The sequence below is a fragment of the Camelus dromedarius genome, chromosome 10 (genome assembly GCF_036321535.1).
Source record: "Camelus dromedarius isolate mCamDro1 chromosome 10, mCamDro1.pat, whole genome shotgun sequence".
In the NCBI taxonomy this organism is placed as follows: Eukaryota; Metazoa; Chordata; class Mammalia; order Artiodactyla; family Camelidae; genus Camelus; species Camelus dromedarius.
In genome coordinates, this window is record NC_087445.1 from 6,397,632 (window position 1) to 6,973,815 (window position 576,184).

General features: G+C 42.5%; 10 protein-coding genes, 3 long non-coding RNA genes, 1 other non-coding gene and 2 pseudogenes across 29 annotated transcripts; 11 read left to right on the forward strand and 5 right to left on the reverse strand.

Annotated features, from left to right (window-relative positions):
- Positions 1–22,696: 22,696 nt before the first annotated feature.
- Positions 22,697–22,770, forward strand: TRNAG-ACC (transfer RNA glycine (anticodon ACC)). The gene has a single exon. It is a non-coding gene; the product is annotated as a tRNA-Gly (tRNA).
- Positions 22,771–33,428: 10,658 nt separating this feature from the next.
- Positions 33,429–290,399, forward strand: FRMD3 (FERM domain containing 3). 3 transcript variants are annotated; one of them, XM_031447136.2, is made up of 15 exons: positions 33,429–33,903; positions 157,494–157,598; positions 175,266–175,308; positions 196,777–196,855; positions 202,001–202,098; positions 208,090–208,213; positions 223,212–223,299; positions 224,845–224,933; positions 227,936–227,999; positions 229,200–229,288; positions 237,492–237,566; positions 237,879–237,947; positions 242,046–242,170; positions 284,948–285,409; positions 290,177–290,399. In XM_031447136.2, exons 1-15 carry the CDS (start codon positions 33,757–33,759, stop codon positions 290,188–290,190), a joined length of 1,671 nt encoding a protein of 556 aa, XP_031302996.1. In that variant the 5' UTR covers positions 33,429–33,756; the 3' UTR covers positions 290,191–290,399. The 3 variants fall into 3 exon arrangements, with proteins under 3 accessions (XP_031302996.1, XP_010991800.1, XP_031303001.1); XM_010993498.3 differs by lacking the exon at positions 290,177–290,399 and having other exon boundaries at positions 284,948–288,684; XM_031447141.2 differs by lacking the exons at positions 33,429–33,903; positions 157,494–157,598; positions 175,266–175,308; ... (9 more) ...; positions 242,046–242,170; positions 290,177–290,399 and adding an exon at positions 259,842–260,338 and having other exon boundaries at positions 284,948–288,684.
- On the reverse strand, positions 177,696–178,456 carry LOC105100485 (NADH dehydrogenase [ubiquinone] flavoprotein 2, mitochondrial-like; annotated as a pseudogene).
- On the reverse strand, positions 252,950–338,637 carry LOC135322245 (uncharacterized). Of its 4 annotated transcripts, none has more exons than XR_010382581.1 (4): positions 338,356–338,637; positions 275,098–275,181; positions 268,919–269,131; positions 252,950–253,537 (listed from the first exon to the last, which is right to left on the reverse strand). It is a non-coding gene; the product is annotated as an uncharacterized LOC135322245 (long non-coding RNA). The 4 variants fall into 4 exon arrangements; XR_010382582.1 differs by lacking the exon at positions 252,950–253,537 and adding an exon at positions 254,045–254,678; XR_010382583.1 differs by lacking the exon at positions 252,950–253,537 and adding an exon at positions 266,449–266,547.
- Positions 338,638–388,064: 49,427 nt separating this feature from the next.
- On the forward strand, positions 388,065–445,101 carry RASEF (RAS and EF-hand domain containing). 2 transcript variants are annotated; one of them, XM_010975862.3, is made up of 17 exons: positions 388,065–388,740; positions 404,259–404,405; positions 407,599–407,689; positions 411,234–411,329; positions 413,893–413,970; positions 416,624–416,739; positions 418,810–418,878; positions 420,512–420,596; positions 421,446–421,534; positions 428,780–429,038; positions 429,342–429,473; positions 429,589–429,736; positions 431,032–431,113; positions 432,165–432,279; positions 436,000–436,119; positions 438,576–438,652; positions 441,722–445,101. In XM_010975862.3, the coding sequence occupies exons 1-17, from the start codon at positions 388,307–388,309 to the stop codon at positions 441,825–441,827; spliced, it is 2,244 nt and encodes a 747-aa protein (XP_010974164.2). In that variant the 5' UTR covers positions 388,065–388,306; the 3' UTR covers positions 441,828–445,101. The 2 variants fall into 2 exon arrangements, with proteins under 2 accessions (XP_010974164.2, XP_031303199.1); XM_031447339.2 differs by lacking the exon at positions 418,810–418,878.
- On the reverse strand, positions 410,484–545,283 carry LOC116151801 (uncharacterized). The gene is made up of 14 exons (XR_010382584.1): positions 543,777–545,283; positions 543,348–543,506; positions 529,992–530,077; positions 528,149–528,303; positions 518,003–519,990; positions 517,550–517,650; positions 460,758–460,871; positions 456,061–456,215; positions 434,818–436,532; positions 432,314–432,498; positions 419,535–419,692; positions 416,471–416,619; positions 412,974–413,102; positions 410,484–411,125 (listed from the first exon to the last, which is right to left on the reverse strand). It is a non-coding gene; the product is annotated as an uncharacterized LOC116151801 (long non-coding RNA).
- On the forward strand, positions 459,418–463,839 carry LOC116151802 (uncharacterized). Of its 2 annotated transcripts, none has more exons than XR_004135386.2 (4): positions 459,418–459,723; positions 460,235–460,323; positions 460,838–460,882; positions 462,051–463,839. It is a non-coding gene; the product is annotated as an uncharacterized LOC116151802 (long non-coding RNA). The 2 variants fall into 2 exon arrangements; XR_010382585.1 differs by having other exon boundaries at positions 459,418–459,614; positions 460,190–460,323.
- Positions 491,862–498,231, forward strand: SPATA31F1 (SPATA31 subfamily F member 1). Its single transcript, XM_010975867.3, is given in 8 exon segments — positions 491,862–492,164; positions 492,166–492,208; positions 492,782–492,827; positions 493,356–493,416; positions 494,397–495,557; positions 495,559–496,896; positions 496,898–497,727; positions 497,730–498,231. Coding segments are annotated over 8 exon segments (4,050 nt in total). The 5' UTR covers positions 491,862–492,066; the 3' UTR covers positions 498,203–498,231.
- On the forward strand, positions 510,471–510,860 carry LOC105085604 (small ribosomal subunit protein eS12-like; annotated as a pseudogene).
- Positions 512,689–513,844, forward strand: CCL21 (C-C motif chemokine ligand 21). 2 transcript variants are annotated; one of them, XM_031447341.2, is made up of 4 exons: positions 512,689–512,846; positions 512,946–513,066; positions 513,163–513,330; positions 513,393–513,844. In XM_031447341.2, the coding sequence occupies exons 1-4, from the start codon at positions 512,780–512,782 to the stop codon at positions 513,442–513,444; spliced, it is 408 nt and encodes a 135-aa protein (XP_031303201.1). In that variant the 5' UTR covers positions 512,689–512,779; the 3' UTR covers positions 513,445–513,844. The 2 variants fall into 2 exon arrangements, with proteins under 2 accessions (XP_031303201.1, XP_031303203.1); XM_031447343.2 differs by having other exon boundaries at positions 512,702–512,846; positions 513,412–513,844.
- Positions 528,175–529,771, forward strand: CCL19 (C-C motif chemokine ligand 19). Its single transcript, XM_031447345.2, has 4 exons — positions 528,175–528,235; positions 528,943–529,069; positions 529,303–529,396; positions 529,486–529,771. The coding sequence occupies exons 1-4, from the start codon at positions 528,175–528,177 to the stop codon at positions 529,504–529,506; spliced, it is 303 nt and encodes a 100-aa protein (XP_031303205.1). The 3' UTR covers positions 529,507–529,771.
- On the forward strand, positions 544,815–545,881 carry LOC116151800 (uncharacterized). Of its 2 annotated transcripts, none has more exons than XM_064490128.1 (4): positions 544,815–544,858; positions 545,223–545,290; positions 545,536–545,595; positions 545,719–545,881. In XM_064490128.1, exons 2-4 carry the CDS (start codon positions 545,244–545,246, stop codon positions 545,873–545,875), a joined length of 264 nt encoding a protein of 87 aa, XP_064346198.1. In that variant the 5' UTR covers positions 544,815–544,858; positions 545,223–545,243; the 3' UTR covers positions 545,876–545,881. The 2 variants fall into 2 exon arrangements, with proteins under 2 accessions (XP_064346198.1, XP_031303206.1); XM_031447346.2 differs by having other exon boundaries at positions 544,854–544,927.
- Positions 545,882–548,521: 2,640 nt separating this feature from the next.
- CCL27 (C-C motif chemokine ligand 27) lies at positions 548,522–549,389 on the forward strand. Its single transcript, XM_010975858.3, has 3 exons — positions 548,522–548,777; positions 548,920–549,052; positions 549,216–549,389. The coding sequence occupies exons 1-3, from the start codon at positions 548,708–548,710 to the stop codon at positions 549,361–549,363; spliced, it is 351 nt and encodes a 116-aa protein (XP_010974160.2). The 5' UTR covers positions 548,522–548,707; the 3' UTR covers positions 549,364–549,389.
- Positions 549,390–549,475: 86 nt separating this feature from the next.
- IL11RA (interleukin 11 receptor subunit alpha) lies at positions 549,476–558,192 on the reverse strand. Of its 3 annotated transcripts, none has more exons than XM_031447159.2 (13): positions 558,101–558,192; positions 554,981–555,080; positions 554,629–554,689; positions 553,704–553,873; positions 553,454–553,568; positions 553,274–553,306; positions 553,022–553,188; positions 552,163–552,326; positions 551,243–551,384; positions 550,807–550,926; positions 550,591–550,687; positions 550,258–550,340; positions 549,476–549,892 (listed from the first exon to the last, which is right to left on the reverse strand). In XM_031447159.2, the coding sequence occupies exons 2-13, from the start codon at positions 555,078–555,080 to the stop codon at positions 549,876–549,878; spliced, it is 1,269 nt and encodes a 422-aa protein (XP_031303019.1). In that variant the 5' UTR covers positions 558,101–558,192; the 3' UTR covers positions 549,476–549,875. The 3 variants fall into 3 exon arrangements, with proteins under 3 accessions (XP_031303019.1, XP_010974157.2, XP_064346199.1); XM_010975855.3 differs by lacking the exon at positions 558,101–558,192 and adding an exon at positions 556,284–556,360; XM_064490129.1 differs by lacking the exons at positions 554,629–554,689; positions 558,101–558,192 and having other exon boundaries at positions 554,981–555,702.
- A 1,599-nt stretch (positions 558,193–559,791) lies between these two features.
- GALT (galactose-1-phosphate uridylyltransferase) lies at positions 559,792–563,067 on the reverse strand. Of its 4 annotated transcripts, none has more exons than XM_010975854.3 (11): positions 562,934–563,067; positions 562,464–562,633; positions 562,207–562,282; positions 562,068–562,116; positions 561,813–561,942; positions 561,605–561,661; positions 561,327–561,449; positions 560,911–561,043; positions 560,713–560,796; positions 560,236–560,390; positions 559,792–559,963 (listed from the first exon to the last, which is right to left on the reverse strand). In XM_010975854.3, the coding sequence occupies exons 1-11, from the start codon at positions 563,013–563,015 to the stop codon at positions 559,883–559,885; spliced, it is 1,140 nt and encodes a 379-aa protein (XP_010974156.2). In that variant the 5' UTR covers positions 563,016–563,067; the 3' UTR covers positions 559,792–559,882. The 4 variants fall into 4 exon arrangements, with proteins under 4 accessions (XP_010974156.2, XP_031303016.1, XP_031303014.1 ...); XM_031447156.2 differs by having other exon boundaries at positions 562,852–563,067; XM_031447154.2 differs by lacking the exon at positions 561,605–561,661.
- Positions 563,068–567,730: 4,663 nt separating this feature from the next.
- SIGMAR1 (sigma non-opioid intracellular receptor 1) lies at positions 567,731–573,647 on the forward strand. 2 transcript variants are annotated; one of them, XM_031447158.2, is made up of 4 exons: positions 567,731–568,037; positions 568,188–568,388; positions 568,522–568,614; positions 573,361–573,647. In XM_031447158.2, exons 1-4 carry the CDS (start codon positions 567,887–567,889, stop codon positions 573,480–573,482), a joined length of 567 nt encoding a protein of 188 aa, XP_031303018.1. In that variant the 5' UTR covers positions 567,731–567,886; the 3' UTR covers positions 573,483–573,647. The 2 variants fall into 2 exon arrangements, with proteins under 2 accessions (XP_031303018.1, XP_031303017.1); XM_031447157.2 differs by lacking the exon at positions 573,361–573,647 and adding an exon at positions 569,372–570,443 and having other exon boundaries at positions 567,745–568,037.
- Positions 573,648–576,184: the final 2,537 nt, after the last annotated feature.

The following is a 576,184-nucleotide window of genomic DNA, read 5'->3' on the forward strand; positions in this document are numbered from 1 at the left end:
TCTCGAGGAATCTCCATACTGTTTTCCATGATGGCTGCACCAGACTACATTCCCATCAACATATAGGAGGGTTCCCTTTTCTCCACACTCTTTCTAGCATTTATTGTTTGTGGACTTTTTGTTGGCCATTCTGATTGATGTGAGGTGATGCCTCATTGTAGTTTTGATTGCATTTCTCTAATCATTAGTGATATTGAGCATTTTTTCATGTGCCTATTGGCCATGTGTATGTCTTCATTAGAGAATTGTTTAGGTCTTGTGCCCATGTTTGGATTGGGTTTTTTTTTTCTTTTTTAAGTTGTATGAACTATTTATATACTCTTGAAATTAAGCCCTTGTCAGTCTCATATTTTGCAAATATTTTCTCCCATTCCATAGGTTGTCTTTTTGTCTTTGCTTATAGTTTCCTTTGCTGTGCAAAAGCTTATACATAATTAGGTCCCATTTAAAAATTTTTGCTTTTTCTATTGCTTGGGTAGACTGCCCTAGGAGAACATTGCTAAGATTTATGTCAAATGTTTTCCCTGTGTTTTCTTGTAAGAGGTTTATAGTGTCTTGTCTTATGTTTAAGTCTTTAAACCATTTTTGAGTTTATTTTTGTGTATGGTGTGATCCCAGTTTTCCCAACACCATTTGCTGAAGAGATTGTCTTTACTTCATGGTGTGTTCTTACCTCCTTTGTCAAAGATTAATTGTCCAAAAGTTTGTGGGTTTATTTCTGGGCTCTCTATTCTGTTCCATTGATATGAATCTTAAAAATTGATGATAAAAATGATAATAGTCTCCTATTGATGGGAGGAATGGCGTTGTTCGCTATCTTTCATGAGGCAGCTCTATACGACTTGATGAAGCTGAAGTTTCAGGTTAAGTTCAACACCTCATTGGTTTATTTCCTTACACTTGACCTCTATGAATTTAGAGAACACAAATTCACAAAGATAAGTCATCAGGATGATAGCAAGTGCTGGAGGCTCTGTCAGATGGTGTTTGCTTGTTCAGAAGTGATGACAGAGCTCACTGGTGAGTGCATTCAAATGCCAGCATGTCACACATATGTTGCCGCAGAGAAGGATCCCTACTCCAGTCTGGCTTCATTCAGCCTTGGGAAGTTATTCTTCATGTTCTGTTACAAGAATTTGCATACGGTGTGAAAATATGTCCAACAACGGGCTTTGATTTTATTCTTGAACAAATGAAGAACCATTGACTGTTGGAAAAGAGCCCAACTCCACAATCAGTTGTTTGCACAGTTGTTCAGTTTTCTTAAGATATCTTTTTTTTCATATTAAAACTTGAGAAATTTTGTCCCTGAAGGAATAGGTAAGACAAGTCTCTTGAGAATTATTAAGCAGGCCAATTGAAATAAGAAAAAACTATTCTTACTTTGCATTATTTGTATTATAAAATAATCTTTGTTTTTGAAAAGTGTTATGCCTGACATAGTTCACAAACAGTAAAAGAAACCAAAAAAAATCCACTTTTGACTGCAGTTCAAATAGAATCAGTCTCTTGTCCTCAGCACAAAGTGATCTGAAAAAAAGAAGCAAAACCAAATTCTCTAATCATGCATCTTTGAAAAAAGAATGGTAGTTTTTCTGTTCCCTTGTGCTACATTTCAAAATTGATGGGGCTACCATTAAAGGATCACCCTTGGGCACACCACTTAAATAATTAGGCTTAGTTTCTTCTAAATAATGGGAGAGCATTTTTTTTTTTTGTATCTACCTCATAGTGTTGTTGAAATGAAGCTGAAAGCATTTGTAAATTGCAAAATTCGATAGAAATATTGGTGGCATATATTAGTTGATACCAATTTAGGAGGAAACTGTTCAATGTGTATTCCTGTCTTAGCTACTATAGTAAATATTACTATATTACATTGAGTAACATGCTAGTGAGGTGAAATACTCCAAGATTAATTAAACAACATCATGAAGTGTCTGTACAACTTTTAAAAAATATAATGACTATTAAGAATGTAATAGGATGTTTGTGAAAATTGTGGTTTAATATTACATTTCAAATTTCTGAAATCAGTGTAAACAAAATTGTTTGGTCACCTTTTCTTCTGAAATGACCAAACTATCAAAAAACCACTTGATAGGACTTTAGGGACCACCTATGTATGTGGATGGTATTTGGAGCAGCGCAGCTTCCTGTCAGTGGTTGGAGTCTGTCCCCACCGTGGGCATTGATGGCCAGTGATCTTAGACCTGAGTAGTGAGGCTCTTCCCAGCCTGTTGGTCTATCACATGGCGATTCCAGTGCTTCTCGTAACCCCCAGTCCATCCTCTTTCATTTAAGCAGTGTTGGATGTGTTGAGTCAGAAGTTCATATGATTAATAATCAGTTTATGGGTGGGGAAAAATTAGAGGAAATTCCAAGATTTTCCCACGGTCACAGAGCAAATGTGTTACCATCTGAATTTAACTCAGCTCTTATACTTGAGTGTGGGGTGATGGGTCAGGTGGAGCAGAGTTTTTCACTTTTTAAATTCACTGAAAACTCTATTTTATACATTCTTACTTGGTTTTGTTTCTTGATTTATCTCTGGCTTTTATCATATGACATTAAACCCAGACATTTGAACCAAACTTAAGTTCTAACCCCATACAAAACTTCAGCAAACCATGAGGGTGGGAACCTCCTGTAAGCGTGGCCTTTGGGCTAGAGTGAAAGCAACATGAGCGAGTATAAGTGAATGAACCGTGAATCATGTGAAAAGACTGCTCGGCCTCAGATGAACTAGAAAATGTTGACTCACTAACCTATATTCTTCTCCGCTTATACTATTAGCCTGCTTTAGTTACACAGCGTGTTAAATAACTTGGATCCTTAATATAAAACACTTCACTTAAAATTTTTGCTTTTTTAGTTGTGTGTAGGAGGTACATTGTCACAAGCATGTAAGAACAAGGGGGTAGATGTTGAGAAGCAGAAAGAAAGAAAAAAAAATCCTGCCTCGTAAATGTGGTTTTGATTATGTATTCAAGGAAAGCAGTTAAAATTTTTTGCTATCTTAACTTGGGGAAAAAGGAAACCTAAAAAAAAAAAAAAAAAGATCATACAAGTGAAAGGCTTCTTTGTTCAAATCCTGAATATTTATTGACATCAAACCCAGGTGATTGAATTTCTTCCTACCCTCATTGGATGGATGGAAATAAGTAAGGTTGCTGTGAATATTCTTGAACATGTCTTTTGATGGACGTAAGAGCTCATTTCTTTGGAATATACCCAGGAGGCAGTTGGATTGTTTTAACCTGCCACGTTATCGCCACCTTTTTGTTTGTTTGCTTTTTCTATCAGTTACTAAGAGAGGTTGTTAAAATCTCCAAATTTGATTGTGAATTTGTTTACCTCTCCCAGTAATCTATTAGTTTTTGCTTTATATCATTTGAAGTGGTGCTATTAACTGCATACATGTTTATAATTTTTAAAAATCTCCCTATTGAAATTAATTCTTTTATCATTATGAAAGTTCCTTCTTTATCTCTCATTTGCCATTTGGGATAGTCACTGTCCCTTTCTTCAGGAACCAGCATCAAATACCTAGTTTCCCTGATTATGTTGTGTACTCGTAAACTTTACAAATCATATCAGATAACTTACTTGTGTCAAATTTCTGTACCATTTGGGATTACATTTGTCTGCATGTATCAGAAAAGCCAAAAGTAGCAGTGGATTAAATAAGCTGGAAGTTTATTTCTCTCTCATACAAAATAAATCTGGAAGTTCGAGACTGGATGGTAGATTCACAAAGTCGTAGAGGACTCAGGCTCTTGTCTATCTCCCTAGGTTAGCACAGGCTTCCAGGCTCGTGGTCACCTTATAGTCCAAAATGGCTGCTTGGAGCTCCAGCCATCATCTCTGCATTCCATGCAGCAGAGAGAAGGGAGCAGAGTATAAACTCACTTCTGCTTACATTCTGTTGGTCAACATTTAGACACATAGCCACACTCAACTTCAAAGAATCCTGGGAACTGTAATCCTTATTTGTGGGTGTACATATAATAGTTTCTGTTACTGTGTTATATTTACTATTTCTTTAAAGACTGTGCCTGAAACTGAGGGTAGTCAGTTAGATCCATTAAACTATGGCTTGCTTAATAAGTAATGAACTGCACCCTGCCTTCACTGATCAAGCCTGCTTTAATTGTTTTTACAAAAACTTGCATGTCCTCCAAGGGTCACATAGCCTAAACAAAGTTTCCCTGAGTTGTTTTGCAGGAATTTGGTGTCAGCTGTGCCCCATTTGAGCTTGAGCTGGTTAAGACTGGTTGGGCCCTACTGACCGACCAACTGGGCATGTGCGAGTGTCCAGTCAGTGACCGTTGCCCTCAGAGGGCCCACACCTCCACCCTCAGAATGTGCTAAAGCACGTTTTCTGAACGTGCGTCCGAAGAAGCCGGCAGCTTAGTTGCGCCTGCGCAGAACGATGGTTATCTCACCTTTTTCTTATTTCCAATCACCTTTCCCCGTGCTTCCCTCGCCGCAGCTGTATCCTGGAAATACCTCGAGCCCCTCGCCTTTGGGGAAGTGGAGCTGAGATCTGTTTTCCAGTCTCCTCGCTTGGCTGCCCTGTGACTGAACCCCTTCTGTGCTGCGAACCTCCGCGTCCCAGCATCTGGCTTGCTGTGAGCTGGGCAAACCAAGCTGGTTCCGTAATGCCCCGTTTCTTGTTGGGTTCTTTTGGCCCTCAGGCCTCCCCACCTGGGCTGCTTGCCTTGCTGTGTTAAAGGAGCCACCTCACTCCTCCTGGTGGGAGAAGTTGCTAACTTGTATAGAATGAGGCTGCCCTGTGGGTTTCCTGACTGACTTCCCTTCTTCACCTGCCAGTGACTCTGCTGTCCGTGCTCCACATGAAAGGTAGGCATTTCCATGGCTTTTGCTGTGGTTCAAGTTTAAGAAACCTCAGACCTAAACACAGGGTGGATCGCAATGCTTTATTCTTGTTCTCAGGAAGCTATGAAACCTTCATTAATTTAACAATATAAGTTTTGATATAATAACACCTAATACTACATGCTGAGCATCTTACTTGTACTAATATTGCCCCATTTCACAGACGTGACAACTGATGCACAGGAAGGTTAAGTAACTTCCTGAGGTCACACAGTCAATACATGGCAGAGTCCTGAGCTTGTGTCCTGGGAGAACCACTGGCCCTCCCTTCTGTTTCCTCTTGAGAGAAATTGGAAGAGTTATGGCCCAATTCTGAAAGCAAAGTGAAACTTGCTTGAAATCTCCCAAGACACAGGTTTCAAGAAACATTAACTTTTTAGCGTCCTTCCTGGTGTTCACAGTTTCATCTCCATCAAGGTTGGAGTTAGGAGGAACAGTGAGGGGGGTACTTCAGTTATTATCTCCTCTCTCACCTTCCCTTTCAACAGCTCATCCCCCTGCCTCTAGCTCTCAGATGATCTCATCCCCACCGAGGTGTTAGCTGACGATCACAGAGGCTGTCACGCCCAAGGAGCGGGGATCTGGTGGTAGGATGTGTTTCTTCAGAAAGGAAAAGCCCTTCTTAAATCATCTCAGGTCCAACTTTCCCTCTCAACTTGCCCGTCTCTGTCCAGCTTTTTCTCTGATTAGGAAAAAAAAATGTGTATTTTCCACCATTGCATATAATAATGTTACAAGCCTCAAAGCCCCTGTGATACACGTTATGGAATACATGATCCCCTTAAGGAAAAACAGGCCCTAAGGCAGAGGTTTTGACTTGACTGCATCAGATTCCACTGGAGGGCTTGTTAAAACACAGGTTGCTGGGCCCCACCCCCAGACTTTCTGATTCAGCTGGTGTGGGTCCGAGAATCTGCCTTCCTAGCAAGCTCCCAGGTGATGCTGCTGCTGCTGGTCCAGGGGCCAGCTCTCCCTTTTGTCCCCAGCCACACAGGCTTTCCAGGGGGGCCAGGGGAGTCTCCAAGCATTGCCCAACTTTGTGGACATTCTACGTCAGCTTTGTTCCTCCCTCTGTCAGAGCGGAAGGAGGGAAAACATGCCGGGATGAGAATTTTCAAGTGTCTTTTTCAACACCCTGCTACTTGGCTTAAGTTACCGGGATCGGATGCTTACTTAGCTGGCCCCAAACTTTCCTTCCTCTTGTTTATTCGTTAATAGTACTGTGATCTGGAGAAATGAAAGCGCTGGATCTCATGTTTTACACAACAGTGTAAGGTGAGTAATGTCCTGGGATTCTGGGACGGTCTTCTAGAAGCTCAGGGACAGCAGCAAATCTTTGCTATTTTTGCTAGGTTAAAAAAAATACACAAAGAGGAATATGCTTGTTGTAAAAAATTTAAGTGCTATGTGGACTTCTGTAGAGAATAAAATGAAAGTCTCTCAAAGTTTCTTCTCTCCTGATGCCTCTGATGCTAATGGTCTAAGGTGTCTCCTTTTGGACCTGTCTGAGCACAGGTTCAGGGCTGATACCTGGCTGGTTCCCAACTATAGGGCTTTACTAGTTACTAAAATATTGGAATGCTTCTGTGAGCCTGGTAAACAGCCTCTACCTGAGCCCCCTGAGTGCCCTGCCTTCCAGGTTTCACACTGCAGGGCACATGTTTAAATTGGACTTCCTTGTTGGGTTTATTGCATTATCACTGACTTACCGTATTATTTTAGTCTCAAGTGTGCCACATAGTGATTTGATATTTTTATGCATTTCAAAATGGTCACCACAGTAAGTCTGGCTACATCTATCCTCATACGAAGTATTTACACTGTTATTGACTGTATTCTCTGTGCTGTACATTACCTCCTTGCGACTTGTTTGTTGTATAACTGGAAGTTTGTATCTCTTGATCCTTTTCTCCTATTTCACCCGTCCTCCCTCCCCTCTGGCAACCACCAGCTTGTTCCCTGTATCTATGACTTTGTTTTATTATGTTTGCTCATTTGTTTCACTTTTCAGATTCCACATACAAGTGAAATCATATGGTATCTGTTTTTCTCTGTCTGACTTATTTTACTTAGCCTAAGCCCTCAAGGTCCATCCACGGTATTGCAAATGACCGAATAATATTCTTTTGTATATATACATCACATCTTCTTTATCCATTCATCATTGCTGGACATTTAGGTTGCTTCTATATCTTGGCTGTTGTAAATAATGCTGCAGTAAACACTGGGGTGTATTTATCTTTTTGAGTTAGTGTTTTTGTTTTCTTTGGATAAATATCCAGCAGTGGAATTGCTGGATCATATGGTAGTTGTATTTTTAATTTTTTGAGGAGCCTTCATACTGTCTTCCATAGTGGCTGTGCAAATTTACATTCCTACCAACAGTGAAATTGGAGTTCTGTGTGAACTTAAGTCAAAGGAAATCTGGATGGGTGGCTGCGAGCCCACAGCATGTCCACTGGATTTGGTAACACAATTTAAATTATTCTTTGAGAAAAATAAAATGTACTTTCCCTCTGGGCAAAATATAATAGAAATGTGCCCAGTACTGTGGGAAAATTGGGGAAAAAGAAAAAAAATCTTTTGCATTTAAAAATTGCTGCTAGTATTGCTAGAAAGGACCTCTACTCCGCCCTCTGGTGGCAGGGATGGAACATAGCCGATTCCGTGTTAAGGAAACCAGGTGTGAGTGAGTAGGGTGATGTAGGGTTAAGTTTTTAACGTTGAAGTTTTCCAAAGTGAAATTTAACCAGCGTTTCTTTCCTTTTTCTTTTTGAGAAGAATAATATAAACAAAATAAAATTTTACAAGGACATGTTTGTGTGCAAGAAAAGGCAGTAAAAATAGAAAAGAATAGTTTCACTAAAATGAATTCTTAGAAGTTGAGGAGATTTGAAAGTCACAGAAGTATTTCAGGTGGAAATACTGCTGGCTCTGGAAATGATTCCCAAGTCATGGACGGTGAGGATTCTAAGTAATACCTGAAAAGGATTTCATGTTTACTGGAATAATTTCAGTTTTTAAATCACTGCTTTCTTATGAGTGAGATATATTCCACACTCAAAACTTTTGTGGACAAAATGGCTACCTCAGTTTTAATTTCTCCTACTATTAGAGATTGATTTCTGAATCTGTTTGAGAAGCCTCCTCAGTTCCTTCATTAAATGTACCTGATCTCACCTCTAGGTCACAAAAGGAACTTAAGTTTGAGAACTGACTCACTGATCCTGTAAGTTAATGTTTGGAACCTCACCAAATGCTACCAATTCCAGGGCATTGAAATTAAAATGCAGCATCTCACTGGTATTTCATCCTACTGCTTAATTCACATTAAGCTTATAATCAAGGACATATAATGTGAGTAACTTTTGTTATGCTTTTGTTTAGGTCAACAGGCTCCATTGTGGAGAGTTTTGTACCTCATCCAAGGTTGTACTTAGAGCACTCTGTCATACACAGAGTTCGGGGATTTGGGGATGTTCCGGTGGAAGGGAAAGTAACAAATTTTCCTATCCTAAAATTTTAAAATGAAAAGCAACTCTATTAAAATATCCAAACTGAAACAAATGCAAAGTTCCCCAATAAAGCAAGTTTAAGAGAAAATTAACTCCGCAATGTCACTTTAAGTGAATTCAAGATGGAAATGTTTTTAAAAATCCTTTAGGTATCTTTTTACTAAACCTGGGATGTTTCTAGTCTCAACCTTTTCTGATCTGGGTCTTATCTCAAGACTTGGTTAAGGATGGTTGCTAGAATTACTGTGGTGATCATTTCATAACACATGCAAGTGTGAAATCACTATGTCTTACCCCTGAAACTAACATAATATTGTTCACTGACTATATTTCAATAAAAGACTCGATTATGATAATTATTTTTATTTCTATAGTGGCTTTGCTGAGATACAATTCACATACCATACAATTGAAAGTATACAATTCAATGGTTTTTAGTATATTTGCAGTTGGGTGACCATCATCAAAGTCAAGTTTAGAACATTTTTATCCCCCTCCCAATGAAACCCTGTCTCCATTAGCAGGTCTCTCCATTTTCCTCCAACCCCTGCCCTCCAAGCCATACTAGGTATTACATATAAAATATTCATAAATTAAGTGGTCTTTTATAATTTTTTTCACTTAATATGGATGAATCTTGAAAGTATTGTTATCTGAATTGTATCCCCCAGGAAAAATATGCTGAGGAATATGCCCTGTCTCAGAATGTGGCCTTGTTTGGAACTAGGGTTGCAGATGTGATTGGTTCAGTTGAGAGGAGGTTATACTATAGGAGAGTGGGCCCCTAATCCAATAGGACTGGTGTCCTTAGAAGCAGACAGTCATGTGAGGGCAGAGGCCCACAGGGAGAATGCGTGTGTTGGTGAAGGCAGAGACTGGAATTATGCAGCTGCAAGTCAAGGAATCTTGGGGGCCATGGGGACCAAAGCCAATACCAACCAGAAGCTAGGAGGAGGCAAGAAAGAAATACCCACCCCTACAGTTTTCAGAGGGACCATGGCCCTGCTGACATCTTAATTTTGGACTTCTAGCTACCAGAATTATGAGACGATAAATTTATTGTTTTAAGCCAAAAAGAAAAAAAAAAGATTCATCCATGTTAAAACATGTCAGGACTTTGTTAGTTTTTATTGCCAAATAATATTCCATTGTATGAATATGCTGTATTTTATTTACCCACTAATCAGTTGATGCATATTTGAATTGTTTTTACTTTTTGTCTATTTTGAATAATGCTTCTTTGAACATTTGTATGCAAGTTTTTGTGTGGACCTGTCTATATTTCTGTTGGGTATACCTCTAAAAGTGGAATTGCTGAATCACTGGGTAACTCTAAAATTTTAAAATTAGTCTTTTGATTAATCTGTGTTTAAACATTTGGTTAACTCTGTTTAATCTGCCAAGCTGTTTCCCAAAGTGGCTGCATCGTTTTACATTCCCATTAGCGATGTGCGAGGGTTCCAATTACTTCACATCCTTGCCGACACTTGGTGTTATCTGTCTTTTGACTACAGGCATCCTGATGGTATACAGTTGTGATTTTGATTTACATTTCCCTAATGATTAATGATGTTGAACATTTTTTCATGTGCTTAATGATGTTGAACATTTTATTCATGTGCTTATTTTTTCATGTGCTTTTGTATATCTTTGGAAACCTATGCAGATTTTTGCCCTCTTTAAAACTTGGTTGTCTTTTTATTATTGAGTTATAAGCGTCCTTTATACATTCTGAATACAATTTCCCTATCAGATATATAATTTGCAAATATTTTCTCTCATTCTGTGGGTTGTCTTTTCACTTTCATGGTGGTGTCCACTGAAGCATATATCTTTAATTTTGATAATGCCTAATTTATCTATTTTTTCCATTGTTGCTTGTGCTTTTGGTGTCATATCTAAGACAGCTTTGCCTAACCCAAGATCACAAAGATTTATGCCTATGTTTTTCTCTAAGAGTTTTTATAGTTTTAGTTTTTGCATTTAGACCTGTGATCTGTTTAGAGTTTTTGTGTGTGGTATGAGGAATGGGTCCAACTTCACTTTCTTTTTTTGTATGGAGGTACCAATTGTCCCAGCACCATCTGTTGCAAAGACTGTTCTTTCCCTCATTGAATTGTATTGACATCCTTGTTGAAATCAATTGACCATAAATGTGAAAGTAAATGTATGAATTCTAATTCTATTCCATTGACCTATATGTCATCCTTTTGTGATTATTGCACTGTTGCTTTGTTGTAAGTTTTGAAATTGCAAAGTGTGAGCTTCTACCTTTTTTTTTTTAAAGATGGTTTTGACTATTCTGGGTACTTTATATTTCCATATGAATTTTAGGATAAGCTTGTCAGTTTCTGCAAAAAAGAAAAAAAAATAGCCAGTTAGGATTCTGATGGAGATTACACTAAATCTGTGTATCAATTTGAGGAATATTGCCATCTTAACAATGTTCTTCCTATTCATCGACATGGGATGGGATGTCATTCCATTCACTTAGGTTGTTAGGCTTTTTCAACAGTAACTTGTACTTCTCAATCGTACTCCTTTAAAAAAAAAATTATTTCTAAGTAGTTTGGTTTTTCAGCACTATGGTAACTGGTAATTGGAATTTTCTTGAATTTTCAGATTGTTCATTGCTAATGTATAGAAATACAATTGAATTTTGTGTATTGCCCTTGTATTCTACAACCTTGCTGAACTTGTTCATTAGTTCTAATAGCTATTTTGTGGATTCATCAGGATTTTCTGTATATAAAATAATGTCAGAATAGAAATAGTTTTATTTCCTCCTTTCCAGTCTAGGTGCCTTTTGTTTTTCTTGCCTAATTACCTTGGCTATAATCTCCTGCACAATGTTGAATAGAAGTGATAAGATTGAACATCCTTGTCTTGTTCTTGATCTTAGGGAGAGAGAATTCAGTCTTTTAACATTAAGAATGATGTTCTCTGTAGGGTTTTTTTTTTTTTTTTTTGTAGGTATCTTTTATCAGGTAGAGGAAGTTTTTTTATTCCTAGTTTGAGTTGTTTTAATCATGACAAAATGTTAGAGTTGTCAGACTTTTCTGTAAAGCTTTTTTTTTCAAGCAAAGCTTTTTTTACATCTATTGAGATTATCATGTCCTTCATTCTATTGATAAAATGTATTAACTATTAATATTAATATAGTAATTTATTTATGACTATTAAATCAGTCTTACATTCTTGGGGGTAAACCCTACTTGGTCATGGTGATTAATCCTTTTTATATATTGCTGGATTTGGTTTGCTAGTATTTTGTTCAGGATTTTTTTTACTATATTTGTAAGAGATATTGATCTGTAATTATCTTTTCTTAAAAATCTTTGTCTGGCTTTGGAACCAGGTCACAAAGAATGAGTTGGAAAGTGTTCCTTCCTCTTGTATTTTTTTTAAAGAGTTTGTGAAAGATTGGCACTTTCTTACTTGAACACTTGGAAGAATTAATGAGTGAAGCCATTTGGGTCCAGGCATTTCTTTGTGGGAAGTTTTAAATTTGCTAATTCAGGCTCTTTGTTTGTTATAGGTTTATTCAGCTTTTCTATTTCTTCTTGAGTCAGTTTTGATAATTTGTATTGTTCTAGGACTTTATTTAATCTGAATTATATAAATTTGTTGGCATACTGTTTTATGTGATTGTTGACCAAGTGTATCCCCCCTTTGTCTGGGAACCATCCACTCCCATTCTCTGTGGTTACTGTGGCAGAGTTCCTTAGCCACATTTATAAGGATGAGCCAGGCTGCCTAGATACCATTGATTGGTCCATCTGACCAACCAGGGGTTGAAAAAGAGCTATTTCCCCTTTGGTCACATAGACGAGTAACATGTAAGGTCAGAGCTCTTGGCAGTCACATTCGCCATGCCATTGCCTGAAAAACAGAAAAAACCATTCCAAGCTGACTTGAGTAAATATGGGAGGTAGAAGTTTGGTTAGCATTAAATTCCAGTTTTAGTCCATATTATTCTAATTGATTTGCACCCCTGCCAGTGATCCCTTACTGTCACGATCTTTTGTTTATTAGTCTTTTGAGAAGACATCTTTCAAATACAACTAACAGAGTCTTCAATTGTAGAGAACTCGCTCCTGAGGAGTGGGCATTATAACTGGAGGCAGGTGAGGCTACATCCTGTGTTCTCAAGAGGGTACCACAGTCAGTGGTAAGCCTCAGTCCCAGGAGTCTGGCTGAAAGTAGACAGAGAATGATGGAAAAAGGATGTAACTCACCCAGGAACATCTTTCCTGTTAGTAGCTAGTGAACTGAGCCAATTTAAGGTCAGAAAATCAGTTGTTTGGCTAAAAGATAATACCCGCATTCTCTGTTACACCTCATTTCTAAAACTAAAATTGAGGTTCTGATTAGAAGATAGAGAATCTGGCAGTTAGAAAAGAGAAGTCTTTGGAGAACCTAGGTCCCCGCAAAGCACCTTCTTCTAGGTCTTACATGGAACCAACGGATTCAGCTTCCAGGACCAAGGATAGAGCCAGAGTTACAGGGGCGGTGTAACTATCCCAATGTAATTTTAGAAGAAAGCCACCCTGCTACCCTATCCCAGATTCCAATTTTGTACGTGTGGCCCAAGACCAGGGCCCTTAAATGGATACAAAGGTGATGGGCAGATTCCTCAGTGTTTCTGCTAAGAAACAGAAGTTGTGTGGACATGACCCTGTTCCTGGAGTACCGTGTATCAGAATTAGGGGTGTAAAGGTAATAAGATTTGTGCCATGGAGTGTTGTCAAATGTAGTCCCCCAAATGGAACTTATTAATGATCCATGAAATACTCCAGTAATTTCGTGTACCTTACTGTGTCCAGCAGAAAGAGTTAAATACATATTTTGGGTCAGCGACCATCTGGAGATTTGTTTTTTTGTAGTTGTCTGATTTTTCTTGCACCATTGCGTAGGGGTTGGTTACATTTGTCATTTTTCCACCAGTTGCAAAATCAGGAAGAACCATATCTGGACCAGCTTGGAATTGTACTAAAGAAACAATACATATTGCCTAAAGATCCTGAATGAAAAACAGTGGCTCTGTGAAATCTCCTCTCAGTCCAGTAGCTGGGTGTGACTTTGCCATTGGGGAGATGATAGTTGTAGTATTAGGTAAGGTCATGTTTGGAATTTTATGTTCAGTTAAAGAGTGTAAATGTTAAATAGAAAAGGGGAACAATGTAACTAATATCTACTAGGGTGATAGCCCTGCTAATTTTGAGAATGGCTTCTCTCATTCATCCGTGTGCTTACAGTGGTGGGGCTCCCAGGAACTAGGTTTTGAAAATATAACACAGCCCTTTAGCCACTTTTGATTCGTTCAAAGGTGGCCATCTGGCCCCAACTTGGCCAATCTCTTTCTTCAACTCTTTTGCTGTTTGATCAGTTAAGTAACAGATGTCTGAACCAAGCTGGGAGTGCCAGGTTTGAGAGAGAGAGTGATTGATTGATTGATTGACTGATTGATTGATTGATTGATTGATACTTTTTCCAGTGACTAAACTGGTAATGAGTAGAGCTGTTCTAGGCCATAATATTCCACCATGTGAACTGAGGAGGAAAAGAAGGAGGAGAGGAATGAAGGCAACACTCAGAGCAGAGTAGAGATGATGCATGGAGAGACTAGATGTGTTGTGTTCAGGTCCCTGCTGCCAGCTTGCTTCCAGGGTCCTCCTGTCTACTGCCCTTGGGTTCTGTGATCCAGTCCTTAAATAAGATCTCCCTTTTTGCTTTAGTCAATCTTAGAACATTTCTACTACCTACAACTAAGAGAATATTAACTAATGCAGTCTGTTGGAGACACTAATATCCTATTTGCCACATTTATGCTTATACTTTTTATATAATGATTTCTTATGCAAACACACACATAGCAATACCACTCTTAGCCTCTAAGCTTCCCAAGTGAACTATAATTCCTCCTCCCCCTCCTCCTCTTTTTGTGTTCTTGGAGCCTAGCAGAGTGCCCAACATCAGTAGACGCTCAATTAATGTTTAATGACCTGAGCTGAACATAACTAAAAAGGAAAGTAAGCAAGAAGTTTCCCCTAAATCTTACCACTAAGTGAATCACACCATTTTACTTCTCCCTGGGCCCAGATTTGTCTACATTCTTTCATTATTTTTTATTTAAGAGTAATCCCAGAACAGACCCAGTTTTGTATTCTGCTTTTTCTTCAGTAGCAATATATTGTCAACACGTTTCCACGATGTTCACAGCCTTCAAAATTGCTATTATTATTGCTTCAATAATGGGAGAGATAAATTTAGAAGGTATTTGTACTGAATATTTCATAAGGCAGAACAGAAATTGGAAGTGCTTTCATCACAGCCAACAAGGCAAGTCTGCTCCTCCTCTGCTTTATTGTCGTCCCTCGCAGGACTGCATCCTGCTCCAGCCCAGCTCTCTCTTACTCTGCACCTGCTCCTGTACTACTGAGTGTGGCTGGAGGAAGAAAGCACAGCCACACTGGATGGGTCTTACTTTCAGTTCCTCATCACCTAACCCCAAGAGGACCCTGGATGCCGCCCAGCAGCCATCCCATGCTTTCCAGTCTATTCACAGTCCCGTACTCCTGGGTGATTATTTCATTCTTTCGTCTCCAACCTCTAGCCTTGTCTCCCCCAGCCTCTGTGGGAGCTGATGACCTGGCCCTTCCCTTCACTGAGCTATGAGAGACAATCAGAAGAGTATTTACAAGACCCCACTGCCACCTCCCCTAGCCATCTTCATTTGTCTCAGTATACTCTGCCTTTCGTCCTCTGACTATGAATGAACTGGACATGCTCCTTTTTAAGGCCAGCTCTTTCTTGGCCCTGGTTCTGTCCTCTCACCAGCTCAAAGATTCTGCTCCAGCAATCCCCTGCCATTCCTGCTACTCCCCTCTCTTGCATCACTATTACTTTCTTCTTTACTGGATTCTTTTCATTAGACTATAGATATATCATTACTTCTTTGCTTAAAACACAAGCGCACATGCATCACACATGCACACCTGAAAAACTTCTCATGACCCACTTCACTCTACCTGTTGCTCCATTTTTTTTGGAAGTATAGTTGGTTTACATTATTGTATTGGTTTCTACTGCTCCATTTCTTACCTTCCTTTTCAAGCAGAATTCCTTGAGTCTAGTGGTTCTCAGAGTGCACTTTAAGAAGCAGCAGCAGCAGCAGCACCAGCACCACCAAGGAGCTTATTAGAAATGCAGATTCTCGGGCCCCACTTCAGACCTGATGAATAACAAATTCTGGGGGTTTTAGTCAGCAGTTTTCTCTCGAACAAGTCCTCCAGATGATTGTGATGCAAGCTAAAAGCTGAGAACCACCCTTGAGCATATAGTTGCTGACTCCAATTTCTCTCTCCTCATTGCCTCTTAAGTGCATTCCAGCCAAGCTTTAGATCCCCGCGTTCCACGGAAACTGCTCTGTCAAGGTCAAGAATGACTTTCATTGGTGGGAGCTGCATTTCTCAGTGTCAGAGAGGAAAGTTACACAGAAGCAAGATGGGAAAACTAGAATGAGCCTTGTGGTACTGAAGCAGAGTCAGAGACAGCAGTATGAACTCATGTTTAGCTTAATATATGTATATTGTATATATAGGCGCAATTATGGGTAAGTGTGTGTACATGCATGGGCACACATACACGTATTCCCTGGCCTGTCTGCTGAGAGGGCCTAGAAGCCGTGAGCACACTCAAGGCCTAGACAGTGGTTTCTAATACTGTTCTGTAATAAAAGGAACTAGGGCCCTTTGAATAAATGGCTGGCTTTAGGGCAGGGGTGGGGGAAAATACAAGATGAACTAGAGCATTCTGTAAAACCGGAAGGTAACAAAGTGCTACAAACGAATGTTCCTTAGTTCAGGACACAGTGGGCCCTGGTTTTCTTTTTATCTCACTGGCTAATTGTTCTTAGCCTCTTTCGCTGATTCCTTCTCATCTCTCTGACCCCTAAATATTGATATGTCCCAAGGTTCAGCCCCAGGACTTTTTCTCTTTTCATTGACAGCTCATTCCCTGGTGATCTCATCTAGTTTTGTGACTTTAAATACTATCTACAGACCCCAAATTACTAACTTAGCTAGACTTCTCCCCTGACCCTAGACTTGTATCTACAACTGTCTACTTGAACTGTCAATTTGGATGTCAACAGGCAGTTAAAATTCAGCTTTACCAAAACCAAGCTCCCAGTACCTCCCCTACAAACCTGCCTTTCCTACAGTCTTTTCTATTTTCATGAATGGCAGTTACATCCTTTTGGTTGCTCAAGTCAAGCATTTTGGAGTCATCTTTGACTTTTTTCTTCTCTTAGCTCACATTTGGTCCACTAGGAAAATTCAGCTGTACTTTGAAAATAAATCCAGAATCCAGTCCTTCCTCCTCACCTCCATTGCTATCATCCAGATCCAAATCACCATTATTTCTCATCTAGATTACAGAAATAGATCCCTAATTGGTTTCCCTGCTTCTTCTCTTGAATTCCTCATGTTCTCAACTTATTAGCAAGTGATCCTATTAGTTTGTAAGTCAGATCGTGTCACCTTGCTGCTGAAAATCCTTTGTTGACTTCCCAGCTCTCTCAGAGTAAGGGTCACCATCCTCGCAATTACCTAGAAGTCCCTGCACGATCTGCTCAGCCCACAGTGCCTCCCAACGTGGGATCCTGTTGTTCTCCTGCTCTCTCACTCCAGTCCAGCTGCGCAGACCTTCATCCAGGCCCACGAGTGCCTCAGGATATTTGCCCTCACTGCACTTTTGGCCAGCAACACTACGTTTGTGGTGGTTTGTTTTGCAATAATAGAAAACCGATGTAGATTGAACGACACGAAATTGCTAGTCATTATCCATGGTTGACTTCCAAAATGGCAATTTCATATAGTTCTCCTAATAAATTGCAATGTCCATCCCTACCCTCAGCACTCCTGTTTCCTTTCTCTGCCTGTTTCCCTTCAAAGACTGTCTCACTATCTGTCTTACTGTTTTTTCCTGTTTATTCCTCCTTATTTCTCACTGTAAGGTGAGCAGACACTTCGACCTGTTTTGTCCATGTACTCTCAGTGTCTAGAGGAGTGCCTGGCCAATAGTAGCTGTTTAGGAAATGTTGGTCAAATGTTGCTTGAGTGAATGGAGGTTGGTGGAGGTGGTGGGATTTTTAGCACAGACCACTTTGTTAGACAAAAACTCAAGCTGAAAAATCTGTGGGAACTTGGGGAAAAGACCCCAAAACCCCAGGAGTTCTGTACCTACCTACCTACCTAATTTCAGAGTTTCCAGAAACCAGTATTCTGGAGAATTCTAGCTTCTGTGTTGAAATGTTTTCAATTCAACACAAAACAACTGAAATAAAAATTTGCATGGAAAATTCTCAAGTGATTTCGCTCTCCAGTGACCAGGTCAGAAAATCTGGCAGCCAAATTTAGAAAATTGGAAATGGAAACAGCAGCAGTCAAATGACTGCTTTCCTTACTTCTTGAATTTGAGGCTAAGTGCAGGGCAGAGGAAGGAGACGCTGCAGGCTTCTGAGGGCAGGCTGGGTGCTGGGCAGCACGTTCTCACCCGGCCCCCAGAACAGGTGGGTGCCTGCAGTTGGGCCAGGCTCTTTAGCTTGGTCTAGGGGAGAGTCTGTTTATCCAGAAAGGATCATCTGCAAGAGGAGAGAGATCTCTAATGTTACTGAAGTTTCCCTGTCCATCTATGATAAATGTGCTTTATTAAAAACATGGTATGAGTCTTTTAAAAATGGCATTAAATATCTACTTGTTGTATTCAGTGCAGTTCAGTATCTGAACACAGGTAGCTCCTAGGCCTACCTTCAAAGAGTCTCATTCATACTAGAGTGTTTGTGACTATATCCTCCCTTTTCTTAAACTTTTTTTTTGGCAAAGGTAATAGTCTATCTGGAGAACTTCAAAAAAACAAAACCGGTTTTGTAATCCAGCCCCTTACTGTACTGGCTGTTTATATTTTCTAATACTATGTCAAATGTTGTTCATATTTATATGCCTTTTAAAAATAGTTACAATTACAGTGCAGATACTGTTTAGATCTTTTTCATTTAGCGTAGTTTAAAATGTACTCGGGCATATTTCTACGTAATCCTCATAATTGTAATGTCAGTGGCTGTATAAGTTTCCCTAGAATTACACAGCCATTTCCATGTTTTTGGAGAGTTGGACTATTTAAATAATGCTTTAGAATCCCACTTAAGAGCCTCTATTTCTTTCACGGGTGGGGTACGCAGAGCTGACTCTGTGTTAGCTGAATAACTGGTGGCTTGTTTGATGTGAAGTGAGGCCATTCCCCCCCATATTTCTCTATTAGCCTGTGTATTACCTGAAATCCCCATCATTAGTGAAGGTCAGCTTAAAGCGTAAACTTCAGTTAAGTGCTTGTTAATTTTCTTTGGAGGGCTAACACAGACATCATTATCACTGTCACGTCCCTGTCGCTAACTAATGTATTAGATTATCCTGCCATTCACCAGCCAGATGTGAAAGGAATGGGACTTGGGACAGCTGGGTCTTGACACGGGGCCGTGGGCAGTATCTCTGCAGGGACTGACGTGTCTCAGGCCCAGAAGCTCTGTGGCCAAAGAGGAGGAAGAGGAGTCCTGATCTGGGGGTGGATGGCCTCACCCTGGAATCAGCTTCCTTACACTTCACCTCTGGGTAACAGCTTGGTCTAGCTCTCACTCTTCCTTGTGGTCCTGCCCTGAAACCACAGCATGTGCTTTCAGCAATCCAGAGTGACACTGAAAGCAGTAGAAGATCTCCAACCTTAAGCACTTTTGTATCTGCTTGCGATGACCTGGAACAGTGGGGTCTGGTGAATACTTGAGGGAACAGGAGCACTGCCCGTGCGATGGGCCATGGTCTCTGCCCTTTGCTTCCAATTCCAAAGTAGCATCAGTGGTCTCTGGATTGTGTCAGCAGAGTAACGGAGTAAGGAAGGCAACTGGAACAATTGTGTACATGATAAAATCCCATTATTATTATTCCCAGGAAATGGGCTCTCTGGGTGAACGAATTCCCACAGTGTTTACATGGGGAAGATTTAGTTAAATATCTCTGGCGTCAACAACCTGACTACCAGCCAACTCCAGCTGAGCAGCCAGAAATCCTTCAGTAGAACATGTCTCCAACATCTGCTGCCTCTGCTTTCTGAGGTGGTTCTTTTCTAACTCTGGCCTGCCCAGCGCCCCCAAGTTGGCCAGCCTGCTCTACCTTATGGCCTCTTGGTGTTAAAAAGCCAGTAATCAGCTCTGATGTGTCCTGGGCTCCCCCTTTGACAAGCTAAGAGGAGTTTCTTTAAGAATTGTGTGTATTTTGTGCCAGCAATCAGAGAGACCTGGTGACCGAAGGGATGACTCTTGAGCACGGAGAATGCGCATATCTCTCTCTCTAACAAGCAGTCGTGTATCTGTCCATTCAACACAGACCAGGCCACCGGGAGCTTTGGATACTGAAGGCAGACTGGAGATGTGCTTTCCCTGAAAGGCTGGGCGAAACACTCAGTTTTCTGCTGTGCTTTGGTCAGGGAAAAACCAGTCCTTGTTTTCACCTACTGCTCCCAGTTGGACTTTCACAGTAAGTTGTCAGGTTTTAGGCAGGCTGGCTGTGATGGGAGACTTCATAGTCATGCAAAAGTGCACGCAGGAGAAGGTCCTGACAGTGGTGACTTTTCCTTGGCACTTAATAGGGATTTAGAAAACTCTTCCCACCTTCCATCCCTTTCTTCCTACTTATGTGGAGTAGAGTTGGAGAGGGATATTGAGGCAGTGAGTGGAGGTAGTTCTGTACAGCAGTGGGGATTATTTCCTTATTTTAATTAGCTGAATTGCCAATGTTTTCAGTAGGTCAGTCAACGACCCTTTGATCATGGTCTCCACCGTTGATATGACCACTGTCCTTTCAGATGCTGAGGTCTGACTCAGAGACTCAGCCCTGAGACCCCCGAAGAGGTAGATAGGACTGAGACCTGAGCATTCCTTTCTCACTGGCAACAGCCTTTAAATATCGTGACTGCGAATTTTATGCTAGTTAAAAACTAAGGAAGGGCCCACGGTGTTGAAGTTCCTTCAGAGATGCACACGCTGAATTGGTGCTACAGAGTAGGAAGACCCTCAGGTGACTATTTTAAATAAAGATGTGAGAATGTGTAGAGCAAACAGGTAATTGTTTGAATATTCTTAGTCCAATAAAGTAATGCCAGTGCAAGTGCTCCAAAGACCATCATGCCCTTTGTGGTAGGATAATGTTTGAGCTGTTGACTGGTCTCCCCAGCCCCATGCTCCAGCATTTGTTTTTTTCCCTCTTTAGCAGAATGCAGAGAAGATGTTTCTTCTAGGCTTTGCATTTTGAAAGCCCATGCCCTCTGTGACCTGGAGAGGACTGGGGCATGGCTAGCGTTTTGGGAAGCCGAGGAGAGGCTCCTGTCTTGGACTAGCTCGGGTGGGTAGGGGAGCTAAGACAGCAGTCGGTCAGTGGAGCCAAAGGCAGACCGTTTCCCTGAGGGACCACCAGGACAGCCCTGTGGCTTTGCTTTGGGCCCCCAGGAGCCGGCAGGGAACCAGGTCAGCGCTTGCACCTGAGTGTACATCGTTCACCATCAGAGCCGGGGGCTGGGCTAACCCAGCTTTTCCTCTGGGTCTGTGAAACCTTTACTTCCACGGCCACCAGCCCTTTACTCAGAGGCTGTGCAGCATGATCGTCACATTGTGAGGACAGTCTCCAGACCCTGCACTCTTTCAGGATACCATAGGCCCAAGAGACGTGGTTGTGGGGTCCTAGACACCCCGCAAGTGAGGGTGGGGTAAAGGGGAAGTTCCCGCAACTCTCCCAGGAAGTGGAGGGGTTGGGGGAGGGCAGAGGAAAGACCTTGGGAAGGCCCTGAGCTGGGACTCTGTTACCACAGCCTTGTTACTCCGTAAAAGGCCCGTGTGGCTGCTAGAGGGCCTGGCTTTTAATCACAGCTCTGCTTCTAAGCCACCATGTAAACTTGGACACAGCACTGTATTTCTCTGGGTCTCAGTTTCCACACTGTATGCGTTCGTTCATTCATTCATTCATTCATTCACCCTCTCATTCAAAAAATTTTAAATTGAACAATTATTTACTTACGCTTTACCCCTCGAGTATTTAACAGACAGGTATTGAGCACGATTCATAGGCGAACCTCTGCTGGGCACCGGATACTCAAGCAGATATGGCTCCGTCCCGAGGGAGCTTGCATCTCAGAGCTCCAAAATGAGGGGGAATAAGCGATTGGTCTCTAAGTTTCTGCCAATTAGACATTCTGTAATTCTATTATTGCAAGCTTTATATTGATATCTTGTCTCTTCCCCTCTCCCACCTCTGCAAAAAAAAAAAAAAAAAAAAAGTAAAATCCTTCTTTCGGTGATTTGGTGACAAAATATTCTTGTCTGAGGGATTGGTTTCAATATTCGGAAATGGCTAAAGGTCATTTGGGGCCAAGTGTGGTGGAAAAGGCAGCTAAGTCCTAGAAAAGAACCAGGTTCCAGGTGTCCTGACAGTGGAGTCTTATGATCCTGAATTTATTTCTGGTTGGAGTCACCTTGAGCACAGCTTCGAATGCCCTGTGGTGGTCTGCCCAGGGATGTGGTTTTTGTAAAGCTTTCAAATCATTTCCCCAGAGCGCGGCCTGCTGACTCCGGAGTAAGCACCTCCCAGCTGCCTGCGGGCGGCTACTCCACCAGGAAGGTCGTGGCAGTGGCTGCCTCGTCATCGCTTCTTGTGGCTCTGCCATTGCCATGGGTCATGTTCTTTCATCTTCCTTCGGAGACTGACAACAAATTCAAGTAATAAAGGAGGACCCAGCTCAGAACCCACTCGTCGTAAATGCTGACTTCCTGCCCACTCTCATCTGTTCATGGAGACTCTTCTACCTTCTGGGTGAAGCCCATTGAATTGAAGATGCCGTTGTCATTCCGCTAGGAACTTCCTAAGCATCTAGTCACACTGTCCCTTGAGTGTCCACTTGTATATCTCACACCCTCTCCAGACCAGGAGCACTCGATTTCATCCACTTCTTCATTCCTTTATTCTCCAAATAGTTACCTGGTAGCAGGCAATGTGCTTGGCTAGGGTGATGCAGAAGATCTGAGTCCTGTTTCGTGAAGCTCATAATACTGGAGATGGATGGACATGAATACGATTAATTGTGATACAGCGTAGCATAATCCATGTGAAAAGCAAGCTTTGGAAGGTGATTCTACTGAGTAGCCAGAAAATAAGTGACGTTAAAAGGATACTGGAGCAGGAAGGGTATAGCTCAGTGGTAGAGCACATGCTTACCATGCATGGGGTCCTGGGTTCAATCTCCACTACCTCCACTTAAAATAAATAAATAAGCCTAATGACCTCTCCCCAACTTCCCCCCAAACCCTCCCCGAAAAGGATATTGGGTGGCTCACAAAATCACTAGGGAAGTGGAAGTGGAACAGAGAAGCAGACTGGGGCTAAGTTTTTAGGAGTAACACCTCAGAACTTCTCAGAGGAGGCAGTGTCTCCTAACTTCATTAGTAAGGATAAAAATAAGTAGCGGCAACAAAGATGCTCAAAATACAATGGTTTAAAGAATATGGAACTTCCTTCTCTTTCATCTAACAGTTCCCAGGGGAGTAGTCTAGGTTGGTGGTCATCCAGGGACCCAGAATATTTCCAAGTCAGTGTCCCATTATCCCTTAGGGAATTGTCATCACATGGATTATCAAAGCTGAGTGGCTTCCACATCTGAGTCTTTGCCATTAGAAGAGAGAAGAGAAAGCACATTCATAGTCTTGCTTAGATTTGAAACTGGCATCCAACACTCTGCTTATATTGTATTGGTAAGAAGTTAGTCACATGCCTATACTTGACTGCAGGGGACATATAATGTAGTGAGGTAGCCCGTGTCCAGCAATAGAACTATTAGTAGGTATGTTAGTTAGCTATCACAGCAGTAATGCTGTGTAACAAACCCCTCCTAAACGTGGTGGCTTTAAACCACCAGCATTTAGTCTCACTCTCACAAATTTGCTTGTTGGCTGCTGTTCAGTTGACCTAAGCTGGGCAGGGCAGGAAGGCTCTGATGAAGGCTACTGGTTGGCTGGGCACGGTGCCAGGCTGTGGGCGGGGTTCAGGCCCATTCCACATATGTTCATTCTGGGCAGAAAGGGCAGTGACTCTTCGGGGTGTGCTCTTCTCATGATAGAAGTGCACAGAAGGGAACAGAAATGCCTGATGCCTCTGGAGACTCAGCCCAGAAGTGCCACACTGTCACTTTCACCTATATTCCATTGGTCAAAACAAGTCACATGACCTAGCTCAACACCAGTTGCCAGGAAAATACTCTGCCTGCTCTATTGGGAGATGCTGCCACTTCATATAGTAAAGGTGTGGGTGTGTGTAATTCTAATACAGGGAGCACGTGAATAATTGAGAACAATAATTCAACCTGCATCCCATGAATTAAGGGGAGAGTATATTTTGATGGATAGCTTGAAATCTCTGAGACACCTGTTCATTGCTTGGCATTCTTAGAATTTGTATGGTACACTGGGATGAACTGGAAGGAATTTGGGGCCATCCCTATGGGACTTGGTGGAAAAATTCAGAATATACTGATATAATAAGGTAGATAAAATATAAAATATTAGGGAAGATATTAAATATTGAATAAGTATTAAACTTTTAAATAAAATATTTTCAATTTTTTATGAGAAACTTGAGTTTGCTTCTATAAACCTAATTACTTTATTGAAGTATAATTTATAGATGAAAATATATCTAAAGTATACAGTTTGATGACGTTTGACAATTTGATATATAACTGTTTTTAGATACCAAATTTTGTACTTGAAAAGGCTACTTTCAAGTCCTATGGAAATTTCTTGTGATAATAGCGATAGCTTTTAAATAACAGATTGGACCATGTGAAATTGCCAGTATTAGGCCGCTCTTGACCTGCAAAAATGGCAATTTCATATGGTTAAACCTAATACAATCAAACTTTGTCTAACAGAGTATTTCAAAATGAAGTTGAGACTTTTCTTTCAGCACACATTGATGTCAACATACTAATCTTGATAATTCACTAATAACACTGACCAAGTGGCACATGTGAACCATTTTAACTTCACCAAGGTTGGCATTTTGCTTTGAATCCGTAATATTTGTTCACAAACACACACACACATTTTACATATTGTTAAACTTAAAAAATTTGCAGCTTCCATTTTACTTCAGGTAAATAAAAGTTAGTTAAGTAAGCTATTTAAGCTACAACTATCTTTCAACAAATCTATAAGGTGAGATTCACTTATAAAAAAGCCTCATTTCAACTCACATTTTTAACAACCCTTGCTTTGAATGCCCATACACTTGAATATGAAAAACAGAGGGGTACACTGATCTCATGCTTCACTGAAAGCTGAAGCCAGATGGACTCTAGGAGCTTGTATTTTGTTAGATTTTCCCATTTTGGTTTCATCTTTCAATGTGCAATTCAGAGCTATAGACAACATTTACATATGCACGCTCTCTCTGAATAAAACAACATGTGTTACTTGAAAATCAAGATTCCAGATAAAATTCATGCTGTACAGGGCTTTTACATCCTTCTGACATTGCAGCAAAATCATGAGTGCACAAACACTTGCAGTGTTCCCATCACACTTCTTATTAATAAAAACATTTATTATGTCAAATAATTGGCATTTTGCTTCTGGGACAAATAGAGTTCCTCAAAGCATTTCTTTTGGGCCTTCTAATTAGTGCTGTTAACCACACTGATTCTGAATTAGTGTGGTTTCTCTATTATGAAATGTCAACCATGTGTCTGCTAATAGTGTCATCTGACACAGGGCTCTTTTCTATTTCCTTTACTTTTGGTGGTCTCAATTAGGTTGTGGACAATTTTCCCACAAACAGATAAATGAGCAATTCTGTATTTATCTGAGGCATTTTAGGTTTAGCTATTAATTACATGACTGTTACCAGCATTCTGATATTGTTGCCAATCTCATAAAAGAATTTTATTTCTTATTTTGAGTATTTAGACTCTTAGGAATGATTGCATCTTTTTCTTTTTAATATGTAGGAATTGGGCTAAGGTGGTGGTGTAGTTTGCATGGGGCCACTCTTTATTTGCTAACTGCAAGTATGACATCTAAGCTAAGGAAAAGAAGACTTAATCAGGGCAGACAAGTCCAAATTTGAGACATTCCTTATAAATTCCTAATTAGTGACTCAAAATCCTTTTATACTGCTGTGTTTGTCTTCTAAGTCTAATAGCTTTTAACTTTTAATTAAAAAACTTCCCATAAATATATATGTGTAAAAGCAAAATATTTAAGTTAAACTTTCAGTGGAACTAGAGACCTTTATGGCTTCAGAAAATCTTTTGGTCAATATATTTTCAGGTCATCTTCATTCTTTAAAATATCTTCAAACAAATATAAAGGGTGGATTCTGGGAAGCTGGCGGAGTAGGAAGCACCAGGAAACTGTCTACCTACCTAGGCAGTAATTGCACTGGCAGAGTCTGCATGATGTTACTATTTTGGAACTCAGAAATCTATTGAAGGTTTGCAACTTCCAGGGGAAACTTGGATAGTAGATTGTAAATTGCAGTTAATTTCAGTCAATTACAGCTCTTAGTGTGGTAACAGTTATCCATCCCCACCCCTAGCCCAATGGCAGAAACCCTGCACTCATTCCTGGAGCAGCCTGCACACAGCAGGAGCCAGGATGAAAGATAATGACTATAAACATCCAAGAAGCTCAAGTAAGATAAAGGCAGAGACATATATATATATATATATATATATATATATATATATAAATTAGTCTAAAAGCTAGTATCATTAGTTTATAACTACAAGTTTAGTTTTCTACATAATTTAAGAGACTAATACATTGAAAAAGATTATTAGTTTGTGGTTTGGGGCACACAATGTATAAAGATATAATTTAGTAACATCAACAATTAAAAGGGGTGAAGACAGAAGCTGTAAAGGAGCAATGTTTTTGTATACTGTTGAATTTAAGATGGTATAAATTCAAATTAGAGTTTTATAACTTTAGAGTGTTGAATATAATTCCCATGACAACAACAAAGAAAATAGCTATAGAATATACAAAAAAGGAAATGAGAAAGCAACTTTAAAAATCACAAAATTGTGAGAATTAAATGACATGCTCTTAAACAAGTAGAGGATCAAAGAAGAAATTACAAGGCAAATTAAAAATATTTAGAGATGAATGAAAATGAAAACATGTCAAAACTTAAGGATCACAGTGAAAGCAGTGCTAAGGGGGAAATTTACAGCTATAACTGCTTACAGTAAAAAATGAGAAAGAGCTCAAATCAACAAACTAATTTTACAAGTTGAGACTAGAAAAAAGAAGAATAAACTAAGGCCAAAGCTAGCAGAAGGAGGAAGATAACAAAGATTAGAGCAGAGATAAATGAAATGAAAAGTAGAAAAATAATAGTGTAAATCAATGAAATGGGAAGTTGATTGATTCTTTGCAAAGATCAGCAAAATTGACAAACCTTTAGCTAGGTTGACTAAGAAGAAAAGAAGAGTCAAGGTGGGAAGGTACAGCTCAAGCGGTAGAGCGCACGTTTAGCATGCATGAGGTCCTGGGTTCAACACCCAGTACCCCCTCTAAAAATAAATAAGCCTAATTATCCTTCTCCCACCAAAATAAAAATTAAAAAATAAAATATTAAACAAGGAGACTCAAGTTATGAAAATCAGAAATGAAAGTGCCAGTTCTACAAAGAAAAAGTATAGGAGAGTACTATGAACAATTGTACTCCAAAAACATTGGATAATCTGGATGAAATGGACAGGTTGGCTTAGATCTCTTTCTCTCTCTCTCTCTCACACACACACACACACATAAGAAAATACTCTAAAAATAGTAAGGAGGTTGAATCAGTTATCAAAAATCTCCTGACAAAAAGCCTGAATCTGATGGCTTCTCCGATGAATTCTACCAAGCATTTAAAGAAGGACTAATACCAGTCCTTCTCAAACTTTTCCAGAAGTTGAAGAGGAAGGAACACTTCCTAACTCATTCTACCAGCATTATCCTGATTTGTACAGTGAAAACTACAAAATATGCTAAATCAATTAAAGAAGACATAAATTAACGGAAACACATCCCATTTGTTAGCATTTTGCTTTGTTGCTTCTGGATTTGATGTTTGACTCCATAATTATAAAAAATATTTCTAATGTGATACACCACAGCAATAAAATAAAGAACAAAAATCGTATGATTGTCTCAATAGATGCAGAAAAGCTTTTGATAAAATTCTACATCCATTTATGATTAAAAAAAAAAAAAAACCTCTCCAGAAAGTGGGCATGGAGGGAACATACCCTAATGTAAAAAAGGCCGTATGTGACAAGGCCATAGTTAACATCATACTAAGTGGTGAAAAGCTGAAAGCATTCCCTCTAAGATCAGGAACAAGACAAGGATGCCCAGTCTCACCACTTTAAACAACATACTTTTGGAAGTCCTGGTCACAGCAATCAGAAAAGAAAAAGAAAGAAAAGGAACCCAAATTGGAAAAGAAGAACTAAAACAGTCACTGCAGATGACATGACACTGTACATAGAAAATCCTAAAGGTGCCACCAAAAAGCTACTAGAGCTCATCAGTGAATTTGGTCAAGTTGCAGGATACAAAATTAATATACAGAAATCTGTTGTATTTCTATACACTAATAACAAACTATCAGAAAGGGAAATTAAGGAAGCAATCCCATTTACAATTACATCATAAAGAATAAAATACCTAGGAATAAACCTACCTAAGGAGACAAAGGATCTGTGCTCCAAAAACTAGAAGATACTGATGAAAGAAATTAAAGACAACACAAGCAGATGGAGAGATATACCATGTGTGTGGATTGGAAGAATTAATATCGTTAAAGTGAACATACTACCCAAGGCGATCTGCAGATTCAGTGGAATCCCTATCAAAATACCAAAGGCATTTTTCACAGAATTAGAACAAATAATTCTAAAACTTGTATAGAAACACAGAAGACTCTGAATAGCCAAAACAATCTTGAGAAAGAAGAACAGAGATGGAGGAATCATACTCTCTGACCTCAGACTATACTAAAAGCTCCAGTAATCAAAACATTGTGATGCTGGCACAACAGACACATAGATCAATGGAACAGAATGGGGAGCCCAGAAATAAACACATGCATTAGTGGTCAACTAATCTAAGACAAAAGAGACAAGAATATACAATGAAAAAAGACAGTCTCTTCAATAAATGGTGCTGGGGAAACTGGACAGCTACCTGTGAAAGAATGAAATTAGAATATTCTCTACCATCATATACAAAAATAAACTAAATGGATTAAAGACCTAAATGTAAGACTGGAAGCCATAAAACTCCTAGATTAAAACCTAGGTGGAACACTCTTTGATATAAATTGTAGCTTTTTTTTTTTTTAAATTTCTCTCCTAAAGCAAAGGAAATAAAAGGCAAATATAAACAAATGGGACCTAATTAAACTTAGAAGCTTTTGCACAGAAAAGGAAACCACTGACAAAATGAAAAGACAACCTACTGAATGGGAGAAAATATTTGCACATGATATGATCAATAAGGGGTTAATATTCAAAATATATAAATAGCTCACACAACTGAACATCAGAAAAATAACCTGATTTTAAAAATGGACAGAAGAACTGAAAAGACATTTTTCCAAAGAGGAAATGCAGATGCCCAACAGGCACATGAAAAGATGCTTGATATCATTAATCATCAAAAAAATGCAAATTAAAACCACAATGAGATATCAGCTCACACCTGTCAGAATGGCTATCATCAAAAAGAACACAAATAACAAAAGTTGCTGAGGATATGCAGAAAAAGGAACCCTTGTACACTGTTGGTGGGAATGTAAATTGGTGCAGCCACTGTGGAAAACGGTATGTAGATTTCTCAAAAAACTGGAACTAGAACTACCATATGACCCAGTAATCTACTCCTGGATATATATCTGAAAAAAACGAAAACACTAATTCAAAAAGATAAATGCAACGCAACGTTCACAGCAGCATTTATTCACAGTTGCCAAGATATGGAAGCAACCTAAGTGTCCGTCAACAGATGAATGGATAAAGAAGATATGATATATATACAATGGAATACTACTGAGCCATAAAAATGAAATTTCATCATTTGCAACGACATGGATGGATTTGGAGGATATTATGCTAAGTGAAATAAATCAGAGAAAGACAAATACTGTATGATATCACTTATATGTGGACTATAAAAATACGACAAACTAGTGAATATAACAAAAAAGCAGATTCACAGATATAGAGGACAAACTAGTGGTTACCAGGGGAGAAGGAGAGGGGGGGGAATGGACAAGATAGGGTAGGAGATGAAGAGGTCCAACTATTATGTGTAAAATAAGCTACAAGGTTATATTGTACAACACAGGCCACTATTTTGTAATAACTCTAAATGGGGCATTACCTTCTAAAACTGAATCACTATGTTGTACACCTGAAGCTTATATACTGTTGTACATCAACTAGACCTCAATTAATAAATAGTTAAGAGGGTAGATTTTATGTTATGTGTATTTTACAACAAGAAGTTAAATGGAGGGGAAGGGTATAGCTCAAATGGTAAAGCACATGCTTAGCATACACAAGGTCCTGGGTTCAATCCCCAGTACTTCCTCTAAAAGTAAATAAATAAGTAAACCTAATTACCTCCCCCTCTAAAAAATAAATAAATAAAAGTGCAATACATTAAAAAAAAAGTTAAATAAATAACATAAAAAATTCAAAGAAGTGGAGTGCATAGTAAACAAAATGGAATAACTGAAATTTTTCACTTAAATAATAAAAATTCCGAAAATACACAAAACATAAATATTACTACCCCATATAGCACAAAATATATTAAAAATGAGCCTCCTGAAATTGTAAGAGTACATTTAATGATTAGGATTCATTATATTTCTTTTTTTTTTTTTTTTAAGAAATACAAAGAAATTCCAGCAATACCCTGAATTTGGCTAACCGAAAATTTCAGAAGCAAATAAAAAATAAAAAGCAAGAAGGAAGAATTAATAAAAGTCAGTCAGTAATTTAAGAGCAAATAATGTCAACAATGAAAAACCAAACTTATTTTTATATTAGTAGAAAAATTGTGAAAATTAATTTTACAAGAAAACTAAATATTTTATATTTATCTGAAAGGCAAAGCATCTCACGGACCAAAACCAAATTATGATGAATTATGATCATCTAACGGGCAGTCAAAGGCAAAGGCAGGTATCAATTTATTTGGATAGTAGGAAGTCACTGGAAAGTGCAAATTAAGTCAACAAATTTAGGTTTATTTACACACATACTTTTCAATTTAAATTAGCAAAACCTTGCAATTCTTTTTCTTCCTGGAGTTGACTTTGTAGTTGGTTTTCCCAGTGTGCTTGGATCTAATATAAGCATTAAGAATGAGAGTAGTCAGAGGTGGTAGGTGTGGCAGAGGGGTGGCAAGGAGATAGGCTTTCGTTTCCAAGGTAGTGCCTCAGGTGAGGTCAGAATAATCTTTAAACAAGGCAAACAAGTCTTCCATACGGGTACGGGAAAAGGCTTTGCTTCAGCTGTCAAGAGGGACTTGGAAGCTCGAATTACCCATTTATGGTCCCATTTCTATTCCCAGATTCCCACTCTTCCCTGATGATCTCTCTCTCTTTCTCATGAAATCTAGTGAGGCTGATCATTCAACTGACTTTGTAATTTGGCAACTTGTAGACAGAATTTTGAGTTTGATTTTTAGCCTTGTGGCTCAATTAAAAAATTTCTTTTAGCTCTTGTCATAGAAAGAATATAGCTTTTTAAAAGTCGTGAGCTGAGAATTTAGGACTCTGAGTGTGTCATTGCTTTTCCTCAAATGGTCCGGTTTTAAGCTCATCTCTTGAGTTCATTTTTTGAATTCCTCTTGCTCTTCATGTTATTTTTTGACCACGGCCACTTGGTGTCTCAAAGCCTTGCCTTCAGTGGGTACTCTGCTTCTGGTGACCATATACGGTATTAGCTATTTTTCCACGTATTCCAAGGGCTTCCAGAGCCCACATTATATTTGTTGAATCTCAGCCTCCCAAACCAGGCAGGTAGCCAATCTCAGATTCTCATTTCCTCAAAATGCTGTTGCTTGCAATCCCGTTTTGGGTGATCTTCGTTCTGTCCTTTGTCCTACTGTCCTTATTCTGCTTCCTTGAAATTTGAGGTAACACTTTTGGGGTATTGAGCATGACTCTTTTGGAGCTATAATAAAGAAGGAGAAGTATGTCGCCTTTAAAGAAAAGCTTGGGTTATGTTGAAAGGTGACTTTTCTTTGATCTCTAGGCTATCTTAGATCTGCTCTTTGGGGTGGGAGAGATGATTCAACCCCAGCTGCAGTTTTCGTGCTGGAGTGGGACACTCTCAGTACTGCATCTCATATGCATATGGAGCTTTACAGAGGACACACTGTCACCTGCCCTCCACTGGCCTTGTCATCCCAGCGTCTCGGCCACCTGTGAGATGGGTGGAACAAACACAGATGTGCTCGCCTTTGAAGTTGAGAAAAGAAAGGAGGAGACTTTCCCAGGATCCCCAGGGTTGGCCAGTAGTGGGGCTAAGAATCTAGTCCACATCTTCCCAGACCCTCCACACTGACCTCCCCTTCAGGCCCTGCCCTAACATTCATCAGCCCAGAACAAGGGTACACATGGAGACCCACAGACTATGATCTAAATATTTACCAGCAGTAATCAAGCTATCAACTGTTAAATAAAATACACTCCATCCTGCTATCTTGACAGTTGGGGGTTTCCAGAATCAAATGCTGAGACTGAATTTAGCAACACGGGAGGAAGCAGGAGCAGGCGGAGGGAGGAAACCGACTGCCACGCAGGCCCCAACCCCACGGGGAGTCCTGGCGCATACATGGACCATCAGAGTGTATCTGCTGTATGACATGGCTTGGCCATCTCTCCCCACCCCAACGACAGGATGAGGGACCTCTGTGCAGCTGCAGCAAGAGCTGGAAGTTGGACAATAAGTCCCTCCTCTAACAAATACTCTTAATAAGCATGCTTAGCTCAGTAAAAGGCAGCAGGACGAGAGCCCCTCCTCTTCCCGCTCCTGGACGTCCTGGCCTCCACATCCAACCTCCATCCACCTGCCTCCACGGCCGCCCTTGGGCCTGTGGGCGCATCACACAGGGCTCGAGCCACTCTGGGGAAGACAAAGGGGCAGGAGACCCCCATCTCCAACATACTGGAGGCGGAATTCCAGGGTCACCAGTACCCAGAGATCCTAAAACGGGAAGGCGCACACCTCCATTCTTGGGCAACGGGGGAGTAAAAGGAAGACCCCCAAGGTGGGGGGGGGGGATGGTGGAGGGGCAGGGTAGGAACCCTCTTGCTCAGGTCTAAGGTACTGCTACCAAAGATCATACTGAGATGTCCGGAGACAAAAATGAGAAATTGCTTAAGGAAGGTTCTGAATTTCTTAGAGAAGGAGATTGACTCCCAGTTAATATTAAATAAAGGCTTACAAAAATCCCCGTGAGCACCAGGTATTGTTACTGTTAGCCTTATTTTTGCTGTAGCCGGGCCAGGGCCTCAAGTCACTCTCGGGGTTCGCCCTTGGTCCAATAATCCTCTCCCGCGGTGGAATCCTCCCTGCGGGTGTAGGGCAGGATCGGCCACCCCCTCCCGCGGCCAGGTCCCTGGAGCCGAGCCGAGCTGGGCGCTGTCGGGCGCGTGGGGGAGCCGGGGCAGGGACGAGCGCGACCAGGAGCCAGAGCTCTAGCGGCCGGAGAGGGAGGAGGCTGCCGGGCCCAGCCTGACGCAGAGGCGGCGGCGGTGGAGCACGCCACTGGCCACCAGCGCCAGCCTTCCCTCCGCCTTCTTCTGCCGCGGCTCCTCGCGCGTGGGAGTGAGTGCGTCGCGAGCCAGCCGGGGGTCACGGGCTCCGGGCATCCTCTGCAAGCGAGCCCCGGCAGAGGGAGGCGCAGGAGCGCGCGCGAGGGGCGGAGGCAGGGAAAGGAGCGGGCGAGGCGGAGGCGAGGCAGCGGAGGGAGGGGAGCTAAGGGAGGGAGGGACCCGCCTGCCGCGCCCCGGCCGCTCGGCATGTGTGGCCGCAGGCGCCCGTCGCCGCTGCTGTTCCGGGGCTGAGCCGCGCCCGGGTGTCCAGGTCCGTGCGTGTGCGAGTGTCTGTCCGCGCGGGCGAGCGCCGCGCCGGCCTCGAGCCTCCCGCTCGCTTCCCCGGGCCGTGGTGCATGTTCGCCTCTTGCCACTGTGTGCCGAGAGGCAGGAGGACCATGAAAATGATCCACTTTCGGAGCTCCAGCATCAAATCGCTCAGCCAGGAGATGAAATGCACGATCAGGCTGCTGGACGACTCGGAGATCTCCTGCCACATCCAGGTGCTGGCGGTGCGGGGCTAGGGAGACCGGGTATGCGCTGAGCGCAGAGATGGGGGGCCTCTGCTGGTGGGCGTGCGCGGGCAGGGGCGAGGAACCCACCCGGGAGCCTGCTAGAAAGCCAGGTTTCGCTTCCTCCGCCCTCTGAAGCTGCGAGCCCAGCCCAGGGATGGGGGCACTGTCCTCCGGAGCACCAGGCGCGCTAATCTATCTGCTCCCGGGCCCCTTCCTCTAGCTTGCACCCTGAGCGCACGTCTCGCTGCGCCTAGGCTCGGGGCGCGGGGCAGCTGCCTGCTGGAGGACTCTAACCCCACTGTTCCCTACCCCGTCGAGAAATAGGAGCTCCAAGAGCCGAGAGGGGTACCTGCATGTCGCCCACTCTTCCTTCCTCCCTTCCTCCACGTGGAGAAGTCATGCACCAGCCTGGGTTCACTCATTTCTTTTTCTGGCGCCCAGGCTCCGAAGGTTCCCTGAGACCCAGGGGCCAGCTCCCGCTCCCTGCCTCCCCTCTACTGGTGGCCTTTACTTCTCAGCGTGGGGCGGCGGCGAAGTTTCCCAGGAGTGGAAGAGGCCAGGCAGCCCGGGGCTCCAGCCTTAAAAGATGGGGCGTGTTCTGCGCGGAGCTGGAGCTACCTCAAAAAGAAATCGTATGAAATCTGAGTGTTTCAGAGTTAGGAAAAGGGCTGTGAGGCCAGCAGGCAGGGAACTCTGCAGGATCTGAGTCCCGGGAAAGAGCGCCCTTTAGAAAATTGGTGGACATTTGCTCTCATCCAAAGTTGGAGAAGGCCAGAGTTGTTTGGGTGAAGGCAGCTTTGCTGGGAGCCCCATCCTCGGCTATTAAGTGCCTCTGGGCTTGCAGGAGATCTAGTGTAAGCTGTAATGGGGTGTGTGTGTGTGTGTGTGTGTGTGTGTGTGTGTGTGTGTGTACTTTCCAGTGCGTGTATATGTAGGCAGAAGGGTGCCTTAACCATTACTCATTTGGGGTGTGCAATCTGGAAAGGTCGTGTCAGGGTTCAGCACTATTAGCTTCTGACTTTTAAATCTATTTACTTATCTCTGGGATTTCCTCTTCTCACCTACCCCAAGTCTTGAAATTCCAGGACTGAGCTGTTTTTTAAAATACTGGGTACCCTACCCCGTTCTTGTGAGAGAAGAATGGGGGCAGCGTCTCCCAGCAATGAGAATCTGCCTCTGCCCTGTGTGTTAACCAAGAATGAATGAATGGTCTTTCCATTTTTTTTTTCCCATGAGAGTTTGTGACATGGTGACAGTGGCAACTAATTTGTAAGCGACAGCTGGGTAAGTTTCAAGTCAGGAGTGTGGTGCCCTATGACCTCCCAGGAAAGTAGGCTCTCACTGACTTTTCTGGAGGATCTTGAATTTCATTATGAGCTGAACACTGCTGCTAAACTTAATAATAAAAGGATTAGCAGGATAGGCAGTTTTTCTGCTGCCACAGGGTTGCACAGAAGCATTTGGCATGTACTGTCTTGTGATCCAGAGAGTAGTTTGTGCACTTTGCTTTAAGTCCTAAAATAGGTGTGCGAGAACTTTAACTCATGTTGAATGTGTAGATAAAGAAGGGGCTGGCAGCAGGGGGTGGGGCTGTTTAGTTCTCCTGAGCTCTCTTAGCTTTCTGTCTTCCCTATCCTGTCCCAATCAGAGTTGACACTACTGTTTTTTTCCCTTCTGGGGAGGAAGCCTTCCTTAGAATAGATATTCTCCAAAGGACATGCATTTGTTGTCTGGTGTTCTGGGAAACAATAAATTGTAGCCAGTCTAATAACAATTTGGAACGTTAGAGTTTGCACGGGCCAATTGATGCCAAAGAGGTTAAAATGCTATGTTCCAAAATGTTGATTTTTGGCATTGCTTTAAAAAAATCAAATCTTTTATTTGGAGTCACATCTGCCCCACATAGTGATTATCATTTAACCAATTAAAATGAATTAAAAGGTTTTATTTGGATGATTTTGGACCTTAGACCTTCCTAGAGTATTTCAAACCCGGGAATTGAAATTACACTTCTGAGTAGAAGGTCACAAAAAACTTTCCATTTGTTTAGGGTGAGAACAAAATGATTTTTTTTTAAAGATCCTTTTGGAGTCACCAGGATATGCCCTGGGGAATCCATCTGTCTTTCCTTCCTTGCTTGCCTTTTTCCTCCATGCCAGGGACTCACAAAGTTAAAGGAGTGTCACACAGACCCTCCGTCCTTCTATAACCTGTACAAAATGCGTGTTATGGATTTTTTTTTTGCAAAGTAATAGCATTAAAATATTTTTTCCAAGTTATATAATTTTGGTGGTTATTGACAAAGAAAACTTTCGAACAAACAACCTTATGGCTCAGTGTCAGAAGCCTGATAGCCAGCTCCAGTAGGCAATGCCAAGAGTCACCTGCTCTGTCTCTTCAGAGGGTCTAGCATGCTGTCCTGTCCTGTCATTTGCAAGTGAATATTTAGGTAGAATGGTAGAGAAATTCCAAATGGGTGGGGAGCCAAAGGAGAGTCTAGGGCACCAGACAGAGGCCCCGGGAAGGGGAAGAGTTGCTGAATGTTCCCTGCTGGGCTTTTCTGGCTGAGTCAACCCTTGAAGTCTGGAGACAGTAGAATGACATGGCTTAGCTCTAACTTCTTTCATTCAGTCTTGCTGCTTTAAGGAGAAGGGAGTTCTCGCCATCTTCCCCATTCTGTCCATGTTTTCAGATGCTGGCATTGCATTCACAGATTCTTTTAATGAACTTGCCATTTTTAATACTGACTTTATGGACTAAAATACAGACTTTCCACATTATTTATTTTTAGCAAATCCTGGTAAACATGGCTGATATCACTGTAATTGGCTGGGAGCTTGTATTTGTATTTGAATAGAAATCCAAGCATTGTGCTTCACACATAGTAGGCACTTAACAATTATTTATAGATGTCTATTGAATAATTTCTAGACTGTTAAATTTATGAGAGTAGGAACTTTATTTTGTGGTCCTTACTGTTCATCAAGGAGTTTTCATTACCTCGAGTAGAACCTGGCATATAGTTGTGTTCAATGAACACTTGTTGAATGAATGAATGCCACTGGCCCAATATTTAACGTAGGTCATTGCCTGTCAGCATGAGGGTAGCATGACAACACTGGATTGGGAATCAGGACATTCGTGGTTTTGTTATGTAACCAACCAGTTGTGTGACATTAAGTGAGTCATTTGACATTTGGAATCAATGTTTCTTCTTTTGTAAAGCAAGAGAGTTGCGTTAGAATGGATGGCTATAGTTTAATTATTACCTAGACCAATTACATTTGAATGAAACATTGCTGTTGACAGAGTGGTTGTATTCACGTGATCTCACGTGATTTTCATTACTATTCTGCGTTACCTCCATTGTTATTTTGTTATTAAGTGTTAAAATATTTAGAGAGATTAGGCAACTTGGGTCACCTGGCAAGTAAGTGGGTTAGAACCTATCTCATTTGACTCAAAATCCAGACCTCTTTCTTCTCTGAAGCTGCCGCTTGAGACTTGAGAGTTAGGATGCTTTAGGCTGCAAATCAGAGAGTGGCCAAGTTTAAGTGGCTTCAATAATAAGGACACTTATTATCTTACCTAATGAGAAGTCCAGAGGTAGGGCAGCTTCAGAGTTGTTCAGCAGCTCTGCATGGACCCAGGTGCTTTCCATCTTTCTACTCTGCCATCCTCAACACGTCACCCATGTCACTTATGGCCATCATGATTACAGGGTGACTGCAGTCGTTCTGAATGTTGGTCCAGCACCACCACACCCACCATATTAGAGGTGGTATTTCCTCCTGCATTTCTTTTTATCACGGAGGAACACCTTTCCTGGAGGCCCCCATCAGTCTTCCCATCAGATCTCATTGGCCAGGATTGGATCATACACCCATGCCCTAGCTACAAAGAGTCTAGGAATGTGTAAAGTTGGTATTTGCATTCTTCACTCCCTATAATGGGAGGTGGGCTTTGACATCATAGAGGCATTGGAGAGGGTGTGTGTGTGTGTGTGTGTGTGTGTGTGTGTATGTGTGTGTGTAGTGGAGGGTGGGAAAGTGCTGTTGGTTAAGGAAGCAGTAGTTTCTTTCAGAATAGGTCAAATTGAGTTACAATTATTGTTACAATAAAATGGGCAGGAAAGTTTAATAAGATGTTCGCTAAGCCCTGGCATATTTTAGGCAATCTCTGTGTGATCAAATTCTGTAACAAGAAAAGTTATAGCATAATCCTTTGTAGTTTGTGCTGTTAGATATCGGTTCCATTCCTACTGAGCTGGTAGATTCTGGGCAGCTACAAGCCATCTTGTACAGAGCAGGCATGTCTGCTGTTGTTGAAGTGGCAGTGTGACCAATTGGTTGAGAGCTTACATTCTGGAGTGCGACTTGCTTGGGTTTGAACCCTGGTTCTACCATTGATTAGCCAGGTGATTTTGAGTAAGACTCTTTACCTCTTTGGGTCTCAGTTTCCTCATCTGTAAAGTGGGGATAATAATGGCACAGACCTCATGGGCTTGTTATAACAATTAAATGTGGAATATATGCCAAGTGCTTAGTACCTGGCCCATAGGAAGAGCTGATAAAATATTGACTGTTGTCTTACTATTATGTGAAGGTATATTAAATTTAATCCTAAGTAGTGGAAAGCTTTAGCTTATAACCTAATGTCTTTAAACTCAGACTCCATCACTTCCTGACTGTGGAAGAACTTAAGCAAGTCACTGGGCCTCCCGTTTTTTATCTGCAAAATGGGCATGATAATTCCTCAGTTGCTAACTTCTTTTGGATTGTTGAGATGATGTCTGTAAAGGCATGTTGTAAATGTTAAAACATCACACAAGTGTAGAATACTTTTCTAATTAATTTAGTTGATTAAAAAAGGGACAGTAGTTTACTGCAACAGGAATTGCTCAGGTACAAACATACATATGTGCTGTGTATCAGGCCCCAAAACAATCCTGCTGGTGAAATCTGAGCAAGGTCTAGCTGACAGCCACACCCTTTCTGCTAGTAAGGGCGATCCAACACTTTTCTCTATCAAACTTATCTGGAATGCCATTCAGAGTACAGTGACAAGCAGACACAAAAGGAACAGAAGAGAGGGACAGTTTGTTAAATACTGTGGTCTAATTCTGATGTGTTTAGGCCTAGATTACACGGGCCAGCTCTTTGTATTAAGTATATTCTGACAAAAAAGTAATGTTATTTCAATGGTCTGCTAAGATCTTATCTCTTGATGTCCTCAGAGCAAAGACAGAGTGTATTGACTGTGCAGAGAGTGCAATACTGTTAGCTCCACGTCATTTGGACAGTTTATCAGCCGAGTGCTTTTAACTACATCTGACAAATTCTAGTTGAAACTGGCTTTAACATTAAGGACATTTACTGGATCATATATCCAGAAGTCCCGAGTTAAGTAAGGACCTAATTCAAGGACTATCCTGGGAGGCTTTGTCCTCAGACCTGATAGCGAATTGGTTATGGTAATTCCAGTTCTCACATTTCCATGGAACACCCTCCAGAGGAAGAGAGAAACCATTTCCGACTCAGCATTCCAAGCCAACATCCTGCAGTCATTCTGATCAGACTTCTAGGTCACGCGCCCACACTGCATGAGTGACTGTAATCAGTGGAAGGGAATGGGTGACCAGAACCTAACACTGGGTCTCGGAGTGGAATCGACTTCCTTCCAGCTGGTGGTCTGCATGGGGGAGAGGTCAATACCTGGAAATCAAGGCTCTCTTCTGCAGGAGCAAGAGGGGAAGGGGAGAGGTTGCTAGGAAGATTACCCACAGTATCCACACTAGATGCTTTGTCTGGGTCGGTGGTTCTCGAAGTGTGTTCTGGGGACTGCCAGAAGTCCCTGAGATCCTTTCAGAGGCTCTGTATACAAGGTTCAAACTAATTTCATAAAGGTACTAAGATGTTATTTGCCTCTTCTGAATAAAACAGTTTTATTGAGATATACCTCACATGCCACAAAATTCACCCACTTAGTGTACAATTTAAGATATTCACAGAACTGTGCAACCGTCACCGCATTAAATTTTGAAACATTTTCATCATGCACAGAAGAAACCTTGTGCCCTTTAGTAGCCATACTCTCGCTTCCTCCAAACCTCTCAGCCCTCGGTAACCATTCATCTACTTTGTCTCTATAGATTTGCCTATTGTGGACATTTTATAAAAATGAAATCATATAATATGTGATCTTTTCTGTCTAGCTTCTTTCACATAGCATAATGTTTTTAAGGTTCCTCCATGTTTTTCCTATTTCTATTGTATGGATAAATCATGTTTTATCAGTTCATCAGTTGATGAAAATTTAGTTCCGCCCCCCCCCCTTTTGGCTATTACAAAGGATGTTGCAGTGAACATTCCTGTAAAATTTGCAATTTCTCTTGGGTGTCTATCTGGGAGTGAAATTACTGGGTCATATAGTAATTCTATGTTTAATCTTTTGAACTGAACAATTTGCCAAACTATCTTCTCAAGCAGCTGCACCATTTTGCCTTCCCACCAGTAATGTACAACGGATTCAACTTCTCTACATCCTTGTCAACACTTGTTATTGTCTATTTGATTATAACCATCTTAGTAGGTGTGAAGCGATATCTTATTGTAGCTTTGATTTGCATTTCTTTGATGACTAATGATGTTGAACATCATTTCATGTACTTGTTGGCCGTTCGGGTATCTTTTTTGGAGAACTGTCTATTTGAATCTTTTGCCCATTTCAAAGTTGGATTGTCTTTTTATTATTGAATTCTGGGGGTTCTTTATACATTCTGGATACAAACCCCTTATTTAATATATGACTTGCAATTTTTCTTCCATTTTGTGGATGTGGGCTGTCCTTTTACTCTGATGGTGTTAAAATTTTAAAAATTTTGATGAAATCTGATTTTTTTTTCTATTGTTCCTTGTGATTTTGGTGCCACAGCTAGCTATTGTGTAATCAAAGGTCCTGAGACTTATACCTATGTTTTCTTCAGTTTTATAGTTTTAGCTCTTACATTTAGGTCTTTTATTAATTATTTTATTGATGTAATTCACATACTGTAAAATTCACCATTTTAAAGTGTAAAATTTAGTAGATTTAGTATATTCACAAGGTTGTGCAGCCATCACCACTACCTGATTCCAGAACATTTTTATCATCCTCTCAAATAAAACTGTGCCCATTAATAGCCACTCCACATCTGATCCATTTTGAGTTAATTTTCATGTATGGTGTGAGGTAAGGGTCCAACTTTATTCTTTTGCATGTGGCTATCCAGTTGTTCCAGCGTCATTCATTGAAAAAATGATTTTTCTATTTGTCACCCTTGTTGAGATGTTGTTTGCCTTTTCCACTTTCATTTTCTCACAAGTATACAGTGGAGTTTTCCAGAGACTGCATGATATGTGATATTGCAATGCACTGAATACAGAAACAGATGTGGGAATCCAGCTGTCTTCTACTGAGCCAGGCATTAAAGACATTTGCAAAATGTAAAATGGTTCTACTTTCTCACTGAATTAGTTTTTTTGCTTTGTAAAATAAAGTTATTTTTCATAAAATATGTATGTTCATGTACAATGGGTTTATTATTATTATTTTAAAATGAATCAATAATTGAATATTTTAAAAAATTATCAGCAAACACTGAGATATACAACCCAAGTAAACAAGAGTTCTGTAGATTCTCAGTTGTGTAAAGAAATTTTGAGGCAACAAGCTTAAGAATTTTCGGGTTTTGGTAACTGTCAATATACTGAATTTCATGAAAAATTTTAAAGAACCCTAAATAAAACAACATAGAACTCCCATACATCTTGAACCTCCAAGATTTCAAGTTATAAGTACTTGAAATGATGTCAATTAAATAAAAAAACACCCAAAGTGTACACGGAAAATGTGTACATGTCTATTTGGAATTCTTAGCATTAACCATATACCCGTGTACAGTGTGTGCGCGCACGCGCGTGTGCGTGCATGCATACGTGTGTATCGCAGTGTTTGAGCAAAAGAACAAGGCCAGGCTCTACTCTCAACAGCATTTCCCAATTGCACTTGGTATCCAGCTGAATCTTGATTTTTTTTTTTTCCAATTCTAAGAGTTAAATAAAGCCTTGTCTTACTTTGGGGCCCCTCTTTTGATTATGGAAAATATAGAGACAATGCATTCAGTGTTTAAAATGTAAACTGCTTGAATTGGGCCCGTCAGTCATCAAATTCTTAAGTTGTTACTTCTTTTTCTGAGGAGGCCTTTTGGGAACTCTTAAAAACATGGCAAGAATGGAAATATCAGACCTTGTTCACCGGGGAATCTACTGTGAGCCTCAGGGGCGAGAGTGCAGGCAGTGGGTACGAGCCCCCCACCTCCCCCACCTCCCCCACCTCCCCCACCTCCCCTACCTCCCCCACCCCTCCCCCCAGCTCCCGCTTGGCGTCGGGGAGGAGTCACGTTGCCCCTCCTGTGAAGTAGCTGAGAGCCAGAATTGGAGTCCAGAGGTGGGAAAAAGGGGGATTATGAGCAGGAGCCATCAGGGCAGGTTTTGCAACTGAGATTTGAACTTAATTCAGGCTAAAAAGAGGTTCAGCTCTTGGGAGGGATGTGTCAGTGCTTCTCAGTCTCTGATATTCGTGTGGATCTTCTGTGCTGCTGTTAATATGCATATTCTGACTCAGGAGGTCCTGAGGAGGGCCCCAAAATTCTGCTTTTCTCACAGGCTTCCAGAAGGTGCTGCCGGGCCGCTGATCTGTGCACCACACCTGGAATTGTAAGCTGTTTGTGGAATTTGTCTGTTTCATAATGATACTCTTAATTTCCTTGAGTGTGGGGACTTTTTGGCCCTCATCTTCCTTGATAATACCTCACCTGGCACATTTCCCTCAGTAGATGCTCAGTGAATGTTTGCGTGGATGAATGAATAAAGAAATCCATCCAGGTGTGTCTATTATGAGGGACTGAAGTGCTCATGAGACAGTGAGGCTAGGGCTGAAATGATTCCTTTGGACTCCCTTCACCAGCCAGATCAAGAGAAGGAGGGGTTTATTACTTGTAGCAAGTAAGAAGAACACTTGCTTTCCCAAAGCAGTGTCTCCCCAAGAGATTGTTTTTCAAACAAGGTTTCATATGATGGCCAATCTGGTGATCTGTGAGAGCACACGGGGGCCCAGGGTTAATGAGAGAATTCTTGTCCCTCTGGGCCACACTTCCCACTCTTCTCTCCTGCATCCTGGACTCTTGGTGGCCTTGTGGAGGAACTCTGGCAACTTCTGGGCACAAACAAATCACTGTGTATAAGTCAGCAGTGCTTGGAAGTTCCCAGAGGCATAGGGGACCCAGCTGTTTGCACTTGCAGAAGTGACCTCGAGGGACAGTGACCCCAGAGGATAGTGGCAAATGCATTTGAGGTGTAACATAAGCTCTGGAGCTGTTTGTTGTGGTGACTTTCCCTGAAGGTGCAGGAGGGAAATGAGGGGATCACTTTGCAAAAAATGAAGCTCATTCTAAAAGGAAAGAACATTTGTATAGATCAAGCAATTGTATTTTCCAAAAATGAATTAGTAAAGTTTTTTGAAATACATCAATCTTATTCAGTAAACATTAAAAAATTTCTTGTATATGCCAAGCACATAGCTGAGAACCAGAGATAAAAAAAAAATAAAATCAGACATCAAGAGACCCACCATCATTTGGAGGAAGAGAGACAAGATCGTGATTCAAGGACAGAATAACAGATGTAGGGACAGGTCTCTGTGGGTGGAGGACCAAGAGGAGACATCTGTATCAGACCCGGGCATCAGTAAGTATCTCTGGTATTGATGCAACTTGATTAATAATTAAAGGAAAAGTGGAAGTCAATTCTTTGAAAAAGGGAAAAAGGCATTCCAAACAAGGTGGGCTCTTGCTTGGTGTACAACTGTGGGCATGAAACAGCATGATTGGTTATAGAAATGAGGAAAGGGAGAATCTGGGATTAGGTGGTTGGTTTCAGCGACAGGGGTAATGGTGATGCCAATCCAGTACCGGACAGAAATTTCGGGGACCCAGTGGAAAATGAAAATATGGGGTCCCTGGTCCAAAAATTATTAAGAATTTCAAGATCACAACAGCAGACCATTAAACCAAGTGTGGGGTCCTTCTAAGCTGGATGAAGCTGGCTCTGAGAAGATAGAATAAAGGAGAAGCAGGTTAGGGGAGGAGACGATGGGTTTGGACATGTTGCTTCTGTGGTCCCTGTAGTGGAGATATCTGAGGGGAGAATTCCCGGTGGGAAATTGGAAATAAAGAATAAAAGTCATCAGTGAGGTCTGGCATGGAGACACAGATAAGGGAGTCGTTAGTAATCATGTAAGTAGTGGTAGAAACCACGTGGTATGAACGAAACCATCATGATAGGGCTTCCTTTTTTGCCTATCTTTCTGCCTGCGGCATCCTTGTAGATCAAACCAGTGGAGTTTGAGCTCTGGAGTTCTTTCCAAGAGTGCTTGATCATTTTTACTTTGTTTGGCAGCTCCCACCTCCATTTTCACTCCATTTTCTTCTGCAAATAGGGCATTCAAGTCAGTGTTCTTGGTGGAAAAGCATTTTCCCTTTCTTAATCCTCATTTCCTAGCTTGACCTAACAAATGAAAAAAGTCTTCTCTCAGCTGCAAGGCTCTGATTTACAAAACATAGGATTTTCACTCTAGAGAAGTTGTCCTTTGAGATGGTGTCATGAACATTAAATAGATAATACATTTAAAAATTCTATCAATGTGGTACAAAGTTGAAGTAAACATTATGTGAAGAGCAGTTTTGCAAGTTATGCTGCAATAATTGATCCTTTACTTCGTATTTATTTATGTCTCAGACATCTCCTATGGCAAATTTTGTTTTCTGTTTAGTTTTCAGGGTATTATTGTGGATATTAATTAAAATAAATCCAAGTGCTATAAAATTGCTCAAAGAAATAATTTAATATTAGCAACATAATGATCTGGATCTTAGATGTACAACAGAGCTTTGTCTGGATATATCTATTATTATGCTAAGACTTGAAATATGATTATTCTGTAGCAGGGAAAGCAATTAGCATATTGACAGATTAAGGTTTGGTTTATTACTTTCTCACCTCAGAAGCATAATTTGCTGCTTTAAGGCACTAGGCCTTGATGGTGAATGTTAGCCTGGAAAGGATTGACTGAATCAGGGTCTTCATACACAAACTATGAAAATTCAAACGCAATGTCATTTAATGGATTGATAACAAAATTAAGCAGTCTCAAAAAAATCAGCAGTTGACTTACGGTATAGCACAGGGAACTTATATTCAATTTCTTATAATAACGTACAGTGGAAAAGAATCTGAAAAAAAAATATACATATGTATAGCATGACTGAATCACTTTGCTGTACTCCTGAAACTAACATTGTAAATCAGCTACACTTCAATAAAAAATAAAATTAAAAAAAAAATCAATAACTAATTAGCCTTATTAATTGAAGAGAGGACAAAGGCCTAATCAATAAGTTGGCTGATAATTCTTCCTTGATGTAACTAGCTGATGTTAGTTTTTGGCTGGTCTATACACACATTACTGCCCGTTGTTCTGAAAATAACGTTAGTCCTTGTGATCTGTAAGTGTTGTCTATAGTGTTAATGGTGGTGGGAATTTGTTGGTTCTTTGTTTAGCATCATCCTTTCTCTCTGCTCATATGCCTCTTAATATCCTTGAGTAGTATGTTCATAATGTGTATTAGCTAGTTGATTAAATTGAGAACCAGGGTTGCTATGTGATTTGCCTGAAGTTGCCTACCTATAGCAAAATCAGGATAGGGTATGGTGTCTTGGGTTATAGACTTGCTCCTCCTACACTAAATACTGCCACTATTTTGTTTTTGAGTCTTCCTTGGTAGTCTAAATGATATAATTCTTTTTCACTGACAACGCTTACTAGCACAAGGGAAAAAAAATCTCACACTGACCACATTTCTGGGTAAAGATATTGTACTGATGTCTTTGAACTGTTATCTAAGGATACAGTTTTAGTTCTTCTGTACTTTCTTCTAGTCAACATGTAGGTCAATAAAATGAGCCATGTGAAAATAAAAATTGCTATTAATTTATCAGATATTTATGAATGTTTTGGCATCTAACATTACTAGAAAATTGAAAGATATCCTCCCTTTCCCTTACATGTTTGTCATGGTGCATACATTGCTTATAGTTCAAAATTTCAAAGTAACTTTCAAGAAATTAACAAAGAAAAAAAGAAGAAAGTTGACATTATAGAATTTTCTATTGATCCTCTGTGGTTATTTACCTTGTTGTTTTGAGATTGGCTCTGGAAGTCAAATTCTTAGTAATCCTGGGCCGTGGTATTTAGAAGACCGCCAGAAAAATATGAAAATAAGGTTTTGGTTTTTGTTTTGGTTTTGGTTAGGCACTAGCTACATCCTTGTCAGGCTCTCTTTGTTTTGAAGGCTTAGGTAGAAGAGTGATAATAAAATCTCTGGAGTCAGGGGTGGAAAAAAACACTTCATGCCACCTGGAGCCTTGTCAAGGATAACTTCACCTCCCGTGTTCCCAAACCTCAAGGGAGATGTATTTCTGCTGAAGTGCCATGGCGGGGGGTGGGGGTGGGGGGAAGCACCTTGAATGACACCTTTTGTCTCCACGTTTGGAGACATCGTTTCTCCACCAGGTGTAGATGGCACCTTCTTGGTTCAGTGCTGATTAAAAGGGAAAAAAGGAGGAAAAGTTGTACAGTAATTCAAGGGCAGCCGTGAAGTCTGAGTTTGCAGCGCCAGCAGCCATGTGGTAATTTGAGAATAGCAAATTAGAAGAACAAAGCAGATTTTAATCATGTGCCACAGAGAGGAAGGTGGTTTAAGTTTATCTCCAAATTGTACCTCCATTAGAGAAAGGGAGACTTTTATTGCTCTAATCTAATATTTATTGTTAAAGATTTCTTTCCCCCAGTCTTTCTTTAGTACACTCACTGGGTGGGAAATACCAGCCTTTTCCCGTCAATGTACTGAGCAGTTGTTAAATATGAAATACTTTCTTGATGTTACTGGGAATGGAGAGAGAGAAAGAGAGAGAGAGAACATGCCACTGACTTTGAGATTCAAGATCTTTACCCTTTAGGAGGAGATTTTATTCTGAAGGCAAGATTTAAGATTGAGACTGTTCCCTGCCATTCTTTCCATACACCCATCCATCTATCCACCCATCCATCATTCATCTGTCAACTCATCCACCCACCTGTCCATTCATTCATCCAACAGACAGTGACCGAGCACCTCTGCTAAGGACTGGTCTGAATATCAGAGATAAAAAGATAAGTAAGAATATGGTCCTTTCCAGTCTGGTAGAGAAGACAGACACATGAACAACTTCAAGGTGGTACTACTGCGATAGAAGAGCACTAGGACATAAGTGGAGCACGTGGAGGAGCCATGGTATGGCTTAGGGGAAGGTGTAACCCTCCTATAATCTCTTGTTAACTCTGTTCCTAAGTCACTGCTCCTTAGAAGGATATTCTTTGAAATGGACCACTGATACTTTCTCATTCCCATTTAAGTGTGAACAAAAGCATCTTTAAGAACTTTGCTCTTCTTCTTGCAAATATCTTAGCCAAAATTGTACCTTGCTATAAAATATGATTTCAAGAGAAGTCACACACACCACTTCCTTGCTTCCTACCAGATTTTCACCCTCAAAGTGTCTCGAATATGGAAATTCTGCAGCAGCCACTGGGGCTCCTAATCCAACCCGGGAAGGACAGGGAAGATTTCCTGAAGGAGATGATGTCTCAGATGAGTTTTAAAGAAAAAGTAGGCATTGTCTGGCCCCTAAATTGGGGAAGGGTGTTGAGAAGGGGTATAGTGAGGAAAAGAAGGACCTTTGGCAGAGGGTTTAGCATAGGCAAAGGCATGGTGTTTGCGAGGAATTAAAAGAAAGGCATTGATTTTCTATGTCAACAGAGAGGTCCATAACCTGCAGTGGGGTGTTGGCAATTATCTACTCAGACTGTGCAGACAATGGAGTGGACAGCTGGAGTCTAGAAAACAATATTGGCTGCTGTTTACTAGGGAATAATTAGGACAACCCCACTGAGGCATGGTCTGTATGGTTCAATAACCTGAAGAATTGTTTTGCAGGGTCAGCTTGGCTGCACTTCCAGGGCAAGAGGTAAGATGCATTGGGTGTCTGATCTCAGGCTTTGAATGCTTTAGTGAGTTTTGAAAAGTACCACCCTGAGGAGCACTGGAGTTTTCAAGATTTTAGTTAAGGTTTTAAACTTTTATATGCTGTCGGGGTGGCTGTGGTTCCATGACCTGTGTCCTTCAGGAAATTGACAGACTTTTCCAACGTGACTCATCTCTTTAACCTGTTAGGGTAGCCCTAAGCCCAGCCAGAGAGGGCCTGATGGAAGTAGTGGTGGGGGCTTCCGGAAATAACTGTTGATCAGAGGTGAGAAGAATTGAAAAAGGTCGTCTCTGAACTTTAGATCAGCACTATCTAATAGAGCCTTTGTGATGATGGAGCTGTTCTGTGTCTGTGCTGTCCAGTTTGGTAACCACTAGCCTCATGTGGCTGTTGAGCACTTAAAATGTGACAAGTGTCAATGAGGAACTGAATTGTCAATGTTATTTTAAATTTAGTTCATTACAATCTAAATTTAAATAGCTGCATGTGCCAGAGGCTATCATACTGGGCAGCACAGGGTCAGCCTCTTAATAGTGGTTAAATCTGGAAGGAGAGAGGAACTGAGAGTCAGGGTGGGGAGCAGCACAGGAAAACGTTCCTGCTTTTCTCTGCATACATTTGTATCACTTGAACTTTGGGTAAGCACGTGTTACTGTTGTAATTTTAAAAATGTAAGACATTTTGGAGAAGAAACATATGCCTTTATCCTCAGAGAGGACTTAGAAAGTTGGAAAAGATTTTAGATTTTGAGTCCAATGCCTTCATCTTTCTCAGGGAGCATCTGAAGTCCAGACAAGAGAAGGGACTCACTTAGCCTGATGAGTGACAGAGAGGACTGGGACCCAGGCATCCAGACTTCCATTTTCATAGTTCTTTCAACTTCATGATAAGGCACTGTTTATGTGAGCTTGGTTAACATTGCTGTAGTTTTCTTTTGTACCTAGAAATAAGTGACATCCTGTGATTAAAGTTCAAACTCAACTGTCCATTGCTGGTATGTAGGAAGGAAATTGATTTTGTATATTAACCTTGTATTCTGCAGCCTTTGCTATAACCACTTATTAGTGCAGGAGTGTTTTCTTCCTTCGATTCTTTCAGATTTCCTACATAAATGATCGTGCCATCTGCGACAAAGACAGTTCTATTACTTCCTTCCCAACCCGTGTACTTTTATTTCCTTTTCTTGCCTTATTGCGTTAGCAAGAACTTCTAATACAATGTTGAAAAAGAGTGGTGAGAGGGGTCATCCTTACCTTGATCTTAGTGGGAAAACTTTGAGTTTCTTACCACTGAGTATGATATGAGCTGTAGGGTTTTTTTTGTAAATATTTTTTATTAAGTTGAGAAAGTTCCCCTCTAGTTTACTGAGAGTTTTCAGCATGAATGGGTACTGGATTTGGTCAAATGCTCTTTTTGCATTTATTGGTATGATCATGTGATTTTTCATTTTTAGTTTGTTGTGATGGATTACATGAATTGACTTTTGAATGTTGATTCTGCCTTGCATACCTGGGATGAATCCCATTTGATTGAGTCATCTAGTGATTTAGACAAAGGAAATTAAAATTTGTAATTATTAATAATTAGCACCTCTCAAATCAGTTATTCTCCTCCATCATTTATTTTGGAGACAGTATCTTTTCTCTTTAATAATTACTATGGAGCAGTAGTAAAAGTTCATACAGTCCAAAAGGTTTTTCAATGAAAAATAAAAGTTTCTCTTACCCTAAATCCCAGATGTATTCCTCAGAGGTCACCACTCTCCACAGTTTTTTGTTTGTTTGTTTGTTTTTATTTTTTTATTTTTTGGTGCATCTTCCCAGAATTTTCTGTTTCCTTTCAGAGAACACTAATGATCTTCTTTTATTAGGGACTAATATCAACCCTACTGGATTGTAGTTTGTATAGGCCAAGTGACATGGAAAATCGTTTTATAGGGCTGGCTTGGCTAACACTTCTAGAACTAGAGATAAGATACATTGGGTTTTTGTCTCAGGCTCTGAATCCCCCCAGAAATTTTGGAGTCCACTTTAGGCTTCTCTCAACTCCTTTATTCTCTGTGGGGGGCTTGTAGTTGTGCTGGATGATTCAGAGTCACATCCTGGTTTTGGGGGAGTGTCCTCACTCCTTCTTCTGTCGTGTCATTTAATTTTCCTCCTTTGCAGCATGACTGGAATCAGTGAAGAACCCCTCCGTGCTCTTCCCCTCTTTCTCTGCTCACCTCGGTGTCTTGCAGACTTAAGATGTCTTCAGAGAGGACCTTTCCTCCTAAGGTCCCTGTTTAAAATTCCACTCCCTCAGTGATGTGTGGAAAATAGTCAGAGATGCTGAAAGACATTTGACACGTGAGATTCCTTCCAGGGCATAGTGACTTGCTTAGATCCCAGAGGACCCCAGACAGGCAGGGGGAAGACAAAAGGGCGACGGGCTTCAGGGTCGAGGAGAGCAGAAAGGGAAGTCCCGGATGTTTGCTCAGGTAGCATGTGAGTGTGCCTTGCAGTGAGGGTATTGGGTACATCTGGAACCATGTTAGTCCCTGTGCATATTTTTGCAAGAGGGCTTAGAAAGATTTTTCAATCACAGTTTATCAGCCAGGAAGCATTTACTAAACAGACAAAATTTTAATGGGCCATCACATACACTCTCTGACTCTTCCCTCTGAAATGACACTCCCAATCACATGGCTCCTTGTCACTTTTCTCATGGCACTTATGGCTGTTTATTAACTTGTTCAGTCCTTTTGGTGCCTGTTTGCTGTGTGTCTTCCTCACTAGACTGGCAGCTCCGTGAGGGCAGGGATGCTGCTGCATCCGGTGTCCAGAACATCCCCAGTGCTTGGGACACTGTAGGCGCTCAGTACAAATATTGGTTAGCTGAAAGAATACAGAAGGGATACACTTTACCAAATAATTATGACAGTAGCCATGGTGATCACTACTATTTGTGGACCATGTACCCACTCCTATGCTGAGCACCCTTCATCTCATTTAATCCTCAGAAGCAGCCCTATGAAGTGGGAGTTAATATCCCTATTTTATAGGTGAGGAAAATGGGCCAAGAGATAGATCCTGTCCCAGACACACAGCCAGTATGCAGTGGGCTCAGATTTGAACCTTGGTCTGTCCAAGACCACAAAGTTCAAGGAATTAAGGTGTGATCTCTAGAGATGTCAGCTGTGAGCAGCCCCTTCAGAAAGCGGCCGAACCGAAGGAGCAGGTTTCTGCCCTCCAGGTGAGTGACGGCGGGTGGCGGACCAGGCAGCAGCTCGGGAATTCATATGGAGACGCTCATACTGCCGTGCTGCGGGGTGGGTTTATCCCTGATGCGAGTTCCTGGTAGATATTTTGAGCAGTTGTGAATTATTTAGATGCTGAGGCAGAAACGCTTCCTGGCATTGAACCCTAACTGAAAATTGTGGATGAAATTAAAGCCAAGAGGTTCAGCAGTTATTTGTTTATTTTGGGCTTACTGAACGGGGAGGAAAGGACAAGCCTTCAGTCCCAAGACTTAAGTTTCGCCTTCTTTCTTGGTTCTCCTTGCTGGCTCTCCCAGTGGCCCCGCTGTGCTGTGTGAGTCTTTATTTTTATTATATCATATTTTGTGAAATACCTGAGAGCCATTTTCACTGTCCTGGATGTGCAGAGATCCATTCTCCTACCGGGAGAGCTTAAGCAGAGAGAAATAAGAGACCTAATGCGCCCCCTTGTCGTGGCAAACTCCCTCCTTCTCTGGGCCTCTCCTGGCCTCACTGCCTCACCTCCTCCTGGGCTGCTGTGCTATTCGCGGAGCACCCGAACTATTGTGAATTTATACAGCACGTTCTATGTTGGAAAACACCTCATATTCAGTTATCAGTCATTTCCTAAGTAAGTCACTAAGTAAGAAAGGAGGAGAACCCAGAAGAATCCAGGCCCACCCCCAGGCGTATCCTACCTAGTGAGTTAACCTGGTGAGGGCAAAACTTGTAGGAGGGACCAAGTGCATCTTCTTCTTTTTCTTCTTCTTTTTTTTTTTTTAATTATTTTGGTTTTTTTTGGGGGGGGGGATAGTAATTAGATTTGTTTGTTTGTTTGTTTAATGGAGGTACTGGGGATATCTTTTTTTAAAAGTTTTATTGGGATATAATACTATAATATAAAACTGTATCATAATATAATACTATAATACATAGCATACGATGCACCCATTTAAAGCATATAATCCAGTGGTTCTGAGTATATTCACAGGTTGTGCAGCCATCTCCACAGTCAACTGTAGAGCATTCCACACTCCTCGAAAGGAAGGCCAGATCACTTAGTGCTAACCTCCCCCAACCCTTGTGCTCCCCCGGCCTTAGGCAACCACTAATCTACTTTTTGTCTCTAAAGATTTGCCTATTCTGGACAATTCTTATACATGGAATCATAAGATGTGTAGTCTTTGTGACTGACATCTTTCAATTAACGTAATGTTTTCTGGGTCCATTCTTGTTGTATCAGTACTTCATTCATACTTGTATCAGGATGTGATCAGTACTTCATTTCTTTCTGTTGCTAAATAATATTGTGTATTTGTTTATCCATTCATTGGTTGATGGATTTTGAGTTGTGTCCCCTTTTTGGTTATTATGAATAATGCTGCTATTGTTAGTGAACCAAATTTGGGTCTGCTTGCCCGCGCGCAGTAAAGCCAATCTATTGGCACTGGGTTGTGGTGAAGGAAAGGGCAGTGTTTACTGCTGGGCACCAAGCAAGGAGTCCAGGCAGCTAGTGCCTAAAAGATATGACCTCCCATAAGGCTTTCAGGGAAAGGTTTTTAAAGCCAGGATGAGGGAGGGGGGTTGTGGGGTGTGTGATCAGCTCATGGACATTATTCTGATTGGTTGGTGGTGAGGTCATCGCGTGTCAACATTATCAACCTTCTGGTTCCACCCAGTCTGGAGTCTGCGTGCTTGTGGGCAGCACACAGTTAACGCCTTCCTCCTGGTGGGGCTTTCAGTGTCTGCAGAACAGCTCAAAGGCCAGGGCTCAGAATATGATCTACAGCCCTTGAGGAGGAGCTAAAGGTCCTTGACTTTGTTTAACGGCTAAACTATTAGTTTTTTGTCTTGCTTGACTCTTTTCCTTTCTTTCTGCATTTTCTCACTTCTCTGATTAAATGTCCCCTTTGGAACTCAGGGAAGCCTTGGAGACTAAAGTTTTTCTACAGACAAGAAGCAGGCCGAGGACGTGCTGTGGGGAGGTCTGTTCCCGGGAGGCCCCATAGAGTTCTGCTCGGCGATACTATGAGTGTTTGTGTACGTGTTTTTGTGTGGATATGTGGTAACTTTAAGTTTTGAGGAACTGATAGACTGTTAGCCACCGTGACTGAACTATTTTACATTCCTGCCTGCAGTGTATGAAGGTTCCAATTTCTCCACATTTTCACCGACAACCTTATTATCATCTGACTTTTTGACTATAGCCATCTAGTGGGTGTGAAGTGGAGAAATGGATTTTCACTGTGGCTTGGGTTTTGATTTCCCTGGTGGCTTCTGCCGCATCTTGAAAATAAATTTTTTTTTTACACATTAAAAAAAATTGGTGAGAACAGTTAAGTTCTACTCTCTTAGAAAATTTCAATTATATAATACAGCATTATTGACTGCAGTCACTGTTTTACATTAGATTCTCAGACCTTCTTCATCTTATAGCTGAAGGTTTGTACCCTTTTACTGACCTCTCCCTATTTTCTCCAGCCCCTGGTGACCACGTTTTGACTCTGTTTCTTTGAGTTTAACTTGTCCCCCTGATTCCACATATAAGTGACACCATGCAGTATTTGTCTTTCTCTGCCTGGCTTACTTCAGTAAGTATAATGCCTTCAAGTTTCATCCATGTTGTCACAAATGGCAGGACTTCCTTCTTTCTCATGGCTGAGTAATATTCCATTGTTATGTGTATCAGTTTATTCCTTGATGGACACTTAGGCTGTTTACGTATCTTGGCTGTTGTGAATGATGCTGCAGTGAAAACCTGGGAGTGTAGTTTATCTCTTCAATATCCTGCTTTCGTGTCCCTTAGATATATACCCAGAAGTGGGATTGTTGGATCTTATGGTAGTTGTATTTAAATTTTCTTATTGAAGTGTAGTTGATTTACAATATTGTGTTAGTTTCAAATGTATAGCAAAGTGATTCAGTTATATATATATTTTCAGATTAATTTTCATTATAAGTTATTATGAGATGTTGAATATAGTTCCCCATGCTATATACAGTAAATCCTTTTTGGGTATCTAATTTATATATAGTCATTTGTTATCTGTTAATCTCATACCCCTAATTTATCCATCCCCCTCTCCCTTTCTCCTTTGGCAACCATAAGTTTGTTTTCTGTGTCTGTGAGCCTGTTTCTGTTTTGTATTTAGATTCATTTGTATTATTCTTTAGATTTCTCATATAAGTGAGAACATATAGTATTTGTCTTTCTCTACTTGACTTACTTCACTTTGATATTTTCTAGGTCCATTCCTGTTGCTGCACATGGCATTGTTTTATTCTTTTTTATGGCTTAGTAATATTCCATTATATGTGTCTATCACATCTTAGTCCAGTCATCTGTTGATGGGCACTTAAGTTGTTCCCATGTCTTGACAACAAATTTTTAATTTAGGCAGCTGGATGTTCTGCTGGGGTTAACATTGCAACAGGCGAGGAGGATGCGAGTCTCTGGAGCCCTCCTCTCCTCAGGCAACAACCTCATGTCGCTGGGGCATCCCTCACCCTTGAGCCTTTTCTGTCTGTAGGGCTGGGGGAGGTAGGGACCATGACTGGACCACTGCCCAGGCCTGCCCTCTGTTAGCTGCCCTCAGAGTTGGCCTTCTGCTTTACAGGCCATTCTTAATTATCACATGAACTACAAGAAACATAGAGATTAAAAACAATTTGCCTTTAAAATTCAATTACAGATGTTGTCCTGTCATAACTACACCTAAGTTATGAAAGTTTCTAAGGTCACAGGTGTTTTTATGAAGACTCTATATGTCAAGCCCCAGCACAGAAGCAAGTGTGTGTTTTTTTAGCTTTTCTGTATCCTCGAGAATGCATGGGTAAGCAGAGCCAAATCCTTGGAAATTTTTGTTGTAGTTAAATTAAATTCTTTATCCTGAGAGAGTGGTAGATTCATGTGCAGTTGTAAGGAGGAATACCAAGAGATACCATTTTTGGGCTATTTAGCTGTGGGAGAAAAATGAAGCTTTACTGGGGGCCTGGAAAATGACTCTGGCAGCATGCCAAGAATTCAAACTATTTCTGCCTCCATCAAGCTCCCTGCTTTTCCCAGGATGAGGACCATGTGACCCAACAATCAAATAAACTGCTCGCCAGGAGTGGTTACTTACTGACAGCAGCTCTTCAGCCTTGTGATTTCTTTTGGCTTAAAGTGAACAGACCTAGTAACACCACCCCTTCTTCCTTCTCATCCTGCTTCTTAAGGATCAGTTGCTAATATTGGATCTTTTCCTGCCACGGCTGCTGCTGTTGCCCCTAATTTGTTGAACTTTTGAAAGAAATGAAGCCTGCCAAAGATCTCATTTTAACTTAGACCTACCCACACTGGGGAAAAAAAAATCCACTAAATGAGGCAAAGAATGTAAATGAGCTAAAGATGATAAAAATGGTCAGGGTAGTACCTATCATATTGTTTGAGTTTGATTTTTTCATTGATTTCACACATATTTATAGACTTTAACTCTGTGTTAGGAGGTGTTTGAGATGCTAGGGGTACAACTAGAGAAAAAAACACATAGAAATTTCTGCTCTCATCTCGTTTACATTCTCCTGAGGGGAGGCTGAAAAATTAAAACAGAAAACAATAAGAAGAAGTAAAATATTGGATAAAACATAGTGGGGGGGAAGTGGAGAGGGGAAGGGAGTGGGGACGAATTCCATTAAAAAAAAAAAACTTTTAATATTGTGCTGTACATTACATCCCCAGGACCTATTTATAAGTGGAAGCGTGTACCTTTTGACCCCCTTCACCCATTTTGTACCCCACCCCACCCACCCCTTGCCTCTGGCAACCACTGATCTGTTCCCTCTATCTGTGAGTTCGGTTTTTTGCTTTTTGTTTTTCAGATTCCTCACACAAGTGAAATGGTGCAGTATTTGTCATTTTCTGTCTGACTTGTTTCACTCAGCATAATGCCCTCAAGGTCCAACCACGTTGTTGCAAATGGCAGGATTTCCTTCTTTCTCATGGCTGAGTACTATTCCATTGTATATATAAACCACACCTTTAAAAAAATGTTTATACAAAGGTTGCTTTCCACTTAGAGTTATTACAGAATATTGGCTGTATTGCCCATGTTGTACAATATATCCTTGAGCCAATCTTACACCCAGTAGTTTGTACCTCCCCCTCCCCTCCCCCCATATTGCCCCTACCTTCTCCTTCTCCCCACTGGTAACCACTAGTTTGTTCTCTGTATCTGTGAATCTGCTTCTTTTTTGTTGTATTCACAAGTTTCTTGTATTTTTTGATGCCACATGTAAGTGATTATCATACAGTATTTGTCTTTCTCTGTCTGACTTAATTCACCTAGCATAAGGCTCTCCAAGTCCATTCATTTTGCTGCAAATGGCAAAATTCATTCTTTTTTATGGCTGAGTAGTATTTCATTATATATATACCGTATCTTCTTTATCCATTCATCTGCTGATGGACATTTAGGTTGCTTCCCTATCTTGGCTATTGTAAATAATGCTGCTAGGAACATTGAGGTGCATATATCTTTTCAAATTAGTGGGTTTTATTTTTCAGATATATACCCAGGAGTGGAATTGCTGGGTCATATGGTAGTTCCATTTTCAGTTTTTTGAGAAACCTCCATACTGTTTTCTTCAGTAGCTGCATCAATTTACATTCCCACCAACAGTACAGGAAGGTTCCCTTTTCTCCACATCATCACCAACATCTGTCGTTTATATTCTTTTTGACAATAGCCATTCTGACAGGTGTGAGGTAAGAAGTCATTGTGGTTCTGATTTGCCTGATGATTAGTGATGTTCAGCATCTTTTCATGTGCCTGTTGGCCATCTGCATCTTTGGAAAAATGTCTTCAGTTCTTCTGCCCATTAAAAAAAATCAGGTTGTTTGTTTTTTTGATATTGAGTTGTATGAGCTGATTATATATGTTAGATATTAACCCCTTATTAGTCATATCATTTGCAAATATTTTTTTCCAATTCAGTATGTTGTCTTTTTGTTTTGTCAGTGGTTTCCTGTAGTGCAAAAGCTTTTAAATCTAACTAGGTCCCATTTGTTTATTTTTACTTTAATTTCCTTTGCTTTAGGACACAAATCTAAAAAAAAAAAAATAATACTGCTGCAATTATGTCCAAGAGTGTTCTCTCTGTTTTCCTGTGAAAGTTTTATAGTATCCAATATTACCTTTAGGTCTTTAATCCATTCTGAGTTTATTTTTGTATATGATGTTAGAGAATGTTCTAATTTCATTCTTTTACATTCTGTTCAGTTTTCCCAGCATGACTTATTGAAGAGACTGTCTTTTCTCCACAGTATATTCTTGCCTTCTTCGTTGTAGATTAATTGACCATAAATGCATTGGTTTATTTCTGGGCTGTCTATCCTGTTCCACTGATCTGTGTGTCTGTTTTTGTGTCAGTACCATACTGTCTTGATGACTGTAGCTTTGTAGTATAGTCTGAAGTCAGGGAGCATGAGTCCTCCAGCTCTGTTCTTCTTTCTCAAGATTGTTTGGCCATTCAGGGTCTTTTGTGTTTCCATACAAATTTTCGAATTATTTGTTCTACTTCTGTGAAAAATGCCATTGGTATTTAGATAGGAATAGATTGCCTGTAGCTTGCCTTTTATGGTCATTTTAACAATACTGATACTTCCAATCCAGGAAGATGGTCTATCTTTCCATCCGTTTGTGTCATCTTCCGTTTCTTTTATCAGTGTCTTATAGTTTTCAGAGTACTGATCTTTTGCCTCCTAAGGTAGTAAACCACACTTTTTGTATCCAGTCATCTGTTGATGGGCACTCTGGTTGTTTCCATGTCTTGGCTATTGTAAATAACGCTGCAGTGAACATGGGGGTGCAGATATTTTTTCAAAGTAGTGATTTTGTTTCCTTTGAATAAACACCCTGAAGTGGTATTTCTGGATTATATGGTAGTTCTGTTTTTAATTTTTAAAGGATCTTCCATACTGTTTTCCATAGGGGATGCACCAATTTACATCACCACCCACCATGGACCAGGGTTCCCTTTCCTCCACATCCGGTGGATTCCAGTTTTAAATGAGGTCAAGGAAGAGTTCCCTGTGAAGGTGGCAACAAAGCTGGGGATGACAGACCTTTACTGTAAAGGGCTAGACTTTGCTGGCCAACTGCTCAACAACTTTTTAGTGAAAAAGCAGCCTTATACATTACATAAAGGAATGAGCATGGCTCATGTAAAGCTTCATTTACATAAGTAGGCAGAAGAGCAAGTTTGGCCTTGGACTGCAGTTTGTCAATCTCTGCACTAGAATAAAAATGTGAAGGAGGTGAGAAATCAGGCCCTGAGGATGGATATCTTTGTGGAGAGCATTCCAAGCAGAAACAACAACCAGTGCAAAGGCCCTGAGGTGGGTTTGTGGCTGGCTTGAGAGAACGATAAGAGCTGAGTGAACAAGTGGAAGAGTAGTAGAAAACACGGTGGGAGAGATGCTGGGGCCAATCCTACGGGGGTTTGTAGGCCAAGGTAAACTCAATGTGTGTTTACTAAGAATATTCAAAAGGGGAATCTTTGAACTGCTTTTTTAACAATTGAAGTATGACATGCAGAATTCTAAGGTATGCAAAATTCTAAGCATATAGCATGTCACACTTTTATAAAGTGAACCCTTTGGGGTGATAACACCCAGATCCAGAAACACAACATGACTGGCACCCTCCCCATGCCTTCTCTTGGGCACTGTTCCCCGCAGGGCCACAGCCATCCTGGCCTCTGACACCACAAGTTTGTTGTGTCCATTGTTGAACTTCATATAACTTTTCATCAGAGGCATAGGTGGTACACTCTCTGTTGCCTTCCTGTGTCTGACTCATTGGGCTAAATGTATGTTTTTGAGATTCATCCCTGTTGCTCGTGGTTATAATTCTTTAATTGTCACTAGCTTATGGAAGTCAATTATATGAAGATGATATTATTCCATTATTTTTCTACTGTAGATGGACATTTGGATTGTTTCCAGTTTGGACCATTACAAGCTGCTTTGCTGGCTTTAATATAAAATAGCAAAACTCTTAAAAATTTTCTTTTTATTGAAGTATAGTGGATTTACAATGTTGTGTTAATTTCTGTTGTACAATATAGTGATTCATTTATACATATACATATTCCTTTTATATATATATTCTTTTTCATATTCTTTTTCATTATAAGCCATTATAAGGTACTATGCTATACAGTAGATCTGTGTTTATTTATTTTATATATAGTACTTAGTATATCCAAATCTGGAACTCCCAATTTATCTCTTCCCATCCCCTTCCCCCCATAACTGTAAGTTTCTTTTCTATGTCTGTGAGTCTGTCTTTGTTTTGTAAATAAGTTCATTTGTGTCCTTTTTTTTTTTTTTTAAGATTCCACATTTAAGTGATATCATATGGTATTTTCTTTCTTTCTTTCTTTCTTTCTTTCTTTCTTTCTTTCTTTCTTTCTTTCTTTCTTTCTTTCTTTCTTTCTTTCTTTCTTTTTGGTATTTTTCTTTCTTTTTCTGGCTTGCGTCACATAGTATGATGATGTCTAGGTCCATCCATGTTGCTGCAAATGACATTATTTTTCCTTTTTATGGCTGAGTAGTATTCCATTATATATATATACCACAACTTCTTTATCCAGTCATCTGACGATGGACATTTAGGTTAAAAAAAAAAAAAACTCTCAAATACATAGGGCCAGAGAAATATTTAAGGGCTTTTGGAATTTTTGGAAAACAGTTGCAGATGTCTGAGAACAGGACTGGCCTAGAGGCTTCACAGACTGTCCAGGGATGGCGTGGGTGTTCTGCTGTAGCTCATGAGATCCGGGGTGGCCAGCACCACAGCTGTCATGGGCTTAGCTGTGCGGCCGACATTCATGGAGTTGGTGCAGTTTGCTCAAGTTGACAAGCCACCTTCCCCCGCCATGTATATGCCACACATTGTTTGGTCACTTGGGATACATCAGTGACAAAACAAAGATCCCCACCTTCATGGAGATTACATTTTAGCAGTGAGGAACAGATGATAATTAATGTAATTAATACATTTTCTCTTGTGTTCTTCACATACTTTTTTTTTTTAGTAGACTTTATTCTTTTAGAGCAGTTTCAGGTTCACAGCAGAGTTGAGCAGAAAATACAGAGAGTTTGCACGTAGCCCTCCCCCCCCAACACACATATACTCCCCTACCCTCAACATCACTCGTCAATGTGGCATATTTGGTACAATCAATGAACCAACATGGGCACATTATTAAAAGTCCATAGTTTACATTAGGATTCACTCTTGATGTACATTCTATGGGTTTTGACAAATGCATAATGACATGTAGCCACTATAGTATCATGCAGAATAATTTCACTGCCCTAAAAATCCCTTGTGCTCCATCTGTCCCTCCCTCCCTCCCCCCAAACCCCTGGAAACCACGATCGTTTTATTGTTTCTGTAGCTGAAGCCACCTTTCCCTGTGACACTCCTCCAGCAGATATCTGTTCCAGGGGGGCCTCTGGGGCTCCTACAAGCGCTTCTGCAAACGTGGTCTGTGGGATCATGGAGAACCTGCGTTCCCTAAATCTGTGAATTCAAGAAACATGAAAGTTTTTCAGCCACAACACTTTCTTCCCACATCCTTGGAACGAACGTAACAATTTAGGCAGCTCAAGGTCGACTCTGTCTAGAGAAGAGAAGATGGAGTTTGTGAATATTCTTCATAAGGTGTTCAGGCAGCACCACGAGCAGGTCACTTTCTGATGATTTTGAAGCTGACCTTTCTGAAAACGCGGGTCTTGTGCTGAACATGCAGACCAGGTGCGCTTTGCAGCTGGAGAGTCATGAGGTAGAAATCTGATCACTCTTAGGAGGACCTTGGTGGCTCTCCTGTTCCCCCGGGCTCTCTCGGGCCAGCGTTCCTGTTGCCCTTGTGCTCAGCTGGGACACCCGCCTCCCATCTAAGTCCCTTTAGCACACAACATGGCCCCGGCCAGCCATCTGGTGGCCTCAGCACTTGGCTATCTTAGAACACTCCTGGGTCACCAGCTGGGGCTGCTGCAGCCTCTGTCCTTGGGCACTTTCTGATTTGACTGGAGGGGGAGGTTCCTCCTTGTGGACTCTTTAAATTGAGGAGCCCAAGAAGGCACACAAATAGGTAAACTGAGGAAATAGGTAGGCTGGAATACGCGAGAGAAAGCAGCCTTCCAAATTAGCAGTTCTGAGTGTTCTCATCTGTTCATAGATGTAGGCTATATTTTACAGAATTTCCCAGTAGCATGGATATTTCTAGACTGTTCCATCACTGCTATGAGATTATTGTAAAATATCCCTTTCATGGTGCATTATTGTATGGAGGGTGCCCTCCTGTGTAGAAGAAATTCTCATGACAGGAAGAGACACCAGGCACAGAGAGATGTGTGGAAAATGTTTGCTCAGAGAATGAATAAGGGAAGTATGTCTTTGAAATTTCTACAGCCACTGTGACATCCCACAGTATTGGGGTCTCCTGAACCCAACATTGCTTGTTGTCTGACTCTAGCAGACCCAATCTGACCACCCAGCATCTCCTGGAGACTTCCTGTCACCACTCATTCATTCATTCCTCAAACATTTACTGTGCAAGGCACTGCGAAGAGGACCTTGGGAAGCAGCAGTGAACAAGCGAGTATGAGCTCTTGGGGCTTCTATTTCAGTGGGGAGAGGCTGACAGTAAGCAAACACTCATGCAGATAAAAACTCTGACCGATGTTGATGAATTCTCTGTAGATTAGTTAAGTTGGGTCAGGGGGATGAGAAAGCCAAGTAGAATAGGGAGGAGGCAGCATCCTTTCTAGGGTTGCTGGGACGGTCTCTCTGATAAGGTGGTGGCTGCACAGAAGCCTGAAGGAAGTGAGGGAGATACCCAGATACCCCAGTGGGTATCTGGGAGAAGAACATTCCAGGAAAACAGAAGAGCTTCAAAGGTCTTGAAGCAGAAGGGAGTGTAGCGTGTTTCAGGACCAGGAGTGGGTGGAGAAGCGAGGGGAGAGGGCCAGGAGAGAAGCCCCAAGAGGTGGAGGTGGGCCCAGCCCGAGGGCCTTCTAGGTCACCAGAGGCACCTGGAAGCCATTGGAAGCTTTTGCCCGAGGGTGGCATGGTCAGAGCCGGGGGTTTTAAGAGGATCGCTCAGTTGCTGTGCTGAGAGCAGGTCCTAGGGGAACTACTAGGTAGACGGCAGGGAGACCCTTCGGGAGGCTAGTGCGCTCTTCCAGGTGAGAGATGTCCCCTTGTGTGGTGAGGATATTTGGAATGCCAAGGCTGCCAGAGTGTCCAATGGTCCGGAACGTGGTGCTCTACTTTGTGTGAGTTTCAAGCTCAGGATATAAATGATGGCCTGGACTTGGAGAGGGAGCTTGCAAGGGCTTCCCTGGGTCCCTGAACCTACTCTTCCTCCTCTCCAGCATCTCCTGGAAGACTTCCTGACACTCACTCACTCACTCATTCATTCATTCCTCAAATATTTACTGTGCAAGGCACTGCGAGAGGATCTTGGGTTGCACTACGGGGCACAGACCCCAGCGACGTCAGCTAGCCTCTGGGTATCAGCAGCACTCAGTGCACCCCTGAAATTACACCCTGAGTGTATCCTCCTCCTCCACCCCCCACCCCATTGTCACCAGCATCAGAGCATCCTTTCCTGCATCAATTCCACAGGACCTCCTCAAGCCGTAGTCCCCCTTTCTCTTCTTGTCCAGATGAATTGGCCTTTTCTTTCCTTCTTTCTTTTCTCCCTTCCTCCCTCCCTTTTTTCTCTTTTACTTGAGATATAATTTACGTGTAGCATTGCATCAGTTCAAAGTGTACAAGGTGTCGATTTGATACATTTATACACTGCCATTTCATGACCACTGTAGCTTTAACCTCTAGCATGTCGCACCTCTACCATGTCACCTAATTATATTTCTTTTTTGTGCTAAGAACATTTACGATCTAGTCTTTCAGCAGTTTTGAAGCATATAATACTATATTGTTGACTATAACCACTCTGCTGTGTATTAGAGCTCTAGGACTTACTCATCTTCTAGTTGCAAGTTTGTACCCTAAACATCTCTCCGGTTCCTCCTTTCCACAGTCCCTGGTAACCACCACTCTACACTCTGTTTCTACAAGTTCAGCTTTTTTAGATCCCACATGTAAGTGATATCATGCAGTGTTTATCTCCCTGTGTCTGGCTTATTTCACTTAGCATAACGCCCTCAAGATTCATCCCCACTGTTGCAAATGGCAGTATTTCCTTCTTTCCTATGGCCATTGTATTTATAAACCACACCGTTATCCATTCGTTGATTGACAAACACTTGTTTCCATATCTTGGCTATTGTGAACAATACTGCAATGAACATGGGAGTGCGGATATCTTTTCAATATCCTGTTTTCATTTCCTTTGAATAAGTACCCAGAATTGTGACCACTGGATCTTATGTTAGTTCTAGTTTTAGTTTTCTGAGGAACCTCCAAACTGCTCTCCATAGTGGCTGCACCAGTTCGCATTCCCTGCAGCAGTCGTTCCCTTTCTGCCATATGCACTCTTGTCTTCTTGATGATGGCCATTCTTGCAGGTGTGAGGTGGAGCTGTGCCTTTTCTGTCCCTGATTTCAACCATGTCATCTCGGGTGCTGCTTTCCTCACACTTCTCTGCATCCAGACTCGCTTGGTCCACTTAGATGGTGGAGGCGTGGCCCTTGAGTGTTGGCCATACCCACCCTTATGTCCGGTTTACACTGCTTCGTCTTTACCATTTGGATTTTGTACTGATTATCTATTGCTGCATAACAGATGCCCACACACCAAGCGCCTTAAAAAAAACCACAAAAACACCCATTTAATTAGCTCTGTAGGCTGGAAGTGTGGTGGGCTCAGTTGGGTTCTGTGCTCAGGGAATCACAAAGCCATTGTCAGGGTTCAGCTAGGTTGGGCTTTTATCTGGAGGTTCAGGGAAAAACCTGTTTCCAAGGTCATTCAGGTTGGTAGTTGAATCCCGTTCTTTGTGGTTGCAGAACTTAAGACCCCATTTTCTTGGCTGGGAGCTGCTCTCAGCTTCTAGAGGTCACCCCCATTCCTTGCCATGTGGCCCCCCTCCATCTTCAATCCACAGGGGTACATCCTTCTCATGCTCCAACTCTGACTTCCCTTCTGCCACCAGCTGGAGAAAGCTGTCTGCTTTGGGGGCTCATGTGATTATATTTGGCCCACCTGGATAACCCAAGGTCCTCTCCCTGCTGAAGGTCAGCTGGGCCACGTGGCACAGCATAAGCATGGGAGCATGCTCTCATCGTAGTGATGGGTTCCAGAGACTAGGGCAAGACATCATTAGGGCCATTTGGGGAATTCTGCCTACCCTGTCAGATTCTTTTGCTTCCAATATCAATAGTGTTTGCAGACCTGCCTTCGCCCTCATGACTGCTGTACCTTGGCAATTACTATGCTGTGCTTTTATTTCCAGGACCCGAGTGCCTTCTTTTTTAGAGAAGTGGTTGGCATTTTGAAGCCACCCAATACCCCAGAACTCAGCACAGCGACCAGATATCATTGTTGAATGTCTCTGACTCTGAATGGCAGGGAGCCAAGGAAATGATGGCCTATTATACCATTATATGATTATTAAAGCTAGAATTATGAGGGCTGAGGTGTTCAAGGCACTCTGAAGTCTCCTGGATCATAAAGTGGGAAGTAATCTCCAAGGTCCCTGTGCCTCTGGCTTCACCTGGCACACCCAACTTCTAGGTAACGTACCAGATGAGTCTTCCCACCTCTGCTGGAACCTCCCGTGATCGGGAGCTCATTGCTTTATGGTGCAGTCTGTTCCATTCTTGGACAGGTCTGTTTATTTAAAAAACCTTCCTTCTATTGGCCCATACTGGCTTCCTTCTGACTCTCACTCAGTGTACCGATTTATGGCCAGCAGCCACACCAGATGCCTCTTTTCTCTTATAAGATATGGTTATGCAGGGGTTTAGAGGCAGACACCAAGAATCCTCTTCTCCAGCTAGACTCCAGCTTTGCCAGGCAGCCTGGCATGTTGCCTTCATTTCTGGTGCTGGGTACACCTTTAGAATGCAGACTCAGGCAAGGGCAGGGACCTTCTCTGTTGTTCTCACCAGTGCATCCCAGCTCTTAGCACAACGCCTTGTACATAGTAGGTACCAACAAATATGTACTGATGGGACGTAATCTCCTCTGGAACTTAGGTGTTTGTATGTTCTCCCTGACTGACTTTGCCCAGTCTTGTGAGCCATCCCATGTCTCTACCTAGAAACAGTTCATATTTTCTGTCTTAAATCCTTTCCAGAACAGGCCACCTATAGATAAAGAAAAGAAGTTAATGATTCAGGCACTTGGGAGAAGTTGCTTCCGTAAGTAACACGTTTTGCTGCTTAATTCAAACTGAGCCTCATTTAGAGTCGCAGCAGGGAGGAGGAGGTCACTTCATTACAGAGGAAAAAGGATCATATTAAACTTGGAACTGGTTCGCCTTCTCCTCTCTTGAGTACAAGTGCATGGAGTCACTTAATCAGATGCAACTCTCAGTGTGGGCACTTGCTGCAGGGGTGGAAATGAAGCCCTACTAACGATAAGAAATTCCTTCCCAGAGCAAACAGAAGACGTGGTCTCTTTGCTGCCTGTCACATAGCAATCGCCTCGGCACCTGGAGGCGGCAAACATGGGTATTTGCTGCAATATTCTAACATTATTTCTCAGTTTAAAATGCCTAGCTTTGTGTAATGTAATTACTAACACATTTGTGCCATTTTTCTGCAGAAAAAAATGTAGGTAATTATATCTATAAGAAATTGCAAGTTATAGCCACTAGCTTGGTAGCTCAGCTCTCTAACCAGAATGCGTTACAGTGCTCCCGTGAAAGAACATTCCACGCTTATAAAAATTTCAAGATGTAGTTCTGCTCTCTGAAAAATTAATGCGGTACCTTATATGTGAAATAAGGGGTCTTGCCTCGTCTTTACAACATTTATCTTTCCTCCTTCCGACAGTTACTGATTCCTGTGATATGTAAAGAAGTGCAGTTTCTAAGTAGAATTTTCAAGGGAAAAATCTCTAGTCAGATCACATAAGATCACTAGAAAAGCAGTTGTAGAAAACAGTTGTTTGTTGTCTTTTAATACTGTTTGATGAACATCGAAATAAACTAGAGTAGTTTGTGTTTGACAACTTTGATCTGGACATAATATATTTCACACATATTGCACAAATCAGTTAAAAGTAGAGCTCACTATTCTAGGTAAAAAATTTCAGTTTAATTCTTTTGGAAAGGGGAGGTAATTAGGTATATTATTATTTTTATTATTACTACTATTATTATGTTGTTGTTGTTGTAGTTGGAGGTTCTGGGGGTTGAACCCAGGACCTCATGCATGCTAAGCACAGACTCTACCACTGAGCTATACTCTCCCCACGCTGTTTAATTCTTTATTTGTCATCTCTCCCAATAGTGTGCCTAATAATTAATTGACCGATGATTATAAAGCTTTGAGTTGTAAGTTATAAAGTGCTAGAGAGAAGCCAACCCCTATTCTCCACTCTTCTCTCTTCCAAAACTCATATTTTGCTGTCTCTAGCTTTTTGCATGTTGTTAGAGTCCAAAGAATACATTAACTCTGCAACCTTTTTAGCTAATTGCATTGACTATTGATTGGCTCAGTCATTCAGCAAACATGCATTGGGCCTGCCTTATGTTTAAGCAGTAGGGTTAGAGCAAAGAAGAAAACTCTATGAGAGATAGAGATGACTTACCTTAAATTTCTTTTAATTTACCACCTATCTACTCTCTGTTTCCATGAGTTCTGCTTTTTTAGATTCCACATATAAGTGAGATGATAGGGTATTTGCCTTTCTCTGTCCACTTATTTCACTTAGCATCATGCCCTCAAGGTTCATCCATGTTGTTGCAAATGATGGGGTTTCCTTCTTTTTTACCAATGAATAATATTCCATTATATATTTACACACCACATGTTTATCCATTCATCTATCAATGGACACTTAGGTTGCTTCCATGTCTTGGCTATTGTGAATAGTGCTGCAATGAACATGGGGTACAGATATCTGTTCATGATACTGGTTTCATTTAGAGGAGCCTTACCTTTAATGAGGCTATAGACCAATAATTCTCAAAGTGTGGTCACACCCCAGTATTGATATTGTGCGTATGTGTGTGTGTATGTGTGTGTGTGCCCACATGCATGCAGTGTACACATGCTGATGGCTCTGGAATATGCTAGAGTGGGGAATGGACATTCAGGGGGATTTAAACAAATTAATAACATTATTTTTTAGAGCAGTTTCACATATACAGAAGAATTGCGCAGAGCATACAGAGCCCCCATCTACCCCGTCTCCCCACCCCCCACTGTCCCCTCTTGCTAACATTTTGCGTTAGTGTAGAGCATCTGTTACAACTGATGAACCAATACTGACACATTATTATTCATTAAAGTCCACCGTTAACATTAGGATCATTCTTTGTGTTGTGTAGTTTGTTGAATTTTGACAAATGCATAATGTCATACATCCACCATTATGGTATCATATAAAATAGTTTCTCTGCCCTAAAAATCCTCTGATTTCTACCTATTCAATCCTCCCTTCCTTCCTCCAGACTTTGGCAACCACTGATCTTTTTACTGTTGTTTCTGTAGTTTTGCTTTTTCCAGATTGTTGAATAGTTGAAATAAGACATTTGTAGCCTTTTTAGAATGACTTCTTTCACTTAGCAATATGCATTTAAGGTTCCTCCATGTCTTTTTATGGCTTAATAGTTTGTTGAGGAATAATAATTATCCATTGTCTGGATGTGCTCCAATTTGTTTATCTATTGAAGGATACCTTGGTTACTCCCAGGTTTTAGCAATTATGAATAAAGTTTCTATAAACATTCATGTGCAGGTTTTTATGTGAATATAAGTTGTAAACCCATTTGAGTAACTACTAAGGAGCACAATTGTTAGATCATATTGTGAGACTATGTTTAGGTTTGTAGATTCTGCCAAACTGCCTTCCAAAGTGACTAACATTTTACATTGCCACCAACGATAAATGAGAGTTCCTGTTGTTCCATCTCTTCACCAGCATTTGGTGTTGTCAGCATTTTAGATTTTAGCTAATAGGTGTGTAGTGTTATCTCATTGCAGGATATTTATTTATTTAAATTGAAGTCCAGTTGATGTACAGTATTTACAAATGTACAACATAGTGATTCATAATTTTTAAAGCTTACAGTCCACTTACAGTTATTATAAAATATTGGATATATTTCCTGTGTTGTACAGTGTATCCTTGTAGCTTATTCTATACATAGTAATTTGTACCTCTTAATTCTCTACCCCTATATTTCCCCTCCTGCCTTCTATTGCCTCACTAGTTTTTTCTCTACATCTGTGAGTCTGCTTCTTTTTTGTTATATTCACTACTTTGTTGTATTTTTTAATAGTCCACATATAAGTGACATCATACAGTATTTGTCTTTCTCTATCTGACTTCTTTCACTTAGCATAATACCCTCCAAGTCCACCCATGTTGTTGCAAATGGCAAAATTTCACTCTCTTTTTAATGACTGAGTAGTATTCCATTCTATACTGAGTATTATTCCATATTGGTATATGTATATACCACATCCTCTTTATCCAGTCATCTGCTGAAGGACACTTAGGTTGGTTCCATATCTTGGCTGTTATAAATAATGCTGCTAGGAACATCAGGGTTCATGTATCTTTTTGAATTAGTGTTTTTTGTTTTTTTGGGGATATATATCTATATATATCTATATCTATATCTATATCCAGGAGTGGAATTGTGGGGTCATATGGTAGTTCTAGTTTTAGTTTTTTGAGAAACCTCTATACTGTTTTCCATAGCGGCTGCACCAATTTACCTTCCCAGCAACAGTGCAGGAAACTTCCCTTTTCTCCACATCCTCACCAACATCTGTTGTTTGTGTTCTTTTTGATGATAGCCGTACTGACAGGCATTGAGGCGATATCTCATTGTGGTTTTGATTTGCATTTCCCTGATGATTAGCAGTGTTGAGCATCTTTCCGTGTGCCTGTTGGCCATCTGCATTTAGGATAATTTTTTTTTTAAACAAAGTAACCTAGGCATATGCACTTCACAAATGCACTTCCCAGACAGACCACTATGGAAAGTGGTGACATACTAGTGCATTCTAAGTCCTGCATGTTTCAAAAATAATTTTCTTCATCATCATTTTTACTAGCTAATTTCAGTCATATGTCAGAAATGGTGAGAGTTCTCTGAGGCCCCCTCATCCACTCCTCTGTTCATTCTGAGCTTTTTCCTGTGGCATAGCCATCACAGTTCCTTGGTTTCGTAGAACTAGTCCTGTAGGGGTTTTCATCTTATTGTCAGAGCAGTGAGTTTGCAGCTGATTTGCCTGCAGGGAAAAAACATCTTGCTGTAACATATCTTCTGGTGTCATTTTGGGCAGTACTTCACACAGAGTTTTTGTTTACATAGACAGTCCCATGGTATTTCTAGGTTCAGTTTGCTTTGGTGCCCTGATGGAAGTCAGTGTCGGTAATCACCAAGTCCACCAGCTCTGCCTGGTTCAGGATTTTTGCATCTTGATGATAAAGACGAAAGACCCAGAGAAAATGGTTAGGATATTACTGCATTAGAGGTAATATACACTCTTTGCACATCATGCCCCAACTCAAAACTCTGTTCAAGGATGATATGGCTGATTTTATAGTAAAGCCTTTCTTTATCTCCCAGGTAGTTCTCCCAAGTTTTGCTTTTCTCAGTTTTAGTCCGTTAATAATCATGATTATTAGTTGGGAGAGGGGACTGGGAGTCTTGTGTTGGAGCTGTTTTTGCTCATATGTATATATTTGTATTATATATACAATTTATTTATCTATCTATTTATTTATTTTTTGGCCAGGTATTCTTCCAATAAAACTTCCCTGAGGATGGAACTGTTCTGCACTGTCCAATTTGGGAGCCACTAGCCACATGCATCTTGAGCCTTTGAAATGCAGCAAGTGTGACTGAGGAACTACATTTTTCATTTTTAATTAATTTGAGTATAAATTGAAGTGGCCCCATGTGGCTGTGGCTGAGAGATGTCGGGAGCACAGAGACTGCTTGTTGAGTGCTAACCCTTTCCTTTGGCAAATTCGTAGAGATTTTATGGGAGGTGGATCTAAACTAAATCTGAAAAACTTTTGGCCTGTTAACTTCAACTGTAGAATTTGAGATATTTACTTAAAAATCTTTCTTGATTTGATTTTCTGTGTCAAGTCTGGCCCCAGATGGGTTTCAAGAAGTTTGTAAGTAATACCCAGGAAGTTTGAGGGACATGAAGTTTCAGTCTTTCCGTTGGCGTGCTCTGTGGGCCAGGACAAAGAACCGAACAATTCTGAGCTTGAGTTTCTCACATATAATGAGAACCATGGAGAGCACACTGTCAAGTTGTCTAGCTGTTGTGGTAGATGTGACCTGAGCCGAACCATTGAATGAATTTCCTCTGCTCTAGAGAATTCTGCTTTGGAAACTAGAGAAGTCAGGTGACTGCTCAGTGTGTTAGTCAGGATTGGCTAGGTTGTGCTGTGTCAACAACAAATTCACCCTGAAGTCTCAGGGTCTTAATACCATGAATGTCAGTTCTTGCTCCTTCAAAATCTACTGTGATTGGGTTACTGTTGAGGGCATTTGACCTGCATGCAGTCACTCTGCGATCCTGGCTGTTACCATCCTTGCTCCTTCATCATTGAAACCACCAAGATCCACACAGGAGAGAAACAGAGAGTGTGAAGGGTTGCACACCAGCTCTTAAATGCTTGGAGCCAGAAAGGACATGGTTTCTTTTGCTCACACTCCAGTGGGCAGTGTTGACCTTGGCCTTGACCATGCAAGGGGGCTGGGGGTTGTGGAGGAACCCTTGGATATATGGTAAGTAATAAATGCCTTCTCCATAACAAATCCTTTGCATTTAAACAATTCCAACCCTTTAGAATGATTTTGGAATTTTCATCTATTTCCATTAAGTCACATAGATATAACTTGGGAGGTTATGCAAAATATTTTATCTCTAGGCTTCAGTCTCAATCTGAAATTTACTTGGATACTCTTTTCCTCAGTAAATTTGACTTCTGTTTCATTTTTAACATTCGCTGTTATAATGCTAATTTGCCTTGAGATCTTTTGGGCATAAGTGTTCATAAATTAAAAAAAATTCTGATAATAATTTCATTACCCAGTTGAACAGTTTTAGTTCACGTCTTTTGGGATGCAGACTAAAATACAAATGGAGAGAATACATAATTTCCTCAAGCTTGGACTGAACTCGGGCATTACTGTGACATTTTAGAAGCACACTGTGATTTGTTTTGTTTACTTTTAGTTTTGCAAAACCCAGTGTACTACAGATCCTGGTGAAACACGTTCTTCATTTGTAATAGCCAACATTAGAGTGGCAAGCATGGAGAAATCACTTCATTTTTCCTTAATTTGCTCTTTCTTCAAGTATCATTTTTTCTGCCATCCAATGAAACTTATATCGATGTGCTTTCTGTCATTATATCCCAGATTTAACCAATCATAGGAATTTCTAGGGCATTTGCCAAAAATGCAGATTCCCTGTTTTCAGTGGATCGTAAATGGGCTCTAAGAATGTGTATTTTAATGAGTACTTTTTAAAATTTTAATTTATTTATGGAAGTATAATTGATTTACAATATTGTGTTACTTTCAAGCAGACAGCATAGCGGTTCCATTATTTTGCAGATTATATTCCATTGTAGGTTATTATAAGATATTGGATGTAATTCCCTGTGCTATACATAAATTCTTGTTGTTTACTTGTTTTATGCATAGTCATTTGTACCTGTTAATCCCATAGTCCTAACTTGTCCCTCCCCCTTCTTCTCCCCTTTGGTAATCATAAGTTTTTGTGGGTTTCTGTATCTGTGAGTCTGTTTTGGTTTTGTAAATACATTCATTTGTATTATTCTTTAGATTCCACATAGAAGTGATAACATATAGCATTTGTCTTTCTCTGTCCAACTTATTTCACTAAGCATAATATTCTCTAGATCCATCTGTGCTGCTGCAGGTGGCAATGTTTCATTCTTTTTTTATGGCTGAGAAATATACCACTATATATATATATATATACATCTTCTTAATTAGGGTTCAAATTAGAGTTTTCTTTTTTTCCAGATATGTACCCGAGTGGGATTGCTGGATCATATGGTAACTCTATTTTTAGTTTCTTAAGGAACCTCCATACTGTCCTCCATAGTGGCTGCACCGGTTTACATTATCACCAACAGTGCTTGAAGGTTCCCTTTTCTCCACACCCTCTCCAGCATTTATTATTTGTAGACTTTTTGATGATGGCCATTCTGACTGGTATGAGGTGATACCTCATTGTGGTTTTGATTTGCATTTGTCTGATAATTAGCAATTAGCAAAATTATTTCTCGACGATTCTTGGGAACTCTGCTTTATCATATTTTAAGGTAACCAAGCTGGTTTAGGATTGGGAGGTTGGATTCTTGTCAGGTTGCGAGTTGGATTCTTGTTACAAGAGTAAGGTTACAGCTAATGACAGAACACTAGCTAGTGTCCTTGACAAAGTACAGCTGAAAATTTGCATCGTATTTCATCAGCTTCCCAGACTTCAGTCATTGCTCTGCCATCTTCACAATTTTTGCGTGGTCTCATGACTTGTACGGTTATGCTGTTCAATATTTTTCTTTCCATTACATATACCAACTTATTTAAGTTGGACATTTTATGCTGTGAAATCATGATTTTACCATTAAAATTTTTTATGTGCCGCTTACAATTATTCTAAGTACTCACTGTGGAGCCTGCACCGTATTTGGGAAACATGCTATGAATTAATTCATTGTTCTAGTGTAAGAAGTTCTCTGCTTTTAAATTACCAGTTTATAAATTCGTTGGCTGAATTATGCCCTGTAAGCTTGAGATATACAAACACGCTTGTCAAAATTCAAGCATTTACATATCATTCCTAGCCATCAGTAGCCTTTTATCAAAGCAGAATATTTTTGGTTACACTAATAAATACTCAGAATGCATAATAAGTGATCATCACAACTGTCATTTGTGAATGTAATCAGTTGTTTGGCCCTGCCTTTACCTGGCTGTGTCCATCTTTATGTTTATTTATGGTGTCCACACACACGCACAAATGCTATTTTCCAATAGCCTTTTTAAAAAAGTAAATGCCAAGTCCATTCACTGTGATTTTTGTTTCAGAAAAGATGCTCACCATACATATCACTAAGTACCTGTACGTGTGTGTTCAGACATGGATCACTGTCCATGTTCTGCAGAAGGTTCTGTAAGGTAAACTTAAATGTGTGTGCTGTTGATCTTTTTGGCAATTTGAAATAATATCTAATAATTCCAACCCAACTGATAGCTTCACCTTTTCTATTTCCTTGTATTTCCCATCAGTCTAACACCCTCTCTTGACCCCACTTCCCCCTCAGTGACCACCCGTTACAGCAAAATTCCTTGGAAGGAAATTTCTCTTTTCCCATGCTTCGTTAACCCCTCCAGTCAAGCTTTCCTCCTCTCATCAAAGGCACCAGTGGCTCCCACTTTATTCAATGCAGTGGCCAGTTCTCGGATTGTGTCTTACTTGACCTGGGGGCCAATGTGGACACAGATGGCTGCGCTCTCTTCCTGGAAACTTGTTCTTGCTTGGCTCCCAGGACCTCTTCCCTCCACCTTGATTTGCTTGTGCCTCTCGGCCTCTGCTTCTCAGTACCCCCAGCTGAATCCTCCTTTACACCAGACTCAGATAAAGACAGATAAGGACAAAGATGCATGTAGAGAGATGTTTTGCAGCATAATTTATTTAAGTAGACAATAGGAAACAATAGGAGAATGGTTAAATAAATGATGACATGTCCATGTAATGGAATATTGTATAACTGGTAAAGTATTTTTTTTCAAAGAATAATTAATGATATTGGAAATATCAGTGCTCTATTAAAGTACAATACTCAGCTGTGTTTAGGATTATGCACTTTTATAAAAAATCATATACATACACACTCATAGGTATCACATATATGCATAGACAAAGGGCAAGTATAAATATATCACAATTTTGACAGATGTAAACTGTTTGACAAATTCCAGAAGAGATGTTTTGCTATTATAAAGAAGATAACTTTTGAAAAAGAAAGCAAAACGTGTAAAGATCTGAGAAAGATCTGCTTCCAGCCGTGAATTTCCAGGGAAGAGCAGGGCAAAGGGCCAGGGGAGAAACATCCCGGATTTTCCTGAGCCACGTCTTTTGACGTTACCTTTTTATTTAAACTGGCATGAAATCCAAGGAGATCATGCACATTCACGTTCTAATATTGTTAGAAGAAAAATGTGGAAAAACTTGATGTGATTTTCTGAATATCCATTGTTTTAAAATATTTTGCTCCTGGAGGAGCAGGGGGGAAGGCAGGCAGCTGTGGAAGGACCCCTGCTACACTGCGCTGCCGGAGTCCCTGGCTTTGCCTTGAGCGTGAGGTTGAACTCTTTAATTGACTCAGACTGAGTCTTAAATACTCATATGAACCTGTTCTAACATCTTTGACCAGAAAGTTATGGAATTTAGATGTTTTTAAGGAACTCAGTAGGAAAGTGGAGTTTGATGCACATTTGGGGTGAGATTTTGGGAAATAAACAAACCAACCCCTATGCCATGTGTTTACAGCCCAGTGAGATGAGATTTCTTAGTGGATGGTTTGCATGTGCTGTATTATCATCTCCTCTGCTTCTGAAGTAACCAGGACTCACGGTGTGGTTGTCATCTTTTTGTTCAGCTCTTGTAGTGTATCCATTTTAGTTCCAGTGGAAAGATGTTTCAGTCAAATCATCTTCCACTTTGGACATTTATTGTCTGAGGGCTGGACTGTACTGCAGTGACCTAGGACAATGACAGAAGAAGTCTTGACTTACACTTAGTGCATCTGAGACCTTTTTCCCCTTGGGCCCAGGGTGTGATGCATGTACTTTTTAAATTAAAAATTAAATTATGTATTTTACAAATACATACAAGAGTAGATAATAAAAGACACCATGAACAGCGGTCTAGTTGAGAAGCAGCACGCTAACAAATATGTTTAAACAGCATTAACAAATAACAGGAGGCCCACCCGTGGACAGCTGTCCTTGTCCCTTGTCTCCCCTCTCTAGCGTCACCTGCCATCCTGAATTTGGTGGCACGGGCACATGTTAATTCGCTTTGAGAAGGGTAAATTTTCCAGGCAGCTATATCCAGTTGAGTAGATGAGAGCTCAAAATACCACTTCCCGAGAGTGTAACCCGATCGCTTTCCTACCAGGGGTGGGGGTCAGGAGGCCTCCAAGGTGGTTTTCTTGGCTGACCTTCCCTTTTTCCATTGTGTGGAAGGACAAGGGTCGACTAAAGCTTTTGGAGTTGCCGATGCGGCAGAATCTTCCGATCAGTGACCCCTGACGACTCATCACAGACTGGGAGTGCTGCTGGGTGCCCTCCAGCATGTGACATCTCTCTCCGACATGGATGGGGTGGTCGCTGGAGGAGGCTCCTCAGTGCGCATCCCCCTAGGGCCCTGACAGAGTCCATTAAGAGTCCAGGAAGTCAGGAAATCCAGCAAACATCATCTTTATTGTCTCCAATCACATTTATGATCTTTTCTTGATTAGGACTCTGTTTGTTATCAGAACCCTTCCCTCTTACCCTGGTGGAGCAGTGAACGAATCACTAAGTTTCCTTTTATCTCAAGTTCGTGTACTCGGATGTTGTAGTCAAGGTAGCTAAGAGGATGCAAATTGGGTACAGTAGGACTTCTGAAAATAGTCCAAGTATTCCACTAAAAAAGGGGTTTCATGGGAGATGAAGGCTTAAATCAACTCCTTTTAAAATGGCAGAATGTCACAGAACCTCCAATATACTAATGCTTATTATGATTCTCCAAGAGTAAAATATATATGTGGTGATTATCAAAGTCATTTTTGACATGGAATTTTGAAAAATGAAGCATCTCATGAAATAATGGGCTTGGGACAGACTTGGGGATCTGCTGAAATGATTTGCTTTCCATGCATTTATTTTCACTTTGTTATGCCTGCTTTCTAAATGACTACTCCTGGCAAAAACAGCAACCCTGTGTGTGTGTGTGTGTGTGTGTATGAGAAAGAGAGAGAGAGGGAGTTGTGTTAACAAACAATCTTTCACAAATTGGTTAATCAGTCTATCAGTCTGCAAATTATAGAAAGCTCATTTAAAGGCTTTTTTTTTTTTTAAGGATTTTGGTTTTCTAGCATCCAAGTCTCCTACATTCTCCAAATCTCTTTTGTGCCAAGTAGATGAAAAGTTAATTCCATAATAGAGTGCAGAGCTGCAAAAAGAAGTTCGAAAAATGCCTGTTTGTTTTTCCACTGTAACCTTTCCCAGGAGCGGCTGCCTTTGGATGGACTCTGCTGCTAATGGCCTAGTGTCTTTGACAGATGTGCGGTTGTTTCTGTTTCTGGGGTGAGGAGACTGCAGGGAAATTCCTATAATGACTGCGAGGAAAGGCACAATTAGCAGATAAAAAGCCAGGTGATAGAAAATAAAAAGAAGTTGGGCATTAGTGCATTTTAGAGTCGGGGCGGGGGGGATTGAAGAGAAGAAAGGCAGGAAACACACATCATATTTGTTGGAACTAGGACAGAGTTTGGCTGCCCTCCTCCTGTCTTTGACATCTCAGTGACCTGGCCCATGGAGGTGCCTGACCGGGGGCGGCTGAGTGTAAGTCATGAGCCCCCTTGTTTCTCTTGGGTTGATTGGACTTGGTTGTTCCATTTATTGAGATTTTGATTAGCAAATTATCTCCCCAGGAGTATTAATTAAAAAAATTTTAATAGTATTATTATTTTAACATACTGTTATTTTTAATAGTATTATTTAGTTTTTCACTTTCTGCAGCTATTCGGGGTTGAATGGAAAATAATAATTTAAAAAGTGGTGAGTTAACGTATGGTTGTATGTAAGACTAGTTTTAAAAAATTCCATGTTGAATGACTAAATTTGCATTTCAAGGTGGTGAAGTCAGTGGAGCTGTGTGAAATTAATGTCTGAGACAAAGGGAAATGGCATCTTTGGTGGCTGTGGGCGCCAGACAGTACAGGCGGTTTCGCTGAGTTTTACGATGAGCTTTTATTAGTTTCTTATTCTAAATGCCCATCTCTCACGTGGCCCTAAATTATGGTGCTAAGTCCCCAGAGTACAGCAGTTGGAACACTTTCCTTTCTTTCCACCTCTGCACACCTAACATGGGATCCGGTGGGCTTCTGCTGTGGGTCACAGCTGGGCCACTGGAGAGGGTTGTTGAGACGGCCGGAGGCCTGAGCAGAATATCCCCCTTTCCTCCTGTCATTATGAAACACACACACACACACACACACACACACACAACCCCTACACGTCTATGGGGCTGAACTTCAGCTAAGAGGGAGATGGGAGATATCTGATGGTTTCACAGTCTATTCACTCTCTTATAGCCTTCTTAATTTCTTCCCCCATTTTCTGTGTAGTGTTTTCTTCATTATGCAGTACAGACAACGTCTAAAGTCATTTCTTGTTCCTGTTCTTTAGTCAGATGGGGGTGATGCTGATGGTCCAGTATGAGGTTTGGCGAGTGGGAAAGACAAGGTCCCTGCCCTGAACAACCTCACCATCGAGTGGGCGGCTCTGTGTGATCAGCCATAGAGGTCTTTGTGGAGAGAGTGAGTTCTGAGTGTGAAATGAAGTGGGGGGAATAATTCTGATAGCAGAAAAGTGGAAGTATTGTGACCGAGTTTTTTCAAACAGGGGCCCCCTTTTCTAAATTATAGACCTTCTACGTATGGCTTCATTGGCCATTTCTCTTCTTTTGTAATTAATCCTTTATGTCCTAATCCGTAGTTGGAAGCAGTGGAGTATTTCTTTTCACTGTTGATCAGTATCCTTGTGGGTCACAGTGGCATCCATTACTGAGTTTGCATCCAAAGATGTCTTGGTCAGGGGAGCTGTCTGAAGTTATGTTAGCTCTGGGCTAAATGCAGAGTGAGGTGTTTCACAGGGGCTCCAAACAAAAGACTTTCATTTCTAAAAAGACCCTTCCTTTTTGTGCATTGGTATGTTCCCTGCGTGGCTGAGTTGAAGGGGAGGGTATCACTGAGATGTCTGTGGATCCTCGATGCCAGTTATTTCCCTGTATGTAAATTACATAACTGTAATAGAATTCTAGCAAAAAGCCTCAGTGGTTAAGTGTGCTGCTTTCAAAATGAGGTGGAAGCAGTGTGTTCTTTGATGTAGCCAGATGTGAGACTAGGGATGGTAATAGGAAAAATTGTAAGAGTTAATAGCATGGGCTCTGCTTCCATTCTGGCTATAACTAAATATTGGTGAAAATTCAGCCTCTGCTGTTCTTGATGGGAACTTGAATCAAAATTTATTTTGACCTAGCCTTACATTGCTGTGATGGGTGGTTAACCCATGGTAAGCTTCTGGTGAAGACATTTTGGTGAAACTTTTACCATTGGTGGGGGGAGGTGCTGGATCCTTGAGTTTACCCTTTTCCCCCCAGACTTCAACTCTGTTCATGTCCCAAGGCCCCCCTGATGAGTAGTCATCCCTGTGAAGTCTCTTCATATCTCCTGACGCCCTTAATCATTCCCTCCTCTGTGCTAGTTTGTATTTGCGTCGTTGTCCCTTCCAGAGTCATCTGTGGTTAAAGCTCTCTCTCCCCTCCTCAGCTCACCAAGGGCTCTCCCAGGGCATCTGCATTGCCTCGTCTGCAGACCAGGGCTGTCACATGGGGAGGGCTCAGTGAATATTTGTTGCATTCAGTTCGTTTGTGGAGAGCCGTACCTGTACGGTGGTGTTGGAAGTTCACCAGTCCAGGGCACTGCTGGAGGTCTGTTATTGCATCCCACCTTTGTCTTCAGAAGCCTTGCAGCAGATTTCTGAGATGAGGAATAGGTAGTTCATATTAAAACTCAATTTTGTACAAGTAGAGAGAAATATACAGATAGGCTTTAACTCTCTCTTATTCCACTGAGATGGGCTTTTAGGGGCGAGGAGGGGAGGGGAGTGGTGAGGTCTTGGTTTTTAGCAACAAGAGAAAAATTAGAAGTGCTTTTAATAAAGTCTGCTTGATTCATTTTGGAAGGTGGCTTTTTAGTGACCTTTCATAATCCATTGCTAATGGCATTTTCCCCACTGCCATAAATTTTACTTCCTGGTGATGAGAACTTGGGTGACACCATTAATATTCTCTTCCTCGCACTGCTGAAAACAACATCATGTCAAATGAGACGAATGGCAGGGGTTAGACGGGAAATAATGATGTTTGCTGTGCAAGCAGTGTTGAAAGGATCCCTGCTAACCAAATGCTTAGACAAAACATGTTTCCAGTGGCTCCTGGGAGAACATTCATAATCAGTCTATGGCATCGTGTTGATTCAAGGTGTCACTGTTAATGCAAGAGTTCACTTCAAATTCAGGCGTAGTGCTGAATATTCAGGGACTTCTATCAAAGAACTTAGTGGTGTGTATGTGTGTGTGTGTTGAAATGTTAAGTAACGTTCCTTTAAACAAATGCACAGAATAAGCCCCATTATGTCACAGGTTTTAATGACACAGAAATAGATTCATGAGCCGTTGGAACCAGGTGGGTTCACCTGGAAGAATACGTAAGCTGAGAAGATGAGCCGGGGAAGGGTTTGGCACTGGAATGGCAAACGCCCTTGAACTGCCATACTTGGGAAAGTATGTCTCTCTCCTCCGCTGCACACTGGCCACCAAATGTAGCTTCCAAGGGACTTGATGGCCAAGTCCTTAGGCTGTTGTAATGTGTACAACCTAGAAGAGATGCTGAGTGGTGGTCAGTTTTGACCGTGAGTAGGCAGAGTATGTTTTTCCAGCTCCATTGGTTTCAACTTTCGAAATTGTGCCTCTGGGTGGAATTTAGTGAATGTACGATATTATTCACTGTTGATCGACAGAGATCTGTGCTTGTACAGGGACATGGCATGAGCACTCCTTTGTTGTAGGATTAGGCATTTGTATATTAACATATACATTATATTGTACATCACATTATGTATAATTTTATATCTTATACACGTTATACAGCATATACATTGATATATTAGAATCTGGTAAAAGAGATTTTTTTCCTCAATATTTTTTTGAAGGTGTTTGAGGTGTTCATTGACCTGTAAGAGAACTTGTATTCTCTTGGTTAAATTCACCTAGTTTTTATAGATAAGTAATCTGTGTGTGTGTGTGTGTGCGCGCGCGCGTGGCACATGGAACATTAGAGCCTAATGTGCCAGTGGGAGCTGGACTTCAGGTCTTCTAACAACTGGTTAACACTCCTTACACTGCTCCACACTAACTTGTCCTTTCTTTGCTCTTCCCTGTTGACGTGAGTCACATCTGGGTGGCGGGAATCCCAAAAGCAAACTTTTTTTTTTCCCTTCTTTTTTTTCTTTTTTTTTCCCAGTTTTATTATGTAGAATTATTACATTTCTTCTTCACATACACATTATATTGCATGTAAATACACATAAACAATATACCGCACATTTTTTTAGTTTCCATACATGTACTAATTATTGTTTCTAAGAACAGAGTAGATCTTTAGCTCCCAGAAGCAAATTCTTAATGATTCAAGATAGTATTTCCCATCTGTCCCTGGAATGGGGGAATCAGTGTAGGTTACACTACATCCCAAAGGGATTGACAGGAGAGCCAGCTTTAGATTCAAGACCCGACACATGTCTTGTTCGGAATTTAATGATCTGAAGCACTTAACTACTTCTAAATTATTTTTCTCGGTTTTAATGAAATTGCTTAATGTAATTAAGTGCTGTGCAGCAATAGAGAATGATGCACTGTTTACAGATCTCCCATCTCCTAAAGATCAGAAAGGAACTGGAAAATGAGTCCTGTGCCTGTTAAATTATTTATGAGTTACCCTGTGGTCTAATGAGATGGATGTTAGCGTTGACGGCAAACCAGCTGATTTTCCACGTCAGCTTACCGAAGGGCATTTTAACATCAGAAATATAAACTGTAAGCACGTGTAATTCTACACACCAGGGAGCAAACAGCATAACTCAGGTCTGTTGTCTGCGGGTGATCTTCCCCAGCCCCTACATGCAGAATTCTGATTTAGGATCATCTGTCTGGTGTCACTCGGTGAGGATTTATTAGTGAAGGCCAGACAGAGCTAGTCATCGGTGTTCATTCCTCTGTCTGAGGCCCGGGGACAGAATCACAGCTTGTCCTCCATGAAAGCGAGGGCATTGACATACGTTTGTTTAGTATCCACAGCAGTGGGCTTGACTTTGTGTTCTTTTGGGGAGGGATTATCAGACTATCTGTGTCTCTGGACTGATAGGTCAGAAGATATAGGGTTTCTCTATATTGTTTCTTTTTACAACTGCTTTGATTTTTTAAAAAATTGAAGTATAGTCAGTTTACAATATCGTGTTAATTTCTGGTGCACAGCATAATGCTTCAGTTATACTTATATATATTCCTTTTCATTATAGGCTATTACAAGGTATTGAATACAGCTCCCTGTGCTATGCATTAGGACCTTGTTATTTATTTTATATAGTAGTTAGTATGTATCTATATATCCTGAACTCCCAATTTATCCCTCCACCCCCCTTTCCCCACTGGTAACCACAAGTTTAATTTCTATGTCTGTGAGTCTGTCTCTGTTTTATAAATAAGTTCATTTGTGTCATTTTTAAAAAAAATTTAGATTTCATGTGTAAGTGATAAATGGTATTTTTCTTTCTCTTTCTGGATTACTTCACATAGTAGGACCATCTCTGGGTCCATCCATACAACTGCTTTGATTTTGCTAGGATGCAAATAGTGTTTCCCAAGCTCAAGTCGTTTCCCTTGCAGTAGATCTGAGACTTTGTGCTTGACTAACCACTGGTATTTTGTACCCCTTTGGAAATTGGCAGGTATTTGTGAAATACCCTTGTCTGCACATGACTGACTGTGTTTTCCTTTGTCATATTTCCCCATGATTAATTGAGGGGATTTTTAGGACTTGGAAGAATTCCAGTAGGTATGTTGTATTCTATATTGGCAAGGAATATTACCTAGAAATGTGTTCACATGTCTGCCCCAGACTTTCATAAGTTCCCTTCCCATAGCTAGTGTGGAAACAGAGAGGGAGCACTTGGTTTGAGTAAATGCTTCAAAGAGATTAATGAAAGATTGTGGGGAAACGTTTGTACTGATTATTAAAAAGGCCTTTAAACATATTCTCCTAAGGAATAAGCACTTATCCTTAAGCTCTGAAATTTTCATCAGAAATGTTCTCTTATAGTGAGAAGGACAGAGTAAATACTCTCTAGTGAGTCTGAAGTCCTACTATGTAGCTTTAGAATCAGAGGCTTTTTCTGAAACACATTTCTCATGGCCCAGAGGGGTGTGTGCAGGCTCAGTAGATGTGACACAAGCAAATGGGGCACAAGGGGAGAGGTCTTGGGCGAGCCTCTGGGATGCGCCCCGCCAAGGGAGGGTCCTTGGCTTTGTGCAGGAAAGAATTCAAGAGTGAGCCATAGTTGAGTGAAAGCAGATTTATTCAGAGAGATGCACACTCCATCGACAGAGGGTAGGCCGTCTCAGACGGCAAGGGAGAGTGACCATGAGATGCAAGGTTGCTAGTTTCTATGGGCTTGGTAATGTTTTACACTAACGGGTGGGAGGATAATTCCAACTATTTTGGGGAAGAGACTGGGATTCCCAGGAACTTGGCCACCACCCACTTTTTCACCCATTATGCTCAGCCTCGGAGCTGTCATGGCGCCTGTGGGAGTGTCATTTACCATGCTGATATATTACAATGAGCGTATTCATGAAGCTCAAGGTCTACTGTGAGTCGAATCTTCAATTGCTGTGTCATTCTTTAAGTGGTTGTGCCCTAACCCCCTTCCCTCCTGTCTCATGCACTTGGATTCTTTACATGCAACAAAACTGTGCATTCACATGCTATCATTTTACATGGTGCCACAGTTTACATTTGTATCAGACAAAGTTTTAGTTGCAGACATTAGAATCCACAATAGCTCATTCACACACAAAAGGATTTATTAAATGGTGTAGGTAGCTCACAGACCCTAGCAGGGTCAAAAACATTCTGGGCTGAGCTCCCAGGAATGACTCTAAAACCACACTGCAGAAGCTGGCTGCCAAAGGCGCGGCTGCCTCCGCCGTGACCAGGGGCTGCCTGCCATGCCAGGATGCCCTGCAGCAGCTCCTGGTCCAGAACCTCACCTCCTCTACCGTCTCTCAAACCTTCACAAACACAGCTCACACGGCCCTCAGTGGAGGGTGTGGGTCCAGTGTTCGTGGTTGGATTCTTTGACTCAAATTGGTCTGCCGGTGGCATCTCTGCTCCTTCCTGCCTGTGGGTTTGCATGTGCCCTTCTGCCTAACTGCGGTCGCTCTTTCTTCCTTCCTGATTGAATTTCCATCATTCTTCCTTTGGCATGTAGCCCAAGCTGTCTTACTTCCAAGAGTCCATCCTTAACAGCTTCTGGCTTCAGGAACTTACCTATTTCATAATGTCCTACGATACTTAAAAAAAAATAGAAATTGTATATATTTAAGATATAAAAATGATGTTTTGATATACGTATACATTGTAAAATGGTTACTACAGTCAAGCTAGTGAACATATCCATCACCTCACACAGTCATCATTTTTATTGTTGTGAGAACAGCTAAGATCTCTCTTAGCAAATTTGAGTATACAATCCTGTATTAATAACTAGAGACACCATGCTGTACATTCGATCTCTAGAATTTACTAGTCCTGCATAACTGAAACTTTGTACCCATTGGCCAACGTCTCCCCATTTCCCACACCGCCCTGTCCCTGGGAGCCACGGCTGTCCTCTCTGTACCAGTGATTTCGACTTTCTTAGGTACCATACATAAGGGAGATTTTTTCCTTTCTGTGTCTGGATTATTTCACTTAGCATAACGTCCTCCAGATTTATCCATATTGTTGCAAAGGACAGGATTTCTTTCTTTTTTTTAAGGCTGAATAATATATTTAAGACTGAATAATATTCTTTAGACTGAATAATATTCATTGTCTATGTGCATACATGCCACAAAGTCTTCCTCTAGTCATCTGTCTGTGGACACTTCGATTGTTTCCGTATCTTGGTTGCCGTGAGTAGTGCTGCAGTGAACACGGGAGGGCAGGTATCTCTTCCAGATCCTGATTTCAGTTCCTTCAGCCGTATACCCAGAAGTGGGATTGCTGGATCATATGGTTGTTCTATTTTTAATTGTTTGAGGAATCTTCATACTGTTTTCCACAGTGACCGCACCAATTTACATTCCCATCAACAGTGCCCCAGGGTTCCCTTTTCTCCACATCCTTGCCAACACTTGATAGCTTTTGTCTTTCTGACAATAGCCATTCTAACGGAGGATTTACTGTATTTGTCATTCATTCTCTTGTTATAATATGAAGAAAGTTTGCATGTCCTGTTTTTCTGAGTAGCTTGTAACCCCACATTTTATACCTGTTTTCATCCCCTAAACCTAGTAGAACCTACTGTAAATGACTTGTATGTATTTGTTGCTGGTGATAAAAAACTATCATCACCGGAAGCATGGGGTCTGATTTTTCGATGAACGTCCCACCCGCCCTCTCTCAGGTTTTCTAAATAGTAAATGCGTAATGGAAGCTGTTGGCCACTCTGTAAATGGATTATAGTACCCATCTGTGTCTTTAAAAAAGAAAACTCTTTGCCTGTCTTTTTGTGAGTTACTCTGTGTAACTCACAAAAAGCTTTACAGTTTTTGTTGAAATTGTCTGCTGGGGAATCCAGCAAATAAATATTCTGCTTCCAAACAGATGGGTGCTGCATTCAAAAATGCACTCGGTAGACACTCCCTGTAAATGAACACCTTCCTCATGCACAAGCCTTGTCAGTGCGCTGCGCCGTCCTGAGACAGCCAAGAGCCCTAAAGGAAGGTGGGCTGGCAGAGTGCAAGAGGCGTGCTGTCTTCACTTCTGTCTGCTTTGCTTCATGTCTGATTTGTTAGGCTTCCCTCCGTCTTTGTCCTTGAGAACTTACTTTATGGGAAAAAGAAAAAAAAAAAAGAAACTAAAACACCCAACAGGGTTTCCCAAGTGTGTTCTGCAGGCAGGATGTCGGCTCTCTGCAGAAAGGGTTCTGTGGTCAAACACCTTTGGGAAACACCATGGTGCCCCTCTGGGTGATCACGGGCCGTGTTAGCATGTAAAGAGCTCAGAGGTGCACTGCAGAAAGAGGATACTGGTTTGATTTTATTGAGCTTTCAGAGTTTCCTTTCCTTGTTAGAGCAAGGATTCTTTTCTTGATTCCTTTTTAACTTCCCAAAGAGTTGAATCAAATACCCAGGAAATTTGGGGCAAATTAAAGTTTTATACATGGAATTTATGATAAAATACACAATTTACCATTTTAACTATTTTTTATTGTGATATACACAGCATACAACTTATTATTTTAATCATGATAACGAGAATTTTTTCATCATCCCAAACTGAAACTCTGTGCCCTTTAAACAGTAACTTCCCATTCCCCTATTCCTGGCCCCTGGTATCCTCTGTTCTTTCTGTCTCCATGAATTTGACGACTCTAGGTACCTCGTATGAGTGGAATCACACAATATTTATCCTGTTGGCTTATTTCACTTAACCTAATGTCTTCAGGGTTCATTCATGTTGTAGCATGTGTCAGAATTTCCTTTTTTGAAAAGGCTGAATAATATTCCATTGTATAGAGATACTATATCTTATACATTCACCCATTGGTGGGTATTCGGATTGTTTCTACCATTAGGCTATTGTGAATAACGCTACCATAAACATGGGTGTACATAAATCTGTTCGAGTCCCTGCTTTCAGTTTTTTTGGGGTATATATTCAGAAGTGGAATGGCTGGATCATAGACGAATTTTATGTCTAATTTTTTTGTGGAACCACCAAACCGTTCTCAGCACTTGCACCATTTTACATCCCACCAACAGTGCACAAGGGTTCCAGTTTCTCCACCTTCTCACCAATACTTGCTGTTTCTGTTTTCTTCCCCTCAATCAGCCATCCCAGTGGGTGTGAAGGGGTATCTCACTGTGGTTTTGATTTGCATTTTTCCAAATGATTAATGACGGCGAGGGTCATTTTATGCTCTCAGGGTTCTTTTGAAGATCTTATGAAAGTTTTAGACTTTCTGCACAGAAAAGTACACATTTGCATAACAACCAAGGGGAGGCCATCACGGGGCCCCTGAAGCCCATGTGGGGAGCCTCAGGCCCAGATTAAAACCCTTCCTAGGGATTAATATTAGGCTTGGGGAGCTCTCTCTAAGCCATTGCTGTAAAGAGAAAGGACTGCATGGTTTTAACTTTTGTTAAGAAGTATGAGAAACTGACTGTTCTAGACTGAAATATAAGTCTTTGGACACAGGAACTTTCATTGTCCAGGATGTAGTTTTTGGGATGAGAAAGAGGAGAAAGAAGGGAAGGCAGTCCTGGGAAACTGAGTGGGGCTGTGGGGTTCAGGCAGAGAGAATCGGTCTAAACCTTAGAGCAGGGCCAGGAGTTGGTATTTTAGGAAGAACTGACGGGGGAGGTGAGAGTCTGATGGCTCTGCTCACACTGGGAGCCCAGGTCTCAGGGGAAGAGGAGGAGCGATGTGCAAACTTTTTAAAGGAAAGATCCAGATGAGGCCCAAGGCTGGGAATGTCTAAAGTGAGTGAGCGTGTGTTTGTGTGTGGGTGCAATTGGACGTCCAGGTGGGTAGCACCAAGGCGAGGGGACTGAAGATTCAATTCAAGGTCGAGAAGCTGATAATGGAGCCGTGGGTGGTGTCTGGAAGCACTAGAGCGGGGCAGAATATGTTTGCTCTGTAGACTCAGTCAGATGGTGCTGGTGTATAGACAAAACCCTTTTCTTCATCAGCAATAGAACCTTGATGTGGGAAGGTCTTGGTAACTGGCTGAGAGCAGCACAATCATCGAGGAGCTTGGCTACAAAGCCTCTGTGTTCTAGGAAGGGGAGCAGAATATGACCAGGTTCTCAAGCTGCTCATCCGCTGCCCTAGGGCTCGGCATGTCCTATGACTAGAGAGAGGCTTGGTACACAGTCTGGGGCACACCTGGTTCAGAGACTTCAGCTGTAGGAGTTGGAATTATCTAGGCAGTGGTTCTCAAGCTTGGCTGTGCGTTGGAGTCACCTGGGAAGTTTTACCCATCCTTGTAGCCCAGCCCGCTCCAGACTCACTAAATCAGAATCTCTAGGAAGCGGAGGCAGGACCCGGGTATCAGGATGTTCTAAAACCGCCCAGTAACACAGATGTGCATCCGCAGTGAGACCCTCTGATGTCCAGGCAAGCAGTCAGCTAGTGGTCTCTGAAAGAAAAGTAGTTCTCAAAGAATTTTGGTTGAAACCAGGTTGCTGAGTTCAAAATCATTTCTCAAATCTCCCTCTACTCACTCAGGGGGAGGTTTTCGTGGCTTAGTTATCTAAAGCGCCTACGCTGAGCTTTACAAATTTGATGTGCATACAGGTTACCTGTGGGTTGTGATGCGGCAGGTCTGGGGTGGAGCCTGAGAGTGTGCATTTCTAACGAGCCCACTGGGGAAGGTGAGGCTGCTGGACCACACTTGCAGGATTCTAGGCCCATAACCGCCGAGCTGATCTTCCTCATTCTTTTATCCATCACATTTCTTGAACGGTGCTTCCTACCTGCAAGACACTTGGCTAGATAGGTCCTGGGAACATGGTGGTGGACAAGAAGGAGACAGCTCTTGCCCTCAAGGATGATAAAATCTAGGAGGAAAGGCAATACACCTGTTATTTTGCAAAAAAAAAAAAAAAAAAAAAAAGACTTAAATACAATAATGATTAGGACAACAAAGGAAAAGCACAGGCTGCTGTGAAACTATGTGTTAGGGAGTCTTGATCTAGTCCATGGCATATGATTGTGATTCACGAAGGAAAGTGAACCCCAGGAGACCCGGGCTGTACTGAAGCTCACTCCGGTTGTGGGAACCCGCTGACTTCTTCCTGCAGTTCCCAAAAGCACTGGCTATATTTAGTATCTTGACCCTCTTTTCCTGCGTACTTTTTCCCATGGTGGCCTCAGCCAATCTCTTGGCTTTCCTTATCCACCCTGTCTCCACTGCCACCTCTCTTCTGGGCTCCAGGTTCAGGTTTCTAACTACTGATGAACACCTCCAATGAGGAGACACACATTAGCCCCCCAAACCCAACATATTCAGGGGACGGATTCCTTCCCTCTTCACTGCACCACCATGATGGTGTCACCACCATGTTTTTAGCCAATCAGCAAAACCTAGCATTTTCTTTTAACCAATATGGACTTCACTATTGTTGACTGAAGGGAACAGCACATATTTTTCTCATAGGATCTGAAATAGGTGTTTGTTACATTTGTTTGATTTGTATGGTAACCAAAGGTGAATAAATCACCACTCAGTGAATGCTGTTTAAATAAATGAGACTTGGGGGAGGAGGGAAAGGAATGGACATTCAGTTAGTCTATGTATTTTTACTGTGTCTTTTATGTACCTTAACTTACTTGCTTCTCCCAATATCTTTTCAAGAAGGTGTTGTTACTTTCATTGATAAGGAAATTGAGGCTCATTGTGTGTCCAGGTAGTAGATGACAGCAGCATGTGAACCTAGATTTTTCCAACTCTGAAGACTGTCATGTTCTTTTATTAGGCTTCACACTTCGTTCATACACTGTAAAGTGTTCTCTAAATTGTTATTATGGGTATATATTTGAACCAAAAGCTCTTTCAAATATTATGAATGCTTTAACAGAAATTTGTAAAATGCAAACCACTGTCTCATGAAATCAGACTTTGTTACTTGAAAATAACTGTCTAGCTTGCAGCGTGTACTCAATAAATATTTGTCCTCTTTCAAATAGTCTCTGTTTTGGTTTTCTTTGGATTTTTCTTTTTCCTTTCCATGCTCCACTCTGGACATTGTCTACAGAACCTTCATCTTCCAGAACATGAAATCTCTCTTCAGCCAGGTCTATTCTGCTGTAAATCCCTCTATAGCATTCCTAATTTCTTCTATTACATTGTATTTTTCAGTTCTAGAATTTGTATCTGATTCTTTTTTTTTTTTTATATATAGACTCTGGCTCTTTGGTGGTTTTTTATCTTGCCACCTATTTCCTTAAACATGTTCATGAGTTATTTTAAAGTCTATATCAAATGACCCCAATTTCTGGACCACCTGTGAGACTATTCCTATTGTCTGTCTGTTTCTTCCTCTTGGGCCTGTCTGTTGGCATGGCTGGTAGTTTTTAATTGAATGTTGGACATGATAAATGAAAAACCATGGAGGCTCATGATATTTTCTTCCATTGTAGGAGCAGAGCGTCTTAATTCAATCTCCCTTACCCAGGAGGTGTAGCCCTGCAGGGGTCCCAGCTGAAAACCTGGAATGTGTACCTGGGCTCCTCCACTTTGGTGGGCTCTGAACTCAGTTATATCTCCTTTTTAGTGATGAGAGCTCTCCTTAGTTTACCGTCCCTCTCATAGCTGTGTTTTGCTCTGCTTCTCTCTTCTCTGCCTGTGGAATTTACGAATCAGCAAATGCCTAAGTGGTGGTGGTGGAGACAGTTTTGGGGCAACTTCTAGCCTCCTTACTCTGAGAACTTGGCCTTTCAAGTTCAGGTTGTCTTGGTAACTGTTAGATGCCTTCAAACAAATTTTTTGTTTTTAAATTTTATCCAGGTTTTCTGTATGCATGTCTATCATTGCTGGAAGGTGACATCTAGTTGTGTTTTTTTTTTTTTTTTTTGAAGCTTTGAAATTTAAGTCGGTGCAGCTGGTTTTTGATGCCCCAGAAACAGGTACCATTCAGACGTGCAGGTGAGAGATCTCTGCTTGAGTTGCAGTCTAGTCTGCTATGTGTTCATCCCGCAAGAACCCTGGGCTTTTCTCTCATCATAACTTTTGCTTTGCATTCTAAGGAGGTAACTTGAAAATGAATTGAATATCATGTACTTTATCAGATGTAGAATGGGAGCTTTATTTAGCAGGAACAGGCTTAAATAAATGATAGAGGCAAGGGTAACTCAGGAGACTCCGATTTCTAGCTTGGTCTCCAGGCAGTAACAAAGAGCAGTAATTCTTCCTTGGAGGAAGGGAAAACCATGGGGATTTCTAGTGACCTCACCATGCTGGTATTTTTACTGTACTTTGTCTTTTTGAAGGTTGGCAGTTTTGAAGGGTATGGGAATAGGTTTTGAAGTGTTTCAATGCTATTTCTTTCTCTGTGTTTGTGTCTGTATGTTGTTAATGTGTGTGCATATACACATATGCTCAGCACCCAGCCTTGTTTTCACATCTCCTGCTTTCAAACAGGCATTGCAAGGGGGGAGGGTATAGCCCAGTACTAGAGCCCGTGCTTAGCATGCACAAGAACCTGGGATCAATCCCCAGTACCTCTTCTAAAAATAAATAAATAGATAAACATAATTACCTCCCCATACAAAAAAAAAAGAAAGAAAAAAGAAAAAAGACATTGCATGAAAAGCATAAATTCTCCCCAATCTCAACCTCTAGAAACAGGAAGAAAATTTAAACCAAGAGGTTGACAGGAGTTTATGGCTGTAAGATTTCATCACCTTGCTGTCTTACCTTACAGATACACCTGCCTCCGCTTATTTATTTTTCTTCTCCCCTCTCTGCCGGCAGTGTACCCAGGGCCCGAAGGAGGCCAAGCTGCATTCCTGGTGATAATTTTGAGGGAGGAGCTCCAGCTCTTTGGAGACTGGAAGTTGGCATGAGTGCTTTCCTTCAGAGGGGTGAATTCTCCCATTTGAGCTTACTGACTGGCATGTTCCTTCCCCCCTCCCTCCTCCTGTTTTTATTATTGTTAGTGGGATTGTAAAGAAAGTGGATGATGTGCTTCTGACCCTAAGAAACTTGGAGTGTAGTTGTGTGGAAGGTCAAAGATACAGGAAAAATTAAATATCAATAGAGATAGTTAAATAGCAACAGAAGTTAATAAAAGACGAACACTAACTGGAGAGTTCTGGCCCTGCTATAGAAATGTGATGAGAGGGAGGACTCGGCCAGGGTCACATGGAGGACTCTGCGGACTCGAGGACTGGGGGTTCCTGTGGATGCAGAGTTGACAAAGCACGAGGTGGCGGTCCCTGTCAGGGAGACTAGCGTGCAGAGAGGCTTGGGGTCGGGAAGGAGCAATGTAGGCTTAGGGCCCCAGAGAGCATCGTGTAGGAATGTGGGGAAGACATGGGTGGAGAGGCTGAAGTCCCTCTGTGGAGAGTCTCAAATGCCAGTTGCTGGGTTGGGTTTCAACATCCCACAAGCAAAGGCGGGACCTCAAATGTCTGTGAGTACAATGATGCTTGTCTTAGGAAGGCTGAGTTAACAGGCTGCAGAATGGGTTGGGAGGGGAAATACTGTAGGCATGGAGGGTAGGAGGTTGCGCTATGATCTCAGTGAGTGAGGTGAGGGTAGGTGACAGGAGAGGGGAAATGATGAGGCAGATGGAGAATGCTTTTGAAAGAACAGTGGTGAAGGATTGGCTGAGTCTAGGCTATTGACACTTTATGCAAATATACATTATGTGCCTGTGAAGCAGTAAAATGTAAACACATTAACAAAGATAACTTTATGGGAGCATTTTTGAAATAACCCTCAATCTTTCTTTCTCACCTCTGACCATCACCACGCATGGTCCACATTTCCACACTTTATTTACAAAATGGCTGCTTTCACACAAAAAGCATTTTTCCAGTAAGGAGACCCTGATTTTTCTGTTGACTTGCATTATATATTTAGAGATATGTTCTCATAAGAAAAAAAAAGGAATTCCCTAATGGATATGGTGTCGGGCCTCTACTGAGGAGGAGCTGGGATGGGCCTGGCCTCCTGACAATGGGGCTGACATTGGCGGCCCCCTGGGGGCTGGTGTGGGTTCCCCTGGCTAGTGTCCTCCTTTTTTGGTAGCATCATTCTCACTCCTGACTCCAGAATGTTTCCCCTATCATGATGGTGCCTAAGTAATTGCCAGTCAGGACATGTCATATCCCACGGGATGGCTGAGCGAGCCACTCTCTCACCTGCCTTCCTGATGGGATTTGTTCTGGATGAGCACATCCTGAACTGTGGGCCACAGAACACTCTCCTTTTGGCAGAAAAGGAATGCCTTGCAGAATTTGAGTTTGAGACATGCTGCATATTTTATGCCCCACCTTGAGTCTTCTCTGAAGAGCACAGCGTGCATTCAGATATTAAAGCCTCTGAGAAGTTGGGCAAGCGAAGAAATTGATGCAACACGGTTGAGCCCAGTGTGGTCCGGTACTTGCTTGCCCGTGGAACACTACTTGTGCATAACGCTGATTAACATCGGGGTGCTGGAATCCAAGGCTTCCAGGCGGGCTCCCTGATTACAGCAGAGTCCCTTCAGTGAATGAGCAGAGGGGTGTTTACGAGGCCCCTGCTCTGTGCTGTCCCAGTGCACGGGGATTTACAGGTGTTCTCACATCCAGACCTCGAAACAACCCTCCGAAGTGGATCTAAGGAAACTGAAGCTCTGATGGGCTGGGACACCTGTCTCAAGTTACATGGTGACAAAGTGAGAGGGTCAGAATCTGAGTCCAGATCATTCCAAGTCCAGAGTGGGACCCCTAGCTCTTTGGAGAGTTTTGGGTTCTCTCACTAACACAAGAGCTGTTTCATCACAAAGGATTCATGCTTCACCACTTAAACAAATACAAATGTCTCCCATAGACATCCTGGGTATGATCTATTTCATTTTGGTCAGAAAGGAAGTTTTGAACCAGGCGAATCTGTAATGGCTCCTTTTCAGCCCTTTCCCGTGAGAGAGGACCCGAGTACAGGTGCTCACTGACACGGCTCTTCCTTTGCACTGAGTGATGGGGACTCTCAGGAACCCGTCCATTCAGTGCTGACCGTCCTGCTTTCATCCTCTGGGAGCTGATGCCCCGCCCATCTGCCTCCGTGTCCTCGCGCTCTTCCCCGTGAGGGAAAGTTCAGGACCGGGAAGAAGAACACGTTCTGAGCATCATAGCATAAAGGCTGAACTTTGACATGAGAGAATGGAACAGTGCAGATAATTACCTGTTTTTCCAGTTGCTCGAGGGGTTGCAGGATTCTCTGATGGGCCTAGGAATCTCTGGCTTGCTCAGAATGTTTGTTTCTTTTTCCTGCTCCTTTTTGCTAGTGGTCCCTGCGTGGCCAGGAGAGCAGGCGGCCAGAGTGGCTCCCTGCACTGCTGACTGTGTTCTGAGTGTTCCTTACAGAGTGAATGCTTCTTCATTCATCTTTTCCCCTGTCTCCTTTTACCTGTCAAGAAGTGGAAGGATGGCACCCAGCTTCCCTAAAATTGGAGCTTTATAGGGTAGAGTTAGGTGTGAGCAGTTTTCCTCTAGCATTTAAGCAGGGCCATTAAATTTTTCTTTAAGCTATTTGCCTCTATTCTGTTAGTAACAATTAGTTTTAAAGACTAGCAACTAAACAGACAAGAGAAAATGTTCCAGCTTGTTCAAGACTCGACCTTTCAGTCAGTTTTATTGAAAGTGAGGGAAAAGGAGAATCACTGTAAAATGAAATTCACAGGTTATCTCCAAGCCTTCTTTGAATCATCCAGCCCTCGACTATTCATTTATTACACACTGGCAACATGCAAGGCACTATGCAAAATCTTGGACACCGAAAGTCATCGCATCAGATCCTACCAGATCAATCTGTGTGTTCTGTTCATGAATCCAGACCCTCCTGGGACATTAAAAGTTAGCACCTTCCTGGGATGAGGGATGTGCTGATAGGCTGCTGACTTGGAGAGCTGGGTTGTCTCAGGCAAGGGGGTTTAAAGCTGGGAACCCACTCTCTGATTGTTGCAGCACAGTCCCTCAAAGGAATGAGCGATTATCAGGCACCTGCTCTGGGCAGTCACCATGCAAAGTGAATTACGTATATCCTCTCACTTAAATCTCAAAACAACCCTCTTTGGTGGATCTGAGGCAACTGAGTCTCAGAAGAGCTTGGGAACTTGTCTGAAGTTATATGGGACATGGCAGGCTCAGAATGGAAGCCCAGATCAACCCTAAGTCCCCTGTGCGACCCTATCACTCCCTTTCTGATGTGATGTGCAGTGAGATGGGATGCAGAACCTTCCTTGGGCTTTTCTAGATGTGCTCTGGTGGAGGAAGAGCTGTTGGAGCTTCAGGGCAGTTGGAATCAGAGGATGTGGGTCTTAAGATCCTCTCCTTCATTTAAAAAAGACATTTTAAATTTGTTGCATCAGTTTTTCCTGGAAAATTGGAAGTGGTTATGAGCTCATAGCTGCCCTCAGCCAGATTTAATGGTTTCAGCACACTGGGCCAGCTGCACTTTACGAAGTAGAGGTGGCCGGTCCTGTCCCCAGGGGTCCTTGTCCTGGGAATCTCTGCTTTTACAAAGCTCCTGGGGATTCCAGCGTGCATCCAAGTTTGAGAACTGGTGGACCCGCCGTGACTCATTCTGGCCCTTCTAACTCATTACTGCTCATCCAGGATTCCTCCCCACCACCATCTTAGTTTTCTGAGAAGTCCCATGGGTGAGGAGGTGCTGGCCACATGAGTTTTAATTATGTATGACTGCGGAGCCTTTACCTGACAACCACTGGTTTCTAATTTCCATCTGAGCTTTGAAATCAGTCCTCTCTCTCTCCCTCAATTTAACGTTCCTTTTCTAAAAAATAAATAAATAAATAAAAAATAAAAAAAAATAAAAGATGTTCTTGCTCTTATTTAATTCTGTGCTTTCAGGGAGGTGCTTTATGCATTTTTTCTTTATCAATGACTGAGATGGGGCAATTATTAGGTTTTAAGTTTCTCCTCCACAAGGGATACCCTCATGAATAAGGTACAAGTCTTTCTCCCACTAGGCATTTCCACGCTGCCCTTGGACTCTCTAGCTTGCCTTTGTGATTCTGGTCCGAGGAAATTCAAATTCCCTATGGCAGGTAGGAAATCCTGAAGCGGCTTGACCTGTAGGTATTCCTTCTAGTGACTGCCCAAGAAACATGCTGGCTTTCTCAGAATTGGCATTACCAGGGGGGAGTGTTGATGGCCTCTCCACTGGATTGATTTTGCTGGAGTTGAGCTCTTTTCGAGTGACCCGAATAACAGCTACCCTTTAGCCGTGCACTGCTAGTTACCAGTTGTGGAGATGGCATTCCATCCCCGGCTTGCTTTGGGCAAACTGGAGTTTTAATTTTTGTCTGTGTCTCTCTCTGACACAGGGGGCTTTAACTCATTTGATGATGGATGGTCTCCAGCCAGTGCAATTCCTCATCCCTGCTGATGTCCGAAACTTGTCCCGTTTCAGATGAACCTCCTTTGAAAGCTTTCTGTGCCGTTGGACATTTGTAGAGCACATTGGGGTGGCCTGCCTGAGTTAGCTCCAGTGGGGGCTGCCTCCCAGCTCTGGGCGTTTCTGGGGCTGATGTCTTTTCTCAGGCTGGAGGCTTTGGATACTTTCATTAGTGCTGTTGGGGCTTCAGGGTGGGGCTGCAAGTCAAAGCCGCAGCGGTGATTTGGCTGCATGGCTGCTGTCACAGGCTTGACCTAAAGAGAAGCCTCCCTGTGCCTCTCCGCTCACCTCCCAGGTGCCGTGTTCCCAGGGTGCCTATTCCTCCCTGGCCCCGAAGCTGGGGTGAAGGTCAGGAGACCATGATGCACCGTTGCTCTGTTTATCCTTTTTGTTAATTTCCCAAAAGTTTCCACAGACACGTTCACTACTCCTGCTGTCAGGTGAGGGTGGGAGCCATTTACCAGACCTCAAATTCCCTGAGGAGTCAGAGACAGTAGGGATTTGCAGAGATGGTGATCGTGCTGGGAACTAGAGCCAGCAGGACTTGACTTTTCCGGGTCCTGAGTCAAAATCATTTCTCATGGTTAATTTAAAAAAAAAAAGAAAAGAAACAAACAAACTTTCTCAAACCTGCTGCTTGGGCCAACTCTGTTCATCTCACTGCACTTCTCTGTGTGGCATGTGCTTCCAGAATCATTTAGCTCTTTCTGAACTCTGCCACCTGAAATTTCTGGTTGGGTTGCTTCTCTCCGTAAAGTGAGGATTTGCTGAATGGAGTTTGAGAATGCAGCTTCAGGTGGTTATTATGATTTTTGGTGAATGATATTGCTGGAAGAGACACGTAAATAGAAATGACTGAGGTCTATTTTCTTATGGAAATAAAGTTTATAAAAGGGCTGTCTTGGGCCTCTCTTTTAACTTCTTTTTAGAAATGACTTCAAATGATTACATAACTTATGTTTCAGTTTCTTATGGAAATGATCACAAAGCTGCATTTAATCAAGTGGCCTTAGCTCTGTGTAAGGTCTTTTTCACATGACATCTAACAACATGGATTACTGACAATGAGCTCAAAGTAGATTTTTTTTTGGTCGATATCTTTATTCTCAAATTAAAAAAGTTTTTTTTTTCTAATGGTACCTGGGACTGAGATCTAAGTGTGACCTACCCATCTGATGTCTGATTGAGAAACGGGACAGCTTGCATCTTAACATTCCTTTATTAGAAGTGTATAGCAAACAAATGTGCAGGGAGGCCCAGTACTTTGGGGCCAGCAGGATTGCAGTACTTGGCTTCATAGCCTTTCTGTGCAGGGCAAGAATTTGAAACAGGAGTTTTGCCACCCTATTATGGGTTGAATTGTGTCCTCCTAAAATTCATGTGTTGAAGCCCTAAGCCCTAGTACCTCCAGATGTGACTGTATTTGGAGATAGGACCTTTAAAGAGGTCAATGAGGTAAAATGAGTCATGTGCTGGGCCCTAATCCAATGTGACTGGTGTCCTTATCAGAAACGGAGGCTAAGACACAGAAGTACGCAGGGGAAGGACCACGTGAAGACACAGGGAGGAGGTGGCCGTCTATAAGCCAAGGAGCGAAGCCTCAGAAGAAACCAATGCTGCCAACACCTTGACCTCGGACTTCCAGCCTCCAGGACCGGAGACAGTAAATGTCCGCTGGTTAGGCCCCCGGTCTGTGGCGTTGTGTTATGGCAGCCCTGCAACCCTATACACACCCCGATGGGCAGTCTTTGTTGTCAGAAGAAGAGCATCACGTGTTAGGGAGGTATTTGGTTCAAACCAAAATACAAACTCTTAAAGAAATACAATGTAGAAAGATGGAACCCATCTCTACTGGTAGTGATGACTTCATAAACAGGACCTCTGCTCCCCTCGGGGTCCCTGAGTCATTACAGAAAAGGCCACTAATGGCCAGACTGGCTAACAGGGTCTTGACAGCTCTGTTTGCCTACTTCCGTCTTGTTCCCTTTTGTTTGCCTCTATGACTGGATGCTCACAGTCCTCAGGTCACAGGTGCTGAGGAGCCTGCTTGCTGCCTGAGTCACGGCAGTTGGTGGCTGTAATGAGATGAGGGACTTCCAAGTGGTAACCCCTTCTTATAGAAAGTCCCAGAATGGTCTAAACAGACGGGCCCTTTTAGGCATTTCATGACGTATCTCAAGAGACTAATTGAGAATTTTGTTGTTGGTCGGTTTAAAGCCCATGATTAAGACCTTTTCCAATTAAAAATGAGTTGAATGCCACTCTAATTGATTAGATAGAAAACAAGCCTTAGTTTCTAGGACTTTCTTCCCATCATCTGCTGCCTTCAAAGCTGAGAGAGAGAATTTCAGTTTAGCCAAGGTAGCTGGCTGCCAGGGGCTGCTCATAGACAGGTTCCATTGTTAGGTCCTTTACTGCCGTAATGTCACCTTTATTTCTGTGACTTATGTGCAGAGTCCCCTTTTCCAAGGAGCTGAGTCACACAGAGAACTATTTTTACAGAATACTGGAAAAATGAAAAACAAATGAAGAAGTCAAGCAGAAAGGCCTGGAATTTTTCTGTACTCAGGAGGGGATTTTGTGTGGTGTCTGCATTAGAGAAGGAGGAGGAAGGGAGAGAGGGAAGATGGGGAAGAGCCTGGGACAGGCGTCAGGGTGCCCAGTTGTCATGAACTTGCTGTGCATCCGGGGTGTGTTCATTACAGCTTCCTCATCTGTCACATCTCCATCCTCTCCTATCAGCCCCGCAAGGTTGTTGGTGAGATTGAAAGGAAAGTGTGTGAAAACAAAGAAGTGCCAGTTGAGCTTTATAGATTCCTGAGGAGCCAATGATCTTGTTCTAAAGAACTTCCTTAATCTTTGATCAATTTTAACGTCCAAGTGGGAGGGGGCTTCTCAGAGAAAATGAAAACCCACAACACCGGAAAATAGTGTCCATCAGAAAGAGCTGTTCGTCATTAAATTGCCTCCTGACACAGATCAGCCCTGTGCGTTCAGGCCGCAGTGTGTCTGGGAAGTTTGAACCCACTTTCTGAGAGCCTTTTCTCCAGGAAATGCTGACCATCAAGATCCTAGACCTCTTGGGGAAGTGAGTGGATTTGACCCCAGAGTGGAGACGTTTGACAATGACCTGTAAGATCTTCTACCCTTTACCATCCAATGTGACAGAGCAAGAGCCAGAACCCAGCTGGCTCCACTTGGGAGAGAGGGCTGATTCCTGAGTCAGCAAGCAGCACTGAGGATTTAGGCTTAGATCTGGAGGCAACTGCCTGGTCCTTTGAGAATCCAGAAAATGATGGCTGGATAACACTATGGCTTCTGATCAGATTAGCTATTCCTTGCCAGCCCTGATGGAGAAGCTGTTGAATAATTTATGATGATTGCCTTCAGCAATAACAATGGGAATGGTCCAAACTGAAGTTCAAAGGGTGCTGGCTACTCCTGGCAAGTGTCGTGATGGGAGAAAATCGGATGGCCTTGGTTGCCGGTGAATAATGGTAAGTCATGCATCAGGTGTGTGCAGTTAGAGTTGGACACTTGGACAGATGTGCTGAGGATTGGAGGAGATGCTCAGGAGTCCTGAGACAAGGAAGGATACAGTGGGGCTGGAGGAGTGAAAAGAAGAGACTAAATAAGTTCTCATGGGACCAGGTGGCTAGGCAGAGGTGTCTATGCATCTGATGACATGTCTGGTAGAGAACAAAAATTCAGGTGGGAGCCTTGGCCCAGTTTCTCTTTGAGGTCAGTGGCAGGTAGGCGTTCCACCAGATGTGAAGTGTTTTGTAAATAATGTCACGCTGATTCTGGATGGGTCTTCCCTGGGGTGGGTGTTGGGGGTGGTGGGGATCAGAGCATTTTTTTTTTTCTAGGCTGGAATGAATTTCCTTGCAAAAGCAAAATGGCAAACGGGTCATTCATTCATTCATTCATTTATTAAGGGAGAAACGACCCTATTGTTTATTATTACCAACAGGGACTCATGAATTTAAGGTTAACATCTTCTTGAACAGAACAAACACTCTTGAGTGTGATGCTTGCTGGCCAGCTTCTGAGTCCCTCTTCTGGTCTAAATTGCTTTCATTTCCTTTGCTGTCAGAGAATCCTCAGGGCAGTGTGGTGTCATCTCTACACCATTTTCACATACTTGAACAGGTATAGAATATTTATGTGGACCCTTCCACTAAGCAAAAATGGGACCATGTGTTTGGATTATATGATACTGAGATAATTTTGGAGATAATACTTGTTAATAAAGCCTTAACTGCACAGGTAGTTTTTTTTTCCCTACAGAATTATATATTAACAAACATTTATGATCCCCTTTTCTGAAACATAGGTGTGCCATGATAGTTCATTGAGGTGTTGGCTGGTAAACATGTGTCTCCTTCAATCACCTACTCACCTCTTTGATCTAGTTAGAGGGGAAGCTGAAACTATTGCAAGCTGCAGCTCTTCCTTTCTTTTGTAAAAGGTGAAGCTCTAGAAAGAGATGTCTCCAAGGGTTCCTGATGGATAGAGATGAGGGAGTGGGTCTTTGAGCTTAATAAGGAAGTAAGAGGAGGGAGATTCCCCAAGTCTGGGAAGTGGTTGCCATGGGAGCAATTTTCTAAGGTGGTGGAGTAACATGGAGGGGATGGCTTCATGGGGATCCCACTGAGGATGGACCTGGGGACAGAGACCCCCAGCATTGCCAAAGAGACTCTGAAAGCCCTGGACCTGAGTTGTTGGCTGGGACACCTGAGCTCATCTGCTAAGTGGTCGTAGAAAGGCATTGGGTTCACCTCATCTAACTTGCTTATTTCACAAATGAAGACAGTGAAACTCAGAACTTTGTGATGTTTGGAGGTTCCTCAACCTCCCTAGATCTCTTGTTCATTGTCTGTAAAATGAAGGGAATTAGCTAATAAAATGCCTCGGATGATTTTTTGAAAAATTGCTGAAAAAAATTGGGAGTTGGGCTAAAATAATCTATAATCTTGACATTTTAAGTGCCTTGAAATTCCCTGAAAAGACACCACAGGGCCTTTGCATATGCTACTTCCACTCCTTAGAACTCCCACCCTTAAACCTTGCTCATCCTTTAGGACTCCGCTAGATGTTATCTTTTCTTGGAAGCTTTCCCTGAAACCTTTTGTTTCCCAAGACTGGATTAGGTCTCTTTCCTGACATCCTGGTTTACCCTATGTGTTAGTTTCTTTTTGCTGCTGTAACAAATTCCCACAAACTTAATGGCTTGAAACAGACTTCTTATTTTACAGTTCTGGAGCTCAGAAGTCTGAAATGGGTCTCACTGGGCTAAAAATCAAGGCATCAATAGGGCTGTGTTTTTTCTAGAGATTCTGGGGGATAATCTGTTTCCTTGCCTTTTCCAGCTTCTAAAGGGCTCCTGCATTCTTTGGCTTGTGGGCCCCTTACACCATCTTCAAAACCAGCAACTTAAATATTTCTCTGACTCTGAATATCTTTTCCTCCTTCCACGTCTATGGACCCTGTGATTATGTTGGGCCCACCTGGATGACCCAGGGTAAGCTCTGCATCTCAAGGTCAGCTGATTAACAACCTTACTTCCACCTGCAACCTTAATCCCCCCCTTTCCCTGTAACCTAACATATCCGTGAGTTCTGCGGATAAGGATGTGGACATCTGTGGGGGCCATTCATTACTCTGCCCACCGCACCCCCATCAGCACACTTGCCTATGGTAATTGCCTTGTACTCTGGCTGCGTCCTTCTCCAGACTCCCAGAGCTCAGAGTGTGTGTGTGTGTTTCCCGCTGCTTTCCCAGCAGTGTGTACAGACATTTCAAACTGGAAGCTTTTAGACGATATACGTGTGATCCGCGTAGTGTTATGAATAGATTTAAATTCGTTACCAACATTTAAAAATTGGAAGACTGCATTAAAGCTCCGAGTCCCACTTTTATGAAAAGCATGAAACTTGGCAGCTTTGGACACGTGGCCGAGGGACTCTTTTGGTGGCCTCTGTGGTCTTGGGGAAGGCCTGGGGCAGAAGCGAGGATGTGAGATGCTGTCGGCAGGAAATGAGCCGGAGCCTGTGTGGAACTAGACTGAAACTGGGGCTGAGGCTGAGAGTATGCGAGTCAGGGCAGCGGATGCATCTGCTTGTGGACGCCTGGAAGTGCTCCAGGCTGGAGGTTGGGTTTCGGGGGCCCGGGATGGGGAGTCAGGGAGTGAACAAGCAGATAGGCTGAACTCACTGATAGAATGTTAAAGGCCAGGGCCGAGTGGCAAGAGTTTTGAGGAGTGTGTCGGTTAATGGTGATGCAGACTCGTAAGTGATGAATAAGTGGAATCTGTAGATTCTCCGTAAGCCTCGATTTCAACCTGCCTTTCCCAGCCTCTTGGATTACATCACAACCTTTTGCTATTGCTACTTACTGAGTCAGGTCAACTGCCAGGAGTTCAACTTTTCCCTCTGTCTTGGGTGGGGGCCAGCTAATGAGCAGTGAAACAGCTTGATGGCAGGTGGCTGAAAGGTGGCTGAGTATAACAAAATGTCTGTAATAATACACACTTATTAAGGGAAGGAATAATTAATTCATAAATGGAAACTGGTGCCTGGCCAACTGACCACTTTTCTTCCTACTGTAGGTCTTCGGTTTTGTTTCTTTAGAATTTTTCCCCCTACCAAGTTCCTAGTTTCATTTAGCGTTTGTGTTTTTGCCTATGGAATTTCTGTATTTGATAAAGCTGGCCATTAAGACTGCATCTTTCCCCCCACCCTCCCAGCTTTATTGAGATACAACTAACATATAATACCATGTAAGTTTAAGATGTACAACGCAATGAATGGTTTGATACACATATATTGCATGCATGAAACATTTACCACAATAAGGTTAAGTAAGGCCTCCATCACCTCACACAATTACCCTTTTGTTGTTTTTGTTATGGAGAGAACATTAAAGCTTTACTCTCATAGTAACTTTCAAGTATACAGCACAGTATTGTTCACTATAATCGCCGTGCTGTACATCAGATCCCCCGAACCTACTCATCTTATAACCGCGTGTTTATACCCTTTACCTACATCTACTCACTACCCCCCCGCCCCGCCCCCAGCCCCTGGCAACCACCGTTCTACTTTATGTTTCCGAGTTTGATGTTTTTAGGTTCCACATATAAGTGAGATTATATAGTATTTGTCTTTGTCTGACTTATTTCACTTAGCATAATGCCCCCAAGGTCATGACTGCATCTTGATTTTGGCTGTTTTCTGCTAACTTTTCCATTTTGCTGAATTTTAAGTTAATTCGATGTAGTCTCCTTTTTTTCGTTAATTTCCTTGCTTTTCATTTCTGTAGATAGCACCCCTTTTGGAAGTCCTCAGGACCCATCATCCTACCCCAGGCTTTGTAGCCAATGTCTTGGAAGCCCATTTAGTGGAATCTGTCTCTGGCTTTATGGCAGGTGTGTGTACAAATGCAAAACAATCAGTTACCAATGCAAGGGTCTTGAGCTGAGTGAGTTCCATGTCCCACTGGTTTTAATTCTCATTGAACTTGTTGTTTCCAAATTTCAGAATGTTATTTGCTCGTTGCCCTCAGGCATGGTATGTGATAGAAGAAATGATCCTGTCAGCTGACAGATCCTGGGGTTACAGAACCCCTACTTAATGCACATAGAAATCTCTATTCTTTGGTTTCGGTGGTTGCTGACTACCCTCAGGCTGCAGCCATCAACCCGGAAGTTCATGTTAAAGTGAAGGAGAATGAAGGCCTCTGTACCTATTCACTCAGAAAAGCCACTCGTCATCCATTAGTCAGGAGCATCAGGAGTGTCCTTCAGCTGGGAGGGACCTCAGAAAAAGTCCACTTCAGTGCTTTTTGTTTAACAGAAGAGGAGTGGGAGGCCACAGGGTCAGTTGGCTTGACTGTGTTTACTCAGTGAACCAGTAGCCAAGCCCTGCCTGGTTCAGAACCCAGGTGACCTAACTCCAAGTCTGTTGTTGATCTGAAGGATGGGAGGGACACTCATGGGGTCAGTGACAGTGTATGTGACAATGGGAAGGACCACTTTCTTTTACCCTCAGTTTGTCCTCCGTCTCAGTCATGGAGCAGCTGCTGGGTGGTTCTCTCTCTATGAGTTTTTCTAAAGCTTGAACCTGTGTCAATGCTATGAATTAGTTTATTAGAAGAGATTGGGCAATATTGTAATTAGATATTTATCTTTATTGCTCATGTGAACTAAATCTATCCTTTTATCCCTTGGCTCAATGAATAGAACCACAATACATTATATTGACAAGAAGGTGGGGAAAAAAGATGCTCTCATATCTGTCTGGTGGGAGTTAAATTGTATACTCTCTATGGAGGACACTTTCGTTAACACCCATCAAAATATTATGTGTATGAATATATACTTGCATAAATGTGTGTGTGCATATATAATGCCCACTTTTTTACCCAGCAGTTCCACTTCTAGGAATGTGTTCTGGACATTCTGGAACATTCTGAAATTCCATGTACATGAGGGTATTCAGAGCAGTACCGCTTGTTTCAAAGGATTTGAAACTACCTCTCAATCTATGGGAGAGAAGCCAAATCAAACATGGTGCATCTATACAAGGGATGCGACTGTTACAAATAACGAGGTAGTCTATGCAAAAATTGAACCATTAGTTGCATTCCTCACATTAATATAATGTTCTATGGCAATTTTACCTCCATTAACAAGAAAAGAATGAGGCTGCTCCGTATACACTAATATGAAATGATCTGCAAGATATACCATTAAATGAAAACAACAAGGTGCTACCATTTGTGTTAAAAAGAGGAGAAGAACATGTACATGATTGCTTGTTTCTGTGTGGAATCTCTGGACATATGCGTAAGGAACGGTGATGGTTACTGGGTGGCTGGGGGCAAGTGCAGGAGGAGCCTTACTTTTCACTGTAAACCCTTTTGTATATTTTGTACCATTCAAAAATTCTAATTTAAAGTTTATTTTAGGAAGAGAAAAAAATGCATATGCAAATAGTTTCCAATCTGCCCTTTCAAAGTTTTTAATGATTATGGAATACACCGAACTCCTTCCACTATTCTTACTGTGAACTGTATGCTGTGTATATGAACATAAACAGTCATATATAGTATTTAAATTTATACTCATTTATATGTGAACTGGGCCGGTAACTAAAAGGAAAAAAATTTTTTCTATCTGGAAACTTGGTAAATTGTTGAAGTTTCTGGTGTAGTCAGTTACTTATCTCAACTTTATGTAAGTTTTTGAAACATCTTTTTAAAACACACTTATGCATATACAGTTTGAAAATATGTCAAGCTACATATTGTTTAGGGAGGCATGAATCTATCTTAAAAGTATAAAGAAATGCACACACATAAGGAACGTGAGTTTTGTGGGATCAATGGTGAGGGAAAATATGGGATGGAATTCAGGAGAGATGGGTGCATGGTTGTTCATTTTATTTAAAAAGTATCTTCTTGTGTATTTCAAACACTGTATAATAATTTAACACGTTAATATATGTTTCTAACTTGCTGCTGGGAAATTATAGTCAGAGCTGTGTGGAATCATAAGATGCAGAAACAGTGTGGGCATCGACGACCTTTATTTTCCTTGTTCTGTTGTATCACACCAGCACCTAGAATAGAGCTAGAGGGAAGGTCCCCCAAAATGTCTGTAAAAATGAATAGATCAGCATAAAACCCCTCTGAGCTGCTGATGTGGTGGGTATTGGTTTGCGTGATCCTCCAGGGCATCACCTTGTGTCACGGGACCCCAGGAAAGGAAGTGGACAGAACCGGTGATGCCTACCACCTCTCAGATGGGCAGGAAGAAAAGAACCTTGGGGATTTCCTCACTAGCTGAGAATAAAGATGAAATATAGGGAGGTGATTGGGTGTATAATCAAATTCAGTTGCTACCTGTCCGCTGGAGCACATTGCTTGAAAAAGACCTCTTTATGGTTTGCAGGAAGACTAGTTTTCTTTATGTGTCACACTTGGTGTCCCTCTTTATAAACGTCGTGTATCAAGATGACTAATGTGAGTGTAACTCCTGAGTTCCTCTTAGCAACATTGTGACTGTCTTGTCGTGTGTCTCTGCCCAGCCCAGGAGCCACGTCGCATGGGAGTGACTGGAATGAATGGCATTTGCTGCTGCCCACTCTCAGTGGTAGAAAAGCTTTTGCTCCTTTGGGTAGCTCATTTGGTTCACATATCTGTTTACTATTTAGAGGTAGGATGGAAAGAGTGTGGGAAAATAATAACCAATAATAAATTATTATTACTAATCATACAATAACTACAACAGATGTATTAATATAAGGGGACAGTAAATGAATAACACACTATGGCTGCTGGTTATGCCACCATAGGTAGCTAGTTAGAGCAGTGATGCTAAATGAAAGTCTAACATGAGCCACAGATACAATTTAAAATTTTCTAGTAGACATATTAAAAAATAAAAAGAAATAGATGAAATTAATTTTAATCATATATTTTCTTTAACCCAATATGCAATAGTTTAATTTTAATACATAATCAATGTTAAAAAGTATTAATGAGATTTTATGTTCTCTTTCTTTGTAGTAAGTCTTGGAAATCCGACATCTATTTTACATCTCCAGTCAGGTGCTAAATTTTCATCAGAAATACCTGATCTGGATTTAGTGTTTACAAAATTTACAGTTGGAAACGTAGATCCGCGTACCCGAGTGGTTCCATACAAACTTAAATTTTTTTTCTAGTAATTGAACCAGGCATCCATTTTAAAATGAAAAGTAATTAAAAATAAATAAAATGAGATCTCTAGTTCCTCAGTCTTACTGGCCACATTTCAAGTGTTGAGTACAGTGCAGAGCTAAAACTTACGAATTTCTACATTAGATTTTTTTCCCCTGATTCCAAGAAGTTGTCAGTGTGTTTTTGAGGGTATAATACAGGTTAGACATATTCTGACTCTTGAATAGATCATAAACTAATAAAACAGATGTATCTATTGCTCTGGGTTAAGTTAGTTTTCTGTGTGAGTCTTGCTGCTGTTTTGACAAACCTAATTCTGAGAATGCAGGTTTAAGAGCTGAGATTTAAGGTGAATAAAATTCTGGATGATAAATCTTTTACAAATATACTTAAGTTCAAGTCAAAAGGTCCAAGTAGCTCTTACTCTAAGAAGTGATATCTAACTTTCTAGTTCTTAGAGAAAAAGATAATACATTTGGAAAGAAAGAAAGAGACATCACTAAATAATCAAATTGAACCTCAAAAAATATGGAAAATATAAATTCATGGTTTAAATGAATTTCAGGAATTACTAACAGGGGAATGGGTAGTTTAGCTCCTGAACATAAATGAGTAGAGTTGAAACCGAGCAGGACTCTCCTTCCTGGAGACAGAACCCCACTGCCCCCAAACCGTGTGCCCCACCTCTTGTTTGTTAAAGGCTTTAGTCTCCTAGGCCTTCTCCACATTCCAAACAGCAAATTGAATTGGAGAAGCAAGAAAATACAGAAACAAAGAAAAACAGTCAAGCAAGACAAAATAATAATAGTTTAGCCACAAAACAAAGAGATGGACCTTTAGTCCTTCCTCAAGGACTGAAGTATATCCTGAGCCATGTCCTCAAGTTGTTCTGCAGGTACTTAAAACCCTCTCCAGGGGGAAGACGTTACCTGCATGCTGACCACCAGCGGGGAGACCCCAGGCCAGCTGGAAGCAGAAAGTTGACGACTGAGGTTCCCCAAACATCATCCTGCTGCCTCCCCATCAGCCAGTCAGAGAACTGTGCACGAGCTGATGGCACACCCTGCAACTCTCCCTCACACTGTTTTTGAAGGCTCTTCCCTGAAAGCCATCAGGGAGTCTGTGTCTTCTGCGCATGAGCTGCCTGTTCTTGTTTGGCCCCACGTTGGGCGCCTTGCGGTAAACGCTGTACTTCCCTTCACCACAACCCAGTGTCAGTAAATTGGCTTTGCTGTGCATTGGGTGAATGGACCCAAGTTTGGTTTGGTAACAGAATTTGAAATTGAGCACACCTATTTTGAGCATAGATTTTCTTACAGAAATTTGACACCTCCCACATCATGTAGGAGGATATTGAGGTAGAGATGGATAGTCTGTCCCCTCAGAGGTGCCGTTACTAGACGAGACTGTTGGAGGAAGGCCACAGTTACTGTTTCCTCTGACCATGTGGCTGCTGGAAGTTCTAAGAGCCCAGAGGAAGGGAGCCGAGGGAGCCTGTCTCCCTGCTGATTTCTTCTCTTGAATCAAGTCCCGGAACTTGGGCTTTTCATAGGAAATAGAATTAGTTCTTCCCCTCAGACTCACAAACCACCAAGAATTCACCAGGGATCCCTGAAATAGTTATTAATAATGTAGAGGCATCCTGCCAGGCAGTTTTATCTGTCAAAGTGAGGGGCAGAGCAGGGCATGGACCAAATCTGATTTGAGTGCTATTTTGTGGGATGGAGGCTGTGGACAACTCATTGTCAGGAGGGAAATGGTTGTCTCTTCTCACTGCACCCCTGCCACCTCCCACTTGACTCTCGTGCCTGGTTCAACCTTCAGCATGTCATGGTGCATCCTGTAAGAAGCTAGCCATGGGTGTTTCCGCAAGAAGTTCCCATCAGCACCCCTGCTGGGCACTCGCTCTCTGGCTCTCTGGCAGCAGCTCACACTGCACGTGGCTCTGTTTCCCCGCGGTATTTCAGAGACAATCACTGGGTAGGTAGTCATTGTTCTCTTAAAACAGAGACGCAGCGGGAGTGGTCGGTATTCTCCTGTGTGTGTGTGTATGCTTGCATTGGGGGAGTTGAATGTTTCCTTCTAGTGCTCTTAAAAGAAGTTCGGAAGCTACCTTTTCTGATAAATACATGCATATTCTGAAAAGTATGGAAGCCCAAAAGAATATAACCTCTCTTAATCCTCTACCTTGAGATGATCACTGAAGTAGCCTGTCTCCCTCCAGCGTATAAAATCAATCTTTTACAAAAAATTCACTGACTTTGTTTAAAAGAATAAGGTTTTCTTTTTTTTTTTTTTTTTGTGACAAAACCAAGCAAACCAATTGCTTATAGCCTATGGGACCCATGCTCTCGGGTTGAGGATAATTTTGCAGTGGATTGCTTCTATACATACATATTTCATGTGTGGGTGCTTATTAATTGGGCATGCATTAAAGTCTCATTTCCTCTGTGTAAAGATCACCCTCTGCTCTCCTCCAGTTTGGAACAGTGTCTTTTTTTTTTTTTCAACACTGTTTCAACTTTGAATTATCTCACCAGCTTAAGCATTCGTGTGTCCTGGTTGCTGGCTCTAGTACTTGCATTCCAGCCTGGTATTTTTCTAGAGATGCAGTCTCTTAACTATTCCATTTCTCCTACCCAGCATGATGGACAGGCAGGATGATGGGCAGGCAGCAGCCACGGCCAATCAATACCCAGCCCAGTGGCCACCGAGACCCTGGCTCTGCCAAGTCCCTGGAGTCCCAGCCCCCCTGCCTTCCCAGGGAGCTGAGGGTCTTTGTTCCAGCCTGCCACATGGGGACCCTGCTATTCCGAAGAGGAGGAGAGAGAATGCTGATGAGATGCATTGTACCCGTAACTGCCTTTTGGAAATCATGGAAAACAAATGTAAAAACTGAAAGTGACAGTTGGGCTCTCATTAGCTTAGTGGCTGTCACAATATATTCAGGAAAGAGGCAGTTGGCATGTAGCTGACTGTCTGAGGAGCTGAAACAGCACGTGTGTGAGTGCACACGAGTGCATGTGTGCGTGTGTATTTTTCAGTGTGTGCGTGCGCGTGCACCCGTGCACCTGGAGGTGGGTCAGGTTTTGCCATGTAATTACTTGCTTTAGCTTTAAAAAAAAATTGTCAGTTGGGTTGCGTCAGGCTTGGTTATTTTTCTTTATGGGTGCGTCTGTGAATATCTTTCAATTCCAGCTTAGGCTTTTTAGAGGGGCATTCACTGCGAAGAATAAACATATTATGGCTTTACTTTTTTTTTTTTAACTGATGGCATGAAATGCATACAGCAGGTGCCTGAAGTGCAGTATCTTAAACCAACAGCCTAGGTCAAGATGAGGGTATTTCCATACTCTGGAGGGTATGGGGCCCTGATTCAGTCATCTTGAGAATATATCGTTTCCACTCTCAGTGAACCACTCCTGTCCTTCCTTACCCCTGCCAGTCCAGTTCCCAATTCCTGAATCTTTCTATAAAGGTGCTGAGATGAAGCCAGTCCCTTGGTTGTAATTTCCAGCCAACCAAAGTGAGTCTAGTGCTGAGATACACCTGCCCCAGTTTTCACCTTGGACGAAGCTGAGGTTGGTAAACAGTGCCCAGCGTCTTGGAGGTCAGATGGACACAAACTGCCTGAAGCTTCCTAGAGTGGGAGCTGGAGGCCTGTGTTCTGGACTAGCTCTGTCACAGCCAGCAGGGAACCTCATGCGTTTGGGCTTGATTTCTCAAGTCCTATTCTGCGATTTGATGGCAGTATGATTCCAGTAGAAATATGGCCTTTCATGTAAAAAGAATAAACCCCAGAACCCCAGAGTTCAGCCAGGAAACGTCTGTGATCTGGGAACGAGACCAGATGTCCCTCTCCTGAAAGACATTGTACAGCTGTCCACTTGCCTCATTCTGTCTTCCCGGAGTCAGTGGCCAGGCCTCTCGGCAGGCTGGGTGGAAGTTCATAGAGCCATTCACTAGTTCCATAGGCTGTTTATTTTTGAAATTTTTAAAATATCTGTGCTAGGTTTCTAAAAACCACAAAATGTGGATAATAATATTATTTTCTCCAAGGGTTTGTTGGCTGGTGGGACCCTCGTCCTGATTTGGTAGTGCTGTCTCGCAGTTCCCCATGGTTAAATATTTTGAATATGGCCCATCGTCCCTGAGAGCATCTAGTGAGACCCCAAGCACATCCCCTCAATAAATGCAGTTATCTCCTCTGATTTCCCTGCCGCCCCCAGTGGCTCAGCAAGCCTTCCACTTGCGAACACAATCGTGTTTCATGTAAGACCCCAAAGCCTGCTTGACTACATCACCGCTGTGAGTTGAGCAAGGCCACAGACTGCAGGAGACCCAGGAGTCTCTAACGAAGGCTAGATCTGCTGTCTGGGTGTGTGTTCTGCCTTTGTTTCTTCCAGTCATTCCAGCAGAGCTGCACAAAATCCCAAGAAGAAACCATTGGTCACTGCTCACTCCACTGCTGCCAAGATAATTGAGACTATGTGGAGACTAGGTGCTTTTGAGGTTTCGATAGCGTTAAGTCATCTTAGCCAAAGCAAAGCAGAAGCTTGAAAATTGGATCTGATTTGAAGCATTTTTTTCCCCTCTGAGGTCTTAGGGAAAGGATTGGAGAGTGGCTCATGTGCCTTAATTTACCTGAGTAATTGTTTGTATTCTGAGGTTCGGTGGAGCTTTGGAGACTAAGTTGATGCTGACTTGCTGATTGCACTGGCCGCCCCCGAAAGGATGCCAGTGCACCCCCTTTTCCTCCCTCCCTCGCCTAGGCTGCCATTTGCCTGGTACCCCCCGAGGACTTAGGGCTGCTCTGCTGGGTTTGGCTCTGCCGCCAGGGAACATGGCAGCCCCGGTGGCAGGGTGGTCTTTGTGGCGTCATGGCTGTCTGTGATAGGATTTGGATGGACCACGTGATCTGCTGCTCTTTGCTTCACATGCCGGGCCTCTGCCTGCTGCTTGCTCTGATTCCTGGTTTAAGGGCAGGGGATGGAAACAGATGCCTGCAGGGCCAAGCAAGTAGCATAAATGTGAACACTGGGCCAGGACAAGACAAGAGGGCAGTGGAGGCTGCGGCAGAGATGGGCATGCCTTTCATCAGCTGAAGATGCTTATTTTAAGGTATGTGATATAATGTCTCTTAGAGGAGTGTGGTTAGGAAAACCCATAGGAAGATTAGAAAGGTGTAAGGGCTGTGGGGGGAGTAATTGGACTTTATGCATACTCAGCAACCAACTTTTAGGTGTTCAAACTAAAAAAAAAACCCAAAATAAAAAACCCCAAACTTTGATCTGTAGGTATTTAGCTTGGGGCACTAATTTGCTACTTCCATGGACTCTTAAAAGAAAAAGAAACATTTATTGAGCACCTACTATGCACTAGATAATGCACGGGCATTTTAAGAAATATTATCTCATTTAATACTGCCAGGAATCCTGTGAAGTAGATCTCTCACATCCATTTTCTCAGTGAAGAACCTTGGGCAGAGTGAGGACAAGTCATTTGTTTGGGGTTACTCAGCCACAATGTGGCGGCATTAGGATTTGACACTGTCACTTCCATCTTCCAGGCCATAGGCCCTTGCCCTGCCACAGTGTTGCTGGTTCGTGGCCTCTGTGGCCCTCTGGTCTCCTCCATCGCCACTGGGTGTCCTTTGCCCCCTAGGGGGGTCTGCTCTGGGCTGACCCTCGGACTTCCTGACGTCCAGCTCTCACCCGTGGCCTGGGTCCCTGGCGATGCCGACAGCAGATCCCTGTTTTACTCACATGGTGGGTCTCACCCTGGCCATCAAGGCGCCTTGGGCCTGTAGTTGCTGTTCATCCAGCCTGGCTTGGTCCTATTAACACAGGAAAAATGGGGCATGAGAGGATGGCTGTGTCCCAGGTCTCAGTCAAGCCCCTGGGATGTGCCCCTCCAAGTGAGGGCCTTGGCTTTGCGTAGGAGAGAATTCAAGAATGAGCCATAGTAGAGGGAAGGTAGATTTATTCAGAGAGATGCACACTCCATAGACAGAGGGTAGGCTGTCTCAGAAGGCAAGAAAAAGGTGGAGGAGGAGGGATGGAGCGGGGGTGGAGGGGGAGGGAGGGAAGGAGAACCGGAGAGGGAGCAGGGGAGAGAGAGAGAGAGAGAGAGAGAGCGCGCCCTGGGAGGCTGGGAATTGTTAGTTTTTATGGTCTTGGTAACATCATATTCTAACAAGTGGGAGGATTATTTCAACTACTTTGGGGAAAGGGCTGGGAGTTCCAGGAATTGGGCCATCACCCACTTTTTGACCCTTTATGGTCAGCCTTGAAACTGTCAGGGCACCTGTGGGCATGCCATTTAGCATGCTAATATATTTCAGTGAGTGTATATTGAAGCTCAAGGTCTACTGGAAGTAGAATCTTCCACCATCTTGGTGCTAATTGCTGTCTTTCTTTAAATGACTGTGTCCTGTCCCCTTCCCTTCTGCCTCACTGTGGTCTGATTGCTCGGTTCTTCTTGGGTTTGGATCCCTCTCTGCTTGGTTTAGGTGTTAGCTAGGCCTGGGCACGGACCTCAGCCCAATAGACCACAGCCATGACCTCAGGGCCACGAGGCCCACCCCGCAGGGCGTCCACTGGAGGGGAGGGCATCTGTTCCGCTCTCATTTCACTAGAACTGTGATCTGCTGGCTGTGAGGCGGGCTCGGGAGTGACTGTGTGTGCAGAAGGTGCAATTCGCTGTTCAAGGTTGCATTTTCCTTCCCTTTCATATATTCCCGATTATAAATAAATAGGAACGTTTGGAATCCAGAAAATTTAACACCTCTCCCTCCAGTGCCCCAGAAATGCTTTCCTGCACACGGGGCAAATGAGGAACACTTGGTGGAAAGTACAAGAAAAGGGCTCTCCTACTTGGCGGGTGTTTTCTTGGTGTGGATGTCAGCTGTGGCAGACAGAGATTTTTATTTTCCAGCAGGGGTATAGTTTCACTCAGAGATCTGTATTTCAGGGTACCTAACGGCAGGCTGCACGGAGTGGAGCCACAGGAGACCGGATCTCACGCACCGGGGCGTCCTTCTCCCGGGGAGGGGGATGTCCCTGCTTTCCGCTCCATCGACACGATATACTTATGTCCCAAGGGCTGTTTTCTGGTGGAAGAGCCCTGCATTCTTATCTTTGCCACTGAATTGTGTGCCCTCGGACAAGCTACTAACCTCTCTGAGCCACAGTTCTCGTATTTACATAAAGAGGAGAATAATGGAAATTTACAGGGTCGTTTTGAGGACTAGATGGGGTTAAGTCTATAAGGAGCATCTTTGAATGCTGAAATGCTGTGATATGCTAGTTTCTGTAAGCATCAAGCCCTTCAGACTTTCAGGCTCACCTTTGGACGTTCATTCCAAGTTGTGAAGTAGGTAAATGAGTTTTGGCCCCTTCCCACTCCCTCTGTTGTATCAAGAAGCCCCTTACTCTATGAGTTTGCCTGTCCCAGAAAAGTAATTCCCTGCCAGGCAAGTATTCCTGATCCCCAGGTATTCCTTAAATCGTTGATCAAACTCATTTATCCTTCTTCTTACATTTTCTCTTTTCCTAAATCCACACCTGTGCCGAGCTATGTATGATTAAGCAGGATCAGAATAAACTTTTTGCAAGGATAGTGAGGCATCCTTCCCGAGTATATTTGCTTTATTTCCCAAGAATAGAAGAAAGTAGTTTTGCTAAATGAATAACTTTCTAATGGTGAAGAATCATAAGACTGAGATGAAGTTGTGGTGGGGAAAGGAGAGGCCCCTTCTGGAGCCCTTCAGGGGCCTACCCTCTTAATGACCTCTTTGACATGGCCAGTACCGTGTCTTGCTAATTTACATGGAATGTATTTTACGTAGGATTTGAGTTGGCTAAAGAGTGCTAGAATAAAAATATTAAGAAATAGTACAAAGTAAGAATCAAGATAAATGAAAGGTCAAGACTTATGGAGAAAGAAAAAAACAAAACAAAGCCCGAACACAAGTTTGTGGGCTGTGTGACAGTAAGTTGCTGCAGGTGGGCCATGTGTTTGGCTGTGAGCTTCCTGGAAGGCAAGTTGAAAAGGAAATAGCAATGCAGTCATGAGAGAAAAAATTCATCAGTTACTGTGGAAGGCAAAGATTTCTCGGTGCTTAACTCCACCCTGGAGCTGCAGGGACGATAGGAGACGTTAGTCAACAGTGGCCTTAACAACATCTGACAGTGAAAGTATTAGCAGTTTGTAGCCTCTTGTTTCTCAGCATATGACTTCCAGAACCTGGTGTTAGTGGTAGCCTGGCACCCTGGGTCAGTGTCGTCCAAATACATTGCTTTCTGTGGCTGTACTGACTTTGGTTTGGAACAGTGAGAACTGACTTCACTTGTGCCAAGCCAGAGGACACATGATTTTTGAGGGAAACTCCAAAGACAGCCTACAATGCTTCCTATTGTGCCTGGGAAAATTCAAAGAGGACAGGCTGCATCTTCCTGGCTTGAATTTTCTGGGAAGAAGATACAGTCCCAGGCAGTCCTGACTGGGAGAATCATTGGTCATTGCACGAGTGATGGGGAGGCTAAGCCAGATCTCAGCTTGGCTTTAGGTGTAAAAACGGTCACTTAGGGAATGGTTGGGGGAGGTCGCTGGCTTGTCAGGAGGAGCCTGGAAGAACCTGGCTCTCTGACTGAGGTTCAGCCCCCTGTCGCTTGGGAGCAGGTCTGATGGCCGTGCTTGTGGGTCTCTCCACATCCTTCTGGAGTCAATGCGTGTTCTCTCACATCCACTGCGGTTAAGGCAGCCTTTTCACAGAAACATCGGGCTAATCGGCTCTACGTATGTGCAGACTAGATTTTTTTTCCCTGCGCATTAATTGCAGCATTTGAACATTCTCTTAAGTAGGCAAAAACAAAGAAATGTATTTTTAGTGCCTGAAATACCCTTGTTTATTTTGGAAACATTAAATGCAAATGTTAAAAAAAATTAAAAAGAGCTCCGTAATCTCCTTCCAAGGCTTTGAAAACGACTTAATTTTTTTCCTGCTTGTCCAGAAATGCACTCTCATTAGACACAAAAAATACTTTAAAGGTATTAAAAATAATCCATGATTCCACCACCTAGAGATAATCATTATTAACAATTCCTTCCATTTTTTCCCCTGTATTTATAGCTATATATACACATCTAAAGCCATATATATTTTTATGTTGATATCTATATCTTCATAGATTAATGGGAAGATTGGAGTGAACAACAGGATATGTCCCAGAAGTGTTTTTAAGAGTACTGGAGATTCCAGATTCAGAAGTAATATTCTAGATACAGCATTGGAAAGAAAGGTGGAGAGGTAAAGAGGAGCTGATGGATAAAATGGGATGGACACAAGAGGGGAAATGACAGAAAGGAAACTAACACTGGCTGAGGGTCCACTCTGGGTCAGGGCCAGCGCTGGGAGTTGACCTTACACGCCGTGATTTCTGTTACCCTGAGAGGAAGGCTGATGGAATCTGCGTCCCCGGGAATCGAGCTTGGGTTTAGGAGCTGGATGATCTGAATTGGCATCTTGGCTTTACTTCCTGCTAGTGTAGAGCCTCATATTTCTTATCTGTGAGTTTCATGTAAATTCCTCCTTCATATGGATATTGTGAGGACTTAGAGGTGTAATGCACACAAAGTACTCACACCCGGCACATAGCAAGCCCTCGTCAATGGTAGCTGTCCTTGTTCATCTTATTCTAAATTTGAGTAAACTGAGTCTCAGAGAGGGTCATGTGCCTAAGATCACGAAGCTGGAAAGTGACGAAGATGGGATTTGAATTCATGTCTGTCTGTCTTCGGCACTCATGCTCTTTACAGTGCACTGGGTCAATGGCTGAGAAGAAAAGATTACATTTGTTTGATAGGACAGCATATGTCATTTCTTCTGCATCGAGTGTCTGTGAGGAGTGATTGTCAGCACCTGGGAGTTCATGCTGGCCTTTTCTGGCAACTCCAGGGAAAGTGAAGCATACTGTCCTCTCTTTGGGTGTAAAAGCTCCTCTCCCATAGTGGCGTCCACAGCTGATGGCATCTGCAGATGACACGGGAGGAAGGGTTAACGTGTGTGTGTGTTTCTGCCCAGGAAAACGGCGATGAATTTCATGCTTAGGAGTTCTGACAACCATTTAGCAATGGAGCTTTTTTTTTTCCTCACTAGATTAGGAAACAGATGTTTTCTGGTCCATTGAGGAATTTTAAAGGCTGGAAATACTTAAGACTTATTTTCCAGGGCTGTTGACCTCAATTCTTGGATTATGGTCTTTCTGGCTGAGGTCCAGTGCTCTGGAGCTTTTAATCTGCAGAGACTCCTTTGCGTATTTATCCTACTCTGCTCAATGTGACCTTTTAAATCTGTAATTCATGGAAGCATAGTTCAGATTTAGGAACTGAGATTATTTATTTTTGCTTCTTTTAAGTTTAAATAACTAACGAATCAGGGTCCTTGCCTGGCAAACTACCTTGGGATCAGCCTTCACTCAGTTCAGTTAAAATCTTTGACGTCTCTGACATTCCCATCTCCCTCTCCGAGGCAGCATTTTGAAATAATAAAAACAGATTCACATTAGCTAGAATTCATTGAGTTTCTATTCTCTTAGTTAGTATGGGACAGGTCATGCTGCAGTAACAAAAACACTCCCAAATCGCAGTGGCTTCATCCGTTTCTTTTCTTGCTCATGCTGTGATGCCCTATGTGCTTCTGTAGGGGATTTCTGCTCACCATGGTCACATAGTGACCCAGGAAAGTGGAGGCTTCATCTGGCATGCTTCCATGACCACCATAATAGTGGGAAGGGAGTGTGTGAAGGGAGTGAATATCTCACTGGTTTTTAAATCTTCACTGGCCAACACAAGTCACATGGCCAAGATTCACTTCAAATGGAGCTGAAAAGTTCTGTTCTACCATGTGCCTGGAAGGAGAGCAGAACCAGAATACTTAGGTGCTCAGTCCTGAATGACTACCATGCCTCCCGGGTACCAGACTGCTTTAGGTGCCTCGCATATGTCATCTGTAATCTTCGCTCCAGTTCTGCGAGGTACAGCTTCCTATTTCCATTTTATAGATGAGAAGACAGACTCAGAGAGGTAAGGTGAGTTGCCCATGGGCACACAGATTGAGATTGAAATCCAGTCTGTCTGGATACTAAAATTCATGCACTTCTCTCTATGTTGTACTGCCTTTGATAGCTTAGAATTTCACCTTTTTCCCCAGCTGGACATCTCCTACCTGGATAATAATGGTGCTAGTTAATCGTCTTCCTGTGATCAATTTTTATATGCACTGTGATTGTCAAAATTTGCTCTAGGAGGCTGGAAATGACAGATGCTCACGGCTGTATGAGAGTGGTCCAGCTGGGAGCTGGTTCACTGAATCATGTCTGTAGGGGTAAGGAGAGTCCAGAGATGACCAGAGCAGAAGTGGGGGTCTTTGGGGGCAGTCAGAAACTGGATGTATACTTTCCTTGGTCACTGGACTCTGGGGACCACCATATGACTATTATACTGAGTGATGACACACTGATAAAGTTTATATTTACAAGGGGAATTTTGTGTTTCATCTGTCTAAATGAGAGTTTGGTCAAAAAATGTCCTTGGGCATGGCTTGAATCGCAGAATTTGTGTGTAAGTGAAGTACTATCTTCAAAATGATCCAGGCCTGTGGTCAGTGGCTATAAAGAGGTCTAGATCTGGCCTTTTGTGCTGATAGACATGAGAGCATTCTCTTAGGTGCCCAGTCTGTGCCAACAAGCTTAACTGATGCCCAAGGTCACTTTCCCTGGTTCTCATAATGACTAATGTTGGGGTAATAGTGCCACTAAGATGGAAGAGAGTGAGTTTTTGGACCTAGAGATAGATCTTGAAAAGCAACTTCCTGCTTGAAAAAGCATTCTGAATTGTAATGAAATGAATTAGAAATAGTAGATTAGTGTCTCCTATCTGATCTTCTACCATCTTCTCCGTATTTTATACATCCTACTGCGTGTGTTACCTCTGCTAACTTACTGTTACAATTTGCTGGCTGAACGACTTCTGTTGGCTTCTCATTGCCTACAGGGTAAAGGTCAAACCCTTTAGCAAGGCACACATAGGTCTACAGGGTCCTGCCTCCACCTACTAATCAAATATTCCTAGTATGTATGTAATGATGCTCTCAAGAAGTTTCTGCGTAAGAGGACCCATTTTCAACTGCTCGCCCAAGAGAGAATTCTTGCTAAGAGGTAGTCGTAAAGAAAAACTCAGTCCTCTTCCCATTTTCCCCTTTACTCTCACACAACTCACACTCACAACACTATTGACAGCAAATGGGTGGGAGTTTTTGTTTTTGTTTTCTTCTCGTTTTGTTGAGATATAATTGACATGTAAGTTAAGGTGTCCAGCATGATGATCTGACTTACATACATCATGCAGTGATGAACACAATAAATTTAGTGAACACCCATCATCTCATATTGATACAAAATAAAAGAAAAAAGAAAACATTTTTTTTCTTGTGATGAGAACTCTTAGGATTTAATCTCTTAACAACTTTCGTAAATAACATACAACAGTGTCACATGTGTGGGAGTTTTCCCTCACAATAAGTAATTCTCAGACACCAGCTGGGTGTCCTACAATTTAAAACAATTTCTATACTATCTACCTGGGGATAGTATCAGACCCCACAGATTAAAGGCTCAGTCCCATGAGATTGTTCCTGACTTCAGATGCCAATCACAGTAGTGGGTCCCTAAGCTGCCTCCAACTTCTGTCTGGCTTAACTGTGAATTGGAGGGTCCCACAACCTCCTCCTCCTTGGATTCAATGATTTGCTAGAATAGCTTACGGAACTCTGGGGAACACAAACTTATAAAAGACATGGTAAAATATACAGATGTATATTCAGATGAAGAGATACACAGGGTGGGGTCTGGGAGGGTCCTGAGTGCAGGAGCTTCTGTCCATGTGGAGGTGGGGGGCATCACCCTTCTGGTACATATTCACCAACCTGGAAGCTCTCTGAACCCTGTACTCTGGGGATTTTTATGGAAACTTCATCACATAGGCATGATCAATCATTAACTCCATTTCTAGCCCCTCTCTTCTCTCTGGAGAATGAACGGTAGGGGTGAAAAAGTCCAAGCTTCTAATCACAGGTTGGTCTTCCTGGTGACCAGCCTCCATCTGGAGTTCCACCAAGAGTCACCTCATTAGAGCAAAAGACACTGCTATCACCCAGGAAATGCCAAAGGATTTAGGAACTCTGTGTCAGGAACCAGGTTAAAGACCAAATACTAGAACAAAAGGTGCTCCAAGTGTTCATATCACTTAAAAAGTTACACGAGTTTTAGGAGCTCTGTGCCAGGAAGTGGGGGCCAATGTAAATATATTTCTATCATCTCGCAGACAGGTTCCCTCTTTCCTCCCCACTCAGCACTATGCTGGTCCTGCAGACACGCTACAAGAAAGATGGTGGGCATGGAGTGGTCACATTAGAGAGACAGGCCCTTCAGTGTTTTATAACCAGTGAAGACAGAGCTCTCTCTGGTCCATAATCAGCCAGAGCTAGGTTCCTGGGAGTAGCGCAGAACCGAGGAAGGAATGTCCCCTGTGGTTACCGAGAGGAGAGGATCTAGACCCAGTCATTATGCGGACCTTCCCGTGGCTAATCATGGGTTGTTTTCATGTCCTTAAGGAAGAAGAATTGGGAACTAATATCCTAACCCACTCTGGAAGCTGCATGGATGCCCTCCATTTATGGGGATTAAATGTTTATGGCTCTCATGGCCTGAGTCAGATATTACCATATTCGTCAAATCTTAAGTCAACAATAAATGATTATATACGTTTTCTAGTATTTGTAGTTTTCCAGTTTCCCTGACTGGATGTGACTCCCATTTACTGATAAGCGTCAAAAGTCTGGAGCTCAGGACAGGCAGGTCCAGTGCACAGCGCTCACTCTGGACATCTTTCTGAAAGGAGTTCACTTGCGCCTGGAGGTACAGCTCACACACAGGGTGGGGATTTGCAGGCATCTCCTCTGTTCATCCAGAAGAGTTTCCCTTCTCTGGACAGTGACCTGCGGCAGCAATTCCTCATGTGGGAGGAAGGCTATGCCCAGAGGCAGGGGCAGCCCCTGCTGGCCTGTGAACTGTGTGACACACAGAACAAGGAAGGCTGCTACTAAATCCTGCCCCTGGTAAGGTTGTTTGGCTGAATTCAGGCGCTGTGCCCTTGGTCAGGCCTGATTGTACAAGGGCACGTTTGTGTAGGGAAAGCACCGACTCTCTCTGAGCCGTGTAGACGGGACAGAGGGGAAGTACCTGTGACTCCTAAGTCCCCATGTTCAAGACCCATTTAGGACATCTTCTGTAAGTAACAATCTTGATTTCCCCCAAATAGCCAGTAAGTGTTTATTTCAGCAATTTGCAAAATGAAATTCGTAGGTTTTATCCCCTTGGGGTAATGCTCTATGTGCTTAGCCACTCTATACTTTGTGGCTTAGTCTGGAAAATACATTTTCTTTCCTTCTTTATTTATTTCCTTTTTTTTTTTTTTTTAAATCCAGTAAGGTGTTTCCTTGAGTCAGATCTTTTCTTGGTAGGCTTAATAGTAATTTAGCAGAAATTTTTAGCCATGCACTGGCACTTCCAGCCTCACTGGGTGTCTGCTTATAGCTCCAGAACAGCCAGTGTGTGGGAGGTGAGGCTGGGAGTGGAGGCTGATTCTGCAAAAGCTAAGTGTGTTTCCCACGTGTGCCCTCACATGCCCCCATTCTCTCTCTTTCCTGGCTTCCTTTTATTCCACTCCCTTCTGTGTTCTGGAGGATAACCCCGGCTCCATTCATTGGCTTTTCTTTGTTACTTCCCATGACATTCATGTTCTTCTAAAATGCCAAGCCTGATACAAACTTCATGCCCTGGAGCAAAAAGGAAATAGGATACTGGACTTAAAAAGATGCAAACGTGTCTTGGCTCTCTTTTCTTTGCGTTTTGTTCTGCTTCTGTGGAAGACCCAGATCTGTGTACCTTGGTTCAGTGCTGAGTCTGAGCCTGGTCCGAGAATGTTGGGGTCGGTGGAAAGGACTGTGTGATAGTGGCTGGAGGAGGAACCGCTGGGACCTTGGTTGGTGCTGATGGACCAATGACAACCATGACGCTAGATGGAACCTTCCTAGGCTTCATGGAATTTTGAAAATAATTTTCAAGCTCAAACTTCAGTGAGAAAGAACAGAGCAAGCATTTGTTTTCAGGATGGGAAGGTTAGTGGAGCAAATGATAAAGTCTCAATGTATAATTTTCCGTAAGTTAAAATAAACAAGGTTTGCTAAGACATGGCTGAGGAATGTGACATTGTATAAAGTGATAAAACCATGATCTTTGGCTCATCTCTTCCCTGGGACAGAAATCATTTGTAGCTTATCAATCTTCTACAAGTTAACACCTAACTTGACAGTGTCTGGACTCTACAGAGTAGTGAATATTAAGTTAAGCCAACTTATCTTCCATACGCATCAGGTGCCCTTATGTGGCTTTGCGAGACTGTGTTCTATGTGACCTTGAAAGGGCATCTTGAAAGTCATATTTTTGCCTTATCTCCACATTTCAGGTAATATATCTTGGCAGTACATATGGACCCATTGGACAGTCTTCTGATTTCTTGTTTGATGTTGATTCTAAATAGTTAGCTATTTCAGGGGTCCCCATGGTTTGAACCTTGTCTCAATTTGCCCTGTCCTTTCTTTCCAGTGTGGTTTGTTGTGACCGTTCTCTGGGATGACAGCCTCCAGGGAAACCATCCGGATCAATATTCTTTTCTTGTCCAGCTTTCTTGTTTTTTTTTTCCCCCCTTGGTCCAGGTTGGGAAACTTCAGTCATAGGGTAAAAATGTATAATTTTTTATGGCATGATTATTTTAGGGAAGGCATGATTTAGAAATAAGCTATATTTTTATCTAGGTCCAGAACAGAGTTTTAAATGAATGTCATGAAATAAGTGGTTTTAATATAGAAAATGACTGTTGTATCTTTAAGCTTATAAGTAACAACATTCTTTTTGTTTGAATTGAAAACTTTAGAAATGTCTTTTTATTGCCTGAGGCAAGGTTTTCTTTGCTAATGAGTTGATCTCTTGTGCACGCACAGGCACACAACACACAGACATACAATAAATCTTATCTAGACCTCCCCAAAGAAAAGTGTGTGATTAATTCAGACACACTCAAATCTTATTTAGTAAAAAGCTAAACATTGTGAAGCCCTTTGAGTTTTCTGTAATGCCTGCTGTGCAGACCATTTTATGTGTCAATTACTTTATTTAATTATGTTTCAGGAGCTATGATTTGACCCCCAGTGTGACAGAACAACAAATGGTTTTAATGGATTTCCACAGTCATTTCTTTCTTTTGGAACTGCTTACTCTCAAGGAAAATGCTGCAGAGTCAGAGTCCAAAATCAGAGCCTCAGGAGAGGGACAGAAGGGAACAGGAGCAGGGTGAGCTGGAATTGGAGTGAAGCCAGGAGCTACGAGTCAAAAAAACAAGACCCAACCATATGTCATTGACAAGATACTTACTTGAAATATAAAAAAACAAGACCCAACCATATGTCATTGACAAGATACTTACTTGAAATATAAAGATACATATAGATTAAAATTAAATGGATGAAGAAAGATATACTATGCTAACAGGAATCAAAAGAAAGTGGGAGTAGTTGTATTAATTACAGACAGAGCAGATTTCAGGAAAGTGATCAGGGATAAAGAGGGGCATTACATAATGACAAAGGAGTCAGTTCTCCAAGAAGCTATAATAGTCCTTAACATGAATGCACCTAACAATACAGCATCAGACTACGTGAGGTGAAAACTGAAGCAACTGCAAGAAGAAACAGATGAACCCACTATCACAGCTGGAGACATCAACACCCCTCTCTCAGACGCGGAACCATGAGTGAACGGAGTTGGTGTGGTGCAGGGCTGCCAGGGAGGCCTTGGTGCTCCAGGAATTCCCAGATGTGTGCATATTCAGGGCTCTCTTCTCCTAATAATTAGTTCGTGGGGATTTAGCTTCTGTTTCAAGCCAGGCTCTGAGGTCCTAGAGATTTCTGAGTGGTACAGCCTGGCCAGTTTCTCTGTACTGTGGTCTGAAGACTACATTAGGATCACTGGGACAGGGGATTGTTAACAACATGTAGATTCCTGGTTTCCACGTCAGCTTTACCAAATCAGAATCAGGGGGTGGAGCGGGGAATCTCCAGTTTAAACAAGCCCCCCAGTTGACTCTCAGAAACTTGAGGAAACAAACTGAGGGCACATTGCATGTTGACCAAGAGGAGATGATGTGGAAGTCTGTGTGTGTAGAGCTGATGTTCCACGTGGGCATCTGCAGATCTGGGGAAGCACTGAGCAAGGAGCACTGTTACCCCAAATGTTGTCAGTTTCCTTTTTACAGGAAAGGTCAAGGTGCAACACTTTCCCCCTTGCTCTATGTTGGAAACCACAGGAATCCCTAAGCAAGCTTTAAGTCTAAGACACTGGGAGAGAACTGTTCATAAACATGGCTTGTGCCTGTATTGGTATGCACTATTTGGCTTTTAAAAGCTTGTTAAAATGACTTCATGGTCCGGAAACCCCACTGGTTTACTGTGGTTAAGATGCAGTTGAGGGATGGTTGAGTTGAGGTTTACTAGGCTTGTGCCATCTGTCAGGTAGGGTGCTACATTCTTCACACGTACCATCTTATTTAATGAGGGACCTTTGTCCCAATTTACAGTTAAGGGAACTGAGGCTCAGAGAGCCAAGTGGTGTGTCCTAGGCAACACAGCCAAGAACAGCCAAGGCCAGGATGTGAACTGAAGTCTTTTTCTGTCTGACACCATGGCTTGGACAGCAGACCCAATTATTTTTTTTCTGACCTGTGGAGACCAGTGGCACAACATCCTAAAAGTGACCTTGAACTCCCCTTGGCACTCAGGTGGCCAAGAGTCTAGTAATCGAGGCACAGAACAAGCCAGGAGTGGCATTCATTTTTGAGTTTAGAGAAAATTTGATATTTGTGAAAGCAGATTGCTAAGCCCATGGCCTTGAGGGAAAAAAAAAAATCTATGAAGAAGCCTTCTGCCTCCTTCAGTCTCTGGCAGTGCGGCCCCTGCTGCTCTCAAGAGGAGTTGATAAAGGGGGAATTTGCAGAGCTGAGCAAGATGGCGGCTTTTGATGCATCCCCTTTAAAGACTGCTTCCTGTGAGAGGACAGGACAGTGACAAGGCTTGGTTCTGGGAGAAGACTTAATCCCTCTTCCCCTTGTCTTACCTTCTATCCTAACTTCTTGCTTCCACCGTAACTGCTGAGCATGCAGGAATTTTATGATGTGGTTAAATGTCACTTCCACCCATGTCCTTTGTTAATTTAGTGCATGGAGCAAACCCTAATTGGCCTCCTTACTGTTCCTAGAATTTTTTTTTCCGTAAAGAAACACTTTAAGAATTAAAATAACCCCAGGGCTTTTATATTGCACGTAAACTTACATTGTACATGAACTTTTATCCCTTTGGTATTATACTTGCAAACGGATATTTCTGCAGGTTTTGGGTGAGTGACTTATAGTCTTTGTTTAAAAAGTTTAACCTGGTGGGCTGGACAGCCTTGCGAGTTTCAGAGGGCCTGGGGCTGTGGGTGGCATTTTCTGTGGTGTGGTGTTGCAGTTAACACATAAGACTTTGGACACATAAGACTTTGGAATGTGAGTGGGCCTTTGGGGAGCGTGGGCCTGGCCAGGCTATGGGGAGGCAGCCACCAAAGGGCACACAGTCACATTCTTCTGGGGCCACTGGGCAAGCGTGGTGGCTGTGTGCCATTTGGCAGTGTTCTCTGGTATTCGCCTGTGAGTGGATTCCTGGATTCCTTGGGCAGGGAGGCACAGTGCCTCAGGCAGGCTGCTCCTGGCCAGTGGCAAGGCCAGAGCCATAGAAGCAGTTGATGGAGGAGGTCGGTGGGCTTATAAAGGGACCCTCATCCTGGGAGGATGCTAGGCACCCGAGGGTAGGAGCATGGGGAAGAGTCCTATTGCAGTGTTTTAAGTGTGGCCCTGCCAGATGTGTGGCACGGTCCCCTCCAGCCTCCAGATTTGGGGGTGCATGAGGGGAGGGGAATCGGGTGAAAGATTCAACTAACAAATGAGTTGTCTGGTGCCTAGTGAGGATTGTCTGTGCCTAGAGCTGCAACGAGTTTCTTCTGAAGAGTCCCAGGGTTTCTCTGAATAAGGCAAAGCCTCCCACTTAACTAAGTGTCCTCTCTCTCCAGAACGGCGTGCTGGCAGCTGGCAAGCAAGCATGTTTATGACTCAGTGATCTTTTGATAAGAGCTCATTCCTGAGATGCAAGTGGAAACTTCTGATTAGAATTCACATCAGGTCAGAGGGTGAGAGTATGGCAAAGTATCACCGAATGCAGGCACAAAACTGGGAAGGCCAAAATCACGAGTCTGCAAGGCTGCAGAAATGAAAAAGGGCATTAGAATCAACACATCAGAGGAAAGGGAAGACCAAGGCAGGTGACACTTCTGACACCTTTCTCTGTTCAGCAAAAGCTGATACTCCTGGGAACTAAAATAGCAGAGATCTTAAATGTTTAACCTCAGTGTTAAAACAAAAAAAGAAACAAAACAGAACCACAAAGCTGTTTAAGATTATAACCTGTGAAATACAAAGTTAAAAAGTTAGAATAGAAAAAAAAAAACCCAGAATAGAATAAGGAAGAAAAGGATTGGAAACAAATTAAGATAAATTTAAAACTTGGAATTTGTTTGTCCTAGAGTTTTTAAGAAAACAAAGATGATCCTGGAGGGCAAAACAAGTCATCCCAACTTGCATTCCTGGAACTGGACTAAAATAAATTATTCACAAGAGAATAAAAAACATTTGGATGCACATGTGGTGCTGGTCTCATTTTGCAAAACAGGAAATCTGTTCCACCAATGTCACATTCATTTAGGGCTGCAGGTCCTGTTGGAGGAAGGCAGTAGTGCATCTAAAGTGGCTGAGGTCCTGAAATGCCCACGCCTTTGGACAGTCGCAGCAAGCTAGACATGCACAATCTGAAATGTGCATGCTCTTTAAATGGGCCCAATAAATCCCATCTATAGAGAGTGCTTAGTGTGAGCTTACAGAACATGTTTTGGGTGTCCGAGGGCTCCCGTGGAATTTTATTTAAATTACAATAAAGCTGCATTGTTTAAACTAGGGACCAAAGCATATAATTTCTAGTGGGTCAGATACATAATCTCAATAAACTAATCGGGGGAGAGTGGGTGGCTTGGCCACGAGGCGGCCATTTGTGATGTCCCGGCCATGGCTGTGCTAAGCTGGTGTTACCTGATCAGGTGAGTTTTCAAGGGAGGCTAGATTTTTTCAGATTTTAGGGCAAATCTTCTAATTTTTAAACATTGGCTCTTAGACATCAAAGATACAGCTGTTTGGCCACCGGTGAGCAAACTCTGGCTTTAAACTTTAGAGGAAATGAGACAACAGGTGAATGTTTTCTGGCTCCTTGGCACTAAGTGAAAGAATTAAAAAAAAAAAAAAACCAAAGCAAGTTTGTAAAAGTGAAAAGAGTTTTTCATTTATCAGGGTCATAATTGTGCAATTTTAGCAACTCAAGGAACAGATCTGTGAAGAGATTGATGGCGTGTCAGCTTACTGTTTACTCTTTCTACTCTAGCCTTAGTTAGTTAGATCTTTGTGCTCCGTGTGCACCTGACAGCTACGATATAAGCTTACATACTATACACATGGCCATAGATAAAAATTCCTCCGCATGGCCCTTTGTACTGATTATTCACCTTCTACCAAACTGAGCGGATCCTTGGTTTTTATTTGGCGGACATGGTGCACTGCAGAAGGAGAGGGTAGTGGCAGAAACAGGGCAGTACTTTAGGAAAAAGTGGTTTGTAAGATAAAGAAGAGAATGACTTGGAGGAGCAGGGAGATTGTTAGGCAGGAGTCTCTTGAAGGTGTCACGGCTGGAGTTGTTGAGACCAAGAGTTAGAGATAAAGTAGCTTCAATGTAGTAAGGAAGGGTTGATAAAAACATGATGGGTTCTATAAAATAAGACTGGATTTAGTAAGTGGTTAGTGATGGGAAGACAAAGAAGTTTTTTATAGTTGCCAAGTCTCAAAGCTAAGAAACTGGCAAATGGTGTCTAGGAGAAGCCGTTGGTGAGGACTGGGGAACAGGGTGACCAGGGATGGTAGGTTTGACTCTGGACCTGTTTATTTTCAGGTGAGACTTCAGGTCTGGCAGAGCTTGGGCGTCATCTGCTTCTCTGCGTAGAGGTCATAGTGGGGTCTAGGGACCTGATGAGATTCCTCAGCAAGTGACAGAGATAAGAGACAAGGATCCAGGTCTAGGAAAAAGAATAGGGAGCTAAATGGAATCCAAAAGAGCAGAGTTTCAAGAAGTGTAGGGCTAATAGGCTCCCACCTGGTACCTGACATCACATACACATTCTCACTGAAGCCTCTTGAGGGCTTAGGAAGAGATGTGGTTGCCTGGATGTTATAAATGAGGAAACACAGTGAAGCCAGGAGAGGCTGGCAAGAAAGTGGGGGCAGTGGGACAGTCTGAGGTCCTTCAGGAAGGTGGGTGGTGAGGGGAGTGAGAGAGGGCTTGGTTGGGACAGCGCACTGGAGAGAAAGAAAAAGGCATTTCTGAGGATGTCCTGAGGAGCACGTTCCTCACCTGAGGGGAAGGATCAAAGGGAGCGGAGATACGGAGGATGAAAGCTGGGGAGGGAATCCTTAATTGATGGGGCTGAGTTGAAAAGCAGGGGGTGAGGGATGGGATCAAGGGAAATCTGCAGACTGACAGGATCCTGAAAGGGAGCTCTCCATGGACAGAGAGCATGAGCCCCAAGCGACGGTGAAACATCGCAGCAGGAGAGCCACAGATTTGAAAGGAGCGATCAGTTCTGGAGGCTGGTGGCCAATTTCACGTGACTCTGAGGAACAGTATCAGCCGTTTTATTTTCTTTTCATCTAAACATTTTCTGTGGATCATTCATGTTAAATCTCATGAACTATGGATTCTTCGACATAAATTAAGCCAGCCTCGATTAAGTAGAGATGACTTTAATGAGCTTTCATTTTTTTCCAAGGGGACTATGCTATTATTAGCTGCTGTCACGTGAGATTTTTGTTTTGTTTGTTTTTAGCCTCCGTGAAGAATAGGACTACACAAGAGCAGTGTTTGAGGAATTAATTTGTTACTGTGCTGACATCATTATCAAAATAATGGGTGTAACATGTACTGTTGTGATTGAGAGTTTTTGGAAAAAGCTGCCCATTATATGCTAAGAAAGAACTTGGGCTTTGGAGTTATTTGGTACCAATCTGACCATAGTATTTCCCAGGGGGGTGATCTTAGGCTAAAGGAATCACTTTTTATTCTCCAACTGTAAGGTCATGATTATGCCTTGTAACATTTTTGCGATAATTGGAAACATATGAAAACACCTAGCGCATGCCTTAATAAATGGTGGAAATAATAATAATAAATCAGGAAATGAACTGAGGGTTAAATGTTTTTATGCATAAAAGATATCAGACAAACCTAGAGAATAATAAATGTATCATATGTGTGTGTGGTTTGTATGTGTGTGCGTATGTGTATATGTAGAGATGAACTAATTTTTCCATTCTCTTATTGATGGGTGTTTGAATTGTTTCCAGTTTTATTCTGTTACAACACGTGCTGAACATTCCTATGCGCATCTACTGGTCCGCATGTGCTAGACTCTCCGGAGGCGTTCTTCCTGCAAAGGAAAGTACTTTCTTGCCCACCTTCCCCTCTGCTAGGCGTTGTCAAATCGTTTTCTAAAGTAGTTGTGCTCACTTACACGGCTACCAACAGTCTCTGAGAGTTCCAGTTTCTCTAAATTCCACCAACCCTAAAAAAAGTCAGACTTGAAAATGTTTACCAATCTCATGGGTATGAAATGGTACCTTGTTTTTTAATTAGTATTTCCCCAGTTGCAGGTCAGCTGGGCATCTTTTCACGCCTGCCGGTCTTACGAGTTTTCTCTTCTGTGAAATACTATTCATGCTTTGTGCCCATTTTTTTTCTAGACTCATCTTTTTAAAAGATATAAAGGCACTGAGTTAGGCATCTATCATTCTACCTGTCTGTCTATCTGTCTATTATGTGTCAAAGTTCAAGTGTCAATTCTTAGTAACGTTAACCGATACTTTTGTCTGGCAGAAAAATCAGGCTAATTGCCTCTCTATAACAGGGCTGAATGATGCGTACTGGATGAATCAAATATGGGGGAAAAAACAAGCCTGCCATGAAAGACGTTTGGTGAGCATGTAAGAGTGATACCTTTTCCACAGGATGTGACTGGGAATCTGGATTTTGAACAAATGTCCCAGGTAATTCCTGTTTCTAGGTGACTTAAGGAAATCCTGCTCCAGCCCCATTCCTGAAACTGAGCTCCAACATCAGAAGGTCCTTTGAGTGCTTTTCTTGTTACTTCTTTGGCATAAATCTAGCTGGGAAGCAATATAATTCGGGGAACACTCGAAGAGGCTCTAGAAAGAAGTTTTCATGTAACCAGCTAAGCTCCCCTCTGCAAGTGCTCGAGCCTCTGCCAGATGATTCTTGGCTTCTGCCAGCTCCCTGCTGCCCCTGGGCCACCTGGCCTCCTTGGTGTCCCCACAGCCAGGTACAGTGACGGTTCTTGTGATTTTCTCCACGGCACCCAGACCTCTCCTTCCCCACTGCCGCCAGGGCAGTCTTTCTAAGGAATGTGAGGGCTCCTTTGAGAGACCTAGCTGGGTTGTGTCCCTTTTCAGAAGCACTTTCTGTCACCGCCTCTTGCCTATTACTTACTCTGTGCCTCGGGCCTGTTGGTCTCCAGAATGTAGGAACATCTCTCTCCCACCAGTCATTTTGCTTCTGCGCTTTCCTTAGATCTCGCCTCCCCCTTTTCTTCTTCTGGACAACTCATCCTTATCCTTTAAGACAGTGTTTCTCAGACTAGATAACCAGAGGATCTTGTTAAGACACAGATTCTGATTCAGTTGGGGTGGGGCCTGAGATCCAGCTTTCCCAGCAGGCTCCCGGGGTGCGGCAGGATGCTGCCCGCCTGGGGACCACACTTGGACTTTAAGACTCAGTGTGGGCATGCCTTGATCCTCGCTGAGTTGTAAATGCCCCTCCTTTGTGCTCTGAGCACCTGGGCCAACCTCTGCCGTGCCTCTCACATTGCATTATAACAACTGCCTTGTCTGTTAGCAAGTGTCTGAGGGCAGGAATGGTGCCTCTTTTTTTGCCTTTGCAATGCCCGGCATATAGGAAACACTGCAAGTATTTGTTGCACAAACACATGATTCCAACAACCCAGACAGATATTTGTCTGGCTGCATTTTGCCGTTTGTGGCTGTTTCCCTGTTGAGGCCAGTGACTCATGGCTTTTCCAGATGGTGCCCTGTGGCCTGAAGGGTTGGCTCCACTCTCTACAAAGCAGCAGACCTTGCCAAGGGAGGTGCAGAGGAGTGGGCAGTGAGCTTTGGCCTTGGAAGACCTCAACTTTGGGTGCCTAATTTAGGTCCAGATGAGTGGGTTTAAAATTAGCCCTGGATTCTGGATTTTCTTTGGATGTTTTTCTCATGGTTGTGAACACACATGTGTGCATCTCTTACGGAGTAAGTTTCTGAAGTTTAATAGCCTCTTCCCACCCTGTTCTCCACATAGGTGCTGGAATGAGTTTTCTGAAATGGAAATTTGGGTTATGCCACATAACCCAAAGGGTGGCTCCCTTTCCTTTCAGGGAAAAGTCCAAATCTCCCCTCATGGCTTCTGGACAGGAGGCTCAGGATGACCCACGCTTCCTCCTGTTGCCCCCGGGGGCCCCCTTCCCCTGTCACAGGTGTCCCGGGGTGGAGGATGGATAACATGACTGCCCCGTTCCTGAGGCCCCGCCCCCAGGCTCGGTTGTGAGAACGTGTTGGGGACCCCGCCACCTGCTCACTCTTGTGTTTGCTCGGGACTGTTATGCTGTAAACTGGAATACATGTCTGTTTCAACCTGTAATTCCTGCACATTCTGTCAAATGCAGCAAGGTCGAATAACGAACACGGAGGTCTCTGTTCTCTTAAATCTCTTAATGATGGTGTGACTCCTTTAGCGGGCGGATAGGGGAGGCATCCTGCGTGCGGGTGGGTAAGTAGTAGCTGGACAGAAGAAGAGGCTGCCTGGCTGCATTTTGCTTCAAGTGTGTAGTCCTCCTCCCCTCATCTACTCATAAACTTGCTTTTCAGTGCTGGTTGGACCAGGGAAAAAGTATTAGTGGGAAAGCCAGAGAGACCTGTGTGAGGCCCAGGCAGGGTTTTTTTGTTTAATTTAAAATTTTTCTCATTCTTTTGTGAGTTAGTATTCCTACCCGTAAAAATGGAAATAATAAGTCCTACTTTGTGTGGACAGTGATGTTGATTAATTGAGACAATGTGGATTTACAAATGTGAGCCACTATATACAAAAATAGATTTTAAAAGAAGTTTCTTCTGTGTGGCACAGCGAATTATGTTCAGTATCTTATAATAACCTTTAATGAAAAAGAATATGAAAATGAATATATGTATGTATATGCAAGACTGGGACATTGTGCTGTGCATCAGAAACTGACACATTGTAACAGACTGTACTACAATTTTTAAAAATTGAGATAATGTGTAAATGTTAAGTTTTATGTACGCCGTAGGTAAGACTTTCTCTTTGCCTTCAAAGTTTGGAAACGGTGGCAGTGCTACAAACATACTGTTTGCTGTTGTCTTGTGGCACTTTTCTATTATGATGCCATATGGTCTGTTTCTTTTTTTTTTCAATTGAAGTATAGTTGATTTACAGTGTTGTGTTAGTTTCTGGCATACAGCATAGTGTTCTGTTTTTAAACCGGGAGAGCTTCTTTCTTCTACTTTGTTACTCTGTGTGTTTTACTAATACAGCCGTGCTGAGTCCCTGCACATGGCCGACTGCTCCTTGCTGAGTTACCACTGTGTCCGGGATGTGAAAGGACTGCTCTTATCTTCTGAAAACAGAGCTGCTTCAATTATATCAATGCCAGGCTTTCTGCTAAGGAAATCTCCATTGCAGACAGTGGAAATGTAGCAAAGAGAGAGATTCAGTGCTCTGCACTTTTTTTTCTGTGAATCTTGGAATTTTTTTTTAAAACCAGAAAGGGCCAATTGGAGAGGTAGGTGAGGGAGAAGATTTAACAAGTTCTGTAGTGTCGAATGTTCATCATTTTGTAGATCTGCAACGTGAACATAGAAGGTGCTGTTTGTGTTCGAGCAGGAGAAATATTAACCCTTCAGCCCAAGGGCAGCACTGAGCAGAGTTGGTGTGAGTCTGCTCCAGCCTCCAAGTTGATGGACTTGGACCATGAGCATCACCAGGAGCTTGTTAGAAATGCAGACACAGGCTCCTACCCAGACCTACTCAATTAGAAGCTGCATTTGAACGAGATCTTCAAGTGATTCAGATACAATTAAAGTTTAAAGGGGCTTTGCTCTCGGCCAGCGTCGTCCCACAGAACTTTCTGTGATGATGGTGATGTTCTATATTTGTGCCGGCTAATACGGCAGAGACTAACCACGAGTGTCTGAGAACTTGAAATGGGGCTGGTGCAACCAAGGAGCTAAAGTTTAAATTATATTTAAGTTTAATTAATTATAACTTAAATATAACTAGTCACATGTGGTATGTGGCTACCAAATTGGGCTGCGCAGCCTGAGACTACCAGGAGCTGCTTACAGGATTCCTCGCGAAGGTGCTGCTGGCTCTGCATCACTGCTGGGGGTGTCAGTTCTCCTCGCGTGGCTGAGCGGGGTCTTTGTCCAGCACTGTGCTCCATGCATCCATGCACGGTGCCTGGGATGAATCCAGGAGCCCCGGCATTCCTACCCTTACTTTCTTCTCTGGAGGCTCAGAATGGTTAGCCAGTCAGTCTCAGAACTGGATCAGAAAAAACACCTGCTATTATAACCAACCCAACACACCAGAAACTCCCCTTTTCCAATTGTGTTATTTCTATTATTTCACAAATCCCTGAAGATCAGAAGTATTTCTCTCCTTGGCTTCCTCTGCAATGTGTCTGGCTTACAAAATATAAATTGATGTTTTTATTGGCTTGCTTTCTCCTTTAATATTGCATTTCCTCTGGAGGGAACTCTCATTCAAATTATTTTAGTTATGGTCCCCTAAAGGAGTCTTTCTACATCTCTGCTCAAGCAATCCTGCTCTGTCCTCTTGGCCTGAGCCTTGCCCAAGTCGGGGCATCCACAGATATCACCGCTTGTATTGTGATGACTTAAGCAAGTTCTGTAACTTTAAGACTTCTCTTGTTTTCCCTACCTTCTCCATGCTGATCATCTCTAATCATCATTTCAAGCATAAATTCTTTTTATCAAATTTGGCAACACAAAACACTTCCCAGCTGTTCACAGGGGATACATGGCCAGGCCATGATGCAAACATCTGTTGTGGCTGGAATGACCCTCACATTTCACCGAATGGAGTTCTGGGGCCATCTGTCTCCCCTTCCTCCCCAGTGACCCCAAAGTCCTGTTGCGGTGTGGGAAATCAAAGAGGCATGAATTAAAATGAAGCTTCGTGTGACAGCAAATAGCCCTTTTTCCCTAAAACTGAAATGTGTATTGACAAATGTACATTTGGTTACGCCGTGGACATCAGGTATAGGGGACCTTGTCACCTCTTTATATTAATGTTTGTCCTTAAGTATTGCCTCATTAGGAGGTACCCACAATTAGACCCTGAGAGTGGGGAGAGGCCAAAGTGATTGTCTCATTGGATGGAGGAGTAAAGGGCCTTCCACAGAGCTTCCCTGCTCGTGGCTGAAGAGCCAGCTTAGAAACCTGGGTCTCCTGACTTATAGGACTGTAAGTGGGCATCAGGGGGTCCAGGAACCCCTAAAATTGTAGCACAGTTTTGTGTGTATGTGCAGCGCTGGGGCAGAGAATCCAAAGCGTCTCGACACTGCATCGTGCTATCTGTGTACTTTTGAATTCTCCTGATTTGGTGATTCGTTTGACCTCCAACTTCTCAGATTTAGGATGAGGCCTGTGGAACATTTGCTAGAAGATGACGATATGCAAAGAGGTTAGCTTTACTGGGGGAGAACTTTGTTACACACCATTCTGCCATTGGTGTCTGCTGGCTTCAAGGAAGAGAGGACAGGAATACTTAGCCTGTTCAGAGGAAATTCATCACTGTGATAAGGAAGAACAATGCTCTGCCACTATCATTGATCAGGGGAGATCACGTCTTGTGTGAAGTGTAGCTCTTTGTGTGGTTTGTACAGATTTTGGAGCCAAATGACCTGAGCTTGGAGCTCTGCTCTGCTGCTCCCTGGCTGTGTGATCTTAAGCAAGTGATTTATTTATTTTTTTGAACCTCAGTTTTCTCCTATTAAAAATATAGGGATAGTGATACCTGCTTTGCAGAACTATGATGAGGATTCAGTGCAAGAATGTACACAGAGTGCCGAGCGTAGAGCAGACCCTGCACTGATGATCACGGTTTCCATTATTCCTTGCATTTCAGGGCTACTGAGGGCTGTGTCTTTCTAGGTCAAAAAGCATTTTTAGATTTACTGTTACTGTAAGCAGAGGAGTGGGCTGCTCAGGAAACCCAATTCCTGGGACAGCTTCCCTTCGAGCTGCTCTGGGAATGATTGTAGAATATGTGCATTTGTTAATTTGGAGACGGCAGGAGGCAGAAGTATAACCATTTGCTTATAGTGTCTGATTCCTTAAAATGTAAATGCTCCAACACCCACATCTATGACACCAACTGGTCCGCTTTCTGCTGTTCAGCCTTTGGAAGGAGTTCAGGATGATGTGGTGGATTATTCTTCTCATCACTAGCTTTTCCACTATCTTTCTGTCACCATCCACAAGACATTCTCACCTATCTGCTGGGATTCCAGTTCCTGCAGTGGACTTCGCAGGATAACAGAGCACACAATCTTACAGGAAGCTAAGTGCTGGCTGGACCTGTGGGGAACGGAGCCATTAAGACACTGTGCTGCCAGCAAATGCGATCTGTTTTATCAGAAGAAATAGGAGAAGGCTATGACATTCTATTTTAAGCCACAGATGAATCTTTATATGTAGGGAAAATGCAGAGTTTCTAGTCCCTGGGTTAACCTTAGGTTGTTTTATGGCTTGGTTCAGCTCACTTTCTCTCGTCCATGAAAAAGAAATGCCTCCAAGAACTGGTGTAAAGGATGAATATTTGTTTTACAATAATAATCATCATCATCATCATCATCATCATCATCGTACAAATTCTTAACTCTCTCAATTGGCTGATGTGTTTCTTGGAATAAAGTGAACGCAGAATATGAACTGTGCCTCCCAGAGCTTTCCTGTCTTGCCCACCACCATCTCCACCATCCCTGCACGCATGCAGGCGTGAGCTCACACACACACACCCCAGCCCCTCACGATTATGAATCTGGGATGACTTCTCTTGCATGGGAGACTGGGGACCCATCACAATGCCTGATAAAACTACTCCTAAAAACACATATTTTCTCTGAAGGCTTCTCTCTTGCCAAATTAAAAAAAAAAATTAAAGCAAAAACAAATTCAGCTGTAGATTTTATTTAAAACCAACACATACTTCAGTAGCCAAGCTCTCTAGGAATGGAAAACTCCAATTCAGAATAAAAATGAACACTGGCTTATGCGTCTTGCCACCATCAGAACTCTGATTGTACCTCCAAATTATATGACAAATGCATCTCATAGAAAGTATTACTATCTTTAGACTTTGGTGTTTTTGGTCAATATTCAGTGCATTCTCTTAAGAGAGCAGCTCTGGTGGAAGGGATCATTCTGGCAGGAGCTAGTTCATCCTCACCTGGGAAGAGTTTCTTAATCACCACCCGTGTGGCTGTGCTCCTCCCTCTTTCTTTGCATGTGACCTGGGAGACTCACTCTAACGACTGAACTGGCTTTTCTCAGGTCCCTGGCCCCATCTCTTGTCTTGGGTTCCCCCTGCGGCTCACACGTCCCTATTTATTTGCTTTGCTCGCTCTTCCTTCCCCGTTCTTCCTGGAGCCAGTGGTCCTGCACTTCCATCACTAGCCAGCATCCCACTACACCAGCATTCTCAAAGTGTGGCCACAGACGAGCAGCCTCAGCATTGTCCAGCGTGGGAGGCAGGATGGTGACCTATCAGAGAGGTGCACATCTTAATCCCTGGAACCTGCGAGTATGTTAAATTACAAGCAATGGAGAATTAAGGTAGCACGCGTCATCAAGGTTGTTTAGCAGCTGACCTCAAGAGAGGGAGAGCATGCTGGATTTTCCAGGTGGGGCCAATATAATCACAGAGTCTTTAAATATGGAGGCAGGAGGCGGGGTCAGAGCGACGCGAGGAATACTTGCTGAGTCATTGCTGACTTTGGAGCTGGAGGGTAGCGTCCGTGAGCCTAGGAGTGCAAGTGGCCTCTAGAAACTGGGAGAAGCAAGATGGGTTCTCCGCTAGAGCCTCCAGAAAGGAATACAGCCCTGCGGATACCTTGAATTCAGTCCAGTGAGACCCGTATTGGACTTAAAGTTTTGAATTCCAGAACTGTAAGGTAATAGTTTTAACTTGTGTTGTTTTAAGCCACTAAATTTTTAGAATTTCTTATAATAGCAGCGATGGGAAACAAATACACCTGGGAACTTCTTGGAAATGAAAATTTTCGGACACCTACTACTCCAGAAACTCTGGGCTCGGCACCCTGCAATCTGTGTTTTAACAAGCCCTCTGGGGGAATCCAATGTGTGTTAAGTTTGAGAATCTCTACCTTGGGGCATCTTTTTCCTTAAGAGGTCCGAGGTGGAGGAGGAAGGGTGGTGTTTGGTGAATGTGGTCGGGAAGATGCTGTGAACTAGATGGAGAGGCGGGGTCGGGTGGCTGCCTGTGGGCTCATTGAGCTGACTGGCTTAGCATGGCATTGTTGTCTCTAGCAAGGGACAGCGTGTAATCTGTGATGTGAAACAACGTAACGAACTCTGCTCCTGCGACTAGCCTGTCAGCTTTTCAGAGAGAGATGTTTTAGGGAGTGCCTTTAACTTCTCACAGGTGGACTTGTTTATTACAAAGGTAGCTGAGTTATCATGGGTGGCAAACTTAAAGCCAGGTGCTGCCCATGGAGAAGTTAAAGAAAGGCTGTCAGTCCAGTTACTTGTTTAGTTAGCATACATTTAGCCTACCAGGTGCCAAGTACTGTGTGAAGCTCTGAGGTTACAGCGTGAACAAGACAGGCACGATTCCGGCTCACAAGAAACTTTATTCTAGTGGAGGAGACAGCAGACGATTCAGAGAAGCCTCCTGCACAGAACAGCTTGTTTTTGCTTTGTGCCTTAGTTCAGAGGAGTTTCGAGTGGGAAGTAACTGTGTCCCAGGTCACCTTGTAGACTGAGGCTTGTGAAGCAGAAGGATGTGTCAACGTGCGTCTTGATGGACACTTTTAAAGCCTTTTAAGAAAATCACTGGAGCCGACATCATGGATCCTGCACTAATGGAAACTGGTGAGAGCTAAGTTAGGGTGGGTGGTGGAGAGAGGAGAGTGGGCTCCGGAGCAGGGTGGGGCAGCTAAGAAAGTGTGTTCTGATGGGGGGATGGTCAGTGGAGAGGCTGGAAGGCCTCTTACAGGCTGTTCAAACTAAGCACCGTTGAAGACGAGATTTACTTTATATCTCTGTGGGATAATAAGCTTCCTCAAGTGTCCAGCTGCTGGCTCCGAAGTGAGTTGAAGGAAGAGCAACCCGCTCCGGGAAGGCATGTTGTGTGTTCCTGAGGATATATGTCTGTTTCACTTTTGTAGAGGAGTCAGCTCTCTGTCCAGTCGATAGGAAATAAATTAGGCAGGCATTATCTGGGTTGAGCATATAATAATGAACTGCTACCTCTTTCCTCTCTTCCTTCTCCTTCATGAATTGCATTGGAAAAGCTTATGTAATGTCTACAGTGAATTCCCTTTCTGTCTCCCAGCAGCATAGTTTTACTGGTTGTGGTCTTTGTTCACGATTTATTCCCCGCATATTTAAAAAGAGATTCCAGGCAGCTTACAGTGGAGCGCCGGGTCCCTTCCATTTGCCCTCCAGAGCCTCTCTGTGCCCCAGGAGCTGACCTGGTCAGTGACAATCGATACAAGCACTGCTTTGTCCTTTGGTTTCCAGCTGGGTTTGACCAATGGCGGCCCCAGCCAGGAGGTCACATAAATGAGAATGAGGTCTGGGTATTCTAGATTGAGTGCCATCTGCTTCCTGTTGAGATCTGGTAGCCATGAATATCAAAACATTAACAAGGAGATAAACACTGAACAATTCGAAAGGCACAGGGATACAGAACTAGGAACTGAGGTAGCCGTGACATCTGTGCACCTTTTATGTGTGTTGGACAATTAGATATCTGTCTATCTTTTGTGAACTACCTGTACGAGTCTCTTGCCCGTCTTCAATTGGGCTGTAAGCCTTTTTGTTTATTAGTGGGAGTGCCTTAAAAATATATTCTAGACATCAGTCTTTTGTCAGATATAAGTATTGCAAATATCTCTCCCAGCCTGTGATTTGCCTCTGCTGTCTTAATCACGTCCTTTGTCCAACAGATATTCCTAATTCTAATGAAGTCCGTTTTTGTTTTTATCGTACGGTTAGTGCTTTTAGTGTTCTGTTTAAGAGATCTCTGCCTGCCCCAAGACCATGACGATTATATTTTCTTCCAGAAGCTTTACTGTTTTAGCTTCTACATTTATGCCTATGACCCATCTCAGATTGATTTGAAAAAAAAAACCCAGCTTTATTGAGGTGTAATTTACATACCATTACATCTACTCATTTTAGAGTACCAGTGATTTTTTTAAAGTAAATTTACAGAGTTGTCCACAGTCTAATTTTAGAATATTTTCACAGTTGAGGAAAAGCCCCTTGTGCCCATTTGTTGTTACTCCCCTTTCCCACTCGCAGCCCCAGGAAACTGCTCGTCTGCATTTTCTCTATAGATTTGCCTTTCAAATCCGTGTGTGTGTGTGTGTGTGTGTGTGATGTATAGTTATTAAGCACAAACTTTACCTCCAAGCTTTCTGGAAGCCAGAGAAAGAAGGGAATCCCAATGCTTTTCATAGTCTTCCTGGCTGATCCCTGCTAGGACTACAATTCTATCCTTTCAGGAAGAATTGTTTGTATCAAGGCTTATAACAAGCATTGGGTAGCATGATGGGCAATGTCTGTGGCTATGCTTTGGCAGGAGCTAGAGAAATGTCAGACAGTTATTTCTTCTGTTGGCACTCTATAAGAGTTACAGAATTATCTACCACCCAGTTGAGATTAGGGAAGGCACTTCTATGGGAAGCTACAATGATAAGGATTATGCCCTTGGACTTCTGATGATCTAAATGAACACACTGGGGGAACTTAAGCAAAGGCAGAAGCAGCAGTATGGCTATGTTTTTTTTTCTTTAATTGAAGTACAGTCCATTACAATATGTCAATCTCTGGTGTACAGCACAATGTCCCAGTCATGCATGTACATACATATATTCATTTTCATTCTTTTCCATTAAAGGTTATTATAAGGTATTAAACATAGTTCCCTGTGCTATAAAAAAGAAACTTAAAAAAATCTATTTATATATATAGTGGCTAACATTTGTAAATCTCAAACTCCCAAATTTATCCCCTCCCACTCCCTGAAACAGGCTTTTGGTGGGGACACATCAGCCTTTTTCACAGTTGAATTCTCTGATGGGTGACAGCCTGAAATGCCAAAAAGCTATATTGTTTGTTGACTTTTCTTCTAAATTTCCCTCCAGCTTTACTGAAGTATAGTTAACAAATAAAAATTTTTAACATATTTAAGGTGTACAATGAGATGTTTGAATATATATCATGAAATAATGACCACAATCAAGTTAATTAACTCATCCATCATTTCACATAGCTATTTTGTGTGTGGTGAGAACACTTCAGATCTGTTCGCAGAGTACATTTCAAGTGTGCGTGCGGTACTAACTATAGTCACATGCTGGTGGCAGGGCTGACATACTGTGTGAACATTTAAGGACCTGCTGTGTCCTTGTATTTCTGCCCATCAGTGGTTGGCACTCTTCTCCCTTGTGCATGGATGTTGGGGGAACCGTGAGTAGGGCCAACATTCCCCCTTGAGAGGACCTTCCATTCTGCTCTGGAATCTGGAACAATAGATGGCTGGTTCCCTAGATTTCTGCACCATGAACAATGAGAGAAAATGCTTTGGGGCCTACATAATTCCAAGAGTTCCTACCACTTGGCCACCTCAAAAGATGGACTTATACTTTGATATACCCAGCAGGATCAGTTAATTTTAAAATACAGCCTTACATAGCTGCATGAATTGACTTGCTGGGTAGAGTTACTTGCAGCCCACCAAACACTGAATATCTGCCAAATGCAATGATTTCTTTGGACCACATTTTGATATTGAAATGTTTTCCAGTCCTCTTTTAGCCAACATGGTCAGCTGCTCACAAGGACTATTCCTCTAACTGGTCATGGCAAACGCTGTATCACTGGCCTAGAGAAGGTTGCTTTTCTGTTTGTCTGTTTTTTAAATTTTGTTTTTTAATGATGTGTAGTTGATTTATAATGTTTCAGGTGTACAGCGAAGTGATTCAGTTATACATACATACATACATATACACACATATATTTTCAGATTCTTTTCCATTATAGGTTATTTCAAGAAATTGAATATAGTTCCTTGTGCTCTACAGTAGGTCTTTGTTTATCTTTTTTATATATAGTAATGTGTATATGTGTTTGTCTTAACAGTAGTAGGATATGAATCCACTTTATCCAAAAGCTGTATTAATTAAACATGTCAAAAAAAGTACTCACATGCACTGCCAGTAAGAATCTAAATTGGTACAACCACTTTAGAAAGCTCTCTGGCGGCGTCTACTACAGGCAAACACACAGACACTGTGTGTCTTAGCAAATCCACTTCTAACTGTATTCCCAGTAGAACTAGTTCTATATGGTCACCAAGTATGTGTACAGGTAGGTTCATAGCATCTTTATTTATAATAACTGAGGACTGGATAAACTACCCACACGTCCATCCCTGTACGACTGTAGATTGTGGATTAATGAAGTGTGTATTTGCACCATAGAAGTACTGTAGAGCAGTAAGTGAACGACTTCACACAACAACATGCATGAATGTCAGAAATTATGTTGAAATAAAGAGCAGGACACAGAAAGAACAACAGGATTCCATTCACTGCAAGTCGAGAAATAGGCAAAACTGGTGACAGAAACCAGCGGTGGGGTCCTTTGGGGAGGTGATGACCGAAGGCTATGAAGGGGCTTTGGAGGCACCAGTAGCATTTTCTTGCTTGATCCGGGCGGGGTTGTATAGATTTGCTCACTTTGTCATCATTCATTGAGCTATATGTGATTTGCGTACTTTATTGGATGTGTTACATCAATAAAAAAAAATTTCCTTAAAAACAAGTAGGGCGGCTAGAACAGTCCTGCCTTACGTGTTGGGGGTTATTTGACAAACGTCCATTTCTGTTCATACACTGACTCCAGAAATAGTGCAGATTTTGAAGAGTCATGAATAACCTGAGATAAAATGTGAATGGCTAGCTTGGCTCCGAGAGGGTTTCTGTATTTAGACTCAAAGTTTGACAGGGTCTAACGGAGGGTGTGAAAAATTGCATATTTTTTTTTTTAGTGTTCACCCCACTTTGAGACGAAATAATATATAATAGTTTTAGTAAAATAGTTGTACCTAAAATGGCTTACTTCTCACCTAAGATATTACATTAAGAAGCTCTGGTTTATGATCTCCACCCCACCCACCTCTCCACTCACCCAGAAAAAAATGGTCATGCAGCTTTGCAGAGGGTTATCTGGCAGAATAATGGTCTGTGCTTTGGAGGACTTCTTTCCTCCGTCCCTCCCTCCCTCCCTCCCTGAGGAACTGGTACATAATATTTCATGTCATTGTTAGAGTGAATTGGGAGCTGGATTTTTTGGTGCGGGTGGGGTCTACCTTCTCTTGGTCCGACAGGATCTGGCCCCCTTCTCTTTTCTGCCCTCATCTTCTCCTGTCTCCGTTATTGACTCTGCTCTAGCCTCAGACCCACCTGACACTCCAGCCTTTGCTCCTTTGCCCTACCTGTCCGCCCTGCCTGGGACGCATTTCCCTCGCTCTTCTCTACGCTGAATGCCTCCACATCCTTCAAGTCTTTGCTCAGATGTCATTCACCCAATGAGGACTACCCTGACCATCCTAGTTAAAACTGGAATCTGCCTCCCTCCCCCCTCACTGGACTGCCGTGAGATTTCTGGACACAGATAGGAGACAGTGTGATGGGTGATGGGATGGAAGAAACATGGGCTTTGGAATGAAATCAATCCAAACTGGAGTTTGGATTTGGAATCTGAGAGTTGCTGAGTATTTCCCTGAGGCCGCATCATAGTGCTGTTGCCAGGTAGGGTGCCGCAGGTGAAGCCCTTGGCCCAGGGCTTGCACACAGCAACTCTTAATAAATTAAAAACAAACAAACCTCCCATCCCTTTCTCTCTTGCCATTCCCCCCCAACCCCGCATCAGTTGGGACTGGTTTACACTGTAAAATACTCCAGGAAGTCAGCACCAGATGAGGATTGTTAATACATTTTCACAGGGCGAGCAAGCCATCATTGAAAAGTTGAACCTCTGATATATTAACTGAAATGATTATGGTTAGCCTCATCTTACCTACTCAAAAATGACTTTAAGAGCCTGGGAGAGGAAATGGCCTGAAGCCTTAGACACAGTTGGGAATTGACTGTTTAATAAGCCGAGTCTCTGCCGGGCAGGTGATGTTACAGCCCTGGAGGAAGGTGAGAAGGTAAAGATCTCCACTCTTACCCCGAATGTTCCGAGGCATTCCAGGGAGGAGCTGTGTCATTAAGAATCCTGTTCTAATTTGACACAACATTGTAAAATGATTATAAATCAATAAAAAATGTTAAAAAAAAAAAAAAAAAGAATCCTGTTCTAAAACACCCTGAGGGCCAGCAGAATGGACCGTTTGCCTTTGGGGCACAGGAATGTGTGTTCTAGTTACTAAGCAACTCACCCTTCTGGGCTGGCCTGGCCTCATTTTTCTGCCTGTGGTTACTGTAGGAAGCCAATCTGTTGTTTTTGGGAAGAGAAGCTAAGGTTTCCTGATCTTTCCATTTGTTAAAGAAAAGATCCTGGTGAAAAATGAGTAAGACCCAGGGACTGTTTTGTCCCTTATGTGGTAAGGACAAGATCAGGATGGGTCTTGACCTGGAGGGAAGGCTATCAGTAGAAAACTGAGGGGCAGGTATCTGTCCATCACTTTTACACTTAGTCCAGTGAATAATCAGGGAACTGTGGGGAAGACTGGTTGGTTGGGTAACAGAAGAGCTTACTGAGAAAGAAGTCTTTTCAAAATTTTTACACCAGCCCTTCGAGAGCCTGTGACTTGGTAGAAAAAGGCGGAAGCTTTTAGAGAGGCACAGAAGAGCGTTCAGGTCTTGGATCCAGCTCATGCTTGTTGTCTGAGCCTCTGTTTCCCCATCTGTAAAGTGGGGATAGTAACAGTGGTATCTATCAAAGTGACTGTGAGGATTGAATGAGCTAATACATGTAGGTGGCTTAGCACAGTGTCAGGCACATAATACATGCTGAACATGTTTGCTTTTATTGAAAAATGTGAGTGGTTGTCATTGTATACAAGAGTATGTTGTGGTTACTCAAGAGTCTCACATTTTCTCACAGAAGTTCTTGTAAGAACTTTTTCTGACCCATCATGGGAAGAAACTGGTAGAGATTTCCCTGGGCTGATGGAGTGTTGCTTGATTTTTCCTTGGTGGGGGAGGGCAGAAGTTGGGTGACAAGGCAGAGAGCCACAGTCAGAGGATGACTAGGAGCTTAATAAATGGGCGTCCAGCTGGATGGAGGCAAATGCTAGAAAGGGAGTTGTAAGGACAGCAGGAGTGGGGCAGCTGCTTCCATTCTCAACCGGGAACTTGCAAAACCAGGACTGGGCGTTCTGGTCTCCTGGCCTGGCTTCTTGTCCTGGGTAGGATATCGTGCGCTTTCAAAGCTCCCTGGGCCACCATCTTCATGGCCTTTCTGCTCAGCATCCCATCTCTGTCGGGGCTACTCTCTGGGATCCTGGTGGAGGAGAAGTTAACCTTCATGTCTGTAGACCCAGAACTTCTGCACTCCCAAGCATGCTGCTGACCTGCACAGAACTGATTGTCTTGGGACAATGCAGCAGACTATATAATTTATTGCAACATTCTTGGAGCTGCCTAGGGAGCATCTGGGGATGACAGATTGGGTGTTATATTGGTTATAGCTGGGTAGCTGTCTTCCTTCACTTCTTTTTTCCAGCGTGGAATGGAAAATCCATCTCCCGATTGAGCTCCGGATTAGCCTCTCCACTGTCTTCTCTGTGCTTCAGTGGTTGATCTTTCAGTGCATGTGCTGCTGTGTGCTTGTGGGTAGCTTAACTCTGCTCTGGTAATCGTAATGAAAGGAGATAACCAGAGGGCTCAGCTTTGAGGCACAGAATCACTCTTTACTGAAGGCTCAAATTGGAAGGAGTAAAACTTAGGGACTGATACCCAGTGTTATGACAGGGGATGCCAGGCCCCAAACCCAAGCTGGAAGAGATATTGCAACTCCTTTCCATAAATCAACAAAATTTTGATGCCATCTCCCACCCTACAAGGGTGGTTGGAAATTTCTTATCTGTCTTTTCCTGACCTTGCCCCCACTTGGGCATGTTCGTCATTGGCCGTATGTCCACATCAGCTCATCCCTGGGACTTGGTGGATATTTTGAGACATGGCAGTCTGGTGAGGCCAGAAAGCCCAGTGCTTGTGGCTGTGGATCCCTCAATGCACCGCATCTCTGCTCCCTAATGTCTTCTGCCAACAGAGAGCATATCCAGGGAGCAAGCCCACGTCTATAGGGTGTGTCCTCTTCCTTCTTTTAAATTTAGAAGGAGTTTGAAGGGTTAAAGACAGGCGTCAATTCTCTGCTGCTCCTCCCATTGAGAAGGAAGGTCTAATTGCCCTTCCCTTGAATGTGGCCTTAATGACTGACTTGTAACCGACAGAATGCACTGGAATAGACATTGCATAGAAGGTAACTTCTGCTGGGACCCTTAGGGAATGCTCATCCCGGAGGAAGCAAGCTGCCAGTTAAGAGGTCTGGCCTGAGATTGTCATGCTGTGAGAAAGCCCAAGCTAGAAGCAGAGAGAGGACACATGAAAAGGGAGAAGGGGAGACGGGGAGACTCCAGTAGCCCCCAACCACTCCAGCCAGCCCAGCTCAGCCAGGCACCAGGATGTGAGTGAAGATCTCTTCAGATGCTTCCAGCCACAGCCACCATGTGACTGCAACAATGTAAGGGACCCCAGCCAAGAACCATCTAGCTGAGCTCAGTCAGTGTGCAGAATCATGAGAGATAATATGAAGTTATTGTTTTAAGCCCCTCTGTTTCTGGAACAGTTTGTTACACAGCAGTACACTTTTCATGCTCCTCTTCTCAGTAGGTTTAGACATTTGAAAACAAAATCTAGCTATTAATTTTCACTCTGCCACATACATCCTCTGAGGTTAGGAATCACAGAGCCTGCTACTTCTTTAAATGGGGGAAGAAGTCTGAGTAAGAGGAGAGAAAATAGGGGTTTTAAAAATCCCCTAAATTAATATCTAAAAAGTTTCACACATACCCAGTATAATATTGACTTCTACTGGGTTTAATTCCTTCATTGCACTCTTGACGGGGTTGGCTATTTTTTCGAATTTTTTGGCTTTGTGAAATTGGTAGGTAAAAAAGATGTTTCACTGGGGTTTAATTACTCTTTTTAATCATTTACCATGTACAAATTATTCTGTGATGTTCTAGGAAGAATTTGAAGGAGAAGATATTTAGTTGAGAAAAGAAAGTTTGAGAGAAGTGATAGAGCCAGAGTTACAGCATCACACCTGACGGCAGTGAGAGGAGCGAGGCAGCGTGTCATCAATTTCCAAATGAGATCAGAGGACAGAGGTGTCACTGAGGGTACGGGGGGGGGGGTCTGTGAGGGCTCTAACGCAGCCACAAGTCCTGCAGCCAAGTCTGCAGCACGAGCAGGCAAACACGTCAATGACAGCATTTTGGTAGCTAGAGGGGAGGGCTTTTTTCATGCAGGGGAATGGCATTTGAGTGATGAAATGAACTGGAGGAAAATAAAAGACAAACAATAACAACAACAACAACAACAGAAACTCAGCTGCTTGAACAGCAGATACATACAGTTTACATTTCTGAATATGCCTGTTCTCTTCATGGGAGTGTGTCCTTGCAAACACTGGCTAATATCTACTGACCGCCAAACGAGGACCCTTTGGCATCCTGTTCATTGTCCAAGGCCCAAGGAAGTAACTTTCTGAGGTGCAGCTGCATCTTGGGGGAGCAGCAATCATGAGTTGGAAGACGTGCTCTTATCTGGGAGGCTTACCAGCAGGACCTTTCCTTGATTTGCAGGAGAAAAGCCACCTCAACTTCCTTTCTTGAGATACATGCAATTAACTAATCAGATTATTACCTGTTATCTGGCTTTCCTCCCTCCCAGGGGGCCTGGGTAGAATCTTTGGGGGCTGGTTCTCCTTGTTTGCGCGAAAGCACGTGTTTGTCAACTCTGCAGTGGATCCCTGAACTCAGTAAGTCTTCCAGGCTGGTCCTCCAGGGCACTTCAGTGCATCATAAAGAATTCTTTGGCTCTGGTGGCCTCTGACTTTTGTTCTCACCTTACAACTTTTGGCTATGTAGATGGCGAGGAAATAGTGAGAGACCTGAGGGAAATAGCTCAGTGGTAGATTACATGCTTAGCACGCACAAGGTCCTGGGTTCAATCCCCAATACCTTTATTAAAAAAAAAAAAAAAAAAAAGATTGAGAGGCCCTTGGTAGAAAGAGATGGGAGCTGGCAGCTGTGAGGTAGAGGAAGCAGGGAAACTTAGTGTCCTGTGGCTGGAGGCAGAAGAAGCTGAGAAGGACTATTTCCCGTGCTCTAGGACATCTGAAGATGCACACAGTTCCTAACCAATACTGTTTATCAGTTTTTCTGATTCCTAACCCTGGCTGCCTTGCATAAACATTACAACCAACTTTTCAGAGTGTGTATGTGTGTTGGGGGGATGTGGAAATGGGGAATGGAATTTGATAGAATTGTTGCAAAAGATAACAAATTGGCTATGTAAAATAAAACAGAAGTTACTTTCTCCCCTGGTTTATAGTTAATCTATGGATCTTAGAGGTCAACCATGGTATCTTTCTATTTCTTCCCCACAAACCCAGCCTTACTGAGGTATAATTGACATGAGACATTGTGTAAGGTTCAGGTGTACAATGCAACAATTTGATTTATATATATGATATACAAAATGATTATAATAAAGTTAACACATCCAACACCCCACATAGTTATAATTTGGTTTTGTATGGTGAGAACTTTAAAAATCTTCTCTTACCAACTTTCAGTTACACAATACAGTATTAACTGTAGTCACCATGCTGTATATGACATCCCCAGAACTGATTTATCTTATTACTGTAAGTTCATGCCCTTTGATAATTTTCACACGCTCCCCCCACCCCAGAGCTTACTCTTTGATCTAATCTGTGACTGAATAAAATTGGCAGAATTTTCATCAGGACAGAAAACAAGAGCCAGTCACGCAGCCCTGCCCCATTCCCAACAAACTTTCCAAGCTAAAATCCTCTGTCAGCTCTGGTCCCACCCTCATGGCAGGCGTTGGCTTGGAGGAGGGGTGATGGACACGTTCAGCAGCATCTTTCATTATCCCAGAGCTGCTCCTGCCAAGTCCCATGATGTAAATATTCAGGGTGCACCTTTCCTATTTGTGTTTGGATGCAAATGAATCAACTCAAGTTGGACAAAGTGGGGCAGCCCTCTGCTGAGGAGGCAGTGTGGAAACCCAGAACTGCAGGAGCTTGGGTCTGGAATGCATCCTCACTGTCGTCTGGGCCAGCCCACTGTTGGGCACATGGAGGACCAGAAAGGTTGGTGAGTTGTCCAGGGCCATTGGTTGGCAGAGGCAGGGAACTCTAAGTCTGTACTGGGACTTTAAGATCAGAAACATCTTCACTGCACCCAGACTTCTATCTCTTGCCTCTTTTGCTTCCTGGGTGCAAAGGAGGCAGGACTTCCAGCTAATGATGATCACTGGGCTTTTGGTTTGTGAATCTTAAGGATGCTTGAAGCCCTTAGCCTTGGGAGAATAGTCCATATGTTACCTTCACAGAGTAAACCAGTGATTAAACCTCAGTGATTAAAAAGTGATTAGAAAGAAATACATTACACTGATAGACAACCTAGTGCTTGTTATTTGTAGAAAAGCTGGAAAATGCAAATAGGAGTGAAGAAAAACTAAAAGTAACAAGCTCTCATCTCCTGCAGATATCATCCACACTTAGCCTTTTGGCCTGTAAGTCTTTATTCATTGTGTCTATGTGTACATGAATGCATGGGTAGAAATAGGCACACATATGTAAAAATGGGAGTTTTACCAGAATCGTTCATTCCATCTTATAGTCTTTTTTGCATTTTATGTTCGGTCTTGAATATCTTTTCATGCATTCTTAAGTGTGAATCCCTGAAGGGGTTCTCATTTTTATACTTGTTTTTGAACAGGAGTTTCCGTGTTTTCTGATGTATTTATACCGGGCCATCAGGCTCTGTGTTGTGCGTTGCTAAACAATGGGCCAAAATTCCTTGGGTACAAGGAGCTGGTAGATTGCATCTGATATTTTCCTTCCTTCGGGGAGCTCCTGTCTGCTGCCAAGAGCAAAAAAAGGCAGAGGAGAGTTAAAGAAGGAGGTTGGTTTGTAATAGCTGATAATGGCTGTTAAAATTCATGTCAATCATTGTCTCTATTTTTAGGTTAATAAGAAAAAAATACACAACAGCCTTGGCTTGGGTTGCTGTGTAGTTGGTAGAGATGTAAATATTACCAAGATGTTGGTCCTCCTTTGTGACTAATCACTTGAAGAATGGGGGAGTGTGATAGTCGGGGAACCTGGCCTACGCCTTTCCGTCTTTAAATATTTTTGATAAATCCTTGTGTGTGTCTGTGTGTGTGCGTGCACGTGTACCCTCCCAGCACACAGAAGGTTGGTTCAGGAGTTTTAGGGGCCGTGTGGGCTACAGACCAGCTAATCGCCTGGCTACTGATGCAGGAATCTTCTAGAATGACACTGTTGAAGTGAAGCATCAGGCCTTCACAGAGTGAAAATTATGGACCACGCTGGATAGGTCTTTTGCCGAAAGAGCAGGGTTTCAGAAAAGGGGGGAGGGAAATGCAGTTTGGAAGAATTAGGAATGGAGGTGGGCGGAAATCATACATTTCTAGGAGGTCATCCATCCAAATAAGGCCAGTGATAGGATTGTTGGAAGGAGCGAATGACATAACCTCTGTGCAGCTCTTAGCGTGGGCTCTAATTTACAGTTGGCACTCAGTGCTTTGTGGCTTTTATTCCTGCCCTGGTTATGATCATTGTCATATTGCTTAACACACTGAATTGTAATTCCCCGTGGGGCAGTCATGTCTAGGCATGTGTATGCCGGAGTCGTGGGAGATATTCTGAGACTAATCTATTGTCCAGTGGGATCCCCTCTTTCCTCACCCAGCCCGGTCCATCCCCAGACTTTGCAACTTTGTCAGGATGCTCTTGGGCAGTGATCGGCGTCATTGCAGAGTGTCCTTTAAAGCCACTTCACCTCTGCGGTTCTAAGCACACGTGAGGTTCAAGCCACCTGCCTGCTTTGACTTTTCACTTTCTTCCTCCTCGTTTCTCCTGAAGAGGAAAAAATGATTTCTTGCTGCAAATAATGCCATCAAACTACATCTTAGTAGGGGAGGAGATAAAAGATGAAGCCTGTGGTTGTGCCATGAGGAGGAAATTTGAGGGTGAAAGTTTTCACAGCCCCTGGAGGGTACAAGACGATTTAGAGAGGCTTAAAGGGGTATGGGAAATGTTGTGGGCTAGACCTTGGATTCTCTTAAATGTTCCTTGAGAACAGATACTGGAGAGTTGAATTTCTTTTCAGGATTTTACATGTGTCTGGGCCTTGCAAAGGCTGAGTCACGTCGACTCCCATGGGTGTAGTAGAGCTACATGTATACAGTCTTCTCGCAAATTCATCTCTGCCCTTGTTTAGTTTTCTTTTTTTTATTGCGTAGGAGGAGGAAATTTCTCCCCTACCTGAGCAACGCCTCGCTAAACGATAACTGTACGTGATTTTGAGTTTCTGCATAAACCATTCAGCCGCTCTTGGTCCAGCTGCATTACCCCATCATCTTAGATGGGCCGAGAGCTGCCCTGTCACATTATTCTCAGGAACTTCAGGATCCCTCAGCCCAAGGCTCTTGACAGATAGACAGGACTAGGGAGCCTATCTATGCTTCATTAGACCTGAAGTTTTTTTTTTTAAAACTATTGAGCTCACTGTAGACATTTGTATGCAATTTCAGGAGGAATTCGATCTTCCTTATTAAGCTCCTGGATGCATTAACAATTGAATAAACAGAAGCGATCTCTTTGCTCTCCTTGTGTGTAAATAGCAGCTCCTAATTGACTATTGCCATATTTTTCTTGGAACGCTATATTCTCATATAATTTAAAACATACGATCAGTAGGTGATTCCAGTTAAATCATAGATTCCAAACTCACTGAATTCCTTAAGTTGTTACAGAGACACCCAAGGTAAATTTGTGAAGGTTGTAAAATGGGTGGCCATGCTGTTCTAGGTGAGTATTTTAAAAATGCCCTTTCAGAGGGCAAATCTGGCACATTATGCTAATTAAATGTTGGCCCAGTGTCCAACTATCCTTGTGTGATGGGTATTAGGATTCTTCACAGGTATTTCATTTCTCATTCTTCTGGGTACCTGGTAGAATTTCATTTCCCTCTCCTCTTAAGGTTAGGCAGTGATTTTTAACTTCCTTTGGCTGATGAGCTGAAGTGACATACATTTTAAAACCAGTGTCGGATTTACCACATTCCCTTCCCACTGCTCTGGTGACTGCTGAAGCTGCTGTTGAGAAGAATTCATCATCCTGGATCCCTAAGCTATGATGAGAAAAGCCCACCCCTTGGCTATGTATTATATGTGAAAAATAAACCTGTGTGGTATTAGCCCACTGACACGTTGGGATTCTCTGTTACTGCAGCGTCACCTGGCCTGTCCTAACTGATACATCTTGTCTCCAACGCTAAACTTTATTCACAGTTAAAATGAAATAATTTATGTTATCTCATTTTAACCTCTCTGAGCTTCAGTTTCCCCATTTCTGAAATGAGGGGCTTGGATCAGATTCTCTCTACTGTACCTCCCAACTCCAACATTCTGTGGTTCTTCCTCTTTTAAATGAAAGCATTGCTCCTTTTCATAACTCTGGTCTTTTCTTTTTGGACTCTGTGAGGCTGGAGTTCAAACCTGAATTTTGCTGTTAGCTTGCTGTGTGATTTTGGGTAAGTTACTCAACCACTCTAAGGTTTATCTTCCTCTCCTAGAAAATGGAAAAGCAGCTAGCTCCTGGGGCTCACGTGGATTAAATCAGATGAATAGCTGAGATAATTTAAAGAGCATTGGGGAGGGTGTAGCTCAGTGGTAGAGTGTGTGCTTAGCATGCATGAAGTCCTGGGTTCAATCCCCAGTACGTCCATTAAAATATATAAATAAATAAATCACTAATTACTCCCCCAACCAAATAAATTAAAAAAAAAAAAGAAAAAGAAAAAAAGAGCATGGCCCTCAGTGCCAGGCACTCAGGAGGTTCTAAGCAAATGCAGTCCCAGTCTCAGAAGCGGAGGTGATGCTGGTGTCTCCTCTCCTGATGCTGATGCCTGGGGCCCAGAGGGCTTGGCCTGTCTATTTCACAATGCTTGTTAGAGAAACGAGTGTTGCAGATTATGGGCTAGACTAAGGCAAAAAAGCAGGTATTAAGTGAAGGTGTATTTAAATTCTGATTAATGAAGACAGCTTGCTTCTGAAAACACTTGGCTTAAAATCGTGTCTTGGCCACCGGAGAGGAGACTGCTTTAAAATGTATATTTCCCCTTTGGAACTCAAAATAATGAAAGGAAAGGTCTTTATGTTCACTTTTATTTTGAATAATTAAAAGATTATTCTCTTGAACTTATTTCCTTTGTCAGCCTCCTGAGTTGCAGTGTTTATCTGCATGTCCCCTGAGGTGTTCTGCTGGCTTCCTCCTTCCCTCCCCACTCCCTGCCTCCCTCCCCCTTCCCTTTCTTACTTCTTAAATTAATAGACTTTACGTTTTAGGGTAGTGTTAGGTTTAAAGAAAAACTGAGCAGAAAGCAGAGTTTCCACCTCTCCCCCAACCCGGTTTCCCCTGTTGCTAACATCTTGCGTTAATTAGTGTCATACGTTTGTTAAATTGATGAGCCAAATAGTGCTATGTTATTGTCAAGTAAATTCCATAGTTTATATTAGGGTTCCACCTTGAGCTATATATTTCTATAGGTTTTGACAATTATGTCCTATATCCACCATTGCAGTATCACACAGAATAGTTTCACTGCCCTGACAATCCTTTCTTTCATCTGTTCACTCCCTCCTCCCCTCTCAGTGGCCATTGATCTTTTCACTGTTACTATAGTTTCGCCTTTTCCAAAATGTCATTTGTACGCAATACGTGTAGCCTGTTCAGACTAGCTTCTTTCAGTTAACAATATGCATTTATGTTTCCTTCATTTCTTTCATGACTTAAAGGCTAATTTCTTTTCATCATTAAATGATATCCCATTATATGGATGCACCAATTTTTTTTTTGTCCATTTGCCTATTGAAGGACATCTTGGTTGCTTCCAATTTTTAGCAGTTATGAGTAAAGCTGCTGTAAGCACTATGTACACATTTTTGTGTAGACATAAGTTGTTTTTTTTTTCTTTTTTTACTATTCTACTACGTTTGGGGAATCTCTAATATGAGGACTGTGCTGTCTTATCTGAGGCTCACTGTTAGTTTCTGGAACAGGTTTTCCATGAGAGAAAGCAATGCCTCATTTATTCATTCAGTAACACCGAGTGTGCCAGGTACTGGCTTAGGCAGCAGGGTAGGGTGTGGACAAGGGCCTCTACCCTCAGAAACTTCAGGAGAAAGTGAGTGGAGGGTTTGGGCCAGTTTGCTGGAGTTCCAGGGTTGGAAGGTGAGGGACAGATCCAGTGCTCACCCCCTAGCTCCTTCCCTGAAGTGTGGGGTGTGGGGCTGGCAGCTGCACTTCCGCCCCCTCACACACCTGAGCCTGAACGAGCTTCCAGCCCTTGTGCTGGGCCTGGGTGGCCTTTTGTTTAGTGCAAGAGCTGGGCTTAATGCACAGAAGTGGTAATGATAGGAGCTTAAATGGCGTGAGAACACTGTCCAGATTTCCAGGCAGGAGGGGAACAGAGCAGGACATGAGGCTGTAAACTGGCTTCCTTGGCATGAAGCAGCGACGTAGAGCATCTCAGTTTGTGTTCTCTACATTGGAAAAAACTTTGACTTTTCTGGGTTGAGGAATAGAGAGTTCTCAAGGGAAAGTAGGCTTTTTTTTTTTTTTTTTTTTCTGGTGACTTCTGGAGACAGGTACAGTTTCTGCACTTTTCCCATATTGGGGAAATTCCCCTGGACCAATGCTTCTCAGACTTGAATGAGCATATGAATAACTGAGGGATCTTCTAAAATGCAGATTAGGGACAGTGCCTGAGATTCTGTGTTTCCAACAAGCTCCCTCCCAGGCGATGCTGAGTTTGCTGCAATATTGCTGGACTGAGGGTGGTGCTCTGAAGAGCAGAGACCTAGAACCCACCTGGTGGCCTGGAACTGTTACCAGAGATTAGGTTCTTGTCTCGTGGCAGCAAGAATTCAGAGAAGGAGACACGGAGGTGGAGAAAGTAAAGCGAGGATTTACTAAGTGATAGGATGCTCTCAAGGGGTGAGCGGGCAGGTGCAGGTGAGCCACTGTGCTGAGTGTCTGTGGCAAGCTGGTTACATAGGGTGAAAAAATAAATGGGCAGAACGTTATGCTGTGCGCCAGAAATTGACACAACGTTATAAATTGACTATACCTCCATAAAAAATAAATATATAAATAAAGTAAATTTTAAAAGAGAAAAAAAAAGGGCAGAATATTCACTGGGGAGGGATTTGGGGGCTGTATTCTCTGATTTTCGTCCCAGCTCCGCCTTCCCAAGGGGAGCAGGGATTTTTGTCATGTTTTAGTCTTGGTCAGAAGTATCACGGCATTGGTGCATGATGGGTACTTCTGCGTTGCAAGGCTAATTTTATTGTAATGAGGGCATAATGAGCAGAAGGTTACATTTGGATGCCAGAGATTCCTGCCTTTTCCCACCTTTATTTGCCTGCCTGCAGGATACTTGTCACCCCAAAGTCTGTGATTTCTCATCAGTCTGGAGGTTCCTGCTTTTCTCTGTCTGCAAGGACCCCCCATTGTTCATAAGATGTATGGTTTCCTGCCATTTGGTGGCGCACCCCTTTTCCTACACATATCAAGCTATCTGCTGCTCTAACAGAACCGTGGGAACTGGCCTCACCTGCTTTTGTGGAAAGTATTGATTCCTGTTTCAGCCACACTTGTATTATCCAGTCACTACATTTTCTGCAGTGGCGTCTCCTTCTCTCAGGGATCTTAGGTAGTCTGAGAATTGCTGTAGAGTGTATGTTGTTTGCTGTGTTTAATCGTTAAAAAAAAAAGTCTTTGTTGTGCTTTGGAGTGCTACATTTTCTTCACAGCAAAATGCTAGCAGTAGCTGTCAGGTACAGTCAAGGTCTGTTCAGTCCCACGTCATTACAACGCTTTGCCTTAGCCCACATGTCTTGTGTGTCTTGCATATGGCGGGGGTGCTCCACCACAGTAAATCCTGTTGCAGAGAGCTTGGCAATCCAATCATAAAATGAGGAACTCGTGTGTTGTGTTCAGTGATTTGATCCTGCAGCAGCCTCTTTAAGACGTATGGGTTACAGGGTAAATCTGTGAAAAGAACTATGTCCATTGATTATATTCTGGGCATTGGATTTAGCTGTCATCAGATACAGCTTGCCATGTGAGCTTCCTGGGCTAAAAAAAACAATTACAGAAATCTCAAAACAAGTTCCATTTTGATGTGCTGTCCCTTTTGAGTGACATCAAATGGGTTCTCTTAAAAAGGAAGTAAAAGTTCAAAGCTCATTCAAAATTAAACTCAAAAGTGATTTCAGGAAAATCAGGCTTCATGTCACAGTATGGCTTATAAGCCCCAGTCCTTTGTTCTGTGTGGTGCATCCCAGGCCAGTGAGTGACTCTTTCATCAACTTCCCAAGCTGATGGTAGGGAATTCTAATGAAAAGATAATCATGTAACATAGACCAAACTGATCTTCCAAAATTATTTTTAGTGGATTGGAAGAATGGCTCACTTAATGTCTCTAATTTCTCATTTATTTTTGTAGGTCACATTCCATCCCTAAAACACCCCATGGGTCTGTTAGTGACTTTGATTGAAGCAGAAAGTTATCAAATATCCTGCTGAGGGCTTGGAAGGGTCTTTGCTATTAAGGAGTTTTGCTGTAATGGTATTTATCTTAATCAGATTTAGCTGATACATCTGTTACTCATAGAATTTTAGGAGGGAAAATAATCTAGCCAATTTAGAAATCTAGTCCAACCAACTCATTTTACTGATGTGGAAACAGCTGGGGAGTTTGCTCAAGGTCACCCAGACCTGTCTTGGAATCCCAGTCCTGGGCGCCCTCCAGTTTCCCTTAGTGCCTTTTTATGTTGATTTATGGGTGTGATATTGTGGCTGTGAGGCCTGAGGCAGCAGATTTGCCCCCTTTCCTGGTGGGAGGTGGGGTGTTCTGTCTGATAGCATCCGTTGCATTTCCATACCATCCAGACCCTGCCTTCTAGCAGAGTAGACACACGCAGAGAGAGGCAAAGTGGTACGGTGGGAGCCTGGGTTCTGCAGCCTGGTGGCCTGAGTCAAATCCTACTTTGCTCTGTATGTGTTGTGTGACTTTGAACCTCTCTTTAGGTATAAAATGGGGACCTTCCTTGTAGGATTGTTGTGAGGACTGAATAAACGAATACCTACAGTGCAATTAGCACAAACTATCAGGTGCATTATATGTGGAATCGTCTGTGGCTTTGCAAACTATGGATCTCCACTAGGTATCGAGTTGTGAAATCAGTGTTCTGAATCATAAATAGCATGAGAAAAATTAAATGGCATATAATAGAATAAAACAGAACTTTAGTAGAGCATATTCATCTATGCCGGGCATTGTTTGGTATCCTTTTGGGTCCTCTTTTTGATGTTCTTTTTGTTTCAAGTCTGTGTGTGTCTGTGTATCAGCTTACAGTGTAAAAAAAATTTCTCACTGTGGATTGCAGTGAAGACTTTGGAAGCCTCTATCTTGGCAATTATAAATAATGTTGCTGTTAATAGCAGGGTGTGTGTATCTTTTTGAATTAATTCTTATTTTGTGATTGGCTTTATTCCTTTGATGACTATGTAAATTTAAAAAGCTAAAACTCTAAACGTTCTTAGAAACAATGAACATATGTGTAAATTTAAAAAATATACACAGTATATTGTGTATGTGTATTTACATGCAGTACATTGTATATGTGCAGTCAAATTGGAACAATTCTAATAAAACTGAAAAAAAAAAAAGTTTGGGAGCCTCTTCTCCAGAGATTGGAGTGAGCGAATCCATGTGTGTAAGCACAGACCTATCAGAGTGAATGAGGCACATTTTAGACATTAATGTATAAGACGAGCTTTGGCTGAAACATAAATGTGCTTCCTTTGCAGAGGGAGACCAAGGGGCAGTTTCTTATTGACCACATCTGCAACTACTACAGCTTGCTGGAGAAGGACTACTTTGGCATTCGTTATGTGGACCCAGAGAAACAGCGGGTAAGAGCTGACCTCTGTCTGGACCCATTTGGGGGAGTCACTCAGACTGTGGGATGCTAAATAGGCTCTTCCCAGAGCAGTTGTGATGCACTTGTTCTCAGGGTTATTGACCACATGAAACTCACCAGCCTGGGGTGTGTGTGTCTGTGTGTATGTTCGTGTGTGTAAGAATCTGGCACTGTTCCCATTGAACTGAATGTGGCAGGGCAAAGGGAAACTTACCTTAGGCCTTCCCAGAAGGCTGCTACCACCTGGTTGAAGAGAGAATGTTCTTGTGCCCATTGAACCCAAAGTTACCAAAAGCTCCTTAGACAGTGGCTGCATAAAGTCTCACTATTGAGAAAAATCCACCCCTCACTATAAAAAGCTGTTGGTAGAGAGGGAAACAAGGGGGTGACTGCTTGATGTGCACAAGGTTTCCTTTTTGGGGTGATGAAAATGTTTGAAATTTAATATAGGTGGTAGATAGACAACATTGTGAGTGTACTAAATGCCACTGAAATGTATACTTTAAAATAGTTAATTTTATGATATGTGAATTTTACCTCACCTTAAAAAAAAAACCCAACTTTTGCAGATTATGGGTTAAGATCCTTTGAAAGCTGCTCCTTGGGCACTACGAAATTGACAGCCCCCATTGTATTCAGTCTCCTGGACACACCTGTCCTTTCTGATGTCGGCTGGTGCATAAGAGTGAGCAGGGGAGTCTTGCCTTTTGAGCTGGTGTACCAGCCTAAGAGCATAGCATAGCATATGCCAACCTCAGTGATGTGTGCCCCGCACATCAAAAAGACCCCAGGAATCTCCATCCCAGCTCCCATCACCTAAGGTTTCTCATTCCTGCAACCCTACTGTGGGTCCCAGCCATGGGTTAAAAGGTCCTGTACCTGCTCCAGGCTCTGTTTGCCCTGTTCTTACCCTGCCCTACTGACAAGCAGGGCAATGTGTGAGGGGGTCAGCTGGGGATGACTGCCCTCTTTAATTTGCTCTCCTCCTTACTAGTGTCCCTGCTCATCTCCCTGACCCCTCTTCCCTCCCCACAGCCCCACCTGGTTCTTGGTTTTGTATTTACTGACCTGATACAACGAGGGAGAGGCTCACAAAGTGTGTTTTTGTAAAGGAGGAGGATATTTAAGGAATAGTCTTCTGAAACATGGAGCATCTAATTGACCTCTTAGTAAGGATTAATCTTCTATAAAGGGATACAGTGCAGTAGCTCAGAGGAAGGAGGTTTTGGTTTCCTGTGGCCCTTGGGGATCCTTCAGTGGGCCAAGCATTCACCTGAGTGAGAGGAGGGTAGCAGGACACTGGTGAGGATGCGGGGCTGACATGAGATCACGGAGGGGCTTTGTGTGGGGTTTGCTCCTGAATAACAGTGGTTCCCAGACCTGGCCCTGCAACTAAATCAGCGTAGGTTTTTGCTAAAAATGCTTACTGTGGACCTTATTCTAGATCCCCTGAGTCAGAATTCCTGGGGCTAGGTCCAGGAATATGTGTTTTAACACATCCTGATTCTAATTTTGATGCAGCCATCCCAGCTTTGTCTTCTGAGTAGTGTTGGGGACCACGGCATAAAGACATTCATAGACACGATTTCTTATGGCCCATGAAGATATTACCCTTGTATGGAGGGAGAAACAGGCTCAAAACCACTGTTTCTTGCCCATCCCACAGGTAGTGAGTGATGCAGTGAGTACTTGAATTTAGAATTATGGTTTAGAGTCCCCATGGCCAGACTCTGTAAACCACGTTAGTCACCTGACCACCAGGTGGGACAGGGAAATCACAGGGTGAGCCTGGAGCATCTTGTGGCACCAGGAAATAAAGATGCTCAAACGACTAAACTGTAGGGCACTAGGAAAGGCACAGAGCCAGTGTGAAAGGACTGCCAGTGGCCCAAACTGGAACAAGTGGAGCCAAAAAACAAGTAACAAAGGTGTTGGATTATAATCCATAGAATGAAACAAATCCCCATGAGTCCATACTGAGGTAAATACATAACTGAATAAATAAATACAAGAGGGAGAAGAGGCAGCTCTTCCTTACAGAGGAATTCCATCTAATCAGTGTCAGGGAAATGAGAGAAATAGTCAAACTACCACGAAAGCCACAACAGTAATTGTTGTGGGCTAGATCCACAGACGAGTGCTAAAATCAGTGGATGAATTTTGAAGAGAAATCGGATATTTGCACAGTCTCAAAGCAGCCCCTCCCTGCCTGCCCTCCCATCTGGTATTTTTTAAATTACAAAGGGGACGATAATAACTTTATAGCAGAGAAACTTGACAGACACCACTTTGACAAAGCGATCAAGGTTAACACTACCAGTAAAAAGACAGACCCACATCATGTGCTCCATGATAGCTGCGCTGTGTCTCCGTGGTACTCTTCCCGATGACGCATAACCTCATTCAGATCTTGAGGGAACATCTGACAAACTAAAGGAAGAGACATTCTCCAAAACAGCTCACCAGTACTCTTCAAGAGTGTTCGGGTCATGAAGGACGAGGAAGGATTGGGGAACTCTCTTAGATTAGGGAGGTGCATCGATGAAGGCAATACGGAATCCTGGATTGGATTCTGGAACAGAGAAAAGAAGTGGGAAAACTGCTAGATTAGGTCTGTGGTTTTTAATAGTATTGTGTTTAGTATTTTCTTAATTTCCATAATTGCACTATGGTTATATAAGGTGCCAACACTAGGGAAGATGGTGGCTATTTTTGCAAGTGTTCTGTATGTCTAAAATTATTTTTTTCAGTTAAAATACAAAGTCTCTCACAGACGTAGAGAACAAACTTATGGTTACAAGGAGAAATGGAGGAGGGAGGGATAAATTAGAAGTTTGGGATTAGCAGATACAAACCACTATATATAAACTAAATAAACAACAAGGTCCTACAGTACAGCACAGGGAACCATATTCAATATCTTGCAGCAACCAATAATGAAAAAGAATATACAGTGTCTCTCTCTGTATATGACTGAATCACTATGCTGTACACCACAAACTAACACAACATCGTAAATCAACTATACTTCAGTTATAAATGAAAAAAAAAAAACCCACTATTAAAGACAAAGTTAGGCCACAGACTGAATCTGAGGACGATTGAGATTCTGCTGCTGGTTCAGTTCACCCAACTTTATGAGGATAGCATAGCAACAGCAGCTCAAGAAAGAAATGCCACTTCACCACCCACAACCACCTAACCAAAAACCTTATCCCAGCGCTGACCAGGAGCCACAAATGAAAAGATGTAGGAACACACCAGCAGTGGGAAACACATCTTCCTTCTGAGATAAAATAGAAAGGAAAAAACAAACAAACAAACAACTGAAGGCAGGGAGAGGAGAGAAGGAAAGAGGAGAGACTTAATATATGCAATGCATATATTATAAGTCCTCTAAAGAAGGGACTTAAAATTTGAAGAGCTTATAATAAAATCCTCTTAAGAAGGAAAGATAAGTCTCTGGGTTGATGTGCTTCATTGTTCTTTATATTTTGACTTGGTTTAGTTTGATTTTTAGTGTTCAGACTCGGGTGTAGACAGTGGGAAAAAATAGGGGCCACTTCAAAACAGAACTCTCTTCTCTGATGTCCCCACTAAATTGCTTAGCAGGCTGTCTGAATAGTTCTCTTTCCCCCCGCATCATACAGCTGTTACAGCCTTTTATTCTGAGGATACAATGTGAGTGTAGCTTCCACATGGGTTGCAGAGTAGTTGCTGCACGAAGCCGCATGGACTTTGATCTCAGAAAAATGCTTGGCCTTTGTCCTCAGAAACATGTGAAGTAAATTCCATCTCTGCTGGTTAGTAACCTGAGCGCTGATGACCAAGTCGTTGAACTTCTGTGAGTCTTTGTCCTGACTGTTAAAACAGATAACAATACCTACATGTGAGGTTGATAGGGGAATGAGAGATATGGTATGTAAATGCTTAGCCGACAGTACATACTGAGTACATAGTATGTGTTCTTTTTATTAGTAATTGTTATTATTACTGTTACTATGCATTGGCTAAGTCTAGGTAAGGCAATTGCATGAGGAAGTACAGCCATGGTTAACAAGTCTAAAACCTAGAAATGTTAATAATTTCTTTTAAAGGCAGGATGGCTGTTATTATGATCTTTGGGGAGAGTGGGTGGAAATTGGGCCTTGGATAATTTAAAAAATGGGCTCAAAGTCTCAACAGCATGATATGAGAGCTTTAAGCAGCAAGTAATCGACCAACATTATTTTTACCAGCTCGTATATTTTTTCTCAATGGAAAATAAAACAATTATTTGAATGGAAAGCTAATCAACAGAGAAAGTCAGGTTGGTTAGAAAAGCTGAAGTGGAGCTCACCTCTCCTGTGGGAGTCGGTGGTTTGCCTAGAGTTCTTCACAACTTGGTTTATGGTACACTACTGTGGAATATTAAACATTTAGCACTGTTACATTTGGAATACCATATGTTTGACAGGATGTCTCATGCCCCATATGCTCCGAGAGTGGTGAGGACTGATTCCACAAATGATGAGTATCTATTGCTATTTTAATTGCAAAGTCCCAGAATTTCCATTATTTAAAAACTTTGACAGATTGAATTATGGTCAGTAAAAATCCCCTTGAATTTCACCACATTTGTCTTCTGAAGAACCCATAAAATCTCTTTTTAAAAATCTTTTGCAGGGTAGGTATTTAGGTTTTATTTATTTACTTATTTAATGGAGGTACTGGGGATTGAACTCAGGACCTTGTGCATGCTAGGCATGCACTCTACCACTGAGCTATAGCCTCCCCGGAATCTTAATTGCCTCAGACTAGGGAAAAGGTGGGTAGTATTCTCCTGTAGTAATAAAAATAGTATTCTGTTTTACTGATAAAGCTGGGACTACAAATTTAGAAGTCAGGAGAAATAATTCCACAAGAAAAAGGTATTCCTTGGGCTTAACCAGGTTTCTTTGTTTAATGTAGTATATTCTTTCTACCACTTCTGCTCAGGTGTTGGGGTGACTTCTCTTTGGAAAGATGAAGTTTTGAAATAATTGGCTGGGTTTCATCATTCTCGTTTCTATGGCTGTGGTTTGAGATGTCCATTGTCCTGGTTTCCCTTCTTATTCTTCCACCCTTCCCCCAAAGTCAGATGGGGAATTCACCCCTAATGCCTTAGAACTGAAGTGCCCCACCCCCAGCGCAGCCAGAGGAGGAATTAAACCAGGACTTGGTTGTAGGCGGTTAGCTTATAGTCTTCAGTGAGATTGGCCCCAGTGCTTTTGATTTTAACTTCCCTATCTCTAATCATCTGTTTAACCCACTTACACCAGTGTCCTTGACTTTTCTAACTTAGGGGCTATCCTGGCTCTTACCCAAAGACAACAGATTTACTTTGGAAATCCACGCCCCTGGGGCGATCCCCATACGCACTCTTGTTTCAGGGCATTGTGTGTCATGTGGCTACCTGACATTCTTTCTGATAGGATGACCTGGGAAATCATGGATGCAAGGTCATGCTGAACTTTGATGCCTCCTCCCTCCAAATATAATTACAGCCCTGAGGTTTTTATGTTGGCAGCTGGAAAGAACTAGTGAGCCTATCAGTGAGTTTTGTTCATAATGGGGAAAGACCTTGCCTATGTTAGAGCAATTTTGCTTTTTCTAGAGGCATCTTTAGGGAGGACATGGAATGGAATAAAAACAGGCCCAGTGATTTGAAGTTTCACTCTGGGGATGCTGCCAGGAAGCTAGACTGCATTATGTCCCACCAGCTGCTCCTGCCATTGAAAGGCTGCTTCCTGCTCCTGGGGACAATTGCTTCACAGATGCTCAGAACTAGAAATGAGAATGGTACCTAAGATCTAGGGCAACCCTGCACTGAAGGGAAGGGTTGTATTGCTGCCTCAAGTTGCTGGTCATGAATTTGTCTGCTTAATGAGTCCTTTTTAATTTTTAAGTCTCAGAGGTATTAAAAATAAAGACTACTTGGGTGTTTGTTTTGAGAGGGGTATGGACAGGTTACTTGGCTTTGCAGGAAAAGATTTTCAGTGCTCAAGTTACAAGGAATACAGCATTATCATAATAGCTTGAAAACTGGGTGTATTGTCTAGTGATTCAGCTGTGGTCCAAAGTATTAACACTGACAGATTAGGGGAAATTGTCAGATTCTTTTAGAAGACAGCAGAACTTGGTATTTAACTAAAATTATTGTTACAATTGACAATCTACACCTGATGTCCTCTCCTGGGACAGGATGGGATGCCTGATAAAGATTTCCTGGAATCTGGAAATCACTTAGCTAACTGGGATATCATAATTTTAGTGGAGGGAGGAGCAAACTGATGAACTGGTCATCTTGTGTGAACCAAAAGGTGGACATAAGGAAGAACTTGTGGGATGATGGCAGAGTAGGAAGACCCTGAGCTCACCACCTTCCATGGGCACAGCACAATTTTTATAGAGAAGCTATTTATGAGTACAACCTGAAGACTAGGACAAAAGATCTACAACTAAAGATACAATGACAGAACCACAATGTGACGGTAGAAGGGGTGGAGGCTCAGTGAGGTCACACGCTGGGGAGGAGATCCACAAGCAAGAGGATAGTAACAGTTGCACAGGTTCTCCCCAAGAAGTGAGCCCCACGTTGGGACTCCCCAGCCTGGGGGTCCCGCATCAGGAAGATGAGCCCCGGAACATCTGTGTTTGAAGGCCAGCAGGGCTTGTATGTGGGAGAGCTAGAAAGCTATAGGAAACAGACTCTGTTCTTAAAAGATACACACAAAATCTCACACACTCCAAGTCCCAGTGCAGAAGCAGTCATCTGAGAGGGGCCTGGGTCAGACCCACTTGCTGATCTTGGAGAGCCTCCTGGAGAGGCAGGAGGCAACGGGGACTCCTGCTAGGGGCATAGACACTGGCAGTAGCCATTTCTGGGCCCTCGTTCTTTCACAAAGACACTGGTACAGCCAAGTACCATTCTGGAGTCCTCCCTCTAGCCTGTTAGCCCTGAGGGCTTACCTGCCCACCAGAGGACCAGCACTAGCTCTGGGACTCTCCAGCCCTGCAGCCAGCTGCCCCAGGACTCAGCCCTGCCCACCAGCAGGCTAACAGTAGCCACAGGACCCCACAGGCTGCTAACAGTCAGCTGTGCCAAAGCCTGGCCCCATCTACCCGGGGGCCAGCGGCTACTGCAAGAAGCAGGGCCTGGCAGCCAACTGTGCTGGGTGCCAGCCTCACCTATGAGCAGGCCCACAGTCGTCAGCCCTGCGGTGACAGAAAGGCCCATGCAGCCCACTTGATTGAGAAATGTAACCAATCTTAGGCAAAATGAGGAGACAGAATATGTTCCAAATGAAGGAACAAGACAAAACCTGAGAAGAACTAAGCAGAGTGGAGGGAAGCAATCTACCTGACAAGAGTTCAAGGTAGTGATCATAAAGATGCTCAACAAACTTGAGAGAAAAATAGATAAACACACTGAGAAATTTAACAAAGAGTTAGAAAATCTGAAGAATCAACAGTAGGTTAGATGATACAGAGGAACAGGTCAGTACTGGAAGACAGAGAAGTGTAAATCACCCAACTGGACAGAAAAAAGGAATTTTAAAAAATGAGGATAGTTTGAGACCTCTGGGACAGCATCAAGCACGTTAATATTTGCATTTTAGGGGTCCCAGAAGGATAAGAGAGGTGGGGAGGGGTCAGATAACTTATTTGAAGAAAAAAATAGCTGAAAATTTCCCTAACCTGGGAAAGGAAACAGACATCCAGGACCAGGACTCACAAAAGAAACCCAAAGAAGTCCACACCAAAACACGTTTTCTTTAACTTTGACCATTTTAATAATAAAGAGAGAATCTTAAAAGTAGCAAAAGAAAGGCAACTGGTTATGTGCAACAGAACCCCCGTAAGACTATGAGCTGACTTTTCAGCAGAAATTTTTCAGGCCTGAAGGGAGTGTGGCTTGATATAGTCAAAGTACTGAAAGAAAAAAAAAACTTACAACCAAGAAGACTCTATCCAGCAAGAGTATCATTCAGATTTGAAGGAGAGAAAGGGTTTTACAGACAGGCAAAAGTAAGAGAGTTCAACACTAAACCTTTACAAGAAATGTTACAGGGCCTTCTCTAAGCAGAAAAGACCACAACTGGAAATACGAAAACTATGAAAGGAAAAAAGTCTCATCAGTAAAGAAAAAAGTCTCATACAGTGAAGGTAGTAGATCAAATGCCTTTAAAGCTAGTAGGAAGGTTAGAAGACAAAAGTAGTATAAAATTACCTATATCCACACAAATTCAGGGATACACAGAACAATACTGTGAAAGATGTCAAAAACAGTAAACATGGGGGAGGGAGTAAAAAAATCCAGGATTCTTAGAATGCATTCAGACTTCAGAGATCATCAACTTAAAAAAATTGAGAACTGTCTTTCTGGCTTGCAGACACCTATCTGCCTGCTCCCTGTGTCCTCACGTGGTGGGGCAGGGGTGGAGGAGCTCAAGAGAGCTCTGGTCTCTCTTTGTCATCTTATAAGGACCCTAATCCCATCATGCAGGTCCTACTCTCATGACTTCTTTTTAACCTTATTACCTCCCAAAGGCCTTACCTCCAATATGGTCACCTTGGGGTTAGAGTGTCAATGTGTGAATTGCAGTGGGGGAGGGGCACGTTCGGTCCATCACCAGGAGGAAGAGTTCTAGTTATCCATTGCTGTGCGGCAAGTCTTCCAAAAATTTAGTGGCTTAAAACAACACAATTTTATTGTATTCCAGGATTTTATGGGTCAGGAATTACAGGAGGGTTCAGTTGGGTGACTGTTCTGCTTTGTATGGAATTTAATGGACTCACTCAGCCGGTGGCTAGTCTGGTCTGAAGGTGTCTAAGACGTCTTCATTCATGTGCCTGGTGCTTTGATGGGAATGGCTGGAAGGTGGCGCTTGTGTGTGTTTTCCGGGCCTCTCCACATGGCCTCTTCAGCAGGGAGTTTGGACTTCTTACTTGGGTTCCCAGTGCATGTGGAACCATTTACGAAATACTCTGTACAAAGAGAGTGGGTTCTGAGGTGAGCTGGTAAGTTTTGGACGTGTTGAGTTGGGAAGCCTGTGAGATGTTGAGATGGAGATACTTAGTGGATAGTTGAAAATATGGACCTGAAGCTTAATAAGGAAGTTTCAGGTCACAGATGGAGATTTTTGGGGTCCATGAGGTCTTCAGTATGAGGGAGAGAGTACAGAATGAGAGGAGAATCTGAACCCTAAACAGCATCCATATTTTAAAGGATGGTCCAGAAGGAGAACCTGTAATGGAGGAACATACAGAGCAGAAAGAATAGAGTGAGGAGAGAGAGAGAGAGACCTTCTGGAAGCATTGGTAGTTATAGAATTAATAAAAAATGAGCTGAAGTTTCAAATATCAAGAAAAGGGAATCAATTAAAAAAACTGTTTAACAATTAAAAAGAAGAGGGAAAATCAGAGGATATTATTACTCAGGTGCTAAGAGCTTTGACACCAGGAGGACTGGGTCAAATCCTGTCCCAGCCACTTACTGTTTGTATGACTTTGGCTTTAACCTATGCATCAATTTCATCTGTAAAATGGGGACACTAAGAGTGCCTGTGCCATAGGGTTGTTGTTGAAAGGCTTTACTTTGTATTGTCTACGTAAATGACTGATCTTTTCACTATTGAGTGCTTTAAAGAATTTGAAAAGGTCCATGGGTCTGGCAACTCAGAGAACTTTGACTGTAGAAAAGTTTGGTGACAGTGTCATTAGATTTATATGACATGACAGTAAATTAATTCCATTGTAACAAGCATGAAGGAATCCCATCTTCTCCCTTATGATTGCATTTTGGTATTTTAGTGTACTTTAAAATGCTCAGCAGTCGCTTTTTACAAACTCTATTGCATTTTCAGATTATTGCTGTTTTTTTCCTTTAAATGTATATCTATGATTTCTTGGATGGAGAGTAGGGGTTGGCACACAACAGTCAGGATGGCCCCCATCTGGTTTTGTAAGTAAAATTTCGTTGGAACACAGCTACTTCTATTCACTTAAGTGTTGTCTGTGGCTGCTTTTAAGTTCCAGCGGCAGAGATGAGTAGTCATGACAGAGACCATATGGACCCAAAGCTTAAAATATTTATTATCTGGTTCTTTATTTTGAAAATGATGCTTATGCTTTCTTAGACTTCCTGCTTCCTACAGTGTTTCTTCTCCTGGCAGTTACCTTTATTCTGCTCATCCCTAAGAACCTAGAAGGCAAAAGCAGTTATGGCTGAAGGAATAAAAAACACTATACCGAAGCAAGGGAGGTTTTTTTGTTGTTTTGTTTTTTGCATAGACTGACTTACAAATGGACAGTGACTTTTGGGTAGACCTGATCTACAGATATTTTTGTTGCTGTTGTGGCATAGATTTTTATTGAAAGTGGAGTGGAAACCATTGTTACTGCTGGCGAAATAACAAGGACCTACCTCTATCTTTGTCATCCGGATCACTGTGAAGGCTGCATTCATTCCAATGGCATTTTTCCCCCCAGCAGAGACCAAAGGGCCTAGAAATGGCATTAATTGGCTAGCTACTGCAGGAACTGAGTTACTCTGGGGCTTTATCCAGGTGAGATGTGAGAATCAGGCCATCTTTTCCGGACTATGATGGAAATTGGTCAGATTTTGGATCTGGTTACTATTGAAGAGAAAAATAATCTCCTGCTGGGAAAGTGCATTCACTCTTGTTTGAAGCCCCATTGGCTATTTAATACATTTCTCTGGGCTACAGATACTTTGGTGTAGGGCACTGAGGGTTTTGAGAAAGATAACAGAGAAGTGCTTGATTTATTCTGTAATCATAGGCTGAATCAATTTCAACAGAAGCTCAACATTTGAAGATAACTAAATGTTATATTGTTTACTTTGGGGAGCTTTTTGTTTTTTTTAATCTCAGCAGCTACCAAATTAAAGATCGGTCTAGTTGGTCATAAATCACCACTTCATACTCACCTTCTTTTTCCCCCAAACAAGCCAGAATTAGAAAGTACAAAAGAAATACACCATTTCTATGATGGCATAGAGAAAAATAACCTCTTAGGGCTAAATGCAACCAAAAAAAAATTTAAGAAAGAAACATTTGCTGGCAATGTTCTTATCCTTCAGTTTATAGTATGTGGAACATGAGAGCTAAAGGAATCTTAGGGTTTCTTGAATCTGCTTCCTGCACAACCATAAGATCACAGGTAAGGAAATCAGGGCCTAGAGAGTTTAAACATCTGTCTGCTTTTCACCTCTTTGGTGTAGCTACCTTCTACTCTTCCTCTTTTCCTTTAAGCTGCTGTCAATCAAAATAAGTTTGTTCTAAGAAATGGCTTGAGATGTGGTCAGGCTAGATTGTCAATACTGTTAAATTGGGGTCCCCTCACAGGGGACTTGCCAGTTACCAGGGCTCACGCCTAAGGCAAAAGTAATAAACCCTGAATAGAAGAATTTTAAATACCATGGAGGGCAGTTTTTGGTGGAGAGTTAGGGAGGCTGTCTTAGGTTCAGTCCCTAGAAAGCAGATCTTAAGATAAAACTTCAGTTTTATTAGAAAATGTTCCCAGGAGAAGCCTTGTAGGAGAGTGGGGGATTGGGACAAGAAAGAGAAGGGGGGAGTACAGTGTTGTTCAAAGTTGTGATGTTGGTCAAAGCCATGTAGAGGGTAGCTTGTGCTCAGTCTCACAGAGGAGCTCTGGAAGAGTGTAGGCCATGCCTTAGAATTGTCCTGGCCAAGGGGCAAGGGAGCAGAGGTATTTATCCTCCCACATCTGTCAGTTATTAGTTAGGGGCTGCCCTGCTGTGGGTGAGGGGAGTGGGGATGTTCATTCTTGACCCTGCAGTGGATTCAGGTAATCTGAGGGCAACCTTCCAAAAAATAAAAGACTGTTGTATAACCAAAGGGAAAAGGGTCCTGGGCTAAGCCTTCAGACACCTTCCAGATGCCTTCAAATCATGCTAAGGGATGCATCCTCTGGATCCTTGGATTCCCTAAGCTCAGTAGGTAGAGTCAATGATTGAGTATGAGCTTCCTTAGTCTTTGGAAGTTTTACTCTAAATGAGAGTTGAGGAAATGAAGGTTTCAGCCACAAATTGATGTATTTGGTGGGCAGGCTTTCCTTTCCACCTCTCTCAGGGAGTATCAGCTTTCAGTAAGAAAACAGACTTAAAAAGATAGCATATATTCCAAGCAGCAATTGAAAGGAAAATAGCAATGTGATAATGTCCTAAGCCTTATGTCTAATGACCAAGCACACTCTATCATGGCTGTTATCTTCTCACGGGCGTGTGATCCATCTGTACACATAGTCAGAGCAGGAGTTGTTGGTGTAGTGCAGACTCGACTTCAAAGGGAAAATTAAGATAGGGGAAAGAGTTACCTGTCAGGCAGGTGGGGTGGGGAGGGAGAGGGGAAGAGAAAGACAAAAGTGGGTGCACCAAGAGGGCCCCTGGAACAACTTGGGAGCCTTTCTCAGTGAATGGGAGGGAGATGGGAATAGCTGGTGTTCATTGAACATTCACTATGACCCAAGCTCTGTTCTAAGAGTTTCTTAGTGAATTAGCCCATTTAAACTTCACGATGATGCTGCAAGTGAAGAAACAGAAGAACCTGATAGAAGTCACACCACTCACCCAGAAGTGGCAGAGCTGATGTTGAACCCAGGCCTGTGAGCTCCTGAGCTAGACTGCACTGCCAGTCCCGGGTGCTTGGCTGGATTTGCGATCTGCCTGTTATGTCTGAAATTCTTCCTCTTGAGTCTAAATTACATGAAATCCACTCTTATCTCCTAAGTAAAGCTTAGCTTTTTCTTTTAAATTGATTTTTAAAATACTCATATAATGCACAAATACGTGGACAAATTTAAGTTAAAACATCACATAAAAAATGAAAGTCATGGTTTTCCTTGACCAACACCCCTAAATTCCTATTCTCTCCCCGTTACCCACTTCACTGGATCAGTTTAGTATCTTTTCAGATGTTTAAAATTTAGTTGCTTGTTATATATGCTTTGAAAATATATGATAGTGTTTTGTACTTTTCCTTTAAAGAAGAAAACACGTTAATTGTATGATATCATAGTTCAGAGGTTCTCAGACTTTCTTGGTTTATGGCTCTTTCAGTGTCTTAGTAATTATTTCGTGGTGCCCTAGATCAAAAGAATAGCTAACAGCTCCGTCTAGACATCTAACATCTAGACAGTTCCATCTACCATCAAGAGTTAGATCCAAACAGCTTAATAAGTATTTATGTCCTAGCACAGCCATTATGGCCTTAGTAGCCATTTAAAACATTACACACATGGAAATAGTCTTTTCAGTTCATTCTTAGGCACAATCGTTTGCTAACAGGCAGCATGTGCCTTTTGGCTCCATGGCTCTCGAATCCTAGGATCAGATCAGACACTGCCACACTTATTGTCTGCTCCACACCTATTTTTGCATGACACTTGTTTTTATCACAGTAGCCACTAGAAACCCAGCTTTGCAAAAAGTATGACATCAAACGAAATAGAGCATTGATCCAGCAATCCCACTCCTGGGCATGTACCCAGAGGAAACTCTAATTTGAAAAGATACATGCACCCTAATGTTCATAGCAGCACTGTTTACAATAGGGAAGACATGGAAACAACCTAAATGTCCATCGACAGATAACTGGATAAAGAAATTGTTGTGTATATACAATGGAATACTGTTCAACTGTAAAAAAAAAAAAAAAAAAGAGATTGAAATAATGCCATTTGCAGCAAAATGGATGGACCTGGAGATTATTGTACTAAGTGAAGTAAGTCAGAAAGAAAAAGACAAATATCATATGATATCACTTGTATGTGGAATCTAAAAAAGATAATACAAATGAGCTTATTTACAAAATAGAAACAGACTCACAGACAGAAAACAAACTAAGGAGAGGTGGAGGGATAAATTGGGAGTTTGGGATTTGCAGATACTAACCACTATATATAAAATAGATAAACAGCAAGTCCCTACTGTTTAGCACAGGGAACTATATTCAATACCTTGTAATAGCCTATAATGAAAAAGAATATGAAAAGGAATATATATATATATATATATATATATATATATACACTGAATCATCGTGCTGTACACCAGAAATTAACACAACATTGTAAACTGACTAAACGTCAATACAAAAAGGAATAGAGCATGTTTTAATATTGGAACTGTGGACCTCCTTGAGCTCAGAGTTTGCACATTGTCTAATAGATGTCTAGTATGGCTGCATTTCCCTGGGACACTTCAGTGCACAATTTGGGAACTAGGTGTGGCCATGGGTGTACATTTTGCAGTTCACTTTTTTTTTTAGCCCACAGTGTGCCTTAGGGATTTGACCATGTTATACTCATAAAGAGCTACCTCATATAAAACACTGCTGCAGAATCATCCAGAAATTATTTACCCATTTTATTTACCCACGTTCCTGATTATGGCCGCTAATGTTATTGCTAATATTTTTGTAATTTTATGTGATCCTGCAGTGAAAATCCTTGTTACATTCCTCTTTGTTCCCATGGCCAAATCAGAGATTAAAGGGATTGCTGGGCGATAGGCCAATCAGGTTTTTAAATTTCAACACAAACTAATAAATTGAGCTTGATCCTCTTGGAAGAAATGATTTCCTATAATCCCTTGAAACATGATTACTGCTGGATTATTTTTCTTAGGGCTCTAGACCCTACGACTGTCTCACTGGGGAAGAACTTGGAAATGCATGTAGTGATTACACTGTAGACAGAGGAGTGGGAGCCTCAGAGGCAAGCGTAGGATGTGAATAGGCTGAGAGGAAGAGGAAGGTCGGAACAGATGAGAAACTGCAGGGAGTATTTTGTAGGAAGGCCAGTTCATTTAGAGTAAATAATTTATTTAGGGCACAGATGGCCAAGACCTTGCAGGCATGCCTTGAACGTTCCCTGCCACTCCATGGCAGACATAGTCAATCCACTGTGGCACTCATTGTCACGAAGCCTTTACCTAGTCTTGGAGGTCTCCTTACAGACCTGGGAGATTACCCACCAACTAGCCAGTGTGGGCACACAAAATGAAACTTACCTACCATTCCTGGAGGCAGAGAGAAGGTAGGGAGGTAAGCTGAAGTTAGGTAGAGAAGGGCTAAGAAGTTTAAAGAATGCCAAAGAAGGAGAATTTGGAAAACATGTTTATATTTCAAACTGAGTGTGATCCGCCTCCTTGAAACAATAGCATTGATCTTAGGCTGCTGCCATTTCTTTTTCCGCCTTAGTTCTAAACTATCCTATTTCTAGAGAAGTAATTTAATCCCCAGAGGCTCTGTTTATTATTCCCTTCCCTGAGTCCCATCTATTGAAAGAGATGTTCTACCAATTAAACTCTGCTTACTAAGAGCAACAGCATCAGTAAACAAGCGTCACTGAGTATTTTTCATATGCCAGGCACGGTTTAAGCGTCATATGTTTTTTAATTTTCCATTCACTTTTAAAGTCCCCACAACAGCCCTATAAAGGAATTCCCATTTTATAGTTGTGAGGTTGAGACAGAGATGAAACATTTTGCACAAGGTTATCTAGCTAGTAAGTGGTATAATCGGTACCTTTCTCCCTGTTCATTACAACTGTGTAAAGTCCAAGCTTACCTTCTGACTGAAAGGAGACAGCCAAAAGTAGGGCGGTGGTTTCCAGTGGCCAGGAGGAAGGAGGGGATGGGAGTTTTTGTCTGGTAGGTATAGAGTTTCAATTTTATAAGATGGAAAAGAGTTCTGGAGATGGACGGTGGTGCTGGCAGCACACCCCTGTGAATGTATTTAATACCACTGAACTGTACACTTAAAAATGATTAGGAGGGTGAATTTTATATTAGATATATTTTACCACATTAAAAAAAATCATGGAAAAGAAGAGATAACCAGGGTTCCCAACGTAAGTTGGTATAATTTTGTCCAGAAGCAAAGAAATCCGCTATTTTAGTTTGCTTGTGCAGCAGGTCAGGGGTAAATGCATGGTTTTCTGTCAGATTCTTCATTTAGAAGAGTTAGATTTATTTTAAATAGCTAAAAGACCCCTCATTCTTGTTTAAAGACTACAGGGATCTGAAAACCTAGATTGGAAACTGCTGATTTGACCCTCAGTTTCCCAGTTCCTGGGGAAATAGAGAGTGTTCACCGAGGGGAATAATACATTTTAGAGGGAACTGATGGGTCAGGAGGCCCCGTGCCTGAGGTTAAGGGCCTGTGCTCTGGAACCCCACTGACCAGTGGCTTCAGCATTTCTTCCCAGGGTGACCTTTGGCAAGTTCTTTAACATCCTGAGCCCCAGATTTCTCATCTGTAAATGAAGTGATAGATATATATAAAGTAGATAAATAAATAAAATAAAATAAAACAAAAAAACAATAAGGAACTACTGTAGAGCATAGGGAACTATATTCATTTTCTTGTAATAAGCTATAATGGAGAAGAATCTGAAAAAATATATATGTATGTATATGTATAATCTGAAAAAAAAATGTTGTATACGTATAACTGAATGACTCTGCTGTACACCTGAAACTAACACTGTAAATCAACTGCACTTCAATAAGAATTTTTTTAAAAAAAAGTATAAAAAAATTGGGTGGTAGTCATGGCTCATGGAAAGTCTTGGAATAGCACCTGGCACTCAGTGCTCTCAACAGTGCTGGCTCCTATTAAATTTTATGATTATGTATTTGCATCAAACAATAGGGGTCATACAGAACTTTGAGGCTTCCTGGATGCCACAGATGAGACAGAGTGAGGTGTAGGTGTTCAGCCGATGGTACGTTTCATCCTCTTCTTTCCAGTGTCCAGCAGTGTGAGGGGGCCCCATAGGTGAGGGCTCCCTGGCATCTTGCTAGGTACCCAGCGCACCCCTCTTATCTTTATAAACTTCAAGTGTATAGAGTGGTGCTTCCTGACATTCCTTAAGCAGCTTCAGGGCCATCGTGGTTAGTGATAACAGAGGCTGCCCTGATCGCAGCATGTTGAAGTGACCTTCACACACGATGTGGAGAGAGCTGGTCACTGGGGCCAGCGTTGTGTCTGCTTCTAATAACTCTGAGCTACTCAGATCTTTGGGCTTCTTTGTTTTGCATTGGAGCTGATTTTTCTTCTTGGTGGCCTCAGGCCTCTGAAATAAGATATTTAAAACAAGTTTTTCCTCCTACTGTGAAAGGAGAATTGCCTGTGTGTGACGGGGCTGATGCTGGCTTGGCCCCCTGTTAACCTGAAAAGATGCTGCCTGGACTGTGACTCTTAGAGGTCATAGATGTCAAAGTCTTCAGCCATCTGTGGCTTGCCCAGAGCAATGGAGCTCAAAGAATCACTTAGGAGCCGACTAGAGCCATTAGAACATCCCACTTAAGTGCATGCTGTCTCCCTTGTCCTTCTCTCCTAGCAACTGTGTGACTCAAACACAACTCAGAACGTGTTAATTCTCTGTAATTTGTACCCTGGCCTATGGTATTATTATTGCCCAATTGTTCCTGTTTATCTTCAGAGGGTGGAACCCTGGGGAATATCTGTGGGGAACCGAGGCTGTGCTTAGGAAAAAGCGTATCTTTATTAAATTCCCTTTAGTTATTAAGTATGCATCTTATGGTCCTGTCATTTGACCCACAATCTCTGCTTTTTTTTCTCCCCAGCACTGGCTTGAACCTAACAAGTCCATCTCCAAGCAAATGAAATGTAAGTTCCCTTTTGCTATGAAATGTACAAAGATAGACTCTATTTTTTTTATTTTTTAAACAAAGTTTCTCCTGCCCAGGGAAGAAATGGACGGAGGTGAAGCCCCGGGGGTGGGGCTGCTGCCTCCCAGTGAAAGGCTGTGTAGCTTCCTCTCTCTTATTTGCCGGCCTTGGTCCTCCCTGCAGTCACTATTCCTATAGCTGCTTGTGTATTCCCCCACGCCCCACCATCTTACCCTCATATTTCATGTTTGAACAGGTACCTTGGTGCCTGGTTCCTTTTGATTGTGGGGGTTGCTAGTAAATGGTGCAGGGTGGGAGGTACGGTCATCAGGGGCAGGTGCGGTGATGAGAGAAGCAGGTGTATTTTGAAACTGAAATCTTGCTGGTGACTTTACTGAAGATGGCATCATTCTTTTCCACCTCTCAAGCACTCTAGTATATTTTTTCTGGGTAATTATTTTCAAGTGCTAGTATTCTGAACAGCCTTTTTTTTTTTTTTTCCTCCTGGTGAGCTCTCTACAATATGGAAATCTGGTCATCCACTTGGGGCATTGTGAGGAGGGCACTGACTGGTAGTCCTGGGTGGCATGACATTTTGCCCTGGCCTCCCATGCCAAACTATAGTCAACTCGCTTTTATTTATGGTTTGGAGGAGAGCTTCTGAAATGCGCCCCAGAAAGTCACTGCCTGCCCTGAAATCCATTTATCCCTTTATGTCAACTTTCCCAGGGTTGTCAAATGTGGGCAATAAATCAGTTTCTCATCAGAGATCAGGTTAGCACATATTATGTCACTTGTCATCATTCAAGGGTTTTTTTTTTCTTTTTTAAATATGAAGAAATTATTCTGGGCAAGATTTTTAGGTGCGGGGGAAGGAGAAACTGAACGTGGATGGCAAACTAGTAACCACCATATTTATTCCCTGACTCTCTTCTTTTTCCCTCTGTTCCTCTCCCTTTTTCTCTCTCTGTCCTCCCTCATGCCTCTCTCTGTCTGTCCCTTCCCATCCTTGTCCCATCTCTCAAGAGCACACCCTATCTAGCCAGTGCAGGAAAGACAGCCAGCTGGGTTGTTCTGGGGCAGGCTAACACCCAGGGCTGCTGTGGACCATGGGGGCTGCAGGGAGGGGACAGGAAAGATGTATGAGGTGCAGACAGGGACAGCAGTGCACATGGCAAGTTCAGAGAGGTCAGGCTCTTGGGGTGAGGCTGGAATAGAGTCGGGGTGAGCATCCAGGAAGATGTAGCAGAGGGCAGAGGTATCCGGAAGCTCTGCATACAGTGACGTGCGGGATAATGAGAATGAACTAACTCGTCTGAGGAGAAAAACAGTGGATGCCTGGCTTTTATCCCTTAACTACAAAATTTTGATGTTTTTGTTTATATATTTTAAAATATTTAGATACTTTTCCAGTCAACTTATTTATAGTAAATGGTTCTTTGACCTTGACTCTTAAATGTCATGAAATATTTTCCTGAGGCCACACACGTTTTTGAAATACAACTTTTATCGCTGAAGTATGATGTATACATTTCAACACTTAATAGAAGAGAAAATTTTTAATTTGTGAAGAATTTTCTCCTTAAGAGCTTTGTGTCGACAATTAGTAAATCTGAACAACCAACTCAAAAATATTCTGTTTTTTAAAAGTGGTTTAAAGAAACGTGGCTACTGATCAGTTTCATTCTAATGACAAATAGAATCTGAATCTGGAAAAGAGTGTGTAAAATTCAATTTCTAAACCAGACATGGTGATTCACTGATTCTAGGAACTGGCAAGGGTCTTACCTGTCACCCAGTCCTCTGTTGGATTGTTCAGGATATTAGGGAATAAAAAATGACACAATTCTTCTCCAGATACAAACCTAGTTTCGTTGTGGATGGTGTCTCTTAGTATCAAGAATTTCTTGTGTTCTTGTGCATATGTCCTGGAAATATTAACCATAGCGTAAACTCGAAAAAAATTTAAGCTAGGGCTTATAGATTGTTAACCCAGAGAAACTGGGTCCAACCCTTGAGACTCATCCATGGATTTATCAACAGGATTTGCAGAATCCCAGGCAGCGTCCTCCTTGGCTGTGGGTGTGCTTTTGTGTTCCGACTGTCTCTGAGTGGGCAGTGAGAGTGTGATTCCTGGGAGGAAGAGTTTCCTCTATTTCCATCTCACCCACCTGTGATCACCAACTTTCAGATCCTTTGCCCTGATTTTATTAACATCCCTCTGACTATGGGCATCCCCAGGGTTGGCAGCTGTTCTGTTAATCAGCTGTTCTGATTAACAAACTCTGTACAAAGACATTATTATATGTTACTAGTATTTTTTTTTTTTTTTGCAGATAGAAGATTCATATTTTATTTCTCCAGTGACATATTTACAGTTGAATATAAATTAAAGGCCTGCTTGTGCACCAAAGGCAGGTCCTTTAGGTGGTTCAGTCAGAGAGGTAAGACTTCCAGCTGGCTCATAAGAGGAGCATTCTCTCCTTGGCCCAGGTTTTGGGATTTTGCCAGCCTTGAGTTCAATAATTTCTTCAATATCCTTTGGTGTCAGATCCTCATAGTAGTTGTCATTTATTTGAACCACCAGTGAGTTTACACAGGCCCCTAAACATTCCACTTCTGCAAGAGTGAAGAATTTGTCAGGTGTAGTCTCCCCAACCTTTACCCCAAGATTTTTCTGAATGGCTTCCAGTATGCTGTCAGAGTTTCAGAGCATGCAAGGGGCGGTAGTGCGGACTTGAATGTGGTACGTTCCCACTGGCTTCCGATTATACATTGTATAAGAAGTTGCTACTTCATAGACTCTCATTGGAGGTACTTGGGAAATTTCTGCAACCTTGTTCGTGGCAGAGATGGGCAGCCATCCATTCTGTCTCTGGGCTAAATCCAGCACTGGAAGCATAGCTGCTGCTTTATGCCCTTCTGGATAGTTGTTTGTTTGTTTGTTTACAATTGCCTCTATCCTCTTACAGTTTTCTGGTGTGGAATCAAATGGGGTATCTGGGTTATTCTCAGGAGTATCTCTGTGCACAGATAAGCCTCCTCCAGCTCCCTTTTGCACAGCAGTCATGCAAATTTCTTATATGTCTTCCCCACTGGGCGGTGAGGCCCGCCACCCAGGCCTGGAGCATCGCGGAGACAAACATGGTGGGCCGAACTCTGTTACGATTATTTTTAAAAAGAGTTTCTCAATAACATCATGTTTGTGGTTTTTCTGACAGTTTAGAAAAGTTAAAATGAAAACCAAAACTATTTCCTTTCTCTTTTCCCTTATATCTCCATGCTGACTCCAAAGGAATAACTACTGTTAACAATATTTTATACCTCCTTCTGGGAGTTTTTATGTATATATAAGCTCCCCCAGCATATATAAGGCCTTTTATGAACAAAAATGAGACCAGTCTCTCTATATTATTCTTTCACCTTGTTATTTTTCCTTAATTTTAAGAAAATTGAAGGAACTTTAAGAAATTTTAAGAAATTAAACTTTTAAGAAACTCAACTTTTAAGAAATTTTAAGAAACCTTTTTTCTCCCAATATCACTGATTGATGATTGGCCTCATTTTACAAATGATTTTCTGACGGTTAATCATATGCCTCCCTGTAATTTACTTATTTATAGATATCAACATTGTTTCTAATCTTTTCCTATTATAAATTATGCTGCAGTAAACATGCCTATACGAATATTCTTACATCTTGTGCAAGTACATCTGTACCAGAAGTTCCTAGGAGTGGGATTGTTTGATCAAAAAATGTACACACTTTATAGTTCCTTGCGATAAATATCCATCCAAGAGCTTATAGTAATTTATTCCACTCATGTTACAGGAGAGTTGTTTCCCTGAAATCTTGTTGAAAACAGGTATGATCAAACTTATTTTTATGGTGACCTCAAGTTTGTCAAGGAAGAGAAATATTTCATTGAAAACCTAATTAATTGGACAGTTACTTAATTTTAAATTTTAAAGTTGAGAAACTTCTTAAAGTCTTTCTTCTCCTTTGAACTTAGGAGCTACTTTAAATTTTATTTTTAAATGAAGATATAGTAAAATTGACCTAATTTCGTTGTAAAGTGCTGTGAATTTTAACACACAGATAGGCTTGTGTAACCACCACCGCAGTCAGAATACAGCACACGTTACCCCCAAAACCTCCCTTGTGCCGTTCCTGTGTAGCCACACTCCCTCCCCTCACCACCACCAACCACTGTCTGTTCTCTGTCAACATAGTTTGTATCTTTTGGGAATGCCAGATATATTAAGTCATACAGCTTGTAATCTTTTGAAACTGGTTTCTTTATCTCAGCGTTAATAAGTCTGAGATTCATCCAACCTGCTATGTTTATCAAAATATGATAAACCATGAGAATAAAAGTTGGTCTTTGAAAAGGTCAAGAAAGTTGATAAACTTCTAGCAATGCTGATGAGGGAAAAAAGGGAAAACACAGATTACCAATATCAGGAATCAAAAAGGGGCTGTCACCACAGACCCCACAGAACAAGTCTAGGTACTTAAGGCAGCTTAGATGAAATGGACCAAATCCTTAAAAACCATGAATTACCAAAACGCACCCAATATGAAATACACAACTTGAGTGATTTTACAATTTCTTAAGATACTAGGTTTAAAGCCTTCCAGAAAGGAAATCTTCAGCCCACTCACTGCCATTGTTGGGGCTGCCGGGACCCCCCATCCGGTTTCTCAGGCCTTAACGAGGGTCTTCTCTTGGAGCTCCTAAGTCTGTGCTGATGCCCAGGTGCCTCTGAGTTCTGTCCCGGGGACACCGGAGGGGGAAATGTGGTGAACTTGACATGGGTTCACTGGTGCAGTGAATTCTTGTCTTTGTTTCCAATCTGCCTGCTACTACTTACGTTTCAGGGACCTTAAATAGCTGCTGCGCGTGTTTGTCCAGGTTTTATAGCTGCATTCAATGAGAGAGTCAGGGTGGGGTGCAATTAATGCATCCTACCCGGAACTGAAACGTTAAAGTCAGCTTTTAATCATTCCTTGTCTATTAGATAAAAATGAAGAAAAGCTGCATGATTTGCACGGGAAGTACTGAGGGACCATCTTTCTCATTTCCCTCTTCCATCATTGCATAGCCATAGGGACAAATGCCGACTGAGCTGGTGATTTTTTTTTCTTTCTTTCAAAAATACTCAGATAATAGATTGCCTGCAAACAAAGTGTTAAATGAAGTGCCTATTTTGAACGTTTGGTTTTCAGAATCCTTGCTTTCCAGGTAGGAGTGATGCTCTGTAATACACACCGACTCTTCCCACTTCAGATCTATAGCTGATAGCCTTGTCCGCATGACTGTGGAATGTAGCCCGATGTGTACACATGTAGAGGTACACATCAAAAGGGCAAAAGGTACACGTCCTATAGGATCCAAGTAACCCCATAAATTATGTTAGCATCTAAAGGTTTTAAAAAGTTGCATGCTATGACTCAGAGGTATGGAAATGTAACATTATTTCCCTGTGATTGAATTCTACTTGTGAGCCTTAATTTCTTTTGTGGGTGAAAAGTTTAATCTTGCCACTTCAGGGTAACTGAGGATCTGCCAGTTTAGAATTTGATTTCTTTCACCAAATTACTCAATGAATTCATAATTTAAACATAGTCACTTGAAGGTGCATACCCTGTGTTGGAGTATTTTTTTCCTTCTTCCCCATCCCCAGAATGACATCATGAGGCAGGGGACGCTTACTTACCATCCATCGTGGTGGCGATGGTGACATCTCTCTTCCACACAGTCATCTGAGTCCCGAAGGATTCGTGTGTCTTATGTGATGTGGCCTTGGCTTGCTGGCATCCTTCCCCACTGTATCCTCTCTGGATGTAACTGATACCCCCTGGCCTTTGAGTGGCATGTGCTGCTGAGATCTGTGGTTCCCGCCATGGTCTTGACCTGCAAGTCTATAGACTCTGCCCGTTTAGGGTCCTCACTCCGTGTCTCGTTCACTGTTTGCCTCTCAGCACTTCTGGAGTCACCACTGAGACAGGCAGAAACTGCTCAGCCTCTTCCATGCCACGCTTCAGCCTCAGGGACACTTGGCACCCTTGGGCATCGAGTACAGTAGCCATATCTTGGCAGTTGTAAATAGCGCTGCAGTGAACATGGGGTGCGTGTGTCTTTTCCAGTTGGTGATATTTTCTTTGGATAAATACCCAGAAGTGGAATTGCTGAATCATATAGTAGTTGTATTTTTAACTTTTTGAGGAACCTGAATACTGTTTTCCATAAGTGCTGCATCAATTAACATTCTCACCAATAGAACACAACTCGGTACTTAGAGTAAGCAGGCTCGCTCTCTGCTTAAACACACCATGCGGCTGTTTCTTCAGTGTGATCCAAAGTTCCAAATAGAACACTTCCCCTAAACTGCTCTGGGATTTCTTTGTCTCCCCAACAGCTCACTCTGTTCAGCCAAGCCTAGGGTGCTGAGGGCCGCTGAATTCCTTCTCAGAGCTCCAGAGAGCGTCTTAAACTTGGTTTTGTCCTCTCTGGATCTCCAAGCTCTCCACCTGCCTTCCTTCCCCACCCCTTCCCCACAACTAATAATGGTTTTTGCCCTTGGATAAGATTAATGTCCTCATACAGTAGCTTTGTTATACACAAGCAGTAACTGTTTGTCAAATGTAATGAAAAAGAAGTGCTGTTATTTACAATAGCAATAACAAGAAAAGACATAAATTTCTTCTAAGTAAGTGTGTAAGATCAATATAAGTATCACTGAAATTTTGCTGTGGAGTCACTGTAGAGTTGATAAAAAGCACTCAAATAGAGACTTCTCATGTTTCTGGTTAATATTAATACAATCAATTTGTCACAAATTAATACATACATTCAATAATTTTTAAGTCAAAATTTCAGTGAGGTTCTCTATGGTGTTTAACAAATTGCTTCTAAGGCTCTTTTGCACAAGAAAATGCTCAAAACTAGCCAATAAATATGTAAACAAGAACAATGATGGAGTCCCTGTTCTATTAGTTAGCAAATCAAGGCCTATGAGCTACCGTAATTAAAAGAGGCCTCGTGATAGACTCATAGATTAATTGTAGATTAATTAGGATAGACTCAGGGATAGGAAAAGAATCAGAACAGAAAAAAATCCCATTATTTATGGAAATATGGATTATAATAAAGATTGTGTTTCATATCAGAGCAGAAAGATGATTCAAGGCATAATTTTAGGGTTGCCTTTTCACTTGGGAAAAAAATAACATAAAGCCATACTTCACATCATACATGGGATTAATTCCAAATGAATTCAAAAGCCCAATATATTTAACAATCTATAGACATGTAGGTAATGTGAATGAAAAATACTGCCTGCCATATCAGTAAAACCACTGCCCCAATGGTGAGCCGGGGGAATTCAGGATGGGGACAAGCAGATGGCTCACTGCTAAGTCCACAGCCTCTGCAGCTGTCCCCAGCGGTGCCCCCTGAGGGGACTCAGGATGGGCAGCACAGGGTAGCTAAGGTGCAGATCAAAGGAATCATTTCAATGAGCCCAGACTCTTGCATCTTCCCATACATAGAAAAGCCGTAAATTCCTTAACTTGAGATGTCTGATTTTCTTTAATTAACAGCAGTCTGTTGATGTTCCGACTACCTGGTCTTTGTTTCAAAAACTCCTGTAAATCCTGCCTCTTCGGAGCAGTTTTTCAGAGCGATCTGAGAGGCAGCCTCCTGGGCTTTAGTCTTCAGAAACGTCCGTTGAATAAAACATAACTCAGTTTTAGATTGTACATTTTTTTCAGTCGACAGTAAAAATTTAGGGGTATTTATATTCATTTTTCAGTAATACATTTTTTTGGCCTTGTTAGAGTTATACACTAAGCGATTTGCTTTTAATGGATAATTGAAAAAAATTGATATTTCAGTCACTGAGCATCAAAGCTAATCTTGTGCTCAATGGAAAAAATATAGAATGGAAGTTATAATTTTTCTCTCAATATGCTTAACTTTATGTTTATTCATTAATGAGCTATATGCATACATTATGATTAAAATGCTAGGTTAAAAATAATAAATAATATTTATTGAATGAAACTTGAATGAATAAAGTCAATTCTGTTTTTTTAAGAGATGATTCAGAGTGCAGTTCAGCCAACATATTCATTTAACAAAAAAATTTTTTAACCTTTTGATTCATGCACCGATTTCTCCCATCCCCCACCTCTAGCAACCACCAGCCTGTTTTCTGTATCTATTCTTACCTACTTTTTTTTATATTCCACATTTAAGAGAGATCATATGACTTTCTCTAACTTACATCACTTAGCATAATGCCCTTGAGGTCCATCCATGTTATCTCAAGTGGCAAGAGTTCATTCTTTTTAACGGCCAAATAATATTCCACTGTGTGGAATATATATACTTACACACACACACACACACACACACACACACACACACACACACACACAACACTTTCTTTATCCATTCATCCACTGATAAACACTTAGGTTGTTTTCATATCTTGGCAATTGTAAATAGTGCTGCAGTGAACATGGGGGTGCACGTATCTTTTCGAGTTAGTGTTTTTGTTTTCTTTGGATAAATATCCAGCAGTGAAGTTGCTGGATCATATAGTAGTTCTACTTTTAATTTTTTGAGGAACCTAAACACTGTTTTCCATAGTGGCTGCATCAAATAACATTCTCACCAACAATGCACAAGGGTTCCCTTTTCTCCACATCCTTCCCAACACTTGCTGTTGTCTTTCTGGCTGTGAGGTGATATCTCATTGTGGTTTTGATTAACTTTTCCCTGGTGATTAGTGATATTGAGCATCTTTTCATGTGTCTGTTGTCCATCTGTATGTCTTCTTTGGAAAAATGTCTACTCAGATTTTCTGCCCATTTTTTTAAGTGGGTTTTTTTTTTTTTTTTTGCTGTTGTTTTGTTTTGTTTTGCTATTGAGTTGTGTGAGTTCTTTATATATTCTGGATATTAACCCCTTATCAGATATATGATTTGCAGATATTTTCTTTCATTACGTAGATTGCCTTTCTATGTTGTTGATGGTTTGCTGGGCAGAATCTTTTTAGTTCAGGATAGTCCCACTTGTTTGTTTTTGCTTTTGTTGCTTTTCCTTTTGCCATCAGATTCAAAAAATTATCGCCAAGGCCTATTCAAGGAGCTTACATCCTATATTTTCTTCTAGGAGCTTTATGGTTCTACATTCAAGTCTTTAATCAATTTCAAGTTGATTTTTGTGTGTGATGTAAAATAGCGGTTTGGTTTCATTCTTCCACACGTGGCAAGAGAATTCCCAGCATCGCTTATTGAAGAGACTCCCTTTCCCACTTGTATATTCTTGGCTCCTTTGTCAAAACTGTGTATGGATGGGTTTATTTCTGGGCTGTCTCTTCTGTTCCATTGATACATGGGTCTATTTTTATGTCAATACCATACTTTTTAAATTATTATAGCTTTGTAATAGAGTTTTTAAAAAGGGAGCATGATGCTTCCAGCTTTGCTCTTCTTTCTCAAGATTGTTTTGGCTATTTGGCTATTTCGAGGTTCCATACAAATTTTAGGATTAATCGTTTTCTGAGAAAAATGCCATTGGAATTTTGATAGGGATTACATTGAACCTGGAGATTGCTTTGGGTTATATGGACATTTTAACAATATTAATTCTTTCAATCCTTGAGTACGAAATAGCTTTCCATTTAGTTGTGTCACCTTCGATTTCTTTAACGTCATGTAGTTTACATTATACAGGCCTTTCACCTCCTTGGTTAAATTTATTCCTAGGTACTTTATTCTTTTTGATGTAATTGTAAATGGTATTGTTATCTTAATATCTGCTTCTGATAGTTTGTTATTAGTGTATAGAAATACAACAGATTTTTCTGTGTTGATTTTTGTGTCCTGCAACGTTACTGAATTTGTTCATTAGTTCTAACAGTTTTTTTGATAGTCTTTTGGATTTGCTATATGTAGTATGATGTCAGCTGCAGAGAATGACAGTTGTACTTCTTCCTTTCCAATTTGGATGCCTTTTGTTTTTCTTGCCTAATTAGGGAGGTAGGACTTCCAATACTATGTTGAATAAAAGTGACAAGAGTGAGCATCTTCGTCTTGTTCCTGATCTTAGAGAAAACGCTTGTAGGTTTTCACTGTTGAGTATGTTAGCTGTGGGCTTGTCATAAATGGCCTTTATTATGTTGAGATGTGTTCCCTTTTTACCCACTTGGTTGAGTTTTTATCATAAATGGATGTTGAACTTTGTCAAATCCTTTTCCTGCATTTATTGAGATGGTCATATAATTTTTATCCTTTGTTTTGCTTATGTTGGTGTATCACATGAGAGGTATTTTTGTAACTGTGGAGTTAAACAGGGTTTCCTAAGGAAAACATCAAACCCGGAAATAACAAAGCAAAGTACTAACAAAGTTGTACAAAAATCAAACATTTGTCCTAGAATAGTTGGTTTGCTCACTGCAAAGAGTAGATTCTCAGTAAATATTTGTTGAATGAATGACTATAATGTGAATTATAAACAAATTAAAATAAAAGCAAAATAATGAGAACATTTGCCAAATATATAAAAAGTAGTAATATGCAGAATATATGAAGTGTGATGCTACAAACTCAAAGATAAATCACTCAGTAGAAAAATGTTAAAAAAAAACCACATAGGAGTAAAAATAAATGACTGATAAACTCATAAACAGATGCTCAACATCATTAGTGACAAGGAAAATGCAAATTAAAATAAGATATTTTGTTTATTATACTGAGAAAATGATAAATATTGATGACATCCAGTTGATGAGGATAAGGGTAACACTTCTGGTGGGAATATATAAACTGGTAAAGCCATTAGGGAGGGAAATTTGGCTGTGTCTTTCAAGATTAAAAATGCCTGTGTCTTTTGATCGAACAACATCATTTCTATGAATCTACTGAAAACAAAATTTATTCCAGCACAGGTATATATTATGCAAGGGTGTCCATTGTAGCATTGCTTATAACACTGAGAATTGGAAGCAGTAAAAAGCCTAACAATTTTGGCAAAGTTAAGTAAATTATGTGGAGTGCATGCAGTCATTTAAAGGAATGAGGCAAGCATATATTAACATCAAAAGTTTTATTAGCTATAATATTGTAGAGCTTAAAAAGCAAGTGAGATACCACATAAAGAATGATCCATTTATATGAAAATAAAAAGATTATTTTATATGAATATGCAAGTGCATAGAAGAAGCACTAAAAAGATGTATATTAACAGTGGTTGCCTCTGGGGAAGAGAATGAGGTAGACAGAAGTGAGGTCCTCACATTTTTTATTACATACAATTATTTTTTATTCAGATCTTTTATAGTGAATATATATTCATATATCACTTGGTAATAAAAAAGAGAAAATAAACAAAAGGAAAGAAGCTTTATGTAAAAGTCAAGAGGGAAATATAGAAAGGAAGAAAGGAATCAAAGTGCATTATGCATTAAGCATGTACCACAGAAATAGAGACCTGGAAGAAAGAAAGCGCACTTAGTCTTCTAAAGAGTCTCTCTGCTTAAGCCTGGCTGGTGCCTGATGAGCCCAGCAGGGTGGTTAAGATCTTACTCTTGCTCTATGTATCAGGCACTGTGCTGCTGCGAGGCACGGAGAAGGGATGGGGTTCTTGGAAATGCCCTCTGCATGCAGATCAGGGTGGGGAGGACCCGCATCCTCTGCTTAACACATGGATTTGGCTCAGCCGTAAGAGCAACGTTAAGTCAAATTGCTGGCTGTTGTCTTTGGTGCTCCCTCCCCAAAGTTACCATGGCCTTCCATGGAAGCCTGAGATGGTGTGTAATTTGTGTCTCTGGGGATGTTTGTGAAACTTTGTGTTTAGGTAGCTTTCCTTAGCTTTCCAGCACCCCCTGGGGCTCTAATGAATAGCTCCCTTGCTGCCAAATGATTTTGTCAGTAGGGAGCCTATCTTCCTCTGTAGCACAGACCAGAGAGTCCCAGGAGCATAGACTTTGCTCTGGTTGTCAGAAACAGAACAGCCACAGGTCCCACACCCATTCATGGGGCCAGTTTGGATGCCTGATTCCCAAACCTGTTCTTTCATTTAGTCCCTTTGCTGAGTGGATTAGTTCCTAAGGCTGCTATAACAAACCACCATACACTGGGTGGCTTAAAACAGTAGACATTTATTCTGTCACAGTTCTGGAGGCTGGAGTCTGAAATCAAGGCATCAGCAGGTTCATGCTCCCTCTGAAGGCGCTTCCAGCCCTTGCTGGTTGCTGGCCCTCCTTGGCATTCCTCTCTTGGCTTGTAGCTGCATCACTCCAGCCTCTGCCTCCATCTTTACATCGCCTTCTCTCCATGCTTCTCTGTGTCAGTGTCCACGCTTCCCTCTCCTTTCTCTTATAAAGATATCAGTCGTTGGAGTTAGGGCTCGCTCTAACCCGGTATGACCTCATCTTAACTTAATTAGATCTTCAAAGACCCTGTTTCCAAAAAATGTCACATTCTGAGGTTTCAGGTGGATATGAAATTTGGGGGGGCACTACCCAGCCCACTGCACTGAGCACCCCAATTTATACCTCCCACACCCTTCGGCATTTCTAGTTGCTTTTGGGGTGACCTTCATGCTTTTGTTTTGTGGCTTGTTTTTTCTTCTTTGTGTATGTGGGTTTTTGGTTTTTGTATTTTTTTTGTTTGTTTTTGTTTTTTGCGTAACTTGATCTTATGCTTCTGACAGTGAAGCATCACACATTTTCCTTCTCCAAACACCTGTAGTGACAGTCACCCCATCTCTAGACCTATTGGTCTAGACCAATGCCCGCTGTCCTCATGCATATATCTAATGAGATCCCCAGTACTTAGTTTAGAAGATTTCTGTCCTTGGTCCATGGCTAACTACAAGGCCGTGCATGTAATCTGTTCATAGTAAATGCTTGTTGACTAGAATCACCACGTTCCTCTTGGGGTGCAGGCAGAAGAACTTAAACTGCCATGTTCTTTTAAAACAAAGCAAAACAGACACGTTGTAACTGACTATACTTCAATAAAAATATTTTTAAAAATCTAAAAAATAAAATAAAAAATACCGGAATAAAACAAAACAAAAACAAAAACAAAGCAAAACACACATGGCTGAACAAAACCCGTTGCATAAATCAAATGTATAACGTTAAGTCCCCAACTGCTGTAATTTAGTTTTGGCTGATTTTGCTCTTTCCAGTTTTCTTCTTTCCAAAGCTTCTTTCCAGCTTTGGGAGCAGGTTTCTTTTATTCTAGTCGTAGCTCAGTAGGTTTGGCCAAGTATCTCTTTTTCTCCCAGGTTCTATATTGTTTCATCCAAAATTTCCTTTTTGGATCCTTCTCTCAGAAAGTCTATGCAGTTCAGGCCTATAAATAATTCCCACATTGTGCTCTTTATTTTCCAACATGGAAAGAAATGATGATAACAAAAGTAATGAATGACCAAAAAAACCTTAATTTATAATGTGCAGTTCTAAATGGTGTGGACATTTGATAAGCCACGGATTTCTAACTTTTAACCTGATCCTTATGGTGTGGTTCGTGGTGACGTTGATGTCATTTGATTGGGTACAATGGTGGGCTCCCTGTGGGAAGGAGGGAATGTGGCCGGAGTGGTAGAGAAAGCAGAGGAAAAGGAGCATCCTCCTGCAGAAGCCCTTATATTACCGGGCAGATACCTGTAGTTCTTCCTTCTTCTTCTGGATGCACCCACGTTGTTCCATAACAGGTCACATCATTCAAAACTACATGTGTGTTAGCAACATAATTGTCTGAGTGGAAACCGTAATAGACCAAGAGATTCCGTGCTTGGCATATGGGTAGTAGAGGGGATTCAAAAGTGGGTCCACCAGATTAGGAAAGCTTTATTCATATCTATTTCCCTCTGCTTGGAAATGCTTCATTTTTGAATGTAATTTTATAGTAAAAAAAAAAAAAAATCTCAGCACCAAGTTACATAAATAGTTGCATCCAGCTGTTATTATTATTATTAATTGAATTACACCAACCAACATGACTCCTGAGGGGCCAGTTAGTTACACATTGCAGCAAGCAGGCATCTTCAGTTCCATGTTCTCTTGCCTTCAGTTGCATGTACTTCTGCTAACTTTTTTTTTTTTTTTTTGGCTGAAATTCTCAGTTCACTGCTCCCTAGTCCCAGCCAGCAAAGTTCTTCTCTAGAAGCAGAACTTCCAAGTATCTCTTCATATATGCACCTATTTCAGTGAGTTTCTCACCCTTTGAACTAGGATACAGGGTTTAGGTCAAGTTGAAGGGCTCTGCCTCATGCACGTGGGTTTCTTCTTCAACCTCTAGAATAATAATAACTCCTATGAGTGATTACAGCCCATAGGCAGCCTGCTGGGTGCTCCTTACAACTAATTCATTTTATCCTCATCATGGTCTCTACATCAGGGGTCAGTAAATTATGGCCCCTGGGCGAAACCCCGTCTGCCATCTGGTTCTGTGTGGCTGCAAGCTGGAGATAGGTTTCATATTTTTAAATGATTGGGGAAAAAAAGAAAGCAGACAGTTAATATTTTATGACATAGGAAGAGTATATGAAATTCAGATTTCAGTGCTTTGTTGGAACACATCATGCCATTTGTTTATGTCTTTGTCTGTGGTTGCATTCGCACTACAAGAGCTTCGGGGAGTAGTTGAGACAGCAATCTTGAGTCCACAGAGTAAACAATCTTTACTCTCTGGGCTTTTACAGAGAAATTATGCAGGTTCCTACTTGAGGTGGCTGGTTCCATGATTATCCTCATTTTACAGATGAAGAAATGGAAGCTGAGAGTTTTACGTTTGGCCAGAGCCATTTGTCCAAGGGGAGAACTTGGGATTAGGCATGTTGGCTATCACAGTCCCTGTTAGAGCTTCTCCTGAGCAGCCAAGGCAGTTGGAGAATTCCAAGAACAAGTATTCGTGAGGTAGTGGCTTAGCCCTCCAGTCTCCCCTAAGAATTCTTAAGTGTGACTTCACTCAGTGGGTGTGCCTGTGTGTGATTAAAGCATGAGAGAGAGCTGTAACTGGAGGAGGATGAATTAAATAAAAAAAATTTTTTTAATCCCTGCTTTGGAAGTAGAGGAGATACATTGCCAGTAACATCTTGGAGGCTGCTGTTTGTCATCTTAGGAAAAGAGAGAGATGGAGATCATCCCTGTTGTTAATGATGATAGTAACAGTTGTCACTGAATGATACTCATCATTTCCAGCCAGAAAAGAGCAGTCGTTAAGTGAGCAGTTCTCTGTGGCTGGTTCGTTTGATCGTATCCCAAGAGCGGTAGTTCGTTGAATGAGTGAGTAATGCTTTGCCCTTTTGGCGCGCAGTGTCGTTTTGCGCATGTGCAGAAGGAGTGCGCGCTCCTGAGCTGTTTCATCTCGGAGTTTCATCGCTGAGTCAGCAGCATCCCTGTGCCCAGCGGAGTGTGGAATGTGTTCCTCAGCTCTCAGTCCAAAGCCCCCGGAAGGACCTGGGAGGGAGCGTTCATCTGGTTAGGAATAAAAAGGTGTCAGTCATACTGAACCCCAGACGCCTGCTTGGGGTCCTTTGGAAAGTAAGCCTCTTATTTGCAGGGTGATAGGAGTCTTTTCTGCAACCCCAAACCCTTTGCAATATTTCTCCAGAGTCTGAAAGTGTCACCTTTTTTTTTTTTTTTTCCAATAGGATCCCAGAGGAGGGAGGCATAAGAGAGACACATTCCAGGCATAGGTATTGTCCTCACATCTGCTGGAGCCACGAGCTCTATGCTTTAACTGCTGTTAAAAGGAGTCTGGGGAAGTTTTTCATAGCTGTCAGCCAGAATGTGTATGAGAAAGGTCATGAGTTTATATGTATAGTCCCAAAGTTATGGTTTTTTGCTTTTCTGTTGTCTGTGATGATTAGAGGAAGACCATTGCATTTTAAGAAAAGATGCTGAGGGATGTTTCCTTAGACAAAAAAAAAAAAAAAAATCCTATTTGTTTTTACAAAGATTTGAGGACCATTGTCGGTTAAAAATAGAAAGCCATTTTCTGTCATTTTCGCTGGGAAGCCTGCTCCCCTGATCATTTCATATCTCCATTTCTGGGCAAGGTCTCAAAGTGGAGATGAGGAAGCCTGTCTCTGCTTTGTAAACGGCTGTTCCTCTCCCCACGTTCGCACTGTTAACAAACCACCAAAATGATAATACCCCAGGATCTGCTAATGTAAAAAGGGGCCACTGAGCTGCCCCGCGGTGGTACCTGGCCTCCCCACCCCTCCTCTAGCAGGTAATAGAGGGCTGTGAGAGAGGAGCCTTGCTTTCCTAGGTGCAATTACATGCTCCTGGCAGTTTTTAAGTGAATTTTTGCATTTTTTTTCCCTTTTCTGCTACTCAGTGCTATTCTCATTTTTAGCACTTACATGGCTGAGTAAATGCTGATTTTCAGCTGTTGATTTGAACGCAATTTCGTCTTCCCCATCTCCTCCCTCCTGTTTCCACCCTCCTCTTCTTTTCTTCTGGTGGGAGTGTTTACCTAAGTGTGAGCTTTTGTTTTGTTGGGATACTGTGCCGTGTGCACCTGCCAAGAGCCCAGTGGGTCTGTTTAAACACCTCCGGGGGGGTTGCCATGGCCCCCAGTGTTGTCCCCTCTTCCAGAGCAGGAAGCAGAGAAGTTAAGTGGCTTGTTCAAGGTCACTGTTGGAAGTCCCTTTCAAAGTTTGGGCACTGATCACCTGGGGGGTTTAGGGTTCCCACCACCCCATGTGCTGCTGTCACTGATGCTGGAGCCTTAGTACCGCAGTGGAAATGAACCATAGTGTCGTCCCCCAGGGGATGACCGTGCCGCCCAATCTGGTGAAGGCACTGGTGCCTGCTCGTGAGGCCACTGCTGGGGTAGGGCCCCCGAGCACAGTGTGGGCTTTGATGCCTGCATGTTACCTCCGTGCCACGTGGCTCCCGCTCCCACGTCAGGCATTTCCAACTCTAGTTCTGCGCCAAATGTTTGGCACAGGTCAGAGTCATCCTTTGCTTCATTCATTCCCCTTTCTCTGTAGCTTAAGAATAAGAAGATGTGGAAGCTGGAGTGAGCTGAGACACTTAGCTGTTTGGAGAAGGGGATAGGCTCATCTCCACAAGGGGATTTCGACCTTAGACACGTGGCAGGGAGGACGTGCCGGCGGTCAGGTGGGACCCGGGAAGGCTCCTTTTCCAGCATTTACACAGCAGCTGTGGGCGCACGCCCGTGCTCCACAGCCAAGCTTCTGACCCCAAACCAGTGCCAATACATATGGGGCGGGCGGGTTCTTTAATGATTTAAAAGTTTAAATAATTGTATTTCTCCCCTGGTTTAGTTTTCTAGAAGGTAGTAAAGAGAATTGCACTTGCCTGCATGGATTTGATTGCCTGGTGATAAGAAAAGGGAACAGAGGTGGGGGTGGTCTTCTCTCAGCCTTTAAATCCTTTATTCTTCTCCATAACATTTACGACCTTCCACTGTCCCATGTATGTCACTTATTTATTTTGATTTACCTTACTTTTGTGGGTTTACTCCGCTAGAATGTGTCCTCCATGAGGACAGAATTTTTTGTGTTTTCATCTAAACCTGTGCCTAGCACGTACTCAAAACAAATCTGTTGATTGAATTAATTAATCCTCCCTCTAGAAGTCACTGTTCTAACCTACTCCAGAGTCCCTGAATTTGTCCCAGATGTTGAAGAGCAGAGGTTGAGTTATAGGACGTGAGGTTTTCAAAATATAAATCCTAGAAATTGCTGTCGTGATTCAGACTTTGGACCTTCTAGGCCAGTATTCTGATGGGATGAATGTGATGGCGGGGCTTGGCTGTCCACCCTGACATCTCCCTCAAAGGCTGGGCATCATCATGCATTTGTTCAGCCAGACAGACGGAGAGACAATCTTTTATCAATAATTAGCTCTGGGGATAAAACCCGAACAAGACCGACAGGTCCAGACTCTCGTAAACCTTGTCATCCATAACTAGATGAACATTGGGGCAGGGGGAAATGATCTTTTCAGCCCGTTCCAACCCTGTGAAGAAGCATTCCTTAGCTTGACTACTGGCTGCATGATACAGTTTTGCATCTGGAGCCTTCAGTGAGTTCTTCAAGGAGAAGCCTGCTGCCACAGCAGCCTCTTCAGGCCCAGGCGGTGAGGCTGAGCTGCTCGTGGGCACCAGTCCCTGATGCTGCCCGTGGTTCATTTTGTCAAAATCATGTGCTCCTTTTAACCTACAGGAAAAGTTTTTCTCTTATGGGTGACATGGGATCGGTGATGCTGGATCAACATGAGAGAAAGACACAGCAGGGGTGTGTAGGATGGTAGAAGAAAATGGGTAGAAAGTCTCAGACTTGAAAGGTGCCACCACTTGCTTTTTCTGCTACCCGCTCTCATCCCTCTGATAAGGGGTCTGGTAGTGAGCATACCGCTGGTACTTGTATTAATTTCGTCCATGGTTGCATCCTCGAAGATAGAGGGAGATGTCAGGAGCTCAGTGGCTGCTTCTGTGTGACTTAGCAACAGCATATATGAAAGGAATTATGGATGTTGGTCTATTGTAAACTCAGAGTGAATCAGCATTGAGTTGAGGCTGTTGAGAGGGAGCAACAGGCACGTCCAAGGGGAGGCCGGTGATGGTCCCCTCATGTGAGCGGCTGTGACCACCCCTGGGGCCCCGTGCTTGGCTTGAAGAAACACAGAGGAGACAAGAATACACCCAGGGTGAGGGCACTTGAAACTGTTTCATGTGAGGAGCAGTTAAAAGAACTGGGGATGTTTATTTTAGAGAAGACTCGGTAGGGCCGTGAGCACTGTCATCAACCGGTGGAAGGGCTGTCCATGTGGGAGAAGCATTAGCTCATTCTGGAGCCTCGGGTCTTGGACAAGGATGACTGGGGTGGAAGGACTTCCTACAGTCAGGGGTATTGAAAGATGGCCGCCCGGGAAGCTGCCGCTGAGCCTCACTGCTTCATCCCTTAGGAAGAACGCAAATCCCCATTTGTATCTGGTGAGCTCAGGTATCTACTGAAGCCAGCCTAGGGCATGCAGGCAGATAAGCTGCCCAGATAGGAGACAAAATGACAGCTCTCACTGGGGTCTGCCTTCTGTGATCCTCCTTTCCTCTGTTTGCCTTCAATCAGCTGATTTTATTCCCCCAAATTCAAGTATTGGGAGCCTATATTAAAAATATATTTAATATTATATGAAATATATTATGATATATGAAATAAAAATACATGTATTTAATAATATATCCACAGATGTACATAGAATAGAATAGAATTGTTTGCATATTAAAATGTGGAAACAACCTGAATGATGATTAAAAAGGAATAGTGGAGTGAATTCTAGTGTATCATGTGAACGCTCAGGCAGTTATTACAGACAGTGAGTTAGAGCTTATCTACTGCCCTAGATGGATGGGCAGGGTATAGAGTTAAATGAGAAAAGCTGGAGAAACATATGCAGTATGATCTTATTTTGTGACATTCAATTATATTTAAAAATTCCTTACATATATAATCATGTTGGCATATATTTTGTATGAGGACGGCAAATGTGGGGAAGGACAGAGGTGAAGTGGTTACCAGTGGTGGGGAAGTTTGGGGTGAGGTGGGGACCCGAGGGACAGAAGGGGCAGGAATAGGGACCGAGTGAAGGGAAGTGAAAGGGGAAGGCTCGTGTCTCTGTCAGTCAGCCATCTATCTCCCTATCATCTGTCTGTCTGTCTGTCTGGCTTCATTGGTTGTGCTTCAGCATGTATCAATTTTGATGACTTTAATAGAGATAAGAAGAAAGAAAGGAGAAAAATCCTTTCTCTTTTAGGCTATTTTCATTTTTTTGCTCTGTTGTTCTTATAGAAACTGTCTCAGCTTTTCTATTAAGGACACTCCAGAAGTTTTATAATTAAAAAATATGTATACCATTAGTTTTAATCTTTTAGAGGTGATGATTTAAACAAATGAAAAGAAATCTGGGGAATGTGTAAAAATAAAAGATTTTGAGTCAAAACTGAGTTTCTAGATATTGTGAAAGATGAATGACAAGAATCTTTTGTATTTTTCTTCATTCTTTCTTTGCTGTGTAAGTGCCATTTTTTCCTAGTGCTCCAGAAAAATACTCCTTTTCTTAAATCTAAGGAACACAGGATCAGCTTGGGAGCACCCGACTGAGTTAAGAAATTTGCTAGTTTCTAGGGCAGAGGGTAGAGCATTGAATGGAGGGTTCTGACATCTGTGTGCGTTTGTACTTTTAATCCATTTTTTCTCTGTTGAGATATCCAGCAAAACGCTGCTGTGTTTCCCTGTGATTTGGATGCTTTCTTTCAAACTATTTTAAAGAATTGTCTTCTATATTAAATTATCCTTGTTACACACTTATGTTTGATGCAGATGGTCCTTTATACATAAAGAATTTGTCTACATATGGAATAGTCCCAGACGTTGTAGAATTGGCTGGTGATTGAACCCCTGCTTATTATGGAAGAGGATTTGAGGGAGAATAGGATGCTGTTTCATATTCACATTTGGATGTAGAGTCAGAACTGATCCCAAGCAGCCACAGTGACAAAAAGATGAATAAGTGGGAATGTCAGATCCGTAGAAATAATAATGGTAATCGTTGTATTTCTTTGATTTTAAGGTGCTTGTTTTACATACTAACTGAAATCTAAATGCATTGTTACCACACTTGTGTGCATTTATAAGGTTAATATTGCAAGTCAATAGCAGTAGTCTTGTAATTAAAGGGATCAGAAACCCCGAAGAACCCCCTTAGCTGGTTATTGGGCTCCGGATATTTTAATGCAATTAGAACATTCCAGAATCACGAACCTCAGCCAGAATTTCAGTCTGCATAGTGCTGTCTTGATTCAAAGCAGGAAGTTATAAAAAGTGTTTCTTTTCATGCAAACGACTGCCTCATTGATAACACTAAAATAATACTAAAATTATACAAAGGAGGATCTGTGCCTGGCTGACTCCATTTCTTAAATCTTGATCTGAGTTCAAAGGCACCATCATTTTGGGAAAGCTAGTCCTGTACAGTGACATTTTTCCACCTCACAGGCTAAAAAATATTTCACTGGGCCAACAACCTGAATGGTGCTCAGGAGCAATTTATCCATCAGAAGGGGGTGGGAGGAATCAGAGGAGAAAATGTTATTTGAAGCTGTGACCTAGAGAGAAGGAAGGAGGCAGGACATGGAAAGCCATGCTGACTGACACCTGCCTGTGTCCCGCGTTTGTTTTGGGCGTCTTGTTAAGCATTTCCATTTAGTTTCGCTGTCACCGTTTTCTCTGCTTTGTTTTCTTGGGCATAATACCTGTTCTTTCAGAACATCACCGTGCACCTGCCTCTCCCCGCTCCCCTCCCCCAGGCTAGGCTGCAAGGCTTCCTGGCTGACTCTCCTGTGTGTGTTTGAGTCCATGGTCTTTTGCTGCTCTTCTCATGCTTTTTCTTTATGATGTTTCAGCTCATCCACCATACACCATGTGCTTTAGAGTGAAATTCTACCCACACGAACCCCTGAAGATTAAAGAAGAGCTCACAAGGTATTTTTTGTTTGTTTGTATGTTTAATATGCACCTTGAACCAGCCAGGGCCCCCGAGTCTCACCGGCCAGCAGTGACTCCCATTTAGCGCAGAACGTCTTCACCGAGCAGCTCAGCATCCTGGCTTGGAATGTTTCTCTTGCACTTAATTGTCTTGGGATTTTTCAAACAGTTGTCATCGGGAGTGTAATTAACTGCACAGAGAAGCAGTGGGAGGAGGTGCTCTCTGAAAACATCTGACAGTGGGGTGCTAAAAATAAACAGAAGATGACTGTCTTTAGGATGTGGGCAAATTCGTAGCTAGTGCAGCCCTGCGGCCTATCTTTTGGATCTTAAGCTTTTCTGGGAGGGAAGAGATCCCTTGACAGAATGGGCTGTGTGTCATCCCACATTCCACTTGCTAATTGACCAAGCTCGCGGGAGGGCTGGCTTCTCTCTCCTCCTAGACTCTTCTCAGCCCAGCTCTGCATTTTCCAGCTCTCCACCCTCCTCCTGCCTCATCTCCCTCCATCAGGGCCACATGCAAACAGTCCATGGATTTGGGGGTTTGGCTTCTGTTAACAGCCTTGGCCAATGCTGAGCGGGGTTCTGGGAGGGCCAGCTCGGTGGATGGAGAAGAGCCCGTGCGTGCTTAGTTTTTGATGAGGCTCTAATTTGGAGACGGAAAAATTCATTGTGTCTAGTCATCTCTCAGAATAATCTGCGTGGGTCCGAATGCAGCAGAGAAGCAAATGCAGTTTGCTCTGATCATCATGTTCAGGGCCCATAAAGGGTGCTTGGATATTGTGCTCTCTCGTTATCCACGAGTGTCCGGTAAAGCTCCTCCGTAGCCGCGCTAGGTGACATTGGAACAGAGGCGGTGTCTGCTGTTAGTTCGCGCACAGCCATTGGCGGAGGTTGACGCTTGGGGGCAGGGCAGCAGGTGTGTGGGGGGGAAAAGGGATATGTAGTTGATGGACATTGTGAGTGGTGGTTGGTGTTATGCAATCCGGCCTTTTTTTTTTTTTTTAATTAAGGTAAATTCACATAACGAATTATTTCCTCCATTTCAAAGCATACAGTTCAGCGGCATTAAGTCCATTCACAATGTTATGCAACCATCACCACCGTCTAGTTCCAGAACATTTCTCAGCACCCCAGTGAGAAAGTCTGTACACATTAGCAGTCACTACCCACTCCGTTTCCCCCCAGCCCCCCGCCCCTGGAAACCACCAACCTACTTTCTGTCTGTATGGATTAACCTGTTTTGGACATTTCATGTAAATGGAATCGAACAGTATGGGGCTTTGGCTTGCTTTTGGCTTGAAAATTTTGTTTACCTATTTATTAAGTTCTTCCTCAGTTCCTATCTGCGTAGCTCAGGGGGCAGGAGCTGTATGAGCTACCAGAAATAGACAGACAGACAGACAGACAGACAGATAGGAGAGGGAGAGAGAGAGATTTGTCCTGCCCTCTAAATCAAATGCTAACGCCAGGCATTAATTCGTCAGGGACCAAATGACTCACTTTTGTCATTTATTTTCTTTAAAATCTTGTTTGGAGATTAAAAATTGGATATGTGTCACAATGTAAATTAAGGATGGATCTTTTGTTGTTGTTGTTGTTGTTGAGAAAAGTTCCATTTGAAAGTAAGAGAGTACAAAGTTTTAGTTAATAACCCTATTTAAGTCCGTCTCCATTAAATCTGCTGGCATTTCCCTGCGTTTGAATAGCTAAGGTATGAACAGTGGATCATTTTGAGCATTTTTATGTCTCTAAAGGAAACTAAGACAATGCTGTGTCCTTGCACAGACAGAAATGGCCTTTTTAAGTCAACACGGTCCTTAGAATTCAAAAGGAATCTGGAAACCATGGGATGAATCATGTACTCATGATTTAAACCCTGTCTTGAGAGAGTTTAGTTTTTCTTGTTTGATAAGTTGTTTTATTGTAAGGTTAATCTAAAATTTAAGAAGAATTTGATAAATGAGAAGCTAAGATCACATTCATGACCAGGCTTAGGGGTTTAAAAAAAAATGAGAAAAAGGCAGTTTTAAATGAGCAAAACAGTAAAAATACTCACCAAAAAGGATGTGTGAAATCATTTTTTTAATCCTTCTTTATCTCTCCATTTACATGGTCATCTTACAGTCCTTTAGATTTCTGGGGCTTTTGTAAATGCTATATACAATTGAATGTAATAAAGCCTGTTGGATTTAAATCTTTCAGTCAGAATCATCTTTAAATTCATGTTAGATGGAGAAGTGTATCATTAATGGTGGCGTAATGATGTGTACCTCAGATCCTCTTGTGTTTTTGTTGCTTAATTCCTTCATGCAGGGAGGGGCAAGACTAAAGGAAAATGCATTTTTATTATTGTTTTCTGTGGTGGCTGTGGTATTAAAAATTGAGTATCTGAACCTGAAGCCATTTGTAAGGATCAGTGGATTATGTGGAATCCACAGTAATCCCTGAGCATCTCTAGGGTTCACTAATATGAGCACAGACCCAAACTCGGCTATTGTGAAAGCTGATTTTCTTTCCTCAGGAAGCTTTCATCAAACATGATTTCTGAGTTACGGGATTAGAACCCAAACCTCTTGTTCATCAGTAAATATTTATTTCAAACTGTTTTTCACTCCTAAGCACACCAAAACATAGAAAGGAATGCTTTTTATTCAATGCGTACATTCAGCACACAGAAAAGAAATTTCATGGCATTTAGCCTGGTAGTTTCCAGTCTTTATGAAAGGAAAGATCTCCTCATTTCAAGGAGTTGTGTGACCTTGATCTTCTGAGTGGGCTAAGGCCATGGTCCCCCAAGGCGGGTCCCCAGATTAGCGGCAGCAGCATCACCCTGGAACTTGACCGCTGCCCCAGGCCTGGGATGGGGCCCTGCAACCTCTAGGAGGTTTTAAAGCATGTCAAAACTTGAGAATTGCTACTCCAAGACAATTGGATTTTTAAAAGTGTTCTTTTCTTTTGGCAGATATTAATGTGTACAATTCAGTGGGTCTAGTATGTTCGCAAAGTTGGGCCACCATCACCGTGACCTACTCCCAGAACGTTTTTATCATCCGTGTCAGAAACCAGCACTCAAACAGTCCTTCCTATTCTGGCCCTCCCCCAGTCCCTGGCAGCTACTAAGCTACGCTTCTGTCTCTCTAGATTTGTCTATTCTGAGCATTTTAAGCAAATGGAATCATACAATACAGGGCCTTTTGTGTCTGGCTTTTCACTTAGCTTGCTGTTTTCAAGGTTCTTCCATGTTGTAGCATGAATCAGTAAGTACTTCCTCCCTTTTATGGCTGAATAATATTCCACTGTATGGACAGACCACCTCCCTTTTTCCTTTCATCAGTTGATAGGCATTTGGGCAATTTCCATGTTTTAGCTCGTATGAATAACGCTGCTGTGAAGACTCATGTACACATTTTTTGGTGAGGACCCAGATTCTGATTTAATTGGGTCTAGGGTAGGGTCCCGGTTTAAACAGTGGTCATATTTCAAAGCTCCCCTAGGTGATTCTAAGGTGCAGTCAGGCTGAGAACCTCTGGTTTAGAGGCTTATTACCCAAGTGTGGTCCACGGGACAGCAGCTCAGCATCACTGGCGAGCTAATTAGAAACGTGGACTCTCGTGCCCTGCTCAGACCTGCTGAACCAGAACCCACGTGCTAACAGGAGCTCCGGGTGACTGAAGCACCTGTTTAGGGAGATGCTCTGGGTCCTTGTCTACCAAGTGTGATACTGGCCCTGTGAGAAAATGCACCAACTTGCCGATAAGAAATTTATTAGGGCCTACCTTTATGTCCTGTATACAGTTCCATACAGAGTTGGGGACAGTTCCATACAGAGTATCATTGGAGCCTCCATTGTGTCCCCAGTGCCTAGCTCTGTCATGGCAAAAAGCAGGTGTGAGACAAAGATTCATCAAATGGAACCACCAGTGAGCCACTGAACCCTTCAGTGCATCTGGTGTGTCCAGAGATGGTGAGCTCCAGTGCTCGGGAGCTAGGGTGGCAGCACCTGTGTGATCGAGGCATCTCAGTCACACTCTGACCTGGGTTGCGTGTGAGGTTCCTCACAGGCTGAGTAAAGATCAGGTTATCTGAGCACTGGAGGTAGTGACTGGGATTGACTGGGTGGTGCGTCCGCCTGGGCCTCAAGAACCTGGAAAGCAAAAAAAAATAAAAAATAAAAAAATAAAGATGGGCCACTGAGACTTAAACTCTAAAACAAAGAATCTGCACACATCTGCAAAATTACTTTAGTCAGAAACAATAGTCCCCAGGCCTGAGCCTTCAGTGAAAGAATCAACCTGGCTAAGAAGTACCAGGAGGTCTGGAGGGGGCTTAATCAGTGTAGGGGAACGAGGGGACAGTGACAAGATGAGCCTGAACCAGGGTTTGCAAACTGGCTTTTCCCCGCACCCCCTTCCCCACTGAATCAGGCCCATGAGTATTTCTTGTTTGGCGCTACAGTGTTTTCAAAAATAGTTTGCTGTGACGTTTAAAATTCAAAGGATTCCACTTCTAAACCAGGCTTGGTGATGTCCCGGGGAAGCTGGCCATGGTTGGCCTGGCTTCCAGGGCGGTGCTGGGCTGACCCCTTCATGGGAGCCAGTACCCTCGGTTCTGGTCCCCGACGACCTGTCGCCAGCCCACGTCCCCTGGTCTCAGGCCTGCCTGGCCCTGCAGTCAGCTTAGTCTCCCATCCCTGGGGAGGGAGAGAGGATGTTAAACAGATGACATCTCAAGCTGTGAGTAAGTTAGCTTCCCAGCCTCATAACCAAGTCTTTTTGAGATGGGTTAATGTGAGTCTGTCTGCCCCTGAGACCAGACTCTGTTTCACAAAGAGCTCGGGCAGCCTGTACCTAAGATGCAGGTGGCGGTGACAGTGGCTGGAGTTGTCATCGTGTGGGACTTCCTACCAGGGACAGTGACTGCCGGGCCCTGTGGCTCTCCTCGGTCCTTGGCGTGTCTCTCTGGAAGGGACCAGCCACGCGGCTTTGGAAGCTGCTGCAGACACTTGAGGGTTTTCCCAGCTTGCCCCCCGAGGGGCGTGGGCAGGGCTCTGGTAACTGTGGAGGAGGCGTGAACAAGACTTCTCCTTCTTCTAGGCCTCAGCCAAACCTTAGGACGACTCTTTCTGCTTTTGTATTACAGGTACCTTTTGTACCTGCAAATTAAGAGAGATATTTTCCATGGTCGACTGCTCTGCTCCTTTTCCGATGCCGCCTACCTGGGTGCCTGTATCGTTCAAGGTAAGTTGGCCACCGTTGTACTGGGCGGTAGAGCTTTGGCGGTTCAGAGCCTCCCCCTCCCTGACCTCATCCCGTCACTCCGTGGTTTGAGGCCAGGCAGGGCTGGGCACTTAGCAACATGCCCCTCCTCCCCTTCCCTCCTAAGCCAGCGACGTCCCGGTGGGAGGAGGCTGGGCTGCGGTGATCACAGGGGCCTCTGCAGGAAGAGAGGTCCTTGAGGCCCCGAGGGAGAGCTCAGAGCCTCTCTGTCAAAGGGTCAGAATGCAGGACTTTACAAGAAGCTCTGGAGGGACATGTGGTGTTCTATGCTGTGTGCTCTTCCCAGCAGGTGTGGGGAGTGATGGGTGTATTGAGGGGGGAAATCTGTGTCCAAGAAGGTAGGTGTTAAACCAGGGTCATCTCACATGTTTGAAGTGAAATGTCAAAGCTTTGATGCATATATATTCACGCCAGTAGCAGGTGTGTATCTGCGTGTGTGGGCGCTGTGTCTAATCCTCAGGTTTTCCAGCCTGGCCGTAGCCTGGTGAGGAGAGCGCCAGGCGTGTCACCGTCTGCTGTTTCTCGGTTTGAACCTGACTTCTCATTTCCCAGTTATTTCACATCAACGAATGATTTAAACTCTTTAAGGATCAATGTCTTCATATATTTAATGAGGTGGTCATGCCTCCTTCACTGCTGTGTGTAGATTTCATGAGACTTCGTCTTAGGGTTGAACAAGCCCCAGAGGGTGGGGCAGTGGGAAGCAGCAAGCACTTCTGACCCACGGTTGGCTTCTGGATGTTTCCACCTGTGAGAAAAGACTGTTTGAGGGAAGGCAGTCTCCAAGGCCCAGGACCCAAGTGAAGAACGACTCAGGTGTCTGCTCCCCTGGGCCAGTCAGGACGCAGCTGGCAGCAGGGCCTGTTTGGAGGGACCCAGGTGGTCCAGCCATTTGTAATACGGATGCTGATGACGTGTTTATGAGAGAAGGGGGCACGGGGAGGGGAGCCAGGAGAGGAGAGGAGGGATGAGGAGAGAGGTGGGGGGGAAGGGAAGGAGGGAGGGAAGAAAGGGAGGAGAGAGAGGTTATGAGGTGAGCATGTCATCCATATGGAGGATCTGGAATAACAAAGGAGCTTATGGGGTCATAAGTGGATCATGACAAGGGTCTGTCTGATCGCAATTCCAAGCTACATTCACAGCTTAAGAGAGACACCTGTCATTTTCCTGGGGGCTTCACTGTCACTCACCACTGTCTCCGTGGGATGCTCTGTGCTGTGAAATGGTTCCCAGGACCCTGTTTCCAGATGCGTGTGCTCTCTGAGAATTCTGAAGTCTGTCTGTGTTGCTTTTCTGCTCCCCCTGGGAGCAACCTGGTGCTGCTCAGCAGATTTTGGCAGCGATATTAAAACCCTTAGAGACATTCAAGTCTGAAGTCAGACGACAGTGATGCCATGATGGGAAATGGTCCTTCTGTCTGCCCGGAGTGGATATGTGCTTCTGAAAGCCCCCTCTCTTAGGCAGAGCTGAGGATGTTCAAACCCCATGGTTCTCCTTCTCTGTGGAAACTGCAGGTTCCTGTTAGGGGACTCTGTCTTCCACGAGGGAAGAGTGAATCGATACTAATACGATCAACAGACCGGCGTATGAAGATTTCAGGACGCATTTAGGCATTAGTGAATCATGGTCAATTTTCCGAGGACAAGCTCAGTGCGGATCCGTAATGGGAAACTCTCCATCCTGTTTTATGTTTGGAATAAAGCCACAAAGGCTCCATCCAGATGATCAGGGCCCTCTTTTATCCCTCATTGCCATTATCACTGACGGCACGTGCGCACAGATGCTGTGGACAAAGTGGAGCTGGAAATGGACTGGCAGACCTCAGAAAAACCTTTCAGCTCCAAAATGCAGCAGTGTCCACGGGCCATTTGTAGCAAGTCCAGTAAAAGCAGGATTCATGCAGTTCTCTGATGCTCCGGGTGATGTTACAGCCGCTCTGGAGATCGTTACAAATGCAGATAAAGATCTGCTTTGTCAGAACTGCTTATGCCACAGAGAGTGATAGGGAATGTGGAGTAAAGGATTAGAAAGCAGAGGACGTGTGACTTTTTATTGGCCTCTTGTTTACTAACGCTCTTTGAAGGGGCATGTTTCAGGCTTCAGTACGTTCTGAGAGCATGAAACAGGCAGCCACTCAGAGTTTTGCCTCCTGTATGTGCTGAACACAATGAGCATATTCAATACATGCAATGCCTTGTCTTTCAAAAGACAGATTGGAAAACAAATGCACAAAACCCTGGGGATCTATTTATATCCTTTCTCAGTACCAGTGTCTTTCCTGATCCTTCTACAGAACAGCACCATGGTGAGATTACTGTTCTTATCCCCTCTGCCTCGTGTGTTCAGTCCCTGCGGGTCTGTGGTTCCTTCTAGATATTCAGGACTCGGTTCAGATGTCACTTCCTCTGAGAAGTCTTCTTGGACTACTAAAGTAGCCTTCACTCTGCGCATCATTCCTTCTCATGCCCCTGTTTTGTTGTCTTTTAAGCGCTTATAATCTGAAATTATCTTGTTGAGTTGTTTGGGGCTTATTATGCATTGCCTCTTATGTAGAGTCTAAATTTCATGGAAATAGGACCCTGGGGGTCTTTTTTCACTGCAGTCTTCCTATATCCAGCACATAGTAAGTTCTCCACTAAATATGTTAAGTAAACCAGGACACTTGCCCAAATTGCACCGATGTATGCTTGCTTGCTTGCTTCTATTTTAATGGAGGTGCTGGGGATTGAACCCAGGACCTCATGTATGCTAAGCATGTGCTCTACCACTGAGCTATGCCCCCCGCCCCCTGTATGCTTTATTGCTACTTAGGAAAGAGTGGTTGGTTCACTACCTCATCCATTTATTTGTTCATGTGTTCTGTGAACATTTATTGAACAGCTGCTGGGTGGCTGGCACTGTAGTACGAAGTCCTGCTGGGGGCAGGGGACAGACAAGTAAACAGGCAGCTGTGATGATGTGTTGATGTCTAAATAAAGCCACGCACAGGTCCCTGCTCTGACCTCAGGAGGGCCCCTCACCCAGCAGCGGTGGTCAGGGAAGGCTCCTGAAGGAGTTGACCTTGGAGCCGCAACGTCCTGTAACGTCCTATGTCTCAAGTTCTCTTGGAACGAGTCCTCTCCAAACCAGGGGAATTGCCTTTATACTTACCATCGCCTCATCACATTCATCCTTTTGCTTCAACTCTTTGGATTTTTCTGACAATGGAATTCTCTTAGAAAGGTGCTAGGGCCTATTTCAAATCGAAAGCCATCCCGAGGGTTGTATGTTATTTCTTATAACTTTGCTCTCAACATCCCATGTAGGAGAGAGAGCCACAGGCTGCTCACCCAGCTCCTCTTGGTATGGAAACAGAATTTGAAGTTAGAAATCTTTGATCATTTACAAACTGCCTTTTGCTTCAGGTGATGTCAGAGTTAAAGACAAGCTTTAGAGAAAGAGAAAGCCGGGCATGTGATGGCGGAGGCGTTGCCATTTCCCTTGTCAGCAACCCTGCGCGGGTTCATGGCGTTTCTTCTCTTGGTTTGCTGGCATTTGCCAGGCTGCTTATTTGCTGTGTTCAGCAGTACAAGTCCATCGAACCTCACAAGTTTTCCTGGAAAGAGAAGTGCCCGCCGCAAACAGTGCCGCCCCCACCAACCACTGTGCAAGCTGCCATTTGCATTGCCCATGACCTGGTTTCCCATGGGTGGTCCATTCCCGGTGGAGAAGCAGGATTGGGTTATATCATCTCCTAAACTTCTAGAGGTTCATAGCCAGCTCACAGGTGTGTGTGTGTGTGTGTGTGTGTGTGTGTGTGTGTGTGTGTGTGTGTGTGTAGGTGTGTCACATGTATTTTGAAACTTAGATTGAGTTAATCATTAGTCGGTGGCCCACTTTGATCCCTGGTCCCTTTAGGCCCATCTGTTGACTGACTGATTTCCTTTTTTTCATTATTCTGCATTCCTAAAGGCAACAACTGGGTTCATATATATCTTTGACTTGGCATATATCTTTATGAAATGATAAGTGTTCTTTTGTTTGTATATACTCTTAAATTTCATAAATTAAATAGGGCTACAGAACTCATTCCTTTTTATGCTCAGAACACTGGGGGATCCATTTGGATCACTGGGTATACATCTATTTTGTTGCTTTTAATTGCTACGGAGTATCCAGTAAGGTGCATTGTCCATGTGCTATTTATTTATTGCTCCCACCAACAATGAACACCCAAGTTGCCCCATATCCTTTTTTGCACCCAGTTTTTCTAGAATATATTCCCAGAAATGGGGTTGCCGGATCATGTTAGACTAAATACTCCCAGCTCGCTCTCTAGAAGAGAAAATCTTCAGACGTGCACAAGCGTTAACATTTCCTCATGTCCCTGCCCGCACTTAGAATCCAGAGAATCATCCGACTTCCTAAACTTTTTGTTACCCTCGTAGGCAGAAAGTTACGTCCCCTGGTTTTGGCTTGCATAGTTCTCGTCACTGAAGAGTTTGAGCAGCTCTCCGTAAATGAGCCCTTTGGGTTTCCCTGTCTGTGAATCAGCTGCTTATGTTCCTTGACCCATATTCCTATGGTCTTCCTGCCCATACACTCATTGATCTGTAGGGATTTTTTTTCTCTGTTCTAAATATTAATCCTTGTCCGATTTAGATTTTGCAAATATATTCTTTCACTTGTCATCTATTATTTTGACTATGATGTCCTTTAATGAACAGAAATATTTTAATTTTGATGTGATCAAATTCCCCCACTGTGGTTGATGGCATTTGGGGTCTTATTTTAAAAGTCCTCCTCATGTGGTATCCATTTTAGATTAAGAACCTCTAATTTGAACTCTATTAAGAAGCTTTAAAGAGCTTTGCTTTCCTCCCAGTTCTGTCCTTTCACAGTCATTAGATGATTCAACAATGAAGGGACAGTAGATACAAATTACAGACTTGGATGTGATTGTGCAGATGTGCTTTCGGCATATGGATTTTTATTCTACTTCAAAGTCATGTTGTTGATCAGATTCTTCCAATACAATTTCCCCACCATCTCTGATCTCCTTTCCTGGGCCATTTTGCCTGAGATACTTTCCCCTTCTGCCTCATTTTCCTTAGCAAGCTTGTGGGATCAGTGGGCAGTATTCCCAGTGCACAGCATCACCTTTGCTGCTTTAGGCTGTGGTCCATGCACATCCCAAGTCCATCCTCTCCTAGACCCTCTAGGCGCTCACAGATGTGCAGGCATTTCTTTTTACCCTTAAAGACCCTCTGGTGGTGCCCTATATCAGAATACAGCAACAACCTTAGGGCTGCTCAGCCATACTTAGACACACACTCTTTAATTTGAAGAGCAATCCATTTATTTTTAAGTACAACCCTCTTGGGTGTCTTTACGTTGTGACTTTTCACTGAATGAGCCACACCTGCTCAAATCTCAGGAATTCCCTGGCAGCTCCAGCCAGGGAATTCCTCGACTCAGAGAAAATAAACTGTGAAAGGAACCTTCAGGAACACCCAGTGGTTTCCAGCTAGAAGTGGTACCATCTCCTATCATGGGGAGTATTTGGAAATAATGGGGGGCATTTTGGGTGGCAGTATCACCACCAGCACTTAGAACTTGAAGGGTGGGGGTGCTAAGTCTCACCATGCCTTGGAATATCTGAAACACTAAAGAATTATTTCCCCAGATGCCAATAGTGCCCCCTTTGAGATACAATGATTTTAATTCCTTTATTGTATAAATGAAGAAAATGAGACCCAGAGAGGTTGGCAAGTGCCCAGGCTAACACAGCCAAGGCTGAACTAGAACATGACCTTCTGGACATGCAGGCTGTGGTCTTCCCGAGGACACCAACACGTTTCGTTGAGTGAGCTTGTTCCACGCACTCCTTTTGGGAGGCGGGAGCCGTCGCATCTGCACCCTGCTCTTGTTTTTAATCTCTCTGTCTCTCTCTTTATTTTTCACTGGTTACAGCTGAGCTCGGTGATTACGATCCTGATGAACATCCTGAGAATTACATCAGTGAGTTTGAGATTTTCCCCAAGCAGTCGCAGAAGCTGGAAAGGAAAATAGTGGAAATCCATAAAAATGAACTCAGGTAATAGGGGTAGACTTTTGTAGGGGTGACAGGGGTGACGAAGTATTCTTGCTGCAGGGAATGTGGAAATGATGTTGTGAAGTAAGAATGTTTGTAATGTAGGGGTAGCCTGGCTCAGGTGGCCGGGCAGTATTTCCGGGTGCTGCCAAGTTTCTCCATTAACAACAGTCTCAGTAATGTGGGGTCACTTGGGTGGCTGTTCATGAACCATCAGCAGTTATTAGAGCCATACATTTTCTTAGGGGATTTAACCACCCTGAAGTTCTGAGAGTGAAATCCAGGATAAATAAGTAATCCTTTCTGTTTTGAATTTTGCATTGCCTCTTCCCCTCCTGTGGCCATCGCCGAGAGCTTTGACTCCAAGTAGAGGAGAATCCGTTGACAAGGTTTCCTTTGCTAAGTTGCTTTCAAGATGATAGATTGAGTGTCACTTCTCTTTCACTGGTCGGTGGTACTTCAGGATGATTAACTACAGAGCAGTAGGAGGAGGAGTAGCAAAATCGAATGCAGTATTGATTCACTGTGTACCAGTGTTCTAAGTCCTTGCACATACTGACACATTTAATCTTCACAACCACCCAGGAGCGAGGTGCCGTGGTTGTGCCCATTTTACAGATGAGGGAACTGAGGCACAGAGAGATGAAGCATTTTACCCAAGATCACACAGCTAGCCATTGACAGAGGCAGGGTTTGAATCCAGAGTCTGTCCTCTTGAGCGTGATGATGTGTTCACTCTGCGTAAGCTACCAGGGATGAAACGAAGCATGAATAGGAGTCATTGCCAGTTTGGAATTCAGGTAACTCAGGTATTCTAGTCTGGAACTAGAATTTAGTCCGTACAAATTGCAGAAAATTCATTTTGATAAGAATAGCGAGCCTGGGCTGTGCTGTGACAGGTATGGATGAAGAGCTGCAAGAGCAGAGATGCCTCCGTCTTCTGGGCTTCTGATAATTAAAAAAACAAAAAAACCCCACACAGTATCCCTGGATTATGACTTCTGGAGCAAATAGCTGTCCCCTGGAGAGGCAGTGCTCTAGATCCCTGCTTTATGCAGGCACTCCCCCTTCTGGTGAGTCTGAGAAGAGCATGTGTGTGGGCATTTAAGGTGGCAGCGTAAGCTTTAAAAAGATGACCTTTGTTCTTAAGAGATTAAGATGGTCAGGACATCCGAAAATTGTGCCAGTTTCAAAAAGCAACATACCATCTATGTGGGTGATTTTAGAGTATTGTCTCCTAACGAAAGCCTTGTTGATAACACGACAGTCTGATTACTCTCTTTACATTTCCGGGATGTGCGTGTTAGAGGTGAAAGTAAAGTTCTGATGCTCCATCTGAGGGCTTGTGGACCAGCAGCGTCTGGGAAGCACAGGGTGGGACCCTCTGGACGAGGAGTCACATCCTCTGTGCAGACTGGCAGGAGACGGGGATTTCACGGTCTGCTGTGATCGGAACTTGCAGGGCCTCACATGCTTGGAACGTATGATAATAAACAAAATGAGCTCTTATTGGATGCCAAAACACTGTGCTAGGAGCCTTACACACATTACTCCACTCAGTTCTCCCGAACTCTGCGAAGTGGGTGTCATTACAGTTCCCTGTCAGAGATGAAGACAGGACCTGTCCTGTTAGGGGCAGAGTCAGGACTTGAACCTTGCTCTTACCTGACACTAACACCCATGCTCTTTGCCTTTGCCCCTGTGCTGAGCAGCCATTAGGCAATTAGGTAGTTTTGTTGGGGTTCCACAGTGATCACCAAGGTGATGGCACCAGAGAGTGGAGACTTTGGGCAGGAGGACCAGTTAGTTAGCTCTGTTGTCCAGGCAAGAGATGCCAGGGACCTGAACAAGGATAAAAGTAGAGAAGACTGAGAATAGAAGAGGGTCCTGAGAGACATTGCAGCAAGACTCGGTGACCTGCTGGATTTCATGAGTAAATGACCGGATCAAAGAAGATTCCAGATTGTTTCTTATAATCAGAGTGCTGTAGATTGTACCTTGTGCGAGCACCTGACTTTGTTGACAGCCCCGAAAGTAGTCATCATGCCAGTAGGGGAGGCAGGGATCAGCAGTCAGCCATGGTTCATAGATCTGGGAAGTAAACTCCATGGCCTGGTCAAAGCTGCTTTCCTGTGATGTGCATGTTTGTGACACCCAGAAAGCCCTCGTGAAGAAGTCAGTGTTGTGTGTCTGAAGGATGAAACAGTCAGAAATCACGTGACATTGGAAAGAGAGGTTCAGAGGGTATTTTCCTGTTTTTGCTCATTCTTCTCAAGTAGTCGTATGTTCCCTTCTGCATCAGTGCAGCAGAGAGAGAGTTCAGGTTTGAATGGGAAGAGCAGACAAACTGACAACACAGAAGGGAAGACTTTCCAGGGTTGGTTGGAAACCTGCTACCAAGACTGAGGTTGCCCTGTGGGATCAGTGAGCCCTTTGCACATGTGTCATGAAAGTATCGATCTTCTTGGGTGGGAACTGGACCTCTGGTTGGAGTGCTGTGCAAACCTGATCATGCCAGGAAGGAGTCACAGATGGAAGAGACCCGAATGAGGCTACAACAAGGTGTTCCCATCTTGCTCTCCGACATACCACGGCACCCATGACCCTCCCATGCAGCAAAGGGATAACACGTGATCAATGAACTGTTGTTATGGAAACTTCCTGCAAGGATTCCAGTTGGCCTTTGTTGGGGTTTGAGGCACCCCTCAGAAACCTCCTGCTTCCTACCTGGTTTTTGAACTAGTCAAGAAAGAAAAGAAAAGAGACAGCAGTAAAGACACTGAGACATTAGCAGAAATGACCATGATTTACCTTGAGGTAAACAGTTCTAGCTGTGGGGGTTCACAACCTTCTCTAGCCTTTTTACTTGGTTAGACTTGTTCTCCTCCTGTGCCCTCTGTGGAAGGGACAGAAGCTGTGATTCTTGATAGAAAATTAATCAGAGAGGAAGAACTTTCCTCCTTAGGAGGCTGCACAGTGTTTGAAGGTGGAACCACAGTGCCTCGACAGACAGGCACGAATTAAGAGAGTTCTTTAGGGGGAAGAAAGTAAGACAGAGAGAGACACGCTGGAATTTTGAGGTGCTTGAAAATACAAGGCCAAGATTTTAATAAGATTTTCCATGGACCAAGCGCTTAGACCCCTCTGGGTGTCGGAGAGATCTGAGTGAAGACTGAAGTTCATGGCCACATCAGCTTTGTTTCTTCAGTTGGGCCACATCATTGACAGGAGAGAGAAGACACAATTTTGCAAATATAATAAATACCACAGCTATTGATCAGCTCTGTATCAGTCAAGATTAAACTAGAGTTTCCCAAGGAAACAACCCTGAAAGATCAGTGGGTTAGAACAAGAAAGGCTTACTTCTTTTTTATTTATTTTTTATTTTTTTAAATTTTTAAACATTTTTTATTGAGTTATAGTCATTTTACAATGTTGTGTCAAATTCCAGTGTAGAGCACAATTTTTTAGTTATACATGAACGTACATACATTCATTGTCACATTCTCTTTTGCTGTGAGCCACCATAAGATCCTGTATATATTTCCCTGTGCTACACAGTACAATCTTGTTTATCTATTCTATATTTTGAAAGCCCAGTCTGTCCCTTCCCACCCCCCATCCGCCTGGCAACCACAAGTTTGTAGTCTATGTCTATGAGTCTGTTTCTGTTTTGTATTTATTTAAAAAAAATTTTTTTTAGATTCCACATATGAGCCATCTCATATGGTATTTTTCTTTCTCTTTCTGGTTTACTTCACTTAGAGTGGCATTCTCCAGGAGCATCCATGTTGCTGCAAGTGGCGTTATACTGTCGGTTTTTATGGCTGTATAGTATTCCATTGTATAAATATACCATCTCTTCTTTATCCAGTCATCCGTTGATGGACACTTAGGCTGTTTCCATGTCTTGGCTATTGTAAATAGTGCTGCTATGAACATTGGGGTGCAGGTGTCATCCTGAAGTAGGGTTCCTTCTGGATACAAGCCCAGGAGCGGGATTCCTGGGTTATACGGTAAGTCTATTCCTAGTCTTTTGAGGAATCTCCATACTGTTTTCCACAGTGGCTGCACCAAACTGCATTCCCACCAGCAGTGGAGGAGGGTTCCCTTTTCTCCACAGCCTCTCCAGCATTTGTCATTTGTGGATTTTTGAATGACGGCCATTCTGACTGGTGTGAGGTGATACCTCATTGTAGTTTTGATTTGCATTTCTCTGATAATTAGTGATATTGAGCATGTTTTCATGTTCAATACAAATGTGTCTATTGATCATTTGTATTTCTTCCTTGGAGAATTGCTTGTTTAGGTCTTCTGCCCATTTTTGGATTGGGTTGTTTGTTTCTTTCTTATTAAGTCGTATGAGCTGCTTATATATTCTGGAGATCAAGCCTTTGTCGGTTTCATTTGCAAAGATTTTCTCCCATTTGGTAGGTTGTTTTGTTTTACTTCTGGTTTCCTTTGCTGTGCAGAAGCTTGTAAGTTTAATTAGGTCCCATTTGTTTATTCTTGCTTTTATTTCTATTGCTTGGGTAGACTGCCCTAGGAGAGCATTTTTGAGATGTATGTCAGATAATGTTTTGCCTATATTTTCCTCTAGGAGGTTTATTGTATCTTGTCTTATGTTTAAGTCTTTGATCCATTTTGAGTTTATTTTTGTGTATGGTGTAAGGGAGTGTTCTAGCTTCATTGTTTTACATGCTGCTGTCCAGTTTTCCCCAACACCATTTGCTGAAGAGACTGTCTTTATTCCATTGTATATTCTTGCCTCCTTTGTTGAAGATTAGTTGACCAAAAGTTTGTGGGCTCATTTCTGGGCTCTCTATTCTGTTCCATTGGTCCATATGTCTGTTTTTGTACCAGTACCATGCTGTCTTGATGACTGTAGCTCTGTAGTATTGTCTGAAGTCTGGGAGAGTTATTCCTCCAGCCTCTTTCTTTTTCTTCAGTAATGCTTTGGCAATTCTAGGTCTTTTGTGGTTCCATATAAATTTTATTATGATTTGTTCTAGTTCTGTGAAATATGTCCTGGGTAATTTAATAGGGATTGCATTAAATCTGTAGATTGAAGAAAGGCTTATTTCTAGTATCCTGCAGAGGTCAGCTGGGGGCTCTGCTCATCATTGTCACTCCCGGGCCATCCCGGGCTTGGATCTGCCAGCTGTTGAGCCAAAAGGAAGAGAGAGCCGTGGTAGGTCCTGCTTCAGCTTGGAAGTGATACACGTCACTTCTGCTTAACCACTGTGGCCAGAACCAGTCCTACGGTCCCACCCAACAGGAAATTCAATTCTGTTGGGTGTCCAGTGGTGCAAACTGGAAATGGCTGGTAAACAGCTCTTAATGACCTTCACAATCTCATTGACTAACAGAGGGGTTTTTTGTTTAATACACTTTATTTTTTAGAAGAGTTTTAGATTTCCACCAAAATTGAATGAAAGATACACAGATTTCCCCTATGTGCCCTGCCCCAGCACATGCCTAACCTCCCCCGTTATCAACATTCCCCACCTGAGTGGTACATTTATTATAACTGGTGAACCTACATTGATGCATAATTATTACCCACTGTTCATATACCTTAGGGTTAATTCTCGATGTTGTACATACCATGGGTTTGGAGAATAGTATAATGACATATTTCCCTGTCATAGCACAGAACACTTTCACTATCCTCAACATCCTCTGTGCTCTGCCTTTTCGTTCTTCCCTCCTCCTTAACCCCAGGCGACCATCAGTCTGTTAACTGTCTCCATACTTTTGCCTTTTCCAGAATGTCATATAGTTGGGACTATACAGTATGTAGCCTTTTGAAATTGGCTTATTTCACTTAGCAATATGCTAATCTTATTCTTGCATGTCTTTTCATCATTAACTCGTTTCTTTTTATTACTGAATAATAGTCCCTTGTCTGGATGTACCACAGTTTATCCATTCACCTTGGTAAATGGACAAGGACACCTTGGTTGCTTTCAAGCATTGGCAATTATGGATAAAGTTGTGATAATCATCCACGTGATGGTTTTTGTGTGGACATAAATTTTCGTCTCCTTTGGGTAAATATCAAGGAGCTTGACTGCTGGATTGTATGGTAAGAGTGTACTTCATTTGGTAGGAAACTGCCAAATTGTCTTCCAAATTGGCTGTATTGTTTCGCATTCTTACCAGCAATGAATGAGCGTTCCTGTTGCTCCCCATCTTGACCAGCATTTGGTATTTTCAGCGTTCTGGATTTTGGCCATTCTAATAGATGTGTAACTAAGAGAGTTTTATTTTAAAAGATTTTATAAAGGTATCTTTGGGCCTTTTAATATCCTGTGAACTAGAGAATGTGGATATGTAAGATTCTCATTTTTGAGGCTGAATGATTCTTCTAGGTCAGGTGTAGTTCATACATTTGTTTGCTTTCTGGACTGCATGGTGTCTGTTGCAGCCACTCAGCTCTGCTTTTGTTAAGCGACATAGACAACACATGAATGAGTGGGCTATGATTCAATAAAACTTTGTCAGCAAAATAGATGGTGGGCCAGATTTAACCCATGAGTTCCAATTTGTTAACTCTTATTTTAACACTCGGCAGGGCAGGCCTACAATCAATTTCTGCTTCACTGTCTTGACTCTACAGCTAATTTTAAGACAAAAGAGCCTTATTAGCTTTTAAAACTATGTATAAAAGTAATTTCATAATATATAGATTTTATTTGACTTTGGTAGGCAGAGATGAGGTCCTAGCACTGGAATTTCTCAGAAATAGGTTATTCCTCCTTCTGGAGCCTCCTGGTGGCTGGAGGAAGCCACCATCCCTGGGGATGTGACAATTCTGGTTTTTTTCTTTTTTTTTTTTCTTTTTTTGACTCTCTTGGTTTCTGTTTTCCACAGCTTCAATAATGGCCATCTGGGTGAAGAGGAAATTACCCATTCCATTAGCCCTGAGGGGGCTCAGAGGGGCGTGAAAATCAAGAGCAGGATTGATTTTACTATCAGGAACCCCGACAGGCTTCCCTGGAGGTTTTCCTAGAGTGTCTACTCAGTTAGACCAGTTCATCAGGTTTCTCATTAAAGGCAAAGACCTTTGGATTAGCTTCAGGCACAGATCATCAGCGTTTAAATATTCAGAAAGCTCAACCGGCAGTGAAGTGGTTTGATGAAGTACATTCCTTGCCCTTAAAGAGCAGAAAAACTACCCGATTAGACGCCACCGTAATGATCTAATGCAGTGAGTCTTGTGCTGGAAGCAGTAATGACACTGAGCGTATTTTAAACAAAGTTGTTATCTCTTTTTATTTCTCAAAACTCACATTCTCTTTAAATCATGTGCCTTGGCTTTAAAAATGTCTAGCTTTCTAGAATAAGTGCCCTGCTATGAAAATGCCCCTCTACCTGTGCTTCTGATGGTTAGATCACAGCAGCTCCCTTAGGAAGTGTTTTTGCCCAGCTTTGAGAAGAGTGTTTATTGTGTAAAAGGAAGAGGGGAAATGTCAGATTCTTACAACTCTCACCTTTCTTGAAATGTGCTTTCCCTCTGTCATCCTTTCTCCCCTCTCCCTGTATCCTTTCCCTTCTCAAGTCTCTCATTCCAAAACCCTAGAATCTCTCCCTCCTTCCCTCCCTCTCCTCCCCCTCCCTCTGGTAGATTATCAAATCAATTTCCATTCTCTGTTGTTACTTGGTATAATACCTCTCTTAGGAATGGCAAGATGGAATGATTTAGCACCAAATACTCCTCCTGTAAAAACTAAATCCTTGTATTACGTGGCTTAGAATCAGGGAGATTTCTAGAAAGGGTTGGGCCAGGCACAGATGATGTGTGCACCCAATCCATCAGTGTTCTTTATACAGATGAAATCTGGCAAAAGTGATTTGAAGGGAGAAAGAGGAATGTTACGGAAGTGCAACATGGCACAAAGAAGAGAAGGATAGTATTGAAAGCTGGACTCACTCATTACTTAATATGCTCTCTGATCACCCCCAACAGGTGAATTAAGTTATGCGTGGAGTCAAAGGTGTTGAAACTTTTGATGAGACTATAAGTGTATTTATCCATCCATCTATCCACATATCCATCCATGATCCATCCATCCATGCATCTGTCCATCCATTTATGCAGCAAATATTTGCTGAAGAGTAACTCTGTGTCAGGACCTGGGGAAGCACTGGCCCTGGTCATCATCTGCACACCCTATGACCTCATGGTTTGAAAGACTCTATTTAAAAAACAATATTCACGAAGCAACAGTTAATTTACTTCCTACTCGTTATTGCTCATCCACGGCTACAACTACCATCCAGAGCCTTTGAATATCAAGAGGTCACTAGTCCAAAGCAAAGACACTCAATACTCAGTTATGACACTTGAGGGACCCATGGAGTCCAAAGCAGGGGTTATAAAATGACAGTCCTTGGACTACGCACTCACCCAGATGTATGTTGTTTGGCCAAATAATAGTTTAGAAAAATGGAATCAGTTGCCGTAAAGTTCCAGCTTTACGTGCAACTGGGGGACTTGGTAACACAAGGCCCTGACACCTACATGCAGCCCTAAGCAGCAGTGCCCTTTAGAAGAATCATTTGTTCTCTGAGCCACCACCATCCTGCTCAGCCAATTCATCTTCTTCCACTGGACTGTTTGCGACTGCCTTCTTTTACCAATAAGGAGATCGAGACCTGAGAAATTAACTTGTTCAAGGCTACTCAGTTATGAAGCAATAGAACATGACCTGAAAGCTGAGTTTTCCTGTAAAGTACTCTGATACCTTTCTAAGTGGCTGCTCTTCCATATATCTTTCCCCTGCCTGGCCCCAGAGCATCACCACTGCCTCCCTCATAGCAGGGCAGTTACTCAGATTTGTAGTATCCTGTCTAATGCTCTGCATAGATAAGCTCCCTAGTGGTCCCCAAGGAGTTTAAAAGAGATAATGTCCCTAAGTAAAGAATTAGAAATGACAGACTTGACTGATTGGGACCCTAGAGACTCCAGCTACAGAGTTGCACTTTCCTACCACCATTGGGCCTCAGGTCTTCACTGAGTGAAGAGGGGCAGTTGGCCAAAGTCAGGCAGGGCGGGGTGCTGAGTGAAACCCTCCTGAGGCACTGCAGACCTTCGGCCGGGGCAGGGCATCCTTGCCAATGGCAGGACAAATGGCCACAGGGAGGAAAACGATCATCTGAGGTGCAGAGAGCCATGGGTGGAACTGAAGAGCGAAGGAGTTTTCCTGCAGCTCAAAAAGTTGGCAGTCGAGGCCCAGAGCATGGAGCGCTCTCCAGAGTCTTATGGATGCTAAGATCCCCAGCCCTGCTGAAGTGCAAGTTCTGAGAGCATTCTCAAGCATTTGAAGCCAGTGGTAAACAAAATCTAAAGTTAGCAAAAGCTAACCTAACTCAAATTGAGAATTCTGCTTTGTGGTAGAAGACCATTCTAACCATGAGTTTATTTTATTTTATTGACAGTTTCTAAAATTGAAGTATAGTCAGTTTACAATGTGTCAGTTTCTGGTGTACAGCATAATATTTCAGTCATACATGTACATATGTTTTCATATTCTTTTTTGTTATAGATTACTACAAGATGTTGAATATAGTTCCCTGTGCTATATAGTGGAAACTTGTTGTTTATTTTATATATAGTAGTTAATATTTGCAAATCTTGAACTCCCAATTTATCCCTTCCCACCCCCTTTCCCCTGGTAACCATTTGTTTGTTTACTACATCTGTGAGTCTGTTTCTGTTTTGTAGATAAGTTCATTAGTGTCTTTTTTCAGATTCTACATATGAGTGATATATGGTATTTTTCTCTCTCTTGCTTACTTCACTTAGAATGACATTCTCCAGGGACATCCATGTTGCTGCAAATGGCATTATGTTGTCATTTTTTATGGCTGAGTAGTATTCCATTGTATAAATATACCACAGCTTCTTTATCCAGTCATCTGTTGATGGACATTCAGGTTGTTTCCATGTCTTGACTATTGTAAATAGTGCTGCTATGAGCATTGGGGTGCATGTAGCATTTCAAATTAGAGTTCCCTCTGGATACATGCCCAGGAGTGGGATTGCTGGATCATATAGTAAGTCTGTTTTTAGCTTTTTGAGGAATCTTATGAGTTTAAGTCTGGAGTTCACAGACCCAAATGAATCAGGTGGAGCCAAATCCATCCCCTTCCCTGCCCAACTTTGCTCCAAGCAGCCCAGGTCATTCCTATTAAGATCCACACCTCATTCCACAATTAATGTCCGCTGAGCATTTGCATTCATTCTGGGGATGCTGTATGTTTGTGTACTCTGTGTCATGGTATGCTAAAGGAGGATCAATCAGAGAGAGAGTGTTCCTCTTGGCAAAAAAAAACATATTCAAGACAGGCAGGGGGGAATATGTAGCTAAATACATTACCTGACCTCACCTAATTTATTAGAAGAGCTTATCTTTAGAGAATTACTAGCTTTTGAAAAAGAATTTAACTAAACACTGGTCTTTACCTCTAAATGTCTCATTAGAGACACTATTCATCTTAGCAGAACAGTTCCTGGTGCAAGATTTAAAGGATAGAAAATCATTATTTTCCATTACCAGACTTTTTGCCAGAAACAAATGTCCAATAAGATTTGAAGGTAAAAGAAATTTCTATTTAATTGACCTTAGTGTCTTCCTGTAAACGTGACCATTAAATGGGTTCTTCCTCAGTTGAGTCAGGGGGACTCAGAGTTTCTAAGTGCTTTCAGGGTCTCCACCTTTTCTCTGTTGGTTTTGAGCCCTTTTCCTTCTTTGAACCTTCACAGGTAGCTTTTTTCAGTATATGTCTTTTTGGATTAAGTCTTTTAAGTGTTTCATTGGAGATCCACAGGCAAACCCAAAGCAGATGATACCAACTTGAGGACTTTTGTTTTAAAGAGGGGCCTTTGCTCTGCTGTAAATATCTTGACTTGCTTCCTGACATTACCACCCACGTCATATTTCTGATTTCAGTCACGTGCAGGACTGGCAAGGGAACAAATGCTATTCTGAGGGTGAGGAGAGGGCATGCTCTGTGCCAGACACTAGTCTAATGGCTTTACAACTATTAACTGCTCACTCTGTATACCAAATCTTGGGGGTAGGTACTATTTTTAATCTTCATTTTATGGATTCAGAGAGACACAGCTTCAGTTGTTTCTATGCCTGTATTCAGTTCCTGGATCAGGGTTCAGCAGACCTTTTCTGTCCTAGGGCATTTAGTAAGTATTTTAGGTTTGTAGAACGTATGGTCTCTGTTGCAACCACTCAGTTTGCCATTACAGCGTGACAGCATCCACAGACAGTACCCAGCTAAATGGGTGTGTCTTTGTGTCAGTGAAACTTTATTTATGGAGACTGAAATTTGAATGTCATGTAAGTTTCACGGGGGCATAAAATATTACTCTTTGATTGTTTCAAACAATTTAACAATTTAAAAATGGGGTTGGGGGAACATTCCTAGCTCCAGGACTATACAAAACCAGGCAATGGTCCAGATGTAGCCTGCAGACTCTAGTCTGGGCATCTCTGACCTAGATTAAAATGGAGACATCACTGCTGTCTAATCAAATCTAAATATCTGTCATCTGGGAAGGACTGCCTCATCACTGATAAGATGAAGTATTTAGAATTTGAAAAATACTTTCTGTAAGAACCAACAGAAACCACGTCATTTGGAAATGCTTGACCTGGTAACCAGGAGAGCAGGCAGGTAGATGGCTGTTGACTGTAAGATGTTGGTAGTGATGGTGTCACAGGCCTCGCGAAGCACTTTGGAACCAGGCTGCCTTGGATTTGCACTCATTCCTCCACTTAATAGCTGAGTAACCTTGAGCAAGTTACTTTTCCTCTTTCAGTGTCAGAATCCTCATTTCTAAAATGAGCATAAGAATTCCTCCTTGAATATTAAGTGAAAAACGTATATTTCTTGGCAGTGTAAACAACTGCATATTACTCAGAACTGGAGAGTTTAGTATGTGTATCTATTACATTTCTGGCCTATTCTGTTTAGTTCAGTGGTGCTTGTAGGCTGCATAATATTTCACCCCGTAATGCTTTTATTAAAAAGGTATGAATTGTTTCTCTTTTAATCTTTGTAAATGTATAATATGCAAAAAAGTATATGCAATATATGTATAAAGAATAGTTGGGAAAGCTCCCATGACCCCCAACCCTGCTTATAAATTAGAACATTACCAGAAGCTCTCAAGTCTCCGAATGTGTCCTTCCGAGACCTCCCTCCCTCCCTCCCTCCTCTAAACTATTCTGAATTTTAGGTTGTTTATTCTCCTGTTTTGCTTTTATAAATGTACTTCATACATCGGTTAGTAATGTTTTGGTTTTTTCCTATTTTTGACTTTCACATGCATGGAATCATACTCTATTCTTGTATCTCACTTTTTCCCCACCAGCATTGTGTTTTGGAGGTTCCTCACACTGACACGTATAGCCACAGGTCTTCATTTTTGCTTCTGTGTAATTAATTTTCTGTCATATGAACACATCGGGTTTTATGTATCCATTCTCCTGTTGATGGGCAATGAGGTGGTTTCTGGGGTTTTTGCTATGACAAAGTTACTATGGCTTCTTGAATACTCTCATGGGGGTGTATGCAAAATTGTCCCTAGTGTAGAAACAAAGCTAGGTGTGGAAACCAGGTACAAACCTGGGCCATGGAGTTTGCACAACTTCACCTCTTCTGGGAAATGGTGACTGGTTTGCTGAAGGGGTCGCTCCACACACACCAGCAATATATGAGGTTCCCTGTGCTTTCCAGCCTTTTTATTTTTTTTTCTTTTCCTTTTTTCTTAAGCTCTTCAAAACTGAGGTATAACACAAATTCAGAAAAACAAACAAAACATAAATGTCAGGCTCAATGAATTATTACATTACCGGATCAAAGAGAATTGGTGACACCGCAGAAGCCCCTATTATGCCTCTTCCCAATATTTACCTCTCCTTCCTCCCCTAAGATACATCTCTGACTTTAAATACTTCAGTCTTGCTCATTTAAAAAAGCCGTATGAGGGGGAGGGTATATATAGCTCAGTGGTAGAGTGCGTGCTTAGCATGCACGAGGTCCTGGGTTCAATCCCCAGCATCTCCATTTAAAAAATAAATAAATAATAGCCATATAAATGGAATTCATTCAGTGTGTATTCATTTATATCTGACTTGTTTTGTTCAGTTTTATTTTGGAGATGGTCACCCATCTTGCTGTGTGTAGCTTGAATTCATTTATTTGATGCATAGTTTATTCGTGTATTTTATGTATAGATTGAATTCACTTATCTCATGTGCAGGATTCCACTGTATATCCAATCTACTGCTGGTAGACGTTTGCTTAGGTTCCTAGTTTTTGCTATTACAAATGGCACTACTATGAAAATTCTGTATGTTTCTTAGTACAACATGGACTAGTCCCTGTTGTGTATATATAACTATGAATGGAATGGCTATATTATAGGGTAAACATGTTTAACTCTAGGAGATAATGTCATGTTTCTAGATGATTATACCAAACTGCTCTTCCACCAGCAGGATGAGAGTTGCTTTTGCTGCACATTCTCAGGAGGGCTTGATATTGGTTGGTTTTTTTGTTTTTGTTTTTTTTAATTTTAGCTGTCAGATGGATGTGTAAATGATTTCTTAAGTTTTATATTTTGCTGATCGTAAGGAGGTTAAGCACATTTTCATGTGGTTGTCGGCTGTTTGGAGGCTTATTTTGTGCAATGCCTAGTCAGGTGTTTTGCCATTTTTTTCTTCTGAGTTATCTTTTAAAAATATTTATTGTTGTTTATTGATTTTTAGGAGGTTTTATTTTATTTTTTAATTCTACATGGGAGTCCTTTTGATTGTGCAGGTTGCCAAAATCTTTTCCCGTATAGGGGCTTGTCTTCACACCCGAGCGATACCTCCTGATAAACAGAAGTCTCTGGGTTTAGTGGTGTGTCCTCTGGAGCTGCGTAGGCTGCACCCTGCTGCCACCTGGGGCTGAGTGTTTGCAGTTAGAAATGATCAGAGTGAACATTCAGGGTGAAGAGAAGATCTTATTTTGGGGACGGGGGAAGTAATTAAGTATTTATTTATTTATATGGAGGTGCTGCGGATTGAACCCAGGACCTCGTGCATGATAAGCACACGCTCTACCACTGAGTTATATCCTCCCTCCCAAAGAGAAGATCTTGAAAGGCCTTACTGAGAAGGTAGAGGGGATACTGTTTTGATTTAGAGGCATAACGACTCTTAGCTGTCTTGAGAGAGTGTGGAGTTAAGGTTGCAACATACTTTTACATTATGAGAATCAGTGTGAATTCCTGTTGTTAGGATTACGTATTTATCCTTGGAGAGTGGCTCAGATTCTCTAAGATACATGTGGGATATTAATGTTAGTCAAGGCAGAGTCTGAAATGCTGCACCATCCTGGTTTGGAAGTTAGCCCCACGGGGCTTCACAGTCAATTGTGTTTGGAGCCCCCTTCCTCCCCCGGGGCCAAGACCTTGTTTACCACCCTGGAGGACACTGCTCGGACTAGACGTGGCTGAGATTTCCTTTCAAAACCCAGGGCTTTCCAATGGAAGGGCTGACAGCTCTTCTTACCCAGATGGCTCTGTTTAGACTTGTTGACGGGGTAACAGGATTGCCCACTTTCTACCCTGAGCAAGAAGAAATGCCATTTACCCTGGATAATCTTTTAGAATAAGTAGGAAAGAACAGATGCTGAATTTTAGTTCTTACTAAGATTGAATTTGCAAGGGCCGACTTATTGGTAATTGAATAACCTTGATGAACTGTCCAGGTCTCTGGAGTCTTCAGGATACGTGTGGGTTTATTATGGGACAATTAGCCAGGCAACACGGGCTCAGATTTCTTAACAAAGGTCTCCTCATGGGGAGGAATAATGACCAGTCTTACTGATTACTGTTTATGTAGGGCTTTCTGTCATTGTATGAAAGGACTCCATGTTTCTATTATTTTTCACATTAACTCCCTAAACTTTTCTTGTGTGATTTTAGAGGCCAGAGCCCACCGGTCGCTGAATTTAATTTGCTCCTGAAAGCTCAAACTTTGGAAACCTATGGGGTGGATCCCCACCCGTGCAAGGTAACTGCCCCTCACTGCAGGTTGACATATAATGATTGTTTTGCCCGAAAGAAAGCTAATTGGAGTGCAGGCTTGGCAGACCCTTTATAGGATGTTTCCATAGCCTGACCCATCGCCTCTAATCAGAAAGGACAACAATGGGCTGCAGTCACAGGCCTGGGGAGTTGATTTTCTCTACTTGAGTCTTCTAATTGCTTACTAATTCATTCATGGTTTTACCTATGAGAAGTTATAAGATCCTAACAGATTTATTTTCAAAGGCCATTGCCAGCAAGAATGCAGTCTTAAAAAAAGGGAAAATGGAAGAAAAAAAAAAGAAAGATTTAAAGTTATATTTTGACATTAGGAGTATGTATTTTTCTTTTCTCCTTTACTCACATTATTTGACAGTATTTCTCTCAGGCAGGAAACCCAGACCACGTATATCAGAGTCACCTGGGTCCCACCCCAGAGCCACTGAATCGGAGTCACAGGGGGTGCAGCTGGGGAATCTGCCTTTTAAGAAAGCCCCCAAAACGATGCTCAAGCACATATTTTCCAAAAGTGTTTTATGAAAACAGTGTTCTTTCCATATCCTAAACTAAGTACACATCAACCAGACACTGACCTGAATCCCAAACTAAGTGCTTATATCCACCAGGCTCTTAAAGGTATGTTTTTCAGTCGTAGTGGAAGACTTCTTTACCCAGACGGAAGCAGCTCATAGTATCTGGTGAAGTCCTAGTGCTAGAGCTCTCAGGCCCGTCTGCTCGTTAGCAGGGCCTGGGGAGCCGCACAAAGGCCTGCTGCCCAGGTCCGTCAGGCTCTGTCAGGGTGCAGACCGGGCTCTGGAGGCGATCCCATTGTGCAGCCCAGGCAGAGAACCGGTGGGGTCTGTTTTCTTGCTCTGCCCACACAATTATTTTATAATATTTCCCAGACGTCTCTTCCTGGTAATGGTGTAAATGAGATGATTCCATTTAGTGAATTTGATTTTATCCACAAATTTGAGCCCGTCTGCCTGTTTTATTTATTGCTTGGAGACTGACTTGATTTTTGTTGTTATCCTGTTGTTCCTTTGCCTTCACTTACCAGTGCTTAGTTTTCCTGGTCAAAGCTGGAATCACAACAGACTTTTCTAAACATATCTTTATATTTAAGTTGCCTGAAAGCCTGTGTGCGATTGAGGGCAGTGAAATTAGATGCTCCGGGCTTTGGTTTCAGTGCTAATGAAAACCAAGAACAATTTGCCCACATTGTAGGGCGGATCTGAGAACTCAGGCAGCCCCGGAAGACACTTGGAAGGAGACTAGTGGTTTGGGGCTAATCTGAGGTTCCTGGGGAGGCAGAAGCTGGCTTCCTCAAAAGGGAAAATGACACATTGCTGGACCTCACTCAAATTTTAGAAGTACTATCCTTGGTAGTCTTCACCTCAGAAACTTAGCTTATTGCTACAATCATTGTAATTAACCTGAAATTAACCCCGGGTGAGGATGAACAAGCATGTCGTTTATCCTTTATTTTACATTCCTTAATCCAAATATGTTTTTGTTTCTGTGTTTTCAGGATTCAACAGGCACAACAACATTTTTAGGATTCACTGCTGCAGGTTTTGTGGTATTCCAGGGGAATAAGAGAATCCATTTGATAAAATGGTGAGTGCTTCTTTGGAAAAAAAAAAAAATGTAATCTTATTTTTCCTTAATCTTGTTTTTCTTTCCCAGCCTTTGACTTTTTGTTTAGAAATGTCAGGTAGAATGCCTGGGACCCATTTCTCTGCCTTGGGGCTTCTTGTAAGGAGATTATTCATCTATAAATGAGACCAAATCTAGGTTGTCCTAGACCTCAGGAGCCCTGAGTGTGTCCCAGGCTTAGGGTCACTGCATTCGAAGAGAAGGTGTCCAGTGTTTCCTCACCAGTAGCTTGTTTGGCCAGAGGGGTGACCATGGGGAAGGGGGTCAGGGCAGGGTAAAAGACATCCCTCTCTCCCACACCCTTCTTTCCATTCTCTTCTGTTGAATTCTCTCTGCAAACTCCCCCTTTGTAATCCAGTGTATCAGCGAAGATGCTTTTGGCTCAAAGGAACAGGAATGTCTTCTCACAATGGCTTATAAACAGGAGGACTGATTATCTTAAATAGCAGAAGTTCCAGACACCAGGCAGTCCCACAGCCATTTAACTTAACTGCTTGACAACGCTGTGAAGGACTTGGGTCTCTCAGTTCTCCTCTCTGCCATCCCAGGTGGCAGCTTTTATCTCCAGGCTCCTGACCATATGGTGGCCACACGTGCAACTCTGGCCATCACATCTTCACACAGCATCACCCAAGCCCAAAGGGGAGCAGTCCCTTCCATGTGTCTCCTATTAAAACAAGGATAGCTTTTTCAGAAGCCCTGTAGAAGACTTCCTGTGTGTCTCATTGGGCAGGATTGGGTCATATGTGCCTACTTAAACCAGTCCTTCCAAGATGAATGAAAACTCCATGACTAGGTTGGTCAAATCAAGATCCATCCTCTAGGGGCTGGGAAGAGCATCACCTGCATGAACATTTGATCTGGGGGAAGAATAAAGTCTAGGTTGTGTCAGTAAGGACACAGGTTCCCACTATGTCCAATGGAAGAACAAAGTAGTTTTGGTAAAGAGTAAAGAAGGCTGAACATTTTATGTGATTGGAATATTGTTAAGGGCGTAGTCTTGTTCATGGCCTCAGCTTGATTTGGTTCCCTCTCTGAGGGTCCCAGACAGATGTGTCACCCACTGTCTCCCTGGGTGGTGGGCTCTCTCTTCTGACTGGAGCTCTTGGGTCTGAAGCTCTTGCTGGGCCAGTGGGCATCCACCCTCAGTCATGGGTTGGAAACGCTCTCTTGCACTGACCTGAACCTCAGCTGTATGGTCCTGTTAACTGCAGGATTTCTTCTAGCTCCTCTTTACTAAGCTCCCCGCTCATCACTTCTCGGCACTCTCCTCTTAGCACTGCCTTCCCTTCAAACCTTCTCTGCTAGATTAGCGTCAGCTAATGTTCACTTTGCTTCCTGAACCTTCTGCTCTTTTTCATTGTCAGCCTTCCCTTTCTAAGAACCCCAATTTGTCTAAATATCTTCCCTGTCCACTCTATCATTGCCTTTTCCTCATGGCATGCTTTCACTTCCCATCTGTGCCTGCTTATTCTTGTCCTCCCCAGTTAGCATTCTCAGACTCTCATCTGCCTCTGGTAAATCACTTAACTGAGTCTCAATGTACTCATCCATAAAATGGGTATTAACCATATCCGACTGCTTTATAGGGAAGAAAGGAGATGGGGGAGAAGCAAGAGAAACAGTTTGATTTGTAAACTATGGGGTTTTATAAATGTATAGCATGGTGGTGTTACCAATTTTCTTCTTTCTATTTTCAGTACCTGTAAAGAAGCTCCAATGTTAGCCAGCCTTCAGTCTATTCCAGAATAAGTTCCCTAGGGATTTCTGCAGACTTTGGGGAGCATGTGTAAAGGGAAGACATCCCCCATACTACCCTAGGATTACAAGAGGCGTGGGGGTCCTAAAGGGTGTTTCTAAATTGCTTGAACTCTAGAGTAGTTGGGTTAGAACCCGACGTGTCTCACGTGCAGGTTAAGTACAAAGCTCCCTCCTTGGGGCTTTAGTTTCTTCCTGGGTGCACTGAAGAATTGAGATGGACCATCCCAGACTGTGTGTTTCTGAGTTCTGCAATTTGGTGTTTTTGGTGTTTCTGTTGGGGGGGCTGGTGTCATCCCCATCCCTTCCCACCTCTGCTCAAGCACATGTTTGTAACAGTCACCTACGTGTTACTAAAAATAAACTTTCTTCCGTGTTAAACCTAGTTTTGTTTTGTTTTGTTTTTAACATCCATGGAGCTTTGTCACTCTTGCAAATTCTCTCCTTAGCTTTATAGGACCTCACTTTTCCCCCAGGAAGAGCTCAGGGGCACACATCACTATCCTAGGAATTAGATCAAAGGAATAAAAATAGAATTCCTTCCTCTTTTTACATGTCTCTTCTCACCAATAAGGTGACCTCAGGTCTCCATTTCAGGCAGGTTTTAACTCAACTTCTCCTTAAAATGAAGCCTCAAGTCTTTGGGCGACAGTTCATCAAGTTGTCCTTACAATTCTGAGCACTTCAGTATCTAATACAATTATTCATTTATAAGCAGGGAGAGCAGAAATGAAAATTTTGCAGTGTGGTGTGTGTTTCTGGGAGATGGATGTGAAAGGATGAGGGAGATGGATACTGGAAATCTGTATCTTTTCATTAACTGAATATGAAATAACTACGTTCCTCCTACCTCGCAGTGTGGGCTTGGCCAGTCAGTATTGTTTTGGTCGTTAATGTCCCTGAAACTCCTAGAGCTCCTTGGAAGAAAGGTACAGCTTAACAAAAAACAAACAAACAAACAAAAAAAGACGAATAAATAATTCTGAGCTGCCTACAGATCCTCTCTTGGGAAGAAAATCGCTGTATAATTCACTTGGGGGCTTTTCGCTGCTCATTGGGCCTTCAGCGATGAGAAGATAATACCTTGTTTCACTGCAGTCTGCTTGGCACTTGTGAGTCAGCCGGATTCCTATGGGAGAGCCAGGTACCTTGCTTAGCTGCCACTTGTTTTTTATTTCTCACCCAAAAAGACTTTCTTTTCTTAGGCCGGATGTCTGCAAATTGAAGTTTGAAGGGAAGACATTTTATGTGATTGGCACCCAGAAGGAGGTAGGACACTGCTTGTCCGGCTCTCTGTGGTTGCGTGTGCATGTCTAAGTACGTGCAGGTGTGTATGTGGGTGAGAAAGACTCGAGCATGAAATGTGCCTTTGGTGCTGTAGCCCCCAAAAGGCCACAGTGTTAAAGTCTGTGATGACCCTGGAAGTTTAGACTTAAACAAATGAACACTGGGTTTGCACATTTAAAATAACTTCAGTGAGCAGTGCTGAACATAAACTCCTGTGTAAAAATTAGACTGGGATAGACTTGAGAAATAGAAAATGGAATGCCCCTCTACGTCTGTAATTTGCCAGAATACAGAACTAGGAAACAAATGCAGAATACTTAAAAATAGATGTCAGCCAGTACTGGTTGGTTTTATAAAGAACATCTCTAAGTCCCAGGAATCTTAGAATCCAGGAGTCACCAGATAAAGGGTGACTTCATCAGGGAATGCGCTTTGGGCGAGGCCATTACTGCAACTTTGAGCCTCAGAGCTCTGTCTGGAAGTTTCTGGATTTTCTTGACCCTACTTTTCGGTTTAAGCACTGGATGTTCAAGAATAGCAAATAAGTTTTTAAACTAATCCAAGCCAGACTATGAGGTAGGCAATGGCAGGGGTGTTGAGAAGGATTGTGAAGCTATTTTTTTTTTTTTTTTGTAATCAGAAACAGAGCCTGGAACTAACTACTGTATAAAAAATAAACAACGAGGTCCTACTGTAAATCACAGGGAACTGTATTCAATACCTTGCAGTTGCCCATAATGAAAAAGAATCTGAAAAGGAATAATATCCATATATATATATGACTGAATCACTGTGCTGTACACCAGAAATTAACACAACATTGTAAACTGACTATACTTCAATTAAAAAAAAGTTAGTGAGAAAAGCAAATAGCAGAACAGTGTAAAACCTGAGCCTGTTTATGTAAAAATAAAGCAGTACATATGTTTAAAAAAGAAAGAAAGAAAGAAAAAAGAAACAGGTCCTGGTTAAGTTAGTAATGTCTGCTATGACTAACAGCAGAGGGTGAGGGCTGGGGGAATACCACTTCAGCAACACTTTTAAGTAGATAGTAATGCGTAAGTTACTTCAAATCTGTTTGGTAGGCGGCGGGATGCAAATAGGTAAATTCTTGAAGGAAAAACATAAAAAATAAACAGTATTTAACATGCCCTTTCTTGTTTTGTTATTTTTTTTTATTAGAAAAAAGCCATGTTGGCATTCCATACTTCAACACCAGCTGCCTGCAAACATCTTTGGAAGTGTGGGGTGGAGAACCAGGCCTTTTATAAGTAAGTAGCTCTTAATCTAATCATAGGTTTTAAAAGCACCCGTGGAACCCTTTACGTTCTGCAAACAGCTGTATATTCATTTCTTTTAATATAGTCCTTTATATTATATTTAAGTGAATTATAAATTTGGTGCATTGTTCAGGGTGACTCCCAACCCCTGTTGGCCTGACCAAGTCCTGAACTTTATTTTATGTTGTGTGTTTCCCATAGAATTGCTGTGGGCTCTGCTCCCCTTCCCTACCCTTCCCTTCCCTTCATTGCTATTTCCATTCAACATGTCACAGGATCTATTTCTGGTTGGTGCGCCCCTCGCAGCAGACCTTGAGGAGAATTTGGGGCAAGTAGTCATCTTTGGAATGTGGTTACTGAACTTACCAGCAGGGGAGTGGGAAAGGGAAAGGGGAGGAAGGCAGTAAAGGGCGCATTACTGAGCAGTCACTATGGTGGGCAGCTGGGCTCAGCTCTGCTGGGGAGTTCTCCCACTGATTGGCAAGGAGGTTGGGCTGTTTGTCTACCAATTCCCCATTCATTTTGGTTGAGGGACATTACAAGGGCCGAGTTAATACTCTCTGGCACGTCTGGCTTACTCTGAACATGGCTGAATGTGCTGTCAACACCAGAAAAAGCAACCTTGGGCGGAGAGTCACACGTGTTCATAGTAAGAAGGCTTCCGTGTATAGAGACGAGAGCCAAAGGTTTGGGGGTGGAACACCATCAGAGTCCAGGATCGTAGGAAGTCAGTGCTGGACAGGACTTCAGAAACCATCCACAAAGCTCTCATGTTTCAAAAGAGGTTCACACTTGGGATCTTTCCACTTCTCCTCTTTGAGACACACTTGCTGATTGGAAGAGCAGTGGTGATGGACTCAGAAACCCAGCCAGCCCTGCCTGGGGGATCAGCACCGCTGACCCCTGGAGCTCGTCTGGGTGGCTTTTGCACAGCCCCACCACCACCAGTGAAATTCTGTGTTACTTATTAGACTCACCTGGAAACGCTGAATCTCTGAACCTCTTGGGCTTTGGCTGACGAGGAGCATCAGGAAAGTGATGGCTTGAACAATGTTTCTCAAATCCTTTTTCAGCCACAGAACAGTTTTCCTTAAGCAGAATGTGTAGACAGACCCTAATATGTAAAAACAGATAAAAATAGAGAAGCTGTAGTTGTTAGTGGAGATCAGAGTTGGGACTGGGGACTGGAGAACCTTCACTCATTATTGCTCACTGCTCCGCAGGAGGTTGGGTGACCAGTTGTCTGAGTTTACCCGGGACCCTCTCAGGCTTAGAATGAAAGTCCTGTGTCCCAGGAAACCCTTAAGTCCTGGGCAAATCCTATCAGGAGCATAATATGAAAACCCCTGGATGAGGTGATTCACAAAATGCTGTGCCTTTAGGAATGAAGCATAATCAGTAAGATCTCAAGGCATCTGCAGGTCCGCCTCTCCCGTGAGGACGTCTAATCCCTAATATTTGTACTGATGTGAGATTCCCCAAACGTTTTGTTCCTCCGTTATCCCATAACCATCCCTGTTCCTTAGGAAAGATATAGCTTGTCCTGACCCCGCCGTGTGACCTCAGGCCAGTGGCCGGCCTCAGCCTTCTCATCTGTAGAATGGAGGAACTGGGACTCAGGCATGATTTGCTGGCATCACTGTGGCCTAGTGTTAAGGATCGGGAAGCAGACAGACTTGGGTTTGAATCTTGACTCTGTCACTTACTAGCAGTGCAGCCTGGAACAAAACTCTGAAGTCTTTGAGCCTCATTTTTATCTTTCGTCTGTAAAATGCGATTGGTCATCCCTGCCTGGCCATGCTCAGTTGTGCCAGGCACACTGAGCCTCAATAAAAGGTAGCTGCTGCTCTGACTGCAACGATACCCCCTCCACTGACGTGGAAGTTTTCTGAGCGCCAGTGGGTGCAGAGCCCAGTCCCTTTGATGCTGAAGGGCTCCCATTCTGTTCAGCTCAGGGGTGGGCACCGCCTTCCTCCTCCACTGCTCCACCCCGTTCCCCGGCAGGGGTCCTGGCCCTGCTTCCGGCTGTCCCACCAGCACGGGGCCTTAATGGGTTCAGCCAGCAGAGCCAGGCCCTGACCTTGTCGCCTGGGTTGGGGGTGGTTTGCGCCCTCCGTTTCACTTCACCTGCCATGGGAACAGGAGAGGCCCCGTGGCCAAGAATTCCCTGGTGTGCTCTTAACACGTGAATGCGCTCCTAGTTGTCAGCTGGCCCAGGGCCACTGATCCAGTTTGAAAGCCCTGGCTCTGAGATCTGCCTGGGAACAGAGCCCGGAAGCAGGAACTGTGGTTCCCCTCCTGCTCCAACCCCCAGGGGATCCCCAGCACAGACTCAGACAGTCACCGTGTCAGAGCTTCCTCTCGGCAGCATGTTTCTAGGTGCTGCCACCCCCAGGGCGCTGAAACGGCCCCTTTTCTGGGCACTGGTTCCCTGAAAGCACACAGGATTCCCTGAAGGGTTCAGTGGCTCACGGGTGTTTCTATTCACGAATCTTTATCTCACACGTGCTCTATGTCATGCACTCTGCTAGACTCTGGGGGCACAGTGGAGGCTCCAGTGACACTCTCTGTGCCTAATTTTATATGGAATTATGTGCAGGGGATAAAGGTTGTCCCTATAAATTTCTTGTTCAGAGTCTGTGTACATTTTTTCGAATGAACAGCACTACACTTCATAGACAAGGACCTGGAGTATCTCCCTAAACTGGTGCCTCTCACACTTTAGTGAGCATGTGAATTGAGATCCTGTTAGCACGTGGATTCCGGTTCAGCAGGTCTGAGCGGGGCACGAGAGTCCGTGTTTCTAATAAGCTCCCCGGTGACACTGAGCTGCTGTCCCGTGGACCACACTTGGGTAATAAGCCTCTAAACCAGAGGTTCTCAGCCTGACAGCACATTAGAATCACCTAGGGGAGCTTCTTTGAAATATTACCATTGTTTAAATGTGGACCCTACCCCAGACCTAGTTAAATCAGAATCTGGGTCCTCACCAAAAAACGTGTGCATAAGTCTTCACAGCAGTGTTACTCATATGAGTTAAAACATGGGAACTGCCCAAATGTCCATCAGTGGATGAAAGGATAAAAGAAAGTGGTCTGTCCATACAGTGGAATATTATTCAGCCATAAAAGGGAGGAAGTACTTACTGATTTGTGCTACAACATGGATGAACCTTGAAAACATTGTGCTAAGTGAAGAGAAGGCAGTTGCTAAACACTATATATTGTATGATTCAGTTTACATGAAATACCCAGAATAGGCAAGTCTTAAAAGCCAGAAAGTAGGTAGTGGTCGTCTAGGATGGGGAGTGGAGGAGATGAGGGGAAGAGGAAAGTGATTGCCAGTGGGTACAGGGGGCTTCTTCTGGGGGTGATGAAAATGTTTTTTGATGAATTTTTAATATATGCAAATTATACTGAAAACCACTGAAGTGTGTAACCTAAAAGGGTGAACTTTGTGTTATGTGCATTATGTTTCAATAAAGCGGTTATTTTAAAAGTTCAGAATCTGGGATGAGGGGTGTAGATGTTGGTAGTAACAAAGCTTTCCCAGGTGGCGTGAACCTGGATTAAGTGCCCTCATCCGGTGATTCTCAAAGTTAGGGTTCCCGGACTAGCACAGCATCTCCTGGGAACTTGTTAGAAAGGCAGATTCTTGGGGCTCCAACCCAGACTGACTGAATCAGAACCTTGTGCTTTCAGAAGCTTTCAGGTGATCCTGATGCATCCTGAAGTCTGAGAACCTGCATGACTAAAGCATTATTTTAAAAATACAAAAAAATTATAATAATACAGACAAGCTGGGTTTGCAGCCCAGTTTCTCCGGCTTCTGTGATTGTGACCATGGTTTAACGACTTACCCCTTCTGTGCCTCACTTTTCTCATGTAAAAATGGGGATTGCTCCCTCCAAGGAGAGAGCCATGGGATGCAATGAGTTAGTATATTTAAGGTGCTCTAGATGGTAAAGGGTCCCGAGGAGGTGCTCGATAGTAACATACGTTGTTATTGCTATTACTCCAGAAGCTGTAAACCATGGGAAAATGGGAAATCGTATTGTTAATTCTAGAGGTGGCCTTTAGAGCATCACCCAATGTCTCCCCAGCACCTAACCTGACCTCCACCCCCAGCCCCTGTAGTGGCAGGTGCCACAGGAGAAGCTGGAGGCGGGGGCGAGGCACAGTGTGTTACTACAGAGCTGTGCTGTGTGTACGTTGTACGATACTGACACTTAGTGAACACTTTGCTGGTTCTGGGCACTGTCCGTGTGTGTGCAGATCTCACATATGTTACCCCATTTAAAACGCACCTTCAGTGTCAGGATTGGGCAGAACTCCCTAGAGCCATGGGAAGGGGGTCTCTGGGTACAGTGGCTCTGCCCTGGCAGCGCTGGGGTGGGGGTGGTGGAGAGCTGTGACAGCAGAGGGAAAGCAGTGACCAGGCCACCGTGTGAATACACAGGTGTTGCCAAGTCATGTGCTGATAAATCAGAGACTGGATTTCTCTGTGAGGTCAGATGTTGTGAGAAGGGTCAATGCTTCTGTGCTGGGATTTTGGTGGGGGTTGGAGCTGGAACTGGGGAGAGGCAGGCCAGGAAGTAGGCTGGGGGAGAGAGAATTGCTACGGTGACTTAGTTGTGCTTTGATTGCCTTCACTGGGAGGAAGACTTTTGCCCCCGGCTTGTTGGTGGGAGAGCCTGGGAACAGAGTGCTGGAGCAAGTCGGCGAGAGCGTGACGCCTCCCGTACTGGCCTTCAGTGTTTGACAAGGTTCCCTGGAATCACCACGACTTAGAGGACTGGCTTTGGTAGTTCAGTGGCGAGAAGGCCCAGCGGAGGTTCTCAGAGTGATATGGGCGGCAGGGGAGGGAAAGTGTTACATAATGATCAGGTAGGACATTAGGTGTTTTCAAATCATTGACTCTGATTTACCCTCTCTCAGAGCACTATGAATTCAGTATTATAACACCCTCACCCTTGAAAAAGTTCGTGGAGAAACTAAGGCTCAGAAAATCTATGTGACTTGACCCAAGTTACAGGACCAAAAACAGGAAGGAATCCCTGTGTTTTTCAGGGAAAAAAAGGAGAATCTGGGGACTCAGAGGTTCCCCAGTGCATGCAGGCTGTGCTGGAACAACCCTGGAGTATTTGATAAAAAAAAAAACAGCTCCAGGCCCTGCTCCAGGCCTGCTGGATGAGGTGTTCAGTGACAGAGCCCAAGAGCTGGTCTGTGTGCCCCTTCTCCGGGGGCTGCTGCTGCTGCACTGCCAGGTTTGGGAACGAGTAGGTGTGTGTCCTGTAACCCAGCCACCTTCCTCTCGCCCCCGTTCATCTCCCTCTGTCCTACTGTCTGTTTCCCAGTTCCCAGGAGGGTTGTGGGGTCCAGCTCTCAGAATAAATTCCATTTAAGATCTCAGCCCAAGTATTATCAGGCATCCGCCTGGATGTTTAGGGAGGCAGGGCATGGGTGGTAATGCTCTCAGCAGAGTGTCCCCGACACAAATGATTGTCGAGGGCAAACAGTTGTCAGGAAGAAGCTGAGACTTTTTTTTTTTTTTTTACTTCTCTCATCATGAGCAGATAGTGAAATGTGTCTTCTGATGCGGTTTTCTTGAGGCACTTGGAGGGTTTGTGCGGATGCAGTGGAGCGCTGAGGCTTCCTGCCAAGAGGCTGTTCTGCGTGTAAGGCGAAGGCAGTGGCCTCCGCGTGGGCCCTGGAAGGAGCTGGGGCTGAACCGTGAGACAGAGCAGCCTTCTCCCCCAGAAGAGCCCCGTGTAGCCAGGAGGGTCGCTGGAATTGCTATGCTAGCCTCACCCCTTTAAGCTTCTGGTATCTTCCATTAAAAAGGTGCAGAGTTGAATCTGAATTTCAAAAACTACAATTAAGACTTTTAATAATCTTTTTTATATTCTTTTTCATTATAGGTTATTATAACATATTGAATGTAGTTCCCTGTGCTATACAGTAGGACCCTGTTGTTTATCTATTTTATATATAGTAGTGTGTATCTCTTAATCCCCAACTCCTAATTTATCCCTCCCCTCTTTTCCCTTTGGTAAAAAGATTATGTATATACAACTGAATCACTATGCTGTACACCAGACACTAACTCAACACTGTAAATCAGCTATACCTCAATTTTAAAACAGACTCCTAATAATCTTTTTAGCAGGCTACCTTGCCCTGAGGATCCTGAGGAATCTGGAACAGTAACAACAAAACAAAAAAAAAGCAGAAACTTCTTTAGGAATTTCTCTACCCCCTACCGCCACCCCCTGCCCCCACCTCTGAGGCCTTGGGAGCAACAGCCCTGCCCAGAAGTTGGGGAGAGGTAACCGGTGATGGTCCTTCTCTCAGATTCCGGTAGATTTTGTGTCGCCAACAGCCCTCTCGGGCTGGGGTCGGGGGAGAAACAGGCCCAGGACGGGCCGTCCTCACAGGAGGAGGATGCAGCGGGCCACGTTAGTGAGGCTTACTGGGGAACGTTCTCGTCTTGCCTGGGTGTGCTCTGGAACCTGGCTTTGGCCCGCTGCCTCGGGGCTGTGGGTCCCATGTGCTCTGCCTGTCCCCAGGGCCCGCCTGCTGTCTTCTCTGGGCCCTGCCTTGATGGGCATCCCCCTCCCCTGCCCATCTTACTCTCTGGACTCGTCCTTTGTACCCAGTGTCCTCCTCTGTGGGTTCAGGCTGTTTGTAAACGAGTGTTACTGTGGCTTTAAGTTGTTCTGGGGACAAAGACCAAATCTTTAACAAGGACAGTTCAAGGTCAGGTCCTGCTAAATTAGGGGGAAAAACATGTGAGTGTGTGTAAGAACAGTTGTGATAATGGCATGGGGAAATGCACACCTGATCATCTTGGTTCCCCCAGTGCTCAGGCTCAGGGCTTTGCCTGCCTGATCATCTGCTCAGAACGCCACCCACCCACCACCTGCCGAGTTAACACCATCCCTCCCCTGGATCTCAGCTCAGAGGTCCCTTCCTCAGCCACTGCCGTGGCCCCCAGACCAGATCAGCCTCCCACCCCCATAACCTCATGGCACCGTTTCCTCTGTAGCAAGTACCATGGCTCGTAATTTACGTTTGTTCACTTCTTTGCGGGGTTTCTAGGTTAATACCCGTTTCGTCTCTGGACCTTACATTCCATGAACGCAAAGTCGTGTCTTCCCCGAGCTTAGCGTGACGCAACGGGCAAACCAGGCTGAACGAACGAACCAAGGCCTCAGAGGCTCGGGGCGGGGTCGCCGCCTGCCCTGACACTGTCAGCCGCAGCCCTGGCTACGGGCTTGTCTTTCTTCAGAATTCCATAGAGCACACTGTTCTGTGTTTATTTTTTTATGAAGATTTTGTAACTATCAATAGTTAAAAATGATCGTGAACTCTGGGAGACCAAGCTTTTCTAACTTGGATTCAATCCCGTAAGGCCTGAAGTGACTGGCATGGAGGCGTCCCGGGCCGTCGCTGTAATTAAGGGCCCTGTGTGCGGCCTCCGGGCGGGCTCTGTTCAGGACTGTTGTCCAGAGTGGTGTTTTGTTCGTATTTACGGGAAGGGCTCAGAGGTGCTGAATCAGTGCTTGGCTGGGCTCCTGTTCCTCGTGTATCTTAGTCATCTACCAGCGCGGGTTCTTTTAAAGGGCACTGGGTCATGGTGACTTAACCCCGGCATATTCGGAAGCCAGTGACCATTTCCATGGTGACAAGGGCCCCTCGTGCCCTCTCTCAGAAAATAACAGTAGGTGGATTCTCCGTGACATGGTGAGTGACCTGTGTCACCGGGAAGCTGTTTTCTGCTGCAGTGTTGGTATAGATGCAGGCACAGAAGTGCCCGGGCAGCGAGGGACTTAGTGATGCCCTGGGGTCCAGCCACCCCCTCCGTATCACTCAAACAGAAACTGGCAGAGAATTCCTCCTGATCATCAATATTGCTTGATCCTTTTTGTAGGACATAACCAAATGCATGGCTCACCAGCAGCGTATAAAAAGAATAAAAAGAGTTGGCGTAGAAAAGATCAGATTGCAATGCACTTAGTGAAAGTAACTTTTCTTTTGTGGAACTTCTCTTCCAGGGATGTGTGTGTGCTAAGTCATACAATAAAATGCATTTCTTTCTTGGCAGTCAAAAATCTCCAATTACCACATTCTGTAGCATGTCCTGTTTGGACTTTCCAATGTCATTGTCATCTCTGCTCTGCTTTTTCTTAAAGGTATGCAAAATCCAGTCAGATCAAGACGGTGTCAAGCAGCAAGATATTTTTTAAAGGAAGTAGATTTCGATATAGGTGGGTACCCAGGGTTCCATTTCGATGATGGGACTGGGCTGGGGGCGGCCATTTATGTTGGAATGTTGTGCTTGTGAATCAGTGCACTGTGGCCTGTACCCTGTTTTGGTCCTCCCTTTCCACTCCACTCATCTCTTGTGCCCACGGGACCCCTTAAACTCTGAGGTAATGTCCCCTCGTGAAGGCAGAGAAGGCTTGGATTCCTAGAGCTGGGTCAGACCATTGTGAAGTTTTAAAAAAAAGTGTGCACACCCCTCCCCTTCTGTTCTGAGTGTCCATGCACAGACGCCTATCTGTTTCTATCTTTTGCAGCGGTAAAGTTGCCAAAGAGGTGGTGGAGGCGAGCTCCAAAATCCAGAGGGAGCCTCCGGAGGTGCACAGGTGAGTGGGGTGGTCCCCAGGGCTCTGGGAGATTTCTGGGGTGGACAGAAGGGTTGAAAGTCTGGCTTTGCCAAGTCGTCTATAACGAGAAACGGAGTGAGGGCACAAGCTGCCTGGCTCTATGTCGTTTTTGGCCCTGGTTCCGGGAGTGGCACTCTGATCGTCCTCAAAATCTCGCCCAGATTTGGCTGGGCTCCATTCTGAGCTCCATTCGTGCTCTGTGGGGAGTCATTGGCCTGGTGCGTCACATGAACAAGGAGGAAGTGTGGGGGCATGGCTGTGTTATCTCCTGGCCGTGTCCGTTTTCATGTCTTCTTAGAACTGTTCTCTGTTCCTGCCTCTGTTCATCAGACGTGGCCAGTCCCCACTGGCCGACGCCTTCTAGGCTCTTTCACGTGAGGGGATGGGGTTCTCATCTCTCATTGGACCGTTTACCCCCAAAAGTCACTCAGAGGAATGAGGAACTTAATCATTAGTGGGTCAAGGGTACCCATCTACAGTAACGTGGCAAAATATGTAATTCTTAGGAATTAAATATTCTTTTGATCATGTTGACTTCTTACCACCACAGTTGACACAAATCATTGTACATCCTAAACTTCAAACATGCTAACTATCTCTAGCCGAACATTCTTATCCTGATGTTTGCCCCTTTGAAGGCAAGGTCATCATAAGATGGATTCTTTAGGAAGTTCCCACACACTGGTTGGCACCTGTCCTTCCTTCCCCATCTTCGAACTTGGAGGAGTTTCCTTTATGCTCAGATTTGCCCAGTCTCCTCCGTCTCCAGGGTGACCCAGTGAGCTGGGTGCCTCCCACCCTGTCCTTGGTGCTGTCGGGCAGGAGGGGGCGGTGGTCTCTCAGAAGTGTAGCCCAGCCAGCTGGTGTGGGCATGCAGGCAGGGGAGCACACTGCGGTCGGCACGAAATCCTGTGTAGATGTGCACAGAGAATAATTCATTCCTGGTCCCCACTGGTGACCCAGAGGGAAGCTGTTACATGCAAGTCTGCAAAACAGTCTTTTCAGCTTTGAGAAGTAGGAGGAAACTGTGGGGTAAGGGAATCTGGGAACGCCTCGGCTGGGACAACTTGGTGTAGTACCTGGGAAAGTCTTAGAGTCTAACCACTGATAACAATAGTCATTTAAAAAAAAAAAAGTCTTTTTATGCCCCCTCTCCACCTCAGACTGTGATTATTCAGTGCAGCAGCAACAAACAAGAGGCAGTGATAGAACATGTCATTTGAACGTTTCCAGAATCTTTGGTCTGTAAATGACCTCAGGGCTCACTTCGCTTGAGCTTCTATTTTATAGACAAGGGAGCTTGGGTCTCAGAGGAAGGAACTGATTTATCCGAGGTCATGAATGTTTTGGTGGCACAGCTAAGCCCAGAACTCCAGCATCCTGTGCTCTTCGTAGCTTCTGCCACCCTGAAAGCCCCCGCATTCTCCTCGAAGCTGGGGGACAGAACTACCCTGGGGGCTCGGCTTGGGTTTTATTCTTCCGACTTGGAGCTTGAGCGTTTGATCTTAAAATAAAAGAAATATTTGATTCCGGGGCGTTCTCTTGATGGCACAAACACAAAATAGGAAACTGTTTTTAACAGTATGCTTTCAGAGAGACATATTCCAATTATATAAAGCTTTCCACAAGCCCGCAGTTTCCATCTATGAATGGTTAATGAGATCAGAAAATAATTTTTTAAAATACTCCTCTTTTAAATTAAGGTTTTGCATAATTTATAGGAATCAAGGTGTCCTAGATCAAGGCTTCCAAAATGTAACTTGTACAGGGATTACCTAGGGATCCTGTTAAAATCAGATTCTGATTCATGAATCTGGCTTTTCTAATACGATCCCCAGATGGCGGCCGTGTGGCTGGTTCATGGTTCGCACTTGGAATAGCCAGGCTCTACGTAACTGGTGGTGGAGGAGGTGAAGGGGCAGGTTGGCCCTAGTGAAAAGCTTTTCCTGGAGTGGACCAAACCACCAGAGGGGATGGGAGATGAGGCATCCATCAATTTATAGGTTTCTTTTTGCTGGAATCTTCTAAAAGCTCCCAAGATATTACTGCAAATTCATACCTGCTGTTTCTTGCTCTTCCACTACCCCCTTTTTCGTATTTGTGAAAGCCTGTTGTGTTCACATCTTTAGGATGCCTCTCTGGTCCTCAGTTCTTTGATTCTCTCAAGTCTCTGATATTACAAGGAAGAATTTGTTTCAAGTAATGATACAAAGTAAGCTCAGGGAGGACAAGGTCTGTGCCTATCTTGGTCGTCTCCATCTCACCCATTGCCTAACACAGTGCTTGGCACGTAGTAGGAAGTCAGTGCGTATTTGTTGAATGACTGTGTGAACTAGGAGTGGGGGCTGACAGCAGCTGTAGTTTTTCTCTGTAATTTTCTGAGACCTGAGATCTGTCCGTGGTGCTGCCCTGGGGCCCTCCCCCCCCCCAAGAGGCAGCACTGTGGTCAGAGCTGGGGTGACGTGTGCCGCTTTCAAAGTAGCAACTTTTTGTTCCTTCCCAGCAGCTGGCTGCATGGTAGGAAATTGTTCCTCTTGAACAATTACTGTATTTTCGAGTTGTTTTGACTTCTTTGGTGTGGCTGTCAAAAGTGAGAATAAGTAATGAGCTCTCCTCTGGCAGTGCTCAGAGAGGACTGCTGGTGTGGAATGGTGATGGAAAGACTTCAGTTAGCTGTCTTTCCTCTCATTGGAGATTCTCCTCATCAAAGAATAACCAGTTCTTTGACTCCTACTTCTGCTGAGATGTGTGTCACACAGAGAGACAGACACAGACTAAGAACATTGTCTTGAGATTTTTTTTTTTCCCAAAAGGAGAAGCTCACTCTCATGTTAGCTTACAGATCTTTGCTGATGACAAGATCCCCAAGCAAAGTTCTCTTGGTGGCCACTTGGTGAGAATCACCATCCCAGGGCCCAGTGAGCTGGAGGGCTGACTGTGAGCCAGCAGGGGGACACCCAGAGGCAGTGCTTATACCTGAAACAAGCACCTGTCTAGGAGTCATAAATGGGTCTCATCTTGGCTGTGTGGCTGTGTTGTGTGTCTTGGGTAAGTCACTTAACTTCCCAGATCATTAGTTTGTTCATCTATCAAATGAGATTCAAACATCTTTGCCTGACTTCTAGGTTTTGTTATGGGCATTAAAATAAAGCTGCTTATCAAGGTGGGGCTGATTAGTACGGCAGTAATTACAGAGAGACAGAGGTGACAAATGTAGTGAGTTGTAAAAGAAGGGACAGTAGTGGGGGGGGGGGCAAGGATTAGTTGTGAAGGCAATCCAGGAGGGCTTCAAGGAGAAGGAGATATTTGATATCATCTTTGAAGGGTAAGTTGGTTTGGGTTTTGACAGGAAATATGGGGATGGGAGGGGCACTGAAACACCCACCAAAGGCGCCCCGCCTCCCTGTCTGTCAGTGCAGAGAGTGGGCTTCCCGGCTATCAGCCGACAGTCTTCATGAGACACCTGCACAGTGTCTTTGCTATGTGCTGCCCGTGGCAACTACTGACACATGTGTGCTCCTTTCAAAAGAAGAAAGCAGAGCTGGGCTCTGTGGCTGGTTGGTGAGTGAGGTGTGAATTTGAATGGGAATATTAAACACTGATGTTACATGTTGGACATCCAGCAACACCAAGATAGCTCGTAGCTGTGGAATGCCTTTGCCATCTGCCAGGCAGGGGTTTTTGTTTTTGTGTTTTTTGGTGACTGTTCAAATACTTTGAGCCACATCCTTCATTCGGTTTTCTGCATATCTAGCTCAGTGATTCCTGCCTCCCCCGTCTTTTGGTTTCCCATATCTTTTTTCCATGCCTTGTCTTGTCATTTAGCATGTGCAAGTCTGATGACTGATGGGGAAACACGTTTTCTTTCACTGTGTTGCTTTAGAACACACAGCCGTTAGAACACATTAGGACCTTAAAGATAAAAACGACTGTGTATTTTGAGGGTTATGTCATCTTTACTACTGACCTCATCCACTGGGTTAGTCTCAAGCAGTTCCCAGCTTGGGTAGCAACTGAGATGGAGGGGCCAGTGTTCCCAGTGGAAACCAATTCCTTCTGGCTTGTGTGTGTTTCCAGAGCCAACATTACTCAGAGCCGCAGTTCCCACTCCTTGAACAAACAGCTCATCATTAACATGGAGCCCCTGCAGCCCCTGCTGCCTTCCCCCAGCGAGCAGGAGGAGGAACTCCCACTGCGTGAGGGTAAGTGCACTTCTTTCTAGGAGCCGGCGTTGCGGACTTACCCTGGAGGAATGAGGGAAGCACCGATCCTAGGTACCTGGGGTAATGGGGTTGGGGTGGGGGTCAGAGTGAGTCACAAATTGTGTTTTTAGTAAATTGTTCACAGCTGGAAGACTGCATTACACTGAGAGTTCCATCAGTACCTCCTGGAGAGAGTTCACTGGTACAAAGCATTCTTAAAATTACATGTGAACGCAGTAACAGTGTTAGACCCGTACTGTCCAGTATGGTAGACATTAGCCATTAGCCATTACCTATTTAAAACTAATTTTAAATTAATCAAAATTAAGAACTCAGCTCCTCAGCCACATTAGCTAGCTTTCCAATGCTCCGTAGCCACGTTTAGCTCCTGGCTACCATCTTGGACAGCTCAGACCAAGAGCATTTCCATCATCACAGAAAGTTCTATTAGATGGCTATGTTTTTGACGATAATCACAATTAAATTAGTGGTTGTAAAGAATTCTCCATGAATATCTCTATACTGGTTATCCTCTTTCTGCCTCACTATTTCTACATCCTCTTACTCCCTTTTCCACAGGTCTTTGTCTGACAGTTTTGATATAAGCTAAAATATATAGGGGCCATTTCAGCCCTAGAGTTGTTATATTTGTAAACCCTATAGTACATGTGCTTCTAGGCTTCTTTTGTTTTGTTTTTAAGGACTTTACTTTAGGGAAGAATCTTTTTTTTTTTTTACATATATTCATTTTCATGTTCTTTTTCACCATAAGCTACTAAAAGATATTGAATATACTTCCCTGTGCTGTATAGTATACACTTGTTTATCTGTTTTATATATTACCAGTCAGTATCTGCAAATCTCGAACTCCCAGTTTATCCCTTTCCACCCCACTCCCCCTTGGCAACCACAAGTCTGTATTCTATGTCTGGGTCTGATTCTGTTTTATATATAAGTTCATTTGTCTTTTTTTTTTTTTTTAAAGATTCCACATATGAGTGATATTATATGGTATTTTTATTTCACTTTCTGGCTTACTTCACTTAAAATTACATTCTGCAGGGCCATCCATGTTGCTGCAAATGGCATTATTTTATCATTTTTATGGCTGAATAGTGTTCCATTGTATAAATATACCACATCTTCTTTATGCAGTCATCTGTCAATGGACATTTAGGTTGTTTCCGTGTCTTGGCTATTGTAAATAGTGCTGCTATGAACATTGGGGTGCAGGTGTCTTTTTGAATTAAGGTTTCCTCTGGATATATGCCCGGGAGCAGGATTGCTGGGTCATATGGTAAGTCTATTTTAAGTCTTTTGAGGAATCTCCGTACTGTTTTCCACAGTGGCTGCACCAAACTGCATTCCCACCAGCAGTGTAGGAGGGTTCCCTTTTCTCCACACCCACTCCAGCATTTATCATTTGTGGACTTTTGAAAGATGGCCATTTTGACTGGTGTGAGGTAATACCTCATTGTAGTTTTGATTTGCATTTCTCTGATAATAAGTGATATTTGAGCATTTTTTCATGTGTCTAATGGTCATTTGTATGTCTTCCTTGGAGAATTGCTTGTTTAGGTCTTCTGCCCATTTTTGGATTGGGTTGTTTATTTTTTTCTTAGTAAGTCATATGAGCTGTTTATATATTCTAGAAATCAAGCCCTTGTCAGTCTCATCTTTTGCAAATATTTTCTCCCACTCCATAGGTTGTCGTTTTGTTTTGCTTATGGTTTCCTTTGCTTTGCAAAAGCTTGTAAGTTTAATTAGGTCCCACTTGTTTATTTTTGCTTTTATTTCTGTTTCTTGGGTAGACTGCCCTAGGAGAACATTGCTGAGATGTATGTGAGATAATGTTTTGCCTATGTTTTCTTCTAGGAGATTTATTGTGTCTGGTTTTATGTTTAAGTCTTTAAGCCATTTTGGGTTTGTTTTTGTGTATGCTGTGAGGGAGTGTTCTAACTTCATTGACTTACATGCTACTGTCCAGTTTTCCCAACACCATTTACTGAAGAGACTGTCTTTATTCCATTCTATGTTCTTGCCTTCTTTGTCAAAGATTAATCAACCAAAAGCTTGTGGGTTCATTTCTGGGCTCTCTATTCTGTTCCACTGGTCCGTATGTCTGCTTTTGTACCAGTACCATGCTGTTTTGGTTCCTGTAGCTCTGTAGTACTGTGTGAAGTCTGGGAGAGTTATTCCTCCAGCCTCTTTCTTTCTCTTCACTTGTATTTTGGCAATTCTGGGTCTTTTGTGATTCCATATAAATTTTATTATGATTTGTTCTAGTTCTAAAAAATATGTCCTGGGTAATTTGATAGGGATTGCATTAAATCTAGATTGCCTTGGGCAGTATGGCCATTTTAACAATATTGAATCTCAGGGAAGAATCTTACCACACTGCTTGCTGCAGACACTTGGTGAGGCAAACCTCACTCTCATTAATTTCAAAGTAAATTTTTTAAAATTCATGTAAAATAAGGTTATTGGAACCTTGAGCCCAAACATAGTATGCTTTTCCTTAGCTTTATATGATTTTAGTTTCATCATTTAAAATCCAGATACTGGGCAGTTTCAAGAGGGTAGGTCACTCTGTCCCCAAAAGATCACCTTCACCTGCTCTTTAAGTCAAGAATTCCTTCCAGGGGAGAAAACTCTTCAGCCTATACTAAGAATATGGCTTGGGGATGCGGATACCCTTGGGAGAGGGAGAGGGAGAAGCAGCTGATTCACACTGAAATGTGAGAGATTTTAGTAAATCTTTCTCTGAAAGGGAACTTTAGTGATTAGGAAAGAGGACTGGGCAACCGGATGCCACAGATTCCATGGGTGGAAGGAAAATGTGCAAAATATGAAGGATGGAGTCTCAGGAGGTACCTTTATCCCCAGCTCAGCCACAAGATAATGATAATGAGTAGGGTCTTGTTATAATGGCTTTTATGCTCTGTCTCAGCAACTAACTCTGTAAGCTCCTTGCTAAATTAATTTTCCTAGCCCAAGGGTCTCTGGGTCCATGTGGCTTGCCTACCTTTTTCAGCACCTTCTCTGTTTTTGTATGTTTCTCAAGCACAATAAAAGCAGGTTTTGTTTCTGATCACCAGCGATTGTTCTGGGCTTCCTCTCATACGTCTGGAATACTGGTTTGAGTGGAAATCACTTTTTCTGGGGGTCAGGATTATCCTAAGATAGAATGAAGGAGGGTGTGGCTAACGGAGAAGACGCAGGGAGAAAGGACAACCCACACTTGGGATTTTGTGCACTGTCTGCAGAGATGGACGCCTAGATGGGAATAAAGGTTGGAAGACCAGTTACCATGGGGATGTGGAAGCCAGGCCACCGATGGAGCGTCCCTGATGGGAAAGGGAGCCCAGGCAAGCTTTCCCCTGGACCCTTCATTCTATTCAACTAGAGACTTCTGTCTTGCTCCATTTTCTATAATGAGGTTCCACTGCTAAATACTAAGCTTGTCATTAACATGACAGCTGTGTGGACGAGAGACAGGCCTTGTAATTAACTGTAATAAAAATTCAAGTTTTCATGATATACGATAGGAATTCATAAGCCACCTTCTCAATTTTTCCAGTTATTTTAAAGATGAATATTAAATTCTATCACCAGCTGTAAAGTCAGACTGATAGGTCTCTCTCTTAAAAAGTTCAAAACAGCTCTATGAATGCCTAATAAAATGCTCTTTTCTAGGAGAATTGTCCTCTTAAGGAGCATCTTTGTGGGTTTTGAAACTCAGGCAAATCGTAACATCTTCCAGGATATAGCATGAACTCAAAAGGAAGAGAAGTAGAAATGACAGAATTGTTAAATTAAGCCCAGGGCAATCTGAGCCCTGGTAAAGAGTTTTCTGATTAGGAATTATTAAAAAATCAGATTGGGAGCAGAAAGAAGGTCTTAACTCTGACCCTTGGAGGCACCATCTCCGGAGGTCCTGGTGCTTTGTCTCACATGGGTGCCATGGAGGTGACATCTCTGCTGCTGTCCTGACTCTCAGAGGTCACGACCACCCATTTGTCCAACAGTCCCTTTCTGTTCTTCCTGGAGCTTCAAGATTCTCAAAGACAGCTGTAGGGAGCATGGTTGCCCAGATTAGCTCAGAGGCATGCTGGGCGAACATGTAACCCCGTTTATTCACATGACAGCTGGAGGATTAGCTCTGAGGTTGGCTGTGTCTGGATAGAGAAAAAACAAAATCAGTTTCTAGGTGCCATTAGGCAACAGGAAAGTTTTCAGTGTTACCCCAGAGTCACTCGGTTACAGGACCTGAGGAGATGAATGCTATGGAAAAGTTTCGATGAAAATGGCAAACCATTTGAAAAGTGCCACTTAGAGTTTATGACAATTTGGGGAGAAGAAAAGCTTGAGAGAGGGAATTGCTCTGAGTGAAAATGACATTTTCAGGGGTGATTAATCTGAATAAATTCACATGCAAAGTGAAGGAGGGTCCCCACAGTGCAGATAGCAAGATGCTTGCATGTTTTATTGATGGAGTGTGTTTTTCATTAAGGAAAAAAGATTGATTATGGTAGAGAAGGGAAATGGAATGCAGCACATGAGACTTGGAAGTTGGCAATTACTGATGTCCAGTGAAGGTCATTCTTGGCCACCAGAGCGATGGCATAGGGTGGCATGGTTACACAGACAGGAAATCACGCTTTCTTCTCCTTGGTAGACAGAACTAAATCAGAGTTGAAAATGTTTGACACCCTCCTGCTGGCAAAACTAAAGCCCAAGGAGGCACCAAAATTTATATAAAGGAATGTTTTGGGGGTGCCAAAATGGTTGGCTGGAGGGTGGCTTAAAGCTACATTTGTGTATGACTGAGAAAATGTCTGTATCAAAGAGTGGATGGGAGTTGAGTGGGTGGTGAAACTCACTCTCCCAAACCACCCTGAAGCACTGTCTGTGTGTGTGTGTGCACGCACATGGGTACACGTGTGTGTCATGGATGTGGCTCAGCGACAGGAGGGTGGGGGACAACGGGGGTGCTCAAAGGGTTATTTGCAGTGTCCAGCCCTCACGAGAGACAACTTAAGTTGGCGTCATTGAAATTCTAGTCCGTATGTGAACCTATGAAGGCATTTTGAGCAGATAAGAGTGTCGTTCTCATCCCTCAGGCATGCCGTCCTCAGACGCCACCCCGCTCCACTGCAGCGCTGAGCAGGTGACCCGCGGGGCCGGCTGTGTTCTCCACATGCAGGTCCTTCAACCCCACAGCAGGCAGAGCCTTTCAGACGCTGCATAGCTGCTCCAGTCCCGTCACTGGTGGAGGCTCTGTATAAGCCCAAGCCTGTTACGATAACCCTGCCTGTGCATTCCTTTTCCCACACTCCTGAGTCTGGTCTCCTCCCTGGTTATCTGATAGGAAAATTCTTCTTCCTCTTTTCTTCCTTTATGGATTTCCATGGACATGTTTCAAACAGATTTACTCTCTTCTCAGGGTTTCAGTGCCTCTCTTGCATGGCATTTTTCTCTATGTGCTACGTCATTCCTTCCTTTTGGCTCGGAGTATGTCAGGATGTGCATTAGGAATGATGCACTGTTGTTTTTGAAATTTCTTTTATGTGATGTTTCATCAAAGTAGGAGCTGTTTATACCCTGTGGAACCACCCTTCCCCTTGTGGTTACTGCTACCTGGTGATGGCAGACCAGTTAGCACCAGCTCTAATTACCCGTCTCTGCCATAGGGTTTGGAGTTGCTATTTGTTTGTATTTTCTGATTATAAAACTAATTCATCATCTTCTAGAAAATCTCAAAAGTACAAAAAAGCATAAATAAACAGAAAAAAATCACTTCCCAGATTGTGCTACCTCCTAGAGACAATCGATGTTAATGTGTTAAGAGTTTTCTTCCCTACGCATTCTGATGCCATTTGGATCATCCTGTGCGTGAAGTTTTTAAAATTCCTGCTTTGTGTGCTTAATGTTGAAAATACGAGTGCATGAAAACCTATCATAAATTGAACTGGAGGCCAAACAGTGAATTGGGAGCATATTTAATGCAAATGTGGGCAAATGGGTTAATATCCTGAACTGGAAAGAACGCTCACAAAGTGCTGCTTTAAGCATCATTTTTGCGTTGCCCAGGTTTGGGCTCTCCAGAACTTTTCCATTTCCTGGCCCGCTCCGTCTCCCACTGCTGACAGGCATACAGGAGCCGACCCTGCTTCACAGGAGCTAGGAGCCCATGAGGAACAGAGGTCAGCTCCTGGTTTTATTTAGAATTGCAATATCGGATTAGCAGAGCCTGAATTCAGAATTCATGATCACGCTTATTAAATTCGGGAAGAAGGAACCGCAGTTTGGATCGGCACCTCCTCTAGGGTAGGAGATGCCAAGAGCCACTCGGGAAGAGAGGACGCCCTGAGCCAGCTCTGTAAATTCACGTTTGCAAGCGGTTCAAAGCTTTCACCTGCCCCTTTTGTGCTCTTCTTTGGAGTTTGTTTCATCTTTGGAACTTGGCTTCCTATGTTTACTGATGACTTATGCACTCCTAAGAAGTCTGTATCACTTGAAAGAGATGTTTGAAGTCTGAAGTATTTACACTGCTGTGAGGAAGCCCAGTGCCTTGTTCCTGATGCAATTTAAGTGCTTTTCTCTTGCAAGGCTTTTGGATTTCGCCTCATACGATACCAACAGTGAACATCATTTCAGCTCTGTAGTTGGCTAATTCCCATAAATTGTTCATTTTATGGAATGTTATATTCCTCGGCATAGACCCAGAGCAGACCAAGTGCTGGGCTTGAGATCCTGGTTGTCAAATTCCTGATGGGGGAATCGTAGACAACATCAAACACATCTAAAACGGCTCAACCTCTTTCTGCAAAAACAGAACTGTTCACTGGGGAGCTACATCTATTTTTCAATTACATCAAATGAATTATCAGCAGAGACATCTCATCCTATACGTGTCAGGAACCTTCGTGATTCAGTGAGAGGAGCTGATGCATATTCGGGGCAGGGTTTGAGCGTTTGCTCTGCAGTCACAGCACGCCAGGACCCAGTGACCCCCGGGAAGCGTCTGGGACACAGGGGAGCATCGCCTCACCTCCACACGAGGGGTGAGAGGGCTGTGGACAGCGGGTGCCACACCAAACAGAATTCCTAGTCGCGCCGGACGGCAGGGCAAACAGACTTCATGCAGGAAGGCTCTCTCCCCTCTGGGAATCATGTTCTGATTTTAAAGCTGAATTTGTCAAGTAAGGAATGGCTCACTCCAGGCTTAGTTCTAATTACTCAGAGTCTATGTTGAGAATCTTTGTCTTATTAGTAAAAGTGATTCAGTTTGGAGCTTCCCAAATCACTCCTCCTGCTCAGCTGGGCACTTGGCTGCTGCACTTAAGTATGAATAATTAATTGCTCTAAAGGATTCAGCTGCGGTGAAAAAAAAATGTGTCAGTCAAGCATCCCATGAAGTAATCCTGTCACGGTCCTTGAGGGTTGGGGTGGGAGCCAGGGGGGAGCGTCAGCATGAGCAGCTGTGACAGCCAGAGTGTGGTCTGCGACAGGGAAGATGTTCTGCTTGGCGCTTGGATGAGAAAACCCTTCCACCACATCCCTAAGAAACCGCGGGAGAGGGAAGGTGAAGATACTGCTAAACCATTGTCATTAGAAAGCAGAGGCTACAATTTTCTGGATTTCAGATGCATTGCACAGTCAGTGTGGGGTTCTGTTTCCTAGTGTTTTTGCTGGCAGGTTGGTAGCGAGTAGTAAGTAACTGTTCTCTGTGGTACCCAGGCTTCCACTGAGGCAGGAGCTCACACAATCTCCCTTGCTTCCCCGCTCTTCTGTTAGGACCCAGTGCTGATTATGTGAAAGAAGGAGTTGGGCAGGACGTGCTATTTCTACTCTAAATTTTAGGTAGACCCGTAATGGTAGGTCTTGGGCCGTAGGGGCAGGGCTCAGAAACAAGGCTCGGTTCAGTGGAAATGTGGTTGGGCATTGGGCGCGTCCACGGGGCGCGCGTCCAGTGCCGCCTGCTGAGGGGCGCGGCCTCCGTCTCGGCTTGGCTGATGGTGAGCTGGAGGTCCTGGAGCCGTGGCTTCCAGACCACGGTTTATACAGCGACCCACTGGGGTGGAAGGAGAAACCACTCAGACTTCCATTGCTATTTTACTTTCATCACCTCCTCAAAAAATTCCTAACGTGTAGGCTTTATAATGGACGTGATATATCAAGAGAGCTGTACGTGTATCCCATTTATACATAAATAGGCGTTTTTCCTAAGTAGGAGCAAACATTTTTTTCCCTCCCGAAAAGTTTGGCTCCAGCTGCTCTAGGTCTTAGAGCTGAGTCCACTAAGAGGAAAAGGCAGGGCATGTTTTTGAAACTCTGAAAGCCCTGTTCATGCCAAATCTCCAGATTCCTAAAATGGATACGCGGTCTCTCTGCTCTGGTTACGGAGGTGACGTGCCATTTTACATGCTTTTGGTCTTCCACGCTGGTAAACCAGGGTGAGTCACCCAGCACAGTCCAGGCCTTTGCCAAGCTCTCGGCTAGGTGCTGTGTCACGGTCACTGAGGTGCTCTGTGGGGCCCAAGTCCCCGGATCACACGAGCGCTGGACCCTACTTGCTTGTGTTGGATAGACTGAGAGGGCTGGGGTTCTTGGGTTCACTCGATGAACACCAACTTCCGCTCTGGTACCTGCAGGACACTGACAGTGCCTGGATCTTATTTCATCTTTTATAAAACAAGGTGAGATGATTTCTCAGTTTCCTCCGCAGTCTGACTATCCTTTAATAATTCTTCCCCCACATTCCTGCTGTTCTTAATTACATGCTTTTTTTTTACATTAAGCCACTATGATTTATGAAAATGCACATATATGTGGCTCTTATGTGCATATGAAAAGTATTTAATTAAATAAGTACATAATTTTATTCCAAGTCATTATAACTCCTTTTCCAAATAGCTTTAAACACAGACATTTAATATGTGCTTTAGATCATCTGTCATTACCTCAGAAAACCAGATACAAACATCTTTTTAAATGTGGTTAGTGAAACAGTAAGCATGGGGCACAGTGATCTATAAAAAGCAGGGTTAAATTTTTTTTCTTTATTTTTGTAAGTTGCAGACTTCCACCACAAAATTGAAAATTAATGTCAGCTGGCTTAAAAGGGAATATAAAATGAGTATTTCCTCACTTGGGAGAGCCCTCACAGTCTTTAATGTCTCCTTTTAGAAGTCAGTTTGGAACCTTTTTAACCCCCTAATCTCCACTTCAGCATTAAAAAAAAAAGTGAAAATGGGCAGATGCTCTGGCTGATAGAGAAATAGAGTTTGCAGGATGACCCACTTGATAATCTGAACACAGACTGGATTTTGCCATTAAAGGAAGGTGTATCCATATTCAAAAGACAGCAGTGCTTGTGATCTGTGGGCTTGTCAGTCCCTACCGGAGCCGCTGCCACAGCTGCTCAGTTTGGCCCCTCAGCACAGGCTCAGCCCCACCCCGACGCCAGGGCCAACCCTAGGCTCCCTGGGAGGGGATGAGTAAGCTGAAGCCCGGCCCCTTGGCTCTGGCTGTGAGCCGTGCTCTCCCAGTTGCTCTGCCTGGTCTTCTCTTGATCAGCCTGTCAGCCTTGCACCCTTCCTGAGTCTCTGCCCCGGAACTCCTCCAAGAGCCTGGAAAGCCCCTCTCCCTTGGGCTGGACCACACTCCGGACCCTGACCCTGTGGCTGGGGCCTTCCCCTGCTCTGCTGGTTGACAGCCTGCATGGAGCTCCCATTCTGTCTCGTGTCTCTAGGAGCCAGGCTCCCTTCCTTCCCAGAGCAGACTCTTTCCCAGCACTGGCCCATCCTGAGCAGAGGAGTCAGTTTTTAAATGCTCATCTTCTCTGGTTAAACTTCTCCCACTGCCCAGTGGTATCATAAGGTACAAAATCGTCAAATCCATCAGCAAAATCCTGTTCGCTTTACCCTTTCAAGTAGACTCCAGAATCCACCCTGCACCACTCCAGCTGTGGCCACTCTTGTCTCCCTCAGGAGGTAACAGTATCTCTGCTTCTACACTGTCCCCCTGTCCCAACCCACGTTTTCCACAGAGCAGCCAGGGTAATCTTTTGTAAGTGGAACTCAGATCTAGTTAGGTTCAAATCTAAGCATGCTTGGCCCCCTCCCCACCCTTAGACCATTTCCTACTGCCCTCCTTTTGAATCTCTGTGTTCCTACCACACTGGTCTTCTGAGCTGGGTACCACCTCAGGGCCTTTGCACAGCTGTTTCATTTACATAAGGGGGCCTTTTCTCTGATCTTTAGCTGGCTGTTTCTTTTCTTCAAGTCTCAGCTCAAATTTCCACTCCTTGGCAAGTCTTCCCTAAGGACCTAATTCTGACTAATTCCCCAAACCTAGCCGTTTGTTCTCTGTCGTGCCATCACCCTGTCTTTTTGTCAGTGTTTAGCACTGTTGAGCACTTTCTAATTTATTTATTTGTCTTCCTGTCCATTTGTTGACTGTCTCCCTTGACTAAAACATCAGCTCCATGGGAGCAAAAACTTGTGCCTGCCTCGCCCCCACGTCGTCCCCACCGCCCAGAGATGTTCTGACATGCAGTAGGAGCTTTATAAATTAATACTTGCCGAATTAGTGAACGAACGAATGAATGAATGAATGAATGAATTCTAAATGCAGCCAGGACAGCCTTTGCTTATGTAAAAGAAAGCATATAAGAATATTCTCCTGGGAACAGAGTTTGCCAGAAGCCGAATATGTTATTTTATTTTCTTTTAATCTGAAATTAAAAGCCATACTACAGCCATTGTGGCAAATCTGGAAAATACAGAAAGCACAATTCCAAAACTGAAAAAGCACCTGCAACCTCCTGTGCTCAAACTGCGGTATGAGTATGTGTAATCCGTCTATATTTTCAACAAAGAGGAGAATATGCTAGAGACACTGTTTGTGATCTGCTTTTCCATTTTTCATTATGAGTGTTTCTCTATGACAGTAAATATTCTTCCACAATTTTAACTTTAATGGGCATACATTATTCCATCACATAAATAGACAAAAATATCGTTCACTCCCTCCACCCTCCACCAAATTGTATATATGAGTATCTCTTATTGGAGCTTTACAAAACTGAGTATAATGATTTTTTTTTTTAAAGATGTGATCGTTTGAAAGGCAAAACTTAAGAGTGGTTGGACGTTTTTCTTGCCTTTATTGGTGATCTGTGTTTCTCTTTTTGAGCACACAGCTAGAATGCGAGAGAGGCCCACGGCTGGTGCGCCGGGTGAAGGATTGGGTCCCACTGCCTCTAGCTTCTTGGTTACATTAGCAGCAACGTAGTTCCAGAAGGGCCTGGCTTTTCAACAGGGAGACGCAGGTGCCTGTTTCTTAATACCATCTGCAAAGCTGCTGGGAAATATGGAGAAAAAATTAGAGCTCCATTATGAATGCAGCCAATTCAATTTCCTTTACTCAGAGAAAAGTGGTTTATCTGTATGGTGGCTTGTGCCTGGAGGGAGTGAAATAATAAAGCAAAAGTGATGAGAAAACAAATTCATCCTGTACAGAGCCCAAGGAAGCAGGTTCTTGGCTGAGAGGACTAAACAGACCCAAGGAGGCTGTTCTAATTGGAGCTGGTCAGGACAGCGTTGTCACCCATTTTGTCCTCCGGGGAAAGCTCTGGGTGGCTGTATTGGCCTCTGACAAAGAGAGCGCCCTGGTATATCTAAGTCGTGGAACATCAGGAAAATGTTAAGTCTTATTTTCAACCAGGATAGAGGGGGAAAAAACTCTTTGTTTATATAGAAGAATATGAATTATAGGTAGCCTTAATCAGAGAGATGGTTTAAATTCTTCTCCAAGAAAACTCCTCACGCATGTCCCTGAAGAATGCATTGTGGCTGTGAAGTCCCCAGTCCCCGTCCAGTGACTGCGGGGGACTTTGACCCTGTTTCATGTATGGGCAGCTGTGGAAGGTCTGCTTTCATGTGACCGCCACCCGTACATGGGCGTATCTGTGGACAGTCAGGGCTTTAAGGGTCAGTGAATGAGCGTCTCTAATAGATAAATCAGAGAGGGACTGGACAGTTGTAATCCGTGGGTGGCTTGTGGGGTCATGACTCCCATGAGGCCCCTTGGGGCTGTCAGTGGATGGTACCTGATCCTTGGAGATCAGGGTCCCTTGTCTCACCGTCTCTGTTCACTTGTGACCCCTTCAGTTTTCCTTTTACTCAGAGTATGGAGTCTTGTCCAGTCTGCAGGTGGAGGAGGTCCTTCTGTCTTGGAGAATGGTTTGTGAGATCAGTGGCTAAGTATCTGTGATTACTGCTTTATTGTTGGCTGGGAGTATCTGCTGGATGAGTATCTGTTGGATGACTGGTCGTCCAGTTTGTGAACTGGCTCACCTGGTTGCAGGCTTGTCTGTGCTCACGGAGCATCTTCTAAAGCAGCCCTGCGCGGGCCCTGTGTCAGGGAGGGGGGAGGCGGAGAGCATGGGCAAGCTGAGGCTCGCTCAGATCTTGGTAAAGAGCACTAAGAAAGGCAGACCCTAAAGAAAAAATTCAGTTTTTAAACGTTTAGTTCAAAACATCACAAAGAATGACATATAGCACAACACATTGGGATTTTAGGCTTTAAGGTTAAAATTTCATACTCAATTTTGGCTTCTCTGGGTCTCACCAACTTGTAAATACTTCAACTATAATTTTTATAGCTCCTGCAGGCCTGGTGAGAGAGAGAGCAAATGTCAGCAGCAGTTTTCTCTGGGCTGTCACATTTTTGAGGGACTTTTGGGATCTCCGTTACCCATTTCACAACTTTTGGTAGCTCTCCAGTTCCCTACACTGTGCAGGTAGTGCTTTTTTAATAGTAAAACCAACAACAGTCACCTAAGATTTATTTCCAAAGATATGGACACTGAAAGATAGGGACAGAAAACAAGACAGGGACAGGGCACAGGGAGGCAGGGAGTGAGAACAGAACAAAGTCTGATGGTGTTTTACCTGATGCGCTCCGTCTTGGTGGTTCTGCCTGCGTAGAAATTGTCACCAGTGGCCCGAGCAGACAGCAAGAGGGCTCTGTGACAGTCTGCCTCCCCCACCCTGTCCCCTCTCTCTGGCGTGGAGATGCCACACTTAGCAGTCTATGGGATGGTCAGGGAAACAGATGGATGAGCCCTTAGCTAGAATCGTCTACAGCCATGGGGTTCTCGTTCCCCGTGGAGATGCCCAGGAGAGCCTGGCTGCACTGTTTGAATTCTGTTCCGTCTGCAGCTCTGATTCTCCAATGGGGTTTCACTGGCCTCCCACCGCTGCGTGGTGATGCCTGGCCCCACCCAGCGGTGTTCTCATTTTACAGGCAGGAAATGCTCAGCGAATGCTTCATCTAATAAGGGGAATGGTAAGAGGAAGAATATTCAATATGCCAAAGCATCTTATACATTTTCAGAATTTTTTCATGTAAATCATCATAATTTGAGACTCACGACTGTTTCTTTGAAACAGATAGGACAGATTATGTTGCCTCACTTTCCGAAGGAGGAAACTGAGTCATGTGGGATGACTGACTACCTGGCTGTACAGCCCTGTCACTTGATAGTGTTGGGAACTACCTCCATTTCTCCTATCTACATACCCAAGAATATATCCATCATATTACAAATATATTATTTAAGTATTTATACACTATTGTGTTTTGTTATGTTAATAAAATATTAGGAAAGTCCCCTAAAGTATGTGACGGTACCAAGGACTCTTAATAATTGATATTTAATGTCTAAATTTATTACAAAGAACATTTCATGTCTGTAATAACTTTTTATTATCTTTCTTATTTCTATTTTTTACGGGGTAATTAGGTTTATGTATTTTTTAATTAAATTTTTAGTGGAGGTACTGGGGATTAAACCCAGGATCTTGTGTATGTTAAGCACACACTCTACCACTGAGCTATACCCTCCCCTGCTTTTTACCATGTTTCTAATCAGAGTTAGCAGTTAGCTAAAATTTCAGTGAATCTCCGTAAGTATTATAACTAGTGGCCAAATCCATGACACCTATGAAATCTGTCAGTAATCAAAACAGCTGATAAGTTACATGATACTGATGGTGATAGAACAGAATAGCTAGCCTGCTACGTATCAGGCCCCTAGTTACGTAAGAGCCGACGTCAGTACTGTTTTGCAGGCAGAAAACTGCATTTCAACAAGCTTATGTAATTTTCCCAAGGTTACAGGGCTGGTCAGGTGAACTTAACCAGCAATGCTGCTGCTTCCCTACTATTTGGGGAGAAGTAACTAGAAGGAAGAAAATCTTGACTGTTGAAAATCCTCACTGCCCTCCGTTTGAGTAAAGAAAAGAATGTGCATGTGTTAGAAAAAAAAGTCACTAATATTTCTTGAGCAATTCCTGGGCCAGGTGCTGATCTGAGCCTGCCACTTGGGTTACCTTCATTGATGGTCCTCATAACAGCCCTGGGAGGTAGGCACTGCCTTTGTGATGCTAATGCAGTTTCCAGGCATTTTACAGGCATGGAAACTGAGGTCAGAGAGAGGGGTGCAGCCAGAACTAGAACCCAGAGCCTGTGCTTTAAACCTTGCTTTCTATATAACTGCTTAGTGAGTTCCAGTTCATTTTTTAAACGGCAGCTGATACATGTGATCTCATTTTCTTGTCATAACATCCGTGGGGGAAGTATTGTCTCCATTTTCAAGTGCACCAGGGCTCCAAGTCATCCGGTAGCTCCCAGTCACCCACAAAGCAGAGACAGTCTCCTTGCCCTGCCCCAAATCTGCGTCCAGAAGTTTGTCACAGAAGTAGGCATGGGATTCAGACCCATGGAACTCTCTTCCTCTGCTTTGGCTTCTGCCTGATGTATCAGTGTTTCCGGCATCTCATTACGGAAAATCAATTCCCCTCTTCACAAATACTCACTGCTTTCTTTAGCCTCTTGTCACTGCCCAGACATGCACTCCTGATTCTTCAGATGAATCTAAACAGGAAGGGTATTCAAGGGCTTCCAAACTGATACGGTTCTGTGAGCATAGGACCTCGAACAAGAACAAGCCTCCCTGTGCATTTGCTCCGAGAATCCTTGGGTTGACTCTGCATCTCTGCCTCCCTTTGCCTCTTCCTCTTGAAATGTAGCCACACATTTGGGTAGAGCAGGGCAAGGCAGAGAGAAATGGCTGGGACAGTATGGGATGCTCACCCTGCCACGTTCCCTCTCTCTGAATAAACGCTGAAAGTCCCCAGAAGAAAGAGGGTGAAAGAATGTACTTAAGAACTCTGAAAAGTAGCATAAAGAATGGGAACAAGTTAAAGAAAGGGAAATTTTTTTGATACACAAAATGCATAACATTATAACTAGTTGCAGTTAATAAAAAGAAAGGAGACATTTCAAAGCTATAGTGAGATTTCATGCTTGATAATTAATGGAGAATAACTCTAGGTAGAAAAGAACAACTAAAATACAGTGGTGACTTTGTTTCAGGTTTTTTATTTGCTTTCTTTTTGGGTTTTTTTTTTGGCAGGGCTGTTTGTTTAGAATGTGCTATCAGGTCACATCATGCTATTTGGGGGGGGTTTATTTTGTTTTTATTGAAGTATAGATAATTTACAATGCGTTGGTTTCTGGTGTACAGCATAGTGATTCAGTTATACATAAATACTTTTTCATTATTATAAGCTATTGAATTTGACTGTTGTAACATAATGATAAGCACACAGACTCATCTATATTCCCTCCAAACAGGCAAAGGGAGATTTTCTCAGTGTCTGAGCCCTGGTCCATTGCCATGCAAATGAACCCACATTAATCTTTGAAATCTTTCATCTGGGTTACTGCACAGCACTGATTCATCTGGGATGGGGATTTTCTGGTTTGTTCTTCAGCATTCTAAAGATTTACAGCAGTTCTTCAAGAACCACTGTTGGTGGCGAGTGAGGGAAGGTGGAGCAGGGACTACCCCAGTGCCTCGTGTCTGTGCAGTGTGTCTGTTTTATATGGGGATTCTGCGTAGAATTATTTCACAAGGGGAATTGCAAAGCGGTGAAGATTGTGAGTTTTCAGGGGCATTTTCCTTTCAGGTATCAGGTATGGAAATTGACTAACCCCCGTGAGAGTAGGAACTGCCCTTCTGTACCCAGAACTGATAACCTGTGGGAGGGGAGAAGGCGCCCCCTGCAAGTCTCTAAAAGTGACCTCAGCTCACAGCTGTCACTTTCTCCCCTTTCGAGATTTATAGTCCAGTCTGTAATGTAGATTTTTACATCACTGAGGTCATATTGCTTATATAAACTGCTTTTTCCACTAATCAGTATATTGCAAGCTTTCCCACACATCATTAAATTCCTAAACATTTTAATGGATGTACAATATTTCATCACATGTATTTAATCATTTTCCCACTGGAAATTTAGATTGACTTTTTCTTTTTTGCTATAATGATACTCTTTGAAAATCTTTGTCCAAAATTTTTTATCAACAGTCAGTCCTCGTTATTTCCTCAGGCTTAATTCCTAAAAGTGGAATTTCTGAGTTAAGAAATATCATACCTTTAAATCTCAGTATGTTTTGCTAAACTTCTCTCCAGAAATGCTAAATCAATTTATATTCCCACAGTAAAGTATAACAATGCAGAATTTCAGCTGACTGCCCTGAATACAGTGCTTTGTTTTGTCAGGGGAGAGGGGAAAGACTATTTCTATTAGAAAATTATCTTTTGGCCACAGTGGCTATTTAAAGGAGAAAAATGCATGCATGCATGATGCAGTTGTGTGAGGAAACAATTTTTTCCTCTAAAAATGAGGGTGAGAAAAATGTAGCAGGAAAGATATATAACTGAAAGATAGTATGTGGGGCACAGTTATTAATCAGTTGAAATTTTTTCAAATGTAGCATGTCCTAAAAAATTGGAAATATTTTGCTCCTTAAGCACTTGCTCTGGAATGCGAACACATTTTATGCCTCAGGTGTACAAGCACAGGACTTTCAAAGTCCTCAGAGAGAATATAACGTTTGGATCCTGCATTTAAAATACACGTGGTTAGATGCGGGGGCTCTCGTCTGGAGGACGGTCTGTTTAGTCAGCTGATGTTGACTGGGTGCCTAGGTTCAAATCATGGCTTTGCCACTTACTAACTTTGTGAATTTGGTTAGGTCAGTTACTCTCTCTAGCATGTTGTTTCTTTCTCTATAAAATGAAGAAAATGTTAGTACCCTTGTGAGGACAGAGATAATGCTGTGAGGAGCTCAGCACTTGGTCCAGAGCTGCGCCGTCCAATACGGCAGCCCCGCGTGGCTGCTGAGCCCTGGAAACGTGGCTGGTCTGAACTGAGATGTGCTGTTAAGTGTGAGCAAATGCACACCAGTTTCAAAGACTTAGGACCCAAAAGTATCTTAACTGTTTTATTATTTTGATATTGTTCATATTATTTTGATACTGTTCTGACATTGTTACATAACAATTTCAATACACATTTCACATGGTGAAATGATACTGTTTTGGACATCATGACTTCAGATAAAGCACATCATTACAATGCATTTTAATTTCTTTCTGTTACTTTTCAAATGCTGCTTTTCCCTTTTTGACTGTGGCTTGTGTTGTATTTTTATTGGACAGCACGGCTCTAGAACATAATATAGGCAATGAATATTTTTTAAAAGAAATCAAGGTGGGTTGTGTCTCCATTGTGGAGTTGCCCGGTTGCTGTCTTATCGTCCAGGGCGAGAGCACTCAGTTCCTAGGATACTGCAGGGCATTTGGCTGGGGTCCTCTGATCCAGAGGGTTTCAAACAGGCTGTGGTAGGGATGGTGCATATTATTTCATTGTTTGTTAGGAGAGTGAGTGGAGAATTTAAAAATAGCATTCCCCTCCCTCCCCCGGCCCCATGCTGATCCCTCCTGAGTTATTTCTGTTGGCTGCTTTAGGAGCCTGACATTTGATTCATTCAGTGGCCCTGCCTTGGTCCTTTAAAACAGAATGGACGGTTAGTGAAAGGTCAAAGCCACTATGGCTGGCGGTAGCTGCCCCAGGCCATGACAGGCAGAAGAGGCAGAGGGGATCCAAGAACCAGTTATGGCAAAATGCTTGGTCAAGATCCAGACTCGGAGGGGTCTCCGGCTGCAGTTGGTGAACCACTGCAATAGCAACGTGTTTGTCCGTCTGCTGAGACACGGTTCTAAGATCACAGCCAGAAACACCGGTACGTGTACATGCCCTGTGCTGGGCGCTCCTCTGCGCCTGCCGGGAGAAGGGTGAGGGCTTCCAGCTTCCCGCTCACCGCGGGCTGGCGGCTGGGAGAGAAGCCAAGGGGAACCCATTGTCAGAGGTTTATGACGGGGATGAGAGAGGGAGGGAGCAAGGCAGAGGCAGGAAGAAGAGCGAGCAAGCAAGCGCTGGGGGGACATGGGAGGACCTGAAATGAGGGTCCTGACTCTCTGGTTAAGTGAAAATGGTATGAAGTCATCCTAAAGGCTAATAAATTACAGACTAGTCAGCAGCCGGGTTGGGAAGGAGGCAGTGGTGGTGCATCCAATCCAGATGGCTCAGGAATGACGGAAGATTATAGAGAAGGCAGATTGGATGATGGAAACATGCTCCTCCTCCCTTTCATTGTTTAAGTAAGATCTTGAAAAATGTGCTTGCCTGGATGAGGCAAAATGCCCCTTTATCTTCAAAGTAGAGCAGTACTGAAATACAAGATCAGTTAAAGAGCTGGGATCAAGCTGATGCTCTACCAATTTCCTTTTCATTGAAAATACATTTTGTGTTGTTTTGAGGTCCTCAGGGGGAGGAAACAGGAATTGCAATAGAAATTTTTCAGAGCCTACGGCAGGGAAGAAGCTTGCTATTATATATGTTTATGTACTTTTCACCAAATGATTAAAAGAAGTCCTGGTAAGTGTCTGGAATTGGCCTTACCACTTGCACACGTGTGGAACTGACTTCTAAGTGAACTGAAATGAAATTAATTGTATTTGTATAATGACACATGTGTTCTTCCTGTAAAAGAACAATTTTAAAAGTACAATTTTATAGAATGTTTTCCTTGACCCTAGTACTCCTGATAGTTAATCTATGCATGTTGACATGTAGGATATAGGATTTTTTTTACATAAATGGGACTGTTGTATTTGTTATTTTACAGTTCATTTTTTTCACTTTATCATAGACTTGAAGGATTTCCCATACAAATGCATATTAATCTACATCCTTTTTAAAAACTGAGTATCATGTAGTGTACAGATACCATATTCTATTTAATCACTGAACTATTGTTGGAAAATTGATAGTTCCTATTTATTGGCTATTACAGACAGTGCTGCAATGAATGTGCATATGCAAGCATTTATAATAGATTCGTAAGAGTGTAATTGCTGGGTTGAAGGATATACACAAATTTTGATGGAAGTAGGCAAATTACCCTCTGAAAGACTAACATTCACTAAGTTAAGTTTGAGAATGGCTGCTCCCCCACATAATCACTAACCCTGATGTGACCAATTTCTTCTGCAATAAGTTTGAAAGAAAAATGAGATTTTATTGTTTTTATTTACGTGTTCCTTTTACTAGTGAGAGTGAGCATCTTTTCATGTGCATTTCTCCTGAGAATTACTTGTATACTTTTCAAATTTGTTTTGTTTTTGTCCTTCCCTTAGAGATTGTGAAAATAAAATCTTCATGTTTATCCTTTGCTTTTTACAAGAATTAACTTTTTCCTCCTAATTTGTTCTTGGCTTTTCACTTCCTGTAATGTTAACTGTGCAGCACAGGCACTTGTCCTGCACAACTTCTTCATGTGCACACTCCTTAATTTTTCTATGTTCTAAGGTTCATTTCTTAATGTCAGTTTCACTCACGCCACGATAATAAACATGTTTCTTATATAGTCTTCCTTATAATTAATGCAGTGGCTTGAACTGTAGTATAGTTTTGGTATCAGATAGGTCAAGTTCCCCCTCCTGGATTTTTTTTTATTCCAAAATTTCTTGATTATTCATGTGCACTTTCTCCATTTGTCATTTTTGAAAATGCACTGAGATTTGCATTGAAATTGCAGTGAATTGTGGTTTAATTAGATGGAACGTGGGTCTTCACAATATTGAGTTCTATTCAGGAACACTGTTATATTCCTTCATTTCTTTCAGATTTTCTTTTATGTTACTCAACTATGTTTTAATATTGTCCTCATGCATATTTTTATGGATATCCTGGATATTATGTGACTATTCTAATTTGTGCATTTAGCTATTTTGAATGGGATTTTCCATTATCATATTTTCATATGGTCTTTGCGTGTGTGGAGTAAATCACCTGTTTTGACATGTTGACCTTGCATTTGAACACTTGACTGACTTCTGATTAATTCCCCTGGCTCCTTGTTAGACTCTTTTGCCTGTATTATAGATGATACTACCACCTGGAATTAGTGAGTTTTCTGCCTTCCTTTCCAATATTTACACTTCTTGTCTTTATCATACTGCGTTATTGAGGTCCACCAGGACGACACGGAAGTGCAGTGAGGGTTTTCTGTCGTGTTCGTGACTCTGGTGTGATGACTGATGGTGATGAGAGAGAGCCGTGAGATGGTGACGGCTGCATCAGTTTGGATGCCATTAGCAGCAAGTAACAGAGAGCCCTACCGAACACTGGTTTAAATAAGGTGATTTACTGTCCAAGACAACACCAAGTACAGAGTCAGGGAGGATTCCAGGATTGAGAAGCCAGATTCCTTTCACATCTCTGCACTGCAGTTCTCAGTTGGCCAGAATTCTCTCAGACCACATGCCATCAGCATCATAGGCTAGCTGCCAGAATTCCTGGTGTCGCCTTCAGAGACAACAATGTTGAGAGAAAGTCTGTATCTTCCCAGTGTGTTCTTAGAAGCAAAAAACCTTTCTCAGAATTTACCCCCTACTGCCCCCCGGAGGCAACTCTTCCCTTCAATTTTCATTTTCAGGGTTGGCTCATATGCCCATTTCCAAACTAGAGACCACTGAGAGAATGGAATTACCATGACTGGCTTAGAGAAATGGATGAGTCAACCAGGGAAACTACGAGATAAGAAGCATCTGTGTATATCAAACTAGGGGGAAGGAGAGCCTACTGAGAGGAGGTGACACATGAGGTCTTAAACAATGAGTAGGAGCCATCTGGGTGCAGAAGGATGTTCCAGAGAGAGGCAAGTCTGTGCAAAGGCATGGAGGCATGATAGAGCGCGACACATTTGGGCACCTCTAATAGATGGGGATGGTGGCAACGTGTCGGGGGAGAGGAGTGCTTTTTATACTAAGCTGAAGAGTTTAAATTTTATCCTGAAAGGCATGAAAAACCTTTCAAAACGGGGATTCATATGACTAATCAGGCATTTAAAAATGATTGTTCCGGCAACAATTCAAAAGGAGCCAGACTGAGGTCAGGGAAACCAGTGAGTGTCATGCCGTTGACAAGTGGTAAGCATTGGGGGGAGGGGGAAAGGGAGTGCTCTGAAAGTGAACGTGGTGGCAGTTTGTCGAAGTTGGTGACAGATAGGTGTGGGCAGTGAGAAGTCTTGGCCAACCGTTAGACTGCTGCTGTGGGTAGAAGTTAGTGCCATTTACTATATAGTAAGGGGTAGAGGAGGCAAAGGTTGCGGTGGGAGATACAGTGTTTGGTTTTGGACACGTTGAGGTGGACAAGTCCACACACAGGTGTGTGGTGAGCCTGGAGCTCACTGGAAGGTTCTGAGCTGAGATGGGTCAGAGATTCAGTAACACGTGTTTCTCAAACTAAGTCAGGTTCTAAGTTCTCTGGTCAAATAAACTTGGGAAATACTGAGTTAAATTAAGCAACACTGGTTTTTTTCTCTTAAGGACCTCTCAGACATTTTAATATGTAAATAGTAATGTTATGAGTGTTGACCATGTGCTGACTACTTCACACGTTAATTTATGACTCCCCTCTGCACAATATCCCCACACGGTATGTCCTGAATTCTTCCCATTTTATAGATTTTGCTGAACAGAGCAATTAAGTAACTTGTCCAAGATCACATGACAAATAATAGAAGACCAGGATTCAAATCCAGAAAGATAATTTAAGAGCTTGTACTTTTTAAAAAAATTTCAGCTTCACTGAGGTAAAATTGACAAGTAAAATGGAAAGACATTTAAAGTGTGCATTGTGGCAATTCGCTATACACTGTGAAGACATCCCCCCCACCTAAAATTAGCACATGCATCACCTCACATGTTTATCCTTTTTTTTTTTTTTTGGTAAGAATATTTAAGTTCTACCCTCTTGAAAATTTCAATTATATAAAAGTGTTATCAACTATGGTGACTATATTTAACATTGGAACATCAAACCTTTTCTTATAGCTGAAAGTTTGCACCCTGTCCCTATTTCCCCCACCCCCTAGCCCCTGCAACCACTTTTCTACTTTCTGTTTCTCTGAGTTTGACTTTTTTCCCCTTCAGATTCCACATGTAAGTGATACCATGTAGTGTTTGTCTTTCCCTGGCTTATTTCACCTAAAATAATGCCCTCAAGGTCCATCCATGTTGTCACAAATGGCAGGATTTTCTTCTTTCTTACGGTTGAATAATATTCCATTGTGTGCGTACACCACATCTTTTTTTTTTTACATTTTTTATTGATTTATAATCACTTTACAATGTTGTCAAATTCCAGTGTTCAGCACAATTTTTTAGTCATTCATGGACATATACACACTCATTGTCACATTTTTTTTCTCTGTGAGTTATCATAACATTTTGTGTATATTTCCCTGTGCTATACAGTGTAATCTTGTTTATCTATTCTACAATTTTGAAATCCCAGTCTATCCCTTCCCACCCTCCACCCCCCTGGCAACCACAAGTCTGTATTCTCTGTCTATGAGTCTATTTCTGTCCTGTATTTATGCTTTTTGCTTGTTTGTTTGTTTTTGTTTTTGTTTTTTAGATTCCACATATGAGCAATCTCATATGGTATTTTTCTTTCTCTTTCTGGCTTACTTCACTTAGAATGACATTCTCCAGGAGCATCCATGTTGCTGCAAATGGCATTATGTTGTCGGTTTTTATGGCTGAGTAGTATTCCATTGTATAAATATACCACCTCTTCTTTATCCAGTCACCTGTTGATGGACATTTAGGCTCTTTCCATGTTTTGGCTATTGTAAATAGTGCTATGAACATTGGGGTGCAGGTGTCATCCTGAAGTAGGGTTCCTTCTGGATACAGGATTCCTGGGTCATATGGTAAGTCTATTCCTAGTCTTTTGAGGAATCTCCACACTGTTTTCCATAGTGGCTGCACCAAACCGCATTCCCACCAGCAGTGTAGGAGGGATCCCCTTTCTCCACAGCCTCTCCAGCATTTGTCATTTGTGGATTTTTGAATGACGGCCATTCTGACTGGTGTGAGGTGATACCTCATTGTAGTTTTGATTTGCATTTCTCTGATAATTAGTGATATTAAGCATTTTTTCATGTGCCTTTTGATCATTTGTATGTCTTCCTTGGAGAATTGCTTGTTTAGGTCTTCTGCCCATTTTTGGATTGGGTTGTTTTTTTTTCTTATTGAGTCATATGAGCTGCTTATATATTCTGGAGATCAAGGCTTTGTTGGTTTCATTTGCAAAAATTTTTTCCCATTCCATAGGTTGTCTTCTTGTTTTACTTCTGGCGCATCTTCTTTATGCATTCATCCAAGCATGGATGGCCACTTCGGTTGTTTCCGTATCTTGGCTGCTGTGAGCAGTGCTGCAATGAACAAGGGAGTGCAGGTGTCTCTTCAAGATCCTGTTTTCATTTCCTTTGGGAACACACTCAGAAGTGGGGATTGCTGGATCATAGGGTAGCTCTATTTTTAATTTGGGGGGAACCTCATACTGTTTTCCAAGGTGACTGCACCAGTTTACATTCCCACCAATAGTGCCCAGGAGTTTCTTGTCCCGCCATCCTTACCAGCACTTGTTATCTCTTGTCTTTTGGATGACAGCCATAACATTTGATGAAAGCTTATACTCTTAACCTTGTTGGTAATGTCTAAAAGATGATAGTTTGTACAGTTTCCCAAAGTAATTTCAAGAGACAACTGGCACTTAGGGGACACTAGTGACCTGCAGAGCTGTGTTGAGTAATGCTGCAGTTGCATGGTGGAATCCTGCAGTGGCTGAAGCTGTAAGGGAGAGGGTACCACGTGACAAGAACAGAGAACTGAGGCTACCACAAAGACAAGTGAAGAGACTGTGGAAAAGACAGAGGTAGCTTAGAATCAGGAGATGGAAACCAAGGGAGTGTGGACTCACAGAGGTAGAGTGGTCAGCAGGAGGACGGAAAAGAACACACACTGTCTTTAGCAACCTGGTGGTCACTGGAGAACTTGGTGAGAGCCACGTCAGTGGTCTGGAAGGGGCAGCTGACTGCTGCAATGTGAGGACAAAGAATGAATTCTGGTGAATTCTAGATAGTGAAATCAACATGATGATAAGAGAAAGATTTCAAAATGTCCAGCTATTCTTAGAGGCATGACCAAGTTGGTAGATAATGACCACAAGGAGAGGTGAGATTGGCGTTCATGGTTCTGAAGAACATTGGGACTTGCTGAGGGTGTGTGTGCATGCATGTGTCTAAGTTTCCATTCGTCTATACTTTCCTGAGTCACTGGGATGACTCCTAGGGGTTTTAAATAGACTGAGCAGGCAGCTTCCCAAGGATATTCAGAGGCATCAGGTATATTTCTAGTGTGAGATATTTTGCAATATCCATGCCTGAAAGTGAAAACCGTAATCTGAATGAGTAAATGTCATTCTCAGGATCTTTTCTTTAAACCCAGGGGACATGAGCTTCACTCGAAGGATTAGACTTTATCCCCAACAAAGGGAAGGTGAGTCTCATACCATCTTAGTACAGCTGCAAGTCTGCATGCTGCTTAATGTGGATAGAAAACATTTTAGGGACTGATAGCACATGCAGAATACAGTAAACTTGAAAGTTTATTTTATTTCTAACCCAATTCACTAATCTCCACAATAGCAAGTGATTACTTTTGTTTGTTTCTATCCTGGCCATGATACAATCACAGGAGATGTGATATGTAAACATATATAGGTGACCATAAAATCTATTAGGCAAACCTTCTGAGAGTGAAAGGGGCATTTTATTTTATTTTTTACTGAAGTATAGTTGATTTACAGTGTTGTGTTAGTTTCTGTTGTACAGCAAAGGGATTCGACTATATACATTTTTTCTTTTTTATATTCTTTTCACTATGGTTTATTACAGGATATTGAATATAGTTCCCTGTGCTCTACAGTAGGACCTTGCTGTTTATCTATTTTATATGTAGTAGTTTGTATCTGCAAATCCCAAATTCATCCCTCCCCCACCCTTTTCCTCTTAGAAAACAAATTTACAGTAACCTATGTCTATGAGTCTGTTTGTTTTGCAAATAAGTTTGCTTGTATCATATTTTACATATGTGATATCATATACTTGTCTTTCTCTGACTTCATTTAGTATGATAATTACTGGGTCCATCCATGTTGCTGCAAATGGCACTACATTATTTTTAGTGGCTGAGTAGTATCCCATTGTGTGTGTGTGTATATACACATATATACACACACACACACATACATATACACCATATCTTCTTTATCCAGTCATCTGTTGATGGACATTTCGGTTGCTTCCATGTCTTGGCTACTGTAAACAGTGCTGTGGTGAACAGTGGGGTGCATGTATGAAAGGGGCACTTTAATAATGATGCTCGGACAGAAGGCATAGATTGGGGACTGTACCAGGCAAATAGGGACAAATGATCACCCTCCATATAACGATACTGTGATTTCAGCCAATGAAGGTGGCCAGTAACACAAACGACTCTTCCTCTTTAGCTAAGAAGTGAGGGTCTCTGGGCCTCTCAGAGAGGCCCCCCTCCCTTCTCAGGAAAACGTAGTGATCTGGAACATGCTTTGGAGTCAGGCTTGGGTACAGCCCCCTGCTCTATTGTTTCCTAGCTTCATGACCTTGTCCAAGTTACTTAACCTCTCTGAACCTCAGTTTCCTCACCTCCTCTTACAAATATATGATCATGTGTTTAAAATGTCTAGCCCTGTAAAAAATTCATGGTAAATCTAGTGCCCTTTGTCTTGTTTCTCCATAGATACAGGAGAAATAGCTCTGCTTATTTTATGGAGGTGAGTGGTGCTTTCAGGGAAAGTATATGTATAGTTTTGAGTGGGACATTTCATTGAGAGACCTAGACTAAGATCAAGCCACAGAACACTGAAACTGGAAGTAAACAGAACTGAAGCGACATGTCTAAGAACCCACACAGAGTTTTCCGCAACTGAATCCAGGTGCCCAGCAATCCAGGCCACTGCTCTTTCGACTCCATCCTATTTCCTCAAAGTGGAGTGATGACCTCCTCCTTTCTTCTCTCCCACTCTTCCTATCCACACCCTCGATGCAAGAGGACAGCACACCTCCCAGAGCCAGGATGGCTACACAGATGAACCAAAGGATATCAATCAGAAGTTAGCCCACCTCAGCAAGCATGGCTCTGGTTAATAGGCAACAAGTACCTGACCTCCGTAGAGATTGGCAGTTGTGTGTGTTCTTGAGCAGTGGGTATCAATCCTTTGAAGTTCAGTGTCCCCATTTAATAACAAAATCTACTTACACATAACTTTAAAAGTCAAAATACTGCTCTAACTAATGTCAGGAGAAATTTGAAGTAGTTTATAATAAAATGGTTAAGTCTTTCAAAAGTTTCTCTTAAGTGTGACTCACCAGGAGGCAGAATGAAGGAGTAGGATGATGGCTCCTCTGTGAGCGTAACGGGGGACATGGGCACCACTCTGCAGATGCAGGAACGTGTGCTGGTCTGCAGGCATCTTGGACACCTTAGCCATTCCGGACAACAGTGATGTGATGTTCTGAACAGGTAAACAAGTGTCTTGTCTTGGCAAGACACTTCCTTCAATTTACCCAGTGGCTGTATGCCTGAAAAATTCAAAGTATGTTAAAATCATAAATCAACTATACTTCAATTTAAAAAACATTTAAAACCTGTCAATTACCAGTCCTACCACTTAAAAAATGTTAAAATGACATCCAAATGCTTTAAGTTTAAATGTAAAACAGAGGTAAATTCTAGATTCAGATCATTCTAAACAGGTTTTTTGCCTATATGGATAATATTTAATAGGACATCTGAAAGTTATGTAGGATGCAGAATACTTCTTTATTAATACTTCTTTATTTTGTGGGACCATCCAATGCATTTTAGGATATTTGGCATCCTTGACCCCCACCTGATAAATGACAATGACCCTGCCAATCACTGTGACCTCCAAAATCCCTCTTTTTTTTTTTTTAAATACCCTCCTCCCTGCCAGGTGAGGGTACCTCGTTCTTTATGTCCGTGCTCTGCAGGTTGAGGGGGAGACCCATAGTTGGGTATCAGCACAGGGTGATTTGGGATGCCTCAGAGGGAACCAGGATGGTGGTTCCCAAAGGTGCCATCTGCCAAAGCCTTCAGCATGGAGAGAGGCCTGATGCTCCCAGGGTGTCATGTGGCCATGGCAGGGGCAACAAAGCTGAAAAAGTGTCTCCTGCAAAGTGAGCCAGTTTGGTTTCAGCCACATGACAGCAATGACAGTGGTAGATTCCAAATAGGAAAGGCATTGCCAAGTGGGTTTAAAGTTACCCCAAGTAATGCAAACACCAAAGTCTTTGCTAAGGAAGTTAGAGTAGATAAATGCCAATGACAAGTGATCTGTTATATTCTGATGCTGCCATATTGTCCCCAAAGTGCTTTCTCACATTTGTTTTCTACATACTTTTGAGCCTTTCCACAAACTCATGAGATAGCTAGGGGTTATTAATATCTTCCTTTTAAGACATGTGTTCTGATGACATGGAATATTGCATTGCTTCATTCATAAACATTGCACACAGGCAAACTACTCAAGGGCCTTTAGTCAGTCTCTTTAGCTGTTTTGTACACACACAAGCTGTTGTAACCTCAGCTGTAGTATTTGGACTCTGTCACAGATATGCTGAGTTAATAGAGGGGCTGATTTCTGAACGTAAATGTGAGCAATGCTTATTCCATTTTTACCTGCCACTAATCTTCCTGTGTACTAAAGAAGGTCTCTATTTTGTATTTAGCAGTAAGACGAAGAACAATATTTTCAGTAGCAGCATCTGTCAGCAGCCTACTGAGCAGGTTGTGTTGTAGTGAATGGGGTATCTTTAGGGAGTGCCATCACATTGGGATTATGGGACTGGTGTTGACTGGAATGAGCAGGGCACAACCTGCTTGTACGGGGCAGACACACTGCCCATCCATCATCACTGGTCAGTCTCTTCCAGCAGCATCTTTTCTTTTTTAGTTGAAGTATACTACATATACTGCATATACTATATATACTATGGATACTACAATATATACACTATATAATATATACTATATAGTATACTACATACAGTAGTACATATACAGTATAGTATATAATATATACACATATATAATATATACAACATATATAATATAGTTCACTATATACAATATACACTATATGGTATACTATATACATTACTATTATATGCTATAGTATATATTATATATTATAATATATACTATATGTAAAACAATAGTGTATAATGTAGATATGTAATATGACATATCAATCTATATGCAATATATAATGCATAATGTTTTATGATATACATTATATACATTATAATATATAATGGTATATACTACATTATACAATATATAATATGTTATATATTCCTTTTCATATTACTCCCCATTATAGGCCACTACAAGGTATTCAGTATAGTCCCCATGCTACACAGCAGGACCCTGCTATTTATCTATTTTATATACAGTAGTTAGTATCTGCAAATCCCAAACTCCCAAGCTATCCTGCCACCCTCCCTTTCTTCCCTGGTAACCACACGTTTCTTTTCTACGTAAGTCTATCTCTGCTTTGTAAATAGGTTCACTTGTCTCATTTTTTAGATTCCCCATATAAGTGATATCATATGGTATTTTTCTTTCACTTTCTGGTTTACTTCACTTGGACAATCTCCAGGTCCATCCATGTTGCTGCATATGGCATTGTTTTATTCTTTTTTATGGCTGAGTACTATTCTATTGTATAAATATACCACAACTTCTTTATACAGTCATCTGTCAGCCATTTAGGTTGCTTCCATGTCTTGGCTACTGTAAATAGTGCTCCATCAGCATCTTTTGATTCTTGCTATCTCAGTTCATAAAGTATTTCTTCAAGTTGAATAAGGACAATAATGGTAGAAAAGAATAGTTATATTACTGTCTAAAACATAATGGTTAACATTTGTTTCCTATATGTCAAAAATTTTCAGCTACAATATAATTTTAATTAGGTTGGATAATCAATATAAGTTTGAAACTAGTTCCTTTTCCTAAACCCTTGTCTTATCACTTCTAAAAAAAGTTTTCAGCCATTGAGCTTTGTGAATACAATCAGGAGGCATCTTATATACAAATGAAGTGAAATAAACTGATACTGCTTGACAACAGGTCAACAGAGGTAACAACAACAGATTAATAGGTGTAAATATTGCTTGGTAACAGATCAATGTAGTCTAATGTTCTTTGGTAAGATAGTAGCATCTAATTTCTGTAGCTTTTTTGATACAGACAGCACTTATGCATCTATAATTTCATTTAACCCTCACCCTAGCCTTATGAGGTAGGTGTTACTCCTGTGTTGTACTTAAGCAAACTGAGCTCCAAGAATAACTTTTAAAGTTACTTAATAACTTTAAGTCACATAAGTAAAGTGTGACATAAGTGGCAGGGCTGGGTTGTCCCACCTTTGTCTGGTCTGCTTTCTACTCTATCCTTGCTACCTTAAAATTTGAGCATAGAGATGAGGGAGAAAGTATTATGAAATTCCAGCACATCTAATGCTAGTGGTTGGAAAAACTATGAAAGGAAAGAAAGCATTTATTGCCCTGCCTGTCTCCTTTCCAGAAAAACAAGTGGATACTTCTGTTGTGAAGATCAAAGTACTGGAACACTTGGGTGACTTTAGCGTATCAGGAATCGAGCTGAATTTATCACAGCAGCATTTATAGGCTAGCAGCTTATATGCCTTAAAACATCCACAAGGCACATTTCATGTGGACTGCACAGATGTTTTTTAAAATTGGAATTTTAAAGCTTTCAGATGGAGCTCAATATGGTCCATTTTTCCCCCAGTCATCACCAGCCCCTCCTGTCCCATATGTGGGCAGCTGCCTGGCCTGTGGAGGCCCTGGATTGGTGACAGTGATGATGTCCCCCAAGAGCTCCTGCTTCACTTGGCTACTGCTCTATCTTTCCTCCTTAGATCCTGGACTTCTCAGGAAAAACAAATGAGGGAAGGGGCATAGGGAGTTCTGGGGAGAGGAACTGATATCTTACATAATGTGGCTGAGATAGGCCTCACCAAGAAGGGGACATTTGCTTAACAACCTGCAAAAAGAGACCAATCTTAAGGGTGCTTCAAGCAGAGGGAACAGCAAGAGGGGGTGTGACTGGCATCTCTGAGAGACGGCCGGGCTTCTGGGGCTGGAGCAGAGTGAACAAGGGAGAGAGTCCTAGGAGAACAAGGTCAGAGGTTAGGAGAGAAGGGGAAGGCTCCCTGAGTGGAGCCCAGACATCAATGCAAGGACTGGGCTTGTATTCTGAGGAAGATGGAAAATCACTAGAGGACACTGAGCAGACAAGTGGCGTGGTCCGACTTATGTTTTCAAAGGATGACTCCAGCTGCCCTGTTGAGAGAGACCCTTACATGGGCAAGGGCTGGAGCAGGGAGACCAGACACAGCTGTGATAATCTCAGTGAGAAAGCTGGTGGCTTGGACCAGGTTGGTGCAGCTTACATGTAAGTAATAGTCCGATTTGGGTACGTTTTAAAGGTAGAGAAGCTGCTGACAGGTCCAAGGTGAGAATGAAGAGAGGAAAGTCAAGGTTTTTGGTTTGAGCAACTGGAAGAACAGAGTTGCCATCAACAAAATACTTAGTCTGGAAACCTGAGATTTCCCTTTACCTCTGGTTTATAGGAGAAGGTTGTGGAAAGCAGAAGACAGGGAGACTAGGTTGCATATTAGTAAAGAGACTTAATGAGCAAAGGCCATCTGTATGAGAAAAAATGCTGTCAGATAAGAACAAAGGTCTTAGATACCTAGGAATAAACCTAGCCAAGGAGGCAAAAGACCTGTATGCCGAAAACCGTAAGACAGTGATGAAGGAAACTGAAGACGACGTAAACAAAAGGAAAGATATACCGTGTTCTTGGATTGGAAGAATCTGTATTGTTAAAATGGCCATACTGCCCAAGGCAATTTACAGATTTAATGCAGTCCCTGTCAAGTTACCAGTGACATTCTTAAATGTTAAAATTTGTATGGAAACACAAAAGACCCCGAATAGCCAAGACAGTCTTGAAAAAGAAGAATGGAGCTGGGGGAATCATGTTCCCTGACTTCAGACTACTACAAAGCCACAGTAATCAACACCGTATGGTACTGGCACAAAAACAGACACACAGATGAATGGAACAGGATAAAGTCCAGAAATAAACCTATACACGGGATGGTCAATTAATCTACAACAAAGGAGGCAAGAATATACAATGGAGAAAAGACAGTCTCTTCAATAAGTGGTGCTGGGAAAACTGAGCAGCTACCTGTAAAAGACAAATTATAACATTCTCTAGCACCATATACAAAAATAAACTCAAAATGAATTAAAGACCTAAATGTAAGACCAGATACTATAAAACTCCTAGAGGAAAACAGAACACTCGTGGACGGACATTACAGCAATATATTTTTTGAACCAGCTCCTGGAGTATTGGAAATAAGAGCAAAAATAAACAAATGGGATCTAATTAAACTTAAAAGCTTTTGCACAGCTAAGGATACCATCAACAAAACGAAAAGACAACCTACAGAATGGGAGAAAATACTTGCAAATGATGTGACTGACAAGGGACTAATTTCCAAAATATATAAACAGCTCATACACCTTAATATCAAAGAAACAGGCAACCCAATCCAAAAATGGACAGAAGAACTAAACAAGCAATTCTCCAATGAAGACATACAGATGGCCAATAGGCACATGAAAAAATGCTCAGCATTGCTAGTTGTCAGAGAAATGCAGAACTAAACTACACTGAGATATCACCTCACACCAGCCAGAATGGCCATCATTGAAAAGTCTACAAACGACAGATGCTGGAGAAGGGGTAGAGAAAAGGGAACCCTCCTACACTGTTGGCGGGAGTGTACACTGGTGCAGCCACTATGGAGGACAGTATGGAGGTTCCTTAAAAAGCTGAAAGTAGACTTACCATTTGATCCATGTGATCCAGCAATCCCACTCCTGGGCATATATCCATAGGAAACCTTAATTCAAAAAGACATCTGCACCCCAATGTTCACAGAAGCACTATTTACAAAATAACCCAAATGTCCATCAACAGATGACTAGATAAAGAAGATGTGCTACACACACACAATGCTGCAGCAATATGGATGGACCTGAAGATTGTCATCCTAAGTGAAGTGGGCCGGAAAGAGAAAGAAAAATACCATATGACATCACTCATATGAGGAATCTAAAAATTAATGATGACACAAATGAACTACTTAATATTTATAACTAAGATGATTGGATTACCACATTCTGTTGATTCTTATTTTGTAATTGGCTTTATTCCTTTGATAACTATGTAAGTTTAAAAAGCTAAAGCTCTAATCTGTTCTTAGAAACAATAATTAGTACATATATGTAAACTAAAAATATTGTGCAGTATACTGTATATATGTATTTACACTCAATATAATGTGTATGTGCAGTCAAACACTAATAATTCTACCTAATAAAACTGCAAAAGGAGGAAAAAAAACAAAACTTACCCATTTGTGGTGTTCAGGGAGATGTTGCTTTGAGAAAGATCCCCAATGTTCTCCTTACTTGCTGCAAGTCATAAATCCTTCCTTCTGTAGAAAAAAAAAAGAACAAAGGGCTTGGGAGATCTGTGTGACCACAGGAGCCGTGACAATAGCCAAAGGGGATGGGAGTGCTCTTTCTAGAGCAGTACTACCACTCATATACGATGTGTTACTTTCACTGCTTTCTGAAAGAGGAGGAAAATGACCCTTCTTCTGAGGATATAGAATACCAGATATGTAAAGATGTCATATTCCGGAAAGTCATCATTCTTGTCATCTTTCCTTAAACACTGCGAGCATTTTCTCCCTCCAGGTTTCATGGAGTATATATGGTGGGAGAAAAATTATTGCTTGCATTTATTTAAAAAAGATTTTTATGTATGTATTTTATTGAATTATAGTCAGTTTACAATGTTGTGTCAATTTCTGGTGTATAGCATTATGCTTTAGTCATACATAAACATACATACATTCATTTTCATATTCTTTTTCACCATAGGTTACTACAAGATATAGTGCTATGCAGTATGAACTTGTTTATCTATTTTATATATACCAGTCAGTATCTGCAAATCTCAAACTCCCAATTTATCCCTTCCCACCCGCTTCCCCCACTGGTAACCATAAGTTTGTTTTCTATGTTTGTGAGTCCGTTTCTGTTTTGCAAATAAGTTCATTTGTCTTTTTTTTTTTTTTTTAAGATTCCACACATGAGTGATATCATATGGTATTTTTCTTTCTCTCTCTGGCTTACTTCACTTAGAATGACATTCTCCAGGGCCATCCATGTTGCTGCAAATGGCATTATTTTATCACTTTTATGGCTGAGTAGTATTCCATTGTATAAATATACCACAACTTCTTGATCCAGTCATCTGTTGATGGACATTTAGGTTGTTTCCATGTCTTGGCTATTGTAAATAGTGCTGCTACGTACATTGGGGTTCAAGTGCCTTTTTGAATTAAGGTTTCCTCTAGATATATGCCCCAGAGTGGGATTGCTAGCTCATACGGTAAGTCAATCTTTAGTCTTTTGAGGAATCTCCATACCGTTTTCCGTAACAGCTGCACTAGACTACATTCCCACCAACAGTAAGGTTCCCTTTTCTCCACAGCTTCTCCAGCATTTATTGTTTGTGGACTTTTATGTGGTGGCCATTCTGACTGTGAGGTAATACCTCATCATAGTTTTGATTTGCATTTCTCTGATAATTAGTGATGTTGAGCATTATTTTTAAAAAATTTTAATGAAGTGAGCTTTACAACATAAAATCAACCATTTTAGCTAGAGAGGGTGTGGAGTAAAGTGAATACGTACACACATACACACAATGGAATACTACTTGGCCATTAAAAAAGAAATAATGCCATTTGCAGCAACAAATGGAACTAGAGATTATCATACTAAGTGAAATAAGTCAGACAAAGAAAGACATATGTAACATCAGTTATATGTGGAATCTAAAATACACAAGTGAACTTAACTACAAAACAGACTCACAGACATAGAAAACAAACTTATGGTTACCAAAGGGAAAAGGATGTGGGAGAGTGATAAATTAGGTGTTTGGGATTAGGAGATATAAAATACTATATATAAAATAGATAAACAACAAAGTCCTACTGTATAGCACAAGGAATTATATTCAATATCTTAAAATATGATGAAAAAGAATATATATAAAACAATTTGCTGTACAACAGAAATGAACACATTGTAAATTAACTATACTTCAATAAAAAAAAAATTGACATAAAAAATTCAGCTCCATTTAGTACATTCACAGTGCTTAGCAACTAATACCTCTACCTAGTCGGAGAACACTTTCATCTCCCCAAAAGGAAACCTAGTACCCATCAAACAATTACTCATTCATCTCTTCCCTCAGCCCTGGCAACCACCAGTGTGCTTTCTGTCTCTATGGCTCTATCTATTCTGGGTATTTCATATGGAGATAAATGGGATCTATGTTATGTGAGCTTTTGTGTCTACTTTCACTCAGCATGTTTTTGATATCTATCTATGTTGTATCCATATCATTGTCTCTAATGACTGAATAATATTTCATTGTATGGATAAACCACATTTTATCTATTCAGACATTTATGGATGTTTGGGTTGTTTCCACCTTTTGATGATTGGATTAGTGCTGCTTTGAACATCTGTGTACGAGTATTTGTTTCAGTACCCGTTTTCAATTCTTAGAGAATATATACCTGGGAGTGGGATTGCTAGATGACATGGTAATTCTATGTTTGACTTGAGGAACTGCCAAACTGTTGAACCATTTTTAAATCCCATCACTAAGTTCAAGGGTTCCAGTTTCTCCTCATCTTTATTGGCACTTGTTATTTTCAGATTTTAAAAAAATCATAGCACTTCCCATCCACTCAAATGGCTGTCTTACTGTGGTACTGACTAATGACGCTGAGTATCTTTTCACATGCTTGTTGGCCCTTTGTATTTTGCTTGCATGTTTTATGGGATCTTTCATCTAGGCTGCTCAGTACTTTTATACCAGAGCTATTAGGAAATATCAGTTGATATATGAAAGATAAAATCAGTAATTTAGTCCCACACATCTTTCCCCCCAGCTTTACTGAGATATAACTGACATACATTGCTGTGTAAGTTTAAGGTATATGTTATAATGGCTTGACTTACATATGTTGTGAAATGATTACAGCACTATCTTTAGTTAGTATCCATTATCTCATATAGATACAACAAAAAGAAAGAGAAAAAAAATTTTGTATGTGACGAGAACTCTTGAGATCTACTCTCTTAACAACTTTCATATATATCACACAACAGTATTAACTATAGCTCTCATGTTGTACATTATATTCCTAGTTCTTATTTATTTTATAACTGAAAGTTTGTACCTTTTAATTCCCTTCCTCTAATTCTCCCTCTCAACCACTCCCTTCTTCTCGTAACCACAAATCTGATTCCTCCTTCTATGAGGTTTTTTTAAAAAACTAGATTCCACATATAAATGAGATCATACAGTGTTTGTCTTTCTCTATCTGACTTAGCATAATGCCTTCAAGGTCCATCTTTGTTGTCACAAATGGCAGGATTTTCTCTTTTTTTTGGTGGCTTAATAATATTCATGTGTGTGTATGTATATGTGTGTGTATATATCTATATCTATATCTATATATAAAACTCCTTTGGGTTGTTTCCATGTCTTAACTGTTGTAAATAATGATGCTACAAACATGGGGATGCAGATATCTCTTCAAGTTAGTATTTTTGTTTCCTTTCAATATATTCTCAGAAGTGGAATTGCTGGATCATATGGTTGTTTAATTTTTAACTTTTTGTGGAAACTCCATGTTGTTTTCCACAATGGCTATACCAGTTTACAATCCTACCAACAATGCACAACATTTCCCTTTTCTCCACATCCTCACCAGCATTTGTTATCTCTTGTCTTTCTGATGGTGGCCATTCTAAAAGGCATGAGCTGAGATGTCACTGTGGTTTTGATTTGCATTTCCCTAATGACTAGTGATGATAAACATTTTCATGTACTTGTTGGCCTGTTATATATCCTCTTTAGAAAAATGTCTATTCAGGCCTTTTGCCCATTTTAAAATTATTTGCTTTTTCCTATTGAACTGTATGAGTTCTTTATATATTTTGGATACTAAGTCCTAATCAGATATGGTTTGCAAATATTTTTTCCCATTCTGGAGGTTGTTTTTTCACTTAGTTTGCTGCTTTTGCTGTGCATACGCTTTTTAGTTTGATGTAGTCCCACTTGTTTTTTATTTGGTTGCTTGTGCTTTAAGGTTATGTCATAGCCAGAAAATCACTGCCAAGACCTATGTCAAGGAGCTTTTTTTCCCCCTTTGTTTTCTTTAGGGGTTTTAGGGGTCAGCTTTACATTAAAGTCTTTAATCCACTGCAAGTTGATTTTTGTTTTGTTTTGTTTTTCTTAATTTGGGGGGGGGCAGGGGGGTTAAATTTTTCTTTTTTTCCAAGTGGAGGTGCTGGGGATTGAACCCAGGACCTTGTGCATGCTTAGCACTCTACCATTTAAGCTATTCCTGCCCCCCTCATTGCAAGTTAATTTTTGTGAGTACTGGAAGATCAGAGGCTAGTTTCATTCTTTCACATGTGAATATCTAATCTTCCCAGTACCATTTATTGGAAAGACTGTATTTTCTTTATTGAGTATTCTGGGCTCCCTTGTCAAGTATTAGTTGACTGAATATGCTTCAGTATTTCTGGGCTCTCAATTCTATTCCACTGATCTATTTGTTGGTTTTTATGCCAGTACCATACTGTTTTGATTATTGTAGTTTTATAGTACTGCTTGAAATCAGGAGGTGTGTTGCCCCCTTTGTTCTTTTTTCTCAGGATTTCTTTGGCTACGTGGGGTCTTTTGTGGTTCCACATAAATTTTAGGATTGTTTTTTCTACTTCTGTAAAGAATTTCACTGGAAATTTGATAGAGGTTGCATTCAATCTATAGGTGGCTTTTTGGTGGTACTGACTAAAGATTAGAGCAGAAATACATGAAATAGAGAACAGGAACATTGGAAAGATTAACTGGTTCTTTGAAAAAAAAACAGAATTGACAAAATTCTGGCTAGACTCACCAAGGAAAAAAGAGGACTTTATCTTTTTCATTTATAATTTTGTGAATTTGTATCCTATTTGTTTTGATGTCTTTTGGTATCAGTATGCTTTGACTTCTTTAACATGTTTCTTTTGTAATTACTACAGGTTTTCCCCTTGTGGTTACCATGAAGCTTACATAAAAATATCTTAAAATTGTAACACTCTATTTTAAGCTAATAACAACTTAAGTTTAATACAATTCCTAAGTTTTACACTTGTACTTCTCCCCCCTCATATTTTAGGTTATTGGTGTTATAATTTTGCATATTTTATATTGTGTAACTAATAACAGATTATTGTAGTTAAAATAGTTATTTTACATTTTAACTTGTAAACTAGGTTTGTACATGAATTATGCATCAGCATTAGCATAACAGAATCTAGCTTTGATTATATTTTTACCATTACCAGTGATTTTTACATTGCTTTGTTTTTATGATGTTAATTAGTGTCTTTTATTTCCACACAATGGACTCCCGTTAGCATTTCTTGTCAGGCAGGTCTAATGGTGATGAATTCCCTCAGCTTTTCTTTGTTTGGGAAAGTCTTTATCCCTACATTTCTGAAGTACAGGTTCACTAGGTATTGTATTCTTCATTGACAGTTTGTTTCTTTGAATATGTTATCCTAGTCTCTCTGACCTGAAAAGTTTCTGTTGAGAAACTGCCAATAGTCTTATGGGAGCTCCCTTATATAAACTGAACTCTTTTCTCTTGCTGCTTTTAAAGTTCTTTTCCTTTGACTCTTAACAATTTAATTATAATACATCTTAGTGTACCCTATTTGGGTTCAACCTATTTGGGGTCCTTTACGCCTCCTGAATCTTAATGTCTATTTCTCTCCCCAGGTTTGGGAAGTTTTCAGCCCATATATGCTTTCTGTCCTTCTGTTCTCTTGTCCTTCTGGAATTCCTGTAATATGAATATTGTTTCTTTTCATTGTGGCAGTAAGTGGGACTATGAATTAGCAGGACAGCAGGACGGGACCCAGGGCCTGTATGGCTCATTGTTTGGGGACTCAAGTCAGGCAAGAGTGTGCACTGGATATCTTGGTCAATCTAACCTACCAGCTAAAACAATTAGAAAAAGAAAAGCAAACAAAACCAAAAGTCAGCAGAAGAAAGGAAATAATAAAGATCAGGGAGGAGATAAATAGAGATTCGAAAACAATGGGAAAAAAATCAAACCAAGAGCTGGTTTTTAGAAAGAGTAAAAAAAATTAACCTCTGGCCAAGCTCACCAAGAAGAGAGCACAAATAAAGAAAGGAAAATGGGGAAATTACAACCAATACCACAGAAGTACAAAATATCATACGAAAATACTATGAACAACTATATGGAAACGGATAAACTAGAAGAAATGGACAAGTTTCTGGAAACATACAGTCCACCAAGACTGAATCAAGAAGAAACTGACCACTTGAATAAACGTATCACTAGAAATGAAATAAAATTAGCAATAAAAAACCTCCCTACAAACAGAAGTCCAGGACCAGATGGCTTCACTGTGGAATTCGACCAAATATACAAAGAATTCATACCCATCCTTCTCAAACTCTTCCAGAAGATTAAAAAGGAGGGAGTACTCCCAAACTCATTTTATGAAGTCACCATCACCCTGATACCAAAACCAGGCAAAGACACCACCAAAACAGAGAATTACAGACCAATATCACTGATGAACACAGATGCAAAATTCCTCAACAAAATATTAGCAAATAGAATCCAACAGCACATAAAAAAGATCATATACCATTATCAACTTGGGTTCATCCCAGGAAACAAGGATGGTTCAACATATGCAAATCAATCAATGTAATACACCACATCAACAAGAGAAAGGATAAAACCCACATGATCATCTCAATAGATGCAGGAAAAGCATTTGATAAAATTCAACACTCATTTACGATAAAAACCCTTACCAAAGTGGGTATAGAGGGAACATATCTCAACATAATAAAAGCTATTTATGACAAACCACCATAGTACTCAACAGTGAAAAACTGAAAAACCTTTCCACTAAAGTCTGGGACAAGACAAGGCTGTCCACTCTTACCACTTCTATTCAACATAGTCTTACAAGTCCTAGACACAGCAATTAGGCAAAGAAAAAGAAAAGGGATTCAAATTGGAAAAGAAGAGGTAAAACTGTCACTATATGCAGATGACATGATACTATATATAGAAAACCCTAAAAGCGCCGCACAAAAACTACTAGAGCTAATAAAAGAATTCAGCAAGGTAGCAGGATACAAGATTAATGTACCAAAATCAGTTGCATTTCTTTACACTAACGATGAATCAACAGGAAAAGAAAGTAAAGAAAAACCCCTTTTAAAATCGCACACAAAGTAATAAATTACCTAGGAATCGATCTAACCAAGGAGGTGAAGACTTATACATGAAGAACTACAACACACTGACTAAGGAAATTAAAGAAGACTTAAAAAATGGAAAGATAGCCCATGCTCCTGGATTGGAAGAATCAATATTGTTAAAATGGTCATACTGTCCAAGGCAATCTAGATTTAATGCAATCCCTATCAAACTACCCGGGACATATTTTGCAGAACTAGAACAAATCATATTAAAATTTATATGGAATCACGAAAGACCCAGAATTGCCAAAATATTACTGAAGAAAAAGAATGAGGCTGGAGGAATAACCCTCCCAGACTTAACACAATACTATTGAGCTACAGTAATCAAAACAGAGTGGTATTGGTACAAAAACAGACATATGGATCAAAGGATCAGAATAGAGAGCCCAGAAATGAACCCACAAACTTTTGGTCAATTAATCTTACAAAAGAGGCAAGAACATACAATGGAATAAAGACAATCTCTTTAGCAAATGGTGTTGGGAAAACTGGACAGCAGCATGTAAGTCAATGAAGCTAGAACACTCCCTCACACCATACACAAAAACAAATTCAAAATGGATTATAGACTTAAACATAAGACAAGACACAATAAATCTCCTAGAAGAAAACATAGGCAAAACATTATCTCACATACATCTCAGCAATGTTCTTCTAGAGCAGTCTACCCAAGAAATAGAAATAAAAGCAAAAATAAACAAATGGGACCTAATTAAACTTACAAGCTTTTGCACAGCAAAGGAAACCATGAGCAAAACAAAACGACAACCTACGGAATGGGAGAAAATATTTGCAAAAGATGAGACTGACAAGGGCTTGATTTCTAGAATATATAAACAGCTCATATAACTTAATAAGAAAAAAATAAACAACCCAATCTACAAAGGGGCAGAAGACCTAAACAAGCAATTCTCCAGTGAAGACATACAAATGACCAATAGGCACATGAAAAAATGCTGAATATCACTAATTTTCAGAGAAATGCAAATCAAGACTACAAGGAGGTATCACCTCACACCAGTCAGAATGGCTCTCATTCAAAAGTCCACAAATGATAAATGCTGGAGTGGGTGTGGAGAAAAGGGAACCCTCCTACGCTGTTGGTGGGAATGCAGTTTAGTGCAGCCACTGTGGAAAACAGTATGGAGATTCCTCTAAAGACTAAAAATAGACTTACCATTTGACACAGCAATCCCACTCCTGGGCATATATCCAGAGGGAACCTTAATTCAAAAAGACACCTACACCCCAATGTTCATAGCAGCACTATTTACAGTAACCAAGGCATGGAAACAGCCTAAATGTCCATCGACAGATGACTGGATAAAGAAGTTGTGCTATATTTACACAATGGAATACTAATCAGCCATAAAAAATAATAAAATAATGTCATTTGCAGCAACATGGATGTTCCTGGAGAATGTCATTCTAAGTGAAGTAAGCCAGAAAGAGAAGAATACCATACGATATTACTCATATGTGAAATCTTTTAAAAAAGAGAGAGAGACATGAACTTACATATAAAACAGAAACAGATTCACAGACATAGAATACAGACTTGTGGTTGCCTGCAGGGAGGAGGGGTGGGAAGGGATAAACTGGGAGTTCGAGATTTGCAGATACTGACTGGTATGTATAAAACAGATAAACAAGTTTATACTGTGTAGCACAGGGAAATATATTCAACGTCTTGTAGCTTACAGTGAAAATGAGTATGTATAAATTCATGTATGACTGAAAAACTGTGCTGGACACCAGAAATTGACACAACATTGTAAACTGACTATGCCTCAATTAAAAAAAGAAAAAAAAAGCTGGTTTACAGTTACCTAATATATCTGACTACCAATTTAGTATTATACTATAGATCCATCCTGGGGAACATTTCTTTGATTCTGCCTTTCCCAGTAAAAACCCAAGATTCAAAGTTAGGAGAGCTGGCCTTTGGCCTGATAGTAGGTAACTGAATTTCTCATCTGTAAAATGTGAAGTTAAGAAACCCTCTTCCCTCGTAAACTTTAAGAAATAATGTTCATACCCTTTGACCAAGAAATTTTTCTTTCAGACATCAAATGAACTGCAACAAGAGAGGGGAAAAGGGTTTTATATATAAAGATGTCTCAGCATTTTTTCCACAACTGCAAAGCAATCTAAATGTTTGCCAACAGGCAACTAATATGATATTAACTACATAGAAAATTTGGCAGCCATTATAAATGCCAATGGGAGTTTACATCAACACAGAAAATGTCTAAGTTAAAATGTTAAAGGACCAAGATGCAAATCTGTTCATACAATATGATTGCAATTATATAAAATGAAAAACCACAAAATTGTGCCTAGAATGAAGACTAGAACATAATACATAATATAATAAAATGGTTATCATTGGCTAGCAGATTCTCTAATTTTCCTATAATACTTTACTCGATGACAGTGTCGACTTGTGAAAGACACCACTCAAAATTATAACATGATAGTGATTTCCTGCCTTTTTATTCTTGCAGACATGACCAAAGTTGGAGGTTTTCAGACCATAATTGCTCGTGTAAATGTTGTAAATACTGCCAACTATTTGAGGTGTTTTGGTTATTTTGGGTTTAACATGTTGACCTTAAAACTTATGGTAGGATCTGTTATAAAAATGACTTTGTTTAAAGTCAGGATTCCACAGAACAATTTCACGGATTCCCTAAATTCCATTCGTTAGTTTTGGTTTGTTTCCAGCTACAGATCTTTGTGGAAAAAGAACACCTGAAATTTAAAATTAAGAAAAATCCATCTCTTCTTTACAGGTATTCCATTGCCCAAAGAAGATGCCACTTCTGCCCCCTTGATCTCCAGCTCACCAGTGAAGGAATCCCGTGACTATGAAGACCCCCCAAGTGAAGAGGAAGAGAAAATGAAAGAAGAGCCCTTGACCATCTCGGAACTGGCATACAACCCCAGTGCCAGCCTGCTCCCCACCCCGGTTGACGATGATGAGATTGACATGCTCTTTGACTGTCCATCTAGGCTGGAGTTGGAAAGAGAAGACACAGACTCGTTCGAGGAACTGGAAGCAGATGAAAACGCCTTTTTAATGGCCGAAGAAGAGGAGCTGAAGGAGGCTCGCCAGGCTTTGTCGTGGAGCTATGACATTCTGAGTGGCCATATTCGGGTGAACCCACTGATCAAGAGTTTCTCCAGGCTCCTTGTGGTGGGCCTGGGGCTGCTGCTCTTTGTATTCCCCCTGCTCCTCCTCCTTTTGGAGTCAGGTATTGATCTCTCCTTCTTATGTGAAATCCGCCAGACGCCCGAGTTTGAGCAGTTTCACTATGAATACTACTGTCCTCTCAAGGAGTGGGTGGCTGGCAAAGTCAACCTCGTTCTCTACATGCTGGGTTGCTCATAAAACTCATCTCTCATATGACTAAGGGCTATATTCAATACTAGTGATTTGGTTTTTTTTCAGCAAATGCCTGGTTCTGAGTGGTCACGGGGCCATCAACAGGTGTTCCTTACTCCTCTGATTATTCAAACCTTTAAGTTAGCTTTCCATTATTCACGGCAAATACAGTTATTTTAGTTACAGGCCAGGAAGATGGCCTCTAAATAACCAAAAATACATTTATTTTTTATTATAGTACAGACATACTCTTTATCTATTATAATACATTGAGCTGAATTAGATTTCTTCCTTTTTTTAAATAGTTATTAGCACCATTACAAGCTATAAGGTTCAGAATCAGAATTTTAGTAAAAACCCAAGAGACAGTTTTTGAATATAATCCTTAGAGAAAACAATGTCCTCTAACCAATGCCTATACAACTAAATTTATGCTGGGCTTTTGTTTTTGTTTTTTTAAAAATATTTTTATGTGTTCAAAATATTTTGGTAAATTTTTGGCAAAAAAAGAAGCCTCCTGGAGTTATTTAAGTGTACAGATTGTAAGATTAATGCACAAAGGGTATGTCAGGAATTTTTTAATGTTTTGGCACTGGTTTGTTTTTTAAAATATTTTTGGCTGAACAATCACATAATTTGTTGTTACCTGCATATGAGACAGAAAATAGGAAGAAAAATACTGTAGAAAATAAGCTCTGAAATGGATGATGGAACTGGAGGATGCAGACATGGAAAAATGGACCACCCAGTGTCCACTTGAGGCTCTCCAAGTAGTTGGACAAGATGACTTGCTACTTTCATCTGCATTCTGTCCATTTATTCTGGCTGAGGGAATAGAATGTTTTTAAAAGAAAGTGAAACTTTAAAGGAAAAAAGTTAAAGGATATGCTAGTTAACTGCGTATTATTGTACCTTAACCCCAGAGTGGAAGCAGATGGGAACTGGTAAAAGGGCAAGTAGAAAAACAAGAGTTCTGGTGAGGCTGGTAATGGCAGGCAAGTGGTGGTAGACAAATGATCTATTTTATGAAAGTGGTGGTGTTGCAAGGTATTGGATGATGTAAAGAACAATGCACTCTGAGTTGACATAAGTATGTTTAAGTGGATTAAAATAAAAGTGGAAAAACTTGAAGGTACTTTTTTTGGTCCTTCATGCCATTCATCGAGATTCCGTGGAAGAAAGTTTAACAGAAGTGGGTGTAAGCGATAGAGAGAGAGAGAGACAGAGAGAGAGAGACAGAGAGAGAGAGAGAAAGGAAGAAAGAGTGTGAAGAGCGTGGATCTTGGCTTTTTGATAAATGCTGATGGTCTTCCTTGTGGTGGTGACTGTACACCTTTACTTTCCTAGTTTCCTTTCCCTCATTCATTAACTGGGGCTCTCATTAAGAAAGTGGAGGGGACTCACTAGATGGATATACCATTTTGGCTTCGATGAAGTAGTGAAATGACTCCCTAAGCTGACAGTACAGGGGATAAATGCCGTAATTACCTTGATACCATTAAATCCAGGACAGAAAGGCTCCGACGCCTTCCCGTGGAGAATACTTACCAATACTGAGCTATAAGTGAGAAAGGGAAGAGTAAGGAGCTTAGGGCATAAAGCATAGGGATTTCTCCAGATTGTAAATGAAGGCATGGAATGTTTTCAAAGGGACTGGGCTGCCTGTAGTCTTTCCCTAACTCCAGCTCTCCCATTAGCATAATTTCCAAATTGGCCATTCCAGTCCTACTCATTTGTGGAGCACTAAGGGCTTTATTAGACATTTAATTTTGTAAATCAGTTTTCAGAGTCAGCTCATCAAGCCTTAAGTTGAGCAAACTATAATTTGCTATTAAGTTTATAGGGTGTTCTTTCTCATGTACTTGATTCCTGCAATTCAATACCAATAATGAAATCAATTAACTAATTTATTTTAGAAGTTTGCAAATGGCCACCTTTGAAACTGATTTTTTCCCCCTTATTTATGGCTTAAAGTCATACTTTTTGACATAAGGGTACGCTAGTGTTGTCAGAACACAATTAGTACCCCCTTCTAATCATGCTTCACATCATTGTCTTTGAAGTTCTAATCATAGCAAATCATCCAGCCCTTGCCCCTTTAAACTAATATTAAACAGTATTTTTTAATTATGGAAGTAATTTATTGCCCATCATAAAAGTGAAAAAATACTGACCGGATAAATATCACACATAGTCCAGCCATGCAGATTTACATTAAGGACTAATAAATATGTAATTTTAACATTTCCAGCTCACATCTCTTTTCTCTTAGACAAAACCTTCACTGTTGAAGTAGAAATGTTTTTAAGTGAAAGAGTTGACAGGAGAGTCTGCTGAACTTAAACATTAGGTACGAGAGGGAAAACTCGGATCCTGAAATGTCATTTTGTCAGGATAGAATCAGTGTCTTTTAGAAAATATCCACTTAAGTTTTGTTAGAAGACAGTCACCAGTTGCCTGAATCAAATGAGGAAAAGACTGCTTCCAAAGATGGAGAATATATAATACAGTGAGATACAGAATTCAAAGCAAGTGTGTGAGTATATGTATATTCCATATTATTGGTATATATGTGTTACTATATGAATCTGTATATATGTGTGTATTTGTATACACACAACTGATATGCCCTTCGTACGTAGTTGTTTTTATTTTCCCCAGTAGAGGAATTTGTGACACATTGTTACTCCTTTTCCCTCTCAGATATCATAGCGGATAAAACCCAGTCTCAAAGGGTTCAATTTTCCATGAAAACCACCGTGTGTATATTTGTGGTTTTTGTATACACACATATATGGCAAATACATATACACACACAATCTTGTCTTTAGTGCTAATGCAAGTTGGATCATGAAAAAAATGTAGGTGAAGTGTCGTGTATTTCTGTCTGTGCTTGGAACATATTGTAAAATGTTATGTATCTGGAATATATTTTGTGGCTTGTCTAATATTTATAAAGACAACTCTGGGAAGAATTCAAAATGAATCGATTTCATTGAAATACTAGAGATATGGGGGCCATGTTACCTGTGATTGGAGCCTTATCTTTGTATAGTGAAATCTGCATTTCTATGTCAACATCCAGATTGTTTTATATGTTAATATGGTGGCAGGAATCCCTAATAAAAATACTCTGGGGAAAAATGTTTCTGCAATCATTTAGTTTTATTCAAAGTAGCCTGTTGGAAACTACAGAAAGGTGCCATCTAGTACCATGAAGTGAGGTCACCCTAGAATGGTGATAGTAGGGGGAAAAAAAATCAGAGGTAATGGATAGAATTAACCTTTTCAGAGCTATCCAGGCTAAAAGCAAAAACAGTGAGTGCACTAGAAATGCACCCAACATAAAAGACATCTATAGTTTAATTAGAGGCATTCTAGTTTTCTGTTTCTCTAGTGGCATTAGAAATAGAGAAATAGAAAAGCACAGGAAAAAAAAAAAAGGGTGTTCTGCACGACAGGGAGGAGGAAGGATTTCAGAGTGCTAGCAGTTAGTAAGTCATCACTTCCTGTGCCAGAGAGACCTACATCCGACCCAACTCTGCAACACTTGCCATTAAACATCTATCTGTTCACAGGCCCTGTGAAAATCTTACTATTCTCCTGTCTTTCCCTCCATTCACCATGGTCTAAAAGGCCCTCTGCTTTGGTCTGGCACAAAGCTAACTACTCCGCACCTGACAGTTAAACCGGAAGGTGTTGCTCTGAATGGAGTAAAAGGGGGGCTCTCTTTACTATAGGAACCAGTGATGTCCAGGTGAACTGTACCCTAGCTGTGGTGGCCTAGTCAAGTTTTTTTTTTTTTTTCAGTTTTATGGAAATGTAATTGACAAATACCGGTGTATTATTTTTAGGTGTACAACATAATGATTTGATATATGTATATATTGCAAAATGATTACCACAAGTTTAGTCAATGTCCATCACCTCACATAGTTAAAATTTTTTTTCTCATGATGAGAACTTTTAAGATTGCTGACTTAGTAACCTGCAGATAGATATACAGTACAGAATTGTTAACTAGAATCACCAAGCTGTGTATTATATCCCCAGGACTTAATTATAACTAGAAGTTTGTACCTTTTGACCCCCTTCATCCATTTTACCCCTCTGGGGGCTGAGGGTGGTGTAGTCTGTCAAGTTCGTCCTCAGCAGTCCTCAGGGGTCCCAGCTCCAGAGCACAGGCAAGAAAAGGAATTCGGTGGCCCGTGTTCAGGCATGTGAGGTGACTCAGACCTACAGTCCTGACTCCAGCACGCTCATCAGCACCTTGTTTGCCTTAATGTCTGCAGACTGGGAGGCTCACACAAAATGGCCCTTGGCCGTTTGTTCATTGAGCAGTCCAGGCCCCTGACTCAACCTTGCCTCTTGGGAAAAACCCTTTTCATTATTCGTATATTCCTTGCTCAGCCAAATAGAGCAAAGATCTCCTAACCACACTCCAGCTTGGAAGGAAAGAACTGGGGAGAAGCTTCCACCTGGGGTGACCTCGGGATGGTTGGGGTTGATGAACTGAGACTTGGGGCCGCCTTTCTCTACTGGGCGGAAATAATGTGCTAAAGGACCCTGCTTACTTGTCCTCCTGCTTCTTCTCTCTCCCTCTCTCTTTCTCTTGGACCTGCTTTTGGGCTTCCAGTCTACATGCAGTAAACAGACCCAGCAGGACCTGCCCATGCTGGGCCTACCCAGGACCGGCTCTCCATGTTCCAGCCTCAGTCTGTTACGGGGTGGGTAAGTTTGGTGAGCCCCACCCAGTGGGCTCAACTGTCATCACTTCAGAGAGGATGAAAGAAACCCCACTTTGGCCTCAGATCCTAACTGTGTTCTTCAATCCACCAATAAAGCTGATTTTAATCCTCTTCTGGGCATTGCGTCTACTGTCTACTGGGAAGTGGGATGGGTGATGAGGAGTGGTTCACAGTTCACACTAAGTACACTCAATATTTACAACCTCTGTAACCTCCAATGTTGCAACAAGGAAGGAGTGGAGGAGGCTGCTCCTGGCTGAACTCAGGCATCAGAGAATGTCTGCCACTGACATCAGCCCCAACAGGCCTGGCCGATGGGTGAGGGAACTTGGGACCTAATATTAGTAAAGAACAGAGGAGAGGGTTGATTGGAAGCTGATATCCCTCTTCTTTACCTGTAGCTGATGCTGACCCCACATATCTCTTTGAAAAGAAAACCAAAGCCACTTCCTGCTTGTAAAGGAAAACTTAGTAGGACATAGGCTATACTTTGTGTGGTACCAAGTATTGAAACCTGTCTTGCAAATTACAGCAGCTCCTCCAGTGAACCCAGATCACCTGGGTCTCCTCATCCACAAGAATTATGATTTTGGTAATTCTAAGGACTGTGAGCTTTCCAAAGAGACTACCCTTCAAGGGAGAGAATATACTGAGAAATCAACATTGGTTTCCACTCTGCTTGGCAGTTACAGTATTCATAATAAGTTAAAAACATAGTGTTATTGTTTGGGCATCGGTCTCCTGTCACGTCTGTGGTGAGGAACCAGCTTCCTCCCACACAAGATCAGCCTGTGTCCTCATCACCCTGAGCTGCTGGTTCTGCAAAGGTGCAAACCAGCCCCTGAACAGTGGTGGCCACAGAGAGGTACCACCTCCTGGTCATAGGGTTTCTATATAATCTATTGTTCAAACCGGGACTCTCTTGAGAATGAAAGGGGGTGTTTTTATTGACTACGTCACAGTGACAGCCGTTAACTAGGACTTTTCCAGACACGCTGCCTGTAGAGCTTTGCTCCGTCAGATAGATGCCCTCTTTCAACAGTTCTTCCAGCAAAATGTTAATAAGGTGAAAAAAGGAAAGATTATTGACCTATAGTCACAGTTCTCCTACTTGCCATCAAGAATCAGACTAAAAGTCACCAAAATTAATTATATCATGGGTTTTGGTATGAGACTGTAAATTACACAGAAGATTATTTTAAATGAGACTTCTGGCACTGAATATTTAATGCTACACACTCAATTTGCTTGCCATTTATAATGCTGACTTTCTCATTTAATGTGAAGCAGGTAGAGAGGTAATCTCAAGGTTGCTCCATAGTCCTGAATTTCACATTTCTGATTTGCACATACACAACGATGAGCAGCTTAACTGTGAGCAACCTAGTAACACTAAGTTCACTCAGGACTGAGTTACGCCAGCTCATACAACTCAATAACAAAAAACAAACAACACAATCCAAAAATGGGCAGAAGACTTAAACAAGTATTTCTCCAATAAAGACATAAAATGGCCAACAGGAACATGAAAAAATGCTCAGTGTTGCTAATTATCAGAAAAATGCAAATCAAAACTATAATGAGGTATCACCTCACACTTGTCAGAATAGCCATCATTAAAAAGTTCACAAACAATAAATGCTGGAGAGGGTGTGGAGAAAAGGGAACCCTCCTACTGTTGATGGGAATGCAGTTTGGTGCAGCCATTTTGGAAAAGAGTATGGAGATTCCTTAAAAAACTAAAAAGAGTTACCATATGATCCAGCAATCCCACTCCTGGGCATATATCTGGAAGAAACTAACTTGAAAAGATACATGCACCCCAATGTTCATAGTAGCACTATTTACAGTAGCCAAGACATGGAAACAACCTAAATGTCCATCAACAGATGACTGGGTAAAGAAGTTGTGGTATATCTATACAATGGAATACTACTCAGCCATAAAAAAAATAATATAATGCAGCAATATGGATGGAACTGGAGATTATCATTCTAAGTGAAGTAAGCCAGAAAGAGAAAGAAAAATACCACATGCTATCACTTACATGTGGAATCTAAAAAAAGACAAACTAACTTATTTACAAAACAGAAACAGACTCACAGACACAGAAAATAAACTTATGGTTACCAGGGGGAAGGGGATTGTAAGGGATAAATTGGGAGTTTGAGATTTGCAGATACTAATATATATGAAATAGATAAACAACAAGTTCGTACTGTATAGCACAGGGAACTATATTCAATACCTTATAATGACCTATAATAAAAAATATTTATATATAGATGAATCACTATGCTGTACACCAGAAATTAACACAACATTGTAAATCAACTATATTTAAAAAAAAAAGCCAACATACAGAAATTAGCTGTATTTTTCTATACCAACAATGAACTATCAGAAAGGGAAATTAAGAAAACAATCCCACTTGCAATAGCATCAAAAATAATAAAATATTTAGGGCTAAATTTAACCAACAGGGTTAAAAATTCTATAAGCCAAAAGGTTAAGACATTGATAAAAGAAACTGAAGAAGACAAATAAACGGAAAGCTATTTCATCTCATGGACTGGAAGAATACTGTTAAAATGTCCATACCACCCAGAGATCTACAGATTTAATGCAATCTCTATAAAAATTCCAATGGTAATTTTCACAGAAATAGAACCAACAATCCTAACATTTGTGTGGAAACATGTAAGACCCCAAATTGCCAAAGGAACCTTGGGAAAGAAGAACGAAGCTGGAGGCATTACACTTCCTTATTTCAAATTATATTACAAAATTATAGTAATCAAAATAGTATGGCACAAGCATGAAACCTGTCACACAGATCAAGGGAACAAAATACAGGCTCCAGAAATAAGCCCATGTATATATGGTCAATTAATTTATGGCACAGGAGAAAGAATATACAAAGGGGGAAAGGGTAGTATCCTCAATCAACAGTGTTGGAAAATACTGGATAGCCACATGCAAAAGAATGAAACTCTATCTTACACAAAATTAGCTCAAGATTAATAAAGACTGTAAAACTCCTAGAAGAAAAAAATAGAGAAGTTCACTGACACTGGTTTTAGCAATGATATTTTGGATTTGACATTAATAGCAAAAATAAGTGGGACTACATCAAAATAAAAAGCTTTTGTTGGCAAAGGAAACCACCAACAAATGAAAAGGCAGCACATGGAATGAGAGAAAGTATTTGTAAGTCACATATTCAGAAAAGAGTTACTACCAAAAATACACAAGGAACTCATCCAACTCAATAGAAAGAAATCAAAACAAATAAAACAAAAACCCCAAACAAATGGATAAAAGGTTTGAATAGACATATTTTTCCAAAGAAGACATACAAATGGCCAATGGGTACATAAAAAGGTGCTCAATATTAACAATCATCAGGAAAATGCAAATCAAAAACAAAATGAGCCATCATCTCACATCTGTTAAGATGGCTATTATCAAAAAGGTAAGAGATAACAAGTACTGGTCAGGATATGAAGAAAAGGGAACCCTTGCAGACTGTTGTTAGGAATTTACTGTTTTTGTTTTTTTTAAATTTGGGAGGGAAGAGTAATTAGGTTTATTTATTTATTTTTAGTGGAGGCACTGAGAATTGAACCCAGGACCTCGTGCATGCGAAGCATGTACTCTACCACTGAGATGTACCCTCCCCTCTGTTGTTAGGAATTTAAATTGGTAAAGCCACTATGGAAAATATGACAGTTCCTCAAGAAATTAAAAATAGAATTCCCATATGTCCCAGGAATTCCACTCTAGATATATATTCAAAGGAGATAAAATTCTTATCTTTAAAAGACATTAGTACTCCCATGGTTACTGCAGCATTATTCAAATAGCCACACTATGGAAACAACCTAAGTGTCCATCAATGAATGACTGGATAGAGAAGATGAGATACATATACTTACACATAAACACACAGGAATATTATTCAGCCTTAAAAAAGAAAACCCTGCATTTGCAACAATATGGATGGACCTTGAGGGTGTTATACTAAGTAAAATAAATCAGACAGAGAACAGTCTACAATGATATCATTTATATGTGGAATCTAAACAATACAAAACAACAGATGAAACTTACTTATAAAAAGCAAAGAGTAGAAAAGTAGTGGCCAGAGCCTCAGGGTATGTGTAGGAGTGGAAGAAATAGGAAGAGGTTGTGAAAAGAGTATAAACTTTCAGCCATAAAGATGAATAAGTCCTGAGAATATACATTCTGAGATATAATGTATAATATGGTGACAAAAGTTGACAAAAGTGTATTGTATAATTGAAATTCGCTAAGAGAGTATAACTTAAAGGTTCTAACACCAAAAAAAAAAAAAGACTAAATATGGGAGGTAATGGACATGTTAATGAACTCAATGGGGGGAATTCTTTCACAATGTGTACATATACCAAATATATGTTGCACACTTTAAATATTTCACAATTTTACTTGTCAATTTTACTTCAGTGGGCAAAAATTTAAAGTTTTACTTTAAAAAATGAAAAAAATGGGTTAATAAGCTATGCTTCCACCTTAGGAAAACAGACCAAAAAAGAGCAAACTAAATTCAAAATAAGCACAAGAAAAGAAATAAGAATTAGAGGAGAAATCAACAAAATTGATAGCAGGAAATCAATAGAGGAAAATAAATGAAACCAAAAGCTGAGTTTTGGGGGGAAAAAAATCAACAAAATTGGTAAGCTTCTAGCTAGACTAACTAAAAAGTACAGAGGAAGAGAGAAGACACAAACTACAGAATAAAAGGAATGGAAATATCAGAAATGGAAAGGTGACATCATCAGAAACCCCATGAACATTGAAAAGTTAAAGGAATATTATGAACAACTTTATGTCCAGAAGTTAAATAAGGTAGATGAAAGGAACAAATTTCTTGGAAGACACAATCTGCTAAACATCAAAGAAGAAGAAACAGACAATCTGATTAGGCCTATATCTATTAAAGAAGTCAAATTAACAATTAATAACTTTCCAAAAGTGAAAGCACCTGACCCAGATGGACTCACTGATGAATTCTACCAAATATTCAATGAAGAAATTATACAAGTTCTCTGCAATCCCTTTTAGAGTTTAGAGGCAGAGTTAATACCTCCTAAATCATTTTATGAAGTCAGCATTGCCCTGATACCAAAACCAAAGATATTATAAGAAAACTAAGCATCAATATCTCTCATGAGCACAGATGTAAAAATCATCAACAAAATATTAGCAAATTTAATGCAACAATATATAAAAAGAGTTATATATCATGACTAAGTGGGATTTATCCCAGGTACACAAATCTGGCTCAACATACAAAAATCAATAAATATAATCCATCACATCAATACGCAAAAAAAAAAAAAATCAGTAGTATCTACATATTTTTCTTTAATCTAAAACTTTTAAAACAAAAATTTATTTAAAAATCAGTATCAATAAGGATTAATTTTTTAGAAACATACAAAAAAAATTATGTATCATATTAGTAGATGCAGAAAAAAATTCAAAAATACCTCCTAGAAGTCATAGGCAATTACAGCAAGAAAGCAAGATACAAGGTTAATATAAATGTTGATTGCTTTCCTATATACTAGCAATGAACAAGTGGAGTCTGAAATTAAAAATACAATTACCATTTACATTAGCACCCCCCCTAAAAAAAACATAGGTATAAATAAAACAAAATATTATAAGACCTAGATGAGGAAAACTACAAACTGATGAATGGAATCAAAGAACAACTAAGTAAATAAAGAGATATTCCATGTTCACGGATAGGAACACTCAGTATTGTGAAGATGTCAATTATTCCTAACTTGATCTACAGATTCAGTGCAATCCCAATCAGAATCCCAGCAAATTATTTTATGATACTAACAAACTGATTCTGAAGTTTATATGGAGAGAAAAAAGGCCCAGAATAGCCAATACCATATTGAAGAACAAAACTGGCTGACTGATACTACATGAATTCAAGACTTACTATAAAGCTACAATAATCAAGACTGTAGTACTGGTGAAAGAATAGACAAAAAGCCTAATGGAACAGAACAGAGAGCCCTAAAATAGACCAAAATAAATCAGTCAAACTTATCTTTGACAAAGGAGCTAAGGCAATACAATAAATAAAATAAAGTCTTTTCAACAAATAGTACTGGAACAACTGGACATCCACTTGCAAAAAAAAAGTGAATCTAGGCAGAGAATTTACACTCTTTATAAAAATTAGCTCAAAATAGACCACAGACCCAAATATAAAACATCAAACTATAAAACTCCTGGAGATAATACAGGAGAAAACCTAAATCAACTTGAGTATGGTGAAGACTTTTTAGATACAACACCAAAGGCAAAATCCAGGAAAAAAAAATAATCAATAAGCTATATTTCATTAAAATTGAGAACTTCTTCTCTGAGAAAGACATTCTAAAGAGAATAAAAGACAAGCCACAAACTGGGAGAAAATATTTGCAAAAGAGACATCTGATAAGGAATTGGTATACAAAATATACAAAGAACTCTAAGTCTTAGCAATAAGAAAACAATCTATTTAAAAATTAAATCAAAGACTTAACACCTAACCAAAGAATATATACAGATTGCAAATAATCATATGAAAAGATGCTCCACATCGTAAGTCATGAAAGAAATGGATGTTAAAATGAGATACCAATGCAAAACTGTCTGAATGGCCAAAATCCAGAACACTGGCAAAACCAACTGCTAGCAAGGATTTGGGGCAACAGAGATGTTCATTCACTGCTGGTGGGAATGCAAAATAGTACAGCCACTTGGGAAGATAGTTTTCCTCTTATCATATGGTTCAGCAATCACACTCCATGGTTTTTACCCAAGGGAGTTAAAAACTTATGTCCACACAAAAGCTTGCACATATATGTTCATAGCATATTTATTCAAAATTGCCAAAACTTGGTAGCAACCAAGATGTCCTTAGGTAAATAGATAAATAAAATGTGGTACATCCTGATAATGGAATATTCTTCAGCACTGAAAAGAAATTATTTATCAAGCCATGAAAATACATGAATGAAACTTAAGTGCATACTCCTAAGTGAAATTAGTCAGTCTGAAAAGGTTATATACTATATTATTCCAACTATGGAGACAGTAAAAATTTCAGTGATTGCCAAGGTTTGGGTGGGCAAGATGAATAGGCAGAGTAGAGAGAATTTTTAGGGCCATTAAAATACTCTGTATGAGATTTCCAGTCAAGATGGCAGAGTGGTAGGACCACGAGCTTGCCTCTCCTCATGACTACAACAAATCCACAACTGAATGCTAAACAACCATCAAAAAAAAAAAAAAGACTGGAACCTAGCAAAAAAGATCTTCTGCAACTGGAAACAGAGAGAGAGAACCACAGCAAGATGGTAGGAGGAGCGTGCTCACAATATAATTGGGCCCCATACCCCTCAAGTGGGAGACTCACAAGCTGAAGAATAATTAACTTACAGAGGCCCTCCCACAGGAGTGAGAGCTCTAAGTCCCACCTCGGGTCCCCAGCTTGGGTTCCAGCATTGGGAAGAGAAGGAGACCCCAGGACACCTGGTTTTGAAGGCCAGCAGGGCTTGGTGCCGGGAGCCCCACGGCACTGGCGGAAACGGAGACTCCACTTGCTTGGGAAGCGTACACGGAATCTCATGTGCTCCAGGTCCAAGGGCAGAGGCAGTGAGTTCATAGGCACCTGGGCCAAGCCTGCCTGCTGGATTTGGAGGGTCTTCTGGGGATGAGGGGGAAGGCTGCAGCTAACCTAGGGGACATAAAAGCTGGTGGCCGACATTCTGGGAGTGTTCATCTCCATGAGCTTTCCTAGAGAATGACATCTTGATTGGATCATTAGCACCAAGACCTAGCCCCACCCAACAACCTGTAGGGAAGCCTCAGGCCAAACAACATACAGGGTGGGAACACAGACCCACCCATCAGCAGAATTCCTAAGCCACAAAGGCCTCTAGACACAGCTCTATCCACCAGAGGTCCAGGACAAAGCTTCACCCAGCAGTGGGCAGGCACTGGCTCCTCCTGCCAGGAAACCTGCATAAGCCTCTAGTCCAGCCTCATCCACCAGGGACAGATACTAGGAATAAGAAAACAACAATCCCAAAGCCTGTGGAAGGAATCCACAAACACACAGAAAGATAAGACATATGATATGGCAAAGGAATATCCCCCAGGCCAAAGCAAAAGATGAAATCCCAGAAAAAGAAGTAAGTGATGAGGAGATAAACAATTTATCTGAGAAAGAGTTTAAAGTAATGATGGCCAAGATGTTCAGAGAACTCGAGAGGAGTATAGATGCACAGAGTGAAGTTTTTAGCAAAGAGTTGGAAAATATAAAGAATACCCAAACAGAGCTGAAGAACAAAATCACTGAAACAAGTAACACACTAAAAGGAATCAAGAATAGGCTAAATGAGGCAGAAGAATGGATCAGTAAGCTAAAAGACAGATTAGTGAAAATCACTACTTCAGAACAGAAAAAAGAATAAAAAGGAATGAGGATAGTTTAAGAGAACTCTGGGACAACATGAAGCACATTAATATTTGTATTATAGGGGTCCCAGAAAGAGAAGAGAGAGAGAAAGGACCTGATAAAACATTTGGAGACATAATCACTGAAAACTTCCCCAACTTGGGAAAGGAAACAGTCACCCAAGTCCTGGAAGCGCAGAGAATACCACACAGAATCAACCCAAAGAGGAACACACCGAGGCACATAGTCATCAAGTTGACAAAAATTAAGGATAAAGAGAAAATATTAAAATTAGCAAGAGAAAAGCAACAAATAACATACAAGGGAACTCCCATAGGTTATCAGCTGATTTTTCAGCAGAAACTCTACAGGCCAGAAGGGAGTGCCACAATATATTTAAAGTGATACAAGGGGGAAACTTACAACCAAAAATATTCTCTCCAGCAAGGCTCTCATTCAGACTTGATGGAGAAATTAAAAGCTTCACAGATAAACAACAGCTAGAAGATTTCAGCACCAAATTAGCTTTACAACAAATGTTAAAGGACCTTCTCTAGTCATCAAACCATAAGAAAAGAGAACAAAAAGAAGAAAGAGGAAAGAAAAAATAAAGACCGACAAAAGACTGCTTTGGCTGTTCGGGGTCTTTTGTGGTTCCTTATAAATTTTGGAATAGTTTGTTCTAGTTCTGTAAGGAATATCATGGGTATTTTGACAGGGGTTGCACTGGATCTGTGGATTGCTTTGGGTAGTGTGGCCATTTTGATAGTGTTGATTCTTCCAATCCAAGAGCACAAGAAATCTTTCCATTTCTTTGTGTCATTTTGGCTTTCAGAGTACAGGTAACCTCCTTGGTTAGGTTTATTTCTAGGTATTTTGTTGTTTTTGATGTAATGGAAATGTTTATGCTGGTTATAAAATTCTGGTTTTTGAAGTGAAAAAAAGTGAATGAAGGGCCACAAATGGCAAAGTAGCCTTCTTTCTTATAGGTGAGTTGTATTCCATTACATATATGTATGCTGCATCTTCATTATCTATTCAACTATTGGTGTGCACTTAGGATGTTTCCATATCTTGGCAATTACAAATAATGTTGCTGTTAATAGCAAGGTGTATGTATCTTTTTCAATTAATTTATTTTGTGGTTGGCTTTATTCCTTTGATAACTATAAGTTTAAAAAGCTAAAGTGCTAAACGTTCTTAGAAACAATGAACAGTACATATATGTAAATTTAAAATATGTGCAGAAAAAAAAAAGAGCTATCAAGCCATGAAAGATATAGAAGAAACATAAAAAATATACTACTAAATGAAAGAAGCCAGTCTGAAAAGGCTACGAACTGTACGATTCTAACCAAATGACATTCTGGAAAAGGCATAACTACAGAAACAATAAAAAGATTGTGGTTTCCAGGGGTTTGGGGAGAGGGAGAGAGGGAGGGAGGGATGAATAGATGGAGCACAAGGGATTTTTAGGGCAATGAAATTACTCTGTATGACACCATAGTGGTGGCTACATGTCATTATGCATTTGTCAAAGCCCATAGAATGTACAACATCAAGAGTGAACCCTAACGTAAACTATGGACTTTGGTTGATAATAATGTGTCCATGTTGGTTCATCTATTGTTACCAAATATGCCACATTGATGAGGGATACTAAGGGTAGGGGAGTGTATATATGTGGGTAGGGAGAGCCATTTGGGAACTCTGTATTTTCTGCTCAATTCTGCTGTAAACCTGAAACTGGTCTTAAAAAAAAAAAGTCTATTTAAAAAAAAAATACTCTGTATGATACCACAATAATGGATGCATGTCATTATATTACTTTTCAAACCCATAGAATGTGCACCACAAAGAGTGAACTGTAAGGTAAACTATGGACTTTGGGTGATTATGATGTGTCCGTGTAGGCTCATCAACTGTAACAAATGTACTACTCTGGTGGGGGATGTTGATAATGGGTAAGGTTATGCAGGAGGTATACGGGATATCTCCATACCTTCTTCTTAATTTTACTGGAAGCTTAAACTACTCTAAAAAAATAAAGTCAATAGAAACAATGCTATGGAATAAACAAGCATGCAAAAAGACAATTGCATAAAGCAATAATTATAAAACTGGGCCCCTTGTGGGACTTATCACATATAAAGAAGGCAGAGGTACATTGGAGCAATTGATAATTTGTTGGTATTAATTGAAACTAGACTTTCAAGATTAATATGTTAATTTTAACCCCCAAGTAAACATTAAGAAAATAACTCCAAAAATATAACAGAAACAATAAGAATTTAAAATGGTACACTAGAAAATATCTAATTACAATGCCAGAAGGCAGTAATTTATAAAGGAAAACACAAAAGATGAAAGACATATAGAAAGCAAATAGCAAAATGGCAGACATATAACCTACTCTTCAGTAATTACACTAAATGTAAATGAACTGAACAATCTAGCAGGGCTAGGCAAAAGGCATAAAAAGCATATCTAACTATATGCCATCTAGAGGCAATACAATTTAGATTCAAAGACAACTTGGTTGAAAGTAAAAACCTGGGAAAAGATAAACGATGCAAACAATAGCCAAAAGAGAGTTGGAATGGCTATATTAGTATCAGACAAAATAAACTTTAAAGAAATTGTTACTGTAGGCCAAGAAAGACATTTTATTATGATAAAAGGTCAATCCATCAAGAAAATGTAACAACTATAAATATGTAAGCATCTAATTCCAACAAAATTCCAAAATACATGAAGCAAAAACTGACACAGGGAAAAGTAAACAGTAATAGTTAAAGTCTTCAATATTCCACTCTAAAAAATGGATATATTAATTAGATAGAAGATCAGCAAAGACATAGAAGACTTGATTAACACCATAAACCAACTAAACCTAACAGTCATTTCTAGAATACTACGGCCAACCACAGAAAAGTACACATTTTTTCCAAAGTGCACATGCAATATTCTACAGGATAGATAGTATGTCAAGCTATAAAACAAGCCTTAATAAATCTGAAGTACTGAAATCATACAAAGTATGTTTTATGACTATAATAAAATGGAATTATGAATCAATAAAATGAAATCTAGAATATTTATAACTATGTAGAAATTAGTGTATCATATTCCTAAATAATCAATGGGTCAAAGAAGAAATCATAATAAAAATCAGAAAACTACACTGAGAAGAGAGAAGATGGCGGAGCAGAAGGACGCCCGTAGCTCACCCTCTCCCACAAATGCACCAAGACCCACATCCACAGACCCACTCAGCCAACCAGAGCACCTGCGGAACTCCGACAGAACATCGCCCTCTTCAAAAGACAGAGATGCCAAAAATCTGGTAGGAGAAAAGGAAAAAAGAAAGAAGAAAAGGCAAAGCAGAGCGGGAAGGGTTCCGCGGGGAGGGAACGGCAAAGGAGGACTGGCACTCATTTGCTGGGTCTCCCCTCTCCAACTGAGAGGCCAGCGGGATGGAGGGGGAGCCTCCGAGACTCGGATCTGTATAGACCAGCCCTTGACCGACAGAACTGAGTTAAACGGGCACAGACGGTCCTCGCAACACCCAGCCCGAGACGCAGGCCGGCAGCTGGGAGCAGGGCCAGGCTGCACAAGCCGGGCGGAGGACGGGGGCGGCTGCATGCAGGCAGCCCCGGGGGATTGCAGGGGGCTGCGCGCCCTGGCTGTGGGTGCACAGGGCAGAACAACCTGGGCCCTCCATAAAACAACAAGGTTGATGTGCCCTGGGGGGAAGGGTGCATACCCCCATCTCTGAAAACCCACGGAAAGTTTTCAGGAGAAGAGAGGCGGGGCTCAGACACAGCCGCCATATCCTCCAGCGCTTAGCATCCAGGCCGGGGCGGGGGCGAAACCTGCATCCACACCTAAGTGCTTTGCAGTCTCAAAGGCCAGAGGGAGACTTGTCCACAGCCCGAGGCAGATAGGATCCTTCCATCCTGGTCCCTCAGAGAACTTGCTCCGCCAAGACAAACAAGGAGCTGGGTTCTAGCCCAGAGCAGCGACAAGGCTGTCCCTCGGTCTTCCCCAAGCCCACGTGCCGAGCGCCGACCCGAGGTGAAGCGCGCAGCAGCACAGAGCAGCAGAGCTACTGGCGCAGGTAGAGGGAGAGCGGCCCCCCCGTCTTTCGGGCAGGAGCTCAGCCCCTGACCGCGGTGCTGGGAGGGGGCGCGACCCGCCCGCCTACCTGGCCAGTCTGCAACATCTGACTGCGGCATCCGGAGGGGCAGTGACCCGCCCGCCCACAGCAAAGGACAGCTGCACCTGACCCAGTGTTGGGAGGGGGCGCGATCGGCTTGCCCACAGGCACCAGGAGCAGCACAGAAGAGGGCGCCAACGGAGGGCCTCTGGAAACAGCAAGCTGAGCTTCCAAAACGAGACGAATACAGAAAGACTTCACATTAAAAGCACACAGACTCCAGGAGAACACCGACAACACCCCCCCCCTTTTTTTTTAAATCTGTTTTTACCTGTTCTATTTTCTATTACCCTCTTAATTTTTACTTCTTAATTCATTTCTATTTCTCTTGGGTTTTGATGTCCTGTTATTGATTAGACACAGGTTTCAAATACATCTATTCATCTCCCCCCCCCCCCTTTTTTTTTTAAAGGTTTTAAAAGGACGTCTCAACCCAATTAATACTCGGCTTCAACTCGCTCTTCTATTATTCATTATACACTGTTTTCAAACCCTCTTTCTCCCTTCTTTTAAAATTCTTTCTCTCTCTCTCTTATTTTTTTTCTTTTTTTCCTAAGTTCTATTCCTAAATAGGCATTAGATAGATAAAATCCTTAAGGACCAAAAGAGACAACTGATACTCCATAAACCACAGTGCCAGAGAGGTATGAGCAACATGAAGAAGCAGAGAAACCTTTCCCAATTAAAAGAACAAGAGAAATCCCCTGAAAGAAAGATCAATGAAATAGATATCAATAGCCTACTAGATCAAGATTTCAAAAAAGGAGTGATCAAAGTGCTGAAGGAATTAAAAGAGATAGAGTTTAGAGATATAAAATATGTCAAAAATGAAATTGAACCTATAAAGAGCCAAGTAGAATGGGTAAACTCATTGACAGAGATGAGGAATGATCTAATAGCTGTGCAAAGCCGACTAGATAATGCAGAGGAACGAATTAGTGATCTAGAAGACAGGGCAATAGAAAGCACCCATTCAGAAGAACTACAAGATAAGAAAATAAAAAATAATGAAAATAGCATAAGGGACTTATGGGATAACATAAAGCGTCCCAATCTTCGCATAATAGGGGTCCCAGAAGGGGAAGAAAGATCAAAGGGGATTGAAAAGGTTTTTGAAGAAATCATGACTGAAAACTTCCCAAACTTAAAGAAGGAATCAGATATCCAACTACAGGAAGCTCAGAGGGTCCCAAACAGGAAGAACCCAAATAGACCCACACCAAGACATACCATAATCAAGATGGCCAGAGTCAAGGATAAAGAAATGATTCTAAACGCAGCAAGAGAAAAGCAAAGAGTAAGTTACAAGGGAACCCCCATAAGGCTCTCAGCTGATTTCTCTACACAAACACTACAGGCCAGAAGGGAGTGGCAAGATATATTTAAAGCCCTAAATGAAAAAAAGATGCAGCCTAGGATAGAAGGAGAAATAAAGAGTTTCACAGACAAGAAAAAGCTGCAGGAGTTTAGCAACACTAAACCAATGCTAAAAGAAAAATTGAAAGGGCTATTCTAAATAGAAGAGCAGCAGGATGCTACAGAAATGAGAAACTCACAACTGGAAAGGTGATAACTCATGAATTACAAATAAAGTAAACACGAAATTATAAAAGAAGACATACAAATCACTGAGAGTGGGAGAGGGAGGCAGGGAAATATAGAATATTTTTTTCTTTCTTTTTAAAATTTTTTTTAACAGTAGGATGGGTTTGAAATCATGTTACTATCAGTTTAATAAAAACAGTTATAGTAATGGGCTAATAGATTTACAAAAAAGGGTAACCACAAGCCAAAAACTTACAAGGGAGTCACAAAAATTAAATAAAATCCATGATAATACAAAGGAAAATTACCAAACCACAAAAGGAAGAAGAAAGGAACAAACAGGATATACCAATTCAACTGCAAAGATAAGTTCAAAATGGCAATAAACACACATCTATCATTAATTACTGTAAATGTTAATGGACTAAATGCTCCAGTCAAAAGACATAGAGTGGCAGACTGGATAATAAAGCAAGAACTTTCAATATGCTGCATACAAGAGACCCACTTTAGGGAGAAGGACACATATAGATTGAGAGTGAAAGGATGGAAAACGATATTCCATGCAAATGGAAAAGCCAAAAAAGCAGGTGTTGCTGTACTGATTTCAGACAAAATAGACTTTAAAACAAAGGCCATAAAGAAAGATAAAGAAGGACATTTTATAATGGTTAAACGAGTGATAGAAGATGAGGATATTACACTCATTAATATATATGCACCCAATATAGGAGCACCTAAGTACCTAAAGCAATTACTAACAGAGATAAAGGGGGATATTGATGGGAATACAATCTTAGTTGCAGATTTTACCACCACATTAACATCACTAGACAGATCTTCCAGACAGAAAATAAATAAGGCAACAGAGAAATTAAATAATACAATAGAAAAATTAGATTTGGTTGATATTTTCAGAGCATTACACCCCCAAAAAATAGGTTATACGTTCTTTTCAAGTGCACATGGAACATTTCCAGGATTGATCATGTACTTGGGCACAAAAGAAACCTCAACAATTTTAAGAAGATAGAAATTTATCTCAAGCATCTTTACCGACCACAATGCCATGAAACTAGAAATCAACAACAAAGAAACAAAGGAGAAAAAAAGGAAAGCATGGAGATTAAACAATATGTTATTGAAAAAACAATGGGTCAATGAGGAAATCAAAGCTGAAATTAAAAAATACCTTGAGACAAATGACAATGAAAGCACAACCACTCAAAATCTATGGGGCACATAAAGGCAGTGCTATGAGGGAAGTTTATAGCAATACAGGCCTTCCTCAAAAAAGAACGATCTCAAATAAACAACTTACCCCACCAGCTGAATGAATTAGAAAAAGAACAAAAAGCTGAAAAAGGCAGCAGAAGGAAGGACATTATAAAGATTAGGGAGGAAATAAATACAATTGAGATTAACAAGACCATAGAAAAAAACCCAACCAAACCAAAAGCTGGTTTCTTGAAAAAGTAAATAAAATCGACAAACCTCTGGCCAAACTCACAAAGAAGAAAAAAGAGAGAGCACAAATTACCAAAACAAGAAAGGAAAATGGAGAAATTACAACAAATAAAATAGAAATACAGAATATCATACGAGAATATTATGAAAAACTATATGGAATCAAACTGGATAACCTAGAGGAGATGGACAAGTTTCTGGAAACATACTGTCCACCAAGACTGAATCAAGAAGGAACTGACTACTTGAACAAACCGATCACTAGAAATGAAATCGAAATAGCAATAAAAAACCTCCCTACAAATAAAAGTCCAGGACCAGACGGCTTCACTGGGGAATTCTACCAAACATACAAAGAACTCATACCAGTCCTTCTCAAACTCTTCCAGACGATTGAAAAGGAGGGAATACTCCCAAACTCATTCTATGAAGCCACCATCACCCTGATACCAAAACCAGGCAAAGACACTACCAAAAAAGAGAATTATAGGGCCAATATCACTGATGAACATAGACGCCAAAATCCTCACCAAAATATTAGCAAATAGAATCCAACAACACATAAAAAGTTTATACATCATGACCAAGTGGGGTTCATCCCAGGGACACAAGGCTGGTTCAACATACGCAAATCAATCAATGTAATACATCACATCAACAAGAGAAAGGACAAAAACCACATGATCATCTCAATCGATGCAGAAAAAGCATTTGATAAAATTCAACACTCATTTATGATAAAAACTCTCACCAAAGTCGGTATAGAGGGAACATATCTCAACATAATAAAAGCTATATATGACAAACCTACAGCCAGCATAGTACTCAATGGTGAAAAACTCAAAAGCTTCCCACTAAAATCTGGGACAAGACAAGGATGAACACTATCACCACTTCTATTCAACATAGTCTTTGAAGTCCTAGCCACAGCAATCAGGCAAGAGAAAGAAAGAAAAGGGATCCAAATTGGAAAAGAAGAGGTAAATGTGTCACTATATGCCGACAACATGTTACTTTTTATAGAAAACCCTAAAAGGTCCACACAAAAACTACTAGAGCTGATTGAAGAATTCAGCAAGGTAGCAGGTTACAAGATTAACGTTCAAAAATCAGTTGCATTTCTTTACACTAACGATGAATGAACAGAAAAAGAAAGTAAAGAAACAATCCCCTTTAAAACAGCACCCAAAGTAATAAAATATCTGGGAATAAATCTAACCAAGGAGGTGAAAGAATTATACACAGAAAACTATAAACCTTTGATGAAGGAAATTTAAGAAGACTTTAAATAATGGAAAGATACCCCATGCTCTTGGATTGGAAGAATCAATATTCTTAAATTGGTCACACTGCCCAAGGCGATCTACAGATTTAATGCAATCCCTATCAAATTACCCAGGATATATTTCACAGAACTAGAACAAATCAGAATAAAATTTATATGGAACCATCACAGACCTAGAAAGGCCAAAGCATTACCAAAGATAAAGAAAGAGGCTGGAGGAATAATTCTCCCAGACTTCAGACAATACAATAGAGCCACAGTCATCAAGACAGCATGGTATTGGTACCAAAACAGACATATAGACCAATGGAACAGAATAGAGAGCCCAGAAATGAGCCCACAAACTTTTGGTCAACTAATCTTCGACAAAGGAGGCAAGAATATACAATGGAATAAAGACAGTCTCTTCAGCAAATGGTGTTGGGAAAACTGGACAGCAGCATGTAAAACAATGAAGCTAGAACACTCCCTTACACCATACACAAAAATCAATTTAAAATGGATCAAAGACTTAAACATAAGACAAGATACAATAAACCTCCTAGAGGAAAACATAGGCAAAACATTTTCTGACATACATCTCAAAAATTTTCTCCTAGAAGAAATAAAAGCAAGAATAATCAAATGGGACCTAATGAAACTTACAAGCTTCTACACAGCAAAGGAAACCATAAGTAAAACAAAAAGACAACCTACGGAATGGGAGAAAATTTTTGCAAATGAAACTGACAAAGGCTTGATCTCCAGAATGTATAAGCAGCTCATATGACTCAATAAGAAAAACATAAACAACCCAATCCAAAAATGGGCAGAAGACCTAAACAAGCAATTCTCCAAGGAAGACATATAAATGATCAATAGACACATGAAAAAATGCTCAATATCACTAATTATCAGAGAAATGCAAATCAAAACTACAATGAGGTATCACTTCACACCAGTCAGAATGGCCAGCACTCAAAAGTCTACAAATGACAAATGCTGGAGAGGCTGTGGAGAAAAGGGAACCCTCCTACACTGCTGGTGGGAATGCAGTTTGGTACAGCCACTGTGGAAAACAGTATGGAGAGTCCTCAAAAGACTAGGAATACACTTACCATATGACCCAGGAATCCCACTCCTGGGCATATATCCAGAAGGAACCCTACCTCAGGATGACATGTGCACCCCAATGTTCATAGCAGCACTATTTACAATAGCCAAGACATGGAAACAGCCTAAATGTCCATCAACAGATGACTGGATAAAGAAGAGGTGGTATATTTATACAATTGAATACTACTCACCCATAAAAACCGAAAACATAATGCCATTTGCAGCAACATGGATGTCCCTGGAGAATGTCATTCTAAGTGAAGTAAGGCAGAGAGAAAGAAAAATACCATATGAGATTGCTCATATGTGGAATCTAAAAAAAGAAACAAACAAAAACAAACAAACAAAAAAGCATAAATACAGAACAGAAATAGACCCACAGACATAGAATACAAACTTGTGGTTGCCAAGGGGGTGGCGAGTGGGAAGAGATAGACTGGGATTTCAAAATTGTAGAATAGATAAACAAGATTATACTGTAGAGCACAGGGAAATATATACAAGATCTTATGGTAGCTCACAGAGACAGCAATGTGACAATGAATATATATATGTTCACGTATAATTGAAAATTGTGCTCTACACTGGAATTTGACACAACATTGTAAAATAATTATAAATCAATAAAAAATGTTAAAAAAAACTGCACAAGACCCATGAATGGGTCCTTAAAACAATATATTTTTTCAAAAAGGATGTAATAGAAAATATCAGAATGCTTTATATGCAATAAGGGTAGCTATTGGTATGTGAATATATTGCTTTATAATTAAATGAGTGTGCATTTGAAAAAAAAAAAAAGAAAACTACAATGAGACAAATGAAAATGAAAACATACATACCAAAACTTACGGAATACAGTTAAAACGGTGCTTAGAGGGAAATTTATAGTTGTAATACCCTTATTAAAAAAAGAAAAAAGATAAAAATCTATAACCATTCTCCCACCATAAGAAACTAGATAAAAGAATAAACTGAACCCCAAATAGAAAGGAGTGAGGGAATAATCAAGATTAGAACAGAAATAAATGTAATAGAGAGTAGGAAAACTATGGAAGTAACCAAAAATTGGTTTTTTCCAAAATGTCAACCAAAATTGATAAACCTTCAGTTAGACTAACCAAGATAAAAAAAGACTCAAATGACTAAAACCAGAAATGTGTTAGAGGATGTCACTATCGAACTTACAGAAATAAAAAGGGATCTAAGGGAATAGTATGAACAATTTAGCTAGTCTACATGAAACAAACAAATTTCAAGAAAGACACACACTACCCAAACTAACTTAAAAAGTAATAGAAAATCTCAAAAGATCTCTAATAAGTAAAAAAAATTTTAATTAGTAATAAAAGATTTTCCCACAATGAAAAGCTCAGAATCTGATAGCTACACTGGTGAGTTCTAACAAATCATTGAAGAATAAAAAAACACCAATACTTCACAAAATCTCTTTAAAAAACAGAAGAATAGGAAACATTTCCCAATTCATTCTGAGGTCAAAATCACCCTGATTTCAAAATCAGACAAAAACATTATAAGACAGAAAGGAACAGATCAACGTATGACTACAAATGAAAGTCCTCAAAAAAATTTACAAGCAAACTGAATACAGCAACATATGTAAAAGATTATACACTATGACCAAGTGGGATTTTTCCCTGGAATGCAAAGTTGTTTAGCATATAAAAATCAATTAATGTGATACATCATATTAGTAGAATAAAGGACAGAAATTGCACATTCATTTCAATAGACATAAGGAAGGCATTTGAAAAAGCCAACACCCTTTCATAGTCAAAAACATGTAATAAACTAGGAATAGAAAAGAACCCCCTCAACCTGATGAAGACTATGAAAAACCTAAGCTAACATCATACTTAATGGGCAAAAACTGAATGTTTTCCCACTAAGACTGGAACAAGACAAGAAGGTCTCTCTCACCACCACCTCTCTTAACACTATACTGCAATCCTAGACAGGGAAATTAGGAAAGAAAAAGAAATAAAAGTCATCCAGACTGGAGCAGAAAATTTAAAACTATCTTTATTTGCACAATTCAATATTCTATATACAAAATCCTAAGGATCTCAACAGATGCAGAAAAAGCACTTGATAAAATTCAACATTTATTCATGATAAAAACTCTCACTGAAGTGGATACAGAAGGAATACACCTCAATACAATAAAATCTATGTATGACAAACCCACAGCCAACATAATACTCAATGGTGAAAAGCTGAAAGCGTTCCTGCTAAATTCTGGAATAAGACAAGAATGCCCACTGTCACTACTTCTATTCAACATAATGGTGGAGACCCCAGCCACAGCAATCAGGTGAAAAAAAAAGAAGAAGAAAGAAAAGAAAACAAAAGGTATCAAATTGGAAAGGAAGAGGTAAAATTGTATTCTAGCCAGATGACATGCTACTCTATATATAAAACCCTAAAGACTCCACACAAAAACTATTAGAACTTATAAATGAATTCAGCAAGGTATCAGGATACAAGACTAACATACAGAAATCTGTTGCATTTTATACTAACAATGAAATATCAGAAAGAGAAAGTTTAAAAAACCCTTTTATGTCAAAAAATAAAATATTTAGGAATAAACCTGACCAAGTAGGTGAAAGACTTATACATTGAGAACCATAAAACATTGATAAAGGAAACTGAACATGATTCAAATAAATGGAGAAATGTCCCATGCTCTTGTACTGGAAGAATTAATATTGTTAAATGGCTGTACTACTCAAAGCAAACTACAGACTTACTGTGATCTCTATCAAATTACCCAGGACATTTTTCACAGTACTAAAACAAATAATCCTAAAGTTTATATGGAACCACAAAAGACCCAGAATTGCCAAAGCAATCCTGAGGGAAAAGAACAAAGCTAGAGGCATAACTTCCCAGACTTCAGAATACTGAAGTACTACAAAGTTACAGTAATCAAAACAGCTTGGTATTCGCACAAAACCAGACATATGAGTCAATGGAATAGAACAGACAGCCCAGAAATAAACCAACACACCTACAGTCAATTAATCTTAAACAAAGGAGGCAAGAACATACAATGGAGAAAAGTCAATCTCTTCCATAAGTGGTGCTGAGAAAACCAGACAGCTACATGTAAAAGAATGAAATTAGAACATTCTCTAACACCATAGACAAAAATATACTCAAAATGGAATAAAGACCTAAATGTAAGCCTGGACACTATAAAACTCCAAGAGGAAAAAATAGGCAGATCACTCTTTGACATAAATCTCAGCAATAATTTTTGGATCCATCTCCTAGAGCAATGGAAACGAAAGTAAAAATAAACAAATGGGACCTAATTAAACTTACAAGCTTTTGCACAGGAAAGGTAAGCACAAACAAAACAAAAAGACAACCTATGGACAGGGAGAAAATATTTGCAAATGATGCAACCGACAAGGGATTAATTTTCAAAATATACAAACAACTCACACACCTCAATATCAAAGGAACAAACAAACTAATCAGAAAATGGGGAGAAGTCCTAAATAGACATTTCTCCAAACAAGACATACAAATGACAAACAGGCACATGAAAACATGCTCAACACCAATTATTACAGTAATGCGAATCAAAACTACGATGAGATATCACCTCATACCAGTCAGAATGGCCATCATCAAAAAGTCTACAAATAATAAATGCTAGAGAGGGTGTGGGGAAAACCCTCCTACACCGTTGGTAGGAATGTAAATTGGTGTACCCACTATGGAAAACAGTGTGGAGGTTCCTTAAAAATATAAAAAAATCATATGATAACATTTTGGATATGTTATGATCATATGATCCAGCAATCCCACTTCTGGGCATGTATCTGGAAAAGATGAAAACTCTAATTTAAAAAGATACATGAACCCCCGTGCTCACAGCAGCACTATTTACAATAGCCAAGACATGTAAGCAACCTAAGGGCCCATCAACAGATGAATGGATAAAGAAGATATGGTATACACACACACATATATACATACATATACACATACATATACACACATATATACATATATATATATACACACACACACACACATACACACAACGGAATACCACTCAGTCATAAAAAAGAATGAAATAATGCCATTTGCAAGCAACATGGATGGACCTTGTGATTATCATACTAAGTGAAGTAAGTCAGAGAAAGAAAAATATATGATATCACTTATATGTGGAACTTAAAACAATGATACAAATGAACTTATTCACAAAACAGACTCACAGACATATGTAACTTATGGTTACCAACGGTGAAAGGAGGGGGAGGGATAACTCAGAAGTTTGGGATTAACAAATACACATGACCATATATAAAATAAACAACAAGGACCTACTTTATAGCACAGGGAACTATAAAAAAAAATCCTAAGGAATCCACAAAAATCATATTAAACATAGTGAGTTCAGAAAAGTTAAAGGATATAAGATTAATATACAAAATCAATTTCATTTTTATACACTAATAAACAATCAAAAAATGAAATTTAGAAAATAATTCCATTTTTAATATCATTAGAAAAAATAAAATACCTAGCAATAAATGAAACAAAAGAAGTGCAAGTCTCATACACGGTAAACAACAAAATACTGCTGAAAATCACTAAAAAATTGAAAAGTAATCCCAGAAAATTCAGTATTACTAAGATGGCAGTACTTCCTAAATTGATTTCCAGATTAAAGGCAATCCTCATCAAAATCCCAGCTGCCTGTTTTGCAGAAATTGACAAGCTGCTCCTAAAATTTGATATGGAAATGTAAGGGACCCAAAATATCTTAAACAATCTTGAAAAAGAAGAACAAAGTTGCAGGACTTACATTTCTTGATTTCAAAACAATACAAAGCTACATTAATCAAGACAATGAGGTAGTGGCATAAGGCTAAATCCACGGAACAGAATTGTGAGTCCAGAAGTAAACTCATTCCTTTATGGATAACTGATTTTTGATAAGACTGCCAAGATAATTCACTTTTGAAAAGGATACTCTTTTCAACAACTGAATATCTATTATACAAAATAATGATTTAGACCTATAACCTTACACCATATGTAAAAATTAACTCAAGATGAACTGAAGACCGATGTACAAGAGCTAAAACTATAAAACTCTTACGAGAAACAAGGGAGTGTATCACTGATTATGCAACGGGGGTTTCTTATATATGACAGCAGAAGCACTAGTGGCAAAAGTAAAATTAGATAAATTAGATAGTAATAGAGAAATTAAAAACTTGTGTGCTTCCTTACGGTCAATTAATCTATGACAAAGGAGGCAAGAATATACAATGGAGAAAAGACAGTCTCTTCAATAAGTGGTGCTGGGAAAACTGGACAGCTACATGTAAAAGGATGAAATTAGAACATTCTCTAACACCATGTACAAAAATAAACTCAAAATGGAATAAAGACCTAAATGTAAGACCAGATACCATAAAACTCCTAGAGGAAAACATAGACAGGACACTCTTGGACATAAATCATGGCAATATATTTTCTGAACCAGCTCCTGGAATACTGGAAATAAAAGAAAAATAAACAAATGGGATCTAATTAAACTTAAGAGCTTTTGCACAGCTAAGGATACCATCAACAAAATGAAAAGACAACCTACAGAATAGGAGAAAATATTTGCAAATGATGTGACCGACAAGGAACTAATTTTCAAAATACACAAACAGCTCATACACCTTAGTATAAAAAAACAAGCAACCCAATCAAAAAGTGGGCAGAAAAGCCAAACAGACATCTCTCCAAAGACAACAAACAGATGGCCAACAAGCACATGAAAAGATGCTCAACATCACTAATTGTTAGAGAAATGCAAATCAAAACTACAACAATGTATCCAATGTATCACCTCACATCAGTCAGAATGGCCATCACTAAAAAGTCTACAAATGATAAATGCTGGAGAGGGTGTGGAGAAAAGGGAACCCTCCTACACTGTTAGTGGGAATGTAAATTGGTGCTGCCACTATGGAGGACAGTATGGAAGTTCCTCAAAAAAACAAAAATAGAGTTACCATATGATCCATCAATCCCACTCCTGGCATATACCCAGAGTAAAATATAATTCAAAAAGACACATGCACCCCTCAATGTTCATAACAGCACTATTTACAATAGCCAAGACATGGAAACAACCTAAATGTCCATCAACAGATGACTGGATAAAGATGTGGTATATTTATACGATGGAATACTACTCAGCCTTAAAAAAGAATAAAATAATGCCATTTGCAGCAACATGGATGGACCTAGAGACTATTATTCTAAGTGAAGTAAGCGAGAAAGAGAAAGAAAAATGCCATATGATATCACTTGCATGTGGAATCTTAAAAAAAAAAAGGACACAAATGAACTACTTATTATTTTTAACTTAGAAGATTGATTTCTTGAATATGTGTAAGCACATTTGACTGTCCTTTATAATTGGGTTACTGCATTCTGTTGATTCGGATTTTGTGATTGGCTTTATTCCTTTGATAACTATGTAAGTTTAAAAAGCTAAAGGTCTGAACTGTTGTTAGAAACAATGAACAGTATATGTATATAAATTTTAAAATGGTTTTATCTCTCAATGAGTTGCTCTTCCTAGAATAAACATCGTTTACCAAAAAAAAAAAAAAAAAGTCAACAGATAACAAACGTTGGTAAGGATGTAGAGAAAAGGGAACTCTTGTACTCTGTGCCGATGTGTATCTGTATAGCCATTATGAAAAACAGTATGGGGGGTTCTCAAAAAATAAAAAATAGAAATACCATATGATTCAGCAATTCACTTCAAGGTACATATTCAAGGGAAATAAAATCACTATCTCCAAGATATATTTGCCATTCCCACGTTCATTGCAGCATTATTCATATAGCCAAGATATGGAAACAACTTAAGTGTCCATCTACAGTTGAAGGAATAAAGAAAATGTGAGATGTATATACATATCTCATATATAATGGAATATTATTTAGTCTTGAAAAAGAAGAAAATCCTATCATTTCTGACAGCATGAGTGACGCTGGAAGACATTATTCTAAGTGAAATAAACCAGACACAGAAAGACAAGCACTGCATGATCTCCTTTCTGTGAGGAATCTTAAAATAAAAAAAAAAAAAAACTCATAGTAACAGAGAGTAGAAAAGTGTTTACTTGGGACTGGGGCGGGGTGGGGTAGGGTGGAGTGGAGGTGGGGAGGAGGAAGGGGAGATGTTGAGCAGAGGGTACAAATTTTCAGTTATAAGATGAATAAGTTCTGGAGACCTAATGTACAGCATGGTGACTACAGTTAATAATAAATGTATTATATACTTGAAATTTGATAAAAGAGTAGATCTCAAATGCTCTCACCACACACACACAAAAGAATGGTAACTATGTGAGGTGATATGTTAATTAGTTAGACTGTGGTAATAATTTCACAATACATATGTATATCAAAATATCAAGTTGTTTACTTTAAATATATACAACTTTCATTTGTCAATCATACCTCAATAAAGCTCAGTGTTGGGAAAATTAAAAAAAAACAAAAACAAAATACTTTTGTGCTTCAATGGACAATCAAGAAAGTGAAAAGACAACCCAGGAAGTGGAAGAAAATATCTGCAAATCATGTATCTGGTAACAGATTTGTATTCATAACACACAAAGAACACTCACAATTCAATAATTTTAAAAAATCCAATTTTTTAAATGAGCAAAGGATCACAACAGTCATTTTCTAAAAAAAAAATATACAAATGGTCAGTAAGTACATGAAAAGGTACTCAACATCATTAGTCATTAAAGGAATGCAAATCAAAATCACAATGAGATACATTTCATACCCACGAGAATGGCTATAATAGAAAAGACAGACCATAATAGCTGTTGGTGAAGCTGTAGAGAAATTGGAACCCTCATACATTGCTGGTGGGAACATGAAATTGTGAGGCTACTTTGGAAAATTATTAAGCAGTTCTTCAAAAGTTAAAAAAAAAAAAAAAAGAAAATAGGACATCAATGGACTCATCTACAGAACAGAAACAGACTCTCAAAACATAGTAAACAATCTTATGGTTACTGAGTTTGGAAAAGGGATGAGAAGGGATAAAATTGGGAGTTTGAGATTTGCAAATATTAACCACTATATATAAAAAAATTTAAAAAACCCCACAAATATCTTTTGTATAGCATAGGGAACTACATTCAATATCTTGTAATAACCTTCAACGAAAAAGAATATGAAAATGAACATATATGTGTATATATATACATGACTGGGACATTATGCTATACACCAGAAACTGACACATTGCAACTGACTATACTTCCATTTAAAACAAACAATAGATAAATAAAGTTAAACATAAGGTTACCATATGAGCCAGCAATTCCTTTCTCAGGTATATACCCACAAGAACAGAAGATACATATTCACACAAAAACTGGCACACAAATGTTCAAAGCAACATTTTTTGTAATAATTCAAGAAGCAACAACCTAGATGTCCATCTACTCATAAATTAGATATACAAAACATGGTATATCCATTCCATAAAAATGAGTAAAGTACTGATATATGTTACAACATGAATGGACTTTGAAAAAATACTAAGTGTAGAAACCAGAAATAAAAGGTCACGTGTTATACATGATTCCATTAATATGAAATGTCCAGATCAGGCAAATCTATAGACATAGAAAGTAGATTGCTAGTTTCTAGGGGTTAGGGGAGGGGAGAACGGGGAGTGGCTGCAAATGGGTCACGTTTCTTTTTTAGGGTGATGAAAATGTTCTAGAATCATGTAGTGATGATGGTTGCATAACTGAATAGACTAAAAACTACTGAATTGTATACTTTAAATAAGTAAATTTTATGGTATGTGAATTATATCTTAACAAATCCATTATAAAAATAAATTTGTTTATAGTTTATTGTCATTTTTACAACATTTGATAAGGAGCTAATGAATTGAATAGTTTTTCCCTAACCGAAAGTCTTTTCATTTCCATCTACTTATCAGCAAGTTTACTCAGCACTTAATTCTGCCAAAATTTAAAATAGGTTGATACTGAACTCAATTGCATTTTAGTAATAAGTAAAATTTGTAATGGATAAAGAATAAAGAAAAATTCCACTTGTAACATTAAGAGCTGTAATTCTAATAAAATTTTCCTTTTATTTTTAATAAACATGAAGTATTCATATTTTAATAATTACTGAATATATTATACACAGAAAGTATTGCATTAAAATAATTTTGTGTTTTATTGTTTTTATTTCATGCTTTTGTAACAATGACAAAAGGCCAAACTGTAAACATGGTCCCTGGAAGACACTGATTAAAGTACCCCGTGTACCTGGAGCAGAGTCAGTATAACATAATGATTAAGTGCTCAGGCTCTGAGTATATGGCCATGGCACTAATCTCAGTTTTGTTGTTTTTAGGTGTGACCTTGGGCAGGTCGTTTAATTTGTCTTGATTCCCTCATCTTTAAAATGGCATTATTTACAGCTCTTATCTCAGAGCTTCTGTGACTTAAATGAGTTAGTATTTGCAAATCACATAGAAAAGTACTGGACATGTAATAGCTGCTGTAGAGGTGCTTTGGGGTAAATACACAGGAATGTATGTCTAGATCATATGTTAGACATATGTTTAATTTTTTTAAGAAACTGTTGAATTTTTTTTCAAAAGAGGTTGTGTCCTTTTACATTTGTTAGCAGTGTATGAGCATTCCAATTCTTCCATATCCTCAACAACACTTGATATAATTAGTTCTTTTAATTTTAGTCATCCTAATAGTGTCTAGTGGTATCTCCCTGTGATTTTATTTTTCATTTTCCTCATGACTAGTGATGTTGAGGTTATTACCATTCATACATCTTTGGTTGAGTGTGCAGAACTTTCATCCGTTTTTCACTAATGCTTGTTTTCTTATTATTGAGTTTTGAGAGTTCTTTATATCTTCTGGGTCATATTACATTATCATATATGCACTTTGGAAATACTTTCTCCCAGTCTGTGGTTTGTCTTTCTGTTTTCTGAACAGTATTTGCTGAAGAGCAGAAGTTGTGAACTGTGATGGAGCACATTTCACTGATTTTTTTTCTTCTATGGATTATACTGCTGGTACTGAATCAAAGGCATCTTCACCCAACCCAAGGACATATGTTTTCTTCTAGGTATTTTCTAGTTTGGGGTTTAACACTTAGCTCTCAGGTCCATTTTTCCTGTCTTCCCCTTTCCTTTTTTGAGGGGGACTCCAGTTACACGTATAGTAGGCACTGATGCTCTTTTATGAAAATTCTTTTTTTCTCTTTGTGCTTCATTTTGGATAGTTTCTATTGCTATATCTTTAAATTCACTAATTTTTACTTCTGCAACGTCTGACACGTTAATTTAACCAAGTGTGTGTGTATAATCTCATACAATGTAGTTTTCATCTCCAGAAATTTGATTTTTTTTTAATTATCTCTACTTAATCTTTTGAGCAGGTAGAATACCTTTAATGTCCTTGACTGCTAATTATAACATCAGTGCCAGTTCTGGGTTTGTTTTGATTTTTCTTGTTTGGGTCATATTTTTCTGCTACTTTGTATTCATGATACATTTTTTAGTGGTAATCTGTAATCAAATGCCAGACATTGTGAACTGTACTTTGGAGATGGATACTACTTCATTCCTACAGAAATTTTTTTGCTTTCTTCTAAGATGCATCTAGGTTTCTAAGAAATAGTTTGAATCTTTTGGGTCTTGTTTTTAAGATTTGTTAGGAGAGAGAGGAGTAGAAATTGTTATAGGACTAATCATCCTCTATCTCTGAGGCAATAATCTGTATGTTTTACTGAAATCCCATGAGTTACGAGGTTTTCAGTCCGGCTAATGGGAACAGGCACTATCCCCTGCCCTGTGTGAGTGCCAGACAGTATCTCTTCCAGTCTCTTTGAGTGGTTCTTTCCTGGTTATAAAGTAGTTTCTTCATGGACATGTGTTGATAATCACTCTGCTGCATCCTTTAGGGAGACCCTCGGATCTCCTGATTTCTCTCTTGTGCCAATTCTTTTCTTTCTGGTATTGTTTTGTGTTATCAACAAAGAAACTGACACTCAGAAATTACTCAACTACCACATCCCAGCTCACATAGGCAGGAAGTGATAGGGCTAATATTTGGAGCTGCATCTTCCTTAGTCCATGGCAGAACCCAGGCCCAGCAGCAGGGGTTGGAGAGAATAACTCGTTTCATATTCATGGTCGCCTGAGTAATTAATGATGAAAAGTGAGAGCAAAGGGCAGTCAGCTCTCAAATACTGAGCAGAAGAATGCCCCCAACGTTGGCTTTTTTCTAATTTAATTTTTATTTTTTAAAATTGTTATTTATTTTGTGGGAGGAGGTAATTAGGTTTATTTATTTATCTATGTTTACAGGAGGTACTGGGAATTGAACCCAGTACCTTGTGCATGCTAAGCATGCACTCTACCACTTGAGCTAGACCCTCCCTCAGTGTTGGCTTTTGATGATGAGCAGGAAGTAATCCTTCTTCAAAAGACATTTGGTCAGGTAAAACTGGGAGTCATTTTTCTAGAAGTTCAGTTGCAAGTAAAAGAAAACTTTAGTCCAGCAAAGAGGCAGAGATCAAAGGAAGCTCAGTCTTGCTTATAGAGAAGGGAGTGTCTGAGAGGGTAGAAGAGCACACACCTTCCTCTTGTCCTTGGAGCAGATTATGGCACTATTTATGGGATTCTCCCCTGGAAGGACACAGACCCTTTCCCTCAAGCTAGAATTGCATGTCTGCAAAAGGATTTAGCCCAGATTGAAGGTCTGCCTTTGAGGGAGGAGCAGGAGCAGACCATGAGAACTCCAGTGAACAGAGCAGTTTGCACCCAGTTTAAATCTGATCTGGAGATTACAAGCCAAACTTTTGGAAACTTAATCCTCTGTCAGGACATGTGGGCTGCAGGCCACAGATCTGATAGCCATGCTGTTTAGAGATGCCAAAACCCAATGCAGTTGAAAAGAGGACTGACTTTTACTGTTGTCAAGCCAAAGCAATGGACCACACCAAGCGGCCTCTGGGATGGGCAACAACTGATCAGAGACAGAACTGCAAGGCTGTGTATCAACAGAATTGGAAGCTTGGAGCTAACAAGGAGACATGACAAAGTACGAGGGAAGTCATGCAGCCAAGAAACACGGGCTGTCCTCCAAATGTGAGCCCAGTGCTGCCAGGAAGGTTAGGGATGGGCAGATGATGAAGGCAGAAAACTTAGGATGAAGGCTGGTGGGTGTATTTTTGTAGTGAGAAACCATAAAGCAGAACACTCAGAGAAACTTCTTGCCCAGTCCCTTTGCCCCACATTGAAGGATTTAGCATTATTCCAACTTTGGGGGGAAAAAAAGCACAACACCAAAGTTAACATTGGTTTTTCCTGTGTAGAAGGGTTATGGGCACTTTTTATTGTTTTTTCTAATTTTCCTTTTTAAGCTTTTTTCCATGGATTTGGATTCTTTTCCAAGCCTAAAAGCCACAGGAGGGCAAAACAGGGTTGGCACTCCTTCTAAACCTCACTATCAGAGAACTGTCATTATCTGACCTATCCAGTGTGTCCCTGGAAGACACTTGCAATGTTGTCTTGATCTGACCTAACTCAGAGCTTGCCCTGACTTAGGAAAGCTTTTTCCCCAGGGACACCTATACAACATATTTAGAGCCAATTGTTTAAAGGTCACCTTTGAAAAGCTCTGATACATCGCTAGGAATCCAGAAAGCCATGAGCATACAGCATATGTGGGGCTGTGCACATGTCCTAGAGAGAGATGAGAAGGCTCTGAGTTCTCACCTGAGGTTCTTGGGAAACAAGATTTGAAAGTTACGGCAGAGCTGTCAGTTGCCTGGCTGAGTGTTAAAGCCATGCCCCAGCACACAAAGCACACACACACAAACAAACCACACTCAGCAAAAACTGGGAGACTTATTGGTTCACAACATTTACAGAAATCTCTGTCCAATCATTAGCTGAGAACTAACATGAGCAAGCAGAGACTTCAGTAGCTGACAAAGAATACAGACAACATAGTTAAGTTCAGGAGACACTAAATAAGCAAAAAGCAATAACAAAAGACTCTGAGGAGGGGGAAATTCTGAATCCCCAGACTTTCACAATATATTATTTAAAATGTACATCTTGACAAAAAAAATTATGAGACATGCAAATAAAAAAGAAAATACCAAAAGACACAGAGTGCAAGACTGGATAATAAAGCAAGAACCTTCCATATGCTGCATACAAGAGACCCACTTTAGGGAGAAGGACACATATAGATTGAGAGTGAAAGGATGGAAAACGATATTCCATGCAAATGGAAAAGCCAAAAAAGCAGGTGTTGCTGTACTGATTTCAGACAAAATAGACTTTAAAACAAAGGCCATAAAGAAAGATAAAGAAGGACATTTTATAATGATTAAAGGAGTGATACATGATGAGGATATTACACTCGTTAATATATATGCACCCAATATAGGAGCACCTAAGTACCTAAAGCAATTACTAACAGAGATAAAGGGGGATATTGATGGGAATACAATCTTAGTTGCAGATTTTAACACCGCATTAACATCACTAGACAGATCTTCCAGACAGAAAATAAGTAACGCAACAGAGAAATAAAATAATACAATAGAAAAATTAGATTTGGTGGATATTTTCAGAGCATCACACCCCCCAAAAATAGGTTATACGTTCTTTCCAAGAGCTCATGGAAAATTTCCCAGGATTGATCATGTACTTGGGCACAAAAGAAACCTCAACAATTTTAAGACAGAAATTATCTCAAGCATTTTTACCGACCACAATGCCATGAAACTAGAAATCAACAACAGAGAAACAAAGGAGAAAAAAAGGAAAGCATGGAGATTAAACAATATGTTATTAAAAAACCAATGGGTAAATGAGGAAATCAAAGCTGAAATTAAAAAATACCTTGAGACAAATGATAATGAAAGCACAACCACTCAAAATCTATGGGACACAGCAAAGGCAGTGCTACAAGGGAAGTTTATAGCGATACAGGCCTTCCTCAAAAAAGAACAATCTCAAATAAACAATTTAACCCACCAGCTGAATGAATTAGAAAAAGAACAAAAAACCCCAAAAGTCAGCAAAAGGAAGGAAATAAATAAAATAGAGATTAACAAGACCACAGAAAAAAATCAACCAAACCAAAAGCTGGTTTTTTGAAAAAGTAAATAAAATTGACAAATCTCTAGCCAAACTCACAAAGAAGAAAAAAGAGAGAGCACAAATTAGCAAAATAAGAAAGGAAAACAGAGAAATTACAACAAATAAAATAGAAATACAGAATATCATACAAGAATATTATGAAAAACTATATGGAACCAAACTGGATAACCTAGAGGAGATGGACAAGTTTCTGGAAACATACTGTCCACCAAGACTGAATCAAGAAGAAACTGACTACTTGAACAAACCGATCACTAGAAATGAAGTCAAAATAGCAATAAAAAACCTCCCTACAAATAAAAGTCCAGGACCGGATGGCTTCACTAGAGAATTCTACCAAACATACAAAGAAGAACTCATACCAGTACTTCTCAAACTCTTCCAGACGATTGAAAGGAGGGAATACTCCCAAACTCATTCTATGAAGCCACCATCACCCTGATACCAAAACCAGGCAAAGACACTGCCAAAAAAGAAAATTATAGGCCAATATCACTGATGAACATAGATGCCAAAATCCTCACCAAAATATTAGCAAATAGAATCCAACAACACATAAAAAAGTTTATACATCATGACCAAGTGGGGTTCATCCCAGGGACACAAGGCTAGTTCAACATACGCAAATCAATCAACGTAATACATCACATCAACAAGAGAAAGGACAAAAACCACATGATCATCTCAATCGATGCAGAAAAAGCATTTGATAAAATTCAACACTCATTTATGATAAAAACTCTCACCAAAGTCGGTATAGAGGGAACATATCTCAACATAATAAAAGCTATATATGACAAACCTACAGCCAGCATAGTACTCAATGGTGAAAAACTTAAAAGCTTCCCACTAAAATCTGGGACAAGATAAGGATGCCCACTATCACCACTCCTATTCAACATAGTCTTTGAAGTCCTAGCCACAGCAATCAGGCAAGAGAAAGAAAGAAAAGGGATCCAAATTGGAAAAGAAGAGGTAAAAGTATCATTATATGCTGATGACATGTTACTATATATAGAAAACCCTAAAAAGTCCACACAAAAACTACTAGAGATGATCGAAGAATTCAGCAAGGTAGCAGGTTACAAAATTAACGTTCAAAAATCAGTTGCATTTCTTTACACTAACAATGAATGAACAGAAAAAGAAAGTAAAGAAACAATCCCCTTTAAAACAGCACCCAAAGTAATAAAATATCTGGGAATAAATCTAACCAAGGAGGTGAAAGAATTATACACAGAAAACTATAAACCTTTGATGAAGGAAATTTAAGAAGACTTTAAATAATGGAAAGATACCCCATGCTCTTGGATTGGAAGAATCAATATTCTTAAATTGGTCACACTGCCCAAGGCGATCTACAGATTTAATGCAATCCCTATCCAATTACCCAGGACATATTTCACAGAACTAAAACAAATCAGAATAAAATTTATATGGAACCATCACAGACCTAGAATGGCCAAAGCATTACCAAAGATAAAGAAAGAGGCTGGAGGAATAATTCTCCCAGACTTCAGACAATACAATAGAGCCACAGTCATCAAGAAAGCATGGTATTGGTACAAAAACAGACATATAGACCAATGGAACAGAATAGAGAGCCCAGAAATGAGCCCACAAACTTTTGGTCAACTAAACTTCAACAAAGGAGGCAAGAATATACAATGGAATAAAGACAGTCTCTTCAGCAAATGGTGTTGGGAAAACTGGACAGCAGCATGTAAAACAATGAAGCTAACACACTCTCTTACACCATACATAAAAATCAACTCAAAATGGATCAAAGACTTAAACATAAGACAAGATACAATAAACCTCCTAGAGGAAAATAAAGGCAAAACATTATCTGACATAATCTCAAAAATTTTCTCCTAGAAGAAATAAAAGCAAGAATAATCAAATGGGACCTAATGAAACTTACAAGCTTCTGCACAGCAAAGGAAACCAGAAGTAAAACAAGAAGAAAACCTACGGAATGGGAGAAAATTTTTGCAAATGAAACCGACAAAGGCTTGATCTCCAGAATATATAAGCAGCTCATATGACTCTAAGAAGAAAATAAACAGCCCAATCCAAAAATGGGCAGATGACCTAAACAAGCAATTCTCCAAAGAAGACATACAAATGATCAATAGACACGTGAAAAAAATGCTCAATATCACTAATTATCAGAGAAATGCAAATCAAAACTACAATGAGGTATCACCTCACACCAGTCAGAATGGCTATTATTCAAAAATCCACAAATGACAGATGCTGGAGAGGCTGTGGAGAAAAGGGAACCCTCCTACACTGCTGGTGGGAATGCAGTTTGTGGAAAACAGCCACTGTGGAAAACAGTATGGAGATTCCTCAAAAGACCAGGAATACACTTACCATATGACCCAGGAATCCCACTCCTGGGCATATATCCAGAAGGAACCCTACTTCAGGATGACACGTGCACCCCAATGTTCATAGCAGCATTATTTACAATAGCCAAGACATGGAAACAGCCTAAATGTCCATCAACCGATGACTGAATAAAGAAGAGGTAGTATATTGATATAATGGAATACTACTCAGCCATAAAAACCAACAATATTTGCAGCAACATGGATGTCCCTGGAGAATGTCATTCTAAGTGAAGTAAGCCAGAGAGAAAGAAAAATACCATATGAGATCACTCATATGTGGAATCTAAAAAACAAACAAACAAACAAACAAAGCATAAATACAAAACAGAAATAGACTCACAGACATAGAATACAAACTTGTGGTTGCCAAGGGGGTGGGGGGATGGGAAGGGATCGACTGGGATTTCAAAATTGTAGAATAGATAAACAAGATTATACTGTAGAGCACAGGGAAATATATACAAGATCTTATGGCAGCTCACAGAGAAAAAAATGTGACAATGAATATATATATGTTCATGTATAATTGAAAAATTGTGCTCTACACTGGAATTTGACACAACATTGTAAAGTGATTATAAATCAATAAAAAATGTTAAAAAAAATTACCACCCATAAGCAAGGGGATAAAAGAAACAAATAAAAGCCAACCCTGAGGGAGAACAGATGTTGGACTTAATAGGCAATCAGCTATTTCAAATATGTTTAAATCATGTCTAAAGAACTAAATAAAAGTATAAGATTGATGTCTTTCCAAATAAATATCAGTAGAGATAGAAATTATAAAATGAACCAAATAGTAACTTTGGATTTGAAAAGTACAAGAACTGAAAGGAAAAATTCACTAGAAGGGCTCAATAGCAGATCTGAACTAGCAGAAAGTGCAAACTTGAAAACAGGCTGATTGACATTATCCAGTCTGAAGAAGAGAAATAAAAATAAAGAAAAATGAATAAAGCCTAAGAAGCCTGTTAGATATCATCAAGTGTACCAATGTAAACACAATGGGAGTTCCAAAAGCAAAGAGAAAGAGAAAGAGGCAGAAAGAATATTTGTAGAAATGGCTGCAAACATCCCAAATTTGATAAAACGCATTACATATCCAAAAAGCTCCACCAACTCCAAGTAGGATAAACTCAAAGAGATCCACAAGTAGACATATCATAATCAAATACTTGAAAGACAAAGATAAAGAGAGAATCTTGAAAGCAGCATCATGTAAGGGATCCTTAGAAAGATTAACATCTGATTTCTCATTAGAAAACCTATTTCAAGTACTGAAAGAAAAAGACTATCAATCAAGAATTCTATATCCAAAACATTATCTGACATATATCTCTGCAATATTCTCCTAGATCAGTCTACCCAGGCAATAGAAGTAAAAGCAAAAATAAACAAAGGGGACCTAATTAAACTTATAAGCTTCTGCACAGCAAAGGAAACCATAAGCAAAATAAAAAGACAACCTATAGAATGCGAGAAAATATTTGCAAAAGATGAGATTGACAAGGGCTTAATTTCCAGACTATATAAACAGCTCATACAACTTAGAAGATAAAAACAAACAACTCAATCCAAAAATGGGTAAAGACCTAAACAAGCAATTCTCCAATGAAGACATACAAATGGCCAATTAGCACATGAAAAAATACTCAATATTGCTAATTATCAGAGAAATGCACATCAAAACTACAATGAGGTATCACCTCACACCAGTCAGAATGGCCATCATTAAAAAGTCCACAAATGATAAATGCTGGTGAGGTGTGGAGAAAAGGGAACCCTCCTATACTGTTGGTGGGAATGTAGTTTGGTGCAGCCATTATGGAAAACAGTATGGAGATTCCTTAAAAGACTAAAAATAGACTTACCATATGATTCAGCAATCCCACTCCTAGGCATAAATCCAGAGAGAACCTTAATTCAAAAAGATACATGCACCCCAATGTTCATAGCAGCACTATTTACAATAGCCAAGACATGGAAACAATCTAAATGTCCATCAACAGATGACTGGATAAAGAAGTTGTGGTATACTGATACAATGGAATACTACTCAGCCATAAAAACAATAAAATAATGCTATTTGCAGCAACATGGATGGACCTGGAGAATGTCATTCTAAGTGAAGTCAGCCAGAAAGAGAAAGAAAAATACCATATGATATCACTTATATGTGGAATCTTAAAAAAAAAAAAAAAGACAAACTTATTTGCAAAACAGAAACAGACTCTCAGACAGAAAACAAACTTGTGGTTACCAGGGAGGAGGAGGGTAGGAGGGGATAAATTAGGAGTTAGAGATTTGCAGATACTAACTGATATATATAGACTAGATAAACAACAAGTTCATGCTGTATAGCACAGGGAACTACATTTGATATCCTGTAGTAACGTATGATGAAAAAGAACATGAAAATGAATATATGTATGTTCATGTACGACTGAAGCATTGTACTACTGACACAACATTGTAAACAGACTATACGTCAATAAATATATCTATATATATATATTTTAAAAAACATTTATATACAATGCTTCCAGTTGGTATTTTAGTGCCACAGCTTTATGTATGAAAAGAGCTGAAGATTTTCAACAAATGTTTGAGGGAAACTTCAAGCTAAAATTTAAAAAACTAACAACTATATGTAAAATAGATGAAAAATTTCTTCTACACAGCAGAGAACTATATTCAGTATCTTGTAGTAATCTATAATGAAAAAGAATATGAAGATGAATACATGTATGTATCTGTATGACTGAAATCTTATGCTGTACACCAGAAGTTGACACATTGCAACTGACTGTACTTCAATAATAAGTAAATAAATACATAAATACATAAATAAATAAATTCTATATCCAGCCAAACTACCCTTCAAAAATGAAGGAGCAAGATACTGCCAAATAAACAGAGAATTTGTCTCCAAAAAACCTGCTCTACAAGAAATATCTGAGTCTTTCAAACTGAAATGAAAAACACTAGATGGTAATTCCACTGCACATGAAGAAACTTAAAGGTAACCAAATAGGTAAATATTAAATAAAAATTTTTTATAACTTTTTTTCTATATTATTTAAATGGGCAACAGCACAAAGGGGTGACTATAAATCTATGTTGATGGGCATACAATATATAAGGATGTAACATGTATCACAATAACAACATGAAGGTTGGCCCAGGGGCACAAAGCTTCATAGCAGCAAAGTATACCACTGAAATAAAGTTGGCATTAATATGAACCAGATGGCTAAGATATTAACTGTAATGCCCTGGACAACCACTAAGAAAAGGATTCAAAAGTCATATAAGAAAATAAATGACAGGGAAACTAAAATGGCACACTATAAAATAAATATTTAGGACAAAAGATGGCAGTAATGGAGGAAGAGAGAAACAAAAAAAGATATGACAGAACCCAAATAGAAAAAAATGACAGATGAGAGATTTTTTGATATTTATACAAAGTGTAAGTAGACTAAACATTCCAATTAAGGGCAGATATTGGCAGAAACAACCAACTAGATGCAGTTATAGGAAACACATTCTAGAGTCAAAGACACAAATTGGTTGAAAGTAAAAGAATAAAAAAAATTTCACCAAAGCAGTAACAAAATGAATGATGAGTGGCTATACAAATATCAGACAAAATAGACCTTATGACAAAAATTGTTCATAGAGACAAAGGACATTTTATAATGATAAAATACTCAATTCATCAAGATATAACATTTATAAACATATATACAACTAAAATAAAGCCCCAAAATACATGAAGCAAAAACTGACAGATTTGAAGGTGAAGCCGACAATCAAAAATAACATTTGGTGACTTCACTACACCTACTTTTTTAATAATGGATAAACCAAGTAACAAAAGATCAATAAGGTAATAAATACCTGAACAACACTATAAAGTAACTAACTAGACTAGCAGACATTTATAGAGTACAAAGAAGAGAATGCATTTTTCTCTCAAATAAGCATGGATCATGCTCCAGGGCAAATCATTTATTAGTCCAGAAAACAAAACTCAGTAAATGTAAGAAAACTAAAATCATACAAAGTATGTTCTCTAACTACAATTATAGATCAGTAACGGAAGGAAATATGAAGAATTTCACAAACATGTGGAAATTAAACACACTTTTAAACAACCAGTGGATCAAAGAAGATATCACAAGGGAAATTAGACGATACCCTGAGATTAATGAAAACAAAAACACAATATATGAAAACTTACGGGATGCAATAAAAGCAGTGATCAGAGAGATTTATAGTTGTAAATGCCTATATTAGAAAAGAAAAGGTCTTAAATAACCTAATCTTCCACCTTAGTAACAAGAAAAGTAGAGTAAACTAAACCCAAAACAGGCAATTTTGAGGAGATAATAAATATTAAAGCATAATTAAATGAAATAAAGAATACATAAACAATAGAGAAAATTAACAAAACCAAAGTCGGTTCTTTGAAAAGGTAAACAAAACCAACAATTTGTTAGCTACACTGACAAGAGAAAAACAGAGAAACTTAAATTACTAAAATCAGGAGTGATACTATTGCTGACCTGACAAACATAAAAAGGATTATGAGGGAATAGTATGAATAATTGTATGCAACAGATTAGATAACAGGTGAAAGGGATAAATTTCTAGAAAGACACAAACTACCAAAACTGAATCAAGAAGAAACAGAGTATCTGGATAGGCCTATAACAAAGAGATTGAATTGGTAGTAAAAATAAATAAAACTTTCCACAAAGAAAAGCCCCGGCTCAGGTGGCTTCACTGGTTAATTCTACCAAGCATGTAAAGAAGAATTAATACCAATTCTTAAGAAACTCACATAAAAAATACATGAGGAAGAAACACTTCCCAAATCATTACTCTGATACCAAAACAAAGAAAGAAATCATGAGAAAACCGCAGACCAACATCACTTATGAATATAAACGCAAAGAAATCCTCAAAAAAAATGTCAGCAAACTGACTCCAGTAACATGTAAAAAGGATAATACACTATGGCTAAGTGGGATTTATCCCAGGAATGCAATGTTGGTTCAGTATATGAAAAGCAATCAGTGTAATACACCATATTAATAAAGGACAAAAAATTATGATCATCTCAACAGACATGGAGAAAGTACAGGCATATCTCATTTTATTGTGCTCTGCAACCGCATTTTTTAACAAACTGAGGGTATGTGGCAGCCATGTGTTGAATAAGTCTATCAGCACCACTTTTCTAACAGCATTTGCTCGCTTTATGTCTCTGTGTCACATTTTGGCAATTCTTGCAATATTTCAAACCTTTTCATCATTCTTACACTGGTTATGGTGATCTGTGATCAGTGATATTTGATCTTCGATATTACTACTGTAATTGGGAGCACCACAAACCACACCCATATGAGACAGCAAACTTAACAGATAAATGTGTATGTTCTGACTGCTCCACTGACCAGCAGTTCCTCCATCTCTCTCTCTCCTCAGGTCTCCCTATTCTCTGAGATATAACAATATTGAAATTAGGCCAATTAATAACCCTGCAACGGCCTCTAAGTGTTCAAGTGAAAGAAAGAGCCGCCTATCTCTTACTTTAAATCAAAAGCTAGAAATGATTAAGCTTAGTGAGGAAAGCGTGTCTAAAGCTGAGATAGGCTGACAGCCAGGCCTCTTGCGCCAAGCAGTTAGCCAAGTTGGGAATGCAAAGGAAAAGTTCTTGAAGGAAATTAAAAGGGCTGTTCCAGTGAACACACGAATGATAAGAAAGCAAAATAGCCTCATTGCCAATGGGCAGAAAAGTTTTGCTGGTCTGGATAGAAGACCAGCCACAACATTTCAACAGCAACATTCCCTTAAGCCAAAGCCTAATCCAGAGCAAGGCCCTGACTCTTCAATTCTATGAAGGCTGAAAGAGGTGAGGAAGCTATAAAAGAAACTGTAATGTACCTGGCAGAGAGACTGCTTCATAAGACTTCAGGAAAGAAGCTGTCGTCAGAACATGAAAGTTCAAGGCGAAGCAGCAGGTGCTGTTGAAGGAGATGCAGTAAGTTGTCCAGAAGATCAAGCTAAAATAATAAATAAAAATGACTAAGGAATAGATTTTCATGTAGGTAAAACAGCCTTCTATTAGGAATATGTCATCTAGGACTTAGAGAGCTGGAGAGAAGTCAACGTGTGGCTTCAAAGCTTCAAAGGACAAGCTGACTCTCCTGTTAGGGTCAAATGCAGCTGGTGACTTTAAGTTCAACCCAGTGCTTATTTACCATTCTGAAAACCCTAGGGCCCTTAAGAATTCTGCTAAATCAACTCTGCCTGTGCTCTACCAGTGACATAACTAAGCGTGGACAACAGCACATCTGTTTACAACATGGTTTACCGAATATTTTCAGCCCACTGTTGAGACCTACTACTCAGAAAAAGATTCCTTTCAAAATATTACTGCTTATTGTCAATGCACCTGGTTACCCAAGAGTTCTGATGGAGATGGACAATGAGATTCATGTTGTTTTCAAGCCTGCTAACACAACATCCATTCTGCAGTCCATGGATCAAGGAGTAATACCGACTTTCAAGTTTTATTTAAGAAATACATTTCATAAGGCTATAGCTGGAATAGTGATTCCTCTGATGGATCTGAGCAAAATAAATTAAAAACCTTGGAAGGATTTACCATTATAGGTGCCATTAAGAACATCCATGATTCATGGGAAAAGGTCAAAATATTAACATTAACAAGGGTTTGGAAGAAGTTGATTACAATCCTCATGGGTGACTTTGAAGGGTTCAAGACTTCAATGTAGAAAGTTAACCGCAAATGTGGTAGAAACAGCAAGAGACCTAGAATTAGAAGTGGAGTCAAAAGATGTGACTGAACTGCTGCAATCTCATGATAAAAGTGTAACAGATGAGGAGTTGCTTCTTAAGGATGAGCAAAGAAACTGGTTTCTTGAGATGGAATCTATTCCTGGTGAAGATGCTTTGAAGATTGCTGATATGGCAACAAAGGATTTAGAATATTACATAGACTTAGTTGATAAAGCAGTGGCCGAGTTTGAGAGAAAAGACTCCAGTTTTGAAAGAAGTTCTACTGTGGGTAAGTGATATCAAACAGCATTGCATGCTACTGAGAAACTGTGAAAGGAAGAGTCAGTTGATGTGACAAATTTCACTGTTGTCTTATATTTAAAAATTGCCATAGCTACCTCAGCCTTCAGCAATCACCAGCTTGATCAGCCAGCAGCCATTAACATTGAGGCAAGACCCTCCATCCGCAAAAAGTTTACGACTAGCTGAAAGCTCAGATGATGGTTGGCACTTTTTAGCAATAAAGTATTTTTAAATTAAGGTATGTACTTTTTTTAGACAAAATGCTATCACACTTAACAGACTACAGTATAGTGTAAACATAACTTTCATATGCACTGGGAAACCAAAAAATTCATGACTCACTTTACTGCAATATTCACTTTATCACAGTGGCCTGGAACTGAACTTGGAATATCTCCAAGGTACGCCTGGATGTGACAAAATCCAGTATCTTTTCATGACAGACACACCCAACAAACGAGGGAAGAAACTTCTTCAGTTCTGCCAAAAGCCTCTTGAGAAGAAAAACCTACAGTTATCACTATGTTTTATGGGCAAAACTGAAAAATTTCCCCCAAAGATCAGGAACAAAAATGTCTTCTCTTGCCATTTTTATTTAACATTTACTGGAAGTTCTAGCCTAGCAATTAAGCAGGGAAATAAAATAACAGGCATATATATTGGAAAGAATTAAAACTATCTCCATTCTCAGATGGCCTGATCTTGTAAATTCTACAGAACATACAATTAAAGCTAATGAGTTTAACAAGGTTGCAGGATACAAAAGCAATACTCAAAAATCAATTGTATTTCTCTATAACAGCAATGAGCAATCCAAAAGTGAGAATAAGAAAACAATTCTATTCACAGTAGCATTACAAACAATAAAATATTCAACGATTAACAAAGTAAGTGCAAAACTTGTACACTGTAAACAACAAACATTATTGAAAGAAATTAAAGACTTAAATAAATGGAAATACACCTCATGTTCATGGATTAGAGGATTCAGTATTATTAAGATGTCAATATTCACCAAATTGATTTCCAGATTCAAGGCATTCCTTCTTCAAATCCCAGCTGCCTGTTGTGCAGAAATTGGCAAGCTGCTCCCAAAATTTCATATGAAAGTGCAAGGGACCCAGAATTGTCAGAACAATCTTGAAAAAGAACACAGCTGGAGGACTCACACTTCTGGATTTCAAAAATTAATACACAGCTACCGTAATCAAGGCAGAATGGTACTGGTATAAGGATAGCTAGATTGATCCATGGAATATAATTGAAACTCCAGAGATAAACCCATACATTATTGGACAACTGACTTTTGACAAGGGTACAAAGACAATACAAAGGGGGAAAGAATAGCCTTTTCAACAAAAGGACAACTGATATCCACACACAAAATAATGAAATTGGACCCATTCCACATACCAAATTAAAAAATAACTAAAAATGGATCCAAGTTCTAAATGTAAGAGCTAAAACTATAAATCTCTTAAAATATAGGCATAAAATTCAATGATCTTAAATTAGGCATAGGATTTTAAATATGACACTGAAAGCACTATCAACAAAAATAAAAACGGATAAATTGGAACTCATCAAAATTAAACACTTTTGTGCTTCAAATGACACCATCAAGAAAGTGAAAAGGACAACCCACAGAACAGGAGAAAATATTTTAAAATCATACATCTGCTAAGAGTCTGCTAGCTAAAATATGCAAAGAAATTTTACAATTCAGTTAAAAAAATCAATTTTAAAATTAAAAGATATAAATAGGTATTTCTCCAAAGAAGACATACAAATGTCCACTAAGCACATGAAAAGATGCTTCATATCATTAGTCTTTAGGGAAATGGAAATCAAAAGACCAATGAAATACCACTTCATACCCGCTAGGAGGACTATTAAAAAAAAAAAAAAAGATGGTGAGAATATAGAGGAATTCAAACTCCCAAGCATCGCTGAGGTACAGCTGCTCTGAAAACCAGTTTGGCAGTTCCTTAGAAAGTTAAACACAGAATTACCATATAATCCAGCAATTCCAACCCTAGGTATATACCCAAGAGAACTGAAAACATATGTTCACATGAAAAAATCTGCACATAAATGTTTATGACATTTTTCATAACAGCCCCAAAGTAGAAGCTACCCAAGTGTTCATCAACTAATAAATGGATAAACAAGATATAGTATACCCAGAGAATGCAGTATCATTCAGTCATGAAAAAAAAAATGAGGTACAGGTGCCTGTTACAACATGAATGAATCTTGAAAACATCAGGCCAGGTGAAAGAAAAACCACACACAAAAGGCCACATATTGTATGATTCCATTTATATGAAATGCCCAAAACTGGCAAATTCACAGAGACAGAAAGTACGTTAGTCATTTCCAAGGACTTGGGGGGTGGGAGAATGGGTGGTAAGTGACTGCTAATAGGTACAGAGCTTGTTTGGGGATAATGAAGATGTTCTGAAATTACATGGTGCTGATAGTTGCACAACTCTGAATAGATTAAAAACCACTGAAATGTATACTTCAAATGGGCAAACTTAATGGTAAGTGAATTATAGCTCAGTATTTTAAAAAGCAAGTCAAATCACACCACTCTTGAAAACCCTCCAAAAAGTTCATACCTCAGAGAAAAATTCAAAGGAATACAAGACTTTTAGAGCCAGGCTCCCCAGTGCTTCTCTGACCTCCACTCCTATCACTCTCCTACCTGTCCACTCCAGACACACTGCCTTTCTGCTCTTCAAACACATCATGATCACACTGCAGGGCCTTTGCACTTGCCCTGGATTCAGTCCTCCACATACCTGCACAATTAACTTCTGCACCTCTTGAGGTCTTTGCTTGAATGTCCCCTTGTCAATAAGGCTGATCCTAACTACATGCCACAGTATTTCTTTGCCCCATCCCTACCTGATTTTTCTCTTTTGCACTTATCACTATCTAAAATACAACATGCTTTTTCTTATTTCTTATTTATCTATTGTCCATCTCCTGCCACTAGAACTTAAAGTCCATGATAGCTAGACTTTTTGTCTGCTTGTTCACTGCTATGTTTTGCACTCTACTGAGGATACAGTAGGTGCTTATTAAATATCCTTTGGTGACTATAGAAGGAATGGGCACCTATAGGGGTAAATGGATTTGGAGGACCTGCTCTGAGAAGGAAAGCATTTTCAGGTTCAATAAGGGACATACAAATGACTGCGGATAAACTTTTGAAGACTGGATACTGCCTGTTATCAAACACTTATTCAAGCCCAAGAGCTGTCAGATGTTTTCTGACACCTGCTAGTTAATCGTCGTGACCGCAAAAGAAAGTGGCGGGCCCCAGGCCCTTCTCTGTCAGCAGCTGAATGTGCGAGCCATGCTCAGCTTCCAATCTTTGATGCTCACATTTCAGTTGTACTTCTTCCTCGATTTCACACAGTGATACAAACTGCTGGGAACTCTCTCTGTCTCTCTCTCAGGATACTTGTGCTTTGAGTCTGTCTAGCTCTGGACCAGCTCTGCAGACTAAAAGACACTCTGGATGTGCCTGTCGATAGGAGGAGGAGCCCTCCAGCAGGAACTCCACGCCATCTGACCTTGCAGCCTCCTGAGCTCCAGAAAGCATCTCTGTTGTGCTTAAATGGGCCCTGCAGGAGCACATATGATTAAATGTACAAATGGGCTCCACGCACAGACTTTTAAATTACTGTTTTTATTTTAACTTTTGATTCATTCGCTCTAGGGATTCAGCCTTTCTTTGATGGAGACCTAAAACATGAGTGAGAGAGAAGTTTCTTGAGCTTCTAAAAAGTCACAATGCTTTGCAGAAATTAAGTCTTAGCACAAAGAAGTCCCTCTGTGCTTCTGCCATCTTCCTTCTCTATTTTGCAGATAAAATAGCTATGGTTTTGTGTCTGTGTGGAGCAGGGCAAAAAAGATAGGAAACTCAGAAAAAGTTCAAAGGACCATTTCTGTCATCTTCATAATCTCCTTCTCCTCTGGTCTGAAATGCCTGTTCTCTTCAGTCGCAAAATGTTTTCTCTGGAGCAGCTGATCCTATCTGTGCTAATGATGTGGATTTCCTGTAATCCAGATTAGTATAATCCAGAATCTAGCCCCAGCACACCTGTTTTTGGTCCCCCTCAATACCCCACAAGTACTTCAGGCTCATCCTATCCAAGACTAACTCATTAGCTTTCCACCAAAACAATTTTTTTTAATTTAAATTTTAAAAAATTAGTAAGAAATAAGAAACAGTCATTCTCCTTCTATCAAGCCTGACTAAAGGTGTTACTTTCTCCCACTCAAGGAAACCAGGAAATTCAAAATCAAACTTGACCCTCTGCTCTGACTCTATGCAAATTCTGTCAGTCACTAAGTCACTGCTTTGACCCTATCCTAGTACATTTCCTCATTCTGTATCTTTTGAAGGATTACTTCCTTCTCACATTCAAAAGCCAACATGGTAGGCTTTCTTCTCACTATTTGAAAGCTGACTGCCCTCTACTCCCACTTTTCAACACTAATTACTCAGGTGAAAATGAAACCACTTGTTCTCTCCAACCCCTGCTGGCTGCTCTAGTGCTGCCTGAGTTCCACCTCGCGCTAAGGAAGGTATGGCTCTGTTGCCGAACCAAACTTGGGTCCACTCACCTGACACACGGCTACACCGAATCTACTCACACCAGGTTGTGATGAAGGGAAGTACAGCTTTTACTGCAAGGCGCCCAATGTGGGGCCAAGCAAGAACAGGCAGCTCATTCGAAAAGACCAAATTCACCCAATGGCTTTCAGAGAAGGGTTTTTTTAAGTGTGAGAAAAAGGATCACAGGTCATCAGCTCGTGCACAGTTCTCTGATTGGCTGATGGGGAGGTAACAGGTTGCTATTTTGGGGAATCTCAATCATCAACCTTCTGGTTCCAATTAGTCTAGGGTCTAAGTGGTCAGCATGCAGTTAACGTCTTCCACCTGGTGGGTGGAACCACTTAAGGACATGGCTCAGGATATTATCCTTAGCCTTTGATGAGGAACTAAAGGTCCCTGATTTTGTTTCATGGCTGAACTATTAGTATTTTGTCTTCCTTGACTGTTCTCCTTTGTTTTTGCATTTTTCTCCCTTCTCTGATTCAATATGCTCTTTGGAACTCAGGAAAGGTCTATAAGGCTAAAGTTTTTCTACAAACAAGCTGCAGGGACACGGGATTGAGGGGTCTGTCCCCAGGAAGGCCCCACAGGGTCCTGCTCAGTTTCAGCTCCAAATATCAGCCTTATCACTTCCAGCCTATGAGAGCTTAGATGTAAGATATTATATGCTATACATGCAATAACACATACATCAGACCTATAAACAGGTTATCATTATGAAAGCATGGTAAATGCATGAGGTACTAGAGACCTGCAGATTATCCCATTCTATACAGAGCTTCCCTAGACCTCTAAGAAAGGCTGTGCAAATTTTGCAGGTCCCACTTTTACCATCAAGAGATCAACATCAGGGGGGAATCCTCATTAGTACAGAAGCAAGACCCTCTCCCATTTCACTACCATGCTGTCTCCTGAAAGTGGGCAGACGAGGCTCATGGTTCCCCCAAGTCCAGGCTTAGCTTTCAAACCCAGCAGGGCTGGGGCTCTTTGAATCAATCCTGAGGTCCCATCCAGTTGTCCAATAAAGGATAAGGCTCACATGCACACGCATTATTCTCAGAGAGAACATTTATTTTTTTTTACAAGCCTGGATTTTTTGTTCCGAACCTTAAGTGTGAACCAGAAACTGGAGCTAAGAGAGCCTTACATTTAGAGCCCTAGTTTCTGCTACTATCCCACTTATAAGGAGACATCTCTCTCTGCAATCAAGCTCCGTTTTCTAAAGATTTCATTAACGAGACTAACTGGAATAGACACCACGGGCCTCTGCTTCCCCAAACGAACAGGCTCGAAGGACGAGGCTGCCCCCAAGTGGGAAACCACGAACAGCAGCGACGCTTCCAATCCGCTTAAACTTTAGTTCAACAAAACTGAATGCGCTCTGCATTCCCAGCACGCAAGACCTCCCCTCCCTAAGAGCCGCTGGGAAGAAAACTGGGTACGGGTTCTTTTACAATTATGGGGTGGGGAGCGTTCAGAAAATAGAATAGGCGCACCCAATGTCTCCCTACCTCCCGACCCAAAAAGTACCTGGTGAAATGCAGATTCCGTGTCCTCACCGCGGAGATTCTGGGCTGGGAAGTAACTTTCTGGGTCTTGGGCAGGGGCCAAACTCTTGCGGGACGCGACAATCCAGAAGTCGCTGTTTTCCCTTTGTGTTCTGGCAGCCCCCTAGGCGCGTCTCCTCGCGCGTCTCGTCTCCTCGCGCGTCTCGTCTCCTCGCGCGTCTCGTCTCCTCGCGCGTCTCGTCTCCTCGCGCGTCTCGTCTCCTCGCGCGTCTCGTCTCCTCGCGCGTCTCGTCTCCTCGCGCGTCTCGTCGGTACCCCGCCCACCCGCCCGGGGTCCGCCCCTCCGCCGCCGCGGTTTCCATGGCGACCCTTGCCGCGAGGTTTCCATGGAGACCCTTGCCCCTTAGCGTGGGGCTTTCTTAACTGGGAGTTAGGGGTTCATTTCTCTGCCTCAGTGCCCACCGCTGAAGCGAGAAGGGGGGTTCTGACCTAGGACAGTCAAGCTAAGAAGTAACTTTTATTATAATTATTTTCCTTATTGATTTGACTATTTCTTGTGCCCATTTCTTATTCAAAATAAGCTGCTGTTTTTTCTGGGGTGAAGGGTGGGGGAAAGAACTTTTATATAACATCTTACCTGCAAATTCACATGTTTGGTACAGACTGACCCCTTGGCTGAAAGAATCCATGATTTCTATTTGCCTTAACGATTTGCCTCGTGCACAGTCCTCCGGTGGTGTTAGAAGACGCTCGGGTGTGTGGCTTATGCATTTCTCTAGTAACCGGCCACACGGAGATGATTCCCAGACTGTGGGCTTCCTGTTCCTTACTTTACCGTCCAGTTTCCAAGGGCTGCTGCCTCCGCTGAATCAGGAGGAGGTCAAGTCTCCTGTGCCCAGATGGAGAATGCAAAGACTGTGCTCTCAAAAGCATCTGAGCTGAGCTTGGTACTCAGAAGTTCTCGTTTTTTTCTAATCAACGAGCCCCAGCTTATTCTAATCAACTGCCCTTAGTAGGGGGCCACACCCTCTGGAAGGGCTGGTTTTTCTGGTTGTCTTGGGGCTGGGCATAGTCTCAAAAGGTGCTGTAGGTAGGTAGGTATCATGGTCAGCTGGTCAGGCCCTACCCCAGGGGGCCAGTGGGCTTTTCTTTTTGGTCATCCAAGAGGACTGCTGGATAATTCTGTCAGGGTGCTTCCTTGGGGTGGTTGAGCTGTTCAAGATGGCAGGAGGCTAAGTGGAAATCTAGGCACCTCAGGAATTCTGTTGATGTGCGAGGTAAATGCTGAGGAGAAGGGTGCTTTTACTTTTCACAGTAACCCAGTGGGGAACTATTAGCTCAACTTTACAGAAGAGGAAAGAGAGGAACAGAAAATTTCAGAAATTTGCCCAGTGATGGAGTCCAGATTTAAACCACACGATGTCTGGCTTCTAAGCTCAGTACACTGAATTTAGCTTTTTTTTTTTTTTTTTTTTTGCCCTTGGAGCTTTTATTCCAGCCCCAGCCCCTCAGTAATTTAAGCAAATTCATACACTCATTCAACAATGAGGTGTTTCATTTCTGCCCCTACTCCCTCCAGCTGTAGTTTCAAGGGGACAGAGACAACCACATCCATTTCCCTGAGTTCTGTATCTGGCACACAGAAATGTTTGCTCCCAGGACAGTTTGATGAATGAATAAAGATCAAAGAGAATGACTGCTTCAGAGCATTTGCATTTATCATATAAATTAAAAGAAGGAAACGTTGTTACCCACTGCAAGTTTGTGTGCCCTAGGCATAGTGAGGCCAAGCTGAAAAGTCAGAGTTTGGAGCAGAGAAAGGTTTATTGCTGGGTCAAGCAAGGAAAATCCACTACTCACACCCAAGAAAACCCTGAATTCCCCCAAGGGTTTCAGCAAAGCATTTTTAAAGGCCAGGTGAGGCAGGGTGGGTGATGAGCTCGTGCACAATTCTCTGATTGGTTGATGATGAGATAACAGGGCAGTCAATGCTATCAGCACAGAGGGTCTAGAAGGTCTGGGAGCCATGTGCTCATGGTCATCAAGTAGTTAATTTCTTCCATATGGTGCTGAGTTTTAGCATCAGAAAAACTCAAGAAATATGCATGAGCTACTATTAACAGAGAGGAGCTACAGCAGAGGGTATCCGGGAGGGGTCTGACCCTGGAAGCCCCATAAGGTCCTGTTGGGTTACATGTGTGTATGTTTCAATTAAGAAGGTATTGTGTATTATGTGGAATCTAAAAAAAAAAAAAAAAAAAAAAAGAAGAAGAGAAATGAACTTAAATATAAAACAGAAACAGACTCACAGACATAGAATACAAATTTGTGGTTGCCAGGGGGTGGGAAGGGATAGACTGGGAGTTTGAGATTTGTAAATATTGACAGGTATATATAGAATAGATAACAAGTTTATACTGTATAGCACAGGGAAATATATTCAAGATCTTGTAGTAGTTCACGGTGAAAAAGAATATGAAAACAAATACATGTATATTCATGTATGACTGAAAAACTGTGCTGTACACCAGAAATCGACACAACATTGTAAACTGACTATAACTCAATAAAGTTAAATAAATGAATAAATAAATAAAAATTGAAAAAAAAAAAAAGAAGGTATCGTGTAAGCTCCAGAAACAGAACAATGGAGCCTATGGATTGGGGGGGGGGGGGGGTAGAAAGTTTACTATGGAATATGTATTTTTTTAAAAAGCTTGTGTTGTGTGTCCTGGTTTATCTTCCTAAAAGAATCTCTTTTGGGTTTTAGTCATTTATCAGAAAGCATATGGTTTGGTTTTAGGTAAAGCCAACCTCTGTTTACAGCGTGTAACTGATACACTCTCCTAGTTTTCCCAGCCCTTAATTTGTTAACACTTCTGTGTTATTTACTCTCACTTGGTGGCCATTTGCCTTTATTCCCTGCTGCTGTCCCTCTCAGTGTCTCAAGTTTTTGTACTATCCCCCTGCCTTCGCCTCGACTTCTGCTTGGCTTCCCAGGGTCTTTAGGGATGAATGTCAGTTAAACAATTGTGGTGGCTGCCCTGGAGAAAACCAGCATCTTGTTATGCCTGTAGGTGGCACGTGCAGACTGCAGTCTAAGGCAGGGCTGAGAGGTAGGGCTTAATTATTGGAAGATTTCAAGGAATTGCAAGAAACAGTAGTAAAACAATGAAGCTCTGGGGTCTAAAAAATCTTGTCATTCAACTAGGAATGAGGTACAGACTTATTAAGCAAACATCTGTTTATCTACATATGCTGACACCACCAGTTCTCCACCATGCTCTTAAGTAATTGCAAACCATAATTTTAAAACAGCTTTTTTCTTTTTCTATTTAGTTTCAGATGTTTTCTTTTCCGTAGGCAGGCCAGTTTGTGTTTGAATTAATCATCTCTCAAGTTGGAATCTAAAAGCACAATTTGAGCTATGCATCAGTTATGTCAGTGCAAAGCCAACTAAAAATGTGAATTAGTATATTCAAGGGTTCAAAGCAAGAACTCTGGAACCAGTAGGTTTGGCCTGGATTTCCAGCTCTCTCATCTATAAGCTGTGTGACTTTGGGGAAGTTACTTAGCTTCTCTGTGCCTCTGTTTTCAAAGTATTAAGTGCTACATAGCACTTATTGTTAGCAATAATTATTGTTATTCCACAGTTGTCCATAGATCCCACTGGGCCATGGTATATGTATATATAACACTTTGCTAGAGTTGAATACTTAGGCTTTTGAGGAGTTTCAGTTGTTGCTAAGAACAGCCAGTTCAGTATCCCAGTGGTCTCATGGCCACCCTTACCTGCTGTCTGACTTTGCGTTCGTTGATACATTTAATTATTTCCATATGTATATATATTATGGGTGGTGCCAACTGGTGCCGGCTGAGGCCCTGCGACCCCCCAGACTTCCAGCCCTTAGGCATCTGCCTTCTCTTCTTCAGAAGACAAAGCCCTGATGTGTGTTTGCCTTAGCAGAATTAACAGCCCTGGGAAATGACGAGCCTCACCGTAGCTCAGGCTGACTTGTCTCAGCCTGTGTCTCCTCCACATAGGAATCATAAATTCCACTCCCTTGCTGTGTCAGCCCATGTCTCCATCTTACTGGAGTCATAAACCTACTATCCTCCCACATACCAAAGCCCCTTACCTCACTAATAGCCAATCAAAAATCTGTTCCCCTATTCCTTTGTGTTTACAGCCTCTTCCTCAATAAAAGACCCTGCACCTTCACACTCGGTGGACACACAGGCACCTCTGGCCTGTGTGGCCCACTGTTGCCTGTAGCATCAAAACTATTGGAATCAACAGGAAAAGAAAGTAAAGAAACAATCCCTTTTAAAATAGCACCTGAAGTAATAAATTACCTAGGAATAAATCTAATGAAGGAGGTGAAAGATTTATACATGGAGAACTACAAAACATTGATTAAGGAAATTAAAGAAGACTTTAAGAAATGGAACGATGTCTCATGCACCTGGATTGGAAGAATCAATATTGTTAAAATGGTCATACTGCCCAAAGCAATCTGCATATTTAATGCAATCCCTATCAAATTACCCAGGACATATTTCACAGAACTAGAACAAATCATAATAAAATTTATATGGAATTACAAAAGACCCAGAATTGCCAAAGCATTACTGAAGAAAAAGAATGAGGCTGGAGGAATAACCCTCCCAGACTTCACACAATACTACAGAGCCACAGTAATCAAAACAGCATGGTATTAGTACAAAAACAGACATACAGACCAATGGAACAGAATAGAGAGCCCAGAAATGAACCCACAAAGTTTTGGTCAACTAATCTTCAACAAAGGAGGCAAGAATATACAATGGAATAAAGACAGTCTCTTCAGCAAATGGTGTTGGGAAAACTGGACAGCAGCGTGTAAGCCAGTGAAGCTAGAACACTCCCTCACACTATACACAAAAATAAACTCAAAATGGATTAAAGACTTAAACATAAGACAAGATACAATAAACCTCCTAGAAGAAAACATAGGAAAAACATTATCTCACATACATCTCAACAATGTTCTCCTAGGGCAGTCTACCCAAGAAACAGAAATAAAAGCAAAAATAAACGAATGGGACCTAATTAAATCTACAAGCTTTTGCTCAGCAAAAGAAACCATAAGCGAAACAAAACAACAACCTATAGAATGGGAGAAAATATTGCAAAAGATGAAACTGACAAAGGCTTGATCTCCAGAATATATTATAAACAGCTCATAAAACTTAATAGGAAAAAAACAAACAACCCAATCCAAAAATGGGCAGAAGACCTAAACAAGCAATTCTCCAATGAAGACATACAAATGACCAATAGGCACATGAAAAAATGCTGAGTATCACTGATTATCAGAGAAATGCAAATCAAAGCTACAATAAGGTATCACCTCACACCAGTCAGAATGGCAATCATTCAAAAGTCAGCAAAAGATAAATGCTGGTGGTGAGAATGCAGTTTGGTGCAGCCATTGTGGAAAACATTATGGAGATTCCTCAAAAGACTAAAATAGACTTACCATATGACCCAGGAATCCCACTCCTGTGCATATATCCAGAAGGAACCCTACTTCAGAAAGACACCTGCAGCCCAACGTTTATATCAGCACTATTTACAATAGCCAAGACTTGGAAACAACCTAAATGTCCATTGGCAGATGACTTGATAAAGAAGAGGTGGTATATTTATACAATGGAATACTATTCAACCATAAAAAATGACATCATAATGCCATTTGCAGCAACATGGATGTCCCTGGAGAATGTCATTCTAAGTGAAGTTAGCCAGAAAGAGAAAGAAAAATACCATATGATATCACTCATATGTGGAATCTAAAAAAAAAAAGAAGAAGACAAATGAACTTAAATATAAAACAGAAACAGACTCACATAGAATACAAACTTGTGGTTGCTGGGGGGAGGGGAGTGGGAAGGAATAAACTGGAAGTTTGAGATTTGTAAATACTGACAGGTATATATATAGAATAGATAAACAAGTTTATACTGTATAGCACAGGGAAATATATTGAAGATCTTGTAGTAGCTCATGGTGAAAAAGAATATGAAAACGAATATATGTATATTCATGTATGACTGAAAAACTGTGCTGTACACCAGAAATCGACACAACATTGTAAACTGACTATAACTCAATAAAAAACAGAAAAACCATCAAGAAAGTACAAAGCCTACCAATTGGGAGAAAACATTTTCAAGTCACATATATAGGATTTGTGTCTAGAATATATGAAGAACTCCAATCACTCAAAGATATAAAGACAAATAACCCAAATAAAAATAGGCAAGGGATGTAAATGGAGAATTTCTCAAAGAAGACATACAAATGGGCAATTAGCACATGAAAAGATGCTCACCATCATTAGCCATCAGGGTACTACAAGTCATAACCACAGTGAGGTACCGTTTTGCACCCAGTAGGATGACTATAATAATAAAGATGTGTGAGGAATGGGGAGTGACTGCCTCAGAATATGGCTTTTTCTATTTCAGGGTGTTAAAAACGTTCTCAAATTGATTTTGGTGATAAGTTTGCACAATTCTGTAAAGTTAATAAAAAAAAAACCTCCGAATTGTACACTTTCAATAAATGAGTTGTATGGTATGTGAATTACACATCAATAATGCTGTTATAAGAGAAAAGAAATATAGGAGGTGTGTTCTCAACATTTATAGAACACTTGTTTACAAAGTGTTGCTCTCTCCAACATCTCATGGGCTTTCATCACAAGCCTAGAAAGAGATTATTGGTTATTGCCAAACTAAGTTGCAAAAGATAAGGCCTAAAGATTTTCAGTGATATACCTAAGATACTAGCTGATTTGTGGTAGAGCCAGGAGATGCCAGCCCTCACCCCAGGGGCCAAGTCCAGTGTTATTTCAAGTAGGCTAGTTTTTTCCCCAGAGTTATCTGCTCACTCACCTACTTTGCCTCGATTGCCTTATTTAGGAAATCGTAAAAAAGTCTGACTTTGTGCCAGGCACTGTTCTAAGCCCTTCAAGTATATTAATTACAGTTACCCCTAGGTATCCACGGGGGATTGGTTCCAGGACCCCCAAGTATACCAAAATCCCTAGATGCATATGTCTCTTATATAATATGGTGTAATATTTGCATATAAACCACATATCCTCCTGTATAGTCTAAATCATCTTTCGATTACTTATAATACCTAAATCAATATAAATGCTACATAAATAGTTGGCAGTGCACGGCAAATTCAAGGTTTGCTTTTTGGAAATTTTTTGAATATGTGGATGCAGACCCCATGGATACAGAGGGTCAACTGTAATTAAATCCTTACAACAACTCCCTGAAAAGGGTGCTACTTTGGCCCCATTTGCAGATTAGGAAATGGAAGCAAGGAGATGAACTTTTCTGGATCACACAGCTAGTAAGTGGCAAAGCTAGAGTTGGAAGCCAGGGAGTCTGTCTCCAAACTCTATTGCTCTTAAACCTCTACACTCAGCCAAGAACCGCTCTTCCTTAACTGCTTGGATCTTGGATCTCAACCGCAACTGTAAAAAGAGATGAAGAGAGAGCCACTCTCTCCAGCTGCACTGAGATGTGACGCTGGAGCCCTACCTGAGTGTGCGGAGTTCCCCAATACTAGAATCGAAGGCGGGTGGTATCACGGAATGAATGACTTCAAGGCCCAAAGCTCAGCCCAGAGCATTGTTTGCTTTGCAGTAACTAGACAAATCCTTCAGCTGTCAGGTGATCCGGTGGGGCTGGGGGTGGAGCAGGAAGGGGAGAAGAGAAGGGGGCAGTTCATAGTGTGTACTCAGTCTTAGGAAAACCCCGTCTGGAAACACATCACTACAGAAGAAGGAGCCTGAACAACAGCTATGAGACTCAAGGAGTCTCCCTCACCGTGCATGTGCGTACACACACACACACACACACACACACACACACACACACACACACACACACTTGTGCTGATGGCAATAACACAATCCTCCCAGTGTCTTACTGCTGACATGGCCACAGACCTGTGTGTTATTTTACACCCTGTGTCCCGGGATTCTGCGTCAATGGGCAGCCCACAGCTAGTTCCTGGACTTGTCTTTCTGGTTGGTTGTTTAGAAAAGGCTTAGAGTTGTGATAGTGCTTTTCCTGTGACCTTCAGTCTCTATTAGCAACTCTGTGTGTCAAGTTTAATTAAGAGTTCTCACCAGGTCACACAGGCTGCCTTCCCCTGCAGTGTCTGGGTCTGGCTATCTCAGGGGAGGCCCAGCCACTCTTGTGTTTGCTTTGTGGACAAGGGCCAATTTGTTTCTTTCACAATATGTTGGGACACTCAAACAGTTAAACATGCAGCTCCAGGCTTGGAGTGGAGGAATGTGCAGTTTTCTGGCACTGACTTGGGAGAGCAGGGCTACACTCATCTGCACTGACAGCTGTCATGCTTGCAGCTCAGGTGGTGATTAAATCCAGGGCTGTGCATTTTATTATTCGGGGGACAGTGCGTAGCCTCGGTGACGATTAGTCATGCTTGTGCCTTTAAGAGCATCCTTTTGATGTGTTAATTTTGTGATGCTAGAGATAGAAGAACCATATCATTTCTCATATAAAATGAGAAACAAGAATGAAAGGTATGCTAAAACAAGTTAAAATCAGGTAATTGAAAATATTTATATGCCTACAAATTAATTCTTGATTTTAGTGTTTAGAGCAGTTTCAGGTTCACAGCAAACTTGAGAGGAAGGTACAGATTTCTCATGTGTCCAGTACTCCCACACACACACAGCCTCCCTCATGATCAACATCCCTCACAGAGTGGTATTTTATTACAACTGATAAACATGCATGAACACATCATGACCCAAAGTCTTTAGTTTACATTATAGTTCACTCTTGGTGTACGTTTTATGAGTGTGTATGAAGGCAACAAGACATGAATCTACCATTACGGTATCACACGGAGTCGTTTCACTGTCCAAAAAGTCCTCTGTGCTCTACTTATTTATCCCTTTCCACTAACCCCTGGAAACAACGGATCTTTTTACTGTCTCTACAGTTCTGCCTTTTCCAGATTTGTCATATTGTGGGACTCATACAGTATATAGCAGTTTCATCTTGGCTTCTTTTACTTAGTTATATGCATTTAAGTTTCATCCATGTCTTTTCATGGCTTGCTAGCCCATTTATTTTTAACGCTAAATAATGTTCCATTGTCAAGATGGACCACAGTTTGTTTATCCATTCACCTACTGAAGGCTATCTTGGTTGCTTCCAAGTTTTGGTAACTATGTTTAAAGCTTCTATAAACATCTGCATGCAGGCTTTAGTGTGAACATAGTTTTCAGCTCTTCTGGGTAGATAACCAAGGAATGCAATTGCTGGATCGTATGATAAGAGCATGTTTAGTTTTGTAAGAAACCGCCAAACTCTTCCACAATGGCTGTACCACTTTGCATTCCCACCAGCAGTGAATGAGAGTTCCTGTTGCTCCACATCCTCGTCAGTACCCGGCGTCGTCAGTCTCCAGATTTCAGCCATTCAGGTAGATGTGCGGTGGAATCGCAATGTTGTTTTAATTTGTACTCCCCTAGCGGCCTATGATGTGGAGCATCTTTTCATATGTTTATTTGTCCTTTGTATATCCTCTTTGGTGAGGTGGCTATTAAGGTCTTTGACCCATTTTTTAATTAGAATGTTTGTTTCCTTATTGTTGAGTTCTGAAAGTTTTTTAGTATATTTTGGATAACGGACCTTATCAGATGTATCTTTCGCAAATATTTTCTCCCAGTCTGTAGCTTGTTTTCTAATTATCTTGATACTGTCTTTTGCAGAGTGAAAAGTTTTAAATTTTAATGAAAGTCAGCTTTTAAGTTATTCATTTCGTGTCCTATCTTATATCTAAAAAGGCAACACCGTATCCAAGATTATCTAGGTTTTCTCCTGCTACCTTCTAGGAGTTTTATAGTTTGGCATTTTAAATTTCAATCTGTGGTCCATTCTGTGTTAATTTTTATGAATGGTGTAAAGTTTGTGTCTAGATCCATTTTTTTGTTTGTGGATGCCCAATTGTTTCAGCACCATTTTTTCAACAAACTGTCTTTGCCCCACTGTACTGCCTTTGTCCCTTTAAAAAAAAAAAAAAACGATTAGTTGACTATACTTACGAAGGTCTATTTCTAGGCTCTCTGTTCTGTTCCATTGATCAATTTATCTGTTCTTTCACCAATAACACACTATTTTGATTACTGTAGCTTTATAGTAAGACTAAGTTGGGTATTATCAGTCACCCAACTTTGTTCTTCTCCCTCAATATTGCATTGGCAGTTCTGGGTCATTTTTCTCTCCATGTGAACTTTAGAGTCAGTTTGTCAATATCACAAAATAAATTGCTGGGATTTTGATTGGGATTGCATTGAATCTATAGATCAAGTTGGGAAGAACTGACATCTTGACAATATTGAGTGTTTCTAGCCATGAACATGAAATATATCTCCATTTGTTTAGTTGTTCTTTGATTTTGTTCATCAGAGTTTTGTAGTTTTCCTCATACAGATCTTGTACATATTTTATTCTATCTATACTGAAGTATTTCATTTTTGAGGCGTGCTAGTATAAATGGTATTATGTTTTTAATTTCACATTCCACTTACTCATTGGTGGTATATATGAAAGCACTTGACTTTTGTTAAGTCAACTTTGAATTAAGTGCTGAAGTGTCTTCAGTAGTTTTGTGTCTGGTTTTCATGTGGTCACTGATACGCCAAAGCCCCATGGTGGATGCTAATTGTCACCGTTTTGTATAAGGTACATTTTGATTATCTTTTTGTTTACAGCAGGTAAATTCAGTCCTTAATTTTTCATTAAGCATGCACTTTCATTTTTTTTAGCTCATTGCTGCTAAAAAAATTTTTATTGCAAAAATAAAAACTACATTATGCAAGAAAATAGATTAGTTGTAGATTTATACCATGCAGTAAATGACAAGACCTCAGTAACAAGGTCTACTAATCTACTAATCTAAGACTAATTTACTTATAAACCAGTGCTCAGTCTATTTCCTGCATAGTTTTCATGTTCACCTGATCTATAATTCCCGTATTTCCCACTGACCTCACTTGCTGACTGGCTGCTGGTATCTTCATGAATCTTGCAGGTCATGGTGGTGTCCATGGCCAAACTGGCTGGTCCCCAAGTGGATGGCTGCAGCAGTACCTTCCAAAGCATCGCCTACCACTACCTGATACCAGGAGTCAGCCATCTCTTCTGTTGGCAACATGTTTTTTTTAAATCCAGCAAGTGTCCTTCATGTTGAAAGGCAGGCATTAGTTATATTTCATCTGGGAAGGGTTTGGAAAAGAGAGATGGGTTATTCTATTTTTTTATATATATATATATATGTATAGAGAGAGAGAAGGGTTGTTTTAAATGTAACCACATCTTAAAGTGAAAACTCTGTTTATTGCCTATGCATCTTCCACATGACTAGACAAGCCCATGGCAGGAGGAACTGGAAACTCAAAATGAAGTCTCACAAACCCATCCTGGCTTCTTGTAATTAAAATAATAATGATAATACTTCATTAAAAATGAAAAATCCAGGACATATGCTAGATCAGATGGGATGCCACTGGGACCATAGGCACAATCCAGGATTGTCCTGCACAAACCAAGAAGGTTCTGGAGAAATGGATGCATGATTACCCAACTAATACATAGTTAAGTAGAGACAGTCATGTAGGCAGTAGGATAAATGAGCCTGGAGTTCCTGGGAGGCATCTGTTCTGGAGCACATTTGGGAATCATCTGTATGTAGATCATATTTAAAGCCATGAGATTGGATGGCGTCACCCAGGGGAGTAAGTGTCATCAGGGAGGAGGAGAGGCCCAAGGACTATGAGCCAAGGAAGGGGAAGAAATGAGGAACCAACAACAGAGACTGAACATTGAAACTCAAATCTCAGAATAAGTGTATCAGATTGCAAAGACTACTGAAATTTCAGAGAACCAGAATATCCACTGAGTGCTCGCTATCTGCATGGAACTTTCACAACCTTGAGGGAAGAAGCTGAACTCATATATACCCACAGTCCAGGGCAAAGGACACAAACCCCTGATGCAGGTCAGGATAAGAGCAAAGTGGGAATGAGGGGTATGCCAAACGGAAGGCAGGCTTCCTCCAAAAGAATGGATAAAACACTTTTCACAATTTTGTTATGTCTGTGGACCAGATATGGCCCGTGGGCCCTAAGTTTGTGATACCTGCTGTATGTTAACTTTTCAAAAGATGTCCCCATGTTTCCATGCAGGGTAAATGCCTCCCAGGGCCACATAACTATTAAGTGTCAGATCCTGGGATGAAAACTCAAGTCAGTGGACTACAGAGCTGGCATTCTTTTTGCTGCACCAAACCAGTGTCCTGGAATTTCTGAATCCAAATCTTGCTGGAAATTGACTGATAAATCTTAAGCGTCAAGCTGGCTCTGTCTGTATGTCTGTTAAAGTGAATGTAAAAAGTGGAGAAAATTATCTTTTGTTTCTGGATATTCTCCTGGAACTTTTGGTACTTTTAAATATCTCCACCCTTACCCTTTCCAAGTACTAAAAGGAAAATAGAGACACTTTTTTTTTTTGTATTTTTCATTGGAAGAAGTCTCATATCTTTGAAGTCTGAAGGAAACATAAGGAACCCAAGGCCACAGATGTAAGAAGAGGCTCACAGAATCTTAAGGGCCTTACAGGGTATTAATGGCCCCCTTAACATGACTCTGAAAGAATGAATGACCCCAACACGTGCCCATTGTTCTTGGAGTCAGTGACCTTTTTCTTTATTTCATTTCTGGTTTACCTCTGGATTCAGGCTGTTTATAATAGATGGCATGAGTGTTCCCTCTTGGCAGTGCCTCTTGTTTTCCTATGGAACCCACAAGGGGTAGAGGTTGGCATGTTTACTTTGAGTCATCAGGCTGGTGTATGGGTCCATGGGTCCAGGCTTGGTTACATGCTATCAATGTGGCCTTGGAGCAAGTCACCCAGTCTTTCTGGGTCTTGGGTCTTTTTTTTCTTTTTTTTTTTTAATTCTAAAATAGGAATAAGAGGGGAGGATATAGCTTAGTGGTAGAGTGTGTGCTTAGCATGCACAAGGTCCTGGGTTCAATCCCCAGTTCCTCTATTTAAAAAAAAAAAAAGAAAGAAAGAAAATAGGAATAAAAACACCTTTCCCCATTACTTCCTTTAGTGGTTAAGAACCTACAATATAGTGTTTGTGATTTCATCTATGTGAGAACACATTATTAACTCATTTTAAAAGCAAGTATGGGGAAAGGGGTATGCTGGTGTGGAGAGAGGAGATTTGTGAGCAAGGAAATTGTCATGGGGTAGAAAGAGAGATGGCCAACTTGAATCGAGAACTCACAGAGAGTTAGCTCCAACTTTTTGTGCTTTCAAAGTTCTTGAATTTTTAGTGTTTTGAAGGCAATTGTGTGCACCCAGGAGTGAGATCATGATGTCGGGGCAGGGAAGGGGAGGAGATCGGCTTTCTGCCCAGCTGTGAGTTTTCTCACTGTGACTCTAAAGCAGAGGGACATCCAGTGTTCTGGAGTCCTTGGTCTGTCTGAAATTACATGACTGAAAATATGACTGCAGATGGTACTTTCAGTGCTGGGGGAGAAAGCGTTCTAGATAGATTTGAACTTTTAGATGAGATCTTACAGGCAAGTGGATAAGGCAAGGAGGCCCAGGAAGGGTGTCATTCAGATCAGTTTGCTGAAGACCAGGTAGTTCACGGAACTTTCCACATCCTGTCTCTTCTTTCCTCATAATAGCAACACTATGTAAACAGGGCAGATATTGTTGTCCTTGCTTTATAACTAAGGCATCTGTGGCCGTATTGACTGAGGGCTGGTAAATGGCAGAATGTAGACAAGAATGTGGGTCTGCTGTCTTAGTCTACTCTTTACCTACCAAGCCGTCCAGAGTCCATTATTTGTTGAAGCCCAGAGAGGTTAAGTGACTTTTCAAAAGTCACACAGCAATAAATAGCACAGCTAGGACTTTAATTTGAGCATTCAGACTCTATATTCCATGTGCTCTCCACTATTCCACGCAGCCTACCTAAAGGCCAGTGGAAAGGGTATCTGACAACTGCTGGGCACTCAGCAGGTGCCAGGGCAACACCCTGGCCTCAGAGAGATGGCATTCCACTGCAGTGGGGGACACAGCTGGGCCTACCATAGCTGCCTGGGAATATGCCACGCGGCCTTTAATACATGGTTAGGTGCTGCTTTTGAAGTTTTATCTTTTTATTTCCCTTGTTCAGGACCCTGCTACTGAGGACTAGAAGAGAATATCAAAAGAAGATAAATCAAACAGGCTCATACAACGGGCCTGATATGAGAGCACAATGGCACGGGGTGGAATTCGAGAGTGTTTGACAAGCAGCTGAATTTCTGGGTTGGAGGAGAAAGTTTCCTGCAGTTCAGGGTTCCCATGACAGAGAAACAAAGCAAAAGGGGCCCTGGTAACTTGCAATGAATATAGAGCTTCTCTGAGGTTTTGGTAGCATTAAAGATAGTCTTCTAAAACTCAGAGACAATTTTGTGGGGCCTTAGAAATTTTTTGTTTGTTTTGTTTTCTGGGGGTTTGGGGGGGAGGTAATTAGGCTTATTTATTTATTTAATATTTATTTTTAATGGAGGTACTGGGGGTTGAACCCAGGACCTTGGGCGTGCTAAGCACATACTCTACCACTGAGCTATACCCTCCCCACCACCGAAAATTTTAAATAGTGGGTTCCCTTGAATGTGCAGCGAACAGCAATTTCTTATAAGCAATAATATATTCAAATAAAAAGAAAATGTCTTTAGTGAGGTAGATATCATTTAATAAATGCCTTATCACGGGGAGAGTAGTAGGTCTGAAGTAAGGGACGGGTTGGAAGGGAATACAGAGAGCATGTAAGGGGAAGTGCTGATGTTAGCAATAAAAATCTCACTGTAGGAGAGAGAATTGATTGCATTCATAGCAGCTGAATTAGAATTGATCAAACTTACTTTTAATTTCCACCGTGTTTTATGTTGCACAACAAGCTTTCTGATGCTGTTTCTAATGGCAAGATGAAGCAGTACAGAGTATTTCATTAGGTCAGAATAGAAAACATTGGTCAATCACATTCTCCGATGGTATGTTTCATTCTGTTCTGAGCACGGCATCCCTGATTGTGGTTAGCAAGGTTTAGTCTCAACAGTGCTCGACTCGAGTTTTCTTGCTTATCTCTTTGTCACAGCTGACACTATCAATCCCACGCAAGGGGTTGGAAAGACTGATGGGAAATAAACAAGCTGGGTTTCTGGGTTAGGCTTCAGTTACAGTTTCTGTTGGGTGTGTACATACATAGATATTCAGAGAATCAAGTGGCCTTCGCCGATCGTTTTTAGTTTGTTAGAACATGAATGACAAGCCCTATGTTTGTTTTCCACCTCTCCAAGGATGTTCTTAAAATGCATTTGGCTAAGTTACTGGGTGCTCATGATGAGCCAAAAATTAATCCTGACTCTTCTAACTCTTGGGAAAATGATGGAACCACTCAGTGCCTTGGTTTTCCAGTTGCAAAACAGAAATAATACTTGCCAGTAGATCCTCTTCTAAATGCTAGAGCTCATCAAGGTTGAGAACTATTTCCCCCTGTCCTCAGGCAATTGCATCCATGCTTGTGGCTTCAGTCCCCCTCTGCACATCAATCAGTCCACCATGGACCTGGGTATCCCATCCAGAATGCTGGAAGCTGGCACACTCTTCTTCCTGTCTCCACCTGTATATCCAATTGTCCTAACACCTAACACCTACATTTCTCTCAAATCCATTTTCCCTGGTTAAGCCTCCATTTTCTCTCCATGGGCTTCCCTCCCAGGGGCCTCCTCCAAACCCCTGGCTCTCCTTCAATGCATTCTCTGCACGGCAGTGTCCTGAGGGCCAGGTGGAGGGAAAGATCCGAGAGGTACAGTCAGGAAGGGGATGCACTGACTGTAAAGAATTTAAAAGCAATAATACCTACTAAAAGTCAGTATGTTTTTTAATTACCACCACACACTGGAAATTCTAAATAATTTCAGCAATACAGTACTAATCCCTGAAAAAAAAATCTTTTGATGGTCTAAGTTCTATACAGTTGCTGTGGTGGCTGCTGAACTTTAATAATTAATATACAAGCTTTAAATTACCCATTTAATACTTATTCTTTGATAAACATTGTATTCTGTATGGAAATTAACCCAGAGAGCTCCCAGTTACATGGCAGGCCCCTGACACTCGTGGACTTGTCAATCTGTATTCATTTGGAAGTCAGGTTCATGATGGTTCAGGATCAGAGGAGCTCACTTTAGTTGTGGATTAGTTCTGGTTTGTGTCTCCAATCCTCCTGTAACTACACATTCAAGCATTTAACCAGTAGATTCAAACTTAACAATGATAGCACAGTGGTTATAAAGGTAAGGAAACAGAACTTGAATTACTTCAGCTCTGTTATTCTGTATGACCACATAGAGACGTCTTATGTTTAAAATTTAAAACAGCAAAACTTTACTATGTGGAATTTTTTGTTCAGACATGAAGTGATTTACTAAATTTAAAAAATGGCAAGTATTTTTTAAAGGTATTTCCCTAAAGCTCAGCAAGTCCAGAAAAATAATAGTTATAGAAAATAATTCTGCCCTACAGGGGAGGCGGGTGTTAAAAATGATTTACCTTACCTCCATGAAGTAGCCAGAGTGACGTTTTTCTAAAATTCTAGTCTGATCCTTGCTTAAAACCATTGGGTTCAAACCCTCATTGTGCCCTGCAAGGCCACATGCAGTGTGACCCTTGCCTGTCTTGCTGCCTCATCTTGGGTCACTCCTCCTCACTGTCTACATGCCAGTCACACCAGCCTTTATTCATTTCTTCTGTGCTAAGCTCCTTCCAGCCTCAGAACCTCTCTCACCTGCCACCCTCCCTCTTTGCCCTGTGAATTCCCATCCTCCTTCACATCTGAGTGCAGATGTCTCTTCCTGGGGAAGCCTTCTCTAATTCTCCAGTGTCACCCTGCGATATTGTGATTTATAAGAAATATAATTTGGTCATTCAGATGGGAAAAATATATTTTTTATTTATTTTGGTTTTCAGCCACGATTCCTGCCTCATAGCTCCCAAAACCCTTGGAATTGTCCTGAGCAATAGGAGCATCTTTTGTTATAATATTTGTTCTCTTGTCCTCAGTTCCTGAAAATGCTTCAGAGCCATAAAGGTGGAGCGGGTGTCATTATTCACCTCATCTGCTTTATGTTAATGAGTGACTTTTTGAGAGCACCTGAGGATGGGGCTGGTTGCCAGGGGAACCAACCATGAAGAGAGGCTTGGGACTTCCAGTCATCCAATGCTGACCTCCAGGGAGGGAGAGGGGCTGAAGGCTGAACCAATCACCAACGGCCAATGATTTAATCAATCGTGCCCACATAATGAAGCCTCCATAAAAACCAAAAAGGTTTTCTTCAGAGAGCTTCCAGGCTGGAGAACCAGAACACTTCCTAGTGCCACATGCTGGGCCCCAAACTGCCCGAGGACAGAGCGCCTTTGTTCAGGACGTGGTCCTATGTGTCGCTTCATCTGACCGTTGACTTGGATATCCTTTGTAATAAACTGGTAATCTAGTGAGTTAACTGATTTCTGAGAGATCTAGATTTCTAGATTTTCTAGAGTTATGTGAGCCGCTCTAGAAAATTAATTGAAGCCAAGGAGGGGGTCATGGGAACTTCTGATTTACAGCCAGTCAGAAACACAGGTCACCACCTGCGCTTGAGATGATCGTCTGACGTGAGGGCAGCCTCGTGAGACTGAGCCCTTCACCTGTGGGATCTGACGCTGTCTCCAGGCAGATAGTGTCAGCACTGAGTTGAATTGTAGTACATGCAGCTGGTGTCGAAGAATTGCTTGGTGCTCCGGGAAGCCCCCCAGACACATTGTAATTGGGTGCAGAGCCCTGACATCTCTAATACAGTCACCTGGCATCTTGCACATTAGTGTTTATCAGCGTTTCTAATTAGGTTTTACACGTGGTTAAGGTCAGCCTCCCCAGCTGGCTGCTGAGTGACCCGGGGGCAGACACTGGATCTGTGTGGTTACATTTTGGCTGTTGCCTCAGTGCCGGGCACTTGCTGGCGCTCAGGAAGTCACCTTTGAGGCACACGAGAGAACACCCTGAAACAGGCCCTTCTCTGAAGGTGTTGTGAGGGGGAGTGCTTTAAGATCCCTGGTTTTATTAATTGTTGTGGTTTTGAACCTCCCAGGGAGGCAGGTCCGGATCGCAGACTGCTGAGTCCTGGAGGACGCCTGGCTGGTGGCCCTGGCTCGCCGCCGGCCCTGCTCTCTCACTCTGCACCATTGCCGGGCCGGCCGGGCTGTGCTGGACCAGGGCCTGAGGCAGGTTTTCCAGAACTGCCAGGATGTGCTTCTGGTATCAGCACAGGCCCTGTGGTCGAACACTTTTTGCCCTGCGGGCAATTGTATGGACTGGGTTCTAATGGCTTCCTACCTACTTTCCCCCTCCCTCCCCATGAAACAGTATCTCTTTTGCATGAAGTTGTATATTTAAAAAATGTAACACATTGAATGAGCCACTACATTCACTTGGCTTAAAAAATAAAAATGATATAAAAAGGTATCCTTTGAGAAGTTGCCCTCTCACGCATGTCTTATTAGTTTGCTACGGCTGTCTTAACAAAGGACTGTAATCCAAGTGGCTTGTGCCACAGAAATTTATTGTCTCCTGGTTCTGGAGACTAAGGTGTCATAAGGATTGGCTCCTTCTGAGTCTGCGAGGGAGAATCTGCTCCATGCCTCTCTTCTAGGTTCTGGCCGTTTGCTGAGAGACCCGGGGACAGACACCGGACCTGTGTGGTTACATCTTGGCTGTTGCTGACAATCTTGGGCATTCCTTGGCTTGTAAAGCATCGCCCTGATCTCTTTCTTCATCTTCATATGGCATTCTTCCTGTGTGCCTGTCTGTGTCCAAATTTCCCCTTTTCATAAGGACACCAGTAATATTGGGTTAGGGGCCTACCCTACTCTAGTTTGACCGCCTCTAAACTTAACTATGAACCTGTTCCCAAATAAGATAACATTCTAAGGCACTGGGGAATAGGACTTCAAAATATGAAATTTGGGGAATGAAACTTCAGCTCATAACCTACATTGCACATGATATTTTAATTTCTGATTGAACATTCATGCAGGTGAAAAACCGCTTTATAATTTTCTGAGCATAGAATATAACACTAATTTACATATATACTCAAAGTAACTTTTGCAGTTTTAATTGCACTGAATTTCTCAGAAATGCAACTACAGGTTTATTGAAGAAATTGTGCTTTGTTTTATTTGTAAATTTACCAAGAGTTGTTCATGTATTTGGAAAATCATGTTATTAATAGCAACACTGTGCATTAGTATGTGGGTTGCCAAGACAACACACCGAAAGCACTCTTCACTTATAGAAGAATGTCAGGCTCCTGCAACTGTGAAAATGGTGTGGAATAGGCTTTTTATTCTGTTACATAGTTTTTCTTCCTTCTGAGGTGGAAAGAATGGGACTGCAAAGTGTTCTAAGCCAGATTTACAGATATTTCCTCCCAAAATATTATGGGAAATACACACACACACACACACACAGAGTATATTGTCGGGGAGGAAGAAATTTTCCCCTACCTTTCTAGATTCTTCTGGCTGGTCTAAGAATTACATTGACATGAGACTGATTAACAGGAGAAAATCACACAAAATTATAATAACATGTATACGTGAGAGAGATCCAGAAAAAACTGAGTATCTCACCAACATGACTGAAACCCTCACCTTGAATACCATCTTCAGTGAGGATGCTGCAGGTAGCGGTTTGGGACTTCAAAGGGGAGGAAGGCAAGTTACATGGAGATGGAAAAGCAAATGTTTATAAACAAATGTTTGCTGGGCCAGGCAGAGACAATGGGACACAGAGTGAACTCTGATCTCTAAACATCTCACCCACCACACACAGCCTATATGCACTGCAGATCTCTCTGGTGATGGCTCCATTCCTCTGGTGATAGGTCCTCTTTCTAAATTCTTCAGGTATTTACAGGGAAGGTTAAAGTTTCTTTTGAGTTTTTTGAGCCTTGATTGTGTTCAACTCAAAATAATCCACAAACCAAAGAGAAATCTTGAGGTGGAAAATTTTGTTTCCCTACAAATATACACACATACATACATGCATATACAGATATAATACATATGTGATGTATGAATAAAGGCACGTATTTGTGTTATCTAGGAGGTATTGAGTATAATGACATTGTAAAATATGTTGAAGATTCTACTATTACCTTTTAAAATTCTTCTTCAGATTGTTAATTTTTTGTTAGTCTCCCTTCCTGTATTCTCATCCTGTTGCTGGGGGCTCCACCTTCTCCGCACAGTTTTGTCCCAAGTTTTCAAAAGCTGAACACATTTTAGTTGTGTCTTCAGTTAAGGGTTTTTTATAGTGGAAAATATACCTGGGAGTTTGAACACGACGACACTTTAAAACAGTGGGGTTTTTAAGTGTTTTGTTTAGCATAGGCACTAATACACATATTAGTTTGAAAATTGGTCTGACAGAAGCTGTCACAAAGAGTTTTGACTATTCAGTGAGAGTTTCCAACCTTCATCTGAGTTGAAAGATGAACAATTCAGAAGGTCAGAGGGTGTCAGCTCTCTATTGACATTCATGGATCATTGAGTGTGCAAATATTGGCTTCTTTCTTGCTATCATAACAGGCAAATACAGCAAATCTACTCTCCAGAATAGCAAAATTATGAAATAGTCACTCAAAGGGGCAGGTGTGTGTGTTTAGAGTTCTTTTTATCCAGGGAACAGCACAGAGTAGGGGCTTGGTAAAAAGTTAATCAAGAACCACAAACATTTTTTCAGAGCTAGAGAGGCCCTTAGAGATTATCTAGGTTATTCGGCCTGTCTGTCATCTCCTCCTTTTCAAAATGATGGTAGCGAGGCTCTCAGAGATGAACTGAGTTGCAGGTGACTGCTCATATACTTGGCCTACTTTGAGGGATCTTGTAAAAAACAGTTCTCTTGCATTTTTATACTGATGTCTTTGAGGACTCAACTTGTGAGCCACTACATGACTCCCAGAGGGCTGTCACCTTCAAGAACTCTTTGCTTTTTGCTTTTTGAGCACTTTATTTGTCCACTTCAAATTTCATGGATTGTTAAACTATTAGGCAGAACATTTTTTCATAGCTACATTAAAAATTGCCCTCAATATGAGGACTCATGAAATAAATTTCTCCACAAACTCAGACAGAGGGATGTTTGTCATTCTTCTGAGTAACTTGTTTGTGTTTACTTTATGGAAAGTACGATTATGCTTTCTTCTTTGCCTTCGCTGCTGGGAAATCCAGGCTCAGATATGTGAAATTAAACATTTTAATAGGACAAAGCATGTTATGACTTACAGTTTGTAAACCAACCTAAACTTTAGCCTTATTTTATTTTTCCTGCCTCCCCCCGCCCCATTTATTCTTATTTTCTCCCTTCCTGATTTTTACTGTATTGACCCGTGGGTATTTTGAGGTTATATGAGATCCTTTTCAATATTATGCTTAACAATATTCTTACATTTATTACTTATTGCACATGAAAGTATGTGAGGCACTGTCAACAGACCTACCTTAGCATTTGTGGTGAGACAGGCTTGAAAGATAGACAATCCAAAGAGCTTTCTTTTTAGCATTGAAAAAAAATTGGGGGCCCTACTATATAGGAAGAATATGAAAAGAATACATGGTTCTTTCAAATTCTAAGGGAAGCTAAATGGGAAGCTAAATTATCATATTAAATACATATTAAAAAGACACTGTACATTCAAAACACACAGTTTGACTATTGAACAATGTGGGGGTTAGGGCAAGAAACTGAACCAGTTTGGAGAGAATCAGGACTCAAACCCTAGTTCTTTTGATTCCACATATTATGATCTCTAATCAAATTATAGACTTTCCCCCATATTTAGTTAAAGTTCTGTGACATGAAAATACACAATAAATACTGTATTTATTGAAAAAAACAAATCCTCATGTAAGCAGACTGATGAAGTCACACCTGTGTTGTTCAAGGGTCAACTGCAGTCTAGTAAGAGTGAAAGTTACCCAGAATTCCATTGAGTGGTATGGTAATCCTGGGTGGCAGTGACTGGCCCAAAGCTGACTTGAAAATTACACAATGAGGGGGCAGGTGGGTGGGTATAGCTCAGTGGTAGAACATGTGCTTAGCACACACAAGGTCCTGGGTTCAATCCCCAGTACCTCCATTAAAAGTTAATTCATTAATTTTTTTTTTAAAAAAAGAAAAGAAAATTACACTATGGCAGGACTCAACCCCAGAGATGTGGAATGTCTGGTTCTCTCCTTCTATAAGTTTTATAGTCCTTGTTAAATATAAATAGGGCTCTGGGTTACCTGTTTTTTAAACAAGAATTCAGTCTGCATTTCAGTCAATTACTCTAATTGTTAGGGGTTTTAGCTGACTGAGGAGGCAGCCCCAAAGATTGCTTGGAAAAGTAGCCTCGAAATTGTTTGGGATGATTCACATTGTTTTCTTTTTGAGTTAATAGATTTTAATCTTAGATATTAAGACTAGAATTGTTGATGAGAATCAAGCCCATTGTATTTTGTCTGAAAATCTGTACATATTTGTGTTATAAGTATTTATAAAACGTAAGAGGATTTGGTTTATTAAAATAACAGATTATCCCTATGATAGCAACTTAAAATGTATAACTGAATAAATGTTTTATTCATATAAAGTAAGATTTACATCCTCACCACTCTGCGGCCTGTTTTTGCTCCTCCTCCATGCAAATATGGTAAGAAAATGACTGATTAATGTAACTTAATTACTCACCAGTAAACAGGTTAATTAATGCTTAATTTCTGAGGGCAGCTTCCTTCGGCGTATACCAGCTGTCTCATTTTCCCTGGCGTTACTGTGTACTTTCACACTTGTGTGTGTGTTTCTTCGGGCTGTTCCAGACACCCGCTGTCCTATTTCTGCTTGGAAAAACTTAACCCCTCCTTCAAGACACAGTGCAAATAATCCCCTTGGCTGACATCTTCCCCCTCCTCCTCTGCAAGCCGGCTTTTCTACATCCTCTGGGTGTTCTGCTTTTGCTGACCTGAAATAAGTACGTATGATTGTCAGCAGTGGGCTCATGCATCCATAAAGGCATGGTGCCTAGTCCCTTATAATCACTTAATACACGTTAAATTGAGCTAAACTAATGTGTTATATTGGCATAAGTTGAATATGCTCACCAGCTAGATAACAGACCACTCATTACTCAGCCAACTCCTGTTTAGGATCCCATAGAATCGTAGCTATTTGAAAGATGATCTAAATCTAGTTCCCAGTTTTGTGTTCTATGGAATTCATTTCATTTGAAGAAGGGCTTCTGTGGCATAAAACAGCATGAAAGCTACTGATTCTGGACAATCTTTATTTTCAGATGAGTAAACAGAAGATGGTTTAATATAAAACCTAAACAGCCTGATTTCTTTTGAAAAATTAAGAGACTCAGCAACCTGGTTTCGATTTCTCATTCTTGAAAAGTATCCATCTTCTGAGACGTTTGCCAGCGTCCTCGCTACTCCCTCAAGCTTCCCTGATGCAGAAGCTAAGTATCGGGAGCAGCACTAAACCCCAAAAACGATGATTCTGGCAGACCATGGAAATACACCACGGCTTCTCCCTTCATTTGTGTTACTTGCCTGTCACTGAAGGCAATTGAACTTGAGGCTTCAATTTGCAATAGATGTGTTTCTATGACGTATTGGCGGAAAACATTGTTTACAAATTAAACTCCATGTCAAATGAATGTAGTTTGCTATTCAGAGGAGTCAACTGTAATTGTAAACCAACTCTTCTGTGCATCAGATGAGCACACTTGATTTTATTTCTATTGCTTTGACAAGAGCTCCATCTTAGCTTGACATAAAATTCTGAGAGTTCAATTTGTCCTATTAAAATTCTGTAAAAATTTCTTCCTTTTATTATTATATACACATTTACTTCTGCATAGGGGAAGCTTGGGTTCAGTGTGATTGTTCTTCCTTTGTAAGGAATCTGTTTGTTTGGCCTTCTTTTCCCGCATGTATAAGATCATAGTTCTTATATAGGATTTTTTTTTTCATTGAAGTGTAGTTGATATACAATGTTAGTTTCAGGTGTACAGCAAAGTGATTCAATTATACATATACATACATTTTTTTCAGATTCTTTTCCATTATATGTTATTACAAGAAATTGAATATAGTTCCCTGTGCTGTTCAGTTGGTTCTTGTTGTTTACCTATTTTATATATAGTAATGTGTATCTGTTAATCCCAAACTCCTAATTTATCCCTTCCCCGCCCTTTCCCCCATGGTAACCATAGTTTGTTTTAGTTGTATTTTTTTTTTTATTGAAGTATAGTCAGTTTACAATGTTGTGTCAGTTTCTGGCGTACAGCATAATAGTCCTTATCATGAAAATAAGACTGTTGCCAAGACAAGTTCAAGACTTAGCAACATTAATTTTTGCCAGGGGTATGGTGAGCTCATTAGAGCTGTAGATTCTGACTTTTTTCCTCCACCCTAGCAAGTTTTTCTTTTTGTATATGGTTTTTTAAAACTTTTATTGGTGTATCAATTTCATATAAAATTTACACATGCCAAGTGGTATAAACAATTCAATGATTTTTTGGTTTCAGAACATTTTCATCATCCCCAAGAGTCCCTTTGTCCTCATTTGCAGTTAATCCTTGCTCCCACCCCCCAGACCCAGCCAAGCCTGAACCAGGAATATACTTGCCCTGTCATGACCTCAGCCTTGGACAGGTATTGGCCCTCCTTATACTCATCACTGAGGTCATCGCTTCCACCAACAATGTCGCTGGACATAGGTGTTGCCACCACTCCGAAGCGCAGCCTGCCCCCTGTCCTGGCAGAACCCCCGTGACTGCTGAGCTGGAGGGCTCAGGAGTGAATGGAGCTGCTCCAGTCAAGAGTGCTTCAGACTCCCACTGTTTCTATTTGAAGTTCAGCTGTCTTTCAGGCATAAATGTTTCACAGATTATTGGGGGAAAGGATTTGCTGATCTTCTCAGTCAACCATTAGGCAGAAGGCTCATTTTTATATATTTTTAATACTCAGTGGTATCAGTGGCCAGCTGGTTGGAACTTTGTGCTCTGTAATCTATTGCTACCTCTTTTTATCTTATCGTCTTCATCTGTTTCCTTATAGAGCTTTTCTAGTTGGTCTCTGATTTCACTGATTCTGTTTTTCCTTTGGTCCCACAGCACTAGTTCTCTGCTCTGCACTGCCGTCAGGATGTGCTTTAGTTAGCTACAGCAATAGTAGATTTCCTTACATTTGTATTGTGTCCTTGCTATCTACATTTTTATATCAGCCTGGCTTCTCAGTTCTATTTTTATCATTTTTCCCCTTAATTTTATGACATTACTTTCTTCTGTGTTTTTGAAAACAGCCATGCTTTTTAAATTTTTGTCTTATTTCACAGTATTAATAAGAACAAATTTTCTCTGTATCTTTGGCACAAGAATATTTTTCTTTGATTTTTCAAATGCTGCATGTTATATAATTTCCCTAGTTACTCTACTTTGAACAAAGATGATAGATTCTTGTCTGATATTTGTCAGCTGATAGGACCCATGTTCTTTTTGGATTCTCTCACCATCCACTAAGGCATCATCAGAATTCTCTCTCAGAATATGAACAAGAGGCCAAGCAGTGCACACAGCCCTAGCATTTAAGTTTTTAGTGTCTAGAAGACATTTAGCCAGTTCAACATTACTTTATTAAGGCACGACTATTTTTGTTCCCATTACCTGGTTTTCTAACTATGAGCTAGTATATTTATTACTGAAGACTTTGAATCAGTGTGTAGCTCTGGCTTTGTTGGAAGCAGAGCATAGGTAATCCAGTCCCCAGAGTGGATTGCTTCCTCTTTCTGCCCCCACCTATTCCTGCCTTGACACCACAGGCTGAAGTAGCAATGGGCCCTTGAGCTCATGGCCAAGTTCAAATACGGGGTGTTATAAGACTCCAGAGTGAATCTAGCTATGAAGCACTAAAGAGTCCTCAGGGAAGAATTCCCTTAGGGAGGAAGGTTCCCCTCAGGAACTAGGTCTCTAAGGTAGTGGTGAATTTTTATGGCTGTAGTGCTATCTTTCAGAGACACTTATATGAGCTCGCTGGCCATCATTTCTCAGTATGACCCGTCATTGCAGTTAGAACCAATTCCTGCCAGTGGTTAAAAAAAAATCCTTGATATCACTGATTGATATCTTTAGTTTCCTCAACTACTGTATTTTCCTACCACACTGGTATTTTAAAGTCAGAAGGGGAAATTAGCAACCTGCTACCATATACTAAAAATATCCAAAAATTGGGTAACTAATGAAATGTTTTCATGTTCAAAGGGAGTTTTTTAAATGACCCTTCAGATTTTTAGCTTAAATCCCTGAAAAAGACATTTTCTGCTCTAGTTTCTATACAAGGAAATATCTTGAAGGAGTGTGTGCTTAGAGCAGCAAATCTCAAATTTTAATATACAGTGCTTCTAAAACTTTCATGTGTGTACGAATCCCCCAGGGATGCTGTTAAAAAGCAGATTCTGCAGTTCTAACCAGCTCCCTGGTGATGTGGATACTGCTGTTAAGAGCACTAATGTGCCGGAAGAGCTGGCTGGCTCTGTCCTTGATTTGGAGCCCAAATCCCTCATATCTGGGTTACTACTCAGGAAGACATAAACAGGGAAAATTCTGCAGCATCTCCATGTCTGGACTCACCAAGGGCCTAGTGTTCTGTGACCCCTGCCCCCACAGCAGAGATTGTGATCACCCAGTGATTACTCTGTCAATAAGCATGTGCCATTTCACATTCAGATACTCTTGGCCTATTTCCCTGGGTGGAGACTGTTAGAGAAAGGAGGTAGCCACTGCAGATAAGACATCATTTTCATGACACCACTATATCTTTTTATTTATTTATTTATTTTAAGAAAACGTCAAAGAGTTTCAGTTTGTAGTGTAGCAGGTGATGTCATAAAAATTCAGACAGTCCTTTGAGACCGTGGATATAGGAACAAGAGATTATATGGCTCCAAAAAGGATTTCTGAAAAGAATGCAATTTCCCTGTAAAATAGCTAAGAGAGTATTTGGAGCTCTGGGGAAAGAAGCTATGGTTCAGGAGGTTGGTTCTGTGCTGGAACAACTGAATTGTTGATCTTTCAATTGTCAGTAAAAAACAAACACCCTTACCAATTTGGAAGATTTAACAGTCAATAAAAATAAATGCCCCTATTTATTTGGACAATATGTTGTAGAGGACCCCTCTTATTGTTTTATATATTTTTAATACCATAAATAAATAATATCATATTTTTAACGTCTATTGACTATGAGAATCTGGACTCATGCAGAGTCCTGAAATGATCTGCCTAAATAAGATAACCTATATGTGAAAGAATGTTTCTGAGTTGCGTGAGGGAACCTAAAGCAATGTAAGTGTTGATTTCTTGTCTTTCACAATTATCATGTGTGATAAGTTGGTGGAGCTCAATTTATGTGACTTTTAGGGCTCAGTAACAGTGCTATGCTGGGCTGTATTAGAGCCAGAGCAGAGGAAAAATTGGTAATACTAATGCTGATTTTATTGAAAATTTTGACATTTTGTTCATCATAGATCTTTGTTTATAATAATTTTTGATTTTTTAAAATATTGCACTAAATATTATATATGTCATGATAACTGAGATTTTGCTCCTCTCAAGTTTTGTGACCAAGGGGAGTGCCTCATTGGCTTCACGGTAGTCCCAGCTCTGACTTGGACTATATTTAGAGTTTCTCAGGTAAAGGAGCTAGAAACTGAGTGGCAGTTTGTTCATGGAGAAACAGAGTCAAGAATGAGATCATTTGATATAGTCATGCAGTGACTGAGAGTCAGAAGAGTAACTTCTCACTCCTGTTCCTGCATCAAATCATAGGTGATACTCCCTTGTTATATATTTACTGAGGTTTGATCTCTTCCCCTTAACTCCAGTTTCACATATTTGATTAGAAAAATGAACTATTTCTAACTTTTTCAATGTTGTCTAATTTTTTTAACACAAAGTATATAAAAATTTCCCAATCACGAGCAATTTAATCCTCCTTCCTGACCTTTCAGAATTTTCTGGAAAGGAGAAGCATTCTATCTTAAAGCCAAGTGGGGATCTAACATTACACTGGAGTGAAATTTGGAATTTTCTCCATAATTCCTTCATTTGTCTCAAAGGGATTAGGTAAATGTCTCTTTCTCTTTTTAACCAGCTTCTGAAGAGCTTTTCAGTTTGAAAGTGAGATAGGAGAACCAGAGGGTTATGAAAATTTCAGCACATCGAAATGTTTTTCAAACCCATTGGAAGAACAGCACATCCTGGAGCTATTATTGGCACAGCAAATAACGAGTGACATTCCGAGTCTATGCTATTTGCTCTCCGATACTGCAGGAATGAGTTTACGTCACACGCAAGAGTTACCAAGTGATGACTCTTTCTGTGCTGGCCAATAATTATCTGCTTGTTCTTCAATTTATTATCACCATGAAGTAAAATCTTCATTTTCTGTAGTTCAGATCACTGGGGAACAGAGAAGCCTGCAAATGAGAAGAGAGCCTCATTTTAGCCCAGTGTTTCCCTTGAGGGTTATGCCTTGAGGATAGATATAAAACTTGTTTCTTGGGGAAATGAATTGGAAAACACTGCATACTAAATGCAGTCTTAGAGGTGACATGCTCATTAGCATATGAAGATTCTGAAAAATCCTGCAGGGGAAGACAAAAACCTATCGAGTTTGATTTAGCCCAGTTTTGCCCAATTTTTGTTAGAGAAACTTTTCATTTTGCCATAAAACAATTTGCCCCAAAACTTAAAGGCTTAAAACAATAATCATTTCATGTTTTTCTTAGTTTCTATAGGTCAGGAATTTTGGAAGGACTCACCTGGGTGATCCTAGCTTGGAAATCTTTCATGCAGTATAGTCAGGTGGTTGGCTGGTGGTAGAGCAGCAGGTGGTGGGAACAGCTGGGGACTGGCTGGCCAGCTCTCTTCAAGTCTCATTAGGGCTTCTCCTGTGGTCTCTTCATGTAGGCTAGACTGGACTTCCTCACAGCGTGAGGAATTGGCCACGTTCCATAAGAGCATGTAGATAGGAGATAGTGTTGCTGCTACGTTTGGAAAATGCAGAACCCTCTTTTTTTTCTGTGGCATCTATTTAATTTTGCTTTAGGCAATTACCACCAGATCTGCTTCTAAGTAGAAAGACAGACTGGTCAAAAAAGATCTGTCTTCACAAATTCTGGAGATGTCCAGATATGCGATTCAGAAAGGGATCATTTGGCATGACTATGCTAAAAAAGTACCATTATCTAAAATCCTATTGCCCAGGGTGTACCCACTTCAGTATTTAGATTGATGGCCCAGAAAGGGTTAATGATCTAAGCTTCTTCTTCAGGGCCAGTGATTGAACAAGGTTGTATGGAATCCCTCAGCACTTAAATATCTAGACTGGAGAAGGCTCAGAAGTGATCCACTGTAATCCATAATGGCCTTGGAAAATATTCTCCAAGTAAGATGGGTCCTTAACAAACTGAATGGCCCCCTGGCAGTATAGCCAAGTTTTTAGAAACACACCAATAAGCTACCAGTGTTTCCTGAACCTCCCAACACACAAATTCTTGTCCCAGGGTCTACTTCTGGGACAACCCAAACTAAGACATGCCATAGTTAGGTGTGGAAAAGTACTTAAATATTTGAAATATTGTGAATGGCATTGCATCAATGCCAACGGCACAGAGAAAACCAGTTGAATTTTGCATACAAAGCAGGGGTGGGGAAAGATTGAGATGCATTGTCAGAGAAAAGGGAAGGTCCTTGTTGGATTAACAGGCAATAATTTACCCAAAAGAGCTAGCTCGAGGACAGTGTCACTGCTGCAGGAGGTGACTCCCGAAACACTGTGTACTAGATTTTCAACATTTGAAAGCTGGGGGATTGGATGAAAGCCAGCTCATCACACTGAAACCATCACCTCAGAAAGGGAGAGCTTGTCGATATGTCTCTCAAAACTTGGCTACCCTGCCTCATAGATACTTTTTCCCATCTGGGATGGTCTTCATACATGCTTGTTTTCAAGCTAAGCATGGGGTAAAGAAGAGCCACGTATTCTAAAAATAATGAAGAAGCTTTCACTTAATAGCTCACCCATGTGAATTGTAGGCTTAAATGAGAAAAGGCGCCTCTTTTAGAACTGAATACTCCAGAACAACAACACAATATTTGAACTTAAAGCAGTAGCTGTTAAATTTTAATTGACTTTTAAGTCAAGGTACTTAAAATTCATTCCCACAGTGGCGATGAATTTTTATTGATTTTATCCGGAGCCATCTTGGCCCCAAAGGCAACATTTGAAAGTCATCTGACAAGAGTTGAGTACGTATAGTCTGTGACATAGACGATAACATGATTTTTCTCTTTGTTCTTATTTAAAGGTAACTGACCCATAGAGGGATAAAACCCACTGATTTTGCTGAAATTGTGTTTAACAAATTACTAAGGGTACGGGTTTAAAAGAACAAAATATTATGGAATAAAAACTGTTCTATTCAAGCTATCATCATTATTTTCAAAGAGTTTCAGAATTGCTAAGATGCTTCGTATTGAAAATATTTTGTCTTTATATAAATTATAGAGCAGAGATGTGGAAGTGTTGGATATAATCCTATTAGTTTTTGCAAAAAATCCCCTCTGTGGTAGTAGGCACTGTGTTCCTTGGCCTTATTCCTTGAGTTTCCAATTAATAAACAGGAGCAAATAGCAATTCATCTAAGAAATATGGGAAATATTCGCCACCACAAGCAGGTTTGGTTCTGGCTGAAATGCACCAAAATTAGGGAAATCATTGCTAAATTAGTTTTTATGAGCCAGTGGCTCCTGCAGGCTTTCGGGTATCCATCTTGGTAGGCTTGCCAGGTTTCCCACATCCCTGCCGTTAAGTATCCTGTTTCAGGGCTGCTTGCAGACAAAGGATCACCTGTAGACGTGGTCACACCCCCCGGATCAGGATGCTCCGTAACTAACCTTCACTTGTGGTTTCTTTTTTCTCAGAAATGAAGCTTTCTTTTTCATTCCTATCTCTCATTTCATTTCTATTCCTGCCTTTTCTGCTAGCGCATTCACTACACTTTTATTCACATTGCTACAGTCGTCCTACTCTGGCTCTCAGTCTCTCTGTCTCATATTCTCTCTTTCTGAGACTTTTTCTCCCCCTGCCCCTGCTTTTCCTTTCCCAGCTTGTGTAAAGAGGGATAGATAAAGTCCCAACAAGGGCCTCTTAACCTGGGGCCCCCGGACAGAACTGAAGGGGTTTTTTTAACTTGCATGGGAAAAAAGCATGTTTATTTTCATTTCTACCCTACAGTAATTTAGCATCTCCTTCTACTATGGCTTTTGGCAACTAATCATGTATTAGCAATACCTGTGATCTGGCCACTAATAGAAATCACAGTTATTTTCATTTCACGTTAAAGTTGCTGCAGAATCTGCAAGTGTAGTTTATGTCTATCACTCCTTCAAAACTATGGTAGTTACTGTACCAGGTGGCTAGATCACATTATATATTCTATTAATAAACAAGCAAATATGTTATTATATCATAAAATTTTTCAAATTTTGATAACTGGAGTTCGATCTACTTGGTTTCCTTTGCAGTCCTACATATTGTATTTTATTCATTTACAAACGTTATTCTGACACAGGTCCAGATAGGCGTCCTCAGCCGGCCAAAGATATGCAAGGCACAAAAAGGGCTAAACCCTTCTGTGAACAAATAGGCAGGGCTGGGAATCCATGCCTGTTTTTCAGAGCCCTAGGATAGCCCCGGTTATCATTTAAAAATAAAAGCATAATATATTAAAACAAATTTTGATGACCTTTAATTAGAATACCATTGTGCATGGCACTTTTGGTGCTGATGGTGAACAGGGAATGTCTGGCGATGTTGGTTATGTGAATTCCAGGAAGCCAAGAGCTCCATCCAGGGGAGTAGGCAGCCACTGGGAGCCCAGCCAGGGAAAGTGGGGAGCTGTAGGGCTAATGCTCCAACTTCGGTCTTCAGCATTATTGAAGCAGGAATGGGAGTAAGAAATCAAGAGCTGCACCTGAGGCGTGGGGAGCTACTTCAAGGTCAAATATAACAGCACTACAGCATTGATTAAACTAAACTCAAATAATTTAAGCAATAATGCCTTGTAGGGCATCCTTCATCTTATCTGGATATCAAGTAACCCAACACGGCACACATATTGCTAATCTAGGAGCTCCTCACGGACTAGAAGTGAATGCTAGAAATTGAATAACATTAAGCTATTGTTGCTGTGTGAGTTTGCTGTTTTGGGTGAAAAAAGACTAAGAACAAGAGCTTATTTCTTCCTAGAATTTTGAATTTGTGAAAGACTTCCCCAAACATATCTAAATACATCATAAAGCAAGCTAAGAGCGGACTGTCAACTTCTAAAGGAGAATTTCTTTCAAGGATATAACAGTTTGATTCAAATGGAATAGAAATAGAGTATTGTTCTTCTCTCGTTACTTTATTCAGAGCTGTGTTCAAGGCAAGAACACTTCAGAGCCCAAGATAACTGAGCAAAAGAGAAAACTGAGGTGGGGGAGGTATAGCTCAGGTGGTAGAGCACATGCTTAGTATGTGTCAGGTCCTGGGTTCAATCCCCACTATATCATCTAAAAATAATAAATAAACCTAATTACCTCCCCCCTCCCCCCCACACACAAGAGAAAACTAAGAACATGAAGTTTTTAATTCAACTGCTTAACATCAGAACATCCTTTCACTGGCTTCCAATCAACCAGTATTTAAAAAGCATGATAACAATCTGTTCTCAGCCAGAAGTACTGTCTACTCCAAATTCACAGAATTGCGATCAACTTTCAATTTGTGAAAATCAGCCAGTCCCATTGTCACATCACCTTTTGGCTAATCACACCTGAGGGAGAAGTCAGACTCCTTTCTCCTTCCACATGGAAGCCAAGTGGGTACAGTGGAGGGAAACCAGCAAACCAGTACAATTCCTGTCACTTAATTTAATTGGTATATTTTAAATATATAATAAATTCAAAATAATTATGGCAAGCTCTTTGTAGTGAGGCGTAAAAAATAATGTCCATGGCAAATTCTTCCCTCAAGGTACTTACATCTACTTTGAGGAAAAAAAAACACACACACGTGCAAAAATCTAAACGGCATGCACATCGTTTGAAGAAGAAAGATTGCTGGAGCTTTAAGAATAGGGGGGCTTCCTAGAGAAGAGTTTAACCTCGGATAGTCCTTGAAGGACTGGTAGGATTTAGGTGGGCAGGAAAAAAGGAAAAGGGACTCCAGGGGAGAACAAATTCTTTCATGTTGTGATTTTTTTTTTTTTAACAGTTTACATTTGCTAAAAGCTTCCGTACACGTCAAGTTCTCAGCACAATCCCACAAGGTGCCTTGGGCTGGTATTAACATTCTTACCTACTGCATAGGACGTTTTAAACCAGAAAGCAACTTGAGAACTTACCAAGTTAGTTAATGTAGGATGGGGATTGGAAAATTGTGGTCAGTTGCCTATTTTTTTAATGGCATGAAAGCTAGAAATGGTTTTCACGATTTTAAATGGTTATAATTTAAATGGTTATAAAAAGCCTCTACAATATCTTTGATTTTGCCTCCTAGTCTGTGATCAAATACCAATTAAATCCTGCAAAGCCTAAACTATTTACCATCTGGACCTTTAAGAAAAAGTGTGTCGACTGCTGATTTAGGATCGTCATAATCAAATAAAACACTTTAAGTTTACTGGCATGAAATTCAGATGTGGCATTATTACAATACACTTAAATTTGGACCATCTGGCAAATACAGTTTTATATCTGTCTCTTTTCCATCTAAACTTATATCTTGTTCTAATTATCCATCATTCTTTCATTTTGATGCTTGCTTGCTCCTCCCTTATAGACATTTGATACAGTTTATTTAAATATTAGCCTATTGTTGAACATATAGAACATGCAGACTGCTTCTAATGTCACTCATGAGAAATATACCAGCAAAGATATAAAAGATATCCTTGCACACAACTATTTTCGTTTTTGATTATTTAATTGGTCTAATGCCCTAGAAGTAGAATTACTAGTTCAAAAGTTACAAAATGAACATGTTTAAGAAGTTCACATGAATATTGCTAACTTGCCCTCAGAAAGGCTGTGCAATTTATTCTTCCGATAGTAATGTATGGAAGTGTCCATTTTGCCACACCACTGGAAACTCCAGTGCTCTCTTAAATATACTGTCAACATTATGTACAGGTTTGCTGATGATTCTTGACACTAAATTTTTTTTTTTAATGGAGGTACTGGGGACAGAGCCCAGGACCCCGTGCATGCTAAGCATGTGCTCTACCACTGAGCTATTACCCTCCCCCTACACATCAAATTTTTAAAATATTCTTCATGGCATTTTGCATTTCTTGATTTATTTTTATTTTGTGTATGTGTATGTATTAATTTTTTGCCCCTTTGACTATTTAAGCATACATCTTATTTCATAGAGTTGTACGTGTTCTTCAGAGATGTTAGGGTATTAATGCTTGGTAGTTAAAATATTTTGTCGGTATTTGTCCAAGTATATCATTTTATGAAAAGTTTTTCAGTTAATTCTCTTAGGTTTTCTCGACAGACTGAGTATATTTTAACGTGGAATATATGAGTTATGTACAAAATATATATGCTTTAAAACATGTTCCAATGATAAGCACAGGCAGTTCTTAAACTTGAAAGTCTCTGATTAAAGATAATATGTGAGATTCATTCATCAGGTTGGGAGAGTCACGCACAAAGCTCTTTATGGAACTCATCTGCTCTAAGGTGGCATTGAAGTTGTAACCCATGGGATGCTCTAGAAGAAAGAAAGTGATGGTGCTGAATTTCTTCCTGTGGAACTGTGTGCACATTAGATACAGGGTCCAGAAACGGATCTGAATGGAAAAAATCGGGCCCCGTTGAATAAACATACTCGGGTATTCGTCACTCATTTACCACAGGTGTACTTACTATAGAGACACAGAGATGCACATCCTTACAGACCACTGGGCTCAGCAACTTCCGTTGGGTTTGCAAAACTGACACGCCTCCCCTCCCGATTGCTGCTCCACATATGTCATCCGTCTAAGGATACTTCCATCCGTCATCTCCATCTTTTACACAGCAGTTGGTAGACCGAGTAAACTTCTCCGAGTCCTACAAACTTTTACATGAGAAAAATCAAACAGTCAAAGTAAATAGAAAGGAAGACATAATAAATTTACTTCCTTATAGCCTTGAAGCCTCATTTTAATTTAGGCCCAATCTGTTATTTATGTTTAAGCCCTGTTACAGATGGAAACTCTCTCTCTCTCTTTCTCTCTCTCTGCTTTTCTTTTTGTCTTTCATCTGCGACTATATGGATAAAGATTGTGATTATGGTCCCCTCGATCAGCTTGCTATACATATTTGAATTTCACTCATAAATGACTTACTAAAATATAATAAAGGAAAAAGTGATTATAGGATATGCTGAGGCTAATGATAAGCCACTGTTAGATTTTTACTACTGATTTTGTCTGTGAGACAAAAGTAGCTCCCTTGGGTGACACAGAACTGACAGAAGTGTGGTTCAGCTGGAGCCACAGTTTTCCTGGGGTACTGATGGTGGTGGGCTTCCGTGAATAAAGACAGCTCAGACCTCTTTAGAAGGTCATCTTCACTGCAGAAGGAGGCTGTGTCTCTAACTACACTGACATGCAACAGAGGGAGCGAGCTTCTTGAGTGTAGAACGTTGCCAACGGGAAGAAAAGAAGACACCTTTTTTTTTCTGCATTCTGCTTTGTTTCCAAAGGCCAAGGTCACACTAATTAAAATACAGAGGAGAGAACAATTCCTCCTTTAAAGAGCTTATTTTGCCCCATTTTCAATCTCCTTCTGATCTTGAGATTCTAGCTGTGTGTTTCCCAGTAACTATGGCCACATCCCCATTTTTTGTCGGCTTTCTCTTAGAGGATTATCTGCTTCAGGCCTCCTCAGTATCCTCCATTTATATTTTACTCCCACGTCTTAAATAAAATGTTCAATCAACTCACATATTTATTCAAAACCAGTTAGATGGCATTGTTTATCACACCCAAGCCAGGATTTGAGTAGTTTATGGAGAGATGATCAAGTAGGTGACGGATGACGGGCACTTTGACACGCCGGTGTCTCATTTTACGACAACTCTTGGAGCAGTGGTTCCTGTGGAACAGAGCCTGGCTAATTTCAGCAGGATTTACTCAACTATGAGAGAAAAGAATGTTCTATTCTAAAAGCAATAGTGACGGGAACTTCCAACCGTGGTTGAAGAATTTGAGAGAGACATGTTACAGCAATATGAAGACTGGCCTTCCACTGCATTTCTCACATGAGCGAATTTGTTTTCCTAGAAGAAAACACAAAACACCATTTTTTTGCTCCTGAAAACACTCAGCAGACACCTGTGTCTGTGTCCTGAGGGACAATCATGAGGTTTTTATGTTATCATCTAGATTAAGCCCAGAAATGAGTAACAACAGTTATACAAAAACAGAGTCATGTCTATTCATTTACTAATAGACTATCACGAATAAGAGGCAGATTACTTTTTTGTGTGAAGCAATGTGATCTCTAACTAAGATGTTTAGGAAAAGACTCATTTCATTCTTGTGCAAGGAGTATGACTCATTTGGTTCATTTGAGAGGCAGGATGGATTTAGACTGTAGACTCTGGAACCCAGATCCCTGGTCCAAACCCCAGCTCTTTCATTGGCTGTGTGACCTTGGATAAGTCACTTAAAACTCTCTGTGCTTTAGTTTCCTCATCAATAACATGACAATAAAAATAATAGAGGCAACTTTAGGATCATTATGGGGATTAAGTGAGTTAACACAGGAAGATGTAAGGTCCTGGCACAAAGACAGCACTCCGTACGTATTAGGCATTATTATTTGTTTATGATAATATTAAGTTTTTCTTTATTCCAAATAAGTATTATTCACTGCACATAAGCTCTTGCCACTGATTTAAGGAAAGGTGGTTATTTCTTCTTTTAATAGGCACATTTTTAAAAAGAAAAAAAAGTATTATTCAGCTTGAGTAAATCCATTATGAAAAATTATGAATTTTCACCATTAGCACAGGGAAGACTTATTTTTTCAATGACACCAATTTAATCACTCACTGGAACCCAAAGAGATATCAGAATTTCAGTATTTATGGCTATTTCCTTGAAATTTAAAGTAACTCTAGTTTTTCTGTTATTAATTTGAAATGGGTAAAACCATGCATTTTAAAGATGACAGAAATGAGAGTTCTGTGTATGTATAAATGTTTCAAAACTTTGAAAGGCATAGATTTCTTACTAGATACGTGTGGTCTCACCATGGCGGGAACACGGAGAATTCTTTTAGGGAAAGTCCGTGGAAGCTTTTCCTTGACTTTGTTAACATTAAGAAGCACGCTCCATGGTATGCTATGTGAAATGCTCAAAATCTCTAACCCAGGTCATCTTTGATAGTGTGCACAGGCCACGTGTACTATATGGGTCCACCGCCTGGGGAGCAAAGACAATAATACTTAGAATTTAAATTTGAAAGTGACTTTGCTTTTATTGTTGGCATGACCATTTCTATATGGGACTGACTGTCTTACGTTTCTGTTTCTGCTCTTCTGAGACTGATGTATGTCCCGTTTATGCAACACTTGTGGGGACGTGGAAACACGTTTGCTGCTAACCTACTTCCCCTAATTTCCTTCACTTTCTTGCTATTGTTGCTTCTCACCTGTCTTCCTATAGCCCCCAGTTTTTTTTATGGAAACCTAGTAACTAGTCTAACAGAAGAGTCTGAAATGGACAGAAGAATTAAGGCCTTTGGAGGGCATACATATAATATTGAACATGGATTTTATTAAGTGAGAATTGTTATTTTTAGGAAATCTGATAGGAATGCCAATTTAAAGTGTTGTTTGACAGAGATTTTTGACATTTCTGCCTACAGATTTATTTCCAAGAACCTGTTTCTTAGAAGAAGAATTTGTTTATGTTGGTGGGATCACAGAGAATGACTCTCTGGCGTGAATACTGTTTAATCATCATGTCACAGGTGAAACTAATATGTGACCAAGGCTGTGAGCCACTTTTCCAGGCCAGTGGTTCTCAGGTTTTATGTGCATGAGGATCACCTGGATGACTTGCTAGATTGATGAGCCCCACCCCTGGAGTTTCCAATTCAGTGGGTCAGGGGTGAAGCCCGTCTGATTTCTAACAGTTTCCCAGGTGACGCTGAGGCTGCTGGTCCGGGAGCCATCCTCTGAGAACCAGTGCTTTAGGTTATACAGCGATCCCTTGTCCTGGAAGAGGCTTTTTTTGACTCTTGAGATCTTGGTAAACATTTGCTAAAGGTGATCAAAATTCCACGCCCACTAAAAAAAGTTCCATGCCCAGAATTTTGACAAATTCTGGGGTGGACTTATGCTCTGTGTTCCCTCCTGTCTCCTGTTGCCTCTTCGGCTTCTGCTCCCTCTCACACGGTCAATGTTACCTGTGCCTTTTCTCCGGTTCATTTGTGATCAAAGTAAACTTCAGTAAAAACGTTTCAGGGAGGGTTTACAACACTCTCACTTTGTAAAAACTACAGCCTCCCCCTGGCTCCCCAACAGCCTGCACCTTGCTGGCTCCAGCCTCTCTCCATCTTTCTGTCCTCTGTTCTCTCCACTGTCTTCCCTAGTCACTTGTCAGGAGGAAGAAAAACCCATTCTTGTCTCTGAAAAGTGGCATAACTAGCACATGTTATTCTGCAGATACTTTTCTCCTGCAAGAGTCTATCAAGGTATCATCTCAAACAAAGATGGTTCCATTCTGGGGGTAATTCTGGTGCCAGATGTTAAGATAATAACTTTTACCTCATTATTATTAAATATACATCAAAATGATAACAGTGTAGTAATTACCTGGATTTATCTACCATTACCATCTCTCTAAGAATCGTTAACATCTTGAGATCTTTGCCCTGTCATCTTTACTTTTTTGCTTGATTTTTACAGTCTGGAAATTTCATTAGGTGTGCTAATTGGGTGTGTTTCAGGAAGTTCCTTTTGCAGCCTCAGCCTGGTTGGGAGGCAGGAACAGTAGGTGAGGAGGGATGGGGTGGGAGTTAGCAGATATGCAGGGCCAAAGTAAATTTGAGGACTGAATTTTTGAAAACTTTACTAAAAAGTACATTTTACAATCTATTCTAATAAATTTTTGTCCTCCTTCTGTTTTCCAGGGTTTGTTCATTGTCTAATTATTGTCGTATTAGTTTGGAATGTGTGAAACTCAGTTTCTGCAGGAATGTCACCCCGGATGTGGTTTAAAAACTTTGTAAAAACTACAGATGGTGAGAGAACGTGGATGTTGCCTACTTGCGTCTCTTTCAGTCTTAAATGCCGTCATGAAGTGAAGGGGAAATTCGATAAGAGCTGGGGACTGATTTGTGCTTCTTTATAAATCCTCGTGGTTGTTCGCATTTTCAAGAGACTTCTAGCAATCATTAAATGTGTCCCACAAAACAGCTGCTGGTAACTTCATCTAAGACCAAAGCAAGGTGACTCGCAGCTGACTGTGGTGGCCCCCTTGCCCCACCTGTGGTCCCAGCTCCCACTGGCCTCATTCCTGGGCTGCTCACGTCTTATGGGGCACGTGGGCCGGGCTGCTGCCCTGGAGGAACCCAGTGCCTGGGGAAGGGCAGGGCCCAGTAAATTGTGTAAACAAACAAATAAATATATTTAGGCCCAGGAGAAAAAAAGAAAAAGAATAAAAAAGACTACACCAAATTTCATGACCTTTCAAATAGCAGAAAATATATTAGTTCCTGGGTACTTTGGAATTCATTTAAAAAATTCAGAAAAAAATACTTGGGAAAACTTAAGTGAAATACTTGGTTATTTTGGCCTCTGGCCTTGGAACACCATTTCCTAGAATTATACAAGCTCAGGAAATCAAAACAGTTCAGGAATGACCGGAGTTGAAGTTACCATTTCAAGTGTCCCATGTTTCAAGAATTATTTTATTAGTCCTACTCTACCCTGTGAAATCTGAGCTCTTTGAATGAAACGAAAGATTTTTGTAATGAATTAATCTTTAAGGAAGGGGGTGGGGGGCTATCCATAGAACAAATAGGAGAATACATAGAACTAATGTTTCTATACGAGGCCCTGGAACTTTTTAGTTTTCAAAACAAACAAAATATTGGAACAGTCTGAGGAAATTCCTCTTGCCAACTGTAAGAATCTTATAAAAATTAACTAATAATTTGTTTATTGTTGGAAAACATGAATTGAGAGCTTAAAAGACATACTGAAATCTACATTGTTTTAAAAAATCTCTAAACGTCTAGCATTCTCAACAGATGTGGGCAAGAATTCTGTCTCACTGTTTGGTGCAAATGACCTTTTACCTTTTTTTTAAAGCTAAATTTTTATTTTATTCACTCCTCTATAACATTAAAGACTTACAAATTAAGGAATACGTTTAACAATATTAGAAATCCTGATTCTATATTTCCAATTACTACATTAGTTAAAAATTGGTGACCTAGTTCATTGCTAAGCTGAGACTCTAGGGTATTGGTGAAAAGAGCCTTATTTGAATGTCTCATCCTTGGAATACTGAATTCTATAATGCTTTCCAGAGGAGTAGGGATGGTTTTAGAATTTTGTAGATCTCTTTCTGACTGATCTAGTTTGTCTCATTTTGTACTTCCAGGAACAGAAGCTTTAATCTTTTTTGGTCCAAAAATAGTGATTAATATTTTAACATCTCATATTATAGAACTGGGAACAACTTTCATGCCACACAGGAATGTACATTTCTCCATTATTTTGGATGAATACAAATGTATTTTTGATCTAATAATGTGCACATTGCATTCCCTAGAGCCAAAATAATTTTTGAGTATTTGAGATAAAATTCATAGGCTTCCCTAGGGAAAAAAAAATCCATTGTGATCTTAAGATATGATCTATCTATTGTTAGAATACAAGTTTGGGAAAAAGGACAGTGTCTTGAACAGCTCTAAAATAATTAGTAAATTGATAACAAGGAAATATTGACATAATTATCATTCCAATATTACCAACATTAAAATGAACATAGCTGCCTAGTAGTTTATAATTAATTATAATTTATAAATCCCATCTACTTTCAAAAAGGCTTTAGGACCTTTTATGATTAAAAACATACATGCACAGCCCAGACATTTCCAGGGAAGGGAGAAGATGTCTGAGATGCTAGTTGGGAGCTGACATGCAGGTCCCACAGCCAGGTCTGTCCCCAGCCTTGAGACAGGTAGGAAACAGGGGCCTTCCAGCCCCAGGCAGGGGATACCCAGAGACACCGTGATCACAGGGGAAAAGGTGATCCTGGAAATGGTCCCAGCATCGCTCCAGGTCTGAGATGTTGCTAAAAATTTTAAAAGCCCCCCCCCTTTTTTTTGAGAAATATGTGTCTTTTATTTTAAACTCACATTTAAAAAAATTTTAATGTTCTTTTTTTTAAAGTACAGTCAGTTACAATGTGTCAATTTCTGGTGTACAATCATGTGTATACATACATATATTCAAAAAACTAATTTTTTAAAATGCCTTCTCCTATGTCATTGACTTTGGGTTTTGTTTTTTTTTAACTTGCCACAATGGTAGAAAAGTCTTTTGCTAAAATGATTTTGATGATTTTTGTTCTATCTTGTTCATGAGGGAAAAAAGTTTTTAATTACATGCATACACACACACACACACACACACAGCTGAGCAATTCAAAATTATACTGAAAAAATTTTTGATCAGAAACCAGCTAGAGAAAGAGCAGAAATGGAACTGAGGTCAAACTGAGTACCGCGGTCTAATACTAAATGTAAGTTGAAGTCACTGGCAGGGAAGTTAGATGGGAAACACCATGAAAACATGGTCCTTTTTGCCTTCTAAAAGAAGGGTTGGCAATTCTTCATTAAAGGCAAAATTAATACATTCCAAGCAAAATTTATCATAGGATTCTTCTAAATTACTGAGGAACAAAAAACTCACCAACCAGACAAAATTGCACAAGATTCTGGTGGGTGGGTATTTTCTTAATTTTAAAAATGTTAAATAAGTTACCATGAATAGAATTTCCACATTCTTCCTTCATCCTATCATCATTCCCTTGTGATGACTTTAATTCCTCCCCTGTAAGTTGAATGACGGTGTCTGAAGAATCGATAGAGGTGCTGAAGCTACCTTCAGGGTAGAAGAATGGTTTGAAAATAAGGAGATTCTTTGTGAATGCATTGCCTTCCTTCACTTTTTCATATAGAGCAGGGTTAGCAAATTTTTTCTGTAAAAGGCCAGAGAATAAACATGTCAGGCTTTGCAGGTCATACGTGTCTGTTGCAACTACTCAGCTGTGCTCTTATACAGTGAAAGTGAATGGGTCTGACTGTGTTCCAGTAAAACTTTATTTATGGCCAGTGAGTCTCTCTTGGGGTAGAGCCTAACACTCTTTCCTTTGGAACGCAGCTGGTTTTTAACTTAAGACGTTCTCACCATTCCTTTCCTTACGTGACATATAAAATGTATATCTATTTTTCTCAAGTATGATGATATCTCTCTCCTTTGAAAAACATAAAGAGTAAGTCAAGGTTACTTTAAAGACTTTCCATGCATTTATCATGCTTCGATGTATCCCCTCCACATAAGCTGCAGCCTTGTCTTTTCGTTGTTTTAGATTGAAGATTCTCCATCTTTACGGCTGCACCATCACTTCTGACCTGTGCGAGATAAAAGAAGCGTATGAGAGAGTCAGAGTATTTCATGATGTGTTTGCCCTTACCTGCTAATGTTTTCAGGAAAGCAGAATTTCTAGCAGCAAAGACTTTGAAAATACACTTATTTTTAAATATGCCCAGAAATCTTCCTAGTTAAAGTAAGATATAAATTATTTTTTTAATTTAGATGGAGAAGGATTATCAAGGGGTAATTGCACATGAAATTTTGGCATCTCATACAAAAATAACGCATTTTTGTATGCCAAACCTCTCTGCCCCTCTACCCCTCTAAATAATGATAAAGTTAAAAAGTACAAACTTTTAAATATTTGTATTTTCCTTCTTGTTTGTATTATTTGTTTGTAATGCATTTAAACGTTTACCTGAGATTACTAATTGGTACACTGCCATCTACTTTTCTTCAGTCACTCAATGTAGATGAGAGAAGAATCAGTGGGATAACTCTGGAGGAATATTTTCTCTTTCTGTTTCTTTTATATATATTTTTATTGAAGTATAATCAGTTTACAAGGTGTCCGTTTCTGGTGTACAGCACCATGCTTCAGTCATACATGAACATACATATATTCGTTTTCATATTCTTTTTCACCATAAGTTACTACAAGATATTGAATATAGTTCCCTGTGCTAGACAGTATAAACTTGTTATTTATCTCTATTTTATATATAGTAGTTAGTATCTGCAAATCTTGAACTCCCGATTTATCCCTCCCCCTCCCCTTCCCCCGCTGGTAACCATAAGTTTATTTTCTATGTCTGAGTCTGTTTCTGTTTTGTAAATAAGTTTGTCTTTTTTTTTTTTAGATTCCACACTGGCGTGATCTCATATGGTATTTTTCTTTCTCTTTCTGGCTTGCTTCACTGAGAATGACAATCTCCAGGTTTATAACTCACAAATATTTAATTGTATACACAGTGGTTTTATATGTCCTACAGCAACGTCACGTGTGTTGATTTCTACAGGACCTGTGTCAGGGCAGTGCAGTGGCTTCTAGGTAGCCCATGTATTCCATAGGGGCCTTTCACAAACTGAAGACAATGCCACAGCCTTAGACTTGAGTCTCCGTGGAGACTGTTTCATGCCAAGGAAGTAGTTGTGCACTGCCTTTGGCTGGGTTACCCAGATACTCAGATGAGGATTCACATGGATGTGGAAGGTTAGGGGAGGTAGAACTGGGAAGGGAAGGAGGAGAAGCAACCGTGCAATACTGACATCTTGCAATGTCACCCAGCAGGTGACAGTCTCAGTCCCACTGCTGAAGACTGTGCAGATCAACCCAGGAGAAATGGACCCATACACGCTTCTGCACACAAAGACTTGTACAAGAATAGTTCTAGCAGCTTTATTCACAGTAGCCAAAGCCTGGAAATACCCCAAATGCCAATCAACAAAGTAATGGAGAAACACACCATGGTACATATGTATAATATAATCCTACTCATTAACCAGAAAGAAATTACCAAAACATGCAACAATATGAATGCATGTAAAAATTATTATGCTGAGCAAAAGAAGCCAGACATGTTGTATACAGCATGTACTCATGTTGGAGTACATGCTGTATAACTCTGACACAATTAAGCACATTAAATCTAACCCCTTGGGTCCTAGCCGTAGGGCCCTCTCACAGCATGGCAGCTACTTCAAGACCAGCAGGAGAATCTCACTCCAGGCTGCTCAGACAGGGTCATATATAATACAGAGTAATCACAGGTGACTGTCCCATCCTCTTCACAGACCTGGTCGCTCTGAAAAGGAGGGGATCATACAGAGCACGAACACCAAGGAGTGGGAACATGGGGGGCCATTACCCAATTCTGCTTACCACGGTTGGCTTTGTTTTACTGTCCCAAAGTTGAACTGAAATGGATATATTTTTACTAGACTCAGTTTTTCTATTTCCTGCATATGTAATATGAAATGCAAACTTTTGTCTCGACTGAGAGGTGCGAGATTATGAGACACACGGTTTCCTGATGTGCGGAAATAACATATGAGCTTTGCTTGGTTATCACTGAACGGGATCAGAAGTTTGAAAGTCAGCACTTCTCCCTCAGCTCTAGTACCGAATGCCCACTCTGCTCTAACTTGTGAAGCGGTGTTTGATACTGTTTGGAGCAATATAGAGACACTTAATTTTTTACAATGAAAGATTTACCGAAGTCTGACTGCCAGCACATACACACATATAATAATGCTATATATTGATCACAGAAACAATATGCAGTCAAAGAGGAAGTTCAACTGGGCCCATAAGGCTTTATTTTCTGAAAAAAAAAAAAAAAAAAAAAAAAAGATCTGACGTTAATATGATAAAATGTTCAGATCTGAACTTTCTGGGTTCATGGATGTTACATTATTCTTTTCCTTTCTTCATATTTACATAAAGAGTAAGTAAATGACTATGATATAAATTTGCTGACACATTCTTCTCTGTGAAATTTTCAAAATTTTCTTATAACTGTCTTAGGAATAGAAAGCCTGAGTAGATACTCATGAGAAAACTAACACACAAGCTCTTGCAGGGCTATGTTGGTTTGAGAGAGTTCCTGAACCAACTAATTGGTCCCTCAGCAGTATGCCATTACTTGGATATCGAGTTCCATCTTAACAGGCTTATTAGGTCTTTCTGGGCGTAGTGTAACTTCAGTGTTAAGTCCAGCTCTGAGAAAGGCTCTTGCAACTGCAGGGAATCCTACAGGGTAGATTACAACAGGCTTCCATTAAAAGCTGCTACCCATTCACTCAGTGAAAAGGAGGTTAAGGGGTGGTGCTCATTCCCTGTTATAGGTAGTTGGGTCAACTTATGATCTAGTGGCAAAGGTTAATTTCTCATGACTCGTCAACCTAGTCATTGTCTAGCAGGTAATTTCCCAAAGTATATTCTCAAGAGCGCTAACTCTGCGGAAAGCCCACAGAAACTGAAACAAAAACAAAACCTAACAGTAAGTTTCCATGGTCGAATACATTTAGGAAACATTAGATTAAACAAGTATAAACAGCTTTCTTTATCTCATCCAAGAAGCTTTATAGTAGGATTCTTTTCCCAATTTATTTGTAATTTAGAAATGTATTTGATCACAATAGGATCTTTTCACTCGTTTAAGAAACATTCTCTAACAAGATTATCTCTGATTTTTAAAATCCTTGGACAGCTACAAAGCAAACTGATCTTTCTGAAAAGTCATACAGGAGAGCTCGCCTTACCTACCAATTCACTGGCTCTCAAAGGCTGCTCTGTTATCTCCAATTCCTCGCTAGCTGTTCCTGGATGCTAAAACAGAAATGAAATGCCTCCTAGTTATTTCTTCTCCTCTCTTTCCTCTAATTCTTCAAAAAATTAGAGACAGATTATATAACCTTGGTCTTCCCTTAAGTGTATTTCTGGGGATACTTAAAAGCATTCCTTAGTACCTTGTGAGGTTTAAAGTATAAACACTTAAAAATACGAAAGGCAACCCTAGATTCCTTTAGGAGCCCTCCTAGATCCCCTAGGAGCCCTTTAGGAATCTTTTTATAAGCTAAAGAGTCCTTTCAAAATGTGAGTGATTCCTCAGTAGAACAGACAAGAAAGTTCAGAAATAAACCAAAAATTTACAGGAATTTAGTATATGCTAAAGGTTGTATCTAAATACATGGAAAAGAGATGCTGAATAAACGGTGTTGAGACAACTAGGTAGAAATTCAGGAAAAAAAAGTAAAGTGGAATCTACAATTCACACCTGACCCAAAATAAATTCCAGATGAATCAGAGTTTTAAAATGAAAAATAAAACCATGAAAAAGACTAAAACAAGAAAAGAAAGAAGGCCTTCCTGTGGCCTGAGCTGACAATACATGCTAGGCAATGTCCTTGTAAACGACAGGGCACAATGAAACTGAAAACTTTGGTAGGAAAAGCAGGATCCAGCTCTTCCCCTGAGGCTGGGAAGTGGTTTGGTTAGGCAGAAGAGGAAAAAGCCAAAGGATGTTTGATATTTACATTTTGCCATGACAATAAGGAGCTATTAAATTAATCATGTAATCAAGTATGGCGTATTTCTGGGACAGCAGGAGCCCTAATGGAGACTAAATGGAGATTTTGGGATATATAAGGTAAGGCCAGATTGCAGAGGATTTTGGATGCCCAGACAAAGAGTTTACCGTTGATTCTTTTTTAACTGGGGCACTTCTGGGGGTTGATGAGCTGGGATACAGGCTTTCTCAACCTCAGGACTATTGACATTGTGGACCAGATAATTTTCTGTTATGGGTCGCTGAGCCTGTGTATCGTAAGATGTTTAACCTCGTCCCTGGCCTCTACCTACTAGCATTTCCCACTTTGCAGATTGCGACAACAAAAAATGTCTCCAGGTATTGCCAAATGTCTCCTGGGGAACAAAATTGTCCCTGGTTGAGAAACACAGCTCCAGAATGGCAGAGTAATTGGTGTTTAAGAAGGACCATCCGGCTGTGGTTGTGTAGAATGAACAGGAGGTTGGCAGGACAGGAGCCTGAGTGACTGTATTAGAGGCTAGATATGATAAACTGTTATAGGAAGGGCTTCCAATAAAGTACATCTCCCTGTATCCATGACCCTATCTAATCCCCTCCCATGTTGACTTAGGGCTTGGCCATGTGACCTGCTTTGATCAATGGAATATCAATAAACATGACACAAGCTGAGGCTCGAAAAACATTTGTGCACTGGGACTTACCCTCATGGAACACTGCCACCATGTGATAAAGCCAATGCTAGCCAAAGTCACATGTCCAGCCAACAGCCAGGACCGACTTCCAGATGGAGGATTGAGGCACTCATAAAGCCACCATGACTACAGGATCCCAGGCATGCCAGCTGAAAAATTACCTACCTGAGCCCTGCCCACGTTGATGGCAATGAAATTACGAACAAATAAAACGGTTGCTGTTTTAAATCACTAGGTGTTTGTTGTGTTGTTATGCAGTAATAGATAATTGTTATAGGAGGTCTGGAGGTGATTACTATCAGTGGAGATGAGAAGATGTGTTCACATCTGGAATAATCCATGTTTCTTGCAGACTCTTCAGGGAAGGGGCTTATGGAAAGGACAAAGCAGGACAAAGAATTTGAGAATTTAGAATTGAATACAATGGTCAGAGTGAGTTAAGGAAGGAAGTGGCATGAGCTGTCTTCAAGAAAGCACTTCTGCCTAAGCAGTTAAAAGTATTCATTCATCCATTTTGAAAAATACAGGTATTTATTAATTACTTACAGAATAATGATAATATTTCAAAGATTCAGTTTAATAAGTATATTTGTAAAGCTTTGAAGGCATTACTAAGCTAGCTACTTTTTCTTTATGTGGAAAAATCAATCTTTAGAAAGAGGGAAGCATATAAAATCAGTAACAATTTATATTGCACTAAAAATAAAATTCACTTCAGTGTATTAGCTGTTGACTTGTATAAAACTATATTCACTTAGCAATCAGATTGCAAGGCCAGGGCTTCTAGCAGAACACCTTGCTGGTAATTTATCAGTTACATTTACAGATGCCAATTATCAGTAGTATTTACAGTTTGACAGATGCTGTGTTGACCTTATTTACTGTACTATTCAAGAAGAAACAGTTCCTCAGATGTTCAGCACTTAGCTTTCTGTTTAAGAACATCAGTTTGAGGAAATGTGTCAAATTCTCTATTTTTATCATATTAAAAACTATCAAAGTAAGAATGAATAAAAAGAATCCAGAATGAGAATAAGTGGAATACAGAGTCATAACTAAAACAAATGGAAATAAAAGAAAGTCTAAAAAGTTGAGGAAACTGATGTGAAAAAAGTAAAAATAACCCTAACGCATTCACAGGCTATGAGAATCATCAAAGGGAACATATACATAAGTCATATGACAGTGAGGGTCTCTTGGAAATAAGACAAGATTTTTTAAAGGGTGAAGATGGATGAATTTTAAATATCTTATACCCATGAAGCAGCCAGTATTAAAGCAACAATAGTATTGTTGAAATAAGTGTTTAAGATTTAAGGGTAATACACATCTGCGTATATAATTTCCATTAAGATTTGTTTTAAGGAAAAAAAGCTACCTCAGTCCTTGGTTAAATATTGCTGCCTGCCAAGGATTTTGGTTATTAATTTTCTCTCAGGTTGAGGAGACAAGGACTGAGAAAAATTGTTTGGACTTGAGGATCTATCTGGAAGATCCGATTCCTAATTTGCATCTAGTTGGACCTTAATGCTGGATGTACATGCATTAAAGAAAGCATCGGAGAATGGGGTCTTCTGGTAAATCTGGTAAATCTTGTACTTTGGTTTGTGAGAAAACTTGTATATACAAAAGTTTACCAATTTTACGGAATCCAAAAAGAATAAAATACACATACGTTAACCAATGTGGAATCCGACGCCTACCTTCCTTTCCCCTTTCTTTCCAGTTAGCTCCCCACGCTCACACCAACTCTTGATTTACCCGAGCAACTACTGTTGACACCGAAGGGCCTGGCAACGCTAGTCTCACCCCCAGTTCCCACCGGGTCCCCCAACTCCAAGAGCCACAAACCCAGGTTCCAAAGCCCTGCGGGGAAAGCCCAGCGTGGCTCGCAGAGGCGTGGGAGCCAGGGCGCGGCGCTCCTCCTCCCCGACTGGGCGGAGCCGCGTGCGCCCGGCAGGTGCGTGCAGCCGCGCCGGGCGCTCAGTCGCGGCGGGCGCTGCTGCGCGGTACGCGGGGCCGTGGGTGCGCTCGCACCGCTCCAGAGGCCGTTCGGAGCGCGCCGTCCTGATCTACCCAGGCGCCTCGATCCTCCCGGACCTTCCTATCAGTGGCCTAACTTGCCCGACTTGCCCAACTCGCCGCAGCTCCGGGCGGCAGCACGTGGCCCCAGACTCCCTGCCGTCACCGCAGCCGGGACGGGCCGCGCGCCCCGGAGCCCTCGGAGTCGCCTCCGCGAGGCGGGATGGAGGCGGACGGGGACCTGGAGGAGCTGGCCCGGCTGCGCTCGGTCTTCACCGCCTGCGACGCGAACCGCTCGGGGCGCCTGGAGCGCGAGGAGTTCGGCGCGCTGTGCGCGGAGCTGCGCGTGCGGCCGGCCGACGCTGAAGCCGTGTTCCAGCGGCTCGACGCCGACCGCGACGGCGCCATCACCTTCCAGGAGTTCGCGCGCGGTTTCCGCGGGGCGCGCCACAGGGGACGGCGCCGGGGCCGGGGGTCGCGGGAGTCGGCGTCCGCCCGGGCCCGGGCGGGGTCGAACCCCGGGAACAGCGAGGAGGACGAGGGCGACGAGGACGCGGCGGCGGCGGCGCTGGCCTCCCCTGCGGACCCGGCGAGCCTTGGCCAGGCTTGGGAGGACTTCCAGGCGCGACTCGGGGACGAGGCCAAGTTCATCCCCAGGTGCGTGTGCGGTTTGGAGGGCGGGAGGTGGTGATGGTGTTTCCTGTCCTCCCTGGGGCTCTGCCATCTCTCCCTCTTACGCTGACGTGTGCGCAGACCCACTGGACCCTACTCTTTCTGAGTTGCTTTCTCCACTCGCCGACTCACTTTAACTTTTCCGAGATGAGAACCCTAGAGTTAAGAAAAGGATACGCGTTCGGAGTCAGAGTTTGGGGGGAAAGTTTTACTTGCTCATAGCTAAGCCCTGCAAAGAGCACTTTCTAGTTACACAGGCCAGAGTGAAATCCTCAGCGGCTGTGGATTCCTCCAAGACACCGGTTTAGGAGCGCTCCCGACTCCTCAAAGATTTGATTACGTCACCTCCTACTCCAGGCCTCCGGGTTGCAGGGAGCGGCAGCCCTGAGCGTGACTCGGGCCGTTAGCCAATTTGGCATTCTCTGTAGTAGTTTTTGTATTTGTCATTTTCCTGCTACACCGTAGAAAACAAGACATTGTTGTGCATTTATATTGCTGCGCATAAATGTTCATTGATGCCTACTATGTGCTAGGCATTTTACAAGTTCATTAGTTTAATTTCCACAATAACCTTGGGAAGATGGACTTTCTTATCTCTGACTGATGGAGAAATTTAGACCTAAAGACGTTAGGGGACTTGACGAGTTAGTAAAAGAGCAACATTTGATCCCAGATGTTGTGATCTGAAAAACTCATTTTTTATACACAGAATGAAATAATTAAATCATACAATAAATTCTCTACTCCTGTGGCTCCAACAGAAATAACAACATCAAGTTACTTAACTCTAAGGTAAAAGGAGGATGCCTGCAGGTTCGGGGCATTGAGGGAAAAATGCTCAGGTTTAATTGAGGTTAATTTACATCTCTCTCTGCCGGTACTCATGGTATGTCTTGAGCTGTTTTCACTGCTTCCTCAGGTGCCACAAACATGTTAAAAATATAAAATGCTTTTTTGCTCTCTGGAGTTTCTTTGAAATTTTATGAATCTCTAGCTGTCATTATTTGGAAGATCTGGAAGGCATCATTTTGGTTGGCAGTTCACACATCTAAGACGTAAGACAGAAAAGGAAATAGCCCTGGAAGGCAGCAGTCGCTGGGCTCACCCATTCACAGCTTAGACCTGCAGGGCTGGGAGTCCTCACTTCCTTCTCCGCCCAACTTCTCCCTCCGGTTTGGGAAGTTCAGGGAATACTGGGCATAGAAAGTGACTCATCGCAATATAAGAGGGACTGTGTAGAGAAAGTGGGTGTGATACCCGTCTTTTCTGTTATTTACGAATGAGTGAAAATGCAGTGTCTCCACTGAGGAAGTAGAAAAATGTAAACTTTGCTATAAGCCATGTACTTTGAATCATCTTTCATCTGCAGCTTGGTTTGGATCCAGGTAATTAAAAAAGGTAACAATATTAGGGATAAGGATAGGTGAGCCCACACCATATTTTACACACATACACACACACACTTAGAGTTGTCAAGTCTCAGCGGCAAATATCTGACACTTCCTTTAAAAGATCAAAATGACTTTCTTTGGATCAGCATACAAACCAGAACTTAATATTATTGGTGACATTATTATTATCATGATGCCTCAACAACTTCTCAGATGTTATTAAATTTAATGGCACCAGTGTCACCTGGTAGACTTGTGTCCTAAGCCCCACCTCCCGTCTTCTGTGAGATTAACAAGTACAATATTTGCCTTCCTGTACTTGTTGAAGTGGAAAAGAACTAAACTGAGTTGCCCTGTCTGATTGTTCCCATGGCAGCCATGAACTATTTTGGTAAATTGGGTGGCTCCTATTCCACTTCCTCATACAGCTGTTCACCTTCCCTGCCTCCCATTCAAACGTGATAAAAATCTGTTGTTATTGACAATGCCATTGCCATTATTTCAGCCAAATTAATTCTGCAAACATTACTGAGTGCCTGCTTTGTGCCTGACACTGGCTAGGGTAGTATCCTAGGTCCCTGGAAGTGAAGAGGAGGAGATGTAGTTCATGCCCTCAAGAAGTTCACAGTGTGGGTAAAATGTTTCTCAAAACTTTCCTGGGAGAACGTGTAAAGGCAGGAGAGTTATTTGCAGGAAACCCCATATCTCATGGACTTAGCCTGACAGACTGCTGTAAGCAGGGACTTTCTGTGAAGTCTTGAGTTTTTAATCTTAAAAAATTACATATTTGTTCATTTTACTTGTAATATAGTGGGGCTTGTTTTAACATAAAATACTGTATTTTCTTCCAGGGGGAAATTCTCTCTCTGGGAAGGTGTGTCATTTCATCTGGTGGCTTGGTTTCCCACCTGGCACTCCATCTTCCCCCAGGTGGCCCCCTGTCCCATCCCTTTCCTGAGCATTCATGCCCAGCTTGGGGAAGTACCAGATATCAGATATAAAAATGTTTGGTTCCTGTAGAGGCAAAACATGGTAATGATTTCCCTTTCAAAGATCATTCACACTCTTAGATCAAAATATTAAGCATATTTGGATTAAAATCCCCAGTCATCAATAATTATGGTATCAGAGAGAAAGTAATATTGCATTTTGAAAGGGTAAAAGTAGTCTCTGGGATGTGTGTTAACACATTCTTAAGTTCCTTTTCTCTGAGAAAACTGAGGGACCCCTTTCCCTACAGGCTGGGGAGGGGCGGGTCCTGAGCAGCCATGTGACCTGTTAATCTGAGCTGGGCAGGTGTAATAGGTCCAGAGGGTCAGGACAGGCGGTCACCCCTCCCTAGTAAGCTGGAAGTAGGTCAGCCAGTGGGTGAAGCCAGAACGGGCAAGGCAGTGTAGTTATGGAAGAGAATTCTGGAAGGAGGATAGTATCCAGCCAGAAAAATCCATGAAGTGGGGAAAGAGTGCAGACTTGTAATAATGCAGCCTAACCGATTTCTCGTGCCAGGGGTGTTATCTTGGTGAAAGGGAAGTTTGTACCCAGTAGGTGCTCAATCATGTACTGAGTAAATATTTGCTGAATGAATCGAATAAGCTTGTGATTCCTTGCTTCATATACTGAGAATGCAGTTAGTTCGTGCTGCCTGCATTCTCTTCATTTCTTTTGCTGGTTCCCTCCCTGTACTTTCAAGTTCCTGGTGAGAGCTGGTGTGTTGAGAGACTAGCAAGGAGAGAAGATGCTGTGCACACTGAGCATCTGACCGAGACAGAGGGATGGCAGGAGTTCCTCTCTCTCCTCCAGTCAGTGCTGAAACTTTTCAGTGTTTTCTTAGTTCTGTTTGTAGCGATTTTAAGTGTCATTTGTGGACTGATTGACTTTGATAAATTAACTTAGAACCACACATTCTCACAAACAGAAACAGAAGGTTCAGCTGGCACCGGAACCACGATGGATTTGTGATGGGCACTGGTTTTGCCACAAAAGCCGGATCAGGAACATACCCTGGGTGGGTGTCTCTGGTGTAACAAGGGTAGTGCGATTGGTGACCTGCTAAACAGGACTAGGGAGGGATTTGTCCAGGCAGCAAAATCAGACCTGTGTGGTGAGCTGTTTCACATGGTTTGTATGAGCATGCACAGTGTTGAAGAAGCTTTTGTTGAATAATTTAGAAACAAGAAATTTAATTGAGGAGAACCAGGGCTACCCACGTGTGAGCTGCATACGGATTGTGAAAACAGGCTGCTGGATCACGTCCCTGTAACTGAAAGAGAGGAAAAGAGCACAAGTTGAACACCAATCCCACTTACGAGGACATTTTTAAAAACACGTAACTACAGCTAAGCAGAGGCATAATTTCAGCGCTGGTCAGGATTTCTTTTACATTTCCCTTGCTTGGGTTCCACTTCAGAGCTTTTTCCTCTGATCGTCCTCTTTTGTAATAACGTGGCTGCATTAGAAGCCCACTTCACATCCATGGTACGGTGCTTGGCAAGATGGACCCAAAGAGAGAGAAATACACACAGAGAGAGGGCTGGAGACACGGAGAAAGAGGGGGACGGGGTGAGAGGAGGCGGAAGACTGATAGACAGATGGAGAGACACTGACTGATTGATTAGGCAGTGCCTCAGTTTCCCCTCTGTTCCCACTCAATGAGTACATGGCCCTGAGCCAGCTTGAGATGTGAGAGTTAAATCAGCTCTTCTCAGTTTAATCTGAGCTCTTGAAAATGGGAGCAGCTGGGTGCTTTGGACTGTGTTTGTAGTGTTTGAAGATAAATGTATTTTTTTCACTCATATGGTCAGTAGTATCTGATGCTCATCCAAGGAGGTAAAGATCTGTTCTAGCCTTGAGGCACGATGGTGGGTGGGACCTCAGTCCTGGAAGGGGTTCAGAGGTGTTTTTGTGTGTGATGCTGACCTTTGGCACTGGCTTTGGGCCTATCCGTGTGCTAGCCACGGGCTTTCCAGAGGTTCTCTGCCTTTTCTGCCTTCAGAACTGGGGGCATCTATCTATCTATCAGTCTATCTGTCTATCTTTGTGTGTATCTTTATCTATCTCTGTATCTCTATCTTTGTCTCTCTATATCTATACAGAGATATTTACAAAACTGTATGTGGATGTAAACAGATATGACTGCTTTGTGGGTTCTCCTTGCCCGCTCAAGCAGATTATTGTAATAACTTTATGACAGCTCCTTCTTTAGTATCACTTATGTAAAGCGACCATTCAGCATTCATTTCCATTTTGTTTAGTAGACTTTAGGCCAGTTGTACTGCCCAGAAGGGATGTTATCCACACAGGTGAGAGGGGGCAGCTCATACCTCAGGGAACCAGAACTGGAAACCAGGGAAGAGTAAAGATTTGGGATGAAAAATGTAAATGGAGATAAATGTGAATACCCAGCTGACCGAAGTTGCTTTGTCCTTATCTGATGAATCTGTGTGTTAAGATGATGACTCATTTAAGAGAAGACCGGTTTTTCTTTCCTCGGCTCTCCTGAGCGATTGAGGTCAGATTCCTTCAGGAGACGATGGTGTTTGCAGATCTGAAGGCTGTTTGCTCTCTGAGTGGGCTGCGCTCTCGGAACACAACGTGGACTAATTTTCAGGGCATCTGACCCTGGAATGATGTGAAAAAGTCAGGATTTTTGGCTACTTTCTTTTTTTAATCACATTCCAGAAGATCACCCTTCAGTTCTTCAGAAAATCAAAAGAAAGAGTGATTAAACTTTCCTGCTGGTTGCTGGGGACTGAATGAAGTACAAAGCTGATAAGCAGGGGAGTGCATCTCAGGGAACTTCCTCCTTGTGGAAAATACACCCCAGGCATCATTGAATGAGACCAGGAACCTCTCCAAGGGTTTTAACTGTTGAAATGTTGAAATTGAAGTTGTCGACAACATTTTATTTTAAGGGGGAAATGTGTTCAAGAAAATTTGTAAGAAAATCTCTATGACTAAGTTTGCTTTAGTTTGATGTTTTTTCGTCCATCTCTGCATAAAACAGAGACACCAGAAAACCATTATTAGTTTATCTTTGGTTTGATGGTTAGATAGCAAGGAGCGTAGGTAAAAATCAATGATTCTTCAAGTTAAAAGTAAATTAAAATTTTTTCTATGGTATTTTTGTACAGTAACTAAACAAACTACATGTATACAAATAGTTTTAAAATATTTCAAAGATGCCATAGAAAAGAAATTCTCATTTGGTTATATGATTTTCAGAACAGACTCTTGTAACCTTTGAGAAAGACTTTAAAGAAGGCCTTAGCAGATTGTATACAATTTTTAAAGGATGTTTTCAGGTTTACAGAAAAATTGTGAACATAGTACAGAGAGTTCCCATATAACCTGCACCCACTTTCCTTCATTACTAACATCTTGCATTGGCGTGGTGCATTTTTCAAAATTAATTAAATGGTACTGATACAGTGTTAGTAACTGAAGTCCGTATTTTATTCAGATTTTCTCAGCTGTTCCCTAATATCCTTTTCTGACTCCATCATTCCACCCAGGACACCACACTGCACTTAGTCGTCATGTCTCCTTAGGCTCCTCTTGGCTGTGACAGTTAAATATCTCATGCAAGTTACACATTTATCACCATCTTTCTTGAGGAAAGGACAACATTTTATTAAGGATGCACCTTTGTTTTGTGAGATCATTGTTGCTAAAAGGGTTTATTGCAAAATATAAAGCATTACCATCCAGTAAAATAACCGGTTATACATTTAAGCCATACTAAAAATAGTTAAATCATAGTAGGGAGAACATTGTGGTTACTTTCTATTGCCCTGTGGCAGGACACTCAGACTTCTGTCTTCTGTACCTAATTCATGTACACCGTACCTGTAACTTCCTGATTTCCCATTGAGTGGGCCAGATGGCTGCCCAGCAGCACTGTCTGGCAGGTAGCGGCACAATGGGTTCTCCAGGTGGCCCGCAGGGCAGCCCTGTCCATCTTTCTCCATCACCATCTGGGACCCGTAGGGGTTGCCTGTCTCCATCTTCTCTTGTCCAAGCTTAATTTGTTTTATCAGTGACTATTCTGTTTCCTGCTCCTGAAAGGAAAGTCTTAGTTACACTGTGTCTGGAAAGAGCCAGGAAAGGAGAGATGGGTTTATCACTGGTTGTCTTCTGATTTAGCCGCACGCTAATGGCAAGTCTTTTCACTCCACGGATGTCTCACTCACTACTAGGTGAACGCCGGAGGTAAAAAGTGCAGATCCGCCAACTCACCCTGGCTTCTTTTAATGCAGCTGTTAGTAACTTTAAGGCATAGTTAGTGCACAGTTTAGTAACAGTTGCTAACTATTAATGCAACTTTTTGATTACAGAAAAGGGAAGATTATAGATAAATGCTAAAGTGGATAGGCTACAGGACAACAGGCTTAAACTGGATTTGTTCCTGGCAAAACTGGCAAGGTGACAGATGTCATCTAAAGGGAAATTTTTGCATAGAAACTGACATAGTGCCCTTTATTTTTCTCCCCAGCCCCTATCTTTCTTGCCAAATAGAAATTTTCAGTGCAAAATAACGATAATACACCTAGTTGCAGTAACGTTACTAGATTATGCCTATGTTTAACTCGACTCAAGGTAAGTTGATAGAAGAGAATACTGGAAGGGAGAATATGCGTTATAAGGCCAGTACTCAGCCGTGAAGAGGCACGTGTTCTCATATCCATGCCCACATGCGGAGCACACTGATGATGTGATGTCCATAAGTGAAAAAATTTGATACGGACCTAGGAGCAGGATGTGAGCGACGGCCTGTTTTCCTGGTTACAGAAGGGTTAGGTCTGCATTGCCCCAGCCCCTTTCCTGTGCTCAGGGCCTTATGCGAATAGACTGTAACAGGGATCAAAGTAAGGCCCACTTGGCCCTCTGCCTGTTTGTGTAAATAAAGTTTTATTGGCACACAACCAAACTCATTCATTGATTATGGTCTGTGGCTGCTTTCCTGCTATAATGGCAGAGTTAAGTGGCTGTAACAGAGATGGTAAACATTTTATATACCTGGTGCTTTACAGAAGAGGTTTACTGACCCCCAGACTACATAAGCTTTGCAGACTGACCTCAGGTGTGACCTGCTTCTCTTTTTCAGTTTCCTCTGTACTGGCCCCATAAGATGACATTTCTGTCCGTGGGGCTTCCACACCACATGCTGTCTTCCTTTCAGCCCTTTTCCAAAACACAGCACAGAAGCAGACAGGAGATAACCACCTACTTCCCTCCACCTCCTTTGGGTAGAGGAGTCAGGAGGAGTAACAAATTGTAACAGGGGCTGATAGTCACTGATGACGTACAGTGTGCCTGCACATCATATGTGCTTCAGGAGGGTTCATCCTCACGTTCCATGGTAGTTTCCAGTCCTTTAGTCACTTTATGACCAAGAAAACTGGAGCTCAGACGTTAAGTGTCAGGAAGCCTGGGTCATGAAGCCAGGATGTGGTGGGGAAGCATTTGAATTAGCCAGGCTGTTACATTTACCCTATGTGCTATTCCTTCATGACTTCAGAAGCCCTCAGCTGTTTCAAGTCCCTAAACCTTCAGCACATGCCTCTTGCTGGCTCTGTCTTCCTCCCTTCGTTGGCAAATTTCCAGAAACTAAATTTCAGTGATTCTAAATAGGAAGCAATTTGCAACTTGAAGTGTTTCTAGGCTTTGAATAAACCTAGTTAACACACTTGTCTTCCAGGAAATTTCCATTTTACAGCCTTTCGGGGAATGTTACCCAAATAAGTACTGAGGCAAATAAACTATTTTGTGGGCAGACGTGAATCCAGAAGGAAGTTGACTGCAGGGGCTGTTTTCGGGCTGGGGCCCTGGGTGAGGCACTGGTGGGTGAATACCTGGACTAGATCATCCTCTGACTCAGCAGCCACAAAACAGAGCTGAGAAAAGCCAGGCCACTAGACCAGTTGTCTTTCCCAGTCTGTGGGGTGGCGGAACCAGGTTGAATAGACCATTGTTTGTTTTCTCTAGAAGGGAGAGCCAGGTCACTATTCCATGTAACTGAGTTAATGAAGAGCCAAACCTATTGTGAGAACACAGACCAGAATCACTTCCAGTTAGGCGGCCGGTGCACAGCTGTTCGTGGGCAGAGGCACATCCTGTCTGTGCAGCAAGACTTGAACTTCAGAAAGAGAACCAATGCTGCCCCGTTCCAGCCGCGTGGCTAGATTTGGCCATTGGAATTTATCTTCCAGTTAGTTGGGGTTTATTTTGGAAGTATGTGTACTATGTAATAAAAGCACATTTTGAAATTATTCGTTTTTACTTAACTCGTACGGGGGAAAGAGGCTAAGCCTTTCCCCTCAACTGGCTAAATGACAGGATGGTTTTTTCACGGCATCAAGCAAGATTACACTGTATAGCACAGGGAAATATACACAAAATGTTATGATAACTCAGAGAGAAAAAAATGTGACAATGAGTGTGTATATGTCCATGAATGACTGAAAAATTGTGCTGAACACTGGAATTTGACACAACATTGTAAAATGATTATAAATCAATAAAAATGTTAAAAAAAAAAAAAGATCAGCTGGTGTCACCTTAGAGAGAATACACTCATTATTCTTACTCCTATAGAAAAATAAACTATCAGATTTTTAAAAAGACTTTATTTTTTAGAGCAGTTTCAAGTTCATAGCAAAATGAGGAGGCATGTACAGAGACTACCCATATACCCTCTTCCCCTGCACATGCACAGCCTCCCCCGTCACCAACAACCCTCGCCAGACGGTACATTTGTTACAACTGATGACTCTACTTTTATACATCATTATCACCCAAATTCCTTATTTCACTTTAGCGTTTGCTCCTGTTGATGTACGTTCTACGGGTTTGGACACATGTATAATGACATGTATCCATCATTATAATGCCATACAAAGTATTTTCACTGCCTTAAAAATCCTCTGTGCTCCGACTACTCATCCAGCCACTGGCAACCACTGATATTTTTACTGTCTCCAAGTGTTGCCTTTTCCAGAATGTCATATAGTTGGAATCATAAAGTATGTAGTCTTTTCAGATTGGCTTCTTTCACTTAGTAACATGCATTTGAAGTTCCTCTGTGTCTTTGCATGGCTTGATAGCTCATTTCTTTTTAGTGCTGAATAATACTCCATTGTCAGGATGCACCGCAGTTTATTATAATCTGTTCACCTAAGGGACATATTGGTTGCTTCCAGGTTTTGGCAATAATGAATAAATCTGCTATAAACATCCGTGGGGGCATGTATTTTCATCTCCTTTGGGTAAATGACAGGGAGCACAATTGCTGGATCATATGGTAAAAGAATGCTTTGTTTCGTTGAAATTTGCCAAACTGCCTTCAAAATGGCTGCACCATTTTGCTTTCCCAGTAGAAATGAATGAGCGTTTCTGTTGCTCCACATCCTTATTAGCATTTAGTGTTGTCAGTGTCCTGGATTTTAGCCATTGTAATAGGTGTGTAGTGATAGTTCGTTGTTGTTTTAATTAGTATTTCCCTGATGAGATATTGTGTAGAGTACCTTTTTTATGCTTATTTGCCATCTGTATGTCTTCTTTGACAAGGTGTTGGTTAAGGTCTTTGACCAGTTTTTTAATTAGGTTATTTTTCTTGTTGAGTTTTAAGAGTTCTTTGTACATTTTGGATAGTAGTTCTTTATCAGATGGTGTCTTCTGCGCATATTTTCTCCTGGTCTGTGGCTTGTCTTATTCTCTTGATGTTGTCTTTGCAGAGCAGTGCTTAACTTTAGCGAAGTTCAGGTTATCGGTTATTTCTTCCACAGATCGTGCCTTCGGTGTTGTATCTGTGATGGCATCACCATATTCACAGTCATCCAGGTTTTCTCCTAGGGTTATCTGCTAGGAATATGATAGCTTTGCATTGTATGTTTAGGTCTGTGATCCATTTCCAGTTAGTTTTTATGAAGGGTGTACGATCTATGTCTGGGTTTGTTATTTTACATGTGGATGTCCAGTTGCACAAACACCATTTGTTGAAAAGACTATCTTTGCTTCACTGTGTTGTCTTTTCTCCTTTGTGAAAGATCAGCTGACTCTATTTATGTGGGTCTCTTTCTGGGCTCTCTGTTCTGTTCCACTGATCTGTTTGTCTGTATGATCAGATTTTAGTTATCTGTAATTTTACACATTCTATAATAAAGTAGAAGCTAGGGAAGACTCCTGAAGTCCCACATTTCTAGATTCAGTTATACTAGACTTAGATTTACCTTTTCTGTAAACTTGTTTCAGAATTCTGTTTAATTCTCTACATCAACCAAAACTTTGTGAAGATGAGGTCATCGCTTTCTTCAAACCTTCCAGGGTCTTACCACCTTCTCAGAATAACTGCCCCCTCCCTTGTCTTTATGGTGCTTCCAGGCCCTGTGCGGTCATCCGCCTCCCGCTGACTTCTCCCCCGTCTGCTGCTGTGGCCCCCTCTCCCACCCTGAGCTCTCCCGCCTCACCAGCTTCTTCCACTTACAGGAACTGCTGCTGACCCCTCACCTGCCCCCAGTCCTGTCAGCTTGTGGTTGTTGGTTCCTGGGACAGGCTACTCCCACCCCACTTCTGCCCATTGACATCTACTCATCTTTCAGGTCATCATCCCCCAAGGCTTGGTCATGTCCACCTGCTCTGTGCTGTCAGAGCATCTTGTACTTAATCTTCATGGTGAGCCTAATGAGGGGAAGAACTCAGTCTGTTTCTTAGCATTTTTCTCTCCAGGATCTAACATGGTACCCTTTGGATTGCGTGGATATTTAATTGCCCATGCTCAGGTGTTAGGGTCATAGTGTCAGTTTCCTAACAGCCATCCCTAGCGTAGAATGATGTAGACATTGGCACTGAATACTGTTTGCTTTTGTCCACAGAAAACCATTTAGGGTTTTAGATCTATATAACCTACAGTTTGAATAAATAGGTTAGCTCTCTTATTTCAGTGTTTCAAGTAGCAAGGCTTGGAATCAGAAGGGCCAATTTTCCTACCAACCCTATTGGGTCACCGTGTTCCTTATCCTGGAGTGGTGTTGCCTGCACTTGACTATTTCTCAGGGGTGTCCTGAGACCAGAGGTGTCCAGGCATTCTAAATACTGGCCTTACTGGCCTTACATTACAAATACACAAACATAGATAGATATGTGCTCTCTAATAAAATGTTAATCCTATGGAAATGTGTGGCCTTTAAAATTTTTTACCTATCTTAACTATACCTGATTTTTTTTCCTCCTAAATTCATGTAATTTCCCTCTTGGCTTCAATGGGAATATATGAAATTTACAATGCTTATTATTTCATTTTACAATTTTAAGTTGTGAATTTTTCATCAGCAGTTTATTACTGTCTTTAGTACAGATCGTCTTGTAATTTACTGAACAAGAAGATGAAAAGGTTCAGATTTTAAACATCTAAAACTGGTTTTTAGTCCAGGGTGCATTTTTCTCTGATTGTATTTCTTTCAGTCTCTTTCCTTCAGACATAAATTAGATTATTTTTAATGTTCGTGGCTCTTTCCGCACAGAAGCAGAGGCTGTTTTTTGTCTTAGCTGACTAACACGTGTGACCTGACCCTTAATCTTTACCTCGTATTTGTCTGGTACACCTGTAAACAGGGCTACATGGTATTTGTGAATCCAAGCATACCTGCCTTCAATGAGGCCCTGAACTTAATGAATTAAACGTGCTCAGAGCCCTGTCACTACCAGGCACCCTTCTCAGCACCCAGAGGAGCCACCCAGGGTCAGGCCCAGGAGAAAACAGAGCTGTGTGAGCAGCATTGTGCGGTCTGCTTGTTTAACCTTTGACGTCAGGAGTGAGGACACTGGGGGAGGCCGGTGGCTCCTGCAGTCTCAGGAGCAGAACAATAGACTGTCTTGGCACCAAGTGATGGCATCCAGTAGGTTGAGCTGAAGAATCTGTAGGTGTTTAGCTGCCTGTACAGGGCACAGCATTTAAATGTTACATAGAGGGGCCGGGTATTATCTTTTGTTAGGATAAAGTATTTTGTTTGTTTGTTTGTTTTTGCATCAGGTGTGAAAATCACCAAGTGCATTGCATTGCAGACTTTCAGCATAATCCAGATAGTTCTCTCGTTTCACAGATACAGACCAAATGAAGCAAGCAGGCAAAAGGAGGGGGAGGTGAGAGTGTGCCTCACTGTGTCCAGCAGTGCTTTGCCCAAATAGCTTAGGTAAATAAGAATTTATAAGAGTATCTCATTATAATCTTAGTCATGCTTTCATTCTTTAAAGGAGTCCCTTTGTGATGTGGGCAGTCCTTGTAACAATAATATCTATTCTCCTCTGAAATAATTTTGAAAAAAATCTTGGGATCCCTGAAAAGCAGGCTGGCGCTTACTTTTGGCATGAAGAGCTAGCTCCTCCCTGGAGCGGTAGACTCTGGAGCCCGATGGGCTGAGCTGGAATCCTGGCTCCGATACCAGGATGATACTCACCTCTTTCTACCTCAGTTTCCTCTGTGGTAAATGGGATCCAGTGATAACTTCTTCATAGGGTTGTGAGGGTTAAGTAAATAGCACATGTAAATGCTGACGTCACTTCAGGGACTGCATATATAAGGTGCTTGATAAATGTCTGCTTCAGTACATGAATGCTTCAGAATAGTCTTTTGTTCCCTTGAAGGGAAGTGGATGGTGGCAGTAAACACTTACCCTGGTCATAGAAGTTTTATTACTTAGTTAATATGAAGCTATCAAGGAAGGAGGCAAGAAAGTAATTTAATCTGGAAGATGATAAAAAAAAAATAGGAAGCTATAAAGCCAACTTCTATAGCTCAAGATGACTGTAGCAAAGTACGTCCAAGCCTTAGGCACAACAGAATACAACCTCATTTCTCTCTCATGTGTTAGGAAGATTGAGGTAGTGGGGAATCCTTCCCGAGCAGTTTCTCGCAGCATAGTGATTCAAACACATCTCATCACATGGCTTTGCCACACCGGAGTTTTTCACCTCAGCCATGAGGATGAGGAAGTAAGGAGGGAGGCAGAGTAGGAGAGAGAGATGGGGTTGGAGGAGAGAGAGAGAGAGAGAAATAGACATAGATATAGATAATGAGAATATGAGCTAAAGATCTTACAGAGGATTCTAGGAGCCAGGCATGGAAACACATCATTTCTGCTCCCATCCCAGTGGCCACAACTAGTCACGTGGCTCCGACCTACCTGCCTGGGGTTCTGGGGAGTCAGTTCTCCCCTGTGTGCCCTCTAGTAAGAAACGGGATAGATGAGTACCCAGCTAGTCTCCTGCACAGCAGGTAACCATGTAGCATAGTTCCTGCTGGTGGCAGGCTTTTTCTGTAATTAAACTGTGTGTACACTGTAAACTGTTCCTGAAATTCTGTACAGTACCAGCACGAAGAAAGGACCCAAGAGAATTTACAGACATGGCGTTTCTTTCTTATTTTAGAAATTTTCAGAAATTAAGATATCTTCTGAGACAGCTGCTCCTGAACATTTTATTGCTGTGCAGTTAGCCAAGCAGCAAGGACTCTCAGTCCCAGTATCTCAGTGGCCATCCTTGACAGACAGGCAGGTTCCTATTAGCCAGAAAGTTGCTATGCTTTGTATACTGCTGGTGGTCAGTGAATGGCCAAAGGTAAAGAAGCTAATGATCCTGTTGGGCATTGAAATTATGTGGGACATTCTAAGAGGAGAGATTTTTTTTTCTGCTCTTTAATAAATATGGCTCACTATTGCGGCCAATATTTGCACTCAGTTCTGATGGGAGGGGTGATGGCAGCTTTCTGTGTCTTGTATCACCAAATAAAGCAACTTGCTCCTGCAGGTATATTAATATTGTTTCACTTGAGCTGTTCTTTTGAATCATAATTGGCCTTTGTACACATTGAGCAGTTGATTTTTAAGAGCAAACCTGGTCAAGTTTATAGCTACATGGACACACCTCAGGGCCATGCTTAAGTAAGCTTCAGGTTAATATATACCTTACACTTCGCAGTATTTCATAGTTGTATGGAATGATTTTGAATCCTGTGTCTTCTGCCAAGGTTCAGATGTTTAACACAACTGGGGAGCAACATAATGTAATGGTGGACTATGTGGTCTGTAGTATCAGACTGAGTTTGAACCCCAGCTCAGTCACCATGTAACCTTGGAAATTTCCAGGGTTTGCTACAGTTGCCTAGGTATTTCGGATAACAAATACCAGACTGGGTGGCTTAAACAATAGAAATTTATTTTCTCACAATTCTGGAGGCCGGAAGTTTGAGATGAGGTGTTGGCAGTTGGAGGAGAGGCCTCTCTCCCTGTCTTGTCGATGGCCGTCTTCCTGTGTCTTCACATGGTCTTCGGTCTGTGTCACTGAGCACGTCAGCTCCCAGACTCGAGTCAAGGGCACCACTAGCCTCACTGACTCACTTCTAAGTCCCCTAGCAGATCAGCTGCCCAGTCTTACCAGTTTTTCTTTTGAAATGACTCTGAAATATTTGTCTTTCAATAAATGTTAATAACAAATATGAGGATTGTCACATATAAATATAATACATATGAAATAATTTTAACTGACTATAAAATAATAGGTATGTATATGCACTTTTATGATCGTAAAGCCTGAGCAATATCTCATTAGGGATTGGTGGAACATGTTAAGTAATTGGTTTAATGTTTCCTAACTATTTTTTTCTGTAAGTCTGTTTACTTTTCTATTAAAGAAAAAAACAAAAAAAAACAGCAGTGACAAGCAAATATCCTTCCCTGTCAATTCTTCCCAGTGCATATCCACTGCCCTCACAGGCCTCCATCTTCTTCTGTTAAATCAGCACATTGTATACCTGAGAAAAATCTCATTGTACAACCTAAATATATACAATTTTTATTTGTCAGTTGTATCTCAGTAAAGCTGTGGGGGAAATGAAGTTGCTGTTCCATTGTGGAAAAAAAAAGTAACAGTAAATGAAGACTAATGCAGCAGCGTCTCTGACTGCTGTCTTCCCTCCCTTCTGGTCATTCTGGTGTTGTTGCTTTTTTCTTTCCTGGTTCTTATGTGTCTCTTTGGTAAAAATATTCTGAAAGTTTGCCTTTTTATTCTTTTATTTGGTTTTATTGAATTTTTAATTTTAATTTTTTTTTTTTTTTTTGGCAGAAAAGAGCAAGTTAGTACCTTGTATCAAAACATCAACCTCGTGGAGCCAAGACTGGTTCAGCCTTATGAACATGTTATAAAGAACTTTATCCATGAGATCAAACTTCAAAGCACAGAAATGGAAAACCTGGCCATTGCAGTGAAGAGGTATGGAGGTCTTTCCTAAGTGGCGGAAGGGGTCATTTACCGGGCTGTCTGACCGAGTGGCACAGAGACAGAACTGCTTTATCACCTTAGGGTATGGGGGAACTCTGGAACCTGAGGAATTCGGAGCTTTCTAAACTAAACCAGCACCAGGGAATCTGAGTCAGGCAGTTCTTTGTAGGGTCAGCCAGCAATCCATCAGTATGTTACCACGATCCTGTCACAGAAGCTCTTCAAGGTCCATGATCCCATACAGAACAGTTCAAAGAGGTGCGTTATCTTATATCCAGCCACTTGCGACGTCCAGGAAACTTTTCACCCAGAGAGGCAGGCAGACTCCATTTGAAGCCTGTCCTTGTCACTGAAAAGTGAGTGACTTTGGGCAGGTTGCTATCTCTCTGAATCTCGGCTTCTGCATCTGCAAAATGAGGCTGTAAATATTCACATCCTCGGGGTGTGGAGACTTCATGGGTGAGTCATGGGTGAAGGCCCGGGCCGGGGCCTGTCACATGGTAGGTGCTGAGCAGGGCTTCTCTCCCTCTCCCGCCCTCCTCACCCAGCTTGAACTGAAAGCGTAAAGCTGCTAAAGCCTTACTCTCAGGCAGACAGTTTCCATAAGCCATAGCTGGCTTACCCAGGATATCTTACTGCAACCCAGTGCCAAAGGAGAATTTATATGTGTTGCCATCGGAACATCAGCCTCTTTGCTTCCTGGAAGACCACACCTTTGCCATAAGTTGGGTAAAGGGGGCGTTTTGTTCGTCACAATTCCTGGCCTCTGCACACATCCAGCAATTGATTCTTGCTGCCGTGTGCCCCACCAGCAGCTCTCAGTGTGCTGCGCACTGTGCTGGTCTCTGCCCCGAGCTTGTCAATGACCTCCCGATAGGATGCCCCCTGGTTTGCACGGGGACAGGTGAGGGCTGTTCCTCTGTCCCTTTATTCTTTCCCTCAATTTGATGATAATAAAACTGTCTAGTTGACCCTGTGGAGTAACTGAAGGTAATTAAAATATGGAAGAGAAAATGTTTTAAACCATTGATGCTAAATAGGACTGTTTTTATAGTCCTGAGAATCATGCAAGAGTTGAACTGTTCACAGGATTTTTTAATGAAAGGATTTGGCCTCCTTTGAGGGATGACTAGCAGACACACATACTAAGTTTTTAGAGAGTCCAGTTAGTATCTGTGAAAACAAACTCCACTGTACACACACAGGTGCACATACACAGACCCACACAAAGATGCATGGGACACACACATCCATATATGACCTCTACAGATAGTCCCATGTAAACCCATAAGGGCAAAAAAGAATGGCACTCTCTCCTCTGTGTTCTCACCACCAGCCAGGCTGCTCTCCTCTGGAGGGATGACGCCATGTGATGCTGAGCTGTTGGTGCTTCTCTCCTCCCACTGGGGTGCTCTCCGGGTGGGATCCATGGTCAGGCTCTGTCCTGAGCCTGGGGCTTCCGAAAGGCCACTTTTGGAGCAGGCAGAGACCTTGCTGAAGGGTTTAAGTGACTACTGTGAACATTCCCTAAATCCTTAGCTCAGGACCAGCCATCCTTACCTCTGTTATTGTTTAGGGGAGGGCCTCAATCTATTTGTTCTGCACCTGAAGAATGGGTTCCCAGTGTCCTGGTAGCCCTGGACTAAGGTTAGAGGGGACAGTCCCAATATTCTAGACACTTGACTGGGAATTAGCAATTGCAGGGGCAAACAGTCTGTCATTATAGACTACCCTGATTTATTAAAAAAAAAAAAAGGGAAGAAGGAGAAGAAGAAGAAAGAAGTGAAAAAGACCTCCATACCACTTGTTCAGAAGTGAAAATGCAGAAGGAACACATTCAGGAGCAGTCCCAGAGGCCCAGATGTTTGGGACTCAATGTCTAGAAGGAATGGCTGGAAAAAAATGGTCATAACAAAAAGAGAAATGGATGTGTGGCTTAGCTATTTACATCCCAGAGTTGACCAAAAAAGACAAAAAAAAAATCCAAAGTTGATATGGAGATATATAATTCCTAGACTTCAAATAGCAGGTGTTTACAAACAAACTAGAACTAGCTGACATGGTTAACAAAATCTTCGGCGGGCTGTAGGATGAGGAGGATGTAAACAGGGAGCAGAAAACAGCGATAAGTCAGTCAAAATTTTACTTTGAGGCTCCTCCTTTCTCCCATCAATACTGGTTTGGAACCTTATGTAGAAATTAAATTAATCCATGAAGAGATTGTGTTGGGAAGGAAAAATAAGTTGAAAGCAGGCAGGATGATGTAGCAGAAGCCATCAGACTCGAAGGCGGAAGGTCTTCTATTTAGGTCCTGTTTCTACTTTTATTAACACCATCGATCCAAGTAAATTGACTCTTAAGTCTCATGGTGGCTGATTTCAAGTTGAGTAGGCAGGACATATGCATATGAAAATTTAGATAACTGAACATACAGCTGAGAGAGAAGAAAAATAATTTTTTTAGGGCTTAATCTGAAGATTCAACCATTGTAAAGTGACAGATGTGTCCATGCTGGACAATTGCTAAATAAAACTGTCTCAACAGAACCTTCCCATTTCTAACTTCTTGGCAAATCAGTATGCTCTGCCTCCATAGAAATGTGATTTATTATATTAACAAAAGAAACAGGAATTTTCTAAAGGGTAGCTATATCTACATTCTTGAACTTTAGGAAACTGATTAGAAATACTTTTTGAGAGCTCTTCTTTTTTTGCCTTCTAACGATAGCATATAGCATTGTGTGTGTCATATAGTTAAATTTCAGAATTGTGTCTAACTTATCCCTTTGCCGTGGAGGTTTTTGTTTTGTTTTTGTTGTTGTTGTTTTTGCTTTTTGACTAGGGATGTATCTCTGTCATAGCAGCCAAAAAGATTTTCAGAATTTATTAAGAGCCTCCCAACAATTTGGTATCTTTCTCTGTTCTTTGCCACAATCTAGTTTAATACCATTTAATCTACTCTATTTCATTTATTTCATATCTAGTTTTAAATGTCCCCTTACACCCAACTGGTCAAATTGCCAGCCTCATTTTATTATGTGGAAGGAACAGGGACTGTTATTTTAAATGGTATGTTTCTCCTCATCTGTAAAATAGAGAGATTGAAATAGCTGAGGTCAGAGTTTTCTGTTCATGTTACAAGTCCAAGAGTATAAGGAAAAGGTGTGCCTCCTCCTGAATTTCAGAGCCCAGGACAAGGCAGCCATGCAGCTGAGCGAGTTGGAAGAGGAAATGGATCAGAGGATTCAGGCTGCGGAACACAAGACGCGGAAAGATGTGAGTTTGTGGGATGGGCCCGTTCGTGCACCGAATCATCAGAGCACCTTTATGGACGGGGCACCAGGCATCCTCTGGGTGCAGCATGTCCGGCGCTCTCAGCAAAGGTGTTTTTAGTGGCGGTGGGTTTTTTGGGAGGTAGAGTAAGGAGAGAGAAAAAGATAGTAAAGAAGTCATCAGATAAAGTGGATCATTTCAGATGGCAACGAGCACAGTAAAGAAACAGCGTGTATGACAGGTGCGGAGGCCAGGGGCCTCTCTGAAGAGGGGACAGGATTGCTGAGGCCTGAAGGAGAAGGCAGAGCCCGCCTTTGGTGGAGGAGGGTGGCTCGCCTCTGACCCCTCACCGCCTCACTGCCCACGGCCGCTGCTACTTCAGGTCGAGATTACAGTGACGTTAAAATGCTCTCTGCAAACTCTGGTGTTTGCTATGGAATATACTTTTACTCATCAGTATAGGAACTCTCAGAGTTGAAAATTGGGTGCTGCCTTCAGTGATTTCCACAGAAGAAATAATTATCTTTTTTCCTCATAAAATATATTCGGGTGATTAACGTTTACTGAAAACAGGAAATAGGTCTGTTTCTTATGTAGCTAATGTTAGATTGAACGTTCCCTTTTTTTTTCTATTCATTTGCCCTGTGTGTTAACTCCGAGAGGCTGCAGAATTGAGTGAGAAGGGCCTGGGTGTTGGCATCCGAAAGGCCTCAGTTTGGGTCCTGGCTCTGCCTTGTCTAGGTTGACTGGCACTGGAAACATAACCTAACCTCTGAGCCTTTGTCGTTCCAGCTTCACAGTGGGCCACGCCACCCGCCTGCTTTGAGGAGGGTCAGGCTGATGGCTGGATGCATGCCCGGAGCTGTGCCAGGTGTGGGGGCGGCACCTGGCCGTTGCTGTTCTGCTCTTTTCTGTTGCTCTGTGTATCTTGTGTCCTTCCAGATTCTTCACCTTCAGTGTCTTTACCACTTACATGCCTTCGATTGTTTGTTGTCTTATCTCTTAATAACACGTTTAATAACTGGATGTCATGTTCAACAGAGTGGTTCAGAGTCCACAGGCCAGCTTCTGTGCAATGTGTTACCTATTCCTTTGTTAGCACTCTATTTTTTTCTAGTCTAGAAACAGACATTTTTTTTTTTGCCTTTTCCCTCTCCATCCATTCAATCTGTGCACTCATTCATTCATCAAATACTTATCGATCACATGTGTTAATTCTGTCCTCACATCTCATGGCTTCTTCCAGCTAAGCACTTCCCAAGTTGGTTGTTGGTAATGGACACCTGACCATGGCCCTGCCCCTTATAAATCCATGTTTTGTTAATTATAACGCCTTTCCTTGGCTCTGGTACAGGGGAGGCAAATACATGGCATCCATAGCACCATTTCTCTTTTGCATAGCGATGGCACACTTGGCCAGTAAGTCCCTGCACGGACGTAGTCTCTGAAACCTTAGCACACCCCTGCCAACTGGGCAGCTCTGGCCCTGGGATGACACCCATTTGCCAGTCCATCCCCATCTCCTAGTCTCTCTGGAATAACACCTCCAGACTAGCTAAAGACTCGCCCGCACTTCCCTCCACTGAGCACGGCTCAGCTTGGCTGCCCACACACAGGTCTTCATCCTGCAGCTCTGGCCCTGCTGCTTGCTCTGCTTTCACTCTTCCCTTTGCCTTGATAACTGTTGCCCCACTCCTTTCCGCTTTCCTAAATTCTGCAGGACTCAGAGAAAGTCTCCCCTTCTCCCTGATGCCCTCCCCTAGTCCTCTGGCCACCTTCACCTCTTCCTGACCTTGACTCCTCTCGCACGTGTAGTGTTTATCCCATGGTTTCAGTTGAGGTTTTAAAATATTTATTGCAATAGCTTTATTGAGGTATAATGGGCACGCAGTAATAACACGTACAATACTCAAGTGTAGAATATAAGATTGGACGTATGGCTATACCAAGAAACCATCACACAGCAGGGTAATGGGTACATCCACATGCTGTTAGCTTCCATGTGCCCCTGTGTCGTGCCTTCCTTCTTTGTCCCTCCCTGTCAGGCAACCATTGTCTGTCTTCTTTGATGAAGCATCTGTTAAAATCTTTTGCTTATTTTTAAAATTAGGTTGTTTGTTTTCTTATTATTGAGTTTTGGGAGTTCTTTATATATTCTGATCTATAAATATTTCCTCCCAGGTTGTGACTTGTCTTTTCATTCTCCTAACAGTGTCTTTTCAAGAGTAGAATTTTTTTTATTTTGATGAAGTCCAGCTTGTCAGTTTTTTCTTTCATGGGTCATGCTTTTGGTATTTCAGAAATCTTTGCTTAACCCAAGGTTGCAAAGATTTTCTCCTGTTTCTTCTGTAAGTTTTATTGTTTTAGGTTTTACACTTAAGATCCATTTTGCAAGGTACGGGTCAAAGTTCTTTTTTTTTTTTTTTTGCTTGTGCATATCTAATTGTTCCAGCCTGTTTGTTCAAAAGTCTATCTATTCTCTGCTGAATTGCCTTTGCACTTGGTCCAAAATCAGTTTTCTGTATTCACAGTGGGTTTATTTCTGGGCTCCCCATTCTGCCCCATTGATTAGCCTCTCTTTATGCCAGTATTACTTTTGTCTTGACGACTGTTGCTTTATAATAAGTCTTAAAATCAAGTAGTGTTAGTTCTTCAACTTCGTTCCTTTTTAAGTTTTCTTGGCTATTTTAGTTCCTCTTAATTTCCACAGAATCAGCTTGTCAATTTCTAAAAACAAAATAAAACAAAACAAAAAACCCAAAACCTTCTGGGGCTTTGGACTTCATTGCATCTGTAGATCAATTAGAGGAGAATTGGCATGTTACTAATAATGAATGATTCACAAACCTGGTGTAGTCTCCATTTATTTAGGTCTTATTACACTCAATGCCACTTGTTAGGAACTTAAAACTTTATTTGAATACTGAACATAGGATATAAAACTCCATAATGTGTTAAGAGAAAAAGGAAACTAGGAGATATTTGGTATTTGGGCTCATGAGAACCTCAGCTCCTGACCTCTTTGGGTCCCCTTTTGCCATTCTCTGCACCAGGGGCGACACACATGAAAAGCACCAACCTTGTGGGGCAGCACTTTGCTCAGAAGTTTGCAGGTGATGTGATTTGAATTTAGATAAGGTGTAAGCTCTTGGAGAAACAGTAAACCCACCAGGCCTTCTTGAGTCCTGAAGACATGATAGGGTTGAGGCAAGCACGGGGACCCTTGGCTGTGCCATAGCTTTTAATTAAACACAGCAATAATTAGCTAGCTAGTTAACTGATGTGCCACAGCCCTCTGTCACAGCTGAGTAGTAGTCTGAGAGGCATCACCCCAGGTGATGTACACACGTAGGTGGTGGGATTCCGCAGTTCTTTCACTCTTGCAGATTTCCATTCCAGAGGTGCTGAGCGTCTAAAGTTTGGTTCCTTCTCACCATCTCTGTGTAGGAGACGTGGGATCAGCCTTAGTTTTGACACACAATGTTTCTCACCTCTAGGGTTTTGAAGAACCTGTCCAAGTCAACAAAATCTTTTTTTTTCCTTTCAGGAAAAACGCAAAGCTGAGGAAGCCCTTAGTGACCTCAGACGTCAGTATGAAACAGAAGTGGGAGATCTACAGGTGACGATAAAGAAACTCAGAAAGGTAGGCGTGTGGCAACTGGACTCTGAGGCACAGCATCAGTATCTCAGTGCGTCTAAATTTTTAGCAACTGAAAACATAGAGTCATATTGAAGCAGCAGATGGATCAGATGTGAGAATCAGACTGGACTCCCTGGCAAGAATTTTTTTAAAGGCCCCTAATTTCTTTTTCTGTTTCTAAGGGCAGCCTATCTTTTACATGGATCTAATATAGTATTTCTGATCCCTTGAACAGTTGTCCATCAAACCTCAGTTTTTCTTTCCTTGGTCTTTGCCAGCCAAGTGCCCTCAAGCCCCATGTGTCCAGTGGACTGTCTGCTCATGGCAGCAGGCACGCTGTCTTTCCTGGTCACGCAGCCCCATACTCAGCTGAATGAAGGGTACAGCTATCCAATCAGCAAGAAGTGGGAGAGAACCTGCTGAAGTGAAGGCAAAGGTGTGACTGGTTTTGCCTTTTGCTCTATTTGGTTTCTGAGTAGAGTCCATTTCACTCAGTGGTTGCTGGTAGGTATTTAACAAGAGGTTCTGGAGGGAGGAGGGATTTGCAGCATTTGCTGAATTCCACGTTGTAAATACTCCCACCATTATCGATTGCAGGCTACCAAGCTGACATCACTAAATGCAGAGTTTGGGAAGAGACGCTGAAAATAAATAGGTTCTCACCTGCTGGTACACGCTGGCTCCAGCACAGTGCTGAGATCACTTCCTGCATGTGGGTTGTCTCCATAACTAATGGAAATGTCTTAGCTAAAATAAAAATGGGTAGTTAAAAAATAACCGTCCCTAAAGGTGGCACTGTGAAATCGGACACATCACTTTGCTTCTCTGGTTGTTGGTATGATAACCTTTAGTGCTGCTTCCAGTGTTCATACTGAATGGGATTAAGTGACAGCCACATTTTGTGAGCTATTGCAATTTAAACTTCTGGAATTATTAAGAATTCTCCCCAGTATCCTTCTTGGAAAATTATTATCAATGTCAACCTTATATCTGATTTCCAGAGATAATTAGACCGTACATACTATGCTTGAATTACAGAATTTGAATGGACCAATCCCTTGCTTTGTGCTAGCGTCACAGATTCTCCTAGTCACTATTCTTACTTATTTCTATGTAATCCTAAATCTTTAGACTAAGAGAATGATTGCAAGAGGAGACACAGAGTTTCTTGCCCTAAAACAGCGTATGATGGAGACCAAATAGACACTGAACAGTAAGAATCAGGAGTGACGAGACTTGAGTCCTTATCAAGACCCTGTCAATCTCTTTTCATAACACCTGGGACAGTTGGCTTCATTGTTCTCATCACTAGCTTTACATCTGCAAGATGGGATTAATAATAAACTGTCCATCTAACCATAATAACTGACATTTTATTGACTTTGTAGTTTATTAAGCTCTTTTCATAATTTAAAAAATCAAATTCTCAAACATTCTCTGAGGAGAGCGTGAATTTCCCACTTTTACAGATGAGGACCTGATTTCCAGGTTTAAAAACTTGTTGAAGTCACTCGGCTGATACACAGTGGGTTGACTTTCTGTCTCTACACAGTTGGTGCTTTCTCACTTGTTCCAGTGGTGGTTTATGTGAAGAACACGTTAAAGGCTGTAAAGAACTATACAAAAATTTATTCCGATTGTCATTACCTTGTGCCGTTGTTTCTGAGAAGTTCATTTTTCCCTCAGCAGTTTTTCTTCTTTAATATTGGCATGGTCTTAAAATCAGTGGCCCTCTTGGTTTCAGACAGCCGTGTGAAAACCTTCCATTGGTGTCATCTGGCAAGATGAAGTCTAGTGTCAGAGTAGATTTTGACTTAGATTTGATGAAATATGGCTTTCCTTTTGGTCAGTGCATTCATAGTCCATTAATGGATACCCACAAATCTCTGCATTCCCAGGGGGTGTAAGCCTTGCATAGGACAGACATTTTTGTTGTCCACGTTAGGATTGCTTCTGAGCCAATTTAGTCTGGTAATACTAACCAGCCAGCCAGCAGGCAAAGCCCACGTGTGTATATAATTTTATTGTGTGTATGTCTCTAACTTCATATCATATTTAAGTTTTATTGCTTTAGATCATTAAATGAGCATTTTTTGAGATCATTGTGAAGAAAACATAGTTGATTTTGACAGTAATTCTGCTGTTAAAAATCTTGGACTATAGTAAGAGAGATAAAACATTCATAAATAATTATGATACAGGATAGAAAGTGTTAAATGCAGGTAAAGTTTGGGAGAATGTAAGAGTCCAGACTCATATGCAACATAATTGAAAGAGAGTGGTTTGCGTTGCTTGATAGTTGAATGGTTTCCCAAAAAAAGGCTTTTTAATTGTTTTACAGAAAATTCATAAAATAATAAAATCCCCTTTTCAAATGTTTAAATTATTTAAAGCATATTTTCAAATCCTTCTGGATTATATGTAGTTTAATGATTTATAAGGTTGTATAATGTTTAAAATTGAAGGCTTCTAGAATTTCCACATCCATATGCAAGTATATTTCTAAACTTAACTGAATAAATTCAAAGTAAGTTTGTAAATGCACAACTTTTATTTGCTTTTCCAGCTAGAAGAACAATCAAGACACATAAGTCAAAAAGAAGATGTGGCTGCATTAAAAAAACAAATTTATGACTTATCAATGGTAAGAATTACCTTTTCACTTACAGAAATATAATTCCTATTAGACTCCTGTTTCCTAAATAAAATCATGCTATGATTTCAGTGTTCCAGGATTAAAAGCTTAAAGAGAAATTAATACTACAGTTGGAGAAAGTCTTTGAAATACCTTTGACTTAAGATACTGTCTATGCAGGCTTTCTCCCTCAGTGATACCGATTGTGAATGCTTTTATTTATTTTTTTATTCAAAGCAATAATGGCATGGCCTTTAAGTAGCTAACCCTGCATTTTTTTTAACATTTTTTATTGAGTTATAATCATTTTACAATGTTGTGTCAAATTCCAGTGTAGAGCACAATTTTTCAGTTGTTTGTGCACATACATATATTCATTGTCAGATTTTTTTCTCTGTGAGCTACCATAAGATCTTGTATGTATTTCCTTGTGCTATACAGTGTAATCTTGTTTATTTATTCTACATTTTGAAGTACCAATCTGTCCCTTCCCATCTCCCGCCCCCTTGGCAACCACAAGTTTGTATTCTATGTCTATAAGTCTATTTCTGTTTTGTATTTATGTTTTGTTTGTTTTTCTTTTTTTTTTAGATTCCACATATGAGCGATCTCATATGGTATCTTTCTTTCTCTTTCTGACTTACTTCACTTAGAGTGACATTCTCCAGGAACATCCATGTTGCTGCAGTGGCATTATGTTGTCAGTTTTTATGGCTGAATAGTATTCCATTGTATAAATATACGACCTCTTCTTTATCCAGTCATCTGTTGATGGACATTTAGGCTGTTTCTATGTCTTGGCTATTGTGAACAGTGCTGCTATGAATATTGGGGTATCATTTTGAAGTAGGGTTCCTTATGGATATATGCCCAGGAACGGGTATCCTGGCTTTGTAAGATGAGATATTATTGCCCTACCCTTCCTCCAACTTTCCTCTTTCTGCCCCTTTTCCTTCTGACGACCATATCTTTAGTCATTCTGTTGCCAAAACTGATTAACATCTACATCTGCTATATTATCGTCATTTTCTTTATCTTGTTTTCAGATTGACTTTAAAAGTTGAAAGGCAAAGTTGCAGAGCCAAGAAGTGAGTTGGAGTGAGCTAGACTTGTGTCTCTTTCTCTCCAGTCGTTATCCACGCCCCACTCAAAAGACAAGGCTCCCAACTTTGTGGTCAGATGAATCCCCTTTACGTACTACCAGTTCCAGATTTTGCTACCTCTTAGTTGGTTTTGTGTTTGGATTGTGACTTTGTTATAGAGTCGCTTATTTCTCCTAAATTCTCTGGTTGAGCTTTTGGTTTCTTGTAAAAAGAAGCTCTGCCATCTTCATGATATCACTGATACCTTGCAACTTCTTATTTATTCTTTCCAGTGCATGAAATTGATCATTTTTCTACTTGAAAATATTAATTTTTGGAGTCCAGGAAATTTTAATTTTTATTAGACTGGTTGCTTTTTAAACTTGCTACCAATTCCAGATGTCATCTCGGAATTTCAGATCATTTTAGGTAGCTGGTGTAGGTAGGACTCCTGTGCAGCTAGGCAAATAGATCTGTTTACCTCAGGGCCTCTCCCCTGGAAGACAGTCTTCCTCAGAGCTTTGTGTGTGAAGCTGGCTGTCAGACATGGGACCCCGATCACCTGATGCGTGGGACAGGGATGTTCAGAGAGAAGCCTCAGCTTTCCTTTCGGGAGTCCTTCAGTTATTTTTACAGAGAAGCCCTGTCTTGTTGTCTTTGGACTCAACTCTGGCTTGTCTGTTCCCCTTTTCTAGGGAAAGACCAGGTGCAGGTTTGAGAAGCAGGATGCCTTAATATATAATTTTACTCTCCATTTTCAGGTCCCCTTCTCAGTCTCTGGGGTTCTGCCTGACCAGCTGTCTCTTCTTTGTTCTTCAGTAGACCCTTCAACACACATCTTCTGGATCTCCTTTTCCCTACCCTCTTCCCTTTGTCAGCACATTGCCATCCAGTTTCCGTTTTCCAGAAATGGGTTTAAATCACTTGACTGCTGGTAGGCCCCTCTTCCATTCTTTTAACTCTTATCCTTTAGTATTTCATGTTAATGGGGTCTCAGAAGGGAAAGAAGACAAATTCATGTCCTCAGTCCACCATATTGAACTGGAAGCCTCCAAGGATTTTATTTTCTTCTTTCTTCTTTTTTTTAAAGAAAAATATAGAAATTTCCTAACAACACTGGCTCATTTTTAAGTGCAAAACTTTAAAATGTTAGGTGATAGGATTTATTGTAAAAAGTAGCCAGTCTGCCTGGTAACAGGTACTATTAATTCCACAGAATATCTGTCAGTTGTTCCATGGCTCTCATTAAGTAAAACAGACGTTTGAATGTCTGGTCTCAGTTAATTTGCTAATAACATGTTAAAGTTCATCATGATAAACTGTTGACTATTCTAGTTTGGCGCCAAACGTCAAATATTTAAAAAAGAAGAAGAACCTTGAGGATTTAATTTTTGACAGTTTAATACTTCATACAAATTTTAAATTACCTTGAATTGATGATTAGCTCTTTGAACACCAAGGTTTGAAGACTCGTGGACGGGTGAGAGTGACGCGTGGGAAGGTCACACTGTGCTGGACTTCATTTCTCGCAGGTGGAAGAAATTCTGAGTCTAATGACCTGCACTGTTCCTTTTTTCTAGGAAAATCAGAAAGTCAAGAAAGATCTTTTAGAAGCACAGACAAACATAGCCTTTCTTCAAAGTGAATTAGATTCTTTGAAAAGTGATTATGCTGACCAGAGTCTGAATTCTGAGAGGTATGAAACTTCACACTTCACTATTTAGTTTGAGTGGCGTGTTTATTAGGTAACCATCCATGTGAATGAAGCTCAGCTATGTAATAATGAAGGGCTGTTTGTTAACTTTACTAATGTGTTCTTTGCTTTCTAAAGATTTTTAGTGTCAGATTTCCTAGTGATTTTTGTGTTTTTACTTTTTTTAAACAAATGGATTAATTTAGTTTAATTATTGGCTGTGCAGGACAGTGCAGGGCTTAAAAATGTCTGCATTAACTGGGAGCAGAAGACTATACATAAAGTGTCAAGAGGCCGTGCTAACTGAAGCGCTTTGAAGGTGGGGGTCCTAGCCCTATAACATAAAGAAATGGAAAACTGCAAGTCTTCGGCAAGTCGTTCTATTTTGCTATGCTTTAGTTTTGCAAATAACATAAAACCTAGCACACACATGTACACACAGAGGCATGTAATTATATATAAGGAAGATATACATGGATATTTATATAGGACTATGTAAACATAAAATGCGTTAGTATGTGTGTGTATCCCCTAGCACACATACAGTTGGGGAAAAATACCTTGTGATTTGTTTGCAAACTTTAATCAGAATTAAGGTCCTGTTAAAAAAAAAATGTAGTGTAATGGAAAGCAGTAAAACATTTATTAAGCACCTACTATATATAGGTCCCTAAGCTAGATAAGGAGTTATGAGTGTGCAGTATATATAAAAAGAAAAGATGTGGTCTCTGCTCTTTAAGAATTTCAAATTTAGTTGGGAAAAATAAAAATGTAAAAGGTTACAGAGTTAAACAACACATGAACTCCACAACGTCAGAAACAATACCGTAATTCCACGAACACCGAGGTTGGGTTCATTGCCCTGAGATGGTAGACAGAGCCTTTTTTTAGTTCAGAAGAGGGGGAGACATTATTGAAGAAGAGGCACGTGAGGTGGGCTTGCGAGGGGAGAGCCTGTGTTGGGGAGCGGAGGCGGCGTCAGCAAGCAGTGCGGTCACGCTGACAGTTATCGGGCACCGTCCTGAGAACTTGCCCTCAACTCGTTCAGGGTTTCCTATGAGATGGGGACTCTCCTTATCCCCATTTCACAGATGGGAAAAGAGTCTCAGAGTTGTTCCAGGTAAGGCAAAACCCAAAGCAGGGGCAAAACACAGGGAAGGAAAAGACTGGTTTGGGGAACGATAGACTAGGGAAGAGAAAAACATATTTTGAATGGAAAGGCAAAAGTTAAAAAAAATTTTTTTTGAGTTTAAGAGCTATTTTAAGGCTATAATATGAAGACCCAGAATTTTTGGCTGAAGAACTTAAATTCCTACAGACAATTGGGAAACTTTTAGCCTTATCAAGAGAGTGACTGGACAGGTTATTATGGACAAAATTTAACAGGCTGAGGACTTTTGGAAGCAGATAGGGTCTCTGCTTAGAAATGGGGCTGGGGTGGGATAGGGGCTGGAGGTAAGCGGCTGATGTTCTGCATGGACATTTTAAGAAGGAGGCCAGGGCTTCTTCATTATAAAGCAACAGAGGAATCACTGAGCGTGAGTTTACAATGAACAGAGGAAGCCTGGTCCTATGGATTCCTGTGTGGTTTCAGGGTGGGGAGGGGTGGGTGCAGGACTAGGAGCACGTAGATGAGATGGAATCACAAGAAAGGAGAAGAGAGCTGGGGTTGGGGTTATATAAGGCTTGGAATGAGCAGCGAAGTGTCAGAGGTGAGAGAGTGGATTGGGTTGAAGTGACTGTAACGTGAGTGTCCAGTGAGAGGGGACTTTGCTTAAGGTCGAGGGGTTTAGTCCCAGTGAGGGACAGAGCCGAGTCGGTGAGCTGGGGTGGAGGAGCTGGTAGATGCTGCCAGGGGGATGTGGTGGACCAGAGCCTTGGAGGAAACAGAGGGTGTGGGTACGCTCGTGGGTCACAGGAGGAGAGGAGGCTTCTAATGGCTCAGAGGAACTGAGCAGGAGCACAGAGAGACAGAAAACTGTGGTCAAGGACGCAGGACTTTGGGAGGGTAGGTATAGTTAAGATAGCACTGAACACATAATCCTCATTCAAACATGAAATATAATTTTACAGGGATCTGGAAATAATCCGAGAGTACACGGAAGATCGAAGTAGTCTTGAGAGGCAAATTGAAATACTCCAGTAAGTTCTCATATAAAGTGCTCATCACATTTACATGTAACTTCTATTTTGTCAGTAAAACACATGCCACATGTAACATGAGTTGCCGTATTTGAAAGGCCAGCTTCACAGATCCCTGCTTGTTCCTTCTCAGAGAGAAGCATTCAGCACATCACCTTAGCTTTCTGACGCTTCTAATCCTACATAAACTATTCAAATCCAGGGACTAGAGTATAATTCTCTAAAAGCCCTTGCAAGTCAGGGGATTTGTCTGACGCATCTTCATAATACCTTTACTGGACTGTAAAGAATGGCGGCCCCGACCTCAGCAGCTTTCTCTGCAGCTCAGCACCTGAAAAGATTTCAGGCATCACACAGTAGTGCACGTCCCGCCACTGGGCATACGCTATCTTTCTTTCCTAATTTATTGTGCCTGGTTATCTATATATTTTTCTTTTTTTTTTAACCTCTTAGAAATATTACATTACTTTGCAACTAAGTTGCACGAATTCCGTCCTCTGAGCCCTTCCCCACAAAATCTCCACCCTTCCCACTGCCCCTTTGTTTCTTTTCTACCCAGGCAATATTTTTTTCTGGTTTCAGTTTCCCCAGATGATGTCAGGTCAGGCTTGACCTCTTTTTTATTTTCATCATTTTGAATACCTATCAAGTCTCACCTGTGGCAATTATAGAGCTGATATATTACAAGAATCCTGTTCATTCATTCATTCATTCAGCAGGTTTTCACTCAGCACCTTTTGTGGTTCAGGTATGCCAGGAGCTGAGGATAGAGCAGCAAGTAGGAGGAAGAAGTCTTTCTCCTTATGGGGCTAGTCTAGGGGAAGAAGATGGAACCTGATTAATACTTACAGGAAGAAATATAAAATGCCAAAGGAGAGAGGAAGGGCAGGGGAGACATGTGTCTCCTAAGGGCATCTACCTAAACAGAAAGGTCCAGGAAGTGTTCCGGAAGGAAGTGAGAACTGAGCTGAGGTCTGGAAGATGAATGAGCCTGAAGCAGGGAAAGATTAGCCAATCTCTAAGGCAAAGGCTCTTTTATTATCCTCATTTCGTAGAAGTTGCTGAGGCTCTGACAGCCTAATAAGGCTTTCCATAAGGCACGTGGAAAGTAAGTGCCTGAGTTGGGGTTTGAACCCTGAGTCAACATCAGAGCCTTCAGCTGGTGCACAGCAGCGCCTGTTGGTACGGCACCTGGCCACGAGTGGGATGTAGCATAGCCAGGAGGAAGAAATGTGACATAACACAGCGCATCTGCACCTGGCAGGGCCGCGTGCGGAGTGGGGCATTGAGAGCAGGTGGAGCCGGCTGTCTTCAGGCCTTTAGGGAACAGAGACCTGCACCAAACCCATCCAAACAACGGAGCTATCTGAGGGAGAAGTGGGTTCCACAGCATAGCTGATCTGCTTCTTAAATGCCTTCAGACCTTCAAAGAGAAGTGATACATTGATTAAGTTGCACTTCTAGTAATGAACTATGATCTCGGTTTGTGAGGTTTGAAGGGGGAAGCGGGAGAAAGTTGCAAGAGGTGGTCACTCCACATTCTGAACATCACAGCTTGAAAACAAGGTGGTGACATTTACCCCCACTAATACTTTCCTTATCTGTTTGTTTATTGTGTTTATTTACTCTGTAGATCAGCTAACAGGAAACTGCATGACAGTAACGACGGCCTAAGGAGCGCCCTTGAAAACAGTTACAGCAAGTTCAACAGATCCTTGGTATGCAATAGAACTTTATAATACACTTTGTTCTTTCTTGTGGTAGAGTATTTTGATAAAAATCATATATTTTCTTAGAAGAGAGCTTATAATAATGAGAAACTATTTTACATAGTAAAAGGAGACAACATTTTCCGAAATTAGAGAAAATGCCACTCCTCTGTATAAATAAATGTCTAGATGTTAGCCAGCTCTTTGTTTGATGTTCCAGAAGACGAGACAAAGATGTATAAGGTGGGACCTGGGTCCTGGAAGAGTTTATAGTGTAGTAGGGAGCTAGGATATGCATGGAGAGCAATAATAGAAGAAAGTGGGAAATCTCCTGGAGGTACAAATAAAATGTTGCCCAGTTGAGAGGAAAGGTAGGGTATTTCTGGCTGAGAAGTTTATTTAGACCCATTGGGTATTCTTTGTGGTAGTGAGACCATCAGAGTGGAGGCCTTGGGCTTTAAACCCTCCAACAGAAACAAGCTAACGCCCTTTTGGAACTCTGAGGACCTTCCTTAGACTACGTGTGCCGGAAAGCCTCATCTCCCACTTGGAAATCAGCTTCAAGTTTGGGGTTTCAGTGCCACAGCTTTGGGTATGGAGAAGTCAGTCACTAAGCCAAACTATAGTTCAAAAAGAGACAAATCGAAAGAAGGGGGAACCAGGGTGCCCCACTATGCCTTATATGGCATGATGACGAGAAACTACTGTTGCATTTTCTCCCTTGATTTCTGTGCTTACGTTTTCTCATGTAGGATACCAGACTTTCAATTACATTAGTAAGCTAGCAGTTTTTTAAAATGTATATAAAATGTTTACATGGAATAACAAAATATTACTAATGTATTTTATGCATTACAGCGCATAAATAATGTATCGCCAGGGAATACAATTTCTAGAAGCAGTCCCAAATTTAATGGTCATTCTCCTCAACCCCTGGGCTATGACAGGTATGTTAACACCTACTTGCTTTTTTTTCTTTCTTTTTTGAATTCTGGATCAAAGTTAAAAGGAAAGTAAATTTGCTTAGAGGTGAATTAAAATAATAGAATACACTTGGTACACTAATTTCTGTTTTCTGCTATCTTACTTTAAATTTCTGAAACATAAAATGTATAAAGGTTAAAGGAAAAATGTTTCAGAGAGGGCAAAGTGATTTCTTTAAGATGTTATCATGACTTGGTTTTATGTATGCTCACCCTTACCTCATTCCTAATTATGTCTTGTTTCTTAGAAGTGCACTAGGTTAAAGGTGTTTCTGGGAAGCCGGTGGAACTACTGTATATGATGTTGTGGTATATGTGGTGTATGATGTTGAGACTCTTGGCACGATCTGTAAATGTTTAACAGCTCAGTATAACATTATGCAAGCAATGTTCGAGGAAAAGGAAATTTTTAAAACAAATAGAAATGTGGCTAGTAGATGTTTATGAGCTACTGTATTAAAGGAGTCACAGAGGCTTTCCAGAAGTGAGAATTTAGCTCTATTTATTAATCAAATAAAGTGAAATATTGGCTGTACTATAACTTGAGATCTAGCAGTAAAAGCTGAAAGATTACACATGCGAACACATGTGTACATACATATGTCCAGTGTTGCTACTTAAGAAGCTCATTTTGAAATATGTCGAAGTTTGATGTAGAAGTGAGTGCATAAACTGCAGGTTTCTCGCTGTCTGTTTCTGATGCCATTTTCTGATTTACGTTCCTTCCCTTTTCGCTCGAGGACTTTTGGTCTAAAGAATAATGTGCTTAATATCCTAGTGGTAGCAAAACGGTCAGGCCCCCTTTCAGGAAGGTTTGTTATCAAGGCTTGTTGGTGATCACTTTTAAGAAAATTCTATCCAGGTATCAGATATTTTTTATTATTCACTGATATGTAAAATAGAAAAATTTAGTGGTTTGTCAATTTATAGGCAACTGGCTTCTCCGTTATGGAAAGATACTACTTTTTCAAATATGTGGGTGTGATACCATTTTCCTGGACTGATATTTAGGATCAGTTCTAAGCAAATAGGGGGAAATATAACTGAAATTATTTCAGAAATTTCACCATGATTTATTTTTGAAAAGAGTGGACACCATACATAAGGCTGGTAGTACTGGACAAATTGCCCCTTGACAGTAGGACTAAGGGACAAAGTCATCATATCCCAGTGCCTCAGAGTGGCAGGAATGTAGCACTTGTGTGCTCATTACCTTGAACAGTCACTAGAGGGCCACCGTGGTCCAGACTGATGTTCCTTTGGCAAGGGGGCATTAGTTTGATATAAGAATTTAATTTTTCTTTTCTTTTTGATGCAAATATAGAAATTAATAGTCATCAAATCACAAGAGAAAAGAACAAAAGAAGAAAGGGGGGAAAAGACCTACAAAAATTAGCCCAAAACAGTTAAAAAATGGCAATAAGAACATACACATTAATAATTACCTTAAATGTAAATGGACTAATACTCCACCAAAAGACACAGAGTGGCTGAATGGATGTGAACAAGACCCATCCATATATGTGCTGCCTAAAAGAGACTCACTTCAAATCTAGAGACAGATACAGATCGACAGTGAGGAGATGGGAGAATGTATTCTATGCTAATGGAAATCAAAAGAGAGCTGGAATAGTAATACTTATATCAGACAAAATAGGTTTTAAAATAAAGACTGTTATAAGAGACAAAGCAAGACACTACATAATGATCAAGGGATCAATCCAAGAAGAAAATATAAATCTATATGTACCCAATTTAGAAGCACCTCAATATGTAAGGCAAATATTAATGGACATAAAAGGAGAAATCAACAGTAACACAGTAATAGTAGGAGACTCATATCAATGGACAGCTCATCCAGATAGAAGGTCAATAAGGAAAGACTGGCCTTAAATGACACATTAGATCAGATGGACTTAATTGATACATAGCATTCCAACCAAAAGCAGCACAATACGCATCCTTTTCAAGTGCATAAGGAACGTTCACCAGGATAGACCACATGCTAGACTGCAAAACAGGCCTCAGTAAATTTAAGAAAAATGAAATCATATCAGGCGTCTTTTCCAACCATGATGCTACAAGACTAGAAATCAACTACAAGAAAAAAAACTGCAAAAGTACAAACGCATGGAGGCTAAACAGTATGCTACTGAACAACCAATGGATCACTGAAAAAATCAAAGAGGAAATCAGAAAATACCTAGAGGCCAATGAAAATGAAAACACAGTGATCCAAAACCTCTGGGACACAGCAAAAGCAGTTCTAAGAGGGAAATTCATGGCAATACAAACTTACCTCAGGAAACAAGAAAAAGCTCAAATAAACAACCTAACTTTACACCTAAAGGAATTAGAAAAAGAATAAACAAAACCCAAAGTTAGTAGAAGGGAAAAAAAACAAGGATCAGAGCAAAAATAAATGAAATAGAGACTAAAAAAGATGAGAAAAGATCAATGATGATACAAGATGGTTCTTTGAAAAGATAAACAAAATTGAGAAACCTTTAGCCAGACTCATCAAGAAAAAAAGGGAGAGGGCCCAAATCAATAAAATCAGAAATGAAAAGGCTACATCTGACACCACAGAAAACAAAGGATCATAATAGATTGCTATGAACAGTTGTCTGCAATAAAATGCACAAAAGAAATAGACAAATTCTTAGAAAGGTACAATCTCTCAAGACTGAACTAGGAAGAAATAAAAAATATGAACAGACCAATTACTGGCACTGAAACTGAATCAGTAATTTAAAAACTCGCAACAAACAGAAGTCCAGGAACAGATGGCTTCACAGGCGAATTCTACCAAACATTTAGAAAAGACTTACACCTACCCCTCTCAAATTATTCCAAAAAACTGCACAGGAAGAAATACTTCTGAACTCATTCTTTGAGGCCAGAATCACCTTGATGATAAAACCAAACAAAGATACCACACAAAAAAATTACAGGCCAATATCAGTGATGAGCATAGATGTAGGAATTCACAATGAAATATTAGCAAACCAAATCCAAAAGTATATTAAAAGGATCATACATCATGATCAAGTGGCACTTATCTCAGGGATGCAAGGAGTTTTTAATATCTGCAAATCAATCAGTGTGATACATCACATTAACAAATTGAAGAATAAAAACCATATGATCATCTCAATAGAAAGAGAAAAACTTTTGACAACATCCATTTATGATAAAAACTCTCCAGAAAGTGGGCATAGAGGGAACATACCTCAACATAGTAAAGGCCATATATGAAAACCCACACTAAAATCATACTCAGCAGTGAAAAGCTGAAAGCATTTCCTCTAAGATCAGGAACAAGACAAGGATGCTCACTGTTGCCACTTTTATTCAACATAGTTTTGGAAGTCCTAGCCACAGCAACCAGAAAAGATAAAGAAATAAAAGGAATCCAAATTGGAAAGGAAGGAGTAAAACTGTTACTTTTTGCAGATGACATGATACCATACATAGAAAATCCTAAAGAAAACTATTGGCACTCATCAATAAATTTGGTAAAGGAGCAGGATACGAAATTAATATACAGAAATCTGTTGCACTTCTATACACTAAAAACAAACTATCAGAGAAATTAAGGAAACAGTCATATTTACTATCTCATCAAAAAGAATAAAATACCTAGGAATAAACCTACCTGAGGAAGTAAAAGGCCTGTACTCAGAAAACTATAAGACATTGATGAATGAAATTGAAGATGACACAAACAGATGGAAAGATATACTGTGTTCTTGGATTGGAAGAATTAATTTTGTTAAAATGATCATACTGGCCAAGGCAATCTACAGATTGAGTGCAATCCCTATCAAAATACCAAAGGCATTTTTCACAGAACTAGAACAAATAATTTCAAGATTTGTATGGAAACACAAAGCACCTTGAGTAGCCAAAGTAATCTTGAGAAAGAAGAGCAGAGATGGAGGAATTATGCTTCCTGGCTTCAGACTATACTACAAAGCTACAGTCATCAAAACAGTATGGTACTGACACAAAAACAGACACATAGATCAGTGGAACAGAAGAGAGTCCATAAATAAACCCACGTACTTATGATAAGTTAATCTGTAACAAAGGAGGCAGGAATATACATTGGAGAAAAGACAGGTTCTTCAATACCTGGTGCTGGGAAAACTGGAAAACTATACGTGAAAGAATGAAGTTAGAATATTCTCCAACACTATATAGAAAAGTAAACTCAAAATGGATTAAATACCTACGTGTAAGACCATATACTATAAAACTCCTAGAGGAAAACATAGGCAGAACACTCTTTGATAAAAATCATATTGATATTTTTTTGGCTCCATCTCCTAAAACAAAGGATATAGAAGCAAAAATAAACAAATGGAGCCCAGTTAAACTCAGAAGCTTTTGCACAGCAAAAGATAAATTAAAAAAAACAACCTACTGAATGGAAAAAATATTTGGAAATGATATGACTGATGAGGGGCTAATATCCAACATATATAAACAGCTCATACTACTCAACACCAAAAACACAAACAACCCGATTAAAAAATGGGCAGAAGAACTGAATAGACATTTTTCTGAAGAGGAAATGCAGATGGCTAACAGGCACATGAAAAGATGCTCAACATCTCTAATCACCAGGAAATGCAAATCAAAACCACAGTGAGATACCACCTCACGCCTATCAGAATGGCTATCAAACAACACAAATAACAAAAGTGGGCAAGGATGTGGAGAAAAGGGAACCCTCATACACTGTTGGTGGGAACGTAAATTGGTGCAGCCACTATAGAAAACAGTATGGAGGTTTCTCAAAAAACTAAAAACAGAACTACCATATGCTCCAGCATTTCCACTCCTGCGTATATATCTGGAAAAAACAAAAAAACTAATTCAAAAAGATACATGTGCCCCAATGTTCATAGCAGCATTATTTACAATAGCCAAGATATGGAAGCAACCTAAGTGTCCATCAGTAGATGAGTGGATAAAGAAGATGTGGTCTGTCTATACAATGGAATACTACTCAGCCATAAAAAAGAATGAAATTTTGCCATTTGCAGCAACATGGATGAACTTGGAGGGCATATTGCTAGGTGAAATAAGTCTAGACAGAGAAAGACAAATACTGTATGATACCTCTTATATGTGTAATCTTTAAAAATACAACAAACTAGTGAATATAGTAAAAAAAAAAAAAAAGCAAGAAAAAAAAAAAAGCAGACTAACAGATACAGAGAACAAACTAGTGGTTACCAGTAGGGAGAGTGAAGAGGGGAGGGGGCAATATGGGCTTAGGGGATTAAGAAGTACAAATTATCAGGTATAAAATAAGCTACAAGTATATATTGTACAACATGGGGAATATAGCCAGTATTTTATAATAACTATAAATGGAGTATAACCTTTAAAGTTGTGAATCACTATATTGTACATCTGCAATTTATATAATAGTATACATCAACTATACTTCAATAAAAATTTTTTTTAACTTAAAAGCATTTTATAAACTTAATTTTATTGTTTTGTGGCTTTATTGGATTTTAACTTGTATATCTGTTGTAGTTTTGGGTTCTTCCTAAGAACTCTAACAAAAATATAACTTGTTTTATATTTTTACATGCTTAATTGTAATGAAAATATTCTTAAGACAGATAAGAATAGTTTACTTTTAAATGGTATGTATATAAGTTGAGTTTGAGGAAGTCTGATTTATGCCTATATTTTCAACTTAGATTCTATATATTCGTGGAGGTGATTTTTCAATTCAGGATTTTTTCTCCTTTGTTCCTTATCAACAATATGAACAGGTTAAAAAAAAATGAAGTTCTGATTAATAATGACATGGAGCTGAAGTTTTACTATATTGTAATGAGAATGGTTTCCTTAGGTTCCTTACAGATTGACCTAAAATCAGTTTCAGAAAAAGAGTTTCATAAATGATGAGACAAACGAAAAGAAAAGGTACACAAATATACACATATGCAGGTAGCTAGGTAGACTGAGATATGGTATGAAATTCCTGTCCCAGGATAAAGACTTTATAATTGAGCAACATATTTAGAGAGAGTTTGGTGATTAAATTACCTTTTTAGTTAGTTTTAAACATTTTCTAATTGCACAAAAATATTTTTGACTTCTCAGATTTATATGGCTTATACTTGTGTTTATACTAAGGTTACCCTCTCTTTTCTAAGAACATCCATCTCTTATTATTTCTCATATCTGGAGACCTATGTACCCCGCCCATTTCCTCTTCCTGGTGATATCATGTGTGCCAAGTGTCCATGTTGATGCCCAGTGTGCAGTGGGGACTAAGTAAGTTGTAGCCCTTGCTCTTATCTCAGTATAAACTTAGATACTTACGGGAATCAAATGGAAAAGCAAAAGTAAGTAGGTTTTACTTGAAAAATGTTAGAGTTCCCCAAGTGGAATGATCTTAGAAATCAGGAATTCTAGCCTTTGTACAAAGCACCTCCCCACGAAACCTCTCCCATAGGAGTCTTTCCAGACATGTCAACACTTAGTGGCAGAAAACTCAGGGCCACACATTTCTAATTGTCTGCCAGTTCTCACCAAGTTGATTAGAGATGTGACTCCCAGAAAAGTGTATCAGTGCTATACCTTATCTGGTCTTGTGCAGCCTGAGAGAATGTATGCTTCCTGTGTCAGCTCCTCAAGTATTTGAAGAGAGTAAACATTACAATTTAAGCCGAGTGCACTGAACTGTTTCTGAGACCTGAGGATTTGAAGTCTCACGTCCTCAGTTGCCTTTCTCATTCTGGTTCTTGGCATCCCTTTGCAGTCGAGATGTTATCCAGAAATGGACACACTGTTCATAATATGGTCTGGTCACATTAGAGTAAAAAGGTCCACTTGTTCTGTATACATTTTACTTAACATAACTTGAGACTGCATTTACATCCTGGGAATTCTAATTCCCTTTGTATCGAGAAATAAAGAAGGGGTGATTTCTTTTAAATAGCTTCATTTATTAAACGTTCAATTTAAATGTCTTTATCTTAATCGACTGTTGCATAGAATGAACCAAAATTGCTCTGAGCATTTTAATTCTCCTGCTGCTTAATCATGGAATATATTGTGGCTCTGGGCAGGAATGAGAATATCAGTCTTCTTGATTCCGTTGCTGTCTGATTCCATTGCCGCGGCATCTTGAGCTTCGCCCTCAAGTACCGTGGTCCTTTCCTTTGTCACCAGGTCATGCCGCTCTTCCTACATGGATGAGGACTGTGACTCACTGGCCCTCTGCGATCCCATGCAGAGGATGAACTGTGACCCCATGCAGAGGATGAACTGTGACGTTGACAGCCTCCCTGAGAGCTGCTTCGACAGCGGCTTGTCTACCCTGAGAGACTCCAATGAGTATGACTCGGAGGTGGAGTACAAGCACCAGAGGGGGTTCCAGAGGTCGCACGGCACACAGGAGAGCTTTGGGGGTGACGCTTCAGACACAGACGTAAGCCCCAAAGTCACTGCTCTCCTAGGCCTGATCTTCGATAGAAATATGTATACCGCCCTGTTTGACTTTAATCTGTTGTGGGCAAGGTTTTAAAGATCATACATGTGAAACAGAGTCAGGAGAATGGTTTTCTCTACAAAGTAGGGAAAACTCTCACAGGTTTCCTCTTGTGGCCATTCTGTTCCATTAACAGCATTGACTGTAGATTCAGCTGCATATTTTTCCTTTTAATTCTCAATATTTATGTGTAATGAGATACTTTGTTTTTTAACGGCTGACTTTTCAAAAAAAACAATACAGGTTCCTGATATAAGGGATGAAGAGACATACAGCTCGGAAGGCGTGGCCCCAGACTGGAAGCCCCAGGGGTCTGCTAGTGAAGGCAGCGTCCTTAACTCCTCGAGAAAGCCCATCTCAGCACTCTCACCACAGGTAGGTGGTCTCGGAGGCACTTTTATTCATGAACACTGTTCATTTTCATGCTGTATAACTGACGAGGAAGAAAGCTGGCACTCCATGGTCACCCACTGTGGCTTTCTTCCCCTAGACAGACATGGTGGACGATAACCATAAATCTGCCGGCTCCCAGAAGGCTTACAAGATTGTGCTTGCTGGCGACGCTGCAGTGGGGAAGTCCAGTTTCCTCACGAGACTTTGCAAGAATGAATTTCGAGGAAATACAAGTGCCACCCTGGGTACGGTTCCTTTTTCAGTGGATAATGGGGAAATGACCTTCTTTAGCTTTATTCTATTTCCTTTAGGGATTATACACACAGATACACAGACCTCTCTCTCTTTCTCTCTGTATAATGCACGTGTAATGGGGTGCGTGTGTGCATGTGCTTGTGTGTATGTGTCCTTGTCTATAGAATAGTCCTCCTATGTTTTGGCTAAGGCATAAATTTGGGAAAGGAAGACTAACAAAGGACTAAGGTATCTACTTACCCAGTGAGATCAACCAAACCAAGTTTAGAGCCAGAGATGACAAGATTCATTTTTTCAGCAAGCATTTCCTGGGTCCTACTGTGAGCCACATACTGTAGGCACTATGGATACACAACAGACAAAGCTGACTAAATCCCAGCCCCCAAGGAACTTTCATCCCAAAGGAGAGAAATAGATGGAAAACAAATTTAAAAATGAGGTTTGAGAGAGGTGCACTTTCACATAGAGTGCCCAGGGAATGCCTTTATGATCAGGTGTCACTTGATGTTGATAAAGTGACATTTATGTCGGCCAGTTTGTTATTATGGTCAAAATCATAGCCGGGTGTATGTTCCCTCCCTTCCTGCACAACGGAATACGTGAGTAATATGTCTCAGAACAAGGAAAAAGTCGTGTTCTGATTGCCCAAATTTGCATAATAATCAGGAAAAGGAGTTGAAGATATGCAAATTATCTTTTTTTTTCATCTAAGGAGTTCTTATTTTGATAACCAGAAATGTTACGACAGATTGATTACCCTCTTCACAATGAGTGTCTTTGTAAATTTATGGTTCTCTGTTATACCCTTCAAGATAACAAAGCTGAAAGTTCACTTCAACTTGTCATAAAAAGACTACAACATTTTGTTCAGTTGCTAGGGTGCATGGCATATCTATATATCATATAGACGTACATGTATACATATACATGCACACACGTATACACCTGCATATACACATAGGCATATTTATGTGCATGCACACACACAGAGGTAACTGAGTCCATCTAATTACATGGACAAATAGGATATAGATTTTCCTTTTGTCCATAGATTAACTCCTTCCCCAAGTCAGCCAACCTGCAGACATGCGTCTGTGCAGATGTGTGGTCTGACTTATAATTAGTATGTGAAGGTCCCTCTCCTTGAAGGCCAGGTTCATCTCTCTCTACCTCACTGAACATTAGCTTATTGGCACTTGTCTCATCTAAAGAGGGCTTGAAAGTAAAAACCAGTGGAATTGTTTACATCATATTCTCCATGTTCTCTTATTATATTCTTTTTCAGGAGTCGATTTTCAAATGAAAACTCTCATCGTGGATGGAGAGCAAACAGTCCTGCAGCTCTGGGATACGGCCGGTCAGGAGAGGCAAGTGCTTTTCATGATGCTTTGGGTTCTGCCGAGGTTTGCACAGACAAGCCTTTGTAGGATGCCTGGTGTTTTTATACTCATAATTATGTAATTCTGATATAGTATGCTCGCTTTTTTCCACCTCCTCCTTCACTGATCCATCGTTGTGTGAGAAGAGGATGTTTAAGCTTCCTTTGAACTGTTGACCCACTGGGAAAAAGAGACTGCCCTTTCCTAACAAGAGAATTGCAGTGAGACAGGACCTTATCCTGCATTCTTTGCTGGTGGCCCGAAGCATCAAGCCTAGGTTTTAATCTTATCCAACTCTTTGGAAACACACTCCGTCCAGTTGTTCAAGTGTGGGAGTACCTGCTGACCTCTATAACCAGGCACCATTCAGGGTGTTCAGATTCAGCAGTGAGCAAATGGACACAGGTACCTGCCCACATGGAGCTCATTTTCTCTAGCAGCTTGGGAGTATCAGCATTTTAAAAATCTGTGTGGTTGGCATAGTACTTGAGATCCTGTGAAATACTGCACTTGGTTTAGAGTTAGGACACACAGGTGGAGGTGTGCTCTTCCTGCTGGACCCGCAACGCCCCGTGTATGTGTGTTATGTGTTCCACATGGTTAGTTCCTCCACCTGCCCACCAACAATACTCCCTACCAACAACCCCAAAAAATCGTATGTCTCTGATGTGCGTCTCCTTCCATCCTTCTCTGTGTACCACACATGGGTTCTGGGAGCTTGTTGCCGAGCTGAAATTTTTAGACATTATGGTCTCAACCTTGTCCTGGTTATGCTTTGGAGTTTGTAGACATTCTTGGGATTGGTGGGAAAAAATGATTGGCTTTTCTAAATCACTAGCCGAGATTCTTACCCTGTTACCTGTCACCAGGTCATTCTAGGCCTCGGGGAGGGCAATTTCACAGTAATTGGTTACCATTGGATTCTTCTCAGCTGGGGCTTGTTTTAGAAGATGAGAAAAAAGTGAGCATGAGAGAATGAGACGGCACCAAACCGACTGACTGATCAGAACCGTTACTCACATGCTTTTCTCTTTTCCAGATTCAGAAGTATCGCTAAGTCTTACTTCAGAAGAGCAGATGGTGTTTTGCTGCTGTACGATGTCACGTGTGAGAAAAGCTTTCTTAATGTACGGGAATGGGTAGATATGATTGAGGTAAGAAATCAAAACAGAGAGACAGAAAACTTACACGGGAAAGTTAGAGGCTGTCTCGGAAAATGCTGTTTCTCTTCTCTGTCCAAGTGAACTTGAGTAGAAACCCCTGATCCAGGCTGTCAGGAAGGACTGGATTGAGAAGCAGGTTCCCAGTATCGGTCTCTTCCTCAGCAGCTGGGCAAGTTCCCACAGAGCCAAGGATGCTGCTAAAGTGAGCTTCTGGGGAGAAAAAAAATCTTGGGTTCTGAAAGAGGAAATCAGAACCCCATTGGCAGCAAGTAAAACTTCAGGCAACCCAAGAAGGAGCGGCAGCTCAGAAACAAGGGGGTGATGGGGCTGGGGTGTAACGTGACAGGCTGTGTAATAGGAGACCCATGTGTGCTAGAAGCATAAGTGAAACACGACCTGGCTGTGAGCTTGAGCCGGGTCCGAATTCTATAGGAACTGCATTCTCAACCTTATTTTTTTCTGGTAGTGATTTGGGTCTTTACACATTCCAAGGTACCACTGAAACCAGCAGTTGGTATTTTAAACCTGGGTGGGAGCTATCTGTGTTTTCCTTTGGTCAAATAAGATGGTGTCATTCATCTGAGAAGCTTTCACATTCTTTGTTTTATGGTAAATAATTTTTTTAAGTAGGAAGTAATTTCAACCACAGTTAATATGCTACCAGCAGTTATTAATCACCATGGTTCGGCATCAGTCTCCTGGTTCAGCATACTCTTTCGGAAGAAACAAAACAAAACCAGTAGCTAACACAGGTTTTCAAGCAGGTCTTTTATCTGTAATTTTTAACAGGCATTAAGTGCAGTGGGGGCTGAACAGAGAACTGATTGCTATCTGATCTCAAGTTAGCCCCAGATTCTTCAGTTAGGCTTCTCATACCTGTAAAACACCAAAATGAATGTTCTCTTTCTCACTAAAGAAGTAATGTAAGAAATGACTGAAGTTGCAGTAAGACCCAGGCAATGATAAATAAACGTGACTTTTGTTCAACTGAAATATCATGACTTAAAATTATAAATACAACGAAAGTGTGTTGACATTTATGTAGTATTTTTATTTCACAAAATTTTCCACACGTTATATTCATCCCTGTAACATATCTGAGAAAAGAAGTAGGAAATGTAATGTTATCCTCACTTTTCATGAGAAACCTGAGGCATAGAAAGTGTATGACGCTTGCTTTTAGTTATTTAGAGGTTAGGGGTAGCAGGGGGAGTTGGACATCCTGATTCAACACTGGTTGCTCCTTTGATTAAGCACCAGAGTGAGCAGCAGATTAAGGAAAAATCTTTTGCTGTCAAGAAAGGCTCTCCAAGGTAGTTAGTACGTAGAGGAGGGGCATCGCCTCAAGGGAACAGGTGGACCTCCCTGGGATAGACCAGTGAGTTCGGAGAATAACGGAGAATCCCAGCTAACTCATACCTAAGTGATATTTAAGATCTATAGCAAAACCTTTTATTGTTGAAACTGTTGGACTTGGTCTTCATTTTAAGACTTTGGATTATACTCAAGAAAAGGAGGCACAAAGGCAGGCTCGGCCATATAGTAATGAAATAGCCCTTAGTGACCAGCTGTGGCCTCTGCCAGGGGCCCCATTACCATAATTTGATAAATAAATTAGCACCTACATGTGGTAAGTGTAGCTATCCCTATTACTTTTCATGTGGTCTAAAAAGGAAGAAAACTGTATTCAAGAAGAATTTTTGAATTTGTTATGGAGAGAAAATTAGACACCATCAGACTCTGACTTTCACTTATCACAGTGAACCTTTGCCCCGGCTCACCTTTTCTAATTTGAGGAAATTCTACTGACGCTATCTCAGTGGGCACAATAAGAGTGGGTAGAAACCAATGGTGAGATCGTTGGGATAGGCCAGAGGCCTGAGAAGCAGTAGAATGTCTGTGAATTAATCATTAATGCACTTAAACTGAAAACCACTGGGTTACAAAATCTTGTGATAAAATTATGGCCATTTACTTGTGTCACGAGTTATTTATTGATTGAATACTTGGGTAAAAATTGGATGGAGACACTTGAGACATGAGATCTCTTCCCAACTTCTACACATTCAAAAGTATTTTAGGCATGGTAGGGAGGGTACAGCTCAGTGGTAGAGCACATGCTTAGCATGCATGAGGTCCTGGGTTTAGTCCCCAGTACCTCCATTAAAATAAATTAAATAAATAAACCTAATTACCTCCCCAGGTAAAAAATAAAAATAAAATAAAGTAAATCTAAATATATGTATATATATTTGGAGGGGGGCATACCTGTTTTGTGCGTGTGCTATGCTAGTGCCTGCTGTATATCCATTAATAAAATGGAGCTTGTACTCGAGTAGGGGAGACAGAACACTCAACAAACAAATAAAATAAATAGAATGATAGAAAGTGATAAATGTTGTAGAAACAAAAAGAGGGCAGGGAAAGGGGGGCTTATGGCGAGGCGGTGGGTTGCAGGGAGTGTGGTCAGGGTAGACTCACCAGAAGGTGATATTTGAGTCAAGACTTGAAGGAGGTGCCAGTATTTACCTGTATGACTTTGAGAAGTCATTTAGACGCTCGGATTCTTGGCTTACTTCATCGAATATTTGATTAACGGCTTCCCTCTGAGGCCCCTCTGGATCCCGAGCAGTTCCCCACTGAACACAGTTACTTAACACATTAGTGGGCGGGCTGTCTGGTTTGGGTGGGCCTTTCATTTCCTGCTCCCCTGCGCTTTTATTTCACTCTGGTGAGTTTGGTTGGAGGAAAATGGTCCGAAGAGAAAGGAAGTCAGATATAATTTCACTGTCTTTAAGGCTCATGTCCTGATTCCATGCCAGGTGCAGCACCACACTGGATGAGCACCTGGATGTCTTTAGGTGCTGCAGAGTCATTTCCCCACATCTCAGTCAGGGCTGCTGCTTCTCTTGTCCAGGAACCAGAAACCTGTTTTTCTAGTCAGGTTGTCTTCTGTTCTCATCATAGCTTGCTGAGGTGGGATGTGCCGTCACTGACCCCTTCATTTTCCAGTTAGGGAAACGGAGGCAGAAACAGGCGGAGACAGCGGCCAGGGCGGGGTCTCAAACTTGGCTGCCTCCCCGCTCTTCCATCCTGCCAGCCAGCTCCTCTGAGTGCTGGGATGGTGCGGCGGAGCGCTGTGCTGCCTCGGGGGCCTCATTCCAAGGATCCGGTGCTCTGAATGATCATTCCTTGACTCCTCACAAGAAGAACGTTGACCTTGAGGCCTTCATATTGTGCTTCTGTTATAAACCAGACAGCAGCGGGTGTGGAACTGCCAAACTTCACTTTTGCCCCATTACAGCTGAGGGAATGCTCGTGTGTTTTGTACCTGGGATAATGAAGTTGACTTGTAGTAACCACTGTTAGGAGTGAAAATTGTAGAAAATAATGTGGGCACCACAGCCAGATAGAATTCTGTGGTCCTGCCTCTTGAGTTTGTATTGGTTTGTATAGTGGGAAGGGCGATGGAGTCTGTTGAACCCTGGCCCCGGCCCTCACAAGGTCTTCTTGAACCGCTCTGAACTTCAGTGTTCTCACCTGGCAGTGGGGAAAAGTTTGGCTCTTTTTAGAGCCAGTTTGAGGTTTAAAGACATTGTACATCACGTGGCACATCAGGGGCATTTGGAAGTGGTGGCCGTTGTAGTCATCTTCCTCATAACTTGTCCAGTGTTTGACATCTGCACAACTTTGTTCTTTTCTTCGTGGTAGGATGCAGCCCATGAGAGCATTCCTATCATGTTGGTAGGAAACAAGGCTGATCTTCGTGACGCTGCTGAAGCAGAGGGACAAAAATGTGTCACAGGGTTCTTTGGAGAAAAACTGGCCATGGTAAGAGTGAGAGAGGGTCCAAACTGGAGGGGTCTTCAGCTTTTTGTCTGCCTTTGCTGAAGAGGTGGAGGTTTTGTTGACAAACCTCCACTCTGTTTGATGGGTCTTCTGTCCTTATATAGACAGAACTCCCAGTGGCCCCCCTCTGCCCCATGAATGTAAGTAATTGCACCAAGAATTAAATCACTTGTAGAGGTAAAACAGTCACCTGATCATTTTCCCCACTGAGTATCAATGACAAAGAGGAGGCAAAGTTATTCTGTCTTCCTCTTCACTCTTCCCCGGTTCCTGGAATCCTTCTCTCGTCCTGGAATCCAGGCAAAGGAAGAAGAATGGGTGTCCTATTTTGAAAAGATGGGTTTGGTTCCAGAAGGTCCCTTTGCCAAGGGGCAGCAGATGTTGCAGTGTGTCTCCTGGGTGAAGGGGTGAAGAGAATTGAAAGACTCGTTCTTTTCTCTAGGATTTGTACTCAGCTGGAATAGCATACGCTAATTTTTGGATATGCATTTGCATAAAGGATAGACCCCATTCTGTCCAGATTATTACCGTGGGCAGTGTTTATTGTCTCATTATTACCCTTGTGTCAGAATGCTGCACGGCCCTCCTGTGACTTGTCTTACCAGAACAAGGAATCAGGTGCTCCTTGGGTCAAATAAGTTCTTACTGTAACCGTCTGGTTTGACGTTGCTGTCTGTGGTCAGAACAGACAGCAACCATGAACGGACTGCTCTGTAGCATATATGTGTGAACTTTAAAGAGAAGTTTCAATTTCATTATTTGAAGTTGGAATTGTTTCATGTTTTAAATTTTAGAACTGTGAACAAAATATGATAAACATCAAAACTAGGCAGTGAAATACAAAAGAGATTCATTCAACACATATTTAATGGTATCCACCATATGAAAAGCACTTCCCTGTGAGCTGAGCAAAGGGTAGAGAACAAAGCAGACTGTCCTTGCCCTCACATAGTTTACTGTCCGGGGGGGAGACAGACATTAAGCCCATGTAACCCACACATCCCCCGGGAGATCTCATAGTTCCTGGACACATGCCAGTTTCATTCCCTCCCCATGATGTCTCAGATTTCCCAAGGTTTGCTGACTTAATATGCATCTCATGACCTCCATCCTCCTGCATCCTCAAAGGCAGTCTCCATTTAACCCCATAACATCCTGGCTGTGAAACTCAGCAACAGCACTGCCCACTTCTACTAGAAATACAGTCATTTGGGGTATTTCTTTGTCTTTTCTATGGATTTGGGGGCTCATGGGTAAAGGTTTCACAGTCGTCTTTCCCCATCGTTTGGTTCTTGCCTCCCTCCCTGCTCCAGAGCACTCACCACACCACCCACCTTATCCCACACAGGACTGTGTAACCCACACCCAGCCCCACAGCACATACAATTCTCCTTTCCTAAGGGGAGTTGTCTCCAGCTTGTTAGACCAAGACACACAAAAATAACTTCATCAGTTAAACAGTCATGGAAAGTGCTATGCTGGAAAAATAACATACGCCAGATTTTGTAATAGGAAAACCTAATACCGAGTTTTCAGAGTTAGAAAACACTTAATCTTAACTTTGGGAAAGGATTACCTAAAAATCTAGAAGGTATGCAGAAGTCAGCCTAGTGAAGGGGTTAACAGGGGCAGGGGATAGCCTAGGTAGTGGGAACAGCAAGTGCAAAGGTCCTGAGGTAGGAGGGAATTTGGAGCATTGGAGAAATAGAGGGACGACCAGAGTAACTTGAGCATTGTGAGGGAGGGAGAGTGGCGGCAGGTCAAACTGGGAGGTTGGCTGGGGCCACAAACAAACTAGGCCTTGTCAACCGGGTATGCATTTCAACACTGCTTGAGAGGGATGGGAAGCACTGAAAGGTTTGAAGCAGGAGAGTGATGTGATTGATGATCATATGCGTAACCACTGGGGGGTTGAATAATAGAGACCTAGAAAATGTCCATAGGTTTTAGCAACACAAAGGCTGCTGAATCTTGATAGGAAAAGATAATAGGGGGGAAGGGGTGTGTGTTAGCTGCTGGCCAAGAGGAGACAGACTTTTGATGGACATTTAATGCCTGAGTGGTTACCTTAAGGTATCATTTTTCTCTCTCTAAAATTATTTGATAGAGAACATTTGGTAGCATGTGTGACTCTTCAGAAATAAGAGCCTTAAAACATAAAATTTTGTATTGTGGCTTTTGAGGGCGGCGGGGTACGAAATAAAAATCCTCTGACTAAGAACTGTTCCTGGAATAACTAGACTCAAACCTGTTTTTTTTTTTTAAAGTATTGAAACCAAATACTTTAAAGAATTTGAATCCAATTTCTTAGCTGTTAGTTTTGGCATACTCAACAGGGGAATATTTTTATTTTATTTTATTGGTTTTAAAAGCTAACATTTCAGGAAACCAATTAAAGCCTTCATTTAATGGTTTGGGTTTTTTTTTTTTTTTCACAGACCTACGGAGCATTATTTTGTGAAACAAGCGCCAAAGATGGTTCGAATATAGTGGAAGCTGTTCTCCATCTTGCTCGGTAACATTTGCTTATATTTGGAAAACTGGATGTAGAATTGAGTTTTCTCTTAGCTATTGCCTGTGTCAGATTTCTTGACCATAACACAAATCTCCATTGGAAAACACTGTCTCATCTTTCAGTAGTGGTTGGAGAAACAATTAAACATAGTTTTTATAAAAACTGGTAGTACTGCTTATTCACTGTGAACTTTGGCAAGATACCTTTACTGCCAAACAAAGCAGGTGCATCTGAGGTGTCGTTGACATTTCTGCAAAATGTCACCACAAAGCTAATAGTTGACATGTGTGAATCACTTCCAGGAACCAGATTTTAAATACAAGAGACTATTATGAATATCTATTATGACATTTTCCAAGGTAAAAGAAAAAAAACTCCACAAAGTAAATTATGTATCATGCCAGTTGGAACCACCTTGTTTAAAGTATTACCCAGGTTATTATTAAGCTAAAGCAGTGGTGTTAATCATAAATAATATTTGGAGATGTGGGTTAGAATGAAAATTGAATCATTGAGGAACTTAGATTTAACTGTGAGAATTTTAATCCTTGCAGTATTCTTAGGAAATAACAATGTTTTCCCTTAGATTTATTTCTTCTTCCTAGTTTTCTGCCACAAATGAAAAGGTGATTCTTTGCTGGTCTAAAGGGATTAAATACACCAAAAAAAAAAAAAACAGAGAGAGAGAGAATTAAAATGTGCATTGATAAACTCCAGGCCAGTGATCTTTAATTGCTGACAAAGCTAAAACATAATTTTAGGCATGTAGTTCTTTTCCAGATCATTTGTGAGAGTCTGGTTTTATAAGAATCTTTAGTACAACAGAGGGCTCAGCGCTACCTCAGCCTTAGGCAGGGCGTGCTGAATCGCTGCCCCGCCTGAGCAGGAAGGGATGCTGCAGGTCAGGCCCTCTGTGTGGCTGTTGGCTTCTGCCCAGCTTATGGAGGACTGTCGTGTCAGGAGGCTCAAGGTCCAATCTTAAATCTACCCCGAACAGCTGTGGAGTCTTGACTGAGTCCCTGTCTTCCTTCAGGCATCTCTGATCTGCAAAATGAGGGAGGAGCCGAAGAAAAGGACCCCTAAGGCCTTTTCTAGTTCTGATAGTCTATGATTCTCTGTATAACAGCTTGGACTCCACTGAGTAACGTTATCACTGTTTAACACTGACTTATCTTTTGGGGTCATGATACAGTTAAATGACTCCAAATTGCCACAGTCACACCCAGAGGGCAGAATCGATTCTCTTTATTGTATCATAAAGATAGGAGAGCTGGAAGCCGCCTGTGCCTCTCCCCTTCTGCTCTTGCTGGCGCGTTGGGTCAGCCCAGCAGCCACCCTGTTTACAGGGCAGCTGCTTTGCTGAAAACACAGATGTGCAGAAGCACTTGATAACAAGATCACATCTTGTGAATCACTTATCAAGGAGCTTTTTAAATTGTTATTGCATTATGGCCTGGTTTGAGGCCTCCAGGTTAGTTATGTTAACAATGTGTTAAATGTGAAAATTATATATAAAGCAAAACATGTAAAGAATTTCATTTGCTTTATACTGCGCTATCAGATTTGCTAGTCAGAATACCCAAGACTTAAATGAAACTGGCATAGTTTCCACAGGTAAAATTACCACTTAAGAAAGTTTTATCACCTTCAGAATGTTCTATATAATGCAGAACACATAAGTTCTTGATTTAGATCTTGTAATTCCCAGCCCTGTCACTTTCATGTCATGGCATAAAACTTGGAACTAGAAGAGTTTATGGATTTACATTGTGTGAAACAGAGTTTGTTTTTGAAGGGAGGCCATAAATGTTTGGTTAACAACCTGAACTCCTCTGCTATTTCTTGGAAAACCTCTCAATCCCAGGATAAGTTTCTCCTGGAAATGCAGTTTCCCCGTAGGGCTGACAGGACATTCATTCCAGCCATTGTCCACTGGTAAGTAACTTCGCCATCACGAGAGCCACAGGCTTTAATCATTCTGCAATAGATTCAAGTTCAACAGGCATTAAATCAGTCAATGGCCTGAAATCTGAGAAAAACACAAAAAGCTCGGGCTGATGTTATCAGTTCAGCACCATTACTAAGCCCATTGGGTGTAAATCTGTCCATAAGATTGAGTCATTTAAAATGCAGGTGTTGGGGGAGGGCATAGCTCAGTGGTAGAGTGTGTGCCTACATGCACAAGGTCCTGGGTTCAATCCCAGTACTTCCACTAAAAATAAATAGATAGAAGCCTAGTTACCATCCCCCCCAAGGAAAACAAAACAAAAATAAAAATAATAAAATAAATAAAATAAAATAAAATGTAGTTGTTAAGCATATGGTAGCTTTTCATGAGGTAATTTAATTTGCCCTGCCGTAATCCTTTTTTTAGATGTTTGGAATTATATCTTCATGATTTCCATAAAATGGGGTGTACCCACATTTTTGGTAGATTAAAGAAACTGAAGGCCAGGTGAACAACATGGGTTCCCATCTTTCTCCCTTAATATTTGCTTTCAGGTTCAATAATGACTGCATTATTGTGCATGCTCAGCATGAAAGGCCTGTAGAGGTAGCAGGTGATGTAAGACAGGCTGTGCAATGTCACATGAGTTGTATTAGTTTTCTACCAAGAGTAGTCTGTGTGTGTGCATGTGAGTGTGTGCACATGAGTGTACGTGCCTGTGCACATGTGTCTCTGCGTGCACGTGTGCATGTAGGCATGTGTGCACTGCGGCGTGTGTGTGTCTATGTGTGCGTGCATGAGGGTGCGGCCTGGGGCTCAGAATGCAACTTTGAGAATGAATCTCAACTTTGCCACTTCTCCAGCGGTGTGACCTAAGGGAAATTTTTTAATGTGCGTTTTTTTTAACTTCCTTTTCCTCTCATGTAAAATGGGGCACAACAAAATCATCTAGTTGTCTTGAGGATTAAATAAGTCAGCACTTACAAAGCATTTAGAACAGTCTGGATGGCACACAGCAAGTGCTCAGCAGTTCTGTTTTATTTCTACAGAACTGTTTGTGGTTCAGTTTTATACCTCAGTAATCTTCCTCCCTGTGTCTTTATGTCTCTCTCTCTCTGCAGGGAAGTGAAAAAAAGAACTGATGAGGATGACAGCAAATCTGTTACCAGTCTGAGTGGGACCAGTTCCAGAAAGTCAACCCAGATGAAGAATTGTTGCAATGGTTAAATCCAGAACATCCTTGGCCCAAGAAGCCTTCATTTCCAGAGTACCAAATGTGTGTGACTTTGCTTCCGACATAAAGTGGTGCATCCTGCGGACACTGTCAAATGGAGAGTATGTGGAATCCGAACCGTGCTCTCGGGTCCCTCCAGAACGTTGGCTTTTTTTTTTTTTTTTTTTTTTGCTATGTTTCAGTGAATGATTTGGGCCCCCTGGTTAAATATACCTGTCTTGTCCCTACAGAGTCTTAACAGATAACATATAAATGTCTTTAAAGTAGTAAAACACACACACACACACACACACACACACACACTTAGATCAAAGCTAGAGAAGAAGTTCACTGACATATTAGATTCACATGATAGCTGACTTGGTAGATAACCTATAACATTTACTTCCAACTGGCAATACTAGAAAACTGGTAAAAGAGGGTTACCATCCTAGCTTTGCTGTAAACTAGCCTTGTGGTCTCGGACAGGTCACCAGCCCACATCAGATCCGTTTCCCCATCTGTAAGACAAGCAGCTTGGCCTTTCAGGCCTCAGCCCTCTCGGTTCTGCAGCTCTTCGAGCAGTGCTAAGGAGCACGTGATGGGCCACCGCTAATAAGGACTCTGGTCACTTGCACTTTTTAAATATTGGAGTATTCATTTTTCTCATTTCTTACACAAGAACAGAATTAAATTGAGGAAAAATAATGTTTTAAGCTCCAGTGGAGACAGGAATATCAATTTTTTTATGTATAAAGAAAAAAAGCATTTTTGCAATAAAAATAGTTTGTATATAAGAGGGTATTTTATAATCTCAGAATACGTATAAAGTCCATGGTTTGAATTCAATGTTAAAAGTTCTAATGAAAATATATATACCACATAAACACATGCTACTGAAAATACCATGCCCAGGAAAGGTGTCATTCTTAACTTAAACAAAAAAAACACCAGCAAGTGACTGCCAGGGGCTGGTGAAAGGGAGGAACTGAGAGTGACTGCTAATGGATGTGTGGTTTCTTTGGGGGGGTGATGAGAATGTTCTGGAATTGTATTGTGGTAATGTTTGTTTTTTTGTATTGTGGTAATGTTGCACAACTTTGTGAATATACTAAAAAAAACCCACTAAATTGTATATTTTAAATGGTGAATCTTATGGTATGTGAATTACATCTCATTTAACAAATACACTAACACCTAGAACAATTTAACATTTTGCCAAACGAAAATACTCATCCTAGAACATCCCCTTGGTTTAAAAGCATAATCTCCAGCATCACGCAAATCCCCTAACTCCCTGGTTGCCAGCATTCACTTCCTTAAATAATGAACAGTGAAAGAAATGTATGGTTTTGGAAAATCATCTCTTTTGAGGAGTTGTGGTTAGGGGACAGGTGAATCAAAGTCCTTTGTCTGAGGTGACTCGTGACCCATCCTCACCAATGGCCTGTTGAGTCTTACTCTCCTAGAAACCGTACTGCCGCCCAGGCTTCCCCACTGAAATGTCTCCGAGAGCCAAAGGAGTCAACACCTGAACCCAGGGTGAGTTTTTGCTTTTGGTTTTCAGTGGCCTGCACCAACTAAGTTCCTCCTAACCAGAGACTTGAATTTACCTTGATTCATAGGACCAGGCCCCAAGTAGCATGCTGGAAAAACTTAAATAATAGCTCTTATTTATTGTACTACATAAGCTAAAAGCATCTCTTTTGTGGAATTAAAATAATTCCATGTAGCAGTTCTCCTCCTGTTTATGATTTTTTTGATCAGATCTTAAATTCCCCAAGCTTTATTTTTTTTTTAATGAAAATTGACCAGATATATTACACACACATTATAAATAGCCACACCGTCATGTAACTTTTCAAAGCATGCCTTCTCTGTGTTGAGGAGATCTAGGCATTTTTTACTGGAAAGTTGGTTCTGTCCTCAACAGCTCTACCATGGATTCCTGTTTTGTTTTTTCGTCCCAGGAAAAAAAAAAAATTCTAAATTTTTTAACTAAAAAGTATGCCTCGCAGGTGGGGAGTTGTCAAACTGAATCAGGGAAGGAGAGGTCGTTATTTCTGTGCCATGGTGAGGCGCAGGTTAGAATGGACACCCAGGTGTTGACATATGGTACTCCTGCTTAGGTATTTGGTGCAATTGCACAAAACTATGTTAATATAAATGTTATTGTGTCGTCTTTATTTATTTTCCCCCAAAGTGTCTATATTTGTCTTACAATATGTATATAAGAGTATACCTTTGGTACAGAAGTATTAACTTGGTCTTTGCTTCTGGAGTGTATTGATTAAATTAATTAGATTACATGGGCACCTCTGACAGACAAAGCAATCATCTTTAACTATTTAAACCTGTCATAAATATTTTTGCAACAAAATCTAAATGAGAGACTTACAGCTCTGGTTAGCAATCTTGTTTAAAGAAAAGGCTACTTACAGCTCTTTCAGTCGCCTTGTTAAGAAATCAAGATTATTACCAACATTTAATTTCGAGAAGGTGTTCTCAAATTTAAAGTATATTTTTGGTAAGAACAAAAATATCTAATGTTTTTAACTTAGACTTAATTTGATATATTTTCATAGGTCTATGCAAGTAACTCATCTTGTCTCAATTTTTCCTTTGAGAGCTTTTAAAATCACAATTATTCTACACTCTTTTTAATGTATCCTGACACATTGGATAGTATTTTAGTTTCGTCATGGAAAAGAACGTTAGACGTGAAGACATTTTTCATTGTTAACTTTTAGCCTCATGCATTTTCATAATTTATTTTTTTCCACTTGCTGCTTTATATGACATATGTCACATTTTATTTAATACTGAATGTGATTTGCATAAAGCCAAACTGCACAACCCTCTTGCTGAAGTTAAAATCGAGGTAAGATTTATTTTTGTATTTGTACAGTGATTGGCTTCAGAGTGACGGTTTTTGTGGGCTTTTATTGTATATGTGTGTAAGAAATTTCATATGTATATATCAAGTAGGCCTCTAAGTATTGAATAATTATTTTATTATTTTGATTTACATGGTTTACATTTTCATAGTATCAGCTATACTTCATTTATACTGTTTATTTCTCTTCCATTAATAATTATCCCCAAAAGTATAATTTTTATAGCAATGCAAATGTCTAAGGAACTAAAAATATTTTCTGCATTGTCAATTCAATAAAGCATGCTTGCTTTGGTTTTCTGGGTGTTTCCTTCAGCTTTGCTGCAGGCATCCCTGAAGTAGTTTTAGTTCTAGGATGTGCCTACATGAAACGGTGCCTCTGAAACACTGGCCAGGGCAGCAGGCTTCAGGGAGAATAGAATGAACATGTGGTGGGCGGTGCTGCGGTACACCCAAGGGTCCACAAGATGGAAATGAACCCCCAGCAAAGCATATTGTTTTTGCAAGCCTTAAACTAAAAATAACATCTTTTCTTTCCAGATCTAGATGTTAAGATATGTTTTCATGGCTGAAAATGGAAAATAGGCACAAATGCTTCTACTTGAAATTACAGGGTAAGATAAATCTTCAAGTGCAATGTTCTAGGAATAATTAACCAGTTTAAAATTTTTCTTTCTGCATCTGTGTATCGGGTTTATTTGTGAATTTGTATTTCTTAAATTTCCATAGAGTGGGAATTTAGCTGTAAGGCCTTTTTAACTTGTGACCTCTTGGGCTGGCGGTGCACAAACCACGTTTCAGGGCATTTGACATACATTTTTGTAGAGTCTCATGCTGTCCTTAGGACTCTGGCTTTCTGAAAATTTTTCACCCCTAGTTTTCCAGTACATCTTCCCATTGCTGTGCAGCCAGGAAGAACTCAAGAGCTGGATAAAGAGCTCTTCAGGGGGAGTCTTATGAGTAGTTCCAGTGTGGTTTTAGAAGTAAAATTAATGTTCTTTAATTTGCCACAAATATTGTCTCTTCTTGCTCAGTCATTCCAGAAACAGATATTTTACCTCTTAGATAAAACCAAAAAACTTCTTACCATGGTCTCTCAGGCTCTCTGTGATCTGCCTCCTAACTGTTCCCTCACTCATTCATTTGGGTTTATTGAGCCCGACTGTGTCCTAGGTATGATCCTAGACACTGAGGGTGCAGAGTGGGTAAGACCGACTCTCAAGCAGATTTCGTTCTGGTGGGGGTTGACAACAAACTTGTAAACAGATAAAGAAGGTCCACATTCTGCCTCCTCCCCACCTTTCTCTACCCCAAAGTCCCCAGTCAGGCACAGGAAACCCTGTTCCTCCGACATGCCTGGCTCCCACCCCTCCAGCCCTTACTCGGCTCTGCATTCTGCCTGGAACACCACTCTGTCTGCTTGTGGCATCTGCCTGCCCAGCTCCTGTCCAACCTGCATGTCCCAGTTCAGAGACTGTTTCCTCCCGGCAGCTATGCCCAAACCCAGAGTCTGAGCTAAAGATTTCAACCCCCAGTGCCCATCTTCGTCAGACTGCATGTATGATCAGCTCACCTGTGTGCCTGGCACGCCAGGGCATTTCTGTCTCCTGCCACCCTTCAGACCTCACTGAGGAGGGGTAAACTTTCCCCACTCCCAGTGCACACTTCAGCAACCTCATGATTTCTGATCCCTCTAGATCAGGGTCTCAAATTTTTTATGCCACAGACTCCTCTGAAGCCCAGAAACCCCTTGGAATAATGTTTTTAAATGAATAAAATAAAATACATAGGGTTATAAAGGAAACCAATGATATTGAAAGACTATTCCCAAAATGATATTCGACAGTATTGGTGCTATTTCATTAGCACATTAAACAACAAAATCTGATGGTAGGCCTGTTAGCCACCATAATTTTGACATCATGATAAGGCAAATGGTATTTTGAGACATCTGCAAAGAATCTAATGCAAATTATAAATATCTGATTTCTACTGGTGACACAGTCACAGATACCAATAATCCTACCAGGGTTTGTTGTCAGCATTTTATAGTAAATGAAATACTAAATTTTAATTAAAGTTTAGTGAAAATAAACATTAATTTTTTCCCCATCCAAGGTAGAAATACAGATTTTTTTTACCCATAGACCCAGTGGGTCCATGCCCCAAGTAAGAACCCCAACCCTGGGTTAGAAGCTCCAAACATAGGATATTCAGAAGAGAATTCCCATATAGTAATCAAAACTCCAAGCTTGATTTAGCAGTATTAGTCCTCTCCCTGCTCCAGCTCAGGCCTTCTTCAGCCTGGAGGCTCACTGTGGGAAGAGGGGCTTGGTCCTGCACCCCTGACTACCCCTTACTGCTGACACTCTCCCCACCAGGCTCCAAGCAAGGAGAACATGGTGCTAACATCATAGCTGCTGTTTTATTTGTTAGCAAGCTAAATCTCACAGAAAAAGAATGCACGTGGCCAGTGGTTCTTGACCATCACATGTGCTGAAGTTTAAGGATAAAATGTGGTCCTTGGAGAAATCTGTTGTAGTCCACCTCCTGCCTTGTAACTGCAGCTCTGAAACTAGCCTGATTTACTCACCCCTCTTATAGCCATGAACAGGGGCGGAGGAAGTAAGAAAAGTATAAAGGTTAAGAATCAGAAATAGTGAATGTTTTCTGGGATGAGGTGGCATATCATTTTTCTCCTCTCTAAAATCCCACTGAAACTGAGTCAAATGGATTTTTCTATAAGATACAGACCCATAAAGACAGAAGACAATGGCAATAAAATTATGAAGCTAGAAAGTAGACGGAAAACTTGGAACCGAGTTAACAACCTAAGAAAGCTGAATCCTAAACCATAGTGGGGGGAAAGCTGAAAGCAGTCTAGGTTTACATTGCAGGTTTCCCAAAAGGCTCAGGAACTGGCAGAAGCAGGTGCCGCTGGAACTGAGGGTATAAAGGAAGGTGGCGTGAAAGCAGTTTGAGAGACAGCTTTATCCCTAAGCATTGTTCTCCCATGCTATGCCACTACCAAAGTCTGGAGATGTATTTTCTGGAGTAAAACAGGGGGATGCTCGATTAGGGGCTATGCCAGGCAGAGTGGAGTGCGTTGGTACTATTCAAAAAGCAGGGGAGTTAAGTGACAGTATGTAATCTGAGTGCTCAGTGCTAAAAGCTAAAACGACCCACTAAGCTTTCAGGACATTGATGCCTTTATCTTCCAGAGACTGAAAGACTTAACTGGAGTCCACTTACCAGCTAAGAGGAAAGACCTCTTTCCAAGAAATGCACCCTGTCCCCATCACCCTACAGTGCAGTTCAAAGCTAGCAAGTCGCTTCTATCACTCAGAGCTTTCAATCAGGATTTTAGCTCCCCTGAACAATTGAAGGATCACAGGATATTTGTGGAAAGGTTCTAACAAAGAAAATGGACACCAAATAAAACAGAAAGATACCAATTTGGGGAAACAGAGCTTATGCAGAGGGGAAAAAGGCTATCATTAATATATTTAGAGAGAGAAAGAAAACTATTGCAGCCATGAAACAAGAACAAGATGCTATCAATAAGGAATATTCATAGAGCAAAAACAAGCTCTTAGAAATAAAAAACATGACAGCAGAAGTTTAAAAAAGTAAACAATATAGAGTTTGGAAGACAAAATTGAGGAGTCTTCCAGAAGGAAAAGCACAGAGAAAGAGAAACCAGAAGAGGAAGGAAGGAAGTCCAGTATCCAAAAATAGCTGTTCCAGAAGGCAACAACGAGAAAGCAGGATGACAATCAAATGTCAAAAGCAACTGATAGAATCTCCCCTCTCCACTCCCCGTTGGTTATAGGTTAGAGCTTTCTGAAGAACTCACCTGGGAAGCTGCTGTAGCTCTCTTGCCTGTACCCTCCATTGCCTGTTAGCTGCACTGAATGAATGACACCTGGAGTGAAAATCACCATAAGACAAGGAGAGGGGCTGGCCCTTCACCCCAAGGGTAGGCAGGGAGGGAGATCATGTAGATGGGGGTCTGAGTACCTGGGGCAGAAGCTGACATGTTCCTGTCTGGGGCATGTAAGGGAGAAAAGCCAGTTTGCTTTGCACTCAAAGGAACTTAGAGCCAGGAAGCCAACCCAAGGTCCAAGTACTTTTGGAGGAAGGAGGTAAGTAGATCTCAAACTGCTTGCCCATAGTGTGATAAAGAGCAGCGGGTTTAACATGGAAGCTTCTAAGAAAGAACCACAAAGACAAGGAGTTTTGGAAACATGTCTGAGCTGGTTGAGTTACTGGCAGCAGCCTGTACTCAGCCCTACTTCTGTGTCTCATTTCTACACAACCCACACCTGGGATCCGTCTCCACTTTCCTCCTTTCCACCAGCCTTGCCTCCCCGAATATTCATGTATATTTTAATATATATTTTATATATGGATATTTATATATATTTCATGTACATTATATGGTGCTAAATTCAGTCAGCTGTATCCCCTCCCAGGATTTGCCTGGTGCCTGTCCTTTCCCCAACCAAAGAAGGCATCATACAAGCTGGCCAGCCCAGCCCTTGGTTCCTGTCATCCTTCCCCGTTTCTCCATTATGTCCCACTGCATTTCAGAAAGCACCAGAACCACTCGCTTTGACTGTCAAAGAAAACTTTAAGGCTTTTGGAAAGTGTCCTGTCCCATTAACCGGACACAGAAAGTGGCAGGAATCTAGAATTTAATGACACGAGTCTTTAACAATCAGATAAAACGCTCAGAACTGAAGAGGGTCAGTGGCCCCTTTACCTCTCTCTGAAGATGTCCAATAACTGGCTATTTCAGAGCAATATCTGCTTATCATTAATGTAACTATGTGAAATTCTCTGGACCCTTTGGAATGAAATGGAGAAACCAAAGAGGGGGCTGAGAAGCAAGCTGAGACCTGTAAGCAGCTGCAAAGAAATGTAAGCCCCTCCAGGTTACCTATTGTTTATACACTCCCTCACACAGAGTAAATGAAGTTCCACCTACAGACTGTTGTAGGAAGCCTCTAGAATGACTTGCCATCCTGAGACATTCCTAGAACTCTTTCTGGCTTCCTCTTCAGTCAGCCTGCATCCTACGCCCACACCCAGCACCACCACCATATGGGTGATCTACCACCAGCAGCCCTGGCTGCAGAATGGATCTCTTAACAGTGACCATCATGCTCAGATTCCCTTGACCTCCGAAGGAGACATAAGCGGACCCTGTCCTACCTTCTCCTGTTAACTGAGTTGGAGCAGGAACTGGTCTCCCTGGAAGGAAGACTGGAATCCCAGACCCTTAAGGAAGCCATGCAGGACAGCGTATCAAGGCTGTGCCTGTTCCACCCAGCATAAGGTTAAGTCTGGGTAGAAGATTTGGGTCAGTCTTTTCCCTTCGGAATGAAACTTCTGGCTGAAGTGGCCAGAGAATGATTTCAGAGAAAGACGATAAACGTAAACAAAGGGCAGCGAAACAACAACACAAGGAAAACATTACAAAATCCTCGAGCATGTGTTTTTACAATTTTCAGGCCAAATGTGTGACCCCTGGAGAGGATACACATTTTAAGGTCAAAGTTACAAGGATGGAATGTGGAAAAAAAATCATCAGAGTTAGAAGCCAAACTCCGACAGCTGACAAGTTATTTAACATTTCTGAGCCCTAGTTTCTTCATCTGAGAAAGGGGTTTAACTGCGCATCCATACCCAAAATCTCATTTACTGTTAATGTGCTGCTGATTCCCAAAGCCACATCTCTGCCCAGCCTTTCCTCTGAGCTCCAACTGTATAGCCAATAGCCGTTGTCCAAAGATAATGCAAATTAATTCCAATTTTCCAGACACTTTCCACCCCACCAAACTGTTCTCTAATGTCAGGGAATGGATGTCACTACACATCTACTTTTTTTGCCCAGGCCATACATCAAGTCAGTCACTGGGTTCTAATTTTGACATCAAGTTGCCCCTTTTCCTCTAGTTTTACTGCCTCTGCTTATAGCTCAATTTCGCATCCTTTCTTTCCTGAATAATTACAATAGTGTCTCATATCCCCAGGACTTAGAATAGTGGCTGCTGCATAACAATACCTTAACAGTACTTGAATCCAAAGTCTGGACGAGGGGCAGATGAATCATTACATCAGTGTGATGGCTGTGATGAGTGCTGTTGTATGGGCCTTCCACAGGAGGAAGTACTCAGCTGATGAGGAGGACTTCAGGTGCACACAAAGGGGTCACAATAAAAATGACCTTGAGAGGCATCTTGCATTCAACAATTAAAACATTTGAGTACTTCCTGTGTGCCAGGAATCATGCCAGACGTAACAGTCACCATGACACAGGCCTTGCCTCTGTGGAGATCGTTATGGGGTAGACAGCCTCCCATGCACAAACTGCCTAATCAAAATACACACTTGGATGTCCAATTTTAATTCAGAAGTGAACTCCTGATTCCCTGTCCCAGCACCGCCACCCAATCACACATGCCAAACCTGCTCCAATCGCAGTATTTCCCACATCGGTTAATGGCACCTTTCCCTTGCCAGTTGTTCAGGCCAAAAATATTATTGTCATCCTTGATTTTTGTTTCTAACAGTCGGCTTCCAATCCATCCATAAATCCTGTTGTCCCTACCTTCAAAATGAATCCAGAACATGACCCCCTCTCACTTCCTCTGCTACTGTGATTATTCCAACAGTTTCATAACTAGTCACTCTGCTTCTTCCTGAGACCATACAGTCTGTTCTCAGCACAGAAGCTTTATAGTGCCCCAGGAAGGTACGGGCTATAGATAAGAGATAGATAGATAGATAGATAGATAGATAGATAGATAGATAGATAGATAGATAGATAGATGGATGGATGTATATGAAACCATGAGACCAGATAAGGTCACCAAAGGCATGAGTATAAGAGAAGGAGAGATCTAAAGACCAGGCTCTGGGACATTTTAATGTTAAGAAATTGGAGAGGGAAAGAGGAAGCAGTAAGCAGAGGAGACAGAGAATTAGTAGCCAGGAAGGAAGGAGGAAGTCCAGAAGAGTGTGGCACGCTGGCAGCTAAGAAGGGAAAATATTGCAAGGAGAAAGTGATCAACTCCATGAAAACTTGTGAACTGGCCAAGATGAGGACGCAGAGTTGACCACCGGATTTAGCAACACAGAGCTCACTCAAGGCCTTAAGAACAGACTCACGTGTGATGGAGCTGTTGGCATGATGGAGTGGATTTAAGAGAGAAAGGAGAGCAATTGGTGACAGCAAGTGTAATCAATTCCTTCAAGGAGGTTTGTTCCACAGAGGTGCAGAAAACAGGAATGCAGCTTTAAGAGGAAGTGGGACCCAGAGATGGTTTTTTTCAAAGGTGAGGGACATAACATGTTGGATATTGACATAAATGATGCAGCTGCAGAGGGATAAACTGATCATGCTGGAGAGCAAGGGAAGAACTGGAGCCAAGTGGTGGTGTAGAGGTGAGAGGATGGGAGCGAATGTCCAAGTTCATGGGATGGCCTTGGGAAAAGCACAGACACTTTGCTGGTAGCTAGTGGAGAAAAGGAAGCATCAATGTGGTAAGACTTTCTATATTAAGAAAAGAAAGGTTGCTGTCACACGTAAGACAGTGTGGGCAACAGGGAAAGTGAGGAGCTGGGAAGGGACCATGGCTGCGGATGGAGGGAGGGGTATGAAGAACTAAAGCTGAAATCTGGACATGGAGATGGATTCTGGAGGTTTCCATGGAAAATTACTATTACAGCCTGAGCAGAGGGTGTCCAAGGTGGTTGAGTTGCTGACTATGTGTCTGAAGAACCTCCTGGAAGACAGGAGCAGCAGGAAAGACTGCAAAGAGATTCTAGATGCATGCAGCCTCGGGCATGAGGCTAGAGACCCAGAAACAGTACAACTGTGGCCAGTGTCCAGCCAGGGACCAGGGAGTTTGGGGAGTGGGAGGAGAGAACTGGGAAGCAGAAAGACAGAGGCCACCCTGAGCGGATGGGAGGGACCTCTCTTTTGGACACCTCATTTCTCACAAGGTGGCACTTCTGCACTCCCACCTTCTGACCTACCACAGAGGAGCCAAAAGCTGGAGGAAGGGCAGGAAGCACTGCAGCTTCCTCACGCTGTGGTATCGGGGCCATGGGATGCTCCCGCCTCACTGATTGCTAAGCAAGTCCAGGATGGCTCAACGTACCATCAGTGCAGGAGGTGGGGGCACGACTCTCTTCCTCTGACAGGACCCAGCACTTAGCACAATGTGTCCACTGCTAGCAGGATGCAGAAGCCAAGATGGGATGAAGCAGGAATGCGTCCCTCCACTGAATGGTGATTCTCTGCCTGCCAGATGGGAGTCCAGCCCCTGTTGAGTCCCCCAGGGCGAGGAGGCACAAGGCCCAGGCCTGCTGAGCCACACTCTGCAGTGTTTTCCTAAAGCATCCCCAAAGATCATAGGAGGTCTTGTGACAGCCACATCCTCCCTGCCTGGTGGCAGGTGGGCAGAGAGCCACAGAGCAAGGAGATGAGAGGGAGGCCCGGAATGAAGGGAATTGACTCAGAGGGGTCACAGCAGCGTCAGGTGGGAAGCCGAGGTTAATGTGCACACATCCTGGCTTAGGGACAGTGGGCCCTTCCTGTGGTCCCCCATAGGCTACCTGCCCCAGAACAGCATGAATTCATAGTGCTGACCAAGGTTTGCAACAAAGGGCTGGGGGCAGAGAAATGAGCTGGAACCAGGACCTTAAGGGTTCTCATTTCTCAGCAAAGCCAAGAGCTGATGCTGCAGGACGTTGCAGAGGGATGAAGCCTTGCTCATCCCATTCTGTGACCCTAGCACAAGCCCCACCTTCCAGCTCCCCCAGGCTCAAGAGTAAAATCAGAATGAAAACTCTCAAGTATTTACTACCCCAGGATTGGTGGGAGATGCCAGGAATATACCATGCTTGCTTGGGAACTCGGGCGTTCGCCTCTGCCCTCTGAGATACCATATTGTCACAGCAAATGGCTCTGACCTTCTGGAGCCCTTCTCTTGGTCCCTGCAGAGAGCATTTCACAATTCTAGAGAGAGAATTCCAGGCAGCTGATACCTGCAACGGGGCAGAACGGCTTCTCCACACAATCACTTCTCCTGTGAAACACTAAGTCCTAGCGAACAGAGACCCTGGCTGCTGTGTTTTTGGACCTTCTCACTGCAGCCCCCGCAGGGAGGGCAGCAAACCCGGGATATGCACAGGAATAAACCCCGCGGAGACGCTGCTCCCTGCTCTGTGCGAGGTGGGGCTGAGCCTCTGCTCTTCACTGCTGCTCCACCTGGGCTCAGGGGCCCATGGCACAGGCCTGGGCTGTCACAGAATGAAGGTCCTGTGTCCTCAGCAGGGAGAGAAAAGAAGGAAGCACAGCCCTGAGTGTGGGCGGGGATGTGACGAATGAGCACAATGCAGGCATGTAAGGTGCTGGGGACGCAGAGGACCGGATCCCTAACCGGTCTGGCTGGGCTTGTAGAGGACTGTCCATTCCCATCCGCACAGGCAGTGAGGCCGGGACCCTGAATACTTGATCTGCATGAGAGTATGGGAAGGGGAAAGGGGGCCTGAGAAGGGGCCAGAAGGAGATCTCTGTTTCCAGAAGGAGGGGTGCGTGCTGCCAACAACCCCTCTTCTCCCAAGCCCTGTCCCCCTCCTCCACCGTAACTTCTCTGGGTCCACAGCCAGGCAAAGAGCATATTGGGGGCTTTCCAGAGTGTAGCATTTCCAAGGTCAAGCCCGATACGGAGGCCTCAGGGGCGAGGCCTCAGGGGCAAGGCCCAGGGCAGGCAGCTGGACACATGGGAATCCAGACAGCGGGAAGGGCAAGGAAGCCATCTCTTGTGGTAAACAGTGCTGGCAGCTGGGGTGCATCAAGGGAGAGGGGCAGGGTAAAGTGAGAGGCCAGAGTAGAGCCTCACACACAGTCAAAGACACATGGATACACACACCCAGCCACACAGACACAGAAACAGGAGCACATAAATCCAGTGATGCCACTCAGAAACTAACTCAGAGTACCCAGAGACCTGTTCCAGAAACACACCTACACAGACCCATGAATACCCTGACTGGAGCAGACCCCAGCACCCCACACACGCAGACACAAAGACAGGCTGCACACATGCAAACAGACGCGGCTGCAGACCCACAAACACAAATGCGTTCCAAATCCACCCTTCAAAGCCTTTCTCTCCATAAATCCTCCTAGGCCTGCTTATCCACCTCTAAACTCTGCTTTGTAATTTCAGTCCCACATGCATACCCCTGGTCTCAACTTGGCTGTGTGCTTTGTCAGTGTCAGCAAGTGAGTCCCCTGCCCTCTTCAGCAGCCCCATCCTTCACCTACACACCCATCCCCATTCCCAGGAGTGTCCCCAGTTTACTGCAGGGTCCTAGCCCTCAGTCTCTCCAATGCAGCAAAAACAGAATCTAAAGGAAGAGCAAACCAGACAGACACACTGTGTCAAGGTAATACCAAAAAATTCTTTACATGACCTTATGCTTACCACTGTCTACCTCTAATCCGTAACCACTCCGTCAGTGCTATTCCAAGCGTAGTCCTAGCTCTAACCCTGACCCTAGGTAGCCATCGAGTCATGTCTGCAGCTACGCTGGGCACACAGATACCACACACTTAGGAAGGTAATGAATGGGTCATTTGCAGTCCAGAAACCCAGCAGCTCCCTCAGTAACAGCTGCCCATACATCGGGGCAGCTTGTACCTGCCGGGCTCAGCGCTCAGCTGGGAACCCAGGAGCACCAGTGCACCCAGACCCCCGACCCTTGTTAAGCACACAAGCCCACAGGGGCCCAGTGCGCCCCAAGCCCTGTTCCGGGACTAGCCCAGCCGCGGAGCTGAAGTTCCCGCCATACCCCTCCCCACCTCCTGCCTGCCAAGCTGGGAGCATCTGTTGCCCTGGAACCCCCACCAGGCGGGAACAAATGGGCCTGGGGCCTGGAGCTGAAGGGAATGTGGCCACTTCCCAATGCGGGGATTCCCAGACTCTCACAACACCCACACCTAGACCCTCCACCGCAGAGCCTGGCCCAGGTGCCTGTCCTAAAGAGCTAGTGGGCCTGCCGACACGGGGTGAGTATGGGTGCATTAGCGCACCTCTCCCCTGCCCCAGGGTCTCCATCTGGTGATGGATGTGTTCACTCTGTACTCATCAGCAGAGGTAGAGCTGAAGTTAGCCCTGGGCACCTCCCTCCCCCCAGCCTTGGTACCAGGACCCCCAGTGCAGCCTGCTCTGTACCTCAGCCACCCCAGAGGCTGTCAAACACTGCCGAGGCGCTCTCGAGAGCTCGCCAAGCCAAAACCTTCACCGAGAAACACTTAGAGGGATACTCACATCTCCAATGTGTAGCCATCCTAGTCTCTGTGACCCCTTCCTTAAAGTCCACATCCAGGCTGGCCTGAGGATCAAGAGAAGTCTTGGTTCAGGGCTGCAGGCTCCAAGATATGCACATGAGGTGCTTGAGAAATTAACAAAATCAGCTTCAAGTTCTGGAAAAACAAATGGTAAGGACTGTCAAGAACTGTGCAGAGTTTACTCTATTTGTAAGTTAACTACTTACTCTGTTACTGTTCTATAAATGCTGGAAGAAGACACAAGACTCCTGAGTCAGACAGATATAAAGGATTTTATTACTCATAGCACAGACCTAGCAAGAGCTTTAGCATGTTTGTTTGTTTGTTTGTTTGTTTTTTGGCATCAGAGCCCCATGTTTACCACGTGCCATGGGAATGGCATGGGATGCCTGCACATACAGTGCACTGTGTGACAAGAGAGCAACACTGAGGTTCGGTGATTCACTGCTTTTATAGTAAGAAGAAGCACACCTGATCCTTGTACAAGAGGGGGTATTGCTGTATTTGTCAAGGTTACTTGTTGCAGACACAACCCTGAGAAACAGCCTGGAAAACAGCTGAGGATTTGTATTCTTGGCATACCCAGTAAGAAGAACCTTGAGGAATACTAAAGGCCCATGGTGGTCTGCCTCTCTCAACAATGACTGGCAATGGATAAAAACAAGTGGCTGATGAAAAAAAACTCAAAAAACTGGCTTTCCCTGTGCTGGAAGAGGTCCCAGGAGAGACACTGTGGTTAGAAAGGAAATCAACTAACAAAGACCCCATAAATTATGTTTACTGATTACTTCTTTGGCTGATAGGGGAAACTAGGGTTCTTTCATCTTTATCAAGGAGGAAAGAGAGACAGAAGATATCATCATAGGGACAATATGAATGTTAAAGAATTTATGGTAACTTGAGAAAAGTTTGGAAAAAACTTCAAGGGGCAGGGCAGGGGCAAGTGGTGGTAAATAACAGTGGAACAAGAAAGTAGAATCAGCCCATTTGGCTGAATGAAATGGAAGAAATGAGAGCAGATGGTAACTTAAACCTTTCCTTGGTGCTGTTTGTGGAGATAGTCTCTAAGGTCTTCCCTTCATGATTCCCACCTCCTGGTGTTCATGCTTTGTGTAATCCCATCCTCCTGAATGTGGATGGACATGTGGTCTGATTCTAATCAACAGAACACAGCAAAGGTGATGGGATGTCACTCGCATAATTATATTACATTATGTAAGATTGTCTTCTAGTATACCCACTCTAGAGCCTACTTTTTGGCTTGATGAAATGGCCATGTTGGGAAAGCCCAAGTGACAAAGAACTGTGGGGGGGGCCTCAAGGAACTGTGGGTGGCCTTTAGATGTTGAGGGTGGCCTCCAGCTGACAGCCAGGAAGAAGCAAGGGCTCTCAGTCCTACAACTGCAAAGAAATGAATTCTGCCAACAACCTGAGCGAGCTTGGAAGATTCTTCCCAACTCAAACCTCCAGATGAGACTAGCCAACCCCTTGATTGCAGCCTTGTAAGACCATAAGCAGAGGACCAAGCTGGACTCCTGACCCACAGAGACTGTGAGATAATAAACTCATAATCACATTTGTGGTAATTTGTTACATGAGTGTAAGAAACATCTGTAAGGCAGAAAGGCATATGTGTGCAGCATGGAATTTGTGTGTGTGCAAGGCACACCCTAATTCCACAGCATGAGTTAAGGAAGAAATAGGGAAGGAGAATGCATCTAGAGAACTCCTCTCCCTCAGCTCATCCTATAAAGACATGTAGCTATGGAGAGCCTGCAGCCCTCCTAATAGACTGGAACCATTTCATCCTGCATATTAGATGCAAATTACCCTGTTGTCTTCATTTCACTCTTGATATGGCAGTAGCAGATATTTGTAAAAGGCTCAAAAATGTAACTAGCAGAGATCTAGAACATGGGGAGGGGTGTTCCCATGGCATTAGTAAAAGCAAAAGAAACCTTTGAAAAGGCAAGCAGGGAAGCAACCCAAATCAGTGGGTTTCACGGGTATAAAAAGGAGCTCCAGATTTTCTTTGAGTTCAGGAAGGAGGAACAATCGAGATAGTTCCCACAGCTCTACACAGAGTAAGTGTTCAAAAATTTTTTCTTGAAAAAATGCTGAAAAGACGACTGGGGAAAGCAGAGTTTATTTGCAATCACAGCGTCAGTACCCTCTCTAGTTCAATGCAGAATAGAGGGGATTAAGAAGACCAACTCTTCACAACTCATTCCTAGAAATTGTAATCACAAACTCATTTTCTGCTTTCTCAGAAGTGGAGCCGGAATGGTGAATCCATGATAGGTACGGTGATGGTAATAGGTAATCAGTACAACAGACATGGATGATTTCTCTGATCACAGGAGAGAGCTACTGAATTTGGTGATTTAGTCAGTTTCCATTACACATCACATTTCTTTTGGATACATACCTCAGAGTAGAATTGCTGGGTCATATGGAAATTCTTTTTAATGTTTTCAGGAACCATGAAACATTTCCCACAGCAGCTGCACCATTTTACATTTCCACCAGCGATGCAGCAGGATTCCAGTTTTTCCACATCCTCACAAACATTATTCCCACCCTCGCCTTTTTTTTTTTTTTTGATAATAGCTTTCTGTGGGTGTGATGTAGTATCTCATTGCGGTTTTGATTTGCATTTCCCCAGTGACGAATGATGTTAAGCATCTTTTCATGTGCTGATTGTCCATTTGTGTATCTTGTTTGAAGCAATGTCTCTTCATGTCATTTTCCTATTTTTGAATTGAGTTAGGTTTTTTTGCTGTTGTTGAGTTGTAGGAGTTCTTTTTCTAATTGGCTATTAACCCCTTATCAGATATATGTTTGCAAATATTTTCTCCCATTCCATGGGTTGTCTTTTCACAATCAAATGATTGTGTCCTTTGATACACAAGTTTTAAATTTTGATGCACTCCAATTTATCCAGGTTTTCTTTTGTTGTCTGTGCTTTTGACGTCAGACTTAAGAGACCATTCCCAAATCCAAGGTCATGAAGATTTTCCCCTCTCCTTCCCTTCACAGGTTCCTTCCAGGAAGTTCTAGGCCACAAGCTCAGATGTTCTGGGCTTGCCGCCTCTGCTACGGCGCTGGCCCCACACCGTCAACGTCCGTTCCGGAGCCGGCGCGCTGGCGCGGAGCGCGGGGAGTAGGCGGCGCGGGTGGAGCAGCAGGTTGAAAAGGCAGCTGCGCGCGCACGAAGCACACCCACCCTCTCCGCCACCGCGCGGCTGTGGCCCGTGCGCAATGCGCATGCGCATGCGCAAGATGATTTCCTCGGGCGGAGGGTGCGTGCCGTGCCTCGCCCCGCCCCGCCCCGCCTGCTCTCCTGCGCTTTGACGCGCGGTCCTCGCGCCTCAGCTGATGACTGCGCGCTGGAATGCGGCGCCGAGGGACGGTCGCAGCTCGACGCGGGCTCGACGGCCCACTCTGACGAGCTGTGGGTCCGGATGCCAGTGAGCGCCCCTCACCAGCACCGGGCTTTGCGGCGTTGGGACTGCGGCAGCCTGACCGCCCTCGGTAAGGCTTGTGTCCGCCTGGAGGAGGCGGCCCGGGAAGGGGCTCCGCGAGGGCTACTGCGGCTCCCAGTCCTGCTGAAGCGTCCTGCCGCCCGCACCTGCCCGGGGAGGTGAGAATGACTCACGCAGCGGCCTCGGCCGGGCCTTACCTCTCCTACTGAGGTCAGCTGCCTACGCAGGCCTCCCGGCCCACGGCCGTCAGGACCCCCTCGCAGAGGCCCCACGGCAGAGGGTCCAAATCAGCCTTTACAACGTGCTTGGCTGGCCCAACTCTTCTGTGCCCTGTTTTCTGAGATTATTGGTCTTCTATCCCCAGGAGCAAAGCTGTACCCTGATGTGGCCCACTTTTTGCTGCAGCAGCCTTACCCTTCAGACCATCCAGTTAGCAGTTCTGAGAGCTGTAATGTGAACTTAAACACCAAACTAGATTCTTTGAAGAAAGGGGGGGGGCAAAAAAAGTTAGAAGTTATGAAGCCCCCAGCAGCTCATTATGCAGCAGTAATTGAAGAAATACAAACGATATGCTGAGGCTCTTTTTACTTAAATTGGTTTTTTAGTATTTTATTTATATTTTAGACCCCATGTTTCCAGATGAATTCAATTTTTGTATCACAAATACAGTTCACTTCATCGTGTAGGGGATACAAGGAGGAACTCATTCTGTCCTTACCATTGTGAAACTTACCAGTAGAGAATAAATACAGTACAAGGTAAGTACAGTGCTATATATTGCTATCACTTTAAGACGCAAAATGCTAGATACTAAACACTGTATATATTATGTAATTTAAACTTCAGGACATCACCATGAAGTAAGTAACGTACTTTCATTGTTTACTGTATACAGATGTAGAAAGTAAGGCACAGAGAGATTAAGCAACCTGTCCAAGATCACATAGCTATTAATTAAGTGAAATTTAGGTATTCTGACTCCAGAGCCCATACTCTTAACCCTTGGTATTACTGTACTGCTTCCAGAACCACATTGAGAATATGCAGGATCCCAAGTAAATGTTTTTGCAAGGACCCTGATTATGTAAACAATCTGATTAAAAGTTGTATTATTACATTCATCACCCCACATAAGGTATGATGCTTTGTTAATGAAGATTTGGGGTAATGGGTAAAAACAAATGGTACTTACATATTTACTTACTGCCATATCAGTGTACATAAAGATTCTTGGTACTCTCTAACAGCGATATCTTTTTATATTTATTTCAGATGCATCATTCCTGGCTAATTTCACATCTCACACCTGAGAAAAAGGTAATGATAGTATTATTACTCACAGGATTATGACTCTTCAGAACCTATTTGTCTTGAAACAGTATAGACCTTCTTGCCTCTCTGTTTTCCTAATACCATTTATTTAATGCTAGTTACATCATGAATTAAGGCATCACATCATCCATCTTGTCACCTGCGAATACTGGCTTCTGAAGATTTTCATTGGTTGCTACAGTGTTTCATTAATGATGAGCACAAATGCAGGTCTTACCCAGAGTATGTAGTCAGATGTGAATGGTAATTTTGTTTTCTAGATTGTTAAATTTACCCTTTGGAATTTGATGATATAAATGTAGAACAACGTATCATCCACTATGTCTTTTCTTGAATTCTTTAGGCCATAATCACAATATTCCTAGAATAATATCTTTTAGTGTTGACTGCACCCTAGCTTGCTTACACTGCTACCAGCAGCAGAGAGAATAGGTGAGAGGCCACTGGCTGGTCAAAAGAGCAATCCCACGGCTCAGGATATCCAGCTCTCTTCTAGCATGACATAAGAATGACCAGGGAACAACCCTTCGTGATAAACAAACTAGGAGTAGGAGGGAATTTCCCCAGCCTAATAAAGTACATCTACAAAAATCCCACGACTGCATCACTTAATGGCAAAAGACTGAATACTTTCCCCATTAAGATCCAGAAAAAGAAAAGAATGTTCACTCTCACTCCTTATATTCAACATTGTATTGGAGGTTCTAACTAGATCTGTCAGGCAAGAAAAAGAAAGAAAAGGCCTCCAGTTTGGAAAGGAAGAAGTAAAAATAAATCTATTCACAGAACACATGATATTATACATAGGAAATTCTAAGGAATGCATTTAAAAACTATTAGAGCTAATAAATGAGTTCAGTGAGGTTGCAGATTACAAGCTCAATATACAAAAATCAGTTGTATGTCTATACACTTGGAATGAATAATCTGAAAATGAAATTTTTAAACCTCCATTCTTAATACCATCAATAAGAGTAATACTTAGGAATAAATTTAACAGAAGAAGTGCAAAATGTATACTCTGAAAACTGAAAAATTATTAAAAGAAATTAAAGAATATCTAAGTAAAGATTTTTTTATGAATCATTTTGCTAACCTGAAACCAACACAGCATTGTAAATCAACTATACTTCTATTTTTTTTTTATTTTAAGAAAAAAAGTTTCCTTTTAAATGTCATGTTCATGGATTGGAAGACAACACTATCAAGATGACAGTACTCCCTGGATTGATCTACAGATTCAACACAGTACCTACCAGAATCCCAGATGACTTCGTTATAAAAATTGACAAGTTGATTCTAAAATACACATGGACGGGAGTGGGTGTTGGGTAACTCAGTGGTAGAGTGCCTGCTTAGCATGCACAAGGTCCTGGGTTCAATCCCCAGTATCTCCATGAAAAACTTAGTAAATAAACCAAATTACCTCTGCCCCCCCCAAAAAAAAATAAAAATAAAAAAATAATAGAATGCACATGGAATTGCAAGGGACCTTGAATAGCCAGAATAATGCTAAAAAGAATTAAGTAGGAGGACTCATATTTCCCAATTTCAAAACTTACTACAAAGCAACAGTAATTAAGACAGTGTGTTACAGGCACAAAGAGAGACATATACATCAATGAAATAGAATTAAGAGTCTAGGAATAAACCCCCAAATCTATGCCCAACTGATTTTTGACAAGAGTACCAAGACCATTCAATGGGGAAGAATAATCTCTTCAACAAATGGCACTGGGACAACTGAGTATCTACACGCAAAAGAACGAAGTTGAACCCTTACCTTACACCGTCTACAAAAATTAACTCAGTGGAGCTAAAACTGTAAAACTCATTTATAAGAATATATAGGGGGAAATCATAATGCCATTTACTTGGCAATGATTTATTAGATATGACACTGGAGGGACAGACAATAAAAAAATAAATTGGACTTCACCAAAATTAAAAACTTGTGCATCAAAGGACACTATCAGGATTGTGAAAATGTAACATGTGAAATAGAAAAATATTTATAAACCATATATCTGATAAAAGGACTTCCATCTAGAATATATAAAGAACTCTTACAATGTAATAACAAAAAGACAAACCAAATTCTAAAATGGGCAAAGGATCTGAATAGATGTTTCTTCAAAGATACACAGATAGCCAATAAGTACATGAAAAGATGCTCAGCATCATTAGTCATCAGAGAAATGCAGATCAAAACCACAGTGAGATACCACTTCACACCCACTAGAATGGTTCAAATCAGAAAGTCAGATAACAACAGGTGTCGGCAAAGATTTTAAGATACGGGACTCTCATAACGCTATTGGTAATAATGTAGAATGTGGTACAACCACTTCAGAAAACAGTCTGGCAGTTCCTCAGATGATTAAACGTAAAGTTACCATATGACCCAGCAATTCTGCTCTTAGGTACATTTCAAGAGAAATGAAAACATGTCCACATAGAAACTTCCACACGAATATTTATAGCAGCTTTATTCCTAATAGCCAAAAGGCAGAAAGAACCCAAGTATTCATAAGCAGATGAATGGATAAGCAAAATGTGGTATATCTGTACAATGGAATATTTTTCAGTCATTAAAAAAAGAATTAAGTATTAATGAACTTTGAAAACATAATGCTAAGGGAAAGAAGCCAATCACAAAAGATTACATACCATATGATTCCATTTATATTAAAGTATAGTATAGGGAAATGTATAGAAATAGAAAGTAGATTAGTGGTTGCTTAGAGCAGTATTGGGGAGGCCATCTGGGTGATAGCTGAAAGGTAGAGGGTTTCTTTTTAAGGTGAATATGTTCTAAAACTAATGATGGTTATCTATGAATATACCAAAAGCATTGAATTGTATACTTTAAATAGGTGAATTTGATATGTATGGTATGATATGTGAATTATCTCTCAGTAAATGTTTTTTTTTTAAGTGCATGTGTTCTGGAGTGGAGAGATCTATGTTCATTTATTTATTTTTTTTAACATTTTTTATTGATTTATAATCATTTTACAGTGTTGTGTCAAATTCCAGTGTAGAGAACAATTCTTCAGGTATACATGAACATATATATATTCATTGTCACATTTTTTTTCCTCTGTGAGCTACCATAAGATCTTGTGTATATTTCCTGGTGCTTTACAGTATAATCTTGTTTATCTATTCTACAATTTTAAAATCCCGTCTATCCCTTCCCACCCTCCACCCCCTTGGTAACCACAAGTTTGTATTCTATGTCTATGAGTCTATTTCTGTTTTGTATTTATGCTTTGTTTTTTTATTTTTGTTTTTTAGATTCCACATATGAGTGATCTCATACGGTATTTTTCTTTCTCTTTCTGGCTTACTTCACTTAGAATGACATTCTCCAGGAGCATCCATGTTGCTGCAAATGGCGTTATGTTGTCGGTTTTTATGGCTGTATAGTATTCCATTGTATAAATATACCATCTCTTCTTTATCCAGTCATCCGTTGATGGACATTTAGGCTGTTTCCATGTCTTGGCTATTGTAAATAGTGCTGCTATAAACATTGGGCTGCAGGTGTCATCCTGAAGTAGGGTTCCTTCTGGATATAAGCCCAGGAGCAGGATTCCTGGGTCATATGGTAAGTCTATTCCTAGTCTTTTGAGGAATCTCCATACTGTTTTCCACAGTGGTTGCACCAAACTGCATTCCCACCAGCAGTGTAGGAGGGTTCCCGTTTCTCCACAGCCTCTCCAGCATTTGTCATTTGTGGATTTTTGAATGATGGCCATTCTTACTGGTATGAGGTGATACCTCATTGTAGTTTTGATTTGCATTTCTCTGATAATTAGTGATATTGAGCATTTTTTCATGTGCTTATTGATCATTTGTATGTCTTCTTTGGGGAATTGCTTGTTCAGGTCTTTTGCCCATCTTTGGATTGGGTTGCTTGGTTGTTTCTTATTAAGCCGTATGAGCTACTTATATATTCTAGAGATCAAGCCTTTGTCAGTTTCATTTGCAAAGATTTTCTCCTATTCTGTAGGTTGTCTTTTTGTTTTACTTATGGTTTCCTTTGCTGTAGGGAAATCTATGTTCAGATCCCAAAACTGTAATTAGTAGATATTTTATCTGTCCTTGGAGGTAGTTTCTTAATATCTCTGAGTCTCAGTCTCTTCATCTGTGAAATAGGGATAAATTTAAATAATGCATATAAAGCACTTAGCATAATGCCTGGAATGAAATATATTTAATAAGTGTCAGCCATATTGCCCAAGATTACCTAGTTGTTTGGTGCTGGAATCCTAATTTCACAAACATTTCAATGTCCTTTATATAATATCCTCTTTAGCCCTATAGACCTGAGGACATAATAGGGATGGTATATGGAAAGTTTATATATTGTATATGATGATGTGTTAGCTTGGAAATGTAGACTTTCTTGGTTTGTTGTTAACTCACTGCTTTAAATCTTCTTCCATCACCTCAAACTTATTCATCATATCAATTACCTCTTCAGATAAATAAGCTGTCTTTGATTTGCAAATGACAGACACTCAATTCAAACAAGTGTGAGGGAAGAAGATACATTTATTGGTTCATATAAAAGGAAGTTGTGAAGTCCAGGGACAGAGCCGAGTTCAGGTACTCAAAAAATATAATTTCTCTCCAGTCTTGGATCTGATATTCTCTTTGTGACCCATTTCACTGACAGTCTCTCCTAACTCTTCTTCTGGACTGAACTCTCTCCTCAACTAAGCCCTGACTTTTGGGCTTCCATGTTCGTCCCTGCATTGTCCTATTTTAGCAAGAATTCTACTAAGTCATTTTAGCCAGAATCTCCCATCCTTGGTATCTAATCACCCTCAGTGATCTCCTTGATTTCCTCATCTTCCACCAACCCCCAGCTGATGTCTGATCTCCCTGGCCTGCTTTCAGCAAGAATCCTGTGAAGTTGATTTAGCCAGAATCCCCGTCTGGCCGTGATGTTTCCTCTTAGTAATTTTCCATCCACTGACCCCCTATCCTACTCCTTGGCTATAAATTCCCACTTTTCCTTGTTATATTTGGAGTTGAGCCCAATCTCTCTCCCCTACTGCAAAACCCAATTGTAGTGGTTCCCAAACCTATTTGATAGTACCCCTGAATAAAGCCTGCCTTAACATTCTGTAACAAGTATCAGGAATAACTTTTTTCTTTAATATTACTCCCACTGAGCCTGGGTTTTGCCAAGCTGGGACAGTAGAAACATGGCTACAGATAGTTCAGGATTATGTCATCCCAGTTTACCAACCCCAGGGGAAAGATAAAACATCTCTTTTCAGCATCTGTGTAAAAAAAATCTAAGAGATTTCTCACAGCAGCTGTGTAAGGATGCATTATCAGAGAAATCTTAGGGGAATTTTATCAAGAGAATGCATACTAATGCCATATATCACTGCATTGGACTATATATCGTGTTCTTCCCCAGTACTAAAATGTTTATCTTACAGTACTTAAGGGTCTACAACAGCACTAAAATATGTATCTTGTTTTAGTACTTAAAAGGTCTCCTATAAGGAGCCAATCCTTACTGACTAAAGAGAGTGTAAAAGGCGCCTATTTCAACTGCAGATGGCATTCTGGCCATCTCATCATCCTAAGGCACTTTCTTTGAGGAAGGCCCTTTTAGTATTGACAGTCTGATGGGATTGGTGACCCTGCTTGATACACCCACTAGAATAATGGAACCACTCATGCTTCATGCTCCCAAACTGCTTAGTTTCAAAGGAAACAAGTCTTCGCTCCCTTTTCAACTCCTGTCTTCACATTCCATACCTCACCCCTTTGCTTTTTTCTGACCTAACTCTGACCTCTTAACTGATTCAGAATGTGCTGAGTGCAGAATGCTCGCCAGATGGTTTTTTTAAATAGACTTTATTTTTTTTAAAGCCATTTTAGGTTCACAGCAAAACTGAGTGGAAGGCACAGAGATTTCTCCTTTACCCTCTGTGCCCCCCACCACTCACCCGTCCTCCCACATTATCAGCATTCCCCACCAGAGTGGTACATTCGTTACAGTTGATGAGCCTACATTGACTCGTCATCATCCAGAGGCCATCGTTTACATAAGGATTCACTCTTGGTGTTGTACGTTCTGTGGGTTTGGGCAAATGTATAATGACGTTTATCCACCACTATAGTATCACACAGAGTGCTTTCACTGCCCTGAAAACCCTCTGTGTTCCGCCTATTGATTGCTCCCTCCTTCCTAACCCTTGACAACCACTAATCTTTTTACTGTCTCCATAGTTTTACCTTTTATGGAATGTCATAAAGTTAGAATCATGCATATGTAACCTTTTCAAATTGGCTTCTTTCACTTAGTAATATGCATTTAAGTTTCCTTCATGTCTTTTCCTTTTGGGAAGTCAGTAAGATATGACTTCCCCACTAAGAAGTTACACTTTGACTCAATACCTCTTGGTATATCTAAAAAGATTTTCTTCTGGAACATATCAAGTGTTCTAAAAGATCTGCTCTTTACTCCAGTTTTCCCTAGGGTATTTTTGGCAGAGAGTCTTTAATACACGTCCAACTGAGTTGATGCTAATATGTGTCATCACCTAGAATGTAGTCCTTGACTGGCAAGTTGAACGTACTCCAGATTCTTCAGGGGCCTCTTTTGTAGCCTGGTTTATGCTTGAAAAATAGGTAATGTTTTTAGATGGCTCACTGCTAGGCCATGGGATATGCGTGTCCCCTGAGATACAGTGAAGAAATACACTGAAAGAGTAGGACAGTTAGGTGGGAGAACAAGGGTTTGTTCATGTTGAATCAGGGACCTGTTAGAATTCTGATACCAGGAGACTGTAGACAAGCCATTTGAGAAGGAGGCTTTTTGGATGAGTTAAGGTCAAAGTGAAACAGAAAAGCTTACTCACCATCAGACAGTAAGTTTATTTTTTGAGGCAAGTTTTGAGGTTGTGTAGTGGGCAGCCAAATCAAACAGGGGGGCCATGGAGTCATCTTTCTTTCATTTAAGATACTATTACACAGTCCATTCACATTTAATGTTATTACTGATATGGTTAGATTTATGTCTGCCATTTTGAATTTGTTTTTTCTGTGTCTCAAGTCTTTTTTGTTCTTTTCCTCTTTACTACCTTCTTTTGCATTAAGTGAATGTAGTCTAGTACCCTTTAATGATTTCTTTTGATGATCATACCAGGTAACAAATTTTTTTTATATACACTTAATTGTTTCCTTAAGATAAATTCCTAGAAGTGGAATTATTGAGTCAAAAAATTGGCACATTTATAAACCTTTGATATTCATAGCCACGTTTCTCTCCTGAAGAGTTGTTGCAAGTTTACATTCCCATCAGCAAGGCCTTTATGTGTTGTTGACTGATCCTAGGTATCAGTCTCTTAGAGGGTTTAACTTAATTCATTATAACTGGCTCTTACATAAATACTGAAATTTGAGCTGAAATCTAGTAATTTAAGGCTGATTTAATGTTCAGAATTGAGGATCAGCTATGAAATTAGCTTTCTTGGTAATTAGCACCTGGTATTATTTAATGGTGATTATCCTGATGAATTTCCAGAAAAAAGTATAGCTTTTTATCTCAGATCCTACCATATCTCAGCTAATCTCAGAATGAGAATGAGGACGAGGACATATTATTGATCTATTTGACTAGAGCCTCAGCCAACCTTAACATTGGAGAGATTTAACACAAAATGCTTTCTTTAAACCAAGTCATTCTGAGTTTGAGCATAGTTTCAGGCCTAATTCCTAACACTCTTTCCTCTATAATGTACAATCAAGATCTTTCTCCTAGTTCTTTGTGATGATGGGATAGTTCTGTACCTTGATAATAGTGGTGGTTACAGAAATTTACATATGTGATAAAGTGGCTTAGAACCATGCACACACATTGTATCAGTGTCAGTTTCCTGGTTTTACTATGTTAACATAGCTATGTAAAACATAACCATTGGGAGAAATTGGGGAAGGATACATGGGACCTCTGTGCTATCTTCAGTTTCCCATGAGTCTATAATAATTTCACAGTAGAAAATTTAAAAAAGAAATCTTCCTCTAAGCACTACCAAAGGAACATTTTAAATTTATTTTTTGCATAAATTATGCCTTCAGTTTTACTCTCTCCCCTTTTCCACCTAGCCCATTACCATTATCCCATTTCTATTACTTCTCTTAACTTATTTTCTTCTATACACTTCTCATATATTTTTATGTAATACAAGCAAATATGGATATATATTACTTTTTCCAGGTTTCCCACAGAAAGGGTATGTGTTAGTCTGGGTCCTCTGAAAAGCTATTGCCAAGACAGAATTTAAGAGTAATTCCCAGAGTTTTAATTGTTATGTCAAAGAGAAAATGTATTTGCAATTTATAATAAATATTTCTAAAATTGTTCTCCATAGGTGTTTAGTATTTTGCAATCCCGTAGGCAAAGTAAGAGACTGAAGAGTTGGTTTCTTCTCAACTTGCCAGAAGAATGTACTGTCAGACTTTTGAATTTTGTAAATCTGGATTTTGTGATGTGATTTTAATTTGCATTTATGTTATTATGAGTAAGTTTGAGCATCTTTTCGTATTTTTAAAAGTCATTGGTATTTCTTTTCCTATGGACTGTCTGTCCTTTGCTAATATTTCTACTGGGTTGGTAGGTACTCTTCATGTATAAAGGAGATTAACCTTTGTAATAAGATTTGCTACTTTTTTCAGGTTGTATTGTCTTTTGGCTTTCTTTATGGTGTGTTATGCCATTCAGGAGTTATTCTATGTAGTAGAATATATTAATCCCTTATTTTATGGTTTCATAGTCTTAACTAGACTTTCCTCTCTCCAAGGTTCTAAAAGAAGAATTCCATGTACTCTTCTAGTATTTTTATGTGTGAACTTGTTATGTATGATTTTTAAAATTAAATCTTCTGTTGAGTTTATCCAAGTGTATGGTACAAAGTATGCATTCACCTATTTTTTGAGGTAGAGTTGATTTACAATATTCTATTAGTTTTAGGTATACAACATAGTGATTCAAAATTTGTATTGATTATACTCCATTTAAAATTACTATAAAATATTGGCTACATTCCTTGTGCTGTGCAGTATATCCTTGTAGCTTATTTATTTTAAACATAGTAGCGTGTATTTCTTAATCCCCTACCCCTGCCTTGCTCCTCCCTGCTTCCCTCTCCCCACTGGTAACCACTAGTTTGTTCTCTATGTCTGTGAGACTGTTTCTGTTTTGTTACATACATTCATTTTATTTTTTAGATTCCATATATAAATGATAACATACAGTATTTGTCTTTTGCTGCCTGACTTATTTTACTAAGCGTAATATCTTCCAGGTCCATCCATGTTATTGCAAATGGCAAAATTTTGTTCTTTTTATGGCTGAGGAGTATTGCGTTATGCGTGTGTGTGTGTGTGTGTGTGTGTGTGTGTGTGTGTATGTATGCTACATCTTCTTTATCCATTCATCTGTTGATGGATACTTAGGTTGCTTCCATATCTTGGCTATTGTAAATAATGCTGCTATGAACATTGGGGTGCATGTATCTTTTCAAATTAGTGTTTCGTTTTCTTCGGCTATATACCCAAAAGTGGAATTGCTGGATTATATGGTAGTTCTATTTTTAGTTTTTTGAGGAACCTCCACACTGTTTCCATAGTGGCTACACCAATTTACATTCCCACCAACAGTGTACAAGGGTTCCCTTTTCTCCACATCCTCATCAATGTTTGCTATTTGTAGACTTTTTGATGATACCCATTGCAACAAGTGTGAGGTGATATCTCATTGTTTAATTCGAATTTCTCTAATGATTAGCAGTATGAGCATCTTTTCATGTGACTGTTGGCCATCTGTATGTCTTACTTGGAAAAATGTCTATTCAGGTCTTCTGCCCATCTTTGAATCAAGTTGTTTTGACATTGAGTTGTATGCACTGTATATATTTTAGATATTAACCCTTTATCAGTTATATCATTTGCAGATATTTTCTACCACTCAGTAGGTTGGCTTTTCTTTTCCGATGATTTCCTTTGTAGAATAGATGACCTTTTAAAAGTTCCTGTCACTGAATCCTCAGGACTCATTGGGTGGCTGGGTGCTGCCCTCTAGTGCCTCTGGCTACCATCTAGTGATACCTGCTACACTTCTGCATAGTATAGTGACCTGCTGTATGAGTGCTGGTGGTCTTGCTGCCTGACACGGCTGAGGCTTCCTGTTCAGCTTAGCTCTTGGGCACTAATAAAAATGCTCACATATAAAAACGTTGCTTCTGAATAGCAGCAACCGTGCCTCTCTGTCCCTAGCACCTGGGACATCTAAGATGTTCGCTAGTATTTTCTAAGAATGAGACACAGCAAAACTCTCTTGTAAGGCTTATGTGGAGGGAGAAAATCACAGCACTGGCCTGTCTGGATTTTTCTTTATGGAGCTATGATATGACCCATCGTACATGTGGATCAGTAACTGTGGGGTTCCCTGAAGAAATTCTGTTATAGCAATAATTGTGATGTGGTAGCATTATCATGGAAGCAGGGTCTGGCTCTAGCAAGTTTTCTAGAAAAGGTTGAATCTGAATCCTTTATAGTTGTGTAGCCCTCCATGGTTCACTATAAACCATGAGGCAGGAAAGGCAAATGTGGAGGTCTGTACCCACATCATTAAAAATGACAGTGTGTTCATTACGTGAATGTGCCCTTGTTTAGGAAGACACTGATCCCACTGTCCTATCCACACAAGCACCCTCCATCAGTGGTACCGAATCAATAAATAAAGCTGTACTAAAGGCCTATTCTGCAAAAAAAGGCATAAGATTGTCTTTGGCTCTAACTCCTCAGCTTGGAGATAGGAGCAAGGGCTGGGTGAGTTCCTGTAGAAGAGTTTGCAGCAGATGGTTTTAACGTCTTAGTGGGATGACAGTAACAATGGGTTATTTGGTGCATTGGTTGGAACTGGTGCCACGTTTGCTGACTTTGATGATTTTGTCTGGGGCAAGAAGTCAGGCTAGTGGGAGACTGAAAAATGTTGCAGCAACAAAAAGGTGGCAGCAGCTGCAGGAAGCAGGAGCTGATTGGGTAGGAGATAAAGTATTCTGTTCACTTTCTCTTCATCTAGTTGGTGTGGGGGAGTCCCATCCTAAGGTTCTGGGGATGGCCAAAAAATGCATGACACCTGACACGGAACCCGTGCGATTGACAGCAGTTTATTAATCACATTTATTCACAGCCCGAGGAGGAGGACACAAAACACCATGTAGTGCCATACTGGGCTGCTCTCGGGAATAAACTGAACAAACGGGCGGTAGGAGGTAGGCTTAACAGTAACAAGAAGGTGAGGTGACTCTTGGTTCCCACAGGAGGATGTGATTGGTTTGTATGAGTAATTCCACAGGCTGCTGGGAGGTAAAGCCCATTAGGTTGAGGATGGGTGAGGTGCAGCTGGTCCAGCTGACAGGGAAACTAGTGAGTAGGGGACCTTTCCCACTGGGTAAGGGGCATATCTGGCAAGAGTAGAACTCATGGTTGGGCCTTTGGGACCCTATAAGGCTCAAAGATGTCGAGGCAGCACATGAAACTTTAGGCTTTATAATACATACAGGGCAGTAATAAAAGATTAAGCTACTTTGTAGGTTTCTTAACCTACTATTAAAAAGTTGACACAAGATGCTTTTTACTTGTATATTCACCTTATTTGATTTTTGTTAACCAATCGTTCAGTGCTTTTTGGTAGAAAAAGTCTTCTTGTTCTTGTATATGGAATTTTCAAGTTCAAGAAAATTGTTGAAGGAGCTCAAATCCATCTCATGTTCAGGTGGGACTATTCCTAAATTATCTTAAATGTAAGGATCTATTTTGGTTTTGAAAAGATAATAAGGACTTTTTAAAAAATAGCATGTAGTAATTGTTTTTTTGTCTTAAATCATTTTAAAAATATTCTTAATTAGGCCTGGGGAAAAAACCTCATGAGAATTGGATTTCTGGTAATGGCTTTATTGAGATATAATTCACATGCCATATAATTCACCCAATTAAAGAGTAAAATTCAGCAGTTTTTAGTATATTCACAGAGTTAGGCAACCATCACCACTCTCAATTTAAGAACATTTTCATCACCTCAAAAGAAACCCCGTATCATTTAATCATCACCCCTCAACCTTCCCATCCCCCAACCCTAGGCATTCACTTAATCTACTTTATGTATAAATTTGCCTAGTTTGGACATTTAATGTGAATATAATTAACAATATTGGTCTTTGGAGACTGGCTTTTTTTAACTAAGCAGAACATCTGAAAGGTTCTTCCTTGTAGCACATATCAGCAGTTCATTCTTTTATGGCTGAATAATATTTCATTATATGGACATGTAACACATTTGTTTATCCACTCACCAGTTGATGGGTATTTGAGTTGTTTCTGCCTCTGGCTATTATGAGTAATGTTGCTATGAACATTCATGTACAAGGTTTTGTATGGGCATGTTTTCATTTCTCTGGGTGTATTCCTAGAGTAGAATATGGGTCATATGGTAACTCTGTGTTTGACCTTATGAGGAGCTGTTTTCCAAAGTGGCTGCACCATTTTACATTACCACAAGCAGTATATGAGGGTTCCAATTTCTTCACGTCCTCACCAACTCTAGTTATTACCTGTCTTTTTTATTATAACCATCCTAGTGGTTGCAAAGTGGTATCTCACTGTGGTCTTGATTTGGATTTTTCTGATGACCAGTGTTGTTGAGCATCTTTTCACATGTTTATTTGCCATTTGTATATCTTCTCTGAAGAAATGTCTATGCATGTCCTTTGCCTATTTTTTGGATTTGGTTGTTTGTCTTTTTGTTGTAGGAGTTCTTTATGTTTCTGGATACCAGTCTTTTATCAGATATATGATTTGCAGATATTTCTCCTATTATTTGGGTTATCTTTTCATTCTCTTGATAGTGTCCTTTGATGCACAGAAGTTTTCAGTTTGGATAAAGACTAGTTTCTCTATTTTTTTCTTTGTTTATGCTTTTGGTATCATATATAAAAACAACATTGCCAAATCCAAGGTCATAAAGACTTTCTCCCATATTTTCTTCTAAGAGTTTTATTGTTTTAGCTCTTAAGTCTTTGATCCATTTGGAGTTAATTTTGCATCTGGTATGAGGTAGGGATCCAAATTCACTCTTCTATGGATATCCTGTTGTCACAGTACCATTTGTTGAAAAATTCTTTTCCCCATTGAGTTGTTTTGACACTCTTGTCAAAAATCAGTTGACCATATATTTGAGAGTCATTTCTCAATTCTCAACTCTATTCCATTGAGATATATATATAGATATATATAGATAGATAGATAGATAGATAGATATAGATAGATAGATATATAGATATATATATCTGTCCTTATGCTAATACCATGACCATGCTGTATTGATTACTGTAGGTTCATAGTAAGTTTTGAAAGCAGGAAGTGTGAGTCTTCTACACTACTTTGCATTCTTTTTCAAGATTCTTTTGACTATTCTAGATCCCTTGAATTTCCTTACAGGTTTTAGGATCAGCTTATGAATTTCTGCAAAGAAGCTGGCTGGAATTCTGATAGGGATTATGTTGAATCTGTAAATCAACTTGGGGAATATTGCCTTTTCGGCAATATTAAATCTTCCAATCTGAGTACATAAGATATCTTACCATTTATTTAGGTATGTTTAAAGTTTTCAACAATGTTCTGTAGTTTTCAAAGCATAAATTTTAAACTTCATTTGCTAAAATTTTTCCTCAGTATTCTTTTTTATGCTGGTGCATGTGGAATTGTTTTCTTAATTCCAGCTTTGGATTATCATGGTTAACTTAAGGTTCACTTGAAGTATGACATACATACATAAAAATAGACAAATCTTAAGTGTACATCTCAATAAATTAGCAGAAAGTGAACACATCTAAATATCCACCTCCATGATGTTCAAGATACAGAACATTACTAGCACCTATTGTATCCCCTCCTAATCACCTCCCACCTTCCCTTCTCCCTAAAGGTAACGTCTCTTCTGATTTCTAACATCTCTGTTTGAATTTTATATAAATGGAATCATACAACATCTATTATTTTATTCAACATTATTTTTGTGAGATTTATTCATATTGTTTTATGTAGGAGTAATTTATTCATTTTCATTGTTGTATAGTATTCCATTGTATGAGTATACCACAATTTATCCATTCTACTGGTGGACAAATTTGTTAATTGCTTTTAGTTTGAGATTATTTTAAATAATGCTGCTTTGAACATTCAAGTATGTTTTGTCTTTTGGTGAACATGTATATACATTTCTCTTGGGTATAAACCTAGGAGTAGAATTGCTGGGTCATAAGGAAATGCATATGGTAATCTTTAATAAATCCTCCCAGTTTTCCATTGTGATGGTACCAATTTACACTTATACCATGTATGCATGGGAGTTTTAATAGCTCCAGAGCCTTGTCATTTCTTGGCATTGTTGATCTTTTTAATTTATCCTTTCTGGTAGGCCTATAGTAGTATATCATTGTGGTTTTAATTATTTATATTTTTGTGACTTCTAGTGAGATTGAAAGCCAGCCATTTAGATATCTATTCCTGTGAAGCACCTATTCAAGTCTCTTGTCCATTTGCCTACTGGGTTGTCTGCCTTTTTCTTATTGATTTAGGTATTTTTTCTTCAGATACTATGGATGCAATCCATCTATTGACTAAATGTTATATATATATATTCCCCTTCTGTGGCTTGCCTTGCCACTCTCTTACTGGTGTCTTTTGATGAATAAAAGATCTTGATTTTAATGTGGTCTGATGCGCCAACCTTCCTTTATGGTTAGTGCTTTATGTGTCCCTTTGAAGAACTTTTCCCTGTCCTCAAGGCCATGAAGATATTCTTCTACGTTACATTCTAGAAGCCTTCTGATTTGCTGTGACTACCCTCAAGCAACAGGTTGGGGCCCCAGCCTAAAATGTGACTCTGATGTCAAGACTGATGTTGCCACAGGCACATGTCAAGAGGGTATGAGAGGTTTTATTGCTCACATAGGGGAGGTCTCTTGGGAGAGCAGAGCAGGCCCCCAAAGCAAGTCCTGAGCAAGCAAAGAAAGGAGACTGGCTTGGAATTTTTATTGTGGATTTGATGTTGAGGCCAGAGTGAGGGTTCCCATGTGTGGGCAGGGACCCTGTGTGGTTTGAATCTCCCACTAGTATCAAAGGAGAGAAACCAGGTTTTCTTATCAGTTTCCCAGATATTCGGCATGAGGGGAAGAGAGAGTGCTGAGGCTTTAAAAAGCCATCAGCAGTCAAACGTCAAAAAATGAGTCAGACTCTTTATTATGTGGTTTTACTTTTGTCATTTAGATATACTGTACATCTGGAGTTGAATTTTGAGTATAGTTTGAGGTAGAGGTTGCTTCATTTTTTTTTAACCTAAGGATATCCAAATGATCTACCTGCATTTACTTAAAAGATTCTTCCTTCTCCACTGTTCTGCAGTGCCACATTGTTATAAATCAAGTGTCTATATATGTATAGGACTTTCTTTATTCTCTGTTCTGTTTCATGGTAACACTTTGTCTATTCTTGCACCAGTATCACAGTATCTGATTACTGTATATTTATGATAAGTAATTCACATATAACATTGTATTAGTTTTAGGTGTAAGCTTTATAATAAGTTTTAACACCTGGTAAATGATCCCCTTTGTTCTTCTTCAAGATTGTCTTGGCTAATCTTGGTTCTTTACATTTCTTTGTTTCTTTACATTTTAGACTCAGATTGTCAGTTTTCTCACACACACACAAAGATTATCACTGGAATTTAGATTGATATTTCTTTGAAACCACAGATCAATTCAGGAGACATCTTTATGATATTGAGCCTCTTAATACATGAACATGGTATATTCCTCATTTATTTAAGTTTTCTTTAACTTCTCTGAATAAAGTTTTATAAATTATGCATGGAGCTCTTGCCTACCTTTTGTTAGATTTATTCCTGGTTGATTATTTTTGGTGACTTGGTAAATTGTATTAGTTTTATTTTCTAATTTTTTGTTGCTAATGTATAAAAATTCTATTGACTTTTATATATTGGTCTTCTATCTAGTAACCTTTTTAAATTCACTTCTTTATTCTAAGAGTTTTATCTGTAAATTCTGTTGGATTTTCAACATATAAATCAAGTCATCTGTGAATTATGGCTGCTTTATTTCCTCCTTTCTGATCCTTACCTCTTCGCTCTTTTTCATGCCTTATTACATTGGCTAGGACCCCCAATATAATATTGAATATAAAGAGTGACAGCAGGCATATCTATCTTACTCCTTATCTCAGGGGAAAAGTTTTCAACATTTCTCCTTTAGATATGTTTGCTTAGTAGATACTCTTTATCAGATTTCTTTTATTCCATGTTTGAGGAAACTGCTTATCATTCATGAGTGAATGTTTAATTTTATCAAATTCTTTTTCTATATTTATCAATTTGATTGTATAATTTTTCTTCCTAATTCACTTAGTGTGAATTGTAGTGATTGCTTTTTCAATCCTAAACTTGCCTTGTGCTCCTGAAATAAACCCAGTTCAGTCATAGTGTGTTACTGTTTTTACATATCATTGGATTTGGTTTGGTAACATTTTGTTTAGGCTGGTAAAACCTATGTTCATAAATGAGATTAGCTTGTAAATTCTCTTCTCATACTATCCTTATCAGGCTTTGGTATCTTTTGGCTGGAATCTAAGCTAGAGGCACTGGCAATTTCAGATTACCATAGTTCAGTCAGGGACATAGAGGATTCAAAGTGGATTCAGTCCCTGTGGGGGTTTGTGTATTTCCAACTACACTTATTGCTATGGCCCCTTCAGGGTCCCAGCCGGAAGTCTCTGTTATTTACCAGAGCCCCTACTCCTTGTCAAGCCTGGAATTCCAATTCTTGTTTCTTTTGTTTTATGAATCTGTCGAATTTTATGGTCAGCATTTCAGCCTCTTAGCTCTTATCATTGACAGTAGCCTTAAGGGGAAGAATAACCCCAAATGTCAGATTCCCATCTGCCAACTTCCCTTCTCACCTGAGTCATAGCCCCATAATTTCTCACTGCTTTAGTACTGCCTTCAAACAGACTTTTTTAAAATAGATTTTTATATTTTACAGCAGTTTGAAGTTTACTGCAACACTGAGGGATTTTTCCATATACTCCTATCCCCCCAGTACACAACTTCCTCCACTGTCAGCATCCTGCTCCAGACTGGTACATTTGTTACAGTTGATGAACCTGCACTGACATATCATTATCACCAGAGTCCATAGTTTACCTTAGGGTTCACTCTCGGTATTATACATTCTGTGGGTTTGGACAAATGTATAATGACATGTATCCACCATTTTAGTATACAGAGTAGTTTCACTGCCCTAAAAATCCTCTGTGCACCACCCGTTCATCCTTTTGTTCTCCCCAATCCCTGGCAACCACTGATCATTTTACTGTCTCCATACCTTTTGCCTTTTCCAGAATGTCATATAGTTGGACTTACACAGTATGTAGCCTTTTCATACTGACTTCTTTCACTTAGTAGTATGTATTAAAGGTTCTTCCATCTCTGTTTATGGCTTGATAGCTCATTTCTTCTTAGTGCTGAATAATATTTCATTGTCTTAGATCTACTACAGTTTATTTATTCCTTCTCCTACTGAAGGACATCTGGGTTACTTCTAAGTTTTGAAATTCTGAATAAAGTTACTATAAACATCTGTGTGCAGGTTTTTGTGTGGGCATAAGTTTTCAACTCCTTTGGATAAATACCAAAGAGTACTATTGCTGGATCATTTAGTAAGGGTATGTTTAGTTTTGTAAGAAACTGCCAAACTGTCTTCCAAAGTGTCTATCATTCTGCATTCCCACCAGCAATGTATCAGAGTTCCTGTTGCCCCACATCCTCACCAGCATTTGGTGTTGTCAGTGTTCCATATTTTGGCCATTCTAACAGGTGTGTAGTGGTACCTTGCAGTTTTAATTTGCATTTCCCTGATGACATATGATGTGGGGCATCTTTTCATATGCTTATTTGCCATCTGTATTTCTTCTTCATTGAGATGTTTGTTAAGGTCTTTGGCCCATTTTTCAGTGGGGTTGTTTATGCTTATTGTTGAGTTTTAAGAGGTTCTTTTGCAAATGTTAGATAAAATTTCTTTATCATATGTCTTGCAAATATTTTCTCCCAGTCAGTGACCTGTCTTTTCTTCCTCTTGACAGTATTTTTCTTAGGACTGAAAATTTTAATTTTAATGAAATCTAGCTTATCAGTTCTTTCTTTCACGGATCATGCCTTAACATTTTTTTATTTGTCAATCGTTCTAGTTCTTAACAGGGGTGGTCTGAGTAAACTTAATCTATCATTAGATTGGCAGCTCCCTTATTGTTTACTTTGAAATGCTTTTTTAAACTGTGGAAGTACAGTAGCATATTCCAAGAAATGTACTCACAACTTTATCACCCTAACAAAAACTGCCAAAGGTCTGGGCTGCCTCTTTCTGGTCTTTTTTTCTCATGGGTACATTTTTACACAGCTATAATTGTATTGCTCAAATAATTTCACATGCTGGCTTTTTCACTTACCCTATCTCATCAGTATTCTACCTAACTAATTATTGTAACTGTCAGTTTTTTCTAAAAGCTTTTAAATTTTTTAAATCCTCCCAGGAGAAGACCCATAGCTACTTTTTTTTCCCCATAGCTACTTCTTAAACCGTGGACCAGCTAGCCTGTGCACAGTGATACTAGTGATGGGTAGAACAGAGAGTGGCCCACTCTGCTGGCCCTGTTGATCGTGGCTAAACCAGGTTTGGCCAGTGGAGCAGTAGAGCCATGAAGCCAAGTACAGGAGAGCAGAACTAGGAGATCTGATCATTATTAACAATGCCTTAGCTGAGGAGACCTGACACTCAGCCTATCTCAGCTTCTTCCTGCCCTCTCCTCTGCTCTGAGTCATGAAAGTTAGCCAGTTGTCTGCAGCTTCCTCTAATCCCTCCTCTGCTTCAGTCTGCTCAGTACACCCACCCTGCTCTTTTAGCATCCGTCCCAGCAATGGTAGTAGCTTCTGCCGAAGCCTGCAGTTAGGAGATGGCCTTATCTTCTCAGCCTTGTGCTAAAGTATTCCTGTCAGTTTATACTTAAACCTGTGTCTTCTTGTTCAACACCTGTCTGGCTGGTGGAGCAGGTGATTAATGAGTATATCATGGGCCTGGATTTAAAAAACAAAAAAAAACAAAAAACCTTGCCAGTCATGACAGATGATACCCACTCCTTCGTCTACTAGGAATGTTCCTGTGCCAAAGATTGCCTGAAAGGACCTGTTCTTTAGAGAAGCAGCTCTCAACCTTTTTTCTGCTCTGATACATTTGACGAATGATACTCATATACTCCAGTGACAATTTCCCACATGTGTGCTGTGACTCTACCCCCTTTCTCACACAGCAAAGCACATCTGAATGGAAGTGAGTAAAAGTGGCATATTATAGAGATAAACTTAAATTGTCATTATTTTTCATTGGCTGAAACACAAAATTTGAGGTGATTTTATTTAGTAACAAATCATCAAGTTTGAAAACCACTTCTTTGGAGAAAAACAGTCATTCCTCTCATCAGAAGTCAACTACTGAGCACCTTCTGAGGCACAGCTGCAACCCTGTATGTGGTCAGTCATAAGCAAGTTAATTTTGTTATAGTTTTTACCCTCAATATAAATTAAACTTACAGCTCCATGATATTATACTTTATACTTTTGTGACATATATATATATATATATATATATATATATATATATATATATATAGTTTATTGGTTCTTCAAAACCCAAGCCTGTTTTTTTTCCAGTGAAGTCAGTGATACAATTCCTAGAATCAGGTATCCGATTGTACTTTGCTCTCCACTGACTGCCCTATGGCCCATGCTTGTGTCTAGCCCCTAACCCTAGGTACTTTTGCCATCCTAGAATTAAGATTGCTTGGGAGAAACAGGGAAAGAGTGAGGAGGGACAAGCCGTCTCCCCAAGGGCAGCGATTTGTTAGGCACCTCTGGAAGACCCACACAGTAATGTAAAGTCTTTGCCCAAACTCAAAAAGAGCTGTAAATATAAGACACTCAAGACACTCCTAGGATACTTGAGAGGTGTTTCCTGACATGACAGTGATGGCTAATGTCATGAGTCCTTCCCAAAATCCCAGGCAGTTAAAACTATTGGTGGCCCTCATATTTCCAAGGGATAGATGCAAATGAATAGAAATGGTTAAATAGCTTAAAATACTCCAGTTATCTGGAGAGGTGAGAACAAGAAGTCAATATGAATGTTTGGGTTTAATATGGTTGTAAAAAATCCTCCAAAATAGACATTCTAGAGGGGTTTTACCCTTTTCTGTGTTCAAAATTCAACCTTCGTCATTCTATATTATGTCCCTTTTTCAGTATAAAAACTTGTGCTAACCTAAAGGTGCTTTACAGAGTTTATTATTTTATAGAACTGCAGTGCCATGTGTCAGATAAGCTAGGATTAAAATATTTACAAAAGATTTGTCATTTTTGATAATGGAAAAAATTTTACTCAGTATTTATATTCTAGAGATATAAAGTCTTTGAGCATAAGGTATGCACTTGGACAAGGGCTTGGGGAAAACGTGCAATACAGGTGAGAGAATATATCGTTACTGAAGCTGTTTCTCACAGGCTGCCTTTACCTATAGTGCTATTGTAAGCTACAATTTCAGATAATAAATATTTTAGACTGGTGGCTCTCTGTTGCATCTATCCGACTCTGCCCTTGTAGTGAGAAAGCAGCCACAGACAGTACATCAGTAAATGGGGATGACTGTGTCCCAGTAAAACTTTTCAAAAATAAGCAGCCTGATACTCACACTGTACTACATTTTCATGAAGCATGCCTTTATTATAGGTAATTGTCATGTTAAAGTGTGACTGTTTTTTAAATGCAAACGTTCAGTGCAAATTTGTGCATTGAAATAAAATGCATTATTTTTCACCTGGCACAAAAAATATGTGGGCCCACTGTTTTTACGATGTAGTTAGTAGTTACTTTTGCCTGTGATAGTTGTGGCAACCAGAAACTAGCTGAGGCACAGCTCTTTGTTGGGGAGCCTGCAGCAATCTTCTTGATTTGCCTAGAGATATCTTACCCTGTGGAAATGCTGAGAGCAAGCAAGGTGAGAGCTGCTCCAGGACTGGGCCGTGGGGCAGGGTCCAAGGTCATTTGGTTCCTTCCCCCTACTATCCCATAGCCCCCCCCCCCACTCCCAGGTCTGTTGTTCTGATCTTGGATTTGTGGGAGAATTCTGTGGGGGACTTTCATCTACTTATTTTCCAAGTGAGATTCTCTTCTATATTCATGAAATTGAAAACTGGTTAATATTCCCTTCAGTCCAGACACATTTGCACTGTATCTTGCTGAAATTTCACAAAGTATTAATGCCCTTCCAGTACTGAAATGGATTTTCTCCTATTTTTATATTTCCTTGGACATCTCAATAGTGATTTTGAAGAGAAAGGAATAAAATGGAAAAGGCAATCTGGTTAAATGGGTTCAGTGCTCATTGGCAGTTCTTTTATACCATGAATTCTCTTCTCAGTACTTTCAAGAGTTCCCTCAGGAGAAAAGTACATGGATGGAACACACTGAGCCCTTGCATATCTTAAGAGCACTTTCTTAGCACTTTCTTTTCCCTTTCCCGCCATTTAAAAATTTTATCATGAAATATTTAAGCTATATTATTTGTGTTAGCTCCGGTTCTCTAGAAAACAGAGCCCAGGCAAAACTTAAGTACTAATTCTTTATAGGGAGAGTGAGAGAAAGGGGAAGTGAGGCAGGAAAGACTGGAAAGCAAATGTAAGGTGGTGCATTACAGAGCCAGCCCAACTGTCACTTAGCCATGTAGGACATCTCTGGGCAGGCAGAACAAATACTGTGCCTCATAACAATCTGTTAAGAGATGGAGAACAGAGAGAGAATTCATCTGCCTATCTGGTAGCCAGCCTCCAAGATGGCCCTTAACAGTCTCATCATATTTATAATATATTTATATTATATTTATAATATGAATGTACCACTTATAAATATAATATAAATAAATATTTGTGTATTCCCCATACCTTTTTACAAAAATGAGAGTAAACTATATACTTGCTTCACTTGTGTACAAGAGCATATATTACCTATCTCATCCTTTTTAATGGCTGCATAGTAGTCCATTGTATGGATATATCATAATTTTATTTAACCAATCTCATGTTTAACTTGTTTCCACTCTTTCACTATTATAAGTAATGATGTAGTGAACACCCTTACACATGTCTTTGTGAGTTTTTCTATTAGTTAAGTTCCTAGAAAGAGAAATGCTCAAAGGCTATGTGCATTTTATATTTGCACAGGCATCCCTAAATTGCACTCCAAATTTTGTTCCTTTTTATGTTCCAACCAGCAGCATGTAAGAAAGCCTCTTTCCCACACTTTCTCTAAACATAGTTTATAATCATTTTTATTTTTGTCAATCTGAGAAATGAAGATGATAATCTTGTTTTAATTTGCATTTTCTTATTATGAGTAAGATTGATCAGTTTTAAGGTGATAAATGTTTCTTCTAGAAAATCACCTCCAAACAACAAGGAAAATAAGAATTGAAAATGGTATCTTTGTGGAGGGTATAGCTCAGGGTAGAGTGTGTGCTTAGCACTCATGAGGTTTTGGGTTCAATCCCCAGTACCTTCACTTAAAAAATAGATAAATAAACCTAATCCCCACACCCCCACCCCCACTCACCAAAAAAAAAAAAAAAAGGAAAGAAAGAAAATTATACTTAGGTAAACTAGGAAACAGCTATATCTCAGAATTATGGTACATGAAAATGAAAAGTAGTCAGAAGAAATATAAGTGCTCTGACTTAGAAAATGTAGTCAAACCCAGGATGCTCCAGAGTTCCTTTAGGGATTTATTGATGTCATCAAATATCTAAGCACTGTCTATTCTTCTCCATCATCCCCAGATGCTGATGTTTTATCCTCTGACCTGTAACCTCAGGGTCACTAGATGACTACTCTAAGTGTAAGCATTAGTCCAACTTCTTATTCAGAGGTAGAAAGCAAGGGGTCACAGGTTGGGGAGCTATAAGCAAGCTCTCATATCTTGTCTCTTTTATCAGAAAATGAACTCTTTCCAAGCAAGAAACCGCCCCCCAGCTAATTTCCCCATATTTCTTATTAATCAGAAGTGGGTCCACATATCCATCCTTAGATGCAAAGTAGTCTAGAAACTGGGACTCTGGCAAAAGGGATCAATTATTTTGCCATGTATTATTGATTAATAAACCACTCCCAAAGAGTGGTTTAAAAGACAATTATAGTATTTTATTATCTCTCATTGTTTGTGTGATTGACTGAGGTCAGCTAGGCAGATTTGTTTGGGACCTGTCCACAATTGCAGTCAGACAGTGCTGGTGCTGGAATCATCAGAAGACATTCATCTACACATCTGGTACCTAAGTTGAAAAAGTAATCAGTTGGGGCTGGAGCAACTGGGGCTTCTTAGGCATCTCGCTCTATTTCTATGTAGTCTCTTATTCATGGTCTTCTGGACTTCCTACATGGCTACTCGAGGATCCAAGGGCATGTGTCCTGAGAAAAGAGACCTTGGCAGAAGCCATATTGCCTTTTATGACATAACATCAGAAGTCACACAGCATTACTTACTCCATATTCTGTTTGTCAGGTGAGTCATAAAAGCCTAGCCAGTTTCAAGAAGAGAAGAAACAGAATCTGTCTCTTGCAGTGGAGTGACAAGTTTCAGGAAAAGCATGTCAGACTGGAAATATTACAGTGGCCATTTTCTGACAATATACTATCCCTCAGTTGGCTTTTACCAACCATGATTCATCCTGAGCAATTAGGCATATTGCAGCCCTGAATAAAAATTAGGATACATTTCTGGTGGGAATATAAAATGGTACAGTCACTGTTGAAAATACTTTGATGGTTCCTCGAAAAGTTAAACATAGAATTACCATAGAATTATGACCCAGCAATTCTAATCCTACATAGATATCCAAGAAAATTGAAAACAACCTTGTTTTGGAATGTTCACAGCAGCATTACTCATAATCGCCAAAAGGTAGAAACAGCCCAAATATCCATCAACTGATGAATGGATAAACAAAATGTTGTATATCCACACGATGGAATACTATTCAGCTATAAAAATGAATGAAGTACTGATACATTCTACAACATGAGTGAACCTTGAAAACACACTGCTAAGTGAAAGAGACCAGACACAAAAAGGCCACATGTTGTATGATTCCATTTATGTTAAATGTTCAGAATAGGAAATTCCATAGACATAGAAAGCAGATTAGTGTTTGACAGGGACTGGGGAGAGGATTGAATGGGGATTGACTGTTTAATGCGTACAGGGTTTATTTCTGAGATGATGAATTTTACCTCTTTTTGTAAAAATTGGGTTTCTGTTAGCTAGGAAGAAGTATGAGAATCACTGGTTAGCAACCAGTTTCCTGTTTTATGAAGAAAGGAAAGCCTGTTGGTCTGAGAAAGTACTTATTTTTCTTTGATTTTTGATGTTTTTTTTTTTTGCTTAATGTAGAATTTTTGGTTGACATTTTTTCCTCCCAGCACTTTGAAGATCTCACGCCATTGTCTTGTAGCTTGTGTAGTTTTTTATGAGAAGTCTGCTATATTTGTATCTTTGTTCCTCTTTATGTAATGTTTCTTTTTTTCTCAAGCTGAAGAGCTCTTTCTCTTTAGTTCTCAGCAGTTCAAATATGATATGTCTAGCTGTGTTTTTGTTTATCCTGCTTGGTATTCTCTGATCTTCTGGGATTTGTAATTTGATATGTCATTAATTTTGGAAAATTCTTAGCCATTATTTCTTCAAATATTTCTTCCCCATTCCCTCTTCCCCTCCCCCTCCCTCTCATATTGGCCCACAACTCTTGTATGCTTTTTTCTGTTGTGGGGTCTTTTTCCACTTTTTTCCTGTGTTTCAATTTAGATAATTCTATTGAATTATCTTCAAGTTCACTGATTCTTTCCCATGTGTCAAGGCTAGTGATGAGCTAGACAAAAGAAATCTTTATCTGTGTTACCATGTTTTCTATTTCTAGCATTTCCATTTGATTCTTTCCTGGAGTTCTCATCTCTCTGCTGAAATTGACCCTTCTGATCATGAAGGCTGTCCACCTTTTCTACTAGGTCCATTAATGTATTAATCATAGTTCCTTCAACTTCCCTGTCAGAATAATTACAATATCTGTGTCATATTAATTGCTTTTTCTCTTAATAGTGTGTCATTTTTCTCTTCCTTCTTGAAATGCCTTGTAATAATAATTTGTTGAAAACTGGACATCTATTGTAAGGCAGTAAAGACTGAGGTAGATGGTTTTTGTGCCTGGAGATGGGCGCACCTCTCCTTCTGCTAGGACTTTAGTGTAAGAGATTGAATCAGTCTAGTCAGGATCTGACCTGCATTAGGGTTTTGTTTCTGCTATGGATACTGTCAGTGCGTAATAGGCTTCCAGTGTCTCTAATATTACCTGTGTTTACCTGCCCCACCCTCAGCCTTACATCCTCCCTCAGTGCCTGCTCCTCAGAAAATATCTCCCTTCATGTTCTTGATGCTGTCAGCAGTAGACTGCTGTTACCTGTTACTCGATGCTTACAAGCCTCCTTGACAGGGCAGGGGAGACATTCTCTGTTTTTCTGATTCAACATCAGTTTTAGATAGGCACTGTACCCCCTGGGTCTTACAGTTAAGGCCACCTTTATGCTCCTACCCCACCCTCTGTTGGAAGACTACTAATAGTCTGGGTCTCACAGGGGTAGGGTTTTTTTTTCATCTTTCTCCAGGCGCAGTTTGCTGCCTGATGACAGAATTTACTGCCCTTCACCCAGAAGCTTATGGCTTTTGTTCTATAGGAAGACAGGGGAGACGGATCTGGGTATGGCTCGGTGCCTTTCTCTGCAGTGGCTGCTCTCCCACAGGCCTGTACCACAAGGAAAACTTTCTCAGGAATTGCACACTGCTCCAGTCTCTCTTGTGAACACATGGTAAAGTGAACAGAGACGAGCCTGGAGATAATTGTGAATTGGCCTTGTACTTGTGGCTCTCAATTTCTGTATTCTCATGCTGGCCTACATTTGGCCTTTAGCAATTCCGTAAAACTTAGTGCTGAATTCTTACCAGCTTGATGGTGTCCAGGAGTGGAGTCAGCCCCCAAATAAGTAAGTAAGTGCACCTGGGCTATACCTTGGAGGTGCCTGTCTTTCCTAAAATTAAGATTAATTAGGTTGCCTTGGAACCTCAGCTCTCTAATAAATTTCAAAAAGTTAAGGATTTTCAGACTGTCTTGTGATTTTTTGGTTGTAATAGTGGAAGCAATGCTGTTTCCAGGTTCGCTTTGTCCTAAGCAGAATCCAAAAGCTCCTGAGAAACCTGTTTTGTAATTAAACCTGTTACATGTACTTGAATGCAATTCTTAACTTTGAATACAAGTACCAACTTCACTCATTACTCAAAAATAAATACTAAATGGATCAAAGGTGTAATCTTTAAAAAAATGAAACCATGAGTACCTGAAGAATTGTGAAGAACTCCTTTATAACTTCAGAGAAGGAACCCTTTCTAAGTTTTTTTTTAAACACAGAAGCCATAAAACAAAAGACTAATAATAAGACTAATGAATTTGACTACATAAAATGCAAAATTTTCTGCATGGCAAAAAATCATCATTAACATCAAATAACAAAAAAATATTGGCAGAGGGTGGAGATCAAGATGGTGAAATAGAAGGACATGGAGCTCATCTCCTCCCACAAATACATCAAAAATACATCTACATGTGGCACAGTCTTCACAGAATACCTACTGAATGCTGGCAGAAGACCTCATACAACCAAAGCTGCAAGTAAGACCACAATGTAACCAAGTGGGATGAAAAGAAAGGGAAAAAAAAGGAATCGGTATGGGATCTGCACCCGTGGGGGGTGAGAGGGGAAAGGTTCCCTAATCTGGGAACCCCCTTCACTGGCTGGGAGATCAGCTGGGACAAATAGGGAGCTTCAGAGGCTCAGAGGAGAGTGCAGCAGCCAGCTTGTGGCAGTCAGAACAGTGAGGGACCAGCGCACGTGGTCCTGATCACGTCACTGCACGCCCCAACCTAAGATGGGCATCTACTGGTGCACATGGGGGCTGAGTGCTGAAACCTGGGCTTCAGCAGACAGACCCAGGGAGAGGACGGTGGCTGGCTGTGGGGAGATGCACAAAGGGACTGGAGTGTGGCCCAGGCCACACTGTAGCTGGGGGTGTGCACAGGACAGAGCCCAGGTCCACCATAGAATCCCCATTGTTAGTCGGCATGCAAAAGGAGAGGCAGGGTCCCCACCATAGCAGCCTCATTCTCAGCATGCTCACAGTGGGTGCGGCTCTGCCTCTACGCAAGTACTGGCAGGTTGCCCACACACAGGAAATCTGAGCCAGTTCCCGGTGGCCACGCAACCTCGGATGTGGGGCTGAAATCTGACCTGATTCCCAGTGGCTGTGCAACATCGGTGAATTTGCGCTGACAGTGGTTTTGTAAGCAAGCAGCTGCAGGACATCTGAGCAGATTACTGGTGCTCTCGTGGCTGGGGTAGGTCTAGCATTAACAGCAGCAGGATTTGTGGGTGCGGCACATGAAGGTGGGGCTGGGGTCGGGGCTGGGGTCTGGGCTGATTCCTGTAGTTCCCACGGTGGGTCAGGTGGACAACTATAAGTGAGTCCGGGTCCCCTACTACAGTGGATCTTTGTGAGCGCAGTGCCTAAGGGACATCCAGGTGAGCATTCTCACAGCTGAGGTGGGTCTAAGGGCAGTGCCAACAACAGTGTCCTTTGTGAGCCCGAACAACATCTGACAGGCAACACCACAGAATATATGTATATATATCTGAATCACTTTGCTGTACACCAGAAACTAATACAACATAGTAAATCAACTGTATTTCAGTTTTTTTAAACATCTGCAATACATACAAAGGGCTAATTTTCTTAATATTAAAAAGCACTTGTAAATCAAAGATGAAGATCAATCATCAGTGGGCAAAGAATAAGAACAAATAATTAAAAGAAAAGGAAATAAACATACAAAAAGTGCTTAGCTGGTGGGGAGAGGGTATAGCTCAGTGGTAGTGTGTGTGCTTAACATGCATGAGGTCCTGAGTTCAACCCCAGTACCTCCATTACAAGTAAGTAAACCTGATTACTTCCCCCTAAAAAAAAATTTTTTAAAAACCAAAAAATTATTAAAGAAAAACAAAGGAGGAGCAATCAAAAGGTGCTTAGCCTACCTTAAGACAAATTTATAAAACAGATTTATAAAACAGATTTGTTCTGCATCTGTTGATAAGCTTCTCTCCTACCTGGAACACACTCCTTCGCCCACAGCCTGCACTTACAGATTCAACTCCAGTGTCACTCTATCCAGAATCACTTCTTGGGTTGACAAAGATAAACATTTGATAACATTGAATCAACACGTATGGAAAGAGAGGCACCCTTACACAGTTTTGGTGAGGGTACAAATCCATACAATTGGTGGGGCAATTTGGCAACATCAACATTTAAAATACTCAAACCCCTTCATCCATCAGTTCAACTCTTAGGAGTTCCTCCTACCTAAATACTCATAACTGTGTACAATGATATACACATGAGTTTCATGTCAGCATTATTATTCAGAGAAAAAAACTGTAAATAACTAAATAGCCATGAAAGTAGAATTGAAGATAAATTGTGTTGTAGTTCTAGCAAAGAAGACTGTAGACAAACATATGATGTTGCTTATATGTGGAATCTAAAAAAAAAAAAACCTACAAATTTTATTTACAAACCAGAAATAGACTCCTGGACATAGAAAACAAACTCTGTCTCCTAGAGGGGAAAGGAGTGGAGGAGGGATATATTAGGAGTTTGGGACTAACAGATATACATTACTATATATATAATAGATAAATAATAAGGACTTACTGTATAGCACAGGGAACTATATTCAATTTGTTGTAATGACCTGTAATGGAAAAGAATCTGAAAATATATATTTCTGTGTATGTATAGCTGAATTGCTTTGCTGTACACCTGAAACTAACATTGTAAACCAACTACACTTTAATAAAAAATAAGAATTTTTTAAAAAGACTGTATAGCCATCAAAGAAAATTATATACACAAGATATATTCTTATTATTAAATTTAAAAATATAGAAAACACTGTCTGTAATGTTTCCATTTGTGAAAAAAAAGTGTATCATTTTATTTATGCTTCCTTTGCCAAATCAATTCTGAAAGATATACAGGGAAGAAAAAGGGAGACAAGGATGAGAAAGAGACATACTACATACCTGCCTTTGGAATTCTGTACCATGTATATCTGCCTACTTTAAAAAAAAATTTTTAGTTATTGAAATAAAATAAATGCCTCCATCAAGAGACCTCACCCCTGCTCCTCCAGTCTTCCTCCTCAAGTCCAATCCAGTCCATCCCCCTGCATCTCTGCTAGAGATAGACTGCATTTCTGATGCACACTGTAGCTCATTCCTCAGTGTTCTGCATCTGTTAGTAAGTTTCTCTCCTACCTGGAACACACTCCTTCGCCCACAGCCTGCACTTACAGATTCAACTCCAGTGTCACTCTATCCAGGAACCTTCTCTGACTATCCTGATCCTCACTATGCTTTCTCCCCTCAGGAATGGGATGTTTGTGACCTGGGCCTCACAAATGAGTATATGATTCCATTTGTTCTATATTGCTGGCTTTTACTTTGTGTGGATTAGTCTTATCTTGGGAATCAGATAGTGAAGTGTCTTGACAGCAGGAAGGTGACATGATTGAAATGTCTTTGTACCCTTGACACTGCCTAGCTTAGGACTGAGCACAGACTGATAGCTCACCATGCCAGCTGGGTAAAGGACTAGATGCTGGAGGAAGAACCAAGAAGCATCTTCAGAGATAGTGAGCCCAAGAATTTTTTGGCTATGAGACCACTGTCACCAGGGCAAGACTCTCTCAAGGAAATCCAGAAATTCTGAGATACTGGAGTCCATCACGGTATCCACAGACAGCCAAGCAGGTAACAATGTCTAAATCAATAGTCAAGGTGTAGGACTGATAGGTCCTGGGGCGGACTGGAAAACACCTGACATGTCTAAAAGTTACCAAAATCCAAGTTAAAAAAAAAAAACTCAGGTAAACATTATACATCCAGAGTAGATAAGCAGGTCCATGAGTAGCAATTAGTTTGTGACCCTTAGTTGGAAGTAGCTATTCATCTCTACAGAAGTCATCTTCCTGAGCAAGCAGAATGCTGTCACATGGGTAAATGTGCTTTAGAACACAGAACTTTGGATAGCGCTCCAGAAGTGAACCAAATTCATGTGCCTCCATAGAAAGCAGTGTTTATAATCTCTTCCCACCACACAGAATGGAGACTTCCCTTCCTCCACATATTTAAATTTAAAAATAAAGATTTTGCCTTTCCCCACCATTTCAGCCATGGTCCCCTTCATACACCTCTGATTTCCCAATACCCACTGCCTGTAACATCAAAGCTCTCCGTTCCCAGGCCATAACCAGACTCTGCCGTCCCTAAGCTCATATGTGCTTCTCATATATATTCCCAGTACAGGTGGGGGACTTGATAAGAGTTTCCTCTGTCCCAAGCACTCTTCCTCAAAAGGTGCCTTGTGTCCCTTAACACTCAGTTTTCAGGGGATGGGTGACCAGACAGCTGTCTTGAAGGGAGAACTGAGCCATCTGGCTGGTGGAGGGTGTGGAGAGTGAAGACAGTGAAGACATTGCCTATGAGCAGCACCTTCAGTCCTTAGAACCAGACACCCTTATCTACAGACTGAATCACCACATGGGCTTCCGTAGACAGGTAAAGGTCTTTGACACCGCACCTGCCTTGTGAAACAGGAGGGCTTTGTGATGCAGTCTGCTGGCCTGGTTCCATCGTCTGTGAGGTGGAAACGACAAGGCATAGCATGGGAAGGCATTAGGCACCAGTACCCTAAATGCCTACATACAGGGATGGTTGGTCTTCTCATGCTAATGAGGTTTAGACCATGCTGAGCCCAACTTTTGTTCTGTGGGATCTAGGGTATCCCTTATATACCTATGGCTCCAACTTTATTATTATCCTAATTATCTGGCAGGTGAAAAAGTTACCATGGATTAACATTGGAACCTAAAAGGAGCTGCTGCCGGGTAGGGAAACACTATGACCATGACTGAACTAATTAAGCCTCAGATAAGATATATGCAGTTATTCTATAGTACTTTTCTTCTCGGAGACTAGAAATAATTCTTTGCCAGGCCATCCCCACAGTGTATTCTAATTGAAAAATCAAGAATCTCTCTATCTGGCCTGGGTTGAGTCCTAGATAAAATGGAATCTACTTCATTGGATCATTTCTGTCCTTCCAAAATGGGGGATTTTTCTGATTGGTGGACTTAGTAAGCAAAAGTCCTTGGCTGGGAACCACTAACTATTTGATCAGTTCCATTATTCCTCCTGTATCATGCTAAGCCCCCTGAAAAATTTGTCCTGGGAAAGATGACAGGAGGTATGGAATATGGAGAGCCCTGAAGTAAGCACAAAAATAGAAAAATGAAATGTTCTGGTGAAAGGGTGGAATATAGGAAGGAAATACAGTAGAGTGTATAAAATACAGACAGCTATATAGAAAGGGACTGGGAAATGTATATTTCCTTTGTTTCATTTGGGATATGAAAAAGAAAATGGTGTCCCAGCTTCACACTAACTCTTTTGTCTTTAAGCATCACTGAAAAGTCAGACAAAGGGCTAGAGATGCAGCATCAAAAGGTAAAGTCCTAGTCTCTGCTCTGACACCCCTCCATGGTGGGCAAGGTTCCCATGAACCCTGTCCCTCAGTGACCCCTGGTGCCAGGAGCCAGGTGCTCTACCATTGAAGGCTCCAATTCCCCAAATTGACAAATTCTCCCAGAAGAATTTTTGGGGTGGGAAATCAGACCCTGGGAATGTTCCAAAATTCTCCACCTTACCCTCAGGAATGAAGAATGATGAAGTAGGAGAAAAGTCCTTAACTGTCATTTACTAGTTCTATGACCCTGTGGAAGTCACTTCGTCTCTCAGTCTTGCTACCATGAAATGGGCATCTGATGATCCTGCCTCACTTACAGTGTGGTTGTGAAGATCACACGAGATCAGGTCCAGGAGAGCACATCATACCTGGTTACGTTGTACACAGGCATGCCTTAACAGCACTAACTGCTGGGGTTTGCAGTCTCCTCACTCAGAGGCCTTCAGCTCCCTATAGGATGTGCCTGAATCCTCTCCTGCTCCATGTAACACTGTCTCCTGGTTTCTCAGCTAGGAGACTTTCCCGGGAAGAAGCTGAGAAGCCGTGGGAGCTGCTCTCTGTCATGAGAAGGTGATTTCTTGCTCTTTACAGTCTCCCAACTCCCAGCCTGGCCTGTGATCATTTCTCTGGTTGGCCTGGGGCAGAGCTGGGGAGAAGGATAATGGCTGGGAGGGAGCCAGACACAGTGGAGCTTGGAGCACTGGCCAAGAGGGTTGCCAGGGCAGAGGGGGATCAGAAATTTCAGGAGAGAGTTTTCTAGTTCTGCTGTGGGCTAGGCTCACAGTGGTCCTGGAATTCAGGATTTCACTAGTGTATAGTTCATAAAAGACTCTACATGGGTTTGCTCTCAGCAGCAAGGTAAGTTATAGTCAAGAGAATGGATAATTAAGTGCATAAATAAGTCGTCATTTTAATATCCTCTTTACAGCAATACCCTTTTAAAGGCAGACCCCTGGACCTTGCTGACATTACCTTTCTGGTCCTGTCTTCAGGGAGGCCAGTTCCTGGGACAGCCATCAAACAGAAGCTTGTCATATTATCCCCTTCTTAATATCTCTAGAGAATGGGAATGGACTCCCAAGAGATACTGTGTACCCTGTAATCCCCAGAACACAGAGTTCCCACAATGACCACCTTTTCCAGTTTTGAAATTCTGAATCACAGGCTGCAGCCTCAGCCCCAAAAGAGACTGACTCCAAGTTCTAGCTGGTGATGTTCCTGGTGCTGCCCCATCAGCTAACCACTGGCTCCCCCATCTGCCTGGTTGCCTTTTCCTAGCTCAGCTTCTCAGCACAAGTCAGCAGAGAACCCACCCACCTCCCAGTCTCTCAAGGCCCTGCACTTCCATCAGTTGTCTGAGACCTTGCCCAGTAAGCCCCAGGGCCTCAGCCAAGCCCACCATAACTTGCCAAATGGCATTTCCCTAGGAGGAAAAAAGTAGATGAGTAAACACCCAGCAGGTGCAGGCCCCAGGGCTTACAGGGCTAGGGGAGGAAAGAGGCAAATGTTGCTCCATCAGTAACCAACAGTTGCCATGTTTCCCTTTCCAGCCAGGGCTGGCTTCCTCAGGAGGGGAGTGTGCGGCAGCTCCTGTGTGCAGACCCCTGCTGCCAAATCTGCAATGCCATGGTGCTGGAGATTCAGCAGCTGGTGGTGGGTGAGAATACCCTGGTCTCCCCAGCTTCAGGGGGGCCATCGCAGGGCTCCTCTTGTCTAGAGATTTTGTCCACATCTAAAGTGTCTTTTAAGCAGAGTATAGAGCATCGTTGCCCATGCTCCAAAGACTTTTCACTTCCACCTGCAACCCTCACAGTGTCACAGAAATCCCTAACCCAGTCAGCTGCCCAGTCAACTGGTGCAGTCAGCATCCATGATTACTGGGCTGAACACCTCAAACTAAGGCAGGGATTTCAAGTCCCAGAGGTGTCCAGGGGCCCAGAGACTATGTTTTCATCAAGGCTCGAAGAGCCTCGGATTTCAGTGAACCTGCAGAAGGTGATGCAGAGCAACTCCAGCCTTGCCTATGGGAACCAAGGCCAGCAGTCCTTGAATTCCCAGGGGTCTCTGCTGACCCTGAACCAAGAAATCACTACCTTGACACATCCTGTGGCCTCACATATGGTCACTGTCCTCCCTGCCCACCTGCCATTCCTCAGTCCTGAAGTCCTGAGGCTTCTTGAGGTACATGTGAAAAAAAGGATGCATTTCCAGAGGTGGGGGCTCCCCAGACTTGTAGAAGAGTCTCTGAGGCAGTTTATGCCAAATCCGCCATTATTCTACCAATCTGTACATAACCAACCAGTTTCTTTCATCCAAAATGATAGTTTTCAGTTCTCTGTTGAGAAATTTGGGACCACTTCATACCAGAACTGGGGTTCATGTATGGCCAGCCAGCCCACCCAGGCCTTCTGGGTTTCTGAATGGTCCATTATGGACCCAGAACAAAGACCCCACTACCAGCAAATCCCAAACCATACGGTTCTTGCCTTGTCCTCTCCAGCCCTTAAAGAATTAAATGGCCTCTATCTCATGCCTGGGCAACCGGCTAATGACTCAGTGGGCCATGTGCAGCAGATATACAGCCAGCTATTCTGTGGCCTCCCTTCTCTGCACAGTGAGTCCCTGGTTGACACCTTCTTGGGTTCTCAAGGCTTCTCCATGAATGGGAGCATGTCTAAGCCCCACTTGAACGATCCTTTTCTCTTCTCTCCTCCCTCTAATGCCTAAAACTCCAACCTGGTCAGCTCCACCCTGTTCTCCATCTTCCCCAAATTGGATCGCTCCACTTGACCACCAGCAAGCTCAGATCAATATCCCATTTCTGACTCTCGATGAGTATGAAGCCTTGGAGTGGCACCTGCTGCAGAAGCAGCTCCAGCTTCAGTGGGGCCTGCCAGATGTTTTCCAGAGAGATCAGCACACCCAGAGTCCCATGCAGCATGAGCCCTGTGAAAAAGCCCAGTCTTCTGAGACTGAGAAAACTTCCTGGCCAGGGAAGCCCATCTCAGTCCTCACAAGGGAACTACTCTTCCCAGAGCATGCCAGTAGGCTGCTGGAATTCCACCTCCAGAGGCAGTTGATTCACCATTGCTGGGGCCTGCCCCAGAAGATCCAGCAGTCCATCCAGTTGCTCCTGTCCCCCAGTGACCAGAGGACTCTGTCCTGGAGCAGCACAGCCCTAGACAATGTGAATGTCCCCCAACCTACAGCTCTAGAGGGCATTGGGGTTGGCGACCCATTCCCAGCCATCATGGACCCAGTGTCAGCCCCCATGCCACACTTGTTTGTCTAGACTAAGGCAATATTATAGAGCCACATTGACTCCAAATGTGGGCAGATTCACCAAGGCAAGGTTCCTGTCTGCATATGTGGCTCTTGGGAGTGCAGAATTCCTGGGGGCCTGAAAGTAGCTCCCTTCACCAGCATCCCAGAAAGCAAGCCCCAGGAACTACAGGCAGCAAATGACCCAGACCTACAACAGAAAGTTACACCCTGGATGCCAGTGGTCCTTGCTCAGCAGCAGCAAGCCTTACCAAATGCCATCACAGGATATCCTAAGCAGCCCCAAACCCTGTCCAAGGGAGCCATTGAGAAACTGGAGACAACTTTACGGCACAAGTATCTGGCCTTCTTGTCAGGGCTGCCCACTCTTTATTATGTGGCTCTCTCCAGGGCCTTGGATCCAGCAATCACTTGCCAAGCTATGATCCCAGAGACAGTGCCTGGGCCTGCTGAATTCCCCACAGAACCTCTGACTCAGATGACCTCACCTGAAAAGCAAGTTCTAAATCCTGGGCCAGGCTTTCAGGATGCCAGCAAGGCTTGTGCAAACACTGCAGATGAATTCCAGACTGAAGTGCAGGTGGAAGGAATAATCAAGATGGTGCCTCTAGAAAGCCAGACAGAGGCTGCCAGACCCTGCTTAGTCACGGAACCTGTCTTGGCCAAACTAAATTTCCATCTGAGAAAGAAGATCCTAGAGATACAACTGGGAGTTCCCATAAGGGCAAGAGAGTCCAGGGAACAAACTGTAGCAATCACAGAGAACATGCACACAGGAGTCTCCTGGGAATCTAGACAACCAAGGAAAAACACTGCTCCAGGAACTCCGCATCCCACCAGATATGCCACGTGCCCCAGATCCAGAATGGTTCCACTTCAAAGAACAGCTGGCCACTGAGTTAAAGGCAGTGCATCAGAAACAGAAGCACCCCAGTCCTAGTGAAGTACCCCATGGTTCTATCCACTGGACCTCCAAGATCTCTCAAGCCAGCAGGGACATGACAGAGGCCCAGATGCTTTGTTTTCAGCTGGAGGCCAGTGTAAACAACCCCAGCCTGGAGGAGGCCTGGAGCCCTGAGCCCCAAAGCCCTGACAAAAGCAAAGACTCAGCCCAAGTACCCAAGCTGGCAGAAAAGAAAGGCAAATCCAAGTCAGCAAGGGACCATGGAGAAGGGGATGCCGGGTTCGCACTCTCCTCCACAAGAGAAAAAAGCCACTCAGCTGAAGCCCAGAGGCCAGAAGGGATGCTTCTCAACAGGACACCCCATAGCCCCTGGCGACGGAGACATTGCTTTCACTTTAATGCTCCCTGTCAGCACAGTCCCCAGTATCGCCCTCAGCTTAAACTCCCAGAGCTACCTCCTGCAGGCCGTGGGGGGAAAGACTCTGAGAAGAATGACCTGCAAGACAGTCAAGCCAAGCGCAATGTCATCAGCAGATCAGCAAGGGTTCCCGAGAATGCCCAGCCCGTGGTGCCCCAGGCATCACAGGGCCAGCCTTTCCGGGGCCAACCCATTCCGGGTAAGCCATTGCAGGGCCAAACTCTACAAGGTCGGGTTTTGCAGGGGCAGGTGATGCCAGGCTGTACCCACAAGAGGCCAGCCTTCCAGAATCTGGCTTAAGAAATAAGATGAAATTTTTTCTGCACTGTTTTAACCCCAAGACAAAAGGCAAAGGGCAGGAGAAATCCATGTCCTCCACATCTGAGAAAATGGCCAACATGAAAAGAAAAAATGTAGAAAAGAGCCTGGGTCCAGCCAAAAGTTCCAAGGGGCGAACTAAGACAGAGATGACGAGAGGGAACCCCAAGGCCCAGTTTCCCCCCACTGAGAAGCAGGTGGGCCTGGCTGTCTTGCATGTTCCCCATTCCCCAGACAGTAAGCTCCGGCACCGCTCCTGCCCCCATCAACCCCACTCTGCCTCAGTCCTGGGCACCCCCCACCACTGCCCTCGGCACTGTCCTCGAATGGTTTATGCCACCCAATCAGGGAACCCACCCCAACTCTCAACTCTCACCTCAGAGGGAAATACTGGTGTGCTCAAGAAGACCCAGAACAAGCAAAAAACTCTGTAGTCTCTGCAATGTCTGCATCCCTTGAAGAGGACTGCTACTATCATTTTCATTAACGTGCAGGTGGGCAGTGCCACCCAAAATACACTCTGTATCTCTCAGCAGAGAGTTGTCTGCCTGCTCCTTCTCTCCACTGTGGTATGTTCAGGGAAGGCATAAGGGAGGCATAAATGTCCTTCCTAACTAGGGAAGGAGCTTTAACCCATACTTAAGCTGGGTCAGCATTCCACACAACACACACACACACACACACACACACACGTGCTGGACTGTGAATAAAGGGATTTGAGCAGAGAAGAAAGAACCTTGTCTAAGGTACACTGAAGGTAAAAGTCAGGTTTGAATTCTATCATGGTGTCCTTGGGCCCAGAGGAGCAGTGTAGACATGAGGATACTACTGTCAAGAAGGAGTGGCCAGGAACCCCACAGGCAAAATTCACTGATGACATCTATATATGCCCACAGTCTGGAGGGGAGTGCCACTGATCCAGCCTTGAGGAGGTGCTTTGTGTTTACCAACAGCATATAGCTAATACAACTAATGTCAAAAGCAAATGATAGACTTTCCACTCTCTACTCCCTGTTGGCTATTGGTTAGATCCCTCTGGAGAACTTGCCTGGAAGGCTGCTGGAGCTCTCTTGCCTGTATCCCACCTCCACCCTCCAATGCGTATCAGCCACATGGAATGAGTGACGCCCAGAATGAAGATCACAGTAGGACAAGGAGAGGGGCTGGTCCCCCACCCTCAAGGGTAGGCAGGGAGAGAAGCAGGGAAGGAGAGCATGTAGATGGGGGTCTAAGTACCTGAAATAGAAACTAACATGTCCCTGAAGAGGGCATGATAAGAGAAAAGGCTGGTTGGCTATGTACTCAAAAGAACCTTGAGTCAGGAAGCCAATCCAATACCCAAGTGCTTTTAGGGGATGGAGAGGAATAAACTGAGTTTTGGTCTGTTGTCCTAGTGTGATGAAGAGCAGTGAGTTGAGCCTTGTTGTCTAAAGGCAATGCAAATTAATCCAAAATTTCTGAACACTCACCCTCCACCCCACAAAACTGTTCCCCTATGTCAGGGATTGGTATGACTATAATCCCATGTTTTTGCTCAGCCCAAACATAAAGTCAGTCGCTGTGTTCCAATTTTGATATATCTCATCTTTGCCCCCTTCTTTCTATGTTTACTGCCTCTGCTTGTTAGGTTACTCATCCATTCTTGCCTAAATAATACAATAGTGTTTCATATCCCCAGGCTTAGAATAGTGGATGGTGCATAATAATACCTTAACAGTACTGAATCCAAAGTCTGGGTTGGGGAGGCAGATGAATCATAAGTATGATGAGTGCTATGGAACAGAGAATCCTGCCACAGGATTACTGGGGTACTCAGCTGATGAAGACCCCAGAAAGGTCACATTGAAAATAACCTTGAGTATGGTGTACACCTAACTTATACAGTGCTATTTATCAATTATATCTAAAACTAAAAAAAAATAAACTTGAGAAGTGTCATACATTCAATTAAAATATTTGCTTACTTACTGTATGCAAGGTACTAGAGCAAACATAACAAAGACAGGACTTAGACAATGGAGCTCATGATTATATGGGATAGACAGGCTCACACGCCCAAATTGTTTAATCAACATAAATACCTGAATGTCCAATATTCACCTCAAATTACAGAAGAGTGAACCCTTGATTTCCTGCCCCAAACTATCATCTAAATACACATAAGAAACATGCTTCAATCACAGTATTCACAACATCAGTTAATAGCGACTCTGTCTTTCCAGTTGTTCTAGACAAAAACATTAGTGTCGTCCTTGACATTTTTTTCCTAACCATATATGTCCAATCCATCCTGTTATGTCTACCTTCTGAAATGAATTCAGAACATGACCACTTCTCACTCACACTGCTGCTATGATTACTGCAATAGCATAATAACTAATCTCCCAGCTTCTGCCTGAGACCATACTTCCAACAGTCTATTTGCAACATAGAAGCCTGATGGTCCGCAGGGAAGGTCCTGGCTGTAGATGATTAGATAGAACAATAGATATGATGATGATGATGATGATGATGATGATGATGATGATGATGATGATGATGATGATGAAGAAGAAGAAGAAGAAAGAAGAAAGAAGGAAGAAGAAGAAGGAGAAGGAGAAGGAGACGGAGAGGGAGAGGGAGAAGAAGAAAGAAGAAAGAAGAAAGAAGAAAGAAGAAAGAAGAAGAAGAAGAAGAAGAAGAAGAAGAAGAAGAAGAAGAAGAAGAAGAAGAAGAAGAAGAAGAAGAAGAAGAAGAAGAAACAGAAGAAGAAGAAAAAACAGAAGAAGGAGGAGGAAAAGGAGAAGGAAAAGAAAGATAATAGAGATAGAGAGTGAGAGAGATCTAAAAACATGACTGGGTAAGATTACCAAGGCAATGAATGTAAATGAAGGAGACAGAATCTAAGGGCCAGGCTCTGGGATACACCAACATTAAGAAATCGGAGTGAAAAGTAGGAACCACTAAGCAGAGACTAAGAAGTAATAGCCAGTGAAGTAGGAGGAAAACCAGGAGAGTGTGGCATACTGGAGGCCAAGAGAGGAAAGTATTTCAGGAGAAAGTGATCAACTGCATGAAAAATTGCCAATCGGCCAAATAAGATGAGGACTCAGAGTTGATTATCAGATTTAACAACACAGAGATCATTTATGGCCTTGAGAAGAACAGACTCAGGTGAGAGGTGGAGGTAAAGGCATGACTGGAATGGATGAGAGAGAGAGAGGAAGAGCAATTGGTGAGAGCAAGTATCATCAACTGCTTTAGGGCGTTTTTTCCCACAGTTGCAGAAAAATAAGGGAATAGCATCAAGAGGGTTTTTAAAGGTGGGATGTTGGATGTTGATGGAAAAGATTCCTTCAAGAGGGATAAACTAAGGACGCAGGCAGAAAGGGAGAACTACCAGAGCAATGTCACGGTGCAGGAGGAACAGAATGGGACTGAGTCCCCAGGTTGAGGGTTTGGTCTTGGCTAAAAGCACAGATGCTTCACTGGTGGTAAGTAGAGAGAAGGTCACTGTGATGAGGAGGGACTTTGAGTACCATGAGAAAAACAGTTTCCCTACAATTAAGAGAGCAGGGCCGTAAAGGGGTGAATGAGGAACAGGGAAGGACCGTGGCTGAGGGGAGGGGCTGATACAGAGAGCCAAAGTGAGAGATGAAGAGGAATTCTGGAAGTTACCTTGGCAAGGTTTTTTATTAGGGCCTAAGAAGTTGGTAGTGGCCTGTGAGCCCAAGTGGGCAGAAAAAAAGAGTTTAAGTTGGTGATCACGTGTGTGAAGCAGGTGTTCTTGGAATACAGGGAGAGAGATGTCAGAGAAAGCCTTAGATACACAGAGCATGAAGAGGATAGGGCTTGAGACTGAGAAAGAGGGCAGGTGTGGCATCCTAGTGTCCAGCCAGGGACCAGGGAGTTTGGGGAGTGGGAGGAGAGAACTGGGAAGCAGAAAGACAGAGGCCACCCTGAGCGGATGGGAGGGACCTCTCTTTTGGACACCTCATTTCTCACAAGGTGGCACTTCTGCACTCCCACCTTCTGACCTACCACAGAGGAGCCAAAAGCTGGAGGAAGGGCAGGAAGCACTGCAGCTTCCTCACGCTGTGGTATCGGGGCCATGGGATGCTCCCGCCTCACTGATTGCTAAGCAAGTCCAGGATGGCTCAACGTACCATCAGTGCAGGAGGTGGGGGCACGACTCTCTTCCTCTGACAGGACCCAGCACTTAGCACAATGTGTCCACTGCTAGCAGGATGCAGAAGCCAAGATGGGATGAAGCAGGAATGCGTCCCTCCACTGAATGGTGATTCTCTGCCTGCCAGATGGGAGTCCAGCCCCTGTTGAGTCCCCCAGGGCGAGGAGGCACAAGGCCCAGGCCTGCTGAGCCACACTCTGCAGTGTTTTCCTAAAGCATCCCCAAAGATCATAGGAGGTCTTGTGACAGCCACATCCTCCCTGCCTGGTGGCAGGTGGGCAGAGAGCCACAGAGCAAGGAGATGAGAGGGAGGCCCGGAATGAAGGGAATTGACTCAGAGGGGTCACAGCAGCGTCAGGTGGGAAGCCGAGGTTAATGTGCACACATCCTGGCTTAGGGACAGTGGGCCCTTCCTGTGGTCCCCCATAGGCTACCTGCCCCAGACCAGAACAGCATGAATTCATAGTGCTGACCAAGGTTTGCAACAAAGGGCTGGGGGCAGAGAAATGAGCTGGAACCAGGACCTTAAGGGTTCTCATTTCTCAGCAAAGCCAAGAGCTGATGCTGCAGGACGTTGCGGAGGGATGAAGCCTTGCTCATCCCATTCTGTGACCCTAGCACAAGCCCCACCTTCCAGCTCCCCCAGGCTCAAGAGTAAAATCAGAATGAAAACTCTCAAGTATTTACTACCCCAGGATTGGTGGGAGATGCCAGGAATATACCATGCTTGCTTGGGAACTCGGGCGTTCGCCTCTGCCCTCTGAGATACCATATTGTCACAGCAAATGGCTCTGACCTTCTGGAGCCCTTCTCTTGGTCCCTGCAGAGAGCATTTCACAATTCTAGAGAGAGAATTCCAGGCAGCTGATACCTGCAACGGGGCAGAACGGCTTCTCCACACAATCACTTCTCCTGTGAAACACTAAGTCCTAGCGAACAGAGACCCTGGCTGCTGCGTTTTTGGACCTTCTCACTGCAGCCCCCGCAGGGAGGGCAGCAAACCCGGGATATGCACAGGAATAAACCCCGCGGAGACGCTGCTCCCTGCTCTGTGCGAGGTGGGGCTGAGCCTCTGCTCTTCACTGCTGCTCCACCTGGGCTCAGGGGCCCATGGCACAGGCCTGGGCTGTCACAGAATGAAGGTCCTGTGTCCTCAGCAGGGAGAGGAAAGAAGGAAGCACAGCCCTGAGTGTGGGCGGGGATGTGACGAATGAGCACAATGCAGGCATGTAAGGTGCTGGGGACGCAGAGGACCGGATCCCTAACCGGTCTGGCTGGGCTTGTAGAGGACTGTCCATTCCCATCCGCACAGGCAGTGAGGCCGGGACCCTGAATACTTGATCTGCATGGGAGTATGGGAAGGGGAAAGGGGGCCTGAGAAGGGGCCAGAAGGAGATCTCTGTTTCCAGAAGGAGGGGTGCGTGCTGCCAACAACCCCTCTTCTCCCAAGCCCTGTCCCCCTCCTCTACCGTAACTTCTCTGGGTCCACAGCCAGGCAAAGAGCATATTGGGGGCTTTCCAGAGTGTAGCATTTCCAAGGTCAAGCCCGATACGGAGGCCTCAGGGGCGAGGCCTCAGGGGCAAGGCCCAGGGCAGGCAGCTGGACACATGGGAATCCAGACAGCGGGAAGGGCAAGGAAGCCATCTCTTGTGGTAAACAGTGCTGGCAGCTGGGGTGCATCAAGGGAGAGGGGCAGGGTAAAGTGAGAGGCCAGAGTAGAGCCTCACACACAGTCAAAGACACATGGATACACACACCCAGCCACACAGACACAGAAACAGGAGCACATAAATCCAGTGATGCCACTCAGAAACTAACTCAGAGTACCCAGAGACCTGTTCCAGAAACACACCTACACAGACCCATGAATACCCTGACTGGAGCAGACCCCAGCACCCCACACACGCAGACACAAAGACAGGCTGCACACATGCAAACAGACACGGCTGCAGACCCACAAACACAAATGCGTTCCAAATCCACCCTTCAAAGCCTTTCTCTCCATAAATCCTCCTAGGCCTGCTTATCCACCTCTAAACTCTGCTTTGTAATTTCAGTCCCACGTAGATACCCTTGGTTCAACTTGGCTGTGTGCTTTGTCAGTGTCAGCAAGTGAGTCCCCTGCCCTCTTCAGCAGCCCCATCCTTCACCTACACACCCATCCCCATTCCCAGGAGTGTCCCCAGTTTACTGCAGGGTCCTAGCCCTCAGTCTCTCCAATGCAGCAAAAACAGAATCTAAAGGAAGAGCAAACCAGACAGACTGTCAGGATCACCCTCAGGGAAGTACCAGTTCCTGGTTCCCAGGAAGGAGCCCTTGATACAGGGCATGACCACATGTGTAGGTAGTTCTACCCCAAACTTTTCCACTAAGTTCAGTCCCATACCCTTCAATCCTAACCAACCTCAATTCCAACCCCACTCACAAACAACTATAAACCACATTTCTTCAAGTGCGACTCTCAGAACAACTGTACCTCAGAAAGATAATGCTGGTGAGTGTTACCCAAAAAATGTTGACACAGACAGGTAAGTTTAGGACAGAAAACTGCGATGTTCCCTCTCCCCAGGAGCTAGACGCCCACTTCCCTCAAGTTGGATCTCAGCTTCAGGGATCATAGCCATTTATAAGTCTCAAGTGCAGAGGGCTAGAAAATGTCCAAAATCTCTCATGTAAACCAGACCAACATCACACAACATGCATAAGTTTAAGTCCCTCTCCAGACTACCTCAGAAGCTTAAAACTAACCCCCAGCATAAGATTTAACTCCTTGGCCCATTTTGATCCCAATTTTAAACTCAAACAGTACCCTACCCCAACTCTAACACAACCCTATTCCAAGATGCACTAGCTCTTATCAACAGGAACCACAAATGCATTTCCAAATCCTACTTTAACATCACCATGTTCCAGCCCTATGCTTACCACTGTCTACCTCTAATCCGTAACCACTCCATCAGTGCTATTCCAAGTGTAGTCCTAGCTCTAACCCTGACCCTAGGTAGCCATCGAGTCATGTCTGCAGCTACGCTGGGCACACAGATACCACACACTGAGGAAGGTAATGAACGGGTCATTTGCAGTCCAGGAACCCAGCAGCTCCCTCAGTAACAGCTGCCCATACATCAGGGCAGCTTGTCTCTGCAGGGCTCAGCGCTCAGCTGGGAACCCAGGAGCACCAGTGCACCCAGACCCCCTGACCCTTGTTAAGCACACAAGCCCACAGGGGCCCAGCGCGCCCCAAGCCCTGTTCCGGGACTAGCCCAGCCTCAGAGCTGAAGTTCCCGCCATACCCCTCCCCACCTTCTGCCTGCCAAGCTGGGAGCATCTGTTGCCCTGGAACCCCCACCAGGCGGGAACAAATGGGCCTGGGGCCTGGAGCTGAAGGGAATGTGGCCACTTCCCAACATGGGGATTCCCAGACTCTCACAACACCTGCACCTAGAACCTCTACCCCAGAGCCTGGCCCAGGGGATTCCCAGACTCTCACAACACCCGCACCTAGAACCTCCACCCCAAAGCCTGGCCCAGGTGCCTGTCCTAGAGTTAGTGGGCCTGCCAACACGGGGTAAGGGTGCATTAGCGCACCTCTCCCCTGCCCCAGAGTCTCCATCTGGTGATAGGGTGTGTTCACTCTGGACTCACCAGCAGAGGTAGAGCTGAAGTTAGCCCTGGGCACCTCCCTCCCCCCAACCTTGGCACCAGGACCTCCAGTGCAGCCTGCTCTGTACCTCAGCCACCCCAGAGGCTGTCAAACACTGCCGAGGCGCTCTCGAGAGCTCGCCAAGCTAAAACCTTCACCCAGAAAACTAGAACTCTCTCAGATGTGTAGTCATCTGAGTTTCTGTGTCCCCTTCTTTAATGTCTGGACTGGTCTGAGGACCAAGAGAGGGGCTTGGTTCAGAGCTGCAAGCTCCCACCCACTACACCAAGCTTAAGGTTCCAGTGGGACTATGAGGTGGGAGGAGCCCAGGCCAGCAGCTGGGGGCAGAGGAATGACTGGGTGGCATACCTGGTACCCCAGAGGAGGATAAGGCTGACAGCTCTCACTACCTCAGGCCCTTTCCTGGGGATTTCATCTACATCTGAGTCCACTTCTTCCAGGCCTCTCAATGCCTCCTTCTCATGCCCTCACCTCCACCCCGTAGACTCCATAGGATCAGACACCTGCATCCCAGTGTGTGGCAAGGATCTACTGCCACCTTCCTGCTCTGAAAGAGGCTCTTTCCAGCCCTGTTTTTTTGTCCAGCCAGGTATCTACTTCTGGCAAAGTCCTCACTCTTTCCTTCCCTCCCTTCAGGGCCCCTAACTTAGGTTCTAAGCCCCACGAGCAAGGAAGGAGGCCCCAATACCCCCAGGATGGAATATCTTCCTGAGGCTGGTCTACCACTGCAGGCTCAAGTTCAAAGGTAGGGAGTTGAGTTATGTTGGCTCCTAGGAAGAGCTTCCCAAATTGAGGAGCAGCACTCAAGGATGGGACCTAAGGGGGCTCTGGACACCATCTGACAAACAAAAGCCTCCCCCCATGATGGCATAAACAAGGGGAATGGGGCAGGATGCCTTGGGAGAGAGAGGGAACCTGGGATTTTAGGAGAGGAAACTGCCTACTCCCCAACTCTTCCCTGTCATGTTCTCCCTTTTTCCACAAGCTGTGCCAGGCCAGAAAGTGCCCTCCTCAGGAAGATTGGGGGTACATCACCACAGCTTCCTCTTCCTCTAGACCACCTTTTGTTCCCTTCCACTGGCTCTGTGCCCAGCTGGAGTTTGGGGTGGGGAGCAAAATAGATCCAGGTGGCTCTCCCAGCCCCACCTCACCAAATTCTTGGGAGTACCCAGAAAGCTTGGTAAAAATATAGATCATTTGGCTCTATTCTGAGATTCTGTTTAAGGTGGTCTGGGGTGGTGCCTCTAATTCCGTATTTTTAATAAGCTCCTCTTGTGATTCTGAAGTGCAGCCAAGTTTGAGAACAGTGGAAACAATCTAATATGATATGACTCTGGACTGATCTACATGTCCCCTCAGGCCCATGCTATCCTACCTCTCTGGGAACTCTTCAGAGACAGGCTGCTCATTACTTAGTCACTTCCACAGAAGATGGTGCAGATGGGGGACGGGAGATTTTAGAAATGGAAATTAAAAGGTTTCTGGTGCCAGGATCTGCTATAAGACCAGGTAAAAGACTCAAGAAATCTTATCTCCTTGTTTTTGCCCTGTCCTGTTCCAGGAATGCCAGCCTCTTGCCAGCTGGGGCACTCCCTGCCTTGCTTAAGGTCTCAGCCTCTTATTTTAAAATCTCAGACTCAAGAGCTCAATTATCTCTCTTGTAATTCCCTCAGATTCCAGCCCCTCTCTTCTGTGAGCCTTGGGATAAAACACCATGTCCTCATCCTCATCCCAACAACATCCCTATCTCCAACTCCCATTCCCTCTGCATCCAATCCTTCCCCAAGAGCAACACGCCTATCATAGGTGCAATCTTTCTGTCACTACCTCGTCCCTGGCCCACACTGTCATGACTGCATCCCTTCCAATCCTGTCCTCTCCACATCTCCCTATGGTCTCCCATTCCCATAAAGCTTCAGAGAGCTGGGATAAGCCTAGAGGGGAGGGGCATCCTGGGTTTAGCATTCTGGGAACCAAATGGACTTTCTAGTCTTAACCTGGTGATCACAACTCTGAGATACTCAATCCTTTAAACATAGATTGTAAGTCAAGACCCGATAATCCTCACTCACCATACCCCAGCATAAATTCCAAATGGATAAAAGATTTTAAATGTTGGAAATTAAACTATAAGAATGATGGCATGCAAAATTTCAGAGAAGAAAGCTCTAGGGGTCAGTTTCTCTGCTGAAGCAACCACTCAGCTGAAAAGAGCAATGAATACCTATTTCAGAATTCTGGAACCTAATTGGACACATAATAATCAGGGGAGTACTTGATGAGGGGAGAGGATGTTGATCTTTCATAAGAAAGCATTGTGCATGAACTAGCTACTAGTCAACGCTGTGGGGAAGGCAGCCCACACTCCTGGAATGACTTGGGGGTGGGAGAGAACTTTGTTCTTCAAAAATTGGAGGTTTTACATTTTGGTTGGTCTGGTGGTTCCCTGAGGGACAGGTGCAGATGCTTGCCTTGGTTTCAGCCCTCTTGGGCTGCAGCACCTTCCACAGTGGCATACATCAGAATATTTAAGGGGACATAAATCTTTTTGTCGGAGAAGGGGAAAGAAACCTTTGTCAGATCATTGGTTGACCACAGAAATAAGTGAACAGAAATTTCAGGGACCATGCACAACAAAGAATACACACTTGGCAAAAGTTATTTGGAAAAGTCAAAATGGATGGCTGCAGCCCTTAACAAGTAAATACCTGCAACCCCTATATTATGGGTACACAACAACATAAAGATGTAATCTGTGACAATAACAATATAAAGGAGAAGGAACTAAAGTATACGAGCAGAGTGTTTGTACTATTGAAACTAAGTTAGTACTATTCAAACTAGACTATTATAAGTTTAAGATGTTAATTGTAATCTCCCAGGTAATCACTAAGAAAATTAAAAATATATAGAAAAGGAAGAAGAGGGGAATCAAACTAGTACACTAAAAAAAGTCAACTGAATACAAAGAAAGGCAGTAATGGAGGAAATGAGGAACAAAAATCATGTTAAGATATACAGAAAACAAACAGCTAAATGACAGAAATAAATCCTTCCTTATAAGCGATTAAAATAAATGAGTCACAGGTATGAAATGTACAGTGTCAATATAGTCAGTAATTAGGTAATATTTTATATGGTGACGGATGGTAACTAGGCCTATCCTGGTAATTATTTTGAAACGTATAGAGATATTGAATCACTGCAGTGTGCAGCAGGAACTAACATAGTGTTGTAGGTCAATTATACTTCAAAAACAAACAAACTCATAGAAAAAGAGATTGGATTTTTGGTTACAAGAAATGGGGGTTGGGGAAGGGAGGATTGGATGAGGGTAGTCAAAAGGTACAAACTTCCAGTTATTAGATAAATAAGTACTAGGGATGTAATGTACAAATTGTTAATATAATTAACACTGCTATATGTCATACATGAAAGTTGTTGAGAGTAAATCCTAAGAGTTCTCATCACAGAGAAAAAATATTTTTTCTATTTCATTAGTTTTATATCTATTATATTAGTTTTATATGAGATGATGGGTAGTCACTAAACTACTTGTGGTAATCATTTCATGATGTATGTAAGTCAAATCATTATGCTGTATATCTTAAACTTATACAGTGTTGTATGTCAATTATATCTCAATAAAATTGGAAGAAAAAATAAATAACATGGAAAAAAAAATAAATGAATCCAACTCTCTAATTAAAAGGCACAGAGTATCTGAATGAATTTCAAAAAATGATCCATCCATATGCCATGTACAAGAGACTAACCTGAGATACAAATACACAGCTTTAAAATAAAAGAATGAAAAAAGTATACCAAGCAACTAGTGACCAAAAGAGAGCTATGGTGGCTACATTACTATCAGACAAAATAGACCTTTGTCAAAAAATGTTATAAGCTACCAAAAAGGACATTATATATTGATAAAATATTTGATACAGAAAAAGACATAACATTATAAACAACTAACAGCCAAGCCTCATAATATATAAAGCAAAAATTGACAGAATTGAAGGGGAGGGTTGACAGTTCTACAATAATAATAATTGTAGAACTTAACATCCCACTTTCAATAATGGATAGAACAACCATACAAAAGATCAGTAAGAAAATAGAGAACTTAAACAGCGCTATAAATGAATTAGACCTAACACACACACATACAAAAATCTACCCAACAACAGAATATGTATTCTTCTGAAGTTCATATGGAACATCCCTAGGACAGACTATATGACAGGCCAAAAAACACTTCTTAATAAAATGTTAAGATTGAAATCATACAGAGTATCTTTTCTGATCACAGTAGAATAAAACTAGAAATCAGTAACAAAAGGAAAAATAGAAAAGTCACAAATATGTGGAAATTGAACAACACATTCAAACAACAAGTCAAAGAATAAACCACAAGGCAAATCAAAACAGTATGGTACTGGCATTAAAACATACACATAGACCAATAGAATATAGAGCCCAGAAATAAACCCATGCATATACGGTCAATTAATCTTTGAAAAGGAACCAAAAACATAAAACAGGGAAAGGATAGTCTTTTCAATAAATAGTGTTGGGAAAACTGGATAGCCACATGTACAAGAATGATTCTGGACCCCTATTTTACACCACTCACAAAAATTAACTCAAATTAAAGACTTAACTGTAAGACCTGAAAGCACAAGACTCCTAGAAGAAAACACAGAAGAAAATCTCCTTGATCTTGGTCTTGGCAATGGTATTTTTGGATATGACAACAAAAGCAAAAATAAATAAGTAGAAGTACATCAGACTGCTACCACTGAGTAGCTCAGAGGTGGATACCAGGGTACACGCAAGATTCAGCTCCACTCATTACTCACTGCCATGGCCAAGGAAGGCACTGCTGCTGGAGGTATAATGGACATTAATGCTGCTTTGCAAGAGGTGATGAAGACCACCCCCTGGCCTAGCATGTGGAATTCACAAAGCTGCAAAGCCTTAGACCCAGGCCAAGCCCATATTTGGTGCTTGCATGCATCCACGATGAGCCTATGTATGTCAAGTTGGTGGAGGCCCTCTGTGCTGAACACCAAATCAACCTAATTAAGGTTGATGACAACAAAAAACTAGGTGAATGCGTAGGCCTCTGTAAAAACTGACATAGAGGGAAAACCCTGTAAAGTGTTTGGTTGCAGTTGTGTAGTGTTTAAGGACTCTGGCAAAGATTCTTAAGCCAAGGATGTCATCAAGAAGTACTTCAAATGCAAGAAATGAACAAATAAAAAAAAAATCTGGCTCTTGTTTTAAATAAATAAATAAGCAAGCAAGTAAGCAAGCTTCAGCAAAAGAAACAACAAAGAGAAAAGGCAACCTAGGGACATAGGGAATGGGAGAAAATATTTACAAACCATATATGTGATAAGGGGTTAATATCTAAAATATGTGAGAAGCTCATGCAACTCAATAGCAAAACAAATTAAAAATCTGATTAAAAACTGAATAGACAGTTTTTCCTAGGAAGATACACAAATCACCAACAGGTATATGAAAAGATGCTCAACATCACTAATCATTAAGGAAATGCAAATCAAAACCACAATGAGATATCATACCATACCTGTTAAAGTAGCTATTATCAATAATGTAAGAGATAACAAATGCTGGGAAAGATGTGGAGAAAATGGAACACTTTTGCATTGAGAATGTAAACTGGTACAGTCATAATGGAAAGCAGTATGGAAGCCCCTCAAAAAATTAAAAATAGAATTGCCACATGATCCAGCAATCCCATTTCTGGGCATATATCCAAAGGAAATCAAATAACTCCCTTGAAGTGATATCTGTACTACCTTATTCGTTGCATTATTATTCACAATAGCCAAGATATGGAAACAGCCTGAGTGCTTATTATTGGATGAATGGATACAGAAGATGTGGTAAATAAATATACACATACACACACACACACACACACACACACACACACACACACACACACACACACACACACACACCATGGAATATTATTCAGCCATAAGAAAAAGAAGGAAACCCTGACATTTGTGACAACATGGATGAACCTGGAGGATATGCTAAGTGAAGTACGTCAGAGAAACACAAATACTATATATCACTTACATGTGGAATCAAAAAAAAAAAGTCAAACACATAGAAACAGAGTAAAATGATGGTTGCCAGGGGCTGGGGGTGGGGAAATGAGGACATGTTTGTCTAAGGGTACAAACTTTCAGTTATGAAATTAGTAAGTTCTGAGGATCGAATGTACAGCATGGTGACTGTAGTCAATAATACTGTATTGTATACTTGAAATCTGCTAAGAAAGTAGATCTCAAGCATTCTCACTACAAAAAAAGGAAAAGGTATAACTATGCGAAGTGATGGAGGTGTTAATTAACTCGATTGTGGTAATTATTTTTCAATGTATACATGTATCAAATCATTACATTGTACACTTTAAATGTATACAATTTTGTCAATTATACCTCAGTAAAACTGGGGGAAAAACATAGGAGGAAATCTTCATAGCCTTGGACTTGGCAATAGGTTTCTTAAATACAACACGAAAAACATAGGCAACAGAATTAAAAATAAACTGAACTTCATCAAAATTTTAAAATTTTATGCATCAAAGGACACTATCAAGAGAGTGAAAAAACAACCCACAGAATGGGAGGAATTATTTACAAATCATATATTTGATAAGGGTCTATTATTCAGAATGTACAAAGAACTCTCACAATTCAATAATCAGATTTATAATTTTGGAAAAGTCCTCACCCTGCTTGAAGGAAGGGGAGAGCGTGGAGCCTGGAGTGAAATGAGGTGGCAATCGCAGTGTTCCAGAGGAGAGGTGGTGAGGCCTGCACCAAGGCGGTGGCTGGGAAAGGAAGGAGGGCCTTTCAGAAATGATATTGAGGAGGTACTCTGGTAGCCTGGGGACACTGACTGGCCGTGTGAAGTTTTCATTTCCACATACTAGTGAGGCTGAGTGCCAAGAAAGGATCTGCCTCTCAGGAAGGAAAAGGAGGGAGAGCCCTCTTCTTGCCTGGACAGTGGCTGGGGATGGGGGAAGTGAAAGTGTCCGCCTGCATAAATAGGCAGCACACCAGCTCTAGCCCACACACGGACCCCCAACTTGGAGCTGTCTGCCTCGGCCAAGCTCTACCACGGCCATGGCTCAGTCACTGGTTCTGAGCGTCCTTGTCCTGGTCCTGGCCTTCTGCATACTCCAGATCCAAGGTATTACGGAGGGAGTTGCCTAGAATGGGGGCAAGGGGCTGGAGAGGCCTGAGTGGGAGCCTATAAGCAGCCCCTTGCTCCCGGTGAATCCACTTGCAGGCAGTGATGGAGGGGCACAGGACTGCTGCCTCAAGTACAGCCAAAAGAAGATTCCCAACAAAATTGTCCTCAGCTACCGGAAGCAGGAACCAAGCCTGGGTTGCCCCATCCCGGCTATCCTGTAAGTGGGTGCAAGGGGGCGGGTACAGGCTGGCACCTGAGTGGGGAGGGCATGGTGGGCAAGACTAGGACAGGCTTGCTAACCCCCGAACCACAGGTTCTTGCCTCGGAAGAGCTCTCAGCCGGAGCTATGTGCAGACCCTAAGGAGGCCTGGGTGCAGCAGCTGATGAAGCGTCTGGACAAGTCACCAGCCCGCCAGGGCAGCAAGGACAAGAGGGCCTCCAAGTCTGACAAGAAGGGAAAGGGCTCCAAAGGCTCTAAGAGGTGAGGAAGCTGAAGGGACAGGGGGAGAGAAGTGAAAGGGAGCCTTGATCATCCCCTCAAAGCCCTCTTCTGCCCTCCCAGGACGAAGACCCCAAAGGGGTTATAGCCCAGTGACCAGCCTGGAGCCCAGGAGACCCCCACCAGTCTCACCAGGGCTTGGAGCCCCAACCCAAGGGACAAGAAGTGGGCCAGGAGAGAGGGAGGACTCGGGGGCCCCGGAGCAGCCACCCCATGCTGACCTTGTCCAGCTTCTCACCCCTTCTCCAATTTCAACCAGCCCTTCTGTACTCCCACCCTCCCCTACATGGCTGAGATGCCCACACCAGGCCAGGCCTAGAGAAGCAGAGAAGGGAATGTCCTCCAGGAAGTGTGAGGGGGCAGCAGGACTGTCCCCTCTGAGGGAAGGTCACTCAGAGCCCTGGACCTGACCCTGCTCCCCTCTGCACCCCACCTAGTCTTTGTAAATATGATTTATACCTAAGCAAATAAAGAGCCATTCCAGCCTTCTTCCCAAGTATCTGTTCCTGTGTGTTTGTGTCCACAGAGAAGCCAGTGACACCACAGGGTGGGGTCACACACGCTGGACTCTTGGCCAAGAGCTCAGGGTGGCGAATTCTATGTTCTCACCCATCCAGAGAATCCTTGCTTCCCAGGTGTCCAGACCTGTGGGCAGCAAAAGGGAGGCTGACAGGCAGGATGGGTCTAGGTTGCTCCTGGTCTCTGAGAAATCCCTGCCCATGGAGAGACGCTGGCCCCCGGGGAACTCATCCCCAACAGCTCTGCAAACCCAGAAGAGACCCCTCCCCTGATTCCGTCCAGCATTCTCTCACTCCAGCTTCACCAGGGACTACCTCCCCTTTCCTTGGGACCAACTGAATGTGAGCCTCCAAGTACCTCTTTGGGAGGGTCCCCAGGAGGGTGGCTGGAGCCTGGGCCCACCTGTAACACAGGCAAACACAAGTTCTACTGAAACCTGAGTTCCAGCCCTGGGAGCCCTCGAGAGCCCCCATCCTCCCAAAGACCAAGAAGACTCCCGCCTGATCAGTGACGCTGGGCCCCTGGCCTCTCCTCATTGTGTAATGGGGCTGTGTGCTCTCAGTTCCTAGCCAGGCTCTCCATTCCTCCCTCAGCTTCCTTCCAGCTGGGAAAGCGGCCTCCCTTTCCCTTTTCTCCTTTCTCCTCTGGCTGGGGCCCAGGGTACTTCAGCCCCTTTAACTTCTTGAGGCCAAGGAACAAGTGTCCCATGGCAGGTATCTGGAACCTCAGAATTCAGATATAAATCAGTCTCCTCTCCAAAAAGACTGCAGTCTGGCTCTCCGCTACCTCTCCCTCCCCAGAGCAGAGGTCCTCCTATTCCCCACTCCATCCCGAGGCTGGGAGAGAGAGGACTACCAGATGGGGCCAGGCCATGTGGGAAAGAAGGGAACAGATCCTGGGAGAAGGGCAAGGAGCTGGTCGTGGCTGGCTGCCCCACCACCTTTTCCACCCACCAGTGCCTGAGCAGACCACGGCACTTACCCATTATAAGTCATTCAGATATTCACTGTCTGCGCCTCCCGAGGCCAGTGAAGACAGGGGCTCCTCCCTACCTATCCTTGTGCAGCAGGTGTGATCTTAAATCTCCAAACTCAGATGTGCAAGATTTATTGCACTTTAAAATGTTCTTTCAGTCAATCTACTCCAAGCCAGGTGGGCTTGCTGGCGCTCTTGAAATCCCATCTGCCAAGGGCTGTGCAAAGCTCACAGAAACAGAAAGGCACAGGGGAGGCTTCCTCTATGCCCCCAACACCATCCCATCACTGGACATCCATCTCACCAGTGAATGCTGTGGCCCCTGTGTTCCCAGTAGGTATGACTCCCCCTGGACTCTCAAACTCTCAGCCCTGTGGCACAATTGAGCCATGGGAGTTCAGCTGACAGCCTCTTGGCTTGGACCAGGCTTCCCCGGACACCCCCCAGAGCCAACTAATCAGGTCCTGCCACTTACTTCATCACAGTCAGTGATTAGAGTCCTTTGCCTACACTGGCTGGATGTACACACCAACCCCCTCTCCAGTCTTAGGGGACTCTTTCCAAAACCCTCCCTCTTCCCAGTCCCTCCAAGGTATAATCTCTTCCCAGGTTTGCTTTAGACTTTTACAAAGGCAGTAAAGGACTCTGACATCAGGGTGCCTCTACTCTCAGCCCTGCTGAAACCCTTTTTGCTCTAAAGAGAAAAGGAATACATCAGTAAAAAGAGAAAGAAAAACATAGGCAGAACAAAACAAAACTTCGTATTTCACTAAATTATCCTGCCATATTGCATACTTGGTATTTGCCTCAAGCCCTGCCCTGAGGAGGCATGCAATATGATATTTATTCCATCAGAGAAAGAGTCCCCACTCTCCTTGGCTGTCTTCATCTTTGACAATACTGTCCTTTTTTTTTTTTTTCTTTCTGTAAGGTGCATAATCCCCCCAAAATCAAATAATACCCAGTCATGGTTAAAAAAATATCAAAAAGTACCAAAAGGCTTATTCTGAACAAGCATTTCCTGCAACTGTTAACTCTTAAGCTACTTTTTCTTGGAGTTAGTGCCATATGTCTAAATACTCTGTTCATACCTCTGCTTCTTGATTTACCTATTTTTAAAGTTATCAGTTGACTTCCTATTATAAAAAGTGGAGATTTAGCTCCCTTACTAACCCTTTTCCTGTCACTTTACCCTCTAAATATAGCTATACCACTATATTTAGATAGTGATCAGACTTTACGTTATGATGACCAGGCAAATGCCGTTCACTCGTTCACTGCAGAGCAAAGTAGTGTATTATGCTTACTTTCCCTTTGCCACTCAGATTTTTGTTTTTCTTAAAGATTCTAATTGTTTTCCCTTTTTTAAATACCTCTACCTTCTCATTATCATAGCTCCAATATTTTTCACACCTCATCATAGGATTAAAGAGCAAATGTTTAAAATATATGTGATAGAAGAAAATACAGGTCAGCGTGTTTATAATCTTGAGGTAGAAGATAAACCATAAAACACAAACCATAAGGGGCAAAGATCAACACCATTAAATTCAAAGACAAGTAGGAGTTCAGGGGAACGATGGCAAATTAAACACATGCATTTATTTTCACTCCTGAGTCCTAACTAAAACTACAGTAAATGTTTCTGGTGTGTGTGTATGTTTGTAAAGGCATAAATTCACAAGGACCCAAATGGGAGAGGAGATAAAACAACTTTCTAGAAAATTGCTGCTTAGATAAATAAATATTTCAGTAAAAATAAGTGCAAAGCATAAAATGAAATTATAAAGTTGGAGGACTTCCAATGCCTTGCTCATGCACACAGTAAAAATAAGTATTTTACTGAATACTAGTATGCCAGTATTCAACAGAAAGACAATTAATGGCTTTTACTAGGAATGCAAAAAGAAGAAAAAAATTCTAAAGATCAGTCATCCCCAAAATGTACAAAACCATAATCCCGCAAACATGAAAACTCATCATAATCCTTAGAATCATGAATTTTCCTTTAACGTTGAAGTACTAAAGCATGTCACTGCTTTAAAACTGAGTCATTACTATCTTCTAACAATAAGTCATTCTCAGTGCAATCCAGAAAACTATTGATACGATGTTTTTTTTTTAAATGATTTTAGCACTATCTTTTCCAGGATATAACACCTGCACGCACAGGTGCACACACACACACACTCTTATGAAATGGTGGGCCAGCTCCTTCTTGTCAGTGTTGCCTCAGAATCTGAAGCCTCCTGTTTCCCCTAGTTCATTCTTTCTTTATGAATCCTTTAAGGGCCTCTTTGAAACAAACGTAAAGGAGGGATGGGGCTAGTAAGATCTCCCAGGAATACAGCTAATAGAAATATCTTAACAACTTCAGTCATACGATCTGGAAACTAATTCCAAACGAAGCAACCAGATTTCCCTCCCTTCATGATACCTGGACCACACTTTGGCTAGTCACTGTTTCATTCTTTATTCATCAATCCCGCCTTTAGAGGGACATGATCATCAATACAGTTAGCATCTTGCTTGTGACACTTCTTTTAAAAATTAAACATGGGGTATTATGGGGCTACCAGCAAGCTCCACCAACACACTTGGTATCTTCTGTTTTGCTTCATGGTACAGGAAGGTCAGGGGAACTGGGTCTACATTTGCTATTTATGAAAGCTCAAAATTAATTTGTTTCATAGCTTTAATCATTTACCTGTAAAAATGTCTTCAGCTTCAGCTGGCCTCTTCTGTGAAGTTCTTTTTCTTTCCCATGTCCAGGTGTTACTTCTCCTTGTATTTGGGAACAAAGTGATGCTGTTTTGTTAAAAAAAAAAAAAAATCATCAATGTTTCTGTCCTTTGGCATCAGTCTTGACTGATGAATTACCATTTTTATGGATGCTCAAACTGCCAAACCTTTTTCTAATGCCTATATTTGGAATTCTTCAGTTGGAGGCTATTCTACAATTCCCCTACAGAGACTGTTAGCTATGTCAAGAAGCTAAAAACTTCGTTTTCCTCCATTTCTCAGTTGGCGGCAGACAGAAACACACCAGGGAAACTCTGCTGCCATGTTCTTTAAGACTTTTGCTTTACAGTCATGAATTCTGCTAATAATAAAATTCAATCTAACATTAGATGAATCACCGAACTCCACTTGCGGTCACCTGAGCAGCCGGCGCCAATTTGGGTTCAGAATACACCCAATGGATGCGAAGCTCCACTAGGCCTCATTGCCCGGCTCCGCCACCAGGAGGCAGCATCGTCGCGGCGGTCCTCGGTTCTCCAAAGGCAAACAAGTTTGTGGGTTGAATACTGCTGTTCTCATTTCCTTCATCTTTCTGGGGTCAGTTTTTCTTTTTCTTTTTCTTTTTTTAATCTTTATTATTTGTCCTCAAATGTGTTTCATGCTAGGCCAAAAGTCTATCATTTTCCTGTGTCCATTGATGAGCAGGCCAAACTCGCTTTCCGTCCTTATCCAGGTGAAAGCACTTCATCCTCAGGCACCAAGCATCGCCCCGAGCACACAGTTAGGCTTTCAATAAACCTCCGTTAAAGAACCCATTTTCAGAGTTAGCACCGTAATTACGAAGTTTAACCCGAGTGCGGGTATTCATGCCGCGAAGGAAGTCCCAGAGGTAATGTGAATGTACTTTGGCCTTTAATATAAACATTATTTCATATCTTCCACATTGGGTGGCTTGGACTCAGGATAAGCTGGGAATATCTGGGGTTGGGGAGACAAATACTCACAAACACCGCCACAACCCGAGTACCCGCGGGTTCGGGGCCCGAGGGGCGGAAATCTGGCGGGACGGCCGCTGAGCCTGGCCCGGGTAACCGCCGCCCGGGGGCTCCTGGGCCCACGCTGACCCCAGGTCCGCGGGGTTGCGGGTCCCACCCACAGCCCAAGCCTCTACTCCGCACGTTCCGCCCGCGCGCCGGGACCCGGGGCGGGACCCTCGGCCACGGGACCAGCGGGGGCCTGGAGCAGCGAAGAGCACGAAGGGCAATGCCAGGCCCACGGACTTTGGGCCCAACGCCCTTCCCAGCCTCTCTGGGGAGCCCGCCCGGTCCGGGCCGCACTCCATCCTTGTCAAAGCACCCCTTCGCTCGCCAGCGTACCCCTGCCCCTCCTCCAGAGCTGCGCCCCCTCCAGAGCTTCCTTCCCGGCCTGGGGCGCCCTCTGCAGGCCAGGGAGGGGAGGTACATCAGTCAGGCACACAGACGTAGACAACCACAGACAGCTCACACACACGGATGACAGGCACAACAGTCACGCTCAGTCCCACGGACACAGCTCGGGAGACGCACATTCATACATTCAACAGACATTTACTAAGTATCTAATCTAGATCCTCTCCCCACAACCCTTTACCCCTCTGTACTCCCACCTCTACCTGGCCTTGGTTGCCTTCCCAGGCCCAGCTGCTCTCTTCCCTGCCGCAATGGATAAAGTGCCCTCCATCCAAGATTTGCGACCCCTGGGGCATGGATTTGGTCAGACCAGGGAGCATGAAACCTGCGCGGGCTTCTAGGAAGAGTGTGGTGCCAGGCTGGGCTGAACTGCCCTGAGCTGGGAGATTTGTCCAGAGCTCACACTGAACCAGGAACCCAGTTGGCTGAGAAGAGGGTGAACTAGGTGAAGCATATAGCACGCTGAGGGCTCTGTGTGCCTGGTCAGAAACTGTTACAGACCCACCCACCTCCCTGGTCTCCGACCTCCCCCGACTCCCTCCTCCAGTGGACCATCTAAACCAAAGGCTTGGGAGTTGGTGCCTTAAATCTTCCACCCATGGGGCCCGGGGCCTGAGATCTGGGCTGGATGGCCACCGTGCTAGGCCTTCCCACAAACCCACTCCTCTGCAGTCCTTCACATCTGGGTAGATGTAACTCCAACCATCACATTGCTTAAGCCAGAAACGTTGCCATATTTTCTCTGTCTCTTTCTCTTCTTTCTCATATCCTTTGCTGAACTCTGAGAGCAGAGCCCATTGGCTCTACCTTCAAAGTATTTCCAGAATCTGACCACTTCTCAACGACTCCCAGCAATCTCCTGTCCTCCCTGGACTGTTGCAGTTGCCTCCAATCCCGCCTCCAGGCTTCTATTCTTGCACCACTTTGGTCGATCCTCCATCCAACAGCCAGGGGGAGCCTTTAAAACATGTGAGATTATGTCACTGTTCAAAACTCATTGAGAGAACTTAAACCCTGCAACGGCCTATAAAGCCCTACACTATATGGCCCATGTTATTACCTGACTGTATCTCCTACCACTCTACTCTTTGCTCAATTTCCTCCTATAACGTTGGCCTCCTTTCTATCCTTCCAACACACTGTTGCCTCAAGACTTTCACACTTGCTGTTTTCTCTCCTGGAACATCTTCCCCACATCTCTGCATGGCTTTCTCCCTCACCTGCTTCAGATCAGATCTCTGCTCAAATGTAATCAGAAAATTCTGTGACCACCCTCCCTAATACCCGCTATCCCTCTGGACTTCTTTATTTTTCTTCATCGCACTTACTCCTCTCTGACATACTGTTGTTTTTTTTTTTTCTCGTTTGCTTATTGCCTGTCACCTTCATTAGAATAAAAACTTCACAAGAGTAGGACTGTCTGTCTGTTTTGTTTACTGCTGTGTGCCAGTGCCAAGAACAGTTTCTGGAACATAGGAAGCCCTCATAAATATTTATTGAATGAAAGTGGTATAATCCCTTGTTTATTATTATTTCATTTTTTTTTTCACTCTTTGCTGCTGATTCTCAGGATCTTTCCCCACAGGCATTCCGGGAAGATAGTACTGAAATTTAACTGAAATCTCTATGCCAGCTCTGCACTCTAATACTTTTTTTAATTGATGTTTACTTGATTTACAATTTTGTGTTAGTTTCTGGTGTACAGCATAGTGATTCAGTTATACATATATATATATTCTTTATCATATTCTTTTTCATTATAGGTTATTTCAAGGTACTGAATGTAGTTCCCTGTGCTATATATACAGTAGGATCTTGTTTATAAATTCTGTATATAGTAGTTTGTTTGTAATCCCAAATTCCTAATTTATCCCTCCCCACCCCCCGCCTTTGGTAACTGTAAGTTTGTTTTCTATGAATCTCTTTCTGTTTTATAGATAAGTTCATGTGTATCATTTTTTTAGATTCTGCATATAAATGATATCATATGATATTTGTCTTTGTCTGATTTACTTCACTTAGTATGATAATCTCTAGGTCCATCCATGTTGCTGTAAATGGCATTATTTCATTCTTTTTATGGCTGAGTAATATTCCCTTGTATAAATATACCATATCTTCTTTATCCCTTCATCTATTGATGGACATTTATGTTGCTTCCATGTCTAGACTATTGTAAACATGCTCTTGTACCATTCAAGATCTTGATGGGAAACAAGTGGCATGACCCAAAAGGTTTAACAGAAAAGAATTTAGTGAAGGGTCCATTTACAGAGGTGAGGGCAGGGTTGTTGTGGGCAGCCATTGCCCATGAGTTAGTATAGCTCCAAACTTCAGGCCATCTCTCTTTCTTGCCAAAGTGGACATTAAATGTATAGACTAAAATCCTGCCCACTGAGAGCACTTCCCTTCACCACTGTCTTTCAGGGCCACCCCTGAATGTGAGCAGTCTTCTGCTCCTGACTGATGCCAGCATACCTTTGAAACCCATTTGAAAATCAAGACCATGCATTTTCTCTCTCTCTTAACTGTTTGTAGAAAACTTCTCCATGAAGGCATAAGTGTAATCAGAAGCAGAAGCAGAAAACGAAACAAGTAGGCATCTGGGCCACACACCCCTGTTTTTACCCATGCCTTCTGAAACTTCTAAGGCCTGGTCTCAAGTGTACAATGTTCGTTCGATAATGGAATGCTGTCATGCACGTCCGGCTATATGATTTGCTATAGATAACACCCCAGGGGGCATTGTAACTGGGTGATCTATAGTCTGAGTTTTAGACCAGGGCCCAGTGGCAAATCAGGAACTGATTTTCAAATAGAAAAGAGTCATAAGCAGCAGAGGTATGGCCTTACTCCAACTCCCTAAGGGTCTTTGCTCTAATCCTCCTCCTGGGGCTCCTTACAGCGGCCTTTCTCTGCCACAGCTTCACTGGGTTTATGAGTCATAAGGCTTAAGTAGCCAGGCAACTTTCCCTGGACTTAGACCTGCTTCAGACCCCTTCCTTGCTCAGACCTCATTCAGAATCATCAGCTTTATGCCTTATTCAATAAATATGTTGCTGCACTACATCTAAATATGATATATGTTGCCTCCAAAATCCAAACTGTCCTTGAGGGGTTGTGCCTCTTCATGGTGAAGGAGCAACATTCCCCAGACCACTGTTTTTAAGCTCCTCTCTACCTCCAATAGCCTAAACATTTCACCCATGTGGCAGGATCCTGAATTTTTGAAGGATTTCTTTCTCTCCCTCTGATATACATGGGTCTTACTAAGGCACATAGGGCGATTGCTACTTCTTGTGCACCTGGAAGCATAATGCCATCAGTTTAAAGGGCCACTCTGATTTTCTGTGGGATAACAAGATTATCTTATGATGATCAGAACAGGAAAGTTGACATATCCCAAGGTAAAACAGTGAAGGTGTGTTTCTGTCATGACAGTTGAATAGGAATGGATTTCAATGGTATTTAAGTGACTGGTACAGAAAGTAGGCACGGGCTAGATAATTAGCTGTAATACGCTGTACCAAGGGCTGAAGCATCTTTACAACTTTACAGGTGCTCTAATCTATGCATCTTCTCTAGCAACAAAGCACTGTTTTAAGTTTACTATTGTAGTGGGGAATGTGGTAGGGCAGGCACCGTTCAAAGGACTTCCGCTTGGCCCTCCCTACCATAATTTTCCTCACTCCATGGTCAAGGAACCAGGTGGAGATTTTGCTAATTACTAAGTATGCTTATTCCCAGTATACATTCTGAAACTAGAGAAATAACCATCAGGTAGGTCTTACAGACTCACTGTGAGATGGACCTGGACCAAGATCCTTCTATCACCTGACCTCCATAAACCCTCGCTCTGACTAGTGGATCACAATGGGATTTGGGGTCCCCAAGACTAGTATTAACATGTGACAGTATCTAATAATCTCCCAAAGATCTTAATTTTTTTCTGTTCCCCCTTCATAGTCACTCTGGCAAATGGCTACATATCTCTCAAGGGAAGGCGTAGAGCATTGATTCTCAAATTTTAGCCTGTATCAAAATCACCAGAAAGGCTTGTTCGAATACAGGTTGCTAGGCCACCCCCAGAGTTCCTGATTCAGTGGAGTTGAGGCAGAGCCCAAGAATTTGCGTTTCTGACAAGTTCCCAGGTGATGCTGGTGCTGCTGGTCCGGGGACCACACTTTGAGAACCACTGACTAGAAGAAAGATTTATAGAATCCACCTGTGAAAAGACTCAGGCCTTCCTACCCCCCACCCAATCGAGGGGCTTCAGGTCTGGGGAACTGATTTAGGTCAAGGAACTGGGGAGAAGACTGTAAATCCCCAATACAATTTGGATCAAGTTTCTCCCAATCAGACCTAGGAATGTCCACTTATATGGGTTAAATAGCACACCAGTAAGTTGTCCCTCTATTTCATTCCTAGGAACCCTATGATCAATGAGCTACCACCACAGCTCCTTATGGGCAAAGCAGTGATTACCACTTGTCCCTGCAGCTTATAGAGAAATTTCATTCATCTTATTGCTCATAAGGTGAGCATCTGGACTCTACCTCTCAAAAATTCCATTTTCTCCTTGAAATAAAAGTGCCCAGTCCCAAGAGAGCATCTTCCATCCACATCTCCTACATACTAAAGAAATCACTACAGTGCTTTTCAAAGCTAGTGTTCCCACCACCAATGCTTTTTCTTATTGCCTTGGAGAAGGAATTATCTTCCGGGGCCCTTCAGAAGTTAGTGGTTGCACATAAGAGAGGCCCTCCAACATTCCCATCTCCCTAACTTTGCCCACCTTCCTTTGTTTTGCATCTCAAAGTATAGTCTGCGGACCAGCAGCATCAGCATCACTTAGAAGTTTGTTAGAGACACAGCTTGGATTTGACCAGGACCTACTGAATCAGAATCTGCAGTTTAACAAGACCCCTGGTGGATCATGTGCACACCAAAGCTTGAGGAGTGCTGCTCTACGATATGTCAGTGAGGTTCTAGCACCTCAGCCCCATTGATCATAGGCCACTTGTTGAGTTGGATTTCCAGTAACCAATCCGACAGATTATTAACACCACTCCCAGGTGCTCAGCTAATACAGGAATACCCAAATCCTGGGGAAAGGCAACCACATCAATCAATTCTTCCTCACTGGTCCACAGGATTCTCCCAATACAGCTGACAGGTTCCTGCAACTCCTTCAGTGTATACACTTTTGTTCTTAGAGCTTACCTTGTACATTCCTGTCTAGACAATGTTATAATCAAAATCTCAGTGTGGGGCTGGAGACTCTGGGGAGTGGTCAGGGTGGGTCCTGAAGAGGATAGGCATGCCTTTTGCCAGAGAGCTATTAAAAACATTTTTTATCATACTAAGTGAAATAAGTCAGAGAAAGGCAAATATCATATGATATCACTTATATGTGGAATCTTTAAAAATGATACAAATGAACTTATTTACAAACCAGAAATGGACTCACAGACATAGAAAACAAACTATGGTTACCAATGGGGAAAGGGATGGTGAGGAGGGATAAATTGGGAGTTTGGGATTAGCAGAAACAAAGTACTATATATAAATAGATAAACAACAAGGACCTACTATATAGCACAGGGAAGGATATTCAATATCTTGTAATAACCTATAATGGAAAAGAATCTGAAAAAGAATGTATATGTATGTATATGTATAACTGAATCACACAATGCTGTACACCTGAAACTAATACAACACTGTAAATCAACTATACTTCAATAAAAAATCAAAAAAAATTTTTAATGGAAGGCTGGATCATTCATGGTTTGCAGGGGGAAAAGTGTTCTTCTACCAACAAGGAAGGTTTAAGGGAACTTAAAAGGTCCAAAATTCTCAGCTTTGTTCATCTCTGCCTAAATGTCCCCATCCCAAGTCTCAGTGCCCTTATTCTAGTATTAGGAATACAGTGGAGTTTGCTCATTTGCCTGGTGTTGCAACACTACGACACATACAATCAGCTCTTGGGCTTGATCTATAGCCCTATCTGCCATGTGGCCACATAAAATAAAGATTACTTAAGAATTCCATAGTAAAGGGGGATAAATTAGGAGGGGAGGATAAATTAGGAGCTTGCAGGTAACAGATACACACTACTGTATATAAAACAGATAAACAAAGCCTACTGTATAGCACAGGGAACTATAATCAACACCTTATAATAACCTATGATGGAAAAGAATCTAAAAAAGAATATATATATATATGTGTGTGTGTGTGTGTGTGTGTATATGTATATATATATACACATACATACATATATACACAGATATAAGTGAATCGCTTTGATGTACACCAGAAACTAATACAACATTGTAAATCAACTCTACTTCAAGTGAAAAAAAAAGAATTCCAAAATGGTGGTCTGGATCTCTATCATAACTTGAGTTAAAATTTCATGGTATTAAACTTTTCTTTTTCTTATGTAATTTTGCCAGCATAATCAGGAACAGGCAGTGGACCCAACAATATACGAAATGGCCATTTGAAATCACCATTTGTGGCCATAGCAATTAAGTGCCTCAGGCGTTTTCTCTCCTAATGTCATTCCCTCCAACCGCATTCCACCCTGTACCTCACTTGATGATAGTCTTAAGTGATGGTGATGCTTCTGCATGCTCCGGATTACTAGCATCCCCTTTCCCCACCCAAGGAGATTGTCTGGGCACTCAGCAAATAGAGCAACCCAATCCTAGGATTCTATTTTAGAAACTATTTCCTGGGATCTTTTCTGGTACCATTTACTGTATCGGTCAGGATCCTGGCAGGAAACAGATGGCAAACTCGAAAAAAGTTTAACCAGAAAGATTTTAATAAAGAGGCTATTTAAGAGGTGGAACCAACACAGAATGGTGAGGCACTCAGCGTTTAGCATTTAGTGGGAAACCATTACCATACCAAGGCCTGAAGGGGCCAGAAAAAGGGACAGTATTTCAGGAGTCTTAGAGATAAACCCACGGAGAGGTGGCAACCCAAAAGAATCTGTAACTGCAGCCCAGTGGTTCTCACTGCAGCGTGTGTCAGAGCCACCGAGGATGTGTTAAAAGACAAATTATTCCGGCAGGTCTGGAGTAGGACCTGAGAATTTGCATTTCTAACAAGCTCCAGGTGATGCTGATGCTGCTGTCCGAAGACCACCCTTTAAGAACAAGTGCCGGACAGTAAATCACTCACTGTCAGAACTATAGCAAGAGGAAGGATTCAGAGAATTAATGCCTCAGCCTCTCTCTCCTGCCACTGATCTGCTGCTGCCTCCCATGGGCCAAACCCAAACAGAAGGTAAAGGATAAGGGATCCTGAGTAATACTGTCCCTAGAAATCACCCTTCCAGAGAACAGAGCAGGGCAGAGATGAGAGGAGAATGGAGGGCCGTAGGGCAACAGAGAATAATCAGAACCACCATAAGCACAAGGGTCAATGGAAAGATGGATAGAGGGATGAATTGAGAGATACTTGAATAAAAAGACAGAATAATAATGGTTAATATTGAGTGTTTATTATGTGCCAGCCTCTAAATGATGGGCTTTGCTCACATTACCTTATTTAATCCTAAGAAGTAGATCTATTACCATTCCTGTTTTACAGATAAGGACACTAAGCTGAAACTGGATAATCTGCGCATGGTCACACAGCTAGCAAGCATGGACTCCGAATCGCAGCCTCGGCAAGCTATCTGTAATCTCACTTCCCTGTGCTGCTCTGTGATCAATGGTAGACCGGCAGTGTGGGATAGTGGTAAAGACTGTAACTTTAGAGTAAAGACACCTGGGTCCAGGACACGTATTTGCTTTGTGATCTTGTGCTCTGAGCCTCGTTCCTTATGTGTAAACAGAGATAGGAATATGATAATAATAAAAACTACCTCCTGGTTTGGTTGAGAAAGTTAAGCAAGGTAATAGGGGTAAATTGTCCTTGGTACAGAGCCTCACACAGAGTAAATAAATGGAAATATTACTGCTATTAGTAGTGTCATTAATAGACGGAAAGAGCAGGAAGTTAGAAACTTATGAGGGAAGCATTGCCCCCATCCAACAGAAGGCCCAGAGCTCGGGTAGGGATGGTTGAATGGATGTCCCACATATTAATTTCCCTTTTGAGGCCTTCTCTTCTGGTCCATCTCTGGTCTTTCTCATAAGGATGAGAAATCACTCCTCGCCCCCATCTATCAATTCTCTGAAATTCGGGGATTTGTGTGAATATGAGCTGGCCAGCCCCTCTCCTTAGAAATCCCCTCTTGGTTCCCAGGATCGAGAGGAAAGGAAAGATGAAGGGGGCTATGCCAGGCCAGGCTCCCTCCAGCTGTTGTGTTGACCCAGGTGTTGGGCATATGAAAATGGTAACTAGAGAAAGGGACAGTGCTTGCTGAGTCAGGAGGTTGAATCCCAGGGACCTGAGATGTGGGATGGGGTACTGGGCCTCCTTCCAAGGAACATTTCTGCAACTCTGCTTATCCCACGGGAGAGACTGGTTCCCAGATGATGCATGGGGAGGCACCATAATGACCTGGGGAGGCCACCCCAGGCTTCAGGGTTATTCTGAGGGCACCAGAGAGTCCTCTGCACCACCAGCAGCACCCCAGAGAAGAACCAGAGAAGAGAGTGAGGATGAGGGATAAACCGAGGGAAGGATGCGCCACTCCTCACTCTGACCCCTCCATCCTAACCATCCCCTCTGGAGGCCCGCCCTGTGGTTGACAGTGCAAATGTCACCAGTGAGGTGACAGTGCAGACTCTCCCTGGAGCCGACAGCACAGGGTCCCCTTCTCTTGGCCAGACTGCAGAGTGCTTAGGTTCTCAGAGCTGAAGCCAAGAGAAGCAGAAGAGAGGGGAAGAGGGAGGGCAGGGTCAGGTTCTGTCAGAAAGAGGGGGCCAGAGGGGAATCCACGGAACGGACTTGGAGGGGAATTTCTCGGCAGAGAAAGTGAAAGTTCTGAGCCATAAATAAGAGGCAGTGGCAGCCTCGTCCAGCCTCCACTCTCACATGCCCAAACCCCTCTCACCCCACGTCCCAGCGCTCCCTCCCTCTCCCAGCCAAGTCTCAGCTCCACACGGACTCTTGCCCTCACCCAGACTCACTCCCGCTCACACACTCACTGGCAGTTCGTCTCTGCTCACTCTCCATGGCATCCCATGCAGCCGCACTGCTGGTCCTCAGCCTGCTGATCCTCTGGACGTCCTCTGGTAAGGCTGAGGGGAGGCTTAGGGTGGCGGCGGGTTGCGGGGATGTGTCCATCTCAGACTGCCTGGTGCTGGATGTGAGGGACACTCTGGGTTAGGGCTGCACGTCTCAGTGAACCTGGAGGTTCCCAGTGCCCTGTGTGTGTGCCGGTGAGTGTGCCTGGACCTGGGCCCCTGAGCACATCTGTCTCTTGATGTATCCAGGGCCTGAGACTACCTGTCCCTCTGCAGGCTCTGTTTCCTGCTGCCTCAGTCTCCCAGGCAGAAGGAGAGAACAGTATATATTTGCTTAAGGTGGGGAGAATGGGAGACACTGAGGCAGGCTAAGAGACAAAATCTTTTAACAATTTTTAAGTTCTGCTAACACCAGCCTCCTGCAACCCCACCTCCCACCCATCCCCCACCAACACTGTGACCAGCATTAACTCTTCATTTGTGGGGAAGTTGAAAGGACTTGGGAGAGAGGTGAGGGTGATCAGGGCAGCAGGAAGGCTTTTGTGGGGCTCAGGGCAGCCAAGCAGCTTAGAAGTACTTCCATACATTTAGCCACCAGTAGGGCCATACTGGTGCGCATTGGCTGAATACAATCAGGTCTAGTTGCCACCACACACACACACACAGGTGTCCTTAATCCCACTTAGAGCTGTGGCCTGCCCTCCTCAGGGTCCCTGTATCCTGACCCTACCTTCTTTTCCCTGACCCTGCCCCAGCTCTGGGAGGTGCCAACGACGCTGAAGACTGCTGCCTGTCTGTGACCCAGCGCCCCATCCCCGGGAACCTGGTGCAAGGCTTTCGTTACCTGCTCCTCAAGGATGGCTGCCGGGTGCCTGCCGTTGTGTGAGTGGTGGGAGGAGCGTGTCCCCTTCATCCCCCCCCATCAGCCCCTACTGAAACCCACCCCTACCTTCTTATCTCTCTTATCTTTCTCCTTGCCAAGCCCACCCACTTCAAAAAAGCCCCAGATACAGGTTCCCAGATGTGGTCTCCGGCCACTGCCCCTCACACCACGGCCTGCCAGGAAGCTAGGTTCCAGGGCTCTTTTTTCTCTGACCTCTGACCTCTGACTCCAGGTTCACCACGCTAAGAGGTCGCCAGCTCTGTGCACCCCCAAACCAGCCCTGGGTGGTCCGCATCATCCGGAGACTGCAGAGGAACTCTGCCAAGGCAAGCCCCGCCCTCCCCAACCCTGCCTCCTCCCTCCAAGCCCCTGCCCAAGACCCCAGCCCATGACCTGCCTCTCCTTCCTCCCTCAGGCCAAGGGCTCCAGCAGTTAGCCCACAAGAGTCCCAGCCCCAGAGGGAGCGCCGTGTCCCAGTGAAGGGATGTGAATCACTGGCACGCGAGAGAATCAAGGACTAGAAGGGAGGACCAGGCCTCCAGCTCCCCTGCCCCAGACCTAACCCAGCTGGGCAGGAGTGGGCAGGGCAGGAGTGTCACTGTGAGTGTGAGTGTGAGAGAGGGTGAGTGTGGCAGAAGCACAGCTTTTGCATGATCAGATGCCATGCTGTCCAATGCGTCCAATAAAGCCCAGCTGGTACCCACGAATCTGTCTGTTGTCTGTTTGCCGTCAGTCCAGGAGGACTGTGATAGGAGTGGGGGAGGATGGAACGGCAGGATTAGTTTCCACCCTGTGGCCTGAGCAGCCTTCTCACTGACCTCCACCCAGCACACTGTGTTCTCAGGATCAGCTTCCACACTCAGGGCCCCACCTCACATCTCCTCGCAGCCCTACCACACTCCACCACTCAGCAACACTAACCTGTGTCGGTTCCCTGAACGAGCCAAACTCTCTCAGCCCCCCGGGCAGGTGATCAAGGATCCAGGTGTCTCAGGGATCTGGTGTCACTATGGGGGAAGGGAGTTGTTGGGAACCAGCTCTCATGGCTGGGAGGAGGTCAGGGGGCCCAACTCTATTGTCTAGGGGGAAAGTACCCATCCACGCATGCCATTCCCCCTGTCTGGAACACTCCTCTCTCTTCTGCCTGCCTGGCTTCCCATCTGGGTTGGCATAACTCTTCCTCCAGGAAGTCTTCCCTGACTCCATGTTGGGTTAGGTAGCCTCCCTCCCTCCCTGGCTCCCAGGGCCCTCTGCTCCTGCTCCTCTCCTCTTGCAGCACTCAACACCCTGAGTTATAATCGTTAGTTTGTCAGCCTTCCTGGACAGGGATCATGTCTCTTTTGGTTTCCTCTGTCCCTTGGTATCCAGCACACTACTGGGCACAAGGTAGTCACTCAATAAATACTTGTCTTGAGAATGGATAAATATGTGAGAAAAGGTTCAGCAGCCAGGGGTGAGGGCCCAACTGTCCACACAGAATCCAACCTCCAGGCCAGCCCTCCTCTCTTGCTCAGTCACTCTGGGTCAGGTCTAGCCCCATCTAGGGCTACATGGCAATCCTAGGGCATGCTTCTCAGGGATACTGACAGACCTGGGAGCCAGAGGTCAGAGTGGGAGAGGGAGGAAGAGGGAGCAGCCAGAGAGCTGGGGAGGTTTAGCATGGAGGGACCCCACCATCACCTCGTAGCCACATGGGCTCCCGGGTCGAGGCAACACAGACCAGGAGAATCACAGGCAAGGAGTCTGAGCTCTGGGAGACAAAAGCCCTTGACTCTTGGAACATCCCACAAGGCTGCTCTAGGAGGATGAACTCCTCCTGCTCAGTGCCCTGGGGAAGCTGGCTGGCTGCCAGAATATGGCCCCTAAGGGCCTGTCCAGCTGGGAGCAGCAAATCTGTGCCCCTGGGGTTGGAGTAACAGCCAGTACAGCAGAGCGAGCATTCTCCCTGAGCATTCACAGGGGCCATCATTATACCATACACTATCTGGTAACAAAAGGAGGCCTGGGCAGCCTGGGAAGGGAAACTGTGGTGAGGGGGTGGGCCAGCCCCCCCGCTACAGAGCTGAGAGCCTGGTATCTTCTTCCTCACCTCTGCTCCAAGGAGAAAGTGTTCAAAACCAGCTATTCCAGGTCTTTGAGTAATAGGAGTGGGTTGAATAGGGATGGTTTGCAAGAACAGTTGGTATGGCCAGGAAATTTGGCTCTGCTGCCTGGGGGAAATCACCCACCCATTCACGCAGCCATGCAGCCATCTATCTAGCTGTCTCTGCATTGATTAGCCCTCAATCCACCCAGCCAGCCACCCACCCATCTACTCATCCATCCGCTATTCCATACATTCAGACAGCCCACAATGATGTACCAGACGTCCCAGCTGTGGACACCCTTTGGACCTGTGCCCTGTTCCACCACAGGCAGCGGACAAACAGCCCCTCAAATCCTTCTCAGTCCCCAGTGAAGCCAAGTGGAGTTCAGCAGACACAAACACACAGAGGCAGACAAAAACCCTCCCTCTAGACGCTTGGGGAAACACAGATAGAGGAGAGACGGTGAGGGTGGGAGCCCTGAGGAAGGTGCTACCAGGACAGATGTCCCTGGACACCACCTCCCTGACACTGCCGTGGGGGTCGGGGTACAGGAACAGGTCGTGAGCAGCCCCCCAGACCCTAGTCCTGTTTCTGGCCCTCACTGAGCCACTCTGGGCAAGTCCCTTCCTCACCGCCCCCTCCAAGGGACTTAGTTCCACCATTTGTCAGGTGGGGGAAGGGGCCCTAGTTATTAAGAGTTCCTTTTTATTTTTTTTGGACAGGGGGTGGAGTACGTAACTAAGTTTATTCATTTGTTTATGTTTAGAAGTACTAGGGATTAAACCCAGGACCTCTTGCATGCTAAGTATGTGCTCTACCCTCTCCCACAAAATAAAGACTTGATTCCTAAATCTTTGGGTCTCAGGTTAATCCCACCCACAGCCTACACACAGGTTCCCTCAAAGTCATGCACATTCAGAAACATCCCCACTTCCTGGGGCCCCAGGGACCACCCTCTGGGAATGAAGGGGACACTGAGGTTCAGGAAGAAAGAAAATAATCTAGGAGCTTGGGAAGTGGCTTGAACAGCCCCCTGCTGGACCCTGGAGACCTGGAGGATGAAGAATTTCAAGGAAGCCTGAGCCCTCCCCACCCCTTCTCCAGCCAGTGCCTTCTCTCCCAGCTCTCTCCCTCCCTCTTTTTCCCACCCCCCAGCCAACAACCGTCCTGGGCACTGAGTCTTACTCCCTTATCTCCCTACCAAGAGGGATCAGCTCAGCAGTCTGTGACCCACTTGAACATTCTCAGCACTCAGACTTCACCTAACCAACACCTGCCCAGTTTTACTATGACTCACTGACGCGCGTTAAGTCCTCATTCATACCAGGTCCACCACCGACCTGCCTACCTGACAATGATGAAGCTGCCAGCTGAGGGGTTAGTGGGCCTGGCTCCCTAGCCAGGCTATGGGGACTGCCTGCCTCTAAGTGAACACCTTCCTCTCTCAGGCACGTGGCTCTTGCTACAGGGTTAAGGCCGGCAGCTGAGTGATACCAGCGATACCTCCTGACCTGAAGGCCTGTGATCACTCAGCAGCCAACATCTCCCTACAGGCACCTGACGTCCCTGCTCAGGGCGTTCCCTGCCTTTTTGTCCACACAAAAATCTCCCTGTCCTGTCTCCTGGTAGAGTTCCCCTGGGGAGAGGCCTGGGCCTCTCCATCTCCATTGCCAACATTGCTCTGCACAGGGGCTGGCATGGAAGAAGGTCCAGTACATATTTGATTTAAAAAAAACCAGAATGGAACACGGCCCTTTCCCACGATTACTCCACCACCACTCACACCCGGAGCGCATCCAGTTCCCGGGACAGCGGGGCTGTCTCTGTTACATGGCTAAGTGTTTGGTCAGAGCCAGCTCCATACGGTTTTGATCATGTTTTCATCATCTCAGTTCAATTTCTCGGTAAGCCCCCACCGCATACCCCCTTCTCTGGCCTCCGGGAAACTCAGAAACGGCCAGAAAACCTTGGAAGGAACAGCCCCATAAAGCAACAGGACTCCCAGATAGGGAGTTTCCTCCAAGAGCCCCTCTGTAGGAATGAGCAGGCAATTTTATGGTCAGAGGCACTTCCTCGATGGCCCCCTGGGAGGCCACCTCTGTCTACATGAGGGGGCTTGGCTCTGTAGCAGGAGCTCTGTCACCATCAGTGCTGACCAGGTGCTGGGCACAGCTCTAAGCACTTCTTGTACTGCAGCTAAGGAAACGGAGGTACAGAGGTGAAGTGACTTACCCAGGCTGGACGGCCAGCAAAGTGGCAGAGCTGGGGGGCTCCTGCCTGGGCAGTTTGGTTCCAGAATCTGTACTCTCAGCTACCACACAAACCTCCTCTCTGAGCTGACCCCTCTCCTAAGTGAAAACGGGGAACAAGACAGCAGGGGCAGGTCTGAGGAAGCGGCCCTCGGGGAGTAGGAAAAGCCATGACTTTGCAGTGCTGACCAGGGGCCAGCCCCCTAGCTGAGTCCTTTATGTGCACTAACGCTGCGTCATCAAACAACCCTACAAGGTGGGGGTCACCAGTTTCATTCTAAGTATGAGGAAATGGAAGCACAGGGAGGGAGAGTGACCTCCTGAGTCCACTCAACTGGTGAGTGGCAAAGCTGAGACCGCAGCCCAGGTCTGCCTGACGGGTCGCACTTGGGCTGAGGGCCGGGGGCTGGGGTGTCCAGTTGGGGTGGAAAGGCTTGGCTTGCTAGAAAGAGCCAGGAAAAAAACAAGAGGAGAAGCTGGAATCCTCAGGGAGGACCCCAGCACTTGAGCTCAGGTACAGATATGCCCCTTGGAGGTCGCCAGGCCTCTCCCGCAGAAAGGGAGCTTGCTTCTGTGGAGTCTCCAGGAGGAAGTGGGCATGGCTTCTCAAGGTGGGCTCGGGCCTCAGTTTTCCCAAAAGTGGAGCAGTGGGGAAGGGTATCAGGCTCCCATAATGCCCACCTTCTCACCTCCATGCCCAGGGCCTGGTAATGTTGAAAGGGAAGGAGGAAGTGAGGGCAGGGCTGAGATCAGGAGGGTAAGGGTTGGGGCAGGACTAGGGGTCCTGTGTGTGGGGCTTCTGGAAGGAGTGGCCTCACAGAGGGCCTCTGAGCCAGCCTGGCTGGGACCCCTGCAGGGCAGAGCATCTGGGGACCACAGGGGTGGGATCAGACTCCTGAAGGACTCAATTCTGAAAGCTACTTCCATCTCCTGAGGGGCCAGGTATAGGCAGGACAGGGGAGGAGGACAAGGGTGAGGGTGGAACCTCTGAGAATCAGAGCAGATGGGGGAGTCAGACCTCTCACCCCACTTATGTTCCTGGACCTTTGAGTCTTCCATGGCTCTGGTGGGGAAGCAGAAGACGTGAGCTGCCCTGGGCTCCAACCCGGCCAAAGTAGGATGGCTGTAAGCCCAGCAGCTCGGACACTGCCGTACCAGAACAATGGGACCCACTCCCTCAGAGTTCTGGATCTCAGAATCGCAGTCCCTGGAAATCTGGTCTCATCACCATCAAAACCTCAGTCACCTTGTCGACCTCATACCTGTCAGACCATCATTTCAAGGATCCTCCCCCAAGAGGAAGGTACCTCTTCCTACCAGGGGCCCAACACTGTAAAGCCCTCCATTGATTCGGATGTCCAGGAATCGCCAGGACATCCCAATACCTACTGGTGTTCCCATTGCTAACAGGACCCCCATTCATGTCAAGGTCCCCCCATTACTCTCAGGCCACCATTCCTCTTGGGAAATCCTATCACTGTTGGAAACACCCAAGCCTGTCAGGCAGGACAGCACCATTGCACCACTCCAGGGACACCATTTTCCCTGTAGTCTATGTAAATGGCACCTCCTGGCATGGAGCCCTAAGTGTCAGCGTATCTGTTACTGTAGGGCCCCCAGTGGTCTTAGGGCTGCCATGACATAGAGTCCCAGCCCTGGCAAACCCTTGTGTCTGAAGTGATGCCACATCATTGTCTGGAACCCAGAACATTATTCATGCCAGGCACTGTTCTAGGTGCTGCTGATACAGTAGTAAACAAGACAGATAGTGTCTTGGGCTTCACGGAGCTGAATGTAATCCTTAGGAGATTCTACGATGGAAGGCAAGCTCTATTAGTAACTAAGACTAATATAATGGGAAATTCCTCAGAGAAAGGGGTTAAGGTTGTGGGCAGTGAAAAAAAAGATAAATATCTCTATAGTCCATCCTATGGCTGTAATATCAAAATGCATCCTCCTTCTCAAACCCTAGACTTAAAATTTTAAGGGTATCACCTAACATAATAACATTTTTGATTATACAACCAAAAAGATTCACTGGTCCCCAAAGAAAGACTATTCAGAGCCTTAGCAATCACCACATCTGTCTTAGCGTGGGCTGCCAGAATAAAACACCAAGGACAGGGTGGCTTAAACAACAGTAATTTACTTTCTCACAATTCTGGAGGTTAGAAGTTCAACATCAAGGTGCCAGCATGGTAGGTTTCTGTTGAGAGCTCTCTTCCAGGCATGCAGATGACCACCTTCTTACTGTGCCTCATGTGGCAGAGAGCTCACTCTATCTTCCTCTTCTTTTAAGGCCACAGTTCTATGAGACTAGATCCCTACCTACCCTTATGACCTCATTTAACTTAGATTACTTCCTAAAGTCCCTCCCTCTAGACACAGTCATATTGAGGGTTAGAGCTTTAACATTTGAACCCTGGGGGGGACACAGTTCAGACCATAGCAAAATCCAATTCTAAATACAAGATCTCAGGATGACATCCATCCCTCCGCTAGTTTTGTTCTAATCTCATCTCTCTATTCTACAACACCTGAGTGATGCTGCAATAACAAATGGAGCCTGAGTCTGAATGGCTTAACACAGGACAATTCTATTCCCCACACATACCATGCCCGCTGTGGATCCAGGCGATCTCTAGCACAGCTGTGCTCCACATGGTGGCTCAACAGTCCAGACTGCTTTGATCTTCTGGCATGTTCTTTTTATCTCAACACATGTTTCCATGATGACTCCAGCCAGACAAGATAGCAAAGGGAATCTCCCCTTAAACACTTCTATCCACAAAAGACACATGCCATTTCTGCACACAGTTCATTCATCGGCCAAAGTGGGTCAAACAGCCATGCCTAACTTCAAGGGGGCAACTGCCAGGAGAAGCAAGCCAGAATCTCAGTGAATAGTAGTAATATTATCACTACCACTTATACTCAAGAATGGAATAAAGGAAAATGAAAGAAAAGGGGAGCCAAGAAATAGAATCATTTCACAGCCAGGAAGGAACTATGAATAAAAGCTATAGTGAGTAGTTCTGAAACTAGTTCTGGGGCTTAACTATAATTTATTACTTCTTTCTTATATTAGTTTTCTATTGCTGTATAACAAATCACCACAAATTTAGCAGCTTCAAACCATCCAAATTTATTATCTCACAGTTTCTGTGGTCCAAGAGTCCAGGTACAGACTGACTGGGTCCTCTGCTCAGGGTCCCACCAGGCTGAACTCAGGTGTCAGCCAAGGCTACAATCTCACCTTGGGCTCTGAGTCCTCTTTTAAATTCACTGAGTGTTGGCAGTTGCGGTTTTAAGACCAAAGTCCTGAGTTCCTAGAGCTGCCTGCAACTCCTGGCTCCTTGGCCCTCTTCACAACATAGCAGTATGCTTCTTCAATGCCAGCATGAGAACATCTGCTGCTGCTTCTTATTTCTAAACATTTTTTCAAAAAGACTCACCTGATTAGGTCAGGCCCACCCAGGGTAATCTCCCTTTTGACCAACTCAGAATCAACTGATTTAGGCACCTTAATTACATCTGCAAAATCCCTTCATTTTTGTCATGTAGCATAACCTAATCACATCACTGATATCCTATCATATTCACAGGCCAAGAGGCCAAGGGGATCCCCTCAAAGTGAGATTATAAAAGCATACACACTGTGAGGGAGGAATTTTAACTTCTGTTTTCCACACTTCCTCTATGATTCACTCCCTTTACCTCCAACTGACACTTCAGCTGGCTGACATTCTATACCTCCTAAGGGACCCAAATCTTCACACCCAAGGGATACTAGCCCCTGATGGTCCAACCTAATTAAGGCTACAGGGGCCTTCCATTAACTTTGACCACTGGGCATGGCATCACCAGGAGGTGCCCCAAGTATGCCAGAGATTACCCCCGTACACACAGCCTCTCACACCCCTTGCCTTCCCCCACCCCACCCACATTGGGATTAATCACAAAACCCTGTCCCTTCTCTGCACCTTTGTGCTTGCTGTTCATTCTACCTGAAATGTCCTACCTCCCGCCTCACCCATCCTCAAGGCTCTGCAGACCTCCCTCCTCCATGTAGCCTCCCCTGCCTTCCCTCCAGCCCCCCTAACTCCCAGGCTCATCTCCAGCCACATAGGTCACCTTCTGCTTTGGGTTCAGGGGCTCTTGTCTCCTGCACTTCTCCCAAGAAAGCTCAGCCCAGGCCCAGAAACCCTGGGGCCTAGAGTGACCCAAATTGCAGAAAATGAATGAGAGAGGGTGTTCAGGAAATGCCGGCAGTAGGCTGAGTTCCAGACAGCAGGACGCAAGGAAGGAGGGGGTATGTTGCTCAAGACTTCCCCCCATCCTGACGTCCTGTCACCTCCAGAAGTCCTGTGCAATATTCCACCCACGCTCTGAGACTGAAGGACCAAGCTCTGCCCCTCGGACTGGGACGGGACCTTCTGGATATGGACAGAGGATTTGGAGGATGAGAGAGTGAAGCAGACCCCCTTCTAGGATCAGGGACTTTCAGAAGCTGAGTCATCTGGTTTCATGCTCATTTCCAGCTCCTTTCTGGAACAAGACAGCCCAGGCTCCTCAGCCCACAGCCCTGCTTCCATAGGTCAGGAGTCACACATCCCATGTTCTCTATACGCTAGACGCCCTCTGCAGGCGACATGAGGTTGAGCGCCCAGGCCAGGCGCCTCACATCCCCTTTTCCCTACATACCGGATGCCCCCTGCAGGTCCTGTGAGGCTGAGAGCCACAAAGGGATGGATTAAACAAACAGCCAGCACGCGCTCACACATACACACACACACACACACAAAGTGGGGATACCCTTACCCACGTTCATACATCTGTACGTCTGTACCCACACACACATACACAGGTGTCTATTCAATCACACAGCCAAGCATTTGCATATATCAAGAGCACACCATAGACATTAAGCATATAATCACCATACAGTACAGACACACATACACGATTACACACAAACCATCACGGACACACAGACACAAAACACACAAGGACACAATCTTTTCTCCTAGAGAAAAGTCTTTGTTTAGAAGAAATAGGTTAAAAAGCCACCTGGGATAGCAGGGTAATATCCTGAGTGGTGGACTTAATAAAAGGAGGTGTCTAAACTGCCTCTAAGTCTAATGAGGCCTATTGCCTGGAGAGCCTTCTGTTTTGCTGGGCACTGGGATGGTTACTTTTGGAAGAATGCAGATAAGAGTTGGGATAGAGCTACTAAAAAGAGAAATTTGGAGTTTGCAAGAGCTTATTCTATAGAACTTATATGAAAGCTCATTCTTAGAAGCTGGGCTTCTGAACTCAACAAGCCAGACTGTGGTCCTCACTGCATCCCAGGGCACCCTAAAAAGAGAGAGGCCTCCTGACACTGGTAATATGGGGAGGTGATGAATGACAAAGGGGGACGGCTACTACTGAGTGCCCACTGTGAGTCAGGCACATGTACTATCTCACAAGACATCTTATTCCCAGTTTACAGATTCCGTTCCCTCAACCATCCAGGGTCCTAAAGCCGGATTCAAACACAAGAGTTTGAATATAAAATCCTATTGTTTCCACCACACTAGTAGTAATGGCAAATGCAAGGCATGTATGTTTCTACTCCCTATTCATGTTCCCAACAAAGACATAACATGTGTGTTTTCCCCACTGAGACAGACCAGGGATTGGCAAACTATAGCCCACAGACCTAATGCAGCCTGCTGCCTGATTTTGTAAATAAAGCTTTATTAGAATATAGCCAAGCCTCTTCATTTACATATTGTTTATGGCTGCTTTGAGGCTACAACAGCAAAGCTGAGTACTACAGAGAGAGTATGGCCTGCAAACCTTAAATATTTATTATCTGGAACTTTACAGAAAAAGTTTGCTAACCTCTTATCCAAACCCAGTCTCAGAATTGGAGCTGGCAAGTCTTATTGCCTTTGGTGTATTAGCATTGAAAGATGGTCAGAAAAATAAGCAAATTGTGGGGAGGGTATAACTCAAGTAGTAGAGTGCATGCTTAGCATGCATGAGGTCCTGGGTTCAATTCCCAGCACCCCCATTTAAAGAAAAAACTAATAATAAATAAATAAATAGACCTAATGACCCCACCAAAATATTAAATAAATTTAAAATATATATATAAATAAAATAAAATAAATAAATGGGGTGGATAGATAGATGTATAAATAGATGGACAGACGTCAGTTTTATTCCAAATATGTACCAATGTTCTGCCATTTATAAGCTGTGAAACATTGGGTAAATTAATCTTTCTGGGTCTTAAGTTCCTCATCTGTAAAATGGGGATAATAATACAATAATCATTATCCAGGGCTCTTTCTTTTGCAAATGACAAAAAACCTACTTAAAGGAGCTTAAGCAAAAAGTTAAGTTTGTCATATCACATAATTAGATTCATTAAGATTTAGTCTACTTCAGCCCTGGTTGGATTCAAGTGATGTTATCTCCATATTTTAACTTGACTTCCTTCTAATTCTTTTTTGTGGGGGGCCTCATTCCTGTTATAGACAGGCGACCTTCTAGCAGCAGAAAATATGGCCACTGGAAGTCTCAAGTCTAAATTTTTATAGTGAGTGATCTAAAGCAGAAGCCCTCTTTCTCCTAACACCAAATCTCAGGAAAAGCTTTGAACAATGCTTAGGACACATACTCAGTTCTTCCATATATTACAGTGGCCACGGAATGGGGCAGATGGATCAGAGCACTGTGGCTGCTAGACCCACCAAGACCACATGAAGTGGGAGAGAAATTCCCTAAAGGCACCATAAAAAGGAGTATAGAAAAGCATCTACATGAACAAAAACAGAGCTCACAGCGCTCTGCTTCATAGATTTGTCATAAGACAATGAATTTAAAGCATTTAGCATGGTACCTGGCACTTAAGAATCAACAAATGTTAATTATTACCATAACTGATAAATAGATGAATGGATGCATTAATAGATGGGTAATGGTTAAGCATACAGATGAATACATAAAGATGTGAAAAGATAGATGAAAGAATGAAGAATGGACTGATGGAGAGACAATGATGGGTAGGCATATGGACACATGGATGGATGGACCCATCAATTGATGGATGGATGGATAAATGGATGAGTGCATGGATGATGGAAAGAGATGAGGTAGACAAAAATGGGTCCAGTTAAGCTTGTGACATCATATGCTCTAGGGCTGGGAATGGGAAACAGAATAGCACCCCACAATTATTGTCTCCTGAGAGGTCTCCTCTGGTCTCTGCCTCTTGGGTCCCTCTCATTAGGTGGGGAAAGCACCTGCTCCTCTCCCTTATCTCTAGTTTCCTTGCATCTCTGTAAGCTGACCAGCTCCTCTCCTCAGAAATCCCCTCTCATTTCCCAGGACAGGGAAGGCATTGTAGAAGGGGGTGTTCTAGGCCAGGTTCCCCCCATGCTACTTCTCTGACTCAGCTTGGGGCATAGGAAAATAAATCAATGGGGTAGCCATTGACTCCACGCAGAACTGGCTGGGCCAGGAGGGTGAAGCCCTAGAGTCCTGAGATGGAAGATATGGGAGCTGGACCTACTTCCAAAGAACCTTCCCTTTAGCCCTGCTTGTCCATACAAGGAGTAGGTCTCAGATGATGGGTGTGCAGGCATTGCGATGGGTCTAGGGAGACCTGGGAGACCTTCTCCAGCCTTACCCTGCTTCTTGTGACTGTCCTCAGGGAACCTGGGGGACCAGCTGGGTCCCATCTTTCCCACTCTAGTCATTTCAGGACCTCAGAGAAGAGGTGGGAGTCAGGAGGAACCTACAAAGGAGGGAGGCCCTTCTTAATCCGACCTCTAATCCTGAACCAAGCTCTGACCTCCAGCCTTAAAATTGATGTTCAAATGCCTTCAAGGGGACAACACTGCAAACCTTCCCCTGAGGGTAACAATGCAACCCCCTTCCTTTGTCCAAGGTGTTGAGTGCTGAGGTTGTCGGAGCTAAAGACAGAAGTGGGAAATGGGGACAGGGAGGCTACTGAGGAGTTATGAAAGGGAAAAAAGTTTCTCCTAGATAGATGGAGACAGCGGGGCGTGTAACCAGTGGAAATGTATCCTGCTCCCAACTCACATATGGCCATTCATTTCAGACACTAACCACCCAGAGCTAGTGTTAGACTCCACAGGTTTAAGGGCACAGTCCCAACCAACCTGCCTCCACTTGAGACGTCTGCCACAGGTGGGGTCCCCAGGCCACCTACATTTCTGACTAACTAGCTACAAGTCCAGGAGGTCCTCAAACCCCTCTCAGGTTCAACAGTTCACTAGAATGACTCACAGAACTCAGAAGTGCTATACTCACAACTAGTTTTTTATAAAAGATATAAATCAGGAACAGCCAAATGAAGAGACACACGGGGCAAAGTCTGGGAGGGTCTCAGATACAGAGCTCCGACACTCTCTCCCCATGGAGAACCATAGGGCACGTTAAGCTCCCAGTATGTCAGTGTGTTCACCAACCAGTAAGTTCTGTGAGCTTTGGTGTCCATGGTTTTTACTGAGATCTCACACATAGGCATGACTCAATTGTTGGTGATACGACTGGACTCAAAGTCCCCAGTCAGGCTGGCTCAAAGCCCCAGTTCTGCACTGATACGTTTCGTCTTTCCACTGACCAGCCCCCACCCAAGTCATCTCATCTCTTAGTATAAACTCAGGTGTGACCCAAGGGGCTCATAAATAACAAAGACACTTGTATCACTTGGGAAATTTCAAAGATTTAGAATCTCCCTCTCAGGAGCAGGGACAAAGGACAGGGACCAAATTCTTTATTACACAACAGAAGGGAAGACATTTCAGGATAGAGAAAACAAAAGCTTTGGGGAGGCATCAACAAAAGACAGCCACAGGCTCACATAGGCACACACACACCCACACACCACACACAGGCTCACAGGACCCTCAAGGTCTTGCAAGGACTCCCTCACCATCACTATTCTGCTCACTCTCCCATCCAGCCTCACACAGTCACACAGGTGACACACAAGCTGGACTCCTGCAACCTACACACTTGCTGCTTCCAGAGAATCTACCATTTGTCCACCTCTGTCAGCCCTCCACAGCCACCGGCACAGCCCTGCTCCTCTCTCAGGGTACTCATTTCTTGGTAAGGGGAGAGGCACAACAGGAATCAGCGAGGTCTCAGGGAGCCTGTGATGGAGACCATGAGTTCAGAACAACACTGAGGTAAATGTGCCAAATGGGTGTGCCCTTGTGACTCTGTGTCCTTGAGAACTGGGGGTGCACCTGTACATTGCGTGTATCCCTATGTAGTCTACACATAGGCTTGTGTGGTGTGGGTGTGCCTGTGTCCTCCGTGTGGACCTCTGTGATACAGATGTGCCTGGGCCCCAGGTGTTCTTAGAAGTGTCGGTGCCTAGATGGGCTTTGGGGCCTCTGGCTGCCCTTCTCTCAAGAAGCTCTGTTCCCTCTAGCCTGGGTTTCCAGAGGAAGAAGAGGACAGTGCATGTGGGTAGGTGAGAGAGGAACACTAAAGTGATGGCCCTGGATACAAATGTCCCGAATTCCAACCAGCGCTGTGGCCTTCCCACCTTATGGTCCCTCCAACCCTAAACACCCACCCCCATCCCCCCATGTCTGAGTGATGCCAACAACTCTGAGGACTCTGTCTCTTGGTGAACCACATGCAATTCTTGGGAACATTTTTGGTGACTTTTTGTTCCTATCTCTTACTCAAGGACAGCTGCAGGTTACTGCTGTCCTGTGAGTGGGGTGTAGAGTGACCAGGCTCCTCCCCATCCAATCACCTTCTCTATTATGCAGGCCTAGGAGGGAGGGTATAGCTCAAGTGGTAGAGTGCATGCCTTGGCATGCACAAGGTCCTGAGTTCAATCCCCAGTACCTCCTCTAAAAATAAATATTATGCAGGCCTCTGCTCACCATCTCACTTACCTTCTTCTTGCTGAGCCCCTTCTCACAAGGAGGCCCCTGAAAGTTTCCCAGATGTGGTCCTCAACTTCTTCCCTTCACACCGAGGACTGCCGGGAAGCTGGGTTCCAAAGTCCATTTGCTCCAACTCTAGGTTCACCATGCTGCACCCCCAAACCAGTCCTGCGTGGACCACATCATCCAGAGACTACAAAGGAGCTCTGCCAAGGCCAGCTCAGCCCTCCCCAGCCCTGCCTCCTCCCTCCAAGCCCCTGCCCAAGATCCCAGGCCAAGATCTGCCTCTCCTTCCTCCCCCAGGGCAAGTGCTAAGGCAGTTAGCTCCCCAGAGGGAGCCCTGTGTCCCAGCGAAGGAATGTGAATCATTGACATGTCATACAGCCAAGGATCAGAAAGGGAAGACCAGACCTCCAGTTTCCCTGCCCCAGAACTGACCTGGCTGGGGCAGGGCAGGAGTGTTACTGTGAGTGTGAGCGTGAGCGAGGGTGAGTGTGGCACAGCTTCTCCATGCCCAGACTGCAGTGCTTCCAACTGGCATCCACGGATCTGTCTGTCACCTGTCTGTATGTAGCCCAGGCAGGGGAAGGCAGGCATGAAAGGGAGAAAGAGGGTGGAATGGGGGAGAGGATAGGTGTATACATTCTCCACACTTCAGCCTGGGGGAACTTTAATTTCAGTTACTTCTGGTCATTCTCTGCCTTCCATCCAGCCACAAGGCTCCCTTCCCCACTCCGCAGTCCAACTAGGGCAGCTATTTCCAACCTCCCACACTGGCTTAATCACTCTTTCCTGGCTTTATTGCAGCACCCTCTACTGCTCCCAGCCAGTCAGCTGCGTTTATCATAGTGATTTTATTGTCTCTTTTGATTTCACCCTCTACAATCCAGATGATAAGCTCTCTGAGGGCAGAAGCTGTGCTTGTCTTCTTTACTGCCATATGCGCAGCATGTTGTCTGGCACATAGTAGACACTTAATAAATATTTGACTAGTTAATGACTATAGGAACAAAAATCACAGGAAGGTAGGCCTCAGCTCAGAGAGGAAAAGCTGTGATCTTCTGGCCATTAAATGACTTGGCCAGGGCCACTCAGCCAACAAGTATTTCATAGTCTGGCCTGTCTAGACTGAGCCCTCTCCAGAGCCCTGTTCCTCCTCTGCCCAGTAGAATGGGGCAGACAAAGAAAACTGTCAAGAGTAGAAACTAAGGAGAGGGGATTGGGAAAATAGTAGTGGACTACGTCCCAAAGCTCTTTTCTTGCTGCCTAGTACTGAGGTCTCAGTCACCCAGGGTGGAGCTCCAAAATCTCACTTCATCCTTACTAAAGAGGGTTCCGTGCCCCGCATCTTAGTAGTAAGCCCCGACTCCGCCCCTTTAGTGATAGACTCTTGGCTCCACCTCCTGGAGTGACATTTGGACTCCGCCTCCTCAGAAGAAATGTCCTGGATCCGCCCCTTCCGGGTAATACGTAAGCCCCACCCCTAGTGCGCGACGGTGTCCCTGTGACGTAACGTAGCGGTCTGTTTCCGGGGTGGAGCCAGGGAGGGCGGGAGTTTAGGCTGCGCCGACCCCTCAGCCCCCCTCCAGGTGACCCCAGCCCCCGAAAATCCTCACCCGGGCCCCCAAATATCCCAGCCCCATGACCTCCAAGCCGTTGACCCTAATTCCCTAAATACCCCATGCCCCCAAGCTGACCGACTGCCCAATCCCTTAACGTCTGATGCCTCCCAAATCTTCAATCCCACCCTGTCCTGATGTGGCAATTGAGTCTTCCCGGGGGCACCTGTCTCATATTACCCGAGAACAAGTCAGTCGGGTCCCGAGAATGACAGAAAGGGACCTGGGGTTGGGGAATCCTTGATCCAATCATGCCGCTCCCCAGGACACGTTCGGAACCCAGGACATGTCGGGATTGAGGAGATACGAGGTGGCGCTGGAGGCGGAAGAGGAGTGAGTGGAGGCGGGGTTCTGCGGAGGAGGAACCTAGCCGCGGGGGGTGGGGAATGGGGGGAGGGCACGAGTTCTCTGGGGGAGGGAGAAGCGGGAGGGGTGGGGCCTCTTAGGGGCGGGGGCTGTAGGGAACCGCCTCTAAGGGGCGGGGCGGAGCCTCCCACGAGAGGGGCGAGGCGCCCAAGGGGCGGAGTCTGTGGGGTCAGCCCCGCCCCGCCCCGCTCGGCTCTGCCGTCTCTTTGCAGGATCTACTGGGGCTGCTTCTACTTTTTCCCTTGGCTGCGCATGTGGCGGAGGGAGCGGAGGTGAGGGGGCTGCGGTACCGCGGACGCGCCCGGGGCATGGACGAGTCTCAGTCCCGGAGAACGGATCGGGGGGGAGCCGGGAGCCCTCGCCCTGGCTCATGCCAGTGTCGGGTCGCCCCACAGCTCGGCGCACCCTCGGGAGCAGAAGCTGGAGCCTCTGCGGGGCCTGATGAGCTGTCTGTCTAGCGGCCTGGGCCCTGCTCCCCAGCGCTCTGGTCGCGGCCTCCCCCGCCGCACCCCCACTGCCACTGCCCAGCCAGCCGGTGCATTAAAGATTTAAACCGAACCCACCGTGCCGCCCTCCTGACTCTGCCGCCGCTGCCACCATTTGGGCCCCACGCCCCCTTCCATGCTGGCTGTTTCCTTATTGACAGGGCCTCTCTCCCTGATAGGGTGCCTGTCCATGTCCTGGTCCCCATTATTCCTAAGGACCCCTCATCTGAGTCAGGCCTTCCTTACTATCAGTGACTGCCTTCCACCACCACACACACACCCATCACTGTGAGTGGCCTATATGAAGGGAATTGAATAGTCCTGGCCTGGTCTTCCAACCTTATTCCCACATCCATAAGGTTCCCACAACCCCAGCTCTCTGCTACCACCTTCCTCCTAGATAGTATGTTGCCAGGTGTCTGAAGAATCACCTGGGAGTAGATCTAAGATAGTTTAAACCCAGAGTTGTAGGAAGTAGTAGTCTGTGAGAGGAGGGGAAAATTCCTAGAAGCTGCCTCCAACAGCCTGCCATAGGGGAATGACTTAGGATTGCTGGAGGTCTTTCCTACAGTTAATACGCCAGCTTCCGGCTCCTCCAGTCTGATCCCAAGCTTAAAGATACTTGGCATCAGCCCACCAAGCTCTGCCTCCCTAGGAGAACCCAAGGGCCACTGCTCCCTGCCTCCCCTTTCTGTCTGGGCTCCCAGTTGGCCTGAGACCCACTAGCTCCTGAAGTGCTGAAGGGTCAGGGACTCCTAGTGGGCCTGCTTTCAGTTAGGGACTGGTCCCAGCACTAGACAGGGCACCAGAGAACTAAAGAGACAGCCCAAGTTGTGGGTGGGGGCAAAGCTAACTTTCAGCCTGGAGCAGGAGCAGGTTGTAGCTGGGAAGAGGACTCGGCCCTATCTTCGGAGAAGCCAAAGGGGAGAGATGGGTGCATACGTGGAAGAATTTGTTCCTTGCCTTCCCAGGCCTCTGGACCGACTGGTCTAGGAAGGACTACAAAGTGTGTGACAAACAGACAGTTAGCCAATGAAGATTTGTGACAAGATGATGGTACCTCAGTGGCTGCACCCAAGCTCTGGGGCACATGCCAGTCTGGAGGGTGAGAGAGAGACCCTAAGGCCTTTGGTACTAGAAGTTCAAGATGAGTGACCTCTGGGTTGTGGCCACCTTCAAGAATGAACCCAGGCTCTTGAGGCATTTCCTCATGATGTCTACATCAAGAACCCTGACAAAAGTGGAGTATCCTGTCCAGCCTTGGGCCTACACCTCAGAATTCCTAGAATACTCAAAATACCTGAGTATCCACAAGACTAACTCCAGGGAAGGAACTTCCAGCCTCACCCTGGACAGGAAGGGGAGGAGAAGCTCGAGTCCTTCAGCCTGGGAAGGGGACTAGTCCCTACTCTCGGAGCTGATGGTCCCTCCTGATTGTTGCAGCAGCCCTGCAGCAGAAAGATGCCCAGGGAAGTTGTGGGTCCCTACCCCAAGAGTAGGCCTGCCCCCTTAGAGGATAGCTGGTCACCGAACAGAAGATTGCAGAAGGCACCCTTGCAACAATTAGATAGGGACTGGATTATTGGGCTATGACTCAGTTTATGTTTCAAATGCAGAGCGGGACAGGAGGGTTGAAATCCCCAGCCCAGGTGTGGGAAATTCTTCAAGGTGCCAGGAGCACTAAACTTGGCAGATTGCCCCCACCCTAGGCTGTTCCCAGCTTCCTGGAAAGGACAGGAGGAGAGAGAGGAGGAATCATTTTGCATTGGGGGCTGAGGGGAAGAGGGAGTGAGGGCTGGATATGGGATTAGAAAAGAAGGGACAGGAACGAAATAGGAGGTTGGGGCTTTACCAAGAGGATGGAATGTAGAGGGTGTAGTTGTTGGGCTGGGAGGAGATATTCTTCCAGGCCCAAAGTGGAAAGAAACTGGAATTTGAATAGAACAAAGGAGAGGTAATTGAGCTCTTGAGTCTGATGTCTCAGTAAGCCAGGGACTGAGTCTGGAAACCCCAGGCCTCTGCTGGCAAGAGGCTGGCATGTCTGGGACAGGACTAGCCAAAAACAGGAAGGTAAGTGTTTTTTACTTGTTTGACAGCAGCAACTTGGCACCAGAGACATTTTACCATACCTCATCTGCCCTCCTTATCCACCCCATCCTTCATATCTCATCTTTCTGGGGAGAGCAACCCCCACCTCAGTACCCTCAAGTCACCCCATACCACCAAAAAGGGCTTTCTCCCAGCTTCTCACGCTGAATGTGACTGGCCCAGGTGAGACTCCTCCTCAGCCAGAAGGGCCCTAAGGGACCCATTCCCATCAATTTCTTCTGATAAGGCATGCAGGCTAGGGCAGGAAGTGGGGAGGGGAAAATAAAGGCAAGTTGGTGCTGGCCTACCCTCTGCTCCCACCCCACCCACAACTCCTCCATCAGATTTGGGTGTGCTAATATGACTGTATGGTTCAATGACTGACACAACTGTGTGGGAGTGAGACTGAGTGTAACTGGGGCTGTATGATTCTGTCTGTGGTAGTCTGACCATGTGAGGCTGATCGAGTGATAGCAGTGTGACTGTGAATGTGTAACTATGGGTACATGAGTGAGAATGTCCATCACTGGATGCCCCTGAGGATCCCTGGCTGCCCTTACTCAGTTACTGTACCATCAGTCCCCACATGTACAGCCCCTCTCCCTAGTCTCTCTGCCCAGGACTTAGGAGCCCATGGGAAATGGCAGTCCTAAGAGAGGAGGGGGTCTGTGGTAACCAGGGCCCAGGACTGTCACAGGTTGAGCAATACATCTTAACCTGCCTCTGACTCACCTGGTGCCCCAGGAAAAAGCACCCAGATAAAAGGTAGGGAAGGAGGAGGAGAGAGAAGGAAGCATCCAAGCTGAGCATCATGAAGGGGCCCTCACCTGCCAGCAGCCTCCTGCTGCTACTGTTGCTCCTGAGCCCAGACCCTGAAGCGGGTGAGTGCCTGAGGGTCTAAAAGGCCTGGGTCTCGGTGAATGGGATGGAGGGACAGGGACCCAGGAAGCCCAGCCTCCAGCTGTCTGATGGAGAAGTTTTGGGTCAGAAGCCCTCTGGACACGTGGTCCCGTTGTCCCCTAGTATTGCTACTGCCACCCAGCACTACATGCTGTACTCAGCTCTACCGACAGCCACTCTCAAGCAAGCTACTGAGGAAGGTCGTCCGAGTGGAACTGCAGGAAGCTGATGGGGACTGTCACCTCCAGGCCTTTGTGTGAGCTTTGACCCTGCCCCTGATTTGACCCCTAACTCTGACCTCAGCCCCAACTGCTAATTCTGATGCCAACTCAGGCTTTCATCTGGCCTTGGCCTCTAACCCCTGGGCCTTAACCTCATCTGTAAGTTACGACTATGGCTTTGCACCTTTCCTTTCCCAGGCTTCACCTGTCTCGACGCAGCGTCTGCATCCACCCCCAGAACCACAGCCTGGTTCGGTGGTTTGAGCGCCAAGGGAGGACACTCCAGGGGATTCTGCCCAACCTGACTTTGGGGCTGGCAGGGAAAATGGGCCAGGGCCCCCAATAGCCAAAATAATAAAGTATCATTGGACAGTAGTCTTTGACTGTGGTCTCCAAGTTCTGTGCGCTCTCCCGTGAGTCCTGAATCTGGAGCTGGGAGACATGTCAATAAACAGAAGAACCTCCTCATTCTCTTTATTCACACCTTCGCAACCCTTGCCAGGGGCAAGGCCAAGAGCCAAGGACCCACACACACTCCCCAGGTACCTATATATATATACATGCAGAGAACACATGTTCCCTGCCTCACATACACTTGGCACACATGGACACAAACATACACATCTACACACATTCCTCAGGTGCACCTCCAGCTCTGGGATGAAGTCAGAGGTCCAGGTACCTTTCAGCTGGTAAGTTTGGAACACAGAGTCTCATAGAAATGGGCTCCAAATAGAACTTCCAGCTGAGATCCCGCCTCCACAGGGATCTACTGTCCTGCCTGGTTCCACCTTTCCTTCCATCTATACCAGCAAGACAGAGTTATAGGTGGAATCAGCTGAAGCCCTTCAGGGTCCTCTACAGGTTTGGGACTCCTAGAAGAAGAAGGGGGAAAATCAAGGGAGACAGCAGGATTGGATCTTGTCCCAAACACCCTGAGAATAAGGGAGGGGACCCAGCTCTGATCCAGACACCCCAAGAATAAGGATGCATTCCGGCTTTGAGCCTAACACCCTGAAAATGAGGAAGGAGACCCAGTATCCTGTAAGAGATGAAAGAAACCCAACTCTGAGCCCAGGGACTCAAGAATGAAACCATGAGGCCAGACTTCATAAGAATAAGGAGACCCAACTCTGATTCTCAAAACCCTTATGATGACTAAGGTATCTGACTTTTAATCTAGACACTGAAAATGAGGGCACACATCTCCAAGTCCAAACCTCCTGGAGGTCATACTCACCTGGAAGCTTATCCACTGGAATCATCGGGGCCAAGAACCCAGGCTTTCGGGGTCCATCCTTCCCTTCTGGTCTCAGCCTCAGCCTGGAGCACAAAAAGGAAGCTGTCTCCCTGACAATGTGGGGCATCTCAGTCTTCTCCAAATAGGTTTATTAGTAAAGGGTCAAGAGAGGAATGGGTGAGAATCATGAAGTATAGGGGCGGGAGAGGGAGAGAGGAGGAATGGCTCCAGAATCAGACACTTTCAGTGGGAAGTCATGAGGGGTGGGAATGGGTGTGGACTGTGGGTATCAGAGCATCTGTGTGGGATCAGAGGCTGAGGAGGGTCACTTACCAGAGCCCCAGTGCCAGGGCCCCAGCTACCAGTCCCAGGAAAGAGAAGATTCCCAAAGATGCCAGCACAGCCACCTGCTCCAAGGGGTCTCTGTGGTCTGAGGGGGAGGGTCACATGCCAGCTGTGAGAGCAAGCCTGCCTGACCAAACTCGGTATCCCCTTCTCTCTGGAGTTTTTCCCATCCTCTACCACCTGTGCCCATCTGCCCAAGCTCACCAAGTGGCCGCGGGTCTGGTAGGAGGGACGGCCTTGGGGGAGCGGGGCTGTCCGCCTGAAGTTCTTCCTCTGGCTGCGCAAGCTGCTGGCCGCCAACTGGTATCTCTTTCGGTAGGGGCCCTGAAGGGAGACGAGACCTTAAGAGACTTGTCCACGCGGGATAGGAGGGGAGGCCAGGGCCAGGGTTGGACACTGGGGCGCATAGGGGGCGGGGCTTGAAAGGGCAGTGCCCCTTCTGGGGACGCAGCAGGGGTGGAGGCTGAGGGGCGGGGTGTAAACTAGGGCGGGGCTGCCGGCAACCGCAGCTGAAGCCTGCGGCCGCAATTGCTGGCCTGCGTGGGTGGGGCGTGTGCCACGTGGCCGCCAGTGCCCGCAGTTCGGCTGATAGGTGCTGTGTGGCGGGGCCTTGGCTCTTTCCCTAGGCTCGGTCTCTCACCCGTGCTCGGAGTCCCCCAGGCCTCGGGGCTCCAGGCGCTCCAGGTGCCAGCATCCAAAAAGTCCCGGGCACTGACCCTCACGGCATGGGGCAGCCCAGCCACGGCGTCCGTGATCACCTCCTCCAATCCAGCCGGCTCCACCTGGGAGTGAAGATGGTTCACCCGCGCGTTATCCAGGTTATAAGCACCGAGCCTACCTGACTCCTGGCCCCAGTCTGCAAAGATCACCCCTTCCTCCCAGTCCTATCCCTGCCAGCCTGATGCAGCCATCTGGGCCTCACGAAGGGTGGCTGGGTGTGTCAGGTCTATACCCAGTGTTCAGAAGACAAAAGTGCATAGTGGTTATATAGACAGGCTGTGATGTCAGGCTGCCTGGGTTCAAATCTTTGCTGTACCATTTACTGGGTGGCCTTGGGCCTCTCTCTGTGCCTCAGTTTCTTCATTTGTAAAATAGAGGTGAATACACCTAAACGAGATAATACATGTAAAATGTGTAGCACAGTGCCTGGCAGGCAGACAGTGTTCAAGAAATATTGGTTATTATCTGAGGCAGCAGCTCCTCAGACCTGATGCTAGCCAATCTTTGCCATCTCCAGAGGTAGGAATTCACCTCTTTCCACATTGGAGTGTTTGTATGAAGATGTGCTTCCGGGTGAAAGGCACTCCTTTTCCTGGAAAAATTATTTTTAAAAAGTCACTGCTGTTTTCCCACAGATAGGCTGACATCAGAGTTATAGCCCCGTAGGGCAGAGGCTTGGCTTGGCGGTCCCTGCTAAAACCCTAGCAGCCAGCACAAAGCCTAGCCCATGGAGAAGACTCTGTAGAGGAGGCCACAGGACTTCAGTGATCTGCCAGAGCTGGTCATGCAGAACACCTGGAAACATAAAACTAGAAACGGGACCATATGGGACACACTCACCATGGACCAGGCTGGATGCTGCGCTGGACGGTACTGCAGCCGGAACTTGAGCAGGAAATGGGGCTGGCGGGGCCAGGAGGCAGGGTACATCCAGCTGGCACGCAGGCGGCGAGGATAGCCAGGTACTGACTCAACCCGCAAACCCTGGGGTGGGTCAGGGCGCACTGAGGGCAGTGGAGACACAAAGTCAGGGCACAAGACAGGTACTCATCCTTTCCCACCACCTCCCAAGGGAAGATGGGTGTGTGCCTAAAGGTATACGAGGGGAGGCACTTCCAAGGAGGTTAGGTAAATCTTAAGCTTGATCATCCACTAGGCTCAGGACCTATCTGTCATCCCCATTATAAAGTAAGCTGAGATCTCAGGGCGGATTTTTGAAATGTTTGTTGGGTGAATTAAAGAGTGATTCTGCTTTCCACCCAAGGAAGATGAGTTGGCCCAAATTCCAGCCAGAGTTTTAGTGACCCCCCCTTCCACACACAAATCAAGAGGAAGGAGAGACCAGCAAGAGAGGCACTGGGCAGGGAGGACATGAGATAGGACTGTCTTCAGCAAGGGGCTGAGAAGCAAAGATGCAGCGCTGGGGCCAGGCAGCCAGGAAGGACTTGTAGGGAAAAAGGTAGTGGCAGCAGCTTCTAGAGGCTGACACAGCCTTGCCTCCTGGGCTCTGATCTCTTTGTCTTCTTAGTCTCCATGAGGGTCATCTGTGTGCTGAAATGGGTCTATGTCGGGAGAGAACTATCTGGGAGCTCAGAGGAGAAGGGTTCTGTATTAGGAAGGGGTACCTGTACACTGGGGTCCATTTGTGGTCTCTGTGGTAGGCACATGGGGAGAGCTCTAGGAGTGGGTGGATACTCACAGATACTCTGTAAGCTCACATCCAGCAGGCGTGTGCTGGCCCCCAGGGGGTTCACTTCAGTCACATTGATCCGGTACTGGCTCCAGAACTCTGCCCCATGGACTACACAGCGAGCAGCCCCTGGAGGGTCCTGTGGGCATGGCCAGGGCCCTGTGGATGAGCTCATCCTAGGAGGGAGGATGTGGTCTTGAGCTTTGATAATGCTCACTGGGGGATCCAGCTAGAGCCCCCAGCCTCTCCCTCATGTCCTACCTTTGGCCATCAGCTCCTGGCACTGTCTTCTTTCTGGCAGGGAGAGGGACATCTGAGGTCAGGAAGGAAAGAAGGGTCGTCCCTCCCTCTCAGGCCTTCCTCAGGACCTCCCAACCTGCCTCCCATACCCACAGTTTGCTACCCGAACATATGGGCACACATACTCGATCATGCACACACCTGTAGGAGGTGAGGTAGCGGGTGGGTAAACCGCTAACCTGGCTGGGACTCCAAGTGCAGGAGAAGTTTTCATAGTCAGCTGCTTGGCAGGAGACAACAGGGCGGGCTGGGGGGTCTAGAGGCAGAGGGTGCAGCTGGAGACTGAGAAGTCCCCAGGTCCTCCCCATCCCAGAGGGCTTACTCGGGACCTAGATTCCCTCAGGAACCCCATGACTCATCACTGCCACCCAACACTCCCTCCCCAACTCACAGCCCAGCTGTAGGGTCACCATGCCCCCAAGTGCACCATCCAGGGTCCGGCAGATATAGGTGCCCTCGTCAGTGCTTTCTGCCCGGGCCAGGACCAGTTCGTGCCCTAGCCCAGAGTCGGGTCCCTGGAGCAGCCTTGTCTCCCCGTCCCGAAACCAGGACACGGGGGCCCTGGGGGTGAGATGAGATGACAATGGATAGAAAGAAGATTTAAAGTGTAAGTCAGATCATGCCACAGCTCTCCACCGGCTTCTCACTGTGCCCACAAGTAAAGCCCAAACTCCTCTTGCTGGCTTACGAAGCCCTGGTGATCCAGCCCTTGCTTTCCTTTTCTTCTTTGTCACCTCCCTCTCTCCCCCTCCCCCGCTGCACTCCAGTCAGGTTGGGCTCCTTGCTGTTCAAGAGTGTGGGGCTCACTCCCACGTCAGGGCTTTGTACTAACTGTTCTCTCTGTCACAAATGCTTGCTTATACTCCAACCTTCAGAAATCAGCTTCAATGTCACCTCCTCAGTGAGGCCTTCCCTGATTACCGATAAAAAGTATTCACTCAGTTATCCTCTTCCACATCACTCTCTTTGGGTTTTCTGCCCTGGAGGTATTACTACCTGGCAAGATTCTTATTTGCTTATTGTCTGTCCGCCCTACTAGGATGGAAGCTCTGTGCAGGCAGGCATCCTGCCCGGCCTGTGCACTGCTGTATCCCAAGGCCTAGAAGAGACCAGGCACTTAGCAGGTACTCAGTACATATTGATTGAATGTTCTGTTCAATAAGGATGGTTTGAGGGTTAGGACAGAGAGAGAGGTGAGGATTACAGATACAGGGGGTAAGGACAGGAGGGCTGTGAGGACTGGGCAGGGTCAAGAAAGGGTCATGGAAGGGTCATGGAAAGGTCCTGTCAGCCCAACAGGCCAGTGGAGCACTTACCCCGCAGTCACTCCAGGGCAACACAGCGTCATGGACCTGCCAGGCTGCCCATATTGGACCCCTGTGGAGGGCACTTCTGAGCATAGGTGCTTCCTTTCCCTCTCTCCCACCCTACCCTATACTTTGTGAGAGTGACAGGGTAAGGGGTGGACTTTTAAGACCTGAGTGGGGTCATGGGGTCAAAGCATCATGTTATCATCTTGAGACAAAGGTCAGAGGGCAGGGCAGAGAGGGGATGTTGCCAGGTTGGATGTCAGCAGTTGGGGGGATCACGGGTTAGACAGGAGAAGGGGCCCTGTGATGGTGGCAAGTCACAAGTCAGAGCTGGTTCATCGAGCAAGATTCTTCTCACCTGGGGGGCCCCAGGCCTGGGGGCAGGGAGAAGAGGCAGACACCAGGGCTGTAGCCACGGCCACCAGGACCCTGCTCAGCCCTGAGCAGCTGCTGCTCATCTGTGGGGAGAGAGGCAAGGTCAGTGATCCCCCATCCCCAAGATGGGAGGCTAAAGCCTGCCTCCTCCTCTTCCAAACTGGGGCTTTCTAGGAGGAAAACAGCTTCCAGGAGTGGTAAGGGTATTAGAAATGATTGGGGGATCTGACACAAGGTCCCCTTTCCACCGTACACCAGGGCTGTGAGCATGCATGCATGCGTGTGCGCTTGGGGGCGCATGCGCGTGCGCACACGCACACACACACACACCCTCCTTCTCAGTCATGGGCTTAGGGCCCAGAACAAAAGCCGGAGGCGACAGACTGTGCCAGCACCACCCCCCGCACCACCCTTGGCGCCCACCTCTGGCACCAAGTGCTGGCAATGGCTCAGTCACTCCCATTAACTACTCCAGTCCAGCTGTTGGGAATTCCGGTGTCCATCCTCACCTGGCCCAAGGCTAGTCGTTGCCTCTGACTGACCTGAGGCCGTCCTCATCACCTGGGGTGGGGACTGTCATGGTGGGTCTGCGCCAACCCCCTACTCCCACCATGAGGCCGAGCCCCACTCTGGCTGCCAGGCCTCTTCTTGCCTGGGTCTGGCTCCTTGCTCTGGCTACTTGGGCCACTCATCTGGGCCTGAGTCTGGAATCTTGTTGGTCTCAAGCCTGTGAGGCTGGATGGGGCTAGGGTGCAGGCTGAGGCTGCAGAGTTAAGCAGATCCAGATGCCCTGGCTGCTGCCAGAGGCTGGGGGCGGGCGAGGAGCCAGCAGATGGAGACAGGGTGGCGGGGAGGGGAGAGGAGGCTGAGAGAAGCTGGGAGCCTGCAAGAACAGGGGCCTAGGGTGGGGGCCACAGGACAAAGAGCTGATCAGAGATCAAGACTGGAAGGCTGTGGGGGCTCAATGAGTCTGGGGCTGGGCTGGGGCAGCAGGGTGTTAGAAAGGCTGAAAGGGTAACCAACCATGTGTACATTGGGGGTGGAGGGGTGCTAGAAGAGAGGCATCTGGATGTGGGAAAGCAGGAGGAAGAAGGCAGTGGGGAAGTGGGAATGAGGACAAGAGAAGAGGCAGATGGGGAGAGGGCCCCGGGCGAGGGCTCCAGAAGAGGGCGAGCACAGACCCTTCCCCATCAGAGCTGAGCAGGGGCCTCCACATGTCTGTGTGTCTGTCTGAGTGTGTCTCGTGGCTCACCCAGCCATATTTACCCCGCTCAGCCCCACCCTACCTCGGTGATCCCAGTGGCTGTGTGTCCATGGCCTCCAGGACTTCCTCCCACCAGCTTCAGCACCCGTCTCAGCTCCACTCAGTTCTGGGACCCCAGAACTGTCCCCTCCTTCCCCTTCCCTGCCCCCGCCCCTCTGGGCCCTGTTGCTCAGCCGCCCCTAGCCAGGCCCCCTCCCCCTCCTCCCCTCCCACCCCCTCCCACCCAAGGCCCTGGGAAGGGAAGAGGCCTCCCCCCAAGTCTGGAAAGGAAGCCACAGGCACAGCCAGGCACAGCAAGAGGGAAAGGAGGGCTGCTTATGTCCCTGACAGTGAGATTCCCTGTGTTTTCACACAGGCACATTCACATGTGGACCCATTAGGCACAGTCAACAAAAACACTCCCTGAACACACGTGGACACAATCAAATGAAAAATCAGACACATACTTGTGTTCCTACTCTTTTCACTCTCCAGCAAATATTTCCTTAGGGCACAGCTGGCTGTGTTTTAAGGGGAAGAGAGGCCCCATGTTGGGGGATATAAAGAAAAGCCAAAGAGTCCAGTTCCCCCTCCCCTTGACGTTACAGCCATTTCTCACCTCCCCCTCTACTCTTTAGGCCCCAACACCAGGAAATGCCTTTGGTCCCTTGGTGCCAGATACACAAGACCCACACTTACCCTCAGACACACGCTCTCAGATACAGTCACTCACAGTTACACTGATACACTCAGACATTCTCACTCAGACTCAAGACACTTAACATTTACACATGCCTGGACACATACACAGAGCCACACATCTTACTCTTCCTTGCACAGTCACACACACACACTTAGCACTCTGCCCCTGGAATGGGGTCACAGCATTCCCTAAAACCAACTCCTCTTCATAGTTTAAGCCCCCTCTTGCAGGGAGCACTTAGCATAGCAGATACCCCACATCGCAGGTCCAGGCCCCCAGATAGCCAAAGAGACAAAGGTGAACAGGGGAGTCGGACACTGGAGGTACAGGGAGAGAGAGACAGAGATGCAGAGAACTCGAGAGGCAGGACTTAAAAGCAGATACACCGAGATACCTGGGGAGACAAAAGTGTGAAGAGACACAGAGAGTGTCAACTCTAGGAAGGCAGTAGTAAGGAGAGAAAAAGACATATAAGAAACTGAGGCAGACAGGGAAACAAAATAAGGAGCAGTGGACCAGTGACAAGGATTCTCCAACACAGAAAGGAGGGGAAGCCAAGTGTGTTGGGGATGGGTCTGTCTATGCTGGCCACTGAGTAGAAAGGTCAGTCCCACTGGCTACAGAAGTCAGTCCCCAAAATGCATACCCACTCCTCCACAGTCTAACAGGACACAGGACACACGCAGAGTGCAAGTCTCATTCTTACTCTGCCACTGCTGAAGTCGCACACTGACACACACCACCCAGCCACCCACTCTCACGCTGGCAGACACAATCTCAAACCCCACCGAGACCTTCTCAAGACACATTCTCTGATGTGGTCGCAGGCCCTCTCACACACACACGAGCACACGACCCAGTCTCTGCCCCCAAACTGCACAATGACAGACGCGCACAGCATCCCACACTGGCCCAGCCACATGCAGACTCAGCCACATGCACAGTGACACCCGCAGTCACGTTAGCTGAGGGTTGCACCAAGTGACACTGTTGCGGCGTCTCACACACTGACATCGTCACACACAGTCTGCCGGTCTCACACACACTCACACTGACAGCGCGCCCGCCACTCCGGGCCCTTCAAATCCCACACCACCCGCCCCGCCCTCTGCTGGCAAGGCTCCCGCCTGCGCACCCGCGGCCCCATCAGGCCTCACCTTCCGCGGCCGCCGCCGCCAGCGCCCTCCGCCCTCGCCCTCGCCCTCGCCCTCGCCCTCTGCCCCGGCCGCTACTCCCTCCCGCCCTGGGGCCCCGCCGTGGGGGCGGCTCCGCCCAGGCACCAATGGAAGGAGAGGGGTGAAATAGGGGGGGTCTCGGCCCATTGGAGACTCCGACTGCCAATCACCGCCACCCCCACCTCGGCCGGACACTTCCTGTCCCGTCCGGGACCGAGGAGGCTGCCTGGGGACCGAGTCTGGAGCCGGATTCCTGGGTCCTGGCCTGCAGGCCTCGCCTCCTGGGACTGCAGGACCAGAAGCCCTCGGGCCCCTCCCCCTCCCAGCTGTCTGCAAAGCCTTAAGGTCGGTGGCTCAGGAGCCACTGGGCAGGTGACTGGAGAAGCTGAAGGTGCCCCTGACTCCAGATAAGATAGGGAAAGAGGTGGACGGACTGGTGTGAGGCAGTGATTCTTAAACTTCCCTGGACATTGTGGTTTTAAAACTGCCAAGCCACATTCCAATTAAATCAGTATTGTTTAAAATTCCCCAAATGATTCCAACATGCAGCCAAATCAAAGATGTAGGATCGGGGCGGGGGGGGTGGTGTCTCACTCTCTTAAGAAACTTCTTGTCCACTCCCCAGTCAATGGGGGCTCAAGGGAAATGTGCACGTTTGTCTGAGCATCTTCCCGACCAGGGCAACACTCCAAGTCCTGAACCGTCCCCTACAGTGTCTCAAGGAAGAATCCTGGACTAGAAAGCAGGCAGCCAAGCTTTTCCTGGGTCAAGTCATCACTCTCCAGCCTTGCATGATTTCCCCTCCCAGAGACTCAATTCCTTTGAGAAGAATGGAGACGAAAAGCACTCTGGTTGTCTATGCATTGCTCACAAGCCCCCGACCTGACCTGAAAGTTTGGAAGACCTTAGGTGACATCATGTTTCCTGGGCTGTATGGCTTATTCTCACACAGTTACACATCCTTGCCAAGGAAACAGGTCCAGAGGGGAGGTGACCCAGGGTTACTCCAAAAATCATGCCCTCCTTCTAGGCCCTGAGGCTTCTAACTCTGGCAGCCCTTCCCCTCCCAAAGCCATCTTCAGCCCTGTGCAACAATGGGGTACAGGGGCAACAGAGGTGTGTAGAGCCTGTGCATGCATGCTGCACGTGGGAGTCTGGAAAAGCCAAGGACACAAAGCCACGTACACGTTCCCTACCCGCCCCTTCAGCCCCTGTGGGCTGGAGCAGAGCCAAGGTGCAGCCGCTCACAAAGCCAGGATTCTGGCCAGCAGCCCAGTGTCTGGCCACTGACCACTGGGACTAGGATCCTGCTCACTCACTCCCCACCAAACCCTCAGTCCCAGGCTTGGGTGAGCTGACACCCTAGGGATGGCTGTAAAGGGGGCACTGGCCCTCCCAAAGCCTCAGTGACAGACAAGAACAAAGGATTCTAAAGCAGTTTTGAACTGGTATCTTTGTTACTCTAGAAGTAAGAGTATCTATAGGCCAGAAATGACACTGAGTATTAATTTTGTTCAGAGACTTGGGGCGAGCAGTGGTGGGGAGAGGTTGTATCCTTAAGTTTTTGCACATCTGTAGGCAAAGAAAAGTTGTGGCCGGAGCTGTGCCTTCAGCCTTCAACCCCAGGCCCCCAAGGATCAGAGTTCACACTCCTTTGGCGTTAGGATATGTGATTAAAGTTTGAGAAGCAGTTTTATTTATCCCACATCTGCCCAAACCCTAGGCCCTGGTTCCCTCAGGCAGAAGGCCCTGTGGTCAGCGTGGTCAGGCGATGGCTGCTGTCTCCCTGTCCTTCTGCCCCAGGCAGTAATGAACTTCAGGCAGTGCCCTTAGTCTCTCTGCAGCCTGAAAGGGGAAAGGGGGATAATCAGGGAGGGTAAGGGCTGCCCAGAATCGTGGTATGGAGTTCTGAAGAGACACTGGGGGAGGGCGTGTGGGGCCGGGAGGCTGGTGATAAGAACTGCAGGAATGACCCAAGGATGAAGGAGTTGAGCAGCTCCCAAGTCACTCAGAATGTCCAGATTATCGGTGTTCTCGGGGTCATGATTGTTGGGAATCCCTTGAGGAAACAGGAGAGAAAAGGGGACTCAAGGACCTAGGGGACTCCAAGTCCTGACCTGCTCAGGGGTGAGGTCCCTCTGGGCCTGGGCAAGCATTTCATAGCCAACCATGAATTTCCGGACTGTGGCAGAGCGCAGGAGGGGAGGGTAATAGTGAGCATGTAGCTGCCAGTGGTCCCAGTTGGCTCCAGCCTCTGATCCTGTGGGTGCTCCTGACAGGAAGAAGGCAGAGCTGGTTAGAGAGGGTCCTTTCTTAGTTCTTTGGCCTAGCTCTTACCCTTAAACTGCACTAGGTAACTGAAAACTACATCTCCCAGCATTCCCTGCCAGAGAGGAGACAAGGCATTGGAAAACACACTGGGAGACATAGTGTTACCAAGTTCCCTTCTCCACCCACATTCCCAGCATCCCTGCTCTGAACACTTCCCTCAGCAAGTGTTCCAAGGCCTGCAGGGAGTTGCAGTCCACTGGGCTGGGCCCCAGGAGCCCAGAAATGGTGTTGGGGATATATATGCAATGCTCAAAAAGCCTCACCGTGCCAGCCCATGGAGTAGGGAAAGGATGTCTCAAATAGGTTGTCATACTTAGTCAAGAGCTTCTTCATGATGGAGGCTAGATCTGGAATCAGAGCCTGACTCTCAGTCTGGGGATCAGACTGAGCAGGTTCAGATCTCACCAGAGCAGTCATCCCCATCCAAAGCTGGGCCCCAAGGTACCAGATGGGAGACTCACCATCACGCTCAGTGGGGGTCAGCTCAGGCAGCCTCCGCACATGCCGACGGGGCAGCAGTAGTGTCTGGAAGGGCCATACTGCCCAGAAGGGGACCAGAACTAACCAGTGCTCACTGGTTAGGACCAGACGTTCCTAGGCAGACCAAAGGAGATGAAGTCATCAAGGTGGGTGTGAGGGGGCCAGCAAATAGGCCAGAGAAGCAAAAGGAAAAATGTACCCAGAAATTGATGGCTCCTCACCACCTCCACCACTACCACCCTAGTCTAAGCCACCATCATCTTTCCTTTGCCTTATAGCTATGTCCTCCAAGCAACTCTCTCTGCTACATCCCTTCTACCTCTCTCCTTCACACAACTCTCCTTTTTGGGGTGAGGTCAGGGGCTTCTTGGGGACACACGGCCTGGCTTTCGCCCACCTTTCTGAGCAGCTCCTGGTGGCCGTACTCCATCAACAGGGGCTCTCCATGCTGACTCTGATAGGCTCGCTGAGATCGCTCCTCACGCTGGGCAACATCTGGCAGGAAACTGCTGGCCCACACCTGTCAAGGGGCAGGAGAAGAGCAGGCAGATCCTTCATCCCCATGCCTCCACATCACTAGCATACTTCCTCTGTCGCTTCCCTTATTCCAGTTTCCCGCCCCTGTTCCAGTTTCAAGTGCTGGTTGAAATCCACTAAAGCCCTAACCACACTTACCTGGCAGTGGGGGTGGGGGTTAGAACAGCCCATCATGGCACCTTTGTTTTCAAAGATCTATGAGATAGGGGTAGGGAGCTTTGTAGCCGAAAAGACACCAAGTCAACCCCTCCCAACTACACCTGGTGGAAATAAAAATGCCACTTCCCCGAACTGAACTGCACCACCCCCTCCCTGCCCCCGGGGGGGGGGGGGCGACCTCACAGACCTGCACCCAAGGGTACTGGGCACCCAGCTCCTCTGTGACTGAGGCCCACGCATCAATGACAGCGCGGATCTCGGGGACTGACATGAGTGGCAGTGTCACATCCGACCAGGGGTGGAAGCACATGACCTTACTAGGTGGGGAAGGAGGGAGAGATGACAAGAGACATAGGGCTCGCTGTGCTAGGGGCAGGGCCCAACCCCAGTGGTCAGTCCAGGCCCCAGGATGAAGGATGGAAGAATGGAAATTCATAGTTACCAAACTCCTCGAGCAGCTTCTGCTTGGAAAAGTGGATGATCACTGGGTCCTGAGATAAAGGGGTATCACTCTCTGCAACAGACACCCCCCAATAAGGTCCAGCCTCCCTTCCCCCCAACAGCAGCAAGAGCCAGGTTACCTGGACTAGGAGCATCAGGTTGCAGAGCTGGGAAGTCGTTATCAAAAAGGAAGGTGCCATCATAGTGGGGATTCACCTACTGACAAGGATGGACTGGAAGCATTTGCTGGCCCCTACCAGCAGTCATCTAGTGGGCTTCAAGGTTACAAGCGGTGGGGGAAGCCTACTCTGGAGTCAAAAAGACTTGGTGTGTTATGACCCAGAAGGAGGTCCACTCCCCGCAGACCAGCCTGTAGATGTAGGGTCTCAAGACTTACCTCTCCGTTGGCTCGTGTGGCCCCCGGACACAGAGGGTTGTGGGGATCGTGGCGAGGTACTGTATTCAAAAGCGGGGGCTCTACTTGCCCCTGCCAGGGCCGCTTCATGCGATGAGCTGACACCAGCACCCACTCATCTTGTAGCGGGTTGTAGCGGATATGCTGATGCTCTGAGGGCAGAGAGTCAAGATCAGTCAACAAAGCTCTCCGCCCCCTTCTACCTTGGGTCTCACCCACAAGCAGGCCCAAGCTCGGAGGCACCCATTTGGCCCCATCCTGCTCAGAAACTAAAAGCCCAGGCTTAGGCGTTCCCAGCACCAATAAGCCTGCAGCTCCAACACCAGCGTGCCCTTTCGCCTCGCGAACCCGGCCGGGTGGGCGCGCCGACCTGCCGGTAGGGACGACAACTTCCTAAGGAAGGGGAGGGCTCGGCTCCGCGTCCCAGCGAGCCCCGTCCGCCCTGCAGTTACCGCTCGCCCGGAAGGCTGTGTCCATGGCGTCCGCCTCTGACGCCTGCTGGCGCTCCTCTGGACACGCTCCGCTGCGCGACATGATGCCACTGCAGGAAGGTATCGTCTGGGACTTCTGCCTGCTCGCTTGCTGGGACCTCCTAGTCTGTCTAGCCCCGCCCCTCCCCGCCCCGCCGATTGGACAGCCGCCTGCACGTGACTGCCCGAGGGGCCGCCCGGCCACCTGGGGGCGGGGCCCAGGACCGCCGACCGCTCCAGGGGGCTGCTTTGAAGATCCCATTCCGCCAAAGGCTAAAGCCACTACCCTGGAAGACCCCCTGTAAAAGCTCCTTACTGCAGATGCTTCCGCTCCAGGACGCTTACAAGATTTCTTTGCTGCATTAAATTATTCATTTGGTCATTCATTCAGCAAATATTTGCTGAGTGCCGGGCACCTAGGCTCCATGTAGAGCAAAGGGATGCCCCTGTTGCATAAGTCAGGCATGGCCTCTGCCTTCCCAGAGCTTACATTGTAGGGTCACATAAGGGTATAACCCTGGGTCTATAATCACCTCACTTACCTACTCAGTGACTATGATGGAGGAAGGACAGGGGAGTCGGAGTAGGGGGCTGTGGGGCTTGATCTGCTTCAGCTTAAACCTGGCCTCAGGTACTACCTGGAGGAGTGGGTATATCACCATAACCATACCCCATCTGCACCAGACAGCAGCAACAAGTTTGGGGAAAAAGAGACTAACCATATTCTCTCTTGTGTGTGTGTGTGTGTGTGTGTGTGTGTGTGCGCGCGTGTGTGTGTGTGTGTGCGCGCGCGCGCACACACACACACACACCCGCACACACACACCGAAAGCACAAGAAGTGGACAGGGTAAGAAATCTGAAAATGTGAGGAGTACAGCCTGTCAGTAGCTCTAGCCACCGTCTGGGTGGGGTCAGGATTATTTCCTTTACACGTTCCCTTTCCTTCTCCAACATTTCCTTAGATCAAACCAATTGGCTAACACTAGGATAACATTCAAATTATTTCCTCCCTTGGCACTTTTAAAGAGCCATTTAAATATTGTCTTTACTTCCTCCCCATTCCATAGTGAAGAACAGAGGCCTCGAGATCACCCAGAGAATAAGTGGCCAAGCTCAGATTTGAAACCAAGTTTCCGCTCCTCTTAATGCTTTGAAATGCCTCTAAGACTTCAGGGAGCCTCAAGATAGAAACCTAATGAGCTAGGAGCTGGGCAGTAGCAGGGAGGCCCCCTCCCCCAAGCCAGGCCAGGACAAGCCAGGTGTTTTTGTGGAGCTTGGTTGTAAAAACTGGGTCATAGGTCGTTTACCTTACCTCTGCCCTAGGGGCCTCAGACTGGAATCTGAGGGGGCGGGCAGGGAGCTGGAAGCTGAGAAAGCAGAGTTTTACCTTTCCCCCTGGCTGCTCAAGGTATGGGGAGGCAAGGGGGATAGAAGATCAGTGTTTTGTGGAAAGAGAATGTCACCTGCCACTCCAGTAAACAACAAAAATTGCCACAGCAGCCCCCACCCCCAAGTGTGCCCTGAGAGGAATTCAGAATGGAGAATGACAGGAAGCACTTTGGACACTGGCCCTAGATAGTCAAGATGCATATCTAAGGAATAATTTCAATGGACCCAGATTCTCGAATTTTCCCAAACACAGAAAATCCTTAACTTGAGATGTCTGTTTGGGGCATTAGCAGTAATTTTTTGATGTTCTACTAGATGGGTTTTTTCCTGAAAAAAAAAAAAAAACCCTCCTATATATCTTGGCTCCTCCCTTATCTCTTTGAAGCATTTCCTCAGAGCTGTCTGAGAGGCTGTCTTCCCAGTGTCGACTGAAATAAATGCGCAGCCTAAAAGTTGAGAGTTATGTTTTATTTGGCGGGAGGACTCGAGCCGGGATGACAGCCCCTCAGATCGCTCTGAGGGACTGCTCGGAAGAGGTAGGGGAGGAAATAGGATATATAAGAGCTTTACAACAAAGACCAGGTAGTTGGAACAATAAAAGAGTGTTTGTTATCTAAAGAAAACCAGGCATCTCAAGTTAAAGAATTTAGTGCTTTTCTATGTATAGGAGGAAGCAAACATTTGGGCTGACGTGGGGTTTTAGGAGATGAGTGGCCCAAACAAAAAAATGCATGAGGAGTTGCCATACCATCAGACAGACTTTAGCAGGAGACACCATGGGGTTAACAACACTTTATTGCCACAGGGAGGTGCGCGCCTATGATGCACCTGTCCTGCTTTTTATCTGTTCTCTGCCAGCACGTGCACAATGTGAGTTTCTTTGTTTATTAGGCCTATAGAATTATCTCTAGCACATGCGTACTTCTATTTTCTTTGTTTTAAATCTTATATAATTGATGCATGCGTACAGCAATTATTTACTGCATACTACAAACATGCTCTGATTGTGGCCTTGAGTCCCATGGCCTTAACTCATCTCAAGGCCAGCTCACAGGCTCATTGAATTCATTCCGCTGATAAGCACCTAGCTATCTAGGGCCAGTTTCCTGTCCTTTCTTATTCTGAGTCTGCTCAGAGTGCACCATTGTGAGTGGCTGCAGAGGCCAGGCTGCAGGCTTGTCTTTACTGGGGGGTGGCGGCAGCCGCTGATGACTTGGTTTCAGCATTCTTTGTTTACTGATATGGTTGCAGTATTTTCGTTAGCACCGGCTATACCTATAGTTCTCCATAAGGTTAAAATTTAACTCAAAACTTTTAGGTTGTGTGTTTTTCTTCAGGCGACATTTTCTACTCTCTCAGCTGTCTTCATCCTTTGAGTGGCTGGATTTTGGAGGCAGCTCGGTTTTCCCAAGAACACTGATGCTTCTTTCTTCTTTTTTTTTTTTTAAGCATTTTTTATTGATTTATAATCATTTTACAAACACTGATGCTTCTGTACCACTCCATGGATCATGCTAACTAACTCCTGATCCCCTTCAAAAATATCTCTAGAGGAACATCTCCAAATCTCTCTCCTCCTTCTGTGTCTCCCCAAAGTCACTTTTCTGAGGAAGAGGAGAATGGCTGAGATGGGGCTTACCTCGTCCTTTCTCTCCAAGATCCCAGAGGTGGGATCTCTAACACAGTATCTAGGGAAGATGGCTGTGAGTGCAGCCCTTAATCTCCTTCGTGGGGTGTCACAGACTCTCTTAAGGCACAAAGGACACTCCTTTTTCTTTTTTTTCAAACAGCGTGTGCTGGAGAAGCTTTCTGAAAGACCAGATAGGGGAGCCTAGACAGTCCAAGAGGACTCTGCCTGAAACAGGGAGGCAGAGGCCAGATATGAAGGCTAGTCCTTGCTACTCAGGGTTCTTAAAGAATGGTCTGCTCAAGAGTATCACAGAAGCCAGAGCCAATACAAAAACATGCTCCCTCAATCCTGCAGTTTCCTCTAAATAATCCCTTCTTTATCTTTCCCTTCTTGGTCAAGTTTCTCAGAAAAATAGTCCATCTTCCCGGCCTTTACTCTTAACCTGCACAGTACACTGTAACACATCTTTTGCCCTGTAATAGTCAGGGTAAATAATCTTAGTTGCTGTAACAAACAACCCCCAAATTCAGTGACTTAGCACCACAGTCCATTGTCAGGGAGCGGGGGAGCTCTGTCCCAGGCAGCATTCAGAATTCTCCACCAACTACTTAATTGTGTGTAACTGTGATAATAGATAAGGGAGGAGAGAGAATGTCAAGATTTCACAGATTTTAGGACCCAGCCCTGAAAGTGGTGAACATCATTTCTGCCCATATTTCATTGGCCAGAACACAATCACGTGGACTCATCTAACTACAGAGTAGACTGGCATGTAACCTGGCTGCCCAGGAATAAATGGAATGGATTTGTGAGTGTATAGCATCATCTCCTACATGCCCTACTGGGAAACCCAATGACCATTTCCCATCATTTTATAAGACCACTCAGTTATATTTGGCTGTGTTGATCCTTCATTCCATTACTCTCATGTGTGTGCCTACACTCTTCCTGTGCTCTTCCCTTTATGTTTTACTTATATAACTAACACATATGACACCAGGTGCCAGACACTAATTGCTTTATAAATACTAACTTATTTCATTTTACAGATGAGAAAACTGAGTCATAAAGAGTTTAATTAACTTACCTAAGATCACACTACTAGTAGGTGGCAGGAGCCAGGCTTTTAACCCAGTCAGTTCAGTGTAACCCAGTCTCACTGCACTATGCTGCCTCTTTTCTCTTTTGCTTCTCTTCCTTTATCACTCCCCGGCTGATAACTTTTAGTTGGCTTACAAGGTCCTCCTCTCACATCTTGTGCTTCAGAATAACGAATGAATTGTACGCCCCCAGAAGACCCCACGCTGTGTCTCTCCTCTGTGCCTTTGCTCTTGGAGTAGGTTTCATTGGCTCACTAGAATGCTCTTCGCATCTCTCTCCTTAAATACAATGCTCAGGTGTCACTGCCTCCAAAACGCCTTCCTTAACGTTCCCAAGTTGAAGAGCCTCCTCCCACTTTCTGCGCTACAAAAGGGGGCCCTTAACCATCACAAGTCCCGGAAGGCTCTGCTTCCGGGCCCTCCTGCTTCACCAGTGAGCCCAGGCGGGCCAGTCCATTCCGAGTCTCACCGCCACCCCTCTTCCCCACGGAGGACAGCGCTTGGAGAGACTCTGCCTGGAGGACGCCCCAATGCGGGGAGCCAGGAGGGTTTGGCCCCGCCCCCTCGCCTCACGCGCGCGGCGCCGCCCCGCCCCTCGGCGTCCCCGGCTCCCCGCTCCCCGCGAGGTAATGGTTCAACCCGAGAGGCGGCGCCCCGGTGCCCTAGCAGTTCCGATTGGCCAGGGCGAGCCGTACCACGGCGGTGGCGAGGGAACGTGTAGTGGACCGCGAGCCGCAGACTCCGAGGCAGTGAGGGTCACAGGCTCAGGCCGCAGCTCTCTCCTGCGCTGCGCTGTGCCAGCCCGCCCGCGGGGATGCAGTGGGCCGTGGGCCGGCGGTGGGCGTGGGCCGCGCTGCTCCTGGCGGCCGCGGCTGTGCTGGCCCAGGTGGTCTGGCTCCGGCTGGGCACTCAGAGCTTCATCTTCCAGCACGAAGAGATCGCGCAGCTGGCGCGGCAGTACGCGGGTAAGCCGGCTGGTGAGCGGGCGGGCGGGTGAGTGAACGGGTGGAGGTCAGGGGGCTGGGGAGGGCCGGGCCAAGTTGGAGGTTTCGGGGGCACCGTTCCCCAGTTTGGGACCGGTGCTGGCCCTAACTTTGTTCCTCTGCCCCCGCCAGGGCTGGACCACGAACTGGCCTTCTCTCGGCTGATCGTGGAGCTGCGGCGGCTGCACCCAGGCCACGTGCTGCCCGACGAGGAGCTGCAGTGGGTGTTCGTGAACGCGGGAGGCTGGATGGGCGCCATGTGCCTTCTGCACGCCTCTCTGTCCGAGTACGTGCTGCTCTTTGGCACCGCCCTGGGCTCTGGCGGCCACTCAGGTCAGTCCTGGCGGCGGGCTGGACTGGGAGGCTGGGGCTGTACAAGGGCCCGTGCCCTTCTTTCTGATGTTTGGCCAAGCCGTGGGATGGTGTGGATACCCAGATATTCAGTGTTCATTTGATTATTTTTCAGGGCGCTACTGGGCTGAGATCTCGGATACCATCATCTCTGGCACCTTCCACCAGTGGAGAGAGGGCACTACCAAGAGTGAGGTCTTCTACCCAGGTGGGTAGGGTGGCTCTGCCAGAGAGGTGGGTCTCTTCATTCTGGGGTGCCTATGGTTGGGGAAAAGAGTCATGGCATGGAAAAGGGGTGCTTTGAGGGGCCTTCCTCCTGGTTCCTTTGCCCCCCTGATAAGCTACAGGTGGTTGGTTGAGGCAGAGTTGAAGGCCCCTGTTGCTTTCCTCTGTCAAAAGGGAACAAAACATAACAGCTTCCTGTTAACTATGTCTGATTTTTATCTGCCAAGACACTATTTTACTCATCCAGTATTGAGACAGTTGGGCAATCAGAAATGCATTTAGGCCCCTAAAGACAAGGCAGAGAGTTGCCTTCCCTTTTTTATATAATGAAACATTTAGACTTCTGAGTAAGTTTGAGGTTGAGTGTTACAAGCATAGCAGCATTGTAACTGAACAGCTGTATTTCTCAGAAAGCCCAACAAGTCTTATATTCACCATTCCCTATCTAACAGGCCCAGCCCAAGTTTAGCTAAACTTCCACTTGACATGATTGAGGCTTGGGAATGCAGACTTCCATAACCCCATACCATGGTGCAGGGCCAGGTGAGCCTTCTCTCAAGAGAGGACATGAGTCAGGTGATGCCACAGAGGGAAGTATAAGAGTGGCCATCTTAGCCTCTTACCCCTCCAGATGGGCAACCAGGCCACTCCCTACTCCTAGACAACCCACAGGCCAGGGAGGTGGCAGCAATGGAAGGGCAGGGCCAGTCTCCTCATCTGGGTGCTCCCTGTCCCCCTAGGGGAGACAGTGATACATGGGCCTGGTGAGGCAACGGCTGTGGAATGGGGTCCAAACACATGGATGGTGGAGTACGGCCGGGGTGTCATCCCTTCTACACTGGCCTTTGCGTTGGCTGACACAATCTTCAGCACCCAGGACTTCCTCACCCTCTTCTATACTCTTCGAGTCTATGCCCGGGGCCTCCGACTTGAACTCACCACCTACCTCTTCGGCCAGGACCCCTGACCAGCCAGGCCTGAAGGAGAACCTGTGGATGGACAGGAGCGGGCAGGCCCGCATGCATCCACTTGCTGGAGCCCAGGTGAAAAAACAGGGACGTACCCACAACATGCAGATACTGAGTTCCTGGTGTCCAAGCAGGAACATACATGCTTATACAACCAGACACAGAGACTCATGGGAACATACAGGACACACATTCAGATACTGAATCCGTTGTGTACAGCAGCATCACGTGTTCACACCCATCCAGAGAGGGAGCCCCACGTATACCAAGAAGGCCAGTCATGTTCGACCACACATACCACAAGCTTGACTCACTAACTCAGGCCTTTCCAGAGCTCTGCCCCTAGTCAGGGCTCTGGAGTTAGGGGTGGGAGTGGCGATTACAAACTGCCTGGGTCTGACCCTTCAACCCAGCAGCAACTGGCGGGGGGGGCGGATAAGGGAGAAGAGGAGCTGCCTTTGGAGGCTCCCTTTACCTGCAGCTATGATACCATTCCCCTTCACCTCCCTGTCCTCACCATATGCCTTACCCCATTCTGTTCCCTGCTATGCAAGTACCCTCATGACCTGTCTCCCACTCTCTGCAACCCAGTTAGCTGGAGAACCAGAAGAATGTGGAAAATGCTGAGGTCAAACCTCCCTCCAGGGTATGATGGGGAGGCTGACCTCAGCTCAGGGCCCACTGCTGGGGAGAGGACCTGGAGGGGTGGGCCTAGGTCCAGGGGGCCATCTCTGGCCTAGAGAAATCCTTTTCTGCGCGCGCACAAACACACACACCCATCACAGCTTCCAGACACTGCCCTTGCTGCATTCTCTGTCTGTTAATAAAGACCTGTTGAACAGTTTCATTTCTTTTTGTGTCTGAGCAGCAGGAAAACCTCTAATTCTTAGGGGCCTCAGGAAGGGCTCTCCCTTGCCATGTGATTCAGTTTATGACAGTATTTCTTTTTTTTTACGATATATACATTAGTGTTCCCAGAAATCACCCAGCAGGCTTGTTGACTCTACAGATTATGCCCAGTCCCCACAGATCAGTTCTTCTGGGATGAGGCCTTGAGATCAGCATGTTTAGTAAGATTCTCTCCAGGTTTGAATGCCATAATGTAAGAGATTCAGAGCTGAGTGGGGTGGTGTGTGTGTCTCAGTCTTGCTCCCTGCCAGTGCCGTTCTGGAAGCAGTCCTGGGAGTCCTACCCTGGATGACCACGAGGTGGCAGTGTGCAGCCACTTTTGAGCTGAAAGTTATAATCATTCTCCATCTGCTTTTTCTGAGTTTCCAGGGTATCATTCCCACCTCCACCCAGAGCAGGAGTTCCCCTCTCCAGTCTACCTTCTCCAGGACCCCCCCCACCCCCCACCACTTCTGTGGAGGCTCCCAGGGGTAGGAAGCAGGCACACTATCTAGTGGTGTCTGAAGTGGTTGGGGCCAGTGGGACTAGGGTGAGGCCAGAGATGTCCCTGAGGTATACCCTCCCAGGGACCCTGCACTTTCTTCACCCTCCTCCTGGCCCTGCTCCAAGGCTGAGTAAAACCCAGGCCTCTCACATCTTAAGACTTCTGGCATATTAAAAATGGAAGGAACATGGTTATAAAAATTGTGTATTCTGAAATTTTGACATTCTAATGAACAAAAATACAAAAGACTACATGTACAACCATTTGGAAGCAACATTAAAAGTCTAAATCTGTGGCTCAGTGAAGGTGAGGCCCGGGCAAGATGGCCATCCTGGCATCCCACCAGCACCACCATGTTGGCCATGACAGGTCCTGGCTGGGGCCTCTCCATTGATCACAGGTTGCAAAGTCAAGCCTCGAGATTTCTCCTACCCTGTAACCCAGCCTTGCCTCGGCTCAGCCCACATCTGTTGGGGATGCCCCAGCTCCCTTTGTCGTCCCCCTCTTTCCCATGACTAGACTCCTAGGCTTTGCCCCATCTCTGTTGTCAAGTCCAGTGGTTATTTCTTCTCACTTTGATTTGACACAGTTAATCACTCCTAAAACTCTTAGCATCCAGGACATTACTCTTCCTTCATTGCCCCCTTTGCTTCTCCTCAACCTCTTACTTCCCAGGTCTGCACCTTCTGAGATGAGCCCAGCCATATCATGACTTTAAATGCCATCTGTATGTCTATATACCAGTTTTATTGAGATCTACCTGACATAAGCTTTTATTAGTTTAAGGTATACAACATAATGATTTGATACATGTCTGTATTGTGAAATGATCACCACAATAAATTTAGTTAACATCACCTCCCATAGTTACAAATTCTTTTTTTCTTGTGTCGGGAAATTTCAAGATCTCTCTTAGCAACTTCAAATAAACAATATAGTATTGTTGACTGTAGTCACTATGCTGTACATCGCATCCTCAGAACTTATTTATCTTATAATTGGAAGTTTGTACCTTTTGACCACCTTCACCCATTTTCCCTGGCCTCTGGCAACCACCAATCTGTTCTCTGTTCCTATGAGTTTGATATTTTTTTAGATTCCACATATAAGTGAGAACATATTGCATTTGTCTTTATCTGATAATTTCACTTAGCATAATGCCCTCAAAAATTAATGGATAGGAGGGAGGGTATAGCTCAAGTGATAGAGCACATGCTTAGCATGCACGAGGTTCTGGGTTCAATCCCCAGTACCTCCATTGAAAGTAAGTAAATAAATAAACCTAATTGCCTCCAAAACAAGAATGAATGGATAAAGAAAATGTGGTATATATCTACAATGGAATATTATTCAGCTATAAAAGAAGGAAATCCTGCCATTTGCAAAAGCATGGTTAGATCTGAAGGACCATCTATGTCTTGACTCCTAATTTTTTGTGTCAGCCTAAACCTCCTCTGAGCTCCAGAGATAGGTATCTGACTGCTTTCATCTCCACTTGACACTTCCACCCTGTCATCTAATTGCCATCTCAAACTTTAAATGTTCTATGCAAGCTGATTTCTCTCCCAGTCTTGCACCTCCTGCAGTCTTTACTGTCTCAGTTAAGGGTACCTCCACTTACCCAGCTGCCTGGGCCAAAAACCCTGGAGTCATCTTGGATACCTCTCATTCTCTCACGTTCTGCATTCAAGACTTCAACGGATCCTGTCAGATTTATCTTCAATCATATTCAGGATCTAACCATTTCTTGTCACCTCCGCTGCTACCACCCTGGTCCAAGCCATCATTGTCTTTTTCCTTCGTTATTGCAATGGCCTCCTAATTGAGCCTCATGCTTGCATCCCGTGCAGAAGGTTTGCCACACAACAGCAAGAGTCAGACTTTCACTCCCTGCTCAGACATTTCCAATGGCTTCCCACCACATTCAGTCCTTTCACTGCCTCCATGAACCTACTCCAAGGTCCATGTAACCTCTGACCAAACATGCAACCATTCACCTTGGCCACTGTGTTCTAATCTAGTGGCCTCCATGCTTTTCTTCTGATACATCAAGCAAACTTCCACCTCAGGATATTTGCACCTGCTCTTCTGGCTGCAGTGCTCTTCCCTAGGTATCCCCATGGCTCCTCCCTCCTTCAAGTCCTGCTCAGTGAGTCCTTCCCTTAACATCTGGGTAATAGCAGCCCTTCTGTGGTGGTTTTCAAATACCTCCATACAATTTTTGATACTCTTTAAGAGATGAAGCCTAATTCCCTTCCCCTTGAATGTAGGCTGGACTTAGTTATGTACTTTTAACAAATAATATATGGCCAAAGTGACTGGGTGCGACTTCTAAAACTAGGCCATAAAAAACTTTGCTCCCTCTTAGTCTCTCTTGAATCCATCTTTCTGGGGGGAACCAACTGCGATGTTGGGAGGACACTCAAGCGTGAGGTCCTCTCCTATGGAGACCCACCTGGGGAGGACAGCCTCCTGCCAACGGCGACCTGAGTGAAGCGGATCCTCCAATCCTTCAGACCTTCAGATGACTGCAGCCCTGGCCAACAGTTTTACTACAGCCTCATGAGAGGCAGCCAGAACCACTCAGCTAAGCCACTCTCGAATTCCTGATGCACAGAATTGTGAAAAAATAAATGCTTGCTATTTTAAGCTGCTAAATTTGAGAGTCATTTGTTGCAGTAATAGGTGACTAATATATCCCCTTTCTATTTCCCTGACCCAGATTTATTTTCTATTTTACTTACTGCCATGTGACACACTATATGTTTTCCCCACTGGAATTATGCCATTGTAATGGGGGCTTTGTTTTATTTACTCCTGTCTCCAACGTGCCTCACATAAAGTAGATACTCAGTTAGTATGTGTTGGATGAATGGGGGTCTAAGTTTGTCTGTCTGTCTCTGTGAAGGATCAGAGGTGGGCTTTGTGTGGGTATGAGACAGCCTTTCCTCTTCACAGAAGGAGAGAGAGCAGATTCCAGTCAGGTTATTCCTTCCCCTCTGCCCTTCCCAGTCATAGCCCTCTGACCCAGACTCCAAAGGTGAGTTTTCTATGCTTGATTGATTCTTTTCTTTTGGGAGTAACTACCCAGGTCCTTGCCCCTCTCCACAGCCTGCAAAACGATCCCCAAACCCTCAAAACTAGAATTTTCACAAGCCAGTTCTTACCTTTCCAAGAGGAATCTTACCTTCCACTCTCCAGGCACCTTCTCTGAGCAGCCAGGGAGGCTGTGTGGGCAAAGGGGAGCGAGCTGAGCACAGGAGTTGGCCCGGGAGAACATATACCACACAGAGCCATGGGGGCAGGGGCACCGGAACTGAAGGTGGTTGGATCACCAAGGCTTCTTGGTGGGGAGTGTCTAACTGGCTGTAAGACCCAAAATCTGAGCAGGTGGGCACTGGAGTGATCTGAGGGTGTAAGTAGGACTGAGCCTCAGTGTGGCCAGGGACAGGCCAAAAAGAACAGGGGCCTAGTGCTACAGTGAGAGCTGGGCTGGGGACAAGGGTGGAGGCTGGAGTCAGTGAGAGCAAGGGTGTGTCACCCACCATAATATCCTGGTAAGAAGAGCTGGCAGTCCAGACCAGGGCAAGCTGGGTCTGAGAGGAGCAGACTGACTGGGAGAGGGTGGGGGAGGAGGGAGGAGGCAAGTCACACCTGAAGGTCTGCCTCCTAGAGGAATCTTGGCCCTGAGACCAGTTTGCTTTACTGGGTATGAGAGAGGTCAGGGGAAGCTCCCTGGTGCTGAGTGCACCCATGCCAGGTGTCACTCCTGCAGAGGCGTGTTCACTCACACACATTGGCATCACCTCCGGGTGACCCTTGTGTTTTTAATAGGTGATTCCCTTGGGCACTGGAAGCAACTGGGGAATGTGTGAGGGTGCCTAAGAGGGATGAGTCCAGGCTGCTAAGGAACAGCATCTCAGCATCTGGAGGATCAGTGGGGGTAGGGTGGGCCTGGAGCAATTGGCTTAAGGGTTCTGGAGATACAGACTGGGGAGTCATGCAAACATGGGTGGAGGCTGTATGTGAAGATGGGCAAAATGCTGATCACTGTTGAAATGCACAAGGAGTTTCATTATACTACTCATTCTTCTTGTGCATATGTTTGAAAATTTCCATGATAGAACGTCAAAAGAGCTAAAAGCTGCGTGGCTTTGTGCCTGCACGTGATGTGTGTACCCTGCTGCTGGCGTGGAATCAGCTCAGAGACCTCTGCGTATGTGAGGGCAAAAGTGAGTCCACCACCGTGTTCGGGCATTGTGCAGACTGCAGCGTACATGCAGTTGGAGATGGCACCTGGGCAGGGCAGGGGGAGAAGCTTCTGTTCCGGTCCAAGCCCTCCACACTCACCCTGGCACCCTGCAGAGTGATTCCCCACAAGATCACAGCCTGTCTAGGCCGTCGGCGCTGTCGTGTAGGTGTAACCAAGTATGTGAGACAAGGCGGCTGTGTGCCCGAACTTGTGACAGGGTGTGTTGGTGTGTGAACACGAACGTTTGTGTGTGGATGCCGGGCCCTGAGTACCGGGCGGGGGCGGGAGCGGGTGAGTGTCTGGTGAGGCTGGGAGGGGCCCTGGTCCGGAGTTCGGTGGTGATGGACTCGTCACTCTCCTTTGCACGAATCCCCGCCGCTCTCCAACGCCCTCTCCCCCCACCGAATCTGGCTGTAGGAGGGTGGGAGACACCTGTTGGGGGGCTGGGAGAGGCAGAGCCCACCGGGGCCTCCCCTCCTGAGCCCCCGCCCGCCCTGCCCCGCTCGGGTCCCGCCCCCACGGCCGCCAGCAGCCGAGCAGCGAGTGAGCGCACGGCGGCCGGAGGAGCGCACGGCGGCAGGAGCGCACGGCGCGGGGACCCCGCACTGGGAACCGAGCCGAGACAGGGGCAGCCCGAGAGGCGGGCGGAGCGCAGGGAGCGCCGTGGAGACGCCGAGGGCAGCGGGCCGCGCCAGGCTGGTGAGTGTGGCCGCGGGGAGCCAGAGAGCCGGCGTGGAGACCCCGCCGTCCCTGTCCCAGTCCCGGCCTCTGCCGCCGGCATCCTCGGTTCCCGCTCCTCCTCGTTCTAGTCCTCTGCGTCTCTGTCCCGTCTCTCCGTCGGTTTTTCCCTCTCTCCTCATCTATTTACTGTCTCGCCTTGTCTCTTTCTAATTTTTCGTCTGTCTGTCTCCTGCTGCGTCGATCTTTCCCTGTCTCTCTC

Excerpts from the sequence above, each read along its gene's own strand:
- LOC116151800 (XM_064490128.1), top strand. The coding sequence starts at position 545,244 with ATGTCGGGATTGAGGAGATACGAGGTGGCGCTGGAGGCGGAAGAGGA. Across the intron at positions 545,291-545,535 it reads GCGCTGGAGGCGGAAGAGGA|GATCTACTGGGGCTGCTTCT; the intron begins GTGAGTGGAGGC and ends GTCTCTTTGCAG. Across the intron at positions 545,596-545,718 it reads ATGTGGCGGAGGGAGCGGAG|CTCGGCGCACCCTCGGGAGC; the intron begins GTGAGGGGGCTG and ends GTCGCCCCACAG.
- GALT (XM_010975854.3), bottom strand. The coding sequence starts at position 563,015 with ATGTCGCGCAGCGGAGCGTGTCCAGAGGAGCGCCAGCAGGCGTCAGAG. Across the intron at positions 562,283-562,463 it reads CCACACGAGCCAACGGAGAG|GTGAATCCCCACTATGATGG; the intron begins GTAAGTCTTGAG and ends CCTTGTCAGTAG. Across the intron at positions 560,391-560,712 it reads CTACTCCATGGGCTGGCACG|GAGCACCCACAGGATCAGAG; the intron begins GTGAGGCTTTTT and ends TCTTCCTGTCAG.
- FRMD3 (XM_010993498.3), top strand. The coding sequence starts at position 33,757 with ATGTTCGCCTCTTGCCACTGTGTGCCGAGAGGCAGGAGGACCATGAAA. Across the intron at positions 229,289-237,491 it reads GAGAACCAGGCCTTTTATAA|GTATGCAAAATCCAGTCAGA; the intron begins GTAAGTAGCTCT and ends TTTTTCTTAAAG. Across the intron at positions 242,171-284,947 it reads GGAACTCCCACTGCGTGAGG|GTATTCCATTGCCCAAAGAA; the intron begins GTAAGTGCACTT and ends TCTTCTTTACAG.
- IL11RA (XM_064490129.1), bottom strand. The coding sequence starts at position 555,297 with ATGCGCCCCCAAGCGCACACGCATGCATGCATGCTCACAGCCCTGGTG. Across the intron at positions 553,874-554,980 it reads CCAGGCCTGGGGCCCCCCAG|GGCCCCCGTGTCCTGGTTTC; the intron begins GTGAGAAGAATC and ends TCTCACCCCCAG. Across the intron at positions 550,927-551,242 it reads CTGGGGGACTCCGAGCACGG|GGCCCCTACCGAAAGAGATA; the intron begins GTGAGAGACCGA and ends GTCTCCCTTCAG.
- RASEF (XM_010975862.3), top strand. The coding sequence starts at position 388,307 with ATGGAGGCGGACGGGGACCTGGAGGAGCTGGCCCGGCTGCGCTCGGTC. Across the intron at positions 429,474-429,588 it reads TCTCAGCACTCTCACCACAG|ACAGACATGGTGGACGATAA; the intron begins GTAGGTGGTCTC and ends TTCTTCCCCTAG. Across the intron at positions 431,114-432,164 it reads GATACGGCCGGTCAGGAGAG|ATTCAGAAGTATCGCTAAGT; the intron begins GCAAGTGCTTTT and ends TCTCTTTTCCAG.
- CCL27 (XM_010975858.3), top strand. The coding sequence starts at position 548,708 with ATGAAGGGGCCCTCACCTGCCAGCAGCCTCCTGCTGCTACTGTTGCTC. Across the intron at positions 548,778-548,919 it reads GAGCCCAGACCCTGAAGCGG|TATTGCTACTGCCACCCAGC; the intron begins GTGAGTGCCTGA and ends GTTGTCCCCTAG. Across the intron at positions 549,053-549,215 it reads TGTCACCTCCAGGCCTTTGT|GCTTCACCTGTCTCGACGCA; the intron begins GTGAGCTTTGAC and ends TTCCTTTCCCAG.
- CCL19 (XM_031447345.2), top strand. The coding sequence starts at position 528,175 with ATGGCATCCCATGCAGCCGCACTGCTGGTCCTCAGCCTGCTGATCCTC. Across the intron at positions 528,236-528,942 it reads GATCCTCTGGACGTCCTCTG|CTCTGGGAGGTGCCAACGAC; the intron begins GTAAGGCTGAGG and ends ACCCTGCCCCAG. Across the intron at positions 529,070-529,302 it reads TGCCGGGTGCCTGCCGTTGT|GTTCACCACGCTAAGAGGTC; the intron begins GTGAGTGGTGGG and ends CTCTGACTCCAG.
- SIGMAR1 (XM_031447157.2), top strand. The coding sequence starts at position 567,887 with ATGCAGTGGGCCGTGGGCCGGCGGTGGGCGTGGGCCGCGCTGCTCCTG. Across the intron at positions 568,038-568,187 it reads GCTGGCGCGGCAGTACGCGG|GGCTGGACCACGAACTGGCC; the intron begins GTAAGCCGGCTG and ends TGCCCCCGCCAG. Across the intron at positions 568,615-569,371 it reads GAGTGAGGTCTTCTACCCAG|GGGAGACAGTGATACATGGG; the intron begins GTGGGTAGGGTG and ends CTGTCCCCCTAG.
- CCL21 (XM_031447341.2), top strand. The coding sequence starts at position 512,780 with ATGGCTCAGTCACTGGTTCTGAGCGTCCTTGTCCTGGTCCTGGCCTTC. Across the intron at positions 512,847-512,945 it reads CTGCATACTCCAGATCCAAG|GCAGTGATGGAGGGGCACAG; the intron begins GTATTACGGAGG and ends ATCCACTTGCAG. Across the intron at positions 513,331-513,392 it reads GGCTCCAAAGGCTCTAAGAG|CCCTCTTCTGCCCTCCCAGG; the intron begins GTGAGGAAGCTG and ends ATCCCCTCAAAG.